Source organism: Lonchura striata, chromosome 3 (genome assembly GCF_046129695.1).
Source record: "Lonchura striata isolate bLonStr1 chromosome 3, bLonStr1.mat, whole genome shotgun sequence".
NCBI classification, from domain to species: Eukaryota; Metazoa; Chordata; class Aves; order Passeriformes; family Estrildidae; genus Lonchura; species Lonchura striata.
Window position 1 is genome coordinate 111593777 of NC_134605.1, and position 558724 is coordinate 112152500.

Genomic DNA, 558724 nt, shown 5'->3' on the forward strand with positions numbered 1-558724 from the left:
TGATGCTGGCTGAACGCGCTGTCCTTGGGTGCTGGTACTCTGTGTATTCCCTAAATCATGGGTGCCCTTTCCAGTGCATTAATTCCTCCTGGAAAAATTGCTTCGTCACCCATCACCCAGTCGAGCTGCTTTGTTCGTGAGGCTGAAAACAGCAGAGGATTGGGATCCAGAGCAGTGGCAGCGGGGCTGCTGATGCTGGAAAATTACAGCTCTTGGGGGCAGGAATCAGCCTGGCGTTCCCCGTTTGCGTGGCACTTCACGCGCCCTGTCCCCGACTTGTCACTGAATCCCAAGTATTAAATGGTAATAAGCCACCGTGCCACTTAACAAATAAAAACTGATTTTCACAAGGGTTTAGTGCTTGTTGGCTCCATGGAAACAGAAGACTGTTGAAATTAGATAAATCCTGCTTATATTTCAGGAAAGTGTGGGCTATCTCCTCCTCTTGTTGCAGAGGGTGAGGTCTGGGTGAGAGACTCTGAAAATTACACACTAACTTTATTTAAAGTTTTCTTATTTTTTTACCTCTACAAACGAGCAGTAGAACGTGATTATTTTTTTATTTATGGTGTATTACGCTTCACACTTAAACATAGACTTTCTATGTACTAACACACTGAATTAAGAAATATATCAGGAAAAGAAGCCTGGATTATGGCACCCACACAGTGCTTGCATTCCCATGTAATTATCACAGTATTTCCAGCACAGCAATTTTATGGCAGATGCTAAAAATTTTCCGTGAAGGTGGAAAAAGAGAGGAGAGAGAGAGAGCAGGAGAAAAGGGACGTGGGCTTACCTCTCTCCATTCAGCCAGGGCTTTGCGCAAATTCCTACTCATCCAGTCCTAGGAACTTGCTCAAAATACACACAATTTTTTTCCAGGACCTGACATTTCCTATGTATAATCCATCAGAGTTAAATTTTCTAGTCTTTGTGGTTTGGAATAGATGCGTTTTCCCCATGTAACAAAATCTGTCGTATCTTGAAACTGATAAAGCCCTTTGTGGTCATCTCCGTGGAAATACAGGGATTGGGAAGGCAGGTTTGTGCTGCAGTGTGCATCTCCTGGAAAAGCAATCTCTTTTTTGTCTGAAAACATGCAGTGAAAGAAGATCCTCCACAGACTTTAGTGGATTATTCAGTGCTTGATTACTGTTAAAAATATGCAGCTTATTTTTAGGTTGGCTTTGGCTCCCACCCGTCACAGCTTAGCTTATCTTCCCTGGAATGAAGAGATTGCTTTTATCCAGGTTTTGTTATCCAGACTTAGTGCTGCAGGCTGCAGTCATCCCTCAAGAAAAGATAAACAGGACTCTGGGAGTTCATCACTGTCAAGGATGTTTTCTAATTCTCTTAAGTCATTGCACATCTCTGGATGCTGTTCAGGTTTTCAGGTGACGTATTTCCTGATTTTTTTTTTCCCGCTTTGATGAAGATGTGAGTAAGGAATTCACCATTCTGGTAGTGCTCAGACCAAGCAAGTGTCGGTGTAATCTGGTTTCTTGATTCCTGGTTGGATGTGCCTTAATCTGTCCAAGAGCAGTATTAGACATTCCAGCCTCACAGATATGTTGCTGTGACTTCTCGAGGGCTCCCAAAGGAATTGATTACCAAAGTATAGAAATATAAAGGAGATTATGGCAGATATGTAGAAAATTGTGTTCTGTGCCTAGACCTTGTCACCATTTAAATCACTAATCTAGGCTTGTTCCAATCCCTTGTTTCTGTTGCTATTGCTCCTTCAGCTTCTCCTCAGCTGCTGACAGAAATCATTTTCCCAGTTCTTCTCCATAGCTGATAAAACTGTCAAATGGTGAATCACAGAATCACAGAATATCCTCAGTTGGAAGGGATTCAGCAACGATCATTGAATTCAGCTCCTGGCCCTGCCCAGACACCCCAACAATCCCACCCTGAGCATCCCTGGCAGCGTTGTCCAAATGTTCCTGGCGCTCCAGCAGCCTTGGGGCCATGACCCTTCTCTGGGAAGCTGTTCAAGTGCCTGACCACCCTCTGGGGGAAAATCCTAAAACCCCAAGGAAGGAGGATTGCACCAGGGTGTGCCCAGGGCTGTTTGGGCATGAGTCTGTGTCCGTGACTCTGGCACAGCCCCACCTGTCCGGGCTCCCTGGCTGCTTCCTCCAGGGAAGGACTCAGGGCAGTCCTGCTGCAGGACTGCCTGCACTGCTGGCAGTCACGCAGGCCTGGGGACTTCTTGGTGCCCTCTGGGGCTTGGTGGCTCTGCTGTGGGGCTCAGCGATGCTTTTGCACCTCTTGGCTGCCATTCCTCGGAGCCCTCTGCACTCCCTTGCCATTGCATGAAGACACAGACAGGTTATGGAGGAAATTGTTTTAATGGAAAAGCAAATCAGTGAACAACATTTTCTACAGCCACAGGTACATTTTCATCTACATCTACATCTTCATCTACAACATCAAAACCAGCCTCCCTCCATCCCCAAAGGCCTAACCCTACATTTCTGCTCCAGCTCTGCCTTTGGGAGCCTTGAGCTTGCTGTCAGCTCTGGGCAGAGGGTCCTTCTCCCTCTTCTTCCCTTTCCAGCCTGATGCCATGTGTGGACACGCTGCCCTGGGGTGGTGGCACGTCTGTCCCTGCATCCTGCTGTGGCTCCTGATGTTTCCAGCCAGGGGTCGTGCCCTGCTCTGTGCTCAGCATGACTTTTGGAACTCTGTTCAGTGAGGGGCACCTTCCCAGGCAGCCAGAGCTGGGTGGTTTTGCACATGGAGCTGGTGCCAGCGGTGCCTGCAGAGCCCATGGGGACATGGGGACACTTCTGGGATCACCCAGGGCACACGGGGCCTGGCAGAGGAGCTCTCCAAGGTCTCCCTGGGCAGATGTGGCTCAGGCAAGGCCAGGGGTGCTGGCCGTGCCCTGCTGAGCCACGGGCCACAGCTGGCCGGGGCACAGGCTGCTGGGGGGCTCGGCTGATCCTGTGGGAGGCTGCAGCCAGAGCTGGGCTCAGACACTGAGGGCACTGAGGAGGAGGAGGAGGGAGAGGGTCAGGGCAGGAAGGGCTGGGAATGTCCCCACAGTGCATCCCTGGGCTGCTGCAGTTGGGATCAGGCTCTACCTGTGCTGCAGGAGGGCTTGGGGGAGAGCAAGGGCTGCAGGAACCGAGCCATGGAGGAGCTCCAGCTGCCACAGCAGTGCCACAGAGCTGACAGGACCACGGTCACTCAGGGTCTCTGTCTGGTCAGCTCTGTTGACTGGATGCAGGTCTGGACTCTGCTCTTGGAACATCTCCCAGGCTGCAATATTTGGGTTCCCATTGTTCTGTCACACAGCCAGGAATGCTGGAGATCCCTTTGTCCTGCTGCACATACAGCAGCTGTGCCAGCTCTTGGTGGGGAGAGAAAGGGTGAACCACAGAGCTGGAACTACAGAATATCCTGAGATTTCAGGGACCCACCAGTATGATTCCCTGGCCCTGCACAGACACTCCAACCATCCCACCCTGTGCATCCCTGAGAGCATTGCCCAAATGCTCCTGGAGCTTGGCAGCCTTTGGGCTGTGCCCATTCCCTGGGGAGCCTCTTAAGCACTTGACACCCTCTGGGGGAGAAACCTTTTCCGGATATCAACCTAAAGCACCTCTGCACATTTCCAGCCTATGCCTCAGTACGTAATAGAGCCCAGGATTGATGCTGATATTATATTGCTATAAACACAGTAAGCCCATCATGGGTACCTCATTGTTATCACATTTTGAGACTGGTTCAGATAACAAGATCTTTGAAAAAACCCAAATTTTCACCAGGACACATAAATCAGTTTCACAGTTTTAGCAAAAAAGCCACAAACTTGTTCTAAGGGCTTTCAGTTAAGGGACCCAGAGACTTTAAGTGCCACAGTTCTTTTTGGAATCACGAATTCCTGTATCAACAGCTGTATCTGTTACCCCGGAAGGACAGCAAAGATGATAACACAGTAAAGGATCGACGTGAGATGGTTTCTAGAGAGAGGAGGGAAAATTTAATCAGTCATTCATCCGCCTTCCATTTGGGATCTAGATGAGCATTGAGATAGATATTAAGCTACATAAATTATCCTAAAAATGGAACTGGCGTAGAAGAGCCATCAGCACTGTACCTCAGGATAATGCAGTGATTTGGGAATTACAGAGGGATGCCAAAAACAATGGGCAATTTCATGGAACACAGTCTACCATATGTGCCAGGAAGAAGATGAAAACACAGGATACAAACAGTCTCTTCACACAGGTTCTTTATTTTTACCATGGCACTATAGCAATGAGGGAGAAAACACTAATACAGCACAAGCAGGAAGAACTTTTGGTTCTCTCTTCCCCTCACTGGAGTTCAGGGTACACTTTTATCACCACACAACCCCAGGTTGTGGCTGTCCCACCCCTGGAAGTGCCCAAGGCCAGGTTGGACGTGCTTTGGAGCAAACTGGTCTGGTAGAAGGTGTCCCTGTCCCTGACAGGGGTGGAATGGGGTGAGCTTTAGGCCCTTCCAACCCAAGCCATTCCATGATTCTGTGACAGGCGCCTGCATTCTGGTGGCCCATCTGCCTGAGGCCAGCTTTAGCAGAGATCTCCTTCAACAGCATGGTTTCTCACAGCTCCATAGATTTCCTAGGATTGCATTCCAAGCAGCTGAGGCTTGGCTCTTCAGCTTTTAAATCAAGATTTCCCACTGTGCTACAGAATACTCCATAGGTCATTTTCAGTGGCCAGTGCTGTGCACATCAGGTTAGATGGTCACTGGAAGTGTCCTTGCCAAAAATCTGAAATTTTAATACAGATTTCACTAGCTTGTGTCACCATAACACAGTGCTTTTTTTTGTAAAACTGTAATTTTGGTATGAAATTTCTCAATAAATATTTTTGATTCCATTCGCTTTGGGGTTTCTATGGTTTTATCACCCTGAGCTCTGATTTTGCAGGACTTTGTGAACATCTTTTATTTAACTAGGAAAAAGTGAAGACTTTTAAAGCAAATTTTAACCCCATAAAATATTGCTTATATTACACATTGACTAACAATTCCAAAATAAATTTACTCTTTAGCACAAAATCCTTCACATTCTCCATCCTAAGTAGCATTTTACATCCCCCTCTCCGGATTTTCCATATTGATATCATAGTCCTCAAGATTTTATCCCTCCCTTAATAAAACTTTTTTTCTTTCTGAACCCCAAATTCCTATTTGCTCAAATATTTGTTTTTAATCACTGCAAGTCCGAAGTCCATTCACAAGCAAGTGGCTGAGGTATGTTAATGACTTTTATTTACTTAAATTGCCATTAGTGAAGAAATAAGCATGATATTAAGTTATCATTAGCAAAGAGATAAGCATGAAAACAGATAAACTGTTAACTTTGGGGTAACATTTCACCAAGGCAACTGCTCTGCTGGAGGTACTGGGGAGATTGAGCTGAAAAATACAAGGGGATGGTGAATAACTGGGTTTCCTTTGTATCTCCCATTATAAAGAATGATATTTTTTAAAAAAAAGTCAATCAGTTGTATTTTTTAGTGGAAAATTAAGGATCACACCCATGCTCTGGTGGTGGTTCTAAGTGCATTGCCTTGGCCTCATCAGTGGGTGCTGGTTTGTGTTCAGTGGCATTGATGACTTTATAAAACCAAATGACAGAGTTGTTTATGCTGCCCTGCAAAAGAAAATAATCTGATTTAATGGTGCTGGTTTGCCAGTTTAAAAAAAAAAAAAAGAAAAAGAAAAAAAAAAAAAAAAAAAAAAAACCAAACCAAACAACTCTTGTGCTATGTGCTGTAATAAGCTTTTTATAAATGTGCTCATGTGGCGCTGAGCGGAGCCCGCTGTGCCGACACCATAAAACCGAGAGGGAGCTTCATCAGCTCTAAGTGCCATCGTATATTCCCTGCAGCAGCATTCCCGGGATTAATAAAGTTTGTAAGAAATACACAGGCAAAAGATTAAAAATACATGCGTGATACTACCCGTGGTAATAAAAGCTGATGTTGTTTGGACTGCTTGTTTATTGGCTTGCCCTAGATGAGATGTTTTAAGGTGAATATGATTGAAGAGATGAGCTTTCCCTCCAGGCCCTGCTTTTCCCTGCCCAGGAGCTTCCCAGGGATGCTGGTCCAGGGCTGCTTCCCTGAGCCCTCTCGTGGGCTCCTTCCTCCACTGCAGCAGCACATCCTGCAAACGAGGCATTTACTGGTCTCCAAGAAGAGGATCTTTATGGAATGCGAGCTGTCTCCTCATCTCCCTGCGCAAGGAAACATGTAAAAATAAAGCAAAATTAGTATTTCATTAAAGGCATGAGAAATGTTTAGGGTGTCGACCACAAATACCCTGTTTTTGCTGTGGCATCTAGCAATAACAGTGATTATGGAATTGGAACACAGGAGGCTCTTCTGGGAATAGATCTGCAGCGCAGCCTGTCACTGCTTGGCAAAATGCACTCAGGTGCTGATGGAAATGGAAAGGTTGTGTATTTGAGGTGGTTTCATTGAAAAAAATCATAATAAAGTAGATTAAAAGACACCTGAAATGCCTCCTGGCTTTAAACAAAAATATCAGGATATTTCCTGACAGCATCTGGATCCTTGAGGGAAATTAAATGCCAGGTAATATTCTGTTTGGAAGAAAATAAATTAACATCATATGTAAAATATATCTGATGCCCATTAGATTATCTTTAATCATCCATGGGATGTAGTGACTTTTGATTCCATTCTTTATTGGAATTGCTGCACTGGGTGTTGCTGTGCAGTGCTTACAGGAAGACACAGGTCCAGATCATTGAGTCACAGAATATTTTTGTTTAGGAGGGACCTTAAAGATCATACAGTTCCAGGCTCTGCCATGTGCAGGAACACCTTCCACTGTCCCAGGTTGCTCCAAGCCCTGTCCAGCCTGGCCTTGGACACTTCCAAGCATAAAAAATCCTCAGGTATTGAAATTTAGTCAGTATGCAGGTATTTGAGTCCCAGGGAAATCCGTGGGACTTTGTCACCTCTTCTGACCCCAGGAGGTTACATTCCAAATGAGACAGAGCATCCCAAAATGGAGCTCTGAGCAACCTGGTCTAGTGGAAGGTGTCCCTGCCTGTGGCAGGAGATTGGACTGGAGGACCTTTGAGAAACTCCTACCAACCCAAACTATTCTATGATTCTGTGAAGGCCATAACGAGCCTGGTGCAGATGTTGTTTATTGGATTTATTTTTTTCATTGTGATGGGGTAGAATTGTGAGGCTGGTTTGGAAACAGGGATACGAAGAGTATTAAATACAGACCATCCACAGAAGAGTGCCATGACAATTATGGGGTGTAAGGCACCAAAATGAGCCTGAGAATGTTGGCAAGTGACACAGAGAATTGGACTGTTATCAAAACAGATTAGAGAGAGGAATAGAAGATGGGCAAGTGGGATATGGAGAATTGCAAAACTGGGCATAACTTTTAGGGGCTGTCAACAGCAGAATTTTCACAAACAAAGTGGGCAGAGCATAACTTAGAACCCATGTCTATGGATTAAGCAAAGGTTGCTACTTTCAGCAGTAATGTGCTTTGAAAACCAAGTGTCCTGCAGCTGCTGTGAATCAAAATTCAACATTTGTCATATCTCAGTAATTGCAGTCCCTCGGTACCTTCTATTCTGAGTGTTGGAGGTTATAAATATTGTTGATGACTCAGCATTTACTTTAGACTTCTTGGGCTTTACCAGCCGTGTTTTCACTCCGTATTCCTGTTGTCACTGTTTGCCAGTGTGAACCTTCACCCAGGTAGAGGAGATTTACAATGAATTCTGGGGGACATTTGTCTTTAGTTCAGCTTACACCATTTTGGACCTTTCTATCATAAAGATTTTTAAAGTTGATTTGCTTTTCATTGGGTGATGCAAAAGAAGAAGATGATGCTGTTTTTACCTCTCTTTGGGAAGGGCATGTTCCTTCAAATATTTTCCAGGATGGCTGGAAGGATACAAAAATCCTGATTTGGGGATGAGCAGTTCTGGCACAAATACCAAGAGACGACACTTCCATCCTTAAAATAAGCCCCCCGACATAAGTGATAATTTAATATACATCATGCCATCTGCTTGCAGAACTGCGCAAGCTGCTCCCAGAGAAGTCAATGGGAAATGCATTTTTCCTATTATTTTAAACATTCTGGGATCAATCTTGATGTCACAAAGGCAGGCAATAGTCACCTTTCCCCAAAGACAAATACAGCTTGTCACTAGGGAGAATAACCACTGCTGCAAACCCACCATTTCTCCTCCTCCTCCTCCTCCTCCTCCTCCTCCCTTTGCCCTTCCCAGCCCTCAGGATGAAAACACAGAGTGCTCTGCCAGTTAAAAAAGCAGATGGGGAAAGGAGAAGGTTTCAGAGCTACAAAGCACAGGAGCCCTGGCAGCAGCTTTTCTATTTATCCACTGTGAGCTTCCATCTTAGAAACTTTTACTGATCTTGACCTGACCTACAGAAACATTTCAGCAGCATTTGAGGTTGGAGGAAGGACTCATTTCACTGTTTTCCCTTTATGCCAGTTTATACAAAGGCTGGGTCAAGCCTTGCAAAGGTATTTTTGTGCATGGGTCTTCTGCTGCTTCACTGCAGGCTCATTGGAACTTGGGAAGACAGCACAGACTCCACTGGGCAGTTTTCTCTTTCTGACGAAATCACTCACAAACATGCAGAGAAATGGGACATTGAGGCAGCTCCTGGCTGCTGGTGAACCTGCATCTCAGGCATTTGCTCAGACAATCTCTGGATCTTGTGCTATAAAATTATAAATGTGGCCTGCTCATCTCCTTATAGCATGTCTGTGTGCAGAACTCCCTCTCTCCTTTTTCAGCTCAAGTGTGCAGTTTAGTTAAATTCCCCTCTTCTCATGTTAGTGCTGTTCCACTGCTTCCATCATCCTTATTCCTGTCATTCATACTTTTCCAGCTTCCCAGGATCCTTCTTGAGGGGGGAGAAAGGGAACTCAAGCAGCACAGATTTTTCAAGGTGCAGAGGCACCAAGATGTAGAGACATGAAAAGCAATCCTGGCTGGGGGGCACATTTTGATGTCTCCACTCAAATCATAGAATGGTGGGATCGTGGTATGGTTTGGGTTGGAAGAAACCTTAAACCTTATCTAGTTCTACCCCCTGCAATGGCCAGGGACACCTTCCACTATCCCAGGTTGCTCCAAGCCCCATCCAGCCTGGCACTTCCAGGGATCGAGGGCAGCCACAGCCTCTCTGTTATAATTTCAAGCAACTTTCTCTGCCACGACACTTCGAATTCAAGTTCCTTTGGTGTTCTTTGATCCATCCGCTATGGCCTGCAGATCAGAAGTTACTCATTTTACACCCTGCTCCTTTCTTGGCCCTCCACACTGCCTGGCAGGCTTCCTAATCCACTCGTGTTTGTAAAAGGATTGATAATTCATTCCTTCTCTTAGAAAGTAGTTCTTCAAATCTCTTAGTCTACCTTTTAATAGAATGCCTGCTCTCTATTTTTTCCATGTTTGAACACGAAGTCTTCTTACTTGTAACAGCCTCCTTCGCTCTGATCTTTAATTACAGTAGCTTTCTTCTGGTCTTTTTAAAAGTCTTTTTTGATACACTCCGAGTATTTTCTCTGAACCTCTAATATGGTGTCTTTAAACAATATCTCTGCTGCTTGCAAACATTTCACCCCGTTGTGGCTTGTACTAATTTCCTTTGAACGAGTCGCCTCATTTTTCGTAGGGCTCCTTTTTAAATCCAGCGCTGTGCTTGGTGATATTTTTGGCTGCCTTGTTCCTATGACTATACTGGAGCTCAGCACATTATGGCTCTTCTCCTACAGAGTCTCTCTTTGATAACACCATAATGATCCTGGGCTGCACAAGGAGTTCTTTTTCCAATGACTAAATCTCCAAGGAGTGTTTGTTCACAGGTATCTAAACATTTACCCTCAGTATCCAATATATTTATCTGTTGCACGTTAACGAAAATGTTTCTCCTTTTTAGTGCATCTTGTGTACCCACAGCGTTTTTGGGCTCCTCTGGGTCACCTCAGGCAGTGCCATTGCCCTGGCCAAGCCATTGAGGAGTAGCTCTGTTGTTGTCCTATTCTTGGCTCTTACCCCAGGAGATCTTCACCACTTCCCACAGTGTCTTTCTCACCTTTCATTGTACCCTTCTGTCCAGAACAAACAATCCTTGGCCAGGATTCAATTTCCAGACAAACACCATCCTGTACACTCACACCAGGGCACTTGTACAGCCAGGAGGGATGAGCTGAAGGTCAGGAGAGCATCTTCACAGCTGGGAGCTGGAGTCTGGACTCTCAGCAAGGAAAGGACATTGCCTGGAGGGTGGGAGATGCTGCTTCTAATACACTTCATGTAATGACTCTGAAAATTGGGCTCTAAGCAGCCTGGTCTAGTGGAAGGTGTCCCTGCCCATGGCAGGTGGTTGGAAGGAGATGAGCTTTAATGTCCTTTCCAACCCAAACCACTCAGTGATTCGCTGATATTATATCATACATCTTATATAACATTATATTCCTTTATATCTATATTTGATCCTGTTTTATGTGCATTCGCTCATGTTTTAGGGGACTAAATCTTTCCTCATCCCTACTTTTTGGAGGGGACTGCCACCAAACCCCAGTGGCATTGTTGATCTGCAAATTCTGGAGCAGCACGAGGCCCTGCTGGGATCCAGGCATTGTCCTCTGCATCCTGTGAGAGTGGAGCTGCTGATCTGGGAACGGAGTTGGAAAACATTCTGATGCTGGGAGCTGTGTGCACTTGCTGCAGAGCTCGTACAGGTGTGCTAATGAGAGACTCTGCTCATCACAAGCCTGAGACCTTGGAGAATATTAGTAAAAATGCCAATTTGCATGTCTTGGGGTTAATTGAGGGAATCTCCGGTGGAAAAATCTTGCTGTCACTTCGGAAGCCAGTTCTGAATACAAATTGTGTGTCCCTATTGGATATGCAGAAATCTTTTCAACTTCTTTGCAAACCTGTAGCAGTAAGGAAGGTTGTTTGCTCCCAGAAGTTTTCCTCAAAATTTCAGACATTTTTTATCTGTGTTGATATTAGCATAGGACTCCTACACCAAGCATGGAGAATATGTGGGATCCTCCACCAACCAAACGAGAAAGGGGCATGAATATTTTCTCAGCTATTCCCCCAGGCCATGTGTTTTTCATAGGAAAAGACACATTTCTGCACGCAAAATGCCAATTCTTTTCAAGTGGGGCAACACTCTTATTTTATGCCTGTACTCTAATCCAAGTTTCTTGCATATAAAAATGATTACTGGATGTTTTTATCTTTGTTTGAGCTAAGCAGTTGTTTGACAAGATGCAGTTGTCTCATTGAGAAACAGGGAAGCAGAGAACTGGTTCATTCACCTGATCCTGATTAAAAATCAGTGCATGTTTTTATTATCCTGGGATCACAGTGTGTTTTCTCATCACATGGTCTTCCAGGGGATTTCTTTCCTTTTAGAACTGTTTTATTATATGCCACTATAAGACTACCACCAACAGTGCAAGGCACAACCAGAAATCCCAAATATTTCTCTGTTTAATCGCAATTATTTTGTGATACTCTGATCATTCCATCAGCCATTGGGGGATTTTATAAATGTCTTGTTCCACATTATGTCGGTATAATTAACTGCTCTTGTTGAAACACCTAATTTTTAGAGGAGTTTATGGTAGAACACGAGGGAGAGGCATGGGTTTGATGCTGATTTTAAATGAATTATTCCTTGGTTTTCAAAGTTCGCTTTTAGTAGTTTTGACATTCAGTCTTTCTTTTTTTAAACTAGTATGTCTTATGGAACAAAAAGATTAAAAATTAATTAGAAAAGACAAGAAACGAGAGCAAAAAGGCCAAATTTTCCCCTCAGCAAAAGTTTCTTAAAACCAAACTCAGTTTCTGAGCGCCCAGCAGAACACAAAAGTTTCACCAAATTCCTTTCACTTCCCTTTCTCCGGTTTCCTTGTTTGAACATTCTGATGGGGCTGTGCGACGCCGCTGATTTCAACGTGTCGCAAGGGTTGTAATTAAAAGCAGAATTCTGCCTTGATTATGGCTCTGGTACGTGCCCTTCCCAGCAGCTGGAAGATGATAAGTTCTAAAATCATGGAATCATGCAAAGCACTGCAGATAACGCTGCATGCCGTGGTACGGATGAGGACACAAGGACACGGCCTCTAGCTGTGCCAGGGGAGGGTCAGGTTGGACATCAGGAGGAATTTCTCCATGGAAGGGGTGGTCAGGCATTGAAAAGGTCTTCTCAGAGAGGTTTAGAGTCCCCATCCCTGGAGGTGTCCAAGGAATGACTGGACCTGACGCTCAGTGCATTGGTCTGGGTGACAAGGTAGGGATGGGTCACAGGTTGGACTCAGTGGTCCAAGGTCTGCTGAGGTCTTTTAGAAGGTCTTTTCCATGTGCCCTCATCTGGGGTGAGTTTCTATTTAATGCAACAGAGGCAACTGTGGGGGCAGAAAATGTTGGGGTGGAACCCCAAGTGGGTGCCCAGTTATGTCTGGTGTTGGCATCATTGCTCCAGTGTTCTCTTGGGTGAGTCCAAATTCTCCAGGCCCAAGAGAAGCTGTGGCTGTCCCTGGATCCCTGGAAGTGTCCAAGGCCAGACTGGATGGAGCTTGGAGCAACCTGAGATAGTGGAAGGTGTCCCTGCCATGGCATGGGTGGGATAAGATGATCTTCAAGCTCCCTTCCAACCCAAGCCACTCTGTGATTCTGTAGAACACCACATCCATGAAGTGGGGACAAGCACACAGTGTTTCTCCCCTTGCAAAGGCAAGGGGTGTTGTGAGGATAAATAAAATTAATTACTGCCTGAAATAGTAAAAATACACACTACAATGGGGAACTGTACAATGAGGACAGGTTTCAAGATCTGTCACAAACTGCTGAAGGAGAAATAAAAATCTATTTTTTTCACCAGGTTTAACATGGGAAAAGCAACCCAGGCAGTCGCTTTTGAAGAGAAATTAGGAACAAAAGAGAACACTTGTGGTAAAATGTTATAATAGTCAGAGCCAGAAGATCCTACTCATTTCCTGTAGGAGGAAAGTCACCAAGAATTGGAGAGGGGAAAGCCCACATGATTAAAGGAAGAACAAGATTGACTTCTCCCTGACTGACAGTCTCTGCATCAGTGCTGTTCTGTTCCAAGACTCCTGTTCCCGAGATAGTACAATCCAGCCAAAGAGAAAGCTGCAGGAAAGCAGAGAGAACATCAAAGATTCTCTTACTGGTGGAAAAAAGAGGCAGAAAATTAAATCTCAGGTGGCAAACGAGGTTTCCAGCCAGGCTAAGATTGACCAGCAAGACGACCCTAGAAATGAGATATAAAATAGCAAGTGCAAGACTGGAAAAAATGGGGCGTTGTGGGTGTGTTTAATATGTGACACACGTAGTTCTGGCAGGGTGTTGAGCTCCATTTCCACCTCTAGTCACAATGTGGGTATGAGTTGGATGAAGCCACAGCAAAGCTGCTGCATCCTCAAGTTTTATGGTAAAATCAATCATTTGAAAGAGACATGTTTCTCTATTTACTCTTCATTGTGAAATGACTTTAAAGTTTCAATGTTTTTGTGTGTGTGTGTGTGTGTGTGTCAAAATCAGCTTATGTAGATGTGTTTGCATACAGTTAAATAAAAAGATGTGTAATTTGTATTTTCACCCATCTCTACTTTTATATACAGCTTCAAGTGATGAGCCTCACACATGGAGCCTCTTTTCATTGCCAGACCATAATTTTCTCTGACCACAGACCTGTGAGTAAATTTTCTAGGACCAGAATTAAATTCTCTAGGACCAAGACTGAATTTTCAAAGGAGGCTTGCCATGTCCTAGAACCATAAAGCCATGAGCAGGAGCTGTCTCAGCACCTTGCTGTGCTGTGTCTCCTGAGATCTGCAGTGCCCCCCTGCACTGGGGCAGGGCTGGGATGGGCAGCACCAGCCTCTGCAACTTTTCCGTGGCATCACAAGGACACTTTTTTTTCCATATCTTATATAGGAGCCTTCCCACTTATAGATTTCACAGTTTAGGTACTTGAGACTTCGCTGTCATGAAAAAAAATGCAGTTTTCTTTTCAAACTCAACCAATCGCTGCTGTTACAACACATCCACTAATCAGTAAATTGGTGGGATGGACAAGCAGGTTTGCCCTCACATTCCTTCCTCTCAGGGAGGTAACCCTTTTAACTCCTTGTGCTGAAGCTGTTGAGATGGGTCTCTAATGGGCCATAAGTTCCTGGAGCTGCTGGGAGAGCCCTGTGACCCAGCCCTTGCTCCATCAATTAATCCCTCATCTTCCTTTTCACTGTCAAACTAAATGGGCATGAACAAAGGCCAGGGAATGGCTCTTGGCCCTGAGGCCAAGTGGTACAACTGAGCTCCCTGTCCCCAAAACAAGGCTGGCCATGTCCACACCATTCACTGGGAATGAGCGCTGGCCCTTGGCTGTGCCTGAGCAATTTTTGGGTCAATGTTAGTTGGCACAGACCTAAACTAGGCCAGGGAATGTGCTGACCATTGCTCTGCCCTCACAGCCTTATAGCCCAGCACCACCTGACCTGGGCCTCCCTTCCAGGCTAAAGGTCTGTGTTTTCTTTAATTTAATATTCAAATACCAAATAAAGTTGAAAAGCTTCCAATGAAGAAAGATAATCCACCTACACCCCATCCAGAGATCAAAGCTCTGCAGAGAGATGGGGGCTTAAACTCTTCAGAGAAAGAAGGGCATAAATCCCTGGTATCCAGCATCCTGCTGGAGAAACTCATTCCCAGAATTAATGAAATAAAACCATTCTCCAATTTTCTGGATTGTACTGGTCCTGACTCGTCAAAACCTTCCTACCAGATTGAACCTCTGAAGTGGGATTGATGGAGGAAGCCTACAACATGAGCCATAACAAGTTCAGTGCCCAATCTCATAAACTGGATTTCAGGATGGCACATCTAGTTAAACCATTCGACCCACGAGATTTACCCAAATCCCTTTGAGAGTGTCGTTCACATCTCCCCACTCCCCAGCCCAATGAGAGAATCACACAAATGAAAACATGGGCATTGCTGGGGGCTGAGGCCTTGTAGCGTGGCCTTCTCCAGGGCCTGATTCCAAAATCCACAGATTCCCTGAAGCAAGGTAGCTCTTTTATCAACCCTTTCAGCTGTGCCTGAGGATATCAGGTTGGATATCAGGAAAATGTTCCTCCCCAGAAGGTGTCAGGCGCTGAAGAACCTCCCCAGGGAATGGGCACAGCCCAAAGGCTGCCAAGCTCCCAGAAGAATTTGAGCAATGCCCTCAGTGATGCACAGGATGGGATTGTTGGGGTGTCTGTGCAGGGCCAGTGCTTGGATCAATAATCCTGGTGGGTCCCCGAAATCTCAGGATATTCTGTAGTTCCAGCTCTGTGGTTCACCCTTTCTCTCCCCACCCAGAGCTGGCACAGCTGCTGTGTGTGCAGCAGGACAAGGGGACCCCCAGCATTCCTGGCTGTGTGACAGAACAATGGGAACCCAAATATTGCAGCCTGGGAGATGTTCCAAGAGCAGAGTCCAGACCTGCATCCAGTCAACAGAGCTGACCAGACAGAGACCCTGAGTGACCGTGGTCCTGTCAGCTCTGTGGCACTGCTGTGGCAGCTGGAGCTCCTCCATGGCTCGGTTCCTGCAGCCCTTGCTCTCCCCTAAGCCCTCCTGCAGCACAGGTAGAGCCTGATCCCGACTGCAGCAGCCCAGGGATGCACTGTGGGGACATTCCCAGCCCTTCCTGCCCTGACCCTCCTCCTCCTCCTCCTCCTCCTCCTCAGTGCCCTCAGTGTCTGAGCCCAGCTCTGGCTGCAGCCTCCCACAGGATCAGCCGAGCCCCCCAGCAGCCTGTGCCCCGGCCAGCTGTGGCCCGTGGGCTCAGCAGGGCACAGCCAGCACCCCTGGCCTTGCCTGAGCCACATCTGCCCAGGGCGACCTTGGAGAGCTCCTCTGCCAGGCCCCGTGTGCCCTGGGTGATCCCAGAAGTGTCCCCATGTCCCCATGGGCTCTGCAGGCACCGCTGGCACCAGCTCCATGTGCAAAACCACCCAGCTCTGGCTGCCTGGGAAGGTGCCCCTCACTGAACAGGGTTCCAAAAGTCATGCTGAGCACAGAGCAGGGCACGACCCCTGGCTGGAAACATCAGGAGCCACAGCAGGATGCAGGGACAGACGTGCCACCACCCCAGGGCAGCGTGTCCATACATGGCATCAGGCTGGAAAGGGAAGAAGAGGGAGAAGGACCCTCTGCCCAGAGCTGACAGCAAGCTCAAGGCTCCCAAAAGCAGAGCTGGAGCAGAAATGTAAGGTTAGGCCTTTGGGGATGGAGGGAGGCTGGTTTTGATGTTGTAGATGAAAATGTAGATGTAGATGAAAATGTACCTGTGGCTGTAGATGTATCTGTAGAAAATGTTGTTCACTGATTTGCTTTTCCATTAAAACAATTTCCTCCATAACCTGTCTGTGTCTGCATGCAATGGCAAGGGAGTGCAGAGGGTTCCGAGGAATGGCAGCCAAGAGGTGCAAAAGCATCACTGAGCCCCACAGCAGAGCCACCAAGCCCCAGAGGGCACCAAGAAGTCCCCAGGCCTGAGTGACTGCCAGCAGTGCAGGCAGTCCTGCAGCAGGACTGCCCTGAGTCCTTCCCCGAGGGAAGCAGCCCTTTGGCACGGGAGCCAGGACCACCAGGAGTTTTAGTTTGAATGTCAAATGTTTTTCTTCACCTCCTGTTTTTTGCAAATGCTCCATGTTTTTCAAGACTCTTAGAATCCTGGACCAATTTGTGTTGAAGCAGACCTTTAAGATCTTCTAGTTCCAGCCCAGCCCTCCATGGGGACCAGCTCCTGCAGTATCTCTGCAAGTGCAGGAGATAAAAACTTCCTTCAAAAATGAAAGTTGTTTTTTTTATACAGGGAAGCAACAGATAGTTCTTGGGAAAAGGTCACAAGATTATCCTTAAAATTGTGAGATGTGCAATGAAATCATGGGCGGCAGTGACCTCACCTTTCTGCCCGGGTAGGACACTGTGTGTTTTTCATATCCTAAAGGTACAACAGTAAAATGTTTCAAAAAGAAAATAAATGTAATGTATTCATAATTGCTAATGTGATTGAGAATGTACATTTAAGAAATGTAATGGCATAAACCTGAAGAAATCTAATTCTGATAGGAAGCTGTCTAAATTTAGAGTGATGTAGTAATAATTAATCCATTTAGCATTCCATGCTGGTTTCAGCCCCAGGAATGACTAAACAGAGGACTGCCCCCAGCTTAGGAGGGGCAAGGAAAATGGAAGAGGTTATTTATATAAATATATGGGTACTTTTTCTGCCAAGTCAAAACAGATCATCTCTGATCATCTCCCACAGAAATATTTTTTCCAGGTCAATTTGCACTCTGGGTTAGATAAAAATGCTTTCCACCAAAGTGAGGGCTAAACTAGACCACTATCCCAGGTTGTTCCAAGCCCTGTCCAGCTTGGCCTTGGACAATTCCAAGGATCCAGGAGCAGCCACAACTTCTCTGGGAAACCTGTGCCAGGGCCTCCCCTCCCTCAGAGGGAAGAATTCCTTCCCAATATCCCATCTATGGTTTTGTGGGAGGTGTCATTGCCTGTGCCAGGGGCTTGGGACAAGATGAGTTTTAAGGTCCCTTCCCACCTACACCAGTCTGGGATGCTGGGATTCTATGGAGCATCTCCTAAAGGGAAAGTGTGAGGGAGCTGAATCTGTTCAGCCTCAAAGAGACAAGATTGATAGAGGATCTTATCCATGCACACAAATAACTTAAAGGTGGCTCTCAAGAGGATGGAGTCAGACTACTTTTGTGGTGCCAAATAACAGTGCAAGAGGCAATGGACACAAACCAAAACATTTGTAAGTTCTATCTGGGTATGGGGGAAAAACTTTCTTACTCTGAAGATGAGGGAGCACAGGAACAGTCTTCCCAGGGAGGTTGGGGAGTGTCCTGCTCTGGAGATTTTCCAAAGCCACCTGAATGAGACCCTGTGTGACCTTTTCCAGTGACCCTGCTATCGCAGAGGGGTGGCACTGGGTGGTCTTTAGAAACCTCTATCAATGCCAACCCTCCTGTGATGCCATGGAGGGAGGGTCTGCTCTCAGGCCTTAGTCCTGGGGAAGAAAAAACAAAACTACAACAACAATGAAAAATAACTAAAACAAAGCCAAGCAAGAAGGAAAAGTCATTGGGACCATGGGACATAAACAGAGACAGAAATAAAATCCATTATAATTTCTGGCCTTTGAATCATAGAAACCATAATATAAGCAATGCAGCAGGAAGTTCTTGTTTAATTCAGTGAATATCAATGAGAAACTTCTCAACTGAACAGCATCAAATCCCAGTCCTTTTGGTTTCTGTCAAATATTCGGCCTGTTATTTAACTATATTTGTTGTGATTATTTATTTTTTCCCCTGCTTCTTATGAAAAACCTGATAACTGTTTTCAAAACCTACTCGAAGTCTGAATCAAAAAGTTAGTGAAATGTTGAAATGCCATACAGGTCTCACACACAGCTTCATTCTCCACGGAGCTTGCAGTGAAAAGGAAGAAATTACATTGTAGGACTGAAGACTAAAGCATCACCTGAGTGTCTTGTCATGCAGAGCAGGGAACGGGGAGACCCCAGAGGCAGAACTGTCACCTGAATTGAAAGAATTCGGTGTCAAGGGACATTACCCTGAGGGATGGGGGACAAGGGAATTTTTCTCTCTGTGTTGGTCAGATGTGTAAAGCTGTGGGGCCCTGGTCCAGGTGTGCAGGAGCTGGTGAATAACAATCAGGCTACACTTGAGCTGTCACAGGGTCTGGGCAAACTCTTCCCATGAAAATATCCACTGGGAAGCCCCAGGACGGGAACCGTATCAGACATGGTGACAGGGAGGTCTCCTGGGGGACTGCCATGCTGGAATGAGCATGATCCTGTTGGCCTCTAAAAAGGAAAAGGCTTCAAAATCTCAAATATAATGCATATATTTATATACACATCTATCTCACTCTGTTTGTATAAATGAGATATTTTTTTCACATTAAACCCTTTCTCCATACCCAGCCTGGCCTTCAGGTGCCATAAAGTGATGTGCCAGGGTTGTCTGAGCTCTGCTGGCTGCAGACATGAAGCCAGAGGGAGAGTGGAGCAGCAATGAATGCGGCTTCGCTGGAATTACGTAATTACTTTCTTCAAGCTAAAAGTATTTCAAGTGTTTGATTGCCAGTGCTACATAACAATCTGGAGTAATTATATAATTAGCAAGAAATTGCAGCTCCCATTAGGTACTTAGAAGAAGTCAGATTTAGGTTTGATTTTTTAAAAAGGTGGGAAGTTGTGCACATGTGGGTTTTTTGCATAACGATATGACCTCGAAGAAGTTAGGGAGTTGATTTTTTTTCCTTTCCATAAAGGAACACTTCAGCATTCATTTAGAAAATAGATCAAGTAAGACTTGCTTGAGAAGACTGGGAAATCTAGTGAAATTGGTGATTAAAAAGTTCATTAGGATTAATTGCTTCTAATTGTTACCAAAAAGCTTGCCAGGATAGGTAATATTGGATTTCAATACCCCTCTGAATAGCAAAAGACTTGGATTAGCTCCAGGGACAGTCTTCCTGGGGAGAAGGCCAGAGAATGGTTAGGGTTGGAAAGGACCTTGGAGATCACCAAATTCCAGCTGCCATTGGAGATGGGAAGAGAAATCAGGTCTGACACCCAGATCGTGATTGTTCCCCTCTGTTGGGAGCTGCCCTCTGACACAACGGTGTTATCTGGCACTTCATATCCAGGGCTGGAGAAAAGGGCTATCACATCCCTGCCATATTGCTGATCCTGTTGTTCAAGTGATCAGCATTTCATTCATTAAAGCCACTGGAGCCTTGCCATAAATATCAGCCAAATTTCCTCCTGGAGTGAGCTCCTGACTCTTCCAATGATAAACAATTTTATACAAAAAGAAAACCAACATGAGAAGGGGGGAAAAATGCCTATGCATTTTCCACCCAGATGTGCAAAATTAAGATCCTGACTAAGTAACCTCTTTTAAAGTCTTGAGCAAGGCCCAGGAGATATAATTGATTTGGATTTTTTAAAAGCCGGTGCCAATTTCATCAGAAAGATGCCTTGTGCAGCTCAAACCCACCGGGAGCCGGCATGAAATAATGGAATGGTTAAGTAACTTATTATGGACAGCAAGGAGAATTTGTAGCAGAAACTGTCGGCATGTCATTCCAGTGCCAGGGCAGAGAAATCAGTTCTAAAATTTATTTCATTTAGTGGTGATGCAAAAAAACAACGGTGCCAGACAAAGGGAGATGGAGCAAGTGGAATATTCCTGTTGCAACACCAAGCTGCTGAATGGGGACAGAACAGTGAAACAATGGGAGAGAAGGGGAAATGGCTTGAAGAGCTGCATATGAGACTGAAATTATGCTGCAAACTTTGGAAGCTCCATTGTCACGTGGAAAAGTAATTTAATAGCCAGGCAGGCAGAGGACTGAGCCTCGGCTGAATGCAGGGCTGGGCAAACCTCATTGATTTCCATGGAAGGCAGCAGTGGATGTAGACAGATCCTGCACAGGGGCAACAAAAATAGGGAGCATCGTGGCACAGGGATGGGGTGGGGACCAGCATCCCATGCCACGCGTGTAGCACCAACCTTTCCACACCACCAAGCCCCAGCAGTGGGATTGTGTCTGACATGGGATGGGAGCTGCTGCTGCTCCCTGTGCAGATTTTCCAGCTGCCTCCCAGCAGTCAAAAACGGGGGGGGGGGGGGGGGAAAGCAACAAATTCTACCAAGGACAAGGAATTTGATGGTGGAGGTGGTAAAGCGGGGAATGGCTGTGGGAGATAACCGGTGTCACGCCGTAGCGGATGTAAATGCCCCCAGCCGGCTCTGACCGTTTACACCGTGAGGATCCAGCCCTTTGTTCCCCGCAGACTCCGGGATTAGGGGAAATGAAAAGGATAAAGAACAGCCCTCCTGAAGCTGCGATTCACCCGCACGTTAATGTATGCGCATAAAGGAGCGGCCACCCGGGCCAGGCTGCGCTGAGAAAAGATGCGAAGGTCATTCAGGAGCAGATGTCACCTTAGCAGAAAACAAAGCAGTAAAATGAACAAGCCTCAATGGACCAAATGCCTTTTCAGGCAGGCTCCAGAATCCGTGTTCCAGTAACAGAAATAAATGTACAGGGGGGAAAATGTGTGTGTTTGTTTCTTTCTCTCACGGCAGTAGAATCACGTCCCCGCGTCTGGGCAGGAGCTACTTGAAATAAAGCTAGAACAACGCTTATCTCTTATCAGCACTCGGGATTTGCAATAATGAAAAGATTTGCATAACAAATGCTTCTTCTCGTTCGGGTTGGGATGGAAGTATTAATTTCCCCTACTTTTCTACAATTTTTTTAAAAAAATCTATCCACCTTCGAGCCAAAACACAAACCTTTCTACTTTATAACTAGTGCCTCAACCCTTGTCTATGCTCTCTCCTGCTGCAGTTTGGGGATTGAAAGAAACACATTTTTGGCCTCATTTATATCCTTACAGGCTCCTTATGGCTTCTATGCACTTGCAGAGAAAATAAAGACAAAAGGCCTCATTCATCCCTCGCGTGGCCCCATTTTACACCCGTGCCATTCTGCTTCTTCAGAGCCGGGGAGGTGAGAGAAGGATCCTCCCTGCGTAGTCAATTAATTATGAAGTCAATCAGGAGGTAAATATATGCATTTGCATCGGCAAGGGCTGGAGGGGATCTCTGCTGCTGTATCACAGCATCTCTCTGCACATCAGCCTGCTCTGCCCTTTGATCATTTATGCTGCAGCCGGGCCCCCTCCTGCGAGCGCGTGTTGGAGTTCTGGAGCTTTGTGCCTCGGCAACGGGAGGTGCTCGGTGCTGCTCTGAGGGCTGGGAGCCAGAGGGATGGAGGGATGATGGATGGATGGATGGATGTATGGATGGATGGATGGATGGATGGATGGATGGATGATGGATGGATGGATGATGGATGGATGATGGATGGATGGATGGATGGATGATGGATAGATGATGGATGGATGGATGATGGATGGATGATGGATGGATGGATGGATGGATGGATGGATGGATGGATGGATGGATGATGGATGGATGGATGGATGGATGGATGGATGGATGGATGATGGATGGATGGATGATGGATGGATGGATGGATGGATGGATGGATGGATGATGGATGGATGGATGGATGATGGATGGATGGATGGATGATGGATGGATGGATGGATGGATGTGGATGGATGGATGGATGGATGGATGGATGGATGGATGGATGGATGGACGGACATCAAGTGCCTTTTCCAGATGGTGGTCAGACTCCTCTTGCCCCAGATTGGAAAGAAATAGGCTCAATGGATATTTGATTCAGCACTTCATCCCACTGAGGGCTTTCCAGGACCTTCCCAGGCCATGCACCAGCATGAAAGCAGGAGAGAGTGATCAGCACAGAAACATGGGAGAGTGATCCCCTACAGCCAGGACCTGTCTGAAACTTGATGTGGGTCGTGTCAGATCCATGAAGTTCCCCACTCAAGCCACAACTGCTTCTTGAAGATGTCACAGTCATACTGATGCATCATTTTTTTACCAGGTTCTTGGAAAAAGTCTTCTTCCATTCTTAGAATGGAATAGCTCCCCTAATATCTAACCCTAAAACTTCATTCTCCAAATAAAGCCTTTTTCTTCCAGTCCTTTTCCTGGGGAACACCTGCATTTGCTCCAGAAGTGCATGAACACTGTGCAGGCTCTTGTCATGCCACATCATTGTATTTCCTGTTTGGTAGCAAAAAAAAACCCAAAACCTTTTTTTCTCCTCTTCTCTTTCTCTTTATTCCTGCATCAGCAAAAAGTACAAATCAAGTGTCAGCCTAAACTGACAAAGCTGAATTACACCTGTAACCTACTGCAAAATCATCATTTTACTGACTTTATAACCAAGACTGGCCAAGCTGACTGCAGGAATTTGGAGCTGTTTTCAACCCCAGGTTGCTCAGGATGAACCTCCATGTGCCTCCTCTGGAAGACTCATTATAATTTGTAGCATTGATATTGTTTTCCTAAATAATGAGACTGTATTCTGAGATCCCCACAAAATCCAAGATAAAGGCCAGAAGTCAGTGTATCATCCATGTGAACATTACTGTGGAAAAGCATCCATTTCTCCCCAGGAGAGGAAATTAAAAATTTTACCATTCTTTCCAGCTCATTGTGCTGGAGCAGTCCATATTAATGATATCCATAGGTCAAAAAGGGAAAGGGGGATGCTTCCTCATTCATGGACATTATGGAGAAAACTTAACGGGCCTTTTATTTATTTCTTTTGCTTTATTTAGGACATTCATGTGTGCCATCTCTTATTTCAGGGCACGGGGCTTTTTAATTAGGGCATAGGCTTTGAAACAAATGCACTTTGGAATTGCTGAAGAAATAAAACCAGAAGACCTTAAACTAAAATGATAAGGAATTAAAAATGCATATGATTTTCCTGACCCCACTCCAATTTTTAAATTGTTGGTCCATCGCCATTACTTTTTTTAACTTAAAATAGAACAAATATTTTTCTTTCCCTAATACAGTGGTGAATCTTTGCAACATAACAAATAATTGTCGGGTTTTGAAATTCCACACTTATTAAAGTCTAATTCAGTACCCAGACACCGTTCTGCCATGACAATGTCCATGACTGACTTCCACATTTCCACATTCCTAACTACTAAGGGAAAAAAGTCAGTTATTTCTATCTCCAATATGGCTGCTTGGTCATACAAGAAATGATGCCTGTCTCCCTCAATTTCTCCTCTTGACAGTGAAGTGCTGAACAAAAAACAGGAACAAAAAGGATCAGCATTAAAAGTTAATGCTGTAGGATTCGGCTTTTGTGTCTCACTTACAGAGGAGGAATTACAATGACAGGTGAATTGATCTGGTTTTCCTGCCCAGGGATGGGTGAAAAGTTCAGAGAAGTTATGGCTGGTCTAAGGAACTTCTTGCAGAGGTCTTCAGAGTAGAATCACAGAATGATTTGTGTTGGAAAAGCCCTCCAAGATCATCCCAGCTGTTAACCCAGCACTGCCAAGCCCACCTAAACCATCTCCTCAAATGCCACATCCAAATAACTTTTGAATACTTCCAGGGATGGTTGCAGTTGTGCAATCTCAATCCCTGGGTGTTTTTAAGACCTAACTGGATGAGCAATTTGGTCTAAACCTGGGCTGACCCTTCCTGGAAAAGAAGGTTGGACCAAAGACCTCATAAATGCCCTTCCAGCCCAAATTCTACAATCAAGCAAGACAACACCTTGTTAATTTTCCTTGTTTTAGCTTGAACCCCTCACACTCAAAACTGCCCTCACCTTTAAACAAGGGACCCTGGTACTGGTTAATCACCTGGGATATCTCATTTCAATCCCTACTTCACCCTACCTTCCTACAGGGTTCTCCACGCCTCCCATCTCCATCTGCAGAACAGAGACATTTCTCTGTCTGCAAAAGGCAGCTGCGAGATGAATTTGTTGGAGATCAGCGGGTCCTGAATTCAGTGGTAATAAGGGCCATAAGACAGACAAAATACAGGGTGGGAAAAATCTGACAAGATTTTGATATCTGGTCTAGTTGCCTGGATACTCTCTCCTGGCACAGAAAACTCATGCGCCACAGCCACCGTCACATGGTGTGAGCTCAGAAGTTGATTCACTTCAAGGCAGGAGGAATAAACAGAAAATAAAATGTCTTCCACGATTATTTCAGGGCCAGAACATTAGCAGTTATAAATTACTCGAGACCTTTAGCTTTCACACCTAAGAGTACCTTGGCTGATGCAGAGGAGCAAAATTGTCTTTTAGCCACGAGGCTTGGGCTTGGAGCAGCCTATGGGTGCGTTGTGTCGGGAGCATGATTTTGGAAACTGGAGTGTGTTAGACAGTCAAGATCTGCAGCCTACTTCCATATGGCCACATTAATTTCACGGCAACTCTGAGGAGAGGAAGATGATGCACCTCCCACCATCCTTGTGGGGGAGAAGCGGTGCTCCTGCCAAGCAGTTTGCACAGGACAATAATTCTAAGCACTATCCCCTCTGTGAACAGCCTCAAATGGGGCTGATGAATCCTCCCATCACTTCTCCAAACCACTGCCAGGGCAACTCCTTGTAAACCTTCTAAAAGCCCAGTGAGCTTTTTCTTCCTGGGCCACAGGAGTGAAATGAGAGAAATAAAGTGAAATAACTTCCCTTTGCTGAAGAAGGAGACAAAGTGTAACTGTGGTTCTTAAAAAGCTTGAGGAGCTTCCAAACTACAAGGGCTGGAAGTGTAGCAAATTCAGGGAGATCCTCTTAAGAGCATTTAGGGCGTTGTGATACTGAATCGCCAAGAAAAGTAAATGTAGATCCAGCTTGAAGATCTGTGGTTCTCTCGTGACAAGGAATAGGCCAGAACATGTTCTGGAGCACCACCACCATGGAGGCTCCCTGCCAGCTCTATGGCAATGTGAGCCTGCATCATCCAAGGAGAGACACCAGCCCTCTATATCCCATGAAAATGCCAGGCTGGGATACATTTAAAGTTAGGAGACTCTTTCAGGACGCGGGTTATTGGCACAGTGTTCTGGTGCTGTGGGCACTTATCGTGAAGAAATTGCTTCTTCAACTTTTTTATTTTCCCCCTCACATTTTGTTCCATTGGAATTCCTCAGTGAAAAGTTAGATTCCCATCAACTTGGGTTATAATTTGAAGCTTTAGATTTGAAGTTTCAAGTTTTGGATCCACAATAGAAAGGTCCTGACCCAATCTCTCCTTCTTTGTGGTTGGACAAGAGAGTTGCAGAAATTTGTAACAAAATTGGTTTATTTATTGGATTTATTGGATGGGGCCCTGAGCAACCTGATCTAGTGAGTGACATCCCTGCCCCAGGCAGGAGGGGGAACAAGATGAGGTTTAAGGTCCCTTCCAACACAAACTTTCTGTGATTCTTTGATTACAAGATTCTTTTCAGATTTTTGGAACATGGCACTTTGGCTTGGCTCAGAATTTAGGATCCCACCAAGACAAGCCAGTTAATCCCAGCAGAGCACCTATAAATACCACAGTGTAGGAAAGGTTTTAAAACTCCAAAGACTGATCATTTTAATAATTTAAGGGCCACACCTCAAGTGCCAGCTGCCAATCCACAGGCCTGGAACATGCCTGTTCTTGTCTGATCAGCACTACAATTGCAAATGGCACATTCTGCTGCTTCCCAATATTAGCCTAGTGAGAAATACACGGAAAAAAAAATTTACTCTGCAGAACATCTGAAAAGGCATTTTATGTTCATTTAACAAACTGCCCAGTGTAAAACCTACAGGCAGGAGGTGCCTGCTGGGTGGGAGCTCCTCTGAAATTGCACAGAATTGGCTTTGGCCAAAAAATGCAGAAGCTGAAGCCAGTGCTCTGATTGCTCCCTACCACTGTGTGACTTGTCAGTTGTAGATGAACAGGATGGATGGACAGAATACTCATATCAAGCCCCAAGTTTCAGCCTCTAAATTCAAATCAATCTTCCTTAGAGCAAATTAAATCTTGTTTAAAAAACAAAACAAACAAAAAAAAAAAAAATCAAAAGGCAACCACTCCTCCCGTAAATTTACTATTTAAACCAGGAGGAGCTTCTCATGTTAAAGACTCTGGGTTATCACTACCAGAGATAGCAATTAATTTTCTGGAAGACTGCATGACAGTAAAGCCCAAATCAGTCCTGGCACTTGGTCATGCTGGACAATGTGTTGGTGTTATTAAAAAGCCAATTACCATCAGCTTGTGTTCCAGATGACAGCAGGAACAACTTGGACAAAGTGGAGTGTTCCAGGGAATCCTGACATCCTTGCACCGCTCGTGATAGTTGCAGCTCCCACCTAAGTAATCATTCAGCTGCAAAAGCAACCCTGGTTAAAATGTTTATAGAAGCATTTCTGATAAAAAAGGAATTTCATCCTCACCCACTGACAGATGCTTTGCTCCTTTCTCTGAAACATTCAGCAGCAGTGTCACAGGGGTCAGCTTCAATCAGCTAAGATAACTCAGATATTCTTAAATTAAAATCCAAAAGAAAATAGAATACTTCCTCTTGACTTCCACCTGGCAAGTCATATAAGGACAATGAAATAAATGAAATTTTATGATCGACTTGATTTGGTCTCTCTTGCAGAGGGGGGAAGGAAGACTCATCTCATGGGTTTTGATAGGAAGTGTTACAGAGGTAGGACTATGAATATCAAAGATATTTTCCATTTCAAAGATCCCTTTTGGAGAGAAAATGCTTCCTAAATTCCATAACATCTGCGAGTATGGGTGGAGAATGCTGTGGTGGCTGGATCCACATCCTTTCAGGACAACTTTTGAGAAGGAAGAGAGTGCTCTGTCATTTTGTTGGTCTGTGTTGGATTGATGTCCCTATCCTATGACAATCCCACAAGTCCTGGCTGCACGAAGTTGGGATCTGCAGCCTCTGGCTGACACAGAACACTGCAGGTGGCTTTCAGTCCTGTGCCTGAGTACCCCTGGGTGGGTCAGTGCTGCTCTGGCCTCCAGAGGAGGCCTCAGGCTTGGTTTGTGACCACTGGTGACACTCACAGTGCCAGCACACGTGTCCTTCTGAACAGAAGTAACTGCGGTGTTCTGCTAAGCACTAACTTGAATAATTATGGTCTGTCCTGAAATTTCTCTTTGAGAAACTGAGTTTGGTGCTCTAAAGAAGGCGCTGAACATCGTGAGCATGTGATCCCATTTCATGGCTGTTCATGGCTACCTCCCCACCATAACGGGTGACTGGCTTTCTTCCAAAGGAAAAGGACGTGTGGAGAAGGTAGGGAGAGAGCTGGATTTTAGCCCTGAGGTAGCAAATCTTTGTGTCCATGATCCTGGAACCACAGTATCACAGAATCTGAATCATCTGTGTTGGAAGGAACCAACAAGGATCATCAAAGTCCATCTCCTGGTCCTGCAGAGGACAGCCCCAGGAATCCCACCATGTGCCTTATACAATGGATCTCAAATCACCTTCTGAGGCACTTGCTCAGTCCATAAATGCAGGACCAGCTTGAGGTCTGGTAATTGTGGGAGTGTAGGTGCAAGAACAACCTGAAAACCATGGATGACACCTCCGAGGAACACCAGTTGCTCCAATTACTGCTTTAGGGATGGACTGTCCTGTGGCCTGGGAGACAGAATTACAGATTGTAATGTCCCCAGTTTATTCACAGAGGGCTTCAATGCACTTTCTTTGATTAATACTTGTGAAGGGCTTTCAAGAAAGGCTCAGCAAGGATACGAGGTCTGTGGCACTAATCATGGAGTCACAGAATGGTTTGGGTGGGAAGGGACCCTAAAGCTCATCCCATTCCACCCCCCGTCATGGGCAGGGGGACCTTCCACTAAACCAGGTTGCTTGTAGCACCATTAGCCTGGCCTTGATGGCACCAAGGAGGGTTATTCTGCCACTTACCTGTGAATTTTGTCTTGAACTTTGATTTTTTGCCAGGTTTGAGGACACTAGGTGGGAGATGGGCCAGGCCGGACTTGTGCAGAGATGCCTCTCTTCTATTGTCTGATATTTCCACTCTTCCCATAAACAGGGAGCTCTTGTTTCCTTCCCAAAGAAGATAGATCCTACAAGAGACTGTTACAAAGTTTAATAACTTCTGATCATCAGGTTTTCTCCCCTAATTGACTGGCAGAGAGAAATAAAGCAGCAGCAACCACAGCTCCATGCTGTCTTTCACTTGAGCTTTCCCAAGCACTTTGAAATCCTGAGTGAAATAAACTTCCCAGCCTCTCCTGAGGCAGATGGGGAGAATATGAGGGAAGGTGGAAGGGAAATAATTTCCTGAGCTTACCCAATAAATTGAGACATGGTTTCATCTCTCTGGAGCCACTGTCCCATCCTGTAGCCATCAGGATGGGACCCAGCATGGAAATCAGGGTTGTGTTTGCTTGGGGCTGAGGAAGACTGAGGAAAAGAATCTTGATGCTGAAAGTTTATTCCCTGCTTTTTGCCTAACAGTCAAACTGACCTAACTGGGATTCAGTGCTTTGCTTCCTATTCAAGCCTGTGGAAAGGAATAAACACCATTCATCCCTCCTTCTTGTGTCCTCTGCAACTTTCTGAAAGCAAAGCCCTTCTCTAGAAGCGGCACTTGTTTGCAGAATGCCTTAAAAATCTGTATTTTTCCCCAAAAGCAGCATGCACGGGGCGAAGACTGCAGCTCCAGAATGCCCACACGGCTTTGAAGATCCCAGCTGGGCACAGCCCCACTTGGCTGCCTGGCTCTGAGGGTGCTGGGTTCACTGGGGGAGATGCCACCCCTGACACGGAGCGGGGCATCAGCTGCTTGCCGCATGCCAGGGCTCGACGTGCCGAAAGTGGAGGAGGACGAGCTGCTGCCGCCCTCTGGGAGAGCCGTCAAAACATCTGTGATATTTGGGACCGTTCCAGGGCGAGGGAATCAGAAGTGGATCCTGGAAATCTGCCTGTTATCCTAATGAGGATGTTTCTGTGTCGTGGCAGACCGAGGCGGGGAGGATGATGCCGGGGAAGGGTTGGTCCAAGTGACCTCCTGCTGTCCCAAAGGGTGGCCCAGCACGAGGGAGTCCCCGTCCTCTCCATCAGGATCACTTACTGAGTTCTGTCGTGTGTTATTGCCTGTGTAACTTCAGCTCCCAGGAGTGTTTTCCCATTAGGAAAAGGGTGGGGGGGAAAAACAAAAAAGCAAAAAACAGACTAGAAGCTTCGCATGGGCTTTTAAGCAAACAAAATGTGGAGCATGTGTGCACACAAGATTTCACACCCACGCACAATTTCCTTTCTAATGTTGCAAATGGCTTGTGCACAAGGACCTGGCGTAATGCAAGTCAGGGAAAAGTGGGAAAAAAAAGCGGAAAACAGGGAAAAAAACAAAAAATAATTCAGTTGTTTCATTTTAGGGAAACCATGTAAATTTTCAGCAATTAAAATCAACCCCCATCCTGTTTTGTCTGATGTTTGATCAAGTTGAAAACCCTTCCCATGCTCTACTACTGGGGTACTGTAAAGCAAATAAAAATCGGGAATAATAGTAAGAAGAACAACACATCTAGGGTGGCAAAGTGATTTTTTTTTAGCAGTTATTGCCATCAGTCACTCCAGGTTTGCTGAAGACTTTTGGACTTCCAGGTGGGAGCCATAGCCTGGCTCATAGGGCAACAGCCTGAGGAAGATACCGGATCATGATTAAAAACTTCCCAAGATTTTATGAATGACAACAGGGAAAAAAAGTCCTGCTATTCTCAATTTTTTTTTTTTTTTTTTGAGGGAAAAAAAAAGATAAATGAAAACCACAGTTTCTCCGTGCACATCCAACAGTGGCACTTCGCAAATTTTTCTGAATCCTAAAAATATTGCGCTAGATTGGTGGTTTATTACCATGGTCTTTTTTGTCAGTGAAGGCTTTCCATTGAATAATACATAGAATTTAGGGAAGATATTAGAAATTAGGAAGAAATTCTTCACTATGTGGGTGGTGGAAAAGGTTTTCCAGAGAAGCTGTGGCTGCCTCTGGATCCCTGGAAGTGCCCAAGGCCAGGTTGGACAGGGCTTAGAGAAGTCTGGGATAGTGGAAAGTGTCCCTGCCCATGGCAGGGGTGGGACTGATTTAAGGTCCTTTCCAAACCATTCTGGGATTTTATGAAAAAAATTTTAAGGCAAAACCACTTGCAGAAAAACATCCCAAATGAAGTCCTGGCTGGGAATCCCACGTGCCTCATCCCTCTGATCTTCTCAGAGCCAATTTCTCCTGACACTCATTGAGTGTCCGAGTGCTTCCTCCCCACCACGTCAGAAACACAAATGAGAAACACGTGCTCTGCTTCATTAAAAATTATGCTAATGGGAGACATCATTTAAATTGCTAATAGGGTCGGCTGTTTCTAGTAAGACATGACAAACTGTCTGGAAGGAATTTTTGCATTTTTAAAGATCCCCTTTATTCCCAAAGGGAAGCGAGTTGTTTCAGAGGGGAAAATATATATATGTATTTATATACACACACAAGCACGCACACAAACACACACACAAAGACAAACATTTTTTTATTTTTTTTTTTCCCTCAATAAGATGAAAGTGCTACAAATCAGCTTGTCTTTTGTGGGTGCACGAGGTTGGATCCTCTTTAGCCACAGTGGCTTTGGGAAAGGGGTGTTTGGGTGCCACTGCAGCGGGAGCTGCTGGAAGGGTGTCCCTTCACCACCCAACCACCTCCCCACACCCTGCACAAACCAACTCCTGCTGCAGATTAGCAGCTGCTCTTTGCAAGGAATGCTGATTAGCAGCAAGCAGGGGAGGGAAAAGCCGCAGGGATGGATAAAAGACGAAGCCAGAAGAGCAACCAGGACTTCTGCTCCCTCGCAGGGCTGGCTCGCCTTGGAATAAGTTATTTTTGTGACAGATTGGAGCAAAGCCTACAGCAAAGGGGCAGCCTCGTTTTGTCTTCACTGGGCAGGGCACTGTCTATCCCATTCTTGGATAGAGTTTTGAGGGGCCTGCATCCCACCAAGAGATATTTGCTCCCCTCAGCAGTGATAGGAGGGAAAACCTGACCCCTGGAAGCGCTCAGGGAGCCCATCCCTGCCTCTGGATTGTGCTGGCGGGAGGGGGACAGATGGCAGCACGGCCACTGGGGACACCCCCTGGAACACCATCAATCTGCCAGAAGGAAAGGGCTTCCAACAGGGAGCAAAAGAGGACAGGGGAGCACTGGGGGTGAAGCAAGGAGATAAAGTCAACTGAGGACCTCTGGCAGGCGCAGGCGGCTGCTGAGGGACCGCAGCTGAGCTTCTCCAAGGGATCTGGGCATCTTCCACAAACTTCCCAGCAGCCCTCCAGCTGGGAGCATCTCCACGTGGTGTTGCTGACATCAGTGGCCTGGCAGAATAACTCTGTTTGCATCCTCATAATAACAATTTTTCGGTCAAAACCTGAATCAGCTCTTGCCCCTCACCTGAGATGGGCTCTCCAGAAGTAGCTCATAAATAGTCGTGGCTTAAATGCTGCTGTTGGTTGTCACGTTGTCATTTGAGTGGTTATTAATAAATTTAAGCTTCGATAGGGATGTGCATGAATTAATTGTAATTTTAGATGACCTTCTGTCACGATTTGACACTGGCCCAATGCCATCTTCCTTCAAAGGCATTTGTGTTAAATGTACCTGGTTCTCTGGGGGTTCCTTTTAATCCTTCAGTTTTATCTATTTGTCCTTACAGTTCCATATTTAAGAGCAGAAACAACCTCAGTGTGTGGATTTTCCATGTGCTTCAAGCTCTCCATGCAGGTTTGGAGAATTACCTTAGTCCAGATGACTTCACTTTGTGCTGCTTGGAATTTTTCTGGGTTTTTCAGCAGAAGTGGGTGCAGAGAGATGTGGATTCAGCCCTGCCCCGAGCTGATGAGAACTGGGCAGGGATCCCAGCTATGGAAGAGCCAGCACAGCCAGAGGAGGAGACTGTCCCCTTCTACCAAGGCTGCCACATCACCTAAAGATGATCTTACCTCAGGAGTACAGGAAAAGTGACCATTGTGCCCATGAACAGACACAAAATCTCTTTGTTTCTGCTCCAGACTCAATTCCAACATCAGCTCCTCTCCCTCTCCCAGTCCTGGCACAATATTTACTATTAACAGCATGACAACCACAAGGCTGAGCTTGTCTGATATTTTATCTCACTGATATTTTATCTCACCTAAACCACTGCTTGGCCATTCCACCTTGGCATTTTCACCATTTCTTTTGCCGTCCCTTTTTACCAGCATAACTCAGCACTCCAAGGTCCACAGACAAGAGTCCCAATAACCAATATTTACACGTGTCATGGAAAAAATAAAGGAAAAAACCAGCAAAACAACAAACCCAAGGAAGGCCAGTGGGTCTGTGCTGCACTTAGCAATGAAGGACACACTGACTAATTCTGCCTCTGATGGAATATGATTATGTCTGACACACAATAGGCAGAAGAACTGCCCAACAACCAGGCAGCCACTAAATTAAATTCCAAGACTCCAGTTGCAACTTTCTCAGTGCACAGCTTTAGGAAATGCAGACGAAGCCCATGATGCAATAAATACCCAACAGCATTGGAAGATGGCTCCTCCAATAACAGGCTGGGATTCCAGGACATTTATCCTGGTGAAATGGACAGTGCCAGGACCTGTCCCTAATCTGGGTTTGAGGACTATTCCACAAAAATATCAAATCACAGAATGGTTTGGGGTGGAAGGCACGTTTAAGGTCCTACACAGGCAAGGACATCTTCAGAGCCCCTTTAGCATGGAAAACTTATCCCAGGGCAAAACCATTCCAAAGTCATGCTGCTGATGATTTCTAGGCTCCAAAACACTTCAAATTCCCTATTTCTGACAGACCCTAGTGTAAGATGAACATTGGTCCTCGAGGACATGAAGTTTGGGTCTTGTATCTCATTTCTAAATAATGGCCTGAGGTAGAAAACAATGGAAACAGATATTGGATGAGGCAATCCTGGAATATCAACCAGCTTTCTTGGGTCCCTCTTCCCTCCTGGGCATTTTCCCATGGGACTGAATCCAAAAAGATCCCTGAAGAGACTGAAATTTTCTCTCCTGAAGCCCAGGTAATGCTTGCTCTGCACCCTCCTTGCTGCTCCTCCAACTCCACCATTCCATGGTCCCGGCAGTCCAGGCTGCCCTTGAGCTTCACCGTCCCCACCATCCCCTCCTTTTTGATGGGAACAGCTCCAGGAACAGCTCCAGCAAGGCCCCTCTCCTCCTTGGCTCCTCTGTCCCTTGGAGGAGGAAGTCGTGGCAGCACATTCCAGTGGTGGGATGGATCCAGGTTCTGCTCATGTAAGCAATACGGTAATGTTGGTGCAGAAAATATGATACACACTTGAGTAAACAGGTGAAAGTACTTTACCTGCCATGTTTCAAGGGAATTTAGTGAAGAAATATATTTTTTAACATGAAGAGGCTGTTCAGGAAGATCTTGTAGCCTGTTTTTTTTTCATGAGAGAAGAGTGAAGTGTCAGAACCACCTTCAATGCTCACAACAGGAGCATTGGGAAGATGGGAAATAGTGTTCAGCCCTATAAAAAATGTCCATAAGATCCTCTGCTGCAGCCAGAGGTGGAATAAAACAACACAATTGTTCCAGGTGGAGATGGAACTCCGAGTTTTATAAGATTGGGATCGAAAGGATTACCTCAACTGCAGATTTATTTCAGATGTTCGATTGCATCAGCACAAGTTTATATCAAGAGAAGGTCCCAAAGGAGTGGGTCTAAACCAGAAAAAAAAATCCATTGCAGGTCTTTAAAAAGGTTTCTAAGGTCATTAAGAGATGTGAACCTCGTCCACTTCTGTTCTCTTCTGGTTTGCTGTATTGATATTTGGAATGTGTCTGAAGTTTATGGCAGGAAAGGGGGAATGGCTTCCAACTGCCAGAGGGCAGAGTGAGATGGGATACTGGGAAGGAATTCCCAGCTGTGAGGGTGGTGAGGCCCTGGCACAGAGTGCCCAGAGAAGCTGTGACTTCTCCATCACTGTCAGTGTCCAAGGTCAGGCTGGATGGAGCTTGGAGCAACCTGGGATAGTGGAAGGTGTCCCTGCCCGTGGCAGGGGATGTGATGAGATGGGCTTTAAGGTCCCTTCCAACCCAAACCTTTCCATGATTCAGTTTTTATAAACATACAGAGCCCGCAGTAACATGGAAAGTGGATTGGAAAATCATAGAAGAGTTTGGATTGAAAGGGACCTTTAAAGGTCACCAACCTCCCTGCCACGGATAGGGACACCTTCCACCATCCCAGGTTGCTCCAAGCCCTGTCCAGCCTGGCCTTGGACACTTCCAGGGATGGAGCATCTACCACCTCTCTGGGCACCCTGTGCCAGGCCTCACCATCCTCACAGCCAAGAATTCCTTCCCAATATCCCACCTCTCCCTGCCCTCTGGCACTGGGAAATGAGTCCAGGCTGTCCAGGAGAGGGTGGCTAACCCTGAGCGTGTGTGGCACGTGGCACTACTCGTCCTTATCAAGAAGTGCAACTTCCTGGCCTCTGCTTTTGTCATTAATCCTTCCTCCTGATTCCTCCCCTAATCTCTCCAAGCCGTTCCCCCGTTGGCTGGCACCCCTTAATCCTGTTACAGAGATTTCTATTCTAAAAGTTTGGCTGAACCACCCTCCAAGACCTGCCCAGAGCTTCACCTGGGCTGCTGAGGAAGTCGCCGGCCCTTCGGCAGCTCCGGTTCTTTCGGGAATGATGCCTTGGAATACTACTCCTGAAATAAAGCCTAAATCCCCTGTCTCTTCTCTAGCCCTTGCTCAGCACAGCCACTCACAGGGTTTGTCCTGAGAGACCTCTGCATCTCTGGGGAGATCAGGGAAGGCTTGGATTCAATCATTTTGAGGCTGGTTTAGGGATACTGAGATGAGAAAGAATTGAGGATAAACAGCAATCAGGATTGCTGGTCTCAAAACCCAGCCTGGCCTATTAGTACTTTTAGGGTTAGACCTAACAATCAAATTTTTTTGATTATCCCAATTCCCATCGCACCAGCTGTCCTCCAAAATTGGAGGGGTCCGGACTTCAGCACAGTCACATCATGGAGAGGAAAATGGGATGAGTTCTCATTTGAAATGCAACCTCCAAATCTCACCTTTTGCTGCCTGCTATGGGATGAGTGATGAGACAGAAAGGCAGGAGACCTGAGCCCACAACTGGTTTAACCCCAAATTTGGGCACATCACACACCGGGCTCACCCTCACGTTCACTGTGTGAGCAGTTGGGGGTATTTTATTTACATTTGAAATAACTCACAGGCACCTGTGTGGGCACAAATCTCATCTAGGTGAGGCTGGTTTGGAGAGATGAAGTTTAGCTCCTCATCATCAGCAACTTCTCTTTCATACACTTTATGATGAATAGTTCTCAGACCCCCAAAATTTAATTTAAAAAAAAAATCTCCATTTGGAGACAATAGCATTTAAGTGTCATGGCCCCTGCAAATTCCCTCCCCAAAAGCCACTGACTCCTGCCAGCTCTGTGTGCAAGAGAAATGAAACATCAACTGCTTGAATTTCCCTGTTTCAGCCAACAATTGATTTCCAGAAATAAACCCCAAAATATTCACCAAATTTTCCTCCCACGTTGCCTAATTTTCTGCTGACATTGCTTACTTTTTCAGATCAGTGATATGAAAATAGACAAACTTCTAATCACATAATCCAAACAAGACTGGTTTCAGCTCCTCTTGCTATAGATTTACCTTCTGGGCTCTCACTAGGACCTGAATTATAATGAGTTGGTGTGCTTCAAAAGTTTGATTTGATGCTTATTTCGCCTCACAGTGTTATTTTCTCGTTACCTGAATCCTTCTTTGTGTAAATAAACTGACCACTGGTTGGGAACTGCTTCCAGAATTTTTTCCTAAAGCACCAGCAGGGACATTTTCCAGGATAGCATAAACCAGAACAAATTTAGGTGAACATTTCTGATGCAATTACAGCAAATTCCACCCTGGCCAAGGCAATGCTATTCCCAGGCATCCTAATCCACCCAATACCAGCTTTCTCCCACTGCTGGAAAACCAAAGGAAGGGTGGAAGCCCTCTCCTTCAAGCATGACCATCACCTGCAAAGCTCCTCTAGGTACCTCCAGGAGCCAGGAACCTTCCATGTGATGAGAGCTGTCCCTCCATGCCGAGCTAGGCAGCTTAAAAATAGGCTGAATATATTAAGTGGTCAAATCAGGTTATAAATATTAAACTGTCTCTGCTGCCTGCTGGCACATTGAGCTCAGCTGAGCCAGCCCAGCATGGCAGGGGGGGCTTCATTTGCAGGTCTGTGTTCTACAGGGCCACAGCTCAGCTGTGGGATGGCAGGATCCCAGCAGAACTCCGAGGTAATCACAGCCCTCCCAGAGCTGACTCCTGAATTTCTGCTCCTGTTTGTGGCATTCATCAGGCTTCAGAAGAAAGGAGAGAGCAGGAGCACTCCATCCACTAATGAGCTTCCTCCCTCTCTAATTTCCTCGCTGCTTTATTCTCCTGTCCCACCAGAATCCAGGAAAGCCAAATCTAAGAGCATTTGAACTGTAAAAAAGTGCCTTTTGCCATTAAGCATGGCTCCATTAGCAGGACAGAAGATGAGGACCTGGAGAGAAAAGATCCAAATGCATCTCCCCATCCAGAGCAGCCTGGGAGAGTGGAAGTTGTCCCTGCCTGTGGCAGAAGGTTGGAATGAGATGATATTCAAGGTCCCTTCCAACTCAAACCATTCTGATTCTAGATTGTGACCCAGCACTGACAGCAGGACAATTTCCTTCATGTCAACAGCACAGCACATATTTTAGAGAATTTAAATGCACATTTCAAATGCCTTCCAGACGTGCCACAAGTGACCATGCACGGATCCTGATTGTGGGTCACAGATCATCCAGATCATCCATTGTGGGACAGAGCATCCAGCACTCTGCAAGGTCCAACCTAAGGAGCATTGTGCTTGTACTCAGAAAAAAAAAATTAAAATATGCTTGAGTTAATTCTAAATCAGCTTGTGTCACCAGCAGCTCTTTGCCTAGATACAGGAAGAAGAACAGTTAAGAGTCTCTTCTGCTTTAGGAGCCGGCACGGGTGATTGAATTTTGACAGCCAAACTTGGCATATGGTCACAGAGCATGGAAGAGGAAGAAAGAGAAGATATTTTGATTTCAGAGAATCATAGAATCACAGAATGGTTTGAGCGTGAAGGGGCCTTAAATCTCATCTCATTCCAAGCTCTGCTATTGGCAGGGACATCTTCCACCATCCCAGATTGCTCCAAGCCCCGTCCAGCCTGGCCTTGGACACTTCAGGGGCAGCCACAGCTTCTCTGGAAAACCTGTGCCAGAGCCTCCCCACTCTCATAATAAAAAATGTCTCCTTCACTCTGGCCTGAATCTCCCATCTTTTAGTTTAGGTTTGCATCATTGCCCCCATTTTAGCCAACGCTTTTTTTTTTTCCCTCCCAGCTCTATCTTCCTCCCACTGGCAAAAATACCACAAGACACAGGATGTGGCTGTGGGAGGAAGAAGCTATGGCTGCCCCATCCCTGGAAGTGTCCAAATCCAGGTTAGAAAGGGCTCAGAGCAATCTGGGATAGTGGAAATTGTCCCTCCCCATGGCACAGGGTGGAACGAGATAATCTTGGCATCCCTTTCCAACCCAAACCATTCCAGCATTCTGTGTCTGTAAGAGCAGCCCCAGCAAATTCATCTCCCATATGTGCCCAAATCCTTCAGGGAAAGCAAAGCACAAGGATAATCATATGCTGCCCTGAAGGAGGAGTCATTTTGTGTTTCCTAAAGGACTTTCTGGGGTGACACTGAAGAATGAGTCAAAAAAAAAAAAAAATCTGTGTTTTGAAGACTGTGAGGGATTTACAGAATACTGAGCCTTGGTGGCAAGAGGAGGATGATCCCTCTGTACAGCAAGCCAGTCCAACTGGCACCGGTGCTGGGGGAAAATGTGGGATGCTGTGGAATAAAACGTGGCTGGGGGCTTGCAAGATGTTTCTGCATTAAGAGGAGAGCTGCTTAATGGCAGAAATAAATGCTGGTATGCAAAGTTTGGCTGTAAATTGGTTAAAAAAACAGATCTTCTCTGTTGGGCGGTCTGTGATCATGAAATCACGATCAACAAAAAAGTGGTGGAGGAATAAACCTGTCGGGAAGAACTGAGGCACCTCACACCGAGCCTGAGCATTCCCAAGCTCCTTCTTGCACCACAAGAATTGATTAGCAGGGAAGAGATCATTGCCAATCCTCTAAATCTCAGATTAGACTGTTCAATCCAGCTAAATTATGTCTGTGTTACCCTCTTTAGGCACTCTGGACAAAGTCATGGCTCTGGGATAGATCCTGACATTGATTTTCAGGTGCTTTAAGGAATCCACGTGTTACAGCTCCTGGTTAGCCCTGGCTGTGCAAGATTTGCCTGATGCATTGGAGATGGCTGTGCACAGATTTTCAGATTTATTCCTACATGGGCAGCAAGCCCCACATGAAGTAAATCCCTCTGTTGAAAAGGTGAGTCTTGAGAAGTGTCCTGAGTTTTGTCTTGAGGAGGCTTCATGCTCCATCCCCCCTGGTCTGGCAGCAGTTTTTGTGTGCTGGGTTCAGCACTCAGGCCCTGGCACAGTGGTGGAAGGAGGGGAAGGACCATTTCTGCCTCACAAGGTGGCATCTTACCCCTGAATTTGTCCCTGGGGTGATCAGGCTAAGGGGGTGAAAAGGGCAGCAGAGCATACAGGGCAGTTTGGGGGTCTCCAAGCCACATCAAAATACGGTTTTGCCAAAAATGGGGAAATGCTCCCCTGCAACTTGATTTTTCTCTTCTGGTTAACTGAGCCAAGATGACATTGAAGTGGGAAGTGGAATAAATACACACAAGAAGTCTTTTCACCAAGTTATTTAATTCACCAGAAGGGACACTTAACCATACAGCAGCTCCTTATTTACATCGAACTGCTCTTTATGCATCCTGTAAACATCAGAAGCAATTTCTAATAAATTACAATCCAGGGAGCAGCAAATCAACAATATCACTGAGTTGTTTAAACGAATTCATTACAAAATATATTGCCTTTTTCCCTGTGACTTCATTCAGACTGCACTTGAAAGCATTATTCTCCTGAATTTTCTGTTCAGGATATACATGTGCAAAAATATCTCCAAGCAAGAAGAGGTTGTATTTTAAACTTCATTGCCCTTGACCTCAGGTCCTTTTGAGTCTGTTATGTTCCAGCCTCTCTGGCAACACCATCACTGGTGACATCTAACAACAAACAGCCCCAACAGCAGGTCCCAGCTAATTCAAATTGAGATCACAGATTCAGCCATGTAGGAGTCTGAAAAAGAAATCCCTAAAATTTCTATAACCTCTGGGCGTCTCTTTTACCAGAAAGGATGTTCTACACAAAGTAATAGGAAAATGTAATATTGTTTGCCAGTTTAATTGGATGTGCTCCTGTTATGAAAGAGATTGGCTCTTGCTGACCGTGTATAAAACACAGGATGAGAGCAGATTCTGGTTGTTCAAAGTGACAAAAAAAAAAAACCAGCAGTGGTTTGAGGTGATGTGACAGCAATGGGGACATTTTCTTGGCCTCCATTCCAAGTGCAGGAGGGGGCTTTGGACTGGTTCTTTGGGGTGGACATCACTTGGTGGAGGACAGCCCCATCATGCCCAAACCTCCTCCTGTTTAAAATGAGGTCCAAGGCAGCCCCAACAGCACAATTCCTGATTTTTGAGCTTAGAGGTGGTGGTGCCCTGCATCCCACTTGCCTTGGCAAGGCACCGTGGACTCCACTGTGGAAGCAACATGGATTTCAGGGATACGATAGAGAGCAGGACAAGAGGCCAGGGGGGACTGCTCTCACTCATCCCTCACAGACCTGACCACTATTTTATTATGAAACCACGAGCTGGAAGGGCAGAGAAGGCAACTTGGGCAGAGATAACAAAGCAGCAGGAGGCTCATCTGTGGACAAGAAAAGGACAAGGAGGTCCATTTGTGGACAAGAAAAGCCTTGTCCCAGCATTCCCACAAAGCTCTTGTAGGCTACGACTCTCCGGGTGGAGTGGTTTGAGTAGCTGCTGTCTGCCTTGCTTTCTCTGCCTTTACTTACAGAAAGCTACGAGAAATATTTCATCCTCTTTGTTGAGACAGTTTCCTTGCACTTCGAGAGGCAGGACAAGTGCTCTCACTCCAGGACTTGCTGATGGCCGTGAGAGGCAGCTGGGGACCAGGGCTGGGCTTGTTACAGCTTCAGAAATTCAGTGCCAGAGTGCCCTTGCTCAGGGTGAGAACGAGGAGAGCTCTGTGCTGCCTGACCTCAGCTCCCCTCCCGAGCCGCCACGGGGACAAGAGAAGGTTTCCTGCCATGGGAAGGTGGTCCCCAGTTAATTCCCAGGATGACAGAATCACAGACTGTCCTGAGCTGGAAGGGACCCACCAAGATCATCCAGAACACCCCAACAATCCCACCCTGTGCATCCCCGTCCAAACACTCCTGGAGCTCTGGCAGCCTTGGGGCTGTGCCCATTCTTTGGGGAGTTGTTCCAGTACTCAGCCACCCTCTGGAGAAAGAATCTTTCCCTGATATCCACCCTAAACCTTCCCTGACACAGCTCCAGCTGTTCCTGGGCCCTGTCCCTGGTCACAGGGAGCAGAGACTGAAGCTGTCCCTCAGGAGAAGCTGCTGCCCTCAGTGAGGTCTGACCTCAGTCCCCTCTTCTCCAGGCTGAACAAACCAAATTACCTCAGCTGCTCCTCACAAGGCTTCCCCTCAAGGTCCTTCACCATCTCTGTAGCCTATTTTGGATGCTCTCTGACAGCTTTAGATCATTCTTATTTTGCAGTGCCCAAAACTGCTCACAGTATTCAAGGTGAGGCCACCCCAGAGCAGGGTGGGACCATCCCCTCCCTCTCCCTGCTGGTGATGCTGAGCCTGATTCCCCCAAGACAGGGATGTCCCTCCTGGCTGCCAGGGCACTGCTGCCCCAGATCCCCCCTGCCATGAATCATGGAATGGTTTGGGTGGGAAGGGACCTCAAATCCTGTTCCAATCCTCTGCCCTGGGCAGGGACACCTTCCACTAGACCAGGTTGTTCCAAGCCCTGTCCAACCTGGCCTTGGACACTTTAAGAGATTGATAAATTACAGGAATAAATAAACCAGTTCCAGATTCTCTTTCCTTGGCCATCAGGTCTTGTCTTTGGGGTGGGGGAGCTGTCACCATGGGGTGCATGTGCAGCCTTCCCTTGGTGCCCCCAAAATGCTGCTGGTTCAGAGACACCTTGGAGCAGATTTTGGCACTGGGCAACAACATTCCTGAATTTTGAAGGGGTAAATCCCACCTCACCTTGAGCAGGAAGACTCGGGTGTTGTGTAAGCCTTGTTCTTTCACTCTATCAAAGAGCTGGAGCACATTTTTCTATTTTTAAATAAATTAAGCCCTGAAGAACTATCTAAGAAGGGTTTTCTGTACTCTCTGGTGGGATGCTGTCAGCAGCAAGCCTTGCCCATCCTCCATGAAGCTGGTGTCAAACCCAGTCCAGTAGAATCCTTTTTGGTTTCTTCATCCACAAAATGCCTTCTCTAACTTCCAAAAGGAGAAAATCCCTGCACTTTGCTGCATCTCTGCAGTCAGCCATCACAAGATGGAAGATATTTCCTTGGCTATAATTATTTCCTTGGCCATGGTAAACTGGTGCTCTTCTTATCTCTCTGTAAGTATTGGCGTGTCTCCTGAATTTTGGAAAAGGTGCCATTGTTTTTTCTGCTAATCCCAACAAATGGAGGTCACAGCTGAAGGGTTCAGCCAGGGATACTGCATAAATGGACAATGGTTTATCCCTTTTGGGAAAGGACATTTTCTCCACGGAGCTGGAATTTGCAGTTTTGGTAGTGACAGGAAGAATGCACCTCTGGGATTTGTGCTGTAATGGGAAAAGTCTTAACAAATAAAAGCAGATTCTAATTGTGCCTGAAACATCACTATAAACACCTAGTTCAGCTGAAGAAAATGCTGAGAACAGGAATGGGGACAGAACTGACTGCATGTTCTGCACATGGAAATGGGAGACCTTCTGGAAATAGGTAAGATTCTGCAGTATGAGCGAGTCCATATTTGGAAACCAAACCCATTAACCTCTGTCTTGGCACAGGGTGGGATTGTTGGGGTGTCTCTGCAGGGCCAGGAGCTGAGAATCAATGATTCCCATGGGTCCCTTCCCACTCAGGATATTCCATGATTCTGTGGTTCTCCAATAATTACTATGAATTCCTGTGTTCCATTAATGAACTGGGTATGATGAGCTCAGGAGAAGACCAGATGAGGCTCAGGCCACAGCGGAGGGCTCAGACCGTGAACACCGAGCTCAGCTCTTGGTGGACTCCCTGGGCCACCCTCATCCAGGTGCTTCTCCTCACACCTTAATTCTGCATATGCAAAATAGAGCTAATTCCCTGCAATTTGCTCAGCGTGTGAGCCTTAATTAACATTTTTAGGAGAAACCCCGGGCAGACCTGGGCTGGGGAAGTGGTAGTTGCCGTATCAGAGCAGGCATCATTCCAGGCCCGGGCCAGCAGCAGGAGCTGGCTGGGATCCAGCCTCCCTCTGCTCCGCGCGCTCCGGGTTTGTTAACATCCCAATCAATACCACCGCGACACAAAATCCAGCTTCAACTTTCCAGCTGCAGCGCGGGCCGTAGGGTTTTTTTTTTTTTTATTTTCTTTCCCAGCTCACACCCTAAATCCTATTTTTCCAGCTCCTCTGAGCCCCGCTGGGAGATATTAAGGTGTTATTATCGTTCCCCGTTGCTGCGGGGGAACGGGGGGAATGCTAACGAGGGAGACTCGTCCTGTCCTCTCCATCAGTTCACCTCTCCCACCGCTGTGAGCTTTTAAATATAACAAATTGAGGGTTATCCTCCCTTTCTTTGGGAGGGTGACCTTTAGGGTTTGCAACGCACTTCGCCGAGGGATAAAAAGAAATTTATTTTCCAGGAGAAAAAGGAGAGGATAGCTGCGATTCTCACAGGCATTAGGAATTGGACCTTAAGTGGGGGGGAAAAGAGTATTTTGAGGAGCTTGATAAATTTAAGAGCTGCTGGAATGTGGATTCGTCAGGAGCAGGTCGGTTCTGGCTGGCGTGGGAACCAGAGGGATGAGGGATGGGTTCTAAGCAAATATGAGCCTATTAATAATCAATAACTGCTCGCAGGGCAGAGATGATTCAGGCCAGGTTGGTGTCTAATTGCCATTATTGTTATTCTGGTTTAAACCCCGTTCCTCTCCGCTGCTGCCACCAGTGATCTGAGGCGCTGTATTTTTAATTTGTTCCCAGGCACGGCACAATCCATCACATGCCTGGATCCAAATGCCAGCGCCGGAGCAGCAGCAGAGAAACATTTTTGTTATTTAAGTTACTGTATGCTAAGTTTATGTTGATTGCTCTGAGTATCATCTCCCAAAGTTAACTAGCGTTAAAGTGTTGATAATGTCCCACTTTTGCAATCAGATTTGCATAGCGCACAACGGAGTTTAGCAGGAGAAAAAAATTAGCTTAAGTGCTGTTTTTCATCAGCCCTGTCAGTCTCACACTGTTTGCTTCATCTGGGTGCACGGGGCGTTTGGTGACAAATGGTTATGACATTTTCCATCTCAGCATTACGTCATTACAGAATCGCTGCCGTCCTCTGGCTCGGGGCTGCATCCTGGCCTGGCAGAGAGGGAGAGGGGGTGACAACAGGGGCAGAAAGGCAGGAATTGTCTTTGGGATTTTTGAAGTATTTTATTATTTATGATTTTTATTCTCTCTTTAAAAAAAAAAATAAATTTCAACCTCTCTCCCTTTCCCCCCCCCCCACCCCTGCTTTAGGCAGCATCCAGGAATATTCCTGTGGGCAAAAGGAAAAGCATCCTGTTCCCGTTGAAGCCAGTGGCAAATCCCTGGATGTGCAGGACCCGGATACAAACAGGGGTGACCTCTCTTTGTTCGGGGTGCAGATCCAGGACCACTCTTCCCAGAGGCCTCCCCTCCCTCCCTGACATCCCCCACCTTCCCGTTCAGCCCCGGATAAACGACGGACAATCAGGCTGGAGACCTTCCCTGCGACACTGTTTGATTAAATAGAATTCAAACATTTCCTCGGTGTTAACAGCTCTGAAATAAAATCCCCAGAACGCAGGAATATGTGATATTCATAACAATTTTGGTTTGGTTTTGTGTTAAACTTCTCCCCACACACACACACCCATCCTTTGCTTTTTGTCTTGGTTTAGTAGCTGAATTTAGGAGCAATGTATTAAATTTATTCCTACCGTGAATTAGGCAGAAGTTTTCACCTACATTTTGAAAAGTCTGAGGTGTCAATTCCTAGTTTTGGGGCTCTGGTTGCTGTTTCACCCCCTTGCTTTAGGGGTAAATACAGTGCTGTTAAAGCCCAGCATTATCCTGGGATGTGTTTTTAGCCTGAGCCCCCCCTCCATACATTAAGTAATTCATCCTTATTGCCATTAGGAATTCAGATGTTATTTTATAGAGGGGGAAGGGAGGATGGATGTGCAGAGCAGAGCATAGCTTATATTTTACAGATATTCCTTTTTGCTGTGCGAGTTGCTGATTTACTCTTGGAAACCTGCTGGAGGAAGGTTTGAAGGATGCTTTATGGGAGAAAAATAGGGATTTTTGATGTAATTCAAGCTTCTCCCTGCTCCCGTGCAGCTCTCGCTGGCTGGGTGTGCAGAGCTGAATAGGGTACGGCCTCCTTTGCATTAATAATAGTCCAATAAAACCAGACAATATTCCTGCTTAAACGCACTGAGTTATGTAGATCCTAATTCTAGCACATCAGCAAGGAAAGAAAAGCAGATATTTCGTCCTCGCCACAACAAATTCCGTGATACAAATGCGAGCCGACATATGGTAAAAATTGCCTGCAGCCCTGCTGATTTACAGAACTGTTTTCACTCACAGATAATTCATTAAAAATCATTTCATACTGACTGTATATACATAAAAAATATTTACTTGTGTAAATATCAGTCAGGAAGGTATTGCTTTTTTTTTCCTTTTTTTTTTTACCCTTTCCCTTCTTTTTTTATTTTTTGACAGCTGATGGGGAGGGGGAAAAAAAAATCCAGAGATGAATGATGGACATAGGGGAAAGCAAAGGTATTCCTGGCATCCATTCCTTCATCCTGGATATAGGTCAGGCCTGGGGGTGGGCTGGGACTGCTTTAAATCCGCTACCTGAGCCATCTGCTCTTCCATGCCAGTGGAATCTGCGTTGGGGAAACGCACGCTAGGCAGACGTGGATATTGTGGGATACGGCACAAAAGGGACTTTACCTGATCTGGGGCTCTCTGCTGACCTGAGGGACAATAGGGGGATGCACTCCCTGGGAAATGCCGCCGGAAAAACGGGAGCGACGGGATTTCAAAGCCGCTGCTGCTCTGGCAGAACAGCCTGGAAAACAGAGAGCAAATCCCAGCAAGGCAAAGGGAGTTTTGGGGGTTTCATCAGTTCTTCAAATTGTCCTAAAATGATGGAGGCACCGAACATGAGGGGGACAAATGGCACGATGGGGTTTGTGGGTCCTAAAGATGAACATTCCAGGTATAACCAAGACAAGCCCTGAAATCTCCCTCGCAGCCCCACGTTTTTCCCTCTAAAACATGTTACACTACTCAAAATGCTGAACAAGGCTCCAACATGACACTGCATCTTCCCTCTTTTCCCTGTGCTTGCTCCACTAGATTTTGCCTAAATACGATGAATGTTTTAAAACCTGAAGCTTGGAGACCTTTCGATGATTTCCCCCCCCCCCCCCCCCAAGGAAAATTCAGAAATAAATCATGGACTACAAGAGATTTGGGGTGGTTTGTTTGCTGGTTTTTTTAATCTCTACAGCCAGTAGGTGAAGCAACATTATTTAAAGTATGAAAGGGAATTAAATACTTGGAAGAGGGATCTGGTCCATCAGCTTTCATCCTCCATAAAACCCAGTAGTAAACAAAGCAATAATATTTGGGGGCTTGGAGAGGGCAGCTCTGAGGAGAGCTGGGATGTTGATTAAGATGGAATGGCTACGTGGGGAAAGGGGGGGATGCTGGAATCGCATCCCACGGCTGCGCCCAGCACGGTGGCGAGGGGAGAAAGTTTGGGCCCGTTTCCTCTGGAATTTGGTGCCGTGTCTCACTCCGTGGAGCTGCTGCATCAATGGGAAGTTTTCCTCTCAAGCTGAACCCAAAAGGGGAGGGTAAAATCAACTTTCACTTCCCCATCGGAGCGTCTACAGCGCGAAAGCCTCTCCCGCTCTATTTATACGCTGGATAAATCAGTCTCCAGACTGTTACCATAGATAACTGAGTTTTTCTCCTGCTGTTGTCTCTAACAGCTTCTTTTTCCCCCCACTATATTTTGCATGGTTCCTACCTATCACCTCGGTGAGTAATTCCCCTGCTTTAAATCAAATTACTTGGGGGAGAGAGAGGTTTTTCAGGCAGAGGGATATTTTTCATACCCCCCTCACCGAATTTTGCTCCCAGTTCTCTGAGTAACCCTGAGAAATCCTGCAGAAAGGGGAGCTATAGGTGACTGCATCTGATCCTGATATATATTTAAGCTTCTCACAGTCTCCAGGAATTAACTATTTAGGAGGTGAACAGCCGGCACAGGCGTTGCACTAGGGTAACACGGCCAGGCTGGTTCACAGCGATGCCGAAGCTTCCCACAAAAATCCCTAATTCTCACCACGGAGCTTCTGCAGGAGACATTGCCACGGGCTGGGATCTTTATTTGAAATAAATAACTCCGTCAATGCGGCAGGTCCCTATTTCGGGGACCAGTGGATGCGGAATTTCCCCTCCCAGGGACGGGGTGTTAATGGGATTTGTTGCTCCTGGCTGGGGAGCGAGGGGGGTTAATCCCTTTCTCCATGTATATCCCTGCTAAGCTGGTTTAGGTCATGTTTAGAGCTAAGTTTTGTGGTGCAGGCTCTGTCCACCCGTCCATCCCGCAGTGCCAGGCACGAGGAGGAATCCAGGTGCCATCTTTGCTCCCCTCGCACCTCCCAGTGCGTAACAATTCAAGTGAGCCCCAGAAAGAAATTAAAGGAAAGGTTTAAATTCCACCAAGGTGGTGAAAAAGCCTCCAAAGGCTTTGCATCGTCGTTCAGGGAAAGCTCCCAGCGAGGCCCAGAGCCCTTTGTTTGCTGCAAGGGGATTTATCCTGGGGTGGGTAGGGAAGGAAAGGGACTTTTTCCCTCCACCTGCAGGGGCCCATCCAGCCGGCATCACCTCTGCCATCATCCCCAGCAGACATGAAGCTGCTTGTGGGGAGGTGGCTTTGGGGGTTTGGCATCCTTTTCTAAAGCCTTCGAGGAGGCTGCAAAGTGTTAAATAGCCTCACCTGACCTCCTCCAGCAAAGCCAGGCTCTGCATCTTTATTTAGGGACGTACATCACCTCCACAGCTTTCCCTCTGGCGCTGGGGGTGGAGCAGAGAACTGAAATGTCGTGAGAGGGAAAAAAAAAAAAAAAAGAAAAATGAAGTAGCTCTAAATCCATCTGAATTTGCCTTGAAACCCCTTTCCCAGCCCAGCCTGGCCAAGCACATCCCGGTGATCCCGGCCGAGGGCCGGACACATATGCCGTGCCATATGGAGCGGCGCGATCCCAGTCAATCGGATCTTTGGGAGTTTTATCGTTTAATTTCTTAATGTGCTAATAGTGCACAGGGAGGGGATGGATCACCGGTTAAGTCTGAGGATTGATGTTTTTAAGGGAGGGGAATGTATTTCTGAGCGGGCTTTAAATATCCTCGGCCAACGTGACGGGCGGCAGGCAGGAGGGTGAGATGGAAAAGGTCCTGGGAGAGCCCTTTGAGCTTTAATCCAGCACAGGTTTATAAAGTGACATCCAGCTCCGTGTGAGCTTAAAATCAGGCAGAAAATCCCTGTGTCCATTTGACAAAGCCATTTTGCCCAGCCCTGGGGGCTGCAAGCCCTGTTCTGGGTCTGTGTCCCCCTGGTGCTCCCATAATTTCCATCCATGGGTCCATTCCATTTGAAGCCATGAAGGATGGGTGGCAAAACCTCCCCAAGGCCCCCAATACTGAGTTTCCCCTCTTAGAGAGAGAATTGCATTTCCTTCCTTCAAATTGCCATAGGGATCAGGGCTTATGCAGGCTCTCAAGGTGCTTTGGGCTCCTCAAAAGGAAAGGTCTTACAGAGAGATAAAAAATAAATGTTCCTTAAAAAAATGCAGAAGTAATTTCAGGGGAGTATTGAAATTGCAACCGTTCACCTCCAACCTGCCACGAAACTCATCTATTTATTTTGAAATAAATCATCTCAGCTCTGCATAAATCTCCAGGGCAGGCAACCAAGGAGGGGATGAATTAGGCAGCACCGTGACCCCGTCCCGGTCCCTGCTGGGCAGCTGCCTGCGGGGCAGGGACGGATGCTCGCGTGGCCCCGTGGCTCCAGCTGCGGTTGGAAGCGTGGCAGTCTCAGAGGGATGCTCTGGCTGTTGGCTTCTGTCAGCCAGACCTTAAAATCTGTGCAGTTCGAGGCCTTATTTGAATTGCAAACGGCTCAGGGGAGGTGTACTGTGGAGTTGCTCTCTCAGGGTAAATAGGGTTTGGGGTTGTTTTTTTCTTTAAGCTAATAATATTGTGTCATGCTTTGAGGGGGGTGATGGTATAAAGGGCAGGCGGAAAGATTTCTGTGGCTGAGCTGGTGCCTCTCCTGAACCATTTTTGACAGCTAATTTCTAGCATTTCCTTGAAAACTCTTCTGATCTGATGCGTTAAGTGAAATGTCATTAAGGCAATGGGAACACAAACCGTAGGACTGTGAGACAGCACTAAGGGGAAAGGGCAGAGGCTCCCAGAGGCTTCCAGCCACACGTTTTGGACCCCCAAGGTGCCCAAAGTTCTTGTGCTTACTCAGAGCTGGATGCTCCTGCCCCTCTCTGAGCACCCAGCCCTGCACTCAGGGTACCGACCACCTCCCCACGCTTCCGTACGGGTTTTTCTCAGCAACTTCTAGGCCTCGACCGGGGAGGGAAAAAGAGAAAAGAAGGGATGTGTTTGTGTTCGTGTGATGGGAAGGGACGGAGGGAAGAGACGTGCGCTGCGACTCGGAGCGGCGCTCAATGATCTCAGGAGCTGCGGCTTGTGCAGAGAGATCCCAGGAGCGGGCACATGCCCTTGACACCGGATCACCCGGCGAGTAATAAAGGATTTCCTGCCTTCAGAGCCTGCTTGAGCCGGGGTTTTAGCCCGGGTTAGGCTGTGCAGCACCCTGACAAGGTTACAGGGTCTAACAGGGTGCTCTGCTGGGACTGGTGATGCTGGGAATGTGTAGATATCCCTGGATATAGACACGTAGAGAACCACGGCGTGCGCTCCTCGCCACAAACAAAAAGCGCGCTCTTCTCCTTGAAATTCACCTTGAACGTGGTGAGATGGGGTGGGTTCGTTGGTTGGTTTGGGGATTATTATCATTATTATTATTATTATTATAATTATTATTATTATTCCCCCCCCCCCTTCCTTTTCCCTGACAACTGTCAGCAGAGAGGCTGCAAAAAAAGCTGAGGAGCCACTGCAGGCTGCGCAGCGCTGGGAGCTGTCAGCCCCACGCCACTGCAGTGATGTCAGCTGCAGCCACAGCCACTGCCACCCCCAGCCCCTGCACACACGCGAGTCGCAAGAAGAAGAATTCATAATTACAGTAGCGTAGCCATGAAACCAGCAGTGCTGGGGGTGAAGGAGGGGGGGGGAGAGAAAGCGAAGCCTCGGCCAAAATTGGTACTTTTTTTTTTTTTAATACCTTTTTTGTGGTTTTTTTTCTCTCTCTCTCTCTCCCCCTGCAAAGCTGCACCCAGCTCTGCAGCATCCTTTCTCCGCAGCGGGGTTTGGGGGGGCCAGGGCAGGGGGTTCCCCCCCGCAGCCCCCCCAAAGCGGGTGGAGGGTGCGGGGGGCTGCGGGGGGAGCTGGGCAGGGCTGGAGGCTCTTTCCCCGCGGGTCGCTCCTTGTTTTAAAAGGCAGCATTTCTGCGGACAACACCCGGAGCATCTCTGCGGAAGCGGGGCTGGGGGCGAGGGCTGCAGCCGCCTTGTTTGCGGCGCACGGAGTCAGCAGCTGGGATTTTTTTTTTTTTTTTTTTTTTTTTTTTTTTTTTTTTGGCTGAATAATCCTTTACGGGGAGGGGGTGTGCGGGAAAAAAAAAAAAAGGGGGGGGGGCTGGGGGAGGAGGGAGGGAAAGTGAATCAACATCACCGAAGGAGGACAGCGAGCAAGATTAGGGCTGGCTAATGATAAATGAGAAGGCGCCGCTGACAGCTCCGCGCTCCGCGCAGCGCCCGCCCGGCTGCTCCGCGCTCCCTCCGCACCCTCCGGCCGCCCGCTCCGCTCCCGCCGCCGGCCTGGCTCCAGCCCCCCCCTTCCCTTTTCTTTTCTATATATATATATTTATTTTTTATTTATATATATGATTTTCAGCCCCCCTCTGCATAGCGCGGGGGGGGGGGGACACATCCCACCCCCTGCCTCCCCGAGCATCCTCCGCGGGATTACGCGCCTGGCCGCGCTCCGCACCGGCTGCAGGACGGAGGGACCACGGCGGGGCTGCCGCAGGGGGTATTTCCTTCGCTCCTCTTCTTGGGGGGGCGGGTTTGGGTCGGGGTCGGGCCGGGAGAGGGGGGTTGGATAGACAGGACACCCCTCAGCACCCCACGGGGGAGGGGGGATGCAGTGGGGGCTGCGCTCCCACCCGCCCCCCCCGCGCCCTTTCTTCCCCCCTGGAGGGCTGGGGCGGGGGGGGGATGAAGGATGAAGCCAGGGCGGTTTATCCGTGGGCTCTGCCCGCCCCCATCTCATCGTACCCGGGTGACCTTTCAAATCAAAGCCCGGCTCGTACCTACCAAGGTGCATTGGGCAGCGAGGGCTGGGGGGTGCTGGGGACGGGGGGGGTGATGCACCCGGGCTCTCCCCCTCCCTCTGCCTTTCCCCCTCCCTCCCTCCTCCCTCCTCCCTCCCTCGCTGCTCCCTCCCTCTCTCTCTCTCTCTCTCTGCTGCATTTTGCATGAGCTATCTAGGTCATTAGCATTTTAGCGTATGCAAGACTTGACAAAGCTGATGAGAAGCCAGATGGGCCCCTCTCCTCTTTTTTTTGCACCACTTGGGATCTGAGCGAAAGGATTGACTGCAGCAGGCGAACGGGGGAAGGTTTATTGCGCTCCTCCAGACCCCCCCCGCTTATAGCAGCGCGGCGGGGCTCGGGGCAGGCGGCAGAGAGCGGGCAGCATCGGGCAGAGACGGAGGGCAGGTAACGGGGCCCCCCCGCCGCCCCCCACCCCACAGCCCGGGGCTTCTTTGATTTGATAGAGGGTTTTTTTTTCCGACGGAGGGGTCGGGGGGGTGTTAGGTTGGGTTTTGTCCCCCCCTCCCCCCCGCCCATGGGGAAGGGCGCGCCGAGCCTCCGCGGGGCGCGGAGAACAAAGGCTGGGCTCCGCGGGGTCCCTCGCCCCCCTCCCTTCCTTCCCCCCTCCCTTTTTCTTCTTTTCTTTTCCCATTTCCCCTTCTCCTTCTCTCTATGTTCTTCCTCGCGAGGAAAGGCCCCTCTCTCCGTGTTCACAGCGGACCTTGATTTAAATGTCCATACAATTAAGGCACGCGGTGAATGCCAAGAACGAGGCTGACCAGCATCGAGGCCGGAGGCTGCCCCGCGGCTCTCCGCACCCGCGGAACCCCCCGCACCCCCCGACATCCCCCCCCACATCCCCCGAGCTCGGCCGCGGGGCGCGCAGGCAGCGCTGCGCACCGGCGCAGGTGGCACCGCAGCGCGGGGAGGGGGCGGACAGGGATGGATGCGCTGGGATGCGCTGGGATGCGCTGGGATGGGATGGGATGGGGGTGCACGGCAGCCTTTGGGGGGCTCTCCGCGATGAAGGAGACGGGGTCCTTGAGAGCACAGGCGCCCGGGGTGTGAAATCCGGAGCTGTCACTCGGGGGTTCCCCGCGGGTGGGCCCCGGGGGGACGCGGCTGCTGCCCCCGGGGCTGCTCCGCTGCCGCCGCTTTGTGCTTTTGCCTTTTCTCTCGCCTTTTCTCCACAGAGTGATGGGGTTTTTCCCTGCTAAAAAGCAAGGGCAGGTCTTGGGGTCACCGGGGCTCACGCTGTTCCCCCGGCGGAGGGGGATGGGATGCTGGGGCAAAGCCGCTTTTTTTCTTTATTTTTTAAAGCTTTATTATGATTTTTTTTTTCCGGTGGCTGTTTGTGTGTTTTTCCCCTCCGCCCTCCCTCTCCTTTTAATCCTTATAATTTAAATCAAAAGTGCCGGGTAGAAGAAGGGGGGGAGCGCTGTGTCTGCAGGGCGAGGCCGGGCGTAAATCTCTCGGAGGGATAAACATGTCATTTGTTCCCTTTGTATGGTAATGCTGTCCCCCCCCCTCCCCAGCTGCCCCCCCACCCCCCAGCAGCTGCCCCAGCCATACATCCTCCCTACAAAAGATCCCAATTACCCATCGGCTGCCTCATTATACTCCTTACACAGCCCCGGCGAGAGGCGTGTGTGTGCGAGGAGCCGAGGGGAGGGCGGGGGGGAGGATGAAGGGGGGGAGAAACGGCACCTGAATTATTCAGAAAATAAAATAAAATTTAAAAAATCTGGAGGCGACGGGCGGGAGGGATGCTGCGACCCCGCAGGGATGCTGCGACCCCGCGGCCTAACACGGAGCAGGTGCCCCCCAGAGCCTCCTGCAGCACAGGGGCTGCTCCTCCACCCCCGACACGCCATTGGTTTATTTTCCCCCTCCTTTTTTCACGCTTTTATTTTTATTTCGTTTTTTTTTTTTCCCCTCCACCCTTGTAGTCATCACCACCGCTCTGCCCTGCTCCCTGCTGGGGCCCTTCACCTCCTTACCCTTCTCCCATCCCTCTCCTCCCCTCCCTTCTCTTTGCAGCTGGAGGCCACCCCACATCCCTCCATCCCGGCCCATCCCAGTGCTCCCAGCAGGCGCCTGTCACTGGGGAAGGACAGGCCTTACTGCAGGGGACAGTCCCCCACCCCTCAGGGCATCTGCAGAGCTGTCCCAAATTTGGGGGGCCCTTGGTGACAGCGCGGGGGGTCCCATCTCTCTTTGCAGCTCCGTGCACAGAGCCTCACCTCTGGGATGGTGCCCTTGGGAATGCTGACAGCAGCTCGGGGTCCCTGGGACGCCTCTTTGCACCCGCCGAGGGTTCTGCAGGTATTTTGGGACGTCCCTCCCTGGGCTCGCATCCCGGCCGGTGCGGATGCCGCGAGGAGCCCGTCGGGTCATGCCAATAAAGCTCTTTCCTTGCGGGTTCCTGCATCCTCTCCTTTGTTCCTGGAGGTTTCTCGCCCGTCTCTTTACGGCGGCGGAGGCAGGACCCCCCTGAAGGACCCGCACTCAGCACCAGGTGGGGGATGAATGCTAAAATCCGCCCCAAAATAAAAACCTCAGCCCGGCAATTCGGCAGCCCACGGTCGCCTGCTCAACCCTGAGTGGGCACTACTGCATCCTGGACCTCCAGGAGAGTCTGAACTGCCAGAGGGTTCCCGTGTAGTGAATAAAAGGGGGGGGAAAAGAAAGAGATTTGGGGCGCCTTCTCTTTGGGATTGCCCCCATCCCAGCAGGCAGATCCCTGCCATGCCGCACTCTGTGCCGAGCATCCCTCTGCGGCACTGCCAGCCCCACAGAACCCAGCCCTCACAAACAGGATGGATTTTCTTTTAAAGCTGTGGCATGGCAGAGGAAAACAAGACCTAAATAACCCCAAATAAATACACAACCTGTTTTCTGTCTTGCGAAATGGCTGGGATGAAGAGACGCCATCACCGTGCATCCGGAGGCCTGGTACCCCCCGGCGGGGCCCGGCTGCCTCCCTCGGGCTCAGCCCAGAGGGATGCAGAGGAGGGGGCAGGAGGCTCTTATTAATACTAATCCCAAGCAATATTGCTGTGCCCTGAATAAATCAGGCCGGGGGTTCCTCCAAGACCTTTGCCCCCTCGAGATGAGCTGCAGTGCGGCCCCTCCTCTTCGGGGTGGACACTTTGGGAAGGGAATTGGCGTGGGGGGGCTGGGGGGGTGGACAGATGCGTTTGATTTTTTCGCTGAGGGATGGAGGAGGAGGTGGCACGGTTTTATTCCAAGCACGTCAGCTCCCCCCTCCCTCCCTGTCCCCTCCTTCCTCCCTTCACCCGCAGTCCGATGTAAACATAACGGCAGGAACCTGCCAGGCTCCATCCCCACTTGGATTATGGGGGGAATTAAGCAGCTTTGATTAACACAGCAATGCCCCCAAATAACCTTCGGGCATCTGGCCCACAAGGTCGTGCGCTAGAAAGGGCCAGGGGCAGGGACCCCAGGGCACCCATCCCGTGGGCAGAGGGAAGAGGTGGATGGAGAGGATTCGTGGGGAGCAAAGATCCTTCCATCTGCAATTTTATGCCGGTTTTATTTCTCCCTGCCCACGCCCACCCCTGACCGATTCGCTCGCCACTGCAGTGCTGGTTGGGATGGAGATGTTCCGGCTCCAGCGGGGAGGTGGAATGGAAGATGTGGGAGATTCCTCTGTTTCCCTCATTTCCCAGATCTCTGTCGAGCGCCAGCCCCACTCTTCACCAAGCCCCAAGCAGGATGATGGTCTCCATGTAGAAAGGTCTTTTGCTTCATATCCCTGCAGCATCCAGCTCCTTTTTTCCGTTTATTTTTATGCCGTGTACCTCCATGAACCAAAAGCCAACACATCTCCTAGCAGCGGCAGTCAAAGTGGGCGTTTTATTGGGAAATCTAATCAGGTTTCGAGGGGAAAATCCTTTCTTCATGTCTCAGCTAAGCAACAAGCTTGATTAAATTGGTTAGACTATAAAGAGGGCCGAGAGTCCCATCTCCTTTTTCCTCCTTGCTCTTCCTGGACAGCGCTGTCATCTCTGCACTCCTCTCCGCTGTCTCTAGAGCCCAAACGAGCCTCAATGACACAGGACTCACATGTCATTCCCCGACATCCCCCCCTGCCCCGCCTCCCCCCCAGCAACAGAGTCACAAATCATCTCAAACACTCTAAATTTAGCCCGGCAGAGCAACCACGAGCAGGGATTTCAGTGACATCACTACTGGAAATTAAGGGGTCAAACAGGGAGGCTGAATGTGGCACCCTGAGGAGCGGGGACGACGCTTCACTGATCCTTCCACACAACGAGGCCACCCTGTCTTGAGACATCTCAGAGCATCCCCTCAGAATACATTTCTCCCAAATGCCCAGAGTGGAGCGTTGATTCCCATCAGGAATTAATTCCCATCAGGTTAATTCCCATCAGGAGCTGTGCGGAAAGGCCTCGATGGATCAGCGCTGCGGAGATGCGCGGTGCGGCCGCGAGAACCCGAAGGAGCAAAGCCACTGAGCTTTGCCCGGTGCAGAGGCTGGGAGAAAAGGGACCCACATCTCACCCTGGAGCTGGAGGGTGGGTCCAGCTCTCCCTGCACGGCTGGGAGTGCCAGGCCAATGTTCCCATGGCACTTGTACAGTTGTGTGTGCTCACGGTCCTGGGTGGTGCTGTGGTTATGGGCGGGGGTGCTGCTGTGGTATCCCAGTGACTGGAGTGATTCCTGCCTGCTTTGCTCTGCAGAGGCAAAGAAATCACTGCACATGGGGAAAAGGGAGCCCCCGAGGTGGGAACGGGGCTGATCTGATGCACAAGGTGCCATATTCCAGAGGATGAAGAAAGAACAGAGATTCCCATGGCTGCACTGCAGTTGGAGGAGCTCAGAGCTCCTCAACAAGATTGGATGGATTCATAAGCTCACACAATCACCGGATGGTTTGGGCTGGAAAATACCTGGAAGAGCATTTCATTCCAACCCCCTGCCATGGGCAGGAGCACCTTCCATTATTCCAGGTTGCTCCAAGCCCCATCCAGCCTGACCTTGGACACTTCCAGGCATCCAGGGGCAGCCACAGCTTCTCTGGGCAACCTGTGTCAGGCCTCACCACCCTCACAGGGAAGAATTCCCTCCCAATATCCCATATATCCCTGCCTGCTGGCAGTGGTAAACCATTCCCTGTGTCCTGTCCCTCCATCCCTTGTCCCAAGTCCTCCACTTGGAGCCCTTTAGCCACTGGAAGGGATTTTAAGGCCTTTCCAGTGCCTTCATTTCTCCAGAATGAACAATAAATTACTGTTTGGCCATAACCAGAGAAGCTGAGAAAATACTTTTAGGGACCTGTTAGAGCACCTACATCCTTTAGTGGCCAGCAACCCTTCACTTCTGCTGTGTTTTTTTGGCAGCAGAAAAAGGCTGGAAAATGCTGCCTCTGCCTTTTGAATTTCATGTTCCCCTTGCCTCACTGGTGAGCACTGAAAAATAAACCAACAAGCCAAGGGCTCCTGCAGCATCAATTCCTCCTACGGGAACAAAATACAACGTGGTGGGGAGGAGGGAAGAGGTTAGGGATTAAAATCTGGTAGAAATCCCTTAGGCCACAGCAGCGCACGAGGATTTCTCTGCTGTTCATGCACACGGTGCCAATTCTATGAACGCTCACTTATTTTTATGGAGATTTTTGCCTTTTCAGACCAAGTGTTTCAGTGTGGCACCAGCTGTAGGGATGAGCTAATGCAAGGCTCAGTCATTTCCCCGCTCACCCTTCCTATGCAGCCACAGCCGCTCCGAGAAGCTCTCATCCAGGGAGAGACAAAAGTGATGCGTGTGCATGTGTAATTTCCAGTGTCAGTGTGTTCAGCGAGGAGTTGGAATCATAGAAGTTATTTCATTTATTACAATCATACATAAAGCCTCTTAGAGCTGCAGACTTGGAATAGGCAATTATGCCCATAGGTTAATAACACGCAGCGATTTGACTGACAACTGGAATTAGATTTAAACACGGCAGAGTGGCAGCTAAAGGCACTTTATTAAAACTGTGGCTGGGGATTTGTTCAAAATACCAGTTGCATACCTTTCCTGGTAAAATATTTATAGGTAGCACCATATTGTGGCCCATTATATTGGATTTTCTTCTCCTTTCCCTCACCACTCTGCAGTACGGCGAGGAATTTCTCTGGTCAGATTTTCCTGGGGAGAAGGGAAATGCCTGGGGTTGGTTCACATGGAGTGATGTGATGGGATGTGAGTCGCAGTGGGAAAGCGCCCTACAGCAGTGATTAACTCCAGACCTAGGAGGGACCTGGATTTACCTCTCCATCCTCTCTCCTTATCAATCCCCAGTGCAGCATCCTCTTAACGCTGCCCTCGTTAGCCCAGAGTTAACGATCCCAACAGCCCAGACAAAAACAGGGCCAGTGACTGATACAGCCAATAAAATAAATATTGTTTATTCTGTTGATACTGTTGAGTTTTCCCTGCTACCAGAGGAGATCCCCCTTGTGAGATTAGTTTAGTGTGGGATGGATTACCAACCAGGATGGAGTCCCTGCTCCTTGGAGGTTTGAATACCAAGTTAGAGAAATGGGTGACAGGAATGACAGGAGAAAACACTCGATCCTGCCTTGGGACAAGGGGCTGGGTTAGAGCCCTGTATTTTCCATCATTCTTGGAAAAAAAAAAAAAAAACCTTTTTAAAGCAAAAAATTGCTTAAAAACAATAGTTAAGGACCAGCTGGGGCTGGGCCAAGTGAGATCCAAAGTGTTAGTGTTAGTGTTCCACCCTAACATTAGTCCATCAGTCGAGCTAACCTGGAAATGACAATTAAAATCCCAGTGACTCTGTGTGCCACTTCCTTCACTGGCAGACCATGGAAAAGAGAGGTGACACCTGAAATGCCCTTAAAAATAACTTTTCCCATCTCTTTCCTTCTTGCCTCATTTGTCTGGTGTGAGAAATCTCTGTATCATAAGAGCTGCCTTGTGACCTTCCATGGGCCAGGGATGGAGCACTGAATGGGATTCAAGGATTTCACTTTAAAATTAGCAAGGCCAAAATCAGCAGAGAAGAAAGGGCAATGCAGTGTCTGGGGAGGGAAAGCTGACAGTTTTTAACCCACTCAAGGATGGTGCAAGAAGATCTCCAAGCTGGTGACCAAATCCAGCAAGGTACAAGGAGAATTATGCATGGATTTAACAGAGGAAAACTTTCCAGCCAGCACATCACTGGCAAACCAGAGCGTATGCTCCAGGCCTCCAGATTCCCATTCTTCTGCAACAAAACCTAACAGCTCAAAATCAGAATTTAATCCAAAATACTTCCTTTAGTTTCAGGGAAGGGGAAGCTGGAGGAGCACTCACGTGAAAAAGGATCTTTAATCCACCATTCCATCATCATTCTGCCATCATTCCTTGCCTGACTCCAGCATATTCCAGACAAGGAGCCACCCTGTGGCTGAAGATGTCCCAACTCCTTGCAGGGGGCTGGACTAGGTGACCTTTAAAGGTCCTTTCCAATCCTAAACCAATCCATAATTCTATGGTCCACAGGGTCCCCAGTGGTCCCTGGTCTTCAGGATAAGGAATTGGCTCCAGCAAAGCTCTAAACCCAGATTTTGATCCTACAGACCTCTCCTGCCAACCTGAGGGCCCAACCCCAAATTTCAAACCCTTTATTGCCCAGCAATTAAAATAAAACGAAGTCTGAGAGCACCAGCTATAAAAAGATCAGCCCGGTGCTCCTCATGCATTAAATATGAAGGCTCAGATCCTTCCTGTGATGCCATGGCAGGGGAGCAGCTCCCTGGGCTGGGATTAGCTGGTCCTGGTGCCCTCCCTGACCTTTCCCCAAAGAGCAGCCTGTGGAGCAGGGTCAGCAGAGCCCATGGCAGAGGTGGCACCACCCCCCACACAAACACAATTCCCAGCAGCTTTTTCCAGGAGATTTCCTGAGTGCCAATGGCAGCTTTGGGGGAGAAATGCCAGGAGGTGAAATAACCAGAGGTATGTGAGGGGCACAGTCTCAATTCCAGAGCAACCCCCTTTGTTAAAATGCCCAGGGGAGAAGAGACCTCCTTTTTTTAACTTTGGTTTTTTTTTTTTTTTAATGTCCTGAAATATTTATAATCCTTTTTGTCAGGTTCTCCCTCCTGTCACTGGTAAAACTCATCCTGGCACAACTTGAGCCCGGGATCAGCTTTTAAAGCACGGCAGAGAAAACCTCTGTGATTTAAAGCAAACATCCAGTCCTTGGCTGCAGCCCAGCCCAAATTCAAGGAGTATCCCAGTGTTTCCAGACATGGAAAGGGGGTTCATGTGTCAAACCCACAAGGGATCAGCTCAAATGAGCCCAGCCAACCTTTGCCCTCTCACCTCAGTCCCTGCTGCATTAGGTGTAGGTGATTTGTCACCCTCTCAAAGAGATTCTTGTGCCACCAGCTCGTGTAATTTTACCATTTTATGAACATATAAATATCTGTAGGAATGCATATCCATGTATATATATGCTGTTTTCCTTAAATCCTCTGGCCCCAAAGGCAAAACTCAGTTCTTAACAACCTCAGTGACCAAAAGCTTTGAGGGATGAGCTGAGTTTACTGAAGCAGCCAAAAAAAAAAAAAAAAAAAAAAAAAAAAATTAAAAAAAAAATTAAAAAACCACCACAGAAGGCAAATCCAAAGTACATTAGAAAGAGCACTAAAAATACAATCAAGAAGTTGGAAGCAATTTTGTGATCCGGGGGTTTCTTGCTGGGTTTTCTGGGAGTTTGGGGTTGAAGATAATGGCAGTGGGAGTGGAGTGCAGCATGGTTTTATTTCAGGATCAATATCAGGGTGGAGCAAATAGTGTATTTATCTGCAAGTCTGAGGAGATCTAATTGTGCCCTGTTTTGCACTAATGCAGCTCTGTGGCACCACTAGACAGTCCCGGAGTACCCAAAATGTGCTTGTTTTCTGATCCACCCCTGGTTTTTGTCGTGCATCCTGTCCATCCTGGTCTCACCCCAGCAGTTTTATGGGTTATTTCAAGGATGTCCAGATCTCTGCTCCATCCCTCCTTTATACTGCAGGGTAAAAAAGGGACCAACATCATCTTGTAGGAGTTCCCACCAGGAAATAAGGTTTTTATGGATGATTTTATTTGGGGGGAGACTTCAAGGACATACTCAGAGATACCCAGGAGCAGTAATTGCACAAGGAGATCAGATTCCCAGGGAGACCCAGCCCAGCCCCGTGGACATGAAACCACAATTGTCATCTGTGATGAACAACAGAGAGGGGAACATACAGGAAACAGCAATTAAACCATTAAAGTCTTGGGCAGCTTCCCAGTGACCAGCAGCCTTTAGATATATAAATATCTCACATGGCATAAAAGGAGCTGTTCTCTACCCATTATGTCCCCAGTGACCTTCAGGAGAGACGAGGGGGTTGGGATTGTCACTTTGAACCGGCATCTTCTGCTCCATCAGTGACAGATCCCTTGGGACAGGGATCTCCTCCTCCCCTGTAGCACTGCTTGGAAATCCCAGCCTGAAGTTGAAATCCAGTTGAGATCCCAGTTAAAATTATCCTAATTAACTGCCCAGATCTGCCTCCTATAAATCCCTGGTTGTGATGTAGGGAAATAACTGAGCTGGAAGGTGGCAAATGGGCTGTTGATGTCACATTTCAGTGTTAAAATAGAGGTTTCCATATTCAATGTGAATGCTTTGGGCTGTTGATGTCACATTTCAGTGTTAAAATAGAGGTTTCCATATTCAATGTGAATGTTTTGTGCTCATTTTTTGTATCACACCCCAAACACCCTGAGAGATCAGCCCCAGACCAGAGGGAGTTTCTGGGCTCCAAATCCTCTTGGCTCCAATTTACTTTAATAGTCAAGCTGAGCAAAATGCAAAATATCTCAATGAGTGCTGAAAATTTTGGTCAGTAATTAACAAATTGTTGTCCTTTAATTAGCCAAAGGAGCAGCCCTGAGACTGAGGTTGGAGCCAAGATAACCCAGGGAAGATCCATGATCATAAAAGACAGTGACAACCTGAGTTTTCATCAGTCAGAAATCATTCTTGGCATGGAAGAAGAGTTTTGGGCATGGATATCAAGAGTGATTTCTCCATTCAGTCTGGATGGGTTTTGTTAACAGCATCAACAGCAGATTTAGTGATGCTTACATTGAAATAATCACCCTGGGTTTCCAAAGCCATTCCTGTTCTCTTAGGCCTGGGTCTGTGGCTCTCGGATGAGCAGTGCCTCGCACACCTCTGGATATTCCCCCTGGGGAGGCTCAGATGGGCTGCTCTGGTGGTCCCCAAGCAGGAGGAAATGTTCCCCTGCATCCCCATCTCCCATCACCTGCACAACATCCCCCAGCTGGCCAGAAACCCCCGCTGCTGGTGCCAGGTTCGGTGGTTTAACCCCAGGAAGGGCTGCAGGGTCATTCCTGAGCTCCACAGGGAATGGAGAAGTGGAGATGTTGGGAGTCCTGCAGCACTTCTCCCTTCCCACCAGGCGCGGAGGCTTCCCCTGCAATTCCTGCTGGAGCGATGCTGCAGCAGAGCGCGTCTGCAGGATGATGAAATGCAGAGGGGCCGTAATGAGATTTCACATAAAGCCAGCTTTTCCCCTGGCATGTCTGGTCTGGATAAATCCAAACTGTTGGCAAGGCAAAAAACCGCCGGGAAGGAGAAGCGCCCTTGACCTGACACGGCTTTTCCCTTTCCCACCCCTCCCTGCGGATCGGGACAGCGGCTGCGGCATGCGAGCAGCTCATCCCGATGGAGGAGCGGCAGGAATGGCATCCGAGCGGCCGAAGCCCCACAAGCTGAGGAGGGGGAAAATGTGCTGTGGGTGCCGCTCCCCATCCCGCAGGAACCACCGGTCTCCGGCGCAGGGTCCGGTTTTGGCACGGCTGGAGGAGCGGCGCATCCCTCGACATTCCAACATTCCGGAGCAGCAGCCGCTAGAGGGGGGCTCGGGAGAGGCGCTCGGAAAATCCCTGCAGCCTTTGGGGAGGAGGAGCAGCTGGAAACTCTGCGCGGAAGCTTGGGGAAGGATGGATGCAAGAGATGCGCGAAGGAAACCACACCAAAAAAAAAAAAAAAGCCTGTACGGCTTCCCAAAGTGCTGGCTCCGAGCAATCCATCCGCTTGTTAAATATTCCTGAAAATCTTTGTGGGAAGCAATGCCCCTCCAACATCAGCGAGGGGCTGCAGGGCTGGAAGGAAGCAGTAACAGGGGAAAAAAACCTCCAAAATATTTCCCATCAGAGAAACACAGCTACAATTTGCTAGTTTAAAAGAAAAGCTGCCATAAATATCCGTGACTTCACCCCTGTAGCTAAAGGTTTTTCCTTTCTATGGGAAAACAAGCCTTGGGAATGAAGAGTTGCCAGGTGAGCCACATGTTTAGGATGCTAAAGCTGCACAGATGTTGGATGGACATATCCAACACCTCGGTCACTCCTGAGGTCTCTCTGCCCCTGGAGGGCTTTTGGGGAGCCAGGCAAGGTCCTCCCGTGTCCAGCTCCCACCCTGTCCCTGCCTGACCTTTCCCATCACTTCCCATGGCTCATAAGGAAAATGGGGCAAACTTTTTATTAGGGTTTGTTGCTACAGAACAAAGGGTGATGGTTTTAAAGTAAAAACAGGTGATTTAGACCAGACAAAAGGAAGATTTTTTTTTTTATTATTATTATTATTATGAGGGTGGTGAGGCACTGGTAGAGGTTTCCCAGAGAGGCAGTAGATCCCCATCCCCATAAACATTTCAAGGCCAGGTTGAATGGGACTTTCAGCAACTTGATCTACTTGAAGATGTCCCTGCCCACTGCAGGGGACTGGACTAGATGAGCTTTAAAGGCTCCTTCCAGCCTAAACCATTCCACAGCTCTGTGATCACACACCTGGGGGCCAGGGCTGCACCTACAAATGTCCCATTTTGCTCTTGCTGATGGAAATCCATCCTAAATGCCTCCCTGTGAGCCAAAGCAGAGGTTCTTCCTGGAAAGGCCAGCTCCATCCATCTCCCAGCTGTTTGTTCCTGCAAAGCTGAGGTCGCTGTTGGCTGGGAGGGGAAGGGTGGGGTTTTCCCAGGTGGAATCATTGCTGCAGGACAAAATGGTACCCACGCCACGGTGTCCTGGTGCTGCTGGTTGCTGCATTGATGGATGGAGGCTGCTTAGCAACTCCTCAGCACTGGAGAGGGAGCACAGGAGCAGGGAGAATAAAAGGGTCACTGCTGCTGATGTCTGTGGGGCCACACATGGAATTCCCTCAGATCCTCTGAGATTTCACTCCTGAAAGGTTCCTGCACTGACAATGGACCCACCGAGTCATCCAGGCTGGAAAAGTCCTTCAAGATCATTGGGTTAAATTATTCCCTCAGCACTGCCCTGTTCAGCACTAAACCACATCCCCAAGTGCCACATCCACACCCTTGGAACACTTCCAGGGATGTTGTTCCCACCACAGCAGTCCAAACCCAAATGATCCCAAGCACACCAGCTCTAGAACCCCTTGTCATGAAGGTGCAACCAAGGTCAGCCACAACATCAGGTCCTGGGACATGCCAGGGACATGCAGCCCTGCTGGGGAGTCATGGTTGGGAAGGACAAGCTGGCAGCTGCAGTGCAGAGCAGCACCTGGATAAATGAGCTTATTTGGAGAGGGAGTCTTCAAAAATCACTCCCAATCTGTACAGCTTCGCTAGGCTAGACTACAGTTTTGCCAACAGAAATCTGAATTTCCTAAAGTTATCCCTACAGCAGCTCTGCTGCTGTAACCTGCAGGGGACACAGGCAGGGAAAACTTTCCATACAGCCTGAACAATTTCAAACAGGAATGTCTCCATGCCCAGGGAACTGCTCAACCATGGATGTTGCCTGCTCCTCCAAGGCCTCCCCAGCCGGGTTTCTCCAGTTTTGCTTGAGCACTGAAAATCCTCCTCCTTTTTCCCCCCATGTAGAAGGTGTCTCCCTCTTTCCCAGCCCACTGGAGTCTGTCCATGGGAATCACATTTCCAGGCTGGGAAGCAGCAGATCCATGCTTTGTTCTCTGCTCTTCCCTATCCCCACTCTTGGAGACAGAATTCTGGGCTGGATGGACTCCAGCCTCCTCCAGGATGTCTTGGGATATAAAGAATCCCTCACTGGATGAGGAGCAACTTCCCTAAGGGTACAAGGGTACTGCCCTTTTAATCTATTTTAACACCATATCTACATTATTCTGAGGCTGCAAAGGCTTTAAACCATGCAGCCCCCTCAGAGTAAGCATTTTAATTTTATGTGAATCCCTGGCATTTGTGTTTCTAACCCAGAATTAACATCATAAGCAAATGAATTTATGCCCCTTCAGTCTACAGATTTCTTAAAATATATTTAGCTATGTGCACAAAACCTTTCCTCTTCTGTTTTTTTTCTGTTACAGTTTTTCTCTTGAAGAGCACAGGAATATCCTTATCTCCATCTCTTCCCTTCCCAGTGTTTTGCAGATTCCCTGACAATCATTTGATACCCTGCTCTCCTGACTGCTGTCATCAGACTTTTTCTGTCCCTCACCCTCCTGCCACCGAATTATTTTGGCAATTGGTGGCAACTTATTTCTAAGAGAATCATTTATTTGTATTAAAATACCCATGAAGACACAGTTGTTTGGAGTATAGCTGCAGAAACGGTACAATTTTCAGTAATTCAATATTATGTGATTTAAATATCACACCACCTCTACTGCCTTGTGCCTCTGTTCAGGGATGGGGTTTGGGTGGGAATGATTTTAAACTTCAGGATAATGTCCCTGTGCATTTCAATTGCTCTGTTAAACATTGATTCTTATGGGAAAATTTATTTTCCTTTCTATCCACCACAGGAATACTTTTTTTTTTTCTTTCGAGAGTGTTTAGTGGAGCTCCTCTCTACTAAAGTTTTCTGTCCTAAATTTGTATTTGAGGCATTTTTTATTGTCAAAGTTTTGTCTTTCCTTTGCTATTTCTATAATTCCATGTAGGGCTGCTCTTCACTTGTATTTTTGTACTTTCCATCTCTCTGAATTCCTGCTTCCTGAACATCATCTCCATCAGTGCAATGGACAGATTTTCATCCTTTGAACAGAAACATCATTTCCTGAGACGATTTCCAGTTTGCCTTTTTGAGTTTATCTTTACATCAAGTGCAAAACCACCAACATTGGGAAGGATTTCTCCCCCATGTAGGCTGAAACCTTTCCCTGTTTAATGGGATGTTTTTCTTGGCCAGGCTCCCACTGCAGTTTCAAGTAAAAGTTAATATATAAGACATATAGAAAATGTAATACATATAATACATAAGAATTAAATTTCTATTCTTGGGCTGATTATATTCTGTATTCTCCAAATTCTCACTTCTGGTTTTAAGGGATCTCCTACCAGCCTTTAGTTGAGGTTTTCAGCTCCAAGTCCTGCTACAGCCTCAGATTCCTTTAACCCTCCAAACCTGAACATTACTTTCCCAGCCTCTAATTTCTTTTTAGGAACAAAATTTCTGACACAGAGCCAGCACGGTGGTAATGCCATTAATTCCTTCTCTCAGGAAGAATTTCTTGTCAGGAAAAATTTATTTGCAGAAACAATTTTTCCATGGAAAGGGTGGTCAGGCATTGGAACTGCCCAGGGAGGTTTGGAGTCCAAGGAAGGACTGGATGTGGCACTCAGAGCTCTGGGCTGGTGGCGAGGTGGGGATCAGTCACAACTTGATGGACTTGAAGGTCTTTTCCAACCTAAAGGACTCTGGAATTCTGTAAAGAAGAGCAGAGATGGTGCTAAAACCACGAGTCAAAAGAACCTCCTTGCTTTCAAACTCCTCAGAAAGAGCAGTCAAACCTTTTATTGGAGAAAAGTAACAAGAAACCCATCCCAGGGGGATGAACTGGGGGGGTTCTCAGAGCTCAAATGAACTCAGGGGGTTTCCCTGGATGCACAGGCATGGATCCAAATGATGGTTATGGGCTGGAGGAGGATCTGTGACTAAAGACATGCCTGGAAGCTTCTGTGCTGAGAAAAGATTTGAAGGGGGTTTGGGCAGGGATGAAAAAGCCTCCCCAGTGCTTTTATTCAGCTGCTCATCCAGAGAGGAGTTCCCAACAAAAGCCCAGAGCTTGTTTAATGGTTTAACATTCCCTGTGAATCCTTGGGAAGCATCTGACACACTGCTTCTGTACAAATAACCACAGCAGCACTCTACAGATGACTTATTTGGTTTCCCAGTGGGTGTGTAAGTAAATTAGCAAAAAATAAATGTCACGCTGCAATGACTTACTCTGTTTCTAAAGGCTCTGTTTTACCTCTGTATTTTTGTTGGTTTAACAAGTCCTTAATTAAATTCTGTTTTCTGGCATTGGAGCTGATGTGATGACACAAGATAAAGTTGTTTAGAATTCAAATCTTCCTCGATTTCTCATTGTGGCAAAGGAAGAGATAAGAGCAATCAGGCCCTGCCTTCCCCCGGTTGTGTGTGGCTGTAACTCCAGCCAAGCAGGAGCTCTCAGCGTTCCAAAATCCCTCCTGCTCTCATGGGTTTGTCACTGCTTTGAGAGGATCACACACACAAAAAAAAATAATGTGTGGGCTCCCCCTTCTGCCTGAGAATATCAGTGCCTGGAAAAGAATGGGGATGATGGAAAGGTTTGGGTGGGAAGGGACGTTAAATCTCATCTCAGACACCTTTCACCATCCCAGGCTGATCCAAGCCTTGTCCAGCCTGGCCTTGGACACTTCCAGGGATCCAGGGGCAGCCACAGCTTCTCCGGGCAACCTTCTCTGGCAGTGGGAAACCATCAAGGAGGACCAGGATGAGTTCCTGAAGCATCAGGTTCCTGTAAAACACACCAGGCAGGGCACTGAGCATCTCTGAGCAGCTGGAACAACCTGTTCCCAGAGCCACCCACCAGCCTGGGGCTGGCAGGGCAGGACAAAAGCAGCTCCACTGATTCCTGGGATCAGCTCCACTGATTTCCTGATTCCAGACACAAAGATCATTGTAGATCTGCAACCTAAAGCATGGAAAAGGTTGTTTGGAGTGGGAGTAATTTCCCTTTACCAAACTATAAATTAGGCCCTCTAAGCCTCCCTGTTGTCCAGAGAGAGAACAGCACTAGCAAAAATATTATTTATCCCATGTATCTTTGATACTTATTCTAGAAAAGCAAAATTGTCTTCTAGATTCTTTTTTTCCTTCTCTTTCCCACTGCAAAGACAGGGGAGGTGGCTGATCTCATAGAACCATAGAATCTTTAAGGCTGAAAAATATAATCAATGAGGCCCAGCACCATGGGCACCTCTAAACCACATTCCAAGTGCCACATCCACACGTTTTTGGAACACTCCCAGGGAAGGTGACTCCACCACTGCCCTGGGCAGCCTTTTCCAGTGCTTTGCAACCCTTTCTGTGATTGGATCCTGTATTTTTAGGAGCTGAAGCAGGACAGAAAGGTACCTTCCTGCTCCTATCTAAGCCTTCAGCAAGTTTCAGAGCATCTCTGTAGAAAATACAGAGTGGGAAGCAAACAATCTCATCTACCTAAAGTACAGTTTAGAACATGAAAGCAGAATGATCTGAAGGCTGGGATTAAAACCAAAACTGACTCAAACTGGAGATAAAGCACTGGCAGCTCTGGTTATGGAAAGAATTGAAGATTTAGGGAAAGAATCAGTGTGTAAATTCATCATTTCTATAAGCAGAGGGCTCAGAGACTTCAGTGGTCCCTCCTTTATCTGGGATATATCATTAAATATAAATTCTGATTTGGGATAAATCTGGGCATGCCCTGGCCAGTCTCAAATCCACCACTCCAGTATTTCTGGTTCTGCTGTGAATCAGCGCTCTCCTTCTGCAGGGGGATTTGTTTAGCTAATTCCTGTGAATATTCCACTTGTAGGTGCCTATTTTAACCCAGGCACTGCCCTAAGGGATGTGCACAGCATCACCCATGAACTCAGATGAGTTTTGGGCTAGAAGAGTAAGGGATGGCTCCTTCCTACAGCAGAGGTGTCAAAAAGTGGCCAAGAAAGGAATGTGCAAAACTGGAAATAAAAGATCTCCTGTGGAAGGGGAAATAGTTCCCACTAACACTTGGTGAGCAACACAGCTTTCTCTCCTTTTTTTTTTTTTTTTTTTTCTTTTCATGCTGGTAATTCATGATTTGATCACAGATAGCAGTGATTTAGCACAGAGCACATTCAGTGAAATCTTTAATGCCACACAAGATCCCTGGGGTAATTGGAGGCTGTGAAGGTTTGGCTGCATCTGGCAAAGCCCTGAGCTCCTCATTTCCACAGGAGTCCCCAAACACAACATCTGCATCAGCCCTTGGACTTGTTAACTCGGCTGGGTCTTCCTGGTGCTGTGCATTTGGGTGCTTTTATTTGGCTTTTTGTTCTTTTCACCTCACAAGGGAGAGGAAGAAACAGAGGAGCTCGGAATGCTGAGGCTCTGTGTTGAGGCTGAGCAAGGATTTCTGCGTGGACTCAGGGCTGTGGATTTCTGAGCTAAAGATTCTGAAAACTCCCATTTTGCTACATCTTCACCAGTGCCAGTGCTTTGTGAAGGGAAAAGGGAGATGGAAGTGGAGAAGAGAATGGAAAAGAAGGAAAAGGGAAAGGGCAGCTTGGCACAGAAGGACCTGGAGGACATTTTCTTTCTGGAGCCACTTTCTCCAGATGCAGTTTGTTGACCCAATTATTTGCTGAATGTCGAGAGCTATGTTGAAACTGTGAAGCGGTTTGACAATGGAAGAAGGAGGTTTGGATGTTTGATGTTTCCCAAAGCTTTTGGATGGTTCCCAAAGAAGGGAATGGAGCTGGGAAGGGGCTGGAGCACCAGGAGGGGCTGAGGGAGTTGGAAAGGGGCTCAGCCTGGAGAAAAGGAGGCTCAGGGGGGACCTTGTGGCTCTGCACAGCTCCTGACAGGAGGGGACAGCCAGGAGAGGAGATCAGGCTCTGCTCCCTGGGAAAAGTGACAGGATGAGAGGAAATGGCCTCAGGCTGTGCCAGGGGAGGTTTAGGTTGGATATTGGGAACAATTTCTTCCTGGCACAGCTGCCCAGGGCAGTGGTGGAGTCCCCATCCCCGGTGGGGTTTAAAGCCATGTGGATGTGGCACTTGGGGACATGTGGTGCTCATAATCATGTGGTTCTTTGCTATTTTGAAAGCACAAGAAAACTCAGAGGCAACAAAAATGACGCTCCTTCCTACCGCATTCCAGAGAGAATTTCATTATTTTCACTCAGATGTTCCCACATTTTGAGAGATTTCTGCATTTTCTTAATTTTGCAGCCAGCCATGAGTGAGAGATCAGAGCACCAAGACCTCTCTCTCCAACAGCCCTCCCCTGCTCCGTGATTTCAGAGAGAAACAGCATCACCCAGCTCCGAAATCCAGCAGCACCAGGGAAGCAGAGAACTGGAAGCAGCAAGATCCAAATATCAGAGCTAGGTTTTACCTTCTCAGTAAGCCAAACTGGAATGCTCAGACCTCAACCTGAGCTGCCTCTCCTTGCACGTTGAGACAGGGATGGGTGCCTTAGGGAACATGGAATATGGAATATCACGGCTCTCACACACAGAAGCATCACAGGAACTCAAGATTCAGGAGCCAAACCATTGGTTTGTTCCATGGGCACATTTCCAGGGGAGCCTGTGACACCAACTCTGAGCAGGGCTCTGCTAATTCTTGACATTTATTAAAGCCACAGCTCAGTGAGTGATGTAATTACCTGGACATTTCCATTTTCATGTTTAGTAATTCCAAATGAAAGTCCAAATAAAGCCCATTTATTATTAGATTACTAATTTATCTCTTTTTTTAGCACTCTCCTTGTGGTATTTAACCATTCACAGTGCAATTCAATAATCACTTAGTGAAGGTATTCAGATTACATCCACAGTAGTAGTAGAAAAATGCTGTTTCATTCCTTTTGTCCCACGATTTTTAGCATGTAATAAACAACAAGTAGCAAGCATAAAGCAAAAATAAAACGACTCCTAGGTATCCACCTCTCTCTGATAACCGAGCTAATATTGTTATTTTAGATGAAGCATGGTTAAAATAAATCCCACCTCATGTCCTAATGACCACAAGCATGGACAAAACTTGGGAAGGGCTGTGGCAGGGTCGGTGGAAATCCTCTGCCCAAAGTCACGATGCCAGGGCCCCATCTGTGCCTCCCTGCTTGGCTGCAGAGTTTTGGGAGCCACGGGAGGGATGCCAGCATCCCTTTGCTCTCCTGGTTTCCTCACAAAGGAGCTGGTCCCAGGGAATGCAGATCCCAGGGGATGCAGATCCCAGGGAATGCAGATCCCAGGAGATGCAGATCCCAGGGAATCCAGATCCCAGGGAATCCAGATCCCAGGGAATCCAGATCCCAGAGAATCCAGATCCCAGGGAATCCAGATCCCAAGGGATGCAGATCCCAGGGGATGCAGATCCTAGGGAATGCAGATCCCAGGTGATGCAGATCCCAGGGAATGCAGATCCCAGGAGATGCAGATCCCAGGGAATCCAGATCCCAGGGGATGCAGATCCCAGGGGATGCAGATCCCAGGGAATCCAGATCCCAGGGGATCCAGATCCCAGGGAATCCAGATCCCAGGGAATCCAGATCCCAGAGAATCCAGATCCCAGGGAATCCACATCCCAAGGGATGCAGATCCCAGGGGATGCAGATCCTAGGGAATGCAGATCCCAGGGGATGCAGATCCCAGGGAATCCAGATCCCAGGGAATCCAGATCCCAGGGGATGCAGATCCCAGGGAATCCAGATCCCAGGGGATGCAGATCCCAGGGAATCCAGATCCCAGGGGATGCAGATCCCAGGGAATCCAGATCCCAGGGGATGCAGATCCCAGGGAATGCAGATCTCAGGGGATGCAGATCCCAGGGAATGCAGATCTCAGGGAATGCAGATCCCCGGGGATCCAGATCCCAGGGGATGCAGATCCCAGGGAATGCAGATCCCAGGGAATGCAGATCCCAGAGAATCCAGATCCCAGGGAATCCAGATCCCAGGTGATGCAGATCCCAGGGGATGCAGATCTCAGGGGATGCAGATCCCAGGGAATCCAGATCCCAGGGGATGCAGATCTCAGGGAATGCAGATCCCAGGGAATTCAGATCCCAGGGAATGCAGATCCCAGAGAATCCAGATCCCAGGGAATCCAGATCCCAGGTGATGCAGATCCCAGGGAATGCAGATCTCAGGGGATGCAGATCCCAGGGAATCCAGATCCCAGGGAATCCAGATCCCAGGGGATGCAGATCCCAGGGAATCCAGATCCCAGGGAATCCAGATCCCAGGGAATCTGTGCCCACAGGTGATGGATGCCCATTCTACAAGAGCAGGAGTACATCCCTGTGCCAGCTCTATCTTTAAAATCAGCAGGAAAAAAAAAACCCAAAAAATACAAACAAACAAAAAAACAACAAAAACAACCAAAAAAACCCACACACACACCAAAAAAAAAAAACAAAACAAAAAAAAAAAAAAAAAAAAAAAAAAACCACTAAACGAAGAGAGGAAAAGGGAACATTGCAATCAGAGCTGATTTTATTTTACTCCGCCGCCACCGGGTGTCACTCTTGCCTGGGAGTCAGAAAGGATTTTTTTTGGTGGCTGATAAAATCCTTTTTCATCAATAAAATCCTGCGGCTCCCACTGGTGACAGCATCACCCTCACTTATCACAAACTCACGGTTCCAAAATCGAATTACCGACTCATTAGATCTGGGGAGATCTGGAGCTGGCACTTTGGCCTGCGATGCTATTTGCAAAACGCATTAAATCATTTTCATCATTATTTGTGTAAATGCAGCTGGAAAATTTAGATCTGGGTTTAGATCAGGTGTCCGAGGGAAAGAGATGAGGAGAGAAAGTAGGGATGGGTGAAAAAGCCCAAAAATGAGGTTTCTGCAGGTGTCTCCTCAGCAGCAAGAATGTGATAGAGCAGATGAAGCTGTAACACCTTCCAGCCTTTGAAGTCAAGGCAGTTCAGGTCTCACGGATCCTGTGACTCAGAATTTGGAGGAGATAAAGGCTACAAACATTACACAACCCCCTAAATATGCATTCTTCAGAGTATTGGTGACTGCCTAGTGTTGAGGGGAGTTTGCTTTTCTCTGATAACAAACCTGTCTTGCAACAGCTAAACCTGCTCTCCTGCTAAACTTGGTATTTTTCGAGCTCTCTCGAGACTCTCTGTTTCCTCCTAGGACAGAAAATCTATTCTCTTCTCACACAGATGAAATCCAATGTGGGATCTTTGTCTGAGGAAGGAACCACTCCAATAAAATGCAACGTGACAGGTAAAACCAGTTGCTTTGGCACAGGCTGGATCAACAAACTGAGCAGCTGATAGGGAAAATAAAAATTTTTAGTCAACAAGAGGAGAAAATTCTCATTAGGGGCCTCATTCTAGCACATAAATTGCTGATAATACCTCACCAGAGGTAAAAATTGTGTTGAAATTCCACAATTAAAGCACAGCTATAATGAATTTCCCTTCCATAAACAGGCCATGGATGGGATTTATGGGGATATCAGAGCCTGGGATTCCCTCTGGGTAACATAAGAATAAGCATCACATCCTATAATGCCATAAAATTTATGGCCAAGACTTTGAACATTGGAATGACTTTTAAAAAGAGGGAGATGTCTATAAAAAGTTTGTTTGGTGGGGCTTCACTCATATTTTGCTGCAAGAAGACGTCAAAGATTCGTTTATTTATCTGGGGATTCTTTTCACAGTGAGGGCAGAAGGTCACACACAAATACCTTTAAAAATCCATCTCAGGATCAGTGTAATTCAGAGTTATGAATGGCCTTGGAAACGATCAATCCTTCAAATTTACCAAGTTCCAATGAAAATAATAAAGCACAGAAACTGCTTTGCAAAAATTGGGGTGAATCTCCTGAACCTGCACATTTGCACAACGTCTTGCATCAGAAACTTCAGCAATTCCTCTGGAAACAAATAAATAAATTTTTATAACAAGCAGAATTTTGACACAAATTATTTGGAAAAATCAATTTGCTGTTTTATCCAGATTTTTTTTTCACCTGTTCTTAATATTTGTTTTCCTTGACACTTTCTTTCTCTATTAAAGTAGAAATAAATTCATAACATGTCTTCTGCTTTCGCTTGTGCCTCCAAATTTCTAATTCCTTTATGATTTCTGGGCACAAAGAAGGTCTACAGCAAATCCATAATCGATGCTTCTCTTTCGTTGCGCAGCCGAACAAATGGAAAAGCGGATTTAAAACGCACTCGATTTAGTTGCTTGCTGTGGTTTGGATGAACGGACATCCAAAGGACTGTCACGCTTTCTGGCTTGCTCGGAGATAAAATTCTTTCTAGATGATCTGAGAGCTGAAACATGCCTACCTTCATCAAGATAAAAGCAAAAATTTCTTCTTCCCTGGCGGGCTGGTGATAACGCACGCCCCGGGCAGGACACGCGTAACCGTGTATTACTAAGTAAAAGTAATCAAATTTAATTGTCAAAAAAAAAAAAAAAAAAATATATATATATATATATATATTAAGATCCTGTTTTTTCTCGTCCACATCCCTGTTCAAGCCCTGCCTCAACCAGGTGGGCACAGCCATCACTGTGGCTCCTCAACCTGATGACAACAGCGTCGCATTCAGAAACTCGATAAATGAATGGGAGGGACAAGCAGTGCCTCCCCCCCCCCAAGGATGTTTTGTTAATTAAATTAGCATTTAAATAGGCAGAGCTAATCTGGGAAGTCAGCCCCTCATTACAGTAACTAGGAAGGGGGAAAAGAGCTGCAGACAATTCCCTACAAGATGGGGTTAAGTTGGCGTTTCACAAACTATTTGCCCGGCCTGTCCCTCCCAAGTGAAAGCTGCCACCCCCCCCTCTTTCCTCCCAGCATAATTAGCATCTTCCAGAGCTGTGAATGGAAACAATATCCTCCCTCCGAGCTGTGCCCCTCCAGGGAGATGCTTCCCACAGATTGTGGGACCCCGAGCCAGGGAAAGGGCTTGTGGAGGAATTCACAGTGGGGGAATGACACTGAGGCAGAGCTCGCTGCCAGTGCGAGAGGAGCTGCACCGCTGGAATTCAGCGCAGGAAGCAGGCTGGAGCATAAAGGGAAAGTCCAGAGGCAGGACTTGCAGAGAGCCATGAGAATTTATTGCTCCCGAGCAATAAATAATAATAAATAATAAATAATCCTCCCAAAGCGCCCATCCACAGCACCAAAATTGAGAAGGGTCTCTGCGCTCTAAGGGTGTCTCTGCCTTTGAAGAACTTGGCAGGAGTAGCAATGGTTATGTGTAAATATCGTTTCTCCTTGGCTATTAGAAGTGAAGGAAGGCTAAAAAAGTGATTTTTCAATTTTTAAAACGGATTTTTCATTCCGAGTAGAAAACTGGAGTAAAGCGTGCAAGACTTAAAACCCACCAGGGACCTCTTTGTATTGTAAATGCAGGCGAACCCAATGGGAAGAAATGAGGATGTCTGACTCAATTCAGAAGGCTGAATGATTTCTTTATTATAACTATGTTAAAATACATTAATATACTATATAAAAGGAGGATACTAAAACTATATATTACTTTCTCTGACTTTATTTCTAACTTTCCTACAACTTGTGACCCTCTCTCTCTTGAGTCCAGCCATAGGTGGATTGGATTGGCCATCAGGTTCAAACAATTCTCCAAACACATTCCACATAGGGAAAAACAAGGAGCAGAAATAAAATTCTTTTTCTCTTTCATTTCTTTCTGTACACCTCTATAAAAAATCCTGAGAGGGAGAGAAATGTGCTTACCACATCTTAGGATCAAATTCAAAAGTGGTGTGTGATCCTTCCCCTGTAAGATTCGCTGTTTAATTTTACCAAAGCCAGTGGTGACTGATACAGGAGAGGAGGTGCAGGAGGAAGGGCTGGCTTTGGGTGGCACCTGCCATCCCCAGCTGTGTTCACACCTGGCCACGGGCTTCACCCCATTCCTCTAAATCAAATTCCAGGTGACTCAGCCCGAGGTAAAAACCACCCACCCTCCACTCAGATGAAAAGTCAGCATGACATTTATCTCCACGGCCAAAGTGCTCGCTTTCAGAAAACCTTGGTGCGGTTTTGTCGAGGCCCCAGCTGGAAAATACCACAAGAAGTTCAAAGCTGGGTTTCATCCTGTAATTGGATCCTCAAGTTCACAAGTGCAGGGACCAACTGTGCAGGCTCAGAGTGGGAAGTCCCCTCTCACAGGGAACTGAGGGGCTGCAGGTTCTGCTGTTTTCTCCTGCTGCAGATAAAAACTCACTTTTTGCTTCAAGCTTTCACAATTCTGCTTGCTCTGACCTGTTATTTAATATTTTTTTTGTAGCTTCAAGACATCTGCCCAGCCCTCATGCTTGCTTGGGATGCTGTTAGGAACATGGACATTAATCCCAGTGTGATTTCAATGCCAACTTAATATTCGGTTTCTCTCTGCTTTGACAAGATATTCTTCAGGTCAGACATGAAATGATAAATGTTGAGTGCAGTTCTTCTGGGCAAAAAGTGCCACCTGCCAAAATTTTATCTCAAACCCACTTGGACATGTGTTATTTATTTCTTTCTGTCACAAAGCCTCATTCAATGTTGGAAAGCCAAAGAATTACAACTGAATTTTAGGGGGGAGGGGGTTTCTGTCCTTGCTGAAATCTGCCCTTTCAAAGCAACATTGAGAGAATCTTTGTTTTGAACTAAAATAGCAGCTGCAAAGGTTTTCAACCATGACCATTTAAATGAGGTTTGGGGGTGGTTTTTTTGCATCTTTGCATTTTAGTTTCGTTCTTGGTCTTTGCAATGTGATTGAGCAGTTGAGGGGAATATTGAGGATAAATTGTGATATTGTTCAGGCAGTGTCTGATTATTCCTGCTGAGGTTTTTACTAAGCTGCCTTCGGTGATACTGGACCCACCAGGGGTTGCTTTGTGAAACCAGATCCAGACAGGACCTGACCCATGGTCCTTACCTTGAGTTGTAGCTCATGATGGTTCTCTGGGGTCTTTGGCACAGGAAAAACGTGGAGCTGATGGAGTAAAAACAGAGGAGGCCACAGAAATGCTCTAAAGACTGGAGTTCCTCTGCTCTGGAGCCAGGCTGGGGGTGTTCACCTGGAGAAGAGAAGGATCCAGGGAGATCTCAGAGCTCCTTCCATGTCCTAAAGGGGCTCCAGGAGAGCTGGAGAGGGACTTGGGACAAGGGATGGAGGACAGAACACAGGGAATGGCTGCACACTGACAGAGGGCAGGGATAGATGGGGTATTGGGAAGGAATTCCTGCCTGTGAGGGTGGTGAGGCCCTGGCAGAGGTTGCCCAGAGAAGCTGTGGCTGCCCCTGGATCCCTGGAAGTGTCCAAGGCCAGGATGGGTCTTGGGGCGACCTGCAATAGTGGAAGGGGTTGCTTTGGACCGACATGAGCTTTTAATGTCCCCTCCAACACAAACCATTCTGTGATTTTGTGATCTTAAACCGATGTGACTTATAAAGTGATTTCTGATGGACAGAAACCCTGTGGAACACAGAGGAAATTCCAAGGTGAGGTGTGCAAGTTCCAGAGGCAATGCCGTTGTCTGCTCAACATGAAATACCTCAGTATTTCCCCAAAAGGAGGGAACTGAGATGTGATGGGCTTCCCTTCAGCCACCCGGGGTAGAGTGGCAGGGCCTGGGGTGATCCTGAGCTCCCTGCAGTCTATAAATCCATTTTGGCTGCTCCCCCTGACGAATCCCTCTATTCTGAAGGACTCCACATACAAGCATTCAGTGCCTGGCTCTCTCACTTCAGTATGGATATTGAGGGCCTGGAGCGTGTCCAGGGATGGGAACGGAGCTGGGGAAGGGGCTGGAGCACCAGGAGGGGCTGAGGGAGCTGGAAAGGGGCTCAGCCTGGAGAAAAGGAGGCTCAGGGGGGACCTTGTGGCTCTGCACAAGCCCTGACAGGAGGGGACAGCCAGGGGCAGGGTCAGGCTCTGCTCCCAGGGAACAGGGACAGGATGAGAGGGAATGGCCTCAAACTGTGCCAGGTTGGTCATTGGGAAGAATTTCTTAGCAGAAAATCTGGTGCCCAGGAAGTTCCACCTGAACATGAGGAAGAGCTTCTTTCCTGTGCAGTGACCGAACACTGGAACAGGTTGACCAGAAAGGGTGTGGAGTTTCCCCCACTGGAGGTGTTCCAGGACTGTCTGGATGCAATCCTGTGCTCTGTGCTCTGGGTTGACCCTGCCTGAGCAGAGGGGTTGGACCAGATGACCCGCTATGGTCACTTTTAGATTGACCAGTTCTGTGATTCTGTGCTTAGACATCGGAAGGGGCTTTTTTTGGAGTCCCAATTCTTGCAGGTGTCCAAGGAGCACCTGGACATAGCACTCAGTGCTCTGGTCTGGTGACAAGGCAGTGATGGATCACAGGTTGAACTGGATGATCGCAGAGGCCTTTCCCACATTAATTAATTCCATGATTCAGCCAGCCTGCTCCATTACCAAGCTGGAGGCGGGAGAAAAAACTACACCTCCCAGCGCGCATCGCGGCACCCCGCCGGGAGCTGAGGAGGCGTGGCGCTGCGCGATGCTCGCTGGGAGTTGTAGTCCGGCCGGCATTGGCCCGGCACGGCACCTCCCTCCCGGGCGCTCCTCCCCGCTCCGGCTCTCCCTCGGCAGACGGAAGCCGGGCAGGGACGGGGGAGCCGCGAAGGCTGGAGCGGCAGGATGGGGGACTCCAAAGTGAAGGTGGCGGTGCGTGTCCGCCCCATGAACCGGCGAGGTGAGACTCCGTGTTCTTGCTCAGCATCCCTCTCCCCTGTCCTTCCCGGGAGCGGCGCGGGGGTGCCGGTCCTTGGGGACAGGTGTCGGTCGGGACAGGTGTGTCCCGGTGCGGGTGAATGGGTGCGTGTCCGTGTGTGCTTCAGTGTTTACCGGGAATAAACACGGCCCGGGTGGGCACAGGCGGGCGGCCGCGCCGTGCTCGCCCCCCTCTCCCGAGATCCCTTTTCCCAAACCTGCCTGGGTTGATGGATTTATTTTGCCTCGTCCGCTCCCCCGGGCGAAAAAAAGCTCTCTCCGCACCTCCTGCACCTGCTCTACAGCCGGTTCCTGCTGGGACAGCGCTTCCTTCTTCCCGCTTTGCGGATTTGGGGGAAAATGCCTCTTTTTTCTGCATTTTGTCCCGTGCTAATTCACCCCGCTGCTCTCCAACCCTCGGGGCTTGAGTGGGACGCTGTTAACCAGATGACAGCGACACAAGGACAAAAAACAAGCAAGAAAAGACAGAAGAGGAAGCGAGAATTGACAAGAGAATTTTTGTTGTTGTGGTTTTTTGGGTTGTTGTTGGCTTTTTTTTTTTTCTTTCCCCTCGACGAAACTTGCCTAAGGGTTATGGTAATCAGACCGTGGTCTGGGCAGCTGTTTAAATGTTTATTACTTGTCTTAATTAGAAAAACTTGCTCTGGATGATGAGGAAGCAAGTATGAAAAGGCAGCTTCAGCCAAGGAATGGGAAGGTGAAGAAGGCAGAAATCCAAGAAAGTGTAGGATGGCGCTTTTTTTATCCCACATTCTCACAGGAGTATGCCAATAATTCCTTTTGGGGAATCCAGTGAAGTCAGTTTAGTAGCTGAAGCAAAAAAAAATGAGGGAGAGGGAAAGCCCTTTATTGCCTACACCATCTGACATATAATACCTTTTTAATTCCTTTCAGTGAAAAGGGGTTAAAACATTAAATGCAGTGATTCTATGCCTGTAAAACGGCAGCAGGGGAATGTTCACTGAGTTCACAGGAGCTCCTGGATCCCACTTCCAGCACAAGAGATGGAATTGATGCCTTTACAGTCTGGTGGCTTAGAGAAACTGAGGATATTTTGACCAAAAGCTTCATTTTGTTATACTTCAGGAGCCAGCTCTCAAAACAGAGCAGAATCCATCCTTAGAGAGAATTGGTTGGAGGAGATGGAGTGGCCGTGGAGGAGTTGGTGGGAGCTGGGAGAGGAGCTGGAAGGTGGTGCTGGGTGTTGGTGACAGATCTGGGCTCTTGCTCATGTCCCTTTCCTGACATAGGTCATTTCCTTGGCTCTGCCCCAGACGTCTCCTGGCTGCTTGATGTTCCTCACCCCCGGGATTAGACAATAATTCAGGCTGGAAGGGACCTCTGGAGCACGTCAGATGAGATGAGCTCGCACAGGGCCTCCATCAGTGAAGTTTGGATCTCCAGGGGTGACTAATGCACCTCTTCCTCCCACATGCATCCTCGGTCTGTTCAGCCCCGAGTTTGTCCATATGTCCCTTTCCAGCCAGGAACTGCTGGGAATCTAGAGGAAATCTAGATTGTATCTTAGTACTCTCTTTCATGGAATATTCTGAGTTGGAAGGGACCCACAAGTCCAAATTCTCTTTGTCTTTTATTCTGAATAAACTTGAAAATCTTATGGACAGGATGACACTTGTCAGGAAGCTCATCCAGGAGTGAGGGACATTTGAGTATCAGTCCTTGATGCTCATCAGAGAGAAGGAGGGCCTGAACCCCCCACTCTTGGCAGTTTGCTGCTATTAAATATCCTGTTACTTGTGAGTGATACCTAAATCCATTTAAGTCTATCCTAGAAGATTCATGTATTTTTCTCCCTCAACCAAAATGTCCTGGAAGTGTTTTTTTTTTTTTTTCCCCAGCAGATTATTTGTCACAGTCCAGATGTTTGGCTGGGTCTAAACAACTGATCCTCCCTATGGTATTTCTGATGCACCTTGAATTTGTAGAAACAGACAGTGGTATGAAGGCTACAGTTTTTCTTACCTATTTAAAGTTAAATTTAAGCATTTTTGCAACTGATTTTCTGAAGATTCATCCATTTGTAAGATTTCTGGGGCCTTGCTTTTTCTTAATTAAGTTTTGAGGCAAGAGACAGCTTTCCTGGAAGCTCTTCCATACACATTTTGTTCTGAGCACTATTTGTATGGAGCTCTGGGACTTTGGACGTGAAGCAAGTATTTGTTTTCTTCAGGATCACGAGTAATGTTCTTTCCTTCCCTCTGCACCGAAGGGCTTAACGTTACAAACCTGTCAGATGGCTGAGACTGTGGAAAGTTAAGCTTTGAAATATTCTCGGTGTTTACTTGTGGTGGTGGTGGTTGTCTTTGGTGTTCGAGTTATTAATTTCTTAAGGCAAGGGTTTATTAGGTTAATAAAAGTGGTGTGCTTAACTGTTAGGAGTTTTTACAGCTCATAAAAGTATAATGGATTCCTTGCCTGCATGTGGAAGGGATTTGTGTATCAAATAATTGGTTATTTATAGCACTCACATTTCAGGGTGTTTGGATTGAGGGTCTCGCTTCATTCTCATGCAGAGTGGTAATCCATAAATTCAGTTTATAGCACTAATTTTTAGTGAGAGGAAGTGTTTCTAATTGTACTTGGGTTTGGACTTTTTCTGCATCCAGGCTACTTCATTTTGTATCTTGCTTCAAATGAGACCTCAGTCCTACCAAGCCTGTGCTGAAGCTTTGCTTTTATAAAATTGCTGCTGTGTCCACACGTTCGCAGTGCCACGTCTGAAGCTGGAGGCTCTCCTGGGTGGCAACTGAGGCGTCTTTTTTTACATCCCTTCTACTTTGCAAACTGGGATCTCGATTAACAGGCTTTTATGAATTAAATAATTCAGTACTGCTTTGTTAGATAAGGCTCCTGGTCTTTTATTTTCTTGGCTCTGTAATTCACTAAAGTATTTCCTAGTGCACTGCGTTATTCAGATGAGGGTTTGATAACAATCAGGAAGTTCTTTTGGTGTTTTATTTAAGATTTGCAGTGGATTTCCTTTTGCAAGTGTCATGTTTGACTTCTTTTAGCAGATATTCATCATATTTCAGGTAAATGCAAATCTCAGGCCATACCATGAAGCAAAACAAATGACAGCTGAAGGCTTTTTAATTAAGAATTTTATGACTGAATGCTTTGTTTTCAGGTGATGTTTGGGTACAGGCTGTACATAAGTATATTAAGTCACTGTGTTTCCTTGTGTTTTTGAATCAGTTCAGTGTCGTGTTAATTAATGCTGACAAAAGTTGTTCTGTTTTAAAAGAACATGACTTGTGCTCAAGGATATTGCTTGACACTTAAGCCAGTCCAGACTGCTACATCTCCCTTGGGTCAATACTTTTTGAACAAGAAAGGCAGGAAAGCTACTGCCTGTATTCTGGCAATGCTGCCATGTTAAACTGTACTAGGATTGTAGTGTAAGACCTGCAGCTCCAGTTTAAATACCTGGGTTGCCTGTAAGTACACATTCAGGTATCTGTTGTGTTGATATGTATATTTATCCAGACTGTCAGTGTTGAAACAGGGATCTTCTCATGCTTTTATGCTGAAGATTCTGTTTCCAGTGCATGTGAGGAAGGAATTTGCTTCTGTATCTGTACAAGCTTCTGATCGCTGTGTCAGGTGGTAATTTTATGTCCTTCTATTCTTCTTGTAGGAGGTTTCATTTCCAGCTACTCGAAACGTTTTTGGGGTTTGAGGTGAGGAAGTGGGGGTTGTTCCTGTGCTCTTGTTTGTTTGTTTTGCCATGGAAATTACTACAGAGACAACTTATCTATAAACTGAAGTTTGTGCAAGCAGGTTTATAAGATTAATTACAGTATTAGAGGGCGTGAAGTGGCACCTGTTGTATCGTGATGGCAATGTGCAAACCACAAGGCTTTTCTTCACCATTATCCTTGTAAAGCACGACTGCCTGGAGTTTGGAATATTTCCTGGTGATGGTTGATAAGCTATAAAACTGTTTGGGCTACAAGCAGGATTAACCTTGAGATAAGGCGGCACATGGGTAAAAGATGCAGAGTTAATGTTTCATCTTGTGAGGCAATTGTATTTTAAGGGCTTCTGCAGCCTTACTCCTCCCCACAGCCAGAGACTCCCGGACATCCAGCGTGGATGCCACAAAGGAATTTTAGTGCTGATTGTACCTTCCAAGGAATTTTAGTGCTAATTGCACCCTCTGAGCTCCAAGTGCAAGGGGAGGTTCCCTTGCTGCTCTGGTTTCAGGCTGGCTGCTCCTCCTGAGGATCAGATACACCTGGAATAGCTCTGCCTTGGCTTTAGGGTGCTTGGTGGCTGAGCAAACTCTTGCATTTCATGCCTGTTAATAACTCTGGAGTGTTGAACTTCTCTGGGAGCTCACCAGAGTCCCCACACTGATTTATTTACTCTGTCCAGGGGTGTTTGCAGAGCTGGCTGTGAGCAAGGTCCATGTCCAGATCCATGACGTGCCTTCACTAAAGCTGTTTGAAAAGCTCTTTCCTTGCAGAAAACAAAGCAGCAGAGGATAGAAGACTTTTTTAAGCATTTGTACAACATGGAATTAGGGTGAGAGGGCACCTTGCCTGTTCCATGTGCTCGTGAGTTTGAGTTGATTTCCCCTCATGGACAAGCTTTCATAGCATCATGTGCCTTTCCAGATGCAGTCGTACATATTTAATGACCTTTAATTGCTACAAACTGAAAATTTCATGACTTACGTTTGAGCAGTTCATACAACAACAGAAGCTTGAAAGGTGCCTTCATGATACTTCATAAAGTACAAGTGAAATAACTGCATTTTTGTCAGAATTTATCACTACATCTTGTTTTTATACTCTTTTTTTCCATATAAACCCTCAGCATTATCATGTAGATGGAAGTTATATTCACGTTCACTCATCTCCTCAGTTAGTTTTGCCTTTATTTGTATTGGCTCCTACGTGGCAAAGAGAAAGTCACTCTTGGGAAACAAATATTGGCAGGGAAACTTGAGGACTTGTTGTCTTTGAACTGGCTTTCACATTTTTTTTCCAAACAAAAAAACAACAGAAAACTCCAAACAACAGCCCTTTTTTTATTTTTTATAATTTAAAAAAAAAAATTATTTGTGTGATAAATATTTAAGTTACAGGTTAAACATTTCTCAGTTTTTGCCATTTGCTTTTCTAGACCAAGAAAGGTATGAGAAACCAATTGTGATTTCTTATCCAATGCAACTTGACGGCTCAGGGTACAACATTCCAGGACTAACCTCCAAGGGAATGTTAATCTCCTGAAAATCTACTGGCAATTTAAAATATAAAATTTCTATCGTCTGTCTTCACAGGAGATTATTTGAGCTTTTGTATTTGTGGCCAATTTTGGCTTATGAGCTTAGGAGAGGCACTTTAAAGCTTTCACATTTTATTTGTTATACTTCAGTTGGCTTTTCCAGCTTTTGTGGAGCCCTGCAAGGCCGGTTGTTCTGGTTCCCAGTGACTCTACAGAGCCTGAGGCCCATCTCCAGAGGGTCCTGAGGTGTCACTGAAGGTACAGCTGCCCTAAATCTGCTAGTGGAACCAGGAGGAATCTGAGACAACTTTTATTTGACCTGTGTTACAGCTTCAGGTTCATGGCTCTGTTTCAGGGAGGTTCTGGATTAAATGGTATTTGAAAGGGCTGGAAAATTGTCAACCTTCCTAAACTAATTTCTTAAGCTGAGATCTAATGGAAAAACTTACATGGAAGTCAAAGCTCTTCATTAACTGGGTAGTGCTTTCCCTTAATTCATAGAATCATGGAATGGTTTGGGCTGCAAGGGACTTTAAACTCATTTTATTCCAGCCTCTGCCATGGGCAGGGACACCTTCCACCATCCCAGGCTGCTCCAAGCTCCATCCAGCCTGGCCTTGGACACTTCCAGGGATCCAGGGGCAGCCACAGCTTCTCCGGGAAACCTGTGCCAGGGCCTCCCCACCCTCACAGGGAACAATTCCTTCCCAAATTCCCATCCATCCCTGCCCTCTGTCCATGGGAAGCCATTCCCTGTGTCCTGTCCATCCCTGTGTCCTTGGGACTTGTCCCAAGTCCCTCTCCAGCTCTCTTGTAGCACTGTTAGGCACAGGAAGGTTGCTGCCATCTTATACAATGAAAAAAGTAGGGATTGTAAAGTGGAAAACAAGGAGAAATAATTTATAACAGACCTTTCATCTATCCTGGCTGTGGTACTAAAAGCTCTCATTACACCATGCCACCCCAAGCCACGAGTTTAAAACCTTATTTACTGTATCATTGTTCACCTTAAGATTATTTCAAGCTGCCCTGCAAAAGCCTTGTCTTAGGGTCATTTTGTTTGGGTCTGAAATGCAGTGAGCTGCAGTGGGATGGTTTTTAGGGTGGTGGCTGAGGAAGATGCAGTGTCACCAGGGGGCAGTTCAGGTGTTTCTGTTGTGCCACCTGAGGCAGCCCCTAGAGTTGGGTACAGCATTATCTGACCTCTGTTCTCAGTAGCTGCAGCCAGTCCATGCAAACAGTTCCCAGCCAGATCCATCAGCAAAGACAGAAATTTCCCAGAGGTGAAAACATCCAACATTTTCCAAAATACCTCTCTCCCCTTCCTCCAAGATTCACACACACTCCGTATCTCTGCCCTAAACCTGATTAGGGCAATTTCAAGTGGCACCATTGCCAATGTTTGTTAACTCTGTTGTGGAAAATCTGCTGTGGTGAGTTTATGATTACCAGACACATGACTGCTGTTCCAGAGGGACTGGAAATTCTTACCTGTAGTAGTGGGAATGGGCCATGCCTGCTGAATCCACTGTTCCTTGCCCTGTTAGGCTGCTCCTGGGTTTGCTTTTCCACCTCTCTCTTGCTTGCTGACTTTCCCACCCTGTTTGAAACTCACTGAATTTCTTAGTGAAAAAGCCCAAAGCGTATATGGGGAGTGAGTTGTTTTTATAACACCCACAATGCTTTTATCCAAGGCGTAGTAGTGATTTGGGATTTACACAAGTGTGGTTTCAGCTATGATCTACACTGAATCCCAGTTTTAAAAAAGTCTTGTGAGGTGTTGAAAAATCAAGGGAAAAAGGGAAGGAGAGTGGCTTCCTTCAACCCCCACCTTCCAGTGTCACAAGTAAAATAAAAACTCATCCAAGGAACTCTCTGTGAGCAGCTTGGACACAACACTTCACAATTATTCTTGCACTCAGCCCAGCTTTGCTTAACACTTCTACTGCTGTGAAATGTAAATGGGGAGAAGTGACTCAGATAAGTGTTACCCTTTTATTATGGATGTCACAGCTCTCTCATTCTGAAGCTGTGAAAGAGATTTTCATTCTCTGCAATAAATGGTTCTTGATATTGAGAGTTTGAGTTTTAATTCTCCAAAGAGGAATTAGCTGATTAGTTTCTTGATTTGATGAAGCAAATGAGTAGTTGATTGTGTTTGCTCAGTAATGACTGAAGGTAGAAACAAGTTAGCAATAATAATAGGTGAGATTTTCTTTTTGTTTGAGGTGCAAAATTTGAGATAAGTCTCCAAAGCTTGACAGTGAGCTTCTTCTATCATCTTTTAATTTCACCTTTTATTTTTGAATTTCATGCTGCCTGAAAAAAACACACCTGAATAGTTGAAGAAAATTACACCAAACTTTGACTAGTCCTTAGTACAGGACGAATTAATTGGGATGTTTGGATGTGCATCCTTATGATCTTATCTTGGTGCATCCCAATTTTGTTTGTTGTTCAGGAGCAGCAAGTACCCAGCTCACCTGGGAGACACTGAAACCAGTAAAAGTAAGGGTGGAGTCCTTGTGTGATCATATCCAAAAGAGCAGGCAGATAATTTGACTATAAGACCAAGGTGCTTTAATGATATTAAAAACATAATGAGGTGGAAATGATGATGATACAAGTTTCAGCAGTGGATAATGTAAGTTTCATCTCTCAGCCTACCGGAAGGATTAAAGAATTTAGAAATCTGCCAAAGAATGTAATGGAGCCAGAGTTTGAAGAAAGTGAACGATGTGCTGTTCAAACAGGATTTCAACTGTGTCTTCAGCTGAAAGGAGAGTTTCCATGTGAGCCTTTGGCCAAGGTAACTGGGATAAGCAGCCTTAAGGCTGTCTGGATCCAGACCCAGCTTAGAGGCTCAATATAAATGTTTCTTAGGGGTTTGTTTCATGTGACACCATGAACTGGAGGAGCAGATCATCTCAGCTGGTGCAAGATCTCTCCCAGCTCCTCTCTTCCCATTGCATAGGTCTCCCCAGCTTTCAGTGGGATGATGGAGCTCTCCATAGGGTCTGGATACATCTGTTTTCCATGCTGGGTAGTTCTCTGCTGTTGAAGTAGCTTGAGGTGACTTACAGAGGATCTGCTGAGCATGGTAGTGGCAGAAGGTTAGCAACAGGCACAGGAGGGGAGGACTGGAACCTCTGGGTTTGGAAATAGCTGCTAGCTTGGCTCACCACATCTTCCAAAACCGTGCAGCACACCAAGGTGAGGAGTTTTAACATTACCTTTGTGAGTGTGATAATCAAACAAGGTGTATTGCACAGGACAAATTGGCTTTGAACCCTTTTTTCTTGCGGTGACATTCGACTTCAAGGAAGTCTTTTATCCTGCCTGTGTGCTTTCTTAATGGCATTTCACAAAGAGAGGTAAAATGAGCACTGGTGAGATGGAGTTCACTGGGCAGTCAGGGATGCAAAGCCTGCCATGGGCGTTCTCTCTCAAGAGCTGCATTAAAAATCGTGGCAGAAGGCATGCTGCTTGCAGACCTTTTTGCTTTGCATGAGGCAGGTAAAACCCTTCCTCAGGAGCTGGGAAAAGCAGGTCACTGCAATACAGAGTGTTAATCACTAACCAGCCAAACCAAGATAAAGTGCCTTGTCGGATATGGGACGTATGAAGAACATGGTTTCATCTGAGCAAGCATGTGTTGCATATTAATGGTAGGTAAATTGGCTTTCAGGGTGTGGGGAGAAATTAAAATAAACACTGGCTTCTGGAACTCGTCTGGCTCTTCCTCCTGCAGAAGCACAGTGTAATAACAGAGGAGCAGTTTTGCTCAGGAGGATTTCAGTTTCATGTTTGCCCAGTGATCTCAAGCTTTGGCTTTCTTTGCTGCAGGTCAGGCATCAAAAGGCTGTAACATTTCTTTCTAAAAATGTTAATGGAAGAAACTCCCTCTTACTGTGTCGCTTATCAGGAGAGAGAAGTCTGCAAGATGCTGTGCCATAAGCACAGCCTGAGAGATTTCCAGACTGAGTTTATAAGGTGCTGTGAGGTGAAAGAGCAAGTACAGGTGACTGAGGAGGAAAGAGCAGAGATGAAGGGGGAGGAGGATTATATTTAACATGCTTAGACACAAGCGTATTTGGGTGATTCAGCTGAGGTGCTGAACCCTGTGTGGAGATTATTCAGCATAGCCCCTCGTCATCCCGGCGTGGGAGGGTGTGAACAGTGTGCCATGGCCATTGGAATCAGCACTTGGGAGCACTTTCCATGGCCAGTGTCACCATGTAGGGACTTGTCTGTGTCCAGGATCTACGTCCTGGGTGTTTGTAGCAGTGACTTTGGGGGTGAACAGTGTGCCATGATCATTGGAATCAGCACTTGGGAGCCCTTTACATGGCCAGTGTCACCATTCAGGGACTTGTTCGTGTCCTGGCTCCACATCCTGGGTGTCTGTAGCAGTGACTGTGGGGGTGAACAGTGTGCCATGGTCATTGGAATCAGCCCTTGGGAGCACTTTCCATGGCCAGTGTCACCATGCAGGGACTTTTTTATGTCCAGGCTCCACATCCTGGGTGTCTGTAGCAGTGACTGTGGGGGTGAACAGTGTCCTGGCCATCAGCATCAGCACTTGGGAGCACTTTCCAGGGTTAGTGTCACTGTTCAGGGACTTGTTTGTGTCCAGGCTCCACGTCCTGGGTATCTGTAACAGTGACTTTGGCCATGACACACTGTTCACACCCATTGGAATCAGCACTTGGGAGCACTTTCCATGGCCAGTGTCACTGTGCAGGGATTTGTTTGTGTCCAGACTCCACGTCCTGCGTGTCTGTAGTAGTGACTTTGGCCATGACACCATCAGCATCAGCACTTGGGAGCCCTTTCCAGGGTTAGTGTCACCGTGCAGGGACTTGTTCATGTCCTGGCTCCACATCCTGGGTGTCTGTAACAGTGACTTTGACTTTGAACACACTGTTCACACCCATTGGAATCAGCACTTGGGAGCACTTTCCATGGCCAGTGTCACTGTGCAGGGATTTGTTTGTGTCCAGTGCTATAGTCACTCCTGTAGCAGTGACTTTGGGTGCAGGCTGTGTGCTTTATCCCATAGCTAACTCCATTTGTCACTGGGTGGATACCTTGGACTGCTGTCAGTGTTATCTGAAGCTTTTATTTTGCTTTCCCCACCTCTATGGCCGGCCGAGAGTTCTCACACACTCCAAATATCCTCATTACTCATAGTCCACATCCCACTGCTTGGCGTCACTTGGGAGAGCTGGACTTGCCTGGAGGCTGTGGGGGAAGGACAAGCCCTTTTCTACGTGCTTGCACCTAAATTATTTTTGATGGGACTTGAATTTCTGTGAGCAGGTGCCCCAGGACTGACAGCTGGCACCATATCACAGCAGTGGCTGGGGAAAATGTGCTGCAGATGGCAGGGGCAGCTTTCCCTGTGAGGCATTGAGGGAGCAATAAGAAGAGCTGTCAAAGTGGTACCGAGCCTAAATGGTTCTTTTCCCCCAGAAGAAATTTCATACTGCCCTTGTATATGCTGATTGTCCTTCAGTGAAACCCAAATGCTTTTTCTTGCTTTGAAAAGAGTGCTTGCTTTAAAGCTGGACAGGATCCATCCCATCAGAATATCCCTAGAAGTGGAATTTGGCAAAAGTCCTGTTTCTATTCTCTGCCTGATGGGTGGCTGTCAGACTGCATGAATAAATTTGGTGTCTGGAGGAAGTAATGGTGTATATAATCCCAGTGCTTTAGGAGTAGCACTTGACACTCTCTCATTTCTTTTTAGAGCTTGATCTGCATACAAAATGTGTGGTGGATGTGGATGCAAACAAGGTTATTCTTCACCCTGTAAACACCAACCTTTCAAAAGGAGATGCCAGGTAAGATTTTTGAATTGGGAAGGTCAGGTTGCATAAATTAAATATGAACCTAACAACTAGGAAATGTAGGCCTTGATAGAAGGCTTTTAGTTAAAAAATTATATATATTATTTCTGCAGTGTAATTGCCATCATCCATAAAATAAGGCTGATTTTTACTGTGCTGGGAAGTTGCTTTGAAAACCTTGTGCATTTTCTTTCTGCTCCCAGCAATGTGTTAATGGTTAATGAGTCCATGAACATTCATTTTTTTTCCTCATGTGCTGCTGTGGGATGGGAGAAATTTAAATCTGCAAAACTATTTGAGCAGACCACAGTTTGTTATTTTGGAATGAAATTAATTTTCACAGTTGTTTTCTTGTAATGGTCATGGTGTAAGAAGGTGAATGGGAACATTCTGGAGAGATGTAGCTTTAGGAGTTACTTGACAGTGGGGCATTCCATGCATCAAAAATCTGTGGAGATGTTTGTGTTGGAACTGGCATTAATCTGTTCAATTACTGTGAAACTGAAAAGTCATGTAGTAAGTGACAGAGTTAAGCTTGTGACAATTTAATTTATTGCTTGATGCAAGGGGAGAAAATGGAAAAATACATGCATGAAACAAAATAATGGTGCAGGAAATGGCAAAACCTGTTGCTGGATGTCTGCAGTCAATCATCAGTTTTCTGGAGGGGGAAAAAGGGAAGAGGACTTAGGGGTAACAGGAGAAAAATTCTGTGTGTTAAATTAAACACATAGAAAAGCTTTGTTTAAATTTTCATGTGATGCTGAGCTGTGATCAGGGGTCAGTATTCATTAACTGATCCCTGATAATTCCAACTCCTCAAACCCAAGTGGACAAGCAAAGAGATCTTCAGGTGCAGTATTTACCTTCCATTGTCATTAGCTGAAAGATTTATTACAGACAGTGGGACTGGAGCTTTAATAAGTTACTTAAAACCAAACAGGCTGTGTGTGTGGGGGTGTGTTTTTGTTTGTATCAGTATTCTCCTCCTCCAGGAACATGTGAATTGTTCAGCTGCCAAAACCCTACATTGATTTGAGCCTCTAAAAAAGGCAGGAAATTGAGATTTTTCAGAAGCCAAGTCAGCCACAGCTGGATTAAAAACGTTGCTAGTAGTTTCTCTGAAACATGGCTATGAAATGTCTGGTTTATAGTCCCTAATAAGTGTTTAAAAACGTTCATGGGGCAGCCACACATCATGCAAATCGTGTGCCTTGGCAGGGGAGGGCTGGGTTGGCAGTGGCTTGAGGTCCCAGACAAGGTGGTGAGCTCAGTGTGAGAAGAATGCTTCATTTGCATCCTCACAAATGGCCATTGCTAATCCAAGCAGGAAGCCTAGGAAATTTATCTGGGGTGATTTAATAAAAGAGGGGGAAGTGGAGGCCCATTAACTGCACTGTGGGTTTTCCTGCACATGGTGAGACAGCAGATCCCAAAAACACAAGTTGGAGAGGTGAGGGTTTGGAGCAGGGTCCTTTTGGAACAGGTTACAACCTTGGGAGGCTGCTGCTGAATTGTCTTGGCTTCTGCAGCTCCATCAGAGGAAACTTAAATATCAGCTCAAGGAGAAGATTAGTTGCAGTTTTTCTAAGTCTGGGGTGTAATTTATGCTCAGGTTCTGCTCCCATTTCCAAATCCACCATCCACTACTTTGCCTTCTGTTACAAAATCAATTCCTTTGGATTTCAGAGTTTTCTGGTGTCTCAAGGAAGCTGAAGGAATTCTGGCAAACCTAACTAAACAGGGAAAAGAGAAGTAATTAATATTGTAAAAACACAGTTTACCTGCTTGCAAAGCAGGGCAAGTTTGAAAACCTTCAGAGCTTTGCTGCATTTCTCATTGGGATGCCAGGGTCAATTTAAGAACTGGAAAAAGAATTTTAGAGACAGAATTCAGTGCTGTCAACTTCCCACTTGTCATGACTCAGCCTTGCTGTGGCAGGGAGTGACATTTGGAAAAACAACCCATGACTTTTGGATTTAAGCTTTTTTTTTTCCCCACTTCCATCCTCTTTGGGACAAACCAAGTCTGGGAGATGGGGAGAAGCAAATAAATCCCCCAACTTGAGGTGTATGGGACCTGACTGTTGCATAGGGCAAATTGTGTCCATGTGTTTGCACTGACATGTTCTCAGGTCTTCAGAAGTGTCTGTAGCTATTTCAAATTTGGCATTAAAAATTAAGGAATGTTTTGAAAATCCAGGTGATAAGTGATGGACCTCAGTTCTTCTTGTGTCTACAAATGGAATATATTATTTATACATTTATCTAGAGACTTGAGGATTAATAAGTACATGTAAAAGACTTGCTCTTAAAAAAAGTATCTTTTCATATGGCTGGAAAAAAATGTGGTATTCTCCTGTTATTCCTTAACCAAGAAATTACCTCTCCTGAGCTGGAGAGAGGCAGCAGTTATTTTATTGAGCAATCCTTAATGCTGTTGTGCAGGTTTCAGTAACTTAATCACGTACAAAAGATCAATTTTAAAATCCACGGGATGACCTCCACGCTGGGCAGGCTTTGCTATTAACCTTGAGTCTGTTGAAGGGGGTGGCTTTGGTTGGATGGTGGTTTCTTGTGTAAAAAATTAAAATTACAGTGTGTGGAAATGCTCACCCTTTCCTTTAGCTGCCTTCACAAAATTAATTGTGACAGATCTTCGAGTTCTGTCACAAATTTCCCCAGATGACCTCTGTAAATCAAAACCTCCCCTCAAGGATGTGTGAAGCTCCAGGGATTCTCAGTGGATGGATAATATCATTGGCATGACTTGTCCCCTCTTTTGTTCGCCTTGCTGAGCTGTCTGCTCCCTCTGCTCTCTTCTGCCTGTCAGGGCTGAAGTTTCTTTATCTACTCGGGATTTACTCCGCGCTGCAAAGATTACTCACAGCATTCTTACTCGGTGGCTGGCGCTTGGAAGAGGGTGTGAACTCATTGTGATTGAAGTGAATAGATACGTCCTGGGCAACAATTGGAATGTTTATGGGAATTAATTTTTTGGAAAATCTCCAAATTGACTCTAATTACTCCATCTTTCTTTGTAGCTTTTTTTTTTTTTTTTTAAATCAATTTTCTTGTGGTATAATTTTACATCTCCCATACAAGACCTGTTAAAAAGATTGATTTTTTTTTTTTTTTTTTGGACAGGTCAGACAAAGGAGGTTTATTTTGTTTTGCAGACATAACTGTAATTGATGTGTAACTGATATGAGCTCAGAGATCAGTGGTGTATCAGTCTGGCACAGCCCTGTGAATCAGCCATGCTATTTGTAAGGCAAAGCATTCATTAAATCTGCCCAGCAAACCCTCTGAGCCTTTTTATTAAGAGAAAATGCTTAAAAATGAAACAAGTGCTGACTTCACTGTACTTTTGTTGCAGTTTGTGGTTTCTAGCTGCTTTCCCGCTTGTTTTGCAGAGCAGAGAGATTCCAAAGACTGGCACAGGGTAAAAACTCTTCCAAGGAATGAGTGCAGCTAACTGGAGCTGACAAGTGTGTTAAACCAGGCTGGATTTTTCCTCTTCAGCTATTGTAATGTCTTTATAATTAGTGCTTTGTAGTAGATAATTCAGTAATTGAGGATCTTTATAAAGATTTGCTTTTAAGGTATCTATTTCTGGATTTAAACCTGTTTACTTTTCTATACCCAAGTAGATAATTCAGTAATTGAGGATCTTTATAAAGATTTGCTTTTAAGGTATCCATTTCTGGATTTAAACCAGTTTACTTTTCTGTACCCACACTGACAGTTTTTTTTTCTCAGCAAGTGGTGGTGCTTAAACTCAATTTGTTTAATTTTAAGGAGTTCTAGAAATTGAGACAAAATCTTGAGGATTTTTGTAGCCTTGCAGCAGCGGAGATCAGTGATTCCTGCTTTGATGAATGAGGAACTGGGTGAAGCCCAAATATATTTCACATAAGAAAGAATATTTTAGAAGATTCTTCTTCCATTCCAATTCCTGTTTTCTTTCTGAGACATAGACAGTCCTGAAGAAAGTTGTGAGGAGATGGGGCTTGGAGCAACCTGGGATGGTGGAAAATGTCCCTGCCCATGGCAGGGGCTTGGAATGGGGTGAGCTTTAAGGCCCCTCAAACCCAAACTATGATTCAAGTGGGTAATAAATTGCTGATTTCAGGTGGATTATGGACTTCAGGCAGTAGTTGGGTTAAAATGAACAGCCCAGTGTGTTAAAACTTTCCTGAGTTTGTCTTTGGACTGAAGTTTCTTTCTTCTTACAAAGCTGAAGAAGCTTTTAATCCTTTTGAAGAGATGAAGATTAGGACCAATTCAGACAGAATCCTGGCAAAGATTTAGATATTGAGAAAATGCTACCAGAAAACAAGAATTAGGGTCTCAAGGGCTAAACAACATTAATTCACTGTTTTTGAAGGGTTAAGCTCAAAGTGGAGGAACGGTAGCAAACACACGTGGGATTTAAAAACAGATTGGTTGCTAAAATCTGGGATGGGGTGTTCCTGCAAGCCCACACAAGCTCCCTGTGCTCTGTGTTAGGCAGGAATCCTGTGCTGAGGAGGCAGGATAAGCTCCTGCTTGGCACAGCCTGGCCAGTTACACAATGCTGGGTCTGCCCAGAGCAAGGTGAAGCCGCCTTTCACCTGCCTGGGGTGTGTGGGTGACTCCAGAACGCCCCTTAAAGCTGCTAAAAGCTGAAAATTAAGTTGTGACTTAGGAGCTCATGCTGTGGGGGGAGTGTTGGAGACCTCGAGATCCTGGGAAATGCTAATTTTATTGTGGAAGTGGCTGAGTGGCGAGGTGGCAAAAGTACGCGTAAATTGATTTTCTCGTGGGAAAATGATAGATAAGGGATTGTGTTGGTTTGGGTAAATGTACATGGGGTGGAAAAAGAGTTATAAATTTAAAAATACCTCTGTGATGTGACAAAGTTTACATATCACATATTTCAGCAATCTATATAAGGAATATATGTGGAATGATAAGCAAAAGTCCCAGTTTAAAACTTTGGCAAAAATTGAACACATCACGGTCCTATTTACCTTTGTTCTGTATCTTGGAATTTTACACACAAACATCCATTTGCCTCACTCGTAGAGTTGAGATGCCTAGACAGGTGAATCTGACAGGATTATATAGATGTTCTTAAATATGTAGATATATATGAACTAGAAAAATTGACTGGTAGGAATAACCAGGAAAAACTGACTTTAAAAAATAACTTATGGCAGCAGGAGCGCGTTGGGGTGCAGACTTCACTTCCACTCTAGAAAAGGACATGCTTGATCAGAAAAAGGAGGCAAATGTATGAAGGCATTGCTATTTATGGAACTAATCTGCAGAACTCCACACTCCCAAGAAAACAGGCAATTACTGGTAGATAGTAATGGAAAAATGCCCACATTTTCTTGAAAATCACCCAGGATCCTGCCTGATGTTAGGCAAGAACCATTTGGAGAGCTGTCTCATCTCAGGCATCTGTGTCCCCAGCTGTTCCTGCATTTGATTGAGGAGTCTCAGCTGTTGGACACCACCAGAAATGGAATATTTGGCTCGCTGAGACCATTTGCATGCTGTGGTATGGTTGCTATTTGACAGCAAAGCAATTTAAAGGGAGAAATATTATTGTCTTTGAAGATGGGTGAAAGCTAATTGCCTTTGCTTCTCCGTATCTTTCCTGGCATTGTATTAATTCTGTATAAACCGCTTGGGGGTGGGGAAAATTCAGATTAGGATGTGTGGAAGGGACACACAATTGCATCAAGCAGGAATGGCTCCCCTGGATGAGGTGTCACACTGGTGCATAAAATTCTGAGGATGAAATGTCTGGGTTTAGATGCTTTCTCAGCATTGTCATCCAGGGAACAGTTTTGTGCAATGTTTTCATGTGCAGCAATGGTCCAGGAAGCTGGGGGGGCAGGGGGTGGGTGTGTGTATTCCCAAAGCTGAGAGCTGACATCCAGAAGAAAGGGAAGTCTGCCCCTCTTGACATCCACACTGGTGGGTTTTGGGCACAGAACAGCTCGCAGGAAGTTCATGTTTGCAAAAACAGCACCATGAGGTTTTCCTGCACTGCCAGCTTGGTATCCCTGTTCAGCTCTTCCTTCAAGCACGAGCTTGTTCTGTAAAATTATAGTTGTGTCTGCTGGATTTTATTGGTTACTGAACAGCCTAAAGAAGTTGGAAGAGAAGAGAAAAATAAGTCTAATTTGAAATTGACAGTAATTTAAATGAGTGAATGAAATTGTGGTGAAAACATTGCTTTTTCAGTCGACTGTCAAAGCTTATTTTGTAGGAAGTGGTATTAAACCTATAATTTGGAGCTGAACTTGTGCTGGGGGAGCTTTTGGATATTAAGAACAACTACTTCACTGGGAAGATTTAAAACATTGGAAGGGGCTACCCATGGAGGTGCTGGAGTCCACATCCCTGGAGGGATTTAAAATTTGTGTGGATGTGGCACTTGGGGACTTGATGGTTTTAGAGGACTTTTCATAATTCCGTGTGCATTAAGGCTAGACTCCATCCAGCTTCCAGTCATCTGCTTCTCTCAAAATCATCTTCTGATGTGAAAACTATATGACTAAACACTTTTGATGAGTTTCTGCAGTTCCTAGAAATAATTTTGTTAAAAGTGTCCTGGGGACAGCAGGAATGGCACACGAGGACTCTGCCACTGCACCTCCTGAGGCTTTGGCTGCACAAGGGAGAAATTAATTTGCACAAGGAGGTGAAGGTTTGCCATATAAACTCCTTATCTCGTGTAAAACTGAGAAGTGGGAGTTCTGCCAGGAGAGAAGGGGGTTGCTGCACTTCCAGGCTGTTCTTTTGAGGAAGTGTTTGCTCCAACTCACGTGCTTTGACTGAAGTAAAAGCAAAAAGCTGAGACAGAAACCCTGCATTAATTTTTGTGGTGGATAAAAAAGTAAACAGAAGGTTTGAACTGTGCTCGTATGTGTCAATGCGCTTAAAACAGACCTGTAACCTATTTTGTATTGCTCAAGTAAATAATGGTGAGACTTTTGTTAATGATTTCTTTTAAAGCTGAATCCCTTTCCACCAGCTGGGTCACACCTATTTATGTCTACCTTTTTTTATGGCAAACATAGTCATAGCTAATTAGGATTATCTGTTATTTAAAAGCTTTGTTCCCATGTGGCAAGTGAAAAATGCTTTAACATGAGCCATATCTTCCTGAAGTGAGAACTGGGTGGCTGTGTCACTACTGGAATAATCCTTGGATCCCTTGTATTCCGTGGATGAAGATCAAAGAGGCCTTTTTTTGATTTTGCTGCTCATTTGACCAAGTTGGTAATAACTTGCTGCATTTGAGGGACAGAGCACATAGATAAAAAATTAATTAGTTTCACATCATGTGACCTGAGGTACAACTCTCAACTTGTATTTATTGATTCTTAATCTCTGGTGCTTTTTCTCCTTAAAAGAAAAAAAAAATCTGGTGCTTTATCTCCTTACAAAACACTTGTAAAGTGTTAATTCAGCCTTAATTCTTCACTAAATTGAAGGGTTTTGCTGTGCATTCTTGTTCTGAAGTACTGGTGGGATAATTAATATTCTGGCTGGGATTTCTCTAAGGAGTTGACTTCTGCTGCAAACAGAAGTCAGCCTGTGGTCCCTTTCCAGCACTGGGGGCCACTTCCCAGAGCTGGGTTGTTTTCTTGAAATAACCTCAATGCAACCAGAAAACAAAACCAAAACCCCTCTTGGTGCCATGTTGAAGCTATTAGAATGAATGTGTTTAATAGTTGAGTGGAATGTAGCTTTTATTGAACCATTTATGGCAATTTTGAGGGAACGGTCTCAACAGTTTTGGTTTTCAAGCCTACCTGTATCTGAAGCTTGCTGTAACAGGTTGTTGAAGCTTCAAGGAGACTGTGAAATTTTGTTTTCTTGACTTGTTAAATCTACAAAACAGACAAATTCTTTTAAGAGGAGTCTTTCTCCCTCTCTCTCTCTCTATATATATATATATATAATTGTTTTTATGCTCAACCAATTTTGTTCTGCAGATGTTTAAATTCCAAAATCTTGATCTCAGATTAATGTAATGAGATCAGAAAGAGACACAAGAGAGGATATTTCCCACCCTCCAACATGATTGATCAGAAATAACCAGGATAACTTTGTGCTGTACAGCTCTCACACTCTCTGTTGCAGTCATTTTGGTTGTGTAGGTGTGTCCCCCAGGCTAATTAGAGCTAAGATAATCAGAATGTTCAGGGTTGAGCTGCTTTGGCAGGACAGGGTTTGATGCTCTCCTAAGAAGTTGGATGATGCCTCATCATAATATCAGTGATTGTATGGTCAACTGGAAGGTACAGGCAGATAATACCATATACAGTCTTCCAATTTCCTTGTGTTTTGGAAAATGGAATAGGAAAACTGTCATGGTTTGTTTCCTAAATTATATACAGGCTTAGAATGAAAAGTAAAGAAAAGGAGAAACCTCTTAGTGTCTTACAGTGATTGTCCTGAGGAAATCTGAACAAGTTTTTAGTTACTTGAGTGCATTAGTTTGAGGTAATTTGTCCTTTTTTGTTGTGGTGGTGTTAATTTTAGGATGGCACTGTTGCACTTGATGCTGCCTTACACTTACGGGGTTTATTCTGATTTTGTCACCAGTTCTGTAAAGTCTGAAATAAAACTACTGAATGCAGAGGAACTTTTTTCTGTGTGTGTGAAATGAGAAAATTGGAACTGCTATAGCACCTCAAGATTTGCTTCAATATTTGATGTTCTTCTACCTATTTGAATTTCAGCAGATGAGGAAAAACACAACAGGCCTGTTTGTTCTCCTCCTCCTGTGAGGAGAAAAAAAAACATTATCAGCATCCTCTAGGTATTTCTGCTTTCTGTTTTCCATGAGCTTGGTCTGCAGGAATGCAGCATCTGCTGCTCTTGCATGGGCAGCACCCTTCCCTCTGCTGGGAATGCTTTTCCTTCCTGGAAAGAAGCTCTGGAAGTCTGGCTGTTTATGGCCTCCTCCTAAAAGCAGCACTAAATTTTGTGGTGTTGTAGTTTTAGAAGTACCTAACTATCTTCCCTTGGCTGTAATTTGCATTAAAACAAGCTGTGTTTTTATCCATTTGTTTTGTGTGGAGCAGGGCAGATTCTGGGGATATAAATTAAATCTGGCTGTGGGATGAGCATTGCACTCACTGCTCTGGGAGTATGTGAAATAAAATGACATTTTAATTAGTGCTCGAAAGTTCATAGCAGCCTTGATAAGCAGAAGGTTTGATAAGCATATACTGCCTTACAAAACTAATTATCCATCTGGAGCTCCTTTGAGGAGAGGAGCAGTCAAGGTAATTGGGATTTTTTTTTTTGGCTAAAGGAAGAGGACTGGACATAAAGGAGAGGAAGGATGGACTTCTCTAAGAGTAGTGGCTGCATGAGGGGATTTAAATTTTGCCTCAGCTCTACCATATGCTTCTTATCTGACTCTGAACTGCAGATTCCTCTCTTCCATTTCAAGCCTCTAAAATAAATCTAGCATTTTTCCCATTTTTTTGGTTGATATCTAGTCCAAGAAGCATTTTACTGTGTGGGAGGGTGGCTTTTTATTGTTTGTGGAGGTTGGTTTTTGGTTTGTTTTTCTTTGTTATTGTTGTCGTCTTGGGGTTTTTTGTGTTAGGGGATTTTTGTGGTCTTTTTTTTTTTTTTTTTTCCCCCCAGCAAGAAGCTTCCTGTGCTGGTGTATAATTAATTAGGTCACATCACTCAGTGGGGCCAGAACTCTGAGCCTTTATATTGTGGTAGTGACGTAAGGAAACCCTATATCTTAATGTGCATTGTCTGAGGTCCTTAGGCTCATCCACTTTACTTGAATTTTCAGCCTTTTGGAAAGCACAATACCATTTTCTTCCTTTCTCCTCAGGGTTTGTAGTGTCCTGCCAGCATTTTGTTCTGTCCCTCAGCAGTTGTAGCCTTACTGTGCTGATCAGATAAATGAAATGAAGGAACAGGATATCCACTCAGCTTTATCTGAGTAGTCCTGCAGTGACGAGCACTTCCAGCTCTCTGGATTTTTTAAAGCATTACTTGCGTGCATTTATGATCTGAATTTTATCTGTATTTGGGAGCGAGTATAATCACTCAAAAAATAGTACCTAATATGAATAACTCCAATCACAGTTTAGCTCTGATCAAACTGCCAGAGGTCAGGGTTAGTGGGATATTGGGAAGGGTGCCCAGAGAAGCTGTGGCTGCCCCTGGATCCCTGGAAGTGTCCAAGGCCAGGTTGGACAGGGCTTGGAGCACCCTGGGATGGTGAAAGGTGACCCTGCCCATGGCAGGGGCTTGAAAGTGGGTGATCTTTCAGGTCCTTTCCCACCCAAACCATTCTGGAATTCTGTGGCAGTGACATTACCCATGGTTTTATTCTTCTGTTAAACCTTTTCTTGGTTTGGAGGCTCTTCTCCCTACTCCTTTGGAATGGTATTTGCTATCAGCTAACTTCTATGTTGGAATGTATGTATTGTCACAGTCCCTATATTTCTGATTCCTTATCAGAAAACGTACCTAAAGATAATATCTTTGCAAAGTTTGCAGCCATGGCACCGTGGAAAGGGCGAATTACAATATGCTCTGCAGAAAAATCAGAGGTGTGAAGTAAGAAAAAAATACAAAAGACAGAGAAAACCATATGCAGATTTTGTGGCAGAGAAGAGAGAAATAAGGATGGTTGTGAGAGGAAGCAATTTTCTGGTTGGTGATACCACATTTGCACCAGCTGAGGCTTACCAGCATCTCTAATGCAACACTACAAGTTTTCTTACTTAAAAACTTGCCCTGAGAAGCAACTTCTGCTGAAACCTGCCACCCTTGCTCTGCTGCTGCCTGTGCAAATCCTCTCTGCAGAGTTGGCACACGTGGTTTTATCTCTGTCACTACTGAGGTATCTTCCTGTGCTGCTAAGAGTTTAATTGAATTGCAGGAGGAGCACTGGCAAGCCTTTCACGGTGTTCCCAGTGCAGGAATTAGGTGGGATTAGTAGAACCATGGCAGATTCACACTGCACAGGAGTGCAGGTGGTTCAGAGTAATCTCAATTCTGCGTGCTAAGTAATTACTGCAGCATGTGGACATAGGTTTGGCATTGGACGTAGTCCTCCGTGACCCCCTTTCAGGTGATAATTAAGAATCTCGTGGTGAAGTAGTGAGCTGATTTACTTGTGAAGGTGGCACAAGGTGAAACTGGTAGAGTTCTCTTGAGAGTGTGTGATGTATATCTTGGTATGTGCTGGTACAGCTTTTTGTGAAATGATGTCAGTCTTTGGAATCACTGAATGGTTTGAGCTGCAAGGGACCTTAAAGACTGATTCATTCCAATCCCTGCCATGGCAGGGACACCTTTCACTGTCCCAGGCTGATCTAAGCCCTGTCCAGCCTGGCCTTGGACACTTCCAGGGATCCAGGGGCAGCCACAGCTCCTCTGGGCACCCTGTGCCAGGGCCATCCTCTCAGGGAACAATTCCTTTCCAATATCCCACTCAATTCTCCCCTTCTCTAGTTTGAAGCCTTTCCCCCTTGTCCCGTTCCTCCAGGTCCATGTCCCAAGCCCCTCTCCAGCTCTCCCGGAGCCCCTTTAGGCTCTGAGCTCTCCCTGGAGCTTTCTCCAGGTGAGCACCCCCAGCTCTCCCAGCCTGGCTCCAGAGCAGAGGGGCTGCAGCTCTCAGAGCATCTCCGTGGCCTCCTGGGCTTTCTCCAGCAGCTCCAGGTCTTTCCTGTGCTGGTCCCCAGAGCTGATGCAGTGTCCCAGGTGGGGTCTCACCTGAGCAGGGCAGTGAGGGAGAATCCCCCCCTTCTCCCTCTGCCCACTCTGTGGGTGAGCCCAGGATAGTGTTGGCTTTCTGGGCTGAGACTGTGGTGCACTCTTGTAGTCAAACATTTCCTCATACCTTTATTTTCTTTGTCCTCTAGTTCCTGCTCAGGTTTCTCAGGTGACACTTTCCCAGGTCAGGTCACGCCACCAGCCCCTTTCCAGAGGCCGTGGCTCTGTGACAGCTCTTGCTGAGCGAGGAGATCACCTGGCTGCCTCCAGGAGAGAGATGGGAGAGGCAGAGGAGCTCTGGAATTGCTCTTGGAGTGGTGGCAGGGTTACTCATGGCAGTCTTGGACACTGGGATGTGCCTGTGGAGTCACAGGCTGGGAGGGGCCTCTGGAGGTGTCTGCTCCATCCCTCCCTCCTCAGGCAGGGTCTCCTGGAGCTCTTTACCCAGGATTATGTCCAGATGTTTCTCTACTGTCTCCAGAGATGATTTATGTAGTTCTCTGTGCATTAATAAAACCATAAGTTGTTTGTATACTGCTGAGGAGTGACCCGATTCTGAGTGGAATTTGGATTGCACCTGCCTTGCTGAGATGTGGGAACTAAGCTGACAGAACTCAGTGTAAATACCAGCTGTCACTGGATAATTGTGTCCATAATTAATATGTTTGAAAGTGAGACACAAGTTTGTTTTCAAGGCAGTAGTTACGTCAGCAGCTAATTGTAGCTTCATTTGTGAGGGGCTGTTGGCAAGCCACAAGTCTGTACCTTTTGGTAAATTATATTTAGCAGGACAGCCATCCAGAAACTATAAAATTAATCACAGTTATCTAATGTCCATCTTGAATAATTATCTTCTAAATGAAAACTTAGTTTATACCTCATGGCACCCAAAGAAATTGCAATTCAAGCAGTGCTGAGGACTTCTTGTGTAGCTGCTTTGGCTTGTTGTGGACACCACCTCTGCAGGTTTGTTCCAAACCTCTGTCCTTTGTTCTAAAAAATCAAGGATTTAAAAATTATTTTTTCTTTCCTTGAGTCATTTTTCATTTAGGGATGGTCTTGCCTGAGTTTTGGGATTAACTCAGCACATCAGTGATAATAAGCTTTAGTAAAATTTGCCAGACACCCTCCAGGTTACCATGTTGAAACAGTTTTTTTTTCTTACATTTTGGACATTAACTACTTAGATCCTTGAACCTTGACAATGGCAGATGCTGGTAAAGTGTTTTTTAAGTTTTCTGTAAAGAAAAATGTTGGATAGGAGAAGATTTGAACAGATTAGTTCAGATACTGCAGATGAGCTAGAAAGAGGAGTGTTTAGGACATGTGCTGTGCTCATGCATGTGCCTTGCTGCAAATTTTGGCAGATACAATTCCAAAGACTTCACTGGCACTAACAAGTTCTAAAACTGTTGCCAAGTTTATAAAAGCCATTAAACATTGTTTATTGTCAGGATTAATGCTTAGAAAGAGCTTGATTCCTTCAGGAAAAGTATTGAAATCCATCCTTGCAGAAAAATGAAGTTAATTTTTATCACAAAGGAAAGTAACTTGACAGTTTAGTCTCTCCTGGCATCCTTAGGCCAACAAGAAACTAATTACAGCATAGTTGTGGTTTCTCCTGCTGTTGTCCCATCTGTGTACAGTGGTTTATAAAATATTATAAAAATGGAAGAAATGGCCGTAAGTTAAAAATCTTTGCTGTTTTGCAAATTATTGTGTTTGGAATTATGGCTGGAGTTTTGTAGCAAGTTTTTAATCTTCATTTGCACAGGAACATAGTGAAAAATAATGAGTTTATAGTCAAACTTGAAAATCTATTTATGGGAACTCAAAAAGGAGGTAAAATCTTATGCTGAAACAGTTACTAAATTTTTAATGATGATTTGAAGGATGTCATTTGAAGGCGTTTTAAACCTATTTATAAATCAGATTCTTTTAGACTACAGTACCAAAGGCAGTATGGAAAATGAGTAATAAATGGCAGGAGTACTTGTTCTCCCTTAAAAGGAGATATCCAGTTTATTGCTTGAATTCCAAGTCACTGGAGCCTGTTCTTAAGTGAGTCTCTTCCCACTGATGCTTTATAGGGAATCTTTTTCATTGCTAAACCAAGTGAATATACTCAATTTATGGCTTCTTCTATAAGGCTCATTTGTAGCCTTTTTCTATTATTAAATGCTAAAAGAAATAAAATTTAAAAATCAGACTGATGGTGCATCTGAATTTGGGGGAGGGTTTCTTCTGTCTCTCAAACCTCGTTTGAGGTTTTTGAGTGACAGAAGGGAAGGGACCCCAAAATGTCCTTGAAAACTCTCTCCTCACCCTGTTGCCATGGCGATGCCTCTTCCCAGGAAGGGCACAGTGCCCCAGACAAAGCAAACTTGTCCAAAGAGAGAATTATCTGCTGCTACAGGATTTGTGCAGAGGCCTGTCGTGGTCACAAAGGATAAAGAACAGCCCATTGGAAGTGATTTCAGTGCTTTCAACATGATGCTTGTTCAGGAGGTGCCTCTTCTGCTCCTTCCCAGTCATCTCCTTTCCCTTTCATCCATCATGTTTGAGATGTACAAACATGGATAAGCAAACAGTTGGCTTGATCTGAGTGGAATATATCAAATTATAGAATGGTTTGGCTGGGAAGGGACCTTTAAAACTCATCCCATTCCAACTTCAACACCTTCCACTATCCCAGGTTGCTCCAAGCCCCACCCAGCCTGGCTTTGAACACATCATGGATCCAGGGGCAGCCAGAGCTTCCCTGGGCAACCTCTGCCAGTGCTTTACCATTTCTGAAGTATTTTGGAGAGCAAAGTTCTCATTCCTGTCTGGTCCATCAGTTTGCTGCCCAGGAAGCAGAATTAGATGGATTACTGAATCTTTTTGGTTCCAGTCAGCTTTAAATACGGCAGAGTGGTTGTAACACCAAACTGGGGTGCTTTGGTCCTGTGCTGAGTCTGAGTAGCACTTTTCCACCTCTGAGCTGCTAATGCAGGGTATTTACATACAGGAAGGTCAAACCCAAACCTGAGCAATTCTGAGGAGGCATCAAAACCCAGCATTTTCTGCCCTCTTGGGTGAATCTCCCTTTTTAAAGGGTGTGTTTTTCCTGGCCTGGCATTCTTGCCTAGGTGACCTCAGCTGCTCTGAATGTTTTCTTCATTTTTAATTAATGCAGAGCTATGAGTTACTTCACCAATGACTTGGAGTATTTGATGGAATCAGTGAAGTGAGCATGTGGCAGCTTTGTCTGCTGGCTCACAATTCTCCCTGAAGCCTTAAAGAGCTGACAGTGCTGGAGTTCTGTTTTAACCCCCTGCAAGGTTTACCTTTTCATTTATCAATTGAAACAGTGCAGCCACAGAGAACTTCAAAGTCTCTCTGCTTCACAGCAGTGATCCAGGCAGAGCAGGTTCCTTCCTGTAAACATTCACTTTCCATGGCTCAAAGTCTTTATTTTTAAAAGTATCTTTATTAGGAATCACCTACTGATGCTGTGTCCAGGAGTTTTTCAGTGTGTATGATTCTCTTGTACTCTTGGAAGCTAAACTAATCTTTCCATATTCTTAGAGAGTTGGACAGGGTGGGTTGAAATTAGTTTTTTTTAAATTTTTTTAAATGTTTCTACATGCTATAACTTTTTATTCCTACATGCTATAACTTTTTATTCCTGACAGTTAAAGGTAGACCTTGCACACAGTACCACCAATGCATATCATGTTTTATCTGATGAATCACTGCTTCAAAATAGCCTATTCACTTTCATCAGGTTTTTAATTAGCAGTGGTTTAGGATCTGATGCAGATGGAAATATTGTTGATCATCTGAGACTGCTTATTGCAGGGAAAGATTTACTGCTGATAAATCTTGTGCTGTCAGCAACAAAAGTGATGCTGGTTCAGCACCGCTCACTTCAACTCCAAACCCTACAAGGTAAATAGGGGCAAATTGAATTGTTTGAAAATGACAGCTGTTTTCTAATAATCTGAGTGATTAATTATTCCCTTTTCTACCTTCTGTCCCACTTGTTTACTGATACTGTCTGCTCATCTCCAGGCACTCGAGACTTCTGATACCATGGAGATTTTGGCTGAGGATCTGTGCTGCTCTCATGTGGGGATCCCTCTTTAGGTGGAGCATTAGTGTAGCATTTTCCTTGACAGAAACGTGAAGTGCCTGTTGACAGATTTATGCTTTCCATTTAGCTGAAGCAAAAAAAAAAACCAAACCAACATTAATTTTATTTCTGCCCTTTGGTACTTGAAAATTAGGTGCTTTTAAATGTTTTTGCAGTAGTTGTTCTGTGAAAACAAGACCATTTTCTGTGCCGTAGCCTTGCATATTTGCTATTTGCCATGGCATTTTTCATTCTGGGATGTTATTGGAATAATTCAGCAAAATATCTATTCCCATTATATAAACCAGGTAGTTTGTAAGCTGGGAGTAGGGAATGGCTTTAGCTGCTTATCCCTTGTTTCTTGATTCTTGATAAGGATGTCTCATGGAAAGGTTTGTAAGGCACCTTAGGATGGGACTAAAGATAAAATGTGATATTTTGTGTGTAAGATACATTCTGTCAGCATATATTTGTCACATTACTGAAATTACTTTGTTTTGCTGAAATATACTTTCACACCAAGGTTTTAAAGGCACACCACAGGTTTTAAAGGCTGAGGGATCATAAATAGTGAAGTATTTCATGTGCTGGAGCTACCAGAGGACCTCAGTGCTTGATGGAAAGTGCTGCCATGACCTTGGGAACCTGTGTTGTGGCAAGGGAACAGGCATGAAAGCATAAAACTAGAAAAATCAAAATTGGGAATTTATCTGTACCATTCTTAAGGGCAAAGGTTGTGAACTATTGGAAGTGACTATTACAGGTAACAGCGAGTTCTTGTTGGCAGGAATGAGGATATGTTTCCAAAGGGAGCAGTGATGGCCAAATGTAATTGTGTAGCTGATGTTTGCAAGTTCAGGTTGGCCATTTAACTCTTCTTTCCAGCTTTAATATTTCTGAATATTGAGAGGATATGATGGTCAGACTTAGTGTGGGGCATGGTTGTGGTTTGAGTTGGAAAGGACATTAAATCTCATCCAGTCCCAGGCCCCACCATGGGCAGGGACACCTTCCACTATTCCAGGTTGCTCCAAGCTCCATTCAGCCTGACCTGGGACACTTCCAGGGGTCCAGGGGCAGCCACAGCTTCTCTGGGCTCCCCGTGCCAGGGCCCCACCACCCTCTTGAGGAACAATTCCTTCCCAATATCCCATCTTTCCATGCCCTCTGTCCATGGGAAGCCATTCCCTGTGTCCTCTCCCTCCATCCTTTGTCCCAAGTTCCTCTCCAGCTCTCTTGGAGCCCCTTTAGGCTCTGCAGGGTTCTGGTTGCCTTGGCAGGAGCAGCTCCTTGAACAAACCTCAGTTGATGTGGCAGAAGGGAGGTAAAGCATCATCTGGGGTAAAGCAGGACAATACTTTGGTTTTGGGCCTTAACAAGCACCATCTCCTTCCTCTTCCCTTTTTTTGAAGGCCTTCAGTGCTGGACAAAATGATTTGTGCTGTGAGATCTCTTCCTTAGGTTGGCATGACTGGCAATAAAACATGGAGCAGGGAGGGGGGATGAGAAATACAGAGCTCAGGCTCTGCTGCCAACACAGCCTTGGATAAGTTACTGTTCCCTTTTGTCATATCCATGCAGTGGGAACAATGCAGGAGGCATCAAGAGACTTGTGATTCTTTTATTGTGTTCAAAAAGTAAAAGAATAAAGAAAGCTTCACATTTATTCCATCTGTTTCAGAATCATCTAGTGTGTATTGATGGCACAGGTAGCTGAGTTAGTGTCAGTGAATCACTGGGCAGATTCATTCAAGAACCTGAAGCCAGTCTGATCTAAGGGTTATAACATTTAAATATCTATATTTTTGAAATATCATGCTGTGGTAGTTTGATAAGACATGTTCAAGAATGTAAAGCAAATAAACTCACTGGGCTTGAAATACTGCCTGCTTCATTGTGTATTGGTAATTGATAGATCTCTGGGCTCGAAATACTGCCTGCTTCATTGTGTATTGGTAATTGATAGATCTCTGGGCTCATTAGTTAAACTAAGCAGGGTTATTTTTATTTCATTTTATTTGCATCAAGTGCAGGGATGTTTATGTGTGTACGTGTCCATGGTTTTCTTTTCTAATGAAGGGTTGTTTCCCATTAAGGGTTGTGATTTGAAAGGTTTTCATATTCAATTTTTCCTTTAAGTGCTCCTAAGTCAGTGTAAAAAAATTACATTTAGCAGTTGAGCTTAAAAAAGCACTTCCATTGGAGGAGAATAAATAGGGGAGGATACTGAGGGATCTGATTCTTTTTTTTTTCCCCCCTGGTAATTTCTTTTCGGTTTGCTCAGTGATTTTTAGGCAGGCCAAGTCCTCTGCCTGATTTTTGAAAGGAGCCTTGGACTTGACACAGGCCAGGACCCTTTGAAAGTCTTAACAAAAGAACTTGAGAGTTTAAAAATCACTCTCTTGGTATCGGGACCCACTTCAGCTTAAAAATAAAAATCATGCTAGGTATTCCTGATGTTTGTAATGTGCATGAGTTCCAAAGGAGCTGTGGGGAATTGCAGCGCTGGCAGCCTTTCAAGCAGCCTCTTACAATACAGCTTTATGCCTGTAACATATTTTCTCTTCCTTTCTTTTTGCAAGTCATGTTTTAAGCACATTTCTTTCCCTTTCAACTCTGGAAGGCAAATGAAATGTTTGAAATGCTGTGTTGTACTTATGAGAGGCTGGATTTTCCTCTTATTCTGTGAAACAATAAATGGAAATTTGCGTGTTTGGAATTGCACAACCCAACTCTTCCCCCTGGGAGCATTCAGTCATTAAATTCCCGATGGGAAAATTGAAGTTCAAGGAATAAACCAGAGGTGTGAGGAGGGAGATGTGTGCAAGGAAGGGTTTTTGTCAGGTGTTTGCTTTTAACACAAAAATGTTTTGAAGCTCTTCTGTGTGGAATTTATTCCCGTTCTGATTCTTGAGCGTTTACAAAACCCCGTGTCCTTTTTGGTGTCAGTTCTACCCAAAACCAGGTGGCCCAGGGTGCCTGGGCAGTCAGGTGAGGCTGCTCCAGTCTTGCATAAATGCTGATTTATAAATTTTACTGGGGGAGGAGGGAGAAAACGGCACAGAAGCTGCCCCTCCACCCCTTTGATTTATAATTGTGCAAAGTGTTTTATTCCCTGGAGATTGATTTCCTGGACACTGTGACCAGTGCTGTCACCCCTCAGTCCAGCCCTTAACCAGGGATGTCCCCAGGGATAAACCCCCTTTGCTCTTCCTAAACATGTTGGAGTAGCGATAGCTCACAAGCTGCTGCTAATTAATTAAGCAAAGAAATTGGGAGTGATGAGGCTGCAGTGACAGTCCATCGTTCAACATCCTGTCTTCACCCTGTGCTTAAAATAGCACCTTAAATTTCTGTATGGCTCTATTTTTATGGGAGCTGGTTAGGAAATCCTGGATTGCATGTTCCAAGAACTTCTAACAAGGGCAGTGTCTGTTCCTGCAGTACCTGTAGAGAGAAATTTCCTCTCTGTGTCCTGTTTTCCTGTGGCATCAAGTGACCAAATAGAGTATCCAGCATCTCTTCTGTGTTTGTTGTTATGCTTGGACAGACTCATTCAATCAGCTGCATGAATGAGCATTTAAGGGTTTTATAAAGCAGAATGGACAAATTATGGTAATCAGACATCTTGTCTATTTTGTCATCCGGGCTGCAGAACAATAATGAGGTTAAAGGGATACTGTCAAGGTGACAAAGGTACCAGATTGTCTTACCTAAAACCTGTAATTTTTCTGATGTATATATCTGAATACCTTGATTTTAGAGTGTTCTTTTTTGCCTGTATTTAATTTCATTACATTAGAGACAGAAACAGTACAAATGTGTAGTGTGAAATTCATATCAGCTTCTCATTTCTTGGAGCTTGTCTCTTTTAAATGCTGTCAAATAACTTGATAGTCTCTGAAGTTAATTGTATACAATAGGTCACCTGTAATGGTTGTAGAAATTCATATCTCACTACTGAATATGGCAAACATGCATTTAATATTACAGGAAATGAGATAGAGAAGTGGGTATCTCTTTAGGGTATTGCTGCTTAGGAATGCCAGTGTCTTTTATATGGGCTTTGCTAAATAATTGTGTTTACGTGGCTGGGAGTTTGATGCTCATAATCAGACGTGATTAAACAAACAAAAAAAAATGCAACCATCTAATAGCTAACGAGTTTAGTAACATCAAAAGTGATAAATTAGCTGATATCATGTTAAAATCAAGCCTGTGTTCAAGGAGAACCAATTGTAGTAGCCAAGGACAGCAAGGCTGGTCCTGAAGGCTGATTTTTGAGGGACTCACTCAGCTGTAACATGTGATCTGAACTTTACATCAATATCCCTTTGCTTTTTTTCTTCTCCTGTACTGTGTCAATTCTTGTATTTAGTTCTTATGGTGTCACAGGTTTTTATCTGAAAGTCTGACACTCATTTTGCTTTCTTTTTGTCAAAGTCCTTTCCTTTTGGAAAAAAAAAAATGCCGAGGGAAAGGGACTTCTTTTACCCACCACTTTCAGGTCTGTGTTTTGGGGAAAACAACTGTTAACAAACTATTTTTTTTTCAACACAGGCATCATCCTAGAGCAGCTGACCTTGGATAGTCTCCCAGCCTGCCTGTAAAATGAGGACTTTTCCTTCCTTGTTTCTGCTGGCAGCAGGAGGAGGAGGATGATAGCCTGGTCTGCCTCCAGGAGTGGGTTCCAACCCATGATTTTAGGGCTGGCTGTGGGAGAGGAGCGTGGATGTCCTGCACTGTCACTAAAGGCTCTGCAGAAGAATGTCTGCTGTGTTTAAATGCAGATTTGCTCATTTTGGTCTCACAAATTTTAGAAGATTGTGCTGGTTTTATTAAGTGGAGGTGGGAAAGCTGAAAAACATTTGGAGATGGTGTAACAGCCAGAAAATTTCTGTCTCACTGTGGCTCCAGCCAGGAGCTGTGTGAGACAACCAGCAAGAGCAAGGAATGTGGAGAAGGAAAGTGTGTGTGGCTGTCCAGAGTGATTTGATTTTTCCCTGGTGCCTGCTCATCTCCCTGATCTCAGCCCTGTGCTCCAGATGAGCAGACCAGACTGCTGACTCTCAGAGATAATTATTGATTTTCACCCTCTCCCTGCTCAGAGAGGAAATACTGGCTACATGTCTGTGTTTTCTCTGGTGCAGCATACTTGCAGCTTGTCTCTTTAAATCTCTTCTAGCTGCAAACTTCTTTGTGAAGTTACCAGTTTGGGGATTATTACTTTTCCCCTCACTTACTGCTTTTATGACTAAATGATGGTTTGTAGTAGTGGACAGAGCGTGAGCTCTGTGGAACAACTAATCCACAAATATGCTGTAGTTTATTTTTAATGAGACTTCTGGTCAATTTTCACACAATAACATTCCTCCCTTTCTGACAGAGAATCCTCCTTCCCATTCCCACCCCTACCCCGACCAAAACAGAGGTTGGCCATTAAAGATAATGTTTTCTTTAGCAAGTTCTGTGTGTGGGTAGGTTTTGTTTTGTAAGGAGCTGTTTGGGGGAGTTAGAGCAAGGAAAACATCCCCATGGGAGTTAAGATGCTTGAGTTTATTTGATGTAAGTGGGCAAAGAATTGTAACAAGGATCTGTTGTTAGAAAAACATTTTTAATGGTAATGGTTCAAATGGAAAGGAGAGGAGAGAGGAGCTGACCTTCAAATTCCATGTTATGTTCCAAGTGGGATTGTTGGGTTTTTGCAGTGATTGCAAAGCTGCTTTGTGACTCTGAGTGATGCAGTCACCAGGGAATCCAGCAGGACAGTTTTAGAAAAATAATTTATTTAATGATTCTTGTTTAGGCCTTCTATATGGAGAGGTGTGTGTTGAGCATTAGATGTATAATCTTTAATGGGCAATTTAGTATTTGGCTTCCAACTTCTTAAAATGGTCTGATGTCTTTTGGATTAGAGGAATAAAATATGGGTGATTATAAGAGCAGTTGCTCCAGATTGAGAGTACGCCAGGCCTGTTCATCTGATAAAATTCCAGTAACTTGCCTGTTCATCAACACAGATATACTCATAGCTGCTCTGTGTAATTCAAGCAGAACATATTGTTGAGCACCTTTTGTAATCTCCAAATTTCATTTAGCATTATCAAAAATAATGCATTTCTTGGTGATGTGTGTGTTGAAAATAATTAAAAGAGCTGTTTTTATTCTTCTTTTAGAGAACTGCTGTGCTCAGTGCTAAATCACAATAGTGTCACGTAAAGTGCTTTTTGCATGTGCTGCATATGAAGCAGAGTCAAGCAGGCAACAAGTTGCATCGAAAAGCAAGATATTTTTCAGCCAGAAGAGAAGAGCAGCAGGCAGCCTGAGAGTTCAAAGTTAGAATTCAACAGGAAACATCCTTTGGTTCTGTTCAGTGCACATGAAAGCCTCACATCCCATCCCTGTTTATGAATACCAGCAACTTGCTGTGTAGCCCACACTTGCAGGCTAAAAATAACTTCTTAGCAATGCAAACTTGGCATCAGGAGCTGACAAGTTTATTTGGTATCACCTTTAGGTGTTTTTTTTTTTTTCCAGGGAAACTAATGGCTCCTTTACTGTGTATGTGAACTATCACACTATTTAATCACTCAGACCACAAAATACGAAACTCTTTTTTTCCACATGGCACATACGAGAATTTGTCTTCCAAATAGATCCTTGGAAAAGGAAAAGAGAAGTTTTAAGTGAAACCAGCTGCCAGCAAGTGTCTGGTGCTGGTGGCTACTGTGGAATGAAGGAACAGTGTGAGGAGGTAAACATTAGTTCAGATTTTGGGTAGAGTTAATTTTTTGTCTTGTTTTAGGTTTTTACACTTCTAGAATTTCAACTTTCTTCAGAGTGTTGTGCCCCAAATGAGCAGAACTTACATGCAGCACAGGCTGTATCTCCCTCATAAAGAAGTTATACAAAATTTGCTATAATTGTGGTATTATAGTAATGGTAAGTTAAAGGTTTCAAAAATGCACAATGCCCTGACAGGAGGTTGTAGTAAGGTGGGGGTCAGTGTCTCCTCCCAGCTAACAAGTGACAGGATGAGAGGAAATGGCCTCAGATTGTGCCAGGAGAGGTTTAGATTAGACATTAGGAAAAATTTCTGTGTGGAAAGGGTTGTCAAGCATTGGAACAGGGCTGGAATCAATCCTGGAAGTGTTCAAAAAAGTCTGGATGTGTCACCTGGGGACATGTTTTAGTGGTGACCAAGGTGGTACTGCTGATTGACAGCTGGACTTGATGCTCTTAGAGGCTTCTCTGACCTTTATGATTCTATAATTCCACATTAGGTGAAGAATTTAGAAGCACAAACAAGAAATTCCGTCGGATGTCTACAAGGAAATGCGATTGCTTTTCTTGGTTATTAGGGGTTTTTCTCTCTTTAATACATTGGTTTTTGACAGGATTAACTGGTGACAGTATCTTTGCAGGGCTACAGCACATGGTCAGTGATGGGAATGGATATATTTTGATATTTTCCTCAATGCCTAAGTATCCATTTTGTATAAATCATTCATGGCAGTGGGAATCAGCACAGAGGTCCCAATTTTGTGGTGATGGATTGCTCTGTCCACTAGGACTTCCTACAAAACCACTTTATTATGGTGATGCTCACAGAAAAGCCAAACAATTGATGTCCTCATCCAGGATGGATGTCAGTGCTTCAGAAGAAGCTTTGGAGCATTGAATTTACAGCATTAGATCTGTCCTGCCGTTGGAGTAAAGTAATTTTAGATTAGATCTGAGAGGGTTTTTTAAAGGAGGTGGGGAGGCCCTGGCATAGGGTGCCCAGAGAAGCTGTGGCTGCCCCTGGATCCCTGGAATGTCCAAGGCCAGGTTGGATGGAGTTTGGAGCAGCCTGGGATGGTGGGAGGTGTCCCTGCAGGGTCGAATGAGATGATCTTTAAAAAGTCCTTTCCAAACCATCCTAAAATTCTGTTCTCAGTGACTCCATGAGACTCACAGCCCTGGGGCATCATTTCTTGTTACCCAGCTCTGTGATTCCCTGTTCTGTCTGCTATTTTCCCTCTTTTCAGCCCCTTTATGTTGTCTAAGTGAGGGGAAGGTACTAAAGAGCCACAGAGCTGCATTTGTGCAGCACAGAACACTTGACCATACAATGAACTTTTAATTGGCCTGAACGGAATGCAACCCAGCACATGTGTAACGTCCTGAAAAGGACTTTTTAAAAGTATCTACAACCATAAACAGCTTTTGCTTCAGAAATAGCATTATGGAAGGGTTTAAGTCTCTTTTTGGGGTGTTTTTTCTGTTTGAGGGAGAGGTGTTGAAAAGGATTTCAAAAGAGAAGGCATGCTGGGGAGATAAACAGCTCTGGGAGCAAGAGCAGCACAGGAAGCGAATCCATGGTGTTGCTTGTGGGAAGCTCTTAGAAGTAATTAGGGATAAGAGTGAGGCAGGAGGAAATCTGGTTGGCAGCTGTGGCACTTTCAGCAGCAACTCTGACCTTGGCTTGTAAGTGCTTTGAGGCTGCTGGGGAAAGATTTCCTGCCAGTGCTCCTGAATTTTACCTGAATTTCCTTGGAAAATCTGCTGTCAACCTGCGGAGTGTAAGTTCTCATCCCATGGCTAAAGGCCCTGCATCCCTCCTTCACTTCAGGCACTGCAAAAATATGTGATAAAAGTCACTGATAGACCAAAGGACTCATGTTTGCACTTTTTAGAAGCCTAATTTAATCCTGGAGCACCAGGAGCAGTCTCCCAGTGGTCTGCCCGAGGGTGGGAATTGCATCCTCCTTCCAACGCTTCTCTGCCCTGGGACAACATGAGGGTTGGCAAAAGCCAGCGAGTCTCTGGCCAGGATCCAGGCCCAGGAGATTGGTTGGCAGGAAAGTACACGGTGGGATTTAGGCTGACACAATTTACTTGGCTGAAAGGGAGAAGTGATGGTGTGCGGTGCGTGTTTCACCTTGTTAAATATCTGCTGCCAGAGCATGAAATGATAACTTAATCCCTGATTGCTCCTTACAGCCCTGCAGGCCATAGCCTCTGGAAGAGTGTTTGTCAGGCAAAAACGATGTGTACCTTCACCAAGCCCAGTTTCAGTGCCTTTTCCAGCTAACTCACTTCTGAATTAATTTGGGGCCAGATGGTTTTGCACTCTTGACATTGTAGCTCCTGCACTTAGTCCCACCAGTCACACTCCTCTGCTAATGCTTGTTCCTGATTCCTATTTCCTCCAGCATGAATAAATCAGCAGCAATAATGAACAAACCCTTCAGCAGCTGCCACATTGGTTTCTGGGTGCTGGGTGTTGGTACAAGTGTTCAGTGGAAGAATATTTTGTACACGAGAATAACTATCATTGGAACAAGAAGTAAGGAATAAAAGCATATTCAAAATTATCCTCCTCGTTAGATTCTTCAGGATTATCTGATTGTCCAAATGAGAGCTTAAAGCTGGAACACAATGGGCGTGAAAGAACTGCAGTGCTTTGAAATAGTTCTGTAGTGTGTTGTCTTGAGTCTAGTTCACAAAATATTTCTTACACTTAAAAATTATCACAGCCATTTGCTAGGGTGGAAGGGAGAAGAATAGACAAAGCAGATGGGTAGGTTCCTCATGCAGCCAAAAGATGCATTTGGGAAATTTAGGGTGCAGAGGAATGCTGCAGTGAATCAGCAACACCTGTTTAGGGAGAAATAATTGGGCTTTCCCCACCAAATAATGAAGGGGTCTCTCTTTCCTTCTCACTCCAAAGATGTTTTTTTTTTGTCTCCAGAACAAGTTCTCAATGCAGATCTGTTCACTTTAATGCAATTCTAGGTTTAAGCAAATATTTAATTCTGCCTAGAGCACTCTGACATTTTTTTCAGCAGTCTGGAGCCATTAGCAGGGCAGATACAGGACATGGGAGCTGAGCTGTCATGGTGAAGGCTCGCCTGTAATTTTCATAATATGCTGTATTTTCCCTTTGCTTTTCAGAAAACAGGCCAATTATAGCTTATTTCTCATCCTCGTGCTGGGAAGGAAGACCAGCTGATTGCAGTGGTACACTGAGGATAAGGATTGCTTTTCTAGGTCAGCCAGAAGAGAGCTTGGTTCCAAAATGTTACCCTGGAAAGCAGTTCTTTGTTGCTTTTTTGGGACAAAGTTTATATTTATTTCTTCATGCCAGGTACTCCTGTAGTAAAATTTCTGGAGTTAGATGGCATATTGGGAAGAAATTGGAATAACAGAATTTTAGAATTGTTTAATTTGGAAAAAAAACCCTTTAAAATCATTGAGTCTGACCATTAGCCCAGCACTTCCAAGCCCACCATTAAACCATGTCCCTATGCACCACATCTCTGCATCTGTTAGATCTCTCCTGGGCTGGTGATAAGGATATTGATTGCTGCCTGCTTCCTTATCTCCACACTATCAGTCAGGTTCTCTTAAATGGGTTGAAGGAATATAGACAAGCTTTGAAGGCTTTGATCAGGGAGGGTACCAAGTCTGTGCTCTTGGGAAGAGCAAAAGCCAGCATGACATCATTCTTTTTTGAGACATATAAACATTAATTTTACTCTAGCTGAATGTTTGAGGCTTCTAATACGTGTCAGGTTTTTGTTGAAGTGCTCTTTTTGAGGTGCCAGTGCCTTGACAAGCTGCTATTCTCGTTCAGATGAGCTGTGCTGTTCTTTCACCTCCCAGGCTCCTTGGATGGTGATGAAGGGTTTGGGTTGAGATCTTGTGCAGCAGCCTCTGGGTTATCACCGTGATCATAGAACGTGATGTGCTGAAGTGAGGAAATTCAGGGTTACTGAACAGTGGAGCCAAGACAAATCACTTTTTAATGCTAATGACCAGCCCTTCTTGCCTACAGCTCTGATCTTCTCCCTCCTCCCTACCCACCATTAGACCAACATCATTTGTGGTTTCCAGTGTGTTTGTATTTTAAATACCGCTTGAATCCCTCGTTTGGAGCTGGATCCAAAACAGGCCATGCATATACGTTACCACATGAAAATAACACTGTGCTTAGCAGGCATCTGGTTCTGGAGACATCCAAAATTACTCTGAGGTACAAATTTTGGCGCTGTGCATGCACCCTCTTCATCAGCTGGAGATCCAGTGGTGCTGAAATTCCATCCAGATCCAGAAAGCGACTGGCTGCTGTACCCAGTGAAATTCCTGACCTTGTAAATGCCCTGTGCATGCACAAACAACACCATTAAGATTGATTTCTTTACAAAATGTGGCCACAGCCATGTTCTCTTTTGAACTGCCGCCACTTTGAACGTTTCCTGCTTGGTTACTGCCTGGTGGACGTGGTCAAGAAGTTGGAGAACCAAGTCCAAAGAGAGGAAGGTGGGAAGTCCTCCTCTCCACTGGAGGACAAGGCAGACCCGTGAAACCAAAAAAGAAAGTGAAGGAAGCAATTTGACTTCTTATTTAGGCCTCAGGGCTGGAAGGTGTTTCCCAAGTTGCACTGGTGATCATTTAACACAAATTGCCTGGACAGTGGTGAGATAAATGACTGAAAGTTCTTTGGGGATGTCAGAAAATGTCAACTGTCAGGTGTTATGAGTACAGAGCTGCCTCGTGGTGTTGGCAATTCAGTAGGAGAGGAGATGGGGAATGAGCAAGTACTCAGAGACACGTCTTCTTCACAGCTGTTGGAGAGAGTTAGTGCCTATTAAAAATACACAGAAAACATTACCAACATTTTCAGAATGCTCTTGGTGAGGCATTTGTTTCCCTGAGTTGAAGAGTCCTTGTGGTAATTTCCTGAGTGTGGAATGATTGATTAATGTGAGGGTGAAGAGCTTGTGGGCTGCTCTGGAGCCTCCATAGCTGTAGACCCCTTTGTACTCCTGCAAATGTCTCATTCTTTCTCTTTTTCTCTTCTTTGTTTGAAGCAGAGAGGGGCTGAAGGAGATTTTAGAGAGAAATTCCTCCCTGTGAGGGTGGGGAAGCTCTGGCACAGGTTGCCCAGAGAAGCTGTGGCTGCTCCTGGATCCCTGGAAGTGTCCAAGGCCAGGTTGGATGGGGCTTGGATCAATTTGGGATAGTGGAAGGTGTCCCTGCCCATGGCAGGGGGTGGGACTGGATGAGCTTTGAGGTCCCATCCAAACCAAATCGTTCTGGGATTCTTCTTTCTTCAAAGAATACTGGGTGCACACATTTGTATTTAGGTATTTGGGGAAGTATCGCAGAGTTCATGGATAAATGTACTCTCTTTCCAAGTGATTCTGGTTGGTGTATTTGTGTTTTCAAGGAAGCCAAACTCAAAACTGGTTTAAGGTAGAGGCTCCAAGGAGTTTATGGATTGGGTGATGCAGCTGGGTGACCTACCAAAGGTGGAAAACCCAGTCTTGGTGGACCTGAGAGAGTTATTGAAATACCCTTTCAAGGGTTAAATTCCTTTTAGATCCAATCTTTTGCTTTGCATAGTGCCCAGGAGGTCATTCTGACATTAATCCTGTGTGCCAGTGGCTTGGCTGAAGGTTATCGTGGATGTGGATGCTGAGTTTGTTGGTGCTGTAGAACAAGATTCCCATATATTGTGTATTTTCCTGCACATGCTGCTCCACCTGCCATCATTTTCCATTTAGGATCCCCCGGAGGAGTTAAAAAGCTGCCACATCCTAAGGAGGCTCTTTCCCTCCCTCACATGGCTATAAAAAGGTAGCTACAGCCCACTTCATTAAAAAATACTGTAATTCACAATAGTAATTGAAAGTCTGGGGACTGGCTGTTCACCAAACATTCTCTAGAGCACAATAGTATCCTGACATCTGAGTATTTACAAACAAAAGGATAAAGTTGTAATCCCCTTGTCATAACACCAGCTTTATGGGATCCATGCACCACTTGAATGTGGTCAAGACTAAGCAGATTATTGTACCAACAATACAGAAAATTTAGCTCCAAGTAAAAAATACCCCAAACCCACAAAGCTGCTGCTCAACCTGAATTCTTGGAGTTTGGGGTTTTTTTTTTGTTTTCTTTTTTTTTTTTTCTTTTAATTGTTTTGAGTGAGCTGGCAAAAATTAGTTTTGTCAGTAGAAACTAAGTAACGGCCAACTACGCCTGGAATGCCTTGGAGCACTGGAGGAATTTTCCGAGGAACAGTGATTACCTTTGTTCCTTTTAGCTACACAAGTTCAGGCTTTGAACTGTGTTTGCTCTTTCACAGTTGTTTTTTTTTTTTTTTTTAATGTATTTGGGGATTTTATTTTAAAGAGGCTGTTTCTGATTGCAAAAAAACCTTTTGCTCAAATAGGGCAGTGTGGTTTTCTCCCAGAGAATTTAGTATTGCCATGGAAGTAAAAATGAACTCTGTAAGAAAAATATTAATTGCAGTACATCATCAATAATTGGAGTTTGGTGGGCATTTTGATACCACTTCGCCTGCATGCAAAAATAGGGTAAAAATATTTATGAACTGTTAAACAATTGTGAAAACAAACAACCTTAAGCTTTACAATCTGAAATATTCTGTGAAAATGGATTTCTAAGTATCATAGGATTAGCTTGAAGTGATCAGATTTGAGTTAGTTGACTTTTTGTCTATTGTATATACCCGACAGCAGCAAAATGGATTGCAAGTTGTATTCATCTGATATGCAGAAGGAGAGGAAACAGCTTCTCAAAGAATTCTAATTTTTGTTATCAGCTGTCATACTGCTGCCTTTCAGTTATGTCTGTGTCAGTAAAATCATTACATCTATTCTCTATACTTTATTTCACCATTGGCTGGTGCTTTTTAATGCCGTGAAAGAAATTCTGCAGCTGAAATTTAAACAATAAAACTCTGGCCACTGCAGTGCTGGCTCTTCAAAATGCTTCGTTCTGAGTCCTTTATTCATACAGGAAAAAAAAAAACAAACAAAACAAAACCCACACAAGCTAGCAATTAAAGGATATGCTTCAGAAAGATAACTGAGCTGCCAAATTTCAAACAAATCCAAGATCTTCCTGATTTATCTTTTTTTTTTTTTTAAATCTTCCTGATTTTTTTTTTTTTTTTTTTTTTGGTGCCTCCTTTGCATCTGCTGCAAGGCCTTGAGACTTGCTAGTGCTGGAGCTCTTCAGTAATTCCTGCACCACTTACCAGCTTCTGTGCATCCCAGAGAGCATTGTCCAAACACTCCTGGAGTTCTGGCAGCCTCGGGCTGTGACCATTCCCTGGGGAAGCCCGCTCAGTGCCCAAGCACCCTCAAGACCCCAAAAGCCTTGTTTGAAGGATGAGTTTTCTGGAGAAACCCTTCAGTCCATGAAATCCATGATGTTCTAACCCACTGCTCTTCAAACAGAGCCTCATTTGTTTAGCAAAGCTCCGTGCTGAGATGGTGGGAATGGGATATTTGATGTTCCTGAGGTGCTCCTGGCTCTGCTGTGTTTGAGTAGGGAAGCTCATGGCAGGTGAGTGAGAAGGAACAAGGGAAAACACCTTTCCTTCCAGTGGAAGGTATCACTGCCAGGATTACAATGGGATGATCTTTAAAGGTCCCTTCTAACCCAAACCATTCAGTGAATCCATAAAACACTGTGCAGGAGTGTCTTGGGTTGCAAGGTGTGGCTGGGGATGTGTATTCCATCACCATCTGTTAGAGGTGGGGCAGTTATCTTCTCTGAGTTGGGCGGTTTTCTTTATCTCTTCCACAACCAATCCTCCCTCTGGAAAATATCTTCTGTAATGGGCTAGTGAGTGTCACTGCATGGCTGATAAAATTCCATCATCCCTTTGGGAGATGCTCCACCCAGGGGGAGGAGCCAAGCATTCCTACCTGGATATAATCTCAGACTTGGAACACCGCAGTCAACTTTTTCCACTAGATTCCCAAAATAACAAGGTTATTTTCCACTAAATTCCCAGAAAAAGACCAGGCTCATCTACACCACCACTAGACCTTCAGAGGAAAGCTACACCTTTCTACAGGATCACTGCTTCAACAGAACCACATCTATCATTCCAAGAATCCTGCAGCCACCATTTAATCACTACCAACACCCTGATCCGCAGGTGTCAGGTCATATTCTGAATCTGTCAGTGTTGTTTTGTATTACTACATTTCTATTTTATTTCCCCCCCCCAATAAAGAACTGTTATTCCTACTCCCATATCTTTACCTAAGAACCTCTTGATTTCAAAACCATAATAATTCAGAGGGAGGAGGTTTGCATTCTCCATTTCAAGGGAAGCTCCTCCTCTCCTTAATGAGCACCCATCTTTTCAAATTGAGACAAGGAGCCACAAAAGAAATTGTGCTTCAGGGTTTTTCATACCATTGCTATTTTGAGCCATACTTTACCAAGGAAAGAAAGGAAGGAAAGATTTGAGGGGATGACAAACTCTACCCCATGTAACTTCAGTTCTTTTATTTCAGGCAGTATTGGTAAATGATGCTGTTGTGCCTGTCAGAACCTAGAATAGTTATTGTACAGCTTCTATCTGCCACAATTTATTACTAAAATCCTAGAATTCCAGAATTACTGCATCCAAAGAGTAAATTATTGTTACACAGAGTTTCAACTTTAGTAATATTTTTTTAAGCCTGCTGAGAACATAAAGATGTGGCCTTACAGAGTGATCTCTGGGAGACACTGACACCTTTTCACTTGTAAACCTCAAGGAGTTTTTCCCCATCAGTTTATTTTTCTAGCTACATTTTTAGGTGCTTTCTAGAGTTTATGCCAGACAGTTTCTGCTGAAGGGCATAAAATAGCACTAATTACACTGGAATTTGATATAGTTTTTGCAATGGCTATGGAAAATTGAAAGTGGAAAGCAATAAGAATTTCTGGAGAGATTTGCTGACACTTTCCTGATTCATAATTGGAATTGTTGCCTCTTTTTTTTTTTTTTTTCTAATCCTCAAATTTTACTAGTCCAGAAACTTCTGAAAATGACATAATATTAAGTTTCAGTTCCATAAATCCATAATTCCCTAATTCAGAAATCCTTGTGCCACTTGGCAGCATCACTCAAATGTACAGTTTGGATGTTGTTGCAGTTGCTGTTGCCACAGGAAATGTTCTTTTTTCAAAAATATACGGACAAAAAAACCCATGCCTGGTGTGTCAGTTCCTGTCCTAGGGCTTCTGGAGCTCTTTGCCCTGCTTCCTGCCTTGCCACTTCCCACCTTTCTCCTCCCTTTGCCCCATCTGCAGTTTCTGATTTAGACAAGGAGGGAGATGTGCTGTGACTGATTTAGAGCATGTGCTGATTTGCCAGCTGGCTGCTCTCTCGGAGCTGTGGGGTCAGCCAGGCACAAGAGATAAGGGCTGAGCTCTCCTCTCTCCAGCCAGGGTTCACCTCTGCTCCTTTGCTGGGGTGTTTTCCCCTTCATCATTTGCACAATCTGAAATACCCTTAGGCTTACTAAACCCTCATTCCCCGTTTTGAACATGGAAAAACTGGGTGTTACTTAAACACCACTGTTAACAATGGTTGAACAGTTTATTGTGTTTGAATATGTAATTTAATTATTCTGTTAAAAAACTGAAGCAGTAGTGGTATTGCACACGCACTGATGGTCTCAGCTGGGACCTGCTCTGATTCTATTAATATTTTTACATTGTGCTTGAGATCTGGAAAAGGTTCCATGAACACCAGAATGTTCATAGAAAAGCAAGTGTGTCCTGATCAAGAAACTTGATTAGGACACATTTACACTGTGTAAGAGGTAGTTTAAACAGAAATTATTACCCAAGCTCCATGTCTTCATTCACTCTCAAAGCAGCATATATATTCACAGAATCACCAAATTATTTGAGTTGGAAAAGACTTTAAAGATCATCTTGTTGCCATTTCTCGCAGCAAATAAAATACTGTTAAATGTGGGATGTTGTTTTGGAGTAGTCTTCCTCCATTTTTAATTTTAGAATTAAATTAGATGGATTAGATTCCCTCTACTTGTGTTTGACATTGAACCGAGAAGAGCTAAAAGAAGGGAGTTGGCGAATTCCTGTCAGACTGGATACAAGTGAAAACAAGTAGCTGGAAGCATCTCAGTGACATCCTTCATTGGCTGAAAGATAAGTTTTCCCCTCCCTGCCTCGGATGCTTCTGCTGTGTCTGAGATAGATGTGAATTTTTGGCTGTTGGCCAAGGAGCTGCCTGCACCTCGGAATGGCAGCATCCTTGGGGATGGAGAGGGATTTGGGACAAGGGATGGAGGACAGGACACAGGGAATGGCTTCCTACTGCCAGAGGGCAGGGATGGATGGGAATTCGGGAAGGAATTGTTCCCTGTGAGGGTGGGGAGGCCCTGGTTGCCCAGAGAAGCTGTGGCTGCTTCATCCTTGGAAGCTTCTCTGTGCCTCCCCACCCTCATAGGGAACAATTCCTTCCAGATATCTAACCTAAATTTCACCTCTTCCAGTTTGAACCCATTCTGCCTTGTCCTGTCATTCCAGTTCCTGAACTGTTCTTCTCCAGCTTCCCTGTTACCCTTCAGGCACTTGAAGGTGCTGTGAGGTCTCCACACAACCTTTTCCAGGCTGAACAGCCCAAAATTCCCCAGCCTGTCTCCTTAGGGGAGGTGCTCCAGTCCTCTGATGAACCTTGTGGCCTCCTCTGAACTTGCTCCACCAGTTCCATGTCCTTCCCATGCTGGGGGCACCAGGACTGTGTGCAGCATTCCAGGTGGGGTTTGACAAGAGCAGAGGGGGACAAAGTCACCTCCCTGTTCTTGGCACATGTTCCTGTCATGTTTTGTTGTAGGAGATTCTTCCCTGCTGTGTGGGTGGTTTTACCCACGTTCTTGGTATTTACCTTTTCCTCACCTCTGGGATGGACAGGAGCACTTGGATGAGAACACTCAGCACTCCCAGTGTGTCCTTGCAGCCAGCCAAGCTGCTGTGGGTGCCCAATTTCTCCAAATATTCAATTCCCAAGGGATTTTGAATCAGGCTAAAAATTCTTTTCATGGGTTTGTGGGCCCAGCACGCAGCTGCAGCATTAATGGGCTCATATGTTCTCAGCACAATGTATGTGATGCAGGCTGCACCCTTAATGCTTTCCTTGGGGAAACATTTGTCCCATTTATTTTCTTTGTGGTCAAAAGTACATCACACAAGCTGCAGCTCTGTGTAGCTGTGCTGTATCCCAAATGCTGCACACTGGGTTTTGTGGGGCTTCTGTTCCCTCATGTTTGGATTAAGCAAGACCTGGTTTTGAGTGTTTGTGCAGCCAGAAAATGAGATACTTAGTTCAGACTAAAGGTCTTAAATTAAGCTTGATGATACACAGCCCTGTGTAATCCGTAATCTTAAAATTGTATCTCTGATGGAACTTCTCAGATTATATTCTTATGGCTGCTTTAACCCAAATACTCAATAATATGCCCTATATTGAGGGCTGGGCAGATCAGCTGGGTTGTTGCAATATAATCCTGCCTTGGAATTGGGCTGGGCAATGTGAGCAGGGCTGGGTCACATCACTGATGCTAAACTCAGACTCTGAAGCCAGGCTTGCTGTTCCCTTTGCTTTACAAGGAGAATGTTTTTGTAGGAATAGTAATTAACCTGCCCTGTGAGCAGAGCTTCCCTAAAGGCACTTCCCAGTGAATTCCTGCAGCAAAGTGCTCCATGAACATTTCAGAGCACAGAAAGCCAAGAAAATGCTCCTGTGCCTCTCTGAGGGAGATCCAGAGGGGCTCTCTGGAGTCTCCCGTATCTGGATCAAAGCCCCAGTGAAGGAGATTCACTCAATAAAATCCACCCAGGAGTAGCAGCCTGGAGGCTACACCAAGCTGCCAAGGAGTTTGGGAGAGCCTTTATTTCAGCTCAACCAGATGGCAGAGGAAAAGGGGTCATGTTGTCATTGCTGACTTGCATGACCCCGTGACACGGGGTGACCTTGACTTAAATAATTATCCTGCTCTCCCAAGTGCCCATCATTCCTGTTCTGTCAAACAGATCCACGCAGCAGATCCAGGCACAAGTGAAAAGGGGGGGATGGATTTGTGTAATAAATAATGGTTTTTGAGAGACGGTGCTCAGAAATTGCTATTTTTAAACTCGCTTCTCAAGCCCTGTGAGCAGCAGGAGCTCTGAGGGTAATCCTGTGTGGCTCCCATGTCTTTCTCCTGCTCTGTTCAAAAGAAATCAGTGTTGCTTGTCACAAGACTTCCATTTGTTGCTGATGTCAAGAGTTTCCTAATGTCATTTGGAAGGTCCAGGACAAGGGGAATATCAGTGGCTTGTTGTGTGTTTACTGCTTTTCTCCAGCCTCTGATGTGGGGAGGCTGCATAACCTGCAGTCGACTGAGGCTGTGCTGGTATTTTAAAGGTCACTCCAGTAATTTTGTGCTTGCTTAAAAACAAACAAACAAAAACCCCCAAACTTTTAAATTCTGCACATAACAGAGTAGAAGAATTGCTGTTCTCTGCTCATTCTTTTGAGGAAGCAAATGTTTGCTCTGCTGTCCCAGCAACCAGAGGGAGCTGGGTTGGGCAAGCCCAGGGGCTGGACTCTGAAATTTCCTCTTGAACAACACTTCTGAAGTTCCTGTTCAAGTGGTTTTGGAAATTTTTGTGTTGCTTGGGTGCTTTGTTTTTAAGAGGCAGTGACACCCAGGGGGAGGGAGAGGTGTCACAATAAAAATAAACCCGTGAGAGAATGAGAAAGACATGAAGCACGAGGAAAATCAGTGGCTTTGAATTTTAAATCAACTCTGAGCAGCATCTTAAGGGTTTATAAAATGACTTGGGATTTGTAAGCAAGGAGAGATCTGAGGAGACAAATGAACTATTAATACAGCATTCCAATGATTAATGGTAGCACAATTAAACTGAAATCACTACAGCTAACAGTCCTTGTTTTTCTTTTGTCTTTCTTTTTCTTCCCCTGACCTTGTACCAAATCCTTCCACTTCTGATGCATTGGGGAACAGCAGAACTCACCCAAAGGTAAGGGCTTTTACCAGTGTGTGAGAGTTGTCCTATCATTTGCTCACTCTTGGGTTATCCAAATATTAAAAGCATTTTGCAGAGCTCTGTCACTGGTCAGCTGCTGAGTAAGAAACTCGAAGCATCTCCTTGCTGCAGAAATGCTCTGTAGAGCCCGTGCCAAGAAATGAGTCAGAGGAACAAATGAGAACATCCACCCTCAGCACTGCAGACCCTGAATGGAGGATATTTGTTCTTTGTGGGCTTTTTAAAAGCATTTTCTGGTATTTGTGTTAAAGCAAACTCATTTTGTTTTTCTGGTCCCGTGACTTCATGCTTGTTCTGAAGATTCTGCCCTGGAAGATCAGGGTTCAACTCCATGCATGTGCTCATACAGCCAGTGGTATTTTACTAAATGTTCTGAAGGCTTGGGATGCTTTAATAATATTTTAGCTGTAAAATTAACTCAAAGTTTTTAAAAAAAGAGCACCTTAATTTTTAATGCATAAGTTGTTGTTACCTCAGAGGATATAAAATAACCACTTTATCTCTTGATGCTGGTACATCAGTGTAGTATGTGGGGGGAAACAATTTATTTTTGAAGATAAGTAATTTAAATTTCAAGGCTTTTGCTATGTTAAGCATTTTCATAAATGTTGGTAGTCAGCAGTGTAACAATGCAGGACATCCACAGGGTGAAGTGCAGCTTCCATTAAGCTTAGAGGGGAAATCCACAGCCAGAGAGCCCCACATTGCACTTCCCTTTTCCTACATCCTACAGAATAAATTTTGCCCGTGTGAATGTAGGTCAGACATTACCCTAATTAATATTTTTTCCTTGCAGATGCATACCCAGGGGAGCTGTTTTTGCAAACATCTGTCCCAAAATACACATTGTATTATTTCAGGTCATCTTTCAGGACAGAAGGTGCCTGTGGACCTTTTGATGGATTTATGGCAAAATTGAGAGTTTTCTATTAAAAATATTACAGTGCTGCTCTTTTTGTGATAAAATGGATTTGGTTTCTATTGTTCTTTGCAAATATTAGACTTTGATGGCTGCTTTAGTTTGTCATGGAATGTAAATAAATACATACTCCTCTTGTTTGGAAAGAGCTTCCTACCCTAAGGCTTGTTTTTAATTTATGCAGACAAGAGGCACGGGGAGACGGGAGGCAGAAAGAGCTAGAGGACATCTGTCAGTTTGCAAAAGTGAAACTCTGGTGAAAAATGAATTGCAAGGATGGGTTTGGAGGAGAAATGGAGAGGTCCTTGACATCCACTGGGTTGGCACATGGAGAGTAGGGTTGGCACAGAAAGGAACAAATAGAAACAAGGAACAAATAAAAGCAAAAATAAAAATAAATGTTTGTTTAGGCTTCAAAATCCTGGAAAATAAGGAATTCAGTGGGAATGTGTGTTGAGTTCAGAATGTCAGAATGTGAATAACATGTTAGATTTGGCAGCGGCTGTTCTAAGGTGTCCTGGTTGTTTCCCTGCAGGTGTTTGCATATGATCACTGCTTTTGGTCTATGGATGAATCTGTCAAAGAAAAATATGCAGGTAATAATATTTACTGTGGCTGGGTTGTCTCCAAGTGGGAATGATCTGATTAAAACACAGTCCTTGCTGCAGGGCACAGGCCATATGGCACAAAGTGTTGTCCCTTCTATGACTGGCTGCTGTCAAAAGGAAAAGTGAAATCTTCAATCATTCCAGTTTGACAATAGCAATGGGCATTTCCACCCCTTTGCAGTGCAGAGAGTGGAAAAACCCAGCACAATGGTGCTTTACTTCTGTTTACAGCTTTATTTAAAATACTGCCCCAACTCCATCATTTTAAATGCATCAAACTCATTTATTTATTTTGAGGAGCACTATTGTATGTAATTTCATGGTTTTCAGTGCTGATGGGAGTTTGGCATCATAGTAAAACCTCATAAAGGAATATTAATAAAATATTAATAAAAGCATAATTTCATTTAAATGTATGTGAATTCAGATGCTTTAGTGAGAATGTGTAATGTATTCAATTAAACGTTTTCTATGTATTATTATAATGCATTTTGGTATATAGTTATGGTAAAATATGAACTATATTTGAACTTATTACTCCTATAATTTATTCCTTTCATTGTTACTATCCTTTAAAATTTGGGATCAATTGAACTTTATTTTATAAAAATCATAAGAAAAATCAAAACCACATACACTTCTTAATTTTAATTTCTATAACAAATAACTAATGAATAATAACCTGTCACAGCACTGAGAAAAATGTGACACTTTCAGTCATACAAATTACAAAGGAATGCTTTGTTTCTCAAACTAAAGGTGGTACCTATATAAGTGATATTTTGATCTGTTGTACAGTGGAAGTGTTACCCCAGCTGAGCTTGGCACAGCTCTTGGTGCTTTTGATGGGGAATTTAACATGGATTTGGCTGTAAAGATAGGAATTCAATGAGAGAAAGGAAGAGCTTAAAGGAACATTATTTGAGAGGACTTTTCAGTCCATAAAGTTCATGCTTTGTTCAGACTTGAGTTTTTCTGGTTCTAAAATCAATTCTGAAAATAGATTTTGTTCAAGTAGTTCTTACCCAGATATTTTAAGCCCTCCTTCCTCTGCTGGGAAAATTATCCAAAAAGCTCAAAGTTCAATTACAAAAGAAATTATACACCTTACTTTTTACCAGTGCAAAATACCCTGTGAATATCCATATTTTCACATACTTGTGATTCTTTTTCTGTAAAAATCTCCTTGTGATACTATGCAATATCTTACACAGTGAAATTTTCCAGTGCTCTGATGATTCCCTTGGATTAAAATCAATTGACTGTCATTAAAATGCACAGCTTGAGTATATTTTGAGGAGGTGCCATTCCCCAGCAGATTAAAATCTGCAGTAGATCGTAGATTCTCTGCTGATGAAATTTCTGGGTATGAACCTTGATAGGACGTTGCTTTAAGCACATCCAGGTATATCCATGATAATCCCAGCCCCTGATTTTTACAGCAGCATGAATCTGGAGCACATCTTCTCCTTTCCAGGGAGCGAACACTGGATGTGATTTAGACAGCAACAGCAGGAAAACCCTCACAGCTTTTACCTAATTGTTGAAGAATCCAAATCAAGGGACAAAAAGCTCTTGCTGTGTTACAGTGTTGGCTTGTGTGTTCTGTTTTCTAGGTCAAGATGTTGTTTTCAAGTGCCTTGGAGAGAATATTCTTCAGAATGCCTTTGAAGGCTACAACGCTTGTATCTTTGCCTATGGGCAAACGGGTGAGTCCCAGAGCAAGGGAGAAATGTTCCCTCCAAAGGTGGTGTGTTCTGGCAGGAGGTTCTTTCCGTGGCTCTTGTGACATTGTTTGAGGAGAAATACCTTCTAACATGGATAAGAAATGTTTTCCTCTTTTGTAACATCAGATATGAGGTGGGCAGGATGAGAAGCAAGGTTTTGTTGCTGCTGGCTACCCTTATTTCTCACACTCCATATGATAATCTTTGGCATGACCATGATTGTCCTTGGGCTCAGAGCATTGCTCAGGTTTTTTGCCTCTGTGGTTAAAATAATCTTGAGTTGTCATTTTAATGTAATATTTAAAGAATAATATGAAGAGTTTTCCCATTAGTGGCTTGTCATCTACAGTAAGGCTGTATCTACCTAAAAGTTCTCCAGCACTCTGAACCAAATTTTTAGTTTTCCTTTTAATTAAAATAGTCTTTTAGCTCAGTGGTGTTTGGGTTACTTTAAAGCAGAAAACTGAAAATAGACCTTTCACTGGAATGCAAAAAAAAAAAAAAAATTAACTTCTTTTATTTTCTATCAATATTCTGCACAGAAGGAACCTTTGTTGCATGTTCTCTAATCACAGCTTCCCTCACACAGGGTCTGGAAAATCCTACACCATGATGGGTACTGCTGATCAGCCTGGATTAATCCCTAGACTTTGCAGTGGACTCTTTGAAAGAGCACAGAAGGAAGAAAATGAAGAGCAGAGTTTCAAAGTGGAAGTATCCTACATGGAGATTTACAATGAGAAAGTCAGAGATCTCCTTGACCCCAAAGGGTACGGAATTTGTGTGAGAATGGCACTATAGTATTTGTCCTACACTCCTCTTTTACAAAACCAGTTTGCCTTAATGGATCCCATCTAAAACATTTGCCTAGGATGGCTTTTGCTGCTTCCTGATCTCGGCATCTCCTCATTATAAATCAAAATAAAGTAGCAAGACTAAAAGCTTGGAGTAAATGTACCTTTTGTGAGGTGACAGCACTGTCTGTGTCAGCTTTTTATGTGTTAGAAAGCTTTTTTGTGTTTGCATTCTGGCCCTTGCTCTGTGCTTCAGTGGGTATTTGTGAGGCCATCCTGTTTGAGATGTGTCAGTGAGAAATGGATTTTGTGTAAATGTTGTCTTAAGTCAGTCATGTGCTTATAAATCCCTTTTTTTTCCCCCCAACCAGAAGCCGTCAGTCATTAAAGGTTAGAGAACACAGTGTTTATGGCCCTTACGTAGATGGCCTATCCAAACTAGCTGTTGCTAGCTACAAGGTAAGGATCAACTTTATGAAAGGCTTATCTTGACATCCTAAACACCAGGTGCTGTCCCTTAAGCTGGACAGAATTACTAAAATGCTCCTTATCAGTAATCTTAGGGCAAGAGAGCTGCAGATTGTTGTGTTGTGATCCCTGGGGAGAGCAGGGCTGAGAGCAGAAACTCCCTTCATCTCCTGCTGCTCAATAATTCTGGAAGTAATTCAGCTGTTGAATGGAACAGATTTCCTCTCAGCATTAAGATGAGTGCAAACTGTCATGAGAAAGTGTTCTGTGATTACTTACAGGCCCGGGATTAAGCAGAGACAAGCTTTCAGTGCCCCACTGTGTCACTTTTTGCCTGTCATGTTCTACTCAGTAATTTCCCTTCCCAGTAGCACACATTGGAATTATGAGCTAATGGTTGTTTACCAAGCAAACACTTGAGAGCATCACATGAAGCTGGCTTGCAGGACAGTAAATGTTTATAAGTGCATTCACCAAATGCCCTGTTTTTTAAGGAGCATTAACTTACTGTGGGGAAAATGGATAAATATGGGATGGAATCTGTCAGCTTAACCAAAGCATGGAGACAGTGCAGTTGCAGTTTCTCCAGGTGTTCATCCAGCTCTCCTTGGTGGTTTCTGCTAAGACAGGACACGTTTCATGCTTTGCCTTTCCATGTTGCCCAGCAGCTTTTTGTAATCCAGAATTTGGAGTCAGTGGTCTGTGGTGGTCCTTTGTTTGACTGTTTATTTGAGCTGTTTTAGCATCACCCAGCTAGAGATGCACAAATAGAAGTTTAGCCCAAGACCCTGAGGTTTTAACTATTTTACACAATTGCTGTGAAACCCCAAAGCAGGGGAGCTGCACCTTTCTCAAGCATCACAACAGATCAAACCACTTAGTAAGCTCTTAAAATTTGGAGGAATATAATGACCTCTTCAGCATGGTTTTGTTTTATAAACCCCTGAGCCTTCTGTCAGTATTCCAGATTCTCGAGACCATGACAACTTAAGGCTAAAATGTGACAGGGTCCAAACACAAATTGCTGTTTCCTCACTTCTTTCTCTGCTTTTGAGTGTTGCTGCGTGCAGCCAGCTGCATTATTTTTGTTGATATTTTAATATCTAGGTTGAAGAGTGGGTGAAGTCATGACACTGTGGAGTTTCTAGGCTTTAAAGGGAGGGATCACTTCGATTTTTTTTTCCCTCACATTTTTCTGAACAAACAAATGGGAGGCTTAGCAAGAAAACACTGTATTTGACCAAGACGAGATGATTTTTGGAGGTAATTGGAAAGGATGTCAATGCAGATCTGCTCATGGCTGTGAAAATTTTATTTAGGACATCGAGTCCTTGATGTCTGAGGGCAACAAGTCTCGGACAGTGGCTGCCACCAACATGAATGAGGAGAGCAGTCGGTCCCACGCAGTCTTCAAGATCATCCTCACCCACACCCTCTATGATGTGCAATCAGGGGTAAGAAAATCCAAGAAGGTCCAAATGTCAGCCTGGGATGTGTCTTTTACATTAATGTATTTAAAAGAAACACTTGGAATCAGCAGTTTGTAGTACAGGCTAAAGATAAAACAGGCGAAAAATAGAAATACAGCTGAGTGTACCTCTGGTAATAACCCTTCCCTTGGTTATTTAATGCAAATTTGTATAAATTACCAGCTTTCTAAATTAATACAAATTTATATAAATTATCAACTTTCTAAATTGAAAAAAAATGCTACTTTAAAATATTTTGCATTGTATGCCATTAATGATTTTATGTGCATATATTAAATATTGAAAAAGCATTTAAAGCTTCAAATATTTTAATTTAAGTTTCCTTGGAGGAGTGTGTGAAATACATTATGTCAATATTATTTAGTCCCTCACAGAAAATGGTGATAAATTGGAATTGAAATAAGTATCTTTAAACTTCATTGATAGATTCTGTGCTTGGGCAATTCTTTAAGCTTTTCAAAGCCTTGGAGAAATTTTGAGTGTCCACAGATCAAATCTGAGCCTAAATATTGAATATATTGGAAAGCATAATGAGAATTTGGGCTTTTTTTCCCTCCTAATTTCTCAGTTTCCACCAGTCTCCTTATCCACACAATTTTCCTCATTCTTTATTTGGATTTTTTCCCCTTTTGCACTTCAAATCAGCATCATACTGTGCTGATTTTTTTTTTTTTTTTTTAATTTTTCCATAATTTGTCATTCCAGTTTTGCTGTGGCTCTTGTGCATGCTTTTCATACCTGGTTTTGTGTGGTCCTGCTCAGCCTCGATGCAGAGTGGTTGTGACTGTCCAGGTTCTCTGCACCTTCCAGTGACCCCTGTGTGAACTCCTGCAACAGATTTCCCTGTCCTCCCATCTGCTGGTTCTTTGAATCCTGGAAATGGCATGTTCCATGATCACATCATGTTCTGATAGTTTAGGGGGACGTTTTTGAGAGTTTATTGATTTTAATTATCCCGTTCATTTATGGGAACGCAGCGCTTTGCATTGGAGGTGCAGGTGCTGCAGAAGAACGTGATGTGAGGAAGCTGTTCTCAAAGACAGTTGGCTCTTCAGTTTCAAATTGATTTAGGGAGTTCGTGGGGTGTTTCAGAATGCCATTTTGGGTCAAATGAGATGAAAGGGTTTGTAACAAAATCTGTGTTGCAGGTTTAAATACTCACATAGCTGGGATCATGTTCCATGAGGCTGATAAGGATAAAGGAGACTTTGCAATTGTGATGATTTATGTAAATTATAACATGCTTTTCATCAGGTGCATTCCTGGTCACTGAAAAACAGAAGAAACTCTGGTATAAAATCCAAGGATTTCAAGAGACTGTTTTCAAGATGGGATTGTGAACCTCATGTCTCTGCTTGTGAATCCTTTGGCATAACTCTGAATTTTTCATGGTTCAGCAGTTCATTAGTGTGCCCTGTGTACATCTCCTCTGGAGATTCCTGAGATATCTGAAGATACCAGAGTACCTAATTTCACATCATCCATGCCTTCCCTGTTGTTTCTGAAGCAGCAGGTGGTGACTTAGGACACTGCCCAAATCCAGCCGTTCTCAAAGGGGTTGGAGCAAGAATTTACACCAAAATGAAGTTTGATTCCTGTTGTAAAATACATCAAACAATGTGACTTGATTGAAGTGACCTAACAGGGGCTGTTCTCTGGTTCCTTCCCCAGACATCAGGTGAGAAGGTGGGCAAGCTCAGCCTGGTGGACTTGGCAGGTAGTGAAAGGGCAACTAAAACTGGTGCTGCAGGAGACAGGCTGAAAGAAGGAAGCAACATTAACAAGTAAGACTTTGAGATTATTTGTTTTCCTTTTTTCACCACCATTTCCTGCTAAATACAGCCTGCTTGTAAAACAGTATGAAGCTCCTGTAGTCAATTTTCTCCTTTTCTTCTCTCTACAAAGCTCCTGTAGTCAGTCTTTCCCCTTTACTTCTCTCTGTTTCCCCTTCTGACATGCAGTATTCTTAGATACGGGAATAAGATCTCCATATTTTTAAAATATATTTGTGTTCCTGCAGCTGCAATGAATTTCATTCTGAAGACCTGATTATTAAGACTGAAAACATACTGGAAAAAAATAGGAGTGGAGCTTTTGTGAAGAAAGAATGGTCAAAATTAAACTAGGAATTTTTTCCTCAGAGGATGTTTTCAGAGGGAAAATCACTGTCTAAATATGCATTTGACTTATGAATATTTACCCTTGTTAATAACTGCTTGTGTTCTCTGGGCAGATCCCTCACAACTCTGGGGCTGGTTATTTCTGCCCTGGCAGATCAGGCTGCTGGCAAGAACAAGAACAAATTTGTTCCATATCGTGATTCTGTACTCACTTGGTTACTTAAAGTAAGTAAGTTGTTTTTTTAATCTTCTTTTTAAAAAGTGAAATAAAAGAGAGGAAAAAGGGAGAAGAGTCTCATTGAATGAAATCAAAATTCTGTGCTTTTTGCCTCATTTTCTGGGTTTAATGTTAACTATAATTGTCTTTGGAAAATGAGCTGGATGTAAGCCATTGCATAGTTACTCTCTGCAGACTAAATATGTGTCTTCTGCTGACCTGAAATGGCCTAAGGATTAAAGAACTTTAAAAATAAAATTAAAAGCAGTGTCTATTTTATGGGTCAGTGTAAGTACAGCTTCACACACAACCTTGGGGCTAATTTAATTTGGGTTATTTCTGCATACAGCTGATTTTACATACTGGTATGCTTAGCTCTGAAGATGTTAAGACAATTACCTTTTCCTAATTGTCTAATTTAATTGTTAAGATATTTTACTTTTGTCAGCAGAGTATAATTGCAGAGCATTAATCCCGGTTGCAGTCTGAGGAACAGGTCAGGAGACTTCAGAGATGCCGTGTGAAATGAGCAGTTAAATCATTTTCTGAACTGTACAGGAGTTTTATTTGGTCTTTTTGTTGTTGTTGTTGTTGGGGAAAAAGACAAATTTCTCTTTTTTCCCTTGTGCTCTGTTTAGTTGTTATCCAGGACCAATTGAGATACTTACTGGTAGAAAGAAATAATCTGAAAAGAAACTGATTTGTGGCATCACCAGCCTTTCTTTGTCCTCTTACTTTTTGTAGGTGCTCTGGCTAGTCCTTGTTGTCTTGGGTTCCCTATCCTTTCTTACCAATGTTTTCAGGTGTTGTTTAAATTTCACATCCTTGGGTTTAGCTGCACATGTGGAAAGAAGAAGACAAAGTGACTTGCAGGTTGTACAGAAGTGTGGAGATAAAAAAAAAATAACAAGTTTTTTCTTGCAGAGATTGGAAAGCAAAGTTGAATTCAATGCTTAAGTAAAACAAAATCCCTGCTCCTGTAACCTCTTGACACACAAGCCTTCATTTTTCTCAGTGCTTTTAATGAACTTTTTAGCATGACTTGTGAAATTACTTATCCTTAACAGATCTGGACATCAAATCGCCACGTAAAAATTTAAATGGCACAACACAAACAGTGTCTAAGTAAAACAAGTTATCACAGCACAGTGCTCTTGCACTGAGGCTTTTTTAGTATTTAAATACATTTTTGTCTCTCTGTATTTACACTGAGTTTTTTCTCTCATTGAGAAGAAACAAATTATTTTTTTTGGCTCTCTGCAGTTCGACAACAAAACCCCTGCGCAGCTTCACTGCGCTCGGGCTTCCCGATGCGGCTGCAGCAGGGTGGAAACCTCCCTGATGAATTTCCAGCCTTGTTGGAATTAGTTCTGCTGCTCCATTTCCAAACAAATCCAGGGAGCAGACTGCAATTCCTGTTCAGCACCTGTCCGAGGCATTGTGGCCACGGGAGCTCACTTTTGTTCTGCCTCCTTTCAGGCAAACCCTCTTTGTGTCCAGCATCAGCCACGTTAGTGCCAACAAAAGGGTTGGGGGCTTTTGGGGTTTTTTAACAAACAAGCTCTCAATGAAGTTTTGTTTTGAGAGAGGGAAAATTTATACTTTTTTTTTTTCCTTTTTTTTCTTTTTTTTAAATTAGAGATCAAAGGAAGGATTTATTAGTTTAAAGAGGCCTGTTTGGAGAAGCGATGAGATGGTGGGCTGAGCTTTCTCCCTGGCTTTCAACTTGTAATTATGATACCAAAACAGACTAAATGTGTTCTAACTGCAGAAATACCTGTCATACAGTGTCTCTCCACAAATCTGGGAAATCAGTTCAGGAGACCTCAAGATCTGACGTTTTTTCTTAATTTTGTTGGGGATTTTAGACAAAAGTGCCATGCGAAAAATATCATTGCTTGAGCAGTGGCATCAGGTTATGCAAGGAGCACAATAGCTTTGTCAGTTCTGTAACTTCTGGTTTTAATCAAATTGTATTGGCACAAACATCTTGTTTTCCTGTGTTAATCAGAAGCCTGATGGTTGCTATTAAAAATGCAATTTCTGAACTCTACATTTGAGTTGTTTTCACATTAATCTTGCTGCTAGAGGAGAAAAAGCTGGTTAATTCTTAAAAATAACTTATTTATTTCCATTCTGTCTCCCTAATACATGCAAGCCCAGCCTTACCAGGCTGGTTTACAGACTCTTTTCACTAATGAGTGGCTGATTTGCTATTTTTTCACCTTTCTTGCTTATCATTAAAGAAGCCAGTGAAATCAGCACATGGGTTTTATACATAAAACTTTATCAGACAGTCTGGCATTGGGCTTGAATTGCTGCAAGAGGGACTTTGCCCAGTCTATAATGGGTGTATTGTGGGTTCTGGTGTATCACTGTTACAGCGTTCTCAGCTGCCTCTACAGCAGAGCTGCAATTCAAATAATGAATTCATCCTATTTTGGAGCTAATCAGAGCAGTGAAGGACATTCCCAATGTGCAAACAGTTAAGGTTGGATTCGGAAGGGGAAGTACCTGGCCAGCTCCCTGCCAACCTCCAGCTTTTTATGCAGAACAGGGATTGCAGTTGCACGGTGTCACTCCTAATTTTTGGCCAGGAAATCCCATGGACTGATTCATCACTGCTCCTGTTAGTCTTAAAGTCTTCAGTTAAAAAAACATTTCTGTGGTACAGAGGGGACCCTCCCAAGCCGTGGATTAATTTGGAGTAAACATTGGCTAATCCTTGGATGAGGAAAGTCACGGTGAGATCAGTCAGAAAGCTGCTCTTTGTTGCTGATTTCTGTATAAATACACTTACCTGCCTGGGCTGACTGTGTTGAACACTATAAATATGTAAAGATTTATGTTTCATATGAGTTCCATGCCCTTTTGCATGACCAGAGACAGCCAAGTGCTGCCAACAGCCTGGCTGCTGTCAAACTGGTTTAGGCATCACGCAGCCAAGAGGAGAGTCTCAGGGAAATACTTAAAGGGGCATTTTAATGATTGCTGGGGAAAGCTCCACGTGTGCTTTGGCACTGAAATGGTTTGACAAGCAGCGAATGCAGTCAGATTGTTCTAATGGCAATGCCTGACCTACATTTCATGGGTTAGTGAAGATGAAAATTAAGAGTGTGGTTTGTCTCAGAAAGGGATCTTGGGTAAAAAACAAACAAACAAACAAAAAAAAACCAACACACTCCAAAATTCCAAACAAACCAAAGAAACCAAACTACCACACAGAAAATAAAAAATGCTGCACAATTTAAACAAGAATATTTTTTCTTCATTTATCTATATTTGGCCAAAATTGTAAACCGTAATCTTATGGTCAGTAAATGATTGAATCCTTCTTTCCTCATTTCCTTCCTTCCTTGTTTCACGTTCTTCTTCTCTCTCACCCAGATTCCAGGAGAGTAATTTCTTACGTAACTCAGTTTGGATTTGTGAGCTGTGCCAGTGGGAGGAAATGAAGGGCCCCATTCTGAATGTTTATAGGAATAAAATCAGCTGTATTGTTTATGAAGAGATATTTCAGTAATTTATTTCTTGAAGACATCTGTCTTCTTGTCTTTGAAATGTGATAATTCATCATGGTTTTCCCCGAGCTCCTTCAGTAGCATCTGAGAAGTTCAGTGCTGAAGTGTTTGCATTTCTGGTTTGTAAACCTAAGCAGAAAACACAGAAAGAAAATTTAGATTCCTTTACCAGGCCTTGTAAAGCCCAAAACAGGGCCTTTTTCCCATTCCTGTTGAAAAAAGCCAAGAATGTCGAAATCCAAGAACGGCATTTCCTAGACGAGCTTTCAGAAACGAACATTGAAAATCACGACCTTTTCTTAACTTGCGCAGCTTAAAACTCTTAAACCCCAGCAAACCATTTCTAAAAAAAGTTAAAAAAATAAAAACGTTGATTCTAAACCGCCCCTCAACCTTCCAGGACAGCCTCGGGGGCAACAGCAAGACGGCCATGGTGGCCACGGTGAGCCCGGCGGCCGACAACTACGACGAGACGCTGTCGACGCTGCGCTACGCGGACAGGGCCAAGAACATCGTCAACCACGCCGTGGTCAACGAGGACCCCAACGCCCGCATCATCCGCGAGCTCCGCGAGGAGGTGGAGAAGCTGCGGGAGCAGCTCACCAAGGCCGAGGTACCAACTGGGAGCCTCGCAAATCCAGCAAAGCACCCCCGCCGCCAGCTCTCCAGAAGGAGTTTGTTTTGGTTTGAAAAGAAAGGTGTTGGCTAAGGAGCTTCCCTTGAAATGGAAAATGTAAACGCCCTCCCTCCGAATTATTATGATTTTGAAATTAAGGGGCTATCAGGCAAAGATACGGGAGTAATACTAGAAAATAACAGTTCTTGACTAGGAAAATTAAAAAGAAATACAAATGCAGTGGTACAAAAAGAAAAAGCTGGTGACAGAGTCAGAATACAGCCTGACAGCCTGTTGGTCAGGGTGTTGGTAGCAGTCCAGTTAGATGGTGGCTGCAGTTCTCCTGGAGTGACGGATGTGGTTCTCCTGTAGAAGGGTGTAGTTTCCCTGTGAAGGTCCGGTGGTGGTGGAGATGGGCCTGGTCTTCCTCTGGGAATCTGGAGAAGAACGCTGCTCCTCTGGGAATCCAATGGGAAAAGGTTGCCTGTGGTGTTCCAAGAGTCAAATTATATTCAGGTAGGAATGCTTGGCTCCTCCCCCTGGGTGGAGCATCTCACAATGGGATGATGGAATTTTATCAGTCATGGAGTGGCATTCAGTGGCCCATTAAAAAAGATATCTCCTGGAGGGAGGATTGGTTGTGGAAAAGATAAACTGCCCATTTAAAATAAGATAACTGCCCCACCTCTGACAAATGGCAATGGAGTACATACCCCCAGCCACATCTTGTAACCTGAGACAGAATTCCATGAGGGAACATTGCAGGGTGTCCAGGTGATGCTTCTCTCTCCCTTTATATAATTATTTTACATTTTTCTGTGTGTCCATCTTGAAACACGGGCATTCATTGAGATACTGAGCACTTTGTTGAGCATTCTTGGTTTTACTCTGTGATGCAGAGGATGTGGAGGCATGGATAGTTCCAGTTAAGACTGGGTGATTTTTAGGCAGAGCTCTGCTGATACATTTTAAGAATTCAGCATGGCCACATCCTGTGAGATGTAAATTCAGTTAAATGAAGTTTTCTTGCCTGTTTCCAGCTGTTGAGTCTCTAACAGGCACTAGGCAATATCTCTCTACAACTCCCTGAAGGGAAGTTGTAGCCAGGGTCGGGGTTGGTCTCCTCTCCCAGACAAGCAGTGGCAGGATGAGAGGACACAGCCTTAAGCTGCACCAGGGGAAATTTAGGCTGGACATTAGGAAAAAACTCTTCACAGAAAGAGTGATTGAGCATTGGAATGGGCTGCCTAGGGAAGTGGTGGAGTCACCATCCCTGGAGTGTTTAAAAAAAGGCTGGATGTGGCACTCAGTGCCGTGGATTAATTGGTAATGTGATGTTAGGTCATAGGCTGGACTCGGTGATCTCCAAGGTCTTTTCCAACCTATTTTGTGATTGCTTCTGCAGTGAAATTTCAACAGAAACATGGTCTAAAAGTTAGATAAAGGCCAAGAATTGTTGTAATTCTGAGTTCTGTTCCCAAAGCGACAAAGCAATGGTTATGTAATCCCTCTGGTTTGCAATTCAGAAAAAATTATGATCACAGCATCTGCATCATGAGGTATGCAGGGAATGCTGGCTGTGATACTGCAAATTGTAGATTTTGACTTGTAGATTTTGGACTCTTCTCATTTGAGCTGCCTAATATGCTAAGCATCCACTCTGTGTGTATCAGTTTCTTCAAGGTGTCTCAAGTAAAATACCATAAATATCTAAAAATTATTCTAAAATATCAGCCACAGACTTTACAGTACTCTCAGAGTTGCAAGTAATCTCCATTTGTTTCATTTTTTAGTATTACTCCCAAAATAATGGCAGCTGTCCAAAGTCGTGAAGTAGTGTTTCCTAAGGATGAAATAATAAATATTTCATTTCCCAAGTATTAAAATCCCACCCTAGTTGTCATCTCAGTGGCGTTGACAAAGAGCAGGGAAAAACCAGAGCAATTTGTTGTTAAGAGGCTGCACAGTAAAGGTCAAACCCCACATTCACAGCCTTGTGCTCCTTTCAGTTCATTACATTTGTTGCCCATCTAATTTTCTTCCAGAAATGTGCATAAATAACTTCCTGAAGTGAACAAAAACACTGACTCATTATGACAGGTTGCATTTTCAAAGCTCATTTCCAGATACAGAAGTTGCCAAGTTGTGGAGATTGGGGTTTTTTTTACCTTTTGGTGTCAGTGTCCTTTTCTCTCCTGAACAGCCAGAACAGAACTTGACAGTTGACTTTCCCCTCACAGAATATGGAATTATCTTCTTTTCCCATTTTCTTTTATAATCCATACATTTTGATCTTTTTTTTTGTTGTTGTTGTTGGCATTAACATTGTGTTTTAATTTGTCTGTGCCAAGGCCACCAGCCTGTCCTTCCTGTGCTGGGAATTCACCTGCTTCCAGCAGAGAAGCAGCCTGTGGATCTGGGATCAGGCTGGGCCCATTCCTTTGGGGTTTATTTGGGCATTGTAGGGAATGAGGGAAGTTACCCAGATCATTGCAGCTGAAATGTGTGAAAATGTTCACTAATTGTTCGAAAAAAATTGACAAGTTAGATCTTGAGAGTATCTGGGCCTCATCATTCTGCCCTGGTAGTGTTCACCCCTTCGCCCTGATCATGTATTTTCTGGTATTATGAATTTTTGTTTGGGAAATTCCCTTGGTTTCACTTCCCTTACTGGGTGGAATTCACAGAATCATGGAGTGGTTTTGGGTTGGAAGGGGACCTTAAATCTCACCCAGTCCCAGCCCCTGCCATGGGCAGGGACACCTTCCACTGTCCCAGGTTGCTCCAAGCCCTGTCCAACCTGGCCTTGGACACTTCCAGGGATCCAGGAGCAGCCACAGCTTCTCTGGGCAACCTGTGCCAGGGCCTCCCCATCCCCACAGGGAAGAATTCCTTCCCAGTATTGCATCCCATCCTGCCCTCTGTCCATGGGAAGCCTTTTCCCCTTGTCCCTCCAGACCCTTGTCTAAAGTCCTTCTCCCTTTTACACCATATTTAGGTATTTAAAGCAGAAACAGCCCACACAGGACACATCAGCTGACAGTTCCTAGACTGTTGTGTCTTGAGGCAGAAGAAACTCCTGTCTTAAAACAGGATTTTCCAATCCTGGCACTTGCTCCTGTTCTTGAAGGAACTTCAGTGTAATGAGGCCACTCTTTGATCTGGATTCCTGTGAGGAGTTTTGGGTTTGTGGTAAGGGAATGCCTGATGCTGGAGAACGATGTTCCCATTGTTTAATTGGCATTGCATTAATGCCAACCAGCTAAACCCATGTTCCTCGTTAGCAGTAATGAAATAATGACATAAGGAAGCCCACAGGCTTTTTCAGCAAGGTTTGTAGAGGCAGAAATCCAGTATGGAGATGGAAGAATATTTTGAGTAAGAAAGGACCTTTTAAAGCTCTTCTAGACCAGCCCCCTGCCATGGGACACCTTCCACTATCCCAGTGTGCTCCAAGCCCCATCCAGCCTGGATTTGGACACTTCCAGGCATGGGGGGATCCTGATACCCTTTCAGTTTTTGGGGTATCTGATGGATGGCTGTGGGAGTGTCTTCTTATTCTTAAGGTAGTCCATGTTTGGAACATGTGCCTTTGAATATTTCACCAGACAAAGAGCCGTGGCAACTTAGAAGGAAAATGAAATTTCAGTGTCCAGAAGTACATTGTAAAGCTTCCATTGATATTCAGTCTCTAAACTGCATATAAAGATGCACAGGTGCATAACAAGAGCTGCATTTTTCCTATAGCAAAATATACTGCACACATCAGGCCATTTTAAAAAGAGCAATAAAAATATTTTGGTGGCAGTACAATTTACTGAGGTGTGAGGTGTCATTTTGAGCATTTGACAGCTGAGGGGACATAGCCAGAGCAGCAGGATATTTAAAAACAAAACTGGTTTTGGTATGAGTCACTTGGAATGTAGCAATAAGATTAGTTTGTGTGTGAGTATCTTTGTGCAAATCTTGCCAGTATCATGTAATTAGTTTGTGTTGAAGTACATAAACTCCACGTTAACATCTGTACTTGAAACTAATTAAAAGAACTTTTTGGTGGATTCTGCCTTTACATGCAATTCGTGTTTTTAAGACCCCTTTACTTACTGCTAAATGTGCCTAGAAAAATGAGTCATGTTGCCTTTATTCCCCCATCTGTGTGGCTGCAGAGAGAAAACACACAAAGCACAACAAGCTTTTCTTGTTTCATTTGCTTTTTTCCCTGCAGGCTATGAAATCACCAGAATTAAAAGAACGATTGGAGGAATCAGAAAAGTTGATTCAGGAGATGACCGTGACCTGGGAAGAAAAATTACGAAAAACTGAGGAGATAGCTCAGGTTGGCTGCTTTCTTTCCTCCTTCCCTGCCCCCATGTTTTATGAAAAATAGGTTTGTTTTCTGTGTCTGTCAGTTCATAGGGGTTGTCTGAGTCTCTCCCCACATTTATGGGTAAGTAGGTCAAGCTTGCTGCCCTTTTGAAAAGCTTCACTTAATTCCTGTGATAGATGGATGCCTCCCAGATTACCACTCCAGTGACAATAATAAATTGTCACTGTATGCAAATGGAGAAGTTATTTAAAAAAAACAAAATAATCCACGGATGAGAGGATTACAGGGGGTTTTATATTCTTCAGGCAGTCAGATTGTTTGTGATAAGGGAGCATTGAGAGCATTCAGTGCAAGGTTATGGACTGAGTGCCTTAATGCACCAGGCAAAGGGCATTCACAGTGATAAAAAATAGAGCTGTTGAGGATCTCTGTGTGTTTTAATAGCTCCTGAATTGATATTTAGGGCCTCAGACCATAACTGGAGATGATTATGTTGGAAAAATGATACAGGTCACCACGGTTATTGCATGACACTCCTGGTTCTTCCCACACAAATGCTGATGTATATATTTGCAGAGGGGAGCTCTGGAGGGGGAGGACTGCTGGGAGGTGATGAATAGTGTGTAATAAATAAGGGGAGAATGGAGCCTCTGGTACAAAGCCCTCTTGTAGATGCCACAATCAGAATAGACTGTGTTGACTTTGGTTTTAAAGATCCATTGTAAGAAGTGCTGCCTGTGACTATGAGGGCTTCCTGCCTTTCAGTGCAATTCCTCCTTGTGTATAAGGGTGGAAAAAAATAAAATGAAATATAATAAGAGTAAAAAAATCCTGCTCTTATCCCACACAATAGTTTCTAGGCATTGAATGTGTGGGGAGGTTGAAAAACTGAAGTAATGGGCTCAGCTCTCCAGAGTTAATGTGCCTTGATGTTTGCATGGTGCTGCTTTAGCTCTCTGCCTTTCTGCCTCTAAATTCCCAGCCTGGTAGGATGTTTCAGAGCTAGGAGTTCCATGAGCCTTGAAAAAGGGGTATTTTTTCCAGAGGTGGAATAAGGACAAGATTTCAGGACTGTCTGGAAGTCAGTGGAAGCCACTCTGTCACTCCCCTCCTCACCTGGACAGGGGGAGAGGTGTAACAGAAAGTTCCTGGGTCCAGATAAGGACAGGGAGAGATCAGTCATCCATCACTCTCACAAGCAAAACTGATTTGACTTGGGAAAATGAGTTTAATCAGATCAGAGTAAAGTAATGAGAAATAAAAATTAAATCTTAAAACACCTTCTCCCCTCTTCTCCTTTTTTCCAAGGCTCAACTTCACTCCTGGTTTTCTACTTCCTACCCCCAAGTGGGACAGGGATCTAGGGAAAGGGGGCTGTGCTCTGTTCTCCAGTTGTCTTTGCTGCTTTTTCATCTTTCAAATTGTGTCAGGGTAGACAGGTAGGAAGGAGAGATATTTGTAAATCTTTGAGTAAAGGATGATTCCTAACAGGGAGCAAGGACCATCAAAGAGGCAGCAATAATAGTTCAAAGCCTTAAACACCAGCCACATGAACAGGCAAATTTTCACATTTTCAGTGAGCTTTTGACATACTTCTAATGTTTTTTTTCAGTGTTTAAGTTAATTAACATTAGGTCTTGAGAAAAAATTAACAGGAACTGGCTCTTTTTCTCTCAGTTAATCCTATGAGATTCACACTGTGGGCCAAGTTTTCCTTAGGGCAACATGTGCTTTATCTCTGTAGATAATGAGGATTTTTGTGAACTTCAGAGCCTGGCACTGGTGATCGGAAGAGAGATCTTTGACATCACACTGCAGTTTCTCCTCTGTTCTTTGTTTTCTCTCTCTCTCTCACACACACATGACTTTTCCTTACAAGGACATCATGTTGGGTTTGTAAGTGTGTGGGGAGACAGGGAACAGAAAATCAAGGGCGAGTTGTGCCATTTCTTTGCAGTTTTAATCTTGATTAGACCTGGTACAACTGAGCAGAGAATGATCCTGAATATTGTGACATACTTAGTTTTTAAGTATAAGCACACTGATAGGTAAAGATAAACATTCCATGATTATTCCTACATTATCTAATTTGATTTTTTTTTCAAGTCTCAGCAGTACTGTAGGTCTCTTGTATGGTTGTTTTGTTTATTAATTACATCCTCTCCTGTTTCTGCTTCCCCCAGTAGTTCTGTGAGGACCCTCCCATATTTATTTCTAATTTTTTTGCTATTGTTGTTGCAGACAATGAGTCTCACTTCAGTTTCTTTCTGATCCTGGGAACAATTCTCAACTTTTCTATCCCTCCCCAGTGGATTTTTTACGTAGAATAATCTCTTTCTGTTTCTAAGTCAGAAATGTTTAATGTTCCTCTTTCACTGCTCCGGTCTCATCCAAACCCTTCCTTTTGAGAGATGTACATTTTTGCACAGTAATGCTTTGTTGGGCATTTCTATGAAGTCTTTTGACAAGAACAAAACACCATCCAAAATGCTGCTATTCTTGTTCAGCAGGAAGTGTTCTTTGCATTACTTAAATAGCAGGTTGCCAGTTTTTTGTCATTTTGATTGCTCTGGAACAAAGGATAAACATGGAGCTTGGCTTGGCAGGGATTTAACTTAACTTCTTGCTTTTTAGCTGGAAAGGGAGAATAAAGGGCTCTAGAGATGGCTTTGTGGTAGCATTTTGCTGTTCCAGTGAGGTCATGGAGAAGCTCTGCAGTGCTGCAGGAGGCTGCTCCCAGCTGCTTTCATTTCCCACTGGGAATGTGGGAATGTGTGGGACCAAAGCACGGAGCCAGAGGGGCGAGGACAGGAGGAATCACAGATACCCCTGAGCAGAGCTTGGTAGAACTGAAGCTTCTGAGCCTCACCTGTTGCAGAAGAAAAAAAATTTCCTGTTCTAGAAGTATCAATCCATCATTTTTGCCTGGTGGATCCGGCAGATGGGAATGGATTTCCGAAGGGATGGGCATCAATCAGCTCAGTTTTGATGGCTGCTCTCTTACAGGAGCGTCAGAAACAGCTGGAGAGCCTTGGCATATCCCTGCAGTCCTCTGGAATAAAAGTTGGGGATAATAAGTGCTTCCTGGTTAATTTGAATGCAGATCCAGCTCTCAATGAACTCCTGGTGTACTATTTAAAGGTAAAAATATATCTTTGTGTATAACAATTTTGTAATGTCAGGCCTCTGATTCATTTGGCAGAGGTGTACTTGGAGAGTTCTGTAAAACTGTGTATCTGAAAACATTAACATTTTATGAGTATAACCTTTTTATTTCAAATTTTATTCTTTGTAGCACAAGAAATTTTGGGGATTTGATGTTTTTGTTTGTTTTGGCGTTTTTTTATAATAAATTTAGCCGTGTTCTTTTTGAGAAACTGTCTCCTGTTCTAAGATGAGGGTTTTTTTGTTGGTTGGGTTTTTTTACTGCAAACTTTCACAAGCTTTTACCCATGAAATTGTTTTATAAGAATGCTGAGCAGATCAGTAGTCGGTTTCTCCATGTGTAGTCTAAATTCTGGCTGCTGTCTTCAGTTTATGAAATGCATTTTTAATCCTCTTTGTGCAACTTGCCAGAAGTGAAAAACAAGTTCTGTTCTGCCTCAGCACTTCTGACGTGCAGTCCCTGTTTCTGATACTAACCATCAAACACATGATGTGACTTTTGGCCCCTGTGCTGAAATATTTGGGCAGTCTATTGTGGCTTTTACAAATTGTAGATGGAGGAGTCAGGAGGAGAAGCAAGGTACAACCATTTTGAAGTCACATCTTGGAGTGCAAATCCTAAAAATTTTGCAGCTAACGTCAGCGATTTGAGCTTCACATTAAATCATTCTCTGCCCTTTGAAGTGGGGTAGTAACTCTCAAAACAGCCACAAAATCAGCAATTAAGCTGAAAGATGGTTTTAGTTTATTCAGTCTTAGGAAATATGTGATCCTTTTTTATATCAGCCATCGTGGCTCTGCGGTATCTCAATAGAAACAAGAGAAAACACTTTTTTCATCTTGTATCTGCTAAAAAAAAACACATTAAAAAGGAGAAAAGAGCTGAGGCTTTGGGAGAGATTGATCCTTTCCCAGACAAGTTGCACGTGAAAGTGCAGAGTGTGACTCAGCTGCTAAATCACTGACAGATACTGGGACAGATCCCACTTTGTCCCCGTGGTCACTGGGAACAAGGACAAGAGCAAGGCAAAGCCTTTGGCCCTTCAGTGCCAGCAGGAAAAATCTCAGGTGATTCTGTGCTCTTTTCTTTTTCTAGTGAAAATTCCTTGAGGTAGATTTTGTCTCCTTCAATTAGTCTTTGTTATTTTTTTAATGACTTGGATTTGTCTTCTCCTGAGGAATTTTGGTGTAAAAATCCCTGTGCTTTGAAATTATTATGATGAGATTACTTGCAGCAGTTTTTCCTAAAATCCTGAGATTTAACTCTCTTGTTTCTCAGAATATTCACCCAATTTCTTTCTGAGTTGTGTGTGCACCAGATCCTTCAAGTACTCAAGAACAACTTGAACTGACCTGTCTAAACTGTTAAATCTGTTCCTCAAAAATTGCTTGGAGATGCCTAAAAAAGAGATTTCTGTCCCAAAAGGGAGATTCAGCCCTGGCAGTGGTGGAGTCCCCATCCCTGGAGGGATTTCAAAGCCATGTGGATGTGGCACTTGGGGACATGGGGCAGTGTTGGGGGATGGTTGGATGGTCTTGGAGTGTTTTTTCCAGCCTCAGCAATTTTATGTGTGGCGTGATCCTTCATCTTCCAAATTCCCCATACCTTGAGTATCCAGGAATTTCCTGAGCTGTTGCTGATCCAGGTGGAACCTCCATAATCGCCATGGATCTGCCACTGAGAGCCTCTCTAAATTCCTACTTGAAATCCTCTATTCCTTTGGCTTCTACAACATTCTGAGGCACTGAATTCCTCCATTAAATCATAAAATTCTCCTCATTTTCATGTTTAACTGTTTCCTGTAAACTTTCCTGAGCACTCCCTGCTTGTTGTTGTAAGACAAAGTGTTGATTTGCTTCTCTTTTTCCCTCGAAGGGAAGTACTGAACAGCTGTGAAATTTTGGGACCAGATGACACAACACATCCAGAAGGAGAACGAGTGAATTAGACCCAGTGAACCTCTGCAATCCATCGTTAACATCTGAATTAATTTTTCCCCAGGAGCACACGTTAATCGGCTCAGACAACTCTCAAGATATCCAGCTGTGTGGAATGGGAATTCTTCCTGAGCACTGCATCATAGACATCACCCCAGAAGGCCAGGTTATGCTGACCCCTCAAAAAAATACCAGGTGAAGGAATAAAACGCAGCCACAGCTGTTTGATAGTTGTCATTTTATCCAGTATTTTATGATTAATGCTGCACAAAGATACTTGAAAAACAAACTTCTCTATCTCCTTTGTAGTAAGAAAAATTCTGCTTTTACATTTCAATTGTCACCTGTTTCTCTGTCAACTCATGTTCCGTTCCAGTGGGATTTCTCTCAGGGAGGGTGTTTGTAGCCCAAATTTTCAAAGTGGAGATGAGTAAATTGCACGTGCTTTCAGCAAGTAGATACTCACTGATTTGCAGCTGTGTAGATGTAACTCCTATCCAAACTGGAATTCATTTTCTAGGAGATCTGTTGATATGCAAAGAGCTGCTGAAGCATTTGTTGCTTTATTCAATTAAGTAGCTCTATTTAAGAAGCAGCTGGCATATTCAGATTGATCACAAAATGACATGCAGAGTCAGCACCTCCAATAACTTATTGTTAATACACAAAATTCAAACTTTGCACATTTATTCTGATTTGTGGCTGATCCTGCTTGGAGCAGGTTGGACTGGGTGACAACCGGAGATTTCCTTCAAATTTGAGTTATCCCACAATCCAATTTTCAAACTTAATCTGACTCTGAAATAAAAGTAGTTTCTGATTATTTTAATTAGTGTCTTTAAGCTGTTCATGTAGCAAAGGTGTCAATAGCCTTATTCAAATATTTCTATTTTGTGTCTTTATTTCAGAGCAGCGTGCAGGTGGTTTTTTTTCCTAGTGAGTTTATTTTTTCAGGCTGCTCATTTTTAAGCTCTAATTTTACTCCCCAGACACAACTGTAGTAATATCTATCTAAATGTACTGAACTTCATGAGCTTAGGAGGTCAAAAGAAGCTGAATTTGAGGTGTGTGTGAAACAGCACTGGGTAGATCAGTGAATTTTCTGGGAATATTTTGCTCGTTATGCAATCCATAAATCTCTTCTCCTACTTTTACTTGTTGCAGTAATGAAAGTAATCCTGGGAGGGGAAAAAAAATTAAGCTTCGTATAAATATATTTACTTTAGATTTTTGCCTTTTCCCAGGACATTTGTAAACGGCTCTGCTGTCGTGTGTCCCATCCAACTCCACCATGGAGACAGAATCCTGTGGGGAAACAACCACTTCTTCAGGTAACAGAAGTTACTACAGGGATTGTAAATTGGCACCCACTTTGTTTTGGCTTAAGGTACGAGGAAAGATGGGGTTATAAAAACAACACTGATGTTGGGCTGGTTTTTTATGCTAAATGTTATTACAGGGTTACTGTGCTCTGTGTCCCCTGTAGTCCCAGCCATATCTGTGACTTTCCTGTATCAGACAGGATCACTGGTAGATGGTTTCAGTTCAAGACTGTGCTTCAAAACCCTCTGAAATACCTCAAAAATCAGTGGGAGATATCTCTTTATTATTGCCTCTAAATTGTTTGGATGTGGAATGTCTAAAAAATGTCATGATTGTCTAAACTGTATTATTGGTATTATGAGGTACTTAATTATGAGAATGTAGAATGGATTAAATAATTTACCTTCTGCTCCTGTTTTTGCCCTGAAGAAAATTACACCCACAGGAGATCAATAAAATTTGAAAGGGAAAATAAATCTTCTGATTTGGAGGCTCTACTGAATTTTAACAAGATTCAAAAGCAACCCTCTGTTCCAGAGCTGAGCAATTAATAGTTCTCTAATAATGTTCTTATTTAAAGGCTGAATTTGCCAAAGAAGAAAAAGAAGGCAGAGCATGAGGATTTGGAGCGGGACAACTCCATGAAGTGCAGTAACAGTGTGGAGCAGCTGGATATAGATGGAGACAATTCCAGTGAGGTGTCCAGTGAGATTAATTTCAGCTACGAATATGCCCAGATGGAAGTCACCATGAAGGCTCTTGGTAGTAATGGTAAGGAACCACAAAAAATTACTGGGAATGTATACAAAATAGGAGGATAACCACAGACTTTTTCCCTTATAACTTCCTCTTGGAGAATTTTTCTTGTGAATGACTCATCAGAGTCATTTTTGTGCTTGAGGAGGGAAAAATAACCATGGCAGACTGTTTGGTTTGGCAGTTTCTTGCTGAGGGGAAAACCAAAAGTGGAATGCTGGTGGAACTGCAGTCTCAAATCAAAGTGTTTTCACTTGGCTGTTTATTTTTCTTGTGTTATGTCTCACTCAGGCATTAACTGCAGTGATTTCTGTCTCTGAAACCATGTTTTTGAGTTTTTGTGGTTTTACATAGCTGTCCCAGAATGACATTATTTTGGGAAACAGGAGGACTACTTTTTTTTTTTGTTTTTTTCAGCTTGGGCTTTCCGTTTTCTTAATTCTCTTAAATCATCTGCCTTGTAAACATTTGTTCTAAATACACACTGCAACAAAACTAGAGCCTCTCTTTTTACCCGATACCTGCTCTCGCGCCACGCACTCAGGACACTCCTCAGCACGGATTTCACTGCAGCACTTGCTTTGTTTTCAAACTCTGCCTAGACCCAATGCAGTCAATCCTGCAAAGCCTGGAGCAGCAGCACGAGGAGGAGAAGAGGTCAGCTCTGGAGAGGCAGAGGCTGATGTACGAGCACGAGCTGGAGCAGCTGCGGCGGCGGCTCTCGCCCGAGAAGCAGCATTTCCGCAGCATGGACAGGTTCTCCTTCCACTCCCCCAGCGCCCAGCAGCGCCTCAGGCAGTGGGCAGAGGAGAGGTGGGTACCCCCCCAGTGTGACCATCAGGGGCGTTCAGTTAAATTTCTGCAGTGAATTCAGCAAGATTTTAGTCGTGCTGCATTTTTGGTGGATTTCCGTGAGGGTTCGTGGCGCGGCTTGGGGAGGATGCAGCCGAAAAAAAATCGCAGAATGATAGAACAGGTTGGGTTAGAAGGGACATCAAAGACCATCCACTTCCACCCCTGCCATGAGGAGGACACTTTCCACTATCCCAGTTTGCTCCAAGCCCCATCCAACCTGGCCTTGAACACCTCCAGAATAACCAGAAATACCGTGGTAGAAAATATGAGAAATAATCAGTTCCTGCTTTGTTATTAAGGAGAAGCTCTATCCTGATCAGCAGCAGATTTAACTAAAGATGAGGTGGTTGGATGAAATTTTGAGGTTCCTATGTGAGTTTGTTCTTTCATGGGTCGTGAATGATGACTCAGCTGCTGGAAGGTTGTTTTTCCTCTTGACTCAGATCCAGCTTTCTGACCTGGGCAGGTTCTCACAAGCAGAGTGCAAATAAAAAAAAGGAAGGAAGAGGATGATACAAAGAATTTTAATCCAGATCTTTGTAAAAACCATTTAACAATTATAGAAGGGTCACTGTCCACTCTGCCTCTTCCTGGGTGATGGCCCTGAGGTTATTTACTTCAGCCACTAAAAAATCTTTTCCACTATTGCTGTCAAAAAGAGCAGCTGCAGGAGGAAGATGAAACCCTAAATAAAGGAGTGTGGTAAAGACATTGGCATGAAAAATATCTACAGATATATTATATATATATATATTTCTGATAGAAAAGCAACTTTGGAATTAAAAAATATTTCAGAGAGTCTGACAAAGGTGCTAGTTGTGTGCCTGGGATGTTTTGTAGCACCAGAGTCCTGGGCTGCACAGTTGCCACTTTCTCTCACACTTGCCAGGAAGGCCAGTGAGCACGTGGGTCATATCTGAATAAACCTTTCTCTGTAATGTGGAACATCCACATCTGTGGTGGGAAAACTCTGGAACGAGCTACACAAAAGCTGCCTGTTCAGCTCCAAAGCTAGTTAAAAACCTACAGCAGCATCCTAGTTTTGATATTGCTAAATTCATACAGATAGGAGGGGGTTTTCCCAGATGAAATCTTGATTTTTGTGTTGAAAATGATAAAATTACTTTGGTGTGAAGGGACCTGAAAGCCCTTCCAGTTCCACTCCCTGCCATGGGCAGGGACACCTTCCACTCTCCCAGGTTGCTCCAAGCTCCATCCAACCTGGCCTGGGACACCTCCAGGGATCCAGGGGCAGCCACAGCTTCTCTGGGCACCCTGTCCCAGGGTCTCACCACCCTCAGAGCCAGGAATTCCTTCCCAGTATCCCATTTATCCCTGCCCTCTGGCAATGGGAAGCCATTCCCTGTGTCCTGTCCCTCCATCCCTTGTCCCAAGTCCCTCTCCAGCTCTCCTGGAGCCCCTTTAGACCGTGGAAGGGGCTCTGAGCTCTCCCTGGATCCTTCTCCTCTCCAGGTGAGCACCCCCAGCTCTCCCAGCCTGGCTCCAGAGCAGAGGGGCTCCAGCCCTGGAGCAGCTCCGTGGCCTCCTCTGGTCTCTCTCCATGTCCTCCTTGTGTTGGGAACCCCAGAACTGGACCCAAGGATGTTGTGTAGGGCACAACAAACCTTTGCACAAGTTCAGGTCTTGTGAACATGAGGTTGCTCTGGGTTTTCTGGAGGGGCTCATCTGGCCAGTATTTGTAGCAGCCCCACTATAATGTCACCTGTCCCTTCCCTCTTTATTCCTCACCCACAAGCTCTCAGTTGCCTCCTCATCCGTTTATTTTGCTTTTCACAAACCTCATGACTTTTCCTGTCTCCCCTTCCCAATCCCATTCTTCCAGAGAAGAAATGCTGACCCACAGCCTGAGGAAGCTGCGAGAGCAGATTGTTAAAGCCAATTTGTACGTGAGAGAAGCCAATTTTATCGGAGAGGAGCTGGACAAGAGGACAGAGTACAAAGTGACCCTCCAGATCCCAGCTTCAAGCCTTAATGCCAACAGCAAGGTACAGTCACCCTGAGTTAAATGGTTGTTTAGTCCCTCAGTGTTCAGATTTCTTTTACTCTTATTCTAATGGTTGAGTTAGTTCTCCACTAATGTGCATTAAATACATCTCTGCTACATCCTTATCTTACTTTATACCACGAAAATCCTAAAATGTGCCTTAAAAGATAATTTTTTGGTGCAAGACCTTTCCCCTGGTGTTGAAGTTCCCACTTGCTGCTGTTGCAGAGTGCCAAAGTCTCTGCAGGTTGGGTAACATCTGTTGCAAGTGTTTGCCATCCCTTTGTGGACATTTGACTTTGCATCATCCCAGTGAGCTGTGAAAATTCTGCCATTCCCATTGTGGAGGGAGGATCTGGAACAGAGAGGATTTGGATTATTTGTTCCCAGGCATTTTGGAAATTTTGGAAGGAACCTGAACCCAGACTTCTGTGTCTCAGGCTGGCTGCCAAAGCTGGTGTTGTTTCTTGAAGCCAAATCAGTATTTTGGTGATACTCAGACTGTCTTTAGTACAATAGACGGATTTTATTCCAGGATTACAATTTTTGTCAATTGTTTTAGAAGTTTTTCTCACAGTTTCCTGGGGAAGACACATCCAGAGGCAGGATGATAAAGGGGGATAAGTGTCTGCACTAGTTGAAAGTTGCAGGCAGTAGTAATTTTAGCTGGAACTCCAGGCCTGCTGTAACTTGAGGGTATTTGTGAAATGCTTAAATGTTCCCATTTCTAACACTTATGCAAGGTGAAAATCCATGGAAACCAGTGCCTGTAACTGTGATTAGACTTCCCACTTAAAATGGCCACTAATACACTGTGACAGCTGAACTCAGAGCCTGTCATGCTCGAATTTGGCTGCTCAAGCCAGAATAAAATAAAAACCAGACTTCTCCCAAATATATTCTCAAGTTTGTGTTAATTTTAAACTCTCTTTTCACTGTTGTGATGCGAATTCCTTCTTGGCATCCCTGTAATTGTTTGGCAGAGAGGTGCAATTCTCAGCGAGCCTGCAATCCAGGTGAGGAGGAAAGGGAAAGGCAAACAGATCTGGTCACTGGAAAAGCTGGAGAATCGACTGGTGGATATGAGAGACCTTTACCAGGAGTGGAAAGACTGTGAGGAAGACAATCCAGTAAGTAAAAAGTACTCCCGTAATTACATTCCTGTTACATTTTCAGGAGGATTGTTGGGTAGAGGTGGGGAGGGAATATGCAAAGAGCTGTGTTTCCCTGAGGTTTTGTTTTTCCTAGTACTGAATTGATCCTCAGCATTTAATTAACCCTTATCTTGTCACCCTGATTCCTGCTTGCATGCATGGTTTGGTGAGGGAATGGAGCACACAATGGGAAGCAGCAGTAACACAATGTTCAGGAATCTGGCAAAGTTAAGGAGAACTTGCTCAGGACAAGTAAAACTCATTTCCATTCTTCTTGTGATCTAAGCAGGCCTCTTGCTTGAGTTCCTTTTTCTTTCACTGGGCTGGCTGTGCAACACTTTGAAAAGTGTTTCCTGGGAGGTTTGGTTTCCTGACAGACTCTGGATTTGCTTGCAGGTGATGAGAGCTTATTTCAGGAGAGCTGATCCCTTCTACGACGAGCAGGAAAACCACAGCCTTATTGGGGTAGCCAATGTTTTCCTTGAGTGCCTGTTCTACGATGTGAAGCTTCAATATGCTGTTCCAATCATCAATCAGAAGGGAGAGGTTTGTAATTGTTTTATAATTTATCCTTGCTCAGCTGTTTAATTACAGCCTGTGGATCGAGTAGATAATTTCCAGTTCCATGTGCTCAAGTTCTTCACTAACAGTGTGGAGCTGTGTAAATCCTGTAATATTTTAGTGGAGTTTTCAGACAGCTCTGAATCCCAGCGAGGTGATTGTGAAAGGAGAAAACTTCCTGAGCACCTTCCTGAGGGAAATAGCCCAAAATAAGTCCTTAGGATGAGCTATAGCTCCACTGGTTTCACTGCCTGCCATCAAGAAAATAGGTTCTTAAATATGTTCTGTAAGAACAACTTCCAAGGCAGCAGAGCACACCAGGCAACGTTCTCCATGCTCTGCATCAAGTGTGCTCTTTGCAGACCCTCCAGAGAATGGTTTGAAGGTGAGATTGTTCCCCAAGTCACCCCACTGTCTGATTTCTTGATGGCTTTTGCAACAAAGGCTTTTTGATTCTTGCTGCAACGCATTCTTCACGTGGTGCAACAAATCCAGAGTGCAAGAGCAGTGCAAAAGGAATAAAGTGTTGGCTGCTTACAGGGAGGGGTGAACCTGTCACTGATTTCTGGCACACAAATAATTCTGACTCCTGTCCAGGTTTCGGGTCGCCTCCACGTGGAAGTTGTTCGAGTGAGCGGGGAAATCGATGACAGGCTGGTGGGAGGTGAGGACAGTCCTGACTACTCAAATGAAAATGATGTCCAGGAGAGAAAACTTGACTGCAGGGTGAGTTCCAGGTGTATCCCAACCTCTGAGCAACCTTTTCCCATCCCGAGTCAGAAAGAAATCCTTGGTTTCTGGACATTGGGTGTCTCTTTGTAACCTCATTTTGTGTCTGGAATGGCTGAAGTAACACAAGATAATTGGTTGGGGTTTGTTCCTTTCATTAATTTCATTAATATGCCAAAGGCTCACCCCAGGAATTTTCTTGGAATCCAGGGAAGGTCTTTGTATTAGGCTTGGCACTGCTCACCCCAGGAATTTTCTTGGAATCCAGGGAAGGTCTTTGTATTAGGCTTGGCACTGCAATATCCAGTTCAAGAAGAGTCACAGAATCTGATAAACTCCCATCATCTCATTATCTCTTAATGTTTATTTTTCTCTCAATATTTATTTCTCTAAACACTAAATGTTTTGTAAAATATGTACAGTGTGTTTATTACGTTTAGTAATAAAAAGAAAATTAGTAGGAAATATTTACTAGTAGTTCTGTGATAGTAAAACTACAAGCTACAGGTAGGAAAAGAAAGGCAATAAACATGACAGGGAGTGGTCCCCAGCCTTGCTGACTTCTGGACAATGTGAGCAGTTTGGGAGAAATTGTGCTTTTTCCCACCCCACTTTTAATGCTGTCCCATAGAGCTCTGGAGCTCTATAGGACATTTTGGGGCATTTTGGCAAAAAATACTCCTGGCTAATGATAAGGATCATACTGCAGAAGTCCGCTCATTTGGTCTTAATTTGACAAATGGAGAATAAAAGTTTATTAAATATATGGTGAATATGATGGCTTTGTTTAGATCAGAATGGGAATTCACAACATTTTATTTCTATTTGGCCTTGATTTGATGAGGGGACAGGCTAATTTTGCATTCTTTGGGGTTGATTTTGTGTTATTTCCAGCATCACAGAGTAAGAGCAAGTAGTATCTTAAACCAAGGATTTTTGGAACATAAAAGAGCCACTGAAATAATGAGATTTTTATTGTATTCCTCTTCAGTTGCAATGGGCTTGGTGCATTTCACCATTAAAAATGAGCAGAATGTCCCTTACAGAAATATGAGCCTGGTGACATCTAGTGACTGTCCTCAGCTGCTGCACTCCAGATATTGTCTCCAATGAGTACCAGTGCAGAAATTTCATTTGCTAAATTGTTTTTTGTCTCCTGTTCTTATTTTTTTAATCCTCTGCAGTGGAACATTGTTCTGCCAGGTCATGTTTTTAATTCCATGCCTGATGAATAAATGCTTTTCATTTTTTTTCTCACCTCCTTTCCAGATTAAAATACTTCAAGCTACAGGTTTGCCCCAGCACCTGTCCAACTTTGTGTTCTGCAAATACACGTTCTGGGATCAAGTGGAGCCAGTTATTGTTGCACCTGAGGTGGATCCTTCCCAGTCTTCCATCAGCAAGGAGCCACGGTGCATGGTTGTCTTCGACCACTGCAAAGTAATTTCTTTTTCTGTTTTATTAATTAAACTGTAAGGCAGGCAAAAAAACCCACAAAAACAAGGCAGGTTAAGTTGGTGATGCAGTTTTTATCTGCCTCTTTGCTCACATTTTATTTCATGATGCCCTAATACCATTTTTAATTTCATTATGTTGGTACACTAATATTTTTTTAAATAAGAGCTCAAATGTCTTCAGAGTCCATTTAAATTTGTTTTTTCTGCACTGTTCATTTACATGTACATTTTTCATTTACAAAAAGTCCTGAAGGTGACGTGGGTTAATAAAGGAGAACATCAGTTAATCAGAGAAACTTATATTGGAATTTATCCACAGTAAAATTCACTGCGGATGAGGGATATTTATATGAAGATATTTGATGTCAGTAACTGAGCTGATCACTCTAAACTCTGATGAAATGAAGAGAAATGTCCCAGTTCTGGGAGATGGGGCTGCTGTAGATGCTGAAGTTGGGTTGTTAGAGGTCAGAACAGACTATTTAGGACAGATTCTTTCTTCCCACTGGCTCTGGAGCAGCTGAGCAAAGGCATCTTTTATAGAGACATCTAAAGTCAGCTTGGATGAGTCTCAGCCAAATCACCCCAGCTGTCATCATGTTCTATCACTTCTCATCACACTGGGCAATTTATTCATCTTCCCGTTTGTGAAATGGATGTAACACCTTCTAATGAGTTTTGATTTTCTGATTCTGAACATTGCAACATATGCTTTGATTTTTTTTCTGAGCTGTTGGCTCAGGGCTTGCAACAGCCTGTGGTCATTTTTCAGCTCCTTATAGACTTTAATCTTTGGAAAATCACATGCCTTTGACCTGCCTCCTGATTTTACAAACTGAGGCAACACTTCCTTTCCCCTGGATTGTGTCTTGGGAACCAGGGGGATTTTACTAAATGCTTTTATTAAAGTCAAGGCAGTAAAATCTCCCAGCCTGAGTCGTGTAGTCACAGTTACCGACTGATTTGTCCCTTCCAGGAGGTTTCTGTGAACATTTCTGAAGACTTCATGGAACATCTTTATGATGGTGCTTTGGCCATTGAAGTTTATGGACACAAGCAGAGTGGTGACCGAAAAAACCCAGCCCTGTGGGATTTGGGAATAATTCAAGCCAAAACACGCAGCCTTCGGGACAGGTACATGTGGAAAATGCATCTTTGGTTTAGGAATTTGGGAAAAATCACCATCTGAGGTGCCCAGTTTGGAAGCAGGTTTGGGGTAAGGAGTCAAATTTTGAACTGAAGGCCACTATTCCAATTCATTCCTGGCCATGAAATGCCATCCATGTAATGCTTCCACTGGAAAAGTCTTATTCCTTATTACCTCAATTTGGATAAATATGCAATATTATGGTAATTCAGACTGCAGGGAGGTGTTGTTTGTTTGCTGGCACCATTTGTTGTTCCCCAAAGTAATCTTGTAGTAGCATTTTCTTAAATGTAAGTTGTTTTGCCTCTTCAATTAGAAGGTGGCTCTGCATCTTAATTTATTGGCAGTTACTTCTCTTTTTACTTACAGCTTAAGCTTGTGTTGACTGTTAAGCTGCATATAAGGAAATTTAAAATAAAAGTCAGGTAGCTATGGCAAAGAGCAAAAGGATGCTCTAGAATAGTGGGTTATGTTTGATAGTTAAGTAGTAAGCACCTCTATTCTTTTTAATTATAAAAATGGCTGTTTCTTATTAAGCTCTGGGAAGAGTTGGACAGAAGGCAATGGCAGGAAAGTGCTCTGAATTTTGAGAGCTTGTGAGACAATGTCATATTTCATTCTTTTGTCCTCCTTCTCAGTCAGATTGCCCTGACAGCACTGGGCTACTGTGGCAGGAGTTGAGACCAGAGTTTAAATGTGGAGCTGGGGTTTGTACTGGAATCAGGAAAAGGCTTATTTCTGATGTTTGACTAAAATAGCTGTCAGGAAAATTTAGAAGCCCTGTGCGCTCACAAACGGTGCGTTTATTGCAGCTTCAGTTGTTGCTGCTTCAATCTGCACTGTGAGCTCAGTGTTGTGATGTTTTAATTCTTTTCTTTGTGGGGGGGAAAAAAAACACCCGAAGAGAAGGAACAACCCAGTGCATGACTCGTTCTGCAGGTGGAGCGAGGTGACCCGCAAAGTGGAGCTGTGGGTTCAGATCCTGGAGCTGAATGAGAACGGGGAGTACTGCCCGGTTGAGGTGACCCCTGCCAAGGACGTCAGCACAGGAGGCATCTTCCAGCTCAGACAGGTGAGGTGGCAGGGCCAGGGTTCCAGTGTCACCCGGGAAGCTTTGCTTTGGGTGGCCAAGGTGGCCAAGGCAGCGTCAAGCTTAGGTGCAAAATGTGATGCTGTGGAAAACAGGGGTGAAGTGGGAGACGGAGCAAAACTCAGCTAAAAGGTGATCAAAGCCCTCCCTGTTAACCTTTTTTGCTCTGTCCTGTGCCAGCACCTGGCAGAAGGGACATCAGTCTCCACTGAACTTCATTATTTTTTCAAGAGGTCCAAGAGTTCTCTTTTATTTGATCCTTCCAGCCGAGCACTCCTTTGTTCTTTGAATTCTGCCTGCTTTAAATTGTTAATGCTTAACTGAGCAGCTCACGTTTTTAAATGATGAGCTATTGATAAGCTGCTGCTCAAAGAACACGAGGAATCAGTAAAAGTTGGATACAGGCTGCTCCTCTGACCTCACCGACTCCTTTGGTTTTTATTTTCATTTTCTTCTTTTTATTTACTTCTTTTCCCCTTACAGTTTTACTAAAGTGCAGTTACTTTGCTGCGCTGATGCCATCAGTGGGTCAGAATTTTCAGCCATGGAGAGCAGAGTCAGAAAAAGTTCACTGAAATTCCAGTAGCTTGCCAAATTAGACTATTTGCTCTCCTCTTTTGTAGATGGGAAGAAGATCCCATTTTCTGCCTTCAAAAGTATTAAAAATAAAATCTTATAAGGGTATGTTTGAAAACCCTCCAGAAAAATAAACTGGGGAGCTGCTGAATGCTGAAGTTTTATTTTTCATTCTGTGAATTCATAAATCCTGTAAACAGAAATCCTTGCAGCAGGAGGGGGATCTCTTGAACTCTGAGTCATTGGGATTGCAGCACTTTGTTCTTACCAAAAGAAAAATGTAATTCTCCTTGCCAATGGCTGCCAGTAGAGGTCCCTCTGGAATTAAACTTTCAACACTTTATATTAAATTTTTTTTTAAAACAAGCATTTCAAATTGTTCTTTTGGACAGGGGCAATCTCGACGAATCCAAGTTGAAGTGAAATCTGTGCAGGAATCTGGGACCTTGCCACTGATGGAGGAATCCATATTATCTGTTGGCGTTGGCTGTGTTCAAATAAAACACGTCAAGTCACAAAATTATCAGGTACAACTCTGAATATTTACTGCCAGCTATTTCCAAGAGCTGAAAAGCATCAAGGGAATAATTTTCCACAGCAAAAATAACACTTGTAAGCTGGTTTGTGTCTCTTCTGGTCTTGATTGGGTTTTTTTCTTTCCTATCTTTGAAAGCAGCACAGCCTTAACACACTTGAAGAAGAAAAGAAAATGCAAATATTCCTACAATCCATTGGGAGTTTTTTGTGTAGATTTTATTTCAAATATTAGACATGGAAAGCAATATTATGTAATTATTCAAAACAAAAATTAATTTGAAGTATTCAAATTAAAAATGCAAACTAAAATAAAGCAGTGCAACAGACATTTAAATAGTGTCCAATTCCAAATGTTAGAATTCCAGGAAACACTTGTGGGCCACAGGAGATGTTGGGCAGTTGTTGGACAGCCTCATACACACTGCACCTCATGTGCATCTCTTTCTTTTTAGGAAATGTCTTCTTGCAGTGCTCCTGTGAGTTTCTGGTGGTCTTTGACTTCTTTCCACCCCCAACAGATAAATGAGAATTCAGTGACTCCCTGGAGCTGGCAAAGCCAAAATCTGGTGCAGCAGAACAGGTCTCTGAACTTGTTTGATTTGCTGCCCTGCTTGAGACAAGGCCAGCTAGATGGAAAAGTAGATGTCCCAAAATATTTACCCTTTTGGCAGTGTATGATTCAATCCATGTCTGCTCTGTTTTTTGCTTAATGAGGGTGGCTTTTCCTTTGAGTTCTGAAGTACTTGGGGTATTTGTTGTCTCCTAACCCAGGCAGTCCTTTCCCATCATGTTTCTGGGGTACAAAAAGGGAATTTCTTCCACCTTTCCAGCAGCATCCTGGGCAGGTTGTTCCTGTTACTCCCCGTTATGTCCCTGCTGGCTCTCCCTGCAGCTTTTCCATCACAGCAGCCCCTGATACCCACATTTCCTTCCTGTAAAGCCAGGAAACTGCTGAATGGAGGAAGTTTCTCTCCTAGGCCAGCATGATTGATTCTTGTAGTTTTTCCTTGACCCACAACCTACAAGTGCCCCTTTTCAGCCTGTTTTGTAGAGACAAGTCCTAGGGGATTATCCTGTCTGCTTCACCTTATTTATTCCCCAGTGAATTTCTGATCCACTAAAGGGCCTTTGAAAATCAGATTTTATGAGACCTGTTGCTTACAATAGGCTTTGGACATCAGCACCTGGAATTTTAGTTCCCTTATTATCATTTCTCTTATCTCAGGTAGGTCATACAGGTATCTCTGAAATGTGAAAGATTTTCTAAAGACCTTGAACTAAGGAAATGCCTCCTCTATGACTTTTTAATTTTAGCTTAGCTAAGTTTTTGCTTTCATGATTAAGGTAGAGAAGTAGGCTCTGGTGGCTCGTTATTGTTTAACTAGATAAGTAATAACTCCTTGAGGATTGGAGCCCTCATTCCTTTTCCATTCCCTGTGAGGAGGGGCAGTTGTGCTCATTGCAAGTGGCTCTGCTTGGGATGAAGGTCGAGAATTAAAGGTGGTGTCTGCTGTGGGAAGATAATGGGAATAAAGGGTTGAAAGTCTGCACTGTCACTCCTGGTGTGGCTGCTGTTCTAACTCCCTAATAATTGCAGTAGATTTTTACAGTTCTTCTCCTTTACAGCAAAGTTACCTCCAGTCATTTGTACACATCTCAGTTTTGGGGGGTGTCCAGGAGCATGTCCAGGGAAGGGAACAGAGCTGGGGAAGGGTCTGGAGCACCAGGAGGGGCTGAGGGAGCTGGGAAAGGGGCTCAGCCTGGATAAAAACTGGCTCCAGGGGGAATTTTCCTCTCTAGAATTCCCTGACAGGAGGGGGCAGCCAAGTGAGATTGGGATTTCTCCCAGGGAACAGGGACAGGACAAGAGGGAGCAGCCTTAAATTATGCCAGGGGAGGTTCAGGTTGGATATTTAAAACAATTTATTCATGGAAAGGGCTGTCCAGCCCTGGCACAGCTGCCCAGGGCAGTTGTAGAGTCCCCATCCCTGGAAGTATTCAAAAACCATGTGGATGTGGCACTTGAGGTTCAGTGCTGACCATAGTGATGGTGCTGGTTGATGGTTGGACCCAATGATCTTAAAAGTCTTTTTCAGCCTTAACAGTTCTGGGATTCTATACCAGACTTTGATTTTTCAGCACTTGCTGAAACACTTAAGTCTTAGAGGTAAAAAAAGCATTTTTCTTTGCTGTCCAGGATCAACAGGTTTTAAGGTATTTCTCCTGTTTCTTTCTTGTATTCCACTTTCTTTTAATTATTAAGACTTCTGATAGTTAACATTGCTGTGATTTTTCCCATTATAATTATTGGATTGTTCAGGTTGGTGTTTAGATGAGATGATAGCAGCATATCTTTGGGACGTCAGTGTGTTTTAATTCTGTGACTCAGACTTTTATTTTTATACAAGACTGTTAATATTGCTTAAAATAGTTACACCTTTTGCATTCACTATGTTTCCTATTATCAAAAAAAAAAAAAAATTAATGGCATGTTTTTTTGTGTTTTGGCCTAGGAAGAAGAAGATGAAATGGACAGTTATCAGGTAAAAATTTAAAATTCATTCCTACAAATGCAGAAGTTTTCAGATTAAAGCATATTAGAAGAGGAATTGTATGTTCTTAAGGAGATTCCGGTGTTTGGGGTTTTTTTAAAGGACATGAGCACTTGAAAAAATACATTTTAAAGGCACATCTACAGATGCCATAACACTGGGATGGTGTGGGGTAGGGATGGATTCCTGACATGAGGCTTCTAAACACTGAGGGGAGTGGTGAGGACTGGGGTTTCCAGCTCCAGTGGTCAGTGAGTTTTGGAATAGTTTGGGGGTAAAGAATTATATGAAATGAAGTTTTTTTTTCCAGCTGGGTAGTACACAAAAAAAGCTGAAGACTTGGCAAGCAAAAATACTTCAAATACAATATGGAAAGTTGAAGCGTTTGGATGTGTCTTCAACTTCTGCTTGGGTGTAGGATGAGCAGAAGGGTTTGTAGAAAATGTGCAAACCACAATCAGGAAACCTTGGCTTTCCTGGGGCAATATTTAATGTGGTTTTTTCCTCCCTTTTTAGGACAGGGACTTGGAGAGGCTCCGTCGGAAGTGGCTCTGTGCCTTAACAAAGCGCCAGGAGTACCTTGATCAGCAGCTGCAGAAACTCGTGGGGAAGCCTGGTAAGGAAAATGCTGTTAGAGGTAAAAGGCTGAGAGATGTGCACACACTTTCCATCTTAGTATGTCATCGCATTTAGAAAAGATGTTCACAGAGAGCTGGATCTCTGAACTCAGCAGTAATTTGCTTTTTTTTTGGGGGGGTGAAGTTAAAGCTGGAGAAGCCTTTATGGAATTGTCATTTTGGGGTGTTTGTGTGCTGGGTTGTGAGCAGAGCAGGGTTTATTCTGTCACGGGGGGAACAAAGTGCCTGCCACGTGCCAGAGGCACTCAGAGCTGCTCTGCCCTCCTGACTGCCATCCTGCCATCCTGCAGATAAAACAGAGGACGACGCCGATCGCGAGGCTCAGCTCTTGGAGATGAGGCTGACCCTCACGGAAGAAAGGAATGCTGTGATGGTTCCTTCTGCTGGCAGTGGGATCCCTGGAGCTCCAGCAGAGTGGTAGGAACACCCATTCCCAGAGGAGGGGTGTAAAAATGATGCACAGCCCATTCCTGGCTTTGGATTGTGGCCATTTTTTTCTCTCTCTCTTCAATCTCTCCTCTGTACCCTGCATGAGCAAAGTTGTTAAAATCAAGCCTCTAGCTTAAATTATTTTATCAGATTGTGTCTCTGAAATCCAGAAATGCTGTTTGGTAAACGATGCTGTTATTGATCAGGGTGTAATTATAACCTTCTGAAAATAGGAATCAATATTTATTACCACTGCACTTGCCATTTAAAAAAATTAGCTAATATGTTAACTACCTAGTTCATTCACTTAAAAGGCTGCCCTCTCATCATAAAACTGCATCTCCAGGAGCATTTTGTTGCACTCCTGGTTTGAGAACAAACTCTGTTTAGTCAGCAAGTGTTCCATGTAATTTTCTGAACATTAAAAATAGAGAGCACTAGAATGAGACTGCTGTGCTGGGTCAGCTGTGAGCAACAACTGCAGATAAGGATTCGGGGTTGTTCCACCTCAAACTCAACTTCACTTGCTTGCAACTTCCTGAATATCTTCTCTGAGCAAGCCTCTAACAGTATTTATTGATGGAATTGAGTGTCATGGAGTTGGAAGCTGAAGTTTGTCAGAGCTTCTGAAACATAAAAAAAATAGCAAGTTCTTGTTGGAAACACATAACTTTCACATCAAAGTGTTTCATTAGGTTTGAAAACAGTGGAGCTGGCAGAAACTTGCTCCAGGAAGAATCTGGTTTGCACCAGAGGAAATGTTCAGTATGATTCAAGCACTTTATATATTACATAAGACTCCAGCCTGCTCTTGTTCACTATAAATTTATTAGTTTTTGATGTGTGTTTTGTAAGAAAGAGTAATAACTGTGTGGAATGGCAGCATCAGTGTTAATTTAAAAACTTTGAGTCTGGCTTTTCTGATTCCCCATTTTCCCTGCCATCATTTAAGTAGAGGGGTTTGCATTTCATGAATGTGTGTGTCAGAGTAAATAAACTGAATTTTGCTATTAGCATTTAGGAGAGAGAAAACACTTCAGAAAGCAGAGATCAAAGAGGATAATAATTCTAAGAGAGCTGATATAAAAGAAATACTAATTTATTTGAGTCTCTTGGAATCTGCAGCAGTAAATTAAAATAAAGAGGTTTGCCAAGGTTATCAATGGTCTAGCTAAAAATTGCAGACTGAGTGCAGTGTCCTGGAGGTTTGGCTCATCAGGGACGTGTGCTGGGTAAATCTCTGTTACTTTAAATGCCACCATTGTCCCTGTCTTGTGTTTTAGGACTCCTGTGGCTGGTATGGAAACTCACATTCCTGTTATATTCCTTGACTTGAATGGTAAGTAGTCCTTAAGATGGCAGAGTAATTTGAAAATAAACTTTGTCCAGCCAGTGAGGTTTCAGAATTGAATCAAGCTCTTAAAATTAACAAAAGCCTGGAATGGCAGGTGGATTAATTGGAGAAGTGCCTATTTTTCATGAGACATACTGCTTAATGTTTCAAAATAAACAATATTATGGATGGAAGGAAACGTAAGTTTCAATAATCCCATGTTTCAATGCATCCCAATGCAAGATCCAGCTTGAACAATGTATTTGTCACATGCTCCTACCAAGGATGGGAAGTTGGAACCAAGAAGGTGGCAGCTCCAAAGCAATCCAGGGAGCAATCAGTTAAGAAAATCCTTAATAGGATGTTTAGAAGAGGGTTAATGTTTGGATGAGAGGTGAGAAGGGGAGGTGACACTCAGCCTGTTGTGAGGAGAGCTGGGCTCCAATCTCCTGGCATTGGTTTGTCCCCTGGGACAGCACATCCATAGATCCAATGGCTTCAGAGAGGAGCTGGTTAATGATCCATGGGGAGGGCCCCCAGCCAGGACAGGTTGAGCTTCTCAAAACCCAGACTGTGAGTTTTTTTAATCATGATCTGAAAGTACTGTGTTTTCTCCTGTTCATCCAGCAGTTTATCTTAACAGCACCACATATTTAATGCCAAATGAGCTCACTGCTGAAATTCCACCTGTGGGCAAGGAGGGGGTGTTTGCCACTGGGGGAGATTCCTAGCCTTTATTAGGCACATTTGAGTCTGTGTCCCCACATCTTTGTGCACACTTTTTCTATAGAAATGGAGGGTTTTTTTGAAATTGAACAATTCAGCTTTAATTTTGTAGATGAAGTCGAAGTAGCCAAGCTGGGGAGCTGGGGATGAAAATACGAATTCATTATTTGCTGGTGTTTTTTAAAAAGGGTGATTGCTTTGTGTTTCCTCACCTTCCACATCCCCTCCTGTCTGCAGCTGATGACTTCAGCTCCCAGGATAACCTGGATGACCCAGAGGCTGGAGGCTGGGATGCTACTCTGGTGGCAGAGGAGGAGGAGGAATTCTTTGAGCTGCAGATTGTGAAGCATCACGATAGTGAGGTAAGAGACTAGGGAATTTCAGTCTTTTAATTGTTCTTTTTACATGTCCACATGTGAAAATAATACATCAAATAGGTCACAAAAGTGATAAAGCACTTGTTCCTGTGAGCAACTGTGTTTTCAAGGAATATTCACTGCGAGTATAATCATGATTTGGAAAATAGTAAAACTCAAGGGTCCTCCTTCATCCAAATCCAAACATTTCAAAAGCCTGAAATTCAGTTTGTATTTAACAAAGCAAAATCCCTGAGTAAATTAGAGTACAAAAGCCCCAGCTGAAAAATCGAACAATCTTAATTGTTAACATTTTTACCTCTGCGCTGTTACACTCATTATCCTCTATTTTGCCACATAATTCATAGTTTCACAACTTTACAATTGTTGGTTTGTAATTTCTACTATTATATTTAGAATCTCTGACTTATTTTATTCCTTACAATTTTGCTCCTTTTTCTGAAACTTTTTTAATTTTTGAGAAGCTTTATTCCTGGTAGTTCTGCTAGGGACTTTCTTTAGTCCTGATTTGTATTTGGAACCTGGAAATTTGGCTACCAGGACATTTTTCTTATGGCTTGAAGAGAGACCATAAAATCATCAGTAATACTTATATTTTAACACGCAAGAAGAAAAATTCCAGCTTTTGCTGTATTGCTAGAAAGGCTTCAGCAAAGTTATTTTTCAAATACAGACAGGAGAATTTTTATGGTGTGATGGAAGATTTCCACTGCAATCTCTGTTGCTCTCTGGTTTATCTTAATAAATTAGGCCAAATGGTCCTGCACTTGTGCATATTTTATAATTTATTTGCAATGATCCTGGGTATTCAAACATCTTTTTTCAAGAGGAAATGTTCCAGAGTTTGAGCAAGTTGGCATTTTTAATCCCAACGTCTTCATTTGGCAAACTGATCTTGATTTTTAAATGGCCTCTTCTAAAGTGCGGGGATTTTTTTCTTCACAGGGAGCGAAACGCAGGAGCCGACTCTCAAAATTTATGTATTATGTATTTTTGCTAATTATGCTTAATTAATTACAGTTAATTATACACCTAATTATGCTTATTAGAGGATACATTTATTTTTTTCTTCCCCCCCCACCCCACCCCTTTTGAAGGTGAAAGCAGAAGCCTCGTGGGACTCCACAGTCCACGACTGCATCCAGCTCAGCAAGGGGACGGCGGCAGAGGAGAGGGTTTACCTGATTGTCAGAGCCACGGTCCAGCTCAGCCACCCTGCAGAGATGCAGCTGGTGCTGCGCAAGCGCATCTGCGTCAACGTCTACGGCAGACAGGTGCAGATCCTGCAGCCCTTCCCACTTCCCAGGACTCCCATTCCCTCCTCTCTCCCCCCACCTCAGCCCGGATCGGCGAGGCTTTGAGCTGCCAGGTCGTTCTCCTGCCGTCCCTTGTGCTGTGGGTGATGACACAGCTTGTTTTTTAAGGCATCTAAATATGAGAAATTAATTTTTCTCTTAACCAACTGAGTGCTTTCTCACTGGAAAAAGAAGGAAGAGTTAATTTCTCATGAGCCTGGAGTTTGTATTTTCCAGAAAGAAACTTCTGTGTTTCCCTAGCCCTATATTAAGTCCACACATTGCTGCTAACCATTTGTATTTACACCTCCAGGTATTTAGAAATCAACTAGGAATAGTTGGAGCAGAGATCCCTTGTGTTGATTCACCAGAGTTAATCACTGTTGGTCCTTTACGTTTTCCAGCTGGTGCTCTTACAATAATGTGTAGGTGAGAGCAGGGGGTTTGATAAATGGCAGGCAGTGAAGTTGTCATTCCATTTGCAGCATCATGCCCTGAAAATAATATAAATCCTGAGAACGATGGGGGAGGAAGGAGTTTGTTCAGCACTGTCTGAGAATCCAGCCTCCCCTGGCAGTGATAATGACAAAGCAGAAAGCCTGGATTGTTATTCTGGTTGCACATCTGTAGTTAAAATCTGAAGCAAGAGCAAAGAGAAGAGGTGTGGTCACACCCAGAAACCCCATGGGCAACTCCCATGCTGGAAGTAGAACCCCAGTTCTTGGTGCTTCCACCAGGCAGAAGCTTTTTCTCAGCAAGGGAAGAACAGTGAATTTTCTGTCGTATGAAATGGGAGACTGTATTGAACAGATCAATTGAATGTGCCAATAATCACAATCGGGTGAAGTCTTCATCAATTCTGTTTTCTACAGATTTAGTCAGTGCCGTTTTTTACTTTCATCCAACACAGAATCTTTGGCTTTTTTCCTGTTTTTCTAAAACCTCCCGTCAATAACCTTTCCTGGGAGTTTGTCTCAGCAGCATCTTTGAATGACTCATCTCTGCATTAATTCAACAGTCCAGTTCTTAACCCTGCAAGGCGCCAAGTCAGCATAAACAATGACCATGCCCCTTAAATCATTCTTCATAACGATCTCTTTGGTCAAGAATTTAATGTCTGCACTTGTCAATATTCAAGACAAGTCACCTAGGGCTCTGTCAGGAGAAAAAACCACCTCTAAAAGCAGCTGATGCTTGAAACAGTCACCTTGCAAGGAAGGAAGTGACTCCTTCTCTGTATCCACAATAAGCAAGCAAATTATTTTTTCCAAGTTGAAATCTTTGAAATCTCTTACATGTTGATTGGTTAGACTTTATAGTTTGGGCGTCTGTCACTGTGAACTGAATTTATTTCAGCTGGAATCTGTTAATCCACATTTTCCTTGTGTTTCCTCCCCACAGGGTTTTGCACAGAGTTTCCTGCGAAGAATGTCCCCTCGAAGTTCCATCCCTGGCTGTGGCGTCACTTTTGAGATAGTCTCAAACATTCCAGAGGTGAATAAGAAATCAGAGTGTCTCAAATTGGCCGAGAGCCTCTTAATTTTGTGCTTTCCCCCCTCATTTTGAGCCTGCTGGCTCTTGCTGCTGCCAGCATAAACTGTGGTTTGTAAAAGATGGAGCCTGCTCCTTTACATGCTGTGACTTAGCAGCAACCTCTGTCTTATCAGTGTCACTGTGTATTTTGTTGAGTGAGCATCTATTTGCTCAGGTCCTTGAAGAGGCAGTTTGAAGAGAGAGAGAGAGGGGGAAAAAGAGGGAGGAAAAATGGGCAGGTGAAGTGCCTGCTGCGGGGAGCACGAGAATTGTGGAAAAAAATAACAAAGTGGCTTTTTCTCAGTAATGTCTTCATGAAACTCTTGATTCCTGAGCATATTCCCAGTTAGATGCTAATCCTTTCTTTCCAAAGAGATGCTCTATCAGGGCACTTGTGAAAACGTTAACACATGAAGAGCCAAAACTCTGATTGCTGCCTGGCTCTTTCATGTTCTGCTGCATTTTGCACTCTCTGTTGAAATGCTTCTCCAGCAATGTTCTATTTTTTTTCCTTCTTCTTGCAGCTCACTTGAAATTTTGTTTTCCTCTCAGGTTAGACAACGCCCCCAATGTGCTCGAGCACTTTTTAATTATGAAATATCTGAATGCAGCCCTTTTGCTAATTAATGGCAGTGTCTCGCTGTGAGACTCTCAGAAAGAACCCGAAAAGCCTCAAAACAATAACCACATACTGCTTGAGATGTCTGTGACAGTGGCAGGAGCACCTGTGCGGGTTACGTGGCACAAGGTGTTTATTTGGATCAGAATCTTAGATTGGGCGTTAGGAAGAAATCTAGAATAGACATTAAGAAGAAATTTAGAATAGATATTAGGAAGAAATTTAGAATAGATACTAGGAAGAAATCTAGAATAGATATTAGGAAGAAATCTAGAATAGATATTAGGAAGAAATCCTTTTCTCCAAGGTCGGTGAGGCAGTGATTGCCCAGAGAGGTTCTGGACTCCTCATCCATGGAAGTGTCCAAGGCCAAGTTGGACAGGGCTTGGAGCAACCTGGGATGGTGGAGAGTGTTCCTGCCCATGGCAGGGGGTGGAATGGGATGAGTTTTAAGGTCTCTTCCAACCCAAACTATTCCATGCTTCTCATCTGCCCCTGAGCTCAAGGACAATCAGTGCTGAACTGGTGCCCTGCGGTTTAAAAAATGCGCTTTCTCCGGGAGTGACGTGGGAGATTCTGGGTTTATTTTAAAATGCTGCCCTCTCTTTTTGCCTCCCCAGGATGCTCAAGGGGCTGAGGAGCGCGAGGCGCTGGCCAGGATGGCAGCAAACGTGGAAGATGCAGCTTCAGCTGACTCTGAAGCCTACATTGAGAAGTACCTGCGGAGCGTCCTGGCCGTGGAGAACATCCTCACCCTGGACCGGCTGCGCCAGGTCTGGCTGCAGCAGGGAGAGCCCTGAGAGCAGTGTGTGCAATCCAAACGTCCCCCTGAGCGCCCACAAACTACCAAACAACCCCAAAAACCACCCCAGTGCACACCTCAGCCTCCCAGAGTGGGCCTGTGGCAAAGATCCAGGGAAGCAGAGACGTCCTCGCTCGGCTCCAGCACGGATGGGGCTGAGAATTCCCTGCTCAGGGCACAGTTCTGGGGAGCTTGGTTTGGTTTTAAGGCTGTTCATTGCTGATTCTGGTTCAGGAAAAGGAGTTACGTGGCCTTAGCTTTTGTTCTCTGAAGCTTTACCAACAGTTTCTGCAATTTCCAGTAGAATTTTTGTCATTTTGCCCGCATTCTACTTTGGATTCACCAAAGCCATCCTGCCAATAAAAAAAAGACATTGATTGGGTTAATTTTAAGTACTATAACTTGATCTGTTTACCAGGAAAAATACAGGAGAGAAAAACATTTGTTGAAAATTGTTCTCCTGGATATAAATTATGCAAGCACGAAGAGAAAAGTTATGCAAAACAAGCCGGAGCTTGTGCCTGCCCACTATAAATTCACGGGGAAGTGTGATGCACTTTAAATATTGAAAGCAAGTTCCCTGTCATTTATAATTAGTTTAAAGGATTAAAATAGGAGCTCAGCTAGGAAAGAGAGTCTTAGTCTTTGCATCTCTGTCATCTCCTAGAATCAAGACTGCAAAATCCTACACGTGCCAATCAGCAAAATGCCAGATGTTAAAATTTATCCATTCATAATTTCAGCTGTGTAAACTTTACAGACAGCAGCCTGTGCCACAAGGCAGCTTAGAAACATTTTACTTGTGTAGCCAAAGCTATCCTGGGACGATCAGAGCTTTAATTCTGGCCAAATACACTTATTTTCTTCCTTTTGCTCTCTGTGACTGCCAGGAAGTTGCTGTGAAGGAGCAGCTGATGGGAAAAGGAAAACTCTGCCGCAGGAGCCTGAGCTCCCCCAACGTGAATCGGGTGAGTTTTCCCTGCTGGCATCTTCAGCAGCTCCACTCTTCATCCTCAGGTCCTGGAATCATGGAACAGAGCAGTGAATTTCCTTCTTTTTGACCCCTCTGTGCTATTTTTTTTTATCCGTGACAATGGAGATTTTTCATTTCCTTTCTAAGTTGAAAGTTTTGGGTTTGTTTTTTTTTCTATTTTTCTTTAGAAGATATGAAAACAAGTTACAAGTATATGCTGAACTTAAGCTTTGTATAGCAGTGTTGTGCATAAGAAAAATGAGACTTCTGCTACCCAAAATTTGGAAAGAAATCATTTGATAGAACTGGTAATCAAACTGATGTCAAATTCTTGCTCCTCCCAGCTCAAGAATTAAATTTTCATCTTTAATTTCTTGGATTTTGATTCTGCTTTAACCACAAAACTGTTTCTTTTCAGTCTTACTGGTCAAGAGGCATAGTAATGATTTTTTTAAAGTTCTTGTTAAGAATTAATTCTGCTTCTCTTAACTCTTCCAGCTTTCTGCAAGCCGCCAGGATTTAGCCCCCCCTTACAACCTGAGCAGTAACAGGGTGAGTATCTGAAGATCTCCTGGGAAAACTGAGAAAAAAAGGAAATCAATCTACAGTGATTAGGAGCAGAAATGGGAAATATCTCTGAAAAATGGGCCACCCCCGTGTGCTCCTGCATCCCTGGGACAGAAACAGGTTTGGATGTGCTGCTCTGGACCTCTCTGGGGAAGTTCCCAGGTCTTGTCCCAGCCCCTGTGGGATGCTCAGGAGCATTGTCCAGCTTCAGAGCTCTTCCAGAGCTTTCACCTGGGTGGAAGGAAAAATTCTGGGAGAAAGGAAAAGGTTTGGGTCTGTATGTCAGTTCAAGTCCACCTCTAGACAGAATAAAGGCTGTGAAGAAAGTCCCTGACCTCCCAGTGGTGCTAAACTCGTGGTGGGTGATAATCCAACCCATTTCACTCCTTAAAAACACCACTACAGACCAAAAGCATTCCTTTAAAAGGTGAAAAATTAAATTTAAGCTTATTTTCCAAATCCTAGATCAACTGAAGGATCTCCTCCTGATAGATATGCAGCCCAGCAAGCGTGGAGTCATTTTGAGGGGGAGAATCTGGTGGTGACAAGGCATTTTAATGCATAATGCAGTTGCACAGAATAATAGAATTTTGATGTAGTGCTCCAGCATTGGTTGCTAAATCTGCTACATCTGATCCATGGAGAGAATGCTAAAATATGTGCAGGTGATAAAGTGTTTGTAGCAACTTCTGTTTGGAGAGAACTGTGGGGTGTTTCAATATTGTAAGGTTTTTAAAGCAAAAATTAAAGATTAGGATTCTTAATGATTTCTGTTTTTCTCCTCCCTTCCCCTCAATGATTTCTCTCATTGCATGTTTCAGAGTCCAAAGGTCCCAGCAGAGGTAATGCATTAGGTCCACCTAATGAGTGGGATAATAATTTTATCTCACTATAAAGTTGATTTTGCTCACTCACATGCTTTTATTTCCTGCTTTGAAGATGCTGCTGGTGGTGCCTCATTTGCATAGCACAGAGCAAACGAGTTTTTCCATTGAAATGCTGTCATTAATGCAGTGTGAACTGGTACAAAGCAGGGAACTTTTCTCCTTGGGTGCATCTGATGGTTTCTTATAGAGCTGGAGCTGTTCAGTGCCATTTCTCACAGATTTTTGGACAGGGTGAAGTCGTTTCAGAAATAACTCCCTCTCAGCTGAAAAAAAGAGACATGAAAACAAGCAAATATCTAAATATCTGCCAGCGAATATTAGCCTGGAGATGAGATAAACATTGAGACTTTCTCTCAAATCTTGCTCAGGCTTTATGGCTTTTATAGTTCAGTGTGAGCAACTCTTGATTTCTGTGAACAAATTACTTTAAAATAATAACTGGGCCAATGGAAAACATGCTTTTCCTTAGTTTTGTGTTACTGCTCTCAGAGGAATGACCCCTTTTCCCAAGCTTTGGTTAACTGGAATTGTTGGCAGTGGTTTGCATGAGGTTTTGCTGCTGCTGACAGAGACTCTGTGCTGCAGGAATGTGGAGCTCAGGTGGTGGAGCTGCTCCCCTTGCTTGCAGTGAGCTTCAATCCAAGGCACTTGTTCCTCAGGACATGGAGATGGAGCCTCCCCAGCTGGGAATTCCTGGTTTTTGAAGGGATCTCTGGTTCCACGTTGGACAGGGCTTGGCACAGCCTGGCTTGGTGGAAGTGTCCCTGCCCAGGGCAGGGAGCTGGAATTAGGTGATCTTTAAACCCTCCCAACCCAAACTAGTCTGCCATGCAACGATCCAGTTTCAGCAGGAAGATGAGCAAAAGCTTTTGTAATCCCAGTGAAATGTTTAACAAATCCTTAAATGTCCCCACAGCACACAGACACCACAGAGCTCGGTGGTGAGATCAGTCCTGTCCAGTTTAGCATAAAGGAACTGAGAACAGCTTGAGAGGCAGAGTTTTGGTCAAGCTGGATGGTTTTGTCCCTTGGTGAGAAATTTGGTGGCAAAGAAGTCTTCTCCAGCAGTCATGGATTGTCATTTTATTGTCATTTTACCAGGAATTGGGTGTTGTTTGTTATAATAAGCCAATCCCAAACAAGTGATTTATTGTACCACAGCAAAAAGCAGTCACAGGACAGTAACAACACCTGAACTGGGTGCAGAATATTGATGGAAGCCCTTGGCACATCCCAGAATATTCCTTTCCTTAACTTTTATTCCATTTCTTTATTTCTCTCTCTCATTGTTGTTCCTTGCATTCCTGGTGCATTTACCATGGATTTTTAGCTTTGTGGAAAGGGTTCCTGAGTCTCACTCCTCTATGTCAAGCATCATCCATGCTGGTAAAATTTGGGATGTGGATGCTGCTGCTTTCTCCAGCACTCAGAAAAGCTGGGACTCATGCCTCTGTTAAATAATTTTAAAAAAAGTATTACACAGTAATATTATATGACGTGAAATAAGAATTAAAGATGGTGTCAATGCAACTACAACAGAAGCTCAAGAATTTCAATGCAGAATTAAGACATGGATTCATTCACAAGGGCTGGAGCAGAGGTGTGGGATTGGCACATTTTGGGAAAAAAACACCTTAAAGAATATCCCAGTGTGCTGATGGCACAGAGAGATTCCAGGGAGCAGGGTGGCTCACACTGAGCTGTGCATTCCTGGGAAATATTTAAGTCACCAATGGGAATTTTTGATTTCTGAATTTACTTCAGAAGAGTTTTATGGACTTCCATATTGTCAGCAGGACTGCACATGGCCTCACCTCGAGGTTCTGTCTGCTTGCTTAAATGAGGAAAAGGCAGTTTTTACTCCTGTTATCACTGCAGATGTGGTTAGGGGAGACTGAGATGAGTTTGATTTCTCCTTGCACACCAAGTGATGCAGGGGTATTGAGTGTCTTAGTCTTGATATCAAATAGAGGGGGTGAATTTTCATGTTCAAGGGGGCTTTTGTTGGAAATTTAATTAAATTAAATTTAATTCAGTTTGGATGATGAATTTAAAAATTGACTTGACTAAACTGGATGAATCAGAGGCACAATGAATGGAAGGCACCTCTGAGATGTTTTACAGATCACACCAAGTCACATATTAATGAAAAATATCAATGAGTTGCTTTAAAACACCTCTGACAAGAACCATTTTGTCTTGGACAATTGTCCTTCCTTTCCCAAGGGCCCAGTATTTGTAGCTCAAAATCCAAGTGAGAGAAGATGGTGCCATTCAACCTTCAGGTTTTTCTGGGAACCAGAGTTTTTTTCAGCAAATTGTAGATTGAACTTGAATAATCCTGCTGTTCATGAGAACAAGTGCCTTTTGTCCCAGCTGTGTGTCCCAGCTGTTTGCTTGTGTTCCAGTGCTCCATGGTCACCTTTTCCTAAGCCTTTTCTGAACTGCTGAAATAATAAAACACAAGAACTATTCGTTTCTCTTACCCAGTGGCTGCATTTTAATGGTCTGTCAACTTCAAGGAAAGATTTGTCAGGTAAAGCCTCCAGATGACTTTAGGTAGTGATCATCCCCACCTGTCCTAAAGGTTTTGTGCATGGAATAAATTCCCTGGGGTTTTTCATGGAGGATGTGTGAAAGAAGGGAAGGCAGAGGAGAAGAAGGAGGAGGTTTTATAAAAATAAACTAACTTTATAAACAGCTCTGCATTAAAACACATTAAGGGACATGCATTTTTCTGGTGGCTACTTGGATTTGTTAAATTAAATCACTTGACCTCTGTTTGGTCACTTGGCAGAGAGCAAATATATTCATGAAATGATGACTCCTCTGGGCAAATGATTTATAAGCTTCCTCTCTTTCTCTCACTACCCTTCTTGAGAGAGAAAATATTCACAGCACTTAAATAATAATAATAAGAAGAAGAATAGACTTAAAACTTGTATTGGTGCATGCACAAAGCAACATGGGAGAGTGCTGGATGACATCCAGATGGGAAACTTGGGAACTTCATCAAGTTAATACAGTTAATCATTCTTTTTATTTTTATTTCAGTGCGCTTGACATGGGTTATCTTTCAATCCAGCTTAGTAAAATCATTCATGAATTACCTTTTCCCTCTGCACAGCAGTTGACACTTCCAGTTGTCTCCAGTTTTTTCTTTTCCAAATGTTCCTCCACCCGTTGCCCTGACTAACCTAATTTTGATGGGTTTTTGTCATCTCAGAGTTGAGGGTTCCAAATGTGACCTTCAGGCTAAAACTCTGATCTCTGCACTCTCTCCAAAGCAAGTGCAATTCAAAAACCCAGCATGCCTTAAGTAAACAACCACACAAAACCTTTTCTCATTCCTGGTCTCAGGACCTTCACTATATTTAGCCTGGCAAAATACTTAAAATTACTTAGAAAATGTAGTCATCCATAATATCGAGGCTGAAGGAAAATTTCTGAAAGATCCTAAGAAAAAAGCCTTTTCCTACAGAAAAAAGTCACCAAATGCTGCCATTCTTTCTGTGCAGGATGAATATTCTGAAAGTGTTCTGCTGGTTCTTAATTCCTCCATGTTTTCAGCATTCCCCAAACAAGGCTAGAAAGTCAAGATACTGCTTGAAAACATTTTACTCTTGGAACAGTCAGTGAAGGGCACTTCTGACTCAACAGATCATGATTCAGAAAATTATTTAGTTGCTCTACCTGCACTGAGTCCCTGTTCTAGTAAGCTACAATACTCTTTGAGTGTTTGTAATATTCTGGTTTTTTCTTTTTTCTGTGGCCTCCAGAATCATGTGGGCTTGGCTCAAGATGTGTCACCTTGATCCATTTGTCTTTAAGTGGATCACTACCCCAAGATCCAAAAGGATCACTAATCAAGCTGTATGTTCTCCAAAAAGGAAGCTTTCAGATGCTTTTCACTCTTCCATAGCTCTTTTGTCCTAATCCAGTGCCAACATTGGCCAGGCTGATGGCAGACTAGGCCAGGAGGCAACAAAACCAGTATTTCAAGATTATTTTGAGTCTTGTGCTATTTGGTTTGAGTCTTCTATTTTTTAATTGATCTCTGCACAATATAAGGCCACCTAAGAGAAATCTGGACAAATAGAAACATGAAAGCAAAAAAAAAAAAATAATAAAAGAGTTTGGGGATGAGGAAAGATGGTTTGATGGAAGCATTTTTTGGAATTTTCCAGCCTCAGACGTGACTCTTGGATGTGTGTAGGACATGAATGAGCTGCAGGTCAAAGATGATGCTGGAATTGGAGGCTTAAGGCACGGGCAGAGCAGGAAGCTTTCAGGAATTCAGAATTAAACACCAAAGTCCTGCAAACCAGCAGACTAAGAAACCCCTGCTGCTCTCAGCCTGGCCTCCATCAGCTGCACTTTCAGGATGCCTCAATGACCTCAGGCACCCATCAGGTTTCCCAAATTTGTCTTCCCAGGTGCTGTGCCTGGAGCAGGAGGGCTGAGGACAGGTCCTGCTCTGCCCAAGTGAGGTTGCTTGCTATTCAAAGCAGGAGAGCTTCCCTGGGACTGACTTATAGATCCAGATGGAAATGATTCTTGCCCTGGGCTGCTCTCAGTGACCTTCAACCCAGTGGAGAAATCTATTCCTCCTGTCCTGGTTTATTTATTATTTGTGAAACATTCATGGCTTCAAGTTCTGCTTCAGATTAGTTTGGCTGCCTGTCATTATTTTTATGTTCAAGGTCAGATTAATTCCTTGCATCCAACAGTGGAGAGCTTCTCAAAAAAGCACATTTTCCCCCTCTTCCTCCAGGAAAAAATACACTAAACTTATGATCTAGGATGCAGCAGGTCCTTCCATCCCTTTGTAACTCCTGCACCATTTTGCTGTGAAAGTATTTCTCTTCCTGTTACATCTATCAAAACACAAGCAAAATTCAGGTGTACAACAAAACAACAAAATCCAGATTTTGCACCAACCATAGCACAACTCTAAAAAAAAAAAAAAAATTAAAAAAAGGGATAAGGGATTAGACTTCAATTTTTGTCAGTTTGGCTGCACTATCCTGTCCTTGCAACCTCTGACTGGAAAGGTGAGGCTTTTTCAGCTTGTCCTGAGAACATTTTGCCACCTGAACAGGACAACACTGTCCCACAAGACCCTGAGACTTCTCAAAGAGTCTGAGCCTGGACTTTTTTGACTTCATAAATGGGTATTGAGTTGCCTTCAGGTCTCCTATAAATTAGGTAAATGAGAGGGAGCTGCTTTGGCAGTTTGATTTTGCACGTGTGCATCCCTCAGGTGCTTTCAGGACAGCCCCATGGAATTTTGGTTTCCTTTACAGCTCTGCACGCTCAGTTTGGTGAAGCAAAACCAAACCCCGTCCTGCATCCATGTGAAACTTCCAGCAGAGCCACACCCTGGCCAGTCGCTTGGAGTAATCACTGCAGACAAATTTATAAATTATTTTGCCTAGCAAAATGAGAGAATTAATAAAAAATGGGTTTGGACACACAGATTCTTGACACTCACATGCTGATGTGAAACAGTGGCCTGGGGTTTCTCTCTGTTAGCCAAGAGGTTTTGTCACTGAGCCAGTTCCTGGCTGAGTTTGAGAGGAATATTCCAAAAGCACAGTGGACCTTTGTAAAATCAGGAGAAGTCACCCCTGGTGTGCAGAATGGTGTGGGGGGATCCATGGGAAAACCCAACCAGAGAACCCTGGGATCTTGGGAGGGCAAAGGAGCTGCTCTTTTCTCTGTCTCTGTCTCTCTGTTTCTTCCTCATCTGCATCAGGCTCTTGTAGGGCTGAAAATAATCTTGTTTCATCTTCAAAACCCATGTCAAAACCCTAACCTGTCCTAATCTTTTCTGTGGCTCCTGCTGTCCACAGCTTGGATATTCCAACTTTCTCTTTCCCAGAAAACTTTGCAGTGCCACATTTGCTTCCTCTTGATCTGTTTTTAACTCCTCTTTTCTCTGACTCCAGGCATAAACATCCAGCCTTTAGATCCTTTATTTCTTGTCTTGGTTAAAGCTCTGTCCTCACCCTTTTTCCTGGTACTACTTCCACTTCTCCTGAGTAGATACACAAAATATTCAGGAATTTTGGGCAGACAGCACCACGTTATTTTCACCTGGTTGTAACATACTCCGCTTCCACAACACAACAGCACAAGTGAATGAAACATTACAGCTGTGAGGTCTAGAAATGAACTTTTGCTGTGCCTTTGTGCTGAGGGTGCTCATCTTTTGCAGGGCTGGGTCTGCCACCTAAAAGCACCTCTGGGCAAGGGTCTTTCCTCAGCTCTGGCACTCTGAGCTTGGCACAGGGGCTGTGCAGGGTGTGTCAGGATTTCTGTGCTCCTGCTGTTGGGCTAACTTGGAAAAAACACCTTTTTTCCTTCCCCTCTAGGGTCGATGGGAGAGTCAGCAAGATGTGTCCCAAGGTGCCACAAACTCCAGTAGAGGCATCAGTCCAACTCGTACCTCCCTGCCAGGCTCTGGGCAGCAGAACCACTCCCCTGACCCAGGTGAGGCTCTCCTGCAGCTCAGAAATCCCCCCTGACCCAGGTGAGGCTCTCCTGCAGCTCAGAGATCTCCCCTGACCCAGGTGAGGCTCTCCTTCAGCTCAGAAATCCCCCCTGACCCAGGTGAGGCTCTTCTTCAGCTCAGAAATCCCCCCTGACCCAGGTGAGGCTCTTTTTCAGCTCAGAAATCCCCTCTGACCCAGGTGAGGCTCTTTTTCAGCTCAGAAATCTCCCCTGACCCAGGTGAGGCTCTCCTGCAGCTCAGAAATCCCCCTGACCCAGGTGAGGCTCTCCTTCAGCTCAGAAATCCCCCCTGACCCAGGTGAGGCTCTCCTTCAGCTCAGAAATATCTCCTGACCCAGGTGAGGCTCTTTTTCAGCTCAGAAATCTCCCCTGACCCAGGTGAGGCTCTTTTTCAGCTCAGAAATCCCCCCTGACCCAGGTGAGGCTCTTTTTCAGCTCAGAAATCTCCCCTGACCAGGTGAGGCTCTCCTTCAGCCCAGAAATCCCCCCTGACCCAGGTGAGGCTCTCCTTCAGCTCAGAAATCCCCCCTGACCCAGGTGAGGCTCTCCTTCAGCCCAGAAATCCCCCCTGACCCAGGTGAGGCTCTCCTGCAGCTCAGAAATATCTCCTGACCCAGGTGAGGCTCTTTTTCAGCTCAGAAATCTCCCCTGACCCAGGTGAGGCTCTTTTTCAGCTCAGAAATCCCCCCTGACCCAGGTGAGGCTCTCCTGCAGCTCAGAAATCTCCCCTGACCCAGGTGAGGCTCTCCTGCAGCTCAGAAATCCCCCCTGACCCAGGTGAGGCTCTCCTTCAGCTCAGAAATCCCCCTGACCCAGGTGAGGCTCTCCTTCAGCTCAGAAATCTCCCCTGACCCAGGTGAGGCTCTCCTTCAGCTCAGAAATATCTCCTGACCCAGGTGAGGCTCTTTTTCAGCTCAGAAATCTCCCCTGACCAGGTGAGGCTCTCCTTCAGCCCAGAAATCCCCCCTGACCCAGGTGAGGCTCTCCTGCAGCTCAGAAATCTCCCCTGACCCAGGTGAGGCTCTCCTGCAGCTCAGAAATCTCCCCTGACCCAGGTGAGGCTCTCCTGCAGCTCAGAAATCTCCCCTGACCCAGGTGAGGCTCTCCTGCAGCTCAGAAATCTCCCCTGACCCAGGTGAGGCTCTTCTTCAGCTCAGAAATCTCCCCTGACCCAGGTGAGGCTCTTCTTCAGCTCAGAAATCTCCCCTGACCAGGTGAGGCTCTCCTGCAGCTCAGAAATCCCCCCTGACCCAGGTGAGGCTCTTCTTCAGCTCAGAAATCTCCCCTGACCAGGTGAGGCTCTCCTGCAGCTCAGAAATCTCCCCTGACCAGGTGAGGCTCTCCTGCAGCTCAGAAATCCCCCCTGACCAGGTGAGGCTCTTCTTCAGCTCAGAAATCTCCCCTGACCAGGTGAGGCTCTCCTGCAGCTCAGAAATCTCCCCTGACCAGGTGAGGCTCTCCTGCAGCTCAGAAATCTCCCCTGACCCAGGTGAGGCTCTTCTTCAGCTCAGAAATCCCCCCTGACCCAGGTGAGGCTCTTCTTCAGCTCAAGGAACTTCCTAAATATGAGATGAAGTCACTGCAGCTCCTGAGTGTCACTAAAAGTCAGAGTGCTTTCCCTTGCTAATTCTTTGACCATAGAAGTCATCTTAGACTAAAAAGAAGTTTTTAATTTTTTTTTTTAATAGGGTCAGCTTTGGGATTGTTTTTCACCTTCCTCCAAAGAATAATTCTTTTCCATGTATGAATATTTTTTTTTTCCAATAGGTATTGGTAGCCTGGCTGCTTCCTACCTGAATCCTGTCAAGTCCTTGGTGCCTCAGATGCCAAAGCTGCTGAAGTCCCTGTTCCCTGTCAGAGATGAGAAGAAGGGCAGGCAGAGCTCTCCCCTTGCACAGCAGGTAAGGCATTAAATCACCCACGAAATCCAATCCTGGTGAGTGCTGCCGGGCTTGCTGGCAGAGAGCTGTTTTATAAAAGTTGTTGCAGAGCAGACCAAGCTTTTAGGCACATTTCCCCTCCATCCCTGCATCCAGGGATAGTGGAGCTGCTGGAACTTATTGACACACACTCAGCCCACTTGGCTTTTCCACTCCCAGGGTGATTTATGGGCCTCCCACTCGCAGCAACAATGGTAAAATTTATGAAGGGCACTTAGTGTTGTTTGTGTATTGCCAGGAGGAAAATGTAATTCTATTTTTAATTCCTTATTTCATATCCCTGCCCCTCACCCCAGCTCGTGTCACCTTTTACCATCTTTTCCTGTGTACTTGGGGCAGTTGCTTCTGTTCATTCTTATCTAATCCACATGTCAGGGAAACATTTTATTTCCTTTTTTTTTTTTTCTTTTTGGATGTTGTGCTGCAAAGCTCCCACCTGCTCCAGATGTGGCTCCTGAGCAGAAGTTGATGCATGGTCAAGCTGACTGGAAAAACACTTCTGTCTTCTAAAAAAAACACCAGATTAAATAGATAATCTCATTATAGGTCATGTAATCTCCTTTATTTGTGAGGAATGTTGATTTATAGAGGAATATTTCCTTCTAGAGTAAACTTTGAAGGTTTAAAAAATTGTTTTGAAGATGAATCTGGAGCCAGATCTCATATGAAAGTTTTTGGGAGTCTGTTCTGTCCACACTGGCTCTGCTCTCACCCTCTTCCTTTACCTGGAGTTCTGGAAGTTATCACTTATTAACTCAGATTTTTCTTCACCTCTTGCCATGCAGGCAAACACTTTAAAGCATATCTTTCTCCAAACAAACCCTAAAATCCCTGAACAACTCTATTTTTTTTTTTTTTTTGTGGATGAATGCAGATCTTTTGTTTGCTACAACTAAACTTGCTGTTACAAAATCATCCCAGGAGTACAGGAAGTTGTTTTGGCATAATAGAAATACAGTAAAATATTAAATAGAGCAAAAACAAATCTACTAACACTTAAATTTTTAAAAAGAAATTTCTGGCACATATAGTACAAAATAAGAATGAGGCAGTTTTAAAATATTCTTAGCTTGATTGGGGAATCATTTTACATTTTAATCTTGCCTTTTGCTTGGTGCTGAGGCTGGAATTGTACAAACCTCCTCATCTGTGAACTGTAGAGAATTAAAATGAAGGTGGTGACTTTCTTTAAAGGTATTTGGGTATGGAAAGATGCAAATAGGTGCTCTTACAATTGCAGTGAGAGCCTTTCACACCTTCTTGAATCCTCGGTGAATCAGTGAGAGCTGAGAGGAGAAACGAGGCCTAATTTCCTGCCTCTAGTCTAACCACCTGTTCCCACTCCTTTCCTGTTCAAGATCAGCCGTGGATATTTGTCTAGAAATTAAGTTTTAAACTACAGAGGCATCTCTTCAATGAGATTTTAGTTTAGGATATGGATTACTATGGAAAGTCAACCAGGTCATGATCTCAATAGGTTTTAATAGGAGAGGAAATGCTATTAATGGTTTGTTTTTTAAAAAAATAAGAGGAGTAGGTGATGCTTCTGTGCTTACAGTGGAGAGCAGCCCAGGGTTTCCATGACCAGTGGGATCTATGTAATGAAATGTTAGAATTATTCTCTACTTTCAGGTTCTGCAGTGGAGCAAATCAGCTGTATTGGAATGTGCCTCCCTGGTTTGAGAGGTTTTGCAAATTCCTTGCAGCTCCATCCGTAGGGAAATGGGGCTTCTTGACTGCTCTCAGCAATCCCAGGGAATTGTGGAATATCTTGAGGTGGAGAGATCCACAGGGATCACTGATCCACCCCCTGGCCCCAGCAATCCCATCCTGTGCATCCCTGGGAGTGTTGTCCAAACATTCCTGGAGCTCTGGCAGCTTTGGGAATGTCACCATTCCCTGGGGAGCTGTTCCAGTGCCTGACACCCTCTGGGGGAAAAAACCTTTTCCTAATCCCACCCTAAGGAAAGATGCACAGGAGAGAGAAAAAAACCAGAAGGAGTTTCCCCAGCATCAGCTCCAGCTGCTTCTGTGCAGCACAAAAACAAAGAGGTGTGCCTTTGCAGCAAGTCTGGCTTTTGAGGATCATAAATATCCCATCCCATCCCATAATCTTCTTTCCAATGGCCTGGGGATGCAAATGTGGGCAGGGGAGCTGAGCTGGGGGTGGTGATGGGTGGCTGGGGGGCTCGGGGGGTCAGTGCCAGGCAGGCAGCCAGGAGCTCCTCTGGGGCTGGAGGAACCGAATTCAAAACAATTTATCTTTGATAACTTCTCTGAGATCTTTCAGGGAATACAGAACAGCACCTCTTGGGCTGTGGGAGAAGGAAATGTCAGTGCACAGTGGCAGGGGACAGAAATGAATGTGCAGGGTGGGAGAAGTGGGTGGTAAACTAAAAAACTGTCAGGGAGAGGCAAAGCCTAAATGACTTTTTTTGGCTTTAATTGCAAAGGAATCTGACCCTTAACTGGGAACTGCTGGGGTTCTGTTGCTGTAAACATCAATTTGGGAGAGCAAGGTTCAGGAATAGAAATGACAAAGGGGATGGAAGGATCTCTGAATCCTCCTTTCCTAGGCTGGGAGCTGAGTTATGGGGAGATTCAGGTTGGATTTTGGGAAATGGTTCTTCCCCGGAGGGTGTCGGGCACTGGAACAGCTCCCCAGGGAACGGGGACATTCCCAAGGCTGCCAGAACCCCAGGAGAGTTTGGACAATTCTCCCAGGGATGCACAGGGTGGGATTGTTGGGGTCTCTGTGCAGGACCAGGGGTTGCACTGAGTGATCCTCGTGGGTCCCTGCCAGCTCAGGGTATTCCGGGATTCCATGAAAAGCAAATTTCAAAGGAGCAGGACTGAACCTTTTCCCAGGTTTGGAGCTGAAGTTAACTATTCCAGGTGGGTGTGGTACCAAATCTCTGATCAGTAATTATAAAAACACACTTTTAACATGATTTTAGCTGCTTTTTATTTCAGTCCTGCCCATTGCTTAGAGCTGCATCCACATTAAAGTGGGTGAGCCCGCACCAAATTACCTTTACAAAGCCATCTTCCCTTGTTTAGAGTGGTTGCTTGTGCTTCAAAAACAAAAAAAACAACAAAAAAAAAAAAGGCAGAGCCATCCCAGTCAAGGTGGTGGCAGTGAACAAAATTGCTGTCTTTGACCTTCTGCTGCAAGTTTAGTAACTAATCTGGAGAATAATGAACCGCAATTAATGAAATCTGCTCTCGTATTCAAGTGTGTTTCTCAGACAGCACATAAAATAATTGAAAGAACTTCCTGCTCTCTAATTAGTTAGATTGAATTAATTTGGCATAATAGGATTCTTTATGTAACTCGCAGAACGGCTTCCGATGAAGCTGTTTATGTACCTAAAAGATTGGGTTCTGATGAAGCTGTTTATATACTTTAAAGTTAGAAAATGCCTATTTTCTCCTTTATCTGGTGCCTTTAAATTAATTGCCAGTACTCTGTAAATAAAAAAAAAAAAAAAAAGGACAATTTAAACCTTTCTCGATGGCTGGAATTGCTTTTTATTTTCCCAGCCTATTCTTGAAAAAGCTGAGGAGCACAGAGTGCAAGGTTTGGAGCCTTCTGACCCTCCCTGCTGATGGGGAGAAGCTTAAAATCCTTGTGTAAAATACTCAGGTGGCGGGAGAAGCAGAGTTTCATTTGTTTGTGCTTAATTATATTATGCAGGAATCGAAACTCCTCTTTTTTTATTCACATGCTGAGGCTTTCCCAGTGTGCACCAAGCAGAATTCCTGCTCTTTTCCCTTGGGACCCCGTGGCCCTCCAGGAGCTGCCTGTGTAATCCCATTGCAGAGCATCACTGGGTGCTGACATTAAAAATGGTCACATTAAATTCCAGTTTCTGGCTTTTTGGCACTGCTGTGGCAGAAGGAAATTCCTGTGAGTGGATTTTGGTCACCTTCCTATCCAAGGATCTCTTTGGATGCTCAGATGTCTTTTTGTTAGCACATGACTTGAGAGAGAGATCTTGAGTCACAGATTTATTTTAAAAAATAAAATATATAAACTCTTTTTAATTTCCATATAATTCCTTTTTGCTTTATGGTGTAGCCACATGGAGAGGGCAGCTGTCACTTCTTTCCCTTCAACATTCTGATGCAGACATGGAAATTAATCTTAAAAACTAATGAAATGCAGTTAATGAAAGGCTTTCTAAATAGACAAAACCCCTTTTCTGGCAGTCCATTAAAAAATAAGGGTTTCATGCATGGGCCTGGTGCACAGTATAATTGCTAGAAATGACATTCCTTAATCAAATGTAAATAATGTGGCCTCGGAGAACCTTCTTTAACATCCTGAAGGCTTTTTTTTTTTTGTCTTCAGAGTTTCAAGTGAGAAATCATTTGGATGCTGCAGTCAGCAGAGCTCGTGTGTCTCCTTGTGACTCTGTTGTTGGTGTTTTGATTTCTTTCTGAGCTCAGTTTTCCCTGTCATCCTCAAGTACAAATGGGTTTTGATGAGAGTCAGTGTGGAAAACTGGCTTTGGAAGTTTCAAACCACTCGAATTTTTTTGTAAACTAACTTAAAAATGGGTATGAATTACTCTTTTAATCTGCCAGGACCTAGAAGCAAAGTAATTGAGCTGCATAGGAAATGGTGTGGTTAATTTTGTATAAATTGTGCCAGAAATGGGGAATTCTGAAGTCTTCTTACAGGCTGAAACATTTAACATAGAGACTGTGGAATAAGAGGGGGTTGTTTGGGTTAATATTTAAATACAGAGTGTATTTAGAGAAGAAAATGAGCAAACACAAAAAAAAACCCAACAAATTAACTTGCACTGGATTTCAGATCTCCTTGTGGAAGGTGGGAGATTTTTCATTTGAGTAATTAATGACTTTGCCCTCGATTGTAAAATAATTTTCAAGAGGAATATTGTTAGGGCAGGGGGGTACCTTTTAGAAATTGAATTTCGTTTTTTTGGGGCTATGTACTAGGGAATTTGGAATTCTCCCTGCATCCCTGCCTTGTGGAAATATTTTATCCTGAGTGCTCCAAACTGATTTAAATCTCTGTTTAATGGATTTAAATCTCTGTTCTGCTGCAGAAGTTCCCAGCAGCTGCTGTTAAATAGTGATGGGACCATAACAGTGTCAGTGGGAGGCTCCTTGGGCTCAGCCACTCCTGTCTGGGGATGGGAAAGCAAAAAGAGCAGTGGAAATTTGGGATAAAATCCCTTTAGGATTGTATCAACCTTGGCTAAGCCATTCTGCCATTCACAGGGTAGTTCTTGGCTGCACTGGCCTGATTTGTTCTCCTAAATGCCACTGAACTTTCTGCATATTGGGTGTTAACACCGAGGGATTTTCATCCAAGTGACACGAAATCAAAGGCTTTGCACTGAGGGCATCAGTCACTGCTGCCAGGGGCATTTCACAAAGTGGGTGATGACACAGGAACACCAAATGTGTTTTGCTGAGCTCTTTGAAGAGGTGGCCATTATTTAGATGTGGAATATATGAGATGAAAAATTGTTAATTCGGGATTAATGTTGGTGCCCCTGTAACTGGGGAGTGACACACAAATGCTTTTCAAGCTCACCAGCGTGCTGGGTTGGGCTCTCTTTTGGTCACCTCAGAAAGCAGGCAAAGTGACCTCTCAGTGAGCAGAAAATGTCCAAAAAACAAAGATCAAAGAGTCATAGAATCACCGTGGAATCCTGGAATGGTTTGGGTTGGATGGGACTCTAAAGCTCACCCAGTTCCATCCCCTGCCATGGGCAGGGACACCTTCCACCATCCCAGGCTGCTCCAAGCCCTGTCCAACCTGGCCTTGGACACTTCCAGGGGCAGCCACAGCTTCTCTGAGCAACCTCAGGGCAACCTCACCCTCACAGGGAACAATTCCTTCCCAATATCCCACCCAAATCTCCACTTTTTTTAGTTTGAACCATTCCCTGTGTCCTGCCCTGTCGCTACAGGACACGAGAAAGCGCAACACGAGCCACTGCAATGGCAAGGTAAAAAATAAGAAGGTTTATTCTCTGACTCCAACTTTTATACTTTTCCAAAGGTGACAGTGGATTGGAGAGTGAATGGGCCACCTCTCCAAAGACATTGGACAAACCACCAGTACATCAACTTCCTCCACCCCCACGAAGGAATGCAGAACAATATGTTGTTTATAGAAAATGTGTGGGAAAGTTTTCTAACAGAATGTAAACTCAGAAAGCTTTAGAAAATCTTAAGAATCAGGGCGACACTGTCCTTCCATCCCTTGTCCCAAGTCCCTCTCCAGCTCTCCTGGAGCCCCTTTAGGCCCTGGAAGGGGCTCTGAGCTGTTCCTGGATCCTTCTCCAGGTGAACACCCCCAGCTCTCCCAGCCTGACTCCAGAGCAGAGGGGCTCCAGCTCTGGAGCATCTCTGGATTCCTCTGGACTCTCTCCAGCAGCTCCACGTCCTTCTGCTGTTGGCCCCAGGGCTGGGGCAGCTCTGCAGGTGGGGTCTCACCTGAGAGGGGCAGAATTCCTCCCCCATCCCTGCTGCCCAAAGTGTGGGATCATCCCAGCACTTGGGGGATTTCTGGGATGTGAGTGCACCCACCTGGGCATGTCCAGCTGTTTGTATCCTCATCGTCTCCCTGCACAGAGCAGCAGCTCTTAGGAGAAGACAATCAAAGATGCTTTAAAGTGAAAAGCTTTCATGTTCTCCCTCACTCCATGTTTTGTCAGCTTGGTTGAAGAAATTCTGCCAGAAATCATCCCTGTAAAAGGGTTGTGGATAAATAGACACGTCGAGTTTAGCAGCCACTGCCTACAAACATTTAATGACATAATTTGGCTCTGGATCCAGAAATATTTTTCATCCAGCAATGTCTTCCCAAATAGTCCCAACACTTTGTTTTCACGGTGCCCCCTCCCCAAGGAATTTTTCTGCATTTCATCCCCAGGTTTGGTGTGGTGCCCTCTGAGGGGGTTCCTGCCCAGCTGCTTCTTGTCAGCCCCAAAGCTGGGCAAGTGCCACCCCTCAGAATTGCGTTTTTTATCCCTGTTTTTCTGAACTTTGCTTGGCAAACTTTCTGTAGTTTGGAGATCTGTCATCCTTTCAGGAGGAGGATTGATGAGGAGTGATTAAAACTTAATGGTTTTCTTTCTTCTGCTGTGTGATGCCAACTGGATTTTTAGATTTTTGTGGATTTGCAGGCTGTAAGACTGGAGGTTTTGGAGAGATAAAAAACCCAAACAAACAGTTCATTTATTTGTTTTAAAGGGGGACAAGGGAATCAAAGGAACTGAGAAACAGCTTTAAATACTTCTCCGTATTCCGAGTGCTTATTTCTGGATAATAAGGTTGGACAAATGTTATAAAACCTAAACTTTGCAGGGTTTCTTCAGTGGTTTGTTCTGATCCATCTGCTTCCTGGAGCCCCAGGTCCTGCTCAGTGAGGATCTCAAAATGCACAAACCTTTGCACCCAAAACAGAGCCAGTTTGCTCTGAGCCCCATTCCAGTGGTGAATTTTCATTTAGCTGGATTAGGAACAAGCCAAAACCCCTCCTCTCCTGCTTCCTTTTATTGAACTGGAGCTCTAATGTCTTCAAAAAATTCATTTGGGTCCATGGTGACCCTGTTGGGGTTTTGCCCATTTTTTGTATTTTTATTTTCTGTACCTTGAAGCACCTTGGGTTTTTATGCCTGGCACAAACTCTGTATAAATGAAAGCTGTTCTCTCCCATGTTTATTCCTCTTGAGGGTAGGATCAGTTGTATTCCTGCTTTACTGGGCTTAGAAGGGAATCAAGAGAAGGTTCCTCACTCTTCAGCTGGAAGGTTTCAGTACTTTCAACGGAGTGCTGAGCTCTAGGAATCACTTGTCTGGGAGCTGAGCACTGCCTGTGTGTTTGTACAGAAGGGATCCTTGGGGAAAAAAAAATAAATAAAAGCAGGCAGCTCCCAAACTGTGTAATGTGTCTCCCTTAAGGAGCTCTGCCCCTCAAAGTCTGAACTGGCCCTTGCAGTGCTTTATTTAACAGTGCTAAAGAGATTTTTCTGCCTTTTTTTCCTTCTCTTCATGCTTCCCTTTCCTGAGGTTCTCCAGTGATGTGGTGGCTCCTTCCCCTCCTGTGTGACAGCCCAAGCCAGCTGCATAACCTCAGATTTATATCAGGTGTCACCGTGTGCTGCTCTGGTCTCGGGAGAGGGATTATTTCAAATCTGCAACATAAAAACCTGAATATGGAGCAAGTGAGGGCCATTTATTGTCAGTGCCTGCGTGTCCAGCCCCGTGCAGCAGGCAGTGGGAATGTCCTCCTGGAAAAGGGGGTGCACAGACCTGGATTCTGCTTTCCTTTTTGTGTTAAAGCCAGTAATGCTCAGATCCAAACTGAATTTAGAGACTGGGAAAAGGGAAAGGGTCCTGGAGATCAAACCATAGATCCTTAAAGTTGGAAAAGGCCTCAAAGATCAAGTCCAGCACCACCCCCATGGTCAGGACCAATCCATGTGTTCAAGTGCCACATCCAGGTGATTTTTGAACACTTCCAGGGATCCAGGAGTGCCAGGGCTTCCCCACCCTCATAGGGAACAGTTCTATCCTAATCTCTAACCTAAATCTTTTTTAGCTTAAAACCCTTCCCCTCTGCCTGTGTAAAAAACCTCTCTCCCTCTTTTTCGACAAACTCCATTTCAAGTACTGAAAGTTTCATTTTCCATCCCTTTGTGACAGAGGTTTGCTTAGGATCCCAAATTTTCAAACACAAGCTTTAACACTGACCGGTTTGCCAATACTTAATCCTTTCACTGAATGATTCTCTTCATTTCCCTCCCCCCCCAGGCTGTCCCACAGATTATGGTTCAGTCAGCCAGTCTGGAGGCCAGTGCTGCGAGGATAAAACAGGTGAGCACATCCCGGGACGTGAGGATACAATTTTTAAATTCACCTGCCAGAGGTGGCCAAAGCTTCAGCTGCTTAAAACCTGTTGCATTTGTGCTGCTGCCTCTCTGTGAGACACAAATTCTGCTGGGTGTTTTAGGTCCTGGTGAAATCTCCTCTCCTGTTTCTGGTTACACTTTGATATTTGAAGGCATTAGCAGATAATTAGCTAAAATTTAGCTGGTTTGCTCTTTTAAAATGAAAATTTCCAGGCTCTGACAGTGTCTGTAAGCAGGATGTGGCAATTGTAAGTGTGGAGCTTAATTCCCCATTTTGCCGTAATATCATGGAAAAACTCTTGCTAAGCTGGAGAGAAAATAGAGCCTGTGATCTCCCATTTTTCAGCAGAATTTCAGTGTCCTGAGCAGCACATAAGCTTCCTCCCACTGTGCTTTTATTGTCTTAGAAAACTGTGTGTTTTCCAAAGGGAAAATCCAGAGAAAAGAGCAAAGCTCCTGAGTCCACATGGACACCATCCTTGCCATAGGAAAGTGAGCAATATGTTTTTAATCTGCTGGAATATTTTTTTTTAAAAAGCTTCTTCTTTTTTATTATTGTATTTTACTTAGCAATAGCAAACCTTTGGTTCTGAAATTCTACTAATCCGGTCAAATCCCTCTTTCTTCAAATGCTGCTCAAGTTTCCACTGCAAAAGGCATTTTGGGAATAAGCTGAAAATCCTGTCGTTTGGGACACTCAGCCACTAGATGGGAGAAATCACAAAATTGTGAATAATAAACAAAAATGTTCACCTGAGACAGGATTTGCTCAAATCTGCCCTTTTCCAACCTCTTTCCCCTGCTCCCCTTACTATGAACACTCTCCCCCCTTCCTCCTTCCCAAAGAGATTTAGAGACATCCTAATCTTTTAGAGTACATGTGCTGGCAAAAGATATTGATCTATCAGATTTAGTAAACTTTACAGCCAAGAAATACATCACTGAAATGGGCTGTTAATCTCATGAGGTGCAGTTAATTTCATCCTCTGGAAGTGCGAGGTGCTGGTGGCTCTGAGGTGGGAATGGCATTTGGAAATGGGGACAGAAATGACAATTTAGGTGCAGGGGGATGATTTATCCACCCAGAGAGTTAAGCCAAATAACTGTGAGAGACTTATGGATCACGGCTGGTTCCCATTTCATATAAATCCTGCTGTTGAAACAGCAAATGACCACTCCTGTAATATAAATAATTCTTCAGTAAATGTTGGGGAGCGTATTTCTCGGGGCTGACACTTCCCTTACTGATGGAAGGAGCGAGCTGACAATCCTCCCCCGCTGGCAGGGCTGACTCGGGATCAGCTTCCATCTTCTGGAGATGGCAGCTACACGGGGATTTAGATAAGCTCAACGCCTTGGTGCTTGCCAGAGGTCTGGAATCTGTGCTTTTAGCCCAGATATTTTGGATAACACAGCCCCGTGTTTGCTCTCCCTCTGTGTTTCAGGTGAACCAAGAGGAAGCAGCAAAGCAGCCGCTGGAAAACGCGGCGCAGACGCCCGAGGTGGACAAAAGTCTGGAGAAGACACCCAAAGTGCCTTTGCAGCAGCCCACAGGGGACACCCAGGCCCAGGATTGCCAGGAGGGACCTCCCAGCCCCCTGAGTGAAGCCTCCAGTGGGTATTTTTCCCACAGTGTCTCCACAGCCACCCTCTCCGAGGCCCTGGCAGCGGGAAGCGATGCTGTGGCTCAGCCGGCAGGTCCAGCACCTGCAGGGAGTGACTCCCCTGCTCCTGCAGTGGCTCAGGTCCCTCCTGACGTTCAGGACAGGGCTTCTGAGAGCTCTGTGGCCACAAAGAGGGAGAATCCCCCCACCTGCAGCCTTCCAAGTGCTCCCCCCAGGCCGAGGGACAGCCCTAAAGTGAATGGGAAGTCTTGCACTTCTCCTTGTCCCAGCGAGCAGGGAAACGATGCCTCTGCAGCCACGGATGCAAAACCTTTTCTCTCTACCTCCACTCCAAAGGAGTCAATATCCAAACAATCAGTAGAGTCAGCAGGACAGGCCAGGAAAAAGGAAACTTCCACCGGGGCTTCAGAGCTGGGGTTCCCCAAAGCTCATCCCGACCAGCCCAGCGCTGCAGCCTCCCCCTTCAAAATCCAGAAGGTGAAAACATCGGAGCTGAGATCCTTTACCAGCATGCTGGGATCAGATCCCACCAGTTCCCTGGGCACAGAAGAGCAGCAGGAAAGAGAAAAGACCACGTCCAGTGCCCGTGGACTGAACCACAACGGGTCGGAGACAGCAGAGGAAAAGCTGGAGGTGATTTCTGACTCTGAAGATGCCAACGAAATTCCCGAGTGGCTGAAGGAGGGAGAATATGTCACAGTTGGCACCAATAAGACGGGCACCGTTCGGTACATCGGGCCCACAGACTTCCAGGAAGGAACGTGGGTTGGTGTGGAGCTGGATTTGCCTTCAGGTAAAACATCCCCTGGATCAGCTGGGAAGCAGCTGGGACAGAGCTCATCTTAAAGCTGCTTTTTTGGGGGTTTAGTACCCACTGGGGGGTTCATTGCCCATTGCAGGAGGCATTTTGAAAAGGAATATGTAAGAGGTCTTCCCTGCTGTCGTCTTTTTCCAAACCTGCTCTCACTCCCAATCCCTTTGAGATGCCAGCCCAAACCATTCTGTGATCCCTGACTGTCCCTTTTCAGCATTTCTTTGGCTTCTTGCACTGGAAGTAGGGATCAGGATTCCTTTTCCATGCAGTTTGGTAAGCAGTAGCAGCAGGAGACAGGCCTTGTGTCCACAGGATTCTCTTCTGGGCTTCTGCTGCGAGGTCAAGGGTGTTCAAAGCACAACAGGAGTTGTGGGATTTAGCTCAGAGGGACATTTAGGCCAAATGAGTTGCAACGTCTCTTAATAGGTGTTAAGAGGTAATAGGATTTTATTTTAAAGTAAGCTTTAAAATTGCAGAAGACTATTTCTCTGTGTGTGTATATTTATAGTGTATTTTTTAAATATATAAATATATATATATATAAATATATATATAAATATATATATATATATATATATATATATATATATATATATATACACATACACACCCCTATATATGTGAGAAGGAGTAGGAAATAACCGTCCACTGACCACCAAGTCATATATAAATAATTTCAGGTTTCTTTCGCCATCTCATTTGTCATCCCTGCGTGACTCTTACCTGTACAGCTGTGGAATTCCCAGAATTCAGGGTTTCCAGGATTATTTTGGAACCCATGGTGCAGTTCCTGGGGAGGCTGCTGCTGTTCCTGTGCTGTTGATGGGGGAATGAATGGGGTGTCTCCAGCACAAGAGGAGAGGAGGATGATGGCTGGAATTGATCCCTGCTGAAGTCCAGGCTTCTAAACCCCTTTCCTCTCCAGGAGCAGACTGGGGGAAGTCAAGGAGTGCCAGTGGAAAATCCAGGAGAGGTGCAGTGACAGTGAGAGAATTTGGGTTGCCCAGGGCTTGAAAAACTCCTTATTCTAATCTTTTCAGCCTGGGCAGTGACTTCCCAGCTGCTTTCAGAAAACTCTCTGGGGTTTTCCACCCTGGAAAGCAAACTGGAGCTCTTGATCCTTTTGCAAGCTGTAGTAGTTCCTCAGTCCTGGGTTTGTGCCTCATTAAAAAAAAAAAAATATATATATATATTTACCGATTCATTTCAATTTTAGAAGGTCACCTTCCCTCTTCAAGGCTGCTCCAGTGTTGATTCTGTAACATCCCACAAGCAGCAGCTTCCATGGAAAAGTCAGGAGGTTTTTGGCCTGATGAGGACTCAGCTGCTGTTGCTGGAATTTTTTTTTTTCACCCCCTTCTGTTTCCACAAGGAGTAAGACCCTGATTTGTTGGAGCATATTTGGCTTCTGGCACATTTGCAGCTTCACTTGGGGAAGGTGGTCACAGAGGGGTGTCTTGGTCACACTGCAAACAGGGACAGAACTGCAGGGACACGGAAATCCAAGTCTTGGACCCGACGTGCTGATGGTGGAAGGGAGAAGGAAACACCCCAAAAGCCAAAGGCTGACTTTATGTCATTTAAAGAGCTGTTGGATCTTTCCACCTTCCCTTTATGGGTGGGAGCAGTTCAATCCCTGAACAGTTTCCCTGAGAACTTTAAATTATTTAAAATCTGAAATAGAAAGATCTCAATAGAACCAGCATAGAGAAATTGTCCTTCCTTTTCTGTGGAGGGTTTACGACACGGCAAGAGCGACAATCAACTTCAAACTTCAGCTCAGAAAGCCAAAAGCTCTTCTAAATGTCTGTTTTTCCTTCCTTCCTGGTACTTTGGTAATGGAAACAATTGTTTACCACTTTTGGAGAATTTATAGAGCAAGTGGGGAGGAAGGACAAGCTGGAGTGTCCCATTCAGAGTCACTCTCCACGCAGTGGCCGTGCTGGGGTTCAGCAGGGAAGTTTTCCTCCCTCTCAGCACTTTCTCCTTGCCTCCTTCTCCGGGTGCTGTAGAATTTGCACAGAATAAAACCCATTTTGTAGGAAAAAATAATCCTTCCCTGTGAGGGTGGCACAGGTTACCCAGCGAAGCTGTGGCTGCCACATCCCTGGAAGTGCCCAAGGCCAGGCTGGACGGGTCTTGGAGCACCCTGTGGCAGTGGAAGGCGCCGGGGTTGGAACGGGACGGGATTTAACGAGTCGGTGACTCCCCGATTCTCTTGTGCAGGCAAGAACGACGGCTCCATCGGGGGGAAGCAGTATTTCAGGTGTAACCCGGGCTATGGATTGCTGGTGAAGCCGGGCAGGGTCAGGAGGGCCACGGGCCCGGCGCGGCGCCGCAGCTCCGGCCTGAGGCTGCAGGGAGCGGAGAACAGGAGGAGCGGGAACTTCTCCGGGTCAGCCTCCAACCTGGCCTCCCTCACAGCCCTGGCCAAGTCGGAAGGAGGATCCACGCTGAGACTGGAGAAGAGCCAGAAGAACGCGGAGAACAGGAAATCCTGGGCGAACTGAGAGCTCCCAGCCCAGCAAACACCTTGGGACGTGGCCGGGGGAGAGCCGGTGGCTTTGGGAAGCGAGACCAACCGTCCCAACTTCCAGTTGGTGGCAAACACTAATGAAGGGTTTGTTCTCTCTGCTCTGGTGATTGACATGATAATTCTTTGCCTCGTCGTGGTGCTGGATCCTTCGTTTCCTGTCCCAAGTCCTGGCGCCTCCGGGAACAACCGACGGCAGCCGGGGCCGGGTGTGTTTAATGAGCTCCTTCCCTTCCTCCTTTCAGAGGAAAATTGGTCAAACCACAGATTCCCAACAGCCACAAAATCCTCCCCAGGCACTAGTGCTTCCCTGGAAGTGCAGGGCAGTTCCTGAAGAACCTCCCCACAGTTACAGCTCTGTTGTAATTTCATCAGGGCTGTGTCAGTGTTGTGTAATCCGCCGTGAAAGGGCAAGGTGGGAATGATTCCAGACAGGCAAAAAAGTGAAAGTAGAACTTTGTTTGGAGATAAAGAACCCCTAAAGTCCCTTTATTTAAAGAAGCAGCAGCCCTTGGGTTATGTGGCTGGGACCAGTGCCTGTTTGGATCACTGCCCCATTACCCCACTCGCCTGTGGAAAGCAGTGTGGTCTTCCCCACTGGTTTGTTGAGAATGGGAGAAAGCCCGTGGCCAGCTCTGTCCTATTTTTGATTTTTGATCCATTTAATGTTTGCTCTCACCACGACAGGATCCCCTCTCTCACTTGCCCCAAAGTAGCAGGACCTTCTTAGTTTTTCCCTGTGGTGCAAGAGGATTTTTGCAGAGGTGTCAGCACTGAAGCGCTTCCCTGTTCCCCCACCCAGCCTTTGGAGACACTCGGAATTTTGCCAAGCAGGGTGTCTCTGTCCTCATAGCATGATCAATCCAGTCTATTTATTTTTATTTATTCTTTTAAAACATGAAATGTTTGCGCTTTACAATCATCCCCCGCCCGGCGCCGCACTCGGGAGCTCTCCCTGCGCCATCCCGAGCGCCGATCCAAAGAGGAGGTGCCTCTGTCGCCCCCAGAACCAGCCTCTCTCTTGGACAGGGGGAGGTTTGGGCTGGCTTTTATAAAACTTGATTTTATTTCTGGCTGGTTTTTAGCTGCCTGTATCACAGGGGACATATCCCTGTCCGTGTGTCCATGCACAGATCGGCTGACACTTGTTTTCCTATCAAATCCTGAAAAGCCACAGATTTTTCTATCCTGAGCTGTTTATATCTTGTTCAGTCATCACAGGGGGGATTGGACAGCCTGAGCAATAGATGTTTTAGCTACGTGGGGACTATTTAGGATGCTAAATTAATGATTAAATTTTAATATCTCTCCAGTCGCTGCCCGTGGGTATCCAAGTGCCTTAAACATCTGGTTCCGAGGTCCAAGGGAAAGCTCCATTGGTATCAAAGGAGATAGGGATGCTTAGTGAAGGAGATAATTATGCTGATTTACTGTAATTAATGTCATTTATGCAGAAGGAATAAAATTAAAATAGAAACTAATCTGTAGCAGAAATAAGTGGGCTGGGTTCCGATGCAGCCTGCGTAGAACTGCCAGGGGTTGTGTATCCTCCCAGCTTGGTGTAAGTAGTTTCAGTGTTTCCTAAATTTTCCTCAAGAAATCTTAATATAAAATGTACAGAGCAGCTTTTTAAAGATATTTTTAGTGTACAGTTTTTCCCTCTTTTTCCCTTTGCACGAAGCTCCTGTCCATCCAAGCCACGATGGGGGGAGGAATTTGGTAGTAAAGAACTCTGATGCTGAAATCCTGGGTTTTAAAATTAAAACTGGTTTTATGAACACAACCCATACAGTGAAGCTCTTTGTTTTGGGGTCTGAGGAATCTTGCCAATGAAAGACCACCCACTAATTAATTTGATGCCTCTTACACTTACAATTAGCCTTGTTGGTTCTCTGAACTCCACCCTGGTCGTGTTTTTAATTGCACTTTGTTCTGACGTGCTGCCGGAAGAAGCTGATGTGATGCAGCCCCTCCCCAGAGCTGTGTGTTTTTAGTCTCAGCATTTCAGATACTTGGATTTAGGGATGTCTTTAAAACTCCTCCGTGTTTGCTTGGTGGCCCTTTCGGGGGAGATGCGAAGGGAGGAACCTCCAAGTCCTTTCAAAGCCTCTTTTCTCGTGCTGCTGCCTGGGAGTCCGGGATTTCCCACGGAAAGGTGTCCAGGCTGCAGGAGAGAAGGGGAGGAGCAGAAGGAGCTGGGTGGGTGATTCCCTGTTCCTGCTGCTGGTTATGAACTCCTCCGGCCTCTTTGGGCTCCAGCCCTGGCCGTGGTTTGGTGTTTGCCCACTGGGAGTCGTGGCCAGAGGCTGATCCGATTGCTCCGGGCTGGATTCCCTCTCCTCCCACCCTCAGTTGTGTTGCAGAACCACGGAGAGGGGCATGAAGGGTGCTTTGAGCATCCTGTTTGGATAACTATGGGATGTCCCTCCTCTGGGATACCTGGTCCTGGAAGGAATTCTGAAATCTGTGCAGCAGGGCTGGGGTGATTCCAGGAGGAGCCCGCGCTGCCTCCGTGGAGGGAGGACCTTGCTCAGAGCTCTCTTGGTTCTCACCATTTCCTCTGGCTTCGGAAATAAAACCTCTCCTCAAATTGTACCCTAAAATCGCTGTAATGCAGCACAAGCTCCAAAAAGAAAAAAAAAACCATCAAATTTGGCCATGAGGGTGTTCCTGGAGGATTCCCTGACTCTCTCCTGCTCCCTCACAGCTTTCCTGGGCACGTGAGGCGTTTTCTAAAGGCGTTTTTCAGATTTTTGGCACAGTGAGTGCACGTTCCTCGACTCAAAGCCATCTGTTACTTTGCCCCAGCTAAGCAAACGAGAAAAGAGGTAAAAGTCATCGTGGAGGTAATAATATCTATTTTTTACTGATAATATTAGAAAAGCTCTACTCTCAGCCTAAAAGAGGAGGTGCTCTTAACTGGAACTGCCCAGCACTGAGGCTGGTCTGTGAATAGCTATGCAGATTTTTCCAAGATTTTCATGCACTTTATACAGGGAGGAAGAATATTTAATGCAGGAGAGTGTCATTTGTATGGAGTGTCTCATCTCCTCTGGCGTCTCTCGGGGGTTCAGTCCTGCTGGCTGTGTCCCTGAATTGGGGGTGGGTCTCAGATCCTTGGAAAATGGAGTTGGTGGCTTGGAAAGGCTCCATTCCCCACCGTGTTTGCAAGGCTGAGGATCCCTCCTCCCCACGGGGTGTCGGTGGCACCAAGCCAGCCAAGAGGAGGCTGCTCAGAGGGACTTTTTGGGGTTTTCTCAAGCCAAGCCATGCCTTTTTCCTGCGTTAGGTTCAGCTCTTGAGTTTTGATCTCCATGTCCAAAATCATCTGTTCACCCCGAGGTTTTGGCTCTTTGCTGTTCCACGATGTTGAGTTGAGGAAAACGAACAGGAGCAAATTCTGTGTGGTGACACCACCCAGGTCCTTGAACAGAGGGGTTTGTCCGTGGTTGGGGTGGAATGTTCAACACCCCCGTGCTCTCCTACAAAGGCAGAGCCCCCTCATTCCTCCCCACAGCGATGGAACCCCACCTGAGCAGGGCCTGGGGGCTGTCCAGCCCTGTCCACGGTGATGTTCCCGTTGTCCCACCGCCGGTTCCTCGGTTCTTTGCACAACATTTCGTTTTCCCAGTGCCTTATCCCGGGGCTGGGCGGCCTTGGGGTGCCTGGATTTTAGGGAATGAGGCGGTGAGGAACAGTGTGGGCTGGTCACACTTCACAGCACCTCGAGCGGGGTCACGATCAAGTGTCTTGTTCCTCCATCTCCCGTCTCCATCTTTGGTTTCTGCCCTGTCCACCGTTGCCAGACCGCGATCCCGTTGGGTTCCCCGGTCCCAGCTCGTGTGGCCCTGCCAGGGTCAGACTCTGCAGGGGCTCCGGGTACTTTAAATGAGCTGAAATCCAAAGAGACTTTGTAATGAGCTGTAAAGTTTTTAATTATTTCTGTACCATACTAAATTGACTGTAATATTGTATCATACGTACAATGCCGCCTGCAGGACCTGAATAAACGTCTTCTTTAGAGCTTTGTCTGTGCTTTGTTGTTCCAGTTAGTGGCACCAAAATGTTTAGAATGGGAGTAGTTCAGGGTGGAAAAGCTTCCAAAATTTATTCCAGTGGTTCCCCAGCACTGCCAAGGCCACCACTGACCCATGTCCCCAGGTGCCACATCCACACGGATTTTACATCCCTCCGGGGATGGTGATTTCAGAATTCCCTGGGCGGCTGTGGCAATGCCTGACCACCCTTTTGAGGGAGATTTTTATCTCTAATATCCACAGTGGGATGAGGATCCCGAGGACTTTTCTGCCTTGCTCCAGGTTGGCCTGTAGGGAGGTCGGTGCCTCAGCCCTGCCAAGGCCTGGGTGTGATGAGAACCCCCCTCAACATTTCGTGATGTCCTCGAAACCCCCTGCCTGGGCCACATCATTTCCTTTCTCTTTGGCACCGTTTCTCCCAAAAATGCATCTTCATGTCAGAAATAACTGGCAGGGTTTGACTGGGATTATTTTGTGTAGTTTTTCAGTTTATCTTGGCTTTTTTCTAAAGCAACAAACACTGCGTTGATCCCCCCCCCATCCCCACTGAAACTCGGCGAGCAAAGGATATTTTTATCAGCACTGTCTTGCAATCAGCACACGAAAACAGCTTTTTTTTTTTCTTTAAAGCCACTTCCCTTTTATGTTTTACCTTCTGAAAGGAAAAAAAAAAACCCTCTTTGGCTGAAACACAGGCGCTGTTTGAAGCGGCATCACTTTGTTCAAACCTCGCTCTTCCCGGAAGGTGGCTGTGGCACCTTCCCCGCGCTGCCGCGTTCTGTTCTGCAGCCAAAGCTGCCTTGAAAAGGCTCCCATCAAAAAGAGCAGGAAAATAATTTTTAAAAACCTCCAAAACTAACAAAGAACACTTTTTTTCCCCCCCGGTTTCCTTCAAATTAACGCCACTTCCATCAGCCTCGCTTGGCTTCAAACACTTCGGCAGCAGCCCCTGGGCTTCACCCCTGAGTGGAGAGAGGAGCTGCCCTGCCACGAGCTGGGCACATTTCCAAGGGGGTTTTGCTCACCTTTGGACACCAACCTGTGAGAAATTATTGTTTTTTTCCCTGATCAGTCTGGTTTCCCACCAAAGCAGGTGCGACGGGCTGGAAGCACAGCTTCTTTGCAAAGCACAGACCTCCAACGTGGATTTATTCCTCTTGTGTTTTTAAAAACATCTCCAAAATGGAGCTTTTCTGTATTCCTGGTTTCCAGCTGTGAAGGAGGGAGTGGGCTTCATCCAGCATCCCAGGTGTTGCAACAGACACCCCTAGAAGTGTTTTTCCCATGCCTGGACGTGTCCAAGGCCAGATTGGATGGAACTTGGAGCAGCCTGGGATAGTGGAAGTTGTCCCTGCCCATGGCAAGGGGTGGGACTGGATGAGCTTTGAGGTCCCTTCCATCCCAAACCATTCTGGGATTTTATGATCCCCAGCCTCTTCCCTCCAGAAAATTCCCTCTGCAAACACAGCAGCTCTGGCAGCTGATGATGGGGAGAGTTAAGATAAATTTTATCCCCGTCTTTGATGTCTGAGAGGCACAAGGAGCAGCCTGAAAGGTGTTTCCACCCCTGAAGTTGATTATTCATCATCTGCACCCCTCCAGAGTTGCCTTCCTCCCTGTTTTGAGGTGTCCATCCTGAGCAAACCCCCCAACCACAGCTGCACATCCTGATTTTAACCAGGATGGCAGGACCCAGGCACCATTTCACTGAACAAATGAATTCCTGTGACTTTGTGTCTTCTCTGCCACCCTGCTCAGCTGCCACACCACCTGCAGGAGTTTCTCCCCGTTCTGAGGAAGCTTTTCCCCACCCACCACCCCATAAACTCTGAGAACCCCCCAAGCTGCTCAGCCCAGCCAGGCCAGGGCCATAGAGCAACCCCAGCCCCCTCCTGCCGTGGAGGGCAAAATTCTCAAAGTCAGCCCTGCGCTCCAGAATTGGACATGGTGTGGTTGTGTCAGCCCTGGCCCCGGGCTCTGCTCCCTCCAGGCCTGCAGCTGCTGGAGCAGGAGACTCCCGTGGCTGGGATGGGGCTGCCAGGGCCCTTCCCGAGGCTCCGGGCACTGCTGGGGGAGGTTCCCAGAGGGAAGGGACCGTGCCCGAGGACACGACGCCTTGGTGTGACCAGCGCTGCACGGGTGACAGACGGCACCCGGCCAAGGGAGGGACAGCTCCACTCCCAGCAGCTCCTCTGGGAGCAAAGAGCCCCAGAAGGTCTCTGGAGTCAGCCCGTGGCTCAACCCAGTGATCCCACTGCTTCAAACCCATCATCATCCTGCCCACCACCTTCATCCCTTCCACAGGGGAGCGCACAAAGAATTGATTTTTCCCCAAACAAATCCCAATTTTTTACATTTCCTTTTTTATCAGGACACATTTTTGGTCTCAGACAAGTCCTGCACAAAAAGAACGTCAGAAGAAAAGGGTCAGTGTTGAGTTATACGTTTTTATTTTCTAATAGGTACAATACTAAAATAAACACAAATTAAAAAAAAGTTTTATTAAAACAAAACTGTACAAAAAAGCAGTTATACTACATTTTAATTACAGAACAGTCTACTGTCCAAAAGGCACTAATCCAGAATAGGAGATACAATGATACAGGACTCATATGAACTATTTTAATCAATACAATAGAGCACTTGTTTCTCTGTCCATTCACATACAGAAACAAGGACTTTTGCTACAGTCATTACACATTGTTATAAATATGAGCCCTACGTAGAAAGGTGCAGTATCGCTCTCCCCCGGCCGCGGGTCGGCTCTGACAAAGACAGGAATTAAATTTAAAAAAAAAACAAAGGGAACAAGGGGAGAGGTTGAAGGTTCATTTTCACAGCAGCTGCTGCCAGGGGAAGGTGTGATGGACATTGACCCTCACCTGCATTTGGGATGGAGGCTGGACCAGTTTCCTCAAGGGGCTGTGGTGGGACTGAAGGTGACACTCCACTAGATCCTGTTCTATCCCGTCTCCTTTGGCCCTTTGTTTCCCTGGACAGTTCTCTGTGATGGATAAATAATGATTCCCAAGCACACCAAGGGTTCCCAGCTTCTCTACACTGTTCCTTTTCTCCTCACAAGGAGCCATCAGCCATCGCAGATAAAGGCAGTGACTGGGAGGAGAGTTTGGAATGTTCTTCTCCACACTCAGCGCCTTCGCTGCGAGGGCACCTGGCATGAACCCATGGACACCTCTGAAGGCTGCTCCAACCCTCCCAAAGCCAAGAGCCAAAGTGCCCCGAAGCCACCAGGGCTGCAGGGGTGGATGTTCCTGAGGGGGCACAGAGAGTTAAAACCATCATCTCCCCAGCCTGACAGCCAAGCCCGAGAGCAGCCAGCACGGGGAGCACCAGGCTCCTCCATCCCCCGTCGGGGGTGACTGAGGTTCACCCCTGGGACCACCCCGGCACTTCCTTCTCCACCAGCAACTTCCCACCACGAAGATCTGCTCATCCTCCCTCCCAACCTACCCAATCCAATTATTTCCCCCCAAAAGGTCAGGCTGAGGAGCAGCAGCAGACCACGGAAACGTGTTTAGGGAACAACCACGTGCAACCAGAACATGAATATTCAACTTCACCACGCCGGGAAATGAAGCATCTCGTCCTTCAGCTGAACAAGCAGCCCTTAAGATCAAGATCAGGGTGGATCCGAAGGGGATGAGGATGATGATGAGGATGATGATGATGAGGATGATGATGAGGGGGCATCACCTGACTCGTTCCCTGTGGAGGAAGGAGGTTGGACACGCGGCAGGAGAGGGATACTGCACCTTTGGAACAGTGTCATACACATAAGACAAAGACAGGCATCTGGATGTTAACAAAAATAAGTAACAAAGAAATATGATTAAACAAAATCTCTTCTCACATCATCCTATACTACATCCTCCTTCTGCTTAGCAGAAAATTGTACGTACACAAAAATACAAATACACAATTTTGTAGAACAGTCTGATTTTAATATATTTATATATATTTATATTTATATGAGTGGCAGGTTAGTTCATTATATAGAGCTTTTTGCACTTTTGGCTCATATGCAACAAGGCTTTATAAATTCAGCTTTAGCTTTCATTCAGGTTTTATAGCTTCTTGAAACATTTGTTTTCACATTTAAAGCAGCATCCAATTTGCAAGAGGAGTTGGTGGTGGCTACAGCAAGGATCAGGTCAAGAGGTTATTTGGGGGCTGGGGGGGGGAGGAGAATATACATTCCAGTGTGTGTGTGAGCGAGTGTGAGTGTGAGTGTGCGCTAGTGCTCATGGAAAACTGACCAGAGGGTGACCACACCACTCCAGGATCCCATGGTTACCTCCTGAGGTAGGCAGGAACCTACAGCAGATGAGACACAGGGCCCAGCCGGGGCAGAGCAGCAGCTGGGTGGGTGGGAGAGGCCAGGGCAGGGACGGGGCACGGCTGGTCCTGGGTGTCACCGATGTATCTGGTGGCAGTGACAGGAGGCAGCTGGAGCAGGAGGAGCGCAGCCGGCGCCCGCCCCCGGGTCGAGGGCACGGTGGGACAAAGTGGAGACACAGAGTTGGGATGTGAGGAGCCTCCCCGGCCCTGGCTGGGGTTTTGCTGTTTGCGTGTGGCTCCGAGGCTGTCCCACCGTGCCCTCGCTCGCCCTTCTGCTGTCACCACCATCCGCTGCCAGGGACGGCCACTTGTCACTCGTCACGCTTCCCAAAGGCATCTCGGAGCGGGGCCAGGGTCCGTGCGTGCCACAGGCTCCACAAGCGGTGGATTTCCATCAGGAACCTCCCGATTTCCATCAGCAATGGATTCCCACGGGATCACTGCTTCTATCAGCACCCACCCACTCCCCAGAGGCTGAGTTTCTGTCCTCACAGCTTTCCTTGCCAACAGTCCTTTCCCAGGCCTTCCCACCTCAGATGTTGTCAGAGTGAAAACATTTTGTTGCTAATGAAAAATAAAACATCTACACGCGGACTGCTTTCATTTGCTGAACCCTTAAGTGGTACTAAAAACTCCTTCATAGTGTTTTTTACCTCCTCTCACTGTGGTCAGAAGAAATCCTCTTTTAATGAAATATTTTAATCTATCACTGATACCTTTATACTTTAAACCCACATAAAATTCTCACCTTTACAAAATTATAACCACCTGCCAATAGTTCAGGGTTATTTGGACAAAACGTTTAGCAGGTTCCTCTATGACCAACCTAGAAATAATTAAGAATATAGGAAGAAACTGCCTTTGGGATTCCAGAGAGGTTCTGGCTGCCCCATCCCTGGAACTGTTCCAGGCCAGGTTGGATGGGATTTGGAGCAACCTGGGATAGTGGGAGATGCCCCTGCCCATGGCTGGATGATTTTTAACCATTCTGTGATTCCAAAAGAGGTGATTAAAGAAGCACATCAGCTTTTTCCACCCAGATCTGGTTTTCCAAAGGTGGGCGTTTTATCACACAGAGCTCTTTGTATCTGCAATCCAAGAGGCAGTTTCCTTCTGAATTCCATCCTCTTTGCCATCCACCCCAGATCAGAGATTGCAAACGTTTGGCTGAGGAATGAGATCCCCCTCCCAAAAGACTGAGAACCAAGGGGGGCAGCACGAGGAAAGAACGGGGAGTTTCTCCAGCCAGATTCTGCTGGGCTCTGGACTCATTGGAGGGATGAGGGATGCAGGGAGGGCTCTTTTCTTAAGAGGGAAATGAGGTCTAATCCTATTCCTCCAGCTCACTCTGGAGTCCTGTTCCTCACTTAGGCACTTTTTAAATCGACACTAAGAAAAAAAAAAAAAATAAACTAAAATGAAAGAAGTACTGCACGTATCTCCTGCTTCCCGGGCTTTGGGAAGATCATAAAGACCAAGAGGAAGACAGCCAAGGCAACGTGTCAGGAAAATGGTCACAACTGACTTTGACTCGTCACCCTTCCACAGAAGTGCTGTGAAACTAAACTGAGTTTAAATCTGCTGTTCCTGGGTCTTCCTGAGGGCACAGCCTGTGCCACGGTGGCACGGTGGCATCCCACAGGACGTGACTTCCAAAGGGACACCGGGCTCTCCCAGCCTCACCCAGCAGCCCTGGTGGGAGAAGTGCTGCCCAGAACTCCAGCAGCAAAATCAGGGAGGCTTTGATGAGACTCAGAAAGACATTCCTGGAGCCAACAGCAAGGGAAAAGGGCTTTTTCCCTTTTACTGGGTGATAGAATGGGGAATCTGTCCCTCCCAAAGACCAAACAGGGCTCTGACCCCACAGCAATCAAAAACCAGTCACCAGCTTCAGGTCAGCACAAGGCTCAGGATGACACTCAAATTCACAAAGAAAAGAAAAAAAAAAGAACAGAAAACTCAGTGGATAACACTGGAAGATGGGAAGCTCAAAATCCAAACTCTGTTTTCACTCTAATTTTTCATTTGGAAAAGTGACTTCAAGATTTTCCAACTATTTTCAAGCCTAAACCAACTTATGAATGATAATGATAATAATACTAATAAGCTACTCTGGCTGCAATGAGGGATCCCTAACCCTGGATAAATGAAGTGTCCAAGGGAAGCAGCAGACTCCTGGGAAAGCCGTGCAAATCCAGGCATCCTGTCCCAAACACCCACAATAAAAGCAGGCACCCAAACCAGGAAAATTGCTCCAATCAAGGTTCCAACACAAAGGGCAAGCAAGGCAAACTAAATTGGAACAGAAAAGGCCAGGCTGGAAAGGGCTTGGAGCAACCTGGGATAGGGGAAGGTGTCCCTGCACATGGCAGGGGGAGGAACTGGATGGGCTTTAAGGTCCTTTCCAAGCCAAACCATTCCATGATTCCATGACAAAAACATTTCCACCTTGTCCCTCTCCCATGGTCCAACCACCTGATTTCACAGAGGATTGTGCAAGTGAAGAACCTGCTGTAAATTGGCTGAATTTATGAGCTGAATTTTTTTTTTTTTAGCAGGCCAAAGTCGATAAAATTGTTCTTATTTATTTCATATATACTTCAAGTAAGTAATGGATACAGCACCATCTAAAAGGCCAAAGGAAATGGGAATGTCTCCCAGTAAACAAATCTTCCCATTAAAAAAAAGACTAAGTAATAATAATAAAAAATTATACTTAAAAAAATGCTATTTCTGTGTTTTTTCTAATCATCCAAACTGCAAGGAAGGAAGGGAGAAGAGTCTGAGAGCTGAGAAACCCCAGAGTAGAAAGTCTGGGAGCTTCTGCCCTACATGGATTGCTTTTTATAGGGTGGAAACAACACAAATCCCTTACTTGGAGGCTGCAAGGACAACAGCTTCAGGTCAGAGCACTTCAGAACAGGCAAACCAGGTAAAATGGGATTATCGGGGTGTGAAGGAGCTTGCATGAAGATAAAAAGAAATTATTTCTATAAGTAGCACCGAAATCTGGGAAAATAATGTGCCAAATTCAGTACTAAGAATCAACTTGAGAGGGAAGCAAACAGCTCAGAGCAGTTGAGGAGGGCTGAGCTCAGACTCCACAGGAATTCTTCCAAGGAATGCAGGCTCCATGGAGGAAATTAGGAGACACCAGTTTAGCAAGAGGGCTTGTGCTGGCTGTGGGATTTTTTGAAGCCCTCTGAAAATGGCATTTGTGAAAATCAGCTGCTGAGGCACTGCAGCCTGAAGAAATGGTTGTAGTTGATCAAATTCTATTTATGCTGATTTTTTGGGGTAATGGTACAAGATTTTTATTGTGTGGAACTGGAACTGGGGTTAGAGACATAAGGCACAACGTGTTCTCTGATGGAAAGTTCTTGCTGCAGAGAACCCCTCCAGAACGCAAATCTCTATAAACTATTCAATATTCTGAACAAGTTCTAAAGGTAAAAGACACAGTTTATCTCTTTGGAGTCACAGTTTTACAATTAAGGCCAGAAGGGACCAGTGTGTCACCTACAAGGAGACCTTGGAGGTTGGGTGGCCTCCCACAATCCTGATGCAAACTCCCTATTCCATCTACTTCATTAAAAAAAAAATAAAATTAAAAAACCAAACCCAACCCTAATTGAAACTGTCTCTCTATTCTGCATCACTCTTTACAAATTTATCACATATATCCAATGGATTTATAAACATTCCCACATCTCAATAGCATTTATTTTCTCCATGACCCTGGAGACAGAGGACTGAGAGTTACAAAACTCTATAGAAGAAAATTCGTGTAAGTAAAGAGCTCTGAAGGAAGAAGTGCTGAACTGTTTGAATTGTTTGTGTGTGCCAAGGTGGGAATGTTTGGTTAAACTGAATGGGAACTCTGCAGGGAAACCTTCCAGCACCTTCCAGGGCCTCAAAGGACTCCAGGAGAGCTGGAGAGGGACATGGGACAAGGGATGGAGGCACAGGACACAGGGAATGGCTGCACACTGCCAGAGGGAAGGGCTGAGTGGGATGCTGTTAGGAATTCTTGGTTGTGAGGGGGTGGCCGGGCTGGAATTCCCAGAGAAGCTGTGCCTGTCCCTGGATCCCTGGAAGTGTCCAAGGACAGGTTGGACAGGGCTTGGAGCAGCCTGGAATAGTGGGAGGTGTCCCTGCCCATGGCAGGGGGTGGGATTGGATGGATTTAATGCTCCTTCCCATCCAAACCATTCCAGGATTCTCTGAACTGGCTCTGTGAGAGAATGAACAAAAGCACAGCTCAAATTCCAGTGGCAGCTCCTAAACCACTGCAATTCTCTCAGGATCAAAGAGTCCCAGGTGTTTCCCCTTTTCAGGGAGCAGCTCCAGATGCTGTGCAATACCCCTGGGTGTGTCCCAGCAACACCCTGAACTCCTTCACCATTCCAAACCCAAACTCATCCCACTCCATCCCACTCACACTGAAGTGGAGATGCTCCTGCTGCTGTTTTCACTCCATAATTTTACCAAGTTTTCAAGGTAAGAACAGCTTGGATGTGTCAGGGACAGTCTGTGGCATGTTGGGCTGGAAAAGATCTGCTCACAGTGCATAAAGGAAATGGGAAACCTGGTCAATGAGTTGATATTTGGAATTCCTGGCTCTGGTTAGCTCCTGAAGGGTATTTCCCACCCTGTCCCTACAGCCCTGTCAAAAAGAGACAGCAGCAGCTTCATCAGCAGGCAGATTTAAAAAAAAAAATTATCTGAAGTCAAATATACTTTTAGGAATGGAATAAATGCTTAATATTCTTAATGGAATATACTGGGTGAGAAATATTAATTAATAATTTACTTTCATTATCTCTTTGCCCTCCTTGAGCGATCTGACAGATAAACTGTGTAAGTAAAATGTATTTTTAAATCTCAAATGATGTCAAATATATCTCAGAAGGCTGAATCCAACCTCTTAATTAAAGAGGTGGGTTATTTAAGCTACATATGCCATCTTGCCATAATATGGAAGACTTTAATTAGTTAAGGAGAAGGGAGAGGAGGACGGGAAGCTGAATTGAGGCCAGTGACAGCAGCAAGCGAAAATCTAAAAATATATTTTCTAAAACAGAAGTCGTTCCCATTGCTATTGTGAGTGGAGTGGTGGGAACTGTGCTCAAAGTGAAGTACCCACAGCCACAGGTCTGCTCTGAACTGGGATTCACACTGATTTCAGTGCAAAGAAGCTGAAAAGTAACTGGAAGATTTAAATAAGAGCCTAAGGAAGTCCCTAAATTCTCTCGAGGATTTTTTGGTGATAGGAAGCTGCTAGTTTTACTAAATGTGACTCGAGAGTCCCTCCAAGCATCTTTACACACCAACAAAATGTGGAAACCTGCCTGGCAAGTGGAGAACAGCACTATGGAAAAAACTGGTCAAGAAATTTAAGGGCAAAAATGGAGCAGAGGCTCTGCAGTTTCTCAGTGGGCAAAAGATACTCACAAAAACACATTTAAAAGGCACAAAACACCCTATGGCAGATGCTTTTGGAGAATCTAGCAACAGATCAGGGGAAAATGATGATATTTTGGGTCACCAGCAGATATCCTGGGTGAATGGCAAGGATGGTGTCCAGCCAGCTCTCCTGTGGGGTTATTTTGAGAATTTTTTTTTTTAAGGAAAAAGGGGAATTAGCTCCTGTCACTACACTGTGTTAGTTGAGAGAGCAGAGCTGGAGAACATGGCAACAAGTGCTCACAGGGCTTCCAAGCAGGGAATGGGAATTTGGAGTGGCACCCAAGAGCCAGGGACATTTCCCTGCTCCAAGAACCCTCCACCTGCAGGGAGGTGAAAACTCGGGATGAATCCTGTGGAGCTTCTCTTCATCTCCTTACATCCAAAATGAGCCAGGAGAGCTAAACCAGGCCCTGGGCAATCTGTTCCCAGGCTGTCACACAACCAAATGTCCTCTTTGTCTCCCAAACTCGCTGGGAGTGACACGCACGTGGAGCAGGGAACACAGAATCAGGAGGAGCAGCTTTGCATAGAAAACTGAGCTGGGTTCAGTCCCTGCTGCTCTAAGTCACCATTCACTGAGGTCATTATTTAAGTTTACAGAGGAGCTGTGTTCCAAGTGTCACTAATAACACTGGTATTAAAAGAGAATTAGGGGGCGGGAGATCTTCTGTTTTCAACCACAGAAAAGACAGAAATCCTTTTAATCACGGCCATGCCAATCCCCGCAGTTCTAAAGCTGCTAATTACCCGTCAGGGACACCCAGCCATTGAAAAGAGCTGCCATCACTGTGACTGCCATACTCCCATGCATTTATCCTGCCCATCCCAATTACCCTGGCTGCAGCCTGAAAGGATTCAGCACAAGTGTGCTGGGTGTTTTGATCAGCAGAACACACCCGCTGCCATTGAGCAGAGAGGGGATAAATGGCAGAGGGAGGCTTCTGCCAAGGCAGCTGAGGGAGAGATGCTCTGCACATACAGAAACATCAAAGGCCCATCACCAGCCGGCTCCAGCTCAATGGTTCAGCTCATTCCTGCTTGAGCTCTTGGCTGGAGCACTCCAGACCTCCCTGAAAGAATGGGAAAGAGCTCCACACTGCAGCCATCACACCCTTTGGTTCTTTTGCCGCATCAACCTGATTAAAAGGGACATTTAAAATGTTTTGTGAACTTCCACCCGTGTTTCAAATAGCAAATTATTTTCTAGCTCCATGGCAGCTCCATCCCTGGAAGTGTGCACGACCAGGATGGACACAGGGCTTGGAGCAACCTGGGATAGTCAAAGGTGTCCCTGCCACTGGCATGGGTGGGACTGGATGCTCTTTAAAATCTCTTCCCACTCAACCCATTCCACAATTCTCTGATATAAACTACAAAACAAACAATTCCAGGCTCTTTTTAAGTGACAAAACCTAAGGCCAAGGATGGCAACAAACTCTTCAGTAAAAGAGTTTAGAATTTTTCTCCCTCTGCCTCACTGCTGCCACTGAGATAAACTTCCATTGGTCTGGTTTGATTTACGTTTGTTGGACAAAACCCAACATCAAATCACTGTCACCTTACTGACAGGCCTCAAAACACTCAACCACGCTCCCCTAGTTGTAATACGTTTCTCACAAAGGAAGAAAAGATAATTTCAGTGTATTTTAAATTTGGATTTGTAGCTGCCATCTCTAGAATGCCTCTGGTTTTCATGAATGTGCAACGTCTTTAGGCAGACAGTTTAAACACTATAAATTTGACAGGAGAAAGAGAGGCTGAAATGAAGGTTTTAGGGCTGTACCAAATCCCTTTTGGCCAATAACTGATCCAATATCCTGAGTAAAAATCCCAGCTGCTCAAAAGCCCAGGGGGGAATGTTTTAGGTTGAAATATCTCAACTCTTCTTGGGAACTGCAAGTTATTTTTTGGTCAGGCCATCAACCTTCTTTTCCAAGGAATCACAGTGAAAACTCCACAAAACTCCATTAGAGTAGCTGGGATCAGGATCCAACCCCTGACTGCTGCTACAAACACACCAAATCCATGTAAGGAACATATATTAAGGTCACAGACATGTAACACAATTCTAAGACCAATCCTGCCAACAAAGACTCCTGCCAAAATGCCAAAAGCTGCACCAAACCAAAGATTATTGCCTAAAAGCTTAAGACTTTGTTCAAAATAATATTATCAAGTTAAATAACTTCAAAGAGTGCAAGAGCTACTTGAGTGAGAAAACTCAGATAAAATACGAGCAAAATTTTGACGAAACCCACTAAAATTTGCTGGTAATTCCACAGTGAGTTTGAAAGAAGCTGATGAGGACTGGGAAGTGGGGGCTGCACCATGATGGAGCTGGAGTGGGAGGAGGAACATTATTATAAATATTAATTAAAATGAGCAGGGATAAATTAAAAAGAGTAGGGGAGGGGCTGGAAACCATCCCCAGATGAACACTCACAGCTCAGGACTATGGGCACGGTCTCACAGTGAATTTAGTAATTTCCAAGGAAAATGTGACTGATGCCAGCTTTGGATTCCAGTTAGGATCATGCACAGGGAACCAACATCTTGCATCAAGGCAGCAATTTTGAGTTTGGAAAATTCTTACACCAATTTTAGTGGGTTTATCTGTATGAAAAATAAAACCTACTTCAGCTGTCACCTTGCTTTTCCTAGAAGTGGCCAACAGCATAAAGGGGGATCCAAGTGACCATAACTTGACTTTTTCCCAATCAAACCCTTTCAGCTCTTAATAATCAACAGTTTGTGATTTACTGACCCAAAATTTCTGGCTTACCACAGTAGTCACCAGTGGTCTAGAGTTAATCCCAATTTTTCCTGAAATTAGGTTCAGCTATGTGGAGTTTCTCACTTGCACTCACAGCAGCAAGACAAAGATAAGTCTTCACAAATGAAGGCAAAAACTGATCTACAAATCACAAATGTTACAAAACACATGAAAAACTTACCAGTCTGATGTTAGGCAATGAAACAAACAGAGTAAGTCAAATTTCCCTGAAGAACTGTGTAAACAGAGCAAATAATTAATGAAATCTCTAACTTATGGCTTGATTGGAGCCTGGAGCCAGACCCTGCAAATAAAGCTCCTCTCTATTAGTAAACTAGAAAAGATAATTTTTATGAACAGCAAAACAGAAAAAAATCCTTAAAAAATTAACAGAATTTATTAAAACAAGTCAACATGTACAAATCAGAACTAGGCAACACCTCAGCCTGAGCAGGTTTGCACAGAATCAGAGAATAATTTCGGTCAGAAGAGACCTCTGGAGGTCTCTAATCCAACCCTGTCCATCCAGTTGAATTCTGAGTATCCCCGAGGATGGGAATTTCACTGACTTTCTGGGCCATTTCTACCACTGAGCATGAAAACATTTCTATTTATATTCATCTGGGATTTTCCTTCGTGCAACTCTAGCCCGCTGCCCCTCAGGGTTTTGCTGGGCACCTCTGAGAAGAGCCTGGCTCTGTCTCCTCTGGAATCACAGAACATCCTGAGCTGGAAGGGACCCACAAGGATCATCAAAGTCCAACTCCTGATCCTGCACTGGACCCCCAAGTTAAAATTAATTTATTAAAACAGTTAAAACCCAAAATCTGGGATGTCCCCAGAGCCAGCCTGGACAATCCCAGCTCCTGCAATCTCCCACTATGTGAATGTGCTCCAACCCTACCATCTGCCCACGCAACGGCCCCACAAATGATGTACAGAGGGGTCTAAACCCTTCCCATGACTTCCTGAAGGCTCTTAATGAGATTCCTTAATTGCTGCAAGGGTGCACTGCAGACTCACATCCGGCACAGGACTTCACTATAACCACACGTGCGTCTACAGGGTATTCAGAAGATCAACAGAAAACAAATCTGCTGATTTTTATCAACTCATAAGGCTTTTGCAAATGTTTGGGATCTCATACTTCAGGAAAAACGGTGGGGGAATTAAAGAAAAACCCAACACCAAAACAATCCAGAAAAGAAGTGGAGGTAGAAATTGTTGTTTTAAGAAGATGGTCAGAGACAACTACTCAAGTAAAAGGACTTTATGAGGGACAAAATATCAGCCAGAACTCACTCTACAAAGATAAAAGCAATCTGTGACCATCACAGATGAGGAGCTTCTTAAATTAACTTCTTCTCTGTTCACAGAACAAAAAGGTAGCTTGGATGTGCCACCAGAGCCACTTCACGGGAACCCCCAGAGAACAAACTGCAGTGACTCCAGCCTGGCTACAACAAACTGCCACTCCACTGCAGTGCTACCAAAATGAGGCTTCATTTCCAAGGCAGCCACACACAGAAAGACAAAGACAACTCCCATATCACGGAAAAAACCCCAAAAGAAAGAATTCCAGGATTGCTGAATTCCAGGACTCACCCTCCACCGATTCTTTCACTTACTCCAGATCACATTCACTCATCTCGGTACCATCGCATCAGCACCTGTCCCGTTACAGGTAATTCACCTCAAACCAAAAAGGCATTGACCAGCTGCAAGTGGCTCCTGATGAACTTCCAGAATGATGGAAACAACCTGCTAGGAGCAGCCTGGGGACAGCTGAGGTGCCACTCATACCTCCCGATGCCCAAAGAGAAGCCAGAACAGACACACCCCAAACGCTGACCCCACGGAACCAAGGGGTTGATTCCCCAGATATTTGATATTTTGTCTGCTAAGATGACAATATGGGAAGGTAGAAAACTGGGTATTTACAGCCCAGGAAGATCTGCCAATCTCCAGTTGCTCACAAGGGGGTTTTTACCTGTTTAACCTTCAGAGGAGATACTGATGTGGGATGTCAGCAGCTTCCTGACAGTGACAAACAGAATTAAGACCAGATTATTCTACATTAGATGGTACAGACACACAGTTTCAGTGGTGCTACTTTGATCCTGCATCACATGAACCTATAATCAGGATATGGAAGTTCCAATACTATTTTTATTCTTCCCTGTTGCTTTAAAAAGGCAAAGCCTCAACCAAATGCCTTTTTTTTTTTTTTTTTCAGATACTATAGTAAGCAATAAACAATATTTCTTCTAGAATTGCAGCTGTCCAACAGTTTGAGTCTGTTCTTCTTAGAATGAAACAGCCAGAACAAATGGTGGTGGCGAGCCCAATGTAAAGAGGTCATCGATTATTAAAATCTCCTTACTATAAATCGTGGATGTTGCTTGTCAGCTCAGTGTGTGACTGTGGAATGAATAAGTAGGTAAAATTCCACTAAGGCTCGAGTTTGCTCGATCATTCTGCTGTGCAAAAATAGAAATAAAAGCTCTTCCCATCCTTTCACTCCTAAGTACCAAAACATTCATACAGGCAGTAAGAAAATAACTGCAGTGGTGCAATGGTCACTGATCCAAGTCCTGCCTTTCCTGAGTCCACCCTGACGCTACTCGTGAATTTGCCTACTCAAGAAATGCAATAAAACAGGAAAAAAAAGATGGCTTCATTCTGCTCCAGTGATCTGTATCTAAGGAAAGCACATAAATTCTCCAATGAAATCCATAGGTGGAAGGCGAGGCCAAGCCCTACCTATAGATCTCCCAAGGGACAAAGGGGTGGCAAAGGAGAGCACAGGATCTCCTCGGCACGTGGGGGAGCAGCTTGTTCCACATGGACAGAAGAGGGGCAGCTGATCTGGAGGGCTCAGCCTGGCTCAAAACCTGCTGAGGAGCCACGCTGGCTCAAAACCTGCTGAGGGTTAAGAGGGAGGAAGGGATGAGAACAAGGCGAGTAACAGGAATTTCCCTTCGCTCCACCTCGAAAGTGGAGGGGAGCAAAGGGAAACCCATCCTTGAGCTGTTTTCCCCTCTTTAAGCTATTCCCACACGAACTGGGAAGATAAAGCGGAATGTGGAGGAAACGCTATGCAAACTTTTATATACGTGTCCCCATACAAAAAATTTCCGTAGGTTTTTAATTTGTTCTCTGTTAATGTACCACAGCCCTGCCCGTCTCTAACGCTTCTCGTGCTGTTTCCATCAAAACGTTTCCTCTTACCGGCAGCAACATATCATTTTATCAGGATGCCAGGAGATCATTTCCACACAATGCTAGCAGATGTAATTTTCTTAGATGCACACACAGTTCATCATTTAGATACTAGATGACAAGGTGATCGCAGGGTGACTCTGTAATGCAAGTTTGCTGTTTGGTATTTGGAATTCTCAAATGATAAAAAAAAGACTTATCAAATATAAATATCTTTAAGAAAAAAGTAACAAAAGTGCTACATATGATCAAGGAAAACAATTCCATTAGTTCCTGCTACTTAGAGTAGGTTTGCTTTACAAATATTACCACATCCATTATCAGTATGGCTTCCAATTATTAATTAAATTGCTCGTAGCAGTATAGCTTTCTCACACCTTAACAAAGACAGAGTAAAGAGAACACAAAACATTCACACCCCATTTCTCAGGTAAGAGATCCTCCTGCCTTCAAACAAACAAAAAAAGTTTGTATTTAGGAGAATATTGATGCTCTGATGGATATCTAGCAAGGGTCAGATGTCGAATTCTCCAGTAACCTTTCAGGCTAGTTAGGACGTAGGCATTACTTACATGGGCGTGTAAAAATCCACTCACCCATTTTAGGACCTTAACAACCTTCCTGGAAAACATTGCTTTCGAAAGTGGCAAAGGGGAGAGGGGAGTAGAGTAGGGACAGAAAAGGTGAGAGAGGAGGAATTAAAGGTGAAATTGTTAATGACGGATGGATAAGAGTCTAGACCTCTTCTGAGCAGGCACTGCCAGCCATGCCAAGAACGAGCAGTGGTTCTGAGAAGCGGACTGCTGTCCATTAGACATTCAGCTCATTTTTCATTTGATCCCAGGCTGGGCTTCAACCATGGTCGCAGAGGCAGAAGGCAGCACTTCTCCACTAAGCCACGCAGCTTGTGAGAGTAGAGGATGTCTGTGTTGAACATGTGAGCATCAACTGAAATGTGGGAATGTGTTTCCAATGGACATTCTCGGCACAGCACCCGAAAGTAAACGGAGTCACTGTATGACCAGTGAGGCACGGCTTATTGCAGCTGGAAATCATTTATTCCCATGCTGGAGTGGGGTTTCTAAGTGTTCTTTTTACTCTCTGTTGATACTCCCAGTCTGGTGTCCATCGACCCTGTGCCACTACCTCAGCTTGCATCCTTTCAGTCTCAGGGCAGGGAAAGCGTACGGACTATCGGTTTCAACACCATCTCTAAGGTTATCCAAGATTTTAAGTGTAGCCTAAGACCTGTAATTGAGGGCTGTCTAAAATACCTGGAAGCACTTTGAATGCTAAGACAGAGCAGCAAGATTTTTTTTTTTTTACCTTTTTTTTTCTTTTTTTCTTTTTTTTTTTTTTTTTGATTTTACCTTTCTAGCCACTGGGGGCCGGGAGAGGGAGGTTGGTTGGTTGATTGATTATTTATTGGGAATTAATACTGAGAGAGTATACGCAAAGGCTGAGGGCACCATGCCATCTTCACAGAACAAGACCCTAACAGCTAACTGACGTACAAGAAACTGCAAAGTTATACTGTAAGAACACATATTAAGGACCGAGGAAAGTCTGCTAAGGTGCTACGTCTAAAACTAAGTTACTTCTTGCTTTGACCCTCCCCTTTCTTGGCATCAGTCGTCGTCCAGAGCCTCTGTCTTGATCTCGTTGGCTCCTTGCCGGGCCAGCGCCAGGATGGTGTGGTTGACTGCTGCCATCTCCACGGCTAAGGAAATGGGGTCTTGGTGGTCACTATGGCTAGTGCTGTCATCCTGGGAACCATGTGGGAAGGAGCAGAGAGAAGCAGGGTTATTCCACAAGTCCAAAACCACAGCGGGGAAAACAAATGTGCTGAGGGATTGTGGGGGGACAGAGCGGGGTCAAAACGTGGGTTTAGGACTGGTTTCCCCTCACTGTGCAGACAAAGGTAAATGAGGCAGGGAGTGGGGGAAAATATTGAATTGTAAAGGCAGAAGTGATACACGAGGTTAAGTCAGGAAAGCAAATTAAGACAGGAATCGCTGGGCATGGCACAGGACCATGCTTATAGCTGGAATCTACAGTTCTGGTCATCCCTGGCCATGGCATGAGATGTGGAATGAGATGACCTTCAGGGTCCCTTCCAACCCAAACCATTCTGTGGGTTCTCTGATTCCAGTTGATGCCACGACAGAAATCGAAAAGGCAGAGAAAAGAAACATCCCAAGGGAAGATGTTTCCTCATGAGAAGAAGCTAAACAGAGTCAAATCTTCCAGTTTGGGGAAGAAATGGCTGATGGTTGATATGATAAATGTTTATTACAAATAACTGGACAATAAAGAGAACAACTGCCCATGGTTTTTTATGATCTAATAATCAAAGACGCTCGCTGGAATGATGATGTGATCCAAGGCAGCAGTGGAAGCACTGCTCACATAGCACAGTTCAGTTCAGGATTCACTGATCTTTACATCACACAAAAGTAAAAATGGCTTTAAAAGGTGTATGTTTGACAAATCCAGGGAAAATGAGTCTGCTAGAAATTATGGAAACACAGGAAGCCTCTTAAAACTACTGACTTCCAGAAGCTGGAAGCTACTAGAATGAAATAATTCTATATACTTTAGAGAAGTACTTTTTTTTAACTGCTGCTATTGACCACGACCATGACACAAACTGAGCCTAACCCTTGATCCAAGGCAGCATCCTGTGAAAACACTGAATTCACACGGATATAGGGGAAAAGATGCTGGAAAACTCTTTGAATGCTAAGAAAACCAATGACTGAAGGGGACTGGAACCACCATAAATTAAATAGGGAATTTTGGGGAAAATGATGGTGCTTTCCCTTCTTTAAAACAGGGCACTAATAGTTATCCCCCTGAGATCTTGGATTTTTAAATTATTACCATTTACAGAAAGGAAATGATAAACATTTATCAGTCTCCCAACAGCCTTCGAGTGATGAATTTGCGTGATTTAAAACGTGCATAGAGCATTTTTAAATTAAGATGATGAGTGATAAATATTGAGTAGGAAAAAGAAAAAGCCAGGATTTGGTAAAATCTGAGGTTATTTAGAAGGATTCATTCATTTATAACATGGACCTGTAAATTTTAGGGCTTCTCAGAAACCTTTGTCATGGTACATATACAGAGCCCTAAAATCTGGGGTTTTAGGCACTTTGTTAGTATAAAAAAATTAGCATTTTTTAGATAACCTTTGTGTTTTAAAGTTTATTAGGGTTTAAGTGTTTCTGTGGAAAACAGAATTTCTGGGTTTAACAGCTAAGGGATGTTAAATGGTCATCAGAACTTGCCATTTAATCTGCTTTGCTGCTAATGACACTTCACAGATTACTGAGAAATGTCATTTCTAAGGTCTCTAAACAAAGACCTTTAAATTTTAATAACCAATTTATTTCTCCTTTCAAAGTATGCTGGTTAATGCACAGAAGAAAAACATAGTTCAGGAATCTACATCACGCTCCATCTCAGTATTCCAGTCCTGTCTGTCTGACAGGGAATTTTCTGGGCTTGGCAGTGGTTTCTAAATACTTCACGGCGGTCACAGAGCAGCTTCTCGTCACTGAGAGCCTGAAAAGTTGGTCCCACCAAATCTGCTGGTGCTGACCTCTAAAAAGGGTCTCCATCCCCACCAGGAGCAGAGCAGCTGGGGATGCCTCTGCCAACGGGGCCAGAGCCAAGTGTGCCAGAGACTCATTCCAGGACACTCAGCTGCTCTTCCACTCCAGCAGCAGCCTTTGGAGAGGGAGAACTCCCAGCTCCTCCCAAAAGAGGCAGGGAAAAGTGATCCAGCCCAGCTGTGGGGTGGCACAGAAATATCTCCTCTCAAAAGCAGGAGAGCGAAGTGGTCGAGTCCCTGGTGCCAAGCACACACAGCCCTGGGGGTTTGGCTGACACTGGGAAAATTGGGAAGGGGATGCAATACCTGTCAGGAAGGTGTGTGAAGGAAGGGTCACCAACTTTAGGGTAGGTGAGGGCTCTGAGTGTGGGAAGGGCTATTCTTTTGCTAGCGAATTTAAAAAAGAAGCTGCTGTCAAGGGTTAAAAATAACCAAGAAAAAGAGAGAACAGGCAAGAATTGAAATGCAAAAACAAATAAATAACAACAAAAAAAAGATAGATAATACGTAAACAATCCAAATAATGGCACACTTGCAGAACAACATGGAATAGGCCAATGAAAGATCAGAGTTTAGTAAATCAAATCCTTTCCCCCCACCCTTCACCCTTTGTTTGTCAGTGTCTGAGGGATGATCCCAAAAAGCTCCTGAAAGGTTTTCCCAAAGAACAGAGGGAGCTCAGGAACTTCCAGGAGGGTGCTCAGTGCTCAGAATCCTGCTGGGAAAGGCTGGCACAAGGAATTCTGAAGGGTCCTGGGCAGGGCTCTCTCCTGCTCATGTCTGGGGCTGGATCAGCAGCTCACAGAGGGGTGGCCCTGGCTAGAGCAGGGTGTTTCTTGCAGAAGGAAATCAGAGGTGCAAGAGGTGCAGTTTTTCAGGGATAATTGCTGCTGCCTGACATACAATATTGTGAAAGACCTGTCCTGAGGGAGGGAACTCAGAGTGACAGGGAAGGAGAGCGTGGAGATGGCGGGGCTCTGGCTGAGGTGAGGCTCTCCTGCCGTGTCTCAGACATTGTGTGTGGTGTGAGGGGTGTAACTTGCTTGTTTGGAGCAGATCCTCCTGTCTTCTTCTACCTTCTCTGCTTCTCTGCCTCCCTCGGAACATCGTCCCTCCTCCTCCCCGTTGCGTACTTGCCAAGTGTCCTGTTGTGAGGCAACAAATCCGTGTGGGTGAACACTGGATTCTCACCCTTTCCCCATCACAGTGACACAAAAGCCAAACAAAACAGGATTTTCAGGAGGCAAAAGGGCCTTTTTAGGTGTTGGAGTTCTCCCTGTCTGGGCCACAAGGCCCCAGTGCTCACCTGCTCTGAGTAGTCATTGCCATCCACGTCGTCGCTGTTGGAGTGACCTCCTGGACTCTGTACATCTATTCCATGGCTCTCCAGGATTGCTGCTTCTTCGAAAAAAGCAAATGGATCCCTCATTTATCTGATGCATTGGAGAGGTTAAAGTAACTCGGGGTTTTTTTTTCCTTTTCCAGGAAGTTAGAATAACTGGAGGAACAGGGTTAGTTCTTAGCACCTTCCTCTTCACTCTCCAACATCTGGGAAGGCAGCACAGGTACAAACACTGCTTTGCCTGAAATCCTCCCTTGCCAACTACCAGACCTGTCTGGGAGTGAAAATCCCTGTCTTCCAGCAGTCCTAACAGAAACCAGTGTCATTCCTAAGGTACTGAGACATCAGTGACATTAGTGACTGCGACAAAGGCATTCCCTGTAAATCTTCCCCCATGGCTTGGACTGGCAGGACTCAGGGAGTGGGAAGTGTCTGAAAATAGATGGGAGAAATTTCTGAAAGCACTTCAGGGATTTGAAAACACAAAAAAAAAAAAAATCCATCTCCCACTAGGATCCATAGATCTAAAGGTCCCCTTGATTCTTTTGATCTCTTTCCAAACCTCCTCCCCAAACACTAAACTCCACCCACCTTGGACTGAGTTTGCTTCATTCCCCCATCCCTTTGAGAAGCCATTTTTATTTGTAGAAAAATAAATTTAGTTAAACTTCAGGAACATGTTAAATGATGTAATAAGAGCATTTTTCTTATTCGGAAATAAGGCAAAATAGTGGAACATTTGAAATAATTAAAAATACTGGAAATAAGCAGATATGGATGTCTGTTCACCCATGTGTTGCTAAAGTAATTCTGCATAATATCTAAGTAAGGGCATCAAACATTTTATGAATGGCAAGAGTTAGTTGAATCCACAAAATAATAAATCACTGAGATGATTTATTCTCCTTAGAACATCTCATCCACATCAGAGGGTCCCCTTCCTACGAGTTCAGTCACTTTGGATTTCCTTACAATCATCTAAGAAATCACAGGGTTAACTCTGATGTGACTTTTGTTTTTTTCCTGATCATCAACAAAAAAATATGGCTTTTTTCCAGCCACTTTTCCTTGGGAAAAACCTTGGAAAGCTGTCAGGGACAGTGGTATAACCAGGATAAAATCCACACTAAGTTTGTGAACCTCCCAACATCTCCATCTCCTTTATTTACAATTTTGAGGTTTCAGTTCATATTTGAGTTTGGACACTCAAAGGAGGGAAATGCAACTCTCCTTCTACCTATAAAATTGTCACTTTTCTTAAAGCTGATCTTCCAGTAAAACTTTGTAACTGCATCATGTTTCCTGCACTGATGACAGAACTCTACAAATTACACGTATTTCACAAAAAATCTGGAACAGCAAGAGGCTCATTTTCATAATTCCTCCACATTTCTCCCGAGGCTGTCAGCACCTCTGGTGTTTCCACTAATTTATTCTTATGTAATTGCCACCTCTCCTGAGCAAACCCCAAGCCTTGCAGGCAGGCTCTGTGATACATTACCGATATTGGCTCTTCTCTTGATCTCCTTCCTCCTGTTGGCAAACCAGTTGTACACTTTGAGGGAGGTAACTCGCTCCAAATCTGACAACTTTTTTCCTAGGAAAGCAATGGAGGGGAAAATAATAGTTCAGTGGTGTTACTCACTGGGTTCCAGAGAAGCTGTGGCTGCCACATCCTGGGAAGTGTCCAAGAACAGGTTGGACTAGATTTGGAGCAACCTGGGATAGTGGAAGGTGTCCCTGTCCCTGTTCTGGGATTGGAATTTTAGATGAGCTTTGAGGTCCCTGCTCACACAAATGATTCTGGGATTTTATGGGATAAACCCCTGAAACACAAACAGCACTGGTAAGTTATTATAAGTGAGAAAAAAGTGAACTTTATGTGGATCACATTCCAGTGTCCAGGTGCTGTGGCACTAAGTGACAAGTATCTGCCTTTCTTCTGCTTTTTAAAAATCTGAATTACAGGAATTTCTTTGAGGCTTTAATCAACTCAATCCAGAGCCACGGAAGAATGAAGGGCTGCTTTTCCAGCTCAAGCACAAAACTGAGATTCCAAAAACTGAAATTCCTGCCATAAACCCCATCCCTGGGGCTCCTTCTCTTACTACGTGTCACGAGGGTACAGTTCACTGTTTTATACAGCAGCAGAATGAATGAAGTGGTTTTGTGCCACCCCTGCAATCTGCTTTCCTTTCTCTCAGCACCCATCACACCCTCCCAACTGTGCCAGGACACTCGGGATCTTTTGGGAGAACAGGGGTAGATGCTGGAAACTGGACCTAAACCACTGAAAAATTTCCTAAAAACCACAAGGCAGCTCTAAAAAACTGTGCTTTTATCTGATCATCACTATAAATAACAGAAGACTGGAGGGATTCAGTATTCCAAGGACATCCTGGAAACCTCTTTACTTGCTCTTGACCCTGTATAAAATATTCCCCATATCTGCATCCTCAGACCTCTGCAGGCTATACAGGGTCGAGCCCCCCCTGCTTCTGACACCTTCTCAAAGTTTATTTATTCAGCATACAAAACACCCATGTAATTGCAGCAATCTGCACACTTAAATAAGTTAGGAGAGCTGAGACAGGTGAAAGAAAGAAAGAAAACTCTGGAAATTGATAGCTTGGCTGCTGCCTAATGCTTTGCATCAGCACCACTGGCAGTATTTTACTGCTCCCTGACATGGCCTAGCAGCACTTTGTTCCAAGTTGCTCCACAAACCAACAGCACAACCAAGAATCAAATCCTCAGCTCTTAGGTCCTCTAACTGATGGATTTTTCAAGGAAAATTTCAGCAGGTATCAGGGGAAAAGTCCTTTGTCTTGAGAGTGCTCAACACTGTGGAACAGGGGCCTGGAGGAGGGAAAACCTCTGGTTTTGGAGATACTGAAAACTGAACAATCTCATCTAAGCTGGTCCTACCTCACCAGGTAATTCCAGAGGTCACTTCCATTCTAAACTGGTCTGATCCTGAACTATCCTGTGACAGTCCCAGCTCTCCACAACTCCCTGAAAGGATAACAAGGTGGGATCCACCTTTTCTCCCAGGGAACAGGGACAGGACGAGAGGCAATGGCCTCAAGCTGCACCAGAGGAGGTTCAGGCTGGATACTGGGAACAATTCCTGCCTGGAAAGGGTTGTCCAGCCCTGGCACAGCTGTCCAAGGAGATGGTGGAGTGCCCATTCCTGGAGGGATTTAAAAAACCTACAGATGAGGCACTTGAGGACAAGGATCAGTGGTGGCCTTGGCAGTGCTGGGGATGGTTGGACTCAATGATCCCAGAGGCTTTTCCATCCTAAGTAATTTTGTGATTCCATGTGCATGACTCACACTTTAGTTGCCTTCTCATTAATTTTTATTCTGGTTGTAAGAAATCTAAATATAACCAAAACACAAGTTCCGAAATCTATGTAAATGTTTGGTTAGCAAAACTAAGCAAAGGCAGGTGCATCCACTAACACTACACTGAATATTCATGCTCCTCTCCCAAGTATAACTTCTCCAGAAACAGGGAAAACACAACTTTTTGACCTAAAGATAAGGTCCTCCATTAACACCCAGGTTCTAATCTGAGATCCCTCTCTGGAAGCTGTAAAATATTGAAAAACAGGAGAGCTGAGCTCCTTCCTCCTCCAAAAACCTGATTTATCAGTCAAAGGTTGATGACCTTGGAGGTCTTTTCCAACCTAAACAATTCTGTGATTCTGCAAACATCAGTCTCAGAACTCAAGGTGCTGAAACCTTGTTGTTTTTGGGAAGGACCCCCCCAGCAGCTCCTCACCTGGTTTTTGTATAACTGCATTACAGGCGTTGGCAATTTCTTCTCTCTTTGCCTCGTCGGGATATTGATTCTCATTGAAGTAACTGCAGAAGGGGAAAAAACAGGATTTTTCTTAAGAAATCAGAGCATGAAGGTTTCAAAGCAGCTCCACTATAAGGTGTTGGCTGCTGATTTATGCATCACTCCTCCAAAGGTACCACAGGGAATTTTATGGTAAAGTAACATCAGCCTGCACTTAAGTCCACATGGAATGAAGGAAATTTCCCCAAACCCTCCGATAAATGAGTATTATCTCAGCATTTGGAATATTGTACCAGGACACCCAAAAATGTAGGCAATTCCATGGATAAGAGAGTTAAGATTGTCAAGTGAAGCAACATCTCCAAGACACCATAGGCCTTTGACCTTATTATAATTTATTTATTACTTATTCCCTGACACACCCCTAGCTTAGGCAGAAGGAGCTGTTTAACATTTATTTTGATCCCTGTTCATATATATTTGTTAATATATACACATCCATACATACTTTTAATATCTGTATTATGCAAAACCCCACAAATACTGCAGAGACAGATATGGTGTGGAGATGCTATGAAATTACACAGGACGATTTCTACAGTCAGACTGGTTTTTTTAAAATCACAATTCAGAATTTTTCAATCTTCCTCAGAACGACACATTGAATACAGCATGTTACTATCAGTATTTTTCTGGAATAACTGTGATTTTATTGTACTTTATATGCAGTAAACATCCTATAAAAGTTAAAACTGTTTCCTCTTTTACCTCATTGAACTGCTCTGCAAATTTTAATGAACTGATTTATATTCCACACAGTTTATCAGATCTGCATTAAAACCAACAAAACATCCTGTTTTCTTCAATGGACTCTGCTAATCACACCACAAGCAGGGACTACCACTGTTTTTTCTGTAGATTATCCATAATATATAAACCTGGGATTTCTTTTATCAACTTTGATCAACAGCAGGCCCAGCTGTTGGACAGCTGCTCTGGATTTGAAAATAAGATATTTATTTCCTTAACTGTAGATCATTTGGCAATAGGACATTCAGGCATATTGAGGCAATTATTATTTTCCATTATTCATCCAGTGGATTGGCCAGAGTTACCTTCTATGGAAATCCAGCTTCCATTCCATACAAGAACTGTTTCTGTCCAAATTTTGAGCACTCAGGAATTTTAGGTGCCACTACTTCATCCCCCTGTTCACAGAGGTCATTTACAGTCACAGCTATGCCCAAAATGGGGTCCCATTTCAAAATTGCTGCTCAGTGAGTAAAAAAAAAATCACACATGAGCTCAGAGAGTTGCACCATTCATGTACATCCAGGTGATCTCCTGGGAGAGAGCAAATGGAACCACAGGAATAGCTCAATCTTCTCTAAATAAAGGGCAGCTCTGCCTTAAACTTCAGTTAAAGTGCTGGAAAAGTTGGGAGTTTGTCAGCCAACACTTCCACTTCCATTGCTGGAATTAAGGTGACTGAGGAATCAAAGGAGGAGTTCCCTGACACAGGATTGGTGTCTTTATTCAGCTTTATGAGAATTTTAAATTAATTTCACGCCCTCTGGACATGGTAATTTTTAAAGTGTATTTTCCCCTCTTCCATGTCTGTCCCCTTTGTGTGATTCCAGCCTTTGAAGTGATGTGTGGGTCCATCTCAACCTGCTGCAAATTTCTGATCGAAGGGGTCGCAGGGTTCTGTACTAAAGTGCATTTTTGGGGAACGGAGAGCTTGGAAAACAGAGCAGAAAATGTTTTTTCCAGTGGTTAGTGATGGAAGCAGCAGCTCAGGATCCCAGTTCAGCAGCCCCACGACAATACTGCAGCTCTCCCACCTGCAGAGCACTGCCCTCTGCCCACAGCCAAGAATCATTTCCTCTTCTAAGCACCCCAAGATAAAGGAACATCAAGAGATCACAGCTGAGAACTGCTGCTCTGTTATTTACTGAACATATTGCCTGCCCTGGAGTCCTAAGCAGCACCACATGTACAAAAAACAACACTTATGGAAGAAATTACAAAATACATATAATTATCAATCAGGGTGACCTTGAACTGCCCATTCTTGTTAATTCAAGAAATGGAGACACTAATTAAAGCAGCAAAGACAACACCAGAACCACCAGTGACCCTTTTCTTGTCACCTAACTCAATGCTGTCCCTTTCCCAAACCACAGCTAGGCTTTTGCTGCCTCCAACAAATAACAAAAAACGTTTTTTTACCAAGAACAGAAACTTCAGCCCATGCTTACACTTCTCTGGGATAACAGGAAATCTCTCTGTAATGGAGCAAACATCCAGAACTGGACAAGGAATGAGACACCTCTTCTAGCAAATAAGGGAGTTTTGTGTATTCCAATAATTTTTGTGATTTAGAAACTGCTGAAACAGTAATTCTTATATTTAAACATTTTACAACTAAGATATAAACAATTAATTTGCCTGACATTTCTCACCATTCTGAAATGTTTTTTTTTTAAAATTCAAACAGGAATTTCTAATCTTTTCATGCTAATTGTCTAAACATTTCTGCAAGAAATGCTTAGAAGAAATTCTCACTAAAAAATGTGAAATTCTTCTCATCCTAAATCTCCAATTTACAAAAAAGCATCAAAAATCTCAGTGAGTTGTCACACAGCTGTCCTGGTCATTTTGTGGGGATCCCAAAGCCGAGTGGGCACCAGCTGGAAGGGGAACCAGTGGAGCAGTTAAAACTCTGTTTCTGCAGTTGACAGCGATTTTTGAACCTGCCTCTCCTTCCCCCTGCTGGAATATTCCTTATCCTCATTAATGATGGGACTCCTCCTTCCCTCACACATCCAACCTCCCTATAAACTTGGCCAGCCCTCAGCTTGTGCTCTCCAAAACTGAATGTTCTCCTCAGAACTCAATCCCAGGGTGGTGCGTGGGGACTTGAAAGATAATTCTGTTCCAACATCCTGCCATGGGCAGGGACACCTGCCACTATCCCAGGTTGCTCCAACCCAATCTTGGGTACGTCCAAGGATCCAGGGGCAGCCACAGCTTCTCTGGGCACCCTGTGCCACGGTCTCACACCCTCCCAGGGAAGAATTTCTCCCCAAAATCCAACCTAAATCTACCCCCTTCAGCTTAAGGCCATTCTTGAGGCCATACTGCTCCTCTCCGTATTGTGCTTTTAGTGTTTGAAGGAGTGCAAGCTGCTTTATCAGAGTTCATACCCTGAAAGGAAAAGGTCTCACAGCTCCAGGTAACCCAAAATACCCAACCCTAATTGCTGATTTTCCTCCTCAGCCCCCAGATCCCCTGTGCATGAACTCTACTGACACGTCACATTTCATCCCCATCCCATCAAGGCCTTGTGGCCCTTGTGCCATGACACAAAGCACATTTTAAACCTCCCACCATGTAGCACTTGAGGACCTGGCTTAGTGGAGAATAGGATGCTGGGTGATGGTTGGGCTTGATGATCTTAAAGGTATTTTCCAAATTACTCTATGGGTGTACAATTCTATGATTCCTGCAAAGTAGATGAGAAAAATTAAGTTTTCAAGATAGGGAAGCCATGGAAAAAAATTCAAGACATCATCACTGACTATTTTGTTTGCTCATGTAGAAGTTGTGAAAACACTGTGATTTTTTTGCACTACGGCTCTTCTTGCAGTAAATTAATTATTCTGCCTCTAGTTCTGTTTCTTATCAGCCAGGTACACAGGGAAAGAATGCAGGATGTCTGAAATTCCCTTCACAGCCACAAACCTGTTCACAGTCTGAAAAGTTTCTGAAAGCTACAGATGAAAAATATGAAGCCAGATGAACTTAAAAGGAAGGAAAAAAAGAAAAGGAGCAGGCACAAGTAACTCCTGCAAAGGCACACTGCTTTCTAGACAAAGGGGGGCTGTCAGCTGAATACCTTCCATGAAGAAACCAAATGATCTCTTTTGTAGAAAATGACAGTGGAGGATTAAAATGAAAAGTGGCCAAATAATTTACATGAGATGAGAATCCGTATGATGGTAAAGAATGTAGATATCCTTGAAGCCGTTTCATTTCAATAACACTGAAGCCTAGAAAAATTGCAGATTCAGAGAAACCCTCTTTCTTTCAGGGATAATGTGCTTAGGACAATGATGGAGAGGGAATCCATCTCAGCCCAGGGCTCTGTAATGGAAGGAGAAGCCTCCCCCTGACTCTATACCAAGGTGCCCCTCTCTGAATTCCTGCAATAGCTGCCAATCTTTTTTTTTTTTTTTTTTTTCCCTTCTGTTCTCGAGGCTGAGGTATCAGATGCATTAAGCAATGCCTCAGTAGTGTTCCTGATAATCCACAGTGGAAGTTTTGTTGCTTCCTATCAGTTTTGCAGCTGCCAGGGAAGTGTCTGAAACAACAACCACAGAGCGGGCAGAAGGATGGGCAGGGTCGGTGCTTTTCCAGATAAGGAAAGAGATAAAGCCCCCAAAACTGATCAAAAGACCCCAGGCTGAGGAAATGCTTGGTTTACAGCAGGACCTAATGGTTAAAACTTCCAAGCGTGGCAGGGGTTCAGAATGGAGAGGCTCAAATGTGCTGCAGGTAACAACTCACAGTGCTGCTGCAGCTCAGTCACTCAGGTGAGGTCACTCAAATGTGGGGACACAGATCACCCTCTCTGGAGGAAGGATAACTGACCTTGCAATTAATGGGAGGCAAGAATACACAGATGGGTATTTACTGAAGAACAGCAGACATGCTGCAAGCTCACTCCCTCACTTTGTGTTTGCATCCCTGGGTTCCCACTCCCACCCCTGTGGGAGCTTCACCTGCGAGTGAAATATCCTGGCACTCTTGTGGGGGCTCCAACTCCTCTGCTGGAGACCAGAGAGTCACAGAATGGTTTGGGCTGGAAGGACCTTGAAGACCCTCCAAAGTTCCCACTCCCTGCCATGGGCAGGGCCACCTTCCACCATCCCAGGTTGCTCCAAGCCCCGTCCAGCCTGGCCTTGAACACTTCCAGGAATGGGAGATTCATCTTCCCTGAGCTCAGGCTGCAGTCCAGCTTAACACAATTTAATCACAGAGTAAAGGGAATGATCCCATCCTCTCCTTCATCCTCTTTTTGCAGGAATGCTTTGTGCCCGGCTGCCTGCCTGGTCCAGCTCCCCACACGTGCCAAGAGCAGCGGTTGTGCAGCCAAGGGAGGCGGGAGGACACGGCTGAAAAGGCAGCTGGGCCCTGCTCCTTCCACAGCAGCTCCAAAGATCCTCTCCCAAGGGATGCTGAAAGCAAAGCCAGAGCCACGGGCTCGGCCACCAGCCCAGGGAGGGATGGAAAAGCAGAACTGTCCAGCTCCCACCCCTGTGGATGAACAGAAGCTTGTGCTGTCCCCAGGGATGGAGCTCCCTGCCAAATTCTCTGGTGTCTCAAAATACATGAGGTGAAAGCTGCTCCTTTGGCTCTGATAAGATGCCTGCAATTTCAGCTCCCTATCTGGTTTCCCTCCCAAGAGTTCCTCTGCTTTCCACTGACAAGGCACAGAAAACACCCAAATGTAGTTACCTATTTATCTCTCATTAGTACATTTATCACCCCAGTATCACCCAGCAGCCAGAGGTCACTGTTCCAGTCTTTGTGGCTTGTAGCAGAACTATTATTCAGGCTGTAAAATCAATGGAAATATTTCTGACGTTAGTCTGTCATCTGTGCCTGAGATCTTATCTCAGCGTGGCATGAGACAGACTGTCAGAGAAGTGCCATTCAGAGCACAATCTCATCAGAAAGTGTAATGACTGGTTTATTTCCCAGTAAATACTGGCCAAGAATATCACTAATGCCATTCGCAGCGAGGTCAGCAGATGACACCACCACTTTTATCTACTGATATTTCTACCGATTCCCGAGTAACGACATGGGTGTCAACTAAACCCACGATATAAAGTCATTTTTATTTTTGACAGCAAAATTAAAGCTCAAAGATATCCCTCCCCTCCACAGATAAAACTCTGATGGAGCTGAGAACTTCCCCCAGGACTGCAAAACATAACCAGGCAAGGATGGGAAGTGCAGCTCTCTGGATGAACTTCAGCTGAAGCATCAGCTCAACCAGACCTAAGCAGCAAAACAAATCTAAGAAAAAAATCCCTAACTCAGAAAAAACCACTGACAAAGACGATGGCTGCAGCTCTCTGCTGGTTTTTCCAAGCACCATCATTTAGCCAATGGATTCCACAGGTCCGTGGATTTACAGGAATGGAGAAACCACTGCAGGACTGTAGCTTGACCTCTTCTGCAGCACTGACAGGAGGTCTCTCAGCAATTCTGGAAAGCCCAGAATTAAGCCCAGATCTTCTGTCCAACCTGCACACATATCCACTCCCAACATAAAAAAATTGGGGGTTTATCCAATGCAGAATCTACTGTAACTTTATACCACCTTTGGAAACGAACTGCAAAAATCCTCACTTTTTAAAAATCTTTCTCATTCCCCACTTGAGCTTTCAGGCCCAGCGTATTGTCACACTCTGTCCAGGGACAGCACAGTTTTTAAGCCTCTCACTGTAAGAATTGTTTCATTCTTGGGTTTCTTTTCACTGCAAGTGCAAATCTAGAGGAGAGATCTCACCAGCACTAGATCACTTAGAGCACCAGACAGAGAGAAACTGAAATTATTTCACACCTCAGGACGTGTCTGCATACATAAATTCCAGAGCCATGTCAGTACACATTAAAAACCCTCACACAACAGAGCTGACTCTCAATTCTGGCTTTACAAGTTGCTGTCTAAACTCCAAGTGAGGCATTTCACTGATGTTTCTTAGCAGGAATCTCCTCTGCCACACAGATTAAAATGCCAAAAATACACCTTGCACGGGAGTGGGTAAAGCTGGATGACCTTCAAAGCTAAAAGAACAATGAGGTTTTCATCCTTTCAACATCACTTTCTCAGAATTTTGACAGTGTTCTCGAGGACCACAATCCTATCAAGTTATTCCTAAAATTTGTTTAGAAACAGAATTAATTGATAATAGCTCTGAAAGCCTTGTACTTGCAGAAGATAATCTGTCCCTCCTAATCTCTAGCACCCTACTGTCGAGATAATTAACAATTAAAAAAAGAATAGTTAAGACATCCGAGGTGGCGATTTACTCTTCCTCGTAATTGGATTTGGTGATAAGAGCATTTTTGAAATTACACAACAGGCCTCTTCTGAATGGCAAGATTTGGAGTTTGCAGCAATTTGAAACACACAGGTACTTTTTGCTTAAGGCACCTTGGAGACACTGACAGCTGAGATTTTGAATATCCTTAAGCTTGTCCTTAAACTCACTGGCACCACCAGACTCTCAAAGTCAACAGAGTTCACTAAATTGTTCATAAAATAAAAGTGGGAATGTTTTGAAGCCAGCAAGTAACCAACACATCGAGACAAGACAAAGTGAGAATTGTCCTGCTGGTTGGTGTGAGCAAACAGCATCTTCAAAGCTCTTCCTAACAAGGCATCTAAGCATGAATAATAGGACCTCTTGTTCCCTTTTATTTACTTGAAATATTTAAATTGAGACCTCCATGCTGCAGGGATATTTATGTGCATTAAATCCGCCGGACTTCGTGAGTGATAAACAAAACCTTTCTGCAAACAACTGTGAAACAAACAGCTCATCTTCATTTTTTAACGTGGTACAGGGCAAGAGTTATTTCAGTTGTATTTTGGATTATCTGGTCCTCACGAGCAAAGCCAAGGCAGGGTCAGCCCATGGGTGAAACATCTCTGAGGAGGGATGAAGCCCTGCAGGAATCAGCCCTGGCCCACCCACTGGGAAGGGCTGTTCTGCTGCTGGAGACCCAAAATTCCAACCAGACAAACTCTAATCAACACTGAGGGTTTTACACACACCACTCACAAGACAACAGAGGATTCCTTGGCTTTATATGGCAACAGAAATAAACAGCAAAACTTGGTTTTTACATTACTCAGAACATCTTTATTTGCTCTCTGGAACAGAATATTCCACTCAGCAGTGCCAGAGCTCGCTTTTCAGCTCATCTGGTTGGGTATTCCGAAAACAGCCTATCCCTGCCTCAAAACTGGGCTTCAGGAGGATGATGAAATAATAATGTAAATAATATCAGTGTGAGCACCAAGGTCCTTCAGGTTGTCCTCATTTTAGCCTCAGTAAGATTTTAATTCTTCTGGATGGGAATCTTGGAACCTCCCTTTGTCCCAAGCCTCCAGGAGAGGAAAACCACGAATCATTAAATTTGGGGTTAATCAGTATAAACTGACAGTTCCCAACATCACCACCAGCTTTTTCCCTCAAAAATCCACAAGTTTTTGTTTTCAGTTTTCAGTCTTGGACCGGACTTGGTTCAGCTCAGCAAAGCCCCCAGTTGCTGCTGCATTTTCAGAAAATAAAAATTAATTCAGCTAAATGAAAGGATCCTACCGTATTCCACAGACAGCACCTGAAGTTATCCTGCACCTGGATATCCAGCACCTAAAGTCAAGATGAAATCTGACTTTGGGCTCAATACATTTATTTTTCCTAACACCCAGTATCTCCAAGATCTGGGCCAAAATTGTTATCCCATTAAGTGCTGTAGAGCCAGGTAGCAGAAAATGTATTTAATTTTTAAATATCAATCTATTCTTGCAACCTAAATACAACACAAGAGACGGACAGAAGCAAAAAAAATGAGAAATAATGAATTAACCCAGTAATACCAGTGGATTAAAATACTACAGTGCCAAGACCAACTTCAGGAGGTTCTTTGTAGGCAACACAGCAAAGAAGGAGATTTAAGGGAAGTTTTAAGCCATCAGGAAACCCTGGGATCTTTAAAGAATATTTCTCAAACCTAGCAGCAGCATCTTTTTCTTTATTTCCTAAAGATTGTCCATAGAGACAGGAAATAGCTGCATTTATTATCCAACTTCTTTATAATTTGTTTTTTTTTGCCTACAGGACTGTGAATAGTTATCTTGGAAATAATAAGCTCTAAAGACTCAAAAGATTATTTCATTTACCAACACCCATCATGTTTCGTATTTTAAGAGTGCCTTTTATACCCAGATCATCAACTCCTTTAAAAGTATTCTGAAATTGTCTTTTTTCATCTTACTCTTTAATATTATTACAAGAATTTACAGGTAGAGGAACAGGAAAGTTAAAAGACACAGTGCCAAGAAACCAGATTAAATCAATCCACAGCTCTTTACTCCAAGATTTGTGCTCCTTGCCCTAAGCCATGGTTTTTGCCATGTGCTTCATCTTAAATGTCATTGTCACCCTTGCTCAGATCAGCAGAGTTTCCTGGGGACAATCCTTTAGGGAGGCATGACTTAAACAGTGCTGGTAGTAAAGCTCCAAAAACAACTGAGGAATTGTTGACCAAAAAACCTAATTATTCTTAGCATTTTCAGACTTTAGCAAAGTATTTGATAAAGTGATAAATGGGAAATTATTCACTATTTTGGAAAAGACAAAGATTAGTATAATTACAAGATAGGGTAGAAGTGAAACATCTAACTAAGAAGAGGCTGAAAAATTAAACTAAAGAAGACAACAATCAGGGATAGTCCTCAAGTATCATCTTTGGAGCATCTTAAAAACAAAACCAATTAATGATCCTGACAGAAAGTCTGCACATGGTGGTGAATCTGCTGAGACCAAAGTCAGAAGCCACATCAATACACTGAATTGAAGCACCATAAAAAGTAACAGAGAATCCTAAGGGCAAGAACTGAACAGAAATTTAACGGTGCAGCAGCCAAGGTCGCCCACTTTGGGAACAACAACTTCACAGGCACAAAAAGATCATCAGCTGGGAAGATCAGTTTTTGTGAAGCCACTGTGACCAAAAGACACAAGGCAACAAAAGCACCAAAAAGGCCTGACATAGATGAGGATGCTGCTATTCCCTATCCAGAGAGAAAAGCATTATAAAAAGCATTTCTTCTATGCTGTTGACAAGAGTTCCTCACACAGAGCAAAGTATTCAAAACAAATTATAACTTACGTGTGTTCCAAAGGAAAATCAAACAAATAAGAAAGCTGGGCTATCCTGGATCACAAAAAAACCCCCAAAACAACAAACAAACAAAAAACCAACCCAAAAGAATAAAAAAATAACCTAGGATGTTGGAGTGACTTTTGTGCCTAAAACCCATATGGTCCTCTGCTAGAACATTTTTAAAGTGCTCCACAGTGTGACCAAGAGCCCATAAATACATGATGCAACAACTTAAGAGTCTGACTTTGGAATTTTCCTCCCTCACTTCCCCCTGTAATGACTCTCTTTATTACTTGTGCAAAGACCTCACATCTGTTACCCCGTGGCAGAGAGTTTCCTCTGGCTGAGGAAAGGCTGGACTCTGTTCAGAGCTGAGCTGCAGTGAGAGTCAGCAGAACAGCTCTGCACTGATCTGGAAAGCAGGAATGGGAAAACCCAAGTGCTCTCTGGGCTGGATGATGCTCCTGGATCCTCCTTGTTGACAAAAGCAGCAAAGCCCTGGCTGTGGCAAAGCAGAGTGACAAGGTGCCAGCCTGGCCCTGAATTCCTTCTGAACGTTTCCCAGACCACTCAGAAGTTAATTCCGTTGTTCACTTCAGTGGGTTTTCTCCAGGGGTACCATACACACGGACTGGGTGAATCCTGCTGGGAGGGGTAACTCTTCTCTCAGCTTGGGGCTGTTCTGGACTGCCCAAACATTATGAACAACCACATAAAATGCAGCCTGAACTTGCCAGGGGGCACATCACACAAGTTTGTGTGACAAGTTTGTCATGGTTTTCCCTGCCTCCTGAATCCACGTTAGAATACCTGAGAAAATAACAATACAAGCTTTTTGTGCCTAATTCCTTCTGTGTCCTTTAAACAGGACAGCCACAGGAAAAACAACACCATGAAGGACTGAGGCAAATCAAGAAAGCTTGAAGAGACAGAAATCACAGCACCAGACTTATATTTTTACACTGTCCTTACAGCAGGCAGCATCTAGAGGTCTCAACATGATTGTAAAGAGCAAGAGGTTCTGTTTATGAACTCAGCACAAGCCTTCAACTCACACAAGTTGTGCCCTAAAACGACTGGCATTAACAGTTACATTAAATAAAGTTATGCAAGGAGAATTATTTATACTGGATACAAATAAAGCTGGTATTTTTGAAATTCACAGCAATTAACACTCCCACGACTGAACTTCATTTGTTATCTCGGCATTAAGCAAAGCACTGCACGTGGAGAAGAGCAAATTCCAACTCCTCACCTACATGACCAGGTCTAAATCAGTAGTAGTTCTTCAGGAAAGACTATTCCAAGATGAGACACTCTCAATCAATACACAAAAGTGATCAGCAAAAAAAAAAACAGATGTTAGGCTGGAGGTCAGAGAACAACAGGACTTGGATTCAGCTGCTCGTGTAAGTTGGAATATGCACCCTGGAAATATGGAAATCAGTTCTGCTTGGGTCCCCACTCACCTGCCCCAGGTCACTAGAAATTGAATGTAAGAATAGAAAAGGTCCAGAGAAGAGTGAAAATTAATATTATTAGAGGCAAGGGAAGCCTTGGTGTCTGAGAAGAGATAAGAGAGTGACTGTTAAGTTCAGAGAGGAGATAAACGAGCAGCACATTGATAGCAGCACATATAGAGAATGATCCTGGATAAATGCAATGTTCTGCCTTATTCTTTCTCATGATACTCGTGCCAAAGGGACCTTTGACTTTTTAAACACATTTTAGCATATAAAATGAAACTAGGTATAATTAGTTCTCCGGAAGTACCCTGAAGACCTTAGCAGGATTTAGAAGGAATTACATATTTATGTGAATAATAAGAATGCCCAGAGCTGCAATAGCAGGATTAAAAATACAGGATAGGAGATAAGAGCTTTTGTCCACAGCCACATGGCTGCTGGCCAGGTGTGAACCAGGCACAGGATGGAGAGGAGAGGTAGAAAGAATGATAAACACCACAACCATCATCACCCGGGATGAGGTCCTGCTTGTCACCTTCATGAGCAGGGGGACAGACCACTGAGGATCCCAACTGGTGTTGGAGAAATGCAGCAGAGTATCTGGACTAGAGGAGAATTCTTATTTCTGAAATGTGGGTTTGCTGCATCAGCCAGAACTGTTACAGACCAGGCTGACGAAGTTGCTTTTTCTAAATGTTGATTTCAGTTATTCTGACCTTGGCAGACACAAGAATTTTATCTGAGGTCTGCTGCAAGGAGCTGCCCCTCCCACAGATCATCGTTTATTATTTTTAAAAAGACAGATAGAGAGAGAGAGAAAGAACACAAGGATACAAAAAGCACCTGAGCTCTCTAGAAAGCAAAATAACTCATTAGGTGCTGGATCCTTGAAGAAACCAGAGTCTGCTGAGGCTTTGGACAGACATCCTTGCATCCTATTTTACTGCCTGCAATCTGCCAAACAACTGGGATTTGCTTACAGCTGATTAGAATAGGAAGCTTGTATATTATGCATGTCTGAGAGGGAACAGAGCTTGATCTAATGCAAAATAAGGCAGATCCTGTGTGCCAAGCAGAAAATGGCTGCTCTTGCATTTTATGAAGACACAGAGCAACGACCCTGAGCCAAACCACTTGAACCTTCACACAACCAGATGATCTTGCCTGTTCTGAATGGTAAAGTGAACTTTGCTGGGTGCCTTTGCAAAGTTCCTTCTCTCAGAGCTTGAAGCATTTCAGGAGCACAAACAGCAAAGATCCTAAAAAAAAAAACCATTTCCTGTGTCTCAAAGGACTTAATGAAGTTGAATCTCCCTCTGGAAGTTGCTGACTAACAAACACCTTATGACAGGATTGAAAGAGCTGGAAAAAATGTAAAGAAATCACCTGATGTTTCTCTCTGCATTAAGATCAAGTATCTCAGAACCATCCTGAGAGATTTCAGCTGATTTGCTCCTCAGAAATATTCTCTAGCTCCTGTAGATAACCTGCTTAGCGCTGTGCCATTCCTGAAGTCAGGAAGTTTTTCCTAATGCCAATATTCCTCGGCAACCCGAGAATTAGAGGCTTTTGGCACTTTTCCCTTGGCTTGACTCATCTCCCAGGCTGGTAGTGGATATTTTACAGCTGAGAACAACAAGTCACCAAAAGGTTCAAGGACACCTGAGGGTCACAGGGACAGCAGAGATAATTCCCAGCCCTCCTGACCTCCCAGCAAACGCAGGAAAGACGAGCAGCATTCCCGAGCCAACCCGTGGCCATCGTTATATTGATGAGAAGCTGCTGTTCTGTTTCTAACAATGTACAGCCTAATGGAAGGGGCCAAAGGACATTACTTCCTGCTCTGCTGTCAGCTTGGAAAGGGAGAAACGCAATGAATCCCAAACTTAAATCTCCTCCAAAGCCTTGCACAGGAAACTTAGATCCCCTATGGGGCCGGTATTAAGGTTCTGCTGGAAGACATAACTAAGAGTAATGGGATAAAATTAACTAAGAAAATTTCCTAACTGAATTTCAGGAGCTAATAGAGCTCTCGTGTTCCCCAGGGAGGCCGTGGAAGCCCCGGCGCTCAGGAGAGCTGCAGTAAAAGTGCTTCACAGTCGGAAGGATTTCTAATAAGGCACGTCAGGCCTCATCTCACTCAGGGCCAGGACCATGCCCAGGGCACCACCGCCTCGGGATCAGGGTGGGTTGTGCCTCTTCCAGGAGGGGAAATGAGGTTGAATCTCCCAGCACCATGATGGGAATGCAGCAGTGACCGGTCTCAGCATGGAGATGAACCTTCCTCAGCTTTGGAAGGGGAACAATACCACAAATGGTTAAATCGAACAGAGTCGAGCAGCAATGCCACAGTAATCATGGAATTACAGAATGGTTTAACTTGGAAAGGACCTTAAATATCATCTTGTTACAATTCTGACACCTTCCACTCCCCCAGGTTGCTCCAAGCCCATCCAGCCTGGTCTTGGACACTTCCAGGAATCCAGGAGCAGCCACAGCTTCTCTGGGCAAACTGTGCCAGGGCCTCCCCACCCTCACAGCCAAGAATTCCTTCCCAATATCATCACCCTCACAGCCAGGAATTCCTTCCCAATATCAACCTTATATCCAGGAATTCCTTCCCAATCTCCCATCCATCCCTGTCCTCTGGCAGTGGGAAGCCATTCCCTGTGTCCTGTCCCTCCATCCCTTGCCCCAAGTTCCTCTCCAGCTCTCCTGGAGCCCCTTTAGGTTCTGGAAAGGGCTCCAAGCATTCCCTAGATTCTTCTCTTCTCCAGGCTGGAAACCCCTAACTCTCCCAGGGTAAAGGTGCTCCATCCCTCTAATCCTCATGGCCCTAATGCTTTCCTGCATCTTGGAAAAATCAAAGGACCCCTCTTCCACGATGCCAGTACAGCCATGCCTGTAAAGAAACCAGGAACTCATCCAACTCAAACCAAACAAAATCAGAACAAAACCAAGCAGACCAAACAACTCCATGGAATCACCATCTTTTTGTTAAACTTCTCCTTCCCGGTGCTCCCAGCTGTGCATTCCTGTCCTCTGCCCCAGCACAGCCCTGGCACAGCAAGCCAAAACAATTCAGGAAAATGCAGGGGGAAATGAAAAGGATTTCTTTTTCCTGAAGCAGGATGAATTGGCTGCTATTTCCATCAGACAAGAAACGTCTCTGGCACAGTCCAGGGTGGCAGGAGCAGGGAAACTGAGGAGGAGGAATTGAGAAGGGTGGCGAGGCAGGGTAACACCTAAGGATGAGCTGTGACAAAATGTTAATTCAGCTCAGCTACAGCATGAAACTGTACCCCCCTATCTTGGGAAATTCAAGCCCATTTCTCTTCTGAATAAAGCCAAGTGAAACAACTGACTCTGTTCTGCCACCTATGAAATGGGGATGATGGGGATCTATAGCATCTCAGTCTTATTTAATCTAAATACACCTTTACAAACGAAGCTTCAAAAGCACCGACAAGTGTTAAAATAAAAACCCAGAGCCATAAAATCAAACCAAATAACCTCAACCAGAAAAGCAAAGACCCTGCTCCCTAGACAAACAAATACATTCAACTGATGAATAATTCATTTTTGTTTAGGGCAGAATTTACAGTTATTTTAATTTAATCTTTTGATAAAGCATATACTTAAAAAACAACATTCAATCCCACCCCTCAGTCTTTAACAGCACTCATGAAAAGTGCCTTAAAATGGATATAAAATCACTGATTCTACTGCCAATCTTAGTTATTTTTTTGCTTGAAAAAGAAGATAAACCTCTACTCCAATATATGATTAGAAGAGAAATATAAATCACTGGGAGTAAAAAATAATAATAAAAAAAAATAGACTGACAAGACAACACAGCTTCATTAAAAAAAAGAGAAAGCCCTACGGGAAATTTTCAATTTCATACTTCTGATGAGAGGAGTTGAAAAGAAGAAGCAAAGCAGAGAATAGGAAAAAAAAAACCCACAACACAACATTATCTGTGGGACAAGACGTTAACAAAAAAAGAACACGAAAGTGAACCAGAAAGAGGCTTTCAAGTTTAACCTCAGGTTTGCAGAGAAAGGACTCTTGCAGTCTTAGCTCTGCTCCCAAAGGAGGGCAAAGCCACACAACAACATCGACACGCTCAAAACTCAGCATATTCCATGAGCAGGAGGCTCCAGAAGAGAACGGGTCAAGGTTGGCATCAGTAGCACTGCAGTTGTCTGAACCACACCTAGTCTGCAGTTAAATATAGAACTTTACTTTCTGGAACCACTGCTCCTCTTAACCTTCACAACATAAATATTCAGGGAGATATCTACAGAAAAATAAAAAGTAACGTGATAAAGAGACCTGAATCTATTGTCCAAAAAAAAAAAAATCTCAGACCAGGGATTAATAAACTACCCTGGGAGGATTCCAAAAAAGCAGTGAAGGCTGGAGAATTGAATTACAGAAACCACAAGCAGCATCCTGGAAGTCCAGTATAAACCAATTAGTTCATTTAATACACATACCCTGTACTCAGACCCTCAGGTACATCAGACATTTCAGGATATGGCCCTAACTCTAATCTTCATTCTATCAGGTTGGCACCAATATAATAATTAATTGAACTGGAATTTTTTTTTTTGTTGAGTTATATCTTTGTTCAAAAAAGAGAAACTACCCCTTCAACCCTCACCCTTTTCTCACTCAGTTCATGGATCACATCCTAACTGGTGCTGTGCATTTTCAATTGGAGAGCCTGCTCCTAAGAAACATCCCTCAAAATTTTGCAATCACAATCAGATTCTTCCCTTGAAGTGATCTCAGCTGGTTTGACACGTGGACTCTTAGCAACTACAGTTTTTACCAACTGAATCCAAGACAAAAGCAAAAGCAGAGGGCACAATTAAGTGATGAAGCAGGTCAACACCTTCCCTCATCCTCAGCCAAAAAATGTTTATACAGCATAAGAGCAGCATTTCAGAGGGAAGGAGGAGTTTGCAGAGGTCTGGATTCCACCCTCTTATCTTCAGGCATTAAACCAAACCATCAAAGTTGGTTCTAATTGCAGGAGGCAGCCAGAGGGGAGGGTGCACAGAGCCCTCCTCTGAGTGCATTAGTAGGATGGAATCGTCTCCTGGATCTCTATTTCTCCTTCCTGGACAGGTATCAGCCCAAATGAATGAGCATTTTCCTGATGTTCCCAGAGCAGCAGCTCCAAACCAGGTGCCTAAATCCTTGTGTGCACCAGTACCAGAGCCAGAAGCTGCAGGACACACAAACTCAGTGCACTGAAAGTTGCATTTCATTAGGGAAAACAGTCCATTAAACTGAGATGCCTTCACTTAAGAGTCAAAACTTAATCCTGCAAAGGAAAATGCAAATTACCAGACAAATGGCACCTGCCCACAGGCAATGTCAAACACCATTTTAGTGGCCAAATGCTTATTCCTGACCCTGGGGCACCAGGGAAACCTGATCTGCTTGGGCCAGAGGGGTCTGGTTACCTTCATCCTGCTGCTGTTATGAGTCATATCACGGCCAAGCCTAGAAAACTCCAGCTCCCTGTAAGTGAAATTAGTGATTTTTTTTTCCAAGGGCTCCCAGAAGAGCGTTTTTCTCCCACTCTTTCAAAATCTGTCACATAAAACAGCTCATCCTTACAGCTCAACGAGGGTTATTAAAGCACAACAGTTAAACAACCATATTCCCATTGCTTTACGGTGGAGCTTTATGGCCACACAACACTTTTACTGTGTTCTTGCCTCAAGTAAAACTCCTCAGCTTTGCTTCCCAGTACCCCACACAAGGCTGAGAAACCCAGCACCCATAGTGACCTAGCCAAGGGCTTGGCAAATGAACATTAAAAGCCAGGATTAAGGCAATGTGGCAGCAAGAGAGTAAGGAGAAAACCCTGGCAGCAAAGACCTTACAAAGAACAAGACACAGAGAATAAAACCAAGAAAAACAAAGAAGAATTTAATGAAAAATTAGATTTAGTGTTTATGTATTTGCATTCACAACTGGATGATTTCCAGTGTCAAGACCAACTTGTTTCTTTCAATATCCAAACCCAAATCTCACACCTTTCTAACAGATGCACTAAAACACCAGTTTTAATTTCTAGACTGTCCCAGCAGATACCAGCTTGAGGAGAGAGGTGGATGAGGAAAGGGTGGCTTGCTCAGCTTTCTATCAGCAGTTTCCCCAGTAAAGGAGTCTGAGCCACAATCAGGGTTCAAACATCAAATAACAGCAGTTAATGCTGTTTGGGCACTTTGGGCCAGACAGAAACCACGAGGAAAACCAGCCATGCCCAAGAACAGCCATGCCCAAAAACAGCCATGCCCAAAGAGCTCCAGTTCTACTCCCAGTAAGCATTTCACACACAGACGGTTGATCCAGAGATGGTGCTGCCCTGCCCTGAAGGCACACAGAGCTGTGGTGGTTCTGTCCTTCTGCACACACAATCAGGACAGTCAGAGAAGCATTTCAAAGTGCTAAAAATCCCGTCCTGCCCCCTGTTCTGCCTCTGTGGAGGGGGACACTAGAAAAACACACTATCAAATCACAGGGCATTGCATTAGTTGGGTCTAACAAAGCAGAACAGATTTCAAACATTTACATTATTTCTTTTGGGAAAACATCCAGGCAAAGCCAAAAACATCAATGCCAGATAAAGTATCAGTGCAGGCCAGAATAGGAAACAAACATTTAAGTTGCTGGTTCCAGTCCTGCAAAGACACAGAAGTGTGTCCAGCCTGTGTTCCTGAGGGAGCTCAGGATTTCAGCCTTAGCTCAGGCAAATGATGCTCTCCTGCTCCTGATCAATTCCCAAGACCCCTGTGCAAGCAAGAGGAAAGGGGAGCATTAAAGAAATGGTAAAAACACATCCTACAAATCTGCTGGCTGAGATCCTACTGGGGTTGCAGACCTGGGAGGAGTGTAACACACACAGACATCCAGTCCTTCCATGCGAAGGAGGCTCCTCACACCCTCAGAGGCTAAAAAACTCCTCCCATCCATTTAGCCCTGGACAGAAATAAACATTCATCCCTAAACTACATCCCAAGTTCCCCAGCCCTTCTCTACTGTACAATATTATCCATAAAAGAGACGTTCCTGTAAGCAGAGGGAAAGGCAAAGCACGCCCAGGCTCAGGGAGGAGAGCTGGGAGCTCTTATGTTCACCTGCCACTCTGAATATGGAATTGAAAGGTCCACTTTGCTCTGTGCTGCTCCCAGCTCCTGTAAGAGGGTTCTAAGAGCCTTTTTGGACCAGGAATCTACTGCTTGTGAGGCAAAGTTCTGCATCCCAAACAATTACAGCGCTGCTGAAATGCCGGTATCCACTTTAGGACACCACGAGGCATCAGGGGGACAAGTCAGGAAAGTGGAAAGGAGAAATGCAGAATGGAAAGAGCTTGCAAGACCCTCCCAAGAGAGCCTGGATCAGGATAAGTGGAAAAGTTTCTACAAAAGCAAAGAGCTGAACACCAACACGCTCAGAGTGAGCTAAGGACGCGATGTACAAAAATAAAGAGATCCTGTCCAGAGCAGTTTTACAATTTTTTAAACAACGCGAGATGCAAAACAGCTCCTCCTACTCCATCATCACAAATCCAATTCTTACAGGCTTTGCACGAGGCTACAACACATCCACAAAAACAACCAAGAGCAGGGAGAAGGACCCTTGTCTTGGCTTTAGAACCCCCTCAGAGAGCCACCACATACCTCTCCATAACAGCCAGGCACTCCTTTCTCCACGTGAACCGACTGCCTCGCCGTAGTCTGAAGGTCCCAGAGGTAGCTGTGACTGGGGGAGGCGTCTGTCTCCATTCTGGCTCTTCTATTGGGATGGGAGCGGGTCTCATGCTTAGTGTAGCCCCTGAGGACAATAAACACTGTGTTTCCCAGAGGGTTAAAAGTCAGGCCCATCCTCTCCTGCTCGTGGGGAAAAAAAAAAGACAAGACAGGTGATGAAAAACCATTCAAACTGAAAACAATTATGAAGTATTATCAAAGACACCCCTGAAGATACACAAAACCAGCTAGAATTCCTATTTCCCAACCTCCAGGGCACAAGGAAATCCAAGGAGCTGATGGGCACTTAGGAAAATCTGTCTTGTCTTCATCAAGAGGAAAAGGATCACACAGAAAAGGTGAGCTGTGCCCCAGCTTCATTTAGGTCGTGCTGCCACCTGAGCTGTCACAAAGTGGGAAACATCAGTTTCTATTTAATTATACAGCAGTCTCAGGAAGCAAAATGGAAATTTACGCCAAAGGTATTTCAGAACCTTTCTTCAGTCTGAAGAGCTGAGGAAATACCTGAAGCAGCTCCACCAACAGAAACCCACACTGTGGCTTGGGCAAACATGGGCTCACGAGTGCCAGAGTGCCTGAAAAAGTCACTGAAAGCAAATTAACATCACAACCTTCCTCTCCTCCTCCCCTTCTATGGATGTATTTCTCCTTTCCATGAGCCTGAGCTGGAAATAATGAGACACGAGACAGGATTTGGCAAGATGCCTTCAGGAAAGGCCCCTTTGAAACTTACCCCTGATCCTTTCCACAACAGCCTCTCAGTTAATAAATCAAGATAAATCAAGACACTCTGGGAGATCGATCTGTCCTACATCCCTTGGTGAGGATGGGAACCTGGGATAGGACATGAGGACAGAAACCTGTTCTGAAGGACAGCTTTGTGCTCAGTGACTTCCCCTGCAGGGAAGACAGAACTGTTCTATACAAAAAGAAAAAAATAAAGAAAAAAAAAAAAAAAGGTTGTATGAAAAGATAAATCACCACCTATATCCCATAAGCATCCTGAGCTCCGGTGGAATTCCTGCGCTGAGCCAGCCTGGGCAGACCCAGGAGAAGGGATCAGCACAGAACCCTGTGTGCTCACAGGGCTGGGCACACTCAAGAGCAGGGCTGTGACAGCAAACCCCTCTGGGTGCTCAGGCTCACTCAGAATGGTTGGGATTTAATCATCAAACCACACAGTGTCAGTGCAACAACACTGCTCCTCTAATACACAGAGGAGTGAAAGGGTCAAGGGAACCCAAGAGTTTAACCAATAAACAAATTCCTACAGCTAAAAAGCAAGAAATGAGCTGTTTAGGCACTTGGCCGTGTTCCTTTCCAGAAATGCACACAGAGCCTTTCCCTTCCTGCCAGGGGTTTGCATCTGTGTTAGGTACTGGAGCCCAAAAGAATTTACAAATGTTCCCCAGGAGGAGTCAGTAGGAAGTGAAGCCCACAATCTCTGCCTTGCACACACAAGGCACGGTGCCTCTCCCTAATTCCCAGCTAACGAGCCTACACAGATTATTTGGTTCCATTGAAACATGAAATGTTTCCTATAGTGCCAATTTACTGGGAGGCCATTTCAAGGAGAGCTCCTTATCTAGTCTTTCTGCTGCTTGCACAGTTTAGGGGGCTGGGTGGGTATCAAATTGCCAGGCTTTAAATACACTTCAAAAACTTTTAAAAAATTAAATAAAATTTTAAAAAGAGACAGGGGAGAACAGGAAAAGAAATTAGCTTTCCCTGTATTGTGTTAGCAATATACTTTCCCCACCTGAAGATCTGATTTCACAGGGAGAGTACAGGAGTATCAGTGATGCCTCACATCAAGCCAAGAAATGCAGAATCCTTCCATTAAATTTGCCTGAGATTTTTCAGACAAAGGTTGAAAAAAAATCTGCATTGAAAGCATAAATTTTCTGATGCTGCTACAGGTATGTTCACGTACTGAATATAATACACTTTTTTTGTTTTAGTAGCCTTCCTAGATCAATTTAGCCATTTCTCTTTTCTGTGGGGTAACATCAATATCAGCAGCAGATAAAAGAGGAATATGCTGAGAATTACAAGCAAGTACCCCCACACAGCAAGAGAGGAGGATCTGAATGCATAAAGAGGCCCAAAATGGGTTTGGATGAATGTGTGGAAAAAGGGGAACATGGGATGGTCTAAGCTCCTTGCAGTGCCCAAAGGGGCTCCAGGAGAGGGATTTGGGACAAGGGTTGGAGGGACAGGACATGGGAATGGCTTCCCACTGCCAGAGGGCAGGGATGGGTGGGAATTTGGGATGGAATTGTTCCTTGTGAGGGTGGGCAGACCCTGGCACAGGTTGCCCAAAGAAGCTGTGGCTGCCCCTGGATCCCTGAAGTGTCCAAGGCCAGGTTGGGTGGGGTTTGGAGCAACCTGGGATAATGGAAGGTGACCCTGCCCATGGCAGGGGGCCATCATGAGATGACTTCAAACCCAAATTTATCATTTATAATATGCACATTTGATAAAGAACCTATGGAGCTTTTCCTCACCCCCCTCTCTTCACTGAGCTCCCGTTTATTCTACTGTTCCAACATTCCATCACAACATTCTCGCCACCCAGCTCCACTTCTTTATAACTTAGCAAGTTACATCCTAGTCACCAGTTCAGATTCTTTTTTTAAACCCCTCAAACAGCTTTTAAGGAGAAGTGAAACTTCTCTCCTGAGCAGACAAGAGCAGAGAAGATGCAGTACAAGGTTTTCAGTGGATGCATCAAACAGCAAGACACCTCTGAGGGGTGCAGAGGTGAACTGCCTGGGAAGAGCTCCTTTCACACACAGAAATGAAAGGAGACAGCTCTCACTCCCTGCCAGTGCTCAGCACCTTTTCCTACAGCACTGGCTTTTCTCTGTGAATTCTTTGTGTGACTGAGGATGCTGCTCCAACTGGCATGCAGCTCTCTCCATGCTCAAAATTCCTCCTGGCCAAGGCCTGCACATCCCAGACCCCGTCCTGAAGGAAGGGAGCTGATCTAAGAGCATCCCATGCACTCACTACTCCCCACCCCTGGGCTCAGCAGGCCCTGCCACCAGTGACAGAAAGCCTCAGGTGTCTCCCAGCTCAAAAAAAAAAAAAAAACATTTCCTGGCAAATTTTCATTTGCAGCAAGTACCGGCTGTGCATTATCCTGATAAGAATAGATGCCTCGCTGCATTTTTAGCCAGGCTGACCCCAGATCACACCATCAACAGCTCTTGGTTAGAGTGATCCATGATGGATGGAAATCAGCAGCACAAGGTTCCCTACAGAGCCCAGGGCAGGGAGGAGAAGGAGCTGTTTGCTCTGCAGCCCTGTGGAACAGCACATCACCAACCATCCCTTCTCCCAGTGCAGACCTCGTGGGACAGCCAGCCCCTGGTTTTGGGTTGGCTTTTCCTTCACAGCTCAACAAGAACGGCTCTGAAAAAACAAAAGAGATGCTACATCCTGATAATAACTCCCTTTTGTTTTCCCTTTTGTTCAAGGAAGAAGTGCCCATGGTTCTCTCCAAGGTGATTACAGCTGCCTTCCTATTAGAGAAGAGTGGCAGAAATAAATACCCAGCCTAAATGGAAGCAGTCTGTATCCATCTGTAACTTTAACACATCATTTCGAGGTGCCAGCTTCAGTTTGCTCTACACAGAGGCAAGAGACAAGCTGAAGTTACTCCATAACAAACTTCCCACATTGCCCAACACCCAGTGCCAGGGAAACTAATCAGGCTAACAACTACCAATCTAAAAAAAAAAATTATTTAAAACCTATGGGCTCTGAAAAAAATAGTGGGAACACTGCCGGACACTCCCAGCTTCTGAAATATAGAAAATTTATCTATTGCCAAAATGTTCTCAGTCCTCCACAAAACACAGGACAGACAAGTGGTGCCTGTGTGAAAAAAAAAGCTCCATCTAAATGAAAATCATCCCTATTAATTGGAATAAAGACCTTTTAAACACCAGCATTTAGCATTTACTTCTTCCCTCCAACAAAAAAAAAAAAAAAAAAAAAAAAACTGCCTTTCACCCTAACTGGCAACTCCTTCCAGAAAAATTTACAATCAGGAGCACACTGGAATTCACAGCATTGCCATTAACTCTGACATCACTCCTACCAAGAAAACATTGATTAAGACATTTTTCTGAGCGAGATTATTGCACAGAGTGCAACAAGTGGGTGTTTTTCTCCTGTTCCATGAGACTCCAAGTCTCCCTTGCAACATTCCAGTCTGGTGCTGTCTGAACACCCACCACCAAGGACAGGAGAAATGCAAAAACTGCCCATGCAAACCAGCAGTCAAACCAAGGCAAATAACAAACAACACATTCAAGAGCTCAAAGCCAGCTGGAAAAGAATGGAAGGGATGGAATTGCTGAGTCTTGTCCATATAGAACCAGCATCTGAACAGCAGCAATGCCCTAAATCTGCCCTAAGGCTCTCCAGCACCAAGTCCTTTGGTTGGCAGATGCAGCACTGCCTGTGCATGATTTAAAGCATCACACAGCACATTAAAAAAAAAAATATATATATATAAATAAATCTCTTTTGATATATTTGTAAGTCACAATATGCTTATATAAGCACAGTAAAAGGCAGGTCCTGCTGTGAGGAGCTGAAGGCAAGGCAGGAGTGTCACCAACAGGGAAAGGTCTCACCTGTATCCAGGAGATGGGAAAGGGAGATAAAAGGTGAACTCTACAAGTTGCACAGAAAAACTGGCAGAGCCAAGGGAAAGTCTGCCAAGAGATCTCCAGTCCTTTCCACACAATTCCCCCTTCACAGTTTAGGAATTTATTACATCTACTGTCCTAGTCCTTCAAAACTGTTTCAATTTTAGGTTTCCTTCCATTACTGCACAAATTCAGGCAAAGAAATGGATTTACTCTGAAGATCCAGTTTTTCAAGATAAGGAATTACAGAAATTGGGGAACCAATAGTTCCCAAAAGCCTCACTTTGCTCTCTGGTAACTCAAAACTGCAGGTCCCCTCTGCACACAGACCTGACTTTCTCTCAAAGGACTGAGATTTCCCTCCCAGCAGCTGGAACTGGAAAAGATGGGATGTATGAGAACAGAAAGCCAGATGCCACCTCTCAGTAAACTATCAACTAGAAAAAAACATGTGGCAATCACTTCATCTCAAGTTTCTTCCAGAGGCCATCTTTCACACCCTACAGAGAGTGGTGATGGCATCGCTTTTTTGGGAACGTGGCAGGAAGCTCCGCTGATTTCTTCATTTTGTGGCTCTAAGGAGGACACAAGACCTGTTACTCTGTCTAGTAATCACAGGATACTCTAAGTAGGAGCCAAAACTTCAGCTCCAGATTGGTTTTGTAACAGTGATTTTCATCCAGGATTCTCTGGACAGGGTTGGTACCTCCCTTTACACACTTGTTCATACCCATGCTAATTATTCTTGGCTACCTGGGCTGACCTGCAATATAACAGATGGCAATAACTCAAAGCAGTGGATAATCCCACAATGAATAAATAAATACAACCCCATTCTCCTCAGGTAGATTTTCCTATCAGCAACAGGAAAACCAAAGGTTCCTCCTTCTATTTCAGCTCTAAAAAGAAACCAAGTGCTGTCTGGTTCTAAAAGGAATTTAAGTGCATCCAAATAGTCCCTTGGCTTAGGCAGAGGAAACAATTTCCCTTTTACACTCCTTGAAAATGCTGTTTAATATCTCTTATTGGGAAAAAGGTTACACTGAAACAAGCACTCTTCAAGGAGTTTTTCCATGTCTAAAGCAAAGCAGAGTTAACGTTGATTCATTTCAATTTCAGCCATAACCTTCAGTGTGGAAAGTCTTCCTTCCTCAGACAGTTCTCAAGAGCAAAAGGACAAATAAGACATGAGGTCATGGATATGGGGAAAAAACAAGATAAAGAGGAAGAAGTAAAGATTTTAGAGCTAAGCTGAACAAGGGTTATGTTATTAGTACAAAATACTATTTCTTAAACAGCTTCATGTGATACTGCAAATAAAGGATGCAAGGCTGGGAAAAATCCACACAACAGGTTTCATCTGGAGAGGGTTTTGGTGGTTTTTACACTTTCCAAAATCTCTCAAGTTTTCTCCACTACTTTGGAGGCAACACCTTTCATCAAAGGGAAATGCCAGGGAATTACTTTGGAGGGTAAAACCTGAACCTTTCCAAGCAGCTGGATGGATGTTTGTACCCAGGAATTCTGCTGATCCTCAGTATCACAATTCCAGCCAGTGCAAAAATCAAGGCTTCCTGGCACTTTTACTCTTTAAAACAACTTTAAGAAAAAGAAGCATCAACATGCTTAACAGAAAAAACAGGCTTAGCTGTCTCTCTGAACCCACCCAACAAAAATCTGAATTATTCTCACGCCAACTGTCAGTTGGAGCCTCTTGATTTTCAGTTTACACACAAAGCAGAAGTTTTGAGGCTCTGATTCCCCTGGAATTTTTCTTAATAGAATTCTGGATATTGAAGCCCAGTTCACATTAGAGAGCCTGAGTTTTAAATCCCTTAAAACAATTACACAGTTAATTTAATCAAGCCAATGTTTAAAGGAAATTAAACATAAATATTTTGATCTTTACAATAAAACTGTTAAAAGGGAAAAATAAGAACTGTGGTCAAACAAAATCTATGGAGAAGAACAATACAAGGAAATTAATTCAACTGTGATTTTGAAGATTGCTGGTTAGTTAAAGATAATGAGGAGCTTTACTTCTCTTTTTGTATTCAAGATCTATTTTGAGATTTGGAGAAGCAGGTGGGATTTGAAAGACACATTTCCAGCTTATCACTGTAACTATCAACATCCCATCCACAAACTTGAGATCCAACCCAAAACCCTCTGAAGATCCTCTCTAACAAAATGTGTGGGGATTTTTACTGAAACTTTACATTATGCAGCCATTATGAATGGTTTCTATTTGTTCATTCTGAAGAGCCTCAGCTTTTATTTCACATTAACTGACTACAACTTCACTGGCTGCTTCTGATTCCCAGATTTAGTGAGTGGTGGGAGGGCAAGGCAGGTATCTGTGGCTGAGGAGTTGGACAGACAGCTCTGGACAGACAGCTCTGGATGAGGCAGCTCTGGATGAAGCAGCTCTGCATCATTTGTTGCAAAGCAAAAAGCAGATTTCTCCCCACCCTCCTAAAAATTAACCTGATCAAAGGGAGAACCTCTGGAGTTCCCCAGACCCAAGAAGTGAATTATCAGTGCTAATAAACAAAAGGCTTCCGTTCTGTAAATAAACAGCAGGAGATGTTTAGGCTGCATTTGTTTACCAGGATTTGTCTTCTCAAGCTGGTACCATCTGTAAAATGCCCTTTTCTTCTGTTCACTCAGGTCCGACCCCTGCTGCAACAGCCAATGGGAGATCCGGCTCTGACTGATACCTGTGAAAAACCAGAACAGAACAAAAAAAGAGAGAAAGACAAAAGTTCAACAAAAAAAAGGGAGAAAGAGGAAAGTTCTTCTTTACAAAATGTTTTTAAGTGGTTTATCTACTGATAAAAGGTGGTATCTTAAAGCCCAGGAACTTGTGATGCTTCAATCCCATAAAAAAAGCAGAGTTGAAGATTCCCTGCTCTGTCCAAAACTGTCTGAATTTCTCCCTGGGGTTATGTTCAACCTTACTCAAGGAACACCCTGGAATCTGCATAATCAGCCCCAAAGCAAAGAGTATAAAAACTGGGAAGCCAAAGCTATCAGAGACTTGAATTGTCCACACCTTCCCTGATTCCTAAATTTCAACTGTGAAATGGGAACAAGTCCCTTCCCCACTATTATGTATAAATAATGATTGTTAGGAAATCCTTATCATTCAATGCTTGAATAAGACTGGAGATAAACACAGAAAACAGTTTATGTGATATAGATCACATCAGCCCAGAAATGGAGCAAACCAACTGTCAGCAGCTGTAACAATGGCCAGAAAAGAACCCAGAAAGAGCAGCTTGTCTGTCAGCAAAGCAGGAGCCAAGCTCGAGGTACCCAGGCATGATCAGGGACAAAACACTGCAGTTTTAAAGCAAGAGTTCTATGAAAACAGTAAGAAGGGGGAAAAAATTCCTAGAAGTTAATACAGTTATTTCCAAAGGGTGACAGGGAATGAAGGATCAATGTAGTAAGGGCAAAAAAAAATGACCAGCAGAAGAACTAAATAAAACAAGAGGTTTAGAAGTGCATGAGGAGGTCAGCAATAAGTTCACCTGAAAAAGTAAAAAATGCAGTTTGCTGAGTAACTGAAGCACTACTTCAGAACTCCCTGTGCTTTCCACAAGGCCCTTCAGCCATCAGAACAAGTTAACAACATCCAAACTCTCCTGGGAAGTGAAGTTTTAGGAGGTGCTCCAAGTACCAATATACTGCCAACACCACCTGTGCCACCACCTGTTCGGTGGTATCACCCAGGCAGGTAGAGGCTGGTTTGCACACAGAACCCAAACTGCCTCCCCCCCTCTAGAGATGCATCAAGTTTTTATAAGCTCTCATAATCAGATTTAACTCATGAAAAACAACCCCCTGTAGTTCAACCACTTCTAAAGTGGGAGTTTATTATGGGGTTTTTTGTGTGTTGAAGGCAGTTAACTTCAGAATGTCTCAACTTGACTCTCAGGTACCATATTCAGGTGGGTTTACACCAACCAGATTTTTAAAATCACTGGGTTTGCACTCTTAATTGTTCTTCCTCAAACAGAATTCTGGAGGCTATGAAGTTTTAATTGTCCTCGGGGAAAGGGATGGGTGTGTTTTAGTTCAGATACAGCAGCTCACTGCTGCTCAGCAGAGTTGTGCCCACAAAACAGATCCTGATTTTCCCAGAACCCACTCCCAGTGTTTGCCTTGCCCTCAAATGACAGAGTTCAGGAACAGCTGGGGTAGCCAGGAGTTGCCTACCCCCAGGGCCCACAGTGGGTTCTAAAACTGAGTTTATACTACTGGGGAAGTGGAATTATTTGACCAAACACAACCCTCAGACCCTGCCAAGTTTACATCAAGTAACTGTGGAAGCACACAAGTTAATACCAGAAGGCAGTGTAAGTTGATAATACTCTCTGGCCCAAAACAAGGCTCCAGCCTAATTGAAATCCTGCCATCCGCATGCCTGATGACCAGTGGAAAGTCCAAGTTTTAAAATTTGCATCTCTTGACCTATTATGATTTATTAAAGCCATTTCTTGTCCTGACTGTGGGACACAAAGGTTTGTGTCTCACTGCTTTTGGCTGCCCTGCTCCCATTAATTAATCACTGGGTAACAGCTCCAGTCATTTACTTGTTTACTATGGTCCACTTACACTTATTGCAGTGAATTAGTGTGTGTTGGGTGTTTGGATAACAACCTAAGATATAAACACAAAGCACTGGTAGATATAAATTAGAGACTAAATGTCTGCCATGAGTGGAAAATCTGAGCCCTGTTTAAGAGGCTGCCTGACACTGTCACACGTGGCACAGATGTCACCACTCCAGACAATGTTCTCGAGGGCAAGGCACAGCAGCAGGAGCCAAAAAACTCAAGCTGGGTCTTGCCATGTCCACTTTCATGGAATCACAGAAAAATCTGAGTTGGAAAGATCTTTAAGGGTCATCTAGTACAACACCCCCTGCAACGAGCTGGGACATCTTCAACTGGATCACGTTGTTCAGAGCCCTGTCCAACGTGACCTTGAATGTTTCCAGGGATGGGGCAGACACCAACTTCCTGACCAATCTGTGCCATTTTCATTGTAAAAAGCTTCTTTCCACAAATTATGCATTGTCCCAATGTCCTGAACTGCATCAAAGTTCTCCTGAACAGAGCTGGATCTGAGCTGGGATCCTTTTGTGGCTGTCATTTATCCACAGCAGCTGAGCCTCTGACCTCACGGCTCATAAAGCTACTTCTGTAAAATGTTTTTAAGGCATAAAATTTATCTGTACCTCAACAAGGTTTACAGGCCCCAAAACCATATCCCAACAGTTTGACCAACCCAAGGTCACAGGCAAAGTCATTCAGCAAAACTCATCCAGGATCTCCCAGATGGCAGTGCTGTGGGATCCAAACCCATTCTTAACTCCTTTCATTGTAAAAAAAACAAATCTCCCAAGTTGTCATGTCAGAGTTTCCTGCATCTCAAGTGGGTTTCACACCACAGGACTCACAGGACAGTGACCTCCAGGACCCTCCTGTCACGTTGTCTCTAATCATAATCTGCTTTAAGGAATTGCATTGGCAGGAAAAAAGAAATCATCCTGCTGCCAGAAGCAACGGATGAAATAACTTCTCTGGAGTAGTGAAAATCCGGTTGTGCTGAAGAAATTCCCTCTCCAAGTGAGGCAGGGATCTCAAGGAGGACTGTGGTGCTCCAGGCTCAGCTTCATCAGGGCCAGGAACACACCTGGTTATGGACACCTCACAAAAAATCCTGAAGGAAAGTGGTATCCACAAAGGACTGTTGCACTTCAGATGCTGCCTGCTTGTGTCACACTCAGTCCTTCCCACAGCAGGTCACACTTCCCAGTGATAAACAAACCAGTCTGTGCTCCCTGTCTCCTACACAACCGATTAGGGCAGAGTTTCTCATCCAAATATATAAAATAAATGGTAAAATACACCATCAAGAGAAGGACACTGCTATGTGCAGCTCAAATCTGCTCACAGCCCTCAACTCTGCTATTCATCAAGTATGTGGGAACTGGTTTTCACCTTCACTAATAGATCTGTTCAGCAGCTCTGCTTTGCATTTCTTTAATGTTTCTTTCAGGAGAGGTTTTCAGAAGCACCTGGAATACGTCAGAGCTGGAGAAGAAAGTTAACTGACTGTGTTTTAATTCTTCACTTTGTAAGCAAAGTCCCAGATTCAGAGAACAAGTGCTTGCAAAGGACATCTATCAATTTAAGAGATTAACAAAGCTTGTTTACAGGAAACCTGCAAAGATCAAAATCATAAAGAACAAATCTCTGTGTTGTCATGAGTTTTAAAAAAAAAAAACAAAACAGGAAGGAAAATGTTTCTCAAAATGCAGTTTCATGCCATTTGAGATGATCAACAGTTCAGGGACTTTCTGAATTCTCTTCACAGAGGAACTAGTTAAGTTTCCCTGTGTATTGGCATTTGCTCAGCATCCCTGTGTGTGGGTTCCAAACCTGTGGGGATTTTATTTGTTCCAGCAGTGCTCCAAGGCTGCCCTCCACTGCACGTGTATTTAGCATAATATAAAGCCAAGTCTTGGAGATCTCCTATCAATTAAGGCAGAGACAGGAGGACAGGGCTGGTTTGTACAAGTGGAATAATTGGGAAGGGTACCAAAACTGCATCCTGGAAAGCTCTCTGTGTATTTAAAAACAACTCAAAAAATGACTTCTGCATTTTACTGTTGATAGGTTTGGGGTTTTTTTTAATGGTGGTTTGCTTTTTATGTTTTTAAGAACTGAGAAAAGTGAATTGAAATTTCTGCTCTGTAACTTCAGGAAAATAAAGGTGGTTTTTTTATTCTTTCACTCCCTGTGTGTAAAAAAACAGGAAAGGTAATATTTCCAAACCTTGCAGAGGCATCATCCATCAAACCACTTTAGCCCATCTGCAGAGGGCTCATCCCTGTGCTCTCCTCCCTCTCTCCTTTACTGTAGAACAGGAAGACATCAGTTCCTGAAAATATTTCTCCACCCTCCATCTAACTTTGGAAGCTCAGACAGCATCTCTGAGCAAAGTTCACATTTCTCTCTTCATCCTCTGCCTTCTGACCATAACCTGGTGACCAAGTACAATTCCTGTGAAGTAAATTCCAAGACATGACTGCTAATTACATTTGATAAAAATTTGGCAGCTCACCTGCCCCACGTGGGGCTGAACCCCCAGGCCTGAGCAGGCTGCAGTGATGTTAAAAGGAGCTCCAAACACCAGGATAGGAAATTCTGCAGGAACTATTATTAGCTCCTGTTTATACTGTCATTTTTCTTATCAGTAGGAGATTATTTATACAGAGCCCAACCCAAGTGCTTCTTGTTTATCTTATTACAGACACCATTAAAAAAGTTTCTATAAAAAGCAGCTCCTGTTTTTAGGACCAACACTAGTAAGTGTTATGCTAAGTTTTTGCTTCTTATCAATCATCCTTTATTTTCAAGTCATTTTTTTAATACCCTGTTACTATTTTCCAACCTGCCTTGTCCTCTCCATACACCAGGCAGCCCTGTAGAATGTCTTCCAGGTTTAATTTTTCCTGTCAGGTTCATTATCTAGATGACTTTCAGAGTTTCTGGTAATTTTATAAGGATTAAGAGATCCTCAACATTTTTCTACTGAAACAGCTGACTTTAACCCTCAGCTTTGTGCTCCCCTCTCCTGCATCCTCCCTCTCCATCACTTGCCTTGTGCTACAGCAGGAAAAACAAGAGGAAAAGCTTGGATGCAGAACTGCTCTGTAGGACTATGGATTCTGTAAGTGCTTTGCAAGGTTAGAATTAAGTTGGGAAAAAGGAGAAATGTGTTTCTGAATTAAAGTGTAATTTGAAGAATTAGTAAAATTAGCAAAAAGGAGGTTCTGAGGGGTCACAGTTGCAGTAGAGATTTCTGCACCAAGGACAGAACATGGCAAGTTACAGAATGGGATAAAAAAGGTCATAAGGACAGAGGAAACAGAGAATTGGTAGAGGTTGCAAGGAAAAGTTGCCAGCAGAGGTAGCCAAATCAAGCCACTCTCCTGGACAGAAACAGCCATAAATTTTTCATTTCTTTCTTGCCTCTTCCCAGGGCAGAAGGGATGAAGACTAGAAGCCAATTTTTCTACTTTCCTCTTGTACAAGTCACTTTTTACAAAAAATCTTTATCAGTAAGACAAAGGCTGTAAATCCTGAGGTGATGCCATTTGGGATCATACACTCTGCAAAGCCTCTGCCTATACAAACTGGTTTTCTACTGAACCAGGAGTGGTTTCCAGACATACCCTGGGAGCCTCTTCTCCAGCTGAACAGGATGTTGGAGGCATCTGAAGAATACTCCAAGTCATCCAGCATTCATCAGGCTGAGACAGCTCTGGAAGGGAGAGCCCTGGGATGCTCTGCTCCAGATCTCTGTCCCGAGCTGTTTCAGTCACCCCTCACCACTCCCAGCTTTTGAGAGGAAGCTGATGTTTCTCCCTGCTAGAGCTGAGCACACTCTTTAATCTGGTCCTTCCAAACACCTCTTTGAGATTTACCATTTCCCTCAGATAAACCATTACTTAGGAGTGGCATGTAAGTGCTACACATCTGCTTACACAAGGCTGGGGGCTGATTTAAAATGAATCAGCTCCCACCAAGCACAGGGAGGATGACTGAGATGCAAAAATGTACTGGTTTCCTATGGATCTGGCTCGAAAACAAGATAATAACACAGTGCCTTCAGCCCAGCCCTCATTCTGTCCCACTGACACCCTGCAGTATTTCTCTGGTCCCTCTGTGAGCACACTGTGGATCCTCCTCGTGCTGCACAGGAGGGCTGAGTGGGAAGGGTGTGAAATCCAGACAGCCGTGTCTCAAGGGGATGGTTGGTGTCATTTACTCACAGGAGGAAACAATGAGAGCTCCCAAAAGCTAAATGCCAACTTAGTGCCCACTGAAATCCAAGAGAACAGGCTCAGGATGGAAGGAGGAAAAGGATCAGGTGTGAAGAGATTGGTCTTGCCTTTCCTACAGCTTCTTGCAGGGTATCAAACACATGCATCAAGGGTTAATTATAATTAATCAGTTAACTATAATTAGATCCATTCCTTTCACTGACACAGACTTGGATCTGGTGTGGTGATTCTGATTCAATGACGCCACAACTGGCAGTCCCACTGACCAAAAAACACCAAACATTGGCTTTTTTTGGAAAGACTCTTTTGGTGCAGTTTTCCTCTCTTTGCACTCCTTGTCTTGCAGGGGAAGCCAGCCTGACTTGCTGGGTGCTATACAGAGGTTAATTCCAGGATATATTCAGGCAAGGAATGAACAAAAGCAGGAGAGTGACCCACTAGCTACCAAAATTTAAGAGTTCAGGTACAATTTAAGCAGCTCAATTTACACATTCATTTTTGAAGTATTAGTGCTAAGATCTGAAAAGGCCAATAATATCCCTTACATTTACACAAATTGTTAATCTCATGATTTTCCGGATGAAACTGAGACCAGGGAAGGACAAATCATTTCACCCAGGATCACAGAAGAGTTGGAGACATGAAAAGAATTCCTGGCTCTGTGGCTCAAGCACCAGTTTGTGCTTTCCCACCTCAACAGCTGCCATGTCTGCAAACCCACAGCTCCCAGACAGGTGGATTCCTGTGACATTTCAAATCCTGGAAATATCATAAAAGAACAAATTTCCTCCTACTGCTTTGGCATTCCCAGACATCTAGGAACCTCAAATATTATCTATTTCAAGATCTTTATCCAAGCTTGGGTTAAAAAGTTAACAAATCTTAGAGGTGTAACACGGGATCAAGCTTTCTGAGTTTTATCACCAAGTCTTCATCCTAAAGGAAGGGCTGGAGTGAATCCAGGGATGGGAACGGAGCTGGGGAAGGGGCTGGAGCACCAGGAGGGGCTGAGGGAGCTGGAAAGGGGCTCAGCCTGGAGAAAAGGAGGCTCAGGGGGGACCTTGTGGCTCTGCACAACTCCCTGACAGGGAACAAGGGACAGGATGAGAGGGAACAGCCTCAAGCTGTGCCAGGGCAGGTTCAGGTTGGATATTGGGAACAATTCCTGCCTGGAAAGGCCTGTCCAGCCCTGGCACAGCTGCTCAGAGCAGGGCTGGAGTCCCCATCCCTGATTTAAAAGCCATGTGGATGTGGCACCTGGGGACACAGATCAGTGGTGGCCTTGGCAGTGCTGGGAGAGTGATCAGACTCAATGGTCTTAGAGGGCTTTTCCAACCAAAATGATTGTGAGGCTGTTCTAGGCAAGGCCTGTGTGCCTGGAAGGGAGAAATAGCAACACCTCACCCCATGGAGAAGCAAAAGGACTTTGTTACCCTCTGTAAAGCTCTGGGAACACACCCAGGGAAGAAGTGGCACCATTGCAGTGACTTCACCTGTCTGGATGTGACAGAGAAGGCTCAGGGCACAGGGCACCCAGAACTGCTGCTCCTTCCAGGTAAAACCTGAGTTGATCTGGTCATCCCTCAGCCTCCCTTCAGATTTTCATTAATTTTGACTCAAAGGATGGATAAAACTTCCAACTCTCATCCTCCAACTCCTGGCTGCAGTAGCACCAGCTACAGCTGTGTCTCCTGACTATTCATGTACTTTTTAATATATAAATACACATTATCTCTCTTTCTCAATACCCAGAGATGCAGATCTGCATCTATTTGCCGCACTCGACAACAATTTAAGAATTAAGGAAAACCGTTTTCATTTTAAGATAAGAACTTCAGGCTTTATTATAATGCTGTAAAATAAAATCTGCCAGCACAAGCCACAGGGGAAAAAAAAAATAAAAAAAAAAAAAAGTGATTCACTGGGGAAGTTCCATGATGTGCAGGACAATGGGTCTTAAATCAAAGGCATACATTATCATGACTAAGCTGACAGATCTGCACTGCAATGCAGAAAGCCAAGTGATATTCCAACATCTGCATCATGCTCAGACAGGCAGTTCAGACACAGAGATTCCCAAAATGAGGAGAGGACTCCCCGAGCTCTTACCTGTTACCTGTGCAACAACTGCTTGGGAAATTCTCCGGTTGGCGAGGAAGGCTTTGATTTCCTCCTTTATCACACTGCTGTCCCTCCTACCAAAACAAAACAACAACAGGACACACAAAAAGAGGGACGGAACAAAGTGCACCTGCAAGATGCAAAATGCCTTTATTTCCTTTGTTTAGGGGACAAGGAGTGGGGAAAGCAGGCATTAAAACAGCCTCAGTGCTGGACACTTCTTTTAACAAGTGTCACGTTTGATCAAAGTACCATAGCTGGAGAATGGATGACTCATGTCCCATATAATTCATATTAGGTGCAGCACTGCCATATGGAATGTACAAAGTTTCATTACACAGGGATGAATAAATCTCTCATATCAGCATAAAAACCTCACTCATAAAAATGAGGCAGAAAAATAAAAAATAAAGGATAGCAGGGGCTGCATGGTTAGTTGCCCAAATGAATATACATATACCAACCTCCTCCAGCATCCCTAGGAAAAGATCCAAAAAAATTGCAGCCTCTGTCCTCACACCCCTCCTCTAGAACCCTACTTAGTCCAGAGCTTGCACTGAATGAACTGAAGATTTTGTATCATTTTTACAAGGCCTGCACAGGTAGTTCAGAAGGGGCTAAAACAGCTAAAAAGCAAATGAATTGGAGGTTGCACATGTACTGTGATACACAGCATATTTCAATTGCAATAAACACGTGCCTTGCCCCTCCTCTTCCTCTCTCCCATCCTAAGAAGGGCAAGCAATTAAAACCAGCCTTTATTAGGCCTTATGAGAGATTTCCCTTCCCCTTATCCCCTCCTGCCCCAGCTGCATTGAAGACAGATTCAAGCTCACAAATGTAAATGCCAAATGAATGTTGTGCTGTTGGGATCATTTTTATTTCTGTACCCAACACTCATCATCCACATGCCTGCAAACACAAGCAATTTCAGTTTAAATAGGCACTAAAAGCATTACCTGAGACTCACTGCACAGGAGCCCAAACCTCAGCCATGGGAACTTGGCACCCTGCTGTATTCACCCCCTTCCTGCACAATTCCATCACCCTGCAGCCGACAGCAAATGAAGCTGATCGGCTTTTCTTACTGCTCATCTCTAATCCTGTCCCCCAAAAGCCTCATCTTTCCCTGAAATCTCCAAACTACTTCCAACACATTTCCATTCTGGAGCTTATGGACTCCAGTCCTCCCACGGGTACTTCAGGAATGGTGCAGTTTTTTGGGGGGAAAAAGAATGAATTCCAACATTATGACCAAAATTGTTTTGAGACATTTGGCCTTTCCTCTTATTTCTTTGTGCTCTCAAAGCCCACTGACTGACTTTCATCCTTAGGAGTATAATCCCCTCCTTTCATCTTTGTCATAATGCTGAAAAGAAAGCTGCTAAAAGTAAAGGAAGGTCAGCCCTGAAGAAAAAAAAAAACACCCCAATGGCTTTCAGAGAAAATTTCTGCTTCTTCATTATTTTTATTTTCCTGCAGCACTCTGCAAATCCCTGCCACAAACTATAAACAAACAACATGCATCCTCTCCAGATCCCACTGGAAAGCACTGACCAATCCAAGCTGGATTCCCTACTCTCCCTCTGTATGGAAGGAATTACAATGGGTGTGAGATAGGGGAGGAGAAGTCATGTGAATTGATATTTAATCAGAATCCTGAATAAAATTAGGATGGAAAACAAGTGCTCTAACATCAATCCCAATTTTTGGTACAGCACTGGAAAAATTATCACACCAGTCAGACTGTGGGACACTCAGACAGGGCCAGGAGCTGCCTCCACAAGGCAGGTGAGAGGTTCTGGGGTGATGACCCTTGGAGCATGGGCAGGAACAATTGCTTGGAGCAGATCCTGCTCTCCTGATCACCATCAAATCCTCATGGAACGGTGTGGGTTGGAAGAGACTTCAGGTCATTTAGTCCAAACCTACTGTGACATGCAGGGGTATCTTCAACTGGATCAGGTTGCTCAGAGCCCCATCCCACCTGACCTCAAATGCTTCCTGGGATGGGACATCCACCACCTCCCTGGACAACCTGTGCCAGCATTCTACCACCCTACAATCCCTATCTGAGCAATCTTCCAACGCAGCCATTCCTGCTGAGGCACTCCTCACCTCCACACTTTTTACAGAGACCTCCACTCACCTCATCAGCTCCTCCACTTTGTCGTCGATGTCCAAGTCCTCCTCGGAAGCCTCGAAGCTGTAGGACCTCTGGGCCAGGCTGTTGGCCAGGGGGTAGCGAGTGGGCGACATCTTCCCGTTGAAGGCAGACAACCTCTCGTTACTCTCCCTCCCGTTCTGATTCGTAGTGCAAGGCTGTGGGGAGGTGTCGTAACTGTTGCTCGGGGACGGGGACATCCCGGAGTGCTGGGTCTGCGTGGAAGCCGTGGCCGTCGAAGAGGACGCCGGCACGTTGTTGGTGCTGTTGCCGTAGGAGCCGCCTCCGTAGCCAGATCTCCTCCCGAATTTGTCGCTGTGCTCTTGGTCCAGACGGTCCAAGGTCTCCAGGGCGTGCAGGATCTCATGCCTGGTCATTCCCGTGCGTCTCAGGCGCTGCAGGAGGTCGATCTGCTCGATGGTGAATCTTGGCTCGTCCGTGTAGTGAGACATGGTTTCCAGCAGGCTGGAAATGAGGTAAAATACAAAATACTTCAGAGTTCAATAGTTCGACGTGGCACGTGGAAAGTACTTTATAAATTCTAGTACAAAACTTTAAGACATACACACACACACACACACACACACACGGCAGCTCCAAAATCCACCTCCAAACAACCTCAGCCAGATACCTGCCATGAATGCCAATCTCACTACACAGCAGAAGGGTTCATTCTCCTTGCAGTGCTCCAACAGCATTTCAGACCTCTCCTGACACTCCCCACATCTGCACCAACCCTGCAGTTTGTCTTTTGTTTCTGATAAACCACTGCTACAGAGACCATGGTTGCTCAGTAATTAAGGCTGCAGCTCGATCCCAGACAAAATTTTGCCTAATGTTAAGTACCCACCAGACAGGAATCTCAGATTTCTGTGGTGGCCACAGTTCTGAGTTTTTCTCAGACAAGTTTTCACCAGTTATGACATGAGATTGATGAATCTCAACTCTTTCAAATCTTAACTACAAAGAGTTTGAGTTGCCCTAACTTTTGTTGCTGCCTTGAAAAAAAAAAGAAGATAAAAACACGCCCAGCGGAAATTCTAGTGGCCTGTAGGACCCAAGTTGATTTGACTGAAGTTGGATTTCTGAAGTTAGGAACTTTTGAACCTGGAATGTTGTCACAGATTGCCTGCCCTGACATGGAAAGTGCAGCACATCCAATTACTCCTGAGCTTTCATTTAAAGAAATAAGTCTTCAGCTTTTTCCCCTCCAAAGACTGGCTTCTCAGGTAACTCAACCATCCTGGTGGCTCAACAAAATAATTTTTAACTCTTAAACTTCACAAGGTGCCACAACAATGAACATTATTTGCTGCAAAGCCCAGAAATGGAACTGAAAAAAAGCACAGTATGCTCCCTTAATCGCGCTTCTTTCCCAAGTCTCCTGGCTACAGATCCAAATGTCACACCAACAACAAGATCTCCTCCTTCAGAACTCTAGATCTTGAGAAGAAGGGGTGGCAGATGGAGGTCAGGCAGAACTTGGCAAGCAGAATACGGCATTTTCCATCCTTCTCGGGAATCTTCTCGTGAGTCAAGGGTTTATTACCATTCCTGCAGGAGAGCAGGGTAAAGAGATCACTCAAACTCCAGGAGATGTGACACAGCTGATGTACAACCCCTGCGAGCCAAAGCAAATCACAGCTGAGGGAAAGTCAAGGAAGAATTCCAAGGACCCAGTGAGAGCCAGGAGAGGAACGATGGCTGAGAGACCTTCCAGGGACAGGGCTGACTATTCCTCCCCACAGATTTTGAGGATGACTCCTCATGTCCACTTCTGCCCTGGCACAGAGAAGCTCCCAACAGGACTCATGGAATGACTTGAGATTCATAGTTAGGGCTGAAGAACAACACTGAGAACTAGCTTGTTGGAGTAGACCTGAAGTACAGCTGTAAAGACAAAGCCAGGATGCACAAATCCACGAAAATGGCACTTGTATCCTGGGAAATACAGAAATGAGAAAAAATTTCATCTCTGCCCTCATCCAGCAACTACTGAGCTCCTTACATTGTTTTGTGGGAGAAGGATGCAGGAGGACAATGCAAGGGGATGACTCCCATCCAAGAAAATGCCTGTGTGAGAAGACAGACGTTCTACATCCACATCAGTGCTTCAGCCCAACGGGAATGTGCTGTCCTCCAGAAAAGTGATTACTGGAAACATCCAGGCCATTTAAAATTTTCCAAGACAAGCACCCAGACTGTTGAACCGCAGGAGGGCACGGCAGGCAATGCAGCAGTCGACCTGCAACTGACTGGAATTGTAACAGCCACAATTTGGAAGTGGCATCCCAGCCCGAGACCTTCGGAGCTTGACGGGGAGCATTTGGAAGCAGACGTCGTGTTCTAGATTTGGCCTCTGGGGGAGGAAGGGCTGCTCCATCCTCCTCTCCCAGCTTTGGGAGAAGTGTCACACGGACTTACTGACTCATCACAGCCAGCTCCGAGCAGCACCGTTCTCAAACAGAAAATCTCTTTAAACGTCGGGCCTTGAGGTGGTTTGCACTGGATATGCCAGCTCATCCTTCCTCAGGGCAACACCTGGTTTGGGCATTTCTTACCAGTGTTTCTAATGTCACTATTTCCCAGATCATTTTATCTGTCAATACCATGTTTCACGTGCTCAAGTTCTTTGTTTGAACTGGAGAATTTAATGAGCCACAGCCTCCAACCAGAATTGCCTTCACTCGAAATTCCTACTTTATAGACTCTTCAACATTTAATACTAAAACATACTTTAAATTATTTAATCGTCCATCACACAAAAATCCAGAACTTTTGTCCTTGTAGCCCCGCGGACTAAAAAACTCCCATCTGACAGAAGCAAGATTTTCCAGATGGCTTCAAGAATGTCAAACAACACAGAATCATGGAATTACAGAATGTTAATTGAAAGGGGATGTAAAATCATTCAGTTCCACCTCCTGCCATGGGCACAGACATATTTTCACTACCCCAGGTTGTTCCAAGCCCTTTCCAGCCTTGGACACTGCCAGGGATGGAGCAGCCACAGCTTCTCTGGGCACCCTGTTCCAGGGTCTGTTCCTACAGCAGTTGGTGGCCATGGCCAGTGATTCTCTCTAAAATTTGGGTGCCATTCCTAATTTGTCTGAAGTGCCAGGGCTCAGCTCCTGGATCTGGGTGCCCAGGCCAAATTAATCTGCTTTAGTGAATTACACACAATGATTTGGTGAATCCTAAGTGTCCTTTAGTGAATTCCAGTTAACGAAGTGCAGAGTTCTCAGTTGCAGGGGCACGGGTTGACCTCCCATCACTCGTGGCTGTACAAGGGGAAGAGCTCCAGCCTCAATTTGTCTCTCTTTGACACAGCTGAGCTTGTGCAGGAATTTCAATTCACAGGGATGCAAAGGCTGCTGGGCAAGGCCACCCTCTGCCCCAGGAAGAAGATATTCAATGATTTCCAACTTGTATTCCGGAGTCCTGTTCATCAGTGGACTTCAAAGCCTGGCAGAAACTAATGTAAGAGTAGCAAACCTAATGTCAAATTAACTCCACGATACTGTGTTTAACACAACCACTGGAAAAATGTGGACAACTTGAAAAAAAAAAACAAAACCAAAAAAACCTAACCAAATTAAAATCAATTATCTGCTTGTCTGTCCATGCAAAGAATTTTTCTAGCCCTTCAAAACTTTTAAGGCAACTTCTGGGTAATTTTTAAGAGGTAAGAAAACTGCAATTAGAGTATCTCCCTGCTGGTCTCACTAATGTCATACAGAGATGCCCAAAGTGCCTTGTTTATATTTGTACATTCAGTATATATTGTATTGATACATCTGATTGGTCTTCTTGATCTGGAACTCCTGTTCCCATCTTCACGTGCTTTTCCACACAGTCGTGAGATCTAGAAATAATGCTCCTGAGGGACTTTTATGATTGAAAACAGCTGCAGGAACTTGGAATTTTCCATTAAAACCCCAAAACAAATATTGCAAAATGTGGTATTATTGAACATGTTCCAACATTGCCAACTATCCACAACTTTTTAATGAATAACTACAGCAAGCATTATTTTGAACTGTTACTCGTGCAGGGCTTTGGTTATTTTCCCTTTTTAAAATATTTTAATAAACTTATTCCGTTTAAAGATCAATTTACAAAGCAGTTAATTAAATCAACCATTTCAGAATCACCCTAATTTCATTCACCTCACTAATGAGTGAATATTCTCCACCACTTCATCCCCCCCACACTGCAGTAAGAGCCTCTTATCCTACTGCACTCCTCTGGCTACCTGTAATTCAATTTATTTCCCCCTCTTTTTCCTTGTGAAATACAATCATCTGCAAAAGTAGCAAGGAATAAAATAAGACAGAGACAAGCAGAATGATTGGGGGGTATAGGAGAAAATGAAGATGGAAAATATTTTTCCTGAGAACAGGACTGTGGACTGACTTTGCTGTAGGCAAACTTTGCTGCCTATGTAGCAAAATATCCTCCACATCCCATGCTTTACCTGCTATCAATATTCTCACCACTGACAATGGGCTGTCAAATTTCCTTGGGGAGGCACCCAAAAAAGAGAGATAACCAAGGAAGAACAGTTGTGCATTTTTCTCTCTGAAATTTTGCAAGCAAAACCTCTGCAGATTTCTAATTAAGCTCAAAAGTAAAAGTGACTGATTTTTTTAACAACTGAATCTTGCCCTTTAAGACAAAGTTTCTTTAGGTTCTGTCAGAAAAAATGTAAGTAGCCTAAAAATCAGACTTATTTACATTCCTTACACTAAGTTGGCAATCATCTCCAAAAAGATGGCCCAACTGTACCATTCTAAAGCATTAAAACATCATGCTCATCTTTCACAGCTCATCCAAAAGCAACCTGAGGTACCTGAATATCAGACTGAAGGGAAAACTCTAAGGAGGTAAATAAAAAGTAATTTATTTTCCAGCCCAGACCCGCAGATATAAAATATCCAGCAGGTCCCAACCAGCCCAATGCAGCACCACTCCTCCCCTTCTGAGGGGACTTTGTGGAGTGGAGGCTGTTCAGGGGCTGCCTTTCTCATTCCATCAAGATTTATTTAAACTCTTTTCTTTAAAATTAATTTCACCCTTTGGATGTGGGGCTCCCTCAGGAGTTTGACTCTTCTGATCTCCAGTGGGGATACGTGGCCAGAGAACTCTCTTCCCTTATTTTCCTGCACTGTATAAAGAAAAGTGAGGAAAAACACATCAAGGGTTTCTCACCTACTCTCACAGCCCAAGCCCACGCTGATACAAGAATCATTTACCCAACACTTAACTTTCTAGGTGATGGAGCACAGCAGAATAATCCCATAAAAACAGCTACGAGCTAAGTCCATGTCCAATTGAACTCGCAGAAGTTCAAAGCAATTCAATTACCCGTTTGGGAATAAGGCCAGACAGCAGCCTTAACACCTCTAACACTTGAGAAAATGTCTCTGGACTCTTTAATGATCACAAGAAATCATTTTTTCCACTCTTCTACTCACTGTAGATGAGTAGGAAGCACTCTAGCATCACTGAGGAGATGCTCTTCTGCAGAGGTCCTTCTCCAATTTCCATTAAAATTCACAGCTTTATCTAATAAGCAAAGCTCAAGACTTACAAAACCAGTTGTGCTTTCTGCTGTAAGACCTATATTTGATATAATCTGCATAATATGGATGTGGGCAAGAGCCAAAGTGTTCAGAACAGGATCCTAAGTCTGGTAATTGGTTTAAGAATGATTCTGATCAAGTCCCATCAACTGAGGAGAGCAGGATGGGGAGAGATGCCAACATTCACCCTTCTCTGACACACAGCACAGGGTAGGACAGCCCTGCACTGCACTGTCCTGCTCATAGGGACATCCAGGATTTGTCACCTCACTTATTACAGCACCAGCATTTTTCACAACATCACAGGCACCTCCTTGCTGTCACTCAATGCCATCTCAGCATTTAAATGGAAGAGCAAAATCACTAAATAGTGATTATAGTGGTTTTTATTATAGTGTAAATAGTGGTTTTCCAGCTGAAATAGGTTCTTCTGAAGTACACAGCTAAAAAAATCACTTGTACGACTCATTAATTAAACCAGAGTTTTAACTACCATCACAGTTAAAAGCTGAACTCCTTAACCTGCCAGATTTTTGCCGTGTGTGTGTGCATCCACTATTGCAGCCTGAACAGCTCTGGAGGCGGATGTCCTGATATTAAAAATGGACATTAAGGATGGCATGGCTATTTCCAAAGCAATATAATTTGCTTATCATCCAGTCTGACACTCAACCACCAAATTCACATGAAGTACTGCTCCCAAATGCTTCCTACCAGAACCAGTGGCTACAAAGAAACTCCACTTCCAGCTGCCCACTCTGAATTTTTTAACCCTGTTTTAGGTTATGCAAGCTTGTTTCTCTCTTCACACATGTTTATGAGATCTGAGGACCAAGCATAGCTTCATTCAGTCCTTCTTTTTCTACACAGAATTCCAGGCTGGTGTTGGTTGGAAGGGACCTTAAAGCTCATCTGCCATGGGCAGGGATGGCACTGAGAGATGAGGTTTATCAGGGCCCCATCCAACCCTTTGCCTTATCCCAGAGGATGCAGCTGGTTTTTACAAGACACTCAAAGGAAGGGCTTTCATTGAGCTACAGCTGTTCTACACACAGCATTGACAAGTATCACCAAAAAACTCCCAGAATGTTCTGAGCTGGAAGGGACACACAAGGATCAAGCCCAGAGGCAGAGACTGTGACACTTCCAGAGCAGCTCTAAGGCACTGCTGGAAGAGAATTGGGGCATTTGGGGCACAACAGTATCCAGCCTTCTGAAATTCAAGCTTTGGCTTTTTCTGTTCTTACTGAACAAATGAATCTCCTTCAATTCAAAGGGTGGTGAGGCCCAGGCACAGTTTTCTCAGAGAAGCTGCGGCTGCCCCTGGATCCCTGGAAGTGTCCAAGGCCAGGCTGGACAGGAGCAACCTGGGACAGTGAATGGCATCCCTGCCATTGGAGTGTGATGATCTTTAAAGTTCCTTGCAATACAAACCATTGTGTGACTCAGTGATTCACAGCAATATAAATATTTCAGAACCACCTAAAACTTCGCACCGTATTAAGCAAAGCTGCCTCCAAAACCAGGAGCTGATGCTGTGAATTCTGAGGCGTAACAGAGGATTAAGGATCTGACTCATCATTTATGCTCATCAGTTGCAACTCCAGTATTTTCAGAGGAGTTGTACCGGTTATCAACAGAGAGAGAGAAAAAAACCTCAGGCCTGAAGTGCTCATCATGTCAACGAACACAGAGTCATCCTCATCCATACGTTTGCATAATTATCTCCTGCAGTTGCATCTCTGGGTTCTGATTTTCAAAAAAAAAAAAAAAGGCCTCTACTCCCATTCATCCTGATTCACAAACAAAATGCAATTCTTGTAATGACTGCTCTCATCCCGGGGAAACGAGAGCCTCGCGCTGCAGCAAGGAGGGAATTGAGGCACAGAGCCCCAGCGTCACCAGCTCTGTTTAGGGATGCAAAACAGCGGCTCCGGAATGCAGAGCTCTGCCACACGCCTTTGATCAAAATGGGGACAATTAATAAGAGCAGCCTGAAACTTCTGAAAATAAATCCGGCGTAATCAAATACTCACCGCTACACAAATTAGAGGAGGCAAGCTGAGAGCAGAATATCAACACATCGTTTCTTCAGGAGGCTTCAAGTTTCTCAGCTGGTTAAAGAGCCCCAAACCCCGACTCACTGCTCTACACAAGCTGTTCTTCCACTTATTCTCTGAAATTCTCTGCTGATAAAATAATTTTAATGGATGCTGGCAGTGAGCAAACCCAGTCCTTTTGCCACTTGAGTGAGTAACTTACTCTGCTTTACATCTTTGGGAAAGAGAGAGAGAACTTGAGATTGATCTTACAAGGCAAAAATATAATATAAATGGCAATTATTGTCATAATCCAAGTCTTACAAAAGGGACTGACCTCTGACTAAGCACAGGGCTGGCAGCCAGATATTTCTAAATTCTACTCAAGGCACACACTGATTCACACCAACACCTTATCTGTCTAACCCTAACCTTCCATACTTCCAAAATCTGGGTTTCCTGCTATTGTTGCAATTCTACAGCAACAAGGCAGGAATTCAAACCCTGAGTATGGATTCAAGGGCAGAATGAGGGATCAGCAGGACTAACAAACAGAGAGAAAAACTGAGTGCTGAACCAGGGCCCAAAGCCCAAACCCGTGCCAAGAGCAAGGAGGAGCTCTTGGATTTGGGAGCCAAAGACTAAACTTTGGATATATAAGCACTGTAAGAGCTCTCAAAGCAGGACTCGTGTGCTTTAGTTACAGTAAATCTCATGAACACACTGAAACAGCATCATCCATATGAAGAAACAGTCATTTAAAAAGTCATCAATAAAACTGAGACATGGGCCTGCCCCAGACACCAGACTGACCAATCCCTGGGAGTGTCCAAGGCCAGGTTGGATGGAGCTTGGAGCAACCTGGGATAGTGGGAAGTGTCCCTGCCCATGGCAGGGGTGGGACAGGATGAGCTTTAAGGTCCTTTCCAACCCAAACCCAAAACACTCTGGGATTCTGTGACAATTCATCATTTTCAGCCATCAAGATTACAGGGTTTACAGTGCTGTCTTCTGCCTCCTCCACTTAATTTCAAAATTTGACCAATCCTTTATTAAAATGCAGGCAGAGTCTCAGAACTCTTCTCCATTAATTCTGTCACTTGGGGTATCTAAATACTCCAAATACAAGCTCCCTGTGAGGCAGGCAAGTAACACTACATTAATTTTTGTGACCAAGAGCTCCCAGAGAGAGGCTGGACTTTGGACAAGTCCAAATGACTTCTACAAAGTCACTGAGAAATTTTGCAAGAAGGCAGAACAAGAGCCTGGCCAAACTCGGAGCCTTTTCTCACCACACATGCAGGGCCCATCTATAGCATCACATATGCCAAGGTGTAGGACAACTTCCAAGCAAAGCCATCACCAGGATTTCCACCACCTCTTCCACACATGAAGAAAAAGAGACATTTTGAAGCATTTCAGGCACCTTCATTCTCATTCAGGATCTATCACCACCACTAATAACTAAACCACTTCCTCAAAAGAGAAATTAATTACTTCAGAAAACTAAAATCCAAACCCAGCAAACAGCTGAATCTCACCTACCCATGTTTTTGTGTTTAACTACAAATAAAACTATTTTTCACTAGAAAAACAGTTTGCAAGTGCAGTATTACTGACACAGCCTTAGTGAAGACAGAGATTACACCTGGAGAACTCAGAAACAGATAGCAGTCCTTGAAGAAAATAAATCCTAATAGCAAAAACCATGGGCTTTTGGCCACTGCTGCTTCCATACTGAAGTTTTATTTTAGTAAAAAGCATTTCAGAAAGAAATTAGTATCCTAATTAATGCTCTTAAAGCAACAAACTTGTCTTTGTGTAACCCAGATCTAAATCAGGGAAATTTCATGCATGACAGACAAGACCCAGTGCACATTCCACACTGCCAAGGCCACCACTAACTCATGTCCCCAAGTGTCACATCCACACAGCTTTTAAATCCCTCCAGGGAAGGGAATCCACCACTGCCCTGGGCAGCTGTGACAACCTTTTGAGGGAAAAACCTTTACCATTCAACAAGATTTTTTTTTTCTTTGGGTCACTTTTGCTATGAAATCATGAATTAACTCATCTGGTTCATCTTCAAGTAAAACCAAGGACTCAGGCAGGACATTGTTTCAGTTAAAGAAGCTAAAAAAGCCAAATGAATGCTCCCAGAGTCACCCACTATTTACACAATACCTTGCCACCGAAAACAAAAGGAGAATATCAGCTGAGTTTTCTGTTACCTGAGTTTAATTAACCTGTTTTGTGTCACATTTCAAGGACACTGAACACCACAGCTCAGCCTGTGGTCATTTCCTAAGCCACTCTAAATCCAGTGCCTGCTCTTCAATCCGTGCTGACTTGGTAGAGTTCACACTCTTGTTTCTTTTCTTCCTGTTGGTTTTCCCAAATGATGACAAGGCCTCAATCCAGTCCTTCCCCATCTGCATTATTCACCCTGATTTTATTTTATTCACTGCTCAGACTCCCCTGCATTGCTGGCAGTTAAATTCATAAGCTCTGGCCTGATCCTTCAGGTAAATTTGAAGTGACAACTGTGAAACTGTCTGGTTCTATCAGAAATCATACTTTGAGGGATGTATAACATACTGATAGTCATAGCTCACTATTAACACATATTAATTAATCAATATGGACTACAAAGCTCAAGTAATTACTCCCATATTTATGGGGAGCCCAATAGAGAGAAAGCTCTTGGCTACAGGACTTAGTTTTAGATAAATTCTTAATTCCTGTGAGGCCAAGATCAAGAGTTCTGTGTCCACACCATGCCTCAAACTTCTCTCCAGCAATGACTCTCATCCAACTAAGGGTAAAAATGAGGCAGTGAAATGGTAACTTGCACCCAGGTGACTCCTACTCTTAGGAGTAACCAACTACTCTCTTACCATAGCAGTTCTGCAACTCTTCAATCTTAATCTTTATCACTATTTAAATTCAAACTTTTTAATTTTTAAGGCTCCATTTTGTTCTTTCCCCTTCACAATCCCATTTAAACTTTTTAAAAGATATCTGTGGTTTAACCTGGAAACTTTCTATCTAAATGGATCATCTTGGCCCATTTCCTCTAATTTAATACTCTCTATCCCCTCCAAATAGGTTTCCCCCAGTTTTCCCTCAATCAAAAATTATTCACCTGTATTTCTACAGCATCTTCCAGGGCCACATTAACTGCACATACACTGGAATAAATCAAGGAAGCTGCTACTGCTCTGCTGGGAGGTGGCAGCAGAAAACTGCACAGGGGCAGAACATGACTGAAATCAAGCTAAAACACAGGAAATTCAAGCTATGCAATTCCCAGTCTGGAAATTTCTGGCCAAAGCCTGACACAAAGCTGTGAGATGTCCTTGTGCTCACTCCAAGCACAGAGGAGCTCTGAAGTCACCCAGCAAACTCCAAATTACCAGGATAACAAAGATGCCCAGGGTGATGTGGCCTTACCTTCAGACTTCTCTCCTGCTGCGAACCAGATCTTTACAATTTCAAGTGGTGATTTTACTGAATACTGAAATCCAACATACTTCCAGCTAAAAGGAAGAAGAGGAGGTGGCTCAAGGGACTGGCAGCAAAGTAGGAAATCACCAGTTTTGAACAGAACACTAAGCCACCGACAATAGAAAATCACTAATTAATGGCTTTTTGAAATCCATTTAGTGTTGGTTTCCAACACTAAATCCCTGTCAGTCATTATTTTTTGCTGTGACTCCTTCTACAGAAGGCTGTGACTGCACTGCCACTTGCACTATCACTGTCCAAGGATACATCTTCATCCTTGAAATAATCCATCAGGGAAAATGCAATGCATTCACAGCAGCCTAGTTCCTTGCTGCCTATCCCGCAGAAAAAGTTCCTCTTTCCAGCTCAGTCTGACAGAAGGAACAATCTGAAGTCAAGAGGTCAAAGTACCTCAGGATCTGACTGCAGGGGACGAGCATTTGGCTGTGCCTGTAACAGGGATATTGTGAACAGCCATACAGGACTGGCCAGTGGGAGATGAGTGACCAAGCCCTTCCTTTCAGCCTGACAAGCTTCAACATTTGAATTTGTTGATTATTTATTAAAGAAACCGCATGGAAACCAATGAAATTGAAGATACATGATGGAAGTAATTAAAAGGAACAAACTGATTTCAAATTCCACAATGAGATTTGAACAACCTCGACTGGCACTGGGGTGCAGCCACCTGAGTGGATTGGACCAACACATCCAGCACCAGGGTTAGGTGAGGTGCCCAGGTTCTCTGCCTCTGTCAGAGGCTACTAAACTGAAGGTGGCTCATCCCTTTCAGCAAAGACAGAGTGGTGTTAAACTCTTTATCCCCCTCATTTGTTCAGCTGCTGAATGGAGATCTCTCCCTTAATACTAATTTTTCTCTGACCAAGACTGATTTTCTAAGAACTGCATCATTTTCCTTCCCTTTCAGTGACAGAAATGTAGAAGCATGAACAATACATGAGCCAGACCAAGTGAGCAATTCAACTTTACTACTCCTTAATTGAAATGTCCAGTTATTTTACTATACCTGGTTTAAATGTCTTCCCTGGTTTAAATCTTCCACTAAACCAGTGTAACTCTCCAACTCAGCCAACTGCTCATAATCACTGCAACCATTTCTCTGCTCTTTTTAGACAACTTAACAGAAGAACACCACAAAATCACTCGTAATTGTAGTGAGTTTCTTCAGCTCATACTTACACTACTGGAAAAGTTCTGAGCATACTTTACATGAGGATGGGACGTTACAAAGCCTCTTGAGGGTCTTCAGTGTTATTCACCATTCTGTAAGACACAAGGAAAAGATCCAAGAACATTAGAGATGTCTGGGAGAGGCAAAGGGATCCAATCACATCATTCTGGATAATCTGTCACTAATCTAGACACACAGACTTCAATGCACACGGGTAAATTCTTATGGAGAAAGTTGATGTCTGGTGTTGTAATCAGTCCAGAGACAAAAATTTAAATTACAATTGATTTCTTTCGGCCACAAGTAAATTAATCTATGCAATCATTTAGCCTTATGACAGTTACCTACCCTTTTAACTCACAAAAGCTATTAAAAGGATTATTTGGCCAACATTCGCAAAGAGCTCAGGAGACAGGTACTGTGATCTGAGGAGGAATGACCTAATAGAATTTTCCTCAGCTATCACTGCTGATGTCTTTCTCCACAAACTAACACGGACTGAAAGTGCTCCAAAAGTCAAACTATTAACAAGAGGAAAGAGAAAAGAAGGATATTATATCCAAGAAAAGCAGGGATAGAAAATGAGTGGATACAGCAGCACAGGGAGTTGCACGGCATAATTTCCTCTGCTCCATCTCTAACATCAGCAATTGTGGATTGGTAATCCATGGAGAGCAGCCATTGATGAACATATCTTGGCTCTCCTTGGTGGCTAAAAGTGGTCTAGACATTAGAGAATGACTCTTCCTCCCTCACCACCTGCTGAAGATGGTGGGGAAGAACTGCACCTCTCCCAGATGGAGCCCACTGGACACACAGGGATGCAGAGGCACAGAGCTGGGTGGGCTGGAAAAGCCCTCTAAGATCACAGAACCCCAGAATGGTTTGGGTTGAAAGGGACCTTAAAGCTAATCCTGTCCCACCCCCTGCTATGCACAGGGACAACTTCCACTATCTCAGGTGCTCCAAACCCCATCCAACCTGGCCTGGGACACATTTCCAGGGATCCAGAGGCAGTCACAGCTTCTCTGGGAAGCCTCTATGAAGGCCTCACCACCCTCACAGCCAAGAATTCCTTCCCAACATCCCATCTATCCCTGCCTTCTGGTAGAGGGAAGCCATTCCCCCTTGTCCTGTCCTTCCATGCCTGTCCCTCCATGTCCTTCAGACACTGGAAGGGGCTCTGAGGTCTCCCTGGAGCCTTTTCCAAGCTGAACATTCCCAGCTCTCCCAGTCTGGCTCCAGAGGGGCTCCAGCCCTCAGCCCAGCTCCGTGGCCTCCTCTGGTTTCATTCCAACAGCTCCACATCTTCCCTGCGCTGAGGACCCCAGAGCTGGACACAGAATTCCACATGAGATCTCGCAGAGCACAGGAGGAAAACCACCTCCATCAAGGCCATCCAGTCAAATTGTTACCCCAGCACTGCCAAGGCTGTCCCCAAGTGCCACATCCACACAGCTCCTAAATCCCTCCAGGATGGTGATATCATCTCTACGTGTTTTTTATTTCCCGTTTTCCTCCATGAAGAAGCTCATGAACTTTCAAGACCAAAGTCTGGGCTGAATGAGCTTTCCCAGAAGTGGAAGCACTCAGCTTTTGACCACCAGCTTTCCTGGGTGGTTTAAGCCTGTCCATAAGAGCCTTCTCCCACCCAGCTGTGGCCAGGGAAAGCTCTGGGTGTTTCCAGGGAGGGAAGGTGCTGAGAGTCGGCTGCTGCTCTTCCAGAACAACTCATTTGGCCCACACTGAGGTCCCGAGCTGCCTCTTTCTCTCCAGGAAAAGAGGTCACCAAGATGAATGGTCCCAGCAGACCCCCACAGGCCACGTTCTGTGAGCTGGGAGAGAAGAGCCAAACACCCAGGTCCCTCCCTGTCAGCCACCCCAAACCTTCTAGAGAGACTCCCCCACCAAACCCCTCCTCTGTCAAATCTCTTAACTGCATTTTTAAACATATTCCCTGAGGCAGTCACAAAAAATATGAGATCATGCTGCTGACTTCTTGCCAAATTTTAATACAGAGAGCTGTTTTGTTTTCCAAAGGGGAACAAATTAGACTTGAATATATACAAACTTTCTGAAGGTCAGAGGGGCTAATGATAAAGAACTGGATTCCTCAGAGAAGGATCTGCTTCCAGGGTGAGGAGTATGGATGTAGCAAAGAAGAAACCTCAGAAAGGAAAAAAAAAAAATCACCTTCCATCATCATGAAATGCAGGATTAAAAGTAGAACATAAGGAGATGAGATAAGAGAAGCAAAGAAAAGGCTGCTGTTAACTCAGGTTTTGAGATGACAAAAGCAGGAGGATGATATTAGTGATAGCAATGAAAGAGGAAAAAGCTGGTATGGACCTCAGATGTTTTAAGAGAAGAGCCATTAGGATCTAGACCAAATTTGGGACGTGATTAGAGGAGGAAAATGAGCTCTTCCAAGAGACTGCAGGTCTGTGAGTACAGACAGAGGGCAACACGACTTCAGCAGAAATAAACAGCAGCAAAACCATCAGAAAATAAGGCTAATTCTCTGGTTTTGCTACGTTAAAGGGTCAGGCAGGTTTCCTACACTCAGAATGCAACCACAAACTGTCCCACACGAAGTGAGGAAGGACAGGGAAGGGAAGGGAAACCCAGCTCCAGAGAAAGGAGAGGAAGCTGGCGCTTCCTCCGGCCGCTGCCAGCCCCGAGCGGCCGCTATTGAAAAGGGGCACAAACAGTCTTTGACTCCACGCTGGTCTAAAGTTCAGTGGCTCAGAAATGCCTTCCCCACCCCCAGACACATGTGAGAAGTTGCTTCAATGCTTTTGTCACTTAAGTGCACATCAGGCAGGCAACAAGCAAACCCTTCACCTAAAATCGGAGTCGAAACAAGTCAATCCCCACCAACATAAATTCCATCAGCAACAAATCCTGACTCTGAATCATGCCTCAATATCCCTCTTTTTCTCAGTCTCCTTTTAGCACCAAAGCAGGCTGAGCACAGCAGCCAAGGCAGGTGTCACCACTCTTTGTGGTGATAGGGGAATAAGAATTCACAAACCTTTGCCCTTTTCGCATTATTCATTAAATAAATTATCTGCTAACCCAGGGAAAACACAACCAGCTCCCCTTCCTATTTCTGGTAGAGACAAAAAAAACCCCAATCATTATTAATATGGAAATTATGGTTGCAGTTGTAGAATCAGATGTAATGAACAATCTTGTCCCCAGCTTAAGTTGCTATAAAGGCAGCTTAAATTTACAATGGATGAGTCTTCATGGCAATCTGTTTTTCAGATATTAAAAATCTAATTTTCTCGGTGCCAAGGACAAGTGGAAGTGTGAAGCACTGAAGTATCAACTCTGCATTTGTCTCACTTGACATGAAATCATTCTCATTTTAGTTCTGATTTTTAATACATTCTTGGGATCCCCTTCAGTTTTCTTCATTTCTCACTGTGTGCAATTAAATGTTTTGAAGTAGAGTTCACCCTGATCCACAACACCCAGCAGAAGCAGGAGAAAGTTACTTGGTAAAGATGAGCCTGATATCACCTATTTGGAAGAGAAACTCATTTTCTCTTTTAATTTCTGAGTGACTCACATAGTATGAATTTTTTTTTTAAAAGCCATCACTTTGTATTTCACTAATACCTTCCTTGGTGAGTTCTTAAAATGGGCTTTACAAATAACAAACTAAAAGCTTTTGTCCTTGGGGAAGACAAACATCACCATTTTGACATAAGTAAAACATGAACAGAGGGGCTGAATTCTTGGCTTAAAGCCAACCAGGGCAGTACCAGTGGCTGAAAAACAGCAGAGGCCCCAGCACTACAATTTTCACACCACTCCTGAAATGCAGAACCACCAAGGTCCATGCTGGTGAAGAAATTCAGCCCTAGGAACAAAGTTCTGTCACTGCTGAACTTGCAGTAAAGGCAGATCCCCAACTCCATGCATCATTACAAACCAATACTCTCCTAGAAACAGCAAGATTTTAAAAAATTTAGGTCTTTTACTCAATGTACAGCTTAAGGTCTGTAGGAACTGTGAGGTTTTCCAGGTAGACCCTGTGCAGATGTCCATGAACATGTTTGGGGAGGCTCAGGCTGGATATCAGGAGGAATTTCTTCATGGAAAGGGTTATCAAACATTGGAATGGGCCCAGGGAGGTGGTGGAGTCCCCATCCCTGGAGGTGCCCAAGGCATCACTGGATGTGTCACTCGATGCTCTAGTCTGGGTGACAAGCATCTGTCAAAGGTGGGACTCGTTCCAACTGGATGATTTTGGAGGTCTTTTCCAACCTAAATTATTTTGGATTCAATAATTTTCTCTACACTGAGGTAAAGCTGTTACCTGGTTTAACTTCTGTCCCAGGACATCTCGCCCTGAACCAGCAAGAGACCAAGGATCCATCCACTCCAGTTCATCCTGGTGATTAATCACCCTCTCCACTACAAATTTGTACTTGATTTCTACTCTGAATGTGTCTGGCTTCACATTCCAGACAGCAGCCCTCCTCTGCCAGTTCCAAGTCCTTTATTCCTGGGAGATGTTCAGACAGGCTCTTATTTACCCAGTGCTTTTAAACATCCAGGTACTGCATTTGTATCAAAACTTAAATTCTTCTGGTTACGTGCACAAAAGTAGGACTAATATCCAAAAAACTGGAGCTAATCTAGGACTCTCTAGCCCATTTTCCCAAAATAGGCATATTAAGGAAAAAAAAAATTTTAAAAAAAGCTCTGCCATATGACTCGAGGATGTGTTTTATTTGTGGCCTGGGAAACAAGGCTAGGAACCTTCTCCTGAGCACACCCCACGGCTTGGTGACGTGCAGCATCCAGTTCCACGTGGAAATCCTTTCATCCAAGCTCCCTGCTCCAGCACGGCCACCAAAGCCAGCTGTTCAGGACCATGTTCTGAGCATCTTCAAAATTTAAGACTTCATTTTCTCTGAGCGACCTGCACCAGTGAGTGGAAACACTTTTTACGAACATAAAAATCTTTAGAAAAATCAAAAACGCTCAAAAGTTACCTCCAGCCACTGCTATTTTCATTCTTACTGTGACTGTGTTGTTTACCAAACCTTTCACAAGTACAGCCCTGGAGCAGGCCATATTTTGGGATTATGGTGAGGGAATGCAGCAGCTCCTTGTCAAGTTAACAAGTTTACAGTTTTTTTATGGAATCTTGTTTTTTCTCTGAACTCTGAGGTGAAAACATCAACGTAAACCTCTCCCCTTTAAAAAACAAACACCTCACTCTTATGATAGAACCACAGCTTATCATTTTTTACAGGTAAACGTAGAAGAGCAAATAAATGATTCCTTCTACAATATGCCCCACAACATATTTGCACAGGACAATTAGCCAAGGATCACAGTCAAAACTTTTTCCCCCTTCTTTTCCCTCCCAAATCCCATGCAAAAGAAACCTCCTTGCTCAGATTTACTGGAATTTCCTAGGCAGAGGCCAGGCTGCATTTTGAGGCAGACTGGCAACAGATCCCACTACAGAAAAATTGAGGTCACAAAATCATAAAGTTCCCCAAACTCCAAGGCTTCCAGAAAGGCAGAAATTATCATCTGTGAAAGGACCCTGAGCTGCTCCAGAAGTCCCAGAGATCCATCAAAGGCAATGCAATCCCAGTAAAAGGATGTTATTTAGTGTTGCTTTGTCCTTAATGGCAGCTGGAAATTAAATTCTGCCACCAAGCCAGCCCTGCAGACTCATCTGAGCAGAGCACCTGGATTGTACTTTGGTTATTGCTTATAAATGAGCTTCCAGCCTTAACATCCCAACCACCTACACTCGTTTATCTCCTGGATTGCTGCATGTTGACCCCTCCAATCATGGCTAAAAATTTGCCTGGAATCACAGACCAGATTTGAATTGGCTTTTCCAGCTGAAATGACATATAAATGTCACCAGCAGAAGAATGGCAGTGAGGCACAAACTCCTGACTAGTAGGGACAGCCAAATAACTACTGCAACTCCATTTCCTTAGGGATCAAACAGGTTCTCAGCCACCTTAGGTCACTTTGACCACTGAAATGTGGGAGGAAGAGTGAATTTAGGAGCCACCTGACTCCTACAGAGCTACAAGAGGCAAGACAGGCTCTGGAATGGAACTGAGATTTAAAGCCCCTACATGACACCAGCAGGGCTTGTACCTTGAACTCCTAAGAACACACCTTCATTCTTTACAAAACTGGTGGATGGGAGACTGCCAAGTGCTTGAGTCCAAGCCTGGGCCAAACATAATATAAATGAGAGGCTCCTCCAAAAACCATCCAATTAACACTAATTACCTTGCCAGTTTTCTGTGAGGGATACAGGGGCACAGGAGCCCTGGACATGCCTAGTGACATGAGGTGCTCTATTGCCAAGCACAACCTCTGCACACCAAGAATCCACCTCCACTGCAGACTGCTTGTCCCAAAGGAGATTCAGGAGTCAACTAAGAAGAGGAACTCAAGAGATTCTATGTGGGAAAGGGTCAACAAGGGACAGTGCAGAAGATACAGCAGCTCCAAGAAATCCAACTGGACAGGAAGGAACCTTCCTTCATCCATGACCCTCCAGGAAGCACTTCCATAGATGCCCAAACCCAAACTCTCTTTAGTGGAATTCCAGAAACTGTACTTGGCACTGGGTCCTTGACAGAGGGAGATTAATTGCAAGACAAGGGCTTTGAATGTGTTGATTGAATCAAACTTGATTTCCTTTTTATTTGACTTGATTTTTAACTTTTCCTGTGCCAAATCAGGGAACACTTCCAAAAGCTGCATTTTTTCATAGAGTGGTCCACACCATGCTTGGAATCTGCATTTGCATGGATGTAAAACTCTTGGCAGGGACAGAGAACTGCAACTACACGATCCAATGAAGATGCTCTATACAAGATGCACGTTCAGGTGAATTGAGTTCAAGAACCTACACACAGTTGCTGACCCAAAAAAAAGAAACCGGAATTCTATATGCCATCACTTGTACCAGAAGAAGCAAGAGAAACAAGTCATGCCTCACAATCCTTTATTTTTGCACTGCTGTATGGCACAAGAAAAAGTATTAGGAGGAAAGTGGTATTGCTTGACAATAGCATAGAATTTAAGTATTATCTGTTTTAAAACAGGCTTTGGATTTAAGATCATCATTACTTTTTCCCAAAACAGAATGCGATAAAATGCTGTACAAATAATAAACTTGGTAGGAACTTTACAAAATATAAAATAGCATTCTGAAAAATGCTGTGAGCTCTCAGTTACTTGTAATAAAATAAGAATGCAGCTCTTTTTCACCTCCAAAAAAGTCTACATAAAAATTGTGCCATAAAAGGAGGCTGAGAGCAGGGCAGTGTCACCAGGGTCTGCCCTCTGCTCACAACTGCTGGAGGTCACAGGGCACCCAGGGCACCCAACCTGTTGTTCACTTCAGAACACAAGGAGTTATCTGAGAATCCTCACTCTGCCAGGGATGCTGGAACAAGGTTTGGCCGTGGCAGACGTGTCCCCACTGCAGCAGCACAGATCAAACACGTCCCCTTGCCCCGCTCCACCCCATGCCCTTGTCAACCTGTTGTGCTGAAAATATCGATCTGTGGCTCCACCGTCCTTTTCTGCTTCCCCTCTTCTTCCTCCCAGCTGACCTGGACTTTGATCAGCTTCCCCTCTACAGGAATTATCCATGGCAAGCAAAGAGGCCGATCAAAGTTTCCTTTTTCACAGCTTTGCCACAAAGCCTGAGGGGCTCTGCCACCCCTGCAGAGAACACGGAGCAGCAGACACAAGGGAGAGGATGAGTTTTTAGTCCAAGGTAAAGCTGTGCTCTGGTGACTTTATACCAGAGACTTCATCTTGTTTCTACCCAGTGACTCATGCAGAACAGAGATGATTTTGTCCCTGCCCAGGGCAGGGGGCTGGAACTCACTGATATGTGACTGTGCTGAGACTCAGACACTCATTATACGTGTGACACCCACCCTGCTGAACTGCAGGTGGGAGCTGCTGGTACCCTGATCTGAGCAGAGTCCTCTCAAAACTACATGAAACAAAATACTAATTCCAAAGTCAAGAGCTAGAGAATCATGGAATCACAGGATGGTTTGTTCTGGAAGAGACCTTAAAGCTCATCCAGGGTCACTCTGGTCATGGGCAGGGACACATTCCATTATCCCAGGTTGCTCCAAGCCTGATCCAGCTTGGCCTTGGACATTTCCAGGGATTCAGGGACAGCCACAGCTTCTCTGGGAATTCCATCCCAGGGCCTCCCACCCTCACAGCCAAGAATTCCTTCTCAATATTCCATCTAGCCCTGCCCTCTGGCAGTGGGAAGCAATTCCTTGTGTCCTGTCCCTCAGGTTGTCCAAGTCCTCAAGTTGTCCTCAAGTCCCTCAGGTTCTTGACCAAAGTCCCTCTCCAGTTTTCTTGTTGGTCCCTTCATATCCCCTGCTTTAACACTTTTCTCCCCAAAATAAATAAAATATTCCCAAGCACCTACTAGAAACGGCACTAACATTCAAGCAAACATCAACTGGATGCTCCAGTCACACATTTCAAGAGCAAGCACTTCCCCTACCTTAGCCCAGACCACACACCCAAATGGAGATCACTCGCCAGCTAAATATTATTCTTTCAAAGGCCTTCTCCTGCTTAACATATTAACAGGATTTATAGGAGTGACTGTCTGGAACGCTGCTTAACAATGCTAATAGCAGAGTTCCAAGAAATCAGTAGTTTGGCAATAGCAAATCCAGCAATACTCGCTGAAGTATGTGCTCACGCTTGCTAAACCTGTAATCCAAGTTCTCTTTTTTTTTTCCCTCCCCATAATAAGTGGTTTAAATTTAGTAGGAATGATTCACTTGCTGCAGGTTCACTTGCTTTATTTCTTTTCCTTTTTTTTTGCACTTGGAATCCATCTTGGATGACATCTAACAGGAAGGTTGGAGGAGGGAGGCAGAACCTGGCTTTTTAAAGAAAAACCAATCTATTACACTGAGCATTTTGTGTAATTTTAAGTTAAGTATCTCCATAACTCAAATTTTCTCCTTCAATAAGCAGCAGATACAGGACAGACACAGACCCAAGCAGGGTTCTAGTGGTGCTTGTGCTCTAAAAGCTGAGTCCAGGCTAAAGAACAGACCATTCCCTGTAGTCTTAACAAATACTCCAACCCCAGATGTTCTGCTCCAGCATTGGGGATCCCAGAATCCCAAATTACTGAGGTTGAAAAAGTCCTCCAAGATCGTTGAGTCCAAGTTGATCCCCACCTTGTCACCACTCCAAAGCACTGAGTGCCATGTTCAGTCCTTCCTTGGACACCTACAGGGATGTGGACTCCAAACCTCCCTGGCAGCCCCTTCCAATGTCTGACCACCCTTTTGTTTAAGAAATTGTTCCTAACATCCAATCTAAACCTCCCCTGGCATAGCTTGAGGCAATTTCCTCTTTTCCTGTGTTTTTACCTGGGAGAAGAGGCTGATCCCCACCCAGTGCCCCCTCCTGTCAGGGAGTTGTGGATCCAGCTGGGACCCTCCTGTGCCACTCTCAGTCTAACCAGGCTGAGCAGCACCTTTGTTTTGCATGAGCCAGGCTTGGGGACAAGGAATCACGGACTCCCAGGATGGTTTGGGGTGGGAGGGACCTTAAAATTCATCCCATTCCATCCCCCTGCCATGGGCAGGGACACTTTCCACTATCCCAGGTTGCTCCAAGCCCCATCCAACCTGGCCTTGGACAGTTCCAGGGATGCAGGAGCAGCCACAGCTTCTCTGGGCACCCTGTGCCAGGGCCTCCCCACCCTCACAGGGAAGAATTTCTCCCCAGCACAGAATCCAAACCTATTCTCAGTTTAAAGCCATTCCCCTGGTCCTGTGCAGAACTCTGGTGGCTTTTGACGCATGGAAGGGGCCAGGGAAGGAGGGAGGCAGCAGAGCAGGTGACAGCTTTGGGACAGCACCGGAGGACTATTACGGCAAAACTTGGCTAAATATATCAGCAGTGCAAAGTAGGTGGGTCAGAACATCCCTCCAAGAGAAATCCAGATTTGGAAGCATAGCCCAAGTGACAAGGTATATATTCAAAGTAGGTATAAGCACAAACATAAGGGCTTTAAGCAAAACACTCAGAGGATCTGGAGTTTTCCCTTCCCCCCCCCCTTGCACATATATATTCAGCCAAAAGCACAAAAGAAGTCTGCAATGGAAAATACTTTTTAGGAAACAGGCAAGGAAAATAAATGGATGCACAGAGAGGTGAAGCGACCTCCAGTCTCAAATGAAATTATTTAGGAAGCTCAAGACCAAATTTAGACTGAGCTATCAGTCTAAACCCCCTCACCTGTGAGTGGGCTGAGACTCAACAATTCATCCCATGTGTGACACCAGTCCTGTGTATTTCCTGAGCACTCAGGACTGTCAGAGCTCTACAAACCAAAATACTGATCCCAATGTCAAGGATTATAGAATCACAGAATAGTTTGGGCCAGAAAGGTGGTTTAAAGGTCACCTCATTCCAAACATAACACCTTCCAATATCCCAGGGTGCTCCAAGTCCTGTCCAGCCTGGCCTTGGACACTTCCAGGGATGGGGCAGCCACAACTTCTCCGTGCCAGGGCCTCCCCCGCCCTCACAGCCAAGAATTCCTTCTCCCTAATATCCAATCTAAACATACTCTTTCTCAGAAAGAACCATTCAGTAAGACAAGGACAAGAAGCTTAAGTTGTATGATGGAGGCTTCTCAAAAACTGATGAATTTCATTGGGCTGTGACAGAGTTCTGCTGAATCTTCGAACAGGAAATCCAGCTTCAGCTGTGGGTATGTATTGGAAGTGTTGATAAAAGCCAAAATTGCAGAACATTTGGAAATGCATAATTTAGTAGAGGACATTCAGTACAGATTCATAAAAGGAAGGTCATGCCTGACAAATCTGCTGAAATCCTTTTTATTATACGACCAAATCGTTAGGTTAGACAAGAGTGAAACAGTGGACATAAGTTATCAGGATCTCAGGAAAGCATTTGATTTTGTACCACTCAGGCTGATTTACAAAGTCATAAAGTATTGTGCAGGGAGAAGGAATTGAAATGGATTAAAGAACATTTTAGGGGTAGGCACAAAGGCAGCAGAGTAAGTGGAAGGAATCTGAAACAGAGAGGTGTAAAGGTCAGGCTGCTGCTAAAGGTATAAGAACGGGCTCTGAGAATTGTAAAACTTTAGCTCAGCTACCATTTGAGAGGCAAGAACACCTGAATGTGGTGGCAGAACTGCAGAAGGGTATTACTAGTGGTAGTAAATCTGGAGGAAATCAGGTACAGAAAGGTGGCACTTGCCAAGGTGCTGTACCAACCTGTGGGATTCACCTGTACCAGGGCTGAGGTGTGAAGGGAACTTCTGGCTGGGAATCCACACTCACTTTAAAGAGGATTCAGTAATTTTATGGTCATTAATAAAATCTGCAGCTACGCATGCTGTGGTAATGATTTGGGTAATTAAATCTGAAGCTTCTGGGAATTAAGCTGATGGCCTGAAAGGGTCAAAAAGAAAGCTCCTCTGGTGCTTAATCAGAGGAAGAGCTTTGCAAGCTGGATGGGTGCATTAATTGTCCCATACTGACCACGATGTGACACACAAAACTACATCCAAGGGCTCTCTGGGCTGATCCAGCTCAGCTCTCCACAGAAATCACCACGATTTCATTCATGTAGGACACACCAAAAGAAATCAGCGTGGCTTTGTCAGCCCCTCTGAGACAATTTTCCACAGACAAAAAAGGAACTCCCACTCATCCTGAGGTTTTCCACGGGGTGCTGGTAGTATTTTCTCCTGAAAACTGCCAATTATTCTCATGGCTGGTAGACTGGACACGAGCTCTGTTGCTTGATGATGATGCAAAGAGTTTTTATCCTTTGTCTTTTCTCCCCTAAGCGAGCAGCAAATCTTTACAACAATGTCCTCATGAGCCAGGGTAAAATTCCCCACAGAAAACTGAGCCTCAGCTGCTGCTACCTTGGCTCAAGGTCAGCTGAGATAGAGATGAGAACAGAACGTGGATCTTCTGATTCCCACTCCTGTGCCCTGAATTCCAGGCCACATCACTGCTGCCACCACCTGTGGGGACAGCCTTTCAATCTTGAAGGCTGTCAAAAGCCAGCAGCTTTTCTAAGCACTAAAAATCACTTTAAATAAACTTGTTTGAAAAAAAAAAAAAAAAAGTTAGGGGAGAACAGGTGGACTCCTGTGACACCAGAATTCTTCAATGCACAAAGAATCTTTCATCTCACTGTTCTACACGGCACCTTTAAATATTCTTCTACATAAAGGCATGATATGCAAGAGCAAAAGAATAACTGAGAAACAGTAATCCGTAACAGATCAACTGTGCTTTATCTACACAGATTCTGCTTTCATAAAAGCACAGAGGAAAGAGGGGAAAAAAAAAAAAGTACATTCTTATTGTTTTCTAAAGCTTAAAATAACCACAAAGTGAGGAAAATCAAAGCTGTTCCATAGAACAACTAGGAAAAAAAAGTCTCACTGAGCATTTGAGAAAGACAGTAAATGGCAGAAGATGGAATTAGAGATGTAGTGAGTGCCATGGTCACCAAGCTCAGATCCTAAATTTGGTCTGTGCTTAAACCAGGGTGGTTAAATGGAAGGATCTGCTAGAATGTATGTGCCCCATATATAATTATAGCTGTCACTGGCAGCAAAGGCTACAGTTCTGTCTGCCATTACATTCTCCATTTTCACTTGCTAACTTCCCTGAAAACTTTCCTTTTTTCCATATATAATACAAGTGGATGCAAGCAATGTCTGCAGGAAACCTGCTAACTGTGAGCCAGTCAGAAGGCAAAGGGATGGGAAGAATCAGGAACAAATTATCTGTACTCAACACAGGCAGACTTGCCATCAATTTATTCTCAAAGCTGATTGATTATGGAGTTTTGCACTTCCAGAAACAAGAAGAAATGCATTATCTACTACAGCTGGTTTATGAACCAAAGATTTGAGCTGAGATTAAGCACAAGGTCCAGGCTGGTGCTGGGCGATTCAGCAGCAAAGTGGCCAAAATATTACCTAAAACCCATCAATTTATCCCCCACATTCAGATATTTTGTATATTCCAAAGCACTGAGCCGTAACACCAGTGGGCTGTTGACATCAGGGTTTGTCCAAACCCTCCTTAAGCCAACCTTTGTTACCAGCTGGAATGACAATCCACAGAACAAAACTCCCTAACCCCCCAAAACTTCTCCTTAATCCAGAAGTTTCATAGCCACGATACAGCTTATTCCCCAAACCTCCTCTGCAGCAGCATTTTTTGGGAGCTGTTTTCCTGAGAGCAGCTCTCCACCCTTTCCTACAGCCAAGGAACTGTAAGGCATCCACTTGCTCCTGTCCAAAGGGGCCAGGTACCAGCTCAGAAATTCAAAGGGATCCTCTCAAGGCTGAATCCTCAAAACTGCATCCCAATGCTGCAAGGAGATAACCAGAAACCATCCTAGGAATTCTTCCAGCCCTGTCTTCCATCATTTCCAAACACCACACCTCATTTCCATCTCCACGCTTCACCCTGTCTTTCAAAGATCTGGGAAGATTCTTTATATGTGGCCATTCAGACTCCCAGAAGGAGGTTTGTATTTATGTATTTTTATTGTAATTTTATTTTTATGCAGTTTTATAGAATTATGTATTTTTATGTACACATTTTGTTTTCAACCTAAATAAGTGGAAGAATCCATTAATCTCATCCCATTTAGTTGCACTCTAAAACAAGAGAAGCAGGAGTTGGAGACAAACCCAAATTTACACATGTCATTCAAATATTAATTAAAGCTACCATTACTGTTAATTAAAAATAGATGCAAGATCTTTCTGTGGTGTGAATGCTTCCATCCCTTGATTTCCAGCTGCTGGGGTACCAAGATGAGCCAGCAGCATCCCCCCACAATATATTTCAAGAGTCGTGGTTGTACCATCAAGGAACTGCAATTTGCCCCTGCAAAACTGGCTGATTTCACCAAGTAAAATCCAAAAATACCTGTGCAGTATCTCCCGTGTATCAGTGACAAAACAATGAGCTGCTGTTAACAAAATTCCAGTTTTAATGAAAGAAAAAGCCCAGTATTTTTAATTCAAACATGATTTCCACTTTGATTCTGAACTTTTAGATAAGTTTCCAGGCCTTCTCCAAGTGCATGAATATTGATCAAAAAGACAGCCAAGATGTCCAAAGGTCATCACCCCAAAATCCAGGTAGGAATGAGTGTAAAGCCTTTCCTGTGCAAGTTTTAGATCCATCCCCATCATCACCGTATGGCTTTTCTCTGAGCTGGACAGGTACTGACTTGGAAAGTTACTCTTCCTGTCTGAGAACTAAAAAATTTAGTTACTCAAAAGAAGTATCCAAGTTTTGAAATTGGATGTCCACCAGAGGACTGGAGGATATATAAATCAACACATAAGGCCTAAAATATAAGAGCTACTGTTTAATGCAATATGCCAAAAATAAAATGTGAGTTCCTCTAGACAGTCTGCAACAGGCAATTATCTAAAAAACAATTTTTCACAAAGTTCTGCACATTCCTGCTGACCAACAGTTCTGCTGCCAAGCACAGGAGACGGGAGAATGAATTTTTATCTTTTAGTTAGTTCTAAGAATATTATCCAAAACACTGACTTTATATAAAGGGGTACTTTCAACTTCATTTATTACTTATTTCTTTATGATTCTTTACATCCAGTGAAGACAATGCACTGGCACACTTATATAAATCTTTGTCATCATCCACCCAAGGAGACAATTTGTTAGGCTAGTTTAACCCCTGCTGAAACATGACTTACCACTGAAAGTACAGCCAAATTCCCATGCCTGAGGTCAGTCCTAGAATTTAAACAACTCCTGGAAGACATTCCAAAGTTACAGCAGCAAGTTCCTCTAGAGAACGGAACAGCACAAAAGTCACTGGCTGTGAGTTCTCATCTCACAGTCAAAATACATGGATCTTCCTAGACTGATTTTGTATTAAAAAAAAAAAAAACAACTGATTATCACAGAATCCTGGGATGGTTTGGGTTGGAAGGGACCTTAAAGCTCATCCCATTCCACCCCCCTGCCATGGGCAGGGACACCTTCCACTATCCCAGGTTGCTCCAAGCTCCCTCCAACCTGGCCTTGGACACTCACAGGTATGGAACAACCTGTTTTAGCTTTTCCCCTCTTGCTGGCACTAGATTACACATAATGAGCTCCACAGGAGAGGGGTGATGGAAATAGGGAAATAACTAGATCACAGGAAAGGGTTAAAAATTACACAGTGCTGGTTGGTGCCCTGCAGTTCTCACCAAGGATTTGCACCAGCAGAGCCATTTCAGGATTTGAGAAAGAAAAGGAGAAGTGGGGTAACTCTGACAAGTCTCTTTTTTCAGGACCTCCTTTACAATCCGAAGCAGAAAGTGAAAACATCTTAGCCCTTCTCCCACTGTCCTCACACTGTTCACATTTGCTCTTACTTCAGCTCCAGCTCATGCAGTCAAATGATCTGAAGTGAAAAAATAAAAGCTGAGAGATGTAAAGTAAATAAATACATCATATACCTTCCTGTGTCCTTCACTCTGCCAAACCCTGACTTAGTAAGAATTTATTTGGTATATCTGATGCTGTAAATAACAAGCAGCAGTTAATATCAAAAGACTACTCAGCCTTAATATTTTGGAATATAAAGATCTTGGCAAAAAACCAAACAGGATTGATCTAGAAAACTCTCTTAACCTGTAAAAACTAGTCTGGAGCCACTTTTACCTGTGACTGAGACTAATTAGGCAAAAACCAGCAAGTGCCTCTGTTGAAAAGAACTCATAGCAGAAGAGCTCTAGAATGAGGGTCAAGGATTATCGGGAAAAATGGTAATGGAGAGATTTGGGCAGGGGCAGAGAAACGACATCTGAAGGCCCAAATTTGGCCATCTATAAATCACAAAATCATTTAGATTGGAACAGACCTCCAAGATTATCACATACAACGCGTGACCCATCATGACCTTGTCACCAGCTCGGAGCACTGAGTGCCACATCCAGGCCTTCCTTGGACACCTCCAGGGATGGGGACTGCAAGCCATCTTGGAACTGCGGCGTTCCAAAGCCTGACAATCCATTCCATGGAGAAAGTCCTCCTGATGTCCAACTTGACCCTGCCCTGGGGCAGCTTGAGGCCATTTCCTCTCCTGTCGCTGCTCCCTGGGAGCAGAGCCCAACTCATACTTGGCTGTCCCCTCCTGTCAGAGGGGAGAAGGTGCAGAACCAGAAGGTCCCCCATGAGCCTCCTTGTCTCCAGGACGAACAACCCCAAAAGCTGAAGCTCTGGGTGTGGTTTCTGCCACTTCTCCAGCTGCCAGATGAAGGCTGACTTTTTGCAAGAAGTGCTTTTATTGCCATCACAGTTCCTGGGCTCGTCAGCCAGTCTGACCCTGCAGGATCCGATGTTCTTAAATGGCCTGGGCACAATTTATGTGCAGCCGTTCCGGAGCGTGGATGCACTGTAAAACATGGAACGGCAGGAAAGGCTCGCTCCACATCCACAAGGAGAAAACTGACACCATAAGTCAACATCCAGTTGGCTGGGGGAGAAAGGGGGATGACACACACACGGCATATAAATGGATGAGATCACAGCCTCAGCGCCCGCTCTAAAGCAATCGAGTAAGACTTGCCCTTAATATTCTTAAAACGTTTTTATTTTTGAAATATAAGACGTGAAAGTGCCCCATTTTTCACTGGCTGAAGCCAAACTTGAAATAACAAAACAGTCCTAAGTAGTTAACAGGCTACAAAACTGCCCCTGATTTCCAGGCAGCGCTGCAGACTCGCAGAGTAACACTGTGTACCCATTAACTCCAAGTCCACAATTTGGCCAGAATTTGTTTTGCTGCATTACAGCCAAATCACTTTTTGTGTCTGTCTTCCTCCTACGTGGGATTGCCTGAGCAGAACAGGATGCCAATGCTGAAAGCACTGACTGTCTCAGACGTTACCATCTCTGATTAAGAAGGCCCTTTTATTGCAGGATCACTTAGACTTTACAGATAACTGTTGCTGCATTGAGATGAAGTTACTGGCAGGAAAAGCTTACAGCAACTCAGGGAACAGCAACCAGAATATTAAGACTCCCCAAGTGAGCTATTTCAGAAGTCCAGTACAGAAATTATTTTCCTAATATCCTTTTTTTATGAAAATCAGGTTGACTCTTTCTTGTAGTGCCCACAGAAGATGAGAAAACATCATATTCTTCATTTCCCTACTTCCACGTTGGGTTTGCACAACTCTTGGCAAGTGGGGTGGGTTATTGACAGGTTCACTTTAAAGGTTCCTGCTCTTCCCTTCCACTGTAGGAATCCTCCCAGAATTCATCTCTCCATCCTTTTACTGTCACATTCTCAGCTTCTACATGAACTCCACAAGATCTTGCTTCCATTCCTGCTCCTGCCCCACATTCCCATCCCGTTTTGCTTTGCTTGTCCAGCTCAGCAGGAGGAAGTGTGTGCTGCAGCTGGCCAGGAGCTGGATCTCCAGGGGCTGATGAGCTGGGATCAAAGACTGCAGCTCCCACATCCACATCTTCAAGGGACCAGACACAAAACACCACCAAGAATCAAGTGTTTCACAGCAATGGACAAGAAATCCTCATTTTTTATCCAGGCTGGCACATGTCCTGAAGGATATCCTTCCACTCCGTTTTACATCTACTACTCCCCGTGTTACAAGTATGAGGAAGCAGCTCTTCCCACTTCATCTCCCTTTACCATTTGACATTTCTATTCCATCTCAACTTGTTTTTATTGCAAAGGGATATTCCAATACATAAACCATCTTAGTAAGTTGCATCAGCCACCAACATATGATTTGTAGTCCGGTATGGGTGGAATTTTTTGATTCAGAATTAAAAACCTAATCTAGGATGTAGGACAGAAGCACACAGAGGTGTTAAAAGTCATATGGACCATTAACTCCCCCCTTCCAGTTTTACAGATCTGAGCAGCAAATGTGTTTTGCATTAATATAAAGGTTTTTTGTCCTCATCAGAAAAAAAAATTAAGTGTTTTCTAACTTATTAAGCAGAGGCTAACATCTGCAAGAGCCTGGTTTCTGCATCACTTTGTCACTTCCAGCAGAAGCCACTTGAGTGATGGCAGGGACAGCTATTTATCACCCCATCACCAAGGAACACAAACAGCAGCAAATGAATGACTTGATAATACAGAACTCAAGTGAAACTGAGAGTGACAAAATGTTGGGACCTCACTTTTGTCCCATTTACAGTGCAGCAGATCCAGCAACTGGAGTGCTGGTTCATCAGCACGGGGAGGGAGCTTCTTTTAAAGTGCTACAAAAGTCAAGAAGCACAATTAAAATAATTAATTCTCATTTTCTGGGAGGGGGAAAGGGAGGCCCTGCAGCATCTTCTACCCAAATGCTGGCAACTTTCAGCCGAGGCTCTGCACTCTAAGCAGCATCACAGGTTTGATATTGTTGAAGATGGGAATTATCAGCTCAACACCTCCAACTGTTGCCTTTTTTCCCTAAACATAAATATTTACACAGTGCTGAGGATGCAGAGTAATAAGCAAAGAGTTAATTACCAAAGGATTTAAGGTGCTCTTTAGAGTTGAGACAAAGCTATCATCATCCCATCAATGTTAACAAAGTGTAATAGGAAATCTAAACAGACCAGGATCTCTTGTCTGTGCTTATTCCATCTCCACCGAAGCTGCTCTTAGGCTGCAGTAAATCTTGTGGCCCAGGAACAAAAAAATACAAGTGTGAAAGAGTTTTGGTTTTAATCACAAGAACACGGGGCAGCATCTGCCTGCCTCGTTCACTTGGGGAATTTAAATAGTGACCAAAACCACTTGAACTCGTCTGCAAGACACACTCCACACTTAAATTAAAAAAATCTGCTGCTCAAGTCCTTCAAAGAGGAAATAAGAAATTCAATATGTATTCCATAGCTTAGTGCATTTTTCATCTTGACTACCAAACCAGGATTACATTCACCATCAAAAAAAATACTAGGAAACTACCTGAATTAATATTAGAATTTATAAGGCAAAATGTAAAAAAACGGATTTTAAATGAATTTTAACTTTTTTAACAGTTATATTACAATTTTGATCAACTGCTGCAAAACATAAACTTAGTACAATGTTATTTAAAATGACATGGAAAATATTTAGCAGCATTAGCTATTGCTGTGTTTTGGAAGGCAAGAAAGGAAGGCAAATATAAATCCCAGTTTTGGCTGATGAAAACTATAGCAGAAGCACTGGGAAGGAGAGTCAAGTGCTAAAGCACTTTTGCCCTCTTTGGCAGATATAAGGAATAATTTGTTCATTTACAAATGTAAATGTTACAGAATTTAAATGAGGATTTGTTGAATTATGTACCTGCTTCAGGACATATTCCTACCCCACTTTCCCTACCAGCTAAGCATTCCTGCTCCTGCCCAAAGAAATGAAGGAATTAACTTAAAAGCTGTACCTGTCTGCAAATAAACGCACTTCCAATAGTTACCAGCCAACGAAAATCAACCTATCTTTAGGAAAATAATGAAAGTACAATCCCAAAACAAGATTAAAATCAATGATTTAAATCAAAGCTTCTCTCTTGCTGATGTAAATCAAAGTGATTTAAATCACCAGTTTTGATCAATTCACTCATTTGCATAACATTGATCGTTTATCCCTTAAAATGTCATTGAGGGGCCAAAGTTAGCTGGGTATTTCTCTAAATCTCAATTCAGCCAGCATAAATAAAGCTTGTGTGTTCTTATTTAAAAATTTCTAATATTCCCTATCAGACCTAACATTTCCATTTCTGATATGTAATCATCTTGGGGCAGCCGAGGTGGTTTAAAAGATAAACGGAGGCGATTCCGCAGCAATCCCGAGTACAGCCGGAGCCACGTTCCCCTGCCAGGGCTCTGGAGACGTCCTGCCCATCACCACACACACAAACATGCTGATGGGACAAACAAGTGTTTACAAGATCCCTCAGCCCATCAATTCCCTTTAATACAGTTGGGTAGCCAGGGCTTATTGATCTCTGGTGGTAAATTTTCACAGCAGGCTGTTTTCCTGCATTGATCACGGGAGCAAGGCAGGGATTAACAAAGTGCTGGAGCTCCTTCACTCCAGGAAAACTGCCTTTGCTGAAGGCACTGCAAAGGTTACTCAGAACTGCTCCATCCCTGGAAGTGTCCAAGGCCAAGCTGGACAGGGCTTGGAGCAACCTGGGATTCTGGAAGGTGGCCTTGCCCATGGAAGGGAGTAGAACTGGACAAGCTTTAAAGTCCCTCCAACCCAAACCATTCTGTACAATTCTATTCATCTCGTGGAAACTGGAATTTCCTCCCACTCCTCCCTGGCTGGCTTTGGTCTTTACTACAAAAACTATTTTTGATTTGTAGAATCCTTCATAGATACCACCATTTTTGTTTCATTTACTTCACCCTCATACTCTTTGCCTGAATTTTCCAGTCACTCTCACACTTTCCAAACCCTTTAAAATATCAAGGAAGAAAATGCTGGAGAACCTGGAAGGAGGTTAAGAGTACAAAGGATGACAGGATGATACAGAATGAAGCCAAACAGTTCCTGTGACTTCCTGTGAGGGCTGGAATGGATTTCCCAGAGAAGCTGTGGCTGTCCCTGGATCCCTGGAAGTGCCCAAGGCCAGGCTGGACAGGGCTTGGAGAAACCTGGGGTAATGAAAGGTGTCCCTCCATGGCAGTGAGGTTGGAATGGGATGAGTTTTAAGGTCCCTTCCAACCCAAACCTTCTGGTATTCTGTGAATTTTCAAGCACAGGAATCTACTAAGAATTCAAACAATGCTCTGCTCACACAACATTTTATGCAAATAACAGCTCTCAAAAACAGAGAATAACCACTGAGTGCTTTTACCTATTTTATTGGCATACACAAAAACACGGCTGTCTCGAGTACCAAGCAGGTTTTTTTAAAAGCAAACATTTTAATGCAACAGCACAAAGCCAATAACTGTATCCTGGTCACTTTGATCCAATTACAATACATTTTAAAGTATTACAGTACTTTAAAGATTAAATAATGCTGCAGCTTCTCCATCTAAAGTTACCATGCTGCAAAGTTCTTGGTTAGAGAAGGCCCAGCCCTGACTCCGTGAGCTTTTCCACTTGGGAGATTCAAAGTGGATTTAGCAGGATTACCAGCATACTTCAGCATTTTCAGGATCAGAGCTTAAATGGTATCTCCAACACACATGTGGGACAAAAAAACCACAGAGAAAAAAAGAATTCTGTTCCTAGGAAAACCAGGAAGCTATGGATCCTAAGCAGCTTTATGCTTTTGACTTCAAACTAAAATGGGGAGGAATGAAAACAAATACTCTGTGTTTTAGAGAAGGAATTTTATCAAAATCTATGTTTTTATTATCTAATCAGTTATCAATAATTGGTTAAATAAAACAAATATGCAATAGGAAATGACAACATTTTTAGATGACAAAACTCAGTTCACACTAAAGGCACTTTTTGTTCAACATTGAAAAAAAACCCCCAAACTTCATAAATATTAGATTTTTATTCTGACCTAAAGTATCCTTGCTGGACAAACCACCAAAAAACCCCTACCTCAAATCCCTGTGTGTAGCAAATAGCATTTTCCCCATTTTTAAAAAGCAGATGGAGCTTAGCTCCCTTGAGGAGAGCAAACAGCCCAGACCTAAGGACCAGAAAAAGTTAATATCCCAAAAAGCAGAAGCTGCTCTTATGGCTGTGTACAGACACTTCCTGCCTCAAGATCTTAAAAATTCACTCCCCAATGCACTCAGAAAACCAGAGTTGTCATAAACTGATGCCCAGATTTGTTTCCCAACCTTTTTTTTTTTTCTTGTTAAACTGCTCACAATTTATTTTTAACTACTGCACAGAAGCTGCATCTGTCGAGGATGCTCTTTTTGCAAGCAGAGCTCCTGCTCAAGAGGCTGCAGGGAGACTTGCCTGCCTTGCCTTCAGCAGAGTTAAACCATTTCTGAATAAGAAATTATTCTTCTACACAGTAATTCCAATTTTAACCTTTACAGCTCTGCCACCTGCCAAAGTCCCACTGCTTTTTTTTGGAAAAAGACATGCCCAGAGAAGCTGACCCTGGATCCCTGGAAGTGTACAAGGCCAGGTTGGACAGGGCTTGGAGCAACCTGGGATTCTGGAAGGTGTCCCTGCCCATGGCAGGGAGGGGAATGGGATAAGTTTTAAGGTCCCTTCCCACCCAAACCATCCCATGATTCCAGATTCCATACTGTTGCTGTCTCTAATGTCTCACATGAGCACAAAAGAAGGATTTAGAAGTAGATGGTCTATGTTTAACTCACATTTAGAGCCTTTAAAAGTTAAAGGAGTGCAACGAATGATGCCAGGACAAGCATTATCTACAAAGATAAACGAGCTCAAAATAGCCAGCAGAGCTGTCAGCCAGGGGCACCAGCCGTGGACGTGGATCCTGCAGCAGGAACAATTCAGGAAGTTCCTTCCCACCAACCTTCCAGAGACTCATCTTAAAAACTCCAGAGCAGGAACAACAAAGGAGTGAAACTAAATCCTGTCATGGAAACAGCTGAAGGCCTTCACACAGACATCACATTAAGAGCTCACTCTTAGCTCTTAATGTAAAATACTTCAGGTATTTCTGAAGTGCAGATATGCCATGAATACATTCTCAGTTGTAGGGTTTTTCCCATCAAGGAAAAATCCCTGGAATACTCAAAGCTGGGCAATATCCAGAGTTTGAGTGTCCATCAGGGGACATTTCCCCTCTGCAGCTGCAGGACAGAATCACCTCCCTGTGAGGGTGGTGAGGTCTTGGCTCATGTTCCCCAGGGAGTTTATGGACTCCCCATCCCTGAAATGCTCCAGGTCAGGTTGGACAGGGCTGGAGCCCCTCTGCTCTGGAGCCAGGCTGGGAGAACTGGGGGTGTTCACCTGGAGAAGAGAAGGATCCAGGGAGAGCTCAGAGCCCCTTCCAGGGTCTAAAGGGGCTCCAGGAGAGCTGGAGAGGGGCTTGGGACAAGGAGTGGAAGGACAGGACACAGGGAATGGCTTCCCATTGTCAGAGGGCAGGGTTAGATAGGATATTGGGAAGGAATTCTTCCCTGTGACAGTGGTGAGGCCCTGGCACAGGCTGCCCAGTGAAGCTGTGTCTGTCTCTGGATCCCTGAAGTGTCCAAGGCCAGGCTGAACAGGGCTTGGAGCAACCTTGGATAGCAGCAGATGTCCCTGCCCATGGCAAGGGATGGGACAGGATGAGCTTTAAGGTCCCCTCCACCCCAAACCACTCTGTGATTCTATAATTCAATGACTTCCAAGTCCTTGGTTCTTCATCCCACTAAAAGGCTGATCTCAGAGGAGCACCCAAATTTGAGATATGAGGTCCTAGAGCAGGCACAGCAGTGCTGGGCTGTGTGTTCACCAATCCCCAGCCAGAAGCACGATGCCAATCCCACATCCAGCTCAACACTACCCATGGAGCAGGGCTGGGGCTGCCGCCACACGTGCCCTTGACTTCACAAACACAGCTGCAATACTCACAAGCAAAGGTGCATCTGCATCACTGCAGAGTCATGCAGTTTAAAAATAAAAGCTTGAAAATTACTTTCTAAATTGAAATAATTTAAATTAGAAAAACGATTTTAAGATGCGTATTTTGCAAAAATTTTCCAAGGGGGAAGAATCTCAAGGCAGTGAAGCAGTGGAAGTCACTCGGTAAGCACTGGGAACCAGTGTCTGATGAAGTGCCAACCCATCTTTCGAGCAGAATCCTTGTCTGCAAGTACAAAAGAACAAACATTTTCTTTTTACTTTGCTTATTTAGCTCAGTTCAATGACTGCTGCTTTCAAAGTTGAGAAATCAGCTGGGAATTCAGAAAGCAGAAAAAACAGTTTCTCGCTTTTAAATGAGGAATAAAAATAAGGTAAGTTGATGAGCTCTGCCAGCTCTATGGTTTTGAAGGACAAGGTAACCAGAAATTAGGTGAAACTTAGCTTAGCAAGACTCACTGTATTTAACAAATGTACTTTAGAAGAAAAGCTGTATTTTGACAGAAGTGTAACACAGCCTTAACATCAAGTAAAACTGCACTTTCAGCTGAATTAGTTTCCATCCAAATGGAGCTTGACATGATTTTAAATAGGAATCAGCTGGGAAATATGCAGGATTAACCAAGTTCTAATTCAGCATGTTATAAATGTATAGGAAGCAATGTAATTGCTCAGGTTACATCCTGACACCTGCTACAAACCCCTGAAGTTCTCAGCAGAGCCCAAGAAATACAAGTGCAAAACAAAAGTGAGGATCAATTATTCAAACCAAAGTTTCCTGCCTGCTCTTTAAACCACTTTGATTCGCATCGATCCACGTGCTGCGGCGTTAACTTTGTACAATCCCCCACCCTCTGAAGCCACACTCAGGTCCATGCAACATCCATGGGATACATTTATTGGAGGAACAGAACTTCTGGGATGGATTTCATGGATCTTAATCTACCTGGCAAACAGTCCTACTTCTGCCCTGAGCAGCTAAGGGAAGGGGAGCAAAGGAAATGCTGGGAGAAGGCAACAGGACAACCAGAGGAATTTGGGTCTTGAGTATATTTGAGTAAATAAATTCATCATTCCTTTAAGAAGAAATATGCAAGTTAAAATCAAACCATTTTTTTCTAACACCTTCTAAAAATATGAACTGGAAGGGGTTGGGCATGAGTTTTGTATCACATGGAATATAAAGGAAATGTTCCAACAGGTGTAGTAAGTTGCTTAGAAATTATTAAACTGCTGTGAGCAAGCAGAGTTGGTCACTCCCACACTAGGAAGCTGCAAAAGCAACGTCAAGAAATTTAGGGGGTGATTTACTCACTGTCACAAAGTAGAGAAGGTTTTAATCCAAATGAGGAATAAGGCAATTGATGAAATTTTGTATCAGATTTATTTGAGACACCAAGATGAGATATCAACACTATCACAAGCCAAGGCCATAGCTTTCCAACAGCCACACTGGCAAACTCAAAGACGATGAAAAACTTGAGGTTTTTGGTCAGGAGAGCTGTTTGAGAGTTTTATTTTAAAACAAAGGCCTGGTAATGTGCAACCTCTCCAGGCATATCTGACTAAATACGAAGCAGCCTTGAGGAGAAGGACCTGGCAGTGCTGAGGTGAGAGAAGCTGGACACACCCCAGCCATGTGCACTCACATCTCAGAACCCCCCATGTCCTGTGTGGGCAGCAGGGGAGGGGGGATTCTGCCCCTCTGCTCCTCTCAGGTGAGACCCCACCTGCAGAGCTGCTCCAGCCCTGGGGCCAACAGCAGGAGGATGTGGAGCTGCTGGAGAGAGTCCAGAGGAATCCAGAGATGCTCCAGAGCTGGAGCCCCTCTGCTCTGGAGCCAAGCTGGGAGAGCTGGGGGTGCTCACCTGAAGAAGGATCCAGGGACAGCTCAGAGCCCCTTCCAGAGCCTAAAGGGGCTCCAGGAGAGCTGGAGAGGGGGACAAGGGATGGAGGGACAGGACACAGGGAATGGCTTCCCACTGCCAGAGGGCAGGGATGTATGGGATATTGGGAAGGAATTGTTCCGTGTGAGGGTGGGGAGGCACTGGCTCAGGGTGCCCAGAGATGCTGTGGCTGCCCCTGGATCCCTGGAAGCGTCCAAGACTGGGCTGGACAAGGCTTGGAGCAGTCTGGGATAGTGGAAGGTGTCCTTGCCCGTGGAGCAGAATGGGAGAAGCTCGAAGGCCCCTCCCCACCCAAACCATTCCATGATTGCACAGCCTTGCACAAGTGAACACTGCAGCACTGCATGCCAAGAACCACAGCTGCAGGGACACGGGGCAGGCCAAGGGGCTTGGCCACATCCCATGGTACCCCGTGACTGAAATGGCCTGGGAGAACTGCAGCACCATGTTTGCCATGCAAAACATTTGCAGGGTATTTTCAGGGATGCTCTCCAATGGCTTTGTCTACACAAATTGGAAGGATTAAACCAGAGCTCAGAGCAATTTAAATAAATCTGTACAACCCAAGTGTCACTGTGAGCGCCTCACAAAGCTTCATCTGAAATTGGTTCCCTATCAGCTTAAATTTGTGTCTCCACACATAGGAGCCCTGCTGAGCACAGGAGGCAACACCCACATATTGACCTCTAACCACTGCCATGTACAGAAGTAAAAGTGATTTACACCTGATTGTAATTTCACCCAGCGTAAAGTGTGTCTATATAAATAAATTTTATGTACATACAAACGCATTTGGGTATATATAAAATATACACAAATACAAGAAAAGAAGCCACCCATTTCTGCTCCAAAACCATAGACTTCTCCCAGCCATCCCATAAACCTCACAACGAAATCCAGACCTACTTTAGTTGCAGACTTTATATATTTTTATAAAGTCTGCAACTAAACCTTAAAATAAATAAATAATAAAAGGTCATAATTCATCATCCTGACATCAAATCAGCAGACTGGGACTCCAGTATATCAGAGTGATGGATACAGACTTGTTTTAAGGATGGTTTAGTCTGCATTATGCCAGAACATTTATTGTTGCCTTTAAGACTGTTTCCTTTCCAAGATGTTTCAAATAAAAGCAACAGACTTCTTTTCCCTTAACTGCCTGTCTGAGAATCCACTATTCAGCAAAAACAATTTTCCCCAAAAAATCATGACTAGAGAAGCAACAGGACAGCAAGTGCTAGAAAACACAATTTCTTGTTTTTCCTTGTTTTCTCTTGCTTGCCAGGTGATCTAATAACCACTCTTTGATGGATATCACGATTTAAGCCTCTCTAAGGCAAAAAATCCTTCCTTAATAAATGTCCAACCACCAAGAAATCTCTCCCTCCATCACTTATCACTGCTGACATTTTGCTTTGCCACAGAGGCAGGATGCTGGAGCATCACTTTCCTGGGCCCCAGTGTCCCACAGAGGACCACAGCCAGTCCTCCCAGTCCTGCTTCCACCTCCCTGTGACCCAAACCTGCCCTCTCACCCTGCTCTTCATGGGGTGAGAGAAAAAAGCTGTTTTATCTCTCTAAATATAAACTCTGATCTTATATCAAATGCTGTTCAATAAATGAATACACACTTTCATTTTATCATATAAATGTGTACATTTATATACACATTTCCATCACCAGAGCACACTCCAAATTATTGATTCTCATCTCAACCTCTGATGGTGGTAAAACTATTAATTCTCATCTCAACGCTTTACAGGCACAAAGAGGTCTGACAACAACCTCAGATGTCCTGTCCACCTTGGCTGCTGTGCACAACACTTCTTCCCTTTGCCTTGGGTTAAGATCAAATTTCTTAACCTTAAAAAAAAAAAAGTCCAACTTTTTGCAAACAGTTCCACGGGCCACCCTGTAGCCCACTAATACTACAAGACACAGCAGATTCATAAAACCACTGACCATTTCAGCCAGAATATTTTCTTAATTACAAATATTGATAAAATCCTGCATCGCTTCTGCTTCTCAGACAATCTCTGCAACACTGACAGTGCTTGAGAACGTGCCCAGGAGACAGACCATACCCATTTGCTGCAATTATTTCAGAGACCTTTTTCTAATACCTTACAGTCCACCAAGAGACAGCAAGTCAGTACCACCAATATGGAAAGTTGCTGTTTGATCCAGATCTGAACAAGACCCCCTCAGGTTTGATTTCTGTTGTAAATGGTGCTTTGTAAGCACAACTGGTAATCAATTTAGAAAAGAAGAGAAAATGTAAAGGAATAAATTATCATTTCTACCTGCTCCCCCCTGCCCCCATCGTGGTTTTACAACCCTTCTTTGAGCCTGCTTAGGGAAGCAGACAAACCCAGGAGGGAGAGGAGCTGAAAAGCCCCAGCAAAGGGAGGAGAAGGGGCTGCCAGTTCTGCTGATGCAGTGCTGGGGGGTGATGTGCTCTGGGACTTGCCCCCATCTTCAGGTTGCTCCTACCACTCCCTTCCCTGCAGCAGAACTGAATCAAATCTTTGTGAGTTAAAAGGGTGCAGGAAGCTGTTCACAGATGCGGAGGTTTTTGCCCTTCAAATGAAAAAAAAAAAATACAAAAAACCCCACAAACCACCCACGTTACAGCAACCCTAGGTCTGCCTGCACCCCTCTAGTGAGAGCACTGTTGTATGTCCTTCATTACATTTATAAATAGAGCTGGTTTTGTGTCATAGGCTGTCATTTACACTGACTTCTTCTTCTCTCAGCTCATGCACAGGAGCCCCCTGGCCTGAGTTTGTTAATTCAGATCTGCACAAACAGGAACAGATACACCATCATGCAATGTGAGGCCATAATTCCACTGGGGAGAAAGCGTGAAAGGAACCCCAGGTAATGGAATTGTTTTTTTACATATTCACACAAATAATCTTAGCCCTTGTCCTGACACTAATGTAAGAACACAAGTCTTATGGAGCTTGAAATCTTCCCCTGGAGAAACAACTTTGCAAAAGCAATGGAAGAAAGCACGCTGGGTAGAAAAGGCTGTTTGTAGCTTTGCTTGTTATTTAAACCAGGCTGATTAATCTTTAAGATCCAGCAGCTTTTCAGATTTTTGCCTTCCCTCCCTCTACAGCCTTTGTATCGGTGCTTTAAAGTAACAGCACACCAAGGGCTCAGCTACACTCAGGGCTGTGCACACAAACCCAAGCAAGTGCAAAAGCAGCAGCTCATGTTGAAACGTAAATTTTAAGGAATTTAGAGATTTTAGAGGAGCTAAGATTTTAGTTAGAAATAAGCCTTACTAGAGTTAATTAAAATAAATGAGTAGGCCTTGAAGTTAAGAGTTAGTAGTTAACTAATAATTGATTGCTTGTCAGCACAATGTTTAGTTAGCTGGGTTTATAATGAAGAATATACAAACTGACAAATAGCTTTTAGGAACATAAGACAATTGTGGGCCTCCTCTGTTCTGAAACCAATTGAAGACAAGGAATGGGAGTTCTACCAAGAGTTCATTTGACATATTGCATTGAAAAGGTAGAAAGGTCAGAATGAGGAAGACTTCATTTACTTCTTCATTTGGGACCCCTCCCCATGAAAGGGACACCGACCCCTTTCAAGGAACAAACCACGCATGCTGGAGGGCTTTTGGAGTGATTAGCATACAAAGAGAGGAATGGGATGTACCAAAATGATGAATATGTATTTGTGTTTTGGGTATTCAATACTTGTATGGATAAAAAGACTCTGTAACCACCTGGAAGCTGTGGTGTGGATTTGGGAGTGATCCTGCACGCTGCCCGGCGTCGAATAAACACACACTTTCTAACTTTAAACTGTTAGAGAGTTTTTGTCCATCACAGTTGGATATTGGTACTAGATCAACATCCATATTTTTTTAATAAATCAAAGAGAGTTCAGAGACCACCGGGCAGCTGGAAACATGGGACAGAGTGGGATACAAGGAAGACAAACCAAAAAAGAACTGGAATGTGTGAATCTCTACGAGATGCTTGAGTACAGCAACCACAGCCCTTCAGAAACCATGACATGGCAACAGGACAGAGCCTCAAGCTGTGCCAAGGGAGGCTCAGGTTGGAAAACCAGGAGGAATTTCCTCATGGAAAGGGTGCTCAAGCACTGGAAGGGGCTGCCCAAGGAGGTTTGGAGTTCCCATCCCTGGCGGTGCGCAGGCAAGGCCTGGACGTGGCACTCAGAGCTCTGGGCTGGGTGACAAGTTGGGGGATCAATCACAGCTTGGACTTGATCTCTTTGGTCTTTTCCAACCTTAATGATCCTGTGGTTTTAGGTTTTCCAGTTGTTTTCTCCAACTGGAACCATCAGGGTTCATGTCTAAGCTTTCACTTTGAAAATGAGATGGCAGGTTCTGGTAAAGTTTGAGATTGACAACCAATATATTCTCAAAGCTAACATATTAAAAAAAAGCCCTTACTCTAAAAATTTGATAAAAGATGCTAATATTGACAGCTTGCTTTCATATGCAGCAAGGTGGGAATGGAGGGCAAGAAGAAAATATTCAGAGAAGAAATATGAATGAACACAAGGTATTTATAAGGAGCCCGGTATCTGGAGTGTGGCACAGAAGCCAGGCCACCCCATTCCTGAAAACCTCTTGTACCCTAAAGCCCTGACTGGGGGGTGATCCACCCCATAAGGTTAAATTTCTCTATAAATATTTTCAGGTCTGGACTTAAAGAAGTGAAAGGCAGTCCAAGGAAGTCCTTCAGCACACCAGTGGGAAACCTGGGTTATGTGGAACACAAAAAAAAACCAGTTGTAACAAAACCTCAGTATGAAGCACAGTACAGAAGATTTCAACCAAGACACAAGGCAAGGGCAGCACCTCACTTTTCCTGAGCTGCTTGGAAAATAAGAAATGAAGAAAGAGAATCAGATCACCATTAGTCACTGGGCTATAACTGTACTATGTTTGCCTTTGCTAGAACAAAAAATCCTGCCTAAACTATATAGATGCAATGCATATGTTGCACAAAACCAAGTTTACATAATAGAGAGAATATATATTTGCTTTGATCTCGAGCTGCCCCATAAATTTTTAATAACAGCTGTAAAACAGAAATCTTTGGCTAGAAATCCTCAGCAGCAATGAAATTTAAGCTCCCTACTCATTACAGGTTAAGAAAACTCATTTCCAATCCGTTCCTTGTAGAACTGTTACCAACTTCTTACAAGGAGAAATGCAAATGTCATTCCCAGCTATTTATTTGCAGATTATTCTCTTCAGCCTGGCTCTCTCCAAAACAGAGGGATAAGGGACTATTCAATCTGGTTTGTCATCTTTGGTCCTATTAGCAGAGGCATTGCTAAATTCAGATATCACAATCCTCTAGTTTTATATTTCACTGGAAGGATGCCTCAATCTGGTTTTTTTTCTCTACAGAGAAACTGTTAAACCGAAAGTACTAAAAAAATAACTTCTCTACAATGCACCACAAATAGATTACAGTTTCTAGTTCAAGTGCAAGGGGACAAAGAAACCAAAATCTTTTTATACGCAGACATTAAAGTAAAAGCAGGAAACAGACTTAACAACTGGCAAGAAAAAAACATTTACCCTTGTGCTTTCAGTGATGCAACTCACAGAACTTCCTTTGCTTTCAGCTCTTTCCCCCCCACTGAAGAATCACCACTGCTGAACAGCACTTGAAACACTGTGCTAACATATGTCCTATAAAAAATAACCTTTTAGGTAAATTAGGAGGTGCCAAAAAGCACAACTATCAAATAAATTATCTATAAAAAAAAAAAATTACAATGAACTAAATATGAAATTCTTTGTTCAAGTCTTACATATATCACTGTATGCAAGGGAAGTATCACACAAGCAGTTTCTAGGAGGAAGGTTTTTAGAAAACAGTATTTAAAGCCAGTATTTAGGGGTAGAAAGAGAACAGATGATTACAGTGCTGTGCAGTAAGATGAGAAAGAGCAAGCTAATGGGACATAAAACTGCATACACTGGAGACAGGTTTACAAGTTAGAGAAATGACAGGCAAATAGCAATCACATCTACACCAAAAAGGCACTGACAGGTCAGAAAAAAACCTTCATTTTCTGAAGGACAGCAGACTTAGTCCCTGCGTATGAAGAGTACACAGAGCCAGAGTTAAACAGTAACTGCAAGTCCCAGAGATGTTTGGAGAGTGCCCAAAATGGAGAGAAATCATTCCCTGCCCTTATTCCACAGGGTTTGTGCCACTCTGGACACAGCCAGGTGTGTTTTTCTGGATGCAGATCCATCAGAAATCCAAGCTGTGTCCTGCCCTCCCTCTCTGCTAGGGGTGAGCACTCGCAGGGTCTTGCTGACTCAGAACTTTGGACACTCCCCTAATCACTTCTAGCAAAACTATCCCAAATTCCAGTCAGACCATGAAGTGACATGTCCATGCTCTCCCAAATCATTCCATGTGAACCAAGTACCAGAGTTATTAAACAGCCCTGTGAACACACCAGTGAGGATGGGGATGGGAAGGACTCACTATCCAGATCACATTCTAAATACTGTATTTGTTCATGCTTAAAGTGGCACAGGACTGAACAGAGATTTAAAGAAAAAGAAAACAAAAAGAATGAAACAAGCCAAAATGTAAAAAAGGTGACTTAAATTAGAAATTAAGGACACTGTCTCACTAGGAACTGAACTAACAGCACCTCCCTTCACAAGGGCTACCTGGCCTCCAGGTATGGGACATTCAGCAGAGGAAAACACTCCAATGGACATGGCTCAGGATTCAACACATCTGGACCTCCCTTTGGGTGGAAAAGGAGGCATACAGAGAATATCCAGAACATCTGCAGCACACAGTGAGGATGGCTTCAAGGATGTTCTGGAGAGGGGTCAAATGTTTGCCTTGTTCTTCCAGGCTCTCCTCAGCATCCAGCACTGCATTAACCAGCCTTGTGCCAGAGCTAAGGCAAACTTCAGATCTGACCCCAACAGCACATTTCTTACACCTGATTTTAACTGAACTCAGTTCCTATGCTGAGTTTTGCAATTCTTGCATACACATGACTTTATAGCTGCCCAAATGCAGAGTAATAAACCTGCATAGCCCTGTAGTGGTGCAGCTCAGAACCAGCTCCAGGCAACACTCTCAGGACATACCCCCTTATTTCTGTACCATTGCTGCCTTGCAGAAACAGAGCAGCAAAGCAGGAGCCTCAATCAATCCTCAATTTCAAAGCGTGCCATGTAAAATGCCAATTAAACAACTGCATTTTAAGTCTCCCCTGTGCCAGCCACGGTGTTCAATCTAGCAAGAGTTGCATGTCTTGAAGAACTACAGTAAAACACTTTAAAAACTCTCTTTTTCAAAGAAAAGGTGAGAGGGAGAACAGGGGACAGGATGAAAAGCACAAGGATGCATCTCCATTAAAATAATCTGTTTAATTTCCCCCTTTGCACAGACCACAGAACTGCAGAGGCTGGACAGCACCTCTTGAGCTTGTCCAGTCAAACTCTCACCTTAAGTGAAATTTTCCAGTGCAACTTGCTCCAAAAATAACTGTGCAGGAACACGATGATCCACCTGGATTTAGGTTGGTGCTGGGGTAATGACTGGGCTACAAAAATACATCTTCCTACAAAGCCCGGCAGCCTCAGAGCCCTGGAGTAGGCACGGTGCAGCAGGGTGGTTTCTGAAACCTGAGGGAATGTTGCTAAATCACTTCTGCTTGGTGGCTGACTAAGGCCAAAAGCAAAAAGTCAAGTCAAAACTGGGTTTAAGTTAAATTTAGAACTGGGAACTGTGACTACAAATGGTGCAGGAATGGATACAAAAGAAATACTACCAACAATAGCAGAGAAAACAGGCAAGGTGCAGCATCAAAACACGTAATTTGCAATTTCTCTGCTTTCTGCAAACATCAGTCACGGTCCAAGACTCTCCTCAGCAGCTGTAAGAGCACAGAGCTCGTATCCAGCACATCCAGATTAATGCAGGAGAGTTTAGGAGGTCTGCCCAAATAATGTCTCCACACAATTATAGCTCAGAAGTCATAACTCCTCCCTTTAATATTAAAGAAAAAAGAAATCACATTTGCAGCCAAAATGTACTGATAATACTGCAATGGCAGCATGGCCCTGAGCCTGCAGCCTTCTCAGAAGTCATTCTCATTAGAAGAAAACTGAAGGATCATCCTCTTCATCCAGTGATTTGCAGGACATGGAACACACGGTGCTCACTGGACAGCCAGCAAGAAAGTGGAATTTTTCAGGAGTGGGCAAGGGGAGTTTAAGTGTTTTAATCCCATCCCTGTGCAGGTTTTATTTGGAAGAGAAGAAGAGCATAAAACAGAGCTGGGGAGCAGCACCAAGGAGGACATCAGAGGCAAATTTCTGCCATGAGGGGTGTGGGAAGGCTGCTCACAGTAAATTGTTTTGTCAGATAACTGGAGGGAGGGCCAATGTCTCCTCTGGAAGGCTGACAGTAAAAGTCTGTCAGAAGCAAAAACAATGGAGAAGTAATTATTCTTAAATATGAAAGGACTAGAACTCAGTGATCTGCTAATTAAAAACAAAATATCCACAATATAGTTCCAGTTCAGTTCTTGTGAGAGCCAACAGAGAGTAATCCCACTGCCTCTAACGTCAGTTAGAGCTTGTTTTAAGGACTTATTCCTTAAAGAGATCGAATTTTAATGGAAATTGCAGATATTTATACTCATCTACTCCATATTCAAATATCTGAGCTCACACAAAATACACAAGAGAGTCTTCACCAATTCATTGTGTTTTAGCAGTTCTGGAAATCAATGGAAAAATAACTGGCAAACCAACTGAACTTGATTAGGGTAAAGCTGCTTCTTGAAGGCAGTTCTGGAGGGGCTCAAAGCAGTGAAATTTTAATTTTGTTTTAGCTGGTCATGCAGTGGATAAGAAGCAGAAAGCAGCTCTGCTGTGTGAGTAGCAGCACAGACAAGCTCTGTGACAGGGAGAAGGAAAGATAAATTGTGACTTTCTGTGTGATGATGACAACACTTAAAATTAAATGTCCTTGTCTTAATTTTTGCTCCCATGTAGCCAGTGGGTTGTGTGAGGGACAGAAGAAAACTCCTGTTTCTCCAGCCTACCTTTCCCACAGTGTTTTGGAAAACAGGGAGGTAAGCAGAGAGGATTTCCAGATAAATTGAGATCTGCAGGCATCCAGCTGCAGGATCCTCAGCCTTTTGCAAGAAGTTCTCTCTTCGCAATGTCTACAAGCCATCCATCAAAGGATCCACAAAAACAAAAGAAAAAAAAAAAAAATCCCAGAATCATTTGGGTTAGAAAAGACCTCCGAGATCACCAAGTCCAAGCTGTGATTGATCCCCACCTTGTCACCAGCCCGGAGCACTGAGTGCCTCATTCATCACCTCCTGTCCCTTCCTGTGCCACATCCAGTCCCCTCCAGGGATGGGGACTCCAAACCTCCCTGGGCAGCTGCTTCCAATGCCTGACTGACTTTCCATGAGGAAATTCCTCCCGATACTGGAAATGTTGGACAAGTAGCAGTGTTGAAACAACAAGCAGAACAGAAGGGTTTAAATCCACCCTCCCTGATTGTCACGTCTCAGTGTGGGCTAAAGGGAGGCAGCTCTCATAGTTTTAAGACTTGCAATATCCCAATTTGGAGAAGGTGCCCACATCTTTTGCTCCAAGCACTGAAGAGCAGTAATTCCTTTAAGGACAATCAGAGGAGATGGCCATGACAACTCCATGGTCACTGGCCTTTTACCTGCCAGCTCACAAGTCAGATACCTCTAAATTAGGAAGGACGTTTATTGAGGGACATTCATTGAGCCTCTCTCTGAGCCATGGACACCTTGGAGTGACTGACACCACCCTGAACATCAACACGTGCTCAGGGCTTAAATCTTCCCCTAAACCTTTCATTTTCCACTAAATCAAAAAAAACCCAAAAACTTCATCCTCTAGCCAGGCAAGGGCCTGAAGAGCAGCATACCTGCATTCCAGTTTCCACCCTGTGTATCCAGACTGTTTATAAAACAATTTTAAAATGCCAGCTTTTATGTATTACGGTTTTATTAATCTTGAATGATACATCATAGGTGCAGGATGCATAAAAGGGTTACAGAAACATGGTTTGCATTTTAAAATGCTTTAGTGAAAACAAATGAATTCTCTTTATTAAATGAATTGAACCTTGCTGTGTCCTCCACGGAAAGATTTCAGTATTAGTGAATCTCCTCCCTCATTGTTCTTTTTTCCACCTTATGTTAGGGGAGGAAAACAAGTATTTCGGCATTTAAAGCTCCCAAATGGTTTCTCAGTTTTGAATTAAATAGGCTGTGGTATACACAGAAATCAAGTAAATATTCTCTATGCACATGCAGAAGAGGCTACTTCTGTCAAAAAAACAGGTTTACTGTTTTGTCAGACTCTGGTTCCATGTGTTCAGCCAAGGACAACCACCACTCCACTGGTTTGACTTGAGATATTGGCAGTAGAAATACAATGCTGAGGTTCTGTTGGAGTCCATTACAAGAACAGAGGCATTATACCAAAAAGCTCAGGCTTTAGAAAAAGGCATTTTTATATTTCAACCTATTTAAAAAGAAAACTTTTTTAAACAAAAAAATCAATTTTGAATTCCGATTATAAACTTAGGTTTAGGTGTAATTACGAAGAGAAGGTAGAGATGTTTCACTGCTGGTTTTATCTGCCAACTTAGCCAGCAATCAGCTTTTATTCTTATCAAAGATATAGATGCATCCATTTGCCATTAAACAGATCTGTTTCCCACTAACTGGACACAGCCTCTAGGCTCCAGATAAGCAGGGAATCTGCCTTCCAGCATCCAGAGTACAGGAATTTTAACACCTTCCTGGAGCAGCATTTAAATGGATCATTAGTGTCAACAAGTACAATCCAAATGGACTGTCCCAAACCTCTCTGGAAGCAGAGAGGTTTTCTGCTTGTTCAGTGTTTAACACCCTGGAGGCCGAGTTCCAGCATTGCTGCCACTTTAATCTTCATTTTAACTATTTTATGAGTCATTTATATGCCAAGGTAACCCACCTAAGCAATCAAATACAATGACCCAAAATAGATCTGGATCCCAGTTTTCCCATTTTACAAGGCTCAGAGGGGAAAGAAGATAATACCTGAACAAGTTCAAAGCCCAAGGTTTTATGAAGGAAGGGGAGAGAGGGAGGGATGATCTTTCCATAGCACTGTAATGCCACAGGAAAGCACCACGTTTAATGTAATCAAGCTCTACATTGCAGCCATATGGAAACAATTTCAGTCAATAAACAACTCCTGCAAGAAGACAGCAGAGGAACAGGAAAATCAGATCCTGATTTAACCGGGAGGCAGGAGAGCTGCTGGCTCAGCTCAGAGGCTGCCATGACATGACATAGCCACGTCCACCAGAACTCCACAGCTTTGGGTCTTCATCACTTGCCTTCCACTTCCACACCTCGGAGTGTAGGAGAACAAACGGCACAGCTTCTTCCAGTTTCCTCCCCAGCCTCCAAGATCCTGTTCCTCAGTGCTCTCCCCTTTCTTCTCTCTTCCCAATCTTTCCTCAAAGCCTATCGCTGTGGCCAGCTTCCCACCCGATAGCCAGAAGGGAAGCAGACATCCCAAACTTTAGATACTCGCCTGACCTCCCTGCAATTTATCTGCCTGGAATTTGCAGGTTTCAAAATAGGGGACTTTCTCAGGGAGCAAATCCTTGAAAACACTCAACTTGAAAAAAAAAAAACACCAAACAATCTAGAACACCACACATTTTACTTCTTCCTGTTAGTGGTATTTAAATGAGGTTTGGCTTCAAGATTCCACGTTATCCAGGATCCTAAAAACCAATGAAAAAATAATGCCTCTCCTGTAGAAGACAACATTCCTGTGCACTGCTGATTACAGCTGCAATACGGAGGGAGTAAAAGCTAAATCAGTTTGGGACAGGAAAAGGGAAATTCAAGGGAAGAGCCAGCAAGCGAAGGCAGCTGCATTTTTAACAAAACGCAAGAAGGCACAGTGCTATGAATAAATCAGAATTTCCTTGAGTGTGACAGAGGAGTGACACCAGTATTTATGAGAATAATGCCCATGAACTGAAGGGTAAATCACGAGTATCTTCAGAAGTAGCCTTGTAAAGGTAGGAAGTTCAGCACTTCCACAATTCCACGGACCTGGCAGCAGATGCACCGCAGTCACCCCAAAAGTGCTGCCCATTTTACCCTTGAGGACATCCAGAAACAAAAAGCCTTGGGATGTTTCTCTTAACAACCAAAGTACAAGACTCAAGGCATTTTAAAAAACAAGCACAGTACCAATAATAAAATTTAAACCCCAGTAGCTTTCTAGTGGAAGGAAAAACCACTGGGAACAGTTTTGTGTTGACTGGGGCAACATGCCTTTGTCACATGAAGCACCTTCTAATTCACCAGCAATAAAAGATGATTCCCAGCAAGTCCATTTGCAGGGGAACGTTTAAATCAGCCTAAAACCCATGCACCAAAGAGGCCTTTCACCCCAGGCCAGGTGGATGTTTCCATTTCACCAATGCTCAGCGAGGGGATGGAGCAAATCTGCAAAGCTCTAAGATGGGTATCCACCCAGGCAAAGAACAGGAAAAGAAAAATCTGTATTTTCCCAGTAAAGAATTACCAGAACAAGGACACTGGTAGTGCCAGTCAGCACGTTTTAATGGCAAATGTCTTGATAAAGGACTAAGTTTGTTCTTTTGAGATTACAAATGTAGTTGAGCACAGTCAAGTACACGCACAGAGCGTACTCTGGTTCTGCTGGAAACCCACATTGGCTGCTTCGTATCCGAGAGCTGTCAGTCAGACACTTCTTAATCTACTTCCTGGGATTGCATCATGCTATTTTTTTTTTGTCACTAAATTTAAGGTCTGATGCAGTTCAACATTTTTATCACTGCAGATAAAAATCTGTGAGTGACACCAGGATGTAGCACAACAGGACATTATTAGGAGGAAAGGACAGCAGGAGAAAGGAGGCTGAAACCTGCCTTAAATTAGCTCAGGAAAGTCAAACCCATCAGAATACAAAGGCTAATTTATAATCTAAAAAATGCAGACTGTGACTACTAAATGGCAGACTTTACTCGAGTAAAGAATGCCAGTGCTGGGGCAGCAAGGCTCATGAACAGGATTTCCCTATGCAAAAGGGCTCCTGGGAACCTTCTCAATGGCCATGCAGCAAAAAGGGCTAAAGGCACCTCGGAATTTGGTATGGATCAGGCACAGGCTGGAGCAGGCACCTTTCTTGGTCTCCACAATGTTAAAAATAAACAGAGACCATGAAGAATCACTGGATGATCTGAGTGCTGGAGAAAATGCCTCAGAGTGAGACTTAAAAGCTCAACTCTGTTTCCTTATCTATCAAGTAACTTGATTACAGAGTGTAAGTACCTTCATGGCAAGAAAGTCCTGGATTCTAAAGGGCTCTAATCTTGTCAGGAAAATCCTAACAAGAACCAGCGGCACAACTTAGACTAATTCAAATTAGAAATCAGCCTCTTATAACTACCAAGAGAAGTGATGAGCCTGAAATTACCAGTGATGGACACTCAGGGCTGGAAAGCTTTCAAATTGTTTTTAGCCAAACATCATTTACTGGTCTCAGTTTCAGAGTAAATGATTAAAATTTAAAAGCCTGTGATACAAAGCATATAAAACATATCAGGGAAGGCAATTTAATTATCTGTTCTCGCCTTAAATTTTATGAATCTCCAATATGTTAACATCACTCAACTTCTGTGGACCAGGAAATTAAAGAGGGAGGAATAAGTTTCAAGTTCAGCAAGTTCCCTCATTTTCAGACTTATCACTAAACAGCACCACTCCACCAAGCAGATGGAGCTCCCATGAAATGCAAACAGGGAATGACCAGCTATGATGTCTGGAAATCACATGTAATGCAATTTACTTGTGCAGACTCTGATCAGCTACTTACTCCTCCCTCCTGGGCCATGGAAAATCAGTATTAGCTCACATAACCAGTTCTCATTCTGGGTAACTACACCTCTGACAAGCAGGGTTATACTCCCAAGAGCAGCAGCACCCATTAACAGCCAGCCAAGAATCTCCACATACTTCTTAAATATAAAAACATCTAAACAGCCCTGAAAGTATTATTTCCATATTCCACACTGGAACAGGGGCAAGTGAAGAAGTTTGCCCTGAGTCATAAAATAAAACGTATGGTAGAGCCTAAAAAGGAAATTCCATTGCCAGGAAGAACTTTTTCAACACTCAAGCACCACTTCCATGTCAGAGCTGCTGCACACCCAGTTGCTCAAACCCTCAAACGCTGCCAGTTAAATCACAAAGAGATTTCTGGTGAAAGCTGACATTGTAATCAGAGAATCTGATCATGGCAGAGAAACTGTCCAAAGTAAAGGTCAGAATAAATATCCAAGCAGGAACAGCGCTTGTATTTGATGAACTAACTAACTGCTTTCTGCTGCCATCAGTAGTACAGTGCCACAGCAAGAACAAAAAGCAGATTCAGTGCTTGCCTCGGAGCTCAGAAGGAACGGGCAGCTCGAAGTGCAGGAAATGACTATATGCTGCACTTCCCAATTGATAGGGCAAGGGCTTATCAGAAGAACAAAACTGGCTGTTCACAAGGCCACTGAAAGAGTAGCCTACACTATTGTTTCAGTGGTAGTTATCCTGCTGCTGAACATACAAATTCTGAGGAAGCAAAGAGAAAAATAAAAAAGGCTTTTTAAATATTAAGTTCAGAAGTGGGGAGACCGATACCAGGAACTCAGGACAAGCAAGATTCAACTGGGGGCAGAGCCAAACATAATTAACAGAATTTTTATGCCTGACTTGTAAATTCCTTCCTTAACCCAACAGCAGTGAATGGGATTCATGTAAATTTCATAAAGCTTAAAAATGTAACTTGTACATATGGAGAACAAAAAAATGCCACCTCTATGCATGAGGCAGGTGTCAAAATTTGTTTCCTCAGGCTAGAAGAAACTCTTCCCTGCAAGCAACACTCCACCCATTGGGCAAGTGGAAAATAGAAGCACTACCTACCAGCATTCCATGGACACACACACGAAGTGGAATCTTTGTCAAGTCATATTACAGAAGTGATTGAGGTGTATTCATGTACAACCTGCTGGAAGGGCTCTGCTTGGTAATGAGTTTCAGACTGGTAATTGCACTGAAACCAAGATGAGATGATGAAGTGAACATTCAGAGTGCAATTCTGTAGGAAAAAGTGAACTGACCTTCCACAGCTCCTGGTTGGCTGCGCAGGAAGATAAAGCAGAGCTCACTCTGTCAGGAGCACTACCAGCAGTTCCCTGTTTTAAGAGCAGACTTTAAGTTCAGACTCTGCCTGCAGCTTTGATTTAGAACTGGGAAAGGGAAACCTCCACGCAGACAGGGAGAATAACCAGTTATATATTATTTTTTTAAATTCTTAATAAAGCACATTGAAACAGCAATTGTTCAACCTGCTGGTGCCTGCATTAACATGGGGCTGAAGCAAAACAAGTAACAGACACGCCTGTGCATTCCTGACATAGATCAGAAGTCCAACACCAGAAAAATCCTATTAAATGAAGCAGAAGAAAAGCTGTACAAGAAAGAAGGGAATCCCTCACAGTCTCGTGAGAAAGTTTGCTTTTCACCTGATGGGAGGTGGAATATAATGGATTTAAAAGCAATAAAAATAACTAAGTAAGGATGAGAAGTGTCGAGCCACCGAAGTCAGTGGGAAATCCTCCCATCACCATAAGAAATAATCTCTGGACTTAGATATTCTTAATGACCACATCAGATGACCAGCAAATAAATTCCTTATAAGGTTACTGTATATCAATACATCACAGATAGAAAGTGCAACAGATGGGGAGGAAACACCTGTGTTGAAGTACTGCTGCCTCAGTCCGTGACCTTACATGAGTCACTCAGCCCTCGTGCCTCAGTTTCTCAATTTGTAAAACACTTATACCCCTGTCAAGCACTTCTAGAGATTTACAAACAGAGGTAAAAAGTATTGTTTTGACATGGAACAGCAAAGGAGGGCAGTGGCTCAGGCAGAACGATCAGTGGGAGCCACTGGAGGCACGCTGCTCTGGGCACCACAGGAGCTGCGGCCATCAATCGATCAACCCTGATTAGGCTGGGCTTTACAACGCTGTAATTGTCACAGCAGTGGCTCTGGGACTGTGACATGAGCCCTGAGCTCGGCGGTGTCACACAGGGAGCCTGCACCAACAGCAAACCTCTGCTAAACCCAACTGCAACAGGAAAGAACAGCGTGACTGTCTGTTGCCTCAACCCAACAGACTTTTTAAGGTTATCAAGGATAAAAGCTTCTCCACGTGCTCATATGAGCACAGGATAACGCTGTGAAAGCACCCAGTTAAGAGGGGAATGATACAATCAAGAGCATGTTTAAAGAAAGGGATATATTCACTTGAAATCTGCAGGCACAACACAAAAATAAATGTGTTTCTCACAGTGACAAGATGAAATTTTCAGTTGGTCAGCGACTACAAAGCTGATTCTCTACTTCTGGCTGTGGACCACATGACAGCCTCAAATACGTAAGAGCATTTTATCTGCCAACTTTCAGTGAAGACCACATAGTTAATAGTTTGCAACCTCCTTTCCCCCAGAAGATCTTCAGAGTTGAGTAATAAAATTCCTCACATGATTTCAATGAGAGGGTTCACTTGTCAGGGGCTGTTTGGAGATAGTATCGTATGTCAGGGAGGTGCTGCTCAGATCAAGTTTTCCAACCTTGTGTTTTCAAGGCTTGACTGAAAATGAAAGAAAAAAAACAAAAAAAACTTCAGGCGATAAAGTTTGAAACTGGAGAAAAGAGAAATAATCTCTAGATGTTATTTTTAAAATGTCAAAGCTAGCCAATTAATGAGGGGAGGAAGAAAAACTGATTAAAGCCCTGACAAACCCTTGAGATCACAGACTGATTGCGAGTTCTGCTGCGGACTCCCTGTAGGAACCTGGGCAAGTTGATCCCTCTACACCTTTGTTTGCCACCTGCGAGAGGAAAAATAGCACTTTCTTTTCATATCCTGTCATTCTTGCTTGCATTGTTCCCCAAATTAAAAGCATTTGTCAAAACACTTATCTTTAGCATTAACCCTGGGAATTGCATTCACAGCTACCACACAACCCGTTTGCATGACTGAGTGCTCAGACACAAACTCTTAGTACACTTTGTTACCCAGCCATCCTAATTTAATACAAATCAGAAGGGAGCTTTAGTCAATACAGGAATATTAGAATGCTAAAATATAGTTTATTACTAATCCTACAAATAAAACCAGCTTTAGGGTTACGAGTTACACTGACCCCCTCCTGGAAAAAAAAATCAAATTCTCCTCATTATGTCCTAAAAATCCTGCTGTAATCACAGTATTGGTCTCACTGCATTGATAACCCACCAGATCATATTATCAGCATAGGTATAATTAAAGCCCAATCCCATGAGGACATGTATGCAGAATCCAATCCCCGCTCTGTTAAAATCAGCATAATGTGAAATAAACTTCAGGGACTTTAGAATCAAAGCTGCATGAAGTTATCGACAGGAGGAACAAAGACATCTGTCTTTTTGCAGTGAGATTCTTAAGCTGACATTATTTTGATTTCAAATTCTAAAACTTTGCAGATGAAAAAGATTTGCTACAGATGCCAATACTGTAGCCTGTCATTCTGTAATGTCCTTAAAAGCTCTGCACAGAAATTGCTGTGAAGTACAAGTTGCTTTCTTTAGATTAAAATGTGCTGCTGTTTCCTGAAAATTCATTTGGTTTCTAACATATACAACCAAATACCTTCCCCAATCCCTTGGTACAAGGAACAGTACAGCTTCCTCCTTTCTCATGGTTCAGTTTCATTAATTTTCCCAATTCTCCACCCAAAGACCCAAATTTCACCCCTGCCCCACTGACACACAACACAAAATGAGCAATCCCAAAAGTGAACGACAGAACAATTCTTGACAGTCACGCTTAAAAAAAATACATTTTATTAAAAAGTAAATTAGTATTAAAAACAAATTTCAGAGCCTCACTCTTCCCAAATCCAGACAGCAATGAAAAAACATACCAAACACTCCCATGAACCTATGGATTCATCACTATAAAGTAAACACTTTATAATAATTTAATTTTCAAAACACTGCACAGCTATCAACTTTTAATATCCCTTTGTAAGAGATCAGTAAGACCCACACAGAAACTGCCTTAAAAATAAGCTCCCTGCAGCTGACAGCAGCTACAGACTCCATGGAATTATCAGAATCACAATGCTAGAGAGATGCATGTTGTCCAGAAAGGTCAATAAACCCACGGAGTTTCTTGACACCGCTCAGTGAAGCAGTTGTAGAGAAAACCAGGCCTCATTCACACAAGATTTTCTCCCAGGTTTCCTTACCCCTCCTTAAAAATCCTGCTGTTTCACCTAGGATAGCATTCCTGTAACCCAGCTGGCAGCCTGCATACCACAACGTCGTCTAGACCTGCTGGGAACAGTGGGATGACACAGGAGTAAAAATGCTGATGCCTGTTCTGGTGCTTGCACTGGTGCTGAGGGAACGAGGGGAGGAAGAACAGGCAGCACGGAGTGAAACACAAGTTCCTTGCTCCCAGCCTCCTTCCCAGGCTCCTCGGGTAATTCTTTCAACCAGACAGAAAAAGTTGTGGCCATCACAGGGCTAAAAGAATAATCCTCACATAAGGGAAAAAACATTCCCAAACCCCAGTTTTCACATACAGAAACAAACCCTGCTCTTTCCCAGACATGCAAATAACAAATGCATCCCTGCACAGACGTTTTCCATCCCTTTCCTCCCTCTCCCCCGTCTCCATCTCAGAGATGTTTTCTTAGCAATTTGGAAGAGAAATGGTAAAAAGGGAGATGCGAAACACAGAAATAAATTAAGTTTGTTCTCTGCTGTTGACGGATTTGGTCTTAGCACGATGGGAGGAAAAAAAATATTAGGAGTGATAAATCCATATATACCTACTCCAAACTACACCCTGCTTCCCAAGGGACACGGTATAATGGTAAATAAGTATAGATGCAGTTCCTACTAATGAGGCAGGGTACAGCAAGGCCAAAGAAAATGCAATCATCTCGGGGAAAAAAAAACTGCACAGGACTCCTCCTTTCCCATCCACGGAGGAAATCAAATGCCAGCTGCACCATCCCAGGAAGGAAGCAGAGCCTGTACCTGATGAGCCCTGCAGAAATGAGCGAGTCATATCACGGGACCAGAGCAGGCACTTCAGGCTTTCACCAGCCCAACAATTGTCTGCAGAGCACAATTCCTAGCTCCGGTATTTTACATGGCATCATTTATACAAATTGCAGGGGTATTTTTCCCCAGTGTTTTAGTTTTTCATTCCCTCTATCTCCACTAGTTAGAAGCAGGGGACGTAAGTAGCGTCTCCCAGATCCGCGTTCCCTGGCCATCACTTTAACGCTTTCCTCCCTACAAAGTTTAAATCTCCCCGGTTTTTTGTTCATAAACGTTTTGTACTTAAAAGCCATCGAATCACACTCCCAGAGTTACCTGAACTGAGACAGACCCGACTCCACAAACATGCTTAAACCTTCATTTCCTCTTCCTTCTTCCTTCCCCACCCCCCAAACAGCATTTTTTTTTTGTCCCTAACACGAAAGAACTGGGGGAAAAAACAGCACGTCCAACCGAGGCTTTTCCAGACCTATCTCAAAGAACAAAATGATTCCGAAGGAGTGCTCTGCAAACATACCAAGAGGCACTCCACCAACTAGGGAAAAAAAAAAAAATGAAAGGAAAAAGAAGAAAGAAAGGAAAGAACCCATCAGACAAAACTGAGGTCGAGGAACTCGGCGGGGTCTGGCTCGGGTGTGTATTCGGCACCTAAACATACTCGCATCTTGTTTTGTTTTAACCCCGAAGCTGAGGCAAACACTCCAGCAGAATTTCCTGCCGCTTCCCCCCGACCGCTCCTGCGGTCAAACCGTGCTGACCCAAAACCATCCCGGACACGGGACACAAAACCATTCACCCGCCACCCCCGTTCCCCACCTCTTCCCAAGAAGTACAAAACAAACAAGCGTCTGACACCCCACCCAAGTTCTCCTCGCACATTTTGGGAATGACTTTCCTCCGGGTGCTCCTCCTCCCCCACCCGTTCCCACGTTAAACTCTCCGGCACACAGACACCTTTCGGGGGTTTCACGCCTTTGCCCTCCCAGAAAACCTCCCGAAGCCTGGGAACGGCAGGGTTTGGGGCACCTCTGAGCCCCGTTCCCCGACCTCCAGCGGCACAAAGCTCCCGAAAAGCAGCCGAAAAGGAGCCCCCGGAGCCCTCGAACAGCCCCAGCCAGGGCAGAGCTCCCCGGCAGAGCGAGGGGGCTCCGTAGCCGGCTCCATCCCCGATCGGAGCCTCCCTCCTTCCCCTGCCGTCCCCGGGGGTCCCCGGGACAGACAGCGCCGGGGGTCGCACCAGCTCACCCCAAAACTCCGCGGCGAGCAACACCCGAACAAACACCCCCAAAACCGCAGCACCCACCCAGGCTGAGGGGGCTCCGCGGCCGCCACTCCGTGCCCCACACCGGGGAGATGGGAGGAATCGGAATAGATATACAAATGGCAGGAGCAGCGAACCCCAAAGGCGCCCTGCCCTCCCGCTGCAGCCTCCTGGGGACACCTTCCTCCTCCTCCTCCTCCTCCCCCGATCCGGGGCACCCGCGGAGCCCCCCAAAAGCCGCGGCTCCAACTCTGCCGCCCGTGCTGAGGGGCTGCCCCTGCCCACCCCTGCCCGCCCCCGGCTGCCCCCCTCACGCACATCCCGCTCTCCGGCTCGGCGCGACTCCCGGCGGTGCGGGCGGAGGGGAGACCCCTTCCCGCTGCCCTGCCTCCCTCCAGCCCACCCACCCGCCCGCCCCCTCCCCTCGCCGCCGCCGCCGCTCCCCCCCCGTATCCCCCCGCGACACTCACCTCTGGGTGCTGCCGGCGCCTCCGCCTCACCATGGACCGGCGGAACTGGGGGGGTCCCCCCGCCCGCCCCCGCCCCAGATTGAGGGGAGATTAACGGGGGGCGCGGAGGGACGAGAACAATAGGGGGGAGGAAATCCCTCAGCCCCCCCACGCCCCCCGAGGACACAGCCCCCTCCCCGCCCGGCGCTCCTCCTGCCGCTCCCTCCTCCTCGCCCGCTCCCTCTCTTTTTTTTTGGGCTTTTTTTTTTTTTTTTTTGGCTCAATCACACCAGACCGACTGTCTTTGTCTGTCTGACAAGCGCCATGTTGATATCAACATCCGAGCCCCCACCTGCTGCAGCTGTGAGACCCTGGGACTTGTAGTTCCCCCCTCCCCAGGGTGACGGGGAGACCCGCGGCGCCGGGACTACAACTCCCAGAGAGCCGCGGGCGCGCGGCGCGCCAATGGGGCGGCGGGGCTGCGCTCGGGGCGGACTACAACTCCCAGCAGGCGTCGGGCGGCCATGACGTTATCTGAGAACGATGGGGAGGCGGGACTACAACTCCCATGATGCCCCGGGGCCGGCGGGGCGGGCGGGCAGGAAGGCGGGCAGGGTTGTCCCGGTAAATAGAACCGGTGGACGCGATGAAGCTGGTGAGTGCCCGGGGCGGGCGGCCATGAGGGCGGGGAGGGGGCTCGGCCTTCCCCCGGCGGCGGGGGGGGCGCTCCCCCGGTCGCCTCCTGGCTGCGCAGTCTCAGCCTCGCCGGGCGTGAGGGGAAACTGAGGCGCTGGAGTGGGGCCTGAGGGAAAAGGTGGGGGAGGAGATGCTGAGGGAGTTGGGGGGACTGAGGGATAAGGGGGTGATAGTGGGGCGGGGAGGGGCTGAGGGAGGGGCGGGGGTCGGCCCTGAGGTGTGGGGGAAGGCGGGGGTCGGCCCTGAGTGGGGAGGGTAAGGGGGGGGGGGGGGCGTTGCCCAAGTTTAAGGTGTTGGATAGGATCAAATCTTAGTAAGAGGAGGAGAAAATGTTTCTCAGCCTTCCCAGCCTTAAACATGAGTCTGGTTCGGAGCTGTCCCCTTGCACGTGTGGCTTCTGCTGGACTCTGCGAGGAACGTGAATAAATGCCTGTGGTTTGTGATGAAGACGTTTTCCATCTGCAGTGTGATAATACAGGGAGGTACTAACGACAACAACAAAAAAAATCAGCCTGGAACAGCTTTGCTAAGGGTGCACCTTGCTTCTGACAGGGGTTTTGGTTCTGATATTACAGTCTTCTGTCAGAATGTACATGACCCATGATATTGGTCTCCTCTCTTGAGCTGTTTCACATTCTTGGAGACCTTGGATTCAGGAGCCGATTTTTTTTCCAGGAAGAATTTCAGTTACACATAATGTGCTGCACTTCTTGGTCTGGAGGTGAAAACCCAAGCAGTTTTCAACATACCTGAGCACAACACTTGATTTATTTAATCTGAAGCGACACCATTACTCAATTTAAGATTGTCTCTTGGTTTTGAGACTGAGCAGTGTGTTATAACAAAGCTTCATAGAAGTAAATGTTCTGGTTTAAGACCTTTAGGAAACCACTCTCCGTGGAAGTGTGTACAATTAATTCCAGAGGCAGGTGGTCAAGGAGTTTGATCCTGCTTAATCTTACCTGTGTGATAAGGATCTGTGCAGGGATGGCTATTACCAGTGGGACAAAAACTGCAAAGTCAAGCACCCCTGGATGTGATTGTAGAGGCTGATAGAATTCAGTGGAAGAAAGCAAACTGGGAAATCTTTATTTAAAGACCCCACTGTAAATGGAGAGCTCTTCTAATGTTGAGAGTCTTGCATAGGGGTAGAGAGGGGAAATACAAACTCTGGAGTCTGTATTGCAACATTTTTAGCATTGTTTTTAAATTCAGGTACTGAGAATTATAAGACAAGGTATTTTACCTTATATTTTTCTGGAGATGTGTCTGAATTTGGGGTTGTGAGGAGACAAGTCCTCTTTTTTATCCTCTCTTTATCCTCTTTTCTCATAGATTTGGGTTGAATTTGGAAGAACAGGGTAGAGGTGAGGGACTAGTGGAATGTTCCCTGTCCATGGCAGAGGGGTTGGGATAAGATGAGCTTCAAGGTCCCTTCTAACCCAAACCATTCTGGGATTCTGATTGCAGATCTGATTCAGAATCTGGTGAAAACCTCAGACTCCCACAAACTCAAATGTGCTTTCACTCAGGCAATCCTCAGTGCTCATTTCCCCCCAGATTTTAAGCTGGCATGTGATACTAATACTGGAGGAATGCACTGCAGGATTTGTTTGCTTCACTTGGAGTTCCAAGCACTGCCTTTAACCTGCACAACTCTGAATGTTTTGGAGCTGCAAGTTTGAGCCACCATCTCTCTGCTCTCCATGAGATGCACATGGAATGGGATGTGTGTGGAGAACCTGCCCCTCCCAGGCCCTGAGCATCTGGAACCAGCCCCTCAACCACTGCCCCACTGCCAAACTTTCATCCAATTTGCAAATCCTGCCAGGAAAGCTGTGAGCTGGGTATATTTATGCCTTTTACGTATTTTGTGTCTTTTTTTAACTTTTGGAGTTAGGAGATGAGGCACCTTTGTGTGTTGGCTGCACCAGCCTTTAGCCATAAGGGAATCAAGCTAGAAGCAAGCAAATCTTGGAATAAAAAACTTGCATTTTAATCCAGTCAGGAATATGAAAGCTCTGGATCTGTTTTAAATAGTAACAAGTATAAACTGTGTGGAAATTATCACATTTATAATGTGTATAGAGACACACATTGTGCAAACACTTCCATTCCTGGATTCCTGATCCAAAAGTCTAACAGGGGTGCAGGCCCAGCAATGTCACTTGTGCAAACAGCTGTATAGAAAATACAAATTGCCTTTTTTATTTTTCTGTCACTGTCTTTGAATCTGGTAGAAAGAATCCATTGACTCCCAGGAATCCATTTGCCTCAGCAGACAGCCACGGAGAGAGATGACTTTAGCTGCTTTTAAAGAAGGAAAAAAGAAAGATTTTCCAGTTAGGTCATAGATGTCAGGGTAGTAATACTACTCATGATTACAAAAAAAGGCAAGAAAATATTTTGCTGATAAAAGTGGTGATATTTCATTGCCTTTTTTAATTACCAATAGTTTAAAAGCTACAAAAATAGAACTTATTTTTCCCTTCATTTCTTTCTATTTACTTCAATTTATAGCTTCATTTGTCAAAGTTCTGGTCTGGTGAGAACTTAATTTCACATGAGAGTGTTACATTTGTGAATAAACCAAGTGAATTCCTCACTCCTTCAGCAGCTTGGCTTTACATATTTTTTTAAACTTTACTAAAAGACAAAATGTAATGTAACTCCTTAATAATTAAGGCTTTGTGAATTTAAAGCAAAACTCTCTGTGATATTTTGAATTTAATATTTGAGGCTTAGTCAGTTTTACTATTTAAATAGAGTTTAAAGCAGGTTTTTGAGGAATGTATGTAAATAGACTTCTTGAGGGTTGTTAATCCAGACAGTTGCAGTCCTGTGTTAACATTATTGTGACCAGAGGTAGAAAATGAAATTATTAATCTCCCTTTTTCCACTTGGTAGAGGGAAGTATAGAACACAAGCTTAAGGGATAAATTACTTAGTCTGTTTTTAGTGCAGTGTACGGCCAAACAAGCGGTATTTTTCATCTTCATTGACAAAAACTTGAAGTTAAAAGCTCCAGTTTGACCACCTGAGCGTGGCTGTGCTGCCAGATGCCCAGACTTGGGAGACCGAAGATGCAAAATCCCTCCTCGGAGCAGAGGAACCCTCCCGCAGAGGTGGCCACGCTCTGCTCAGACATTTGTCTCTAATCCCACATTTTAAAGCCGACCTTTCTGTTCTGCTCTCCCTCAGAGCATTTAAATGTTTGTCACTCCAGACAGGAGGTGGCTGCATCTCAATGATGCTCAAGTGCCCCCTACATCACCTGCTCACCGGCTCATTAAGCTTGCAAAGCCTTTGGGATTTGGATACACAAACCCTTCCATTCAGGTGGAGCTGCCCAGTCCCTCCTGTTTCCTGTTTGTGTTTAGCAGGACAAAAAGCAGGTGAGAACTTGCCCCAGAGCTGCTGCACCTGTGCAGGGGTTGTTGGGGCAGATTTCTTACCAAAATAAATATTGTGTTCCTGCAGGGCTTCTCTGTCTCCCTGTCCACCTCACTCGAGTAATTTTCAAATTTTCTAGCCAAGTTTTCCCAGGGGGCTGAGTTTGTAAGAAGCTGATTTCCTGGGTTTTTGGGGAAATAGGTGATTGCAAGAAAAAAAGATATTCTGCATGTGTCCTAAATCAGAGGCAAGAGCTTTGCCATCCATTCAACCCTTGGGATCAGAAAAACTGTCTGAAGAAAATCTGCTCCTTAATACCCTGACATGGGGAAATCTCAGTGAACACACACAGCTGTGGGACACAGATTCATGGGAATTTATATTTTATTTAGGTGTGTAAGGAACTGTGTTTAAAAACAAGGGGGGAAAGGCAGTTTATGAACTGTTCACAGAATCACTGAGGTTGACAAAGACCTCCAAGATTGAGTCCAGCCTGTAAGTGACCCCACCTTGTCACTGAGTGCCACATCCGGTCATTCCTTGGACACCTCCAGGGATGGGGGTCTCCAAAACTCCCTGGGCAGCCCCTTCTTCCTTTCCATGAAGAAATTCCTCCTGATGTCCAACCTGAACCTTCCCTGGCACAATTTGAGGCAGTTTCCTCTCATCCTGTCCCTGTTCCCTGGGAGCAGAGCCCGACCCTCCCAGCTGCCCCCTCCTGTCAGGGCTTGTGCAGAGCCACAAGGTCCCACCTGATCCTCCTCTCCTCCAGGCTGAGCCCCTTCCCAGCTCCCTCAGCCTCTCCTGGTGCTCCAGACCCTTCCCCAGCTCCGTTCCCTTCCCTGGACACGCTCCAGCCTCTCAATGTCCTTGCAGTGAGGAGCCCAGAGCTGGACACAGGATTCAAGGTGTGGCTTCACCAGTGCCCAGCACACAGGGAAGGGTCATGTTCTGAAAGGTCCTGAGTAACTCCTCCTCATTCTTCTTCCAGTACTGCCTGTCAGGGCATCCAACCTTGCCATGCAATGTGCTCAAGTTCAAATCCACCACCATCATGCTGGACTGTGGGCTGGATATGACGTCTACCCTCAATTTCCTCCCGCTGCCTCTGGTCCAGAGGTGAGTTCTGTGGCCTGTCAGCACTTAGTCTGCATCTTCTTGGGTTGCAGTTGGAGTGCTGTGCCTGAAATGGTGTATTGGAAGGAGGGAGGGAATGGGTACAAATGAACAGCATCATCTGATATCATAAATAGACTTTGTTCACTTAAAAATTCTCTTTATCAAAATAACGTCCTTTGGCTCAGTAGACGGAAGACATTTTATGGATTTATTGATTGGTTTTTCTAGATAATTTATTCTAAGCTTCAGTAAAGTATTGCTGCAACTGCTCAGCACAAGTGAGGTCACATATCTGTCATCTTTCTGGCTTCTTCATGCAAGATGAGATAAATGGGTAACTGAGATGGAGCGCGTGGAGCCCAGCAAGTCCTGTTTAACCACCATCTTCTCAGGCTGTTCTTCAGAGCATGGACTAATGCAAAGAAAAATAGCACTTAGCAGCCCTTGTTAGTTGCCTACATGGCATAATTGTTCCCTTTTAAAAGTTAAATAAATAAAAGGGCAGTGCTGCTGAGCCTGGGAGGAACAGCAGGGAAACAGAAATAGAATCTAGACCAGAATCCTGAGATCTCCTTTCTGTGCCCTGCTATGAAGTTGTATTTCCCCAGGTTTTTAGACTAATTTGGCTAGTAAGTTAGGGTGACATGTTTTGTGTAAATGGAATAAATGACAAAAATTAGCAGTTGGAAAGGTGGGAATGAGTCACTCGCAGTGATGGGAAGGAGCAGGAGTTTTCTCAAAAGCCGTTTAGTAACTTTGATCCACAAGGAAATAAGTGAGGAACATTCTGGATACAGGGAAGTCTTGATTGAGAGAGGGGGAAAATACGATTGGAAAAGGGAGTTTCCTAAGTGACTTAGTGAGGTTAAAGCAGGTTGTCCAGCACTTCCTATGATTTTTTATTTTTTGGAAAGTAGAGGAAAGGAATAGACAATGTGTGCATTGTTCTGCAAGAATGTGGAGTTCAGGATCTGCTGTAGAGAGGCAACAGATGCCCTCAGAGGGATCAGTGTGAAAGTTAATTTTTGTCCCATTCCACAGTGCAACTGGTCACTTCACCAAGTGGTGCAGTAATAGATTTTGAACAGATCCAGCAAATTTTGGAAATTCAGGTACAGACAGAATTGCCTTGCATTTGCTTTCTTCCACCCCCCCCCCCAAAGAAAAAGGAAATTGAGAGAGGAAGAAGTAGCAAAATGAGGTGATCGAACAAAGGCTTAAGAGGTTCTTTAGAGCAGCAGGAATCAGCTTTCCCCTGGGATGTGGCAGCTTTGTCTGCTGATAGCAGACCCTGGGAATGAACAGCCAAATTGCAGGTCACAACCTGGAATTCCCCAAGCACTTCCAGAATGTCGGCACTAAAATGACTCAAACTCAATAAGAGAGGATGTCAGATTTGACCCCTGATGGCCCAGTGGAATCGGAGCAAACATTTGGATTTAAATCCAATCAATCTTGTCGGTGAGGTGACTGAACACCCCTTAGAGCAAGGATTGGCCCTAGTACATGGACTTGGGCAAGTAATTGATCTCCTCTGCAAACCAGGTGTCCTGCAGAGAGTTGTGGAAATAAGTCAGAAATGTGAGGAGGAATGTGGCTGCCACTGCAAAGTCCTTATCTCTGTACTACTCATAGTTGTACCACTAGAGATGAGGAGTCCATTACCATGATGTCCAAACACCTCTGAAATTCAAATGTGTGTTATCAACATAACATGGAATGACAGAGAGCTGACATTGTCATCAGATGCCAGGTAAGGTGACAGGAAGGACTGACTGCCTGAGGGATTTGAACACAGACCTGTCAGATCTGGTGTTCTCTCCAGCTGTATCCTCTCAGAACCAGATGTGCTTACTGGAGATGGATGTGAGTGAGACCTTAACCCAGGAGCAGCCATGCTTCTCTCTGCTGTCTTTAGCCAGATATTCCAGCAGGATTCATGAACCCTTTGGATTCTGCAAATCTCAGCATGTGGTCTGCAAAGCTGCCCAAATGTGTGATATTACAGAGGATCTTTGCTACACAGCTCAATCCTGTGTCGTACCTGGCATGGGACCCTCCTTGAGCAAATATTTTGAGAGCCTGTGCTCTAATCTATAAGAGAGGAAAGTGCTGCAGTGTTTGTGACATTAAAGGGACTGGGCATTTTTTAGAGTTCTTTGCTCTTCAAAGAAATGCCAGTGCAAAGGTATTTAGATTCCCCCTTGCCCTGGAAATGGCATTCCTTGTTCTCACCAGCCCATGGAGCACGTGCAGAGCACCTGCAGCTGCCCAGCTCTTTATGCTCCCATACTTTAAAGGAGGTTTGTCAACTGGAGTTTTCTCCCCTGTACCAAAGTCAAATGCAAAACGGTAAAATGAACATGTGGGAAGCTCTTAACCTTTCCTGTCTAGCCATGACACACTTGCTCACATTATTTATGGGACAGTTCCAGCTATTTTGGATTAATCAATCACTCTATTACAATGTCAAAGCGATGTCAGGAGGAGCTGTGTTGCTTCTTGGCTTCAAGGCAAAGAGTCCTTTCTGTCCTGTGTTGCTTGTTCTGCTTTCAGCCACACACAGGACACACCTGCTCATTTTGCCTCCCCTGACTCTTCACTCCTCAGTGGATGCCAGTTAAGTACAAGCTTAGTGTTCTTTCATCATGAATAAAGCAAAACTCTTGCAAGGTTAAATTATGGGGAGTAGGACAAGTAAAGTTTATTCTGCTCTGCCTCATGCTGCTGAAACCATACATGAATGCAGGGATTTGCAAGGCACAAGCCACTGACCTGTGCTGGTGTTGAGACATTGAACTGCAGCCCTCCAGGTGGCCCTTCTAGCCAAGGTTCCTGTCTTATCTTCCTGTATCTGTCAGAGTTTTTGCATATCAAAGTGGTTTGTTCTTGCTTTTTCCATGACTCTTTTAGACTGACTGCACCAATTCTACTCAACCCCCTCAGTTTCCAAATTACTGCTCCTAAGTTGTGCTTTTGAGCAATCCACTGGGCAGTACTTTTAGTCACTTCATCTTTTCTATCATCAGACTTCTTCAGCCTTGCTCTTTATCCTCAGAAGGGAATTGCCCTTCTTCTGGCACTGCTCCTCCATGACAGATCCTTCTGCTGTCATCTCTTACCTTCTGTCTTCACTCCTTGACTCTTGGATTTCCCCTTTTTCCCTCCTTGTGACTTACTGGGGTGTCAGAATTTGTTCTTTTATATTGCTGTTAGTCTGAACACAGCATTCCTATGAGCCCTTGGATCACTTCCTATTTTCAAGATGTTGAATTTGAAAGTGCTTTTAGGATATAAACATGCCTGTCTGTAGAGCTTAGTGCGCAGCACTTGCAAAGTGCATTGCAACCAGGCTCTGTATCCAAATCTGAAGTTCTTACAGGGTTTGGTTTCAGGTGAGTTCAGTTCTCTCGTTTATTCATTTTTTTTTTATTTGTGTAAATAAACTTCAGTCTGGGCAGAGAGTGTGTTTAGAGCTAAGCTGTAGACTCATACAAAAATCAGATGCCACTGTGAAATACAATAAGTCTTTCAGTTACAATAGCAAGAAATGCTGCAGCCATTACTGCTGCAAACTCAGAATTACAATCTCTACCTATTAAATTTCTTTTTCTTTGTTTGAAACAATGAAAAAAGGGGCTCTGCTATTGCTTAAGAACCTGCAGTTCACAGCAAAGCCTCCTTGCCCCTGTATCCTGTGCAGCTCTTGGTGTGGGTCTTCAGGGTGACTCTCAGGCACGAAACCATGGTTTATGTGTATATAAAATCCCAACCTGTGTCTATAAATGACTTAGTCCAGAGCATCAGTCTTTCCCTGCTACTGCTGATGGGAATATTTGTCTGCTGTCCTCTGTCCCAGAACAGTTTTATGGTGCTTTTGTGTTGTTTCGAGCACAGAATTTGTTGTTGCCCTAACTTCTGTTTATTCATCCACTTTCGCCACAGGGAACTCAGCAGCACTGAGCCTTTTTAAAATCCTCACCATAAATGACTTAAAAACTCCCTGCCTGCCTTGTCCTCTGATTTATTTTTACTTATAAGTGTCATAATCATGATTTGTAAAAGTCATTTTGGTGAACACTTAACCACAGTGAAACTGTCTGTCTGTTTTATTGGGACTGTTACTTTCCTGAGACAGGAATGGTGTTCTCTGCCTGTATGACACCAAGTAGAAGGTCTGTGCTTAGCCACTGATAATAATACAGTTCATATTGAAATAATTTTTCTTCTTTCTTTCCGCAGCCCCAGGCTGTCCAAACTTCCTGGTTGGGTTTTGAAAGATGGAAGCATGTTTCTGGACAAGGTACTGGAGTGATGCTTGGAATTTTCTTGCCATGCAAAAAGCCACCTGACAGGTTGAGAGTTGGTGCTACAAGGAGCAGCGTTCCACGCTGACTCATCCCAAAGGTTTCTCTGTGTTCCTCTACCAGCCACAATGTCCTTGCAGAGCAGAACATTTTGAAACAAAATGCTAATAGCAACTCTCAGGCTTCAGAGGTAGCCTAGATTATAAAAAAATCCGCTTAAAATGCACAAGTTGTCAGTGTGAATATTTTTGTATTTCATGGAGCTCCATAAATAATAGTACTTCGCCTTCTTAGAGTGCCTTTTATTCCACAGTCTCACTTTTCTGACACTGAGGCTTCAGAGCATGCCTATAAATGAGGTTGGTTTCATACCCTTTTTCAGGCAGAACTATGAGGAAGGCAATGGTTTGCCTATGGGAGGTCTCTCAGAGAGGAAAAGCATGGCTTTGGCCTCTGAAATCAACGTGTGTTCTCCTGCTGGACATAGCAGGGAGGATATTATCTCCAGCCTCCTGATTCTAAGACACACAGAACTTCCTCAGCAACATGAGAGACACAGAATTGCTCTTTTTTCCCCCCTCTTTTCATTGCAGTTTTGGAGGCAGAATCTATCTGAGGCTTCAACCAAAACTTGGCACTGCAGCAGCCAGCTTGATCTGCCGTAGGGGAACAATGAACACAAAAATATGTCAGATGTTGGTAAAATAGGCAGATACATTTCAAATGTGGGCAGCATAGGTACCAGTGGAGAAAATGCTTAATAGACTGTTCTCTGACTATGGGAACATTAAAGCAAACAGTGATAATAGTTGCTTTTGTAGGGGACTTTGAGGTGGACAAAATGGATTGATCTGATTTTTACAGACAAGGGAGCTGAAGATCATAGATTAAAGACCCGATTTTTCTTCTCATTGGAGACAAAAGAAACTGTGCAGGCAGCATTTCTCTTGGTAAAATAGTAACGGCTCTATTCAGAACACTTGCTAACTGGCAGTTGCAGGGCTGCAGAGGCTCAGAAATGGAGTTGCTCAGTTTGAATTCCCTGGAATTTGTGTCTCCTAAACCCCAGCTTTGGTGTCAGAACTTTGGGCTCCAAAGAATGGACAGACTGTCACTGTAGTTTTATTTGGAATATATTTAAATTTCTGGGATGCTGCTGCTGCAGTGTGTGTTCAGGAGAAACCTCCAGACTCACACACTGGCAATGGGAATTGTGCTAAAAATTCAAAGGCAGCATCTCTTAACTTCACCTTGACCATTGTAAGTGCTTGGAATGGTAAATTCTTTGACCCATGCTGGAAAAAGGCAAGAGAAGGAGTCAAAGGGGGGTGTTTTATCATGTGAAGTGGACATTCCTGTTACAGCACTCAGTTTTAAAACTTCAGTCCTGGAGAGGCACTGAAATGTGCTGTGATCTACTTTTAATCATTTTGAACTCCCTTGAGATGAGGTTAGGAGACTTCTGCCACTAGATGTAATTGCTCATTTGTTATTAGTTGGCAGGTGCACTGTAATTATTAAAAATTGGATTCAATCTTTAATTCTGTCAGTCTGAAGCTGGCTGAGACCACTTGCTTGGGACAGGAGAGAAGGCAGGGTGGGTGGTAGGGAACCTGTGAGTTGTACTATGAGTAAAATTGGAAATGTTTTTGTTCCACTCTGAAGAATGTGACTTTTCATGTGACAAAAGTTTTTTATTCCAGCCTTGAAAAAGAGGAAGAAAATTTGGGATAGAGTTTAACAAAATGTGCCATGTGGAAATTAGATCCCCAAAAGTTGTTTTATCAAATACTCTGAGACAGGGGCTATAAATTGTATTTAGTTCTAGTAAGGCAGAAGAGGTTGGATGTTATTTAGAACCAAACTTGCCTTCCTGGTCATTACCAGGGCTCTTTCTTTACCTACCAGAGTGCTCTCTCTGTCCTTCCCTAGGAGGATTTGATCCCTTCAGGTACCAAGCAGCCTCATCTGGCATGGAAGCAATTTCAGCACATCTGCCTGCACCAAATTGTGTCTAGAAGGGGGATAAATGTCCTGTATAATGGGCTGGAAATTACCTGTGATAAAGAAAGTGTCTGGAAAATCCAAAATGCACTGCCTTGGATAACTCTGTGTTGTATTTTTGTGTCTCTTCTGTTGGTGTGTTTTTTTATAGGAGCTGAAGGAGTGCTCTGGCCACGTGTTTGTAGACTCTGTGCCTGAGTTCTGCTTGCCAGAGGTGAGCTTGTTCAAAGCCTTACTGAAAAATCTGACTTCATTCAATCACATGTGATAAACCTGTTATTATTATTATTATTATTATTATTATTATTATTATTATTATTACTACCAGGTTCCTGCTAATTTGTTAATGCTCCGTAAATAATACTGGTAAAACTCTGTTGTTAAGGTGCTTTCAGGATCTATGGCATTGGAAAAAGGATGGAAGCAACCCTTTTCAGCCGTGGTTTTGGGAGACATGGAAGGTCTCCTTGAGCAAATACCTGACACATGAATAAGACTGAACTGTCCCTTTTTGTGGCTTTGCAAAGACAACCAGATTGAGCTGGGCTGACAGGATCCATGTGCTGATCTAGATGAGGGCAGGGCATGAAGGTGAGGAAAGCTGCTTGTCTCTAACCACAGATGCAGGACGTGCCACTGGAGCTCCCTAGGGAGCCAGCTGTGGTTAAGCCAGGTTGGATTCTGCTGGCTGCACTTCTGCCAGCAGCACTTTCAGGTTAAAAACTTTTACAGCCTCTTTGAGGGAAGAGCTGGGCCTTCATATCCGCAGGCATGGCTGCAAGTGGCTGCTCAAGCTGGTTTTAGTGGAATTTCTGGATTTAGAAAAAGCAAGACCATTGAAGATGTTTGGATTATCTAGAATCACCCAGTGGATATGGAGAGTGCTGTAGCAGAAATAAAGATATAAAAAGCTGAGTAGAGAGAGGTGGGGATGAATGATGGAGAGTAGCATGGGAATAGTATCCCTTTCCTCAGTGTTTTCAGAATGTGATAACATCTGTTCTTTCATTTCATGGTGGGATGTTTTCTCTGTCTTTCAAAGACAGACACGATTGCTTTTGGGCAGATTTTACAGGTTGCTGTCACCCTGCTGAGGTTCTGGCAATATTGTTCTCATGTGTGAATCCCATGGAACTCACCTCTGGCATCACTCTTGATTTTTCCAAACAAGTTGGCAGCTCTGGTACTGGTTTTGGCAAGTGGGTCCAACAGATTACAACCATTCCAACTCAGCTGAAATTGTCATAATCCAATCACATCAAAAATGACCAGCCCAAACCCCTAATAATTCTGGGTTCCTGTGAGCCTTTTGGTTACCATCCTGTGAAACTGAGGCATGTGGGAAGCATCTGTGTGTGTGTAGAAGGTGCCACTATGGCCCAGATCTTGGGAAGGACAGGGTTTATGTGCTGGATTCTTTTTGGAGTGATTATCTGCTGGGGTTTAGGGTACTTCAGCCAGACTTTCTGGTTACTTTGGGCTGGAAAATACCCACATGTGTAGCTCTAAATATGACAGACAGGGAGTCACTGCTTCATCTTACTCCTGTTAACCACTGCACGAAGCTGCTTCCCAGCAGCCCATCCTACAACCAGAAGATGGCAACCAACGGCACATTGCCATTGCAGGGACTTTAAAAACGGCTTCTCATATGCTTCCCAAAATTCCCAGCTGATGCCACATCTCCTCCATGGGCACTGGGAAGAGATCTGCTGTGATACCCAGCTCACACCTTGAGTCCACCTATCTGCAAGAGGTTCTGGAGTTATGGCCAGCTGCAAACAGAGTGGAAATGTTGCTGCTTTTTGGCAACACAGGATAAGAGGGAGCTTGTGTGAAAGAGGCTTTTACTTTATCTCCTTCCATGCCACTTCTTTTGAAGAAACTTGTCTGCAGAAGCAGCTAGCCAGAGAATCTCTGTATCGCTTCCAGAACACCATTGCCAAAGTAAGCCAAGATTTGGGTCTAATCCAGCAGCCACAAGGTGATATGAGGCTGTCTGAGCAGCAGAGTACTCTCACACATGTCAGAGTGCAGGGTGCAGCCCTCTCTTTGCTTGGCAACCTTCTGCTCTCTCCTTCACATGCAAGAAACATTTTTAAGCTTCTTCAGCTTAAAGGCACTTTAGTGAGATTGCTAGGAGCCCCAGGGAAGATTTCACTTTGTTTTGGTTTTGACACCCTTTTCATCCTATCAGTAAATGCTTCTAGGGTGCGCTGAGATGTGGCATGATTAAGGTTGGAAAGTGCTGGTGTGTATCCTGATGGCTCTCCTGGGCTGGCATTCAGCTCAGGGCTGGAGCCCCTCTGCTCTGGAGCCAGGCTGGGAGAGCTGGGGGTGCTCACCTGGAGAAAAGAAGGCTCCAGGGAGAGCTCAGAGCCCCTTCCAGGGCCTAAAGGGGCTCCAGGAGAGTTGGAGAGGGACTTGGGATAAGGGATGTGCAAGGACAGGACACAAGGAATGGCTTCCCACTGCCAGAGGGCAGGGATGGGTGGGATATTGGGAAGGAATTCCTGGCTGTGAGGGTGGGGAGGCTCTGGCATAGGGAGTCCAGAGAAGCTGTGGCTGTCCAAGGCCAGGCTGGACAGGGCTTGGAGCAACCTGGGATAGTGGAGGGTGTCCCTGGGTGGAACAGATTGGTCTTTAAGAGCTTTCCCACCCAAAATTTGATCCTGTACAGTCTGGACACAGCTGAAAACCAAGGTGTGGACAATCCAAGCTTTGGCAGGAGCAAGTATCAGCAGACCCTTTGATACCTTGCAGGGAGTGTGTTCCTGCCTGGAAGCCTAGGAAGATAAAAGGTGCCTTGTCATGGAGCTGGGGGTGGTGTTTACCCCCTATTGTCAGTTCAGATCATTGCTGATCATGGATTGAAACCATGAGTGCTTAGGAGGAGTTAAGCAGCTTGTCACCAGAGCACTGTGTCAGCCCTCTGCAAAGCAGAGTGACCTACTTTCTTGCCTTTTTTATTCAAATCGCTGGACCAAGCCTTGTAATCAGATAATATGTGCTTGATGAGTGTTGAATTCCATTAGCTGCTCTATAATAACTGAGTTAGAGGTCAGTCATCTCGTAAATTTCTGACTTGACACCATTCATGTTGTAGCATTACCAGTAAATATTTCTAATTAAAATTCTTTTAACAATGTGTGAAATCTTCTTTCACTCTCAGAACTCTTGTCTAAACTGTCACATCAAAACTAATTGGGCCCACCCATCCATTTTGTTGTATCCTGTGAATGGGCTTCATCTCCTGCTGTAGAAAACGTGAATGAGAAAGATGCCAAGCATTTACTTTGGGAAAATATGAGGATTATTTTTAAGCATATTAATAAATTATCTTTGCTCATCTCTTCCTTGGGGTACAGTATAATGTGCTGCATAAAAAAAATGAGACACCCTAAATCACTGTTGCAGAACTTTTGGTGTCTATTCCTCCCTAAGGAGGTACACACATAAATTCTTTGATAAAAGTAAAATAATCATGGATCTCATAACAGCAGCCATTTCATCACCTGAAGAAAAACCCAGGACATGGTTTTCCTTTCCACGTTGGAGAATGGAATAATTTTAGGGGGCTTTTAAAATAAATCTTGTTAATTTAAAAGCAACATTAATTTTTGCCACAGCTGAGACATGCTTTTATAAACCTTCCTGCAATAAAGTTTAAAAAAACTAAAGAAAATTTTTTTCTGCCATTTATTAAACTGCATGAAAGGGTTACAAGTTGCTTATCTCTGCTCTGTTTTCAGACTGAACTGCTTGACCTCTCCACAGTGGATGTAATCTTGATCTCCAACTATCACTGCATGATGGCACTGCCCTACATCACGGAGTACACAGGATTCACTGGAACAGTTTATGCCACCGAGCCCACTGTTCAAATTGGCAGGTAAAAAGCCCCTTCAGATTCTCTGCTCCTCTTTCATCACTGCTGAGGAGAAGGTGTAAAGGACAATGTGGGGAGAGGAGTGGTGTCTAATGTTCTGAAGAGGCTTTCAGGCAGGAGTTGAATGCCAGCCAAGTCCTTAGTGCTGCAAATGTGTTAACTCCATGTTTCCCAACCTCTGGAACCATCAACCTTTCCAGCAGGTGCTTTGCGTTGAGTCCAGGCCATAGATGTGGGACAGTGGAATTTGAGTGGGCTGAGACACCTCAGTAATTGCCTTATAGGCAACTTCAGACCTTCAAAAACTACGGATCAAAGAATTCTCCTTCTCTTCTCTGTTCCCCTTAACCAAAAGGAGTCTTCCCAATCAGAAAACTGGACTTGTTCTCCCCAGAATCTGCCCCATCCCTGGAAGTGTTCAAGACCAGGTTGGACAGGACTTAGAGCAACCAGGTCTAGTGCAAGGTGTCCCTGGCCATGGCAGGTGTTGGAACTAAATGATCTTCAAGGTCCCTTCCAACTCAAACCATTCTGGGATTTTATGATTCCATATAATCACACTTTCCTCCACTCCACAGAAAGGAATTCAGGCTGACTTCATCTCAAATGACAGCTGAGCTACCTGAGCTCGGAACTCCGGAGAGAAGCACTAAGAAAAATGGCAAAAATAGGAGACTGAGGTAGAAAAAGATATGACAGGGCAGTCAAAACCAGAACAGTCACCAAACTTGCCAGTTTATTTTTACAAAATTGTCTTGTTGATTGGATGGGTCAACACCAAATGCTGCAGGTTTGGTGAGGCCTAACTGGAACTGAGCTCTGTTCCTCTCTCCTGCAGAGCTGCTACATTCAGTAATTAGGAACCAGATTAGGCCCTCCTATCTCTGTGTGCACTTTAGTGCAGGAATCTTTGTCCACGGAAGGTCCTGTGCAAACTTCACATGCCAGAGTAATTCCCCCATTGTGTGAAAACAAACAGAAACTGAAGGCCCTTGTAGGTGAAAGGAATTGTGTAAATATGAACTAGTAATAGACCTCTGGGCTTTGCTGGTCCAGAGCTGGAGATAACAAGCAGAGTCTTGTGGGAGATTGCACTGCTGTGGTTCTCCTCATCCCAAGTCATTCCAGATGCTGTCCTTCTGCTCCAAACTTCAAGGGAAAGCCTACACAAAATCACAAATGCTGTTTAGTTTTGGGCAGAGAAATGTGCAGTGACAATTTCTAACGCTTGACACCTTTTTCCTGTCTCAAATATGCATTTGGCAGATGAGAGTTCACTCTGACAGCATGCTTGGATTCCCTAAGTGATAAACAGGCATCAGCTGAGGAGTTTTTGTTGTGTGTTTTGTCTCATTACTTATCACAAGCAGTCAGTAATGAAGAAATTATCTTGCACTTTCCAAATAGCCCATAACCCAGTGGGCCAGATCCTCCTCTGTTGCAAGCAGATGGAATTGGAAACACTCCCTGGATAAACAGGGGCAGTGCTGGTAGTGGCCTCTGTGGGAAGAACCCCTCTGAGTATTACAATTTCTATGGTATTTTGGAAAGATTTGGGCCAAAGTTCTCTCCTGTGTGAGAGGAGGCAGAGCTAATTTAGGTTTGATTTCTGTTGTCAGGCTCCTGATGGAAGAGCTGGTGAATTCCATTGAACGCGTGCCAAAGGCTCAGTCTGCCTCCATGTGGAAGAACAAGGAGGTGCAAAGGTAAGGAGCAAGTCCCAGGAAAGGCGATTGTCCCAAAGCACCAAAGTCTGGGAGTCACTCTGAGGATGGCTCAGCTCCCACCATTTGAGATTTGCTGCTGTGACTCCTTGGGTCGATTATTTCTTTAATCGTTTCTGTGCATCCTTGGTTTCTAACCTCACAAATTTGTTTCTTGGGGAAAGACTTGGTAACAGCAAAGCTTCCCCTGATCTCCCTTCATACAGTTCAGCTCCATGATGGTAGATAAAACCAGCAGATTTTGGTAGTAACATCATAAAAAGTTGTTGAAATTAGAAGGCTATTTAAATTTAATGATACTGCATTGGAATAATTTAAATTTAAATGGTATTTACATTTATGTTTGCTGACATAGTAAGAAAGTCAAGACACAGCTGTTGGGAGGTCACTGGTGTTACCTTTCTTCCCATCTTTACAATTGCACAGCAGAGGTGGGCTTTTTGGCTTTCTAAAAATTAAAAACCAATCAAAATCTGAATAAAAAAGCTTATTTAGAAGCACCATGATTGTTATCCCAGCCATACATCAAAAGAAGATGCTCAGAGTTTTGAAAGCCTATGGAATCTAAAAATTATCCATACAGTTTACTAATTGTAGATGATGCATTCCTTGGGAATAAAAACATTTTCAGGTGCACAGCATGTTCTTGGAGAAGGCAGTTTCGTTTTTAGCACATTTTAAAGATAGGGTTGCTTGATTAAAAAGTTATTTTTAAAAGCTGCTTTGTGCATTTTTAATTGATCTTCCTTTTTATACTCCTAAATCTTAAGATGGCTTGATTTAGAAGTTTCCTAAAAGTGAATTATTTCTTACATTAGAAGAGTAGTCTTGATAATTCTCAATATCACAAAGCAAAAATTAAAAATACATATTACCATGGTTTTAGCTGTATATTGTGTTCCCCTGCTGAATTTAGGAGAAGCCTTTGCACTGTAACTCTCACTCTTCTGAAGAAGACAAGCAGATGTCAAGTCAGATGTAAAGCAAAACTAAACACACTGAAGTTCAGCAGGATTTTAGAATAGTGGGTTGTTGTTTTATTTTTAATTTTGGGATCCACTAGCCTACCCAGAGCCACTGCTGAGGTTCCCAGTGTGTGGAGAGAGAGGACTGGAACCATTATTCCTGTCACACCGGCATGTTTTGTATGCACGGTTTAAAGGAGAATCATATATCTTGCAGCTCATATAATGTCACTTTCCTGGTGGTCGTATTTTAGGAAAAGTGCTGCCTGGCACTTTGCATGCTGCTGATTATTCCAGAGGAGAACACAGAGAGGGGATTTTTGTTCTGATTCAGCTGCTGTAGAAGACTGGAGCTTTTTTTTCCTTTAAGTGGCATTTAAAACACATGTTCCTCTCTCCTATTGCTGGGGATGTCTCCCAAAATTCTTGGTTCCATGCTGTAGCTGATATAAAGGAGCAGCAGGGAGGTGGGAGCTACTAAAGAGCAGTTTAATAACATAAATTTGTGTATAATAAACTCTGCTGGTATGAACCAATGTTGTCTTTGAGCTGGAACAAGGGGACAAATATGAACTCCCTCTTCACCTCTGCCCCACCCGTGCCCTGAGTTTCCCTTTTCATTTCTCTATGCATCTGTAAAACAGAGCTTCCATCCAGCACAGAGGGCACACAGGGACTTTAATTAATGTTTGCAAAGTGTTTTGAGATGCCTGGTGACAAGTGTCACGCAGGCGTGAATGGAACTGATTATTAGAGCAAAACATCAACTGATCCCCAAATTAGCACCTGGCTAATGGCACATGCAGGCTTGGACTGACATCCGTTACTTAAGAAAATGTGATCTTGATGAATTGGGTTTTTTTTCCTACTTGGCTGTTGCTAGAACAGAATACTTATTACTTCTGAGTCTAACTTTAATTTTTCAGGCTGATCAATCCCCATTACTGCTTTACAGTTCAGCTAGTTCTACTCCAAACAGTTAGTATAAAACACAAAGTATTATCATCTTCATTAGATAAAGCACTGGAGCATTTTAAATGCAAATACTGTATAAAATATAATAAGTTCATTATAGTGGTTTACATTTTTCCATTATCAGATCCAGTCTGAGCTAATTGCTTAGCCAGTTTTATTGCCACTGGCTTTTACTTCAAGTGAGCAGTCTCGTGGAAGCTCTGTAGATGTCAGCCAGGATATCTTTCAGACTGATTGGGATTCAGGGACTAAAGAGGAAGTTTGCCTTGTGAAAGGCACTTTGTTGACTTCTTGTTTGATGGTTTCCTCTATCCTTTAAAGTGTTTGAAACAGGCTGTTTCCTGAGGCTGAGCAGGGCATGAGAGAGGCCGTGGCCTGATGTGGTTTGGTGCTGCCATCCTCCTCAACCTTCAAACTGTTCTGGGATTTTACATCATATATTAAATGTCACCCTTTGCATTGACCAGGAGGGACTGTCTCTGTGCACATCCCAGGGAAGAATACAAATCCCTGAGTTTTTTGAGGGTGAATTTTGTATCCTCAACCATGTGGATTCATGGCTGTCCCAGCAGCTGCCCTCACATATCTGGTTGTTGTGACGTGCTCTTTAGCAGGATGTTGCCATGGTGGCAGTAGTTTTACTCCAGACCCCAAATATCCTCTGGTAACTCTGTGGGGATTTTAGATGTGAGATGACAGACTGAATGCATCCGAAGGACCAGCATCTTGTTGCCACTCAGCTTCATGAAACCACTGGAGACTGGTGCCACTGTTCTCTGCCAGAGATCAGAGTATTCTCAGTGTAGCCACAGTCAAGGCTAAGAGAAACTTCCTTCACCAAGGACAATTCCCCACTTTCTCCATTACCTGGAGAAACATTTTCCTCTTCCCAGAAGAGAAGCTCCTGAAAGCATCCAACACTAAATGCTTCTTATGGTAGGTTAAAGGCTTTTACAGGCAATTTGCTACAGTGCAGCGGTGGACAACTCTCCACATTGTGTGGCCTTTTGCTGCTTACGACTTCCCAAAAAAGACCTTGAAGGCTTTGTTTGTTTCCTGAAGCACAGGGTGCTTTCAGCCAGTGTGTGCTGGAATTACAGTTATCGTTCTGGACCTGTGCTGTGGTCTTGGCAAGAGCTGCCCTTAATCCTTTCTTCAGTATCTTAAATTATGGAGGAGTTCACTGACCTAGTAGATATAACAATAAATTAAATTCCTTTAAACAAATTGATCAAAGAAACTTGACCAATTTTCATAAATCTCTGGAAATTGGTTTGAATTAGCCTTTGATTTAGCATTGGTTTAATATACAAAAAAAAAATCCTATTCTTCTTACACATTTGGCAGCTATGCTGCTTCCTGCCTCAGTTCATGTTGCTAAGGAAGATTTATTTCCCAGAAGTTAGCCATCCCTCTTCCAGCCTGTGACATTATAGTTCACTTCTTCCCTTGACAACACCGGCCAGCTGACTTGCAATGTCTGTGAGGAGCAGAATGGATGGATCTTACTTTGGTGTAAAACTTCTTAAATACTTCCGTGGAGGGGATTTCAAAGAGCTCTGCAGTGTCAGCTCGTGTGTCCCTGCCAGGGCACTCGGAAGGGAAGTGGGATTGAAGGTAGGGGAGCTGAGCTGCTGGGACATGTGCCCTTGGAAGAGACCAGTGGGAGGAATCAGGGCAGAGCCATCCCTGCCTGTGGTCTGGTAACTGTACTTTAATCACCAGATTGTTTCAGATTACTAGGGTATTAATCAGACGATTATGATATGAAAAATGGACGCTGATCCAAGATCCCAGTGCTAGAGGTGCATTTCATGTTGTCATCTCAGATCAGCCAGCACCATTCATCAGTGGTGAAAATACCCCAAGATTTGTGGTAACACCTTGATCACAGCGACTTTTTTGGTGCAAGGGCTGGACAGAAAAGCAACAAGAGAGAGCTGGAGGAGAGCAGGGTGAGGCAGATTGGGAAGTGTGGCTTTGCTCCTCAGCAGGCAGAAAGTCTTGCTCCTCACTTTGAAGCACCAAGGCACACTGAAAATAAAAATTTTAAAGGGTAAAATTAAAGATCTGGAGAATGTAAATGGTTGTAGAAGCTGGTCCAGCACCAGCTGTTGTTCTGGATCCACTCCCGTGGTGTTCGCAGGTTGCTGCCGGCGCCGCTGAAGGACGCGGTGGAGGTGTCCATGTGGAGGAAGTGCTACACCATGCCTGAGGTGAACGCAGCCCTCAGCAAGATCCAGCTGGTGGGCTATTCCCAGAAAATCGTGAGTACCTGGACAGCTGCCCTCGGGGCAGCACCAACAACTGTTCCCCAGCTTCTCCCCCTCTAGATCCTGTGTTGGACCTAGTTACCCTGGCCAGCAAGACAGGATTACACAGACTGCCCCTCAGTCTGCCTCCCAGGAAGGGCTCTTGTTTGGTGAAATCAGGGAATATCCATTTGTTTCTTCTCTTCCTTGGGGAGGCCAGTTTTAAGGCGGCGTGCCCTCAAATTTGGAGCTGATGGCTGGCCCACTGAGAGCTGGGAGGATGCAGGGAGTGAATGTATCCTCTCTGTCTCTAAGCCACATCCCCTTCCCAGCTCCCCAATCTCACTTCTGGGAATCTTTAGAGTGCTTTAGCCTCCACTTTGTTTCATACTGTAAATTAGGGATTGTAAACAAAACCTAATGGTTCAATGTGAACTTCAGAAACTCCTTTCCCAGAGCTCCCAGCTAACAGTTATTGTCTGTAATGCTGTTGACTATAATCCAGTATAGTTTCCAGAACGGACTGAACCCACAGTTCCATAGTCTGCAGATCCCATATGGATTGTTGGCAGCATGTATGCCATGATCCCTGCTCTTTTCTGGGCCATGATACTTGGTTTTGCTGCTCAGAGGCCATAAAAAATAAAAATATTAAAGTAAGTTGTGACTCCTCATCATCCATGGATTGTTACAGTTCATTTTTGACTGTCCTCACAGTGTGGATCCATCTCCCCTAATTTTAGATCTGTGTGTCTGAGCCAATCATTCTTTTGTAGTTACTGGGTGGGGGGGAAGAAAACCTGTATTTTTTCTCTTCCCAAAGCTAACTTTGCAAATAATCAAACTTTAGAACCTTGGCTTACACGCTGAGGAATGAAGACCCCCTGCCTTGTTTTTCAAGGCATCCAAATATATATTGAAATACTAGAAAAATCATTGTATTGCACGAATCAGATGCTTCTTCTATCATTCAGTAACCAGAAGGCAGATCACATTAGGGAGGTCTGTATATGAAGGTTTATTTTCCTTTCTCCAAACAAGTATTCCAGATTCCTGGGTACAGATGAGGGAATACAATTCCTAATGACACCTGGAGAGGAGGCAACTGTCATGTTGCTTACACTGAAACTAAAATGTGTACTGAGTTTGCAGGGTGTTGTTGCTAAATCACCAGCAGGTAGCATTTAAAAAGAAATAAAGTTAGAAAAGGTGTGAGTTTGAGGTTAAGTTTGTTTTCCACAGTAAAATTTGCAACCCAAGCAGAGAATTTTTATATCAATATAGAAGTACTTGTCCTTCCTTCTCTCCTGCTGGCCAATACCAATTATATTTGACTAAAGCAGAATAGAGTCTTCAAAGATGCAAAGCTCTGACAAACTTCAATACAGCAGAGGCAGGCAAAGGATCAAGACCCTGCCTGATTCCTTCATTTTGAGGTATTGTTCAGTGTGAACTCAGATGCCATAAAATTCACATGGAAGAGAGACTTTATGGAGGCCCTGCCTCAGGAAAAGCTTTTCTCAGAGCGTGTATCCTGCTAGACACAGGTGGGTAAAACCAGCAGATGTAATTCTCAAGAGAGCAGCTTCACAAAGGCTTTGAGCAGCAGAGCTGCTTTTGAAATTCCTACCACTGATGACAAAATGACCTGTCCTGATTTCCTTTGGAGCTGTCTCAAATCAATGCCTCTCACTGTGTGTTTCAGGAGCTGTTTGGTGCTGTGCAGGTCACCCCTCTGAGCTCGGGCTACGCCCTTGGGAGTTCCAATTGGATTATCCAGTCACACTATGAAAAGGTTTCTTACGTTTCAGGATCTTCTCTGCTTACAACACACCCTCAGGTACAGCCCCTGACCTTCCTTAGTCTTTAGAAGGAACTTTGCTCCAAAACAAGGGATTATTCCAGCTGGGATCAGGTTTAGGGTAGAGGCCACTCTAAGGTAACTTGTGTTATCATGCCTGCACTTATCATTGATAAGACATACCCTGACAAATGACAGGTATCAATAGTTATGAGGGAAAGATAACTAAAATTCTTTATTATTGGTGATTTGATGTTCACTTAAAACTGTGGAATTGTCTTTCACTCTAAAGAGGAAATTTTCAAAAGAGTTGAACAAAAGAGCATTAGTGACTTCTTTTAAAAATCCATATTTGACTGAAGAATCTTCACAGACAGTTCACAGACTGCTTTATATCACTTTTGAAACATCCTTCCTTAGGAGGAATGATAGCTCAGTGGCTGCCAACTTTTCCACCCTGCTCTGCTAAGGGCAAAGTCTTTATAGTGCTGTAGATGTAATTTCCAGTAAATTAATTCTCTCTAGATCCATAAATTCTTACTGCAAAGAAAGGCTTGAAGTTTGCAGTGCCATGCGCTTCAGAAGTTGTCAAAATAGTTAAAAGCATTATTGCAGGAGGTATTTAAAAATAATTTAGAAGATGTGTCAGGTTTTTGATCACTAAGTGATTTCTCCCAAGGTGGGTGTCTGCTGGAAAGCTTTGCTTCTGAGCATCCCTCACTTAAAAGCTTGTTCTCATCTGAGAAACTACAGTAGATAAATGATCCTTAATAGTATGGCCATCCTTAGGTGCACAAAATGTATCAGAGCCTCTAAATCCCCGTTTCTCATCAGCCTCATTCCATCCTGGGCTGTGCTCTCATCCCCTCCTAGAGAAGGAGCAGCACTATTTGACAATGTGTGAATGCAATATTTCTGTGAGGAGAAACTTTGCCCTGTACGAAGTAATTTAGTAACTGAGAATGTTTTCTCCTCACTGACATGAAATGTGATTCAGTTTATCAGGTCAGACTTCGCCATTTTCCAAAGGTGAACGTTTCCCTGGAAGCTTCTGGTAAAATCTCTGTTTTGAAGGAAATTAAGTCCCAGTGGCAGAGAATGGTGTGAGTGAACGGCTCACAGGCACATCTTTAGAAGAAATAGTTCAACAGATAGTTAAAATCACATTTAGTTTGTGCTTTCCTTGTTATTTATCACATCACAGATGTTACCCCATATCATCATTGTCTTGCATTTGCTTCCAGATTGTTTTTGAGGACAATGGATAGTTTTTGTCCTGGGGTTAATCCCTGTGAGCACCAGCACGGGCTGCTACAATCTGGTGTTTCTGTATGTGGGTTTTGGGAGCTTCCAACCAGCTCTTCATCATCTCTTTGATGTTTGACAGACAATATGTAATGGTAACAATATCTCAAGTGGCACAGAGTCAGAATTGTGAGCAACAAATCATTTCTTCCTCAGGGAGTGAAAAGTTGTTTGTCTGTCCTGGTTCTCCATATGATCATGAGGAGAAGTTCATAATGAAATTCCCTTTTTTTTTAGCAGGGTGTGAAAAAAGTCACTGAATTTTGTTTTAAAAAGGATGTATTTTGAAGATATCCAGAGCTGCTTTTCCAGTGAATTGGAATTTAGGCCTGGCACCACTGACTGTTCCCTGTTCTTCTGGCAGATGGTTTCCATTGAAATTTTGTCTCCCCCTCTCCTGAGGCTGGAATTGACACCGTTGCCACTGAAGTGGAGAACAGGAGTTGACAGCACAGGTTCAGACATGTCACTAAAAGCCTTTTAAGACATATTCTTTACATTAACCCACAAAAATCAATGCAGGCCCTCTCAGTGCAATGGCATCTGAAATTATGTGGATCTAATATACCATAATCATTATGTACATTATCACAGGCAGATTCCATATTATTTTTTATTGCATTATTGGCATTTCATTTTCATGGACACACCAGAGTGAGTCAAAGATTGTGATAAATCTCACATGTCAGGTCTGATCCTACAAGGGGGTGCACAGTTTAAACTCCTGGCAGAGTTGATATGAAATTCCCCTGCATTTTTAACAGAGCAGGGTCCTTCTCAACTGCTTCAGAATGGCTCTGGAGAGCTGTGAGCAGGGGAATTGACCTTACAGTGGTCTTGGAGGTTCAGCAGAGGAAATCTCTTCATCTGTCTCTTCTGGCAGAAATCTTTCCTGGTTGGTGAGACTGCAGAGAGTTGTTTATTGAGAGTAAATAACCATAAAATACCACACAGCTGCCAGCAGTTGCTCACTTTTGCTTAATCAGTAGCTGTGGGAAGGGCATCCCAACCCAGAGTGAGGCTCAAAGTTACCTTTTCACCATCAGCAGAGAGGGAATTGGATTTTACCTTATCAATATGGGATCATGTTACATTTTCAGTATCAAGAATATGTATTTAGAGTCACACTAATGTCTAATTTCTGAATATCTGCTCTCTGTTACTAATAGAGAGAAATGGGTTTGCGTTTTCATTCTGCTTTAATAAAATACCAGTATTGAACAAGTTCATTTTCCACAGATGGAGGAGTGTGAAGTGTAAAATGTTTGGTGACTGTATCAATCATGTCCTGCCTGGAGAAACTCTCCCAGTTCCTGATTTTATATCCTTGTGCTCTATTCCAGCCCATGGACCAGGCTTCTCTTAAAAACAGCGACGTTCTCATCCTGACAGGGCTGACCCAGATCCCCACTGCCAACCCCGATGGAATGGTGGGAGAGTTCTGCAGCAACCTGGGTAGGTCACTGAGAGAAATCTCCTGCCTGCTTTATCATCTTATTCATGGCTTTGGGTGGGAAATAATTCTGAGATTCCTGGAATTGAATAAGTTGTCCAGCTATAGCTCCTGGCATAAAACTACCTGTTTAGATTTTACGATGTGCTCCTGATGTCATTAATACAGTAAGTGCTTGGAGAGACACAAGTTGTACCTAAAATGTTTTGGAATGGAACAGGTATAAAGAGATTTAATAATCTGCTTCTCCTGGTTTGCTAAGTATGTCACTTGGCTGCCAACAGGCGATGGGGATACTGTTCCCAGCTGAAATATTACTATTTCCTTCCTGTGTATCAGCCAGAGTAAAATCTTTATATACTTTTTGTATGACTTTCAGTTTTGGAAACAAGCACATCTGCTTCCCTTCTTACACCTGACTTTTAAATATATCAAAAGCAAACAGCACAATCTCTGTTTAAAAAAAAAAAAAGTCAAGATATATTTATAGACCCCCAGATATATAAAACCTAATCAGACGCTTTCACAGCTGGAAAAGCTGATAATTGCAAAGCTGTGATATCAGTGTGAATGGCAGCATTTTCCAGCCTGTTTGGAATGTCACATCCAGTGCTGTTCTCTCCTTTTCTCCCCTTCCCCCTGCTCAGTTCCTCTGTGCTCTCATCCTTTCATCAAACCACTTTTCCATGTCTGTCCTGCTCTATGTTCCCTGTTCTTCTATCAGAGATCTTCCCTTTATTTTAAATTCACTACTTTTATAAGTAAAACCAAAAAGCTTGTGATAGAAGGATCCTGTCAAAGGTTACCTAAACTAAATCAGACTACATTCCTGATCTGGTGGAATGAGACCCTTCCCATGTCAAGGGGTTGGAACTGGATGATCCCTAAGTCCCTTCCAAGCCAACCCACTCAGTGATCCTAAATATCAATTAATAGAGCTCATTTTGGATTTTATAAGAATGATAATTATGGGTTTTACTGAAGATCCTCTCTGCCAGCATCCTGGCTCCAACAGGGACTGTATGCAGATGCCTGAAGAACAGCAGAAGAGCAGGGTGGGATTCTGGGATACTTTGCTCTCATGATCTTTAACTATTTTTATTTCAGTAATTTCCTGAATTAGATGTGTTTGTGTAGTTAATGATGCCCAGTGGTTTTGTTCAACCTCCCCTTGAAGCTGTGTTAACACTTGTGACTTCCTTTCCTAAATGTGTGTTTTACATGTGTGTGTGTATTTCACCTGCCTTTGCATTGTTTTTAAACACTGTGAATTTTGTTACCCTGTGAGCTGCCACAGATCAGCTCTGGTGACCTTGTTTTGGTAAATCCAGATGTGCTGCCCTTCTCTGTCCCTCCTGGACCTTCACGTGGGTCACTGTCCCTCTGACAGCCAGTGGCACAATCCCCTCCTATCACACTGAGTAAACAAGAATGAGACTGTTAATTCAAATGCAGTTAAATTAAAATGCATTTAAAATTAAAGTCTGAGAGCTGTAGTTGGGCCAAAGCAGAATCCAGAAGTTGACTGTGTATAAATAAACGTGTTACATGTGTCAGTGCCCGTGGCTGTTTGTCTGCATAACCTGTTCTGGTTTACAGAAATATTCTGAACTATTTTCAGGGGTTTGCAGGTCCTCAAGCCAGTTTCTGTCTTGAATGAGATAAACTCAGAGAAATGAGAAAAATCATTATAGACCAAAGGAAGATACATGCTTAAAACAATGCCACTGTAAGAATTTGGAATTTGAGTGGTACTTGCCAAAAAAACAGCAATCGGAAGAAATGAAATATTTCTGTATTAATGCAGTTTAGGGCTGTCTTTTACATGATACCAGCTGTATTTATCTACCCAACATCAGGAAAACAGAGTATCAGTTTTCTTTCAAATATGTAAAAAAGTCCAAAAGCAATGGGTTACTAGGAAAAGCAATTGAGTAGGCAGGCTGAGCACAGTAGTTTTCATCTGTGTTTTCTCACTTCCGAAATGTTCAAGGGAGTGCACAAGCAGCTCAGAATACTCAAGGTAAAAACTCTGAAGCAGACCAAAATTCACCAAAAGCGGGTATGAGGAGTTACCAGCATGCTTGTGAAGGAAGGATGTGAAGCACAGAAATGGAAGTGTGAAAATTCCACCTCGATCTCTGTTTTCATCCCAGCGTGTGGAGCTGCAGCCCTGATCCCCAGGATTCCCAAGGCACACACAATTTCCTCCCCACACTCTGTCCCACCCCCAGCTTCCTCTCAGTTTACCCCAAGCCCCGTTTTTCCCTGCTCAGCTCTGCAGCACCAGCACTCTGCAGCTCAAGGAGAGCGGTTTTATTTCCACATTGCCTTGGGCACGAGCAGCAAAGCTGCCAGTCTGTCTCTGGGGACAGTTGGTGATATTTTGTGTGAGAGTGAGGCTGTGTGTGTTTATAGAGAGCAGAAAAGAGCACAGTTTGCTTTTTAGGTGCCAACTCGACCTTGTGGCAGCAGCTATTGGGAAAGTAAGGATCTCTTTGTGAGTTGTAAATTGAACAACTTGTTATGGAGCTGCTGAAGGAGACTAAATTTGAAATGCCAAGATTATTATACAGCTTTTATCAGGAGAGAGCATCCATCAGTCACCAAGATAAATTGGGCTTTAAACAACTTTCAGATAGATGTGTCCTCTTACTGACAACTCTGAAAAGTTGTTTTAGTGCTGCAGAGAGCCAGACTGGACCTGCTGTTTGTGTGGAAAGCAATATTCTTGGAACGGTTTTCACCCCTGTTTTGCAGAAGCTGGGAGGTGATTCTTATCCCTTCGTGGATCCCTGGCCTGGTGGGCACCTGGCTGGAATCATTCTCCACTCCCAGGCTTGTGATTTTATATCCATTATTGCTCACCAGCTCTGCAGTTTGCTGGGGACAGAAACTCAAGCTGACATCTCCTTCAAGACTTTACCCTCTCTTATTTCTTCTGTGGTCCCAGGAATCTTGAATTTATGCCTGTTTTCAGCAGAAAAGGCTTGAGGTTTCCAGGGAACCAGCGGCTGTGGAGAAAGGAGAACTGGGAAATCAGGCTGCATTGGGTTTGGCATGGCCAGGTTTTGGTAGTATGGGGCTACAGGGCTGGTTTCTGTGAGGGGTTTCCAGACGTTTCCCCCATCCCAGCTGGCTCCAGGATGGACCCACTGCTGGCCAAGGCCAAGCCCATCAGAGGTGGCAGCACTTGTGGGATATCAGAGTGGAGAGGGGGAAGGAAGTTACTGTGCAGCCAGGGAAGAGGAGAGTGAGGGTAAGTGTGGAACAGCCCTGCAGCCCCCCAGGGCAGTGAGGAAGAAGAGGCAGGAGCTGCTCCAGGCACCAAAGCTGAGATTCCCAGCCCAGGGAGAGGCAGCTGCAGCCCATGGGGGCCCACAGGGCTGCAGAAATCCACCTGGAGACCCCACACTGGAGCAGGGGAATGCCTGAAGAGGCTGTGACCCCACACTGGAACAGTGTCCTGGCCAGGCCTGTACCCTGTGCAGAGAGGTGAAATATAAAGTGATTTCCACAAGTCAAATGCATTTTGTCCATGAAGATAATTAATCGTTAATCTCTCCCTGGTTTTAACACTCCCCACAAGGTTTTTGTCACATTTTCCCCCCTGCCCAGCTGAGTGATAGAGCAGCTTTGGTGGGCACCCAGCCTCCAGCCAGGGTCAAAGCACCACAGAGGAATGGAACTCATGTTTTTTTGTGGCCTGACACGTTCTTTAACCTCTATTCTGCATCCCATCCCTGGCCTGTGCACCATTCCTGCTGCAGTGGGTGTAGATACGTTCCTCTGCAGAATTTTTGGGTGTCTGATATCTCCATGTAAATTCAGGTCCTGGAGCCAGAGCCTCAACTTCCACCTCCAGATGGCTTTGAAAATGTTGTTCTTAACCTCCTCATTGGTTCTCTTCACATCCTGTTTGCAGCTGGGGTAGTTTAGATTTGCCTGAGTGAGTGGGATAATGTCACACATTGCTGGGATGTTTGGGAACATCTCGAGCTCTGGGCAAATGTGAAACTATTGCTGCTCATCTCCACAAATATTTGGGTGGTATAGTTTGTATATGGCCTGGAGAAATTAATCCACTACCCTGCAGTTGCATTATAAGTGATAAACAAGGGGCCTTTGATCAGCAGTTGTTGATAGCACCGTGTCAGAGGCACTGACTGCTACAAGGAGTAAAACAACTACAAATGCATGTGAAAAATCCTGCTAGGCTGTGCATCTCAATGAACTCCATAAAACTTAAATGTTCAGCCAGAAAAATCTTCCTTGAGGAAGATTCTGCCCCATCAGGGGTGAAAATACCCTTAAAGTGCTAAATCCATACCCCAATAAAGCTCAGCAAGAAGTTGAAGACAAGGAAGTGATTTAGGGGGATGCAATATTTGTATTTTCAGGCTCTTCCACAGCTTTCTGTGGAATGCTTGGTGCATGATGTTATTGCTGCTGCACTGCAGTTAACAGCAGTGGATGGTTTCACCCCACGACCACAGGTGAAATTGCTCACTGAGCTGAACGAAGTATTTCTGCTTTCCCAGAAGGTGCAGTATTTTTGTAATTCATTCTGCCAAAAAGAACACGATGTTTGCTCTGCTTGCTTTTGCTGTTGTGCTCAGATCTGTCTCAATTACAGAGTAAAGCTGTATTTCCTTTTTGTTCTCATTTTTATCTAGTCTCATGCTGTCTGTAAGTTTTAAATTGTTCTTGTTATACAGAAAGGACAAAAATATTTAGAGTTTTTGAAAAGGACAAACATTCCATCACCCATTTCTGGCTCTGAGGACTGTTTGAAATAACCACACCTTCGGCTTTTCATCTGAAATCCAAGCACTGAACAGTTCCCCATGTGCAGTGCTTTTGGCTGACACTTGGGAGCTGTTGTCCTTCCCTGCTGGAAGCAGCTGAGAGGTGGAGCAGGGTTTATTTTGATGGTGAGGTGGTTTGTGTCACTCCTTCATCCTCCTGTGCCAGTGCACGGCTGCCCTCTCCTGTCAGGAGTTTTCCATGTGCTCAGGCTGTCATGTGCCCCCAGCCAAATCCAGAATCACTCCACTGAGCCTGGAGAAGGAGAAAATAAATGTATGTAATGGTCAGAGGTTTTCTTCCCAACTCATGTGCGTAATGTGTTGTGCTAATTCATACAAAAGCTGCTTTTCATATAATATTTGGATGAAAGGAATTTATTGGAAGTTGAAATACGAAGGCAGTGAATTGATTTATCTCGTTGTCTCTCCCCTAGCGATGACTGTCCGGAATGGAGGCAATGTCCTGGTTCCCTGTTACCCCTCTGGAGTGATCTACGACCTGCTGGAGTGCCTCTATCAGTACATTGACTCTGCAGGGCTCTCCAACGTCCCCTTTTACTTCATCTCACCTGTTGCCAACAGCTCCCTGGAGTTCTCCCAGATCTTTGCTGAGTGGTAGGTGTGCCAGGGCAGCACCCTCAGCTGTGGGAAGAGGCCTGGTGCAGGTTATCTCTACCTGACAGATTCTAAAATACACCTGGTTAGGATTGTGAACACGTTCCTGGAGTCACAAGGGTGCGTGTGTGTGTGTATATATATATTCTATCATTAGGGAAGGATCATTTCCTATAGAATGTGCAAACTCAATCTCTGTTTTTTGGTGCTTACTCTAATGAGTAAATTATGTTCCTCACTTGAGTGAGTTTTAGCTGTGCTTGTTTGCAAGTAGTAGCCCCCCAGATTCTACTGTGATGTCCCTGGCTAAGCAAAATAGAGTTTTCAGTCTTAATTTTGCTGAGCCATGGCAAGAAAAGGCCAAGAGTGTCCTGGGCTGCATGAGGCAGGGCAGAGCCAGCAGGTCAGGAGAGGAGATCCTGCTCTGCTCAGCACTGCTGAAGCCTCATGGACAGTGTTCCATGCAGTTCTGCTCTCCTCAGTACCAGAGGGATGTGGGATTTCTGGAATGAGGCCAACACAGGGCCATGGAGATGAGAGGAGGTTGAGGGAGCTGGGGCTCTCCAGCCTGGAGAGCAGAAGGCTCAGGGGGATCTTATTGTGTAGAAACCACTGACAGGAAGTAATGAGAGTGAGGGCTCAGTCCCTTCAGCAGGGCCCACTGGCAGAACAAATTAAAACACGTGAAATTCCATCAGGGCAGGGCATTTAAACTGCCAGAGGGCAGGGTTAGATGGGATATTGGGAAGAAAATCTTCCCTAGGAGGATGGCGGCCCCTGGCACAGGTTGCCCAGAGAAGCTGTGGCTGTTCCTCTCCTGGAAGTGTCCAAGACCAGGCTGGATGGAGCTTTCAGTAGCCTGAGATGGTGGAAGGTGTCCCTGCCCATGGCAAGGGGTTGGAACTGGATGATCTTTCAGATCCCTTCCAACCCAAACCATTTCATGATTCTGTGATTCTGTGAAACACTGCAGCCTCTATGCTGAGAGGTTATGGAGAGTTTGCTATGGAGACATCAAAATCCAACTGGACAAAGTCCTGGATGATCTGCTCTGCTGAGAGTGTTTGAGCAGAGCTTGGACTTGGTGATCTCAGGAGGTCTCTCCCAACCTCAACCGTTTTGTGATTCTGAGCCCTGGAAAGGAGAACCAACCCCTTGGAACTCTTCCAGATTCTTACCAATGGAGACATGCTCTAGGGTATTAAATACAATAAGGTAGTTCTTCTCTTCTTCCTCTCCTGATTTTAGAGTTCAGGAAAGAAAAGACAGGTCCTGGAAATCTTGTGGGAATTGATCCCTCAGGAGAATTGTAAAGATGATTGAAATCTGGTGGATTTACATGGAAATGGAGGCAAAGGTTGAACATCTGTAAAACAGAGGTTTGGGGTCAGAACTGTGATTGATATTCAGGGATTCCAGCCTTTAATTCTGCCCCTTACTCAGCTGAAGGAAATGCCTTGCTCTTAGTATCCCTTAGACTTTATCAAAATTAGTTTGACCCAGGCTCATTTCTTTTTAATAAAGTGCAAGTGTGAGCCAGGCAGTGTTTCCCAGAAAAGCCACCAGGACAGTGTCACTGCAGATCATTGTCACATCACCCAGACCTCTGACAAACAGCTTTTTTTAGCTGCTGTAATAGGATGAATCAGGAGTCTGGGTAGAGCTCATCAACAGCTCTCAATATCTGTTTTAAAGATGAGTGATTGATGGAAAATGCCAGGTCACAGTGAGCCTTGGGCCGTGGGGAGAGGCAGTTTACCAATAATGAAATGCACAGGGGAATTAGATTAGAATGAGCAAAAGGACCAAGTCACTGCCGAGAAGTGGGATGAGGCAAGTGGGATTTTTCTGCTGACAGATTATTTGGCTTTGCAAAAGCTGCTGAGATCTGGATGGGGAACCATTGTGGATGGGTTACAGATTTGTTTTAAGCAGCAGGAGCTCTGTTCCAGCGTGTACAGAATTACCTTCAGCTGCCTTGCACCTTCTTTGTGTGATCCTGCTGTGACTGTGTCCTGTAGGCGTGGGTCCTCCAACCTGAAACTCTGGCAGCAACAGGATAAATTGATGATTTTGCACCTGGTGTCTCAGATCTAAACCAGTTTTCTCCAACAGTGTGACGGTAGATGGCAGCAGATGCTGCAGGATATGCTGCACCTCTAACTCTGGCTGCTTTCCTTCTCTTTTAAAGGTTGTGTCATAACAAACAAACAAAGGTGTATCTTCCAGAACCTCCTTTTCCCCACGCTGAGGTGAGTTACCATGGTCTTGTTCACTTGTTGGATCACAGTCCACACAGTGTAGCTGTCATTTTTCTGATGAACCCTTCTACAGCTATTTAAGTTTTGTTTAATTTTTTTTGAAAGTGTTTTTTTTCTCCTTTGCTTTCTGTGATGAATTTGGGAGCATGGGGGAGGAATGAGTAGTGATGGTGTTTCCTAAACTCTAAAATTACCCTGTTTATTCCATCCTATCACTTGCACAGGCTGGCCTGGAAATCTGGTGTGGGATGTTTGCTCTTATCAACTACAACCACAAGCATTCCCTTTGTCCAAGCAGTTTATTTCCAAGGCTGTGAAACTAAGAGCTTGTTATCAGAGACAGCTTAGTCATGCCAGCTCCTTCCTCCCTCACTGAAGCGGGCACCATGACTGCTGCAGGAGGAATGATATCTTGAAAGAGAGATTTTTATATCAAAATTTAAAGTTTGAGACACTGAGTGCTGTCTGTGGCAATTTTAAATGAAATTACTTGAGCATTGTAATGAAGCAAAGAGGAATGAGGGTCCTAAATTTGGAGGATTGCCCTGCAACAAAATAATAATTTTAGGGAAGCTTTAGCCAAGCAGACATTAAATATAACTGATGCCTTCAGAGTTACCTGAATAGAAGGACAGGAAATTCTCCCCTGGGAACGGGTGGTTTTCCCACTGAAGTAAACCAGAGGCAGGCTAGGAAAGGAAGAAACAGGACTGAGAATTTTAGCTAAATCCTGCTCCTGTGAGCCACTGAACCTCTTGGGACATGCAAAAACCTGGCTGTTTCAGTTGCTGTGGTCCAGACTGTTTGATGAGATGTGCAGAGTGGCCATGGCAGGTTTAAGAGCACAGAAATTCAGTGCTTTTACTGGCACTGGGTGTTTTTTCCTCCGAGATATCTCATCCAGGGACTTGTTCTGGAAATTGCCATTACCTATCATATCTATCATCTGTAGGTGCTTCAAAGGCATTGTTGGAAGTAGGATCTGACCAGGAGCCCTCACTCTTTCCAGATGCTTGAATGTGTTGCAAGGAGAATGTGCAGTGAATTATGTATAATCTGTTACCAAGAATAATGTGGACTGCAGGGCAAGCCACCTGTTCACCACTTATTTTATTACCAAAAGATTAATTCCCACTGATAAATCAACTCCAAATTCTCTGATTATGAGGCTCTGCAGCCTTGCTGTGGCTGTGCTTTCTGTCTAGCCCTCCATCTCTGCTTTCTGGGATGTCCTTGTGGATCCACAGTGTCATTGGATTCACTGACAGCCCATATTCTGATTTCCCGTATTCACTGGAACTAGCAGATTTAAGTGAAAACCCATGCAAAAATGAGAAGCCAAACATGTCAAAGACTGGATTAATTAACCCATCTTATACAATGGGTCTTTGTGTTTACAGAGTGATAACTCTATCCTCTAATTCCTGGGACATTTTGTATTCTCTGGGGAGCCTGTTGATTGCGAGATTTTGCTAAATTGTTGGAACAGCTCTGCAAGAACTGCTCTGTGCTTCATGTGTAGATCAGGGTAATTACGTAGGAAAGGCCTCCCAGCAGTGGATCCCAGCTCAGCTTCCCTGCACAGAGGGAGGAATGTGTCTGTTCCAGGTGCAGGATGGAACATCCCGTGGGATGTCCGTGCCAGGGCCCCAGCGCTCAGCACGTACCTTGGGTCCCTTGTTAAATCTCCAAAATCTCACACCCGACACTGTATTTCACTCACACAGTGTGAAACATCCAGAAAACCTCTTCCCAGCACAATCCTGGGCCTCCACAACCCCCCTCCCCAGTCAGGAGCTTTGCTTACTGGCACTTCAGGGGATTTTTAATGAGTATCTGAAGCAGACAGTGAATGATGGTTTCTATCGGAGAGGTTGTTAGTGGAGAATTGCTTGGCTTTTTTCAAAGTAATGCTAGGCTTGTGCAATGTAACCTGTGCTGAAATTGCCCATCATGAAAAGATGTGCTTAACTGCTCAGTTGTTGGAGGAAAATAGGGAATTACTCAGACATGCCTCTTACTTCTTAGGAAGCATTAATAACATGCCTGGCATGATACATCAGAGAGGGACAGGCCAGGAAATAAGCTTCTAATTATCCACAGAGCAAGCCCAGCCCAGCATGCTGCTGGTCCTGAAATTTGATGTTCCTGTTAGTTGTATAAACAGCAAGATTTAAAAACAAAGAAGGCAAAAATTCCCCAAATCCTCGATGTTGTCCCTTGCAGCAATGAGTTCCAGCATTGCCTGATGTGTAGTAGAACAGAATAATTCCTTCCTTTAATCAGCTGTGATTGTATTTGGCATTTCACTTAACTATGCCTTTATTATTGTCACAAGGGGGTAAATAAAAGCATTTTCATTGTCTCTACAATTACTGTTTTTATTTCTCCTCACTCTCTACACTCAGTTGTTTGAAGCTTTTGCATTCTCTCTGCATGGAAATTTTTGTTTTATGATTTATGTTGCGTGTTTTGAACTCATTCCTTGTTCTGCTCTGCTGAATAAAACCAGACACATGTTCAGCTCTGCAGAGAACCTAAAACATTTCTCCCTCCTTGTTTAATTCCACTTTAATGGAGCAGTAGATGTTCGTCTTACCTCTTCCTACACAGTCCTGGCATAGTTCTTGTGGTGGCAGTTTGCTTCCTAACATCCACTCTGAGGGAAGAGGGAATACTTTCCCTCAGTTAGGAGCCAGGAATGTGAGCTGAAGTGCTTCAGATTTGTAGGGATGGATTTGAACATCAGTTCCTGATAAAGTTAATAAAAATGGAGTGTCCAGGTTCCTCTTGAAGTCTCTCCTGCAGCTTTTTAGTGGTGCACTGACTAAAAGAGCTTCTTGTTAAAGGTGTTTCTGAGGGAAGAGCTGCTCTGACTGCACAGTCAAAAACTGGAGATCCCAAATATTTGTCAGTACAGGCTGGTGGCTTTCACTGCCAAGCCCCTGTGTCCATTTTATCCAAGGATCAACTGTCTAAACAGGCTCAGACTGAAGCTCCACAGTGCCTTGCTGAAATACTGTGGAGCACAAACCAGTAATTTGTTTCACTTAGATTTGTTATTCTGGTGTCCCAGAACCAATGTGTGGTGTCTTACCAAATTCCTATGGGAATATCCCATCCCAGCACAGCCCCAGATGAGCAATTAGGGGTCTCCTTGATCATTTTAACAGGATCCATGAATTGTACACTCTGTGCACTCTGCCCCGTCCCTTCTGTGGAGGTGGAGGCTTTGTGTTTATAAAGGAATGGCTCAATTGTTGTAGCTGAATTGTTCCTCTCCGTTCAATCTTTACATGGACAATTTCAGGCTCTAAGATAAGTGAATCCAGACTCCTCTAAATGTCTGCAACAATAAAATTTGGGAGGTAATTTGTATTGATCAGTATTTGCCAGTGGAGGGAGAATTTGGATTTACTGTGCTCTTATTAAGGATTCTGCTAGCAAGATCTAAGAGAAATGGCTGCAAAAACTCTTTTTTCTGACTCAAAAAAGAGCCAGGGTAGGAGTAATATTGATTTTGTGGTCTTAAAAACCAGCATTTGTCTTCTTCGTCTTTGATTCTCTCCTCCATTTACCAGTTCCTGCATAGCACATTTAAATAAATACCTGGAACCACGTAATTGTGGAGTATTACAGTTTGTTTTATAATAAATATTATCATATAGGAGTTGGGCTCAGTGATCCATGGGGGTCCCTTCCAACTCTGGATATTCTGTGATAAAATTAGGCCCCTGTTAGTGTTGATCTGATGGAGTGAGGGAGGTGAAGTAATAAACACATCTCTCATTCCCTGATAGGAGCCACATCTGTTCCAAATTCTGGATACAGAGCACACACAGAGTAAATATCAGTGTATTTTGGCTCACTTCAACAAAGGGTACACAAAGGCTCTGGAGATTTATCCTGTTTATAGCAGCAGTTGCTGACCCTGTAAATCAAGTCTACAGCTTTAAAGGGAAGCACAGAACCGTTTGGGATTTCAGAAAAACGCAACTCTCACTCTTGATTCAGTACTTTACCAGCCCCTATCTCTTAAGCTTTCACTCAATAGTGGTTCTTTCTGTAAAAAAAAAGCTCTGAATGCTGCTTGTGCTTTCCAGAAACCAGGCCCACTGTGGAAATGTTGGCCGGCTCAATGCCAGGCACTGGGTTTGGCCCAGCTGGAGGTCTGACCATGGCACAGCAAAGTTTACACACCCCACCTCATCTGGAGATGCAAAAAACCTGCACAAATCATTGCAAACTCAGTCCCCTTAATGAGTTGGGAAATTTTGTTGGACCTGTTTTGCAAGTTCAGCTCCGTATATTTTTGATGGGGTGATTAGAAGAGACTTTACTGTAGACATTAAATCCACCAGCTGCTTTCTCCCTGGAGTGAGCAGAATGTCTCTAAATTTGTGTTTGTAGCCTTTCACCCCTGCTCTGTCCACCTGTAAGAGTCAGGAATTGTGAGCTGAGCTCTGAAGCATCACCAGACTTAGCAGAAAAGATCTGGCATGATAAAAAGGAAAGATGAAAAAAGAATCGTCACCAACGAGCTCCTGAAAACTGGATTAGAGCTCCTGTGTCTCTTTACAAAGCAATAGGAGGGGATTTGAAGTTTCCATAAGGCTTTGAAGAAAATACAGCTTTTATGTTGCTGAGCAGTGGACATTTGTGGAGGTATGGCAGGGAAATGAGCTGCTCACTGCTTGCCACATCCAGTGCTGCTCTCACATCTTTCCAAAACTCTGAGTGCTGCATGCCAATAAATATAATTTGAAGGAACCTGTGAAAGAAGATGCTGCAACAACAGTTTCTGATTTTCAGGAGTGTCTTAGATCAATGCTGGCTGTAGAAATGTCTTCCCCTGACCTATCTGCCTGCCCCTGGAAAAGTTTTCCCCTGGAATGTCACATATTCCATTTAATGTTTGAAGTAGAAATCATCCTCCTCTTCCAGTTCACCCTGTTGAAACTGCTTCTGTAATTTCAGTTTTGAGACTTTTGGCTTCCCTCAAAAAATAAACAAACAGAAAAAAGCTTTTTGAGGCCATTTCCTGCAAGTTCATTTAAATGTCAGTATTTTATGATTCAAATTTGTTTTACCCATTGTCTGCTAAACTGCAGTTTTTATTACTGAAGCTAAGTTTAGATTCTAAACCCTGCACTCCAGATGTGTTAATCAGAAATCTTTACCAGTATAATTGCAGGAATGTTTTTGAGATTCAGTGCCTATCAACTGCCAGAGCAGTTATTGGGTGGTTTTTTTCCAATTTCGGTCTTGAAGATTAAATAGGAATTAGCTATTACTTGTAAACTGCAGAAAATGTAGTCCAGTTTCTACTTCTTCCATGATTCAAGGATCCATGTGGAAATGATCCATGTGCATCTACAGGATTGTGTAATAACCTTGGATTCTGATGTGTTTTTTGATGCACAAGTTGCTGAGAATTCTCCATTTCTCTTCATTTCCATGCAGGCACCTTAGATCAGCCATGGTAAAAAATAACCCAGGACATGGGGAAATGGCTTTAAGCTGAAGTGAAGAAGGTTTAGATCAAATATTAGGGAGAAGATCTTCCCTGTAAGGGTAGGGAGGCCATGGCACAGATTTCCAGAGAAGCTGTGGCTGCCTCTGGATCCCTGAAGTGTCCAAGGCCAGGCTGGATGAGGCTTGGAATAACCTGGGATAGTGGAAGGTGTCCCTGCCCATGGAATGGAGGTGGAACAGGATGAGCTTTAAGGTTCTTTTGTAACCCAAACCATTCTAGGATTCTATGATTTGTTGAACAGCCCAACCCCCTTTTAAAACTGGCTGACAAAGGAAGCCCCCTTCCCTCCCTCACACTCTTTTATCTCCGTGGTTTTACTCTCATCTGTTCAGCTGTGATTCTGTGTGTTAAATTCCTTGCTTTTTAAACTGTATTTACAGTTATTTCCATGCTGGAGATGGAAGCATATACCTGCCAAGGAAAAGCTTGCAAAATATTGCATGAAAGTGCTTCACAGCCTGGTTGTTAAATTTCTTTTTAAGTTGCACCTTGTTTTGCAGATTAGAAAACAGTGGCAGGAGAAATAAAGCAAAACTCTTTGAAAAGTGCCTTGATAAACAAACTTCTCCATCTTAGTAAAGAAATCTGTTCCACCTGCAGAGCTGATTGCACTGTGTCTGCAAAACATCTTATTGCTCTTAGTTCATGTTTATTGCTGGTTTCAGATACAGTTAAGGAAGGGAAAGTCAGTCTGTTCTTTTTCAGCAGGTTCAACTTTGTGTGAAGCCTTTAGACCAGGGAAGCTCAGCAACATTCTGCTGAAGGCAAAAGTGCCTGCTACTGCTGTGATGCAAGAAAAGCAGGTTAAACATGAGCCCAGAGCTCTTTGCAGACATGGCAAATAGGAAAAAAGGAGCTTATTGTGAATTTGGCAGTTGAGCACTCTGCTCACTCCAGGGAAGTCGAAGCAGGGAGTGTTTGCAGAATTTCCTCCCAGTCACCATCCTGCTGGTACCAAAGAAGTGAGAGCAGGGACGTGGAGGCCCCTGGCCCCATGCTCCGACTTCCTTTTCATAACATTTATGACAGTCATGACTGAATTTGTTGGAAAAATCTAAGGGGTATACAGGAAGGGACTATCTGATGAGTTAGGAATAAATGGTAGAACATTTATAATCTCATGTAAATAAACACACGCAAGCACAGAGGCATGAAAAGTTGCACTGTCTGGATTTTTGTTTTTCTTTCAGCTCATTCAGACAAACAAATTGAAGCATTATCCCAGCATCCATGGAGACTTCAGCAATGACTTCAAGCAGCCCTGTGTTGTGTTCACTGGGCATCCCTCTCTCAGATTTGGGGATGTGGTGCATTTCATGGAGCTGTGGGGAAAATCCAGCTTGAACACTGTTATATTCACAGGTAAGTAAAATGCTGATATCATTGTCAGATTAACAGTTTGTGCATTCTGGTTAAGTGTGGCCACATCCTCGGGGCTTTGCTCATTTGTTCTGGGACAGAAGTTTCTCACTTCAGTAGGAGCTTATCTAAATGAAGGCCCCAGGACTGGCTGCAGGGACAAATGTAATTATTGTGCCATTTAATTCAGTGTAGCTCTGCAGAGTCAACCTTTGCCATGCAGAGTCCATTCCTGCCACGTCTGAGCAAAATCTTTGTTATGCACAGCAGTAAAATGCCTGCAGGAAATTAATTTTTGAATTAAAAGCAGCTGGCTGCAAGTTAAACCCAGGCAAGACCTAATGGATGCTGGTCAGAAAGGAGAAACACTTCTCCATATTCCAGTGGAACCACAAATCTCTCCTCATCCCTTCTTGCCTTTTCATCTTTCAGTGCTTCTGAAGAGGTTTCTGTCCTCTTTGCTGTCCCAGAAGTGTGCACCCCACACAGACCTGGCACAGGGATCTGAGCTGTTCCTGCCTTTGGGCTGAGCTTTGTTCAGATGGGTTTTGGCTGACACATTTGTAGCTGAAGGTACAGCTCATTCCCCAGGGCTGCTGTTTCCTTTCTCAGTGCTCAACAGGTCTTTGAAGTTCCTCCACTTCTCTCCATCTGCTTCTAGTGCTGACCCTGATTAAAAATCCTTCAGGGCCTTCCCTGGGGCTGAGGTTCTGTGCAGGTGTGTTTGTACCTGAAGTGTCACCCAGACAGAGCCCTGCAGTGGCCATTGTCCTGATCTGAGAAGGCAAAGAATAATCCTTTAGGTCCTTACTCCTGATTTTCTGTCTAAGGAGCTCTGGGATAATGGGAGATATGCTTTATATAACTTAGCCGGATAAAAAAGGTGTGGATTTTTGGACAAAGTAATTAGAACTAGGGAGGAGAATTCTGAGGAACAAATCAAACCTACTCCACAGCAAGAGTGGGATGGAGTCCCACTGCTAACTTTATTTTCCTCCAATTTTTAGTGAATAGGAAAGCTGCTGGAAAGCACAAAACCTGAAGAAAATAGGGCTGGGAAAGGGTTCCTTCTGCTTTCTTTTTTTAACTGTAGACTTGAGGCTAGTGACAAGCAAGTCCCTTTGACTCTTCTACAATATTGTCACCAAAAAGTGTGACAGTATCACGATACCGTTAAGCCAATTTGGGGATATTTTTAGTGTATAATTAACCCCATTCAATGGGAGGGGAGATACAAGGGAGTTCCTGCAGGGAACTTAAATCCAGACTGTTTGTGTGCTGGGAAATGGTGCAAGGTACCACAGCACTAAAGGTACATCTGCTGCAGGGCCCATCCCTGCTGCCCTTTGAGGCAGTTCAGGAGCCGTGCCCTAATTCCAGTAATTGGGTAAAACTGCAAGGTGGATATGCATTGGCTGAAAATAGTGAATTCTACTCCAGTCAGAACTTCAATCAAGCCGGAGTTTGCAGAGCTTTGCTGGGGTGTGTGTTCCATGAATCCCCAGGGAAGCAGTGGCATTAATCACGCTGTGAATGTGCTGCCCAGGGTGTCAGGAACTGGCCTTTAATGGCAGGAGCTCTTCCTCTCTGTCTCCTGTAAGGAGAGGCAATTGACCTTTCTGTGTGAGATCCCAATCCTTCAGTGAGCTGAGGCAATCGAGCACTTCTGTCAGAGCCTGGCCCCCGCAGGTTGTTAAGGCACGGAAATGTCACTCCTGACAACCTGGGGGTGCAGCAGGTCATGGTCTTGGAGATTCATTCCCAGTTTGTACTTAGTGCAACTCCAGTTGAGAGCTGCTCTAGTTGGGTGACCTTGGAGTGCACAGTGATTCCAGATGCTTGTGGTGGTTTTTTTCCTAAATTCTGTCTATCCGTGGCTTTTATGGACTATCCATAAGTCCTACTGCCTTATGAATGTCTAGTCCTAGGCCTATTTCCTTACGGTTCTCTCAGCTGGAACAAAACACAGGCTTGAGTGCTGGGTTTGGCAGTTGGACTTGATGACCTTAGAGATTTTTTTCCCAGCCTAAATGATTCTGTGTCTATAGAAACTCCTAGCAGATTAAATTATCTTAATTATCTCTTAATTAAAGAAGAAATTGTTCTTAGTACCAGTGAAAATCTGAAGCACCTCCACTGATGCCACTGATTTCCATTATTTAATTACTTTTCTGTTTTAAGCTAAAATCTCCTGTGGATCTGAAAGAACCCCAGTCCATTGGAGCAGTGTGTAAGAGAAGGTGATGTTGTAGCTTTTCCTGTGAAAACCTCCTGGTTTCTGGTAATTAGAACCTTTAAACTCCAAACCATCCTGCATTGTTAATGAACACTGCTTGTTCAGTCCACAGGAACCAGCCAGTCTCCAACTTTCCAATCTGTGATGTAAAAACACAATGACAAGAATATAAATTAAAGCAGCCAGCAGCCAGGATCTGGCTGTGAGGGAACTGTGGTGCTGCCCTGCTGGCTGGTGTCACCTGCAGACATCACTGCTGGAGCAGTATTGAAGAGATTATCGATTAAAAATATTGAATACCACTGAGCCACAAAGAAATTCTAGGAGAAGACACGGTAGAAAGAAATCTCCTTTAAAAACCAGCTCCCTGGGAGATGTTAAAACCAGCTCATGCACGTCAATGCTGTACAGTGGAAGGTTTTATAACTCAGTGTCACGCAGCAGTAAATCAGGAGTCTTGGGGGAAAAGCTAAAGACCTGTAATTCTGTCAGGAAAAGTCAATATGTGTCCTTGACAATCACTTGCTGCCTCCAGACAGGTGACTTTGGGATTTTGGGTGGTTTCAAAACAGCAGCTCCTGTGTGTCACGTGAGTTCCCAGTGAGCCCAGCTCAGGTTGTGTTTTTAACATTCTAAATCTCCTGTGTTAGGATTCCTTCCCTAGAATTTCTCCCTTTTCCAAGGCTCTCCTGTCCTTGTTAGGAGTTCAGAGAGGCTTTGGACTGGGTTTTATATGGTATTCCTAGACCAGAACTCCATGTCTGTACATTCTCTGAACCTGCTGATTCAGAAATGCTGCCTCAAATCTCTGTGTCCTCCACAACCCCAGATGGGATGGAAAACCTCCCTTCTGGTAACTTTTTAAACTTAATTTTTACAATTTCACGGCGCATCTCTAGCAGAGAACCTCTGCCTGAGTTAAGCTTTCTGTTTTCCCCAATGACTTTTAAAATGCCTTGTCATTTAACCCTAACTGATCATTCTTCAACTACCAGCTTTCTCAGTATTCCTATTTTTATTTCTATTCATTGCTATTAAACTTGACTGACATAAAATGCCATTTTTTACATTTATATTTTTAGGCTTTGTTTCATTGCCACCACCACATCTGCTTTTAATAACATGGCTTTTTGCCCAGTGTAATTTTACTTCATGTTGGTGGATTCATGGCTTCATGTACACGTCCTTGTACAACATTCATTTTTTGTTAATATTTCTCACTGTAATGTTCCCAGGCAGCTACACTGACAATTGCTTTAAACTTGGGGAAATTATCCCTTTGACAGTTCCTAACATTTGTATCATTGCCTGGTGCTATGTTCTGTTCTCTCAGGGTAAATATCCCCACGTGGTGCTCAGTGCTGCTTAGCCAGCAGCAGATTTGGAGATTTTTTAGATTTTTAGATGAGCAATTAACTTGTGTTTTTGTTGGATGTCACACCGGTGCTGAACTTCCTCTGCTAAGGTTCGAAGGAGATTTTTTCTTGCTGTCTGCATGAGAAATCCACCCAGTGCTCTGCTCTGCTGCCATGTCAAAACATCCTAGACTGGTTTTTTAAATCTGGACTGGAGGCTTTGAATTTCAGTTCCTTTAAGTTCATCCTTTCAAGTAAAGCAGGTCCCAGAGAATTCTTCCTGCTGTGTTCCAGCCAGGCTTGAGCTGCACTTTGCTCTGCCTGGTGTCCTTTGAGGCCCTGTGGTTCAGGATAATCCAGCAGATGAGACTTTCCTGCATCCCCTCTCTTGCCACATTCTGTACTTATCAAATTCATACCAGTTCCTTTTTTCCAGCATTCCCTTTATCCCATTTATCCCACAATTACCAGGGAGATACAGATAGCCTAATCTTTTCCATACCATCAGTTGGTGACCCCCAAATCAAGAGGTTCTGTATCCTATACTGTGTCACCTGAGATCTACATTAGTCATTCACCAAAAAAAAAATCTTTTTCTGTAGTATTCTCAATATTTTATTACTCTCTCTGGGAGTAAAAGCCCATTCAGTGCCTGACTTTTTCCTGGCAAACCTCTAATCTAGTAATAAAAGAACCCTTGGTTGCCCACCAATCTAAACCTGGCTCTTAGATTCAAAATAATAAATATGTATATATTTATATATTTAGATATCATCTTTATGCTGCATTTTTGTCTTAGTGAGAGCCAGCTTGCCATTTGAATCACCTTACAAGACTCAAAATGTCTACGCTTTGCCTTCTTTTACAGGATCTGATTAAAAATAAGAGATGATGGTTTTGTCTTGATTAAATTTGTTCTAAAAATCATGCAATAATGTGTTCAAATGAAATAGTATTGCTCTGTTGCTTGATTAATGTAAGACTAATTGTGGGCGTAATTTTCATCAAATTAATTGAAAATAATGGGTGGGGGGAGGAGGAAGGGAAGAGAAATCTGTAACAGAATTAACCTGGAGCAACAGCTTTGACTAAACTGGAATTAGAGAGGAATTGGGCCATTTTTGTTGTTAACAGGCTTTGAGTGTTTTCAACATTTCTCTTTCCAGAACCTGATTTCTCTTACCTGGATGCCCTGGCTCCCTACCAGCCCTTGGCAATGAAATGTGTTTACTGTCCCATTGACACGAGACTCAACTTTATTCAGGTGTCTAAATTACTCAAAGAAGTCCAGGTAATGAATTTTCTGCTGCCTGTTCTTACATTTCTTCACACAGCTTAAATTAAATAAATGACTTGTGAGCAAATGTTGCATTAAAAAAAAAATGGATACAACACCCAGATCCTTTTCTCCATGAAGAGAACACAGCATTGAGTTTCTGCATTAGGAGAGGTCTAAGAAAAAAGGGGTTCTTGTAGTATCTGCTATTCCCTCTCGACTCTTTGTGCTTTAGTGGCCCATCCCATTTGTTTCTACTTAAATTTGCTTTCTGACTCATGACATAATTAAAATAATAACCAGATTTTTTTCTGGATGAGTACTTCCCTATGTTCTGTCTTGCTGAACTCTGAAATACACATTCTTCCAAACCTTCTAACAGTGCCTGCATCACTTTATCTCATTGTTCTGCAGCCTGGCTTGTCACTGCAAACTGATGGAGCTGCCACTGCCTGCCTTTGCATAAACATCTCCTTCATGTTGCTGCTGATGTGTTGTGCTGTCTCCAGGGCAGCTTGCAGAACCACTGGCTTCTCCTTTGGCTTCCTTAAACCCTGCAGTGGCAATCAGCCTGTTGATGCTTTGTTAACATATTGCTGGAAAACTCCAGGAGCTGTTTTTGATTATTTGATAGCTGAGATTTCTGCAGCCCCACATGTTGACACCTGGGACAGTCTCCACCACTGTTACCATTTCCTTCCAGCTTACCTGGCAAGGATGTGGGAGAAAAACCCATTTCACATTTTTACTTTTTCTCCCCTCGTGGCAAGGATGGTATCAAAGTGGCGATAAGACACGAATTCCGGGCGGGTCGCCGCTGCAGGCGCCTCCAGCTCCCGGCGCAGTTCCTAGCAGTGCTGATGGGAGTTGCACCGTGCTGTGTTGCAGCCCCTGCACGTGGTGTGCCCCGAGCAGTACACGCAGCCCCCTCCCACGCAGTCCCACCGCACGGACCTGATGATCGACTGCCAGCCCCCGGCCATGTCCTACCGCCGCGCCGAGGTGCTCACGCTGCCCTACAAGCGCCGCTACGAGAAGATCGAGATCATGCCCGACGTGAGTCCTTGCAGGGCACGGCCCTGGGTGGGGGGGTTCCTGCTCATGTGGCCAAATTCCAGCTCAGCAGCCTCTGGAAAGGCGTGGAATGGCAGAGTTGTTGTGGTTGGAAAAGGTCTTTAAGGTCGTCGAGTTGAGCTGTCAGCCAGCGTCACTGCTGTGGTTGGCCTCGAGTGGGGATTCCTCCACCTTCCTTTCCGTGAAGGAGTTGTTCCCAATATCCAGCCTAAGCCTCCTCTGGTGCTACTCCAGGCTGTTTCCTCCCATCCTGTCCCTGTTCCTGGGAGCAGAGCCTGACCCCACCCCGACTGTCCCCTCCTGTCAGGAGTTGTGCAGAGCCACAAGGTCCCCCCTGATCCTCCTTTTCTCCAGGCTGAGCCCCTTTCCAGCTCCCTCAGCCCCTCCTGGTGCTCCAGCCCCTTCCCCAGCTCCGTTCCCTTCCCTGGACACACTCCAGCCCCTCAATGTCCTTCTTGTCTTGAAGGACCCAAACTGCCCTCAGGACTAGAGGTGCAGCCTCAGAACTAAAGGTATTTGTCCTTAAGATGCCTTGTGGCTGGAATTTATAGTTGACTGTCATCATTTAAAGCACATTCTGTCAACTGGAGAGCTAGGAAAGGTGCATTTTTGAGAGATAAATTCACTCTATAAACTAATGTGAACTGAAAAAAGCCCCACTGGCTGGCTGAGAGCTGTTCAGCCTGGAGAAGAGACCTCAGAGCCCCTTCCAGAGCCTAAAGGGACTCCAGGAGAGCTGGAGAGGGACTTGGGATAAGGGGTGGAGGGACAGGATACAGGGAATGGCTTCCCACTGGGAAAGGGGAGATTTGGGTGAGATCTCCTGGTTTGGGAGGGTGGGGAGGGGCTGGGCTGGAATTCCCAGAGAAGCTGTGGCTGTCCCTGGATCCCTGGAAGTGTCCAAGGCCAGGCTGCAGCAACCTGGGATAATGGAAGGCATCAGGATTGGAGTGGGATGAGCTTTAAGATTCCTTCCCACCCAAACCATTCCATGATTCTGTGACTGTGAGCAGGCAAAAACTGTGCTCAGGTGAGTTGTCCTTTGCAAGAAAATCCCATCCCACAAGACAAAAGGGATCTCTGCCACGAGTGAAGCAACCAGACACCACCAGTGATATGAGGAAGGTTTAGGCAAAGCAGTTCGAATTAGTGCTCCAGAACCATGGAAAGATCCAGAGAATCCAGGAGTTAGTAACCAGGAGTTGTCTTTCTCCTTCCCCAAATGCACCTTCTATTAGAAATACCCTTCCCATTAAGGATCAGTTTCCAGTCATGGTAAAGAAGCAGTGAAAAGGTTTATTTGTATTCCAACAATTTCCATAAATGGTTAATTCCTACAGGCTGCAGGAGCCCAGCAGGTTAATGGATTGCTTGTAGCCATCTAAAATGTGGATTACTTATCCCCGCAACATCTATTAATGATTTATTAACACCATAAGTCAAATCCAAATATACCCATATTACAAATGGTGACCCATATTCTGACAGACATGAGCTTAAAATATATTTTGACAATCCAATCAGCACAAATGTGTCCTTGGATCAAAGGTGACAGTGGCTTTTTGCAAGCAGGCATTACTGCCCTTTGGAAACTGGAATATTGAGTGACTTTTCATTGGAGTGTAGAAGGAGGAAGCATCCTTTAGTTGAGCCAAATATGAAGTGCAGAACTGAGACCCATGTAACAAATCCCTCAGCCAGCCCACAACACCCACTGCCACCATTTCACACCATTTCTGTGAGGAGCCTGCCCAGCACACTACTTGGAGGGTTTTAATTACAAAATATGCTTGGCTGCAGCTCCATCTTGGCATGTATATTTAATTGTGTGGGAAATTTACATATTTATTTGATCCCATTAAACCTAAGACTGGTGAAACTTGGCTTCAATTCACCAGCATGAAACCAATCCTGAGTTCAGAGTGCAGGGAACCAGGGGCTCACCAGTTATTCAGATTACACTGAAGTTTGGGTTTCCACCTAAACTCTGGAGCTGAGCCTTTGTGTGAGAGCCTGTCCCTTGTGTCAGCCTCTGAAGGGGCTGGATTGCAGCTCTCCCTGCACTCCCCAAAGCTGCTGGGAGGGAGGATGCTCTGTAGGGAATGTGGCATCACCACTTGGGAAAAGTGAGCTGGTTTCTATTGCATTCCCTTTACCTTGGACAGGTCCGGCAGAAATCTGGAAAAAGGACAGAAAGGGCCTTTTTTTTCTTCTTCCCTAACAAATAACATCCAATTACATTCAAACAGGAGTCCTAATTTCAGAGCTATCCATGCTCAGGGAAGTGAAATAGCTTTGATTGTCCATATCCAGGGATTCTTCAGGCTGATTGTTCAGCTGAGCAGGCTCTGGAGTGACCTTTCAGCACTTGTAAGGGGATTCCAGGAAAAGCTGGAGAGGGACTTTGGACAAGGGGTGGAGTACCAGGACAAGGGGGAATAGCTTCCCATTGGCACAGGGCAGGTTAGATGGGATACTGGGGACAAATTCTTCCCTGTGAGGGTGGGGAGGCCCTGGAATAGAATCCCCAGAGGAGCTGTGGCTGCCCCTGGATCCCTGGCAGTGTCCAAGGCCAGGCTGGACAGGGCTTGGAGTAACCTGGGATAGTGAAAGGTGTCCCTGCCTGTGGGGTGGCACTGGATGAGATTTAAGGTTCCTCCCTACCCAAACCATTCTGGGATTTCCCTGGTTCCAGAGCTGCTCTTCACAACTCATTACAAAAGCTGCTTGGGCTGTGGTGAGGCTCCTGAACAGACTCCTGAGAGCAAGGCTGTGCTTCAGGCCTCTTAACATTCCCCAGCTCCAAGATATGCAAATCATCCTCCAAAAGAGGATCTTGCTCCTTCTTTTTAAGGGAACTACATGGTTCTGTTAAAAAATGGATGCAGCTTCCCCTTCTGCTGAGTGGGTTGTGCAAGACAGATTTCAGACATGATGGATGGGGCTCCCTGGTGTGGGAGTATTTGCTGCTTAATGTTCCCTTTTCAGTAGTTTAGGGTTCCTGAATATAGGAATTTCTGTAGTGCAAGGAAAGGGCATTTGTTTAATATGGGCTCCCACCAGCCCTGAGGTTCTGTGCAGGCTCAAGTGGCAATTGAAAAGGGCATTTTATAGCTCCTAGAAACCTTGCAATGGCTTGTTATTTGTCAAAACCATGTTAGCCTGAAATGGAATGATGAAATCCACCCCGGAAAAACCAGTAATTGCTAGATCTGCTGCAGGGCTGGGATTTGTGTGTGAAGTAAACCTGAAAGTCTCATGAAAGAATGGCTGCTGCAATGAAGTCCTGATCAGGGCCCCCTCCTGACATCCCCAGTCCCTTTCCCAGCTCAAAGTTCTGCCTGGATTCTTCCAGCTTTTGAAAACCAAAGGCTTGGCTCAGTGTGGCTCCACTTAGTGCTGTGGTAGAGTGAAATTTCCTTCCCAAAACTTGCAGTGATTCAGATCCTGGCCTGTCAGACTAATGGAAATTTGCTTTTACTGCTGGACCCTGTCTATATTTCAATCACTTCACTGAGGAGCAAAGGCAGGTCAGGCAGGCCTGTTGTATGATAATGAGATTTACACTCACAGCAGCCTTTGTTTGGAGAGAGTTTTTAACAGTCCCAAGGCATCAGGCTGGAATAGCTCTTCCAGGGGTTGTGCAAACCTTTACACTTTAAATGATTTCTCCTCAGCACCTGCCTTTCACTTAAAAAAAAAATATATATATTTTTATAAAACAGACTGAAAGACTGCTTCCTGGAAATTGGTTAGGTATTGTCTGCTCACAGAAGAAAGATGGGAAAATGGAAAACACCTTCTGGAGCAAACAGATAAAATTAAACAGTAGTGTCTGAGCAAATAAAGTGCCTCCAGTTTAATTACAGCTGAACAATGGTGCGGATCACTCGGTGCCGGCAGCTGACACTTCACTGAGGCCTTGTGCTTTTCAAATACTCAGTTTTGTGTTCTTCAGGACACAGCCCAGTCAGGAGAGTGTCAGTGGACAAGGCACAGCCTGACACCAAGTGAAATAATCAGAAAATACTGCGAAGAAGAAGTAGGAAAACAGCCATTATAATTATGGAGGCTTCATCTTGGCTGCCTTTCCTTGCTTTGACCTGACCTTTCCAACTTCCTTCTGTGTTTTGGGCACTAAGGAGTTTTGAATTCTGTCCTTCTTCCCACCCTCAGCTCATTTTGGTGACCCCACATTATCCAGTCTCTGACCTCTGTGTTCCTTTTTCCCTGACTATTCCCCCTGGGTTCTGTGTGCTGTAGCCTCACAAGAATGAAATACAACCTGTTGAAATGAAATGCAACCTGTTTAAGTGAAATGCAACCTGTTTGCTTCTGCTGCTCAGCCCTGCCCCATCTCCCAGCTCACTGCAGAATTGCCTGGAGTTTCTCTCCAAGATGGACTTCACCTTTTGACATTCCACCAAAACTGTTCTTTCCCAGCTTTTACCAACTTTCCTCACACAAAGCCAGAACAAGTGCTGACAAATCCCCCTGATTTACATCAGCAGAGCTCAGTGCAGCCTTTATTTTCTCCTTAGAAACGTCTCCCACCTCACTCTAGTGTCCCTTCTCTCCTGGCCATTCAGCCTGAGAGAGTTCTCCTCCCTCCTCCTCTCTTTTTTGTGCTTGGAATGTGTTATCCTTCATTTCCTTTGCCTTTTTTTCTGGCTATGCCTTTTCTGTGGTTGGTCTTACCCACAGGTTGTCCTATTTAGTCAGGTGGAACTCAGATCTGCTTTTCTGCTTCCAGCCTGCCTTTGCCTGCCTGTATTAATGTCTAGGTTTGTTTTTCCTTTCATTTTTGATGGCTGGCTGTAAGATAACACTTTTCTAGCCAGACAGCTCTCTCTTCCCAGTCAGCTTCAACAACAACATCCCATCCTGACTTGACATTCTGACCCATAAAATGGTTACTATATTTTTAATATTTTGATTTATGCAGTTTTTATGTCTTTCAAATGACTCATCTCTTGCATCTGCAAGCTTTACTGCCTTTACTTTGAAGATATTTCATGTCCTTGCTTCCCTTACCTGTCATTTTTCATTCAAATCCAAGCTAATTTCTGCTTCTGCTGGTTCTGTTTTCCACCATCCTTTTTTTAAGTTCCTCAAACAACTGTTCCCTGCCTGCTCCCAAGCTCCTGGGGAAGAGCTTCATTAAACAGTCATAATTCTCCTTCATTACACCCCTTAAATACTCCTTAAACTGCATTTTTGGCACAGGATTGGCAAAAAACAGTGGTTAGAGTTAGTGCTGTGTGGTTAGAGTGAGTTCTGGTGCTTGGAATCCCACCCAGGATTATTCCCTGGTGGTTGGCTGGTGTCTTTCTGGTTTGGGGACAAGATTTTGGGGACAAGGGTTTGGGGACAAGGTTCCTCCTGCAGATCTGGAGCCCTGGTGGAACATGCCCATGGAAAAGAAAAGCTTTAATTCATTGCTCAAAACTGCAGACTACCTTGTGCTTTTTTATTTCTTCACTGGATGCTGGCTCTGTGGAAGCCCAAAGACAAGATCTGGGCTTTTGCAGGTGATAATAGCTAAATCTTTAGGTATTCATGGTAGGATTCTTTGTCCACTGAAGTTAATGAGATGTTAAAATCTGCTCCAGAGAGAGCTGTGGGAGACCCCCAGCGAGTGGCAGCTCTGTGAAGTTGGGGTTAACTCAGCAGCTGAATGAAAACCCTTGGATTGTGTCAAATGTGAGGCTGAAAGCCCAACAAGACCTGACTCAGATCACCCACTAATGATTGCACAGATGCCCTTCATTTCTGGGATGTTCTCTGGTGGAAAAGGCTTTGTTCCTTTAGGTCTCAGTAGCAAAATTCCCCAATTTCCATCCTGCCTGCAGTGTGCCTGTGCCTTGTTCCCTGTGCCTGCTGGTCACGAATCCACAGGCACATTTCATTTCCCCTTTCACCCCATGTTTGACCCCACATTTTTTTGTCCCTCTGAAGGATCTGACAGTGGCAGAATTCCTGCTCTTGGCCCCTGGTTTAGCAGGGGCTGTAAAACCAAGGCTGGATCTGTTGGAGACTCCTCCTGTGTCTGGTTACAAGATCCTGGCCATCAGAGCTCCTGGTGCTTCAAGAATTAATTAATTACTAACTAAATTACTTTAAAAATAAGGGATAAGAGAGGCAAGGAAGTAAGAGGTGAGGGAAGTTATCCTTCTCTCCTGACACCACCATCCAAATTTAAGTGACATGACAAATTCCATGGTTTTAATTCTGCTTTCACTACTGACTCTACAGATCCTCCCTGCTTGTGAAAAGGCTGCTGCACAGCCTAGAAACAATTTTTGTCTCAGTAAAGATGATTTCCTGCACCAGAAACTGGATTTGGTGTGTGTGAGGAGCAGGGGAGTGGAGGGAGGAGGATGAGGCAGGTTCTCCATTCAGGTTTTGCTGAGGAGTAGTTACTATAAAAACCTCTGCAGGTGTGATCTCCAGGGCTTTCTCTGAACTCAGGCAGATCTTAAAATCCTTAGGTTTCTCTAATAATTGCCAGGGGATTTTTTTGTCCCATACAAATTCCATCCTATTTAGGGGCTGGGATCTGGGTGGGAATTGCTTCATACCCAGCAAGCTCCAAGGCTGTATTCCATCATTCCCACCTAGAAATGGAAACACCCTCAGAGCTTACGTGGCCAGAACCCAGCTGCAGTTACCAAAAGTGTTTGTAATGTGCCTCCAAGTAATGTAAAATTTCCAATTGCAGAGACTTTTGCCCCTGCTGTTCCCAATAGATGCTGTTCAAGCCCCCACTGTCTCTGATGGTCAAAAACATCCTAATTTCCAGCCTACACATACTCACTGCTGGCCTGCACACATTTATTCCTAACATCATGTTTGAGCATAAATACATTTTCCCTTTTGTTGGCATTTTCCCTGTGGTGTTTATGTAGAATAATCAAATTCTCCCTTTGGCTTTCTTTTCTGCCAGGCTAAACTAGCCAAGATATTTAGTTTCCCCTTACAAGACAGCTCCTCCTGCCCTATTCTACCCTTCAGAATCTCTTACTTGAACTGAAATTACCCATAATTTACAAGTAATTCAGATGAAATCTTGCCAGGCCCTGTGTAAAGAGTGATAGCCCATCTCAGAAAGAATTACCTGATACTTTCTGGGCTCACATTTAGTTTTTTCATGGCCATGTCACATTTGTGACTCTCCTGGGATGGATTAATAAACCTGAACCCTTCACCTCTGTCTTCTGCAGCAGCTGCCAGCCCACAGCAGAAATTCTCAATATTAGCCCCATCCTTGGCCTTCATTTTGTGCTATTGAATTTCATCTTGATTTTCTCACTCCAATTCTTGGTCTTTGAGTTTTTCCTCACTCATAGCCTGGTCCTGTTTCCTGTTAAAGGTGCCCTACAAACTTCAGAGGGACCTTTCTGAGCACTCCTCCTCGTTCTGTCCTGAGGTCATCAATGGAAACTGGGAGTAGGCTCAAGAATGGCCCTTCAGGAATGGCAGCAGGAACCCAGGAGCTGCTTGGGAATCTCTTTAACCAGTGCTTTCCCCACCTCAGGACTGCCAGAGAAATCCACAGGCTGGGGTTTCCCATCTGCTTCTCCGGTTTGATCCCACCTCTAATGCAGAGATCCCACATTGATGCACTTTGAAAATCTGGAAAACACATTTAATGATGTCAAAACCCGGCAGGGCCCCTTTCAAAATACACATGCTGTAATCTGATGTACACATCAGTGATTTCAGATCCTGCAGTTTCAGGGCATTTTAACTGCTGGTCACTTTGCTGTGCTCCTGCTTGTTCTCCATATCCAGCTCACCTCATTCAGCCCAAACTTTCCCTCTCCCTGCTGGGTCAGCCTTCCTGCACCCTAAGCCAGAGTTGAAAAGGGAAAAGAGAGGAGTTTGGGGAGGTGTCTCAAAAATCTAAGAAGAAATTACTGGAACTGGGATGTTAAAATACTGTTGTACATCCAGGATGTCTCTCCCTGGGAGAATCCTCCAGAGGACCAAGGTGTGCTGAAAGTGTGGTCCTGCCCTGATTTTATTTACTGATTTTTCAGCCTCATTTTATTTTTACTGTGAAGTTTCATGTCCTATCCTCAGGGGTTGTTCAGCCCCTCATTGCCAAAAAGAGGATTTTTGGCTGGTGCCTGAAGACAACTTAAACCTGGGGAGAATTGTCCCCATTGAAGTCCTAGGAGAGTTTTAAGAATAACTTAACCCACACTGTTCTTTATCAGCATCTGTAGTTTGGCCAACAGCAGTGTTTGTGCTCACAGAGTGTGTGTCAAATCCTCTTTTGGGGTGGAAAATGCAACTCTACAGGAAAGACTTAATGGTAAAAATACCTTTCCTCTGGTTTAGCGTGGGCAGACAGCTCTGATCACAGGAGGAGAACATCCCAAGCTAAAAACTGAAATACTGCACATATCCCCCCCAGATTTATCCCAAGGCAGTCCAAGTGTTCATCCATGGGCAGGGGACTGATTAATGTGGTGTTAGATCTCAGTGTCCCTGCTTTGGTGGCTTTCCTGGTGCCAGCATGTGACACTGGGCTCGGGATAATGACTGGAAGGAAGACTCATTTATTCCTGCGTGGTGGGGGGCTTTTCAATCTCACACACAAAGGCACAACAAGAGCCAGCCGCTGCAAGTTGGACAAATTCAACCTTGAAATGAGACACGGCTTCCTGGCTGCCAGGAGAATTAAAGTTTGAAACCACTTGTGAGGGGAAACAGTGGAGTTGCCATAGCTTGGAGTTCAGACAAGACTTGCTGTCTCTGTGAAAAAAGGTTTCTTTAATCCAACATTTTGGAGGAGTTCTGTGATTTGTGTGTGCAGGAGGTCAGTTGAAAGGAGTGGAGCAGTGCTGCCTGGCCTTGGTGGGTGAATTACTGGATGTGATTAAATGACCTCTGTGATTTGGGTCACTGAGTTTCTATAATAAAAGGATTGGCTGCCACATGGAGAGGGCTGTGAGCTGGGGAGGAAATCAAAGTGAATGCCTGTCCTACTGTCCTTCTGACTGTGAGTAATCCAAGTGTTGCTATTTAGCCTGTTTAAAACCTGCAGAAATGTTAATAGCAAAATACTTCCGTGGCAGGAGAAGACTTTGGTTCCAAGCCACTCCCTGTTCTTAAAGAATCTTTCTCTTCACAGGATTTGTCATTTTGCTCTCCATCAGAGCCTGTTTTGTATCGATCCTCCTCAGGAAGGTGGCTGGAATGGAAAGTGCCTTCGACCACTGGGAAGGCAGCAGAACTCACTGCTGCAAGTGCTGCTGGTTTTAGATCCCAGGAGAAATCTGAAGCAATGATTGTCACTATATTTTCATTCTCTTTGCCTTCGACAGCAAACCATAAAGGCTGTATTCAAACTGCTTGCTTTAAAGATCTTGAACAGAGTCCCAGAGTAACAGTGAGCTGAATTACTCCATCAAGTTTGGATTTCTAGGATTCACCACTGCTGAATACAGACAGAATGTAGGGATTTTTAATGCAGCCTGTGTTTTTCCAACTGCTTTATTCCAAAGAGCTACTCTAAAAATGTTCCTGCATCATTAACAGTGGCAAGTGAGATTTGCAGAACTTATTAAAAGAACTTTGCCACCATCAAAGCCAACAGAAAAACCCTCTCAGTGCTTTCATGGCAAAAGGATTGGGCATCCTGGCACCTTGAATTCCCTTGGAGAGGAAAAAGGGAATCATTTTCTCCATTCATGAGCACTGTTTTCTGCAGAATTCCTTTGGAAAAGTGGCTGGAAGAGGTACTTCCCAAGTGGCCAACTTCCACTGGTCTCAGCAGGTGCAGCACTGCCCACCCCGGGCTCTGCCAGCAGTGTTAGATCCAAACTCCAAGCCAAGACTAAATTTTATGTCTTTCAGGGAAGAATTATATAAAAGGCAGTGGAAAGGGTTTTGTGCAGCATTGTTGGAATAATTTCAAACTAATCAACAGTGGGTTGATTGAAAACATTGGGATTTTAAGGACAAACACTTCTTATTTCAGATATTCTGCAGTCAAGGACTGAAAGGAAACTCACTTTGATTTTTCATTGTCCATCAGCATAACAAGCATAATAATGCTGGATTAGACCACGAGTTTTACTGACTAAAATTATTCATGAAGCAATTGTCTTTTCACACAAGGGTTCTCTGTGTTTATTATGGTTTTTGAGATCAGCCCTGGTTCCTGCAAACCTTGTGCTGCTCTGTTCATGGTGTGAAATCCATAATTTTGGGAGCTGGAAGGAGGCTGGGCAGGTCGGAGGAGCTCGCAGTCTATCTCAGTGGCTTTGTGTTTACAGTTCATTAGCCCATGTTTAAAAATACCACACTGCCAATTTATCTCACAGCTGGGTTCATGCACGTTTTGAGCTGATCACTTGCTGAACAAAATCTCCTTTTGCTTCAGCTTGCAGATTCCCTCGTGCCCTTGGAGATCAAGCCTGGTATTTCCTTGGCAACAGTTTCTGCCGTGCTGCATACTAAGGACAACAAGCACGTGCTGCAGGTACAGTCTAATGGGAAAGTGAGAAAAATATCCTTGCTCTGGCTTTTCCTGCCATCCAGGACCCCAGCAGCCCCTCCTGCAGCTCCTTCCACCAGGGCAGAGCCCTGGGCAGAGCCTTTGCCCTGGCATGTGCAGGTGAGGAATTACACCTGGAGCAGGGAGTGGGATGCAAATAAACCTCTCTGCCCTCTTTTCCTTGGCCGTGTGCCTGGCTGAGATGAATGGGGAGGTGAGATAATTCCTGAAGAGAGGCTGCAGATCACCCTGCTGCCTTCCACAGTCAGGAACAGCATCAGCCAACCTCTTGGGACCAAGGGTTAGAGGGGAGGGATGACCTGGGACCATCTGCCTTCAGTTTCCCTGGAGGTTGTACACCTCTGCTCTCCCTTCCTGCCACCCCCCTCAGGCTGGCACTGGAATTCCTGGCATGAGTGCTCTGCAGGAGGAGGTGATGTCCAGGGACCTGCTCAGCAGTGGCTGCCCTGGTCCCCTTTCTTCTCAGATCCACCAGCCTGCAGGGCCTCACTGAACAACCCTTCCCACACTGGGCAGCAGAGCTGGCTGGGCCCAGGGCACCTGGGGAGAGAGCCCAGTGTGGAGATTCAGGGATGTGAAAATTCAGGGATGTGAATGGTGAGGAGTTCTGTCAGAGCACGGCAGACAGGCTGCCCTCCTCTCCCCGAGCTGCTTCCCTGGAAACGCTGAGCAGTGCTGGAAACATTGAAGTGCTGCAGTGGAATTGCTCTCAGGCTGCTCTTGTTCATTTACTCCCTTCTCCACTCATTCCTGCTGCCAAATAAACTCAGACCTGGGCTTAAAATGCCAGAGTCCTCATAAATGGCTGGAGCTTAGCCACATTCTCATTCCCTGACTAGTTGCTCACTCTAAATTTGCCTGTTTCCCAAACTGTTGCATCCTTTAGAGTAGGATTTTTTTTTTTTTCCCTTCTCATCCATCAGCTCCCTCCAAAACCTCCCCAACCTCCTGCCAGCAAGAAGAGGAAGCGGGTGAGTGATGATGTGCCCGAGGGCAAATCTTTGAAGCCGCTGCTGAGTGGCTCCATCCCCATGGACCAGTTTGTGCAGACTCTGGAGAAGGTGAGGAGTCTTGGGTGGCAAGGTGGGATTCCAGCAGATTTCTGCACATCTCAGATGTGCTGCTTTTGTAGCAGAGAGAGGGGAAATCATTTTAATGTAGCTTGAAATGGAGAAAGGCCAGCGAGTTGCCAACTGCTCCAGGGTGTCCCTGCACTTCAGAACAGAGGGAATGGTTCCCTGTGGAGCCTTGTCCTGCTGTGCAGGGTTCCTGCCAGTGATCTCCTCCTGTTTCCCATGGAAGCAGAGCTTTTGGGTGGCTGATTTTACTCACAGAATTTTTGGATTCAGCAGCTGAGGGAGTCTCAAAAGCATTTAAATTTCCACAAGACCTGTAAGAAGGTGGCCAAGTGAAGAACAGATCCTGGAAATGTCTCCACTGGTAGAGGAACCTCCTGAGGAAGCTGCACAAATTTGGTTCCTGCTCTGTGGAGTCTTGTTCTCACGTGCAGGAAATAAAGGACTGCAGACTTCCAGTGCCTGAAGGGGCTCCAGGAGAGCTGGAGAGGGACTTGGGACAAGGGATGGAGGGACAGGACACAGGGAATGGCTTCCCACTGCCAGAGGGCACAGTTAGATGGAATATTGAGAAGGAATTCTTCCCTGGCATGTCCAAGGCCAGGCTGGACAGGGCTTGGAGCACCCTGGGATCGTGGAAGGTGTCCCTGCCATGTCAGGGGGTGGCACTGGATGAGATTTAAGGTCCCTTCCCAGCCAAACCAATCTGTGACTCCATTAAATTCCCCTCGCCCCTGTGCCCTGGTCTCTTCTCTCCCAGTTTTCCTGAGCTGTGCTGATTTCCTTCCCTCTCCCACCCCAAATCCAGCACGGCTTCAGCGACGTGAAGGTGGAGGACACGGCCAAGGGCCACATCGTGCTGCTGCAGGAGGCAGAGACCCTGATCCAGCTGGAGGAGGACTCCACCCACATCATCTGTGACAATGACGAGCCCCTGAGGGTCAAACTGCGGGACCTGGTGCTCAAATTCCTGCAGAAATTTTAGCTGATGGACATCAGGAGGCTCTGCAAGGAGAGAGCCTGGAGCAGCAGAACTTGGAGCTGTCCAAAGAGAGAGAGAGAGAATTCTGTGATTCAGAGAGACCAGAAACCACCTTCCCCTTCATGGAGGAGCAAGGGAGTATTTTTAATATCTATTTTTTAAATCTTATTTTTCACCTGTTTTGGAACACTTTGCAGGAGATTCCTGTTGTGTAAAATTGGGAGCTGGGAATCTTACAGGAGATAGGAGCTGCAGAGTAAATAACTGGAGTGTTTATTTGCAACATCAGGGCAAACTGCTGCTCCCCTGTGTCCCTCAGCAGTCTCTGGCCCAGTCCTTCACTGACAGAACTCTGCAGGGATATTGAGACAATGGCCTTTTTCTTCCCACTGCTTCTTCCCCATCCCCAGATCCCATCCCCTGCCTCTCCTCCCTGTGTGCTGCTCACGTGTCCTTCACTGGCACGAGGAGGGGAGAGCTGCTGAGGCAAAGATTCACAAATAAAAATGGAAAAAGGAGACCTGGTGGACATGGAGAAGTGGGAAGAGCCTGGCCATTCCCTGCACAAGCAGAGGCACTTTGGAGAAGCTTTATGCTTTAGGAACTCAAGTGTTTATTGATGCTGCAGCCTCACCTGTTCCATGCAGATCTGTCCAGGGAGCTCCAGGCCCTTCACTGAAGCTGGTTCCTCCTGGGTTCCTCCATCAGCACTGGAGGAAACACCTCAGGAAGACACTTAGGGAAGTCCATAAAGTAGGAAAATTCCTGATGCTCGTAAAAAACCTTTCAAGATTTAAGTGCCTCTTGTTTATACCTGCCAAAAACTTTCCTTGCAGTCCCCTCCATCTCAAATCCTGGATGGAATTCTGAGTCATTTATCCAAAACCATCTGTACTGCAGACCTGGGGAGGCTTTTCCCTCCCCAAATCAAATATTTGGGGCCTCCCCTGAGTCAATAGTATTGCTTTCAAAGGTGACCCATTTCTCAGATTTACTGCTGTTCATTTTTTATTGGATTGTTTTGTATTTATTTGGTGTTTAAAAATAAAAAGCAGAGTGAGACTGCCCAGGAGGGAGCACATCCTGTGGTTTATAAAAGCCTCTCCGTGCCCATTCCACGTCCTTGTCCTGACACCTCTGGGAAATAAAGCTGCTCCTCCAGTTCATCCCTTTGGGGAGATGCAGGCAGTGGAAGCAGCTCTGTGACAAAATCTCTTTGCCACTGCAGTGTCCACATCCCATTTCATTCCCACGAAGGATTTCTGCTGGGTTGGGTGTGTGAGGAGTGGTGTCATCAGCAGGAACAACTTGGGGCAGTGGAATTAAATCCTCATCTGGGTTTGCAGGTTTGCTGCTTTAGCATCACTTAAAAGTAAAAAAAACTCCTGATAATTTCACTTTAATAAACTCCAAAGGGATTATTCCTAACCCAGAGAGGCAGTGGGATAAACTCATCTTTCTGCTGGTTACCTCAGCTCCAGCACTGATCCCACTGCTCCAGTGCCTTCCTTTTCACCATTCCCAAGGCTTTCCTACCCTCCTCAAGGGGGGAAAGTAAAAATTAAAAGCTTTCACATTTTTCTTCCAGTCATTTTGAGCAGGAAAAGTTCTCATTGTTCCATCAGCCCAGCAGCTGAGAGTGGATTGTTCTGTTATACTCAGGTTGTGCATGCTAGAAAAACAAACATGCTGGGAGGGGAATTCTTTAATGAGAAACCCTCATTAAACTGGAAAAAGAAGTGCTTGTTCATTCTGCACAGAGAGAGAAAAACAAACAGCATTTCTTTGGGCTGGGTCAGTCCTGCAGAGGGAACTGTGGCAGCCCAGGGAGCTGCCAGGGGAAGAGTACCATGGATACAGTCCAGGCTTTATCCACAAGTTCCCAAATTAATGGCCAAGGAACAGCAAAGGCTCCTGGCTTCACTCTCCTTCTCCCAGAAGGGAAAATAAATCCCCTTGGCCCCCACGTGGTTCCTTGTGCCGTGGCCATCCCCATTCCCTGGATCCCACATCCCTCCCTGAGCTGCTCCAGCCTCTCTCCACTGCTCCCCTCATTAAACACAATTAGTGGGGTGTGTAGCACATAATTAATTCCAGTGATTCCCAGCCCCGTGCTCCCACAGAAATAACGGGGAGGAAAGGTTAAAATCAGATTTCTGCTCTTGGATGGCTTTTATGGAACAGCTGTCCCTGGGTGGAGAGGAGTTCATTGTTTCCTCTCCATTAATGTGAGACCCAATGAAAACACCTGGACCAGGTCAGTTAATGCCAGGTCCTCTGTCACTGTCACTGGGATCTGTCACCTCCGTGGGCACCTGGACGTGAGGAGCAGAGGGAAACCTGAGCCAGGTGCTGGATCTGTGCCCAGCCTTTGGGAGAAGTGGGAATGAGAGCAGAGGGATTTGGGATTGGCTGCACACCATGGCCTGGGCAGGCTCATGGTGGGATCTGACAGGTCCCATTCACCTGTCACAGGTGAGCTGTCACCTGGGGGCCATGGACTGTGACCCCATCCTTTGAGGATCCTTGGACTGTGACCCCATCCTTTGAGGATCCATGGACTGTGACCCCCATTCCTGCAGGATCCATGGACTGTGACCCCATCCCTGGAGGATCCATGGACTGACCCCATCCCTGGAGGATCCATGGACTGTGACCCCATCCCTGCAGGATCCATGGACTGTGACCCCCATTCCTGCAGGATCCATGGACTGTGACCCCCATCCTTTGAGGATCCATGGACTGTGACCCCATCTCTGCAGGATCCATGGACTGTGACCCCATCTCTGCAGGATCCATGGACTGTGATCCCCATCTCTGCAGGATCCATGGACTGTGACCCTCATCCCTGCTGGATCCATGGACTGTGACCCTCATCCCTGCTGGATCCATGGACTGTGACCCCCATCCCTGCAGGATCCATGGACTGTGACCCCCATCCTTTGAGGATCCATGGACTGACCCTCATCCCTGCAGGATCCATGGACTGTGACCCCCATCCCTGCAGGATCCATGGAGTATGACCCCCATCCTTTGAGAATCCATGTACACTGACCCCATCCCTGCAGGATCCATGGACTGTGATCCCCATCCTTTGAGAATCCATGGACTGTGACCCCCATCCCTCAAGGATCCATGGACTGTGACCCCCATCCCTGCAGGATCCATGGAGTATGACCCCCATCCTTTGAGAATCCATGTACACTGACCCCATCCCTGCAGGATCCATGGACTGTGACTCTCATCCCTGCAGGATCCATGGAGTATGACCCCCATCCTTTGAGGATCCATGGACTGTGACCCCATCCCTGCAGGATCCATGGACTGTGACCCCCATCCTTTGAGAATCCATGGACTGACCCCATCCCTGCAGGATCCATGGACTGTGACCCCCATCCCTGCAGGATCCATGGACTGTGACCCCCATCCCTGCAGGATCCATGGACTGTGACCCCCATCCTTTGAGGATCCATGGACTGTGACCCCCATTCCTGCTGGATCCATGGACTGTGACCCCCATCCTTTGAGGATCCATGGACTGTGACCCCATCTCTGCAGGATCCATGGACTGTGACCCCATCTCTGCAGGATCCATGGACTGTGACCCCCATCCCTGCAGGATCCATGGACTGTGATCCCCATTCCTGCAGGATCCATGGACTGTGACCCCCATTCCTGCTGGATCCATGGACTGTGACTCTCATCCCTGCAGGATCCATGGACTGTGACCCCCATCCCTGCAGGATCCATGGACTGTGACCCTCATCCCTCAAGGATCTATGGACTGTGACTCCATCCCTGAAGACCATGAGGGGGACAGCTCCTCCCTCAAGGAGCTCTCCCCTGGGGCCAGTCCCGCAGGAAGGGGTGGCAGCAGGTCCTTTCCTGGCCTCCAGCAGGTCCTTTCCTGGCCTCCAGCAGGAGCTGACGGCTTTCATGGCACTGCTGGGCAGAATGGAGCAATTCCAGCAAAATTGCTTTTCATCAAGGAGTGCATCATCCAAAAGGGAAAATCGAGGGCACTTTGTAGTGCAGAGGAGTGGAGTGTAAAGCACTTCACCCTGCCCTCCTCCTGGGAGCAGGGAATGAATTATTAACAGGGTTTATCGCCTCTGTTTCCTCATCCCAGGGTACAAACCCTCACAGAGAAACAGAAATGGAACCGGAGCTGTGGCTCCTCTCACAAACACAGCAGTTACAGCAGGAAAAAAAATATTGATCAGGAGATTTTTACCTCAGGAGAAGCCTCGGGAGAAAATGGGCTCCAGCTGAGTCTGTGCCCAAGATGCTGCTGGGCTCGTTTAGGGGCCAGACCCCAAACCAGAATCCCTCTGCTGCTGCCAGGCCGGGGTCCTGGAGTGGGGAATTCTGTGCCCTTCCCTGCAATGTTTTGGGGAGAAATCACAGGCATTTGGGAGGCTGAGCATCCACCTCCTGCCTCCAGGACTAAAAGCCTTTGGGGTTTCCCTGAAACCTCTCCTGGAAACAAACCCAAGCACAAAGCAAGCCTTACTCCAAGGCAGAAGGGAAAAGAAAGGACAAAATTCCCTGTGGGAGCAGCAGCAAGGGCAGGAGGCACAGAGGTGAAAAGTGACACCAGAGGTAAAAAGTGACCATGCAGGGAGCAGCTGCTTGGGAGGGAGGGCAAAAAACAAAAGCCCCAGAGCTGGGCTGGGCTGGGCTGGGATAATGGGATGGGATGGGATGGGATGGGATGGGATGGGATGGGATGGGACGGGACGGGATGGGATGGGATGGGATGGGATAATGGGATGTGATGTCCCTGGAAGCCACTCAGGGTCCAACTCCTCCCAGGGACTCCCCTGGCCCAGCCATGAGCTCACCAGGGACACGATGGGGTTTATTTAGCTCCAGGCACTGCCATCCCTGAGGAGTTTCCAGCATTCCAGACCAGCTCACCTGCCCCGTGGGAATGAACCCCAGGAGATCCCTGGTTTTGGGGTGTCCCCGGGCCAGGAGCAACACCAGCCCCATCCTGGGCCCCTCTCCCAGCCCCAGCAAAGAGGCACCGAGACACTCCCAAGTTAAACTCTCCATTTATTGGAACCTTTTACAAAAAACTCAACATTGTGCTCGTGTCGAAGGAGTGTTCCTTGTCTCTCAGTTCCTGTTGGATTTGAAATCCTGGTGCTCACAGCACCGAGGGCACAAGGGCAGAGCAGGGCAGGGCCGGGTCACCTCAGTCGTTGCTATTTACAGTGGGAAAGGCCTCGCTCCGTGCCCGGGGGAAGCAGCAGGAACTCTGGAACAGGGAAAAGGTGCAGCTGCCAAGAGCCCTTCCCATCTCCTCAGGGCTGGGCTGGTGGAGGCCGCGTGCCCCGGGAGCTGGGATGGATCACACAACCAAACCTGAGCTTCGGAGTGGCCCTGGCATGCCCTGAAAATCCCGGGAGAACGATGGGTGGTGGCAAGGAAGGGTGCTGGGATGGCAGCACGGGCTGGAGCACTCCCTGGAAAAGCCCCCTCTCCTCCCTGGTGGAGGGGCTCAGGACAGCTCAGGTGCTGGCACGTCTGAGGAGCAGAAAGCTGGGCTGTGCATCCCAATCCTGCGCTCCAGGGGCTCCGTGGTGTTTGGGATGATTTGGGAAAGAGCTGCGGAATTAGGAGCGGGAGGGGCAGCACCAGCCCTGTGGGTGGGGAAGATGTTCCTGCTGGCATTTCATTTCCCCACAGAATTCCATCCCTCCCAACGCTGCTGCTGCCCAGGTTATCTCCCAGGAAAAGCCTCTTCACCCTTTCACCCCCAAATCTTTCCCCTTTAGGGGCGCTCAGCAAGGAGGAATTCATCCCACGACACACAGAGATCCCCCTGCTCCAGCACAGTGGACAGGGAATCCCTCCCAGCAAATAAAAACAGCTTGGGAAAAGGCCAAAGAGCTGGGAGGAAGAAGAGCTGGATTTGTTCTGCTGATCCCCGACTTCAAAACTCAGCAAGGGAAAGCAGAATTCCCAGCCTGGGGCTCTGACTCCCTGAGCATCCCGAGCCCCAGCACGCACTGGGCAATGCCAGCACTTCCCATCCCTCACTGGAATGACGTTTCCCTTCGGATTTTGGGAGGCCTGAAGGCTCCCGAGCAGTGCCTGTGTCTGGGTGCAGTCCTTGCCCACAGCACTCTGTGCTCTGGGAGGGCTGGGAAGGCAGAGCTGACCCCGGGCCTGGGCTGCACCTGAGCCACGGCATCCTGCTAACGAGCCCCCACTAATGAGGGAGCAATTAAAGCCGTGGCAGAGGAGCTCAGGCCCCTCGGGAATGCTGGAGCTGACACAGCTCCTGGCAAGTGCCACATTTCCACCCTGGGCACGGCAGAGAATCCTTCCAGGTGTTCCAGAGCCTCCCAGGAGTCTCCTGTGGCATTTTTAAGGAGACTGTGACAATTCACGTGCTTCGTTCTGGGCATCTGATGTCAAAACAAAAAGGGAATGGAAAGGGGGGAAAAAAATCCAGGAAAAGACTCCTTGATCCGTGTTTTGCTGTGGTCAGTGGTGCTGGTGAAGGCACGAGCCATGGGCTCTGCTGGGAACAGGCTGCTCCTTCCCTCCCCTTCCCACGGAGGAAGTGTCAGCATGGATAAGAAAACCTGGGGGGAGGAGTTTGGAGAGGCCCCAAAACGTGGTGCAGGAAGAGTCTGGTCAGGGCTGACCTTGGGAACGAGCCCAGGAGCTGCTGCTGGACCATCCCTGCTCCCAGCCACCAGAGACACACCAGCGGTGGCATCCAGGAAAACCAGGGCCACCAAGGTGACCGAGGTGCCACCTTCCCACCTACCCAGCAAGAGCTTCTCCAGGCTGCTCGCAAACATCTGGGATGTGCTGAGGGAGAGCATCACACGAGGGCCAAGCCCTGCCCTTCCCTCCTGTGCTCCCTCATGTCCAGCTGGGCCTGAAGCGGGGTGGAGCAGCAGCTGAGCTCGGCATTCCGCTCTGGGGGAGAGGAAGCAGCTCCAAACCCACGCTGGGAACGTGATCCCAGCAGCATCCCACACTGGGAAGCTCCTGCTGGGATTAAGCCTCGGACACAGCCCAAAGCCAGGCCGTGAGGATGGGCTGGGGTTAAGGCAGCCGGGCGGAGGCCCACGGCCAACCCGGCACGGGCACGCTGCGCTCCGGGATGGGGACGAGGCAGGGTGGGAACTGCAGCTTTGGCACGCCCAGGGTCAGAGCCCCCAGGAGCCTGCAGCACCCCCAGCCCTGGCTGTGCTGCAGCTGGATCTTCCCTAAGCCCCAAACACGCTCCCTGTCTTGAGAGGATCAGCAGGACAAGGTGGGAAAAGAACTGAGACAGCAGCAACTGAACCCTCCGGGCTGCAGCACGGGAACGGCGTGGGGGCAGAGCTGGAGCCAGAAGGACCAGCCAGGCCAACCTCGGCCCTCTCCAGGGGCTCAGGGTGGGGAGCAGAGCAAAGCAGAGCAAAGGGCTCCTCACCAGGTGACACCTGAGGGGCCTCAGGAGTAGCCACAGGGCAAGAGAAGCCGGGATCTGGTGGGTGGGAAGGGCTGTGCCATGGAGGATGGATGGGGACGGCAGTGGGGACAGGAGCTGCCCCGGTGCTGCACCCAAACACCTCCAGCCTGGCCTTGCTACAGTCCCCTCCAGAGGGGGGAAACGGGGTGGGGGAGAGGGAAAAGAAAACAAAACAAAACAAAAAAGCGCCTCACGCGGCAAATCTAAAACACTTTCATTTTAAATAACAATAATTATAATTAAAAAGAACGGCTGCCCTTGGCTAGCGAAGGGGCAGAGCCAGTGGGCAGCCAGCCATTGCTCAGTGTACAATCCACGGCTGTGTCCTCACAGGAGCCCTGGGATCCCATTCCCATCCGGGTGAGCTGCGCTGGGAGCGCAGGGAAGGGGGAAGAGCCCGTCCCGCTCCTGGCTGTCCCGTCTGCCTCAGCCAGGGGCGTTGTGCACTCCCAGCCCCGTGCCCTCTCGCGCCTCCCTAGATGAACTTGAAGCACTTGGTCTTGTCGTGGGGCAGGCGGGTCTTGAAGAGGACCGAGTCGACGCGGAACTGGGTGTAGAGCAGGGGCATGTACCCGTACACCTTCACGAAGAAGTTGATGCACTTGTGCCGCTCGTGGAAGTGGGAATCGTCGTGGGAAAGCGCCTGGGGGCAGCCGGGGCAGCGGAAGGTCCAGCGGGAGGTCACCTGCCGGGATGGACGGAGGGCTCAGCGCCGCAGCGCCCGGATCCACAGGGAATCTCGGGATGAGCTGGAAGGGAGCTCAAAGCTCACCCAGCCCCACCCCTGCCATGGGCAGGGACACCTTCCAGTGTCCCAGGCTGCTCCAACCTGGCCTTGGGCACTTCCAGGGATCCACGGGCAGCCACAGCTGCTCTGGGAATTCTATTCCAGGGCCTCCCCACCCTCACAGGGAACAATTCCTTCCCAATATCCCATCCATCCCTGCCCTCTGGCAGTGGGAAGCCATTCCCTGTGTCCTGTCCCTCCATCCCTTGTCCCAGGTCCCTCTCCAGCTCTCCTGGAGCCCCTTTAGGGGGCTGGATCCTTCTCTTCTCCAGGTGAGCATCCCCAGCTCTCCGCCTGGCCCCAGAGCAGAGATCACCTCTGCCCTGGGCAGGGAACCTCTCACCAGGCAGGGAATTCAGTCTGGTTAACGCTGTAATGCCAAACCTCAACTCGCCTGCTCTGTGGCAGGGATTTGCTGGTTCCACGGGCTGAGCTTTCCCACTGGAGCCGGATTTCCCTGGAGCAGACACCACCCACTTCCCAAGCACAGCTTCTCCAGCAGTGCCAAGCCCCTGGCTGCCGGTGCTTTACCTTGATGGGAGGTTTCCTGGTCAGGTGGGACACCAGGAAGTTCATGGCGATGTCCTCGCAGTTGATGTACTCGTCCACCATGTCCCGGATGGCCTGGGGCATCACGTAGGAGTACAGGTACGCGTAGTACTGCAAGGGGAAGGCACAGCGTCCTCCAGGTGCCCCACAGGGGACACAGGTGACACGTGGGGTGCGTCCCACTCCAAACTCAAGGATCCCGGCGGAGACGTTCCCCTTCGAGATCCGCTGAAGCTCCCCCAGCCACCACCCGCTCCTGGAAGCTCAGAAACGGAGGGGTGGGGGTGCCAGCCCCCTCAATCCTGCTCTCTGTGGATTCTGCCCAGCAGGAGTGGCCACTGCAGATCCTTCCCAGCCCACTCAGGACCAGGTTCTGGCTGTGTTTCAGTTTGGACAAAGCGAGGGGGAAGGAGCAGAAAGTTCCCACTTTTGTCCTTAAAAAACCACAACCCCCCCACCCCCCAAAGCTGCATCCCCAGGGAGGTCTCACCTTGTGGAAGAAGGCAGCACCAGTGAGCACCATGGAGAGCTCGCAGGAGTAGTTGGAGTTGTAGAGCCAGGACTGGTGGGGGATGTCCCAGGCGTGGTAGCGCCCCGGGAAGCCCACGATGCGATCCCTGGCCTCTCTCCACACCCTGCAGACACAGAACCCGGTGAGACACAGAGCTGGGAGCCCACCCAGAGCTCCCGGCGGGCTGCAAGGGATGCAGGGGTCTGTTCACAAAGGACTCTGGCAACTGCTCATCCAAGGAATCCCAACAGTGGCACATGTGCTCCTGTCCTAGAGCACAGCCCAGCTGCTTCTGCACAGGCAAAGTGCTCCTAATCCACAAATTAGGGATTTTGTGGCTCATATGGGCTCTTCTGGAGGTTTAAAAGAAAGCCAAGGCCAGAGCAGCCTAAGTCTGGGAAGAGTCCAACATCTCCTGGCCTTTTCCCCAAATTGATGGGACTTTCCACCTCCCAGCAGCCCAGAAAAGCCAAGACAACATCAGCCTCCCTTAAGGAAAGCTCCAAGGCCGGGGTGGACAGGGCTTGGAGCAGCTGGGACAGTGGAAACTGTCCCTGCCCATGGCAGGGGTGGGACTGGTGGGCTTTGAGGTCCCTTCCCACCCAAACCATTCCAGGACTCTGGAAATTCCATAATTCCACAATTCCGTGAAAAGCTGCTGAGATGCTGCAGTTGTCTCCCAAGGGAAAACCTGGATTGCCAAGGTGCTGGCTCCTCATCCCAAACTGCAGCTTCCTGGGCTCTGGCCCCACAGGAAAAGCCTCTGGAGCCCCGAGTGCCTCCCTCACCCCTCACCCTGACACGTGCTCACAGTCCAGCCTTGGGAATGAAATCCTGAATTCTGCACGTGGAGCGTGGGATTGCTTAATGTTCTGCTCTCCTCTGCAGCTCACGCTCCTCCGGAGGAATCCCCCAGGAGAGCTGCAGCACTGGCAGCAATAATTAAGGAAAAAGTCAGTGCCTGATGCCTAAGCTGGAAAACAAATCCAATTTCCCAGTGCTGGCTCCCTTTGGATCGTTCAGTCCTGCGTGAGACAACTCCCAGTGGACACAGAAGGGTGCTCCCTTCTTCCCAGGCACAAAACTGGGCAGTAAGTGCCATTTTTGGGTATTTTCCCCTCATTTGGATGGGAGTTTCTCCCACAAGCCCTGTTCTGGGAGAGCTGCAGGAGGAGATTCCCTGAGCTTTCCTCACCCTCACAAAGCAGTCGTGTTGGCTGTTCACTCCTCCACTCCAATTAAGGAAACTCCAAGATAATCCTGAGAAATCAACACCTCCAGCAGCTTCCCTGGCTCTATCCTCCCCCCAGCATTCGTTTGCTGCAGCTCCTGTCAAGCCAGGGTGATTGTTTAGAAAAGCTGGAAGTCTAAACCCTTTATTCCCTTTCACTTTTCCCACATTCGCTTTCCTACGAACGTGACACTTTTCCCTTCCCAGCTCAGCCCCAAAAATCAGGATTTCTCTGGAGCTGTCTCCAGCTCTCTCCTGAGTGGCAAACAGGCAAAAATGATGCTTTTGGCCCCAAGAATCGAAGCCTGGAGCGAAGTTTTGACAAAGCACAGTTGCTCACTCCAGTGCCAAGGCTCCAGCAGCTCCTGGGAATGTGTGAACACAGGAGCCTTTGTGGGAACAGGGTGTCTGTAAGCAGGGCTATGAGTGAGATTAGCACAGGGCACTTACAACCCTCATTTGATGCTCTCCAGGGCTAATCAGCAAAGCAGAGACCAAAAAAGAGGAGAACACTGCCCAGTTTGGATAAAGAGCCTGGAATGGGGCAGGGAAGGGAAGCCAGGACTCCTGACGCCTCCTCCTGCCCTTGAGTCCCTCTCACACCTCATTTCTCATCTCTCTGCAGGAGCCTGCTGGGCTTTCAGGCATTCCGTGCCTTTTAATCCCCCTCCCAAGCAGGTTTTGTGCCCCATCTCCCACCCCCAGGCGTCCCCTGCTCCTGGTGCCCCCCTGGGTGCCCAGCAGCTCCTGGCAGGGAGGGAGGTTTGGCTGCAGGAGCACGAACCAGCAGGAGCCCCTCATGGCTGAGACCAGCCTGGCCAGGGAAAAGGCAAGGGAAAGCTGGAGGCTGGAGCAGGACGGGGGTGGGACTGAGAGCAGCAGCACCTGCCACTGCTGGGGACACCTGCCTTTGGTGGGGACACATCTGCCACTGCTGGGGACACCTGGACTTTGGTAGGGACACCTGGCCTTTGGTGGGGACACATCTGCCACTGCTGGGGACACATCTGCCATTGCTGGGGACACCTGGCCTTTGGTGGGAACACATCTGCCATTGCTGGGGACACATCTGCCATTGCTGGGGACACATCTGCCTTTGGTGGGAACATCTGCCACTGCTGGGGACACCTGGCCTTTGGTGGGAACACATCTGCCATTGCTGGGGACACATCTGCCACTGCTGGGGACACATCTGCCACTGCTGGGGACACCTGCCTTTGGTGGGGACACATCTGCCACTGCTGGGGACACCTGCCTTTGCTGGGGACACATCTGCCTTTGCTGGGGACACATCTGCCACTGCTGGGGACACCTGCCTTTGGTGGGGACACATCTGCCATTGCTGGGGACACATCTGCCTTTGGTGGGAACATCTGCCACTGCTGGGGACACCTGGCCTTTGGTGGGAACACATCTGCCATTGCTGGGGACACATCTGCCACTGCTGGGGACACATCTGCCACTGCTGGGGACACCTGCCTTTGCTGGGGACACATCTGCCTTTGCTGGGGACACATCTGCCACTGCTGGGGACACCTGCCTTTGGTGGGGACACATCTGCCATTGCTGGGGACACCTGCCACTGCTGGGGACACATCTGCCACTGCTGGGGACACATCTGCCTTTGGTGGGGACACATCTGCCACTGCTGGGGACACCTGCCTTTGCTGGGGACACATCTGCCTTTGGTGGGGATACATCTGCCACTGCTGGGGACACCTGCATTGCTAGGTGATACCTGCCTTTGCTGGGGACATCTGCCTTTGCTGGGGACACCTCCATTTGCAGGGGACACACCTCCCTTTGCTGGAGCCATCTGCCTCTGCCTGCTGTGCCCCAAGACCCGTCACACCCCCGTGTCACACGGAGCAGAGGGTGGCCGCCACCACCAGCAGGTGAGCATCATCCCGGCCTCGCCCCCGGCTCTGGATGGAGTGGAGCAGCCTCCTGGATTTGCTTCCCGGGCTCTGCCCTCCCTGGGAAGCCACAGGGACCATGAGCAGCCCAGCAAAGGCGGAGGAGCCGGGGGAAGCGGGGTGTGGAACGGGCTCCCTGGCCAAGCTGGGATCCGGCTCCCCACCCCGTTCCCGCCCGTTTGTCCCGGGAAGGGAGCTGGGAGCCCTCGGGAAGGGCCGTGCCAGCCCCGAGCAGCCCCTGGCCCGGGGGGGCTCACCGGAAGCCGAACATGATCTCGTCGTGGCGCAGGTGAGCGTCGTCGTCGATGGACAGGATGGCCTCGGTGTCGATCTCGTCCCAGGGCAGGAACCGGTTGTTGAGGCTGTTCTTCTCCGTGCGCACCACCTGCGGGCAGGGCAGCGGTGGGCTGAGCTGCCCCAAGCTCTGAGCCACAAGAGGATTTGGGGATTTGGGGTTTGGGGCTGTGTGTGGTGCCCCATCCTCTGAGCCACAAGAGGATTTGGGGCTGGGGCTGTGGTGCCCCATCCTCTGAGCCACAAGAGGATTTGGGGCTGGGGCTGTGGTGCCCCAAGCTCTGAGCAACAAGAGGGTTTGGGGATTTGGGGTTTGGGGCTGGGGCTGTGGTGCCCCATCCTCTGAAACCACAAAAGGATTTGGGGTTGGGGCTGTGTGTGGTGCCCCATCCTCTGAAACCACAAAAGGATTTGGGGTTTGGGGCTGTGCCAGCTGTAGTGCCCCATGCTCTGAGCCACAAAAGGATTTGGGGTTGGGCTGTGTGTGGTGCCCCATCCTCTGAGCCACAAAAGGATTTGGGGTTTGGTGGGCTGAGCTGCCCCAAGCTCTGAGCCACAAGAGGATTTGGGGTTTTGGGGCTGTGTGTGGTGCCCCATCCTCTGAAACCACAAGAGCATTTGGGGTTTGGGGCTCTGCCAGCTGTAGTGCCCCATCCTCTGAGCCACAAAATTATTTGGGGTTTGGGGCTGGGGTCGTGGTGCCCCATGCTCTGAGCCACAAAGCTTTGGAAGTTTGGGGCTGGTGCTGTGGTGCTCCATCCTCTGAAACCACAAAGCATTGGAAGTTTGGGGCTGTGTGTGGTGCCCCATCCTCTGAAAACACAAAAGGATTTGGGGTTGGGGCTGTGTGTGGTGCCCCATCCTCTGAGCCACAAAAGGATTTGGGGTTTGGGGCTGTGCCAGCTGTGGTGCCCCATCCTCTGAGCCACAAGAGGATTTGGGGTTGGGGCTGTGTGTGGTGCCCCATCCTCTGAAACCACAAAAGGATTTGGGGCTGGGGCTGTGTGTGGTGCCCTATCCCCTGAAAACACAAAAGGATTTGGGGCTGGGGCTGTGTGTGGTGCCCTATCCCCTGAAAACACAAAAGGATTTGGGTTTGGGGCTGTGTGTGGTGCCCCATCCCCTGAAAACACAAAAGGATTTGGGTTTGGGGCTGTGTGTGGTGCCCCATCCCCTGAAAACACAAAATTATTTGGGGTTGGGGCTGTGTGTGGTGCCCCATCCCCTGAAGCCACAAAATCCTTGGCTCACTCCAGCAGCAGCTCAGGCGATTCCCCCCAGCCCAGCTGTAAAATCCTGCTGAATTTCTCCCTCTTCCAAGAATCATGGAAGGAACACACCAGGATCATCCAGTCCAGCTCCTGGCTCTGCACAGACACCCCAACAATCCCACCCTGTGCATCCCTGAGAGCGTTGTCCACGTGCTCCTGGCAGCCTTGGAATGTCCCCATTCCCTGGGGAGCTGTTCCAGTGTCCAGCAGCCTCAGGGAAGAGCCTTTTCCTGGTATCCAGCCCAACCCTGCCCTGGCACAGTTTCACACCGTTCCTGACAGCCCCATCCACCCTGGATCCTTTCCCCTGCTCCTCCACTTTCAGCCTCTCCTGGCTGATCCAAACTCACTCCATCCATCCATCCCACATTTCCCAGCCCATTCAATCCCTCCAGTCCTTTCCCTCCCTCTGCTCTGAACAATCTCCATTTAAAAATTAACCCAGCCTGGTGAAAAGACCAAAGCATCACGGCAAGAGAACTCCATTACACAAGATTACATCAGATCCCACAAAAAAGCCCCACGCTGAAGCCATGAAGAGTGGAAATATTTGTGTGGGGATCTGCGTGGCAGCTGGGATGACTGAATTCCCATGGAAAGCCATTCCTGGAGTTTTCAGCTGCTGACAGCTCTGGGGGGATGGAATATTCGGCAGGAACACGTTGAATATTGCACTGAAGAGCCATCGAAACACCAAGAATTGACTGCAAGTGAGCAAACTGGGCAGCTCTGGGCTCTGGAGAAGCAGGGCCAGAGCTGAGCCAGCAGCATTCCCACCCTGGGAGCTCACATGGAAAAAGCAGGGGCAGTGCTGGCACAGGAATTCCTGACCCTGCTCCTTCCCAAGGTGGAGAAGCATCCCAAAAAACCCAGCTCGGTGTTTGGCTTGGCTGAAGGGTTACCCAGAGCCAGCAGATGCTCCCAGGGGTTTCTGCTCTGCCTGGGAACGCTGGAAAAGGGGATGCAGGAATCAGGGTGGGAATGGGGTGAGCAGGGAAGCAGGAGGAGGCAACTCCACCCTCCGTGAGCAGCTCTGGGGTCCTTGGCACAGGAGGGATGGGGATCTGCTGGAGGAGAGAAGGATCCAGGGAGAGCTCAGAGCCCCTAAAGGGGCTCCAGGAGAGCTGGAGAGGGACTTGGGACAAGAGATGGAGGGACAGGGCACAGGGAATGGCTGCACACTGCCAGAGGGCAGGGATGGATGGGAAATTGGGAAGGAATTCCTGTCTATGAGGGTGATGATATTGGGAAGGAATTCCTGGCTGTGAGGTTGATGATATTGGGAAGGAATTCCTGGCTGTGAATAGAATTCCCAGAGCAGCTGTGGCTGCCCCTGGATCCCTGGAAGTGCCCAAGGCCAGGCTGGAGCAGCCTGGGATGCTGGAGGTGTCCCTGGGGCTGGCTGGGCTTTCAGGTTCCTTCCCACCCAAACCATTCTGGAGTCCACCAGAACCTCCCGTGGCACAGCTCTGCCAGGAGGGTCCCTGTCCCCACTGCGGACAGCCAGAGGGGGTGAATCCACCTTTCCTCCCGAAATTCCTCCTTTCCCAGTGCTGCTCCTTGGGAATCGTCTCCCTCCAGCTCCCACCCCCTGCCCTGCTGGCTCTCACCCCCAGAAGAGCCCAGAGGTGCCATCACCAACCCTCTCTGTGTCCTTTTTCAGCCTCTGAGCTCTCAGTCCCTCCCCCAGCGCTGCTTTTCCTGCCCTTCCATCATTTTAATGACCGATTTTTGCCACAACTTTGCTCCTGCGTGGCCTCGAGCCAAGAGATCTGTCCAAAACCCAAAAAAAAAAAGAAAAAAAAGGGAAGATGTTCCCTGAGCAAAGCTGAAAGGCCCTGGCAGCACGGGGAGCCAGCAGTTCTCCTCCCCAAGGAGATTCCAGCAGTGAGGAGGACACAAAATCAGCCGGAGGACAACAGGAGAGAGCCCAGCCCATCACCAAACCTCACCTCCCCTCACAGCAAGGGCTCCAAACACTGAGCAGAGCACCCGTGGTGGGTCCTGCACCAGAGTCCAACTCCTCCAGACTCAAACCCACCCCAGACCCTGCCCTGCTCGCCTTATTTTGGTTATTTTTGACTTTTAATTCTCTTTAAAACACTTTGCCGTCAGCCAAATGGCCCAGAGCTCAAAGCCATGAACCTCCTGAGGAGTTTGCAAAGTTTGGAGACATCCAAAATGCCTCCAAGCACCCAACAGAACATCAGAAACTTGTTCTCCTTCTAGAAAATCAGCTCCAGGTGATTCAGTTCCACAACTTGGGATTTGTTTGACTCAAAGAGCACAAACCCCCCCAAATCCATGGCATCCATTTCCTCCCAGGATTTTGTTGCTCACGGACACGCTGGGCAAACGGATCTTAAAAAAGCCTGAGAGAAAAATAAACCAGAGCATAAATCCAGAGTGTGCCCAGCAATAATGTCCTTTCACCAATACTTTAAAGTACGTTTTTATACATAAACACAAAAAAACCCACAGCAAAATCAATACCTTCCAGCAATCTCCTCGCCAGTGAGGCTTCATGCTTAAGCTTTAAATTAAGTGTCACGTATAATTTGGTGGTGAAAGCACGAGGAATGCCCGTGCCCTTGGAGAAGCTTTGACAGCTCAGTGAGCGGGATTGATTCCTGGGCAAAGAGAAAAATTTGAGAAACCAAGCACCTCACTGCTCACCTCAGGGCTCTGTGAGGGAAAAAAAAGCCTGGAGGACGCCCTTAGGAGAGCTGGAGAATTTGGGGAGACACTGAAGGAGCTCTCAGGACAAGGATCCGCTCCCATCTGTGCCAAAGATGAGAGATTTTACCCAAACCAGGGTGGGTAAAAGAGCTCGGATGCTCTCCACGCAGAATGGGATAATTCATCTCCTGCATCAGAGGCTGCTGGTTTTCCCAGCTTTTTCTGGGCAACTGAGAGGTGTTTTCAAAGGTTTTATTCCATCTGCAGTCTCCACGAAGGGTGAGATAGAAGAGATGTAAAACTCAAGGCCATTCCATCAGAAGCCACCCTCTTTCCTGGTGACAATCCCTCGGAAATGTTTCCCACCCCATGAGCTTTTGCCACACAATACTGATAATTATTTCTAACACCAACCACTTGTATTTTTACCCCACGTGGTCCTGCTACAATGCATCTTTCACAGCTCCAATCCTCTAAAACGCCTGGTCTTTTTGCAAGGCCGTATTTTGAAATGTGTTGAAACTTGTTTCTAGTTCAATCTCTCTCTCTCAACAATTCCATTTCTATTCCATGGCCTTCCGGAGTGAGCACAGCTCATCCCAGAGTTTGCACACAGACGTGCAGGACCCGTCAGCTTCTGAGAATTCTTTACCAATTTCTCACCACGGGTGACCCGAGTGAGCAGCCCCATCTTGGAACTCGGCCCCAGCGGTCCCACCACTGTCCCCACCCAGCAAGGACGGCCACATCTGGGAGGTGACATTTCTGATGATCACCCACCCACACCCTCGTTCCCAGCTGAGCAGGTCACCCCCTCCCTCCTTTCTCTCTGCACACAGGAGGCAAAGGCTTCTCCAGCTCTCCCTCGTGCACATGTGGGGAAGAAATCAATTAAAAATCAGCCAATCTGGGCTTAAGAGAGGCCAGGGAAGGCTCTGGTGGAGGACTTTGGGAGGTGGCAAACTCTAGGAAAAGGGAACAAAGAGTTTCCCTGAAGTATCCCTGAAGTCACCCTGTCACACACATTTATTTTCAACTCCTAATTTGGCCAAATCCAGACGTGTTTTGATTAAGAAAGTTGCCCAGCTTGGCACTTGAGACCCACAGACTGAGATCCACCAGAATCCCCTCCCTGCACACATCAAGCACAAGCGCTGGGATTATTCACCAAATTCCCTGGAAGGAGGGAAGGGTGTGCAGGCCCACGAGCAGAATAAATCTCATCCTTTATTCCCTCTGAGGCCGAGGTGTGAGGTCAGGCTGGCCCTTGCTGCTCTGCAAACGCAGCCAGAGATGGGCACGAGGAAGGCACCAGCTCTGCCCGGTGCCACCAAGCAGCGTCCTCCTGGAAGCTGGGTTGGTTTTTTGGGAGAGAAGCTGTGAGAACCAGCACGAGGACAAGGCACACGGCCTCAGGCTGGGTGAAGTGAGGAATTTCCTCATGGACAGGGCTGACAGGCATGGCAGGGGATGCCCAGGGAGGTTTGGAGCCCCCATCCCTGGAGGTGTCCCAGGAAGGGCTGGAGGTGGCACTCAGAGCCCTGGGCTGGGGACGCGGTGGGGATCGGGCACAGCTGGGACCTGACAGCCCTGAAGGATTTTTCCTGGATAATTCCATGGTTCTCTCAACATCCTGGCTGCAGCAGCAGGAATTCTGGCACTGCACAGGCTCCACGAGGAACTGCACCCCCGAGGTTCCCTCTGCTGAAGAGGACTTCGAGCCCGAGGTCCCTGAGCTCTGCCTCGTTCCATGGAGGCCGATCCTGGGCACGCTGGCTCCACGACAAGCAGCCACGCTCTCTGCCAGGACAGTGCCAGGGAGAAGCCAGAGGAGCTGCTGTCATCACCACCACAGACGCCACCCAAAATCTCTGCAGCCCATTGCCAGTGAGATGGCGTCGGAGTAAATCCCGCCAGCCCGACCACGGGCACGTTTGAAACTCCATTTTCTCTGTGTTTTATCACAAGCTGTTCTGGGCCAGCTGAGCTGCTCCACAAAAGGTGGCAGGACCAGCGTGGCTCCCAGCCCCGAGCTCAGAGCCATGGTGGTGCTCATGGAAGATGTCCAGAGCAGCCTCACACCCAGCAGCGCTGCTGGCCTGCCCTGCCCACCCTTCCCTCCTGCCCACCTCAGCTCCCTCCGAGGACAGAAATTCATCCAGCTCCTCGTGGCCAGCATCCTGCTTTCCAAAGCCAAAAGCACGGATCCAGGCCTTTGCCTCAGCCAGGAGTTGCTCATTTAATGAGAAATAAAATAATCTGGCCTCGCTGGACACGACGCAGGGCTCCTCCCCAGAGCTGCACGGCCGGGGGAGGTGGGATGCCAGCATGGCATTTCCACCAGAGCCAAGCTCCAGGATGATGCCTTTCCTCCCCAAAACCACACTCTTTTTCCCAACACAGACCCAAAACCTCGAGGAAATGAGTCTGGCACAACAAGGAGCTCCAGGGCGATTGTGGCAGCTGTGGATGAGCTGCAAATCCAGCAGGAATTTCTGCCCTGCTCTTTGACACTGTGTGAGCAGGGTGTCAAAGCTCCTTCCAGACACGCTGCCACCCCTGAGCAGGCTGGCATTTTGTAGGGAAAAAAATAAATAGATGTTCTTTGGTGTCTGTGATAATGAATTTTTTAAAAACTTGGGGCGCAGAGGCGAAATCGCAGATGCACAAAAAGCAGCTCTGAGGTGTTTGTTAGGACAGAGATGTTTGGGTGTCACCCTGGGCTGAACACACTCAGATCCTGAAAAACGAATAAATGGGAATGGCTGGGAGCTCAGCTCCTAAAGGAACCCCGTTCCCACGTCCTGAGGGAGATGCCTGGATCCTCCTGCATCCAGGCAAAGCCACAGGGGATGTGTGTGGCTGGACCCTCCCCACCACCCACCCTCAGCATTCCCAGCTGGTTCCCAGCTCTGTCCCAGGACTGGGTGAGCCCCAGGACGTGCTTGGATGGAGCTGTGGTAGCCAAGGGGGACATCAGTCCTCGCCCATCCCATAGAAATCCTCTGGAATCTTGACATGATGGCACCAAAATAAACCCATTTATCTGAGCATCCACCCCAAACCCAACACTCTCAGCAGGATGTTTCCCCAGTCCTGCACTGCCTGAGGAGCTGTCCCTGGTTTTTGCAGTGCTTTCCCCTGGCAATTCTTCACCTTCCTGTTTTCCCTTCAATCCTGCCTTGTACAGATGGATGGGAAGTTGCTGTTATCCCCTTTCTCGTGTATTAATTATTCCCTGCTCCTTCCTCTTCACCTTGAAACAGCCACAGCCCCTCCTTTATGCCCTGAACCTCCAGCTTTGCCACCTCCAACTCAAAGCATTCTCAAACTCTGAATTAAAAGGATTTATAGACTATTTTAAGACTCATCTCCAGAGGTATGAGAAGGGTATTTAGCTCCAAAGCTATCCAAAGGCAGCGCACGCTGAATACAAATTGGCAAAACAGATGCATTTTAAAAACACGTGTAATTAAATAATGCAACGTAAAACCCAGCACAAACGACCCCCTGCTGAGAACAAAACCACACAGGAAGACACCGTGGAAAGGCTTTTTTTGTGATGCTGTGTCCATGCACGGAAAATGTGCAAACACTTGGTGTCCCTTTAAACTCCTCAGCTGAGATCAGTGGGTCTGAGAGGAGAAAACAGCTTGAGACACAAATAAAACGGATTATTTATTCATTTTCATACAGGAGCAGCTGTCGCATCTTCCTAGAGAAACACGAAAGGAGAAGGATGCTCGTTTTAACATTAAAGGGATGCAGATTCTGATTTTTATTCTCTGTGCGTTGCTGTTAGTGGCTGTGCAATTAGAGATGCGCACGGAGCTGGTTGTCCAATTAGATTTATTTTACAATTAATTGTAATTATTTGGCTCAAAGAAGGTCCCTGGGATAACACGCTGTCATGTTCCAATACTTGCACTGCTGCAGCTCATTCCCTTCTCAGCTTCCCGAAATTCCTCCGTGTGCTTTTCATGAAAGCTCACAGGGAAAAACTGTGGAGTGCAAAAGCTCATGATCCGACTTCCACTGGCAGGTCTGGGACCACGAGCCAGATTTACGAGCTGCTCTTTGCTGTGAAGCCAAAAAAAAGTCATTTCAAGAAGAAAGAGCTTGCTTTTTTGAGAGTTTTGGTACTGATAACCCAAATTTTTAGTTTGGTGGGGGGAGGGTTTTGCAGTGGAATGGGCAATTCCCAAAGGTGTGATCATGGAATCACAGAATTGTTAAGGCTGAGAGATCAGAGGTGACAAAATCCAACCATTAAGCCATGATCCCCATCCACATGTTCTAAAGGAGTGTCCCCAGCACGGATTCAGCACAAGCAGGACATCTGTTCACTGTTATTTGTCCTTCATCCCCTGTGCCTCTTCTTCCTCTCCAAATACCCCTCGGCTGCTTTAGTGGCAATTTTAACAGCAAAAAGTTTGTTCTGGTGAAATGGGGACACCTTCCTCACACTGCCTGTACCAAACCCATTTTGCTAATATTAGGTAAAACACAGAGATGCCATTTGGGACCACTGTTGAGAAGGGGAACACAAAAAGAGACAGAAGGAGAGCAGGCAGCAGCTTTTAACTCCATCCAAAAGGTGGAGTGTTACTGCCTGGAGCTCAGGGGTGAGGGATTCAAACCACTTGTGGGTAGCAAAAACTTCCCAGCCTGGTAAATCCCAACAGCTCAGGAATGGATGGGTGCAGCCAGCGAGCCTGGGGACAAATCCCACCCTCCTGCTTCAGATTTGCCCCAAGGCAGAGCCCTGGGATTCAGCAGGAGCTTGGCTCTCTGCAGAGCCCTGGAGCAGAGAGAGCCTGAGGAGCACATCCTGCCCTGAGCTGGCTCCCATCTCCTGGGTCTGTTTTGGGGATCACAGGGAAGCTGCCACTGCACCAGGAACTGACTGGGAAAGCCTGGCCTTATTTTGGCAAAAATATTCTGTCCCAGAGGAGCACTCAGAGCTGTGCCAGGCCAGGTACGAGCTCCTGGTTACCTTGGGCAGAGCCAAAGGAGAGCCCAAGAACCACTCACAGGCTGCAACTCCCCAGCCAGATTTCAAAAAGCAAGAAAACCCCCAAAACTTCTCAAGTATGAAAGCCCAGATGTCCCTCAGCCCATCACCAGCTAATTCCTGCACTTCTGATTCCCTGGAAAAAGCACATTGCCAGTGCCCTGCTCCGTGCTGAGAAGTCTGGCAGCAAACAGGCCGGGAGCTCAGGGGGGATCTGAGAGGGGCTGTCACATCTCATCTGTGAGACAGGAGGTGGAAAAGCCAGGAGGGGGATCAGAACCCCCAGGACAGAGCCCCCAGAGACACTGGCTGTGATCTCTGTCCACGGAAAAGAGTTTTCAATCCTACAGGATCAATTACCAGCTCTGAGGGTTTGATATAAGTAATAATTAAGCGTGGCACGGGTGCAAAAGTCAAATTTTAGGATTCTAGATAAGGGGTCCAAAGGGGACAAGATGGAGGAAATTGGGTGTGCCTTGTCCTTTTTCTCCTTCTTCTCCATGCCCTCCATGTCTCACTGTGGTGTTGGCATTTTTCTGTTGGTTTAGGCTGGGGACACACTGTCCAACATGGGTGATCAATATTGGAATATTATTGTAAATGCAGCCCAGGGAGTTTCTGGTATTTAATGTTTGTAACATCCCACTGAGGGCAGAGCCCCACACGCTGCCCTGCAGGACAGAGCTGGGCAGGGCAGCAGAACATGTGAGAGATAAACAGAATAAACAACCTTAAAAACCAACACAGACAATTTGTGACTTCTGCTTTGGCAGGGGGCTGACAGACAGAGACTTTCTCCAATCTCAGGATCATCAATACCACGGACTCCAACACTGAGGTCTCCTCCCCTTGCCAAGCCAGTGCAGCACCAGGCCATGGCATGGGGAGAAACCCAGCAACTTCCATCCTGGAGACACAGGAAGGCCCAGCAGAGAGGAGCAGAGTGCTGGAAATCCCAGGGGATTATTGGGAATATCTCCTTACTGCTCACTAAGGGAGCCAGAGCTTATCTTTCCACACTTTGCTCTTTGGCTGGCAGCCCGGCTGCTTTAATTACCAGAGGCTTTCGTCAGTGCAAATCCTCTGCACTGTTGTGCAATTACTTCTTCAGCAGGTTCCTCCTCAGGATCTGTCAGACAGGATTTCCACCACAGCAGGAAAACAAAACACCTGACGGAGCAGGTGCCATTATTTGTAAATTTGTTCACATTGGTGCGTCTCGTTCTTTGGAATACATCACACCCAGGGATGCTCCGAGATGTTTCCAGCATTTAAAAGCTGCTCTGACCCATCCCACAAGAGCTTCAGTGCAAACATTTGTATCTGAGGGCATCCAAATGAACATCACAGCTCAACAAAGGGAGGAGGGAACTGGAGTCAAGACTGTAATTCACTGAGCAGCTACTAAAAACCTGGAATATAAACTCTGATACAAGCAGAGCCAAGAAGCCATCAAGTTTGCAGGCAGGTTATTGTTTTGATGGGAAGAGGACAGTGGATTTATGAATGTTTATGTGGCTGGGAGCAGCAGCCATAAAGCACTCAGCCACATAAACTCACTTTTGGCTCCCAGGTAGATTCCAGACCAGAAACCTTCTGAGCTGAGCAGGCTGAGATCTCACTGGGGAAGCTCTGGGTGAAATGAAGAGAGCTCGGTGCCAGCGTGCCTGCCCTCAAATCCATCCTGGAGGGATGAGAGCTCCTTGGTGGAATGTCAGCAGAACTGTCCAGCACCCACAGCACGATCCCCAAATCCCAATTTTATCCCTCCTTGTTCCTGTTGCTCCAGGAGCACGGCTCACTGAGAACTGCAATTCCCACCAGCTCCAACAGCGTTGGGATGTCCTCCTGAATGTGGGCAAACCAAGGGAGAGGCATCTTCCCCAAACTCACAATTTCCCCTGCAGGTGGCAGAGCCAATCTGGATATGAGATCTAGACAGGTTTCTACGGAATTTGCTCGTAGCCTTCAATTTCTGGATCCCAATTGCTGGAATCCTTGGCTAAATCCTGCTTTACCTGGTGCATCATTCTTCTACCCAGAGGAGCAGAGAACCCAAGCCACGGCCAATGTCATGTCCTTCAAAGCCTGATTTATCCCAATACTTGCTTCAACAAAATCCAGGAGGAAAAAAAATACTTCCATCAGGAGGCAGTTAATAATTACTGCCAAACACATGGTTGGGATGAATCCAGACTCCCAGAACCACCTCCCACAAACCAGTATGGGTTGGGAATTAAGGACCAGCATGTGTTAGAAATTATGGAGATCACATAAATGAGTCACAATTCAAAACAATTCCTTTTATAAATTTCCGATAAAATCAACCTAATTAATACCAGTGGTTTGAAACCAAGTGGTGTTGTCGCCTGCATTCAGAGCAAGAGGAAAATGAGCCCTGTTGGAAAGAATTCTCCAGTTTATGGCTGTCCTGAAGCTTTTCTTTTTCCCTCTCAGCTCTCTCCTGTCACAGAGACAAGCCAGGCTCTGGGCAGCTCAGAGATCAAAGCCATAAAAGGCTGGAAATGGGATTTCCCTGCCCCAAACACTTTCAGTGTCGAGAACAAAACCCATTTCTCTTCCCTCCACGAAGCTCAAACCCCTCAGAGTTCAGTTTCAGTCCACGAAGCCGGAGACTTTGCTGAACTATTTGGATCTGAAAGTGTTATCTGGGAAGACAGAAGCTTCAGATTTCCCATCTTTCTGCTGTTAGAAAATCTGGGAAGAGGTGAAAACAGCATTTCTGTGAACTTATATGGAGACATACAAGTGGATGTTTCAGTGACCAGGTGTGGCTTTCCCTGTGCCTCAGTTTCCCTCCAGTGCTCTTAGCTCCTTGCTGATGGTCCTTTGGCCAATTTCAGGAGAAGGAAAAATATCCTCATTGTTTTTTTATAAGACTGACACAGATTTTCATTAATTAACTAAAGGCTTGTGTCTGATTTTCTCATAGGCTCTAAGATGACATCCCCTCACTGTCATCAGGAGAAAAAGCTCCGTCCTTTCTGGGTGCTTGAAGTGAAACAACAGATTCCAGGGATTCTGGAGACAGGACAAGGAGAAAAGCAACTGCAGCCCTCGGTTCTGAACCCAGCTACTCCACCACCCGTTCCCAGTGGCTTTTCACAGGAGAGGAACCTTCTCCAGAAAAAGCCAAGTGCTGCTTTTTGGAGAGGGGAATGCTCCATATGCCCGGCAGGGCAGGGAGACCCATCAGGTTTTACCACCAGCCACAATTTAATCTCATGAAAATGGGGAAAAAAAGCATTCATGGGTTTGATAAGAGAGCAGCATCTGCTTCCTCTCCAGACACAGGTGAGAGAAGGGGAAAAGGGGTAGGACAGTGGCTAGGGGGTGGCTGCTGCTGCCAGCCCACCCCAAACCTTGGGAGGAAATCATCCCCTTCCCCTTGAGAGCTGCAATGTCTTTGCTGATGGATCCACAGAGCTCGGGGAGGCAGCAACAAGCAGTGATTAAAAACCTCTCTCCTGCTTCTCATCTCTTTGCCTCACCTCCTGTGGAAGAGGCACCTTCCTCTCTGCAGCCTCCTCGTGTCCCTCCCAGCTGCCTCTTTGATGTCCTCCTGTTCCAGCCAACGCAGATTTTCTTTTTTCCTCTCTATTTAACACCCAAATTCCTGACCTCGGCGAGTCCTGCTCCTGTGCTGGGGGATCCATCCGTGTCCTGTGGCACAAAATCAGCTTACAGCCACTCTGGGAGACAAGGCTGTCTTCACAAACAAGGCAGCCTGTGCAGAATGCACAATCCAATGGTTTTGCACAGCACAACTGCTCCACCAGGACAGATAAAAGCTTGGGAAGAAAGGAAATGCAGATATCCAGGCTCTGGGAGTTTATGGGGAGTGGATGTCAACGCTCAGTTCCGTCATAACAGAGTCACAGAGGATGGAAAGTAGGTGAAAACAAAAGGAAAAAAAGAGAAAATGCATCCATCTCCATTCCCCCCACACTTGTCCCAGTGCATGGAATAATTTGGGGACGTTTGGTATTCTGCTGGTATTTAAACAGGTCACAATACAAACCCTAAAAGCAGCAGGAATGCAGCCCTGGAAAACCAGCGTGGGTTTTGCTGCTGCACTGCCCCTGGTGCCACGTCCTGTCGTGCTGCTTTTGTCCCCAGCAGCTGTGACAGAGCTGCTCCAAACAGGGAGAGCCGTGCAGCTTTTGTTTAATGGCTTCAGCACGGGGACTGGCCCCTGTGACACCCTCACGTGTGACAAAACCCACCCAGTGATGTCCCCAGCAGCATGCAAGGACGCTCCCCTCCCTCGATTCTCCCTTCCTTCTGGTCCCCGACCCCAGGAGCTGCACCCTGAGCCGAGGGCGTTGCGAGAGCTGGGGCTGCAGGAAGGTTTGATCTGTGGAAAAGCCACCACAAACCAGCACGTGGCACGGGGCAGGATGGAGGGCTGGGCCTAGGCAGTGGCAGAGAGGACTGAGAGGGTGCTGCAGTTGGAATAAATATTCCGAGTGCACATTCCCAGGAGTCAGCACTGCTTTATTCCATTTTTCATCCCGCGGCCGCGCATCGCTGCGCCCTTGCTCCGGCCCCGGGGTGACAAGCATCTGGATTTTAGGATTCCCAGGTTAAGCAGCAAATTTGTTCCTTCCTCTGCTGCTACACAACACAAAAACACACATATGGAGATGGCGAAACAGATATGGAGATGGCAAAACTCACGGGGATTTCAGAACTCCTCCGGCTCTGCAGGCAGCAGGTGGTGCTGCAAACCTGACAGCAGCACCCAGGCACTTCATTGAACATCTCCTGCCCTCTGAAAGTGTTCTCGTGGAGAAAAGAGCCCACAAACCTGGGATACACTGCTGGTAATGCTGGTGGCACTGAATATGGACCGTTCAACCCAGGGATGGGGCAAATCTCCTGTGGGAAGTGACGCCGTGCTAAGAAACAGGGATTTTCTCAGCTGGTTTTGTGTGAATTGTTCCTTCTGGAAATAAACCCATTCCCAAATGCAGTCCAGGACCTCAAAGCAAAGTTGGGTTTTTCCTGATTTGGAACACAAGAGCTGTGAGTCAAAGCAAAGCAGGGAAAAGCAGGATAAATCTGGGACTCACCAAAGAGTTTCTGCAGGTGAGTTGGCCCAGAAAAGCACAAGTCACATCACCAAGGAAGAGTTTGGAAAATGCTGAATTACCAAGCTGAACCAGGCCCTGAGCTGGCATTTAGATAAAGCTCCCAGGAAGGAAAAGGACAGACTGAAATGGTGGTGGTGATCAGCATGGGGGTTTTATTCTCTTTTTTAATTCCTTGTCAGCACGATGATCTAGCTCTGGATCACACACAGCACTGCAGCTTATCTCGAGCTGCTGGTCAGTTTGGAAGGTTGGTGCTGCTCTTATCAAAAACCAAGCTTGAGGATCCAGCTGCTTGCTGGAGGACAAGCAGAGAAGCTGATTCTGCCACCATGGCCACCAGCCTGTCCAGGTTCTGTCCTCCTCCTCCTCATCACCTACGGATGCTGCTGTGCTCCTTCAAATGGAGATGTGAAAAACCCTTTTTGAGTCCTTCTGCTGGAAAGGACAGGCAAACCTCAGGCAGCTGAGCTTCAGAGCCAGCTCAGCACAGCACACTGAGACAGCCCAAAGAGAAGGGGAAGTCAGGACAGCATTCCCTGGCCAGCCTGCTCCTGATGAATAAATTCCATGTCAAGGGACCCAGCTCTGCAGCCCCGCAGCGCTGCGGATCAGCCACAGAGGATTCCTTTTCAACCAGCAGCTAACTGGAATGAGCCCTCCCAGCCAGCCACCAGGCCAGCAGCAAAGGATGTTTCACCGCTGGAAGTGGCTGCAGGGATCAAAGGCAGAGATTTCTTCTGGAACAAAGCTGGAGGAAGGGATTAGTCACTGCTGGCAGCCCCAGGAGCTGGCACTGAACCCAGCCCAAGCGCTCAGAGATGCCTCCAGCACTCCCAGCCCACCTCAGCCCCCAGCAGGAGGGGAAACCAAACTGCTGCAGGGCTTTTCCAGCCACTGAGAGCCCTCACAAACCCAGCAGAGGGAGAGGAGCTGAAGCTCTGGCTTGTCAATTCAGAGGTTGTGAAAATATTGCTTTGGGTTAAATAAGGTTTAGCCCCAAATCACAGAGTCCCAGAGTGGTTTGGATGGCAAAGAACCTTAAAAACTCAGGCAGTGCCACCCCCTGCCATGGGCAGGGAACATCTTCCACTAGCCCAGGCTGCCCCAAACCCCCTCCAGCCTGGCCTGGAACGTTTCCAGGGATGGGGCAGCAAAGTTCAGCCGGGGCTGTGATGTGGCTGCTGGAGCTGGAGCTGTCACTCCTGTCCTGGGGAGTTCTCCTAAGGCAGTGCTAGAGATACAAACACCTGGGGAAAAGTCACTTTTTGAGCTTGCACGAAGAAGATTTCTCATTCACAGCCTTTGGGTTTTGCTGCAATGCCGATGAACGTGAGATGGGAAGAGTTTTTACAGCTTTAAATGTGAGGGTTAAGTGCCTACATCTGTTCCAGGGGCAGCCCTGAGTAACTACAATCTACTTCACATTATGTTGGATTTCCACCTACTCACTTCAGGATGGGGACAGGGACAGAATATTTGATCAGACTCCTGTGCAGCTCAGGAATCTTACTGATGTTTTAGTAAATTACGCCATCTATATTTAAGTCAAAGTTGTTTTTTTTTTTTAATCAAATATATTCTGTAGCCCTGTTTATCTCATTATCCATGAAAGATTCAAAGTTCCAATGCAGCTTTGAGCTTGGCTCTTGATTCATTTCCAGCCCACCAGGGAAAAGAAATCTGCCTGGGAGGACAACCCCCAAATCACAGCCAAGCAGCGTGGTTTGCAAACGACGTTTCAAGGAACACATCAATAAATCAGGTCAGCACATGGAGAAAGGAGAAGTCCAACTCTCCCCTGGGGAATTCTGCTCGTCCAGAGCCACACACCTCCTGCCACCAGCAGGCCCTGGTGGGGTTTAGGGCTCTGTTTTGCTTCCAAAAGCACTTTAATGTGCTACACACATTGCTTTGTCTCATTAGCTTGCGATTTATATAAAATTATAACATGGTTTGGGTTGGAAGAGACCTGAAAGATCACCCCAAGCTAACCCCTGCCATGGGCAGGGACACCTTCCACCATCCCAGGTTGATCCAAACCTCATCCAGCCTGGCCTTGGACACTTCCAGGGATCCAGGGGCAGCCACAGCTTCTCTGGGAATTCTACTCCACAGCCTCCCCACCCTCACAGCCAGGAATTCCTTCCCAATATCCCATTTATCCCTGCCCTCTGGCAGTGTGCAGCCATTCCCTGTGTCCTGTCCTTGCACATCCCTTATCCCAAATTCCCTCTCCAGCTTCCTGGAGCCCCTTTAGGCCCTGGAAGGGGCTCTGAGCTCTCCCTGGATCCTTCTCTTTCCAGAAGCCATTCCCTGGGTCCTGTCCCTCCATCCCTCATCCCAGTTCTCTCCTTGGGCTCTCCTTGGATCCTTCTCTTCCCAAATTCCATTCCCTGGGTCCTGTCCCTCCATCCCTCGTCCCAGTTCTCTCCCTGGATCCTTCTCTTCCCAAATTCCATTCCCTGGGTCCTGTCCCTCCATCCCTCGTCCCAGTTCTCTCCTGGGGGCTCTGAGCTCTCCCTGGATCTTTCTCTTCCCAAATCCCATCCAAATCTCCCCTTTCCCAGGGGGAAGCCATTCCCTGTGTCCTGTCCTTGCACATCCCTTATCCCAAATCCCTCTCCATCTCTCCTGGAGCCCCTTTAGGTTCTGGAAGGGGCTCTGAGCTCTCCCTGGATCCTTCTCCTCTCCAGGGGAACACTCCCAGCTCTCCCAGCCTGGCTCCAGAGGTGCTCCAGCCTCCTCTGGACCCACTGGAGCAGGTCCAGTCTTTCTGGCTGGCTTTTCTTCAATAATTCTGGCTGCAGCTGCTTTGATCCTGGCTCACGTGTGCTGTGCTGCTCCTCAGAGCCAGGTGGTGCCTGGACCCACTTCAATCCCAGCCCAAACCCACCTTCATGCCCTCCTCTTCTCCCCTCGAGTTTCCCCACCAAGCTCTGTGCTCTGGGACCTGAACAGGGAGCAATTCCTCGCCTCCCAAAGTTCCCGGGGAGGTATTTGTTACACAGAGATCTGAGAGAATTGGATATTCCCCATCAAAAGAGCTTTTTTTTTTTTTTTTTCCCCTCACAAGGAAATCAGAATTTCACTTTCTTTTGACACTGGCACGCACTGCCTTGTGTGTCCTGCCAACCCCACGTCCCCACCTGCCTCTTCCCCAGGCCAGCACATCCCAAATCTGAGCCAGCAAGGCTCAAACAGAGCCTCACCTCTGCTCCCAGTGCTCTCTTCACCCTTCTCCAGAGCAGAACTTAGAATTCCTCACTGCCTGACGAAGCCCAGGGAAGTTTTCCATCGCTGCCCCACCAAACCATCCTCGTAGAAGAATGGCACGAGCTCCCAGCAGGATTAAACACCCAGTCTGGAGATGGATGCCTGGAGGCTGCTCGGGGTTAACCCTCCCGTGAGAAATCCCCGATTTGGGCTCTTTTCAAAAACAGGGATTTAGAAAAACGGGAAGAAAGCAGAGCTGTTATCAGACCAGGCTCTTCAGAAAGGACCTGGCAGAAGCTCTCTGTGACCCAGCCACCCCACAGTGCCATGAAAGTTAAACCTTATAATTTGAATGAAGATTTGTAGGGAACGGGTATGTTTATTTACAGCGCTGTGGACGCATGTTGGGTTTTTTTGTTTTTTAATGGACATGCGTGCCTCTGAGAACTCCTGATCTTTTTTTATTATTTTTATTAATTTCTATAGGCATAGAATTTCACAATAGGTTAATGCATGTTTATTTTGCTGATTTTACATTATACTTATAGCTAGTTACGCTTGTATTCAGTTTTTGTTAGAAAGTCTAGAAAGAGTTCCTGGGTCACTCTGTTTCAAGGTCTGAGGAGTCTTATCTTTTTTCTTTGAGTGTGGAAATCTGCATTCTTTTATTTTTGCTAGGGCTGCAATTACTAAACTAAACAGCATATTTAGCAAGCTGGAAGTGGCGTATTTCACCTAAATCCAAATGGATTTCTACCCCGTTAAGGTTTCACTCAGTCTCAGTCACCATCCAGCTCCCCAGAGCAGGCACAGGACAATTCCCTCCTCCAGGTTCCCAAAATCCCCCCAGCACGTGGTGGCTCGAAGGTGACACGAAGCAACTCGTGTGTGTCAAGTCCCCAAAAAAAAAAAACCCAGCAGGGCTCCAACACAGCAGATGTGCAGATGAGAGCCAGGTACAAAAAGCCATTATCTTCCATCAGCACAAATGCATTTTTCCCTCACAAATAACACCCATTAGCAGCTCCAAGGAGAACAATCCCCGCTCCGAAGGAGGACGTGGTTTTTCAGCAGACACAATGCAAAGATTTTGTAGAATTCGCAGGTTCAAAAGCACTAATGTGAAAGATTATTTCGCAATTAACCAAGCAATTTTCTCTCCTCATTGTTCCCGGACCATAAGGGTTTTTAAATGTGAGCAGAAGGATTTATTCATCACAATAATAATAAAACGAAATATTAAATCAATGAATCTCTTTGCATGCAGCATAAAGCACACATTGCTATTAAGCTCAGTAGCGTCCTGTCACATAAACCACACGCAGTTTGTGTATTTAAGTGCCATCTCCCTCTTTTATTTTTCCCTTCCCTAATTTGTAAGGCATTATCCTTCCATTTGTCCTCTAAACACAGCCAGATTCAGAGCACTCAGTGTTAGTTCTTGTTAGCAGCTCTCTGCCCTTGCTCTCTTTATGAAGGGAGATTTATATTTAATTTTGATTTTTCCCAGCGACCAGTGAAGAAGGTTATGCTGGGATGGCAAGGAAGACCTAAAATAAATTTAAAAATTTAGGGAGAATTCACTCCTTACAAGTCAATGTCCAAGTGAGTACATTTTCATGGGTCTGAAAATGAACGTTGGCTGTTGAAGGTGTCACTTCTTCAGTTTGGCTGAGGAAAAAAAATAATCAGCCCAAATACATGCAAAAGTCAGCTCCAACCTTGGGAGCACGGAAGCTCTCACAGCCACGTCAGCCTTGGCTTGTAATTCCTTCTCTGCCTTCCCTTGTAATCTAAAGTGAGAATTGAGTTTTGAGGTCTTTGCAGTCGACACTAATTCAGTGGGTCCCTCTTTTGTTTTAATAAAAAATTCATCGGGCAAAGTGCAGAAACAGTTACTACTTAGGAATTTATAAGGTGCCAACTGTCCTCACAGGGAGGCACTTAAAGAGCCTGAGCAGAAGATTTCCAACGAGCAACAATCTTTAGCTTTAAGCATCAAAATTCACATTAGGCTCCTCAAAAGCAATTTGCATTCTCTGAGTGCTAAATATCTGTGCTAAATATCTGGCACCTCTTGTGTTTCTCCACTGAGAAAATTACCCAAATGAGGTACAGACACCTTGAAACGTCCCCCAGGACTGAAGCTGAGCTGACACAGAGGACTCCAACGTGCAAACCCCCGCCAGGAACGAGCCCGTTGTGGCTACGTCTGTCTTACCATGATCGGGACGCCGATGTCCGGCCACAAGAGATCCTCGGAGGGAAGCTTGGGAGAGTTCCACACCACCACGACTTTATTTAAGTAGGGGAGACCGTTGAGCCTTTCCAGGGAGTTCATCAAGACTTCCTCCCGCTCGTAAGTCAACATCACCACCGTGAACTGCTCCCGCGGGACATTGCCACCCAAAGCAGCCTGGAACTCCTTCCCAGAGCCACCTGCTCCTCCGCCAATTGGTCGAAATCCAGTCCCAGACCCCAAAAATTTTGCTTCTGACGGTAAGACGGGGTCAAAGGGAGTGTAGGGGAAGAGGTGGAAAGGCCCCGGGGCAGAATTCCAATTCCTGTAGATATCCATTGCGGTGAGGGTGAAATTGCGGAGATATTTGGGAGAGGCGTAGGGTGGTTCTGTTTCCACAGGCCCCAGGTCCAGGTCACCATTGTCTGCCATGTTGGGGTCTGTACCAGCAGCTTTGCCAGACCGGTGGGGGATCTCCACGGCGGGTTCTTCTCGGATAGGAGCAGCTGGGATTTGGATTCGAGTCCTTATGATAGCCAAGACTGTGCTGAAGACGTTGTCGGAGGTGGAGAAGTAGGTCTCCCACAAGAAGCGGCCCTGCCTCCTCATGGCAAGGAGGTCGTTGTCAGAAATGCTTCTCAGAAGGAAGTGCACTTCTGTGATACGTGGCTTTGGTATAATTAAGGCTGCCTCGTTCCACCGGATCACATCGTTGTAGGGTAGCTGAACTTGCTCTCCGAGAACCACCGGGATGGCCCCGACTTCCAGAGCCTCAAACAGTCTCATGGTACACCCGGCGGAGATCACTAAATGGGTGTCCCCGGGGGTGATGATCAGTGCAAAAGTAGAAAGCTTCAGTAGCTCTAGTCTGTCGTCCCTTTCTCCACACAGAGCCCACTCAGTGGGCAGACTCGCCTTAGGCTGGTTCTTGCACGTGAACTCCACCAGAACAAAGTCCAGCTTGCTGTCCTGAACAGCCTTCAAGGTGGCGATGATCCGGTCGTCGTAGTCGGCCGGGGCGTTGCCTTCGATCTCCTCTTCGAAAGAGCGAACCTCCTGCAAGCTGGAGCGGAGAGACTCGATCTTCTCCCCCTGGAAACTGAACAGGTACTTACGCTTGACCGGCACCTGGGGTGGGATCTCTAGGAAGTTGGGCTCGGACATGGCGTGGACCAGAGGCGATACCACGATGTCGAAGCCCGGCCGATACTGGGCGTCGTAAAAGGTGGACTGGGCGATCATGGCGCGCCCCGTGCTGATGTTGTAAATGAAGTTCTGAGTCTCCGACTTCCTCGAGAGATTGATGATCAGATGGTTGTGTCCGTCAGTCCTCCAATATGGCAAAGAGTGCAACTGTTGCTCTAGTTCAGTAGGTTTTGGCATTACGGGCTCTTGCATTTCCCCCACTAAAATTATATACACACAAGCAATATTTGCATTTTCAGTAACATAAACATTAGTTCTGACAGTCGCCTCAAAGGCCTGTTTAATTAAAGGGTCTAAGGAGCTACCGAAAGGGTAATCGTCACTGTTGTAGACATAGACTGGAAAGCCAGACGTCAGCGGGCAGCGTGAGTAGTCAAAGCAGTTGTGCAGCCTGCAGTTCCTGTTGGATTTTGGCAGGGGGAAGGTCGCATCATCCTTGTCTGGCAGCAGCCGGATGGGCAAGGAGAGCTTGGGCTGGTTCTGAGCCATCAGCTCTTTGTAGGAATGCTCAGTCTGGCTGATGACGTTCTTCAGCTGCAGCAGGTCCTGCTTGGCATTTTCAATGCTCTTCTTGCAGGCCTCGATCTTCAAGTTGAGCTTGGCGATCTCGCTGTTGAGCTCCTGCCGCTTGGCCTCCAGCTGCAGCAGCTCCTCGCTGACCGACTCGCGGATGCGGCACAGGTCCTGCACGTGCTTCACCTCGCACAGCTCGTTGCCGGTGCGGGGGCCGAAGATGCGCTTGCCGGCATCGTCCGCGTCGTCGATGGTGGTCAGGTAGTAGTGGGCAATGAGGGGGAAGAAAACGAGGATGACGAAGAGGGTGAAGCTAAGCCAGGTGAGCCGGATGCGACTGGACCACCTCAACACCCACGGCTGGCCTCCGTTCCCCACTCCCCCATTGCGCAACATCGTATAGCCAGTCATGAGTTCCGAAGTCGCCGCGCGCGCAATCACGTCGGATCAGTAGCCATAACCAAAAGAGTTTTTACAGCGAGTCTCTCGAAGGGAAATGTTATTGTGCCTGCTCAACAAGAAGCCAATGGAAGGGGAATTTCATCTTCTTGCCGTGCCGGCGGCTCTTCCACGGTCGTTTTGCTGCAGGCAAAACTTCTGATCCCGTCAGACTCGGTCATTGACCTTCTCGCCCACCCCCAGCCCACCCTCGGTCCGCGGGCAACCTTTGCTGGAAGTGTCACAGCGTTGTCATGGTGATTCAGAGTGGCAACCGGCAGGAGGGAAGCGCAGTGGGACCGAGCCAAACTCTACCGCTGCTGCCGACATCCTGCATTACCATCCCATGAATATGCAGAGGCGGCAGCCGCTGCGCAGACGGGGCCAGAAGGGACTCGTAGCACTGTCGGCGTCTCTCATCGCTGCTGGGAGGGTGAAGCTCTGCCGTTCCTACAAGAGAACAATCAGAGTCAGGTAACACAACCAAAGTGACCCATCAGCTACCTAAGACACGGTTAGATTTAAAAGCAATTTCCCTCTCTCAAAAGAACAACCTCTGGGGCGTCACCTGCGAAGGCAACGGGATCCATGAGATGTGGACACGCAGCTTTCTCCAGGCGCTCCGCTCCTCACTGGAGTTGTGGAGGGTTACAACCTCCTCATCCCTGACCCGGATCCTCGTTTTTCCCACCTGCAAGGCCCTCTCTCCTCACACCCAAACCAGACTGACGTACACCCGCTGTCCCTGCCGTGATCCCGGGCCGCGGCAGCGCGGGGAATTCGCACTGCCTAACCGAGGGTAATCTCCATCGCTTTGCTCTGGTGACCAGAGCTGACGAGGAATTTTTAGATGAAGTGCTTTGCTTTCATTTCCTGCTGGAAAATTTTGATTCATCGCATGAGAAAGTTGAAAGGGAACGCACTTGCGCTGGTTACAATTTACTGGCTGGCTGCGTATGAGGGAATTTCTGGTCAACGCTGGAAAAGACTACACCGTACATCAAAGCAAAGATGCTGAAGTTAGGATCTGTTGGGAGCCTCCTGGGAGAAATTCCTGGCTCTGAGGGTGATGAGGCCCTGGCACAGGGTGCCCAGAGAAGCTGTGGCTGCCCCTGGATCCCTGGAAGTGTCCAAGGCCAGGCTGGACAGGGCTTGGAGCAGCCTGGGTCCCTGCCCATGGCAGGGATGAGTTTTAAGATCCCTTCTCACCCAATCCATTCTGTGATTCTACAAAATTCAGCTCTGACTCGGCTCTAGGCCAACAGATTTAAATCTAGGCCACCTCAATATGCTGTCACTAGAAAATCTCCCCTTTTATTGGCACCCTCCAAGGTACTGAAGTTTCTGGGATATTCTTTCATACCCTGGGCTTCCCACATCACTGATGAACACAGAGCTGGGCTTAGCACCATCTCCTGCACGGCCTCAAGAGAAGCTCATTCATTTCCGTTTCAATTTTTAATTAGAAGAAAGTCATCCCTGCTGCTGACGGTCATTTTTCACTAAATCTATTTAATGCCCCTCTCATCTACTCATCAAGAATTCCCAGAAAGAAGGTGAGGAAGCAAATCTCAGCTGAAAGAGATCTGGAAATGAGCCAAAGCAAAAAAGTTCACCTTAAAGCAGCAGAGAGAAGTCAGGAGGAATTTTCAGTGCTGCACTCAAGTGCACGTCAGAGAAAATAAAGGGAAAATTTGATTTAACCATGAAAAATCATCATGAAGAGGGGAAATGTGTGGGGTAATAAAGCACAATCCCCAGGCCTATTGTTACACGGCCATTTGTTGTCACTTACTTAACGCCCCATGATTAAATGGGATTTCCATCCCCTCCCACCAATGTGACCCACAACCCAGCTGCACAGCAGAATGAACGCTTAAAACCAAGGCAGATTTTAAATTCATGACATTGGCGTAAATCTCGGAAAGTCAGGAGGATAAAGGGGCTAAAAAGTCAGCAAAAGGCTAAATCAGCTTTCTTGGATCTTGGCAGCACACGGCTGTGGGCAGATGGGAGGCTCCAGTCCCTGGGACTGCTCTGGATTTTAGCAGGCACCAACATGCAACTGAAGGCAAAAAGAAAAAATAATAATATAAATTTTTAAAAAGCTTTTATTTTGTTTTTCTTTCTTTCTTTCCCCCCCTTTTCAGGCCTTCTGCAGGAAGTGAAGCTCATGTCTGTGTGTGTGTGTGCCAGCCTCTGCTATTTCAGCCCGGTCTCATGGGGGCTGCAAAGATCTTCCAGTTGCCACCAGTTTTCTGCAAACAGCTGGCCAGGAGATGAGCTGCCCTAATAATGCTTTTCCTGAGAGAAATGCCAAAGCACACACTCACTTGAACACCACCAGAATCTAAAAATCAGCTTAACTTCAAGGCACACGTGGGGAAAACAAGTTTTGCTGGGGTTTTTTGTTTGGGGGTGCAGGGTGTTGAGGCGACACAGAAATGAGGGATCATAAATGTGGACACATAAACACGTAGCTTTGGGCTGGTCACAAAAAAACTGCCCCAAAGGTAAGACTGCATCAATATCTTATCCCTTGGTAGTTAATTTGCCTATTTATAAGCCATAAATGGTAATGACATGGCAAACTGGACTCCCTAAAATGGCACTTAGGGTCCTTGAAAAGTCAAATCCTTCACCCCACACCTGATCCTCAGCAGCTGTTCTGCCACCTCCTGCTTCCAGTGGCTCTGCTCCTTCCCTTCCTTGACACGGAACAAAATTCTTCCTCCTCACCTCAAAATATGGGTTGTGAATTTAAAACACCCCCATGCCAAGAAGTCTGAGGTTGCCAGCGTGACTCCATTGCTCTCCCAGAAAACACCACAAGGGAAAGGCCAGAGCAGGATGAGGAGGGACTTAAAATGCATCACACGTGGCTTGGGATTAGCTAAAAGTATGGACTGTCAGTATGAAATATGTGCTGGTGATAAAATGAGCACTTTAGACACACTCCTGGACTCTTCTTCACTATTAAGACTTTATTCCTCATCAATTGAGCCTGAGGTTTTCACACATTGCTATTAGGACTTACAAAAAAAAAAAGACAAAGTAAAAACCCAATCTGTGGTTTTATCAAGAGAGACTTCAAGGCTGTGTTTATCAGCCCTGGGGGGAAAAGGCTGCTGATTTCCCATCGTTCCCAAAAATAAATTTGGAAGGAAGAGAAGCAGGATTGCTGCTGGGCTTTCCAGACAACTCACCCCCTCTCACTCCCAAGTACTATTTAAGCACTTTAAAGAACTATTTAGTTCTTTATACTCACCAAGCTCCACGCTGAAAACTCCTGTTGATGTTGCAGCACAGAAAGAGGCAGGAAGAGCTCTTGGGGGATCACAAGATCAATAATTACCAGAGCCTCTTCCCAAATGCCAACCTGACTGAATTGTCAGGCACTACAGGTTTGCACGCCGCAGCTCCTTCCCATGAAACCCAGATGCTCAGAGCACACTGTCAAAACCTGGGCTGCATTCCCAGTTTCCTCAGCTCCACAGCAGTGCCAGTGGAGTTATGGGAATACCTGAGGTTCCCCCTCTTTTTGCATTTATTTCTAGAAATAACCCGGCTGGTCTGATCTCTGAGTGTTTGTGGAGTGTTTATGGCTACTCCGCAAATGTTCCAAGACTTGAGCACACCTGCTCCTCCCTGCTTGCACCTCTGTTATCCATCTTGCTATAAAATTAGGGAAAAGCTGCTCCTTTCTCAGCATATTTGTGAACAGAGCCTGGAAAATTTAAATTCATGGTCCTTCAGAGCTCAGCAGAGCAACGCACAACTGTGAGGCAGAACGTGGTGGCACAGACTGCGCTGTGGGGAGGGAAATCCACAGGGATCCTCCTGCACCTGCTAAATCAGAGTTCCCAAACTCTCTGTGTGCAACCATACTCATCCTGACTGCCCCTTTCCTTAAGAAATGAAAGCTCTGCAGGGTTTTTGTTATGCACAAAGTTCTCCATGGAGAGCAAACCCACCCCTGCCATGCCAGTCCCGAAGCAGACAAGGACCTGAGGGAGCGTGGAAGTGGCTCCCATGCTTTATCTGGGCTTGGAGAGGCACCAAGTGTCTCTTTCATCAGCATTAGGAATGAAAACAAAGAAAGAAATAAAAATACAGTGTATTCTCCCCTTCAGAACGGGCTGCAGTGGAAGAAAAAGAGCTCCCAACAACCCTTCAGCAATGATAACTTTCTATTTCTTAATGCTCTCAGAGGGAAGGATTACATCCCAAATCTCCCAATCACTTTGGGAACAAGAGCAGTTGAACAAGGAGAATAAATCCATCAGGTGTGTGCTTTAAGGTACAGTTGGTTGGGAGCAGATCCATCAAAGAAGCAGATGGAAAATTCACTCTGAAATTGCAAGCAGCAGCTTTAGGGATCATCCTGAGGGATTTGTACCATCTCCAGAGCTCACAGGTACAGAGCAATTCTCCCAGGCTGACATCAGTGCACAGGTAAAAGGTGCTGTAATCTGGAAATTCCAGGGATAAACTGCATCCCTGGCCTTAGGGAGTTTTATCCAAACCAAGGAACATTCTGCACGTCTGCAGCTCCATGCAAAGCCAAACCCGCTCCCAGCCCTGCTCCTCATCCACGTGGGGTAAAGGGATCCTGGAAAAATGCTCCCAGAGCCCCTCCAGGTGCAAATTCTGGAAAAGGTGGAAACCAGATGTGCTGAAGAAGGCAGTGGCTTCAGAAGTGGCATTTGAGTAACTTTGAGTTTTCCAGCCCAAGTCCTTGGGGAAGAAGGGTGCTCCCTCCTGTCACCACAGCACACAAGTGGTGCTCTCCTCTGTCCTCCCAGCTGCTGGGAATGATGAGGGAAAAGCAGAAAGAGCCAACAGATCAACACCTGGCTCCGAGCAGGCGGAATTTTGGGGTTTTGGATCACGGATTGGTTTACACCACACCCGGTCTGGTGGCAACAGACAGGGTTTAGCTGTTTCAAAGGGAGAAAAGGATCATCCTGCAGCAGTTAGGAGGGCTCAGGGAACGAGCTTTAGGATTTGAAGGAGGATATGAGACCAACAGACATCCCAAACTCGCTGGACAATGCCCAGGTTCAGAGACGTCCCGAGCTCCCTTCCCACCTAAATGATGGTATGGCTCTGTGTCCAGGCTCCAGGTGGCAGCAATTCAGAAATGTGAGGAGAAACCTGGAGTTCAGATGTCCTGGGCCTGCCCCAGCTCCAACACTGCCTCTCTGCAGCCCCCAGGGGAAACCAGGCACCCCCAGGCCTCCATCTCTGTCTCCACAAAGCAAAGGTGACCTCAATGGCTTCCAGGCAGACGAGTGAAGAACCGAGTCTGGCTCTCAGCTTTGTGTTCTCATCTGGGCACTGGGACAAGGGCGAGCTCCAGGAAATGAGCAAATACAGAAATACAGAAATTTCTCCCCCAGGTGCTCACAGGCACCTGGGCTCTGCCCTCTGCCAAAGGCTGTCCCCGCTCCTCGGCCGAGCTCAGCCAAGTGATTCACACTAGTTTATTCCGATGAAATCCTGGGGAAAGACAAACCACATCCTGTTTTTACAGAGCAGGTAATGGAGGTGTGCAGAAACAACTTGCCCAAGGTCACCTGAGAAGCCGTGCCAGCTTGGGATTCACTCCACATCTCCTCGTCCTGTCCACGAGATCATCCATCTTCCCAGCCTGCCTTCTTCCAGTGCATTCCTTCTCCACTGCCTTTCTGCTCTTTGCATAATGCATTGTGAAATCTACTTTACATATAGAGCTTTTAGCTCTTAAATTTATTATTTAGTGTTGTTTCCTGGTAATAAACCAGTCACTGTGTTTTATTTATTCCTCCAGGCTGTACACAAGCACTTCTCTGCTCAAAGGAACATCCAGCTTAGGAGCAAATCCTTCCGTGTCCTGTGGGATGGAGTGGCAGAAAATCCTGGATGCAAAGTTCACCCCTCTCCTCCCCAAAGCAAGGGACCACAGGGCAGAGTTTTCCAAGAAAGCTGGAAAATCCCTACAACCACCGTGGCTGATGTTGCAGTGCTCACCACATTCCCGCTTGCAAAGTGCTGAAGATATTTTGGGACGTGGGAAGCAAACCAAGGATGCTCCAGGATGCAGTGGCACAAGCTTTTACTCGCTTCTTTCTAAGAGGGATAAATTAGGTGTGGGAGGAAGCAAAGCCTCTCTTTGCTTTTTCCTTGAAGTAATTAATGAACAAGAACTCTCCTGAGGTTAAACCACAGCCATGAGAGAAGCAAGAGGAGGTCAGCTCCAGGCAGGAAGAGAGGGCTGGTTTCCCAAACACTGACTCCATGAGACAGCTCAAATCCTTGGTATTCCTTGTGGTTTCCAGCCCTAGATAACTCAGGCACGTTATTTTCCCCAAGGCAAAACCACAAGCCTCTCTCACCTCCCTAAAACACCCTCCTTGCTGCTTCCACAACAGGAAATAACCACGAGGCAGGTTCAGGCTCCTGCTCTCTGACAGAAGCTTCAGGTCATACTTGAGCACAAATTTAAAAGTTTCGTAGTCCTGGGGAGGTTGTAAGGAAAAGGAAGTACTGAATGAAAAGCACAGAAACACACAGAGGGTTTAGTTAACAGCATCTGACTCAGCAGGGAGGGTCTCTATGGAAAATAATCAATCTGGGTGGTGTTTATGGAAAGTTGCCCCTTTCCTGCACACGGAATAAACCAGCTCTGGAGGCTGAGCACCTCCACTGCGGGGTCTCTAACAAACATGAAATCACACAGATGGTCTCTCGTGCACCTCAGGGGCCAAGGAGGCAGCTCAGCACGGAGTCCTCACAACCCAGGGAAAGCCAAGAGAAACCTGGGAGCCCCGGCTGCTGCATCTGAGCAAGGTCCAGTGACATCCACCAGTGCCACGGGGCCAAATTAACCCGCTCCAAATGCACCTTCCCTCCCTGAAACAGCTCCTCCACCTGCTGCCATGTCACTCCTGCTCTTGTGTCCAGCTCCTCCCTCCTCTCTCAGCTGCACAGCCTCAAGCTGAGAGCCTTCTGCACTTTTTGGAGATGCTTCATCACCACCTAAATGGGAGCTGTTCTGCTCCAGACAGCCTGATCAATCACACCAGAAATATTAAATTACCTGAGGTGTTGGATCACCCATATTTATACAGCACATGGGGTTTCATCCCAGAGTTTATTGCAAAGCAAGCTGGAAATTCAAATCCCAGAATGGTTTGGGAGGGAAGGGACCTTAAAGCTCATTCCAACCCTGCCATGGGTGGGGACACCTTCCACTCCCCCAGGTTGATCCAAGCCCCGTCCAACCTGGCCTTGGACACTTCCAGGGATCCAGGGGCAGCCACAGCTTCTCTGGGCAACCTGTGCCAGGGTCTCCCCATCCTCACAGCCAGGAATTCCTTCCCAATATCATCACCCTCAGAGCCAGGAATTCCTTCCCCATATCCCATCTATCCCTGACCTCTGGCAGTGTGCAGCCATTCCCTGTGTCCTGTCCCTCCATCCCTTGTCCCAGGTCCCTCTCCAGCTCTCCTGGAGCCCCTTTAGGGGCTCTGAGCTCTCCCTGGATCCTTCCCTTCTCCAGGTGGACACTCCCAGCTCTCCCAGCCTGGCTCCAGAGGGGCTCCAGCCCTTGGAGTGTTTCTGTGTATCTCCATTTCTTCCTCCTGAGCAAAGCTGAACCAGGGCTTGGAGCAACCTGGGCCAGTGGAAGGTGTCCCTGTCCACGGCAGGGAGTGGAATGAGATGGGCTTTAAGGTCCTTCCCACCCAAACCATTCTGGGATTCTATAAAACCCAACCAAGGTCCCTGCAGGACACTCCACTCCTCAGGACTTGCAGACGTGGCCAAAGACTTCAGAGCACCCCGAGAAGACAGAACACAGCACGTGAGGTTTGTGTGTGCCTCACAAAGTCATTAACCAGCAGCACAGAGGATGGTAGGAGACAAGCAGCAGCACAATCCATGGGAATTAAATTCCTACAAAGCGCCGCCGCCGCTTGGATTTGGGATGCTGGATCACGGATCATTCCACACACACTGTGCTCTGGCTTTTCACTGGTGCCCAGTGCTTCCCTTCCAAGAGATCAGGAAGAAACACAACTGTCAGAACTCAAAACATCCCTCAGACGTTTTTGGATGTTCCGGGTCCAGGTCAGAAGCATTTGAGACCCTGGCACAGCTGCAAACAGCTGTGAGTTTGGGTTTGAGCCATGGAACGAGTTACCAACCTTGCAGGGAGAACAAGAAGTCACCAAAGTTTGGATGTTACAGTAGAAGTGGTCACAAAGTAGAGGGAAGAATTTCTGAGTGCTGTACAGGGGGTTTGGTTTTGTACATGGGGGTCAGAGGTTTAAGATGGATTTGGGATTTGGGCCTGCCCTGTCCTCCCTCTTTCTCCTTCCTCACCTCCATGTTCTGGTGATGTTGGCACTCACAGATTGGTTTGGAGGAGAAAAGCACCATTTAATATAGGGAATAGGCATTGGGGAAAAACTATAACCATTTAATATGTAATGTATCATATAAAATATAGAAAGGCACCATTTGATAAAGGTAATAGGTATTGGGGAAAAACTGTAAATATGTAACACGTAATGTACCATATAAAAGAGAGCAGCAGCCCTGGGCAGGGAGAGAAGGAGAAGGAGAAGGAGAAGGAGAAGGAGAAGGAGAAGGAGAAGGAGAAGAAAAGAAGAAGAAGAAGAAGAAGAAGAAGAAGAAGAAGAAGAAGAAGAAGAAGAAGAAGAAGAGGAAGAGGAAGAAGAAGAAGCAGCAGTCGGGGTCAGAGAGGATGTCAGGGGGTGTGTGTGCCTCTGCCTGAGCTGTGAGCAAACCACAGCAGCCCAGGAAGAAAATCTTTTAGATAACTTGCAATAAACTGCCTTAAGACCCAGCAACAGAGACTGCTGAGCCTTTCTTTGGAAGCTCGGGTTGGAGGAGAAGTTTTTCCACCACACAAAGCCACCCCTGACCTAGGGTGGTCTCCAGCACACAACCAAAAATAAAAAGCTCTTCTCAAGCTGTTCCTGGCTGGAGAACCCGACACACTCAGTCCTTGGAAAAGGCAGAGGGGAGAAGGCAAACCCCACTCAGCATCCAGCACGGAGACTGCTCCTACCAAGACAGGAAAGCAGAAAATACCCAGAAGATGCTGCGGGGCAGATGCAGCAATAACAGCATTTAGGAAGGGCAAAGTGACATTGTTGTGTTTATTGGAAGGCTAAGAGAGGGGTCAGGCAAGGAGGGATCCAAGGAACCTGACCAGAGCTGGAGGTGAAGGAAGGAATTAACTTCCCAGCTGCACAAGGTGGATTCAATCACCCAGCGAGATGAGATGGGTTCTGGAAAGCCACGGGTTATAAAAGTTAAGCTGAGGGTTAGATGGTGCCTGCTGAGAAAGAGATTGATCAATTTAAGATCTTCTCACCAAATATTAAATAATGCAGCATCAACCAAAGGAGGTCTCTGCTCTGGAGCAGCACCCTCCTGCTCCAGGCCTGTGCTTGTGCTTCACACCTCTGTGATGCCACTTCTGGGAAATGCTTCAGGATCCTCCCAGGTGAGAGGTTCAGGATCCTCTAAAGTAAGAGGTTCAGGATCCTCCCAAGTAAGAGGTTTAGGATCCTCCCAGGTGAGAGGTTCAGGATCCTCCCAGGTGAGAGGTTCAGGATCCTCCCAAGTAAGAGGTTCAGGATCCTCCCAGGTGAGAGGTTCAGGATCCTCCCAAGTGAGAGGTTCAGGATCCTCCCAGGTAAGAGGTTTAGGATCCTCCCAGGTAAGAGGTTTAGGATCCTCTAAAGTGAGAGGTTCAGGATCCTCCCAAGTGAGAGGTTCAGGATCCTCCCAGGTAAGAGGTTTAGGATCCTCCCAGGTGAGAGGTTCAGGATCCTCCCAGGTGAGAGGTTCAGGATCCTCCCAGGTGAGAGGTTCAGGATCCTCCCAAGTGAGAGGTTCAGGATCCTCCCAGGTGAGAGGTTTAGGATCCTCCCAGGTAAGAGGTTCAGGATCCTCCCAGGTGAGAGGTTTAGGATCCTCCCAGGTAAGAGGTTCAGGATCCTCCCAAGTAAGAGGTTTAGGATCCTCCCAGGTGAGAGGTTCAGGATCCTCCCAGGTGAGAGGTTTAGGATCCTCCCAGGTAAGAGGTTTAGGATCCTCCCAGGTAAGAGGTTCAGGATCCTCCCAGGTAAGAGGTGATTCTGCCTGCTCCCAGGGCTGGGAACTCAGGGGTATTAGGAAGAATACAGCAGGACTCTCACTTTAAGAGCTGCAAACTTAATGAGCAAACACAGCACTTCTTTTGACCTCAAAAATTACTTTTTAGGATAAAAGAGAGGTCTTGAAATAAAAAAAAAAAGCTTCAACCAATGGCACTACTGCATGGAGCCTCTTCCTTAGCATCCCAGAGCAGATGTGCTGCACTCAAAATGTCTTTGTCTATTAAAACTGTGTCAGCTTCAGAGACTCCAAAACTCCCCGTGGCATAAACAGAATTTCTAATGAACAGCTGCAGGATACAGGAGTGGCCGCACAAAATGCAGCTGCTGAGATCCTTTTCTTTGCCCCCTTCTCTCACCAGCTTTTCCCTGCTGTCCAAATCCCACTTTCCACCCATTTGGGTCTCTCCTGCCCTCCCTCTCTCACAGTTCTGCTGCCTCATTGCTCCTTCTGCACCCTCCACACATCTCCTGGTCCAAAAGAACCCTGGACCTTTTTCCTGCTGGAGTTTTGCTGCTGCTTTCCCTGCTGGCACCAAGGAAGTGCAAAAGGGACAAATTAAGGAGGAAAACGTTATCATGCCAAACCCTGTAATTCCAGAGAACAAGAGCAATCCTCAGGGAAGGATTTATCCTGAGTAAATTGAAACTCACTAATAGATTTTTTAGCTCCCCATGCTGCCTTCCAGGCCAAGGCACCAAAGCATGGCTCCTTGTGCGAGCTGGGGGAGCATTTTTAAAGTGCCTTTGAAACCCAAAACTTGTCAAGCTTAAAGCCTGGTCCAAATGCACTTCCCAGCTGCTCTCCCAAACTTAATGGTGTCCTCTTAGCTGGAGAAAGAGCTGGAATGATTATTTAGTCAAGTGCTTGTAATGGCCCTGCAATGCTCAGCACGGTATTTGGAGAAAAATATCTGTGCTGACAACGTGCCCCCGTGAGTCCTGGGAACAGCAGCACAAACAAACCTGAATTTTTACTGTTTGCTGCCTTCAGCTTTCCATGGGGTCCTCCAGCACCCCATAAAGAGCCTCAGTTTCCTATTTCCAGAGCATTTATACAGTCACTGCTTTGGTGAGCTTCGTCCCTCAAACCTGAGTACAAACAGCTGATGGATTCAACAGTTTTTGGAGAATTAACGGGTAAGAGCAGATGCCAAATCCCTGTTTTATTAGAAACCTCTGACAACATTAAAGAGCACCTAATGCTAAGCAATGAGTCTTTTTAAGGAAATTTTTTATTAACTGGTATCAAACATGAAAGCAAATTAATACGTTGTGGCTCTGAGGTGCCACTGGGCGCCTCAAAGCAGCCAAGTTTTTGCAGAGTTAATGGTTTAACAGCTCCCCTGGACTGGCAGCAGGATTTTCAGGACAGAGCTTGTTCATAGGGCTTTGAATAGCTCACATCACAAAAGTGATTCCATGGCCTGGAGGGGAAATTCCCAGAGGAACCATGGATATTGTGGGTACACCCTGCACTCCAGAGAGCACCCAAAAAACCCTCACCACGCAGTGCCTCCTGCCTGCCCTCAGCACAGGGCAGAGGGAACCCAAATGTCAGCAGAGAGGGCACTGGGTTTGGGAAGGCTGGAGCTCCTCTGGCTCCCAAATCAGGAATCTCCGACACACTGCAGCTATTTTTGGAGGGAAGAGGGGCCAAATGTCCTCGGAGCAGCTCGAGAAATGGGCCAACTGTGGCCGACTTTGCTTCTACACATTTTTTGACTTTGCAAAAGGTCCCCTGCAGGGATATAAATTAGTTAAGCCATCCACATGACACTTCAGGTAGCAGCTTGCTTTAAGAAAATCAATTCAAGACTTTGAAATTATGGCTGCAATGGGAACTGGAGGTACAGCACGAGGCTCAGGCAGATGAAGGAACCGCTTCCAACACAAGCTGCTGTCATCCCAAAGATCAGGTTCCAACTCACAGAACTGGTTCCAGCTCACTTCAGGGACCCTTTGGAAAATAGATGGTGAGAGGTGCTAATGGATGAGCAATCCACAAACGCCTCTTCTGGCCTCTCACAGCAGTTATTTTGGACACGAGAGCATCTCAAGCTGTGCCACCTCACTCTCATCTCAGCGGCTGGAACCACGATGGGTCTGATTGTACAAAAGATCCCTGAGGGACAGCAGAGCTCTCTCTTTTTCAGCCTCACACCATCCCAGGCTGGACAGAGGGTGAGTTTTCTATTGCCACCCACTGCACAAAAGCCAGATTAAACACCTGGTGGCCAGCCAGGAAAAGGGGAGCCATTCCCAGAGGCTGGGAAAGCTGCTGGCAAACACAGCTCCACCGTGAACGAGCCACAAGGATGGACATGAAGCCTGGAACAAAGGCATTAAGATGGGCACAAAATTCACAACTCAATTTGGACTCTGTAGAGAATCCCAAAAAAAAAAATATTAAGGAAGCACTAGGATGGCTGTGTTAGATCAAGCCAATGATCCGTTCACTTCAGCCCCTCGCTCCTCATTTCCAGCCGCTTTGGTGTAAAATAACCATAAATCATAGTCATGGAACAGTTTATTCAGGATAATTTCTCCTGAACCATTAACAAATAAGAGCTGTAGGAGCCCTTGAAGAACCAACAGCTGTCCACCAAAATACCTTTTTTTTTTTTTTTAAGCAATCAAACATAGACATTCTCAATAATAGAAAGTCTCAAGTGATAAAAAAGGGAGGGGAAGGAAAAACACACCAAGCACTCTGTTTCACAGCTTCCTGCAGCAGCAGCTTCCACAGATGAGCTCTGCAAGCTGCCCAGAGAAGCTGTGGCTGCCCCTGGATCCCTGGAAGTGTCCAAGGCCAGGCTGGATGGGCTTGGAGCAGCCTGGGATGGTGGGAAGTGTCCCTGCCCGTGGCAGAGGGGTGGAATGGGACGAGCTTTAAGTTTCCCTCCCATCCAAACCATTCTGTGATTTTAAGGAATTTCCTTTCACCAGCTTCAAAGCCAACCCCTCCTAATTCAGTCCCTGCTCCCTCTTCCAGCATTACACACATCCACAGGGATGGGAATGACAGGACTCACACCCAAATCACAGCAGATCCAAAGGAGCAACAGCCCCGAAGCCAGCATGGGAACAAGAAGTGCCACCTTACCTCCTCCAAGCTGCCTGACATCCCATCACATGCTCCTCTCTGCACCAGGCAGTTCAAATCTTTTCAATCCTGGCAGCCAGCAGGGTTGGCAGGGAAGCAGAAATACAAGGATCCTCCTGCCAAGGGATAATTCCAGCACAAATCTGCACTTCTGCTATTGTCTCCCCCTTCCTGATGGACACCCTGGTTCTCCAGAACTCTCCTTTTGTGGAGCAGCCCTCCCTCTCTTTTATCCAGCGTCCTCTCTAACATCTTTGTTCTGTTCCCATTCCACTCATTTCCCAAATTTGTGCCTAGTTTCCCTTTTTTTTTTTTTTATAATTGCTCTCAATATGTCACTCTATATTAGTCAACAGCAGATTTATTTAAACGTGTCAATGCTGTTGCTTAGCAGATCTGACTGTGCTTTACCATTTCAGCCTCCTTCAGAGTCACATGTTCCCCTTCCCAGAGCTCCCCAGCATGTTTGGATCACCAGGAAGTTTGAGGAAAACAAAAATAAGTCTGATCCTAAAGGAAAAAGCTTCAGGAAAACAAAAAAACACCTCCAAAAACAACCAAGAAGAGGAATTCTGCCCCAAAACCCACATGATTTGTTAAGAAGCAGAATCAGGTTCTGGTTTTCTTCCATTTTCCACCTTTTACCCATGAGCTTCAATAGGAGTAATCAAGTCAATGATCATCCAGAGCTTTGGAAAGGCTCTGATACGGAGCCAGGATCAGCTTTCCCCTGCAGCAGCTAATTTTAGGAAATGGCCTTCAACCACTCTATAAAAGGCTGGGAACACCCAGGTGAGAGCATGTTCTGACCTTTGAAATTAGATTTGGGTCTTTGCTGAGGCAGAGAGGGAAGATAAGTGCAGCTGAATCCCCCACAGGAAGTTTTCTGCTCGGGCTTTGCCGTCGATTTGTTCATTGCCCCCAGATTCCAGCTGGCACATTCACACACAAAGTCACTGGAGAGCCCAGTGGCTCCAAGCAGCATCAGCTCCACACGTAAACTGTGGCACAGCTGTCCCAAAATGCTGATGGAATCACTGAAACACACAATCACCAAGGTTGGAAAAGCCCTCTGAGATCACTGAGTCCAGCTCACAATCCAGTGCTGCCAAGCCCACCCTAAACCGTGTCCCAAACATGACAAAATTCCTCATGAAAAGAACTAAGGAAAACCAAGAAAACATCACCTTTTTACAACCCACTGAAGCAGAACAATCCCAAAGTCCCAAGAGCACCCCAAAACCTGCCGTGTGGCCACCAGCAGCTGCCAAGTCTGCACATTCGACTGTGAGATCATCTCCATGGCCTGGCTCCACTCCAGGTGCATTTCCCACATTGCCCCTAAGCCAACCTCATCTCCTGCCCCAAAATCTCCATCCCAACCACCACCTGCATCCCTCCCATCCAGGCTGGTTTACAATCCCAGAACCCAGACTGGTTTGGGCTGGAAAAAAACTTAAAGCTCGTCTCCACTCCAGGTGCATTTCCCATACTGTCCCTAAGCCAACCTCATCTCCTGCCCCAAAATCTCCATCCCAACCATCACCTGCATCCCTCCCATCCAGGCTGGTTTACAATCCCAAAACCCAGACTGGTTTGGGCTGGAAAAAAACCTTAAGGCTCGTCTCCTCCCAGCGGGGATGCCACTCACTAGATCAGGTTGCTCAGGGCCCCATCCAACCCGGCCTAGTGGGAATTAAATCCCAGAAGCTCATGCCATCACCACCATCTCCAGCAGCTGCTAATTCCACATTCGGAGTGCAGATCACATCCAAGAAAACCGGGCTCACAACCTTGGGAACTGACACCACAACCTGAGACAGCCCAGCTGAAGACAAATCCTGCCAGAACGGCTGCTGATGGCTTTCCAAAAATAACCCAGTCCCCTTTCCGTGGTGCCTGATGTCCATTTACTTCCAGCCACCTAAAAATAGCCCTTCCCGTTGGGATCGATGACGGGAGCCGACAGAAGTGAAAGGAGCTCATCACTCCACAAACACAGGGCTAAAGGAGATAAAACACTTTGGAAATGCAGCGCAGGGAACAATCCCGCTCTGGCCCCGAGACAGCCAGCTGGATGGGTTTAATGATTCTTCTCCAGCACCAGCTGTGATTGAATTTATTTCCATTTGGTGTGATTAAAAAGAAAAGAGACAGATAAAAGGGGAGAACAAAAAGTCCAAGGTTTCAAAAGACACTAAAAATAAAATAGTTTGTGTGATCTTGGCACCCCTACCTTGACAATTTTTATATGTGTCAGCCAAGCTCAATAAGCCAAAGGGAAGGCACAAGTCATTTACAGGTGGGGAAACGAAGGCAAGGAAATGTTAAAATGCCAATTCAATTATCAATAAAATCAACAGCAGGGGCAGGTTTAAAGGGCAGGCGTTCCTGAGGCATCCATGCCCTAAGATCCCTGAGTATTTACTCTTCATGGAGCCATTTTAATGGTTTCCATTGCCTGGCAAGTCAGATGGATGCTGAGGAGTTCAGTGGCTCCTCACCACGAGTTCCAGTTCATTTAGCTGATCAAAGGGAGCCGAGCCCGTTTGTACCTCGTGGGGGAAAAGGCACTTTCTCAAAATTCCAACGTACAGGTTTAGCAGCAGGAGGCCTGAAATTAATCCCTTTATTTAAACATCAGCAACTTTTAAGTGTCTCTAAGCAATTGTGGAGGCTTTACTAGAGAAGGCAGGGAAAGCTCGTGAGCAGCCAAGCCAAGAGGACGCCGAGGTTACCTGCACTCACCTTCTGAGTATTAATTCTGACAGCACAAACTCACCCTGCAGAGGGTTTGCATCTGGAATAAAGAGGACAGCAACACCTTGCTGCCAGCTGAAGTCTGTGGGCAGGGATGGATGGAGCAAATCCTCCTGGAATCCATTCCCATGGCCACGAAGGGTAAGAAGATGTGCTGTGGGCAAGCTGAACCTCATCGATTCGTCTTCTGAAACCACCCCTGGCAGATGTTGATCAGATGTTGATCACCTTGACAGCAGCAAGGGTTCTGATGTAGCCTCCTGGGTGGATATTCAGTAGGAAAACCAATGGCTGGGACAGGAGCCTGGAGAGCTGCTGGACCCTCCAGCCCAGCACAGTCAAACCTCAACTGGACAAAGCTTCCAGCAACCTCATCTACCTTTGCCATAAGCAGGACATTGAATTAGAGACTTCCAAAGGGCCCTTCCAAACTTGTTTGTTCTACAACTCACAGAAATGCCAGAGAGGAGGTGGAAGTCTTTCCTGGAGATGTCTGAACAAGATAAAGCTGTAATGGATAATAAAAGTCACTCTTAGTAAGCTTTTCATTGGGTGTATGGGCTGGTGGCAGCGAGGAGCCTCCCAGCACACTGTGCTTCCCTCTCTCCAACATTTACCTCTGGACACAGGGATACATCTCTTCAGTTAAGGCACTTTCAGACTAAAATTCAACATGTTTTAGCAGCATTGTAGGACTTAATACTTGTAGGAGGTGATAAAACATTCATGAGAGCAACACTGTGAGATTAAATGGGTTGGGCTGGCATTAAAAGACATTTAAGGGACAGCCTTTTAAGGACCAGCTCTTTGCTCAACCACTACACAATCATTTCCCCAAATCCTTCCATGTATGCAGTGAGATCACAAGGTGTGCACATCCCACCCTGGATCCTGTCTGTTTGCTGCAGCAGGAGAAAAAAAACATGGATAAGATGCTGTCTGAATTGCAGATGTCACCAGGTTTGACTTTATTTTTTTACCTCCCTGTTACTGGAAAGCAACTATTGAGTTTCACCAAAGTCAAAAGCTCCTCTCAGGTTCATTTCCCTTTCAGCTGCCCCAACAACTGTCTTGCCAAAATCCATAGAAGACAAAAATCTATAGTTCCTAGGATTCACATTTTGAAACGGCTCCAAACGCAGAGCAAAGGTTTCACCTTTAAGACACTCTTGCAAGGCACACAGCAATCTCCCTGGCTTTGCTGGTCCTGATCCAGATGGGAAAAAAAAAAAATCCCAAACCCAAGTCAGTTTTTTTGCTGACCAGGATTACCTGGCTTAGTATCAGCAGCCTTCAAGGACACGGTCCAGCACACTCGAGTGGAAATCACCAGTGCTGGATGCAGCTCCCTTAAATCCTCTAAGCCTCTGCTTCTCTGCTGGAGCAGCTAACTGCTGATAAACTCACTTTCAGACTATTTTCATAAAACTGAAGGTCAGCGGATGATTTGCTAATTAAATCTGTCACATAATTCTCAGCCTGATGCATAAGAGCAGCAGGCTCAGCTCTGCTGTGAGGTGTGACAGGGCTGTGTGGGGGGACCCAGGGCAAGGGGAACATCCCCCTGTCTGCCCTGGGTGCTCTGACTCCCAGGAAAACACTGACTTTGCCCCTCATGCATGGAGAAAACTTCCAAAGCCTCAAGGTAAACTAGAAACCACAAAAGTGCAAAATAGATTGTGGAGATTGTAGAGAGTAGTGTAGTTTGTCACATGGGTGAGAAATTTAGGTTTTAGGATTTTTAGTGTGTTATAGATGGGTTCAAGATGGAGGATATAGGGTGTTGTCTCAAATTCCTTTCTCCTCTCTTCTTCTTGGGTTTAGGTGGTATCTTGTAACTGGGTAGAAAAATCTGCATTGAGGGTCTTTAGGGGCCAGTTATTGGGTTAGAAAGGAAAATAATTTAGGTGTCACTTGTTAATTGGGAAGTTTAGTTTTTGATTAGACTTAAAAAGACCTTGCAGCATGAGTTTGTTGGCCATTTTTGTGCTGTTTTTCACGCACAAAGAGTCTGGTGCAGCCAGTGTGCTGAAGTTTTGATAACAATAAACAGAAGCTGAAGACTGAAAAAGTCCAATGTGTCTCTGATTCCTGATTCAGAACTGCTCCAGGAGGGTTTCCCCTGCCAGGGGAGCCCCCAGGGAGTTGCCCAACTTGGGGCCCACGAACTCAGAGCTGTGGGGTCACCAGGCCTCGGTGACAATTCCTCAGAGCCACATCTTGCAGCAAGCTGTGCTCTGCAGCCTCTCCAAGCCCTGCAGCCACCCCTGCAGAGTTTGTCCACGCTGAGTGACACGTTCTTGCTTTGGTGCATCCCTTGGCTCTGCACAACTCGTCGCCCCTTGCCCAGGGTGGCTTTGCAGATGAAGGGTGAGACCTTGCACCGATTAATTCCCAGCATCTAAAATGATCCTGACTCTTTTTCAAAGGCACTCTGAAGAAACACAACAATCCTGCCCCCCAAAAAAAAGTCTCCAGTCTTGGGAGGTTGTTTTATTTCCAGCCAGAGGAGGGCAACCACACATGTTCACAAGAGGCAGCATCCTTCTGCCTGGTACAGAAAAATGCACTTTTTTCCCATTCCCAACCACTACAAGAGTTGTTTCACCTTTCCCTTTGTGCCTTATTTATGTCTATTCCCTTCCTTGTGCTATTTAAAGAACAACCCCCATTCAGAATCACAGAATCACAGTTTGGATTAGAAGGGACCTTAAAAATCACCCAGTCCCACCCCCTGCCATGGGCAGGGACACCTTCCACTATCCCAGCTTGCTCCAAGCCCCATCCAACCTAGCCTTGGATATTTCCAGGGATCCAGGGGTAGGCACAGCTTCTCTGGGAATTCTATTCCAGGGCCTCACCACCTTCTGAATAACGAATTTCTTCCTAAAATCCAGCCTAACCCTGCCCTGTCAGTTTAAAGCAGCAGAGTACATTCCCTAAAGAGAACCTGAATTCCTCGTTCCTCCTGCTCAGCAGCAGCTCTGCTGGCTGGACCCAGAAGCCATTGAGCTTGTCCAAACTGGGTGTGCCACTGACCTAAGAAGAATCCATCAATCCAGGGAACTTGGGCACTGGGAGCAAGGAAACTTCAACACATAGCAAAGGGGCTGGGGGTATTTTCTCCCTCTCGTGCACTCCTGCCTGCCCTGCTCACATGAACTCTTCAGAGCCTGGATCGGGCTCCTCTGATGCTCTCCTGCCAATTTTGAATCATGAGATGGAGGTAAAAGAGTTGTTCAGGAGAGCAAGACAACCTTAACTTTTATGTCTTGAGGGAAAATATCCTGCAAGTAACACCATTCCCCAGCATTTAGCTGGAAAACCCAGGGAAAGGCAGGAATTTGTGAGAGAAACCCCAGCTCTTCACCCTCCCCCTGGGGACATTTCAGCAGCACAAGGCACTGGAGTTACAGGGTGAGACACAGGGATTCACTCAGTGCACAAAATGGAAATTCAGAACCCCATCAACTCTGATTTTTAAGGATACTCACTTCTCCATATTCATCATGCTCTGTGGTAAAAGCCACTTTACAACTAGGATGCTGTTGCATCATCATTTGATGTTGATAAACAATTATTAAAGAGAGAAAAAAAAAAAGAGAAGCAAACAAATCCACGTTTCTCCTCTGGCCTGGGGTGGTTTTCAGTACCAATATCAGGCACTGATAAAAAGGGGAGGAAGGAGCTCTGTGTTTTTGGTATGGGCTGCTGTGGTCCCGTTTTGGGCCTGTCCTGTGGCCCAAATCTAGGGGTGTTTTGCTCTATATTTTCATGTTCTTGAGCTTTCTCACCTGCCCAAACACCCAGGCCACATCTGACTTGCCTTGGAGGTTCATTCCTGGTTGTGCCAACACCTGGATCAGTGGCAGCTGGCTCAGGCCACTGCTGGCTGGACGAGTGAGTGACCAGAGCAGCTCCTCATGTCCCAAACCTCAGCTGTGCTCCCATCTGGGAGCAGAGCTGGATTTAAAAAATCCCACTTCGACACCATTCCATGACATTCAGTAACAAATAAATCCCACGAACCTGGGGAGGGTTATTACTCCAACACGTACAAAGGAGATGTTGAAGTGACAGGGAACTTCCCTGCCCGCCTTTTGTGGGGACAACACAAACCAGCGGAGCAGAAAGACATCCCAAATATCACTTTTCAAAGCAGCAGCAGATTTTTCTGTCAAAGGACTGATTTCACAAGGATGGGCATGGGTGGATTCGTGGCAAAACAATCAAACAAAGCCAGAGACACGCGAGCATTTCTCTTCTCTGAGCGTGGAGAAGCTTTCAGGAGATTTGTAAAATTAGAGCTGCTGCTGCTGTTGAAAATCTCAAAGGGAAAGGGAGGGAGAGGAAGTGTTCCCCCCATGAAGCTCTCCAGCAGCAGATTCTGATTGTACTCAGTGGGAAACACCAGCACTCTCAGCACCTTCCCTCCCAAGGAGCTGCAGGCACAGGGGAAGCTCAGCAATTTGCAGGATTTGGGTCCTTGCTTTTGTTCCCCTTCCCTCTCTCTCCCTCCCCATCCTCCCATCCACAACCAGGGATGGAAAGACTGAGGAGAGCACAGCAATTAAGGAATTTGAAGCCTCGCTGGCAGCTACTCTGAATGCAGGCACATGAAGCAGCAGGATTCTGCTGGTGACATTTGGACCACAAATGAAGTCCCCGAGAGTAATAAACAATCAGGTAAAGAAATCTGGAAAGAAATTACCCGGCACACCTCATCTTCCTGGCCCCCATGAGATCCATATAAAATGTGTTAATGCATCTGATTATGATCTAAATTATGTACAGAGGCTCCTGCCAAGCACTCTGTGAAGTTTCTTTATTGTTAACTTGGAAGCTGTTTAAGAACGGTCCAGTCATCATGTTTCAAATTAGATTTGGGGGAAAAAAAACATATTCCTACTTTAGTGCTGGCTCAGAACACAGGAGAGGGTTGGGGTGTGGGTTTTGTCTGCTGAAGAAAGAGCAGGAAGAGTGGGGACAGAAGAGCAGAAGAGCCAGCCTGTTACCTGTCCTTTACTGTCACCTGAGCTGTGTGGCCTTGCTGTACCCACACATGCCAGAGAATCGTTGCAGTTTCAGCTTTCTTCACATTTTGTCCTGGAAGGAGGGTAAAGTATCAAGAACTGTTCCCATGCACACTCCTCATAGGCCCAAAAACTTTGAAAGAGAGGATTTCTGGAAGAGTTCTGCTGAGAAGGGCTGGCAAAACCCCACGTGAGACTTCCCTCACATCTGAGCTGTCACTTATGCTGCCAGTCCTTTGTGCTGCTTGGAGGCAGGTAAAAAAGCTGGTTCTCTCCCCAGCATGCCACACCAGGACTGGAGCCTTTTAAAAAACAGAGCCACACCGCTGCCAGGTGTAAATTCAAATTTGGGAGACCACCCATAGTTTTAACTGCAAGCCTGACAGTCTCACGTGTGCTGAAAACTCCACCAGCCCAACTTGTGCTTTCTCTTCTGCTGCTGTGTGGCCAAGCCTGTGCTCCATGGATCAGCATCTCCTTCCCCCTGCAGGGCTGGATTCCCAAATCAGAGCCGAGGTCACCTTGCTCAGAGCAGCTGGGTTTTAAAAGGAGGGTCCCTACAGCTATTAAAAGTCTTCCATCCATTACCTCTGCCCTTCCAAGCTCACAGCTGCAGCCACAACTGCATAAATCTGGACTAAGCAGGGCCCTGTGGAAGTGAAATAGGATAGAAATAGTTTTTTACAGGTTTGTTTTGCTCTATATATGTATATAAATCATACACACACATATATATGCCAGGTATGTCTGCACCTCATTGAACCATGGAATGATTTGGGCTGGAAAGGACTTTAAAGATTGTCCCATTCCACCCATGCTATGGGCAGGGACACCTTCCACCATCCCAGGGTGCTCCAAACCCTGTCCAACCTGGCCTTGGACATTCCAGGGATCCAGGGGCAGCCACAGATTCTCTAGGAATTCTATTCCAGGGCCTCACCACCACTCTTAGAGTAAAGAAATTCTTCCTAAAATGTCATCTAACCCTGCAGATCTGCAGGAAGTCAGGGATAAGAACTACCATTTCTAGTCACCGTGGTGATGTAGTGGTTTAAACACCCAAAAAATGCTTTAATGTAGGATCACAGGCTGGATCCCAGCCAGGCAACAGCACTGCTTTTAAAGAAGCATTTATCTCCATAAAACACTTCCTAAACAACGTGCTCGGTGCTTGAAAATAAAGGCTTGCTAAACAACCAGATTTTAACCTAGAATTCTGCATGCTGGCATTCTCTGCTGCTCCAGGTAAGTCTGATTCCCTTAGCCAGCATTGTGATTTTCTTTTTAAGAAGAAAAGGAATTTTCTCTTTCAGTTTAACTTTGAGGCAAGATGGAAGCCCACAGCCTGGCCTCAAAGACCTGAGATCTTTTGAACTCCAAGTCAGCAGGCTCTCACAGGAGCTGAGCTCGAGGGCTGCTCAGGAATAAATCAAAAAGGATTTACTCTTTCACTTGAACAAGGCAGGAAGAAAAACTCCACAGATGCACAGATACGGGGTTGGGGGTGGGGAGACAGCTAACAGGTTTAAAAAAAATATAAATTAAAAAGTCAACTTAAGAATGCCATGATGGTTTGATAGTCACAGTCCCATAAGCTCCACGCCACCCTGCATGGTTGGATTTCCTGCAGGAAGTCACAGGCACAGTTGCTAAGCCTGCTGGAAGCAGTTCAGCCCAAGAATATTCAGAGCAGATGCTCCAAGCACGGCTCACAGGGACACGGAGCTCCTGGAGAAATCCTCTGGCAGGGAGGCAAAGCAGGGGCTGGAACTGGCCATGTGTCCCTGGGGCAGAGTTCATGCCCAGAAGGGACCTCGAGAGCACCTCCTGTGCTTTGTGCCGAACCACAGCCCAAAATCCAAGTTTTCCTGAGAGAAGGAATCAGGTTTAGCAGCCAGACTCCAACTGGAGTAACTCTGGTGGCTCGAGTCACAATCCACGTGCTGCTTCCACTCCAAAACCTGGCCCCATGGTGTCCTTGTGTCCCTGTGCCAGGAAATGCCACTCCCTGGAACAGGCAGGAGTGGCTCCTTTGCTGGAGCCCAAACCCATCAGCAGCTTTGACAATACTCCAGAGCCCGAGTTTGCCTGAGGGAGCTCAGCACAGGGCACACAAAATCTCATCCTCGGGCTTCCTTACAGGAGCCAGAAGAAAACTGGAGAAGGAGAAATGTGCTGCTGGCAGCAGCTCCAGCCTCTGCAGTGAGGTTGGAAGGCTCCCAGACAGCCACACACCCCCACAGGAGCTGTGATCAGCACCCATGGACTAATCCTCACACCTCAATTACAAAGAGTTTGGGGAAAAGAATCTGCCCAGAGAATGATGCTCAAGAAGAAAAATGTTCAGAGCCCAACTTCCCCCTGAGCTGTGTGCAGGGATTTGGATCCCGAGGCACCCAGACACTGAGCTCAGACCATTAGTGACATTCAGCTCTGCTTTTAAAATCAGAATTGAAAACTGCTGAAACCAGAATATTGTGAAATATTCCTTTGCTTCTTCGCCTGCACTTCTGCCAAATGAATTTGGCTAAAACTTTCAGCAATTAATGGATGATTAAATGAAAAGAGCTGATGGCCAAAAAATATGTAAGGAGCTTGATTAAAGCTCTGGGGGTGACACTGTGATGGTCCTGCCCTATTTTTACAAGCTTTTCTCATCTCAACATTATTTCAACTGGACTGTGGGGAGGAGGAGAGTGTTGTTAGAAGGGTGTGAGGTGTTTTGGTAAATGATGTTAAAATCCAGCAAGGGAAGAAGCAACTTAACTCCAGGAGTAGGGCAGCCTGACACTGCAGAGCTCCTTCGTGTTTTACCTGCTGTCCCTCAGCTCCTGGGCTCATCCCACATCAACTCCTCCTCCACCTCTCTTCTTTCTCCCAGCGCTGATCTCAAGGGTTTCCCTCCTGTTTAACAGAAAAACACAGACAAAACCACAAGGGCTCAGGAAATAAGTTATGCATGGCATGGTGCAAGAGAGGCACTCTGGCACAAACATTCCCTCTCCACCTCTCCAAACAGGGATGGACAGCCTGGGGCAGTGGAAGGTGCCCACGGCAGGGCGTGGAAGGAGATGAGCTGAAAGGTCCCTTCCCTTCCAAACCTCTCTGAGATTCTGTGATTTATGACGTGGTCTTAAGCCTGGAAGCTCCCACAAGTTTGACAATTTGGGGGGTAAGGGAGGCTGAATGGGGAATGAGGTACAAATGAGATCAACCTGGAGAAGGGATATTGCAAATCTACAAGATTTGGATCAGATGTGGATCATCAGCTCCTGCTCCATCAGTTCTGAGCCTGCTTCCAGGCATTCTCAGCATTCTCAGCTCACTTCACACAAAATTCTTCCTGTACAACTCCTGGTAATTGACAGGTTACATCCCTGAGATCATTTCCCACAAAAATATTAACTAAAGTCATTATCTCCATTGTTACTTAAGTGCCAAGGTCCAAGAGGATCATTGCAAGCCACCCAGCCTGACCTGTTCCATGACACACCACCAAGTCCAGCCTCAAGCCCAGCAATTCCCACCAATTCTTCATCCAGTTTTTTCCCTAGCTCAAATCCTCTCTCAGCCACGCCTCTGCTGCAAAAAAAATAAACCCATCTGATCTCAGCAGACAAACAGATTAAAAAATTAAAAGAAAAAAAAAAAACCTTTTGTTAAGAAAAGCCCGAGGCTCCAGGAGGGCGAAGTCAGTGGCATTTCCCTTTGTTTTCAAACAAAAAGGATCTGTTTTCAAACAAAAAGGATCATCTCCATCCTGCCTTCATCCTCCCACACAGCCTCTGGGACAGCAGAGCATCTCCCCACGCTGACTCTCACTGATGTGTTCCATGCTCGCAGCCTCTGGCCAGTCCCAGCTCCCGGCAGGGAGTCAGGGCTGGTCCTTGGAGGCTGCTGCTGCTTTTAAAAGCTGCTTCCATGCCTTCCACCCCGCTGGCTTCAGCTGGCAAAACACTTCCCGAGTGCCCAAATCTTGGGGATAGAGAGATGGAAACACACGGTGATGGGAGCCGGTCTCTCCTGGCAGGCTGCGGGTCCTGGTGCTGCTCCATCAGCAGATGCTGCAGGGTGTTTGCAGAAACAAGAGCAGCCAGGACCCTCCTACCCCTCCTTCCTTCCCTGATTGCAAAGTTCCTCCCCGAGTTCTCCAGGAATCACCAGTGAAGATGTCAGCAGCCACAGCTGAGGGTTTCATCTCGGCGTGACCCGTGAAAGATCCACTCCAAACCTCACCCACGCTGCCCCAGCATCTGGAGATGTTTTATGGCAAGCTCGGAATGCTGACGGTTTACAAAATAAAAATCTGCCTTTTTTTTTTCTTCTTCTTCAAAGCCACCGATTATTTTGAGTCCCTGAAACTCCGGCCACTTGGGGCAAAGGAGCCGAGGAATCAAGAGCATCTGGCAATGGGATGCCCAAATCCATCAGCCAAAAGAAACAACTCTCCTGAGAGCCACAGAATTGTTTGGGTTAGAAGGAACCTCAAATATCTCATTTCAACCCCCTGCCACAGGCAGGGACATCTTCCACTAGAAGAGAGCTTAAGAGTTTTTTTTTTTTTTAAAAAGCCTAATTTTAATGTAAACTCTGGAAAACATCAAACTCTTCATAGAATAAACACCACTTCATAATTAAAGTGAAGGCCCTTATCTAATAAACACTATATAATTAATATGATGTAAAAATTCCCGCATATATTAACATTTTATTCTGAGTGTCATTAAAGCAGAGGTTCACCCCCCCAAAAAATGGTGATTTCTCCCTACTCTCCACCAGAGAAGAAGTGGCAAGTCGCTGTTCTAACGTAATTTTATATTTTATTCATTTTCACAAGCCAGCTATGCTAAAAGGTTGCACCAGTGATTTAAACTGCAGTTGTCAGCAGAAGTGAAGGACATTGTGGGATACATTTTATTCCAGCTCTTTTATTGCCTGGCTCCTTGGAGTGATTCAAGCAGCTTAAGGATTTTAGAGGCACTGTCACAACAGCTCCTGGCCCGCTGCAAGCTGCTATTTGAGCAAAAAAAAAAAAAAGTACCCAAAACTTCCAACTTTCAAAGAAGTGGCTGGACCAGCAGAAGCTGTTCAAGACTCAGCAACTCCTGAATGCCACCAAATTGTTCCCTCACGGGGACAGGCAGATTCTGAAAGGTTTGCAGAAGGGGAGGGGGATCCGTAAGGCAATGAAACGGGGAAATGCTGATTTCTGCAGCTCTGCCAAACCCCAGGAACACACAGAAACACGTCGTGACTCTCCCCAGCAGCAGGAGCACTGGGACACAGCAAGGCAGGTGACAAGCTGGGGCCAGGAGCACGACCAGGCTGGCACAGACCCAGTCCAGGAAAGCCTCCAGGAGGAATGTTTGGAAGATTCCTGAGGCAGCAGGAACCTGTCCCAGCAGCACCCCAGAGGGCTCTGCTGGACTCTTCCCTAGGGATGATCAAAAAGCAAATTAATTCCTTGAGCTGGAGGACCAGCCTCGGCACCCCAGGCTGGTGGGAGATGTTGGTTTTCATCCCCTGGACACTGCAGGGCTGGAGGGGAGGAACATTCTGCAGTCTGCTGGCTGCTGGCCTGGCACAGGACTCCGTTCCAGATCCCATTAGGGGAAGCACCCCGGGGAAAAGGGAAATGTTACGTTGTGGGAGGGTGGAAGAACTGCAGGGCTTTGGGCAGCAGCTTTGGTGTGACTGAGCCCGGTGTCCCCACTGCACCCCGGGGTGCTGAGCTTTCCTGGGGTCCCCATCTCCTCCCCACATACAGCGACATGAAACACACGTGGGTTGCTGGAACTCAGAACGTCCCTCAGATGTTTTTGGATGTTCCGGGCCCAGGTCAGAAGCATTTGAGACCCTGGCACAGCTGCAAACAGCTGTGAGTTTGGGTTTGAGCCATGGAACGAGTTACCAACCTTGCAGGGAGAACAAGAAGTCACCAAAGTTTGGATGTTACAGTAGAAGTAGTCACAAAGTAGAGGGAAGAATTTCTGAGTGCTGTACTGGGGCTTTGGTTTTGTACATGGGGGTCAGAGGTTTAAGATGGATTTGGGATTTGGGCCTGCCCTGTCCTCCCTCTTTCTCCTTCCTCACCTCCATGTTCTGGTGATGTTGGCACTCACAGATTGGTTTGGAGTAGAAAGGCACCAGTTGATATAGGGAATAGGCATTGGGGAAAAACTATAAACATGTAACACGTAATGTACCATATAAAAGAGAGCAGCAGCCCTGGGCAGGGAGAGAAGAAGGAGAAGGAGAAGGAGAAGGAGAAGGAGAAGGAGAAGGAGAAGGAGAAGGAGAAGGAGAAGGAGAAGGAGAAGGAGAAGGAGAAGGAGAAGGAGAAGGAGAAGGAGAAGGAGAAGGAGAAGCAGTCAGGAGTCAGAGAGGATGTCAGGGTGTGTGTGTGCCTCTGCCTGAGCTGCTGAGCAAACTGAGCAGCTCAAGAAGAAAATCTTTTAGGTAACTTGCAATAAACAACCATGAGACCGAACAAGAGACTGCAGAGTTTTCTTTGGAAGCTCGGGTTGGAGGAGAGGCTTTTCCACCACACGGAGCCCTCAAACCAGGTTGGGCTCCATCATTTGTTCACCCTATCCCAGCTCTTGGGGACAGGAGGGAGGGAGAGCCAAGGCTGACAGCGCAGAGGGGACACTGCAGAACCCAGGTCACTCTGTGCCATGGGAGGAATCCTCGTCCTCACCCCATCCAACCTGGCCTTGGACACTTCCAGGGATCCAGGGGCAGCCACAGCTTCTCTGGGAAACCCCTGCCAGTGCCTCACAGCCAAGAATTCCTTCCCAAAATCCCATCCAGCGCTGCCCTCTGGCAGTGGGAAGCCAGCAGAATGTCAGAGGATGTCCCACAAGTACTGGAGCATGGATCGCTCTCAGCTGTCCCCTGCTGTGGTCCCTCCATGTCCCCCTCCAGCACAGACATCGTGCCAGGAGAGGTCCATGGTTCCCAGAGCTTCAAATCCATCAGGACAAGCAAAACTTACTTTGCAAAGAAACATCTTTTAATCAGAGGGGGAGTTCTTAAACCTGGACTTTGGCATTTTTCAGTCTGGGACGTGTTTTAATGCATTACAAAAAGTTTCTCAGGTCACCTTTGATGCAGAGTTGTCTGGTGTGGAGTTCTGGAAGGGGGAAGCTGTCAGATGGTGCCTTAGCAAGGGAATATCTGCTCCCTGGGCACGGACTCGGAGCCTTGTGAACCCCCTGTGGCACCTGAATATTCCATGTTTGTACTCCAAGCCCCACGGACACTCCTTTGATGTGGTGAGCTGCAGCTCCTAAAGGTCTCTGGAGATCACAGGGATCTACGTGATGGGATGGATTTAGTGGATAAGGAGCCTTCCATCCTTTGGAACAGAACTTTGCTGTTGGAATCTTTTATAAAGAACATTTAATTTGCCTTTTTTTGTTTTGTTTTCTCCATGCCTGATGCAGAGAGCAGCTGTGCAGAGATGCCCAGGAAGGCTCCTCTGCTCCACAGGGAATCCAGCCCTGCTCTTACACACATGGTCTCTTCCTGGCCTCTCCTGCTCGCTGCTCCAACATAAACAAGACCTACATCCTCCTGGAAATTAAACCCAGCCTCTGAGATATGTACACAGATCTCTGCAGGAAACAGGGATGGAGCTTTGCAGCCCCACGTGGACTGGAGCAATCCCTGTTCATGGGGGCTGGGAAGGCCAGGAGGGAACACACAGCCCTAAATGGCACCTTGGGATATTTAATGCTCTCCGTTTTCTTTTCTGACCTCATTTCTTCACCAGCCAAAGAAATCTGTCCATTTTCCACTGCTCATCCTCTCAGAGTTCACCAAAAAAGCTTTTTGCTTTACTCCTGGGCACAAAAAACATCCCAATCTGCTTCCATCTCACTCTTCCCTGACAATTATCTCCACTTGCTTCCCCATTTTCTCTTCTTTCAAGGCTCTTATCCAGGCTGGCTTTTTCCTTCCCTCACCTGCCTGCAGCACCATTATTTCTCCCACTGTCAGAGGTGCCACTGCCAATCTAAAACTTGGTTTCAGTACAATTGTTTAAACTCATTCCTCCGCACTAATGCAGGCAAATATTGCAACCTAATACAGAAATATGCCCAGGAAATCGTTCCTGGGATGCTCCAACCTGAGCTGAAGGCCAACATGATGGAGACAGAGCAACACAAGCCCAGATCCACGGCTCTGGAAAGCATTCCTGGCACTCCCACTCCAAGTGCCATTAAGGAGATGCCAAAGTCCAGCAGATGTTTGGACAACACAAAACATCCCATCAAGCTCTGATATTTAAGAGCAGAAAAGTTCCCCAGGCTAATTCAGGCAACATGTCCCATAAAAATGGCCAAAAAACCATCAGCATTTGCTCTCCAGTATTTGCTCCTGAATTGTTTATGCACAGAGGTTACCCAGCATATTAATCCTGCAGAAAAGAATGTGTAAAGCAGAGCTGGAAATGAGGGAGTGCTTGGGAATCCTGATATTATGAGTGGGATAACACAAAAGGGGTCTACAGGGGGAGAAATCCCCACAAGGAAACTCCAGAGAGCCCCTGTTCCCCACAAACAGGGAAATTAAAACCTGTTGTTGCAAGCAGAGAGAAAGTCAAAGATTTTATGATCCTGCTGTGAGAAAGGAATTTTAACAGGCTGGTGAAGGATAAACTGTTCGTTTCTTCCATAAACCTGAACAAAACCAGGTGATTTCCCAGAAACAAATTAGGAAATTATCCTCCCTGGCCCCAAGAGTCAAGTCCAAACCTGCCAAGTTTCTTCTGCCTTTTCCTTTGTGGGCTGGGTTCAGACTCACAATCTGAATTTAGGCAGGTTAGAGATGCCCTAAAAGCTGCTGGGTCACCAGAAGGGAAAGGGATTTAAGGTAATAATTTCCTTTCAGCCGAGCAGGAGCCTGCCAGCACACAAGGCAGGGGGTAACTCACACTGGTAATGCTCCACTGAGAGCTCTGTGCTCCCAATCACCCATCCCAGATGCCAAAATTCCCCTTTCCTGCCCTCTTGCAGCACAGACACAACTCTCAACCTTGACCTCCGGATGGCCAAGTGACCACTGAAAGCCCAAAGGGACAAAGATTCCCTTTTAAAAATCCCTAAATTCCCTCAGCAAGCTCAAGTCTGCAAACCTAGACAGGGCTTTGCATAGGAAAAGAAGGAATGCACAGAGATTTCCAACGTGGAAATGAGGGTGGGTAAGGAAAACAGGACATTTACCGTGGAACTGTCACTCCTAACATTTTTCAACAAGGAGTAACAAGACAAAAAACGATATTTCAGTTGGGTATTAGGAATAATTTCTTCCCCAAGAGTTGTCCAGGGCAGTGGTGGAGCCCCCATCCCTGGAGGGATTCAGATGCTGCGTGGATGTGACACTTGGGGACACGGATCAGGGGTGGCTTTGGCAGTGCTGGAGGAGCAGCTGGACTCAATAATCTTACAGAATTCTTCCATCCTAAATGAGTCCACAATTAGGATTTACTTTTGAGAGGAAAGAAGGAATTTTTTTCCCCCCTTATCTAACTCAGAAAAACTTTATTAAAGAAATCATTTTGCACACACTTCGGAGGCTCAAGACCTTCAGGGATAAAAACTGGACCTTCAAATTAAGGTTCTTGGTGTTTCTCCTCACCTGAACCAACAGCTGGGGATTTTACAAATCCTTTTCACCTTAAACCAGCTGCCTGGCACAGAGAATTACCATGAAGTCAGGGATGCTCAGCAGGGGTAAATGAACTGCTGCAAAGAAGAACTCGAGGCACATCAGAACCTCTCTTGGCACCGTTCTTCCTTCTCCAGCAGGAAGAACAAACACACAGAAGTGGCAACAATCCCCTTCCAGAAAACTGCCCTGAGCTCCCAGCCCACTGCCAAAATTCATTCAAAAGGAACTGTTCCAAGCAAGAATTTTCAGGATTTTATGGTGCAAAGCCACCCTCTGTTCCACAACAGCATTTTGCTTTCACAGCAGAAAGGGTGCCTTGAGATTTTGTCTTCAAGAAAGGCAATGGAAACTTCCTTTGCTTGCTGCCACCAAACTGGTGTCACCCTCTCTGGATGTCAGCATTGCCACAGGTAAAGAAAAAAAGCAAGTTCAACCTCCACAGATAAATTCGGAGGCAGCAAATCCATCTCTGCCTGGGAGTTTGCTCCAGTGATTAATCCCAGCCCATGTCTACCTTTCAATGCCACCTTCCAAGCAGCTTCTCCCCAGAGAAGGGATTCAAGTTTTGATCTCTCTCCTGACCCATAAGCACCGTGGGAGAGTTTAAAAATTCAATTTTAGATATTTTCACCCTGATCCAAAAGCTGCCCTGCTGCTCCTTCTGCAGGATCTCCAGCTTTTCCCACATCTATTTTAACACACGGCTATCAGAGCTAAATAAGCTACTTGAACATTATTTTCAGAAATTCAGTTTTTGGAGTAAAAACATCCTTCGTTGCTATTTCCCAGCTCACATGCCCATAGATGGCATTAAATAGTTGTTATTTGGGGAGCTGAAGCAGATTTGGCTGCTCAGTCCAACCACAGGCACCTTTGCACAGTTCCTGGAGGGCTGAGCCCCCTGCCCCAGGCGCAGCCCCCTCTGCTCACTCCATCCTCCAGTTTCAAAATCATCCAGATGGCTCCAAGTCATTTTTCATATTCCTGGAGCAATTTATTACTCCACCGGTGTTGTGAACTCCACAGATTTTCTTGTTCTCTGTACTTGATGGAAATCACAAGTGCCAGGACGCAGCTCTAAGAACTCCCATGATCACATTTACAGCTTTATCACAACCTTTCCATTAATTTTATTTCCTAGCCTGATGCAAAAACAGCAGAGGCAGTGGCTCACGCCATCTTCATGACAGCCCTGATGCTGCCTGGTCACACAAAGATGGATTTGTTCAGAGCAGCTCACGGAGAACCCACTCCTCCCTACAAGCACAAATTTTACACTCAATTTCCTTTCACTACAGACAAGAGAAAATTGATTAAGCACAAGAAGCGGTCCTTTAAAAATGAATCTGCTTATCTGCTCTCTATCAAACAAAAAATAACCTGAAAAACTGGCAAATCTAAGTGTTTGCCCAGCACATAAGACAAATCATCCTTCAGTGACTGTCACGTTTTCCTCCTGCTACCTGGAACTCCTGCAGGCCTCTGTCACCACAGGAACGACGGGTGGTGCCACCAGCAGTGATGGTTCATTCTGGGACTTCAACACGTGCAAAACCTTTGTCAGAAGGCTGTGAAGTCCAGAGCCCTGCTGCATTTTGTCACATCTTGAAGCCAAGGGTTGTTTGCTGGTTTGGTTTGTTACACAGGAACATCTCCTGCATCCATTCCTGCTGGGTTAACTGAGCATCTGTGGTCACCTCAGCTGTTGTGCCAGGAAAAACTTCCTGCATCAGGAAGACAGGTCCAAAATAGTCTGTACTGCCTCACCATATTTCTTTTTCTTGCAGGTCACCACCACCTCCACCAAAAGAAAAATAAAGGATTTTATCCCCACTGTCCCCTATGAGGCTCCAAAAGCCAATTGTCCAATGCACCATCCCACCTCCAGCCTGGATTCCTACAGAAACACAATTTGTACAGGTGTGTTTTCTAAAATCTTCTGAAGATGTTTCAACCCAAATTTGGCCCAGGACAAAGCTCTTAAAGCACCAACATTGTCCTTCCACAAGGACAGGAGCCTTCAGAAGATGGGCAAGGACCGGCAGCTTCTGCTCATGAGGGGATGCCTCAGATTTTAATATTATGTATTAGTATTTTAATATATCACAGAATGGTTTGGGTTGAAAGGGACCCAAAAGCTCATCCAATTCCACCCCCTGCCACAGGCAGAGATACTTTCCACTATCCCAGGTTGCTCCAAACCCCATCCTTAAATACTTTCACATTTATACACAGGGATATTTTATCATCTTCACCACTATACACTTGTATACACGTATCTATTTTCACATACAGGCACACACAGAGAGGGCAGGTCCCACTGAATTCCATCATCCCTGCAAAACTAAATCCAGGCCGTTCAAAACCAGTGCCCTGGGAAGAATATTTCTGAAGAGATTGTTCCCAGCAGCTTCCCCAAAACGACACAGCCCATGGGAACAGCGAGGAGAGGATCCAACCCGAGGGTGGTATGTGGTGATGATTAAGAAATACAGATTTTCTCCCTCCCCTCCCTCTTAATTCCCTGCTGTTATTCCCTCAGTGTTTCCAAACTGGCCCAGCTTTGGTGGATTTTTATGGGAAATGCAAACGAGGTATTTTCCAACCATCCAATCATTGCTCCCAAGTGCAGAGGCACCGCCACTTGAATTGGTCACTCTGCCTTTATTTGTCTTTATTTTTAATCGTAAGGAAATGTGTTTTCTCAGTCTCATCCTCCAAAACAGCTGAACAGTTTGCATTACAGACCTTCCAAAAAGCACCAGCAACCAACTAGCTGGAATGTTGGAATGTACCTGAAGTCTGGCATAATACAAACAGTTGGAAACAGGATTTTCAAACACAAAAAGCTTAGGAATGCCACCATTCCTCTGCCAGATGAAGAACATCCATCAGTCCCCTCTCAGGGCTCCTCAACCCACCCTTCTCTGCTGCTTTGCTTTGCTGCAATACCCAATTTAGGCTGCCTGGTCCTTTGGAAAAAACCTCAGTTGTTTATTTGTCCATAAAATACACATCAGTGCTGCTTTGCACTGCAAACCACCCATTTTAGCCACGAAGGTATTGGTTTCACACAGCCACCACAGCAAGTTTTTTAAAATTCCCTTTAATGCCCATGCACAGCCCACCAGCAGGATTTCTGAGCAGGCAGAAGATGAATGTGTGTTGTGATCCATTATTCACATTTCCATAATCAGGATTTCACGTTACTCAAAAGCAATTTGATGTTTGGTTTGGCGCTTTTTATTTTTTTAAGTCTCCAGCAAACCTTGAAGCTGGGGATGAAGGAGAGAAAGGGCAGGTCAAACACGGCCAGACACTGTTTTTACATGATCCTTGCCAAATTTTATTTCTCCACAGTCAAGCAACAAAAAAAAAAACCCTCTCACAAAAATCAGATGGCACCATAACCAAGCCCACCATGAAAAATAAAGAATCAGAAGCTGCCACTCTTGTCTCAGCTCATTATTTGAGGCAGCCTGGGCTCCCCATGAGGTCCCACGAGCACTAATGACTTAATCAAGGGACCTCCCTGGGGCTGAGGGAGATGCTCATGAATAACAGCAGCAAATCAAAGCCTGGGAAATCACTGGCACCCTATGGAAAATTGATGGGATCAGCTGGTAAATCCTTAAGTGAAGTGGTGACTCGCTCCTGCCTCGTACCAAAAAATTGCCCAGACTAGAGCAGGAGGCACAAGGGATGCTAAAAAGCCAAAAGTGGGGAGAAATCTGCAGAAAATTGAGGCACACCTTTGGGTAGTGCCAGGAGGGACAGGGCACGGGGAATGGGACAAGGACAGGACACAAGGCAGGGTTAGATGGGATATTGGGAAGGAATGGTTGGCTGGGAGGGTGGGGAGCCCTGGGATGGGATGGGATAGAAATAGAATAGAATAGAATAGAATAGAATAGAATAGAATAGAATAGAATAGAATAGAATAGAATTCCCAGAGAAGCTGTGGCTGCTTCATCCCTGGAAGTGTCCAAGGCCAGGCTGGCCAGGGCTCGGACAGCCTGGGACAATGGGATGTGTTATGTGGGATGAGATGACCCCTAAAGTCCCTTCCAACCCAAACCATTCTGGAATTCCACGGGTCTAAGGCAGGAGTGTTTGTGCACAACCACACAATTTCCAGAGTTCAAGGCACATTTTTTTAGTAATCTCATCTTCAAGCCAAACCAGACAGCAACTTTACGGTCACCAAGCTCCTCGTGCACACTCAGGGCTGCAAAATCTGCAATGACTTCAAATTCTTTACTATTAACATATTCTCCATATTAATCTTCCCCAAATGATCCATACTGGGAATTTATGTGTGACTCAGTATTAAAATCCACTGTAACTGTGTCTCTGAGCATGTCATGGAGCTCAAATACAGGCGAGCAGAGGGCATTAGGAGGCTGCTGAGAATCATTTGCTAGTACATTGCAAAGGACAAACTGTTTTTATGAGTGTGTGTTTTACAGTCTGTTTTTTCAAATTACATCTAAAATAGTTCCCAGATGGAAGCTGTATCATCCCAACTTCAATCTAAGGGATATTTTATTTTAAGAAATTAAAAATTAAATAAAAAGAAGTGAAACTGCAAAAAATTTGACTCCACTGAAAGGCCAACAGTGTCTTGTGCTGCTCAGAGAGGACTCAGAGACATGGTGAAAAAAACTTTGAGACTTTTTTCTGAGCAAAGATTCAAATAAGGAAACAGTCCTAAAACAGTAGCATCAAAGTTTGTCCTTAATTCCACAGTGAGTGCATCAGACTGGCAAATTTCTTTACAAAGCTCCAGGCATCCACGAGGCAGCTGGAGAGAAAAAAGGATTCCCCTGCCCACCATGTTCTCATCCAGTGCCTCCAAGCAGCTCTCCTTCTGCAACTCAATATTTTCCACTATTTTAAAGTATCCCAATATAGCTGTAACATGGCTCTAACACTCTTCCCAACTCACAGCACCTCCAAAACTGGAACTCGGCTTTTAATGAGCATCAGAGACGGTCCAACTCATCTCTGATTCCAGAGCTGGAGAGGTGAGGCAGATCCCTCTGGTTTTGCCAAGCAAAGCAATGCTTGGAAAAGCAGAGAGCAGAGATGAAACCAGGATGCTTGGAGTAAAAAGTGTAAAAGTGCAATCAGCACCTGGCCTGATTCACATCCAACAGGTATTTGTGATTTGGTCAGGACAAATGTAGGAGGGGTTTGATTACAGGACCCCAGGGATGGAAAAAAGCAACTCCCTTGGCAGCTTCCAGCCCTTCCCTCTCAGTTCCTGTCTGTGTAAAAGCAGATTCACATCTCCTTCCCTCTCAGTTCCTGTCTGTGTAAAAGCAGATTCACGTTTCCTTCCCTCTCAGTTCCTGACTGTTAAAAGCAGATTCACGTTTCATTCCCTCTCAGTTCCTGGCTGTGCACCTCATCTCTTACCTGCTAATGCTGTCCTCGCTCCAGCTTCTGGCTCCTACCCCAAAACCTTCCTAAATTCCTCCTCCATTACAGAATCATGGAATATCCAGAGTTGGACCCACGAGGATCTCAATCCAACCCAAACAATCCCAGCCTGTGCATCCCTGAGAGCGTTGTCCAAACCCTCCTGGAGCTCTGGCAGCTTCAGGGCTGTGTCCATTCCCTGGGGAGCTGTTCCAGTGCCCGACACCCTCTGGGGAAGAACCTTTTCCTAATATCCAACCTGAACCCTCCAGCAGTTCCCTGTGTCCTGTCCCTGCTCAGAGAGATCACAACTGTTGCCCCTCAGGAGGAATTATCCAGCCACCCTCCCTTCTTTCCCATGTCCTCCCACCCACACCAAATCCCAAGCAGCATTACAAATTTTGCTGAGCACAGAGATCCCATTACAGCAAATTACCAAAATGTTGCTCTGCTTTGCAGCTGAGAGAGGATCGAGTTATGCCCAGGCTCACTCGTGTCAGCACCATCAGGAAAGCTCCACTCTGCCTCGTGAGGGACAAAACCATTCTGGACAAACCCGAGAGCTGGGAGGGAAGAGTTTTGAGGGAAAATCATCTCATAACTGGGTAGAAATAGTGCTGTCAGCAGCAGGCAGACACACCATGCCAGAAGGAGTTATCCCTTCTCCAAACAATTTCAGGCAGCACAGTCAGGAGTGGCAGCACCAGTTTATTCCACGCTTGCTCCCTCCTAAAATCAATTTTCCAGCCACACATCCATAGTTCATCTGGCAAGTGGCCGTGTCTGTGCTGTATTCACAGCCCTGACACCCTCAGTCAGAGCAGGGAGCTCTCCTGGAGCTGGGATTAAACACAGACATCTCTGAGCAGGGATCTTTCCCCTCTCCATGTCACCAGTCCCACTCTTTGCTACCAGAATCACTCAACAGCCTCTTGAAACCCCAACCTCACGTGAGGCTCTGCCGGCAACCACAGCACCAAGAGCAGGTTTCCATTCTAATTTCTGCTCCCTGGAAACCCTAGGACACAACAAGAGCAGAATAATAATAGCAATTACTGATATTTGATGCAGTCATTTCAGAGCCAATTAACATAATGAACCTCCATCTCTTTCAGATAAGCAATCTCAGAGCACTCCAGTTAAAGGTGAGGGGCTGAAGCACAGAACAGGAATGTTAAGCATGGGATTACAGGGATGGAATTGGGAAAGATTTCTACACAGTCCTTCCTCCAAAAATCCACCTCCCAGCCCCTCTCTGCCTCCACACCCACACCAAGGAGGACCTGCAGCATTTTTTTATCTGCATTTTGATGGCACACTGAGGGATCAGAGCCAGAAATTTTTTATGACATAGCTCCTGGGCCCACCTCAGCCTGGCAGCCAAGAATTGGTAGGAAAAGAAGGAAAATAAAAACCAGCAAGTTGTGGGTGAGAACAGATCCATTCCTCTCACAGGGAACAGACATGGAGCCACGTGTGCTGTTTGCTGCATTTGGCCACAGAGACTACAAAGGACCACACTTGGCACACGTTTTTGTGACGCTTCAAACCATCGCAGAATGGTCTGGGCTGAATGGACCTGAAAGATCATCTTGGCAAAGACTCTTAAAAAAATCCATTCCCTGCCATGTCCCAGGCTGATCCAAGCCCATCCAACCTGGCCTTGGGCAATTCCAGGGATCCAGGAGCAGCCACAGCTGGGAAACCTCTGCCAGGGCCTCACCACCCTCACAGGGAACAATTCCTAATTCCCAATATCCCATCTATCCCTGACCTCTGGCAGTGTGCAGCCATTCCCTGTGTCCTGTCCCTCCATCCCTTGTCCCAAGTCCCTCTCCAGCTCTCCTGGAGCCCCTTTAGGGGCTCTGAGCTCTCCCTGGATCCTTCTCTTCTCTGGAACCACCCCCAGCTCTCCCAGCCTGGCTCCAGAGGGGCTCCAGCCCTTGGAGCAGCTCCGTGGCCTCCTCTGGACCCACTCTAACAGATCCACATCCTGCTTGTGCCAAGCATTCCACTTCAGAGGAAGAAAAAACACCACACTAACATTTAGCACACTAAGTGCTGGGCAAAGAGTTGGTTTATTACTTCCCCTGAACATAAATCTTCCTGCTCAATCAGTTACAAAACCATTTGTGGGGTGAACATGAGAATTCACCACGGATGTGTGACAACAGAACTGCCCTGAGCAGGTCAGTGGGTGCTGGAGCTGCCCAAGTCTGTCCATTCAGGACAGATTTCTCCAGCCAGACATGGAGCTCAGGACAGCCTGGATGTCTCCAGCCAGACATGGAGCTCAGAGAGCCCCAGCAGCCCAGCCCGAGCTCACTGTGCCATGGGAAGGGCACCTGAGGGTGGCAAAGCTCAGGCCACCAGTGTGAGAATGAGTTGATAAAGCCACACCACAGTAATGAGGATTTCCTGCTTTTGAAGCTGCCAAAAAGAAGAGTATTTTATTTCTCTTCTTAGAAATTAGCTAAAAGTGTGGGTACAGCGAGTGCAAACGGCACGAGAAGGAAGTAACAAAACACAGGACAGAAAAAAAGAGAATTAAATCAGGGGGTATGGCCTCTGCACACAAACTGAACATGTCCCCTCATCCAGGACACTGCTCCACCACAACCCTCATTCCATTTCTCAGTTCCTACACATTTGTCCTTCTCTGGCTGATCACAGAAGTGCTCCAGGAGGCTCCAATAAGTGCATTAGGATTTCTTCCTAAACCTTGTGTAGAGTCACCTCAAAATGCTGATCCTTGCTACACACAAGCACTACACAAGAGACCCACAATACCCACAAAAACCAAGAAGAACAAACCATAAACACGAGAGATCCAAAACACTGGCTGGGCTTTACCCAGACACTCAAAGGGCACAACCTGCCCATGGGAGGGGGTTGGAGCTACATCTTCAGAGTCCTTGAAAACCCAAATCTGTGTTCCCATGATTTCTACTCTTGGGCAGAAAAGTTCCATCACATTTAATAACCATAAATCTGGCAGTTCCTCAAATACTACAAACTGTAAACACACAAAATGTGAGTCTAAGCTTGTGAAATGAACTGAGTTGAATGCACTAAAGCTTGTGCTCTGTCACATGGAACCAAAAAATCTACACCATGATCCAGAAGAGGACAAGGAAAAAGGATGGGTTTCAATGAGGATCAAATTAACAAACTGATGAAAATAACATGAGGTTTGATTTTTAAGACAACAAGGTCACAGCAGCACAATCTGAGTGCTGGGATGGCCACAGCCATGCTTTGGGTTAAGCTGTGGAAGTGTCCCAGGCCAGGGTGGAGCAACCTGGGACAGTGGGAGATGTCCCTGCTCAGGGCAGGGATGAGCTTTGAGGTCCTTCCAGCCCAAACCACCTGGGATTCTAAACTCAGTCACCACCTCCCAGCTGTCACATCAAACAGCAAAGGGAGTTTTGAAGTTTATTTAGCTGCAGACTAACCAGGAACCAGGCTGAACATGCCCAGGGCTCTTGGTCACTGCCTCAGTGTACAACCAGAAGCAACCATTACCAGAACTTGGAGATACCTTGAAGGCACTAATTAGGCCAATTAAGGCAAGAAAGAGCTAAATGACTTGCCCAGGGCCACAGAAGGCAGTGATCAAGTGGTGTTTAGGAGTCTTGTACACAGCCCTGTTCCCCAAGTCCTGGGAGAACCCCCACAGACCAATTCACGGGGAACTGTGGGGTGAGGAAGCTGTGCTGCAGCCAAATCTGACTTCCTCCCCTCTCCCTCCCTCCCTGCCCACAAAGACAAGAGTTCTTGATGAGTGATTTCACACAAGACGTACAGCCTGACTTAAGCCAGAAAGAAACCAATCACAAATCCCTCACCCCCAGTGCTCAGGACACCCAAATGCTGCTGGAGGTCCAGATTGTGAGTGAGCAAAGCTACCAAGAGGAGGAAAAATACAACTTTCCCTGTGCTGCAGCAGCAGGAAGCACTGCCAGGGATCTCCCAGTCAGGGATCTCCCAGCCCAACCTCAGAAACCCCAGATGAGGCTCTCCTGACCATACATTTTCCTTGGGAAAGGAAGCAAAACAGGATAAAGCTTACAGGGCTCCGCTGCCGAGGACTCAGGCATGCTGATACTCCAATTACCCTGGAGATGGGACTAACTAATTAATCAGGAGTCATGGGATCAAAGTGAGCAGCTAGATATTTTGGGTTAATTTAATTACTTCACCTCAAAAACATCCCAAAGTTCCAGCAACAAGAGATTCCCTTTACAGCATCCCCCAGTACAGCAATACTCACACTACCTGCATGCCAGCCCCTCCTGCAGCCTCCTGACATCTCCAGCGGTTACAGATTTCCCTGGGAGAGGTTTCTGGCAGCCTTGCTGGTTTCCAGCGTCAGGATGTAATAAAAAAGGAAATTCATGAATTGTCTGCAGCAATTTGAGGGAGATTTGTGGCCATAGCAACATTACTATAATCTATGCTGCAGGGAACAAAAGCCACTTTGATCACGTTGTTCCCACCCTCCCCACCCCACCCATCAGGCTGGAAAATGCTGTCCAGACACTCCCCAGTCGCCCAAATGTGCTCTCCCACTGGCTGCCCCTGACATGAAATCACTGAGAAGGGGATTTAGAGTGACTCTGGAAGGTTGTGCAGGACATTCACCATCCAGACAGAGCATCCCAAGCATCCACCCTTGACAGAAAGTGCTCCTGTGCTGCTTCAGGAAGGGACAGTGCCTGCTTTTCCCAATTATCCAGCAAACATCAGCCATCCCACAGCTCCCAGCAAGGAGTTTGTGACAGCTGACTGGGCTGGGGAAGAGCTGCAGACACTCATCGTGCTGGTAAGAGAAAATAAACAACTCACCCCAGGATTATTGCTGTCGGCGCCACGTGGCTGCAGGTTCTGTCCCCTCCCTGTCACTCTCTACATTTCCTCACTCTGAAATTCATCCAGAGGCATCTTTAGGCTCACACAGTCTCTTGCCATGCCTAGCTGGGGGTCTAAGCTGCACTCAGGCCTGCAGGCACTCCTGTAATGCAAATAAAACAAGGAACCAAACCAGTGAGGAATTAATCTACAGCTCCCACGAGGAAGGTGCCCCCGGAGAGGCCGGCCTGCCCGGCCAGCTGAAGGCAGAAATTCCTATTAATGCTCTCACTATTTTTAGCTTCACAAATCAGGGAGAGCTGACTTGTGCTTCCTGCCCCCAGCCACAACATCTGGGCTCTTTATGGTCATTCGGGCTCTTTTCTTCCCACAAGGCAGAGCCTGGAATGTGGCAAGGTGGAGCTCTGGGAGGGGAGCGGGGGAAGAGGCAGCAAACTTTCCAAATTAGTCGGGAAAAGCAGAGGGCTGCAGTAATTCCACCGCTGGGATAACTCAGCAGCAGTGATTACAATCTGCCCACTTAATTTGGCCCTGCAGTTTCTATTAGAGGCACAGTAGGAGGAAATTCTTGTACAGTAGTTAAGGTGTCGGGTGACTGGGGTTTGGTTCCTCAGACCCTTCTGCACAAGTTCAGGGAATTCTGCTCCGGTTCCCTGGCTCGCAGCATTCCTTGGGAATTCACCAGGGAGCTCAGGGGTCACAAATAGCAGCTGAGAGGAGAAATATCATCAAATGCTACTTCCCGCTCAGCGGGATGTAAAGCATCTGACAAATTTGTTTGTAAGGCGAGGAAAAGATGTAAGTGCTACACAAAATGGATTGACTGGCATCTTCCAAGCATCCCAGTTTTACAGGAAGGAAAGGGCACAGCCTTGTTCAGCCATTCCCATAACCCCCATGCTACCAGGGAATCTATTTCAGAGAGACTATTTTGATAGTCTCAAAAGATGATCTTGGGAGACAGGAAGAATTAATCATCTTGTGCTGGTCTGACTTCAACTGCTTCATAGCTCTGACTGAAATAAAATCTGAGCATGGGAGCAAGAAAAGCCAGGAACATACAAAAACTCAAAACTTGAAGCTTAAAAAAAGTAATCATAAAAAAAGGCATTGAACCCCGACAAGTTAAACACAATAAAAGAATGAAAGGAAGAAGGAAAAGGTGCTTATTGCTGACCCTTCAGTCATGTAGCTCTGAAGTTTGGGGGTTTTTTTTAGAAAAGAACATATTGCAGTACCCAGGACCTTCTGCTGCTTTTCCAGAGGTCGTTCCAGGGGTCATTCTTTGTAAAATGCTCTGAGGTCCTCAAAACAAAGGCCAAAACAAATGAATAACAGAACTTCCAGTCCAAAACTCTCACTCCACATTGCTGAGACAACGTATTAACTCCTCACAGGGGCTTCAACAGCGGGGAAGCAGCATGGGGTAATCTGGAATAAAAAGCTACAGTAGAAATGGGAACCCCTTACCAGAATTTTCTTCCATCTCCACATCCTGAGGCAGCAGCAGCACAGGGATCTGAGTCCCTCAGAGCCTCAGAAGAAAGGCAGAGACACAGCAGCAGACTGAAGTCATCACCCTGTGCCAGTCTGGAAGCCAAACGTCTAACCCTGAACAAAGCAAGAGACCAGGAACAGCCCCAGAGCTCTGCTCTGCTCTCAGGGGAAATGTCACCAGCAGTGCTGGTGACACTGATGTACTTATCCCCACAAAAAGGCCACAGAAAGAGGCAGCAGCCCCAGCAGCACCAAAATCCCCCTGGAAAATGGAGCTGTGTATCTGCACTATAAGGAACACAGGACAGGTGAGACATTACAAGATTGCTCTGGTTTTCCCAGAAATAACTGCTATTTTTGCCACTGTGTTGCACAAGGACAGAGCTGGAGCAAGGCTGCATTTAGGAAATCCCATTTGCACCTCTGCCTTCCAACAGCAACTCCTGTCCAATATTCTCCCTAAAGCTAAAACCCTTCTGTAGCCATTCCAGCAGGAAAGGGCAGGCAGGATTCATTTTTTCAGGATAAAAGCTTGCAAAGCTACAGGAGCGTTTGAAAAAAATGATCATTCCCACTCGCCAACCCGAACCCACAGACAGGGATGTGGGAATGCTGAGGAGGAAGAGTGAGCAGTGAGCAGTGTCCCACAGCTCCAGCCACACATCAGGCATCCATGGAGTCAGGAAAAAAAAGAGAAAAAGAGCCTGAGCTCATCCATTTGGCAACTCACAAACACACCAGATACAAACAGGATACCAGGATGAGCAAAAATCCACCACAGAGCCCAAGAATCCCTTTGGGGCACCTGGTGAGGTCTGAATCAAATCTGGAGTTGTGGCTTCATTTCAGAAGTTCAATCCTAAAGGAAACCTTGCAAACAAGAAAAAGATAAATGAGAACTCCACAGTAACTAAGAGACAAGGCAACACTGACTAATTTAATTAATTAATAGTGCAGCTGGCAGGGTCAGGGCAGTGATGGTCCCTCTGTGCCAGGCACTGCTGAAGCACCTCCAGCCCTGGGGACAATTCTGAGCCCCTCACAAGAAGGACATTGAGGAGCTGGAGCGTGTCCAGGGAATGGAATGGAGCTGGGGAAGGGTCTGGAGCACCAGGAGAGGCTGAGGGAGCTGGGAAGGGGCTCAGCCTGGAGAAAAGGAGGCTCAGGAGGGACCTTGTGGCTCTGCACAGCTCCTGACAGGAGGGGACAGCCAGGATTTCTCTCAGGGTAGAAGGGAGTTACAAGCACAAGAGTGGGAGCCCAGCAGGTCTCTGGTTTCATTTTCAAGGAAAAAGAACTACAGAAAACACTTCCAATCAAAGTTTCCTGAACAGCAGCCATGACTTCTGAATCAACACTCCGGCAGCAGATTCCTCCTCTCTCCCAGCTGATGGTGTGACAGCTCTTTCTTTGCCAAACACCTGCTCACCAACGAGTGAAGCCGAGCACTTGATGGCCCAAAAGAGACTCTGCAAACATGTGAACCCACCATGCAAATGAGCCATTTGTTCAGGCTCCACACACTGCAGCCCAGGCAGCCCTTGAGCCCCATGGGTCTGCCGCTGGGCAGCGAGGCACGGCCTTGGTGGCTCGTGGGGACCACTCCAGCTTAGGGGGACACATGGCTTCGGTGGCTCGTGGGGACCACTCCAGCTTAGGGGGACACATGGCTTCGGTGGCTCGTGGGGACCACTCCAACTTAGGGGACACGGCCTCGGTGGCTAGTGGGGACCACTCCAAGTTAGGGACACATGGCCTTGGTGGCTCGTGGGGACCACTCCAGCTTAGAGGACACGGCCTCGGTGGCTAGTGGGGACCACTCCAACTTAGGGGACACGGCCTCGGTGGCTAGTGGGGACCACTCCAAGTTAGGGACACATGGCCTTGGTGGCTCGTGGGGACCATTCCAACTTAGGGGACACGGCCTCGGTGGCTAGTGGGGACCACTCCAAGTTAGGGACACATGGCCTTGGTGGCTCGTGGGGACCATTCCAACTTAGGGGACACGGCCTCGGTGGCTAGTGGGGACCACTCCAAGTTAGGAACACATGGCCTTGGTGGCTCGTGGGGACCACTCCAGCTTAGGGGACATGGCCTTGGTGGCTCATGGGGACCACTCCAAGTTAGGGACACATGGCCTCGGTGGCTCATGGGGACCACTCCAGCTTAGGAGACATGGCCTCAGTGGCTCGTGGGGACCACTCCAGCTTAGGGACACATGGCCTTGGTGGCTCGTGGGGACCATTCCAATTTAGGGGACATGGCCTCGGTGGCTCGTGGGGATCACTCCAGCTTAGGGGACACGGCCTCAGAGGCTCGTGGGGGTCACTGAGCCAGGCCTTGGTGGTTCATAGGGACCATTCCAACTTAGGGACACACGGCCTTGGTGGCTCGTGGGGATCACTCCAGCTTAGGAGACGTGGCCTCGGTGGCTCGTGGGGACCATTCTAACTTAGGGACACATGGCCTTGGTGGCTCGTGGGGACCACTCCAGCTTAGGGGACATGGCCTTGGTGGCTCGTGGGGGTCACTGAGCCAGGCCTCAGTGGCTCGTGGGGTCCACTCCAGCTTAGGGGACACGGCCTCAGAGGCTCGTGGGGACCACTCCAACTTAGGGACACATGGCCTTGGTGGCTCGTGGGGATCACTCCAGCTTAGGAGACGTGGCCTCGGTGGCTCGTGGGGACCATTCTAACTTAGGGACACATGGCCTCGGTGGCTCGTGGGGATCACTCCAAGTTAGGGACACATGGCCTCGGTGGCTCGTGGGGATCACTCCAAGTTAGGGACACATGGCCTCGGTGGCTCGTGGGGACCACTCCAACTTAGGGACACATGGCCTCGGTGGCTCGTGGGGATCACTCCAAGTTAGGGAGACATGGCCTTGGTGGCTCATGGGGATCATTCCAAGTTAGGGACACATGGCTTTGGTGGCTCGTGGGGATCACTCCAAGTTAGGGAGACATGGCCTTGGTGGCTCATGGGGATCACTCCAAGTTAGGGACACGTGGCTTCAGTGGCTCGTGGGGATCACTCCAACTTAGGGACACATGGCCTTGGTGGCTCATGGGTGTCACTCCAAGCCAGGGAGGCAGACCTTGAACCCTGAGAGCTTCACTCAGTCCTGGGTTCTCCTCAACCCTTGTGCCTCACCCAGCAGCACAGGCAGAGTCACGACAGAAAACAAGCAGACAGCGCTCACGGAATAAACACCCAGAGCTGCCAGAGCCTCCACCCATGATCTCCTGCAGATCTGACACTCCGAAACTGCTTGGCAGGAGCTGCTGCAAGGTGCCACCGAGCCGGGCGGGGACAGGGACAGGCTCTGCCTGCCATGAACGCCGCTGCCTTCAATTAAAACGCTCCATCGCCGACGGCGCGGGGGAGCTCCTGTCTGCTCTCATGTTGTGCCACACGCTTCTGCAAGGACTCTGCTGCATCTCACACAGTCCCAAGGCATCAAGGCTGGAAAAGTTTCCCAAAATCATCAAATCTGACCATCACCACGGTCACCATTAAGCCATGTCCTCAAGTGCCACACCCACAGGTTTTTAGTGACTCCAGCCCTGCTCTGAGAAGCTTTTCCAATGCTTTACAACCCCTTCCATTATTTTTTTCCCCCCCATATCTGACCTAAACATCCCCTGGTGCAACTTGAGGCCTTTTCCCTTGCACTAAAAGGTAACCTGGGAAACTTCACCTAAAAAAGGAATTGTTTTGAGGATGGTGGGGATTGGATCAGCTAGGGATGTTCACCTGGAGAAGAGAAGGATCCAGGGAGAGCTCAGAGCCCCTTCCAGGGCCTAAAGGGGCTCCAGGAGGGCTGGAGAGGGACTTGGGACAAGGGATGGAGGGACAGGACACAGGGAATGGCTGCACACTGCCAGAGGGCAGGGATGGATGGGAATTTGGGAAGGAATTCCTGGCTGTGAGGGTGGGGAGGCTGTGGAATAGAATTCCCAGAGAAGCTGTGGCTGCCCCTGGATCTCTGGAAGTGTCCAAGGCCAGGTTGGACGGGGCTTGGATCAACCTTGGACAGTGGAAGGTGTCCCTGCCCGTGGCAGGGGTTGAAATGAGATCTTTCAGGTCCCTTCCCACCCAAACCATTCCGTGATTCTGTCACAAACAAAGCGGTTTGCTCTTTCAGCTGCATTTTTTTTCTGAAGTATGGCTGCAACAAGAAACAGATACACGCAAAAGGCAGCTCAAAGGCACTTAGCTGACCTAAATAATGGTAATTTCCTGGAAATTTCACTTAACTGCTTGGGAGTTTGCAATACTTCAAGCAATCAACAGACAGTGCTCCACAGATAAAAGCTGGGGGTTTCACTTCCCCACCTGAAACATCTCTGAGAAGCACCAGCTGTGCAAAGAGAAGAACCACAACACTGAAAATCTCAGATCTCCTTTTGATTTTGATGTCGCTTCTAGAAGGAGGCACTTCCAGCCCGCAGAGACTGTGAAGAAGCACTAAAGAGAATAAAACCAGTTCCTTGCTTCCCCTGTCACAGTCCACAGAGTCCCACATCCTTCGAATGAGACATCCCACCCAGGAAAGGCGCCCGTGAACTTGAAAGCTCAGCATCCCTGACAGATCTGGACTCATTAAAAGGTAATGTTTTGTTCGGAAAATGAAATCGAAATGGGAATTTCAGAGTGACAGCAGACAGGAGCAACGCATCTGTTTTATTACACTTTTATGTATTAGCCTCAACTGTGCTTAGTTCTACCAAGACAAGATGTCTGACATGCCTCAAATAGGAATACCTAAGATATTTCAATACTTGTCTTGGATTTCTCCTAAAAACAAAACAAAACAAACAAACAAACAAACCAGTTTCTGTAAAGTCTGAAGCTGTAGTCATGGGATGAAGAAATAGAGTTAGTGAGGTATCACTTAAGGCAACCTATTGCTTTTGAATTTGTTCACTCACCAAGAGAAAGCAGCCTCATTCTCTCCCCCCATAAACTTTAAACCATGTGGGATTGTGTTTTGCGAGTGATTTAATGGGTTAAAACCCACATAAATTCAGAAATATACAGCCATTTCTCCCTCTCTTGGTGCTGATTTTAGTATCTGCCAATTCTCCCTCTTTTGGTGCTGATTTTAGCATCTTGTGCTGAGGGAGCCCTTGGGTGGTGCAGATTTCCATCAGCACTGCTTCCCCAGCCACCCTGAACCACCTCATGACCAGAAATCAAAGTTTTTTGCTGAAGTAGTTTGGATTTCCCATGGTTTAATTTCATATCAAGGCCTGGGCACATTGGCAAAGGAGGGAATTTGGCATAATGACATGAATATTAGCATAAAGATTAGACAGAGAAAGGTCCTGTGTTGTGACAAAATTAAAGTTTTGAGGCTCCAGACTACAGAGAAAGCCTCTGACAGAGACTTTAACACTTTTATAGTCAAATCAGACAAGAAAAATTAGAAAAGGGACAACCCTGCCTTGGGAAGACCAATTACTATCAGAATTTAATGCCAGTATTAGTGTAACTAGAGATGGCCCCAAGAACATGGTCCATGGGCTCCATCCTGGAAAAGTGTCCCTCACCTGGAAGGGCTCAGGTGCCACACAGAGAGGTGACACAAGGAATAAACAGAGGTTAAGTGACAGGGACAAGGACTAAACCCAGGGGCTGTACCTATAACAGTGAGTTAAACCCAGCCAGAGTGGACCCAAACAGTGCAAGATAAGGATCAGGAAATGGCACTGGCTGGGGAATGTCCCAAAAGGGAGCTGGGACCAAGCTGTCCTGGGTTTGGAGCTGGAAGTTGAACCACGGGATCGTGTCCAGGCTGTGCTGGGTGGGCAGGGGGACAGGGCAGGAGTGTCACAGCTTGACTGGCAGTGGTGACCAGAGACATCCCCGAGCCAGAGCTGCTCCCAGACAGAGTCCAGGGAAGGGCCTGGGGTGGATGTGAAGGAGGCAATTGTGAGAACCCCGGCCTTGCTTTGGGGTCTCACGTGGTGGTGAAATTCCTCCTCCAACCCGTGCTTCCAAAGAAAAGCTCTGCAGGCTTAGCTGTTCGGTCTCAAGGCAGTTTATTGTTGGTTATCTAACAGATTATGTTCTTGGACTGCAGCTATTTGATCAGTGGCCTGGGTAGAGGCACACACACCCCCTGACATCCTCTCGATCTGCTGTCTTCTTCGTCTCTCCCCCCGCCCAGGGCTGCTGCTATCTTTTATAAGATATATTACGTATAACACGTTTACAATTATTCCCCAATACCTACTACCTACGTTGCCAAGTGTTTTTCTACTCTAAACCAATCTGTGAGTGCCAACATCACCAAGAACATGGAGGTAAGGAAGAAGAAGGAGGAAGAACAGGATCAGCCCACTTTCCTCCATCTTAGAACTTCTGACCCCCATGTACAAAGTGAAAACCCCCCTGTACATGTGTTAAAACCCCCCTGTACAGTACTAAAAAAATTTCCCCTCTACTATGTAACTACTTTTACTATACTATCTAACCTTTTGTGACTGCTCGTTCCACCTCCAAAGTTGGTAATTCATTCCATGGCTCAAACTCAAAATCACAGCTGTTTTTCAGTTGTCTGCCAGGGTCTAGAATGCTTCTGACCAAGGCCTGGAACCTCTAAAAATGTCTGAGAGACATTTTGAGTTCCCACAGGCAATGAGCAGGTAAATGTTTCTTTGGGGAAAACCCTCCAGTGGCCCTGCTCATGGAGCTCTGAGCAGGAACACACCAGATCCTCGGAAGAGAGGATGGGAAGTGGCTCTGGCAAAGGTCCTGCCAGGAGCCACCATCAGTGACTCCAACACTTCACCCTGTAAAAATATCTGAGCAATCTCCCTCTTTCAGCACCTCAACACTCCGAGCTCTCCCTGCACTGAATATTCCAGCATCACCCTGAGACGCCTCAGCTCCATGGGAAGCAGATTTGGGCTTCTAGTGAGCCCAAAAAAACCCTTCTGGCTTAAAGAAAGAAATAAAGAAATGAAGCCAATGCTTTTCTTCTTCCCCAAACCTCTCTGAAACCAACACAAGACTGAAGCAGTGCTAAGAACCAGCACAATGCCCATCCCTTATCAGTGCAGATAACCAAGGGGGCCTTACAGGAGAGCTGGAAAAGCACATTTTGCAAAGGCATGGAGTGACAGGACAAGGGGGAAAGGCTCTGGGCTGAGAGAGGGTAGATCTCAGTGGGATATTGGGAAGGAATTCCTGGCTGTGAGGGTGGGGAGGCCCTGGCACAGGGTGCCCAGAGAAGCTGTGGCTTTCCCTGGATCCCTGGAAGTGTCCGAGGCCAGGCTGGATGGAGCTTGGAACAACCTGGGCAGGATAAATTTTAAGGTTCCTTCCACCCCAAACCAGTCTGGGATTTTATGATTACCCACTGTGCCGAATTCAATGCCAAGACAGTAATTCCTGATGCCAATCAGAGCTATCCATATCCAAATATCAGGCAGGCAAAAATCCAAGCTTTGGAAACAGTCATCACATTTAAACTTGGTAATTTATTACAATTAAACTGCAGTGCTGTAATTCAAGTGGAAAGGATGATACTCAAGGTAAAATAGCCACGGTTTGATGTTAAGAGGGGCTTTCACAGAGAGAAATTGTGTTTAATCTGTGCTTGAGAGCAGTGGCAGGTCCCTCTCTCCTGCTCACACTTTTCCAACACCATCTGCTCGAGTTCAGCTCAGTGCAAGTGTTCCTCTCCTTGCAGGAAACTGGAGAAGGAACAAGATTTAAAAGTCAATACCTACAAAAAGAACAGCAGCTTGAGATGAGGAAATTGCCTTAAATTTCATTTCTGCCAAGTACCTGCAAAAGCAGCAGCAGACCCCTTCGCTCCAAGATCTCAGCATTTCTTTTCCCTCTTTATCTCTGTTTATTGATTTTACAAAGAAAATCAGCACCAAAGCTTTTGCCAGGAAGGATGAATTATGTGCGTAGATTCAAGAGGTTTAAAGCAGACTTGCACTGAAATCTGAGAATCAAATTGTAAGCAAGATTTTTCAGCCTTTACTGCATCCACAAGGAAGAAGCATTTTCCATAGGAAAACAGATCCATGAGCTGCCCAAGCTTTCATTTTGGACTGTCTTTAAAACCATTACATTGCATGGAAATGTTGTTTTCATTACAGATTTCAGAAAGAATAAAATTAAAGACAAAAACTGAAATTTCCTACAAGCATCCAGGGAGCTTTTCTTCTTTACTACTTTACTGTGCCAGGAAAAAACACTGCTTGCTTTAAAATAAATTTTCAATTAAAACTGCTCTGCAGGACTCAAGGCATTTTATTTCACAGGGAAAGATCTTCCTTGGTGTGGGGCTGGATTTGCTGTGCACAACACACACGAGCCCAGGGTCAGTGCCAAACTCTCAGGGCCCAGCCACCACAGAAATGGGGAATAAATCAAAGTAAATCAGAATCCCTTTGAAAACAGCAAGAATCCTTGGGTCCTACCCCAGCTCTGACTTCACTTAGTGAAAATTACTCTATTTTTAAGTAAAAGGATATTAATCCAAGTCAATTAGTCCAACAATACAAAACCTCTATTTGCAGAAGTGACCTTCTTTCCAATTACCTTAAATTTACCTCTGGAAGTAAATTAAGACAAACCTTCAGGCAAATTTCATTCAGAGCAACAACTAAACTTCATAAACTTCAAACAATTGGACCTGAGAAGCTGAATTCTGATTTAATTTGCTAATTTGCCTGTGCATCCAAACGCAGATGAGCCATGAACCTCCCAGCGCCCTCAGCCCAACTTTCTGCTCTCAGACCCAAGTGTGATGCTGCTCTTTTTGTCAATAACCATTTTTTAACAATTAACCTCCCAGAGGTTATTAATCTGCATTTCCAGAGCTGAGGGTGTTGAGCTAAGGCTCACAGATCCTGGGAATGGGAAGCATTACATGGTGCTTAAGGCCATTAAACGTGTGTTGAGTGCTGGAGCCCGGAGCCAGCCATCAAACGAGATAAAAACCTCCAACAAAAGATTTCCAGGGGCTTCTGTTCAAATAAAGTAAAAATGGGAGGCTGGGGAGTTTGAAATATTAAGGAATAACAAATCTGTTTTCCAAGTCTGTTTTACTGTGTTGACTCTGCTAAGTGAAAAGGACTGTTTAAAGGATGGAATCAATCATAGCAGTTCAGGGAAAAAAATGGCCCAGAGGTGGGGGGAATAACTCAGCCAGCTTCAGAAATGCCAGTTTGCTCAAAAAAAAAAAAAAGAGAAAAGGCCCCTGGGACAGGCAGATAGTGAAGAGGTCTGACATTAGGAGTGGATTTCCACTTTTAAAGTGAGGGATGGCTGAAGACCAGCTGAAGTTCCTGAGACACAGCTCACCAATTAAATCCAGCCCCCAAAAAAGGCTTACGATGAGACAAACTGAACAAGAGGGAGAGAAAGGGAAAATCCCTCAAGTGCTGCAATTAAGGAATGTGTAAGGAAACAAATAACGACAAACTCGCTTGTTGATCACCTCTGCTCCAGGAACAGAAGAGCCCCAGAGTGAAGAGCAGCTAAAAAAGGAACACGCGCTGATGGCTGGGGGTGCTTGGAGAGAGAGGAGCTATCTGCCAATGGCACACCAGGCTGTGCTTCTGTGACAGCATTGCAGCCTCACAGATGCCGTCCTGAGCTTTCTTCAGGTGATGAAGCCCTGCTGGAACATCAAAAGGTCCCATAGGAGAGGGAGTAGGAGCCCCATCCTTCAGCAATAAAAGCACAGGATGACACAGGCTGGAGAAGCAGTTTGGTTCCCAGCCCAGGGACAGGACTCAGTCACTTCCCTGGATGCTCATCCTGCTCCACTCACCCGTAGCTGTGAGGGTTGTTAGGGCACAGAGCTGCTCCTAACCAGAGCTCAGGGTTACAGAAACGAGCTCTGCTCAAAGAGTTGCTCTGTTTGCTTTTTTTTCCTCTTCTCTCCTCACAGCCACTTGTCTTCAGAGTGCCCCTGGAAGTGCCCAAGGCCAGGCTGGACAGGGCTTGGAGCAACCTGGGATAGTGGAAGGTGTCCCTGCCCATGGCAGGGGGTGGCACTGGATGGGCTTTAGGGTCCCTTCCAACCCAAACCATTCCAGGTTTCTGTGATTCCTCACCCCGGGTTGCTGGGCATGAAAATCCAAGTTGCCTCGGGACACACCTGCACTGCCACAGGCCTCAGACAGGAAAGAGGAAGGGAAAACCCAACCCTTCCAAAACAGACAGGGAAGCAAAACTGACTTCCAAACACCAGACAACATTTCCTGCCATTTCTCAAGAAAACATCAAAAGCTTTTTAGCCAAAAAGATAACTAGAAAACCTCCCCCAGCTGAGAGGAATGAGCTGGGAATGCCCCTCTTGGACACCCAAAGGACACAGCAGGAAAGGTGCTGCCACAAGCTGCATAAAGAGTGAATGATTATCAAGGTGCTCAGATGGGCTCATCTCAGTTTTTAATCAAAGGTGTTGGTTAAGTCATCACTCACTCAAAGATTTTCCATTCCCCCTCAAGCCCAAAGCACGGGAGGCAGTGGTGGATCTCATCCCAGCTCCTGCTGTACTCACCCACCACATCCCAGTCCCTGCATGCACCGTGGTCAGATTTATGATTTTTAAAACCACCATTGACACACTTGGCAGAATTCAGAACTCTCATCTGGGAAGATGAAAACTTGCTATGTTTGACGTGGGAGTCAGACATCCCTTCTCCCGTAATGGAGTTCACACTGACAAGCACGGACACAAATCTTTGGGAAGTCACAACTCCCCCCACCCTCAGTGGGAACCAGGGCTATTAATTTCAATTTGGAGCATCAAACCCCTCAAGCAAGAGCAGCAGGCAGAGAATAACCACATTTCGCTGCGCGCTCTGCGATTTATGACCTGGAATTCCAAGAGGGGAAGAAGAATTCTGGTGCTGCGTTTCATTTTTCTGCCTCTAAAAGCCTTGCCAAGAACAGCAGAATGTCACTAAGAAGCAGCTCCCTTCCCAAAGGAGCAGCACAAGGTGGGACAGACCCCAGCTCCTTCTCCCACAGCTTTATTCCACGTGAAGGGCAAACAGGAGCAAGGGTTTAAATGCTAAAGCAAACAGAGCCAGCTTTAACACACAGGTTGATGAAAGAGGCTGTACACAGCTGCTCTTGAAGTAATTTCTTTGTAGTCTTCATTCCCACAGATAATTATGAGCTTAGAGGTTCCAAGATTTCAAATGATAGTTTGTGCTTCCTTCAAGGATATATATATAAAAAAATAAACTTTAAATGTCATATGCTGTTTAAGTCAAGATTAATGAATCCTCAGAGAAATAACAGTAATGGCCATAGTTACCTGAGTGATAGACTGGAGGGGCTCAGATGTGCTTCTGGTTTTGCAGAAAGGCTGAGCCTCAACCTGGCTAGGACCTGGAACTATTTAATTTATAAATTCTTAGGGGTAATATTACTGCCTTGGAGACTACACACGCACACAAGAGTTCCTTTAAAAGTAGATTTGAGAAATATTGATTTTTAAGAGGATTTCACAAAGCATTGTTAGCAATAAAAGCAGAATTTGAGAGAACAAAAGCTGGAAGTTTTAACTCCCCAAATGCTGTGAGTGGGAACTTGGGGAGAACTCGAGCCCAGGGAATGAAGGAATTAATCTGGTTTTTCACATCCACCTTGAAATAAGAAATGACAGTGCATGGGCCAGCAGACCTCTCTGGAGTGACTGGTATTTAATAAATTATGGCAGTGCTTTAAAAAGAGATACAAAAAAAACCCAAAAAAAAGACCAAAAGTATTTTAAGAATTGAGAAAAAAAAAATACTTCTACTCCAAGGGCACAGACCAGAAAAAGAGCTACAAGCAAGAATATAACACGAGGCACAAATAAGTTTGTGGAGGAAAGGAACAGGTTTATTCTCCTCCCCAGATCTGAAGAACACACTGTATTTTACAAAGCAATTGTGTGGCAAGAAGGAGTAGGGGGAAGAGAGTATCAAAATCCAAACAAGTCACAAGGCATCAACAATCCCTTGATGACAGCAGAGTAGTTTTTGTTGGCACAGCTCACGACAGCTGGAGGAATAATTGCGCTGCTGAGCAAGGATGCCGAGAATATTTCGCTTCAGAGGCTCAGATGAAAGATGTTATCCACAAGCACTTTGCAAATGTTAATTAAACCCACACAGCCCCTTTCTGGCAGATCAAGAAGTATTTATCCATATTTTGCAGAGAGGGGAATGAATATCTCCGGCGCTTTTAACTTAAGGTTAAAGCTGCTCTTTGCACTTAGGAAGTGCCCCATAGATACAGCATTAAAAACACAAATTAACCTTCCTCGTCCAGCACAGCCAGGATGGGGCTGATCCTCCTCACTTCTCCCTGACTACTGCCACAACAGAAGCTTTGGCTCTGCAGAAAAACCAAACTCTGAGACGAACATGGGCACTACAAATGAGCTCGAAAACAACAGCGACCCTTGGTGAGCTGCAAAAGAAAAAACCCAAACCAATTCCACCTTTGGTTTTCCCCTCCAAAGCTGACAGCTTTTCCCAGGTTTAAAATCATGGAACACCTTGAGTTGGAAGGGATTCATAAGGATCATTGATCCACCTCCTGGCCCTGCACAGATAATGCCCCTGTGCATCCCTGGGAGCGCTGTCCGATCGGGCAGCCTTGGGAATGTCACCATTCCCTGGGAACCCTCAGCACCCTCTGGGGAAGAACCTTTCCCTGATATCCAACCCAAACCTGACACAGCCCAGGCTGTTCCTGGGTCCTGTCCCTGTCACAGGGAGCAGAGATCAGAGCTGATGAGTCTCCCTCAGCCTCCTCTTCTCCAGGCTGGACAAGCCCAGGGACCTCAGCCACTCCTTGTAGCTGCTCCAACCATTCCAAACAAGCTTCTTATTCCATAACACACCATTCTCCAACAGGATAAAACAGTAATAGTGCCAATTTAAGCCAAAACAGTGAGTTAAAGCAGGCAGAACCAGTGGAAATAAAAAGAAGCAGTGAAATCATTACCAAAAAAGACAGAAGAGGCACAAAGTATTTGAGGCACCCACACTGGCAGGGCAGGAGTACCACTGTGCCCTGGAAAGAAGAGCTTTTCCTCAGAAGAAAACCACTCCATTATTTGCTAAATTGACATGGAACATTTGGTGTTTAAGAGGGGAAGGGTCAGTCTGTCAGATCTATAAAAGAGTAGCTGAGAACATCTGCAAGGTCAGGAAGAAAATGCATAAACACACATGTGAACTAAAACATCAAAATACACAGTGGTGGCCGATGCCTGTGATCTGAACATGAAAATAAGCATATTTGGAGTTCCTTCCTGTTTAAAAATAACAACCCAAACCCCTGAAGCAGCTGATTTAGGATATATTTCAGTTGGAAATACATTTAGGGATGCATTTGGAAAGGAAACCCAGGAGTAAGTGGAGGACTTTCAAAGGGTGTTGCAGATCCCTATCCAGCAGAAACGCTGTGGGACAGAGTCCCTCCTGCAGAGCTCACACCCAAAGGCAGGCTCTGATTACACACACAGTGTGTAATGGTTTTATAATCTGGATTTATATTCCATTTATGTTTACAGTGTAACCCACAGGGCACAGCACACAATTCACCACCACCCATCAGCTCACAGGAGACTGTCCAGGGCTGTAAGCTGCATTCAGAGCAAGCACGGGAGCTGAGAAGCTTTTCCTTGGCTAATGCAGTGCCTCAGCTGGCTTTCTTGGGAGCTTGCATGATCGCAGGAACTTTAGGAGCTCAAAAGTCTGGCTTGCCAAACCAGGCTGGTATGTGCCACAGCAAAGGGGCCATCGCCACTAACTCGGCTTTGTCACTGCCCCACAGAGGTGCCACCATTTCCTCACTGCTAATCCAAGGTCCAGGAAGCTCCAAACACCCAGGGAAAACCTGAAACCTCCCCAGGGAAGCAGGTTGTGCAATTCCAGCATCAGCTGTGCCGCTGACACGTGGCACAGCCAGGAGACAAACTGGGGGCAGAGGCAGCAGATGTTTGCTGCTGCATCCAGGTCCCCCCTCTGCGACCCTTCCCAGGCTCACTCCACCAGCCAGACCCAGCTCCTGCTCTTCCCATGCAGAGACAGCAGGAAAAGGTTCTTCCCTGGAGGCTGGAACAGCTCCCCAGGGAATGCTGATGTTCCCAAAGCTCCAGCAGTGTTTGGATAACGCTCTCAGGGATGCACAGGGTGGGATTGTTGGGGTGTCTGTGCAGGGCCAGGAGCTGGACTCCATGGTCCTTTGAATCCCTTCCAATTCAGGATATTCTGTGATTCTTTGCCCTCCAGCTCAGTTGTTTCTCCACTGTGCTCACTCAGGACAGGCATTAAAATAATGTTTTAGTGTGGTTTTTTTAGCAACCAAGTCAAAGTATTATTTTGGCTCATAATTCCATCTGTGCCCTTGGCTTCTGGTTCTATTAGAACTGCACACAGTGAGGCAGATATTGAGACATTATTAAAGATGCTCTGCATCCGGAGCAATTCCCACAGAAATGCATTTGCAGTCCACTTCATCTCGATGACAAGGCTGGAATTAGGGCAATTCCAGCTGGGAACTATTCCTGTGTTTTTTAACAAATGCTGCAATGCAAGGCGACTGCACTGACCTTTCCTGGTTGCTGGTCTGGGGTTTTTCCCACCGACATTTGAAGGGTTTGGACTGGTTCTGATCTGCTGCTCTCTGCCACGTGAGCAGCCCTGCTCCAAGCTCTCAGGAGAGGTGTGAGGCTCAGCATTCGAGGCTGCAGGAGGAGCAAGGGTCTCCAGGAAAGGGGCAGAGGCCAGGCCTTGTTATCCCACATTTTCCAAGAAGAGACCCAGCACATTTCTGGCCTTCTCACACAAATCCACATTTGTATGGCTGCCAGCTCTTTATCACTTCCCTTTTTGCTTTTTTGGTTGCTCGTTTTAAACTTTGCCCAAGGTTACATTCAGCAAAGGCTGTTCCCTCAAAATACAGCATTAAACCCACTATCACATTAACATCTGGAAATCACATTTAAATCCTTCTTGAAAGAGAACGTTTAGCAAAAGAAAGCCCCAGCTGAGCAGAAAGCAGAGAATTTTTGCAGCACAACCCTTTGCATGTGAAGCATTTTGCAAAGGCCACCTTGCAGCTGTTGTTGTGACCTTCTAGAGATCAATGTCCCCACCTGTGCTCACCCTCTCCTGGGGGAAGCAAACACCACACACAAAACAAGCAGCACTTGGTAGCTTGGAATTTGACACTGGGTATAAACGAGCTCAAAACCTCCTACATCAAGTACAACCTGCTGCAGTCACCAACTCAAAGCCCTCTCTGAAATGGCCCAGAAAGAGCCCAGCAGCTGTTGAACTAATTCCCTTTTTTCCCCACCCAAAGTAATGTTTGGAACCTGCACAACTCCGACTAAAAGCCACTTTGTAATTCTCAGTCACTGCTTGTGGCCTTTTATAATTTTCCTTTGGGGGACCAACACTGTCCTTAAAGGTTGGGTTTTTTTCACCACCACCACGGCATTATCTGTATTTCTTATTTACAGAATCAGTAATTAATATTTTCAGGAACCCCTCTGCTGGTCCTTCACCTCTGTTATCACCCTGCAGCTGCTCAGGGATGCCTGACAGGGCCTCTCTTTGCAGCTCCCATGTCCAGCAAACGTTCCAGGAGACTATTCCAAATTATCCCTCACCAGATCTAATGACTCTGGAAAGATCCCCAGGGAAGGAGTGTTTACTGCCAACGAGCTCCATTAAGTATCCATCAACATCCATCAAAAAACCAGCAAAACATTGGGGTTTTAATTATTTTTCAAGCTGGCTGTAGCACGCAGAACATCACAGAGCATGTGCCACACGAATGGCCTGCCCACAATTCTCTGCATTCTTTAGGGGACTGCCAGCAAAGACAGCTCCTTCCAGGAGGAGTAACTTTACTCAGGACAACCAAGCAGTAGGAAAACCCTGCCTTTTGCCCCACAGTGCCAGCAGGGAGTTATTTGGAACACCTTTCAAACAGTGACGCGCTCCTGGCACGAGAGGCTTCCTTTAGGATTGTGGTTTTGTGCTGCTGCTCGGCTGATCTCATGGCCTGGTGCTGCTGAAAAGAGGGATCTCCTCCCCAACTTCCCACCTGAATCAGGGAATTAGGCTGGAAGGAAAATGGACTGAGAGGGAAGGAACTGGATTTGTATCAGTGCAAAAAGATCAGTGGGAGCACAAGGCTGGGAGCAAAACCTTCCCTTGCATCACCAGCTTGCCATGAGATCAGTTCGACTACAATGCACGGCCACACTCTAAATTTAGAGAGCTTTCTAACTCTAAAGCTATATCCCATGTCCATTATTTCTCTCCAGCACAAGAATGAGCCATGCTATTATAAATGCTTTTATACCAGCGTTGAGCTCTCCACCCTACAGGAGCACACATCAATTGTGGATAAAGTGGTTCAACTTTGGAATGCAGACAAAAACTGAGACAACACTAATGGTGGTGAAAGACAGGTTGCCTGTGGAGAGAAATGAGCAGAGATTTAAGAGGAAAGGGGGGGAAAAAAAAACCCTACAGATAATTTACCTGTGCTTGGGTCACTGCTCATTAGTGCTCTGAAGAGAATCACTTCACAAGTTATAAATTAGGCTGCTCTTGGCTTACTCCCTTATTATCCAGCTCAGGCAGCGACCAGGAGCCTTTCACATGCACCGGATAATGGGAACACTTACCCTGAATAAAATGAACAGAGGCAAAGAAAAAAAACAGGGGCCTTCATTTGGGCAGGAAAAACCATCAGGAGCCCCAGCAGTGGCATTGGGTTTCACCAGGCACTTCTCTGCCACTCTGCATTTTCTCCTTCTCTGGAGAAGGGAAAACCTCTCCAAAAACAAATTCAGACTGTGCAGAAGTTGTTTTCTCCTGTTGGTATTTCCATCTACCCCCTGCTGATTTGGGATTTCCAACAGATTTTTTAAAAGCTTTCCCATTCAGGCTGAACTCCGCTTTAAAAAGTTTCTGGAGAGACCGTTCAAGGCAGACATCTAAAAACTTTTAATTTTCATTATTAGGCTGAGCTCACTGTTCAACAGCAAGTAGTCAATTTCTGTCTCAATTTTTTTATCCTTTTGTAATCATGGCTTGGGAAAAAATGAAGCTTTAACACTTCTTTAAACATTAATGGGTTTTTTACTGTATAGAAATAAAAATCAGCAGACGGTAATGTATCAGTGATACCTGAGATGGCAAGGGCAAGATCACTGTTTTCCCACACATCTTCTATCTCCTGCTTATATCTCTGATAAAATAAACTCATTATTAAAAAGTGCTTTAGTCTAAAGGTTAAAGGTTGACAAAATCCACAACTTTGAAACAACAAAAGCCAACTTTGACCAGAAAGGCTGAGACAGCCAATTCAGCCCAAAAATGTTGGCAGTTTTCCCTCCTTAAAGGATGAGCTGTGCAGCTGCAGCCCCGCCACCAGCAGCAGCCTGACACTTGGCCTTGCTCTTCGGATTCCATCTCAGAGGCAGAAGCACATGGAAACAAAGACACACTTGGCCAGTGAAGCCAAGAGGATCTGTATAAATTAGCTCCCTGGAGACCTGACAAAGGCTCCCTTCCCTCCTCAAAGGCATCCATCGGCTCTGCGATGCCTCACGGTGAGCGCTCCAGACGGAATTAGAAGGACTCTAAATCTGTCCACAGGGAAAGGCAGCAGCTGGACCAGCAGGATGAAGCAGAGAGTTCAGGCAGACCCACACAGGAGGGAAAAGGGAAGAAGTAAATCCTCCTTGCCTTTCCTTAGGGGCAGTTTCAGTGCATTGTAATCCCCTTCCACCCCTCCCAGGTTAAATCTCTCCTCTAGAAGTGCTTTCACTGGCCACTGGTACAGAGGGCTGAGGCACTGTGCAACGACCCTGATCCCATCACAGATACAGCACCAGCTTCCAAAATCTTCCCCCTGCTTTTTTCAAATACCACCATGCAAAGCAAGAGCTGCCAGAGCTCCGGGAGCATTTGGACAGCGCTCTCAGGCACAGGGTGGGACTCCCGGGGTGTCTCTGCAGGGCCAGGAGTCGGACTCTGATTCTTGTGAGTCCCTTCCAGCTCAGGATATTCTTAAATTCCAGGTAGATTTTTTTGCAGCACTCCCTAATGCAGGTCCAAGCTGAAGCCTGCCTGAAAGGCAGAAGTGAAACCTGCTCTGCCCAGGAGTCTCTCTGGTGAGGTGAAGCTGCCCCCCCTTGCTCACTACTCTGGACCAACAAGAATTCCTCTTCTAAAATTTTAAGCATCATCTTCACAGCAAGATGCCCGTGACTTCCACATCAGCCTTTCTGCTGCCTGTGGGAGGCACAGATCTTGGCTTGCTTTTAGCTCCTGAGTCACTTGGGAGCTGGGAACAGAAGGAGTAAAAATCCTCCAGTCATCAGCCAAAAACACGCAGAGAGCAGCACGTCTGAGAGCCACGGAGTGCAGGAAGCACGTGACAAAAACATCTCTGCCAGTGAGAAATTTAATAACCTTGTTATTAATTCTGAACAAACAACAACACTGATTCCCACTCTTCCTTTCATTTGCAACAGGAGGAGGAAGAAATAAAGTTGTTCAAACAGGAACAGCTGTTACATCAATGCCTGTATAATGGAATCTCCAGCATCCTGTTCTCGGGAGAGCCGTCACTGCTTGAGGAGGAGTTCTGCCTTTTCAAGAGGACTTCAGAACCTCAAACACCAACCTGCAGCTAGATTTTCTCCCTAATCAGAAGTCAATTATCCTGCTGAGTGATGACAGAACAATTCACAAAGTAAATCCTTCTCATATCGGGGGCCTCTGTGATGGAGTTGTGCTGGGAATTTCCTTACTCACACAAAAGCAGGGAGGATTTCACTTGTGCTTCCCACAATTATTCCCAAGGGCCTCCCTCTGAACTGCCAGGTGAACCTTCAGTGCAGAAAAAGCTTCACCTGACAATGTGAGCTAATGCACTTTTACCCACAGCAGAAGTTACCAAGTTTTTATCAAGGCTGAGGAGATGTGGAATTACACCCAGCTGTCTCTAGAGTTCACTCACAGAATTAAACTTGTGCTATTGCCATTGTTTCTCACTTCCCAGTCACTGCTACAGCAATGCAAACCTCCTGGAGAGTCCTTTAAATAAATTTTTAACCACTTTGAAATAGTTTTATTATACTAAATAATTACTGCAACATTTTTATATCACAAAGAAGTTTTCATCTGTTCTCAGGCTTTGTTCCTTGCAGGGCTCTCGTCCCAGCACTGTTCCCTTCCCAGGTGTCTGAGGTCAGATAAACTGAAATTAATTCCAGAGAGGGCCTTCAGGATCTGCTGTTGAATAAATGAAGCCACAAGTTCACAGAATGGGTTGGGTTGGAAATGACCTCAAAGCTCATCCCGTTCCATGGGGTGGCTGAGCTTTGTTATTTAACAGTGAAAAGAAACAGCAAGACCCAAGAGAAGAAGAATCAGGGAGTCACTAAGGTTGGAAAATCACAAAAATCCAACCATCAACCCAGAACCACCATGTTCACCAGGTCCTCAAGTGCCACATCCACACATTTTGGGAATGTTTCCAGGGATGGTGATTCCACCACTGGCCTGGGCAGCCCATTCCAATGCTTGACAACCCTTTCCATGAAGAAATTTTTCCTAATATCCAAACTTAACCTCCACTGGCACAACCTGAGGCTGTTTCCTCTTAGCCTGTCACTTACCTGACCTCCACCTCCCTCCTGGCAGGGAGCAAGAAGAGGCCTGGAGAATTGCAGTCCTGCACTAACACACCGTGGAGGATCTCACAGCAACCTGGTGGCTTTCACCTCACTTGAGCTCCTTCCCTCCAACCCCCTGTGTGATCCAAGAAGTGTGAGCAGAAATGAAATAAACACACAAACAGTGACTTATTCTGCCCAGATCTGAAGCAGCTCCTGGCAGGAAGGGAGGAGAAGAGAAGCCAGGCTGACATTCCGGGCTCAGCAAGCAGGAGCACTCCAGCACATACTGCTGGCTTTGTGATGTGCCACAAAGGCAGCCTGTTCCAGCTCCCCCAGCACACATTGTCCCACGCAGCCTCTGGTCCCAGCCTCAACGGCTGCATTAAATGGAATTAAATGGAAAAGTCCCCTGGGTGATGGCACGAGCTGGATTCTCCCAGCTCCATTTCCCCAGCGTGGCTGCACCACCGCAGGGATCCCGGGGAGGTCTCCAAACCTTCCCTTGCTCCAAGCTAATCCAGGAGGTCTCCCCTACATGGAGTCTCTCATCACAGGGATTTACTCGGGCAGAGCAAAATTCCACCACACAACTCAGCATTTTACCATTTTACAGGCCCTTTCCACACTGGCTGTATTATTCAGGCAATGTACTAAAAAAAGGTAAAATAGAAATAAATAGATGCAGTGTTCCAGTGCTGTCCAGGAAGAGCTGACCCCTCATTCAGGGAGATCAATGTCTGCTCCATTTACACCCTCAAAGGCCAAAAATAATGCTGGAACCACCAGGAGAAACAGCCAATTAAGCTGTTTTTCTCCCAAGCAGATTAAAAATTACTCTCAATTTACTACCTTACTAAACTACAGCTGAAATTATTATTGCAGGCTGGCTGTGGGCTGGCAGGCTGGCTGAGTGCAACTTCACATACACGAGAATAAAAGAAGAATGAGGAAGGACCATTAATATAAATTGATGGGGTTTATATATATACATGTATATATATATATATATATGAAGGGAAGGAAAATTAAAAACCTCCATCCTTCACCATGAAGGTGAAGGATGGAACGCCCTGAGGAGTGATAGAAAATCAGCCTATGGTTTCTGGATGTATTTCTCTCCCTCTCTCCTCCTCGTGGCATCCCCTGTCCAGGAGGAATCCCCAGCTGGGTTCAGGACTGGTCGAGGCACAGGTGACACATCTTGGCAGGCCAGGTGAGGCTTTGGGGAGCTTTTGGTGCTTTTCTGACAAATCTGTGCAATGAACTGATTGTGCTGCACCAGTGGGCTGCTTTAGGAGAGAACTGCCACAAGGACTTGGTCCTTTGGCCTCCCTGTGCAGAACAGAAGCCAGAGTGGAGCACAGAGCTGGCAACAATTTGGGGTTAAAGGCAGGAAGGCAGCAGAGAGGAGAGAAGAAAAGCACAGTGGTGGAAAGAACAGTGGAGATGTGGAAGATAAACCCAAACGCTGGGGAAAACTGTTCTGGATGGTCCAGGGGGCTGTGATTCAGCGCTGAGGAAAACATCCAAGAGTTCTCAGCTGAGCAGGGGCCCAAGTTGCCCAGGCTGCCCACAGGGCAGGGCTTTAATCACCCCTGTGGGAGCCCTGACTCACCTCGGGGCAGCACAAAAGCCACGGCTCTGAGTCAGGGCAGAGAGACAAAACCACAGAGCTGTCAGCCCCAGGCACATCAGCCTGCAGCCCTGGGACTGCCAACACTTCAATCACATCGTATCCCACCTCTACTTTTTGGAAGTCACTAATAAAATCAATATTTATGCAAAGCAGAGGAGATGGAGAGCCAGGCCCTGCCCTTGCAGAACCAGAACCTGTTTGATGGCTGATTTATATTTATCTAAATAAGACCGATTCTCAATTTGGATATAATTTCTTAACCAACACAGAGGGGGAGAGGGTTTAACACCTTGTCCTCATTTAGAAGATGCAGGAGACACCAGCAGATATTTAGTTTCACAAAATTGCTGCAGGATACAAAGATGCATCCCATGTCCTGGCTGACAGCACAAAGCCACATAAGCCTGCCAGGGCTCCTTGTTAACAACGTGGTGTTCTAGTGGCTAAGTGCACTGGAATGCTATCAGGTTTATTCATAGCTTTTCTGATAGAGTTTTTAGATTAGACACACAAATCTCTGCTTTTTAGAAAAAAAAAATAAATACAAGGCTATGGCTTATTATTACAAGGAGCATCAAAATTCCTGGTTTCCTGCAGCAAAAGGACAGGACCCCAGGAACCCAAAGGTTCTTTCAATTTTCTAGTAAGAGCACTCAAGAGGAGAAAAAAATTACCAAAAATTGGCAATAATGAATATATTGAAGGTGGCCAAAATCATGAAGCATCTTTGTAATGACCATTTAATAAATTAGGACATTTTAGTCTGGAAAAGAGGCTTCTGACAGGGGACACAGTAGGAATGTACAGAATTTTATGCAAATGCAAATGACAATTCCCCAAATATGAGCTTATTAGAGTACACGAGCTGTCAGTAGGTGCAGTTACCAAAAGGAAGTGGTTCACCACACAAAGTTAAACTTTGAAATGCCTGGACAGACAGAGGCTGAAAGCACAAGAGCTGAATAAACTGAAGGGAGGAGAAGGACATTCCTGCTGGCATGGCTGGAGACAGGACAGACCCAGCCTCCCACAGCCCAGGTGTTTGTTTTGAAGAAGCAGGTGAAAGTCTCCAGCATCTTCTGAGGGGCACAGCAGCAGGAATTCCAGCCCCCTCACTTCCCAGTGCTCCTGCAGGAGGCACAGGCAGCACAAACCCTCCCTGCCATGCCCAATGCTCTCCTCCCCTGCAGCTGTGAGCAGAGGCCACAGAGCCCGTGTCAAGCACAGGAAGCACCAGACCCACGCTGCTGCTACATGGATGGTGCCACATCCTCACAGGAAGGGACCTGCTGCACAACTCCTGCACAGCTTGGCTTCGCTGCCCAGCCAGGAAGTCTCAGGGGCTGTTTGAAACAGGAGACTCTTGAAAGTATTTTTAGATCCCAGGCCCAACCCGGTTATTTAGATATTTAGTGTCACGGACAGAGTTTTGCATAAGAATGGCTTGTTAAGGAATCACTTGAAACAGGTTATTTTCCCATTCTGCTCCATGGCAATCGCAGACTGTTTCCCTGTTGGAGCCCAGAGCTTCCCTCTGGCTGCCCTGGAAGGTCTGGGACCCTGGCAGGGGTCAGAAACCCCCCTGGACAGAGCCCCCAGAGACACTGTCTGTGATCTCTGGCCATGGAAAAGAGTTTTCAATCTTACAGGATGAATTACAAGCTCTAAGTGTTTGATATAAGTAATAATTAAGTGTAGCACGGGTGCAAAAATAAAATTTTAGGATTCTAGATAAGGGGTCCAACGGGGACAAGAGAGAAAAAATTAAGTGTGTCTTGTCCTTTTTCTCCTTCTTCATGCCCTCCATGTCTCACTGTGGTGTTGGCATTTTTCTGTTGGTTCAGGCTGGGGACACACTGTCCAACGTAGGTGACAGATATTGGCACGTTATTGTAAATCCAGCCCAGGGAGTTTCTGGTATTTAATGTTTGTAACATCCCACTGAGGGCAGAGCCCCACACGCTGCCCTGCAGGACAGAGCTGGGCAGGGCAGCAGAACATGTTAGAGATAAACAGAATAAACAACCTTAAAAACCAACAGGAACAATTTATAACTTCTTCTTTGGCGGCAGGGCTGAAAAACAGAAACCTTCTACAATCTCAAAATCATCAATACCACAAATCCCGAAAAAAGGAGTCCCTTGAAACAGGTTATTTTCCCATTCTGCTCCATGGCAATCACAGTTTCCAGCATCTCCTCTATCCCAGCTCCCTGCCAAAAACAGCCCTTCCCTCAGCTATCTCCTACTGACCCAAATCCATACTCCCTGCTTTAATCACAGTCTTCCACCCTGAAAAGAACTCCAAACCTGAAATCCTTGTCTCCTGCATTCATTCCTCCAGCCACCAGGCCCTCTAACCCAGAAGGGCTCCTGAAGGTCAGTGCTGCACACCGCAGCAGTGTAATAAATGTTGATGTCCTGGGGGAAGCCTGTGCAGCCCCTGGCCTTGTGCAGACTGCACAGCTGCCAGCCTGAGACTTCCTGCTCCTTAAGATATGCAAAGAGAAGGAGAATTCAATGGTATTGACTGATTCCAGCTCCTCAAGTCAGCAGATCTGGCTCAGAGCACACGCTGGGATTAGAGCTGTCGATGAGGACCTTGGCACGGTGGCACCGTTCGTCCTTCAGGTGCCCTCATGTCTATTCCCAGTTTTGTTTCACTGTGGAATTTTTCACAGGAGCTGTGTTTCAGCTGAGGGGAATCCCTGCTGTGTTTGGCAGGGCACAAGGATGTCCTGGATCCAGAAGCACAACAAGAAATGCTGTAATACACAGGATTGAATATTCCTGAGCCCAGGACATCCTGCATGGAGTGGCTGGATATGGGAGAAATGAGGAAGGCACTAATAAGTTTGCCTTTCTTTCCTTCTTTCCCAGAAGCACAGGAATCCTCTGCCCTGCTCCCTGGCTACAGCCACACCAACCTGATGACACAACCCAGTCCCCAAATGCATTATTTCATCCTTGACTTTTGTTAACAAACACTTTCAGTTTCAAGATTCATCATCCCACGTTATCCTTAGGGAATCACCTGCTAGGACTGTCACAATAAATTCAATTACTGCAGCTCCCACACTGACCTGAATTTTACAGCCTGTGCTCGAGAATCCTCCTGGCTTTCAGACACCTGTATCAGGCAATTCCCTATTTCAGTCTGGCCACACCACTGCAGCACATGGGCCAAGACATTCCAATTACTCAGTATTTACTAGCTCAAGTATTTACTCCCTCACAGTTGTGAGTTCTAAGATGTTTGCAGACACCTCATAAAGCACAGGCTCATTATTACAGCCCATTAACACGCATGCAAGACATTTTAACGTGTAAAAATTCCCCATGAAATAAAGATTTTCTCCTCCACTTTCAGGGCAAACCTGCCATCCTTACCATGAAGTGGACAATGCTTTCCACTGTTTTTTTCCTGCTCTTTTCCGCCCACCAGTCCAGCCAAGCCTCATTCAGCTGATTTCATAGCACTCATTTATGAGCAACCCCGGCATGTGCTGTGGCAGGTCCCTCATCCACCCTCCTCACTCGGTTCCAACAGCTCCAACAAGGCTGGAATAGCTCTGGGGAGCATTTCCACTCCTGACCCTGCAGCAAGGAAGCCTCAGGGGATGCCTTTAGACCTTCAGTGTTGCTTCTCCACAGCCCCGAGCAGGTACCAGAGGGAACCGCAGCAATTCTCTGCTCTGCCACTACTGGAGGTGGGATGAGGACACAATTTACCACTTCAGATAAAAGGAGCTGGAGCACACTTCTCCCAAAACAAGAGTTAAGCCAAGGAAGCTTGTACTTTTAGGAAAACACTGTCCAAGCATGCAGGCTTAATGCTGTGCCCCAGTGGAGGCAATTTGAGGCTGACATCAGGCACTTCAGAAAGTTTTACTTCTGAAAAATGAAGGTACTCACTGTATACGGTGAGCAGCTGACAAACTGGAACCTGTCCCTCTTCTGCAGCCAGCTCTCTACTCATCTGTCTGGAACCTGTTAGAGAGGAAAAAGAGCTCTAAATATAGATAAAGTGACCCAAAAAAAACTTCAACTAATTTTAAATCAAGAAGTAGGCCAGGTGATCAATGCAAAACAGACAAGCTCACCTCCCCAGCGCAGAGGTCAAGAACTCAAAGCACCTTGCAAAGCTCTCAGCAAGGTCTCTCAAGCAAATGCTGTGATGCTTGAAAACAACTGCAGCACCGGCTGCCTTTGGAGGCTGTTGAGGTCAGACCTGAGCCAGCCCAGGAGAAAAACAAAGTATTTATACATGAGAGCCAGTTACTCCAGTGGCAGTGAATCACAGCTCTTTGTGACACGTCCTGATCCCCAAAGCACCATTACACACACAAGGGAACAAATGTTTATGCAGACACGGTGCTGAAGGGTTACACGGGCTCTGATCTGGAGTGCACCAAAGAAGTTCTCTTTAATACATTTGTTGTTTCAACACACTTTATCCCTTTAATGAGGTGCCACCGAAGTTCTGCTTAAACCCATTTTGATTAAGGAAAAGATTATCCATAGAATTGGTGGCCGTACGTTGTTAGCATACATCACACACAGACCAACTGTGCTTTGGGGAGACATTAAATCCCCGTTCAATTAATAGAGATACCTCTTAAAACGAGCATTAAATAATTCCCCACAATGTAGCACAACAACTGGCTACTCCAGTAAATTGGAATAGAAATAACTTCCCATCTCTCCACCAACAAAACCCCAATCAAAGCTTGCCCTTAAAACAAGAGGTCAGTACAGAGGGATGGTACTACCTCAGTGCTATTGTGTGCTTATATTAAAAGCTCTTCATCAAAAAATTAAATGAAATGGATGCCTTTCATGTTTATCAATAACAGAGCTAATGGTTTTTATGTAAATGCCATTACTTCCAGCCAGATCTGCAAGAGACTGGAGCCACACAGCCCCATCTCCCCTCGCAAGAGACTCCCTTCAGGCAGCCAATCTAAATGCAAATTACAATCAAATGCAAAACCAAGAGTTTTCTGGATGATACTGAACACATAAACCTAGGGACAAAGCAGAGATATTTAAGAACAACTCTCCTCTTCTGGAAAGACCTCCCGATCTCACACTGCTTTTCTATCTTGAACATACATAAAAATTAAAGTATAATTTGGTTCTCATTTATAGTCATATTATTTAACAGCTTCTTCCCTTCTATTGCCTTTGGTGTTAAAAAAAATAGGAGGGGAATGTTCTTGTGTAGAGAGAATTACCTCTCAGAGATGCTTCCCCCACCAAAGAGAGCATTCCATCACCACGGGCATTAAATCAGAGCCATAATAAAGCCCCAGTTGGATTTGCCAAGAACAAACTGCACTTCCACATTTTCAGGAGGAAATTTCTTTTTGGAATGGAGCTGTTTTGCAAACCAAGGAAGAAGGTGTTACTACAGCATGGTTATTAAGAGGCAGAGACACAAAACTGTTGTCAGCACAAGGAGCACCACGTTCCTGTAGCATCAAAGCTTTTGGAAGAACGCTTAAATCTGACCCCAACCTGGAGCACAGATCCAGCCAGGATTTTGTCAGCACTGATTAAAACAAGGTTCTAATGGCAAACCTGAAAAGGACTAACCTTAGCAACCGTGCTGCTTAGCAAGGAGAATGCACAGAGGAAAAGCTGAGATTAAAACAAAGGGCAAAAAGCTGACGACTCAACTATGGCAGGGTCTGCAGGTGAGTCTCGGCAGGGACTTGCTCCACCTACCACAGGCAGCTCCACACCAAACTCCCATTCCCAAGAGGAGCACAAGCCCTTGGAGGGATGCTGCTAATTAACAATGGGGCTCGTTACACGGGTGAGGAGCTGAGCACTTTGTGTGTGTGCAGGAACACTCACAGAGCAGAACCTCGCTAATTAGCATTAATGACTGCGAGACCACTGCTGCAAACAGCTGGATTTTGGGAATCAGCCAGCAAGAAACCATGCCAAGTGGGAAAGCAGACGGACAACGCAGCCCAGCGGGTGCCTGGTTTCCTTCTCTGGGTATCTATAATTAAATAATTTATCATTGTGCCCCTGTGTCTACGAGTGAATGTGCAGACTGTCAACAAAGCACCTCCTGTTATGCAAAGCCTTGCTAGATCTGAAAGTTCGAGTGCCTGTGGAAAGAGGTCATCAAATTAAAAACCACAGCCCTGACTACCTTCTCTCAGAAACTTTTCTCGTGGGCCAGCATTTCAGAAAACTCATCAGCATCTTCTTCATGTTCTGTCTCACAGATCTATTGTTCTATACACAAAACCTCTGGCTTTTAGTCCTGGATCACAACCTGGGAGTTGCTAAGGCTCCCTTCTCCTCCTTCCCTTCCTCCATAAACCTGGTGAGGCAAGTTTTGGGTCCTCTCTAGCAAAAGGAGACTGGGACCCCAACCTGGGCCTTGTCACCACACCAACCCTGCAGGACCAACCCATGAGCAATGAGAAAAGGATGGGGCCCTTCCAAACCAAGCACATCTCCTTTTTTTCCCCCCACTCTGGACCCGCTGTCACTGCCAGAACCACTGAGGGTTTCACACCCAGCTACAACCACGTGTGAGCAGTTTGATTTCACAGCCGTGCTCTGACTTCAGCTGTCAAACCCACAGGACCCCCGTGAGCAGCAAAATCAGAGTCAGCCACACATCCCCAGCCTCCACCCAAATGCTGCTGCTCACGGCCTTCACCACTGCCTTAGCCAGCAAGCTGGGTGCCAGCAAAATTAAGTTTTGGTGGCAAAAAACTTCCAACCATCGCTTGAATTTTGTGATTTTGCAAAGGCAAGGAGCAAAACTGGAAATGTTTCCCTCCCTAAGAGCTTCTGTTCTTTGCTGTACAATTCACAACTACACTAAACTTACTCAGCACTATAATTTTTATTTCTCCTTTCTGTCATCACACAGCCTCATGCACAGCCCATGACTTCACTCGCTGAAGCCCAGGATTTTTCCCCTTTGCAAAGGTTCAGGTTTATGCACAGCAAAACGGTCTCTTAAACAGTCTATTCTTATTTCCTTTTGTCAGAGGCTTCATGCTATGATGAATGTGTAGAAATGCAAAGCAGAAGTCCACACAAAAAGAAGCAAGTGTGTGAGGTAGTTTTGTCTAATTAAAAAAGAGGGCCAGGATTGACTTACGCCTCATTAAAGAGCCCCACTCTGCATTTTTATTAGATGTATTTAGACACCAGCAGATTAAAAAAATAATAAATTAAAAGCAGTTATATTCTTAACATATGGCCCTGGATCATTCATGTGGATATAAACGAAAGTGGGCACAGCAGATCTCCAAACACAGGCATGGAAATCATTTTAATGGTGCACATGACCTATAAAATTTCAAGCAACGCCGAACTACACAACGGTGTGACAGAATTCAGCTACTGCAGGGCTGTGTCTTGTCCCCACACATCCCTGTGCAGATCACAGCTGCTCCAGGAGACAGAAAGAGGGAGCAGAGTAATTCCTGCTGATGAACACACTCAGGCAAACCTCCAGTTTTTGGTGGAGAAACTGAGGCATGGAAGAGGCATTTTCTGCTGTTAATTCATTTCCAATCACAAATAAAAACCCAGATAATATCTCAGCTGTCGGCTTCTTCACTATCAAGTGTCTTTGGCAACCCTGGTCTCTATCTTGACACACAGCTCAAAAGAGAAAACTTGCTAGGAAATCAAGAGCCAGTGGAGCCAATTCTGGCCTGCACAAAGCACTAATTACTAATGTAAATTATATCTCCCCAGCTTGATGGCGATGATAAACGATGGCCAATCATGCGGGCAGAGACTGGCACTGAACAAAACAAGGAGGCACACCCAGAGCAAGCATGTCTTGCAACCACTAAACACACATTTCTGTGCTCTACGTGGGCAGCAACTCCTGTCCGGAATATTTTAACAGCAAAAACTACACTGGAAAAAAAACCAAAACAAAACACCACCACAACATAAAAAAAACCTGGGTACATTCCTCCTCTTAGTCGGAGCCAGAACTTAAGAAACAAGTAACATAATTACTTCCACACCAGAAGGAAAATAAACCCAAGAACACACAGAGGGAAAGAAACAAGCCTCCAAAGCAGATCTGCAAAATAGTTCAGGGTTTCTGTGCTGGGTAATAATTTCCCAGCACAAATCAGGAGAGCAAAAACTACAGGGAAGCAAATTTTGGGGTGATGAACACCTCAGAGCCCACAGCACCCTCTCCTCTGCCCCTTCCCCACAGAGCCTGCAGAGTGGGTGCCCAAAATCCTGCACATCCTTCAGCCACATTTCAATTTACCTGAAATGACCTTTTCTGGTTGGTGTGACCTCTGATACAAAAAGGAAGAAAATCATTTCCTTGCCTTTTTTGCATCAAGCACAGAGAGGATTAACCCCACCAGTGACTGTGGGTCCAGAGGTGCTCATCCACAAGAAGTCCAACATCCCACGAGGATTCATCTGTGCCCAGCCCATGTTCCCCAGCTGGGATAGCACTGGACCCAAAATCCTGGAAGGCTGGAAGCAGGAGCAGAGCCTCTGTGCTCCATCCAGATAGCAGAAGCAGGCTGACACAGTCACTCTTCACGGATAAGTAAAAGCACTTTAAGGAGAGCTTTTTTTTTTTTCCCTCCCCTCACTTTGTTTTAAATGGCTGAAGAATTTCCTCTGTGAATGCTCCCAATTGTGGCTCACGCTGAGTTATTTTTAAAAGCACAGAACCAGATTTTCAAGGCCCTGAATGAGGAAATGCAAAGCTTTTATTAAGCAATAATAGCCCAGACAATGGTCACAATTTCCCAAGGGTCTGAACACCGGCAGCTGACAATGAGCTTTATTCCTCCACAAAAACCCCTTCACAGGCTCGGAAGGTTTGCTTTGTATGATCCAGGCTCAAGTTAGGGAGTTAAAACAGAAAGCTCTGTGGTCGTTTTCAGTGAGATTTCCTCCACCACTGCACATCTGATCAGAGATACAAAAATCAGTGGGAAAAAGAGCCACACACTGTCTCATTCCCTCCTTTCCTACCAGGACATCATTCCATCCAGCTGGACCTTTCCCTTGCAGATGGATCCCAGCTGATAAACTGGCCAATATTCCCAGGGTCAGGAGAGTGAAACAAAGCCCTTCAGCTTTCTTCCTTGATATCTGAACCACTCCAAAATGCCTCTCACTAAAATGGCCAGGGATACTCTCCAAACCTCATACCTGCTACCCCGGGGTACAATCAGATCCAGTGGCCACATCACCTCTTATTTCTTCCAAGCAGGAGGAAGTTGCAACTCTGAGGAGTTTGTACAAACCCACGCAGCAGCCAAGTTTGGCCAGTTTCACTCAGTAATGCTGGTCACAAGAGATTGCCAAAAAACCTGAACCAGCTGGACCAGCTCTCTCTGCAGCCAACATGAGCAGCAGGCACTGCTGGAGCACAGAAAATCAGATTGCTTCAAGATCTGCTCAGGACAAAATGAACTGTGCTACACAAAGGTGCTGGTTATAAAGCAGACCTTGAGAAAGAAGGGGAAAAAAATGAAATAATTTGATCACCGACCAGATCTATAGAAAAAAGTCCCAACCTAAATGTCTCTCACACGAATGCTGGCCTCACCTTCAGACACCATAAATTCAGGAGCTCTTCCAACCAAAACAAGAGTATTTCTATCCTCCCAACATCTCCTCTTCCCTGTCCCACAGAAAGCACAGTGAGGCTGCACAGCAAACCAAGATTACGACTAAACCCCACAAACAAGAACCAAGCTCAGATTTAATCTGAGCACTTCCCAAACTGCTCTGCCACACAGCCAGGAGACACCACAGGAGCTCTTTCTTCCATTTACCACAGCCTCCAGGGGTTGTGAAAACACTTCATCTTCTGCAGATCTGTCAGTCAGTCCATAACCAAGAGAGCTGGTGTGCCCAAAAGGAGAAAATACTCCAAACCTCTTCAGAAACACCTGCAATGCTCCTGCTGCTGGTGCAGCTCCTCCACAGCTGCACACCTCTGGAGACCTCTGTGCTTGCTGCATCAGAAATCCTGCTCAGAGTGGTAGGGACTGTAGAAAATGCTCTCACGTTTGTCTACAACTCCCTGGAGAAAAGGAAAAGGTGTTCTGAGGATTAATGAAAAATATGCTTTGTCCTCCTTGCTGTTTACAACCTGGCTATAACCGGCCATAAGGCAACAGCCTCCACCATCCTTTGTCTTTTTTACTGTAAACTTCAAGGCCCCTTGACCCTGAACTTGGCTACTGAAAAATAATTAATTATCTGCTTGTGTGTAAAACAGCTGTCCATGTCTATGTCCAAAGAAGTGTGCAGAATTCAGGATATGTTCAGAAAATGGATGCACTCAAAGACTGAGGATGCCAAAAGTACCCAGATACCGCCATTCAGAGAATTCACAGAAGCACTTTTTGTGCAGCAACATCTGTAAATCAAAGCATATTATTTTCCACCCTCATAATCAAGAGATTTGCTAGATTATCTAGAGCTCTGTCTGATCATGACAGACGAAGCTGTTGAAGCTCACTGCAGCTGCCTGAAACGCACACTCACCAAAGAGCTCGAGCAATGAACGCAGCCCCTTCAGCGCTCACTTCCAATTAGGAAAACTCTCGGTGTGATGAGCAAAGAGCCCCTCACAGCCAGAGGAGTGGCCACAGGTGACAAATGTGCAGGCCAGCAGCCACTGCTTGGCAGAGGAGCTGCAGGCAGGCTGCAGTCAATGAGAAAGCAGAGGCTGGAATCTTGTGGGGAGCACAGACAGCAGAACTTTAAAAGGCAGCTTTGCCAGCGAGCTCAGCTTCAATTAACGAGCTGTATTTGCAAGGCCAGACTCCAAAATCAGTATCCAATCATCTAACCCGTGCTTAAAGAGACACCATTATAGCATGGAACTGGGGATCAGCTGGCTGAACTAATCCCAGGCAGATGCTAAAAGTACCAGCAAATAGGTCAGTAATGGATCCCACACCAGCCTGCAGCGGGGAACAGGCACACACCACCACTCCTGCACCTGTGGAAAGGGTTTGAGAGGTTCCTCCCAGCCCCAAATCCATTTGCTAAGTATTTCATTTTGTGGTTCAGGGGAAGGGAAGTCACAGCCCACCTCACTGCCAGGAAGCCTTTTCATTGCTACCTTTCCAAGTGATGGTAGGCAACAATTCACTCCTACACAGGTAGGAGCAAAAATGCCCTTGGGCATTACTGACAATTCCAGATTACTACAACCAGAATACAAATCAGATGTGGAGATTTTATTATACAACTCTGGAAATTACTTAAATCAAGCAAAAAGACACAAGGTTAAACTAAGATTCCTTTCTTGCTCTGCCCTCCACGTCTGCCTGTGGAGTACACATGACAAAATTCAATACAGCTGTTCACTTTCAGAGGCAGCACAAGAGTCATTTATTAACCTACACAAGGTCCAAACACATACCTCTAAAAGCATGGGCTAAGTTATTCCAGGTACTTTTTGAGACACTGCTCTCAACAGAGAGTGGTGACAGATACCATCTTTGGAAAGATTCAGGACTGTATCTTACCCAGTCTCTGCTGCCATCAGTGACCTTTACAGTAACACAATAAATATTTTAGCATATAATGAATTTGCTGCATTACATTTGCTCTTTGGGCCGTTGAAGATCAGCCAGGAACCAATCGATTGGAGGCACAAAGCTCCCACAAAACTGAAAGCTACAATGGAGGTTCTTACTACCTGCAGCAAAGAGTTAAGGGCTGAAGAGAAAAAAGGTGTTGGAAAAAAAAAACCCAAACCAACTTATGAGCTCTCCTTTCATATAAACTTCCATCAGATTCACTGTATCAGCCCTGAGATCCCTGCAGTCACTCGAGCAGGACTGGCCCCAAAGCTGCATCTTTATTGTTTCGAATTCCAAGATTCATTTATGTCAGCAGCAAACCTTTCAAAAATAACCTCAAAAACCCACAATTTTCCCAGGAGTTTGAAGGACTACGAGGGAAGCTGTGTGGTTTAGCTCCAGTTCTGCCATCATCTCTTTTGGATCACTTGGATCCCTTCCAGACACCTCCCTCCATCTCCGTTTCTTTGCCTGCTTGGAGGTGTCAGGGCTTTGTCATTTTGCAGCAGCACCTCAGGAACACGTGGAGCTGTTCACCTGCAGAGATGAACACACAGAACCAGCAGATACCAGCACTGAGGCTGCTGATCTGTGCCAAAACCTCAACCAGACAGATTGTCTCATATTTTTTTTTTTGGATCTCATTTTCAGTAGATGTAGAAAAATTATCCCAGGGGTATGGCAAGGGACCAGAATGTAGAAGATCATTTCATGACATCTGTAATAGCACACACTAACAAGTGAACAACACCACCTCAATTTTTGTCTTATGACCTCACTCATTGGGAAGAGTTTTTATCACCCTCAATATCTTTACAAACACTCCCCCTCTCTGTCTTCAGCAAGTCTTTCCTTGCTGCCATATAAGCCCAAGGCTTTTCTTTCCTCCCCTAGAGCTGAAGTCAAAGTAAGATCTTAATTTCCTCTACCATCTGCAGTGAAGCTGCCTCCACATCTGTGCCAAACAAACTGGAATTACACCATTAATTTCAGCTTAGTCAGCTCACCCTATAGACTAAGTCAATATTTGACAGATATTTAGCAAAGACTATATTTTATTTAAATTCAGCACATCGTGCCCACCAGAACAGATAGAGCAGAGGTAAGAGTCAGCAGGACTCGCTGCTTGGGGGAAAAACAAAAAACACCAGACAACCAGACTTCTTTTGGATGAAGATCTCCTCTCATCAAAAAAAAAAAATAAGGGGGTTAGGGATAGAAAGAGCAGTTTCCTGAGATCAGCCCCCCGAGAAACAACTAGCATTCCCGGGAACACGGCACTGCGGGAGTGAGAACATCTCAGCTTTCAGAGAGGCAGGGTTGCTAAGGCAAGCAAACAAAAGGCTCCTTGTCTGCAGCCCACAGCTCCTCAGCACATCCCCACCGCTGCTGGAGATGGGCTGGTGCAGCCCATGCAAGGAGCTCCAGCTAAGCCCAGGCTCCATGGCAGAGCCCCTCCGAGCAGCCCTCCAGAGCACTTCGTGTTTTCCGGGATCTTCCCAGCTGCTCCACAGCTGGCAGGGAGCAGGGAAATTCTGAGCAGAAGGATTTATGCGAAAACAATGCCAAAGAGGAAGGAGTCAAACCAGCAAGCAGAGTGTGGGGAATAAAATCGTAATAAACAGAACAGATCAAGCACAACTCCACCATAAACTGCAAGCGGCCCACTACTCTGAGTTTTCAACCATGGAAAAAAATAAACCATCAGCTGCAGGAGGGCCCCTCAGCTTCCCACCCCTCCGACAATTTTTGTGAGATTCTGAAATGCAGCTGTTTGAAAGCAGCACATCCCAGCAGATCTCGGTGCTGTGAGTCAGCGCTGGCTCTCCCAGATGTGAGCTCTCCCCAAGTGCTCTTTTCCAGAGCAACAGCTCCAGCAGCGTCAGCACCAGGAGCCCTCAGAGCTTTCTGCCAGAGCTGCTCACAGGCAGAAAAACTGCTGAAGCCACCCCACATGCCAGGCTGGGTAATGACATCCCCAAAAACAGGCTCACCACCCCACACTGGGGCAGCTTTTAAGATGAAGCTGCTCCAAGTTCGAAAATGGGCACTTTTTGCTTTTCGATAGAAAAAGCCAGAGAAGATGGAAGCAATTCTTTTAACTGTCACTTCAATTTCTGGTGTCACGTCTTCCCTCCTCCACCAGCACAGGCAGATCCTGGATGCCTCTAAACCTGTTGTGTGCCCTGGTTCATCCTGCTGGCTGGCAAAGTCCTGCGCTTACACCACGAGCCCTGGGAAGGAGTGCCAAAATTGAGGATTAAAGGAAGAGGTCAGTGAAGAATTTCAATAAACAAAGCATCCCAGGCAGGAGGAGGGGAGTGTGGATCCAAACCTCCCTCTTGCCCAACCAGCCCAAGTCCCCTCCTGTCAGCAGACACCAAGCACTACAGACCAGAGCTGCCACCAGCAGAGAAAGCTCCTCATGTAACTTTTTTTCTTTTTTTTTTTTTAATGTGTGAAAACTAAGTGTTCCTTGTTTTGTACAAAACTGGCTGGGAGAGGAGAGTCCAAACATCAAGTAAATAATCCCCAGGCAGCCCAAACCAGCTGCAGAACAAGGAGTCTCCCACCCAGCAGTGCCCCGGGGACCTTGCAGGGAGGGAATCTTGTTTGGCCAAAGGAACGTGCCTGCAAACAGACAATAATAAATAACCCCGTGCTGCAGCTCATCAAAGGGACGGCTCAGGATTTTAATTCAGTCACAAAGTCAAACTTAAAACCAAAAAGATGCATATCAAGGTTTATGGCAACAAAAGGTTTACAGCAACGTTTTCTCTTGCCCCTGGACAAACTCTTTGGCTGCAGAAGCTGGAGGAAACCACACAGTGTGGACACACCAACGTACCCTGCATTTGAAAGCAAAGAGAACAAAGCTCTGGTGAATGTGGGAAATTGGGAAGCCTGACAGATTTCACCCTGGTTTATCCCCTGGCAAATTAGCTACTGTTTAAACTTGGAGCTTGGGCATTACATCATCTGTTTGCAGGGGAGGATTTTTTCTCTTTTTTTTAAGCTAAACCATTATTGTATTCACAGCTTGAGGAACGTTGTTCACTCCAAACAGAATCAACTAAATGAAGGGGTGGATCAAGCTCTTTGCAGGAACGCTGCGAGCAGGGAAGCACACACCTAATCTGCTTTGCAAGTTCAAACAGTAAAAGATCTTATCTGGAATTTAAGAGGAAATGTGGAGCCCCTCAGGTTTGTCTATTCAGATCCAAGGATGAAAAAGCTACTTTTTCAAGTCGGGATGTGCAAGATCAGCCTGATGAGGAGGCTGAAATCACTCAGCTGCAGATCATTGTGGCTGGGTCCCATTTGATTCTTCCTGTCATTTCTGTCCCCTGTGGAAACAACCCCAGGTTTCAGTCCCTGGGGACACCACGCTGCCTTGAGGGATCAGCCTGACAGGAAGGGAAACTCCAAACTGAGCTACTGGATATATTTCTGCCATCTGTTGTCTTCTTCCAGCTTGGACACTCATTTTGGAGATTTAATTTTCCCTTGAGAGATGCTGATCTCCACCGGTGCAATTTTCTCCAAAGCTGGCAGAAGCTGAATTTCACAGCACCTGCTCCTTGGCACAGCTCTCACCGAATTTTCTTTGGTGTTTTTGGATGACCAGGCCCTCACAGCCTCAACAAGTGCAGCTCCAGAAAACACAAAGAGCAATGGGCTCTCGTGTGGAAACTTGAATGCTGAGAGATTTCACACAAGGTGTTTTTCTGACCCTTCGCTCTCTGAGGGTTGTTGGATTTAAAAGTGGGAAAAAAGTCAGAATTTTCCAAAGGGAAAAAGAAGGACCCATTGGTCTCATCCGTGGAAACAGGTTTCACACAGAGTTGGTGTGGAGCAACGCCCTCAGATATTGGACATTTTCCTACAAACCAATCCCACAGTGAGCTCTGACCACAACCCAGTAGCACTGAGGAAATAGATTTTACAAAAGCTCTGCTAAAACTTTGCAAAAAAATATAACAATCTTTTTTTTCCTCTTTCCCTAAACCTGGCACAGTTCTGTGATCTCATCACATTACAACCTCTAAAGCTGAAAAGACAAAAAAAAAACCAAACAAAAAACCCAAAACCAAAGCAAACCCACAAATAAAATCGACAAAAAGCCCACAGACCTTTCATCATCACATCTCTAGACATTCAAAAATACAGCAAGAATTTTCTCCTTAAATAAATAAATAAATAAATATTTTGTGATAATATCCAGGATAAGCAATTCTGGCTTTAAAAAAATCCAGGCAAACAACCACACCAAAAACTTTCAAAGACTTCATCTAAGTCCTGTCAAATCGAGCTTAACCTTTAAAAAAAGGAAAAAACAGTAATGCACACAGAAAACCAGGCTATACTGTCAGAATGTAATTAAAAAAACCAAAAACAACTCAATTTTGCTCCATATCGAGATTGCCAGGAGCTGATCTGGGAGAAAGTCAAGCAAACAAATTTTCTGAGATTCCAAAAGGTCATTCCAAACAATTACTAAAACACAGTACTGCAAACAACATATGCCAATTTTTTTTTTTCACTTTGCAAGATATCTTTACTGCTCCAGTTATTACCTGGAAAAAATAATAATCCCACGGATCGTGCAGCCGATTAAACAATTGCATGAATTGCCAAGAAACCATTAAAACTGCATTTCAAAGATAATTGAGAACTGTTTGTTTCTTCTTCCTCCGCTTTTGCATAACTGTTCCCAAAACAGGTCTCATCTGCAGCTCAGCTTGGGCCAGGATGAAGACATTCCTTCCCACTGGACAGGAAGTAAAGGGAGATCAGTAATTTCACTTCTCAAAACAGAATAGCAGAATTCATAGCAAGGAGACATCAGAATAAAAAGGCAGTAAAAAGAAGCCCCAAAGTCTGACAAATCTGTACCCAATACACATTCTTCTAGTTGCCTCACTACCAAGAACCTTCAAAACATGGCATTTTCTTCTCTCAGTGCCACTGCAGCCCCATTGACAGGAACTGCCTGTGTCAGCACAAAGCTCTGCTGCACCCAGCAGCAACGAGGAGCTGAAAAATGAGCATCTGATTCTGGTGACCTTCATAGTCATTTACAACAGCCAACTGTTCTTGTCCATTCAGCGTGTTCAGAGTCCCTGCGCCTCATTAAATCGCCCTCCTTGGTCCTGAGCACACCCTGGGGCTGCAGGGAAGATAAAAGGGGGCTGGGGCAGCTCCCTGACACACCACAGTGGCTGTGGCACTGTCCCACTGCTCATTTGTCACCTGCCCAAACTCAGCCACTCCTACGACCGCCAGAAGGGGCTGGGAAGCTGCTGGGTGGAAAAGGACCTGGGGGAGGTGGCCCACAGGCAGGTGGCCATGAGCCCAGGTGTGCCCAGGTAGGCAAAGGGGCCAGCTCTGGGGTGGCAGCAGGGCCAGGGCAGTGCTGTCCCCTGTGCTGGGGCACCTCCAGCCCTGGGGACACTTCTGGGACAAGAAGGACATTGAGGGGCTGCAGCCTGTCCAGGGAAGGGAACAGAGCTGGAGCACCAGGAGCAGCTGAGGGAGCAGGAAAAGGAGCTCAGCCTGATGAAGAGAAGGCTCTGAGGGGAACTTTTCCCACTCTGGAATTCCCTGATAGTATGAGGCAGACAGGTGGGATCAGGCTCTGCTCCCAGGAACAGGGAAAGGATGGGAGGAACAGCCTCAAGCTGTGCCAGGGGAGGCTAAGGTTGGATAACAGGAGGAATTTCTCCACTTAAAAGTGCTGCCCAGCCCTGGTACAGCTGGAGCCTCCATCCCTGGAGGGATTTAAATGCCCAGTGGAGGTGGCACCTGGGGTAAGGGGCAGCAGTGGCCTTGGCAGTGCTGGAGGATGGTTGGACTCCATGATCTCCAAGTGCTTTTCCAATCTAAACTGTTCTCTGATCCCCCTCCAAGGACACTCAGCATGAAACCAGCCCTTGCCTTGTGCTCCTTACCACTAAGGGGACTCCCCATCTCCTACCAAAAATCCCTCAAGCAGTTTGCTGTTGGATTTTCAAATAAAATCACTTCACTGAGGCATCATCAGAAAGACAGGGACTGCAGAGCTGAGAGAGGGAGAGGGACCAAGGCCACCCCTTCTAGCAGCAGGCTGTGAAATCAGTTCACCCATGTCACAAATCTCAGATTCGAAGGTCAGTGCCAACAAGCAGCAGGCAGTACTTCCCTGCCTCACAGACACTCTGCCATACACTCAGATACTATGGAAACCTTAACCTGTATATCCTGAGCAGAAGGAGGAGGAGGTGACAGAAAAGCTTGGATATAATCCCCTCTCTCCTCAAAAGACTCCACATAAACAGCCTGAACAGGGAGATCTCTTGATGCACATACAACAGCTTTTGGTAAACAGGCTAAGAATAGGTACAGGGACAGCAAAGTGTCCAAGCGAGACTCCCCTGCACACAGCACCGAGCTCACAAGAAGCATTCCCAATACTGCTCCTGCTTTAATCAGTTTTGAGGAGAGGAAATTCGCTTTGGTCCTTTTTATAACACTTGCTCCATTGCATTTGTCAAACAGCTGCCACTTTCTGTCCCAGGGAGAGCTGCTGGAAGCCAAGGCTCGCGTGTCGGCGCACGCAGCAGAGATCAGGGATGCACACGGAAACAGGCGCCAGATCTGCCTGCAGATTCCGGGTCACTCCTTCCAAGGCAATGGAATTACAGAGAGACACAAGTCAGAGCAAAGCCGGGGTCATGCTGGTATAAGCTACCCACGGAGATGCTCCTGGCATTGCCACCCGAGCAATGTCACCTGAAACACAAGCTCAGCAAAACAGTGCACGCCAAAACATCTTCCCCAATATCTCGTTTGACAAGGGAGAAATAATTCTGTAGCTTGGCCTTCCTAATCAAAACCATCATTGTCCCAACAACGTAAAAGTCATTTCCAGAGGAAGAGCAGGGCTGATCCCTGAGGGATGGAGGGAGATCAGCTTGTGTACAAAAACCTTGAGATATATGCCAGCTCCAGCTCAATCGTTGCTCCTAACTAACTACACCCTTGAGACACTGGCAAAAGGCTTGCTGCTATTCATCATCGCCACAAAGTAAAAACAGTCAGAAGACCCTGGAGGCATATGCAAGAAACCGACTGCAGGATTGCTTTGAATCTTTTTTTATTACATCTTGATTTTTGTTAAAAATTCTCAGATTCACATCAACAATGACACTTTGAAGACGTTACTAATTTACAGCTTTGCCCGTAAAGAATGGCAGCCTCAAACTTGTTTTAAAGGTAAGGAGTTTAAGTTTGCAGACTACGACAGAGCCCAGCAGCAAAATACCCAAAATGTTTCTGGACCCATCAAATCTGACCTGCTCTGCTGGAAGGGAACCACGTCAGAATCAGCTCCACCTCTGGCTTTTAACAACCACCCCACAAGATCAGTACAAGGACAGCTCTCCCCTTTCTCCTGGTCCTTGTTTTTGTTTAGGGATGCACAGTTGAGAACTTTGCAAGGAGAGGCTTAACAGCTAATTGTCAGATGCCACAGTAATTAGTGGCACCTTTCCAAGGCATCCATCTCTGGCTGCTTTTCCCATAGCTGGCTCCTCCTCAATCCCCACATTAAAATGATGGTACACAAGGTAGGCGGCAGATTGATGTACAAGTACCAAGGTCTTCCCAGGAGAGATGCCTGAGGAAAGAAATATCTTAGCTAAACAATGCACGGGTTGGTTTTTTTCCTTCCTATTCGCTGTGGAAGGGCTATCTTTATTAATTATCTGAGAACGATGCTAACCTATTCCCTGACATGTATTATTAGATGTACAAAGCATTTCTGGGAGTCAATGGGCTTCTGTATCACATGATCAACAAATTACCTCTAAATGAGGAAGATAAGATCACACTGTCCTGACTTCTGCCCACCTTCTGGTCACACATCACAGCTTTGATGTCACTACTACACTTCTATCAAAGGTTTCCATCCTATTTTACTTGCAGACCCTCACAAGTTTCCCTGCAGACAGAAAGGCTCTGGTAGGGAATTCAGGACTGCTCTGCTTAGACTTCCCAGAGCCCGCAGAGAGAGGCTCACAGCATTGCTCTATATATTTAGGCTCTGCTCTCAACTCGGAGGCTCCCCACTTGTTTGGCAGCTTCTTCTCATCACAAGCTCCAACGCTTCCACGCCAACCTTTTCCAGGCATCATCTGCGTGTCAGCAGCACTCCCCAGCATATCCTCCACTCCCCACCAACACAATCCAGAACACATCACTTCCCACTAAGTGCCTACGCAGAGCAGACCTGCAGCATAATGACTTCCTCGTGCCCGGAATAGCAGCACTAAGAGATGTGTACGAATCCCAGCCCCGAGCGTTCCCGCGTTACGTACGATGCGGAGGCACTGGATCACGGGTGGGAAAGACAAAAAAGCCTTTCCCACGTTCAGTGACGGGCCCAGAAGGTGGGCTGCATATCACAGAATCACAGAATAATGAGGTGGGAAGAGACCTCTAAGATCATCAAGTCCAACCTATGCCCCAATACCTCAACTAGACCATAGCACCGAGTGCCATGTCCAGTCTCTTTTTAAACACATCCAGAGATTCTGATTCTACCACCTCCCTGGGAAGACAATTCCAGTACTTTATTATTCTTTCAGTGAAAATGTTTTTCCTAGTATCCAACCTGTACCTTCCCTGATGTAGCTTGAGACTGTGTCCTCTTGTTCTGCCAGTTGCTGCCCGGTGGAAGAGACTGACCCCACCCCACTGCAACCTCCCTTCAGGAAGTTGTAAAGAGCAATAAGGTCACCTCTGAGCCTCCTCTTCTCCAGGCTAAACAACCCCCCAGCTCCTTCAAACATTCCTCAAGGATTTTGTGTTTCAAGCCGCTCACCAGCCTTGTTGCCCTCCTCTGGACAACATCCCCATATGGGATGGGGAAAGGAAAGCTTCTCTTCATGTTGGAAATGGAGATGTGTTGATGGGACAGTGTAATGGAGGATGTTGGATGGTTTTAATTATATTGTTTTTATAAGCAGAGAAGCCAATCTTCACATTAAGCATCCAAACATGAATTCATCATCGCTTTGTCTGGATTTGCAAAGTACCCAACCTGTCAAAAAGTGTTCCCTGAGGAAGGCAATGCATGAGCAGAGCAATGCACTTCCTGCTCTGTGGCACTGTGGCCTTTAAACAAATAGAACTCACTTCCAGATGAATCCATCGGTGCCAAATATTCCAACATAGATTTGAGATGACTTTGTTACACTGAACAGGAAAACAGCTCATCCAGAGGCAGAAGTCAGAACCCAACTTCAGGCAACACTGGTACCAAAACACAACAGGAAGGAAAAGAAACCTCAGGCTGCCTGCACTGTCACTGTCCCTAATATTAAAGTCAGATGAGAAGATACCTGGAAGTATTTTGAACCATAAAATAAAGCATTTTATGAGACAAGACAGGTAAAAGACCAAGCAGCTGGGCACCGTGCAAAGCAGAGGAATAAAAATGTTACTTCTGCACTGGGAAATGTTCTTAACATTTCCTATTAGAAGAAACTTGTTTCTCAGAATCCATGGGTTAACCTCACTTTCTGATATCACAGGCAGACATTTGGATTAGAAAAGTGGTACATTTTCTTAATGCATCAAAATTCACAGGGAAAGGGGAGGGCAGAGGATAGCAGAGAAAACACAAACCTGACTCCAGGCAACAAGATTCCAGTCATTTAGGAAGCTGACTGTAAGAGCAGAAATTCTGAGACTCATTAAGAATATGTGCTTTAAAATAGTCCTTATGTCCATTACTGCCTACAGATTAACTGCTGGGTTGGAGGTTTAGGGTTCTGTCCCACTCAAAAAAAAAAAAAAAACCAAAACCATACAGCATTGATTTGATTGATTTATTAGTCTCAATTTTCTGTATTTCACTCAATTTCACCCTTGAGGAACAGATCGTGTTATTGGCTATGTCAACATAGCCCTGAGAAACCATTATCCATTTACCACCAATTAGCAGGGACAGATCATCAAATCCCAGAATGGTTTGGGTGGGAAATGACCTTAAAGCCCATCCCATTGCCCCCTGCCATGGGCAGGGACACTTTCCACCATCCCAGGTTGGTCCAAGTCCCATCCAACCTGGCCTTGGACACTTCCAGGGATCCAGGGGCAGCCACAGCTTCTCTGGGCAGCCTGTGCCAGGGCCTCACCGCCCTCCCAGCAAAGAATTCTTTCCTAAAATCTAACCTAAACCTGCCCTCTTTCATCCGAGGTGGATTAGTCAGACCTCTAAACTGCTCTTGCCGGTAACAGGCATCAATTAACAAACACCAATGACTTCACAGAAACGGGATTTCAATTTGCACTTCAAAACGGGCCCTGCAAGTGCTGTAATAACATCAATTGACCTGGTGGGCCAGGCTTCCTACGCCCAGGCAGCCCGGGGATCGATGAGGCTGCAAGCCACGGAGCTGCACACGCTTCTGCCTTTATCCTTCCTAAACAAACCCCAAAACCTCAAACTGGCTTTGCACCTCTTCTCGGGCAGCCTCCACCACCGCGATTTGCATGTGCCGAGCAGCCGGCTGAGCTGCAAGAGCCAAACTCAGGCAGGACAAGCTCCAGTGAACAGCACTTGCAGGCGTTCTCCGAGAAGAAAACTCTGCTTTTGAGGATTGCAGCCCCACCACTGCAGCTCATTGCCCTGCCAGCTTTAGCGCAGCAATCACGGCTGGGTTGTAGGAGACAATTTTGAGGCTCCAGCTGCATCCCCCAAATGCCATGGGAATGCTGTCCCCACTGCCAGGCCACACAGCAGCAGAGACTTGTTTGTCCTTTCAGTATAGAGTGGCGCATCTAAAGTCTATGAGTTACACTTGTCTTTTTCACATGAAAACAAACAAAAAACCCAATGCCTGTTGGGGATTTTGCTCATTAGGACTAACACCAAATACTCCACCCTGAGTTAAAATCCCAGAGTTAGGAGCTGCTTCAAAATGTTCAGTCTGCTCCTTCTCAAAAAATAAAGGTATTTAGCACAGATTGCAGGAAAAATCTCTGGTGATGAGACAGGAGCCAATGACCATGAGGTCTCTTCCAGTTCACTGCTCCTGTGGGGTCTCCAAAGCAGAAAAATTGTCTCTGAACCAGAAACCAATTCACAAAGGGCCGCCAAGATCTTGGCATCAAACAGGTAACATCTGTGGTTAGCTGCAATTCCCAGCCTGGTGAAAACATTGCTGTAGGCAGCAGGAGGAATGCCCTGGGAAAACAGGCAACTGGGAGAAGCGATAGGAGTCAAAGAGTAAGGAGGGAAAAAATCAAGCAACAGAGACTGGAAGGGAAAAACAACAAATACGTGCACAGCCAGAAGGACAGAGATAAACCAAAAACTTAAGCTGAAGGTGTCATGGCATTTCAAGAATTAATAGTCACGGGAAGCAAGCTCAGGAAGGGCTCTGCCTCCCCATAAGCAAACAAAACTTGGGAATGCAGCAACAACACCCAACTCATCAGCTAAACAGTCCCAGAGATCCACAAATATTCATGGGAAGACGATGATGATCATGATCTTTCCTAACCCGTTTGAACAGAACAAAAACAACCCTCCGATTTTGCTGTTGAGACCCAGCCCAACTGAAGGCAATTGGACAATCATGCTTTACTTATTCCCAGCATTTGCTGCTTTTGCTCTGACTTGGCAACTGCCAAAATCCATCCTCACGTGTAAACAAACACAAGAGCTAACAGTCCCCACTTGAAAAATCACAGAATTCCAGAAAACTGCTCTGGATTTCCCTTCTGCAACACGACATCAAGAAGTTCAAGATCCGTCTGTTACCACAGCTGAGCTGCCGGAAAAATTTTGCTCAATGAAGGCAGGCAATTACCCCAGCTCCAGAATCCCTGAACACCGAGCTGAACCCATGCAAACTTCCATTTCTGGAATGAGAAATGGAAAAGCAGAGGCATCCCAAAGGCCTGAGTGGGAACAGATAACACTGCATGATAACAACTGGGCTCTCAGATGGGAGGTGACGTCGAGGGATTTGTCAGGGGGAGAAGAATCTCTCTCCCCATCATCACATAATCAGACCGTGGTTCATTCCTGATGCTATTTCTGCATAGAAACTAGTTTAAGATTACTCAGTACTTGATAAAACCTGCCAGCCCACGTTCCAAGATGTTACTATCTCGGATATCATAGATTTCTCCATGAGAACAGAAATATCAAAGATAATCACCTCCATGTGACACTCCTCTCAGGAAATAAAAGTTACTTAATCTTCTTCACACACATGTGAGGCTTGCAGCACAAGAAACCCAGGCAATTTAAAGTTATCATATCACGGTATCAACACACGCAGCCTACCAGACTCAAAAGCAACAAGAGGTCAGAAACTGGTCAATGTTTGGATTTTAACACGCACACAGCAACAGAACAGCTTATCTAAAGTGCTTCTCAGCATCTCTGTGAAACCTTAATAACATTTAATCCATTTCTAGCCCCTTCTGGCTCCAAATTGTTTGGGTTTGGACCAGCGTAGCCTGTCAGCATTAAGTTATTATCACCACACAGGTAAAATTTTTGGTAAAGACCCTGATGTTTCTTGAGCAGGAAGTGACCTCATGTGGGGAAAACAGCTGGGAAAAAAGAATAACACGAACCTCAACTTTAGCAAATAACTCACAGGAGCACAATACCAGCCATGGTAAGAAGCCCAGAGCGAGGCCATCCTCGTCCTTGCTGTCCTCACCAGCTCACAAGGCAGAACCCCAGAAAGAGCCACAGGGAGCAAAACTCAGGCACTGCCTCAGTGTGGGAGAAACGGGGCTGCAATGGCCAGGGTGGCTGTGAGTCCCTGAAACTCTGGGGATCCTCAGGCGGGACAAGAAGGTCTCGGGATCCTTTCTGGATGCAGGAGGGAGGACAGGCACGAAGGCTGGAGCCCGTCAGCAGCACCTGGGCACCCCCTGCCACCTTGGCCCTCCCACCACGAGGGTCCCCAGGCTTGTGGGGACCCCTTCACAGTGTCCCTCATTCTGTGAGACCCCCACCATGCCCCTCATGCTGCGAGGAACTCTTGCAGCCCACCAGCCCTGAGGGGCTCTCCCAGCCTCGCGGGGGTGCCCCGTTTCAGTGTGAGATCCCCACAGTGCTTCTTACTGTGAGGCGAGGGGCTCTCCTCACAGCCTCCCCAGCCCTGAGGGCACCCCCAGCCCTGAGGGAGCTCCTGCACTGTTCCCCCAAGCCCTGAGAGACCCCCCCACAAACCTCTATCCCCGAGGGACCCCCCTCACAGCTCTCAGGAACCTCTCCCCACCGTGCCCCCAGCCCTGAGGGACCCCCACTCACAGCCCCCCAAGCCCTGTGGGACCCCAACTCACAGCCCCCCAAGCTCTGAGGGACCCCTCACAAACCTCTATTCCTGAGGGACCCCCCCCACAGCTCTCAGGAACCTCTCCCCACCGTGCCCCCAGCCCTGAGGGACCCCCGCTCACAGCCCCCCAAGCCCTGTGGGACCCCAACTCACAGCCCCCCAAGCTCTGAGGGACCCCTCACAAACCTCTATTCCTGAGGGACCCCCCCCACAGCTCTCAGGAACCTCTCCCCACCATGCCCCCAGCCCTGAGTGACCCCCGCTCACAGCCCCCCAGCTCACAGTCCCCCAAGCCCTGAGAGACCCCTCACAAACCTCTATTCCTGAGGGATCCCCTCGCAGCTCTCAGGAACCTCTCCCCACCGTGCCCCAGCCCTGAGGGACCCCCACTCACAGCCCCCCCAGCCCTGAGTGACCCCTGCTCACAGCCCCCCAGCCCTGTGGGACCCCTGCTCACAGCCCCCCCAGTCCTGAGAGACCCCCTCACAAACCTCTATTCCTGAAGGACCCCCCTCACAGCTCTCAGGAACCTCTCCCCATCGTGCCCCTAGCCCTGAAGGATCGTTGCTCACAGCCTTCCCAGCCCATCGTGCCCCCAACCCTGAGGGACCCCCACTCACAGCTCTCCCCAGCCCTGAGGGAGCTCCCACACCATTCCCCCAAGCCCTGAGAGACCCCCTCACAAACCTCTATCCCGACTCTCAAGAACCTCTCCCCACTGTGCCCCCAGCCCTGTAGGACCCCCGCTCACACCCCCCCAGCCCTGAGGGACCCCTGCTCAGAGGTCCACCGACCCTGAGACCCCTGCTCACACCCCCCCAGCCCTGAGGGACCCCCACGCACAGCTTCCCCAGCCCTGAAGGTCCTTGCTCACAGCTTTCCTCAGCCCTAAGGGACCCCCGCTCACACCCCCCCCCAGCCGTGAGGGACCCCTCTCACAGCCCCTCCAGCCCTGAAGGATCCTTGCTCACAGCTCTCCTCAGCCCTAAGGGACCCCCGCTCACACCCCCCCCCAGCCGTGAGGGACCCCTCTCACAGCCCCTCCAGCCCTGAAGGATCCTTGCTCACAGCTCTCCTCAGCCCTAAGGGACCCCCGCTCACACCCCCCCCCAGCCGTGAGGGACCCCTCTCACAGCCCCTCCAGCCCTGAAGGATCCTTGCTCACAGCTTTCCTCAGCCCTAAGGGACCCCCGCTCACAGCTCTCCCCAGCCGTGAGGGACCCCTCTCACAGCCCCTCCAGCCCTGAGGGACCCCTGCTCCCAGCCCCCCAAGCCCTGAGGGACCCCCGCTCACACCCCCCCAGCCCTGAGGGGACCCCCGCTCACAGCTCTCCCCAGCCCTGAAGGTCCTTGCTCACAGCTCTCCTCAGCCCTAAGGGACCCCCGCTCCCAGCCCCCCAAGCCCTGAGGGACCCCCGCTCACAGCTCCCCCGGCCCTCAGGAACCCCGCGCCCCCTCCAGCCCTGAGGGACCCCCGCTCCCAGCCTCCAAGCCCTGAGGGACCCCCGCTCACAGCTCCCCCGGCCCTCAGGGACCCCCGCGCCCCCTACAGCCTTGAGGGACCCCCGCTCACAGCCTCCAAGCCCTGAGGGACCCCCGCTCACAGCTCCCCCGGCCCTCAGGGACCCCGCGCCCCCTCCAGCCCCTCAGGGACGCCCCAGCCGAGCCCCCCCCCACCCCGCCGCTCCAGGGGGCTTCCCCCGGACTGTACCATTCCCGCCTTACCCGGCCCCACGGGCTGCCGCGGGGAGGGGGGGTTCGGGGGGGGGGGGGGGGGGGGTGTTACCGCTCTCCCACCTTCCTCCCCCTCTCCCCATGCGTGGTACAGTCTGCTCCTACCTCTCGGCGCCCTCACTTCGCCCTCCCGGCGGAGCCGCGAGTGGCTGGGGGGGGAGCCATAGCCGCTGCCTCGTCTTCCCGCTCCGTCCGCCCTCCCCTGCTCCCCCCCCACGGGCCGGACACAGTTGGTTTATTCCGAGAAGCCGGCCGGTCTTCTCCTCTTAAACCGCTGGGTCTCGCACGTCTTCGGCCATTTCCGACCGAACCGGCGGAAGTTGCCGAAGTGGCGGCGGAACTTAACGAAGAGGGGCGGCGATAGCCGAAGCGGGGGCGGAGATAGGCGAAGCGGGGGCGGAGATACCCGAAGGATTGAGGGCGGGGAGCAGCAGCGGGACTCTCGCCTCCGGAACCTGCCGGGAACAGCCGAAGCTTCCCCCACAGCTCGGCTCTCCGCACTACGCATGCGCGCCGCGCCCGGCCGCGTTTTCCCGCCTAAAAGGCAGGCGCGCGCCCCCGTCGCTCGCATCCTCCGCTGCCCTCACGGAGGGGCCGCCATGTTGGCAGTGTCCGATGCCGCCTCGAAGGGGCGGCCGCAGTCCGGCCCTGTGGGAAAGCAGCCCTGTGTGTCCTCCTAAAACCCTGTCAGAGTGTTCCCCCGGCACTCAAACAGTCCGTGCAGTGCCGTGTATCCCACAAGAGCCTCGTGAGGATGCCCCCATGGAGCTCCTTCACGCCTCAGCCCTATAGCGATGTGGACGCAATGGTTGCCGCTGACCCGCTGAGACGTCCAGGTGCCTCCTGGCAAAAGAGGTTAGGGAAACATTTGTGTTGTGGGAAACTGATCAGCAGGTACTAAAACACCACTGTGGTTTGGAGTTTGTTACAAAATAACAGCCAGATCCACGCCGCAGGGTTGGTGTGAACAGCATCGGTGGTTGAATGCTGTGAAGTCAGAGGAGCCATGTAGAAATAAGCGAGTACCAAACATAGCATGCAACAGATGGTAACTGAAGCAAAAGAGGGGGGGGAAAAAGCAATGAAAAAATAAAGGAGGGGGGGAAAGGCAAGTGTAACAGTGCCAGCATCTTCTCACCACAAAACCACGTTGCACAGGTCCAGTCCTCTGTTTATGCATTCTAATTTTATATATTAGGAGCTCCATGAAAGGCATTTGTATCTATGGCAATCAAATCCCACACCCAAACACACAATATGACAACTTTGGGGGAATTAGAGGGTTTTTCACAGGAAGAAATGGGGGTTTATCTCCAGAAGTAAAGAGGCTGGTGTGTTTCTGGCCAAAAAGCTCCAGGAATCTCAGCTTTAATAAAACATGAGCACTTCAAAGAGGCGAAAAAACACTTTTCCATCACTCTGCACTTTTTAACAGTCATTTACACATGTGTAAAGAATGCAAGGAGAAACTAACTTTTATTCTGAGATGAAAAACCAGTGAGGGGTGAGGCGGGGGCACAGGTCTGCCCTTTGATAAACAATACAAAATCCAATCTCACTGCGGAGAACGTGCTGTACGGAAGGGCAGGAATAGGTACTGCAGGTTCAAAGGCTCAGAGAAACAATACTTTTTATATTTTATCAGGGCAAAAATTTTAAAAATACTATGACTACGGCACAGTATAAAGGCTAAATTAACATTCAAATCACTGAACACACCCACGTTGTCCTACCACACACATCTGTTCCCACTGTGCCACGGCTCGGGGTTTTATATTCCAGCCTGATCTACTCGGAGCTCTGCAGGAAGAAGCAGGGGGACAATCATTCCCTTCAGGTCCTCACCGAGGAGGAAACACCAGAGGAGAATCACTTCAGGGACAACTCAGGAGAACAATTCTTCTCCCAGCCCCCAGAAGAAAAGAAGCTGTCAGGATCAGTAGCCAGTCTGGCAAGTCTCCCTTTCAGGAAGCACTATCAAGGCTATTATAGATTATACTGACAGAGACACCTTCAGATTTAATCCCCTTCTCTTTGCGTTTCCCCTTCTTGTTACAGGAATTGGTTTTAAAGAGGCATTTTTAGCTTCCCTTCTACCAAGTGAAAAATCCACTGCTCCACTGCCTTCTGCTTATCCCAAAATAAAAATTACTGTATTCAAATACCCTCATTTCCCACCTATTCTGCCATCCGGGCTTTTATTTCTATATACACATAAAATTTTCACATCAGAAATGGATCCTAAAGGGCAGGGTCTATAACCTATGATTAATAATTATTTAAACGAAAAAATAAGTTGCCAATAAAGTTGCTCGACACTTTCCTGGCAAGGAAAAGCCTTTCATTCCTATCAGTTTCCAAACCTGCTTTCCCAAAGGAACAGACTCAATTCACACTGCCAACCCTGTTAGAGACTTGGAAACTTCATGGTGACCTTGAGTTGAAGCTGACAGGGTGGAGGACTAAAAACACTAATCCTCCTGTAGGGAAATGTGCAAATGTAAAGCAAGGCCACCTAAAAAGCAGCCACAGTTTAGATTTTGGCCTTCTGTTCAACCTTTAGGAAGAAATTCTTCCCTGTGAGGGTGGTGAGGCCCTGGAATAGAATTCCAGAGAAGCTGTGGCTGTCCCATCCCTAGAAATGTCCAAGGCCAGGTTGGAGATGGGGCTTGGAGCAACCTGGGATGGTGGAAGGTGTCCCTGCCCGTGGCAGGGGGTGGCACTGGAGGAGCTTGAAGGTCCCTTCCAACCCAAACCAGTGTGGGATTCTGCTCCCAAAATGACTTCTGTAGACACCTCTGAATCACTTCAGGCCTTATATTTATTACCTTTCGAGTTATTTGGCAGCTGCAGCTGAGCACAGTGAATGCCATCACACCTTTGTGTCCTCTCCATGTAAATGGTCCCCAATTCCCCCCCTTTTCCTTACCCCCACCACATTCCTTCTTCCTCATCCCACTTCCTCCCAAGCATGGCTTGCATCCCGGTGTCTCCAAACTGCTCGAAATTACATTGAGTCATTGCAAGCAGGTATTAAGGAGTTTCAGAGCCAGCTAATGCACATTTCCATGGCACACTTCCATGGCCTGAAATAAACCTCAGAAAAACGTGGAGCAAGGATGGCGGAGAGGACCCTGAGCTTCCATCTTTTCCCTGCTGCAATCTTTTTGGTACATCTTTTTTAATCTCATTCTCCTCCTCTCCACAGCAGACGGTACCAAGGTCGGACCATCTGCGGATTTTACAAGTTCCATGGAATGTTTTCAGACCGCACTCTTAACCCCAGACACTCCTATCGGATTTCATAGGATTCAGCCACTTTCTAGCCCCAGGGTGCTGTAGGTGCTAAATAGATTATCTACATCTCTCAGCCACTATGGAACAACTACACAGCAAAGCTCAGTTTTTAATCCTGCTGAGACTCCGACTGCTTTTGGCCATCAGGTATCCCACGGCTTCACGAGAGGAACTGTTAATCTGGAATGCTGGCCAAACTCCAGTTTAGGTAATTATATTCTGACAATTTACATTTTCCCTGCAGTTTTTCAATGGATGTGGCTTTTTTTTTTTTTTTTTTTTCTTCCCTTACTCTATGACATAAAAGCAGTGGCCTGGTCGTGCTCCTGCTGTTGGAGCAGCTGCCAGGCTTTGCAGCTTAAGTAGCTGCATTTCAGTGGTAGGTAAAGGCATCTCAGTACAGTTAAATAAAGCCCTTTGAAGACCCACGGGCACGAGGAGTATTGTGACAATGCACCCCACTGCTGGCCATAAAGCATGGCAAGCGCTGGAACATGAAATGAAACACCCAGGAGAGGTATCTCCTGGCAGGAGCAGGAAAGGAAAAGTCAGCACAGGAATGGACACACAGACCCTTCCCTCCCAAATCCTAATTCTGCTTTGGACCCGGTGCAGCCCCAGCTGGGATCCAAAGAGCAAACACAATGAACTGTCAGCACCCTGCACAGAGGAACCAGCTCCTGATAGCAAAAGAAAATAAGCTTATAAAAGTAGTAGAAGCTTTTGGCAAGATGCTGGAGGACACTGCCTGGTGCTTAAATGGGATGAGGAAAAGAAATGCCTGTTCCATTAATGAGGGCACCGTTACTGGTTTTATTTCATCTGGGTTTGTAAAAGAAGAATCATTGGGCAAGAAATGGAGTTAGAAGCTTTTGTTTGGGGTGGAATATTACAGCTCACACTCCGAGTATGTCGAATTGTACTACCACATGCTTGATGAGGGACAAACATTCTAGATTAATTAATTAAATGACTGTATTATCACAGAATCACATAGTGGTATGGGTTGGAAGGGACCTTAAAAATCTTGTTCTGACCCCATTACCACAATGCTTAGTTTATATAACCATTCATAACCACTCTGAGATCTTTTCTTCACAGAAGAAGCTTTCTAAAAGGCTCATTTTCCTATTTCAGCAACAATTCTGAGAGATGAAGACAGTGGTGACAAATAAACCATGAAATTCCGGATGGATACAGACACGTGTAACTTTCACTCCTTCCCAGATCATTGTCAACCAAAGGCTGTTACCAGTACTAGGTGAGTATTTTTCACAAGTAGTTTGTTGATCAAAATATGTTTTTCCCCATCCCCAAAATGACCAAAGATTAATTTCAGTGTGATGGGGGAGTGTAATTTCCTGGCTTTTGGAGGAGCTGGACGTGGTGGGAGAGCGTAAAGGTTGAGCAGGTTTCCCTCCCCTTTCTCTGTAACAGCTCACAGTAATTCTACACCAATCCAGCGTCAAAAGAAATTATCTAAAACATATCTAAATAGAACTAATCTTCAGAAATAATTTTTAAAATCCCACTAAGAAGCTTCCATATTGCAATACTCCTGGAAATTCCATGGACTCTTAAGAAAGTCGGAATCCAAAGCAGGAAGCAGCAGCCCAGCCTGGTGACAGCCAAGCAAAACTCCAACTGGATCTTGGCAATGGCTGAGCAATGGCACAAAATACCAGCGCTGCCTCTGTCCTCAAGGCTCCTTCCCCTTCCAAACCCTGCTGCACTAGGGAATCAGCTGCATTTCTGGAAAATTCCCTTGAATTCCTGGAGTATTACAGCTAACCATGCTTCCCCTTCATCTCAGCACAGATGCTTTGAAGTTTTCCAGAGATACCCAAGGAAGAAGACACATCCAAATACCTAGACTAGCCCCAAACTCCACCCTGGAACAGATGGTGGGGTTCTAAATGCAGACACATCTGGTAACCACTGGTATGAAAAAGCTGGCAGGCATCAGCTTATTCTGCTCTACTAAATATTCCATCATTTGAACTGTATTTAAAAAGAAGGTAAAAAGAAAAAATTGTTTTGCTTGTCTATAACATAATCCCCAACACCTACATATTGTAACTGTGGCATAGCTCGGGCACTACACTCTTGTCTGCCAAAAGAACTTTCTTTTTTTAATTAAGCACTCAGCACTGCCTAAACTTAATTAAAAGTGACTACAAACCAAGCAGTTGGGTAAAGTACAAAAGCATCATTTTCAGCATGTGCTTTGCTGCACCAGACTCGAGGCTGCAGTGCTCCAGCACTTCAGCTCACCCTTGAGTCCACACAGTTTGAGGGGCCTTGACAAGCTGCCAGATTGCTGAGAGTCCTTGAAACAACGGGGGGAGCACAGACTCTGCTCACACAGACCTGTGTGTTTAAGCCAGCTGTTCCATTTCTCCCCAGGTCCAACTCCCAAAATGTAAACCAGGGGTAATTCTTCCTTGTCAGGAAAACAATCTGTTAGAAATTATCATCATCCCGTAGTAAAGACAGCTGGGAAACATGTCTGCAGGTGGCTGGGGAAAACACCCACCCTCAAAGCCCCCCACCAAAGTCAGACCTTCAGCCTGCACACTACCCATGGTCACCCCAGATCCACTCCCAAAACTCCATTTAAATCATCTTTTGGGATATTGTTCCACGGCTCTTTCTGTGAGCTGAGTGAATCATCTGTGTTTGCTAAGAATCCAAAGCGATAGCAGGCACAAAACGATCGTTCTGGATTACAGTCACTTTGGGAAAAGGCTGTAAAAGGCTGTCTGCTGGGATTGTGCTAGAGGTCCACTGGAGACCCCACCATCGGGTTTGGATGTGTGCAGAGAGCTTTTAAAAATGGCTAGAGAGAAAAAGAAATACTCCGAGGAACTGGCTGATAAGGGAGTCTTAAATTCCAGATATAGAAGGAAGAACAAATACCAACAGTGGGGCCCTGTAAGTCCGGGATGTAAGAGCCAACAGACCTCAGAACAAAACAAGCACTGAGCAAACGAGAGGTGATTCTGTGGGAGACTTTTGGCAAATAGCGAGGATTCTGTAATAAAAGCCACTTGTGATCACTCAATTCAAGCCTGTTTTCCACAAATTGACTCAGTTTAAGCAAAATAAAAGCAGGTCTGCAAGGTTTCCAGTTTCAAAAAGTTGAGGTAATTAAGGAACTAGTTTGAGAGGCTGAATGGCTGAAAAGCTCCGATGAGAAGACCTTGAAACCAAAAAAGAAAAACCATCTGCCATTTACATCCTGAATAGAGAAAGTGAATAAGAAGCACATGTGGGAAGTGAGGAGAACACGCTGGAGATTGGAGATAGTCAGGGTCAAGCCCCCAGGCTGAATGGAGATGCTGCTGCTGAGTGAAGAGAGCATAGGGGTGAAGGGAGAATGAGCTCTGACATCCCACAGCCGCGTCTGAAAGAGCATCTCAAGTTCTCCTGTAACCACAGACATCCCATATTCCCAGTGTCCCTCTGGAATCATGGAGAACTCCAGGCAGAATATCCCACAGGACAGAGGATGGGGAAAACTCAGCTCTCAATGGAAGACAGCGCTGGAGAACTGAATCAGAACATAAAAAGCGTGGAAATCCCGAGCAAAAAGTGCCCATGAAATCTAAGTTACACCGTGTTAAAATGGCCTGGCACCTGTCTTTGATAAAATAACCATGGCCTTCTGACAAAGAGGCACTCGGTCTTATTTATTGGGATTTTAGTAAAGCAACCAGAAATCTGGGGACTATTTGTAAATGGGGAAAACGGGGATCGATAACGAGAACGCTAGGATCGATAATAAACACTCGTGTGCCTTAAGTGCTGCAGGTTTTTTAAAAAGCACCCTACAATGATAAATAACAATAAATAATTGTCAGCGTTTTGAGCACAATCTATTTCAAAGGCTAACTTTACTATACAAAAGGCTTTAAATTTTAAATAATAGATGTCTAAGTAGCACAGGGCTGCCGCCAAAGCCAACTGCTAAAATAAGGAAGCAGGTGGCAGCTGCTGCTTTTTCCCAGCTCAGAAAGGTGCTTCCTCCTTTTCACAGTTCACCCAGTTCAATTATTAGTGCATTTGAAACAGCAAAATCCACTCCAAGCTGAATCAGAATGAAAATATTTTTTAAATGTAAACCTTACATGGTTTTTTTCATAGCAGCAGGATTCTTAAGTGTATTTGCAAAAGCACAGGACCATAAATCCAGAGTCTGATCCCTTAATACTGAAGCCAACCACATTGCATAATCCCATTAATACATTTATCAGGCCCCATCTTCACAGCAATCAGGTTTTCAGCCTTTTACACAATTCCCATTAGAAGGCTCTTCAAGCATCTCCCTTGCTTTGAACCTATTCTGCTCTTTTCCAGCCTAAACTTTTTCAGAGCCTTTTGTTCTTGTGCCAGAATTGTCATTTAACTTAAAGAACTCTTCTCCCTCTCTGGTATTTACACCAGTGTATTTATAGAGAAGGAATCTAATTTTTCTCCACCTTTTTTTTTTTTTTTTTTTTTTTGTCATCACCTCACCATCCAGGTTCCTTTAATCATTTTGGGAGACGTTTCTCTGTTCTCCAGCAGATGCCCTCTGCTGCACCTTTTCCAGCTGGAATCAATCTTTCTCCTATGGACAAGGAATGCAGAATGCATTTTAAGCCATGCCTCACTAAAACCTGTTGCAGTGGCATTCACATTTCTTTGTCACCAGTGGGAATACTTCAGTTGACAAATGTGATCCCAGACATATCTTCATCATCAGGACATCAGAATTATCCTATGGCTGATGAATACATCCCAATTCCCACACAGAACCCCCAGCTTTCTGTCAGAGTTTGCATTACAAGAACTCACATTTGCTTCAGACAAATGGTCCCAAAGTCAGTCATTCTTCTCCTGGGATCTCCTGTTTTTCCTCTTTTGATGACACCTCCAAATCCCATTAATTTCTGCTCTATCATTAGTCAATACTTTGATTAGCACCAGGCTTGAGACCCGTCCGTGAGGAGCACTATTGCTAACTTGCCTGCCAATCCTTCTTCAACCTTCCTGCCTTTTCTGCCTTTAATACAGGATTCATTGATGCAAAACAGGAGCAAAATACTTCAATTCTGATTGATTTAAACTCTCTTGCTTTGCATTTTTGGTTTTTTTTTTTCTTTAATGAATGGCTGATTTTTGCTGGTGGAGAACAACAAAGGCATATTTCTCCATAAATCAGGCCTTTGCCTGAATTGCAAAGCTGTCCTATTTTTACAGTTAGGCATCTGTAAAAATTAATAAACTATGCAAGTCAACACATTTGATGTTAAAAATGGTAAATGAAGTTTCTTAATGACTAGTCTGACTTTTTCATTGTACTTTGGGTTTATGTCTCAAATTTAAAAAACAATAAAAAAGACGTGTCAGACTTGTAAAATTAAGCTAAATGTGCTGAATACATAGTTTAAATTAAAACAAACTGGTTTATTGTACAAAGAAATTCTGCAACCTATAAATAGAACAAACTTCTTCCTATTCAGCATGTCTTCAGGTTTCCAGAACTTGAAACAAAATTAATTTCTATTCTCATGCAAAGGAAGAGCTGATGCGCAAGTAAAATGAAAAGTGGCAAAAAACACTTGGCTAAACATTTTCTTTAACCTACCTGTCAAGGAGAGGACACTCACACAACCAAGTACAGCCACTGTCCTCCTCCCTTCCCTTTTTTCTCTCCACATAAATCCAGGCCCACACAGGAAATGCAGAAACACACGGGCTGGCACCACCACAGCAGTCTGAAATCCCACCAGCCGCAGGCAAGGCAGCTTTTCCTGGTGCAAGTGCAGCCAAACAGAGCTCGGGGAGAGGGGCAAAGAGGAGAACAAACATGGGAATCGCTCCTCCAGCTGCTGTGGGGAGGGTTTGGCCCAGCTCTGCACATGCACTGCTACAGATCAGGAGCTGTCCCAGCAAGCATTACCCCAGTATCAGCCTTACAAAGCCTCTTCAGCTGCCTCATCAGAGAGGAAAGCAGAGAAAGTGATGGCATTGTCCAAATCTTCATCCACCAGTCCTGCAGCACACTGAGATCCTCCCACACGTGGCAATGCTTTTGTTTAATCAATACCACTATTGACTCCCAAGAGTGCAAGAGCAAACAACCATTTGCCCTTCCAATTACAGCAGAAACCACTACATGTGTCGAGATTTAAATTCAATCAAATTTAAGGATGAAGAAAAATCCTCCCTTTCTCCCACTACCAGTGACAGAACAATGCTATGCTCTGCCTTTTTTTTTTTTTTTTTGAGTAATTAAAAATAGACTGAACTTTAGGAGTGTTATTGCACTTGAAGCAGTAGAATAAAGTGCATCATAAAAAGATGCCACTGGGATCAGTTGAAGCCAAGAAAATTGAAAACATTTTGAAGGAACGAAGCCAAAAACACAGAACCAGATTTAAACTTGGCGTGTGCTGTGGCAGAATGCCAGGGGAAGCAGAACCGGCTGGGGGAGTGTGGAGAGGGAAGGCTCCCTGCTGCAGCCCACGGATCAGGTGTGATGGGCCAGGTAATGGGGGGACACAGCTGGCACAGCTGGGGGAGGTCGGTGAAGCAAAGCCCACTGCAACCTGCTGGGCTGTGAAACATTCCCATCATATTAAGCCATGGCATTAACAAACATTGAGCTGTAATCCACCACTTGCCAGTCTTCAAAGAGCTCTCAACCCAATGACTAATTCTCACAACCACCTCCTTAGGTGCAGGAACTGTTTATAAAGATGAGAACAAAGGCAAAACGGTGGAGTCATTAGCCACAGCTCCTAAAAAGCAATTTTTGAAACCAGAGGAGCACAAGGCTCTCAGTGACACAGCCCCCTCAGTAGGTGGAATTTGCCTCGTGTTTCTTCGACAGCAGGACACATCTACAACCTAAAACACTTGTCCCCAAACCTGAAACTTCACGTATAAAGTTACTTCTCTAACGTGTGTGAGACTGATTTTATATCTTCTCTGTGCAGGCAGGGAGCAGGAGAACAGCAGAAGTAAAATGGGTGAAGTGACGCTACGATGGAGATCAACAGGAGGTTTTGGCCACTAAACTTGCATTTCAGCTGATATGGTTTTAATCAAGAAAGAAAAGCACCTAGCTAAGCCTCCTCACCAAAAGGTTTGTAAATCACAATTCTTAGATTCTCTTCTTCATCTCAGTTCTTCCTCCAGCAAATAAAATTACCTTAAAATTTACAAGAAGGCTTTGAAACAGATTCAGGTTTATGGCAAACTCTTGGAGAAAAGATGCATAGAGCATCTCTGTTACCAATGCTCAGCTCAGCAGAGATCTCCAGATGAGAGAAGAGCTAAAAAATATCTTAACAAAATGCCAGAAACAAGAATAAGTTACTAAAGGGAAAACAAACCCAACACACTTGTGTTTCTAAGCACCTCAACAACATTATCAATAAGCCCAGATACAGCCTTTCCACAAAAGCTGCAGTGACAATCGATTCAAATGGATGGCACTTCTGTAATGCCCCTATTTGACTCTGAGCTGAAGCAGATAAAAATTCAAAGATTGGACTTCCTTGGTATTTTTATGTTAATCTGCACAGCTTTAGGGAAATTGTTGCGACTCAACTTCAATTCACTCCGTGCAGTCAGAGCCATTCAAGTACCTACCAGCAATTTTCATACCCCTCCAAGTCTATCTCATAAACTGTCATCAGCCCAATGCATTATCTTGCCTGAAAAAATCTGTCAGGAGCACCAGGCAGGCTCCCCCTCGCTTCAGATAAGCCGAGCAGACCTGACTCATCCTTTTTTTTTTCCCTTTCATCCTGGTTTGTATTGTCACCCTTACAATTTATTTTCCTGTATGGCACAAGATCAGGCTACATATATGTATAATGAGTGTGCAAGGGACAACGAGAGAAAGAAAGTGGTTTTCATCTCCACCTATCCTCCCTTCTAACAGTTCCTTTTGCTTCATCTTTTTGGAGGTATTTTAGCATTAAATTTAAATTAATTCTCCCTTTTTCTTGCTTTTGTTGAAAGAAAACAACAGGATACGTGAGAAACCCATGTAGGAGGAAATGCTTTCCTGATCTGGAGCACTTGGACTTGCTCAAGTCTTTTGCTGTGTTTCTGCAGAAAGCAGATGAGCAGCCTCACCTCACTCTGGGCTACTTTTGCCCAAACTGCCGCTGCACTTAAACCGAAAACCAGTTTTATTGCAAACAGAGATGGGCATCCACGGGCCCGAGGTGTGCCAGGGCAGCAAAGGGCCCCGCTCTGGCTCCGGTATGAAGAGCTGGAAGATCTCCCTTCCCTCCTGGGGACTGTCTGGTATCCCAGCTGGAGCTCCACCCCGCCCCGAGGCTCTGTGAGTACCCGGGCTATCCCTCATGCCTGTTTTTCATCAGCTTACACAACCTTCATTACCCTTCAGCCCAGTGTCTCTTTGTCAGCCTTGCCTGACACAGGCTGGCAGGTCCACAAGTTGTTGGGGTGGCACAAACATACGGGGTGATTGGGTCCAGAGACTGGGGCTCATTCCGTGAGAAAATAAAATAACACAGATGTTGTTGTGTCACGGATCTGAGCAGAGACCCCAAGCAGTGAAACAACCTGGAGATTTAGGTGTAACCACGCAGAAAAATCAGTATTTGGATGAACTCGGGAGCAGCCAAATGTCTAAAATACCACACTGATAAAGAAACCCCCAGCTTTTTGGGATCAGCCAGCAGCAGAATGACTCTGCCAAGGTCCCAGGGCCCTCACAGCAGTCAGAGGTTGCACCACACTCCCAAATGCTTCAACGAGCTTGGGGTTGCACCACAACACAGGGAGAACAGAGCTGAGATGGACCTGAAGGTCCATCCCTTTACTCCAGGCTGCACAAAGTTTCACTTCAGTCATTTTCTTCAGGGTTTCTTCAGAATATGGTTGTCAGGCTCAGCTCAGTGACAACCCAGGTAGAGCAAAAGCTCTAACTCATCAATCCTTTTAATTCTTTAAATTAAAGAATTAAATTTCTGCATCACCATTGTGATTATGTTTTCCTTGTAACAAGGCCTTCAAGGCAACAAGAAACACCAAAGAACAAGGAGCAAGAAAAGTCTTCAGGTGGTCAAAGATTCATTACAACAGACAGAATCATTGCCTTTATCCTCTCTCCAGCCCCCACTTAATTGAGTAGCCTGATAAATTGATGAATTACAGTGAAATGATCTTGCTGTGATGCCTCTTGCTGATGAATGAAGAATATCCTGCCAGAGTCTCCTGGTTTCAGGTGATGGATTTGAGCCCAGGCTGCAACACAATTCCTTGTGACTGACAAGCTCAGCTATTTGCACTCTTAATCTTGATAATATTTGATTGAATAAATCCAAGGTCATCATTTCCCAGGTGGATAAACTGCTCCAAATATCACCAGCCCTCCAATTACTTCAAACTGCATTAACAAAAAAAAAGGTGAAGAATATTCACGTAATCGCTGCTGAGCTTTCAGCCTCGTGGCTGGGAAATCTCTACAACCCAAAACAAAGCTTTGCTGGAGCATGAACGAGCCACTGTGGAGTTCCATTTGTCATCACATGGCCAACAGCCCTTTTCCTGCAGCCCTCAAACCTCAGGGACACAGACCCCTGGGGAGTAACGTTGCTCATGTTCAGTCACAGCCCAGCAGATTCTTTCTTTTTTGTGTTAAGCCTGGTAGCAAGCAGCTTGGCTGAACTGGAGTGATTTCAAGACGTGGGAAGCTGGGAAAGGATAACTATTAAATGGCATAATTTTCTTTCAGCGCACACAAACACTTTCTAATAGAGGGAAACATTAAAACTCCCATACTTGAGCTTTAGTGAACAGTTTGGGGGATGCAATCTGATTTTTCTTTCCCATCTTCTTCTTCTTCAAGAGGCAAAATATGGGAGCAAAAACTTCTGCAAAAACTTCTGCACCTTGGCTGCACAGAACTTTCACACGGATCTCTGCACAGCATCAGCTGGATTGAAAGATGGTGTGTCATTTGTGAAATATTCCAGTCCTTTATTGTGCAAGTTCCTAATTATTAATGTCTAGGCTCCGTATTTCTACAGTGAGATTTATGATGTAGCTCAAGGTGGTGGATTTGAACTAATTTTCCCTCAAATCCACAGATGGGAAACCACAAAAGTGCTTTTTATCCCCTCAACTTCTGTAGTCTCTGGTGCAGAAAAACCCCAAAGAACAAACAAGCCCCTCAAAAGAGGAATCTGAGGTGAAAATTGTCCTTCTCTGCCTCCACCACCACCACAGTGACATAAACGTCTTTTAAACAGCTCCACATGTCCCTTGGGGGCAATGCAGACAGATTTTAGCAAAATTTCACTTTTGTGTCTGTTTTTAGAGGACATAAACTGCACTACTGCAGGCCTCCTTCCATTCCACTGAGGCTCTTCAGACCAGGTGCAGAACGGGGACTGGAGGAGGAGCAGGACACAGCTGCTGCCCTGGGATCAGGAGAAAAGAGGCAACTGATGCAAAAGCCACACGTAACCCTTGTGGAAGGAGCCAGAAGCTGTTCCCGTTGAAAAATAGCAGGAAACACTGTCACCAACCTGGCCTGTCACAGAGCTGGGCATGGAAAAGTCCTGCAAGGGAGAAGCAGAGAACTTCTGGGCATAAAGGATTTCACTTCTTCATGTGATTCCCACAGCAAACTGAAATGGAAAGATTTTAAGCCTTGAAATTAAGATGGTTTTGGAGGTAAAAAGCATGGTTGGAGAGTCAAATGAAGTTAATCCATTTTTTCTCCAAGGATACCATACATTGGAAAAGCACGTAGAGTGAGCAACCAGCAGCTGGACTGGTGGCACACGCTGCTCTTACTGGTCTAACAGGGCTTAACACAAACAGCCTGTGCTCCAGAAAATGCTCATATTTGTATATTCATATACATATGCATGTACCTATAGGCATGCTGGTCCCGCGTAACACAAACAGGTAATAAACCCACAAATCTTTGGCTTTAGGATGTGGGGTTTAAAAAAAAAAAATAAAATTTTAAAAATAGCAGTCTGCACGTGCTACAGCAGAAGTTGCATTAAAATAAGCACTGCTGGTGCCAGTGAGTTATAGGTGCTTGCAAGAGGCAGGATAATGGGATTTCTCCGTGCTTGGTTCCCTCGGAGGTAACTGCACTCTTATCAGGAGATGCAGGATATGAGGCTCTGACACTGCTCTGATTCATGCTCTGGAATAACGCAGGCATTTGATGGCATCTGCATTGCTGACTCAATTGCGTATCTTCAGTGCTGATCTTGTTGGTGCTGGGAAAAGGGACTGGGAAGGAAAAGCGCTCCTGCTGCCTGCATGCCACGGCTTTGCTGTTTGCCTTAGGGCCTCACCGGTAAAAATAGGTAAATAAAGAAAATAAATGTGTTCCTGCCTCCGTCCCACATCCTCCAAGGCAAGGCTTTCAGCTGGTTTTCTCCACCCAAACGTGGCAAAGCAACTGCAAGGAAAATAGGGAATTCTAACTGCTCTGTTTACGGAATATATTTGAAATTAAAAGAAAGCAAACCTTGCCCTGTCTTCTCCCTGCATTTTAGTCCCAGCCAGTCTCAGAAAAAGGTGGAAGACAAATATTTTCTTGTTGAAGCTCATTCTACCTCCAACTGGTTGTTTCCAAAGTCTGGATTTATTTTTTTTTTTTTAAGTTTCAGCTCTGGCACATCTAATTTTCTTCCTTATGGGGAATAAACAAGAAGAGCAGCAGCCCAGCAGATGATGAAACAGATTTTTCTCCAACTCTGCAAGTGGAAAGTTGAGACCAAGAAGGTGACGAGGAAGATAAATGAACACCTTAGAGGATGCTAATCACACATGGGAGTCGTGATTTCCAGCAACTTCTGCCTCGTCTGGTGCCCTGGAAACCCTTGGTGAGCATTCACAGCCCCACGTGGCAGACCCAGCACGGGATTGCTGCTCTGGTCTCTTCTTGCCCTGCCTTCACCACCAGAGCTGTGATGGATGCAGCTCCTCAGCCTCTTCCTCTCACAGAGAGGAGCTGTGGCACCTTCTGTGCTTAAAAGTAAGTGATTTAGCAAGAAAGAAAATCCACAGCTGCCTTTTATAGAATCATGCAAACGTGTAGTGGCTTGTGATGGAACATAAAAGTTCATCTCATTCCAACCCCCTGCCATGGACAGAGACACCTTTCACTAGACCAGGTTGCTCTAAGCCCCTCCAGTGTGGTCTTGTGTGGAGGTTCATCCTCATGGCACGACCCAGGATGGGTTATCTGTGTTGGACAAGGATAACATGGGAGAGGACTCTCTATGCCTCGTGTCCCTCCTGATGTTTTACTCATCAAAGGTGCAAACAGGACCTCAGGGGGGTCAGGCTGAAGGTCCTCTGCTGTCCTGGTGGAGACACTGAGCGAGAGCCAGATCCTTCCCCTTGCAGCTCCTCCCAGCCCGGCTCTCTGAACCCCACACTCTTGGCATGCACAACATCCACGCTGGCTCTGGAGACCTTTGGGATGATCCAGCAGGAGACATTCCCCACAGGCTGCTGAGGCAGCCAAGACCAGGCCTATCTCAACTCCCACCCTCCCACGTGGCCTGTGGCCATGGCCCCACCAAACCCAAAGCCTGAAAGAGCCAGAGGATTCACAGCAAACAAGAACAGGCCTGGGGTTGGCAGCCTCGATGCCCAGCGCCAGGGCTAAGCCTCCTTTCCAGGGAAGTCGTGTCTCGTCAAGCCTTGGCTGAGCACTGGCCCAGGCTGGGGCTTGCCCAGCTTCCCAGGGCGTCCTGGTGGGGACTAATTACCCATGACTAATAATCACCTCTTCCCTCCATCACGGCACTTCTGCTGGCACCCACTCATGTGGCACAAAGCCCTTTGGGTTCCCTTCCCTTGGCGACCCCACTGCTCCACCAAATGTGCTCACAACTGGTCCAGAGTCCTCGGGGATGGACAAGGAGCCTCTCGTCAAACCTCCAGGTTTTTGGGAGCTGCCTCCAACTACAGCCAGCACCAGCTGTGCTTGTCTCTGGGTGTGCCAAGTAGCCAACCTGTGTATTCCCGTGGGGAAGTCCACTGAATTTGCCCCATCACAGTTCATCTGTACTATTTCATTAATCACAAACAGAAATTCAGGGGAGGGCAGCTGCTCTAGGACAACACACAGCCAGTAAATAAAATATAAACACCTCATCCATACTTAACATCAGGTTTGATCTGCACTGCTTTCCTTTCCTTTTTCAAGGTGATTTGCAATTTCTTTGGTTGCATTTTGGGAAGGGGAGGGATGACTTACTGCGTAATCTCATTTTTGATCTATTATTAAATGTCTGCTTTCTTTTTTCTTTCTTTTTTTTTTTTTTTTTTTACCTTTTCTCTAGGAAGCCAGAAGCCCCAGCAGGAATTACAGCCAGAAAGGGAGGTGAACTGTGAAATGAAAGCTGTGAGAGAAAGAATTGCTTGGGCTTTTGTTTGAAATTCTCCGAGTTTTCTGATTTTTGTTTGGAAGAAGTCTCAGATTGGCAAACCAAGGACTCAGTGGAAGTCTGGGACAAGACCACAGCAGATGAGGGCAGAGGCACTCAAGGCAGTCAGGGACATCAGACATTTTGATACCATCTGAAGGTGGATCTGTTCCTAAGGCCACGCTGGAGATGCATCAGGGCTGATGAGTGATTTCCACCACCCTTTTTGCCTCCTTCCCAGCCCCTCCGCATCGCTGGCAGCGATTCCTCCTCCTGCCATTTTTCAGAAATAAGGAGTTTCTCCTCCTTAGGCAGCAGGACATGCTCCCACCTCCCAGCCAGATGAGTCAAAAGCCGGCCTGGCTTTGCTGCCAGCTCCCACAGATGCTCCTCGTGCCGTGCTGAGCACCTGGCTGGCCAGCACATGGTCCCCCTTGGAGCCACATGGCCAAACTGGGTCCCCCAGCTCCCCAGGGAAGCCTCTGCTCTGATATCTGGAGCAGACACAAGCTCCTACAGAGATCAGCCACTGGCAGCCCCAGAAAAGGGCAGATGCTCATTCACATTTCCTATGAATTGAATTAATTAGTTTAACAATTTCCTGTTAATTTCCTATCATAATAATCGCCTTATTAACTAATAGGAACAACGCCATTATTTAACCACCAGGAATGTGACTCAGTGACAGCCACAGCCACCAAAGCTATTTTTTGGGAAAAGAACAGTTTTTTAAAGTGCTTTTGTTTTTAAAAAGTAGCCCACACAAGCAGCTGAGGGTTTTGCAGCTGAACTGGGCAAGTTCAGACTCATTCTGAAGGAAAAAGCATCCCTGGGCCACATTCCATAGAAAACTCTCTGCTTTTTCCAAGGGAATACAGGAAGGGCAGGGACGTGACACACAGAGAGCAGCTCCATCTCCTTCTGCAACTGGACACCCCAACACCTCCTCCCTGGAAAATCCAGGGGATGGCTGGGGAAGAAACCCAAAAAATGGCACGTCTGGAAAGAGCCATCCCTGGCTGGGAGCAATCAGCAGATGTGAACATCCATCTGACATCCATCCACCAGTGCCCACCACTCCTCAAGCATCTGAAGGACCACCAGGACCTCTCCTGGTCCTGCTACAAGAACCACAAAACTTCTGTTTGGCCACTTCCAGGAGCCACCAGAGACCAACTATAGATACAATAAAAACAAAAGCTGACGTGGGACTGGAAACCCTTTCCTCATTCCCAGGGGAGACAGAGAAACAGAAGAAATGAAGGAAGCATTTGTGAACCTTCAATTCTAACTCACCCAACAGTCACAAAATCCTTTTTGGGATCCCCAGCGACCAAATCCCAGCTGCCACAAAACTGACATGGGTGATATGGGAGCAGATGTTCCCTCACCTTCATATTTTTACTGGCTGCGACTGATTCAAGTTTCTGGGCACAAAACCAGTTGGAAGTAGCCTGTTCCCTGCTAAAAACACCAGAGCTGGATGCCACTGTGACATGAGGGATGTATGTGCCACCTCCTTTCTCCACCTCCAGCCTGAATGCCATCCTGCCTTTCTCTTAAACTCAGGAAAAAGGAGCCAAACCGCAGCAACTGTCTGCACTTGGCTTTATCTGCCACAAAATGTCAAACTCTTCAACAGGAATCGCAGCATTTCCATCCTCCCTCACTCCAAAGCAGGAACACTGGTACAAAGGAGCCAAAAATGTATCACAAAAAAAGAAAGCATCACCTACACCAGCCACAAATGGACTGAAGATGGAGGTCCCTCTTGGGCAACAAAGAGTCCTGCAGGGGAAAAAACCACCTGAGTTTTTCCATATTCCCTCGTGTCACCTCTGAATTTGCTTCCCATGCAACCATTTATACAGAAATGTGAGTGCACTTGTGGCATGCTGTGGAAATATTATGACTAATGGATGGAACCTGTGCAATGTGTCAAAATCTTCCCTCTCTCCCCATCTAACAGCATTTCACACGCACTTGAGACATTAGCACCTACATTTAATCTGTTTTCTTGCGAGGGGATGGAATGCATTTAATGAATTACAGTGATTTTATGTCTCACCAGTAGATTCTGCTCTGCCATGGCAGCAGAGAAGCCACAGGTTCCCCCCAGTCCCTTGCTAAGGGATCAACAGGCTCTCATCCTTCCTTATTTATTTTGGAAGAGTACATCAGGGCACAGCACATCATTTGATTTTTATTTTTAATTTTTTTTTCCCCTGCTAATACCCCATTCTTTCCCCTCTCTGATTTTGATGGCACGGGACTGCATCTCCTTGTCGCTCCTGCACACACACAGTGCCCATCATCCTGCATTGCTGGGACTGCAGGGAGAAAGCTCTTGCCCGAGGTTTTTCTGGGACCATTTATAGTCTCATAACAATGATGTGTTACCAGCACGTCTGAAACCCCCTCAGCTCCTGCTTTGCACGGGCACATCCCCAGCATCACTGGGACACAGCTGGGCTCCAGCACCCACACCCGGCCAGCTCTGCAGCAGGGGGAGCGGCAGAGAAACACCTCAGCACCTCCCGCTTTCAGCAGCGATAAAATTACCCATTTCCCTCCGCTTTCATCAGGGATAAAATTACCCATTCCCCTCCTTTGCAGCATCCTCTCCCTCCCGAGCTGAGCGGCGCTGGCCGCGGAGCCGGAGCATCCCCGGGCTCCGGCTGCCGCACAGCCCCGCCAGGCCAGCGGTGCTCACACCTTCCACGCCTGCAGCATCTCAGCCCGGAGCAGAAAGCCCGCAAAGCCCCTTCCTGCAGCGAGCCAGGCGAGAAACACGCGGAGAAAAGCCCGAGGACGCAGCAGCCTCCGCGGGGAGCCAGGTTTGCACCAAGGAGCAGAAGTTTCTCTGCTCGCCCACTGAGGCACATTTGAAGGTGAAGGATGGTCGGGGAGCGCAGGCTGCCCAGAGCAGAGCGGAACACAAAGAAACCCAGCCCCGGCATGATGAAATGCAAGTTTATTTGCTTTAGCTCGGGTCCAACTTCGCTCGCTGGCTCAGGAAAAATTTCTTTAATGCCGCTCTGTCTGGGGGCTTTCGTGCAAACCAGGTTTTTTTACCAACTCAAAACACAACTCCAGAGAGATGGCGAGTCCTGAGCACCCCGAGAGCCAAGCAAGCGGGACCAGAGCATCCTGACTTCTCCAAGTCCTTTTGCTCTGCCGCCACTCTCCTGGTTCACATCCCAGACGCGGAGTTACCGCGGCCGAACCATGAGAGGCACCGGCGCTGCCGAGGGCGGCCAAAACCATCCCTCTGCTCCCGGGGATCGCTCCCTCCTCTCCGACCATCCCCGGCTCCCCTCCCTGCAGGGATTTCTCCTCATCCCACAAAATCCCTTCCAAAGCCTCCAATTGTCCCCACGGCCCAAATTGCCAAACTCGAACGCAACTTTGAGCGGGGGCAGAGCGGCCCCCGCCCGCTGTTTCATGGCAGCCGTCACATTAAACAGAATTTATGTTGCACCATCCCGGCGCGGCGGGAGAGGAGCCGCTGCCACCCCGGGGCCACCGGCACGAGTTTCGCCCAACTTCGGGCACCTGGATAAAAAAAGCCCAGTGCCCCCTCCGAGAAGGCAGCTGCCGGCTCAGCCAGGGTTCATCCCGCTGGAAAAATCCCAGTCCCCAACACCCCCAGCCCCAGGGACACGCTCAGCCCGCGGGACATCTCCATGCCGGGATAGGGAGGGGAAAGGAGGAGGAGGATGGGTCCCCTCCAAACCCATCCCGGGAGGGGCTGGTGCTGCTCCCCGGCTGAGTCCGGGGCGCCTTTCATGCAGGGATTATAAAGTAGAATACAATAAAGAATAAAAAAATAAAAATAAAAAAGTATTAAAATAAAATGGGAAAATTAAAATAAAAGCCAAACCAATAAACTAAAAAAAAAAAAAAAAAGTAAATAAACCCAATAAAAGAACATACCACAGAATGAAATGAAAAAGAAGCAATGCCGTGCCGTCGAGGCGCCCCGGGAGCAGCGCTTACCTGGCGGAGGGGCCGCGCTGTGCCCGCGGAGCCCCGCGCTGTGCCCGCGGCGCTGTGCCCGCGGAGCTGTGCCCGCGGAGCTGTGCCCGCGGAGCTGTGCCCGCGGCGCTGTGCCCGCGGAGCCCCGCGCTGTGCCCGCGGCGCCGCCGGGCCCGCGGAGCCCCGCGCTGTGCCCGCGGCGCTGTGCCCGCGGAGCTGTGCCCGCGGAGCTGTGCCCGCGGAGCTGTGCCCGCGGCGCTGTGCCCGCGGAGCCCCGCGCTGTGCCCGCGGCGCCGCCGGGCCCGCGGAGCCCCCGGGCCGCTCGCTGCATGCCGGGAAGCGGCGCGGGGCCGCGGGGCAGCGGCGCGGGGCCGCGGGGCAGCGGCGCCCTCTGCTGGCACCGCCCGCCCGCCGGCCCGCGGCCGCTCTGGGGCGCTCACAGCGGGAGCGCGCGAGCGGACAGCGCTGCTGCGTACACGCGGTTATGTATATATAATAGATAGTCGTCTATGTATGTATATGCATGGAGCTTTATGGATATCTGGTATGCAAATATTTTATGTGTGTATATATATTTATATATGTTATATATATTCATCTATGTATGTATATGCATGTAGCTTTATGGATATCTGGTATGCATATATTTTATCTGTGTATATATATTTATTTTTATATATTATATATATTCATATATGTATGTATATGCATGTAGCTTTATGGATATCTGGTATGCATATATTTTATCTGTGTATATATTTTTATTTATTTATATATGTTATATATATTCATATATGTATGTATATCCATGTAGTTTTATGGATGTCTGATATACATATATTTTATCTGTGTATATATTTTTATTCTTATATATTCATATATTCATATATATATGTATATCCATGTAGTTTTATGGATGTCTGATATACATATATTTTATCTGTGTATATATATTTATTTTTATATATTATATATATGCATATATGTATGTATATCCATGTAGTTTTATGGATGTCTGGTATGCATATATTTTATCTGTGTGTAATAGATATAGATATAGATAGATATAGATATAGATATAGATATAGATGTAGATGATATAGATAGATATAGATATAGATATAGATATAGATATAGATATAGATGATATAGATAGATATAGATATAGATATAGATATAGATATATAGATATGTTCGTGTCTGTGCAAAAACTTAGAACCCCAGGATGGTTTCCTTTAGAAGGGGCCTTAAATATCTCATTATTCTACCTCCCTGCCATGGGCAGGGACACTTCCCACCATCCCAGGTTGCTCCAAGCCCTGTCCAGCCTGGCCTTGGACACTCCCAGGGATCCAGGGGCAGCCACAGCTTCTCTGGGAATTCTATTCCAGGACTCCCCACCCTCACAGGAAGAATTCCTTCCCAATCTCTCATCCATCCCTGCCCCCTGGCAGTGTGCAGCCATTCCCTGTGTCCTGTCCCTCCATCCCTTGTCCCAAATCCCTCTCCAGCTCTTCTGGAGCCCCTTCAGGCACTGGAAGAAGCTCTAAGATCTCTCCAGAGCCTTCTCCGTGCCCATTTCCAGGCAGAACCCAAAACACCTCTGGAAAATAAACGGGAAGCACTGGTTTGGAGAGGAAGGGGCAGATGTTGGGGCACATCAGCTTTGGGGTGAAACTCATGGCTGGAGGCACAAGGTTCAGAGCATTCCCCTTGTGAGAACTTGTTAAACACACACACACAGAGGTCTGTAGTTATAGAAGTGTATGATTTAAGGACTGGGAATGTATGGATTGATGGATTGGAAGCGTATGGATTCATGGACTGGATGTACACCTGGGTGTTGCAGGAGGATGTGGGGCCAGGCTGGGTTTGGGGACTGGGTCACAGCCCCACTCCTGACTTTCTGCCCCGCTTTTCCCCACAGGCATCTCCTCTCCTCTGTGAAAGGTAATGAATGCATCTCAGGTGGGTAATTAATTCATCTCGGGTGGATAATTAATGCAGCTCTGTGGCAGAATCTCCTAAATATTAACGAGACTTTGTGGTTTGACCTCCCTGGGTCAGCACTGCAGGAGCTCTGCTCTGCTGGGCCCAGCACTGGGATCCTGCTTGGAGGCAAACCAACAACTCATCCAAACCCTGAGGAAAAGTGATCCCAGTGGATGATCCTACACCCAGCCACAGTGGGATCACCCCAAAAATGGGATTACAGCCCAAATACCACTCTGAAGGTGAGACCTCACAAGCCTTGGTCCACATTCCCAGTTTGCATCAAGATCCGCTAATGTAATTCCTGGGATTTTTTCTGACAGGAGAAGCAACTGCAGGTCATGGACAAGGCCTGGAAAAGAACCTCCTGTGACAAGAGAGGGAATTGCTGAAGGACTGAGGAAAACCAGAGGCACAGCACCCAGAGGTGTGCACACCTGGAACTCATCTCTCTCCTTCTCCTTGGCAAGAGCAGCCTCAGGAAGCTCTTGGCTTTCTGATGCCACCTTGTGTCTGCTGCAGATGTGAAGTGACATTTCAGACCCTGCCAGAAGCTTGTTGTGACTCAAAAAGCTTCTTTTTCAACCCAATTCCCCTGTCTGCAGCCTCTATTCCTGCGATGTCTTTCTACAGGCTCCTGTTTCTTCCCCGGGGCAGGGATGTGACCCTGTGGACATCAGAGTCCCAACTAACATTTGGCCAAATTCTGGGGAGAGCTGCAAGTATTCCTCAAATCCCAGGAAATCCTGAGTTTTCCTGCTGTGTTTGTCAAGTCTCATGTCCAGAGCAGCAACGGCAGTTCTGAACAGTTTAAATAAAGCAAAACTTTAAATAAAGCAAAATTGTGAACGTCCCTGGGGAGTGACCAAGGATGGGGACAGGGGCTCCTTTATGGGAAATGTTGCCTCTAACTGGTTCTCCTGGCACCATTTCCTCCAGCTCCAGGTGGCTGCTTGGGCACAGATAATCCCGTGGAGCACAGTGACGGAATTTGTGGAGATTACAAAGCCTGGAAACATTTCCATGGAACATCCAGATCTGGTCAGACAGACAGGGAAGAGCAAAGCCAGCAAGGAGCATCTCCTCTCCATCCCCTGCAGCTCCTGGGGTACGTTTTGGGGGACAAATTTAATCTTTTCCACTCGATTTCAATCAGCTCATCAGCAATGGGCACTGACAGCACGCCAGCTAAGAGGTTTATGTCTGTAATTCCCTAAAGATTAGCCTTTGGAATCCAAGAGAGGGAAGTGGCTGCATCTCCAGCTCAGTGGAGATCCCTCCCTTCCTCCCTCTGTCCAATAAATCCTCCTCCAGCCTGAGGATCCCATATGGACCCTGTAGGGTGGGGGGATGCTTTTCCAACAGTCTCAGTGGGGCACACAGGGTGTGTGGATTTGTTCTTGTGCCCTTCGGTGTGTGCACACTTAGGGAGGAACTAAAACAGCAAAACATGACCCTAAAATGTCCCAAAAGCTTCTTGTCCCTATTTGACACCTGAAGCAATGTGGGGTACGTGGCTGCAGAGGGAGCTGGGATGTGATGGGGGATTGAAATCTGCTGGGCTGGGAAATCCCGGGGAGCTGGAACCAGGGACAGAGCTCTGCTCCCTCCTCCTGGGTGCTCGTTTCCCAGAGCCGAGCAGCACCTGGAGGCTCCCCCGGGGTGCCAGGGACACCCACTGGGCTCTCTGTGCTCTCTGGGGTGCTGGGGAGACACCCACCACCACCCACGCACAAAATAATTGCTTCCCCCCGCCCTCCTAAGGCCACAAGCTGTGACAATGAAATGGTCCCAGACACGCACAGGGAGTTTCTCCGGGTGGTGCCGGTCCGTCTCGGGGTCAGAGAAAAGGACACGGGGCTCCTCCCGCAGGGTCACTGATGGACCAGGGCCGTGGCCGTCCCCACATCTCCCTGCAGGGCAGCACACGGAGCAGAGAGGGGACTCAGCTGCCCAGGCACTGCAGGCACCGGAAAAACTGGGAAAAGAACAAACCAGCACAAAACTCCCGTTAGCAGCTGGAGTTGGACGCGATTTCTGCACATCCCATGATTCTCCAGCTCTCCCGGTGTCCCTCCGAACCGCAGACATTTCTGTCCCCTGCAGGATCCCAGCTGCGGCGGCATCGAGCCGCCCTTTTCCATGGTTTTCCATGGATGCATCCCCGCTCCCGGGTGTGGGTCCGCAGTGCCACCACCGCCGCCTCCCTGCCCGCCTTCCCTGCGTGTCACCCTGCCGCCGGTGCACGGGGTGGCACTATTGCCTTAAAAATCCCGCTGGGAACGCCATCCCTGCGCCGGCTCCGCGCAGCCGGCCCGGCCCCGGGGATGGAGCCCCGACCCAGCGGCGAGGCCGGGCGGTGTCCCAGCCTCCTGCTCACAGCGGCGGGGACGGACCCGCACCTTTCCCTGCGGATTTTCCTCTCCCAGGGCAGCGCAGGGGGTTCTGCCCCGCGGTTCGGGTGGAAAAGCTGCGGCGGATCCTGCGGAACTGCCCCAGGGGCTGATGTGGGGCACTGCCGGCACTCAGGACCCTGCATGGATCAACGTCGTGGCTTCTTCTCCCTCAGCATCCTCCCAAAGCTCCCAGTTCCAGCCATTCGAGGATTCTGCGAGCGTCCCAAGCACCCGTTCCTCCCCTCGAGCATCCCTCCAGCCATTCGAGGATTCTGCGAGCGTCCCAAGCACCCTTTCCTCCCCTCGAGCATCCCTCCATCCATTCGAGGATTCTGCGAGGATCCCAAGCACCAATTCCTCCCCTCGAGCATCCCTCCAGCCATTCGAGGATTCTGCGAGGATCCCAAGCACCCGTTCCTCCCCTCGAGCATCCCTCCAGCCATTCGAGGATTCTGCGAGCGTCCCAAGCACCAATTCCTCCCCTCGAGCATCCCTCCAGCCATTCGAGGATTCTGCAGGCGTCCCAAGCACCAATTCCTCCCCTCGAGCATCCCTCCACCCATTCGAGGATTCTGCGAGCGTCCCAAGCACCAATTCCTCCCCTCGAGCATCCCTCCAGCCATTCGAGGATTCTGCGAGGATCCCAAGCACCAATTCCTCCCCTCGAGCATCCCTCCAGCCATTCGAGGATTCTGCGAGCGTCCCAAGCACCAATTCCTCCCCACGAGCATCCCTCCATCCATTCGAGGATTCTGTGAGCGTCCCAAGCACCCGTTCCTCCTCTCGAGCATCCCTCCAGCCATTCGAGGATTCTGCAGGCGTCCCAAGCACCAGTTCCTCCTCTCGAGCATCCCTCCACCCATTCGAGGATTCTGCAGGCGTCCCAAGCACCAATTCCTCCCCACGAGCATCCCTCCACCCATTCGAGGATTCTGCAGGCGTCCCAAGCACCCGTTCCTCCTCTCGAGCATCCCTCCAGCCATTCGAGTATTCTGCAGGCGTCCCAAGCACCAATTCCTCCCCTCGAGCATCCCTCCAGCCATTCGAGGATTCTGCGAGCGTCCCAAGCACCCTTTCCTCCCCTCGAGCATCCCTCCATCCATTCGAGGATTCTGCGAGGATCCCAAGCACCAATTCCTCCCCTCGAGCATCCCTCCAGCCATTCGAGGATTCTGCGAGGATCCCAAGCACCCGTTCCTCCCCTCGAGCATCCCTCCAGCCATTCGAGGATTCTGCGAGGATCCCAAGCACCAATTCCTCCCCACGAGCATCCCTCCAGCCATTCGAGGATTCTGCAGGCGTCCCAAGCACCAATTCCTCCCCTCGAGCATCCCTCCACCCATTCGAGGATTCTGCGAGCGTCCCAAGCACCAATTCCTCCCCTCGAGCATCCCTCCAGCCATTCGAGGATTCTGCGAGGATCCCAAGCACCAATTCCTCCCCTCGAGCATCCCTCCAGCCATTCGAGGATTCTGCGAGCGTCCCAAGCACCAATTCCTCCCCACGAGCATCCCTCCATCCATTCGAGGATTCTGTGAGCGTCCCAAGCACCAATTCCTCCCCTCGAGCATCCCTCCAGCCATTCGAGGATTCTGTGAGCGTCCCAAGCACCCGTTCCTCCTCTCGAGCATCCCTCCAGCCATTCGAGGATTCTGCAGGCGTCCCAAGCACCAGTTCCTCCTCTCGAGCATCCCTCCACCCATTCGAGGATTCTGCAGGCGTCCCAAGCACCAATTCCTCCCCACGAGCATCCCTCCACCCATTCGAGGATTCTGCAGGCGTCCCAAGCACCCGTTCCTCCTCTCGAGCATCCCTCCAGCCATTCGAGTATTCTGCAGGCGTCCCAAGCACCAATTCCTCCCCTCGAGCATCCCTCCAGCCATTCGAGGATTCTGCGAGGATCCCAAGCACCAATTCCTCCCCACGAGCATCCCTCCAGCCATTCGAGGATTCTGCAGGCGTCCCAAGCACCAATTCCTCCCCTCGAGCATCCCTCCACCCATTCGAGGATTCTGCGAGCGTCCCAAGCACCAATTCCTCCCCACGAGCATCCCTCCATCCATTCGAGGATTCTGCAGGCGTCCCAAGCACCAATTCCTCCCCTCGAGCATCCCTCCAGCCATTCGAGGATTCTGCGAGCGTCCCAAGCACCCGTTCCTCCCCACGAGCATCCCTCCATCCATTCGAGGATTCTGCAGGCGTCCCAAGCACCAATTCCTCCCCTCGAGCATCCCTCCAGCCATTCGAGGATTCTGCAGGCGTCCCAAGCACCAATTCCTCCCCTCGAGCATCCCTCCAGCCATTCGAGGATTCTGCGAGCGTCCCAAGCACCCTTTCCTCCCCTCGAGCATCCCTCCAACCATTCGAGGATTCTGCAGGCGTCCCAAGCACCAGTTCCTCCCCTCGAGCATCCCTCCACCCATTCTAGGATTCTGCAGGCGTCCCAAGCACCAGTTCCTCCCCACGAGCATCCCTCCAGCCATTCGAGGATTCTGCAGGCGTCCCAAGCACCAATTCCTCCCCTCGAGCATCCCTCCAGCCATTCGAGGATTCTGCGAGGATCCCAAGCACCAATTCCTCCCCTCGAGCATCCCTCCAGCCATTCGAGGATTCTGCGAGCGTCCCAAGCACCAATTCCTCCCCACGAGCATCCCTCCATCCATTCGAGGATTCTGCAGGCGTCCCAAGCACCAATTCCTCCCCACGAGCATCCCTCCATCCCTGCACAGCAGAACATCCTCCCCGCACCCAGCGCTGCTCCAAGAGCTTTTTTAAAAGGACCCCAATTCCCCACTGTCCCGGGATGGAGGAAAAGCATTTAAGGATGGCTTATCCCTGGGAAAACGGGATCCAGGGGGAAGCAGCTTCTGTCCAGCCAGCTCCGATTACAGCGGGAGCAGAGGAGGAGGAGGACAAGGGGCTTTCCTGCTGCCAGGAGCAGCTTGAGCCCAGGATCGGGCACATGAGCTCTGGCTGGTGCAGCTTTTTCTGTCCTGCGCCGCCCCCGATCCCGGAGAATCTGGGGCAGGAGCAGCACTGTGAATTTGATTTAAAATTGGAGCGGAGATGTCCCTGTGACAGCCGCTGCCACCGCCGGGGCTCGCAGCGAAAACCAAAAGTTTAATTCCTGCCGGCCGCAGCTTTTCCAGCAGCAGCTGCGCCGCTCGGGGGTGAAAATCCCTCCCTGGAGGGAGCAGCGCCCCGCGGACAGGGCGGGAGGGTCGCTGCAGGGGTCAGGGTTTTGGGGGCACCTCCTCATCGTGCGCCGCTCATTCCTCACGGCTCCGGGGCCGTCACTCCAATTAGCGCCCGGCGCTTTCCCCGCTGGCGCCGGCGAGCTCCGGCAGCGCTCGGGAGGTTTGTCCGCATTTAAAGGCTCCCAAAGGCCGGGCTTAACCCTTCCCCTGCCCCAGCAGCACCCAGGGGAGCGCCAGGGGTTTCTGTGGGACGAGCAGGTTCCTCGGGATTGCTTCTGGGGAGAAGCAGCGGGGAAAAGGGGTTGAAAACTAATGATGGTTCCTGGTTTTCACAGAATTATTTAGGTAGGGAAAGACCTCTGAGATCATCGAGTCCAAGTATTGACTGATGGAGTGCCACGGGTGGGATGGGGACTCCACCACTCCCCGGTGTTTTCAGGAAATTCCTCCCGATGTCCAACCTGAACCTCCCCCGGCACACCTTGAGCGCGTTTCCTCTCGTCACTACAAATCCAAACTCTTGGTCAGCCCCAGATTTTCTTGCTCTTCCGTGGCCCGGCACATCGCTGGCCCTGCTCCCTGTGCACCTCTGGGAGCACCACGAAAGCCCCAAACCCACCCTGCAAAGGAGGACTGGGAGCTGGTTGCCTCCCAGAAATTAGAACAAGGTTCCCTTTCCCCCTTCCTGCAGCCCAGCAGATGTTCTGTGTCTTGGCAGGGGCTGAGCCTTATCACATCAGAGGGCTTTGAAGGCACGGCGGGAGATGTCAGGGCAGATTCCAGGTGGGATTTGAAACTGGATTATGTTGTAATTCAGGGCCTCAAGGGGTTTTTTTTTCAGCGTGTTCTCCCAAAGGCAGGAACCCTCTGCAGCAGCACTGAACAGGAAACAGAAGAGGGTATGTCTATGCCAAACATGAATATTAATATATTTGTATTTAAAATATTGCATTACAGCAGCTTGGGAAGAGGCTGGCAACCCTCTGGCGCTGCAGATCCATCCTTCTTCATCCTTCCCACCATTTCAGGTGTCAGGACAACTCCAATTTGCCGAGCATCCATGCAGCACTCTCGTGGGAGACCCTGGAAATATTTAAAGCCAGCTCCCGGCGTGCAGAGGCTTTGAAATGCTGCAGGGGTTGTGTGGAGGCAGTAAAACCCAAACGCGAGGAGATGGGTGAGGAAAAGCAGCTTTTCCCCGCGGGGATGGCCCCGTGGGACGGAGCGGGAGCAGGAGGTGCCATGGGGTCACAGCAGCAGGATGTGGTGCAGGCACTGAAACTGGAGACCCAAGATCAATCCAAGGCGTCTGCGGTGTTTTCCTAAAAACCAGTCGGACCGGTAGCCGAGGGCGTTGGAAACCTGGATCCGGTCACGCTCCAGGGCTGGTGGTGGAGCTCTGAGCTGGAGAGAACTCCTAAAAAACGACTTTTTATAAAACAACCTATTCGCACCTGTTTTGTTCCAGCCTTTTGGCACCAATGATTTCTTGGAGCAGGCTCCGATGGGACATTGGGATGGGATTGTTCCCTGTGAGGGTGGGGAGGCCCTGGCTCAGAGGAGCTGTGCCTGCCCCTGGATCCCTCAAGTGTCCAGGGCCAGGCTGGACGGGGCTTGGAGCAGCCTGGGACCCCGGGAAGGTTTGTTCTGCCCACGGCAGTGGAACAGAATTACAAGATCAATTTAAGGTCCCTTCCCACCCACAACCATTCCAGGACTCAAAGCTTTTGCTGTCTTCAGGATTAGTGCATGGCCAGATGCTCTCCTCCCTTCAAACTGGAGAGGAAATCACGACGAGGGCAGGAGCTGGCAGAGCTGAGACACAAAGCCGACCCCAAACCTGCAGCGGGTGTTAAAGAGCGTCAGGAATGTGAGCACAACACCCGCACCCCTAATCCCAGCCTGGGGGGCCGAACTGACCTCGGCCTCTGCTCCGAGCACAGCCCCTCCTCCAGCTCCTCCCTCACCTGCGGGTCCCTAAAGCTCCTCGGGAGGGAGAACCGCAGGAGCTCCGGGCGCTCCCCAGCCCCGCGTTAACCCCTCTGGGCCCGGCGGGGAGCTGGGAGCTCCGCCTGGCTCCGGCTGCAGTGGGAACCCTCCTCCTCTCGGGCTGCTCGACTGCAGAGCCGGTCACTCACAACCCGCTTCAAACTCAGGCCAGCGGTTCTAAAGTTCCACCCCTGAACCTTTCTCTGCCTGACCCAGGGGCCATCGATCCTCTGCACAACATCTGTCGGCGAGGCTGTGCACTGCCACATCTGGAATTGTTTGAGGACAGGCTGGGCAGCGCTTGGAGCGACCTGGGAGCGTGCGAGGCGTCCCAGGGAGGCGGAAGGGGATTTCTTTCCACTCCCTGTCAGAACTCAGAACATCCCTCAGACGTTTTTGGATGTTCTGGGTCCAGGTCAGAAGCATTTGAGACCCTGGCACAGCTGCAAACAGCTGTGAGCTTGGGTTTGAGCCATGGAACGAGTTACCAACCTTGCAGGGAGAACAAGAAGTCACCAAAGTTTGGATGTTACAGTAGAAGTAGTCACAAAGTAGAGGGAAGAATTTCTGAGTGCTGTACAGGGGGTTTGGTTTTGTACATGGGGGTCAGAGGTTTAAGATGGATTTGGGATTTGGGCCTGCCCTGTCCTCCCTCTTTCTCCTTCCTCACCTCCATGTTCTGGTGATGTTGGCACTCACAGATTGGTTTCATCACAGCCACGCAGGACTCGGCGCGCGGCTTCCAACCCAAACCCACCCTGTGTCCTCCCACGGGCCAGGCAGCTCCTTCAGACACATCATCATCCTGTCCTCAGCCTGGGTCTGGCAGTAAACCCCGCACACATCCCTGGCACTGCTGCTCCCAAACCTGTTTGCTCTCCCCTCCCGTCTGCCGTGAAATCCTGCTGGTTTCAGTGCTCCGCTCTTCCGAAGCGCCGAGCAACCCGGAGCCAAACCTGCCCAGAGCTCTGTGCTTGCTGGAACCGTGCCCGGCGTCCACGAGCGCAGATGCTGGCGGGAGATTAAACCTAGAAAGTCTTTCTTCAAATTCACAGAGCTGCTGGCCAGAGTAAAATCTGATATTTTAATTCTTTAACCTTTATATCTCAACTGCTGCTGGACTGGGTTTCTAACGGGGGTAGGATTACGCCCGCAGGAAAAGAATTGAAAACCCGTTGCCAGAGTTTTTTCCATCGTTTTATTAAAAACTTCCAAAGGTCTAAAATGAAAATGTACACCGACTACAAGGGAAACCAGTTTGTACACTCACAGTTAAAGTGCTAAAAATTAAACGTTACAGAACCGACACTGGACTAACTGTAAACAAATCTACCAAGAGCCGAGTGCAAGCGGGGTCAGCCGCGGGCAGGGGCTGCCCCGCACATTCCTGGGAGCTCCCTGCCCTCTCCCGAGGATGCCACAGCAGGGACACCGGAGTGCCAGGAGATGTCACCTGCACCGAGCCGACGGGCAAAATCAGGAAAAACCGGGAAAACGCCGCTCCTGGGAGGGGGAAATCAATCCTGATCCCAGAAAAGCGGCACAAGGGGATGGGGGTAAAGCTTCACATTCAATGGATATTCCCAGGGCGGACCTGGGGACGTCTCCCGTGCCCTGCTGTCGCCGCCGGCTCCCCGCTGATTTTTGGGATCTCGGTGCCCCGGGGCTGGGCTGAGAACGGCTCCCCTTCACTGTGGCACTGCCCTGGGCTGGCCTGGCTCTCATCCCTGTGCTCCTCCCGAGGGATTTTCCCTTCCCTCCTTGCTGGAACCACTCGGGAGCAGCGCTGGGTTTGACCGAATTTCAGCCGGAGCCTCCTGGAGCTTAAAGCTTCCAGCACAAAGCCTGGCTCTGCGCTGGGAGGAACGGGAGCACACGAACGGTGACACCCAGCTGGGGCTGCTGCTGCTGCCTTGCCAGTGTTTAAAAAGGAGCAGCAGCTTCTTCCATGGAGGCGGCCGCAGCGCCCACCCAGAACTTCACGGGAGCCGAAGGGGGGAGAAGGAAGAGCAGCCCAAACGAGGGGGGATCTGGGTGGGCAAAGCAGGAGCTGCAGATCCCCAGGAACAGCGGGAATGAGGAGCACAGCAATTTCCAGAACAGCTCCACCGAGCAGATCTGGGGCTGCAGCTTGTTGATGAAGTTTGGGATGGGCTGGAGGAGCCAGGCACTGTCCAGCTTCCCTGCTCGCCTCCCGGAGAGAGGATCAGCTTTTGGGGGCTGCTGGGGAGGGACAAAGCCCCCGGGGCTCCAGAGCCCCTCGGTGAGGGCAGGAACAGCCCAGAGCCCCTCGGTGAGGGCAGCAACAGCCCAGAGCCCCTCGGTGAGGGCAGCAACAGCCCAGAGCCCCTCGGTGAGGGCAGGAGCTCAGGGGAACAGCCCAGAGCCCCTCGGTGAGGGCAGGAACAGCCCAGAGCCCCTCGGTGACTGGGAACAGCCCAGAGCCCCTCGGTGAGAGCAGGAACAGCCCAGAGCCCCTCGGTGAGAGCAGGAACAGCCCAGAGCCCCTCGGTGAGAGCAGGAACAGCCCAGAGCCCCTCGGTGAGGGCAGCAACAGCCCAGAGCCCCTCGGTGACTGGGAACAGCCCAGAGCCCCTCGGTGACTGGGAACAGCCCAGAGCCCCTCGGTGAGAGCAGGAACAGCCCAGAGCCCCTCGGTGAGAGCAGGAACAGCCCAGAGCCCCTCGGTGAGTGGGAACAGCCCAGAGCCCCTCGGTGAGAGCAGGAACAGCCCAGAGCCCCTCGGTGAGAGCAGGAACAGCCCAGAGCCCCTCGGTGAGGGCAGGAACAGCCCAGAGCCCCTCGGTGAGGGCAGCAACAGCCCAGAGCCCCTCGGTGACTGGGAACAGCCCAGAGCCCCTCGGTGAGGGCAGGAACAGCCCAGAGCCCCTCGGTGAGGGCAGGAACAGCCCAGAGCCCCTCGGTGAGGGTAGGAACAGCCCAGAGCCCCTCGGTGAGAGCAGGAACAGCCCAGAGCCCCTCGGTGACTGGGAACAGCCCAGAGCCCCTCGGTGAGTGGGAACAGCCCAGAGCCCCTCGGTGAGAGCAGGAGCTCAGGGGAACAGCCCAGAGCCCCTCGGTGACTGGGAACAGCCCAGAGCCCCTCGGTGAGAGTAGGAACAGCCCAGAGCCCCTCGGTGAGTGGGAACAGCCCAGAGCCCCTCGGTGAGAGTAGGAACAGCCCAGAGCCCCTCGGTGACTGGGAACAGCCCAGAGCCCCTCGGTGAGAGTAGGAACAGCCCAGAGCCCCTCGGTGAGTGGGAACAGCCCAGAGCCCCTCGGTGAGGGCAGGAACAGCCCAGAGCCCCTCGGTGACTGGGAACAGCCCAGAGCCCCTCGGTGAGGGCAGGAAGAGCCCAGAGCCCCTCGGTGAGGGCAGGAGCTCAGGGGAACAGCCCAGAGCCCCTCGGTGAGGGCAGGGAGAGCCCAGAGCCCCTCGGTGACTGGGAAGAGCCCAGAGCCCCTCGGTGACTGGGAACAGCCCAGAGCCCCTCGGTGAGGGCAGGAACAGCCCAGAGCCCCTCGGTGAGGGCAGGAACAGCCCAGAGCCCCTCGGTGACTGGGAACAGCCCAGAGCCCCTCGGTGAGGGCAGAAGCTCGGGGGGAAATTTAAAGCTTGGCACCAATCCCACAGACCCGGGCTGGAGCTCTCACCAGGTAGCAAAGCACCCCAAAAAACTCCTGGTGCCCTGCCTGAGGTGCTGGTGGGGCCACATTTGAACTGGGGTGCGCTTCAGAGCCCCTGCACAGCGTGATTTGGGAGCTTTTCACATTCTTCCATGGGTGAGGGAGGAATTCCTCATGCTCTGCCAGAGCACAGCGTGCTGGCTCAGGTGTTGAAGGTAGGAGGGAGGGGGCAAGGAGGCAAAAATCCCAGCCAGAACCCCAGTGTGAGTTGAGTCACCTCTCTGGGGTGACAGGAGCCTGTCCCTTTAGGGTCAGCAAGGAACCACTTCGATATTCCCACCTGGAAGCAGTACTGGAAGCTCACAAATTAACATTTCCAGCAGGATCCTTCTCCAAGCTCCAACAGCATTCCTCTCCCTGTCTCTAAACAAGTCGAAACAGTGCTACAATTTATTAAAAAAAAAAAAAATACTGGAAATTGAGGCAAGAGGATCAACATAAACCCTTGAGCTTATTTAGTTTGGTTTCAGTGTTTAGGAAAACTCAGCTTATCCAGATTCCTACCAGATCACCCCTTTGAGGCAGCACACGAGTTAGAGGCTTCTCCAGGTTAAAGTGATTTAATTGTGGAGCCCTGCCCTCCAGGCTGTGCACAGAGGCTGCTCCAGGTTAAAATTATTTAATTGTGGAGCCCTGCCCTCCAGGCTGTGCACAGAGGCTGCTCCAGGTTAAAATTATTTAATTGTGGAGCCCTGCCCTCCAGGCTGTGCACAGAGGCTGCTCCAGGTTAAATTTATTTAATTGTGGAGCCCTACCCTCCAGGCTGTGCACAGAGGCTGCTCCAGGTTAAAGTGATTTAATTGTGGAGCCCTGCCCTCCAGGCTGTGCACAGAGGCTTCTCCAGGTTAAAATGAATTAATTGTGGAGCCCTGCCCTCCAGGCTGTGCACAGAGGCTGCTCCAGGTTAAACTGATTTAATTGTGGAGCCCTGCCCTCCAGGCTGTGCACAGAGGCTGCTCCAGGTTAAAATTATTTAATTGTGGAGCCCTGCCCTCCAGGCTGTGCACAGAGGCTTCTCCAGGTTAAAGTGATTTAATTGTGGAGCCCTGCCCTCCAGGCTGTGCACAGAGGCTGCTCCAGGTTAAAATTATTTAATTGTGGAGCCCTGCTCTCCAGGCAGTGCACAGAGGCTTCTCCAGGTTAAAATGAATTAATTGTGGAGCCCTGCCCTCCAGGCTGTGCACAGAGGCTGCTCCAGGTTAAAATTATTTAATTGTGGAGCCCTGCCCTCCAGGCTGTGCACAGAGGCTGCTGCAGGTTAAAATGAATTAATTGTGGAGCCCTGCCCTCCAGGCTGTGCACAGAGGCTGCTCCAGGTTAAATTTATTTAATTGTGGAGCCCTGCCCTCCAGGCTGTGCACAGAGGCTTCTCCAGGTTAAAATTATTTAATTGTGGAGCCCTGCCCTCCAGGCTGTGCACAGAGGCTGCTCCAGGTTAAATTTATTTAATTGTGGAGCCCTGCCCTCCAGGCTGTGCACAGAGGCTTCTCCAGGTTAAATTTATTTAATTGTGGAGCCCTGCCCTCCAGGCTGTGCACAGAGGCTTCTCCAGGTTAAACTGATTTAATTGTGGAGCCCTGCCCTCCAGGCTGTGCACAGAGGCTGCTCCAGGTTAAAATGAATTAATTGTGGAGCCCTGCCCTCCAGGCTGTGCACAGAGGCTGCTCCAGGTTAAATTTATTTAATTGTGGAGCCCTGCCCTCCAGGCTGTGCACAGAGGCTGCTCCAGGTTAAAATGAATTAATTGTGGAGCCCTGCCCTCCAGGCAGTGCACAGAGGCTGCTCCAGCTTAAAATGAATTAATTGTGGAGCCCTGCCCTCCAGGCAGTGCACAGAGGCTGCTCCAGGTTAAATTTATTTAATTGTGGAGCCCTGCCCTCCAGGCTGTGCCTCCACCGGGTCAGGGAGGGAATTACGGAAGGGCAATGCAAAAAGAAGGATTTGTTTCCCAGCAGCGATTACTGAGGTAGGTTTGCTGGATGAGTTCCACAGAAAGTGCTCCAGAAGATCTCCAGCACCATCCTTGACTTCTGCCTCCCGCGTTTCCCGAGGGATCCTTTCCACACAAAAAGCCCAGACTGGGAATTCCCTGCCAGGAATCTGCGGAAGGGGATTAAAACCAGCACAGCAGAGGCGGATCTGCAATCCCTGAGCTGGGGATCCTGACTCCTCCTAAGGAACGCCCTGGCCCTTCCAGCTGCCTCGCCCTCCTTCTCCCCATCTGGGCACAGCTCCTGCCTCAGTTTCCCCCGCATCCCAGCGCGGAGATCCTCGCAGAGCAGCCCTGACCTCCCAGGAAGGAGGAGCTGCTCCGGTGCTGTGGCCTCAGCCTCCTTCCCCCGCCGCTGGGGATTGTGCACAGGCTCAGCCCCGGCTGTAGAACGGGCCCCACCTTCCCGCTCGGGTGACAAACTCAGCTTTGCTCTGACGAGCTTGTATTTAAATCGATCAGGAACAGGCAATCTCAGCTTTTGTACGTGGCTCTAAAAAATAAACGGCTGAATATGATCTAGGTAACTGCTTTTAAAACCCATCTCTCTTCCTACGGAAATTGTAAACGAGTAGAAAATTTAAATAGTCTTTTGTAAAAAAGCAAGGACGATACAAGTTATACAAAAATCGCTTTTCCCTGCCTGTCTCTTGCCCCCAGCCTGGGCAGAGACGGCGGTCCTCAGGGAGTTTCCCTCTCCCCGGTGCTCATTCCTGCGGCGCTTCCAGCCTCGCCAACGCCGCCAGCTCGCACGGGAGGGGCACGGAGGATTGCTCCTCCCAGCAGGAGTTCCTCGAGGCTCCTCAGAACAACTCCCGGCTCCGCCCCGACACCGCAGCTCGGATCCCGGCAATTCGGATTCCAGGAATTCGGATTCCGGCAGTTCGGATTCCAGGAATTCGGATTCCGGCAATTCGGATTCCAGGAATTCGGATTCCAGGAATTCGGATTCCGGCAGTTCGGATTCTGGCAATTCGGATTCCAGGAATTCCGATCCCGGCAGTTCGGATTCCAGGAATGCGGATTCCGGCAATTCGAATCCCGGCAATTCGGATTCCAGGAATTCCGATCCCGGCAGTTCGGATTCCAGGAATTCGGATCCCGGCAATTCGGATTCTGGCAATTTGGATTTCAGGAATTTGGATTCCGGCAATTTGGATTCCGGCAATTCGGATTTCAGGAATTCGGATTCCAGCAATTCGGATTCCGGCAGTTCGGATTCCGGCAATTCAGATTCCGGCAATTCAGATTCCGGAAGTTCGGATTCCGGCAATTCGGATTCCTGCAATTCGGATTCTGACAATTCGGATTTCAGGAATTCGGATTCCGGCAATTCGGATTTCAGGAATTCGGATTCTGGCAATTCGGATTCCGGCAGTTCGGATTTCAGGAATTCGGATTCCGGCAATTCGGATTCCGGTAATTCAGATTCCGGCAATTCAGATTCCGGCAATTCGGATTCTGGCAATTCGGATTCCGGCAATTCGGATTCCGGCAATTCGGATTCCAGCAATTTGGATTCCAGGAATTCGGATTCTGGCAATTCGGATTCCAGGAATTCGGATTCCGGCAGTTCGGATTTCAGGAATTCGGATTCCGGCAATTCGGATTCCTGCAATTCGGATTCCAGGAATTCGGATCCCCGACACCGGCAGTTCGGATTTCAGGAATTCGGATTCCAGCAGTTTGGATTCCGGCAATTCGGATTCTGGCAATTCGGATTCCAGGAATTCGGATTCCAGGAATTCGGATCCCGGCAATTCGGATTCCGGCAATTCGGATTTCAGGAATTCGGATTTCAGGAATTCGGATTCCAGGAATTCGGATTCCAGGAATTCGGATTCCGGCAATTCGGATTCCAGCAGTCCGGATTCCAGCAATTCGGATTCCAGGAATTCGGATTCCGGCAATTCGGATTTCAGGAATTTGGATTCCGGCAATTCGGATTCCGGCAATTCGGATTCCAGGAATTCGGATCCCCGACACCGGCAGTTCGGATTTCAGGAATTCGGATTCCGGCAATTCGGATTCCGGCAATTCGGATTCCAGGAATTCGGATTCCGGCAATTCGGATTCCAGCAATTCGGATTCCAGGAATTCGGATTCCAGCAATTCGGATTTCAGGAATTCGGATTCCAGGAATTCGGATTCTGGCAATTCGGATTCCGGCAATTCGGATTCCAGGAATTCGGATTCCAGGAATTCAGATTCCGGCAATTCGGATTTCAGGAATTCAGATTTCAGGAATTTGGATTCCAGCAATTTGGATTTCAGGAATTCGGATTCCGGCAATTCGGATTCTGGCAATTCGGATTCCGGCAGTTCGGATTCCGGGGCCGGCTCCTCCTGACACACCCGGGGAAGGAGGGACACCGGGAAGGGGAAGGGAAGGAAGGGGGAGATTGTTTTCCACAGAGAATAAGAAATCCAGCAGTCGTGTCCGATGAGGAACAGTTTCCAAATAAATAATTACCTCCGGAGAGGTTCATCTTTCCACTGGGCGGTTGCACGGAGCTCCGGGCCGAGCGCCCCAGGCCCGGCAGCGGCCGAGGCTGGCTCCCAGCGGGCCGGGCCGCTCCCTCAGGCGCTGGCGCCATCCTCCTCGATGACCCGGTTGATGTGCGTGCCCGCCGTGCTGGCGCTGAGGTCGCGGGCGCTGCCGTGCCGGGACTGCTCGCTCAGCCGGTGGCAGCTGCTGTGCCGCGAGTGGTCGGTCAGCCGCGCCGCGCTGCCGTGGGGCAGCCGCTCCTCCGCGCCGCGGTAGCTGCAGGGGGTGTACCTGAGCGGGCGACACGGAGGGATGGCTGTTATGTGGATATAATATATATACAATATATAATATTATATCATTCGCGCCAGTCCTCGTATGAAACATGGAATATTGGATATTTGTTAAATCATGCCTGTCGTATTAGTTCCCCCCCGTTACAGGTGAGACGGGGTGTATATTAGAAACTGATTTACAAGTTGTGGAGTTGCGTTATTTGTATGTTTTATTATCCCTGTATTATGTATTGGTTTATTCCTTTGTACCCCCGTGTGCAACTTGGTTTATCCCCAGTTTTCCCGCCTTGTCCGCCCTTCCCGCCTTCCCAATATCTATCCATCACCCTGAAAGAGGCATTTTACCCCCCCCGGGTGCCTTGTCTATCACTCGGTGCCCCTTCCCATCCATCCAGAAGCTTCTACTCAGGGCACCGGGTGATTGGGCGAGGACCTGGGACTCCCCCCATATCCTTCCCCCATTGGACCCCACCATATCCCCCCATCCCGGAGCCACCCCCTATCCCTATCCCCATTGGTCGTTGGATACCCCTCCCTTACAGTTTATAAGCCAGTGCAAGCACCTTGTGCTTGTTCCTGTTGGCTGGCACTGTTCTAGGACATTTGGCCCCGTTGGGCTACAATAAACTCGGACTTAGCCCCCAGCAGGATCCGCTCTTCATTTACCACCGCGAGGCTTGCTAGCGCTGCCCGGAACCCACAAAGGCACTCTCCAAACCCCAGCTGGGAGCGGCGGAGGGTGCCTCCATCGCCCACTCTCGCCCCAGAGAAGAGCTAGCCGGGGCTGAGACAAAGGGAACCGGGGCTGAGACAAAGGGAACCGGGGCTGAGACAAAGGGAACCGGGGCTGAGACAAAGGGAACCGGGGCTGAGACAAAGGGAACCGGGGCTGAGACAAAGGGAGCCGGGGCGGGAGCGCGGCAGCAAGTAAACGGATGTGGCTTGGCCAGGAGATGGGCCATGGCTGGGCTCCAGGTGTTGATCATCACCATCATCAGTGCTGATCATGGAAATCCTCAGACAGATCCATGTGAATGCAGCCTTCCCGTAAACTCTCATCAAGAATTCAACTACTCCGGACATTAAAAAAAAGAAAATCTTATTAACCTATAGACTCTGAATAGAAGAAAAGACTAAGTGCTGAAATCTTGGTCTCAGGCGGAATTTTCCCTATAAAAACCGCTTGTGCCAGGGTGGAGGTGTGTGGGCATAGGGGAAAACCTCTGCTGAGGCTGACTCCTTGTTGCACACCCAGGGTCGACCCCGGGCTCGGCTCTGTCCTTTCTGTGTGGCTGGCTAGATAGAATTTGACCGCAAATAAAATGATTTTTATTTTTAATCTGGCTGAATAAATTCTCGTTTATAACAATGGGGATTGTGAAGAACTGCTTTGACTTGTTTGTTCATCAAAAGTATGAAATTAGGATAAAAGGGGGGTCGGGGCATGGAATTTGCAGGCTTGGGCAAGGCTGGTAACCACAAACAAAGATTGTGAAAGATCTTGCAGGACTGGCTGGAACTGATAACCACAGCAGAAGGAGATCCATCACCCCCACTTGTGAAACCAACTACTGCTGGGACTGATAACCACAGCAGAAGGAGATCCATCACCTCCACCTGTGAAACCAACTACTGCTGGGACTGATAACCACAGCGGAAGGAGATCCATCACCCCCACTTGTGAAACCAACTACTGCTGGGACTGATAACCACAGCAGAAGGAGATCCATCACCCCCACTTGTGAAACCAACTACTGCTGGGACTGATAACCACAGCGGAAGGAGATCCATCACCTCCACTTGTGAAACCAACTACTGCTGGGACTGATAACCACAGCGGAAGGAGATCCATCACCCCCACTTATCAAACCAACTACTGCTGGGACTGATAACCACAGTGGAAGGAGATCCATCACCCCCACTTATCAAACCAACTACTGCTGGGACTGATAACCACAGTGGAAGGAAACCCATCACCCCCACTGGTGCTGGATAAAAAGGGACTGAAGAGAAGAAGGGTTGTCAGCTTTTGGCAGAACACAGATTCCCCAGCTGCACCCAGCGCTGTTTTGCTTGCTATCGCTTGCTGTAATTAATAAAATTATTAATTGATCTTAAAAGGCTGAATCAAATGATTCGCCTCGATTTATAACAGGGATGTCAGTGCTGCCCCAGGGCAGCTCGCTCCCCGAAGCGTCCCAGCCCCTGCTCGGGTTTTACCCCGGCGCTGTCGGGGTTGTAATTAGAGTGAAAGGATGATTAATTAAACCTTGGCCCCACCTCGGCTCAGAGCGGGGAGCCTGTGCCCTTCTTTACCTCGGCAGGGGCAGGAGGATTGGCAGACAGAGATCGGCCAGGAAAGCGCCGAGCTGACCTGGGACAGGACTGGATTCGCACACGGATCACTCCCGGGTCTGGATTCGCACACGGATCACTCCCGGGTCTGGTTTCACACACCCAGATCTGTCCCGGGTCTGGTTTCACACCCAGATCTCTCCCGGGTCTGGTTTCACACACCCAGATCTCTCCCGGGTCTGGTTTCACACCCAGATCTCTCCCGGGTCTGGTTTCACACCCAGATCACTCCCGGGTCTGGTTTCACACCCAGATCTCTCCCGGGTCTGTTTGCACACACAGATCTCTCCAGGGTCTGTTTGCACACCCAGATCTCTCCTGTTTCTGGTCTCACACCCAGATCTCTCCCGGGTCTGGTTTCACACCCAGATCTCTCCCGGGTCTGGTTTCACACCCAGATCTCTCCTGGGTCTGGTTTCACACCCAGATCTCTCCCGGGTCTGTTTGCACACCCAGATCTCTCCTGTTTCTGGTTTCACACCCAGATCTCTCCCGGGTCTGGTTTCACACCCAGATCTCTCCCCTGCCCTGCCATTAATTCACCCAGCCCAGCACACTCTGGAAATACCACGGCATTTTTCCTCTTTCCAGCCCAGACACCACCAGGCAGAGGAGATGCACCAGAACTCCCAATTTTAGCGGAGTTACGGCCGCGTGTCTGCCTGACCCAGGGGCCATCGATCCTCTGCACAACATCTGTTGGCGAGGCTGTGCACTGCCACATCTGGAATTGTTTGAGGACAGGCTGGGCAGCGCTTGGAGCGACCTGGGAGGCGGAAGGGGATTTCTTTCCACTCCCTGTTGGAACTCAGAACGTCCCTCAGACGTTTTTGGATGTTCCGGGCCCGGGTCAGAAGCATTTGAGACCCTGGCACAGCTGCAAACAGCTGTGAGTTTGGGTTTGAGCCATGGAACGAGTTACCAACCTTGCAGGGAGAACAAGAAGTCACCAAAGTTTGGATGTTACAGTAGAAGTGGTCACAAAGTAGAGGGAAGAATTTCTGAGTGCTGTACAGGGGGTTTGGTTTTGTACATGGGGGTCAGAGGTTTAAGATGGATTTGGGATTTGGGCCTGCCCTGTCCTCCCTCTTTCTCCTTCCTCACCTCCATGTTCTGGTGATGTTGGCACTCACAGATTGGTTTGGAGGAGAAAGGCACCATTTAATATAGGGAATAGGTATTGGGGAAAAATTATAAACATTTAATATGTGATGTGCCATATAAAAGAGAGCAGCAGCCCTGGGCAGGGAGAGAAGAAGAAGACGAAGACGAAGAAGAAGGAAAAGAAGAAGAAGAAGAAGAAGAAGAAGAAGAAGAAGAAGAAGAAGAAGAAGAAGAAGAAGAAGAAGAAGAAGGAAAAGAAGAAGAAGAAGAAGAAGAAGAAGAAGAAGAAGAAGAAGAAGAAGAAGAAGAAGAAGAAGAAGAAGAAGGAAAAGAAGAAGCAGTCGGGAGTCAGAGAGGATGTCAGGGTGTGTGTGTGCCTCTGCCTGAGCTGTGAGCAAACCACAGCAGCCCCAGAAGAAAATCTTTGAGATAACTTGCAATAAACTGCCTTGAGACTGAACAAGAGACTGCTGAGCCTTTCTTTGGAAGCTCGGCTTGGAGGAGAGGCTTTTCCACCACATGGAGCCACCCCTGACCTAGGAGCGAGCTCCAGCACCTTCCCACCCAAAGCCCCCCTAAAGCCCCGGGTTCTGGGAGGTGGAACGGGATTTCTTTCTGCTCCCTTCCCACCCCAATCACCCGTGGAGCCCCGAGTTTTGGGAATTTCTTTCCGCTCCCTTCCCACCCGAGCCACCCATGGAGCCCAGAGTTTTGGGAAGTGGAAGGAAATTTCTTTCCGCTCTCTTCCCACTCGAGCCACCTGTAAAGCCCCAGATTTTGGGAGGTGGAATGGGATTTGTTTCTGCTCCTTTCCCGCTCGAGCCACCCATGGAGCCCCGGGTTTTGGGAGGCGGAGTGGGATTTCTTTCGGCTCCCTTCCCACCCAAACCTCCCCTAAAGCCCTGGGTTTTGGCAATTTCTTTCTGCTCCCTTCTCACCTGAACCTCCCCTAAAGCTCCGGGTTTTGGAATTGTCTTTCAGCTCCCTTGCCCCCTGAACCAGCCCTAAAGCCCCAGATTTTGGGAATGTCTTTCCACTCTTCCCCCCCAAACCTCCCCTAAAACCCTGGATTTTGGGAATGTCTTTCCACTCTTCCCCCCCAAACCTCCCCTAGAGACCCGTGTCTCGGGAACGTCCTTCAGCCCCTTTCCCCCCAACCTCCCCTAGAGCCCCGTGTCTCGGGAGCGTCCTGGGCCCCTTCCCACCCGCGGAGCCCCATGTCTCGGGAACATCCTTGGGCCCCTTCTCCCCAAACCTCCCCTAGAGCCCCGACTCTCGGGAATGTCCTTCAGCCCCTTTCCCCCAAACCTCCCCTAGAGCCCCGAGTCTCGGGAATGTCCTTCAGCTCACTTCCCACCCACGGAGCCCCGTGTCTCGGGAGCGTCCTTCGGCCCCTTTCCCCCAAATCTCCCCTAGAGCCCCGTGTCTCAGGAATGTCCTCTGGCCCCTTTCCCCCAAACCTCCCCTAGAGCCCCGAGTCTCGGGAGCGTCCCGGGCCCCTTCCCACCCGTGGAGCTCTGTGTCTCAGGAATGTCCTTCAGCCCCTTGCCCCCAAAGCTCCCCTAGAGCCCCGTGTCTCGGGAACGTCCTTGGGCCCCCTTCCCCCAAAGCTCCCCTAGAGCCCCGAGTCTCGGGAGCGTCCCGGGCCCCTTCCCACCCGCGGAGCCCCGAGTCTCGGGAACGTCCTTCAGCCCCTTTCCCCCAAAGCTCCCCTAGAGCCCCGAGTCTCAGGAGCGTCCTTGGGCCCCTTCCCACCCGTGGAGCCCCGAGTCTCGGGAACGTCCTTCAGCCCCTTTCCCCCAAAGCTCCCCTAGAGCCCCGAGTCTCGGGAGCGTCCCGGGCCCCTTCTCCCCAAAGCTCCCCTAGAGCCCCGAGTCTCAGGAATGTCCTCTGGCCCCTTCTCCCCAAAGCTCCCCTAGAGCCCCGAGTCTCGGGAGCGTCCCGGGCCCCTTGCCCCGGTCCGGGCTGCGGCCGTACCGTCCGTCGCGCGAGCGGTGCAGGCTGCCGTGGCAGCTGCCGGCGCGGCTGTGCGCGCTGCCGGCGCGGCTGCGCTGCTCGTCCAGCACCGCCAGCTGCGTGGACGAGGCGTGCGTGGAGGTGCCCTGCGTGGAGGTGCCCCGCGACTTGCGGACGATGGGCGTGTTGGGGTCCCGCAGCAGCGACTGGGCGAAGTCCGGCTCCTGCAGCACCTGCCGGCTCTCGTTGACAACCCTGGGCAATTAATCGGCGTTAATTAGCGCGCTGCGGAAGCGGGTCGCAGCACCAACACAACAAGTAGCGGGGCTTGGCGAACAAGAGCGTTATTTACACGGTAATGCCCATGTTATTTACATTATTTACATGATAATGCCCCTGTTATTTACATGTTTTACATTATAATGCCCCTGTTATTTACATGTTTTACATTATAATGTCCCTGTTATTTACATTATTTACATTATAATATGCCCGGTTTTGAAGCGCCTCCCCTGTGGTTATTTCGGTCCCCAGTGTGGTTATTTCAGCCCATTTTCAATCCTTAAATGATGGGCCAAAAGTCAGGGAGGAGTCATGGAAAGCTTTCTGTCTTTGTGGATCTGTTTTCAAACATCTTAAAGGACAATGTTTGTTAGGGAAATTACATTAAAATATGCCTGATTTTGAAGCGCCTCCCGTGTGGTTATTTTAGCCCAGTTCAATCCTTAAGGATGGGCCAAAAGTCAAGGACGAGTCACCAAAAACTTTCTGTCTTGGTGGATCTGTTTTCAAACATCTTAAAGGACAATATTTATTACATTATTTACATTATAATGTCCCTGTTATTTACATTATTTACATTATAATGTGCCTGGTTTTGAAGTGCCTCCCCTGTGGTTATTTCAGCCCATTTTCAATCCTTAAGGATGGGCCAAAAGTCAAGGAGGAGTCACCAAAAACTTTCTGTCTTGGTGGATCTGTTTTCAAACATCTTAAAGGACAATATTTATTACATTATTTACATTATAATGTCCCTGTTATTTACATTATTTACATTATAATGTGCCTGGTTTTGAAGCGCCTCCCATGTGGTTATTTCAGCCCATTTTCAATCCTTAAGGATGGGCCAAAAATCAAGGAGAAGTCACGGAAAACTTTGTGGATCTGTTTTCAAATATCTTAAAGGACAAAACCTACCCACGGCCACCACAAAATCACACGGATTGCCTCTGAATCGACGCCAACCTCAATCTAAATTAATTTCAGCCCTGCTGAAGCTCTGAGAAGTTCTGATTGTCACTTTACCAAGCTGCTCTTCAGCACCAGTGCACAAGGGAGAGTAAAGGCAGAAAACAGCTCCCAACTGCAACCACGGCGAGAGGAACCTGCATTTAATTCCAATTTAAAGCTCTGATTCAGCTGGCTGGATGCACTTTTATAAATAAAAAGTTTCTATTGCACCTCTCAGTAAGTAGTTGCAGTTTATTTGATGCTTAATCCTTGTTAAAAACATTTTGAAGATGGGTAAATTTAGATTCAATTTGGGAACAAAGAATATTTAGGGAGAAATAAGGGAATTGTTGAGCTGTTGCCCGTTTTGTCCTTCCTGGCTGCATTCTGGATAGAGATTTTTCCATCCATTGCTGTTTAATCTCATGAAAACCCAACCCAAACCCCCCCCCGGGGCAGCAAGGGAAGGGCTGATGTGTAAAATATCCGTGCTCACTCCTTTTTCCTGCGCCCGTGGAAGAAGCTGGCCCACTCAAAACAGGTTTTCTTGCTTCCAACCCAGAACACCGAGGGGATCCCGACCACCAAGGCCATCAGGTACTTCATCAGGAACAAGATCAGGTCTGGGCGGCTCATCTGAGTGACCTGGAGGAGAAAATGAGAAAAGGGAGATTATTTAGATTATTTACCACCCATCCCGGCTGGTTTAGATCATCCCTCCCTGCCTTTGTTGCCTGGCTCAGACAAAAGGCTCAGCTGCTGGCAGCTCCTTGACTTTATTTGTGTTTCTGCTCTTTTGTCCGTGCCCTGAGTAATCCTGGAATGTTTTCTCGGGAGAGTCGTTCCTTAGATGGGATTAACCTGCACGGGACCAGGTGCTGGGGCTGCTCCTGGGAAAGCTCCGTGGAAGCTTTTGTTCTTTATTCCTTTATTCCTTGGGCTTCCCGAATTCCAGGCTCTGGCCGGGTTCGAGCGCCTGGTTCTTCCCAGCCCAGCAAAACTTCCCCTCTCCAGGGAGATCGGCTGAGCCCGAAAACGCTCACCAGATCAATTCTCCCGAATGTTTCCACGCCCAAAGGGTTTGTTTGGAAAAGGAGACCCAAGATTTTCATTCCGGGGGGATTTTTGGAATGGATAACCTGGCTCGAAAATGGAACCTTCAGCCAGAACTTCAGAGCGCCTGGGAGAGGCGCCGAGCTGGGGAGGGAAGGAACCAACTGGTGGTGGTGGTGAGGAGTCCCCTGAGAGAGGAATTCCAGCCATTCCAGCAACTGGGAGAACTGGGAGCCAGGCTGGGAGAGCTGGGGGTGCTCCCCTGGAGGAGAGAAGGATCCAGGGAGAGAATTGGGACAAGAGATGGAGGGACAGGACCCAGGGAATGGAATTTGGGAAGAGAAGGATCCAGGGAGAGCTCAGAGCCCTTCCAGGGCCTAAAGGAGCTCCAGGAGAGCTGGAGAGGGAATCTGGGATAAAAGATGGAGGTAACAGGACACAGGGAATGGCTTCCCACTGGGAAAGGGGGGATTTGGATGGGATTTGGGAAGAGAAGGATCCAGGGAGAGCTCAGAGCCCCCAGGAGAGAATTGAGACGAGGGATGGAGGGACAGGACCCAGGGAATGGAATTTGGGAAGAGAAGGATCCAGGGAGAGCTCAGAGCCACTTCCAGGGCCTAAAGGAGCTCCAGGAGAGCTGGAGAGGGAATTTGGGATAAAAGATGGAGGTAACAGGACACAGGGAATGGCTTCCCACTGGGAAAGGGAGATTTGGGTGGGATTTGGGAAGAGAAGGATCCAGGGAGAGCTCAGAGCCCCCAGGAGAGAATTGAGACGAGGGATGGAGGGACAGGACCCAGGGAATGGAATCTGGGAAGAGAAGGATCCAGGGAGAGCTCAGAGCCCCTTCCAGGGCCTAAAGGGGCTCCAGGAGAACTGGAGAGGGAATTTGGGAGAAGGGATAAGGAAGGATTAATTACAGCTGGTTAATTGGGGGAGAGGCCCAGGAAAAGATCCCAGAAGCTGTTTGAGACAGGGACTGTGCTCTGTGAGCCGAGGTGAGGCTGGAAAACTGGGAATTCACAGGGAACAACCAGCCCCCCTTGCAGGAAGCTGCTCTGGCCCAGAGGGGCTCGAAGGTGTGGGAAAAAGAACGGCTGAACACGGAAATTTGGGGGGAAAAAACACTTAAAAGGGTTTGGGGGGAAATTTTGGGGAAAAAAAGCCATTTAAAAGGGTTTAATCTGAGTAATAGGGAAGGAATACTGCACCAGCCGTGAGGGAATTCCATCCTCTGGAGAGCAGATTTTGGGATGGCTCCAAACGGGAATTGTGGGGACAGGATCCCTGATCCTATATTGATGAGGAAATTTGGGGGGAAAAACCATTTTAAAGGGTTTGGGGAGGAAATTAGGAAAAAAAAACACTTAAAAGGGTTTTATCAAAGGAATAGGGAAGAAATACTGCAGCAGCCGTGAGGGAATTCCATCCTCAGGAGAGCAGATTTTGGGATGCTTCCAAACAGGAATTGTGGGGTCAGGATCCCTGATCCTGCATTGATGTGGAAATTTGGGGGGAAAAACACTTAAAAGGGTTTGGGGGGAAATTTTGGGGAAAAAAAACACTTAAAAGGGTTTAATCTAAGTAATAGGGAAGAAATATTGCAGCAGCCGTGAGGGAATTCCATCCTCAGGAGAGCAGATTTTGGGATGGCTCCAAACAGGAATTGTGGGGTCAGGATCCTTGATCCTGCATTGATGTGGAAATTTGGGGGGAAAAACACTTAAAAGGGTTTGGGGAAAAAATTGGGGAAAAAAAAACCACTTAAAAGGGTTTTATCTAAGGAATAGGGAAGAAATACTGCAGCAGCCATGAGGGAATTCCATCCTCAGGAGAGCAGATTTTGGGATGGCTCCAAACAGGAATTGTGGGGTCAGGATCCCTGATCCTGCATTGATGTGGAAATTTGGGGGGAAAAACACTTAAAAGGGTCTGGGGAAAAATTTTGGGAAAAAATAACACTTTAAAAGGGTTTAATCTAAGTAACAGGAAAGAAACACTGCAGCAGCCGTGAGGGAATTCCATCCTCAGGAGAGCAGATTTTGGGATGGCTCCAAACAGGAATTGTGGGGACAGGATCCCTGATCCTATATTGATGAGGAAATTTGGGGGGAAAAACACTTAAATGGGTTTGGGGGGAAATTTTGGGGAAAAAAAATCACTTTAAAGGGTTTTATCAAAGGAATAGGAAAGAAACACTGCAGCAGCCGTGAGGGAATTCCATCCTCAGGAGAGCAGATTTTGGGATGGCTCCAAACAGGAATTGTGGGGTCAGGATCCTTGATCCTGCATTGATGTGGAAATTTGGGGGGAAAAACCATTTTAAAGGGTTTGGGGAAAAATTTGGGGAAAAAAAAACCACTTAAAAGGGTTTAATCTAAGTAATAGGGAAGAAACACTGCACCAGCCGTGAGGGAATTCCATCATCTGGAGAGCAGATTTTGGGGTGGTTTTGTGAGATTCCAGCCAGGAATCAAAAATATGAAAAAATGATTGCAAATAATTCTTACAATTACAAAGCTCTCAAAAATCCGCCCTGTTGTTATTTCATCTGGTACTAAGTGGAATAAATTCATAATTCCTTCATGCAGGTGACATTCATTCTTTTTTAAATTTAATTATTTATATTTACATTTAATGTCTGTCCACGGGGTCTTAAAGGCTTTTTGACAATTTAGGAAGAGTGAAAAATATGAATTTAAAAGTGCAGGGTTGGGTTGGGTTAGATTTGTTCACCTGGAATATTCAAATTCCACATTCCACCCCAAAATGCAGAATATTTTCCACAAGGGTCCTTATTTAGGGAAATTCTCCCTGACAGGGAATGTGCCCCTCAAGGGCATCAAAACCAAAATTGTCACTTTTGGGAAGGGAAAATTGAACCAAAATTGTCTTTTTTTAGAAAGGGAAAATTGGACCAAAATTGTCACTTTTGGGAAGTCAAAATTGGACCAAAATTGTCACTTTTGGAAAGGGAAAATTGAACCAAAATTGTCTTTTTTATAAAGTGAAAAATGGACAGAAATTGTCATTTTAAGAAAGGGAAAATTGGAGCAAAATTGTCACTTTTGGAAAATGAGAATTTTTCAGGATTCCCATTTTCATTTTTCTTCTCGCAGAGAGGAGAGGATGAGGGAATAATCAATGTATAAAATCAATATATTGCGTCCAATATAAAATCAATATATTCCTTCAATATAAAGTCAATATATTCCTTTAGTATAAAATTAATATATTCACTCCAATATAAAGTCAAAATATTCCTTCAGTATAAAATCAATATATTCCCTCCAATATAAAATCAATATATTCTCTCAGTATAAAATCAATATATTCCCTCAGTATAAAATCAATATATTCCATCAGTATAAAATCAATATATTCCCTCCAATATAAAATCAATATATTCCCTCAGAGTAAAATCAATGTATTCCCTCCAATATAAAATCAATATATTCCTATAGTATAAAATCAATATATTCCCTCAGTATAAAATCAATATATTCTGTCAGTATAAAATCAATATATTCCCTCCAATATAAAATCAATATATTCCCTCAATATAAAATCAATATATACCCTCAGAATAAAATCAATATATTCCCTCAGCATAAAACCAATATATTCCCTCCAATATTGAAATAATTCCCAAATTGAATAATTAAACTAAAATTATGAGTGTGTAATTTAAATAAAAGTTTGTAATATCATATAGTCGCAAACGTAGAAGTTTTAAAATATAGAAATATATAAAAAACAAGATTAAAGTTTAAAAACAAAAGCCTTCAGAAGTTTAAATCATATTACGGAATTAAATAAAAAATGGTTGTTAAATTCAAAATAAAAATCATTTAGGTATTATTTCTTATTCAAGTAATTTATCCTTAAAAAAAACCTTATGAAGGGAGAAATGAAAATTCCATTTTTGATTTATTAAAAGAAATTACTGGAAAAGTATAATGGGGTAATTTCCTTTTTTTAGATAAAAATGGGTTAATTTCCTTTTTTTAAGATAAAAATGAGTTAATTTCTTTTTTTCTTTTTAATAAAAATGGATAATTTCCTTTTTTTTAGATAAAAATGGGTTAATTTCCTTTTTTAGATAATTTGGGAATCCTCAGGGAATTTGGGAATCCTCAGGGAATAAATAAGTATAAATAAATATGAATAAATAAGTATAAATAAATAAGTATAAATAGGTGTAAATAAATATGAATAAATGAGTATAAATAAATAAGTGTAAATAAGTAAGTATAATAAATAAGTATAAATAAATCAGTATGAATGAATAAGTATAAATAAATAAGTATAAATAAATATGAATGAATGAGTATAAATAAATAATTGTAAATAAATAAGTATAAATAAATCAGTATTACTGAAAAAGTATAAATAAATAAGTATGAATAAGTATAAATAAGTATAAATATGTATACATAAATAAGTATAAATAAATAATTATAAATAAATAAATAAGTGTAAATAAATAAGTATGAATAAGTATAAATAAATAAGTATAAATATGTATACATAAGTATAAATAAATAATTATAAATAAATAAGCATAAATAAATATTAAATATAAATTAATATAATATTAATTAAATAATAAATATATATATTAAATATAATAACAAAGGTTATTAATGATTATTTCTAATTAAAATAACTGCACTGGTATATATTCAATATAATAACAAGGGTTATTAATGACTTATTTCTAATTAAAATAACTGCACTGGTATATATTAAATATAATAACAAGGGTTATTAATGATTTATTTCTAATTAAAATAACTGCACTGGTATATATTTAATATAATAACAAGGGTTATTAATGATTATTTCTAATTAAAGTAACTGCACTGATATATATTCAATATAATAGCAAGGGTTATTAATGACTTGTTTATATATATATATTTATATTACATTAATATATAATATTAACATAATAAATAAACACAATATTTATAAATTATTATAAGTCATTAATATTATACATTAATAGAATTAATATTATAAATTAATATTATAAATTAATCATTATTAAACATTCACTCGGCTTTTGTTGCCGCTTTAATCACAATTAAAGAATCAGTGGGAAAAGATTTTCTTTAATCACCAAAATCCTTAAATTTATTTATTAACCCAGGAAAATGGGGAAAAATGGGAAAAAAATTGGAATTTTTGTCCACAAAAATGGAGAAATCGCCAAGCCGCGTGTGTCAAGACAGTATTAATTTATTAATATTAATAATATTAAAACCCACTGGTCCAATGTTGTCAGAAAATGCATAAAAATTTCAATATGAAGAGGAATAAATTCTATTTTAATAAATAAACACCGGCCAGGGGTGGGTGAAAAAAAAAATAAATCCCATGAAACAGAAAAAAATGGGGAAAAAAATGGGAAATCCTGGATTTTCTTTGGGAAAACTGAGGGGAAAAAAAAAAAAATGGGATTTTTGTTCTCAGGTCCTGAATTTTCTTTGGGAAAATTGGGAAAAATTGGGATTTCTCCTTTCTTTGGGAAAAATTGGGATTTTTCCACTCGGGTCCTGAATTTTCTTGGGGAAAATAGGGGAAAAATGGGATTTTTCCTTTCTTTGGGAAAATTGGAATCCCAGTGGGTGAATTCCCACAAAAAGGCACCTTGAGGCTTCCTCCAGTTGGGAATATTCTTAATTTTGGGAATATTTAGGATTTCAAGCAGCCAAATAAATACAGTTTTTGGGTTTTATCTGACCAAATTTTCCACTTGGGAATATCTCGATTTTTGGGAATATTTCTGATTTTAGGCAGCCAAACAATGCCAGTTCCTGGTTTTTATCTGACTAAATTTTCCATTTGGGAATATTCCTAATTTTGGGAATATTTCTGATTTCAGGCAGCCAAACAATCCCAGTTCCTGGTTTTTATCTGACCAAACTCTCTACTTGGGAATATCTCTAATTTTGGGGAATATTTCTGATTTTAGGCAGACAAATAATCCCAGTTTCTGATTTTTATCTGACCAAACTCACCACTTGGGAATATTTACAATTTTGGGAATATTTCTGATTTCAAGCACCCAAATAAACACAATTAATGGTTTTTATCTGACCAAACTCTCCATTTGGGAATATTTCTAATTTTGGGAATATTTCTGATTTTAGGCAGCCAAATAAACAGAGTTAATGGTTTTTATCTGACCAAACTCTCCATTTGGGAATATTTCTAATTTTGGGAATATTTCTGATTTTAGGCAGCCAAATAAACACAATTAATGGTTTTTATCTGACCAAACTCTCCACTTGGGAATATTTCCAATTGTGGGAATATTTCTGATTTTAGGCAGCCAAACAATCCCAGTTCCTGGTTTATATCTGACCAAATTCACCATTTGGGAATATCTCTAATTTTGGGGAATATTTCTGATTTTAGGCAGACAAATAATCCCAGTTTCTGATTTTTATCTGACTATATTTTCCATTTGGGAATATTCCTAATTTTGGGAATATTTCTGATTTCAGGCAGCCAAACAATCCCAGTTCCTGGTTTTTATCTGACCAAATTTTGCACTTGGGAATATTCCTAATTTTAGGAATATTTCTGATTTCAGGCACCCAGATAATCCCAGTTCCTGGTTTTTATTTGACCAAACTCTCCATTTGGGAATATTTCCAATTTTGGAAATATTTCTGATTTCAAGCATCCAAATAAACACAATTAATGGTTTTTATCTGACCAAACTCTCCATTTGGGAATATCTCTAATTTTGGGGAATATTTCTGATTTTAGGCAGACAAATAATCCCAGTTTCTGATTTTTATCTGACCAAACTCACCACTTGGGAATATCTCTAATTTTAGGGAATATTTCTGATTTCAGGCACCCAGATAATCCCAGTTCCTGGCTTTTATCTGACCAAACTCTCCATTTGGGAATATTTCCAATTGTGGGAATATTTCTGATTTTAGGCAGACAAACAATCCCAGTTTCTGATTTTTATCTGACTAAATTTTCCATTTGGGAATATCTCTAATTTTGGGAATATTTCTGATTTCAGGCAGCCAAACAATCCCAGTTCCTGGTTTTTATCTGACCAAATTTTGCACTTGGGAATATTCCTAATTTTAGGAATATTTCTGATTTCAGGCACCCAGATAATCCCAGTTCCTGGTTTTTATCTGACCAAACTCTCCATTTGGGAATATTTCCAATTGTGGGAATATTTCTGATTTTAGGCAGACAAATAATCCCAGTTTCTGATTTTTATCTGGCTAAATTTTCCATTTGGGAATATTCGTAATTTTAGGAATATTTCTGATTTCAGGCACCCAGATAATCCCAGTTCCTGGTTTTTATCTGACCAAATTTTCCACTTGGGAATATCTCGATTTTTGGGAATATTTCTGATTTCAGGCACCCAGATAATTTCTGTTTTTATCCGACCCCAGGCTGGTTGTGGAGGATCCCCAGCTGCAATTCCCACCCGCCCTCTCCCTCTGGGGAATTTTGGAATTTTCCAGAAGGAATTCCCGTACAATAATCTTTTTTTAACCCCTCATTTGCTGGCGCCGGGGGGAAAAATCCTCTCTCCATTTTGCTCTCAGAAATGTGAGAATTTTGTTAAATAACATAAAATCATAAAAATGTTATTTCACCACAAAACTCCACATTTCCCCCTAATTTAGGGGCTAAGGATAAAATAATTTTTTCCCCCCCCAGCTTTGGGAATCTGTTTGTTATAAATCTGGATTATTGAATATTTATGGGAAGCGTGTTTAGTTTAAGGAGGGGAAAAAATAGAAATTGAGGGGTTAAAAGTTCCCATTTTTTTCATTATCCCAACCCTCGTTTTTGAGGTTTAAAAATGATTTTTTTTTTTTGCTCAGCGTTTTGCCTCCTCAAAAGCCTCGTTAAATGTCACTAATTTAAATGTTTCAATTTATATTCCAATAAAAATTTCCTTTTTTTTTTTTTTTTTGGGCAGGTGTTGGAAATGAGTCAAGGGAAAGCCACGTGTCCTTCCTACCCTTTTTAAATTTTTTTAATTTTTTAAAATTTTTTTCTGTTTTTAAGCATCAGCCAGTTTGGAGAGATTAAAAGCTGCAGCAGTGAGGATTCAATCCAACCCAGGAACTGCAAATTGCCAAAGATTTCCTGCCATAAAAATAATCCCACATTGGATGGGAGGGAGGAGTCCCACCCTAATAACAGAGAAAAAAACCCCCAACAAAACAGAAAGGGTTAAAAGGTAATAAAATTATTATTATCAAACCTAAACCAAACCTTTAATTGATATTTTATTGCATTAAATGGGAGCTTTGGTGACTCAATGCTTCGGAGCCAAAATGTTAATTTTTAAATATCCCTCTGCGCGCAGCTGTAAAATAGAAATTTGCTCTGGAAATAAAAGTTCCCTTAAAATAATTTGCAGCAAATATCTAAGGAATGTCATTCCAAAAACAATCTGCCATTTTGGCCCAAAAGCAGGCAATTGATCCCAAAAATAATTTCTTTTCAACAGCATCTGGATAAACCAGTGGAGAGTTTGATCTTAGGGCTCTTAGAGGCTTCTGTGCCTGTGATAACTCAATTAAACCCAGCAGATAAATCTCAGTTTATTGGAAAAAAAACCTCAAAGCTGAGGTTTGCAAGCTCTGGGTGTCTTCAGAAGAAATTCAACTTGGATTTTGTACAAATGTTCCCAGAACAAAATGAGCACAAACCCCCTCTGGGCCACCAAAAACCCAAAACTGCTACAGGCGAACGAGGATTAAAGGATGAAAATTGAGTTTAAATACCAAAATTCCTCCCCAGCACAACTGCCAACGACCAAAACTAAACTCACCGAGCCCTGGACTTGAGGTTGGTTAAAAATAAGATTTTTATATATTGTGGAGGTGCCACAGGGCCCAGAAACTCCAGGGAAAATCACTGAGCAGCTGATGGGAACTTCTGGAACCCTGGACTTGAGGTTGGTTAAAAATAAGATTTTTATATATTGTGGAGGTGCCACAGGGCCCAGAAACTCCAGGGAAAATCACTGAGCAGCTGATGGGAACTTCTGGAGCCCTGGACTTGAGGTTGGTTTAAAATAAGATTTTTATATATTGTGAAGGTGCCACAGAGCCCAGAAACTCCAGGGGAAATCACCGAGCAGCTGATGGGAACTTCTGGAGCCCTGGACTTGAGGTTGGTTAAAAATAAGATTTTTACATCTTTGAAGGTGCCACAGGGCCCAGAAACTCCAGGGAAAATCATGGAGCAGCTGATGGGAATTTCTCAAGCCCTGGACTTGAGGTTGGTTAAAAATAAG

The 558724-nt window shown here is 46.0% G+C and overlaps 5 protein-coding genes and 3 long non-coding RNA genes across 28 annotated transcripts in view; 5 read left to right on the forward strand and 3 right to left on the reverse strand.

The window, feature by feature from the left end:
• Window positions 1-49762: 49762 nt before the first annotated feature.
• Window positions 49763-54041, forward strand: LOC144246080 (uncharacterized). 3 transcript variants are annotated; one of them, XR_013339766.1, is made up of 3 exons: window positions 49763-50497; window positions 51191-51328; window positions 53835-54041. It is a non-coding gene; the product is annotated as an uncharacterized LOC144246080 (long non-coding RNA). The 3 variants fall into 3 exon arrangements; XR_013339765.1 differs by lacking the exon at window positions 49763-50497 and having other exon boundaries at window positions 50929-51328; XR_013339764.1 differs by lacking the exons at window positions 49763-50497; window positions 51191-51328 and adding an exon at window positions 51688-52016.
• Window positions 54042-78287: 24246 nt separating this feature from the next.
• On the forward strand, window positions 78288-198490 carry KIF13B (kinesin family member 13B). 4 transcript variants are annotated; one of them, XM_077782478.1, is made up of 40 exons: window positions 78288-78394; window positions 89438-89531; window positions 125267-125282; window positions 126764-126824; window positions 128453-128545; window positions 129153-129333; window positions 129729-129816; window positions 131145-131279; window positions 132987-133099; window positions 133549-133660; window positions 137574-137786; window positions 142015-142125; window positions 145123-145257; window positions 147284-147414; window positions 148464-148550; window positions 149123-149313; window positions 149901-150111; window positions 151997-152159; window positions 153142-153288; window positions 153709-153858; window positions 154471-154599; window positions 155872-156042; window positions 157036-157193; window positions 158146-158278; window positions 159265-159399; window positions 161923-161952; window positions 162478-162577; window positions 162890-163016; window positions 164312-164367; window positions 165325-165449; window positions 166562-166738; window positions 168161-168253; window positions 169532-169684; window positions 170604-170681; window positions 171185-171238; window positions 178518-178635; window positions 180424-180557; window positions 189398-189460; window positions 190941-191913; window positions 194161-198490. In XM_077782478.1, exons 1-40 carry the CDS (start codon window positions 78340-78342, stop codon window positions 194442-194444), a joined length of 5778 nt encoding a protein of 1925 aa, XP_077638604.1. In that variant the 5' UTR covers window positions 78288-78339; the 3' UTR covers window positions 194445-198490. The 4 variants fall into 4 exon arrangements, with proteins under 4 accessions (XP_077638604.1, XP_077638605.1, XP_077638606.1 ...); XM_077782479.1 differs by having other exon boundaries at window positions 125270-125282; XM_077782480.1 differs by lacking the exons at window positions 78288-78394; window positions 89438-89531; window positions 125267-125282; ... (1 more) ...; window positions 128453-128545; window positions 129729-129816 and having other exon boundaries at window positions 129239-129333.
• A 2447-nt stretch (window positions 198491-200937) lies between these two features.
• On the reverse strand, window positions 200938-319144 carry HMBOX1 (homeobox containing 1). 13 transcript variants are annotated; one of them, XM_021541338.3, is made up of 12 exons: window positions 318989-319144; window positions 272482-272565; window positions 271228-271313; window positions 260136-260615; window positions 257975-258060; window positions 249609-249719; window positions 242246-242399; window positions 223078-223160; window positions 220790-220885; window positions 219253-219347; window positions 218990-219091; window positions 200938-216093 (listed from the first exon to the last, which is right to left on the reverse strand). In XM_021541338.3, exons 4-12 carry the CDS (start codon window positions 260600-260602, stop codon window positions 215956-215958), a joined length of 1332 nt encoding a protein of 443 aa, XP_021397013.1. In that variant the 5' UTR covers window positions 260603-260615; window positions 271228-271313; window positions 272482-272565; window positions 318989-319144; the 3' UTR covers window positions 200938-215955. The 13 variants fall into 13 exon arrangements, with proteins under 13 accessions (XP_021397013.1, XP_021397007.1, XP_021397016.1 ...); XM_021541332.3 differs by lacking the exon at window positions 271228-271313 and adding an exon at window positions 314680-314789; XM_021541341.3 differs by lacking the exon at window positions 318989-319144 and adding an exon at window positions 318837-318869.
• A 377-nt stretch (window positions 319145-319521) lies between these two features.
• INTS9 (integrator complex subunit 9) lies at window positions 319522-379031 on the forward strand. Of its 3 annotated transcripts, XR_013339767.1 has the most exons (18): window positions 319522-319622; window positions 324048-324175; window positions 328418-328478; window positions 330638-330700; window positions 334239-334378; window positions 335995-336081; window positions 340186-340306; window positions 341997-342131; window positions 344741-344852; window positions 350093-350273; window positions 352465-352525; window positions 359261-359432; window positions 364187-364311; window positions 365185-365352; window positions 375767-375865; window positions 376825-376962; window positions 377786-378712; window positions 378796-379031. XR_013339767.1 is itself a non-coding variant. In XM_031504478.2 (17 exons), the coding sequence occupies exons 1-17, from the start codon at window positions 319614-319616 to the stop codon at window positions 377960-377962; spliced, it is 2022 nt and encodes a 673-aa protein (XP_031360338.1). In that variant the 5' UTR covers window positions 319522-319613; the 3' UTR covers window positions 377963-379031. The 3 variants fall into 3 exon arrangements, 2 of the variants coding, with proteins under 2 accessions (XP_031360338.1, XP_021397003.1); XM_031504478.2 differs by having other exon boundaries at window positions 376825-376969; window positions 377748-379031; XM_021541328.2 differs by having other exon boundaries at window positions 377786-379031.
• Window positions 379032-383000: 3969 nt separating this feature from the next.
• EXTL3 (exostosin like glycosyltransferase 3) lies at window positions 383001-523752 on the reverse strand. Of its 2 annotated transcripts, none has more exons than XM_077782483.1 (8): window positions 523706-523752; window positions 480215-480289; window positions 436309-436398; window positions 410246-412870; window positions 390694-390821; window positions 387269-387413; window positions 386761-386889; window positions 383001-386127 (listed from the first exon to the last, which is right to left on the reverse strand). In XM_077782483.1, exons 4-8 carry the CDS (start codon window positions 412391-412393, stop codon window positions 385918-385920), a joined length of 2760 nt encoding a protein of 919 aa, XP_077638609.1. In that variant the 5' UTR covers window positions 412394-412870; window positions 436309-436398; window positions 480215-480289; window positions 523706-523752; the 3' UTR covers window positions 383001-385917. The 2 variants fall into 2 exon arrangements, with proteins under 2 accessions (XP_077638609.1, XP_031360336.1); XM_031504476.2 differs by lacking the exon at window positions 523706-523752 and adding an exon at window positions 503076-503296.
• Window positions 523753-524146: 394 nt separating this feature from the next.
• On the forward strand, window positions 524147-525862 carry LOC110480682 (uncharacterized). The gene is made up of 3 exons (XR_002467139.3): window positions 524147-524228; window positions 525612-525652; window positions 525752-525862. It is a non-coding gene; the product is annotated as an uncharacterized LOC110480682 (long non-coding RNA).
• LOC144246023 (uncharacterized) lies at window positions 525853-526518 on the forward strand. Its single transcript, XR_013339628.1, has 3 exons — window positions 525853-525918; window positions 526000-526103; window positions 526310-526518. It is a non-coding gene; the product is annotated as an uncharacterized LOC144246023 (long non-coding RNA).
• A 14776-nt stretch (window positions 526519-541294) lies between these two features.
• The window catches only part of FZD3 (frizzled class receptor 3), a 55915-nt gene continuing 38485 nt past the window's right edge, over window positions 541295-558724 (reverse strand). The window contains exons 5-7 of the mRNA XM_077782484.1: window positions 548861-549009; window positions 547156-547389; window positions 541295-541714 (exon numbers count right to left, since the gene is read on the reverse strand). Of these exons, the coding sequence (XP_077638610.1) occupies window positions 541516-541714; window positions 547156-547389; window positions 548861-549009 (582 nt within the window). The 3' untranslated portion in view covers window positions 541295-541515. The remainder of the gene's footprint in view (window positions 541715-547155; window positions 547390-548860; window positions 549010-558724) is intronic.

Bases quoted from the DNA above. Each gene is read 5' to 3' on its own strand.
- KIF13B (XM_077782478.1), top strand. From the start codon at position 78,340: ATGGGGGACTCCAAAGTGAAGGTGGCGGTGCGTGTCCGCCCCATGAAC. The intron at 149,314-149,900 runs GTAAGGAACCAC...AACTCTGCCTAG, and splicing joins GAAGGCTCTTGGTAGTAATG to ACCCAATGCAGTCAATCCTG. The intron at 170,682-171,184 runs GTGAGTTTTCCC...TAACTCTTCCAG, and splicing joins GCTCCCCCAACGTGAATCGG to CTTTCTGCAAGCCGCCAGGA.
- HMBOX1 (XM_021541330.3), bottom strand. From the start codon at position 272,504: ATGCTCAGAACTTTTCCAGTAGT. The intron at 242,400-249,608 runs GTAAACAAATGC...TATTGTCCTCAG, and splicing joins GCTTGAGAAGACAAATCCTG to GGGCTACACTAAGCATGAGA. The intron at 219,092-219,252 runs GTGAGCACTGGG...GCCTCACAACAG, and splicing joins GCAATGACTACTCAGAGCAG to GACACTTGGCAAGTACGCAA.
- INTS9 (XM_031504478.2), top strand. The intron at 336,082-340,185 runs GTAAGGAGCAAG...TGGTGTTCGCAG, and splicing joins AAGAACAAGGAGGTGCAAAG to GTTGCTGCCGGCGCCGCTGA. The intron at 340,307-341,996 runs GTGAGTACCTGG...TGTGTGTTTCAG, and splicing joins TGGGCTATTCCCAGAAAATC to GAGCTGTTTGGTGCTGTGCA.
- EXTL3 (XM_077782483.1), bottom strand. From the start codon at position 412,393: ATGACTGGCTATACGATGTTGCGCAATGGGGGAGTGGGGAACGGAGGC. The intron at 390,822-410,245 runs GTAAGACAGACG...CCCTGCCCGCAG, and splicing joins ACATCGGCGTCCCGATCATG to GTGGTGCGCACGGAGAAGAA. The intron at 386,890-387,268 runs GTGAGACCTCCC...TTCCCCTTGCAG, and splicing joins GTGCTGCCTTCTTCCACAAG to TACTACGCGTACCTGTACTC.